This window comes from Pelophylax lessonae (assembly GCF_965119305.1).
Source record: "Pelophylax lessonae genome assembly, chromosome: 13".
In the NCBI taxonomy this organism is placed as follows: Eukaryota; Metazoa; Chordata; class Amphibia; order Anura; family Ranidae; genus Pelophylax; species Pelophylax lessonae.
The window spans coordinates 125,162,891-125,739,606 of record NC_138780.1 but is presented as its reverse complement, the minus strand read 5'-3'; the positions used below and the strand labels follow the sequence as shown (position 1 = coordinate 125,739,606).

Sequence of the window (576,716 nt, the reverse complement as noted above, 5' to 3'; positions counted from 1 at the left end):
TCCCAGATAGGGAGTAATTTTAAAAAAAGATATACAATGCATCCAGAAAGTATTCACAGCACTTCACTTTTTTCACAGTTTGTTATGTTACAGCCTTATTCGAAAATTAATTAAATTCATTATTTTCCTCACAATTCTACAAACAATACCCCATAATGACAACGTGAAAGAAGTTTGTTTGAAATCTGCAAATTTATTTAAAAAAAAAAAAAGAAAGGAAAAAAAAATATATTACATAAGTATTACAGCCTTTGCTCAATACTTTGTTGGAGCACCTTTGGCACCAATTACAGCCTCAAGTCTTTTTGAGTATGATACTACTAGCCTGGCACACCTATGTTTGGGCGATTTCTCCCATTCTTATTTGCAGGACCTCTCAAGCTCCATCAGGTTGGACAGGTGCACAGCCATTTTCAGATCTCTCCAGAGAAGTTCAATCGGGTTCAAGTCTGGGCCACACAAGGACATTCACAGAGTTGTCCCATAGCCTCTCCTTTGTTGTCTTGGTTGTATGCTTAGGGTCATGTCCCTCTTGGGAGATGAACCCCTTGCCCCAGTCTGAGGTCTGGAGCAGGTATTCTTTAAGGATTTCTCTGTACATTGCTGAAATCATCTTTCCCTCAATTCTGACTAGTCTCACAGTTCCTGCCACTGAAAAACATCCCCACGGCATGATGCTGCCACCACCATGCTTCACTGTAGGGATGGAATTTGCCAGGTGATGAGCGGTGCCTGGATTCTTCCACTAATTATGCTTGCCACTCATGCCAAAGAGTTCAATCTTTATTTCATCAGACCAGAGATTTTTGTTTCTCATGGTCAGAGTCCTTCAGCTACCTCTTGGTAAACTCCAGGTGGGCTGTCATGTGCTTTTTACTAAGGAGTGGCTTCCGTCTGCTCACTCTACCAAAAAGGCCTGATTGGTGGAGTGCTGCCGAGATGGTTGTTCTTCTGGAAGGTTCTCCTCCCTTCACAAACGTTGGAGCTCTGTCATAGTGACCATCGGGTTCCTGGTTACCTTCCTGACTAAGGCCCTTCTCCCCCAATTGCTCGGTTTGGCCGGGCGACCCGCTCTATGAAGAGTCCTGGTGGTTCCACACTTCTTCCATTTACGGATAATGGAGGCCACTTTCATTGGGACCTTCAATTCTGCAAAAATGTTTCTGTACCCTTCCCCAGGTCTGTGCCTCAAAACAATCCTGTCTCAGAGGTCTACAGACAATTCCTTGGACTTCATGGCTTGGTTTGTGCTCTGACATGCACGGTTAACTGTGAGACCTTATATAGACGAGTGTGTGCCTTTCAAAATCATGTCCAATCAACTGAATATACCAAAGGCAAACAAGTTGTAGAAACATCTCAAGGATGATCAGTGGAAACAGGATACACCTGGACTCAATATTGAGTGTCATGACAAAGGCTATGAATACTTATGAACTTGTGATTTCCACTTGCTAATTGGTTGCTAGAGGTTACTGCACATCATTTCTGCTTGTTGATTGGTTGCTAGAGGTTACTGCACATCATTACTGCTCACTGATTGGTTGCTAAAGGTTACAGAACATCATTACCTCTCATTGATTGGTTGCTAGAGACTACTGCACATCATTACCACTTACTGATTAGTTGCTAGAGGTCACAGATCATCCTTACTGCTCACTCATTGGTTTCCAGAGATTACTGCCAGTCATTATTGCTTACCGATTGGTTGCTAGAGGTTACTGTACATCATTATCTCTGCATCAAAGTGTGAGTGTGGCCAAACTGTACTAACATTGAGGAGTGCCTAAGTGCAGGATTGAGGAGCGCACTACATAAAGAGTGCATAGTTAAAAGGTGCACTACATACAGAGTGCAGCCTTGAGGGGTGCGCTATGTACAGAGCACAGGGGTGCACTACATGCAGGGTTTAGAGGTGCGCTACGTGCAAAGTACAGGGGTGCGCCATGTGCAGAATGCAGTGGTACACCAGGTGCAAAGTGCAGGGGTGCGCCATGTGTAGAGTGCAGGGTTGCGCCAGGTGCAGAGTGCAGGAGTGCGCCAGGTGCAGAGTGCAGGAGTGCGCCAGGTGCAGAGTGCAGGGATGCGCCAGGTGCAGAGTGCAGGTGTGCATTAGGTGCGGAGTGCAGGGCTCTTCTCCCCTGATTCCAGTACAGAGTTCCACTCCACCCCCCCCCCTCCAAGTTCAAGGCTCTCCTCACCCCCCATTCCTGTACAGAGCTCCACCCCCCCCCCCTCTCCAAGTACAAGGCTGTACTCCCAACCCCACCTCCCGATTCCAGTACACAGTTTTCCTCTGTCACAAATCACACTCACAGCATGTCCGATGTCTGTGCAGCCTACAGGTTTCAGAAGCAGCTTCCCCTGTGGAGATTCTCTGCCCCCTTCCTCCTCTGCTTTCATAGAGATCAGTGTATACCTGAGGGAACTGATCGGCCGCTGGGAGCAGCGCTTCTGTATATACAAGTGACAGTAGGCGAGCAGCCAGCATGCGACCAGCACCGGAGGTGGGCGAACTCCGGTGGGCAGCGCAGGGCTCAAGGGGCAGGCAGCACGGGGCCCCGCCAACAATAACTGAGCCCTGGGCAGATGTCCTTTTTGCCCTGTGTTAAAGACGGCCCTGTATCCCACATATTCTCTCCAGGGGCAGTGGTATGAGGCATCTTAGGATGGTAAAATGTTGCAGGAAACAGTTAAGGATGTAGGTTATTGATTTTTTTCAGTGCAAAAATATAAGTGATTTTCCAACAAAAACATAGATAGCAGGGAGAACATGTCCTGCTGTATCCTAAAAGGTATAAAATACTGAAGTATTGGAAACAGATTCCTGTACATTAGGAAAGTAGGAAATGCCTACAGAATGTAATGGGAAGGTTTTTGCAACCAAAGCTCTAAAGGACACCTGAAACAGCAAGATGGTTGGCTAATTGCAGGGTAGAATGCACTGCATCAATCAGAGAATCTTCTCCGATTCTCTGCAGAGAAGTCATATTAGACTTGGTTAAAACAAGGATTTTCAATGGAAGGTTGTGTGGGTTCTGAAACTAAATCAGAGATAGAAATTGGAACCTCAGGCACAATAAGGGGTTTAGTAGCAGGTTCGGATGTAGTGCACTTAGAATACTTACAAGTAGATTTTTGCATTGACTGTGAACAGACCAACAAAAAATCAGTTGTGGAAAAAACCCCGAAGGTTGAATCCAGAAGGTTTTCCTATGCACTAAAAGTGTGAAAAAGATTTGAAGAGCTTGGGACACAGTGTGAGTTGAGCCATGGCTCTAGAGTAGGAGAGTGCTCTGTAGCCAACTAACCCAGTACACCGAAGTATAAACAGGGCAATGATAATAAAGGGAAGGTCACAGAGCATAATAACCCTCAAAAATCCAGTTTAGTGGATTGCTGAAACAGATTCCAAAGTTACACAGATGAATAGCATATACTGTATGTTTCAGCCAGTATGGCTGAGTCTATTCAGGGACTGGGTTAGGTCAGCAGTTGCGCCAATGCTCTGGACTTGGAGGCTATGCTCTGCAGCTAACTGACACAGAATTGAAGGTCTGGATAGTGCCACTATGCAGAGATTAATGCCCGTACCCTAAGATGACCTACCACTGTAATGTGCAACACGACTATAGTTTCCAGGGTCGGGACAAGGGGTAGACAGGAGGGGCGGCTGCCCTGGGCGCAATAGTTTTCTGCAGAGATGGGGGCACCCTAACCCAAGGGGGGGGTGCAATTTGGCATCTTTGCCCTGGGCGCAGGAGGACCTTGTCCCGGCACTGATAGTTTCATTCACAAAGTGAGGTATTAGAGACTGGGCACGCCTACAGTTGTGCCATTGCTCTGCTCTGAAATTGGAGACTATGCTCTATGGCTGACTGACACAAAACGGAAAGTTTGGAAATTCAAATTTATCTTTGCAATGACCGTAGCTATATTCACAAAGTGAGTTTTCAGAGGCTGGGTTAAAAGTACACAGTATACTAAGGCCTAGAATGCACCACTGGCAGAACCCAGTGTCCTAGGGTCATATTGCAAGCTAACCCCATGATCTTTGGTCCAGCAAAGTCTCTATACAGCTCCCAAGGCATTTCTGAGGCTTAGCCAAACCCAATAGATGCTGTGTGTGGACTGAAGAGCTCAAGCAGTTTGGTTAAAGGTCTGGACCAAATTTACAGAAGAAAATATCTGCCGTGCAATAATTTTGATTGAAGAGAAAAAATTGTTGTAAAAAAAAATAGGAATTTCAACTTGTAAATGTCTTATCTTGAAGTAGATGCCTGGGAAGCCCAAGAGACTCCTTTAGCCCTGGTGGAATGGGTTCTGATAGGAAAATTAGGTGTATGCCATGGAAATGAGTTGCCTGATTGACCTAGCAATGGTGCATTGGATAGCAGGATGGTCTCCATAAGCCCCAAGGGCAGGACAAAAAAGGGCCTTGCCACTAGAAGCTATAGCTTTCAGGTAGATTTCCCAGTCATGTTTTGGGGCAGAACCAAGGGAAGGAAGAACAATGTCCTCACTGAGGTGGAAAGAAAAGACCGCCTTGGGTAGGAAAAAAGCTTTTTGGGTTCAAAACCACTTTGTTCTTGTGCAAAATAAGAAATGGCTATTTGCAGAAAAGAGTTGCCAATTCAGAAATGTGCCAACAGATGTAATGGCTACCAGAAAGATACATTTACAAGTGAGGTCTTCCAAGAGAATGAGAATACATCTAATTAGTTCAAGGAGAGTACTCTAAAGCAGTGGTCCTCAACTCCGGTCCTCGGGCCCACTAACAGGCCAGATTTTAAGTATTACCTTAGGGAGATGCAGACTAGAATACTGCAATCACTGAGCAGCAAATGAGATCGGGGGGAGGGGCGCCAGCTGTTTTTATTTTTTACAGCAAATGAGATCACCTGTGATGTAATTTAGTTATCTTGCAAACCTGGCCTGTTAGTGGGCCCCGAGGACCAGAGTTGAGGACCACTGCTCTAAAATACCTGACACTGGTCAAGACCAGACTGAAGAAAGGCCAAAATAAGAATTTTAGAGTATTCCCTGGAATTTAGGTTCCTGTCCTTCCAGGCAAAGTAAGCCCTCCATGGAAAATTCAGGTAGGATGTAATCCAGGTAACCTGTGACATTAATGCCCTGTGTTTGTAGAAGAGCCAGAGCAGAGTAAATACTTTTGGAAATATTCGATGTGCAGAGAAAAGCCTGAATTGTATTGCATCAAATGTATTGTTGGGTCTCCCATAGCAAAATACAGAAAACACTGATGTGAAGGGCAGATGGGGATTTGTAGATAGGCATTTTGTATGTGTAAAATTCCCCTTGTCTGTCTGAGGGAAGCAATACCAGATCTTGTTGATTCCATCTTTGTCTCACAAAGAAACCGGTTTAGAAGTTTAAGTCCAGTTTTGGGTGGATGCCCCTCATTTGGTTTTGGGATTGTCTATAGGTTTGAAAACAAATGTTGAAACCATTCTTCTGAAGGAACCGGTACTAGGGATGGGCTGTGTGTTTGAGTCAAACAAAGTTTGCCCACTAATGAGGTCCCCATAATGCACTGCGCTCTTGCAGTGCATTGATTGCTGATGATTGGCCAAAGCAAGCACCTGACCTGTATGCTTTGGCCAATCACAGCACAATGTACTTTCAGAGCCATGATTTGCCAAAGTCAGACTGCCTTTGGTTAATCATGATTCAGGGGCTAAGTCTATGCCCCACACTATATAAGGCTGCTGCTTACATGGCAGTTGTGTATAGTGTGTGACCAGGTGTAATGTTCCGGTACCTTTGGTACCCTAAATTACACTTTCCACAAGTGTATGCGCCCCACCATTTACTTTTGGAAAGGTGCGCATACACCTTTAAGACTGGAGCTGTCATCACCCAGCGCCGGACTAGATGGCTATTTAAAGCGCCGGTTCTCACTCACATGTGTTCGTTCAAACACCTTTACCTGGATGCTAACCTTGCTTGAAGCTTCCATGCTTGCAAGCTTACTTCGCTGATGGAACCTCGCTGCGCTGATCCCTGTATCCCGCTACTGGATCATCCGCCTCTCCTGAAACACCCTTCGGCTGTATCGCTAATAGTGCTAAGTACCCCGCAGGGGAATTCTCTATAAACTTATACTAAGCTTACACTATCTAGCTCTGCATAGTAAAGACTGTTTATCACATCTGCATAACTAGATTGCTAGCTCTTGAGACTACTGCTACTTTCCTGCACTGGGTTGATCTCTTTTGTATGTCCACCTGCTATTCTGTCATCTGCTACCATACAACATTGCTAAACCTTCCTGCATCCATCTGCTACTGTCTCACCTTCAAGTGTCTATCACCTACCACCTCCACTCAACCTATCCCTCAACCTTCATCATTGTGTTACCACATACATAAAGTCATTCTAGGAACCAGCTTGCTAATTGTGTGTATTTACTGGCTGAAATAAGACCTTCCACACATGATGAGTCATTGAGGTTGGGAATGGTATCTCAGCATATCTCTTACATGACTACTGACGTGGAACTATTTCTGCAGCTGAAAATCCACACCATATAAGAAACGCAGAAGCGTTACACCAGGGCTGGTGCCAGGAGTTTTGTGTACATAGGCGAAGGTGCATTTTGGTGCCCCCCACCACCATTCTTCCACCACCCGGACCCCAGACAGCAGCTCTGCCTTGAGGATGGGAACCTGTCTGAAGGAGCCCCTTCATCAGAACCCACAGAATTCCCCTTTATACTGTAATGGGAAACTCTGTTGAAAAGGGGCTCTGGGCACCCTGTTTTAAGGGGGAACACTGGCAACTCTGATAAAAGGGGGCTCTGGTGACACAGTCCTCCTTACATCAGGGTTCCTCTTTGCACCAGAGTTTGGAGAGTCCCCGTTAAAATATATCAGTGTCCCGAATATATCAACACCAAAATATTTTGCTATATAAAAATTAGGTGCGCTGTTCCTTTAAATTATTTTCAATGCTATCAAAGTGTTTTAAATTTCAAAAAAATTGCAGTAATACAAAATATCTTACATAAGCAAACAGAGCTAAAGGTAAAAAACATCCATCATATAAGTATGAACCACAATAAAGTGCAATGTGATTATCAAGAATAATATATGTGCAAAGTGCTAGTTCAATAAATAATATGCATAAAACGTACATTTCATCTAAAAAGTCCAAAAAAATTGTGCCATGATAAACTTGTGCAGATCCACTGCAAGTTGTTTGCACAGACTTCAGTGTAACATCACCAAGGCAAATCACATACCATCGGCTTACCAAAAAATTTGACTTCATAAACTTTTGAGGTCATATGTGCTTGTCATCTGCCAGATATTTGCAGCCACTTCACTCAAAAAGCAACAATGCAGGCATGATGGCTTTCTCCCAAAAGTGGCCTTTCACCACTTCATCCAGTCCAGTGCCAACCACAGGAAACAATAAAGCACTATATAGTGCATTAGCAGGACAAACTGTGCTGCTTTATGAAAGCAATGTACTTACAGCAAACTTGACAAGGATAAAGAGACAAATTGTTTAATTGGCTTGGTAATGCACTATAGCATGCTTTATTCTTTGCATATACGGAGTTTCCTGTGGTTGGTACTGGACTGGAAATAGTGATGAAAGGCCGCTTTTGGGGGAAAGCCATTATACCTGCATTGTTGCTTTTTGAGTAAAGTGGGTGCAAATATCCAGCAGATGACAAGCACTCATGACCTCATGATTTTAAGAGGACACAATTTTTGGTAAGCAAATAGGTGTGCTTTGTCTTGGTGATGTTACACTGAAGTTGGTGCAAATAGCTTGCATTGGATCTGCACAAGTGTATCATGACACAATTTCATTTGACTTTTTGTATGAAATGTATTTACTGCACTAGCACTTTGGAATGTACATGTATTAATTATTCTCTATGTATCCATCACATTGCACTTTTAAATGAGCAGTCTAATTGGATCCACCTGTCTGTTTTTCAGATGGACCCAATTAGACCCTCTATTCTCTTGGAGCAGCGGGTGTAATTGCCAATCTAATCTGCTCTACTAAAGAAAAATCGAAAGAGGATCTGTTCCCCTCCATCTGGGTGAATTGGATCAGATTGCAGGTTGGTGTAAACAGTGAGCAAAGTCTATTTACACCTGACTGCCCATAGAGCAGGGTGGGCTCTGTCCCACTGTGCCCAGCGGGGATCAGCTCACAGATCCCCCACTGAGCAAGGCAGAGCCCCCACTGCCCCCATCACTCTTTCTCCCTTGTTCTATCTCTCCTTATCTGTCCTCTATTCCCCATGTGTTCACCCTAGAGAGGGTCCCCATGTACATGCAGTAGGCTGTATAATAAAAGTACACAGTCAGGCATTACCAGGCATTTAATTAATGCGCTACCTTCCCCCCGAGGATCGTCATCTGTACCATAGCAGCTCCTGTGCCTGCTGGCACCGCCCCTGGTCTCACTCGGCTCCTCCTCCTGGTCTCCCAGGCTCCCTCTTATCTTAATCAGCTCCAGTTCTGCGGTGATTGTATCGGTGCTGGACTGGAGGGGGGAATCCATGGCAGGGGTTTGTTTACAGAGAGGGATGGAGGGGGAGAAACAAACAGCCATTGTCTGCCCTGCAACTCACTGCAAGAGAAGGAGGGGCCGGGAGAGGATATGGAAAAGTGGGGAGGCAGCTCATAAGTTCACAGTGCCAGGGCTGTGCTGCCTGTTACTGTGCGCTGCTGTTCTGAGCAAGGAAATCATGTGAGCAGGGGCAGCGCCAGCATTAGCATTTCTTGAGAGAAACCCTCGCTTTAGCGCCCCCCCTCTCCTGGCGCCCCCAGGTGGCCGCCTTATGCTTAGCGCCGGCCCTGTGTGTGACAGTGGAGATTAGGCAGTCAGTTTAGTGCAGTCAGTGTAGTGTACAGGCATACCCCACTTTTAAAATGTATAGATATGTTGTAGTCCTGGGTCCACTCTCGGTGCTCCTCAAGTTTGGTGTCCCTGTCACTTATGGTTCGGGAGCAGTGCCATGTCAAGCTGGCCAAGATTTTCCATAGACACCAATGGGCACTGAAAGCTGAAAATTGGTCTGGGCAGGAAGGGGGTGAAAGTGCCCTGTATTTAGGTGGTGTTACGTCCAGTTAGGGAGTCTTCAAACAAAACCTTAGGGATGAGATAGTGAGTCCAAATTGATGAAAGAAAAGGTGCATTTATTCACTGCAGTGGAGAGCATACCGTTTTACAAAAGGTTCAGTTTGTGTGAACTGGGCAAAAACAGAAGTATCGTCTAGCTAACAAGCATTAGGCTAATTTATAGTAATGAATATGCATACGACATGGTGTGTTCTAGGTTCTAATCAAGGGGTGATCGTATAATCAATCCAATCAGTGTCCATATCTTTTGAATAGCAAGCTAATAGTTAAATGGGCATTAACATCATGTGACTGACACAAAAAGGGAACTAAGCAGCAGTCCGCCATGACAGTTGTTAGTTCAAACTGGTTCTGACCACAAATGTCTATTCTTTGATCAAACAGGAAGGTACGTGGTTGATTTTCATCAGGCAGAGTGTGTCATCACAGGCTAAAACTTTGTTTCCTAAGCAAACAGAAAAGTGTGCATTAGCTCTTAACAGAAATGACAGTGAAAAAGCAGAAGTAACAGTATATATGCGTATATAGAGAACACCTTTATCAGACCCCCATATATATATATATATATATATATATATATATATATATATATATATATATATATATATATATATATATATATATATTTTTTTTTTTTTTTATCAGAAACAAAGTTTATTAAGATTAACAACTACTACAAGTAAAAGAGGCAACAGGGGGTACATGCACCACCCTACAGAAGTATGCATACAATAAAGACATGTAACAGTGTACAATACCAACATTCCACTCCAGTCAATATCACATCCACAGCATAAATGGGCAGCAAAGTAATCCGCAAGTACACAGAGAACACAACAAAACCAGGGTACATGTAGCGACATATGCCTAAGTCGTCAAGAGACAGCCCATGACAAGTTCCGTAGGAGACAAACCTGGGGTATCCAACCAGTGGTGCCATAATTTCTCAAATTTGGCGGAACAGCCCCGGTGCTGCCAAATATATTTCTCCAGTCGCAGAGTGTCCCCCATCTATTTTATCCATTCCTCCACTGTGGGAAGGGAAGTGTCTCAGGATCAGTTTGCGGGCCTGAAACAGTGCTTTCCCCACCGCCTGCATCGTGATATCGTCTACTGAGAGGTCCCCAAGGATACCCAGAATGCACTGCTTGGGGTCTCCATTTAAAGATATATGAAAAACTCTGCTAAGGGTATCTATAACCACCCTCGAGTAGAGATTTAGCTTCAGGGCACCTCCATACCGTAATCCCGGCAACACCTAGAGCACGTGGGGGTGTCCCTTATGCCCATCCTAAACAGCTTGGCAGGGGTGTAGTGCACTCTAAGGAGCAGGTACAATTGGGGCAAGCACTGCGCCACACTGAGTGAACAGCACTGCACAGCCATCAGGACTTTCTCCCATTGTTCTTCCTTAAAGGAGCCCACATCCCTCTCCCACCGGGTAGCCACTGTGTTTCGGATGACCCCCGAGATATACCGTCAGTAGCATATGATAGCATTGGGAAATAAATCCTTTGTACGAAGTGGCTTCTCTAACATAATTAAATATGGGGGCAGGAGATAAGTGCCACAGGTCCGTCCCCTGTTGCACCCTTACAGCATGTTGCAACTGGTGGTAGAAAAAGGCCATAGAGTAAGGCAGGTGGAACTGCGAGCTAAGTTCCGAAGTGCGCTCCCCGAGAAGATCTGCGTCATGTAGACCACTCCCATCCTTTCCCACCTAGAACCCTGAGTCAATTTGGCAAGTTCCAGATAATGGGCATTGCCCCAAATGGGGCTGAAAGCCGTATAGCCTGCAACTGCCTAGTTTTGTTCCATATCTTTTGCATGACGACATATGTGGGGGAAGAGCTTGTTAGACTTGGCAAAAGCCAATGCTTCCAAGCTGCCAAGGACATCCCGTCCACCCGGTAGCGCCAGCAGTAAGTTTATAATGGGGTCTCGAGTCATGAGATCTCCCCCGTCACCTGGACGGGCTGCTTGGGCTATCTGCTGCAGTTGGGAGGCAAGATAGTAAAGCCAGACCACCTGCATCTTTGGGTTTTTGTAACTGCTCCAGCTTCACTCTAGGGTGGCTGGGGCGCCAGAGCAGGGACCTGAAGATGGTATTGATAATATGAAATATTTTGAGAGGGATCACGACAGGGGAGTTATGGAGGATGTACAGTAGCTGGGGCATAAGTATCATCTTCATAAGATTAGCGCGGCTGGCAAGGGACATATTATGTTTAGACTAGAGTGTAACCCTGGCTCTAAAATGGGTCAGGAGGGGGGTCATATTGAGTTTGAGAAAATATAAAGGGCGGGGGGAAATCTGGATGCCCAGATACTTGAAGGAGGAGGCGATTGGGATATCAACTGGCAGGGGAGGGGAGCCCTCGACCGGGGGATTCAGTAGCATCAGGGAGGACTTACTCCAATTGATTACCAAACCCGAGTAGGCACCAAACTGAGTGATAACCCTCTTCGCCTCCGTAAGCGAAGGACCAACATTGCCCAAGAGCAATAGAGTGTCGCCCGCATAAAGCATTATTTTTTCCTGGAAGTTACCCTTAATGGAAGCCTATCAGCTGCGGGTTTGAGCGGATCAGAGCTGCCAGAGGCTCTATAGCGATGGCGAACAGGAGAGGGGAGAGGGGACACCCCAGGCGAGCACCCCAATACATTTGGAAGCTACCGGATACCCTACCCGCCTCTCTAATGACCGCCGACGGGTTAGTATAAAGGAGCTGCACCCAGGAGAGGAAGCCATCCCCAAACCCAAATCGTCTCATCGTGCCCAACAGGAAGGACCACTCGATGCTATCAAACGCCTTATGGGCGTCCAGAGAGAACAGGGCTCTGGATTCCACGGAGGCCGGAGCAGACTGTAAGTTCAGGAACAGGCGGCGTAGGCGTAGGTTAATGGCCATGGATTTTTGGGGCATGAAGACGGACTGATCAGAGTGGATGATAGTGGAGATGACTCTGTTGAGACGAATGGCTAGGGCTTTGGTGAGGATTTTAATGTCGCTTTGTAGGAGGGAGATTGGCCGGTAAGAGCTGGGGTCTAGGGGTTCTTTACCCGGCTTAGAAATAAGTATTATAGTCGACCTAGTCATGGAGTCCGGTAACGTGCCATGTTCCCTAGCCTCATTGAACACAGTCAGCAGGTGGGGAAGGGTCTTCTCCCCAAATCTGTAAAGTTCCACAGGTAAACCGTCAGAACCCGGAGCCTTCGAGTTGGGTAAAGTACTGGTCGCCGTTTGCAATTCTTCTAACATGAGGTGGGCATCCAGCAGGCGCCGTGACTCCTCTGACAGGGAAGGTAACTGTATGGCTTGTAAATGCGTGTCAATCTACTACTCGAAGAAAAGTTGGTGAGAGCAATATAGCGAGGAGTAGAAAGAGACCAGCACGACCATAACTGCGTCTGGGGGATTGACGAGGCGGCCATCCGGGATAGTTTGGTGGGCACGGGCTAACATTGCCAAAAGACGACCAGTCTGTTCCCCCTCTTCGTAGAAAGCTAATTAGCTAAAAAAACGTTTCCTTTCGGCAGCCGAGGAGACCATGTGGGACAAGGCCTCCTGGGCAGATAGCCAAGCATTTTTGCTGAAATCCTTAGGATCTGCGGTGAACTTGGTTTTGAGCTGCTGTACCAGGCAGGCCAACCCCTGGGCCGCCGTATTGTGCTTAATGGCTTGGATCTCTTCTATAAGCCGACCCCTTAAAAAAAGCCTCCCAGGCTACGTGGCCAGGACGGTGGCCAGAGTTATCCCCCCAGAAGGATGTGATCTGTTCCCGCAACCCCTCCGGACTAGGCAACAATCTAAGCCAGAAGGCGTTAAGTTTCCATGGTGCGCGTTGCAGATCAGAGGGCAACTTGGCCTTCGAGGGAAACAACCAGCGGGGAGTGATCTGATACACATCTAGGGGCATAAGCAATATCCACCAAGTGTCTAGTGGCTTCTCGGTATCTAAGTCAGGGGTCAATCCTGGACAGGGAGATATGACAGGAGAACTGTCTCTCCAGCGAGTGTGTGTTGCGCCAGTGGTCGGTCCATCCCACCTCAGTCACAAATTTACACGGGGGGGTAAGACCAGCACTGGTAGTAAACGGGACAGGGGGGTGTTTATCCAGAAGGGGGTCCAAATAGCCATTAAACTCGCCCAGCACATAAAGAGGGATACTCAGGAAACCCACTTGGTACATCAGCAAGGCCCGCAGGACCTCAGTATGAAAAGGAGGAGGTATGTACACAAAAGCAAGAGTACATTTCAAATTATACAGTTGGCAGGTCAAGAACACATATCTACCCTCTGGGTCTATGGATTGAGCAATCTACTGGAAGTTCAGCGACCCATGTACCAGCACACTGACTCCCCTGGCGTAGCTCGTGTGGGTGGCGTGGTAGGCCCAGCCCACCCAAGAAAATCCGAGGGAAGACAGAGAGTCCTTTGTGAGGTGAGTCTCCTGAAGTGAGCATATGGCCAGTAAATGCTTGCGCACAAACGTGGACATCATGGTGCGTTTCAGGGGGTCATGGATACCCCTAATGTTCCATGATACAATGGGCACAGTCGTCATAGTACAGTCAACATAGTATGTTGCAGGATCCCAACAGTGCTGGAGGGCATACAGGGGCCTGTGAAAGTTCCAAAAACAGGCGGGCGGTGCATGTACTGTAGCTATGAGCCAAGTAGTGATAGTGGGAAAAACAAAAAACAGAGGGGGTCAAACTGAGGACTCAACTGAGCCCAACAAGGGAGCACATAGTGAGCTCCAATAACAAGGAGCAGGGTGGGCGAATGGAGGACAACCGGTCTCACCCCTCGACCACACAGCTCCGTAGTCAGATTACGGAGGGATATCATCACCAACCAGGAGACAAAGTAGTTCCGCAAATGTTGAGGCAAGTAGCATCACAAACTCCACAAAATGAGGGAAGAAGTAAACTGCTTCAGTCCTCCTCGACAACAAGGACAAATTAATCCTCCAAGTGCCAGGGTAAGTATCCCTACCCAGGGCGAAGCACAAAGGAAGGGAAGACATCAGTCCTCTTCTACACGGTCTCGTCCAGCTGGACGTAGGAGATTTCCATTGCGATCCAGCCAGGAAGAGGCCTCCTCCGCATTTTCAAAGAAGTGAGCCTGATCTTGAGCAGTAATCCGCACTTTAGCAGGGTAGAGCATGGCCTAGGTGGCCCCAAGGCACTGCAGCCATTGCTTAACAGAGGAGAAGCAGGCCCTGTTCTTCTGAACTTCAGCCGAGAAGTCCGGGTAAAACGAAACACGTACTCCATTAAATTGGACATTCCGCCGCTCCCTCGCCAGTTGGAGTATAGTTTCTTCATCTTTGAAATTCAAAAGGCGGGCCAGCCTGGTGCAAGGGGGGCGACCCAGTTGTTGAGGTCTGGGGGGGACCCTATGCTCCCTCTCCACAGCGTAGAGCGGCGAAAATGAATTGTTCCCAAAGATATCTAGCAGCCACTGCTCCACAAAGGCCCCTGCCCTTCACATTTTCTGGCAGGCCAATGATGCGCACGTTGCAGCCCAGCCGGTTCTCAATGTCCTCTGCTCTGAGGCCGGTAGCTTTGGCTAGTCTCGAGACTTGCTGCACATCGCTTAGGAGGGGGGTTGATCCTCTATATCGCTGACCCTGCTCTCCACAGCGGTCGTGCGTTCCCTAAACTTCTGGAGGGCCTGCCGAATTAAAGCCACTGTCTCCTTAAGTTCCCCAAATTGTTCCTTCATGAGATCTACAGAAGCAGTGCACTTATGCACTGCATGGAGGATGTCAGTCAGAGTGGGTTATGCATCAGGGTCGGCTAAACTGGCTGCATCTCTGGGCTGAGCATGTGGAGAGTCCAGTGTGGCAGGGGAGGAAAGATCCATCCCATCCTCTGCATGGTCAGCTCGGAAGGTAGAGGAGGATTGCTCTGTTGTGGCCCCCTCCACCTCCCCGTGGGTAGAAAGGCACCCTCTGAGCATAAAAGCGCATGTCCCTGGTATTGTCTCTAGGGGCTTTTTTGGATGGTTTAGGGAGCTAACTGGCCGGGTCCTTACTTACTGCGCTCCCCCGCTGTTCCCGCTGAGGGAGGGCCTCTGCGTTGCCATTTTGGCTGGACGGCATGGCTGTGTCTGTTTTTGTCGGGCGGGAACCCATAGAGGAAAGGCAGGCCAGACGAGCACCGGAGACGTGTGAGGGCAGTGCCGAGTGCAGGGTGTCTGGAATCGCTGCAGAAGAGGGACCGGAGAAGGATCAATGCCGGGTGATAGCGGGGAGCTCCGTGAGACAAGTCCGCTCACATGCCGGTCCTGGCCACGCCCCCCAATATATATTTACTTCTCACCCGGATGACGTCACCCGCACACGGTGACCTAGAGTAGAGAAGAGTCTACTCTAGGTCGCCGTGTGCGGGTGACGTCATCCGGGTTCGACTATCAGGCTGAGTGAAGCTGGGCGCTGTCATTGTTTATAGCAATACGTCCGCAATAGAGGCCAAACTGAGCGTGTGCAGCTGAACTACACTTACTGTGCTTATCTGGACTTGTCCAGAGTGAACTTGACGGAGGGGGAGGATCTGTGCATACAAGATCACACAGCCTTTTTACACAATGCAGAGAAATAATCACTTAAGTTACAAATGGAGGAATATCTGAAAGCTCTATCTAAGGTTACATTTTTGGAAAACCGCTACGCCTGGTCTGATCGGAAAGGGAGTGGAATATCTCCCCATATATGAGCACTTTAGAGCCTACATATCATTTATTTCTGGTAAGAGGCTAGAGTTATCTTTTGCACTGATCGGTGAAGAGCACAGAGTTTGCGGTTGTTGTCACAAGAAGAGTGTGTGTTTTTTTGGAAATTATTTATTGCACTTACCTCTCATCTGCCGGGTAAGGAGGAAATCCACAAGGTGGTGGGATTTCACATTCATCATTTTGGATAGCACCTGTTTGATTCCTGCACCTTGATTTTGTATCTTCATACCATCACGGATTGGAAGATTCACATTTATTTTGAACTGTTGGACTTAAGATTTATACATGAGATTTAAGTTCATTTGAAAACATCACCAATATGTTATATTTTTGGATGGAATTTTGATTTACCCCACCAATTCATTTCACCTATTGATAATTATTTATTTCTGGTAGCAGCTTATTCATTTATCAGCGCACCCTTCATACATTTTTTTTATATATTTTCTACCATGTCTTGTGTCTCAGGGCTTTCAAACCAGGTGCAGCAGGCAGTAAGCATACACATGCCTCCCTATTCGGCTAACAGGTAGTCTAAAGCCAATTTAATTTGCATGGTTTGCTTGTTTGTGTAGTATTCTTAGGTCTGCAAGCTATTTCCTTGATTGCACTCAGTTGATGAGTTTCATTAAACATCTGGCCAACCAATGCACTATAATTATAAAGAGCTTTTTCCATTTCATCTACTATATTTATGCCTCCCCCTAATATTGCTGGAAACCATGCCCATACCTTATCTCCAGTATTAAATACAGCTCTACCTTTTGTACAGGCATGGGTTGATGGTGGTCCTCTAGATGACTCATTGGTACCTTATATGCCCTGACGTAATTTTCCTCAACCACAAAGAGGGATGGCGCTAATGTCCCAATATAGCAGGAACCATAACTATGGGGAGGTATCCACTTATAAGCCTTTTGACCACAGATAAGGTAGTAACGATCTATTAGTACATATGGTGTAAAAAAGTATGTGACCAGGGCAACGTATATACTCCCTGGTCTGATGATTGTAACATCTGGCTGCAGAAACGTTTCCCATCCTGGGATACTGCCACATTCCAGCATTGATTAGAGAATACAAATTGTGATCAAACAGTGGGAAATTATCCACTTCAGCTTAAGTATAGCCCAGTGAGGGATCAATAGGATTTATAGATAAACGGATAATTTTGGCCCCATAGTTTCTGGGTATATGTGTTCCTATGCAGTCCTTGGGGGGCTAGAAACCATTCTGCTGACGTAATGTATTTACCATCTCTATACAAAAAGTAATTTGGGTTTGACATATTTTCTATTTTAATACCACATTGTATACCTTTTGTCTATGCCAAGCAAGGGGATGTTCCCAAATGTCTTTTGTTATATTTAGCATAAGGTGTATTTCTAGACACACTGGTATTTGGGCAGCCTTGTATTGTTTAAAATCAGAGTGAAGGTAAATTGGTTTAACATCTGGGGCCCTATCAAGGCCAATTTTTGGCCTGGCCCATAAAGATGCTGTTTTCCAGGTGGTTAAATTAATGGGAATGGGTATCAATTGTATACCTTTTGAACTCACTAGTTTATGTGAACAGATCCAGCAATTCCTCAAGTTACTCCTTATGCCCCCCAACATGTGCAATTTGTACAGTTGGGTTTCTTCTATAGCCTTGACTGCTAGGATGAAGCAAAGGCATAACAGCAGTTTACTCATCTTTTAAGAGTGGCTGTACTTTCTTGGAATGGCTGGCATGTACCCACGTCTGCTTTCCTTCCAACTCTACAGCTGTGGCAGTTGTCAGGAGCACTTGGTAGGTGTTATACCTGAAGGGTTTCACATGTACTGTTACTTTAAGGCTGGCTCCACCCAGGAGTGATGACAAGGGTCAAGGGGCAGAGTGGCCATCTTAGAGACATGTAAGAGATGCATTGATATACAGAGCTGTCCTGTAATGCATGCTGGAGTGTACAGTGAGTCCTGAATAAACATCCGTTGTTCCAGATCAGAGTCCTGTGTCTCTCACAACACGGAGAATATAACAGTGGCGACGAGGATGGGATTTACAAGGTTACTATCCGTGTAAGAAAAGAAAAGAAGAAAAAAACTCTGGATTGTCAGCTGGATACAAACACCCACAGAGCCCAGCAGGAAAATGTCATTGATCGGGACATTAAGTGAATTTGATGGAGAACAGACAACCTGGAGTTCTTGGATTGAGAGACTGCAACAGTATTTTTGTGCAAAAACCATCCCAGGCGACAGACAAGTAGCAGTATTTCTGACAGTGGTTGGTGCTAGGACATATGACACTCTTAGGGATCTCCTTTTCCCTGAAAAACCAGCAACTAAGACTTTGGCAGAGCTCCTGACACTGTTAGGGAATCACTTCCAGCCTAAACCACTAGAGATTGCAGAAAGATTCTGGTTCTAACAGCAGCAGCAGCAGCCAGGTGAAGATATTAAGGCTTATGTGCTCACCCTTCGCAGACTAGCCTCAACCTGTTCTTTTGGGGAGTATTTACCGACTGCACTGAGGGATAAGTTTGTCATGGGACTAAATAGTGAGTCTAGCCAAAAGAGACTGTTAACAGAGAAAGACCTTACCCTTACAAAGGCAATTGAGATAGCTTCAGTGATGGAAATGGCTGTGAAAGATACAGAGGCATTGAACCCCCAGAGCAGAAGGGAATAGGTTAAAAGAGGAAGTTTTCAGAACAGCAGTCAAGCCAGCAGCAGCAAACTATATACATCAGCACCCTCAGCAATGACTGTAGAGGTAACAGTGGAAGGAAAGAAACTCAAGATGGATGTAGACACAGGAGCAGCAGTTTCAGTTATCACCCAGAAAAAATGGAGAAAACTTCTGATCCGAACAACTGTCCATCCAACACCAATCAAACTGCAGACATACTCAACGCAGATACTTCACCCACTGGGGTACGTGAAAGTACAGGTATCCTACAAGGGTCAGACGAAGAGAATGCCATTATATATCCTAGAACATGGGGGACCCCCTCTCTTTGGAAGAAACTGGATTGCTCACTTTGGCATGCCAGACATCGCCATAAACCCCTGCAACACCGTGACCATCCCATCAGGAGATAAAGAGGGATGGGTGGAATCCCTGAAACAGCAATTCCCACAAGTCTTTGATAACCATTTGGGGAAAATAAAGCTTGACTGTGTGAGACTCAGGCTGAAACCCAACGCCCAGCCTAGGTTCTTCAAAGCTCGGACGGTACCTTTCACACTCTGAGCAGGTGTGGAAGCTGAACTAAGCCGGCTGGAGATACAAGGTGTCATCTCAAAGGTAGAGCACAGCGAGTGGGCATTACCAGTTGTACCAGTAAAGAAAGGGAATGGGGACTTACGCATTTATGGCGATTTTCGCATGGCACTAAATTCTCAACTGGAGATAGACCAGTATCCTCTACCCAGAGTAGATGACATTTTTGCCTCTCTTGCAGGAGGTCAAAAGTTCACCAAGCTTGATCTCAGGCAAGCTTATTTACAGTTTGAGGTCCACCCTTCATCCCGCAAGTTTCTAACCATCAACACTCACAAGGGACTGTATGAATACAATCAGATGGTGTTTGGTGTAGCCTCCACCCCCGCCATTTGGCAATGCAAAATGGATGAGATTTTGGCGGACATTCCTTTCACACAGTGCCCGTTAGATGACATGCTCATCACGGGCCTGACTGACCAGGAACACAGGTGTAACGTGGAGCTTGTGTTGGCGAGACTCCAAGAGCAGGGTCTAAAAGTGAACTTGGCGAAATGCCAATTCATGGTACCTAAATTGGAGTTTTGTTGCCACCTTGTGGATGCAGAGGGTATACACACCACGTAAGCCAAAGTTGATGCTTTAGTAAAAGCTCCAGCCCCAACCAACGTCCAACAGCTGCGATCATACCTGGGCTTGCTGAACTATTACCACAAATTCCTGCCAGATCTAGCACATACTTTGTTTCCGTTGAACAAGCTTTTGGAGAAACACTCCAGATGGAACTGGTCAGCTGCATGCCAACGTGCTTTTGAAGTTTCTAATTGAAAGCTGTTGGCGTCACGCATGCTCGTGCACTATGACCTCCAAAGGCCTCTCACCTTGGCTTGTGATGCCTCACCCTATGGTCTAGGGGCTGTGCTATCTCACGTTTTACCAGATGGGTCAGAGAAAGCAGTGGCATTCGCCTCCAGGTCCTTGACAAAAGCAGAAAGCAAATACTCTCACATTGACAAAGAGGCTCTAGCGCTCATATGGGCAATTAAGAAGTTTCATCTTTGACTGTATGGTAGGGAATTCACCATACTGACTGATCATAAACCACTCCTTCAGATCTTTAGCCCTGACAAAGGCATCTCCCAGATGACTGCGGCCCGTCTTCAACGCTATGCCCTATTCTTGGGAGCATATAGCTACAAAATCCAGTATTGCAGCCATGATGCCAATGCTAATGCGGACGCCATGTCCCGTCTGACAAGGACATAACAGACTCTTCTCCACCAGTCAAGAGTTGTCGTTACACCAGCCTGTCCTTTCTGTCTTCTGGGAAGGTAGCAGCCCATACAGCCAAGGATACCTTCCTTAAGACAATACTCTCCTGGGTACGGTACGGTTGGCCTGCAACTGTCACACAGGATTATGAACCTTACTTCCGTAGGCGTCTGGAATTAATTGTGGCTGGCAACTGTGTTTTATGGGGAGACCGAGTGATCGTCCCACAGACCCTCCAGAGACACATTCTGGACTTGCTACATACTGGTCATCCCGGGGGGCACACGTATGAAACAAAAGGCCCAAGGCTATGTGTGGTGGCCGAACCTAGACTCAGATATCACGACATATGTGAATTTGTGTGCTGGATGTGCACAAACTGCAAGAGACCCTCCTCGAGGGTGCGTCCAGCCCTGGACTTGGCCCACGGTTCCCTGGTTTTGCCTACACTTGGACTTTGCAGGCCCGATCAGAGGACACACCTTTTTGATCATTATTGATGCCCATTCAAAGTGGCCTGAGGTCATTCCTGTTACCCAGCCGACAACTAAGACGACGATTTCCATACTGTTACATCTCGCTGCTAGGTTTGGATACCCCAGAGAAATTGTCACAGACAACGGTGCACAATTCACGCATGCTCGGGGGTCTTGGGCACAGTGTGCTCCCCTTGGGGGTGGCCGACCCCCCGATTGTGTGCCCGGGGGGCCCCCCTGGTTTAATTTGCAGGATCCGCTGCATGCTCGGGGGTCTTGGGCACAGTGTGCTCCCCTTGGGGGTGCCCGACCCCCCGATCGTGTGCCCCTGGTTTCATTTGCAGGATCCGCTTCTCGACCGTGACCCGGCCGAGGGGTTCCGGGGGTTCACTTTTCTAATGGGGGAACTTCAGCATTCAGTTCAGACACTTACTGGTACTCGAGCGCTGCTTTCCATGCACAACTTGCCCTATTCCTGGGTCTCTTCTCGCTGTTCGCTTTTGTGTTTTCCCCAACTGACCTTCACCTGTTTACTAGCCATATATTACATGTCATTCAGTACCCGTTATTGTCCTAACTAAGGTTGTTTGTTACCACTTGGTCTTGGATTTTTGTACACTTTTTGTAACCTTACTTGTATGCTTATAAAACTTTCAATAAAGTGTTTAAAAAAAAAAAAACGGTGCACAATTCACAAGCCAGGAGTTTCAGAGTTTCCTGACTGCCCACAACATCAAACACAAGTTGACCGCACCTTACCACCCGGCTACAAATGGTCAAGCAGAAAGGTTTGTACAGACCTTCAAACGCTATTTCAAAGCTACTGTGGCTACAAGTAAACAACAGTCCCTGTCACCCCAGCAGCTGGACTCCTTCCTTTCTGCTTACAGAAACACACCACATGCAACCACTGGGAAAACTCCAGCTGAACTTATTTTGGGTTGGCAGCCGTGGACTGTTTTGGACATGCTCCGCCCTCAAACGGTCCAGGAACATGTACGGCAGTCTCAAGACAAGAGGGTCGAACACGACGAGATTCCCTGGTTTACAGCCCAGCAAAAGGTATGGGCTCGATCTTATGGCGCTTCCAACACTCGTTGGCTTCCTGCTATCGTCACAGAGACTTTGTGACACAAAATGTATAGGGTCTGCCTGGAAGATGGTTCCATTTGCAGACGGCATGCGGACCAATTGCGTCCTCGTTCTCAGCTCCCTGAATCCCTGACATCGGCTGCACCTCCAGTGTCTCAAGGATCTGCTCCTACCGGATCAGGATGCATTGAGACTGATGCTTGGGTGGACTCTGAACTTTTGAACTCAGCTCCAACAGAGCCCTCTAGCCCTGGTCCAGAGGTCTGTTCACCCTCTGAACTAGGGGATCCCCTCTTGGCCCCACCGGTGTCCATTCCGGCCAGCCCTGCTTCCTCCGGCCCCGAATCGCTGGGTGCCCGTCCTCAACGACTCGGTCACCCTCCTGACCGGTTTCAGCTGCAACAGTGGTTACGAGCCTTTCGACCAGCCCGCAGGAAATGTGATCCGCTGCCATTTTCTCCCCGTAGCGTCCCTGGAAGTTGTTCTCACATCCGGACGCGGAAGAAGCCATGTAAATCTCCTGAGTTGGAGGACTGTATTGGACAATTATTAGTTACTGTTTTATGCCTGTTCTTGTTTTGTTGTGTTTTTTTGTTGTTGTTGTTTTTTTTTTTTTAGGGATGGATGGAAGGTGTTATACCTGAAGGGTTTCACATGTACTGTTACTTTAAGGCTGGCTCCACCCAGGAGTGATGACAAGGGTCAAGGGGCAGAGTGGCCATCTTAGAGACATGTAAGAGATGCATTGATATACAGAGCTGTCCTGTAATGCATGCTGGAGTGTACAGTGAGTCCTGAATAAACATCTGTTGTTCCAGATCAGAGTCCTGTGTCTCTCACAACACGGAGAATATAACAGTAGGGTCCCTCAAACTTTGGTCCCAAGGGTACTTTCATGTGACCCAATCACCTGGCTGTAAGTCATGTGTTCCAGTTAATTGATCTGGGATAGAATCAAAAACAAGCTTGTGCGTCGTAGTTAGTTGCTTGTGCAAGGTAATTACATAAGCAGCAAGATCATTATACATTACAGCAGTCAGATGTGGAAAATGCAATCCTGTCTTAGGTGGGCCACCAAACAAAATCTCACAAGGACTCAAATTATCTGTCTTATAGGTAGGGGTAGTCTTGATGCTGTAAAGAACTTCTGGTGAAAGTTCTGGCCACCGTTTCTTCACTGACCCTTCCTCTCTTTCCTGCATTGGTTTAGCTAGTCTGTTCTTAATAATCACATTGTATTTTTCTACCTTTCCTGAACTCTGAGGATGATAAGGGGTATGAAATGCCTGCTCAATTCCAAAGTCTTTGCATATGATTTGCATGATCTGCCCAGTGAAATGTGTTCCACGGTTGCGTTCTATGGTTTCAGGGACTCCAAAACGGCATATTATCTTGGCTTTTGCTTTAGTTACTGCCCAGGCTTCCACCCATTCTGAAAACAGGTCCACACACACCAAAACATATTGATATTGGCCTGATTTAGGTAATTGGATGTATACAATCTTTGAAAAGGGAATAGTGGCTTGACCAAATGTCTTTGTGTCACTCTAGTTGGCTTTCCTAGGTTATTTTTAGCACAAATGATCAAATGATGCATTGTCAGAATATTTATACTGCTCTGATATAACAGTGTCTATTTATGTAAATAAGCAAAGATCTGTAAGTTAGGAGAATCTCAACTTATTTCCATAAATCAATACATAATGAGTTCTTTTTAATCGATTAATTTCTTTTTAACAGCATATACCAATCTTAGTGAATACAGTCTACAGTAGGGAATATGTAAGTATATTTATTCACAAGACCTGTATTCACAATAAATGGTTAGACTTGAGGTGACACAAAGAGATAACTTTTACATAAAATACAAACTTAAAACGATAAATGCAATGTGATATGTAGCTCAATGATGAAATTAAAATGAAAGCAAGATTATATTTTCCCCAGGTATAGTAGAAACCATAGATAAATGTTCTATATAATCAGACCACAATTGTCTGCGAATTGCGCAGCCAACAGTCACTCCGCTGCAGTTGGAGTGAGAATAGGCTATGCAAAACGGGAGACTAAATCACTAATATTGCGCTAAAATGTGATATTAATAAAAACGTGTAAAAACAAAAATCAGTTTTTAGAGAAAAATCTAATATGGTTCATACGGCTGGGACTGTAATCTTGTTACCCTTAAATATGAAATATAAAACATATAAGGAAGGAAATAAACAATAGTAAATAATAATCAAATAAACAGCAAGGTATATTTACCACACTTAAGATGGCTGCTAGCTTAAAATGGTCGTTACCAGAGTCCTTAAGATGGCTGCCTTTCCAAAATGGTGGCCAGTTAGGGAGGAGTTTTGCCAGGCGTCCTTCAAAGTTTCAGATAAAGGATGGAGCAAGATGTAGTATCTATAGATGAGTATATGTATGGATGTAAGTAGCGTGTGTGTTGGAAGTGTAATGAGTGTTGTAATGTGTGTGTGTCCTATTACATCTGGGTTTCCCTTTTTATATTGTATTGAACAAAAGGCCAGTAAAATTACCATAATCCGAACCCAGAAGGAGGAACTTTATCCCCATTGGTTGGGATTACTTATCCATTAACTGGTGAGGTCATTGGGCGACACCTCTATTAGTCATCCAGTATATTGAATATTAAAATTATATGAGAAGTTCTTCAATTAAGAATAATCATAAAAACAACATAAAAATCTATCCATACTCTCATGATACATACGTGTCCATCTAATATCTCCATCATGTATTTAGGTAAGGATTGAACCTGGTAACGCCATTTAATAAGGATATATTATTAATACAATATATATATAGTTTGGAAATTACGGATTTACCCATATACTATACCCAGATACCACATCTTTACATTTAGTAGCAGTCACCAAAGGGGGCAGTATTGTATTACTTATTAGATTCAGTTTATAGCATATAATAGCATTATTATTATAATACCAATAACCTTATGACCTGGCTGGGCAAAAGTAATTAAATCACTTGGATCCTGTCAAAACCCTTCAGACTCTTTGGCGAAAATGGAAGATTTATGTGGCCATAAAAACTTAACAAGACCTACACACATATGTGTATATATATATATATATATATATATATATATATACACATATACATACACAGTTGTATTCAAAATTATTCAACCCCCACAGAAATTGATTGTTTTGGCCAGTTTGACATTGATTTTGATCATTCAGTCATCCTGCTTACAATTAAATCAAAGAGTCACGTGTAGGTCAGACAAATATAACATAATATTTATAATGAAATAACCACAAATGTCTTTTCTGTGCTCACATCATTATCAGTTTTATTCAACCCCCAAGTGACATTCAATCTTAGTACAACATCCTTTTACAGTTATAACAGCTTTTAAACTCCCTGGCGGTATTTCCGAGTGTGGCTGGGGGAGGGGATTTCACTGCCATAAGCGGTAACCCCGAGCCACACTCGGGGTGCCGCCAGGGAGCATCGCTGGATCCTTGTAGAGGGTACTTACCTTGTCACCGTGATCCAGCGATGTGTCCCTTTGGCATACGGCGGCTGGATCTTCTGCCCGATGCTGTAGAGCCCGTCTTCCATCTCCTGCGACGTGACGATGCGGCGGCAAATTTGAAAAGTTATACACACATGCACACTGATTTCATTGCAAAATAAAATAAACTGATATTAGTTTGCCCCCCAGTGCCCTTTCCTGCAGTATATATATATATATATATATATATATACATACACATACATACATACACACACACACACACATGTATATATATATATATATATATATATATATATATATATATATATACTCTTTAACTTATTTATAGTTATTTATTATATTATAATTTTTGATTTTGTGTTTCAAACTTTATCATACCCGAGATGTTATAAAGAAGAACGCACGGTAAAAAAAATCATATGTAAATAGTTGGTTTGGGCTGCTCGTCCTTAAGAATTACATGCAAAATAATTGTACCGCTTTCAGCACCTAAAATCGGAAAGAATCATACCGTCAGGGAGGTTAAACGTGAAGCATAGCTTGACACAAGTGTCTTGCAGCAATCTACGGGTATCTTCGCCCATTCGTCATGGGCAAAAGCCTCCAGTTCAGTCACATTCTTAGGCTTGTGCACTGCAACTGCTTTCTTTAAGTCCCACCAGAGGTTCTCAATCGGATTTAAGTCTGGTGATTGTGATGGCCACTCCAAAATGTTCCAGCCTTTAATCTGCAACCATGCTCTAGTGGACTTGGAGGTATGCTTGGGATCATTGTCCTGTTGAAAGGTCCAACGTCTCCCAAGCCTCAGGTTTGTGACGGACTGCATCACATTGTCACCCAATATCTCCTGGTACTGAAGAGAATTCATGGTACCTTGCACAAGCTGAAGCTTCCCTATTGTCAGGGAAGAAGAAGTAAGCCCAGGCACATAGTTATGTGCAGACGGAGAGTGTTTGTTAACCAACGGAGAAAGCCTATTTAGCCAAACCTATGGACTTTGGATTCCTGTTCACTTTCCACACCTGCCACTAAGTGGCGCCAAATGGCCTATATAAACACCTCTGCTGCATTAGGACCTTGCCTTATGGTCTACAGCTTCCTGCTTTCTGTTTCCTGTTCCTGGTGTTTACTCTGTTGCTGTCCTGATCCGTCTGACCACGATTGAACTCTGCCTGAACCGACCCTGGCTTGCTCTTCGACAACGTCTCCGCTTTATCCTGCTGTCTGCCTGTCTGCCGTTGCCAACTCCTGCCTGAACCTGACTACTCTGCTGCCTGTGATCTGCCAGCCTGCTAAGCATCTGCTGCCTGTGACCAGTCAGTCTGCCAAGTACCTGCTGTCTGCATCACGATCCAGTCTGCATCCAAGTACGCACGGACCTCATCTGCAGCCTTCACCATCTGAACTTCTAGGCACTTGTGCCACTCCAGGCTTCTGTGTCTCCTGTTTGCATTATCAGGGGTACTAGGCCGGAGGTGTAAGAGATCGCCTTCCTCTCCACGTCAGGCTCCATCTCCAGGTACGTGACACCTATACCTGCAGAAGCAAATCAGCCCCAAAGCATGATTGACCCCCGCCATGCTTCACAGTAGGCAAGGTGTTCTTTTCTTCATAGGCCTCCTCCAAACATAGCGTTGATCCATGGGCCCAAACAGTTCTAATTTTGTTTCATCAGTCCACAGAACACTATCCCAAAACTTCTGTGGTTTGTCCACATGACTTTTGGCATACTGCAGTCGACTCTTCTTATTCTTTGGAGACAGAAAGGGGGTGCGCCTGGGAGTTCTGGCATGGAGGCCTTCATTACGCAGTGTGCGCCGTATTGTCTGAGCAGAAACTTCAGTACCCACATCTGACAAATCTTTTCTCAGTTCCTCAGCAGTCACACGGGGACTTTTCTCCACTCTACGCTTCAGGTAGCGCACAGCAATCAAAGTCAGCATCTTCTTTCTGCCATGACCAGGTAGCGTTTCAACTGTGCCCTTTGCCTTGAATTTGTGAATGATGCTTCCTATGGTGTCTCTTGGTATGTTTAACATCTTTGCAATCTTCTTATAGCCATTGCCCTTCCTGTGAAGAGTAATCACCTCTTCTCTTGTCTTCCTGGACCATTCTCTTGACTTCACCATGTTTGTAACCACACCTGTAAATGTCTAGAAGGAGCTGAGTATCACAGTCATTTTAAAGCTGCCTAATTGGTGCTTATTAGGCTTTATTGCTGCTCCCTGACATCCACAGGTGTTTTCAATACCTGATTGAAAACACTTCAATGAACCTCTGTTCTTCAGAGTGGTGGTCTTTAAGGGGTTGAATAATTGTGTCAATGAAGAATTCACAAAACAAAAATTTACTACTGTATTACAAAACCAATTGATGTCATTTTAGTTGCCTATGGTTCTTTAAGAAGTCCTTGTAGGATTTCATTCTGAATACAATTACAAATGTACACCAAATTCTCTAAAACCCTTTACAGCATCGGGGGGTTGAATAATTTTGAATACAACTGTATAACTGGAGATATTAGAAGAAGAAAATAAAGACAGCCACACACTGAAATCACCTTTTTAAAAATATCCATAGTAAGTCCAGAAAAATAAACAAAGAGGAGTAAATACACAGTACACAACCTATAAATAAGCATTTATGTATCTGATTGTGTGTGTGTGTGTGTGTGTGTGTGTGTGTGTATGTATATATATATATATATATATATATATGCACACACAGTATCTCACAAAAGTGAGCACAACCCTCACATTTTTGTAAATATTTTATTATATCTTTTCATGTGAAAACACTGAAGAAATGACACTTTGCTACAATGTAAATTAGTGAGTGTACAGCTTTTATAACAGTGTTAATTTGACGTCCCCTCAAAATAACTCAACACACAGCCATTAATGTCTAAACTGCTGGCAACAAAAGTGAGTACACTCCTAAGTGAAAATGTCCAAAGTGGACCCAAAGTGTCTATATTTTGTGTGGCCACCATTATTTTCCAGCATTGCCTTAACCTTATTGGGCATGGAGTTCACCAGAGCTTCACAGGTTGCCATTGGAGTCCTCTTCCACTCCTCCATGACAACATTGGATGTAGGAGACCTTGCGCTCCTCCACCTTCTGTTTAAGCATGCCCCACACGTCTTGGAGATGTGTTTGGGGTCGTTATGTTGAAATACTACCCTGCGACCCAGTCTCTGATGGGAGGGGATCATGCTCTGCTTCAGTATGTCACAGTACATGTTGGTATTCATGATTTCTTCAAAGAACTGAAGCTCCCCAGTGCCAGCAGCACTCATGCAGCCCCAGACCATGACACCCCCAACATCATGCTTGACTGTAGGCAAGACACATTTGTCTTTGTAATTCTCACTTGGTTGCCGCACACACACTTGACGCTATCTGAACCAAATAAGTTTATCTTGGTCTCATCAGACCACAGAACATGATTCCAGTAATCCATGTCCTAAGTCTGCTTGTCTTCAGCAAACTGTTTGCGGGATTTCTTGTGCATCATCTTTAGAAGAGGCTTCCTTCTGGGACGAAAGCCATGCAGACAAATTTGATGTAGTGTGCGGCATATGGTCTGAGCACCGACAGGCTAGCCCCTGACCCTTTCAGCCTCTGCAGCAATGCTGGCAGCACTCATACGTCTATTTCCCAAAGACAACCTCTTAAAATGACGCTGAGCACGTGCACTCAACTTCTTTGGTTGACCATGGCGACGCCTGTTCTGAGTGGAACCTATCCTGGTAAACCGCTGTATGGTCTTGGCCACCGTGCTGCAGCTCAGTTTCAGGGTCTTGGCAATCTTCTTATAGCCTAGGCCATGTTTATGTAGAAGAACAATTTTTTTTTCCAGATCCTCAGAGTTACATGTTGAACTTTCAGTGACCAGAGTGAGAGAGATAACACCAAATTTAACACACCTGCTCCCCATTCACACCTGAGACCTTGTAACACTAACAACTTACATGACATCGGGGAAGGAAAATGGCTAATTTGGCCCAATTTAGACATTTTCAGGGGTGTACTCACTTTTGTTATCAGCGGCTTAGACTGTGTGTTGAGTTGTTTTGAAGGGACAGCAAATTTACACTGTTCTACAAGATGTACACTCACTACTTTACATTGTAGCAAAGTGTCATTTCTTCAGTGTTGTCGCATGAAAAGATGTAATAAAATATTTACAAAAATGTGAGGGGTGTACTCACTTTTTTGAGATACTGTACACTACTACATGTTTTCCCTTATATACACTACTACTACTAAATCATCTATATAACCACTTATTCTATACAGTTCTACAGTCTATATACTTTCCATGTCTAACACAGCAATATCTGCATGTACGGGGGTATGCTATAAAAGTGAGAAACATTGGAGCTGTTGCTTATAGCAACTAAAGTGTGTAATTTAGAAAATGAATAATTGCTTGATAAATCAAACCATATAATTACTTGCGCTATGTGTATATAAATTCAAAAGATATATGCAGCTGCCATCCACCTAGTATTGTTACACCTTAATTGATATACTTATTATAATACTGCGCTTTCCCATATAATATAACAATATAATGTGCTAACAAAGTGAAAAAAATATATACATTCTTGCAAACGTTCATGTGTAAAGTGCTCAAGTGCTCCAAAAACTCTATAAAGGTGCTGAAGTGCTTCATGTAAACATGCCATGCTGTGTGCAACACTACCCTCTCGTATCCCCACTCACCAGAAGGGATGGACCCACAGCTTTTCAGTCTGGGGGTCAAATCAAGCTTAAATCTGGTGTTGTGGATATCGGACCTCTTTGCGTTTGAAAACGGGTTCCACAAATATTTATCTTGGGATTCATTGTGTTTTATATGTTTGTGAGCCCATTATATTGTTATATTATATGGGCAAGCATTGTATTATAATAAGTATATCAATTGCTTGATAAAAGGCACAGTTCTGTAACCCACTATACTGTCCCATCAACCACTGTTCTTTAGAATGCATAGTGTTAAAACTAGGAATGCTTAGAAACTTTCCAACAAATTTGCATTGAGGCTTTCATGAGATCATGTGAAATTTGGTAATAGCTCACCTTATAAATGAACCTATTCAGTTTAAAATAGAAAGGTAAGGCAAAACATTTGTGTAAAGATATAAAAAATATTAAATACCTTTTTTTCCCCCCTCTTTTTTCGGTGATCACATTCCCTCTGTTCTCAGCTGCATAAGAGCTAGGGGAGGAGAAATTGCACCACACTAAACTTCCCAGTAAATGACTGTGCGTCGGGGGGGGGGGGTCAGGACAAGTCTGATCATTGGAGAAGAGCAGGCCAATTTCCCAGCACAGCTAGAGGGCTGACCACACTGTGCTCTTGTGTCTAGTGTGGTCAGTTTTAGATAGAAAAGCAGAGAGACTGGCAGGAACACCAGGGATTAAAAAAAAAAAACTTTATATTTATAAAAAATAAATAAAAACTGCAATAGTATGATCAATATTGTAATGTTGGACATTCCTACATGTTAAAAGCCAAATTCATCCAATGTCAATCTCTGTCGTGGGTGGAGTGTAGTGGAACAGATGACTTGGTCTCGTATCTGGTCTTTCGTGCTTAATAGATCTCTACCCACCCTTAAATAGGCAGCATCAGTCTGTCAGGTTGGCTGGGAGGTGAAGAGGCTTGTGACTGAGTTAGGCCCTAGAGGATATCTGCCTTTCTATTCAATATGTTCATTACACTGAAGCCAGTAATAACCAGCAGCTTGACCATTCAGCCAAGATTACAGCTGGTCACTGGCAGATGGGAAAAGGTTTCACTATTTGGCGGGATAGATTTAGCCTAGGGGGATCAAACACTGCCTCTACTTCATCCAAGACAAAGAATCCATTTTGGATGGAGTTGCTCTTTATTTTTTCCTTTGCATACACTTTAGTGCATCCTAATAAAATAGAAGAAATTAATTTACAGCAATATTCAGATAACTGAATTATTATTCAGCCCTAATTATGATGGTATATACTTCCATTTTACTTGACATCTCCTTAAATATTTGTGTGTTTCATGTTCTTAAATCTTAACTGTGTCTTTCAACCTCTAATACTGAGCAAACATCCATTTGGCACTTTGCTCTTATGTTATCTCTAATCTTGACATGACTTCAAATATTGCTTTGATAGTATTAAGAATCATAATTAGGAATCAGTTAAAACCTAAACCTTGCTGGGAAATAAGAAGCACTTAACCCATTTAGAGAGATGGAGTTCCAACTGTTTCTACCATCCATTTAGTTTTTCTTTATTGCCTTGATAAGTGATATGCTAACAGTACATACAAGTATCTTCTATAAAAACAGAGGGAAGGAGAAAGGCATATAATGCCTTTGGGAAGCAGCCAGATTCCAGTAGTCCTTAAAGTGGTTATAAAGGCAGAGGGTATTTTACCTTAATGCATTCTCTGCATTAAGGTGCTGGTTCACACCATAGAAACGCAGTCCGCATGCATTCCGGATGCGTTTCTCCATACAGTGTATACAATAATAATAAAAAAAAATACAGTGCATTTTTTTCCCTTTCTTGTCTTCATCTTAAATAGGGACATGTGCATTTTTGATGCATTTTCGGTGCATTTGAATGTTTTTTTATACATTCCGGTGCATTTTTGATGCGTTCTGGTGCATTTTTTCCCTTCTTTTTTTCTTAATTTTAAATTGGATCTTGTGCATTCTGGTGCATTTTTAGTACGTCTAGGTACTTTAGGTTTGGTCAGAGACTGTAGCCATACTACAGAAGATCTAAACAGCGTTGAACAGAATTTTCACAACCCTATCAGGATCAAAAAATATTTGCAAAATAATTACATTATACCCAGGGTGCAATTTTTTCCAAGATAATCTGTTTCAAATGGGAAGGAGATGTACAGAATGCAGGGTTTAGGACTGAGCTACCTATAGAGTGCAGGGTAGAGTAGTGAGGTACAGAGTGCAGGGTTTAGAGGTGCAGGAGTGAGGTACGTACAGAGTGCAGGGTTCAGAAGTGCACTATGTACAGAGTACGGTGTTCAGGAGTGAGGTACGTACAGAGTGCAGGTTTCAGAAATGCGCTACTTCTACAGTGTGCTAATAGCATACTTCTGCACTCTGTATGTAGCACACTCCTGAACTCTGCATTCTTTTTTTTTAGTGCAGCACTCTGTAAAATGCGCACTCACAAAATGTATTCTTGCCGAAAGCATGAAAAATATACCGCAATGGCTGTGGTTTGCATTTGCGTTCAAATACCAGGATTTTACGTCACTGGCAGTCCCGTCACCTAATGTATTTCGCTCCACCTTGGAAGCATCATGAGAGGTCCCAGAGGACTAGAGGATATTACTAGTCCCATGTGGGAAGGACAAGTATATTTCCAAGTATTGTCCTGGAAGGAGTGTGCTATAGCCAGTGCTGTATCTTGGCCTAGGCCAACAAGGCCCAGGCCTAGGGCAGCACTTTGCAGGGGGGCAGCAAAAAAGCTGCAACCCGCACGAAAAAAAAAAAATAGCCTCCTCCCAGCTCCCACACGAAAAGGGTCCCCGCTGGCTTATAAGATATTTGGATATACTTGTACTTGGATATACTTGTGTTTGCTGCCACTGATTATTTCACTTATTTGTATAATGACTATGGATGTCCTATTCATTATACAAATAAGTGAAATAATCCTATGATTACAAATCAGTGGCAGCGAACACAAATCCAAATATCCCAAAAGAAAGGAGTAATCCTTACTAATCCAGTGACATAAGGCAGTACTAATAAGCACTGATAAGGCTGCACTGATGAGGTGACACTGATAAGCTGCACTAATAAGGCAGCACTGATAAGCTGCACTGATGGGCACTGATATGCTGCACTGATGGGCAACTGATATGCTGCACTGATGGGCAACCAATGTGCGGCACTGATGGGCAACTGATGTGCTGCACTGATTGGCACGAGGTGGCACTGATGGGCAACTGATATGCTGCACTGATGGGCACGAGGCCGCACTGATATGCTGTCCTGATGGGCACTGATATTTTGCATTGATGGCCACTGATGGAAACTAATGAGGCTGCACTGATGGGCACTGATGAGGCTGAACTTATGGGAACTGATGAGGCTGAACTTATGGGAACTGATGAGGCTGTATTGAAGGGCACTGATAGACTGTCGTGGTCTGTGGTTTACAGATGACAGGGCGGGTAACAGGAAGGGGTGTGGCCTTTACAGGAAGGGGTGGGTCATATGTAAATTAGGGGGTGCCCAAGCATAGTTAGGCCTAGGGCAGCACAAAACCTTTGGTAGGGACAGATTGCACCTAAATTGGGTGGGTGCAGCCGTACTGGGTGAGAGGATGGCCAAAAAGTTAGAGGGGCCTTTAAACTAGGGAATGGGGGGGAGGGTACAGATGTAGAATTAGCCAGCGGTAAGCAAGTTTCAGAGGGCAGAAATGGGGGCATTAGTGGTAGAGTGTTCGGAGCTCCTATACCCAGGGTGGGTATGGGGAAAAATCAAGAGAGCAGCCTAAAAACATCAAGTGAGGATAAATGTAACCGATCAAAATTACGAGGCTTGTATACCAATGCCAGAAGCCTGGCCAACAAGATGGGAGAGCTGGAGCTGCTGATGTTTGAGGAGGACTTAGATTTTGTGGGGATAACTGAGACTTGGTTTGACAGCTCTCATGATTGGATGGGTCCATTCAGGGATATTCCCTTTATCGCAGAGATAGAGAAGGTAAAAAAGGGGAAGGGGCATGTCTGTATATTAAGAACAGTATACAGGTAAATCTGAGGGATGATATTAATAATGGAGCTATGGACGAGGCAGAATCCCTATGGGTAGAGCTTCAAAGGGAAGGCACGGTGGGGAAGGTAATATTGGGCGTATGCTATAGGCCCCCCAACCTGAGGGAGGAGGGGGAGGCGGACCTCATTTTACAGATAGGATTGGCAGCAAGGACGGGAAACGTCATTATAATGGGGGACTTTAATTATCCAGATATAGACTGGGCAGAAGGAACCGCACACTCAGCCAAGGCTAGGCAGTTCCTAAATGTTTTGCAGGACAATTTCATGGCCCAGATGGTGAATGCACCGACGAGGAAAGATGCGGTACTTGACCTACTGATTACCAACAATACAGACCTGATCACGGATATAGAAAAACGGGACAACTTAGGAAACAGTGACCATAGGTCAATAAGTTTCAGTATTAATTACAGTTATAGGAAGCAGAGGGGTAATATAAGGACGCTGAATTTCAAAAGAGCCAATTTCCCAAAACTGCGCTCGCTGCTAGAAAATATCAATTGGGATAGAACCCTGGGAACAAAGAACACAGAGGAAAAATGGGAGTGCTTCAAGAGCATACTTAACAAGGGGATTGACCAGTGCATTCCAAAAGGGAAATAAATTTAAAAGAGCAAAATTAAACCCTGGGTGGCTAAACACAAACATAAAAATGCATATTAGTGCTAAAGAAAAGGCCTTCAAAAAATACAAGACTGAGGGGTCATTGGCAGCATTTAATCATTACAAAGAGTGTAATAAGAAATGTAAAGGCGAAATCAGGGCGGCTAAAATAGAACACGAGAGACATATAGCGGAGGAGAGCAAAAAGAACCCCAAGAAGTTCTTTAAGTATATAAACAGTAAGAAAGCGAGGCCAGTACACATTGGCCCCATAAAAGATGACAAAGGTAATATGGCCACTGAGGACAAAGAAAAGGCGGAAGTGTTAAATCATTTCTTCTCTTCAGTCTTCACAAAAGAATCGGGGGGCTACACGAACCTAGCTTGTAAGGCCGAACTAAACAACACACCTCAGGAAGTGCCGCCATGGCTAACAGAAGATAGACTTAGAACTAAACTAGAGAAACTTAGCATAAATAAATCACCGGGACCGGATGGCTTGCACCCCAGGGTTCTTAAAGAGCTCAGCCAGGTGATTGCCAGACCCTTCTTGATCTTTAAGGATAGTTTACAGACGGGTATGGTGCCAGCTGATTGGAAAAAAGCCAACGTGGTACCAATATTTAAAAAGGGGCCGAGGTGTATCCCGGGGAACTATAGGCCGGTCAGCCTAACATCTGTAGTCTGCAAGATTTTGGAGGGGATATTAAGGGACCATATACAAGACTTTAGTAATGAAAACTGTATTATTAGTAGCAATCAGCATGGATTTATGAAAAATCGTTCTTGCCAAACCAATCTATTAACCTTCTACGATGAAGTGAGCTGCCACCTAGATAAAGGTAAGCCGGTGGATGTGGTGTATCTGGACTTTGCAAAGGCCTTTGACACCGTTCCCCACAAACGCTTACTGTACAAACTAAGGAAGGTAGGTATGGACCATAAGGTGAGTACCTGGATAGAGAACTGGCTCCAGGGGAGAGTCCAGAGGGTGATGATTAATGGGGAGTACTCGGATTGGGCGGGTGTGGAAAGTGGGGTCCCCCAGGGTTCGGTCCTGGGACCAATCCTGTTTAATTTATTCATAAATGATCTAGAGGAGGGGATATCTAGTACAATCTCGGTATTTGCTGATGATACTAAACTAGGCATGCCAATATCTTCTATGCAGGGTGTGGAAACCTTGCAAGCAGACCTGAACAAAATAACGGGGTGGGCAACTACATTGCAGATGAGGTTTAATGTTGAAAAATGTAAAGTAATGCACTTGGGGGCCAAAAACCAGAAAGCAAGCTACTCACTAGGGGGGGAACCTCTGGGTGAGTCTAAGATGGAAAAAGACTTGGGGGTACTGGTAGACAACAGGCTTGGCAGTAGCATGCAATGCCAAGCCACTGCAAGTAAAGCCAACAGAATACTGGGATGTATAAAAAAGGGGATTCACTCCAGAAATAAAGAGATTATTCTTCCACTCTACAAGACTCTGGTCCGGCCACATCTGGAGTATGCTGTCCAGTTCTGGGCACCGGTCCTCAGGAAGGATGTGCTGGAATTGGAAAGAGTCCAGAGAAGGGCAACAAAAATAATTAGGGGAATGAAGGACATCAGCTATGAGGAAAGGCTACAAGCACTGAACCTATTCTCTCTGGAGAAGAGAAGATTGAGGGGGGATATGATATCAATGTACAAATAATGTACTGGCGACCCTGGCATAAGGAACAAACTATTCAGAGTAAGGGAATACAATAAGACGCGTGGCCACTCACTAAAACTAGAGGAAAGGCGGTTTAACCTTAAAATGCGTAAGGGGTTCTTCACTGTAAGAGCGGTAAGGATGTGGAATTCTCTTCCACAAGCAGTCGTATCAGCAGGGAGCATTGATAGTTTCAAAAAAAACTTTTAGATGGTCACCTTAGAGACCACAACATACAGGGGTATACAATGTACGGTTAAAAGCAAACACACACACACACACACACACACACATCATAGGTTGAACTGGATGGACTGTTGTCTTTTTTCAACCTCACCAACTATCTAACTATGTAACCTAAATACACCACTGGTTATAGCTTAATGGACACAGTTACCAGAAGACTCAAGGAGTGTGACGGCTTGAAGTTAAATACTAAAAATGCTTTGTTGACTACTTCTTATTGGGTAGTCCTTCATTTGGGGTAATAATCAGTGTGTGTCATCTCTATTGGTGGTGGCTTTTCACTAGCACCTGTCGTTTGAAACCAAAGTCACTGGATCCCTATCAAGGAACTTTATCATCTCCGAATGCTATGGACTCTATTTGTATCTAAAGTGCTGAATTTATTTTATATTGTTGACCCTTTCCCTTCACCTATCACAAACTGGGGCAAATCAGACTTAAAAGGATGAAATGCAAAAGCAGAGGTTACCATCAGTGAAAACCGTGTCAAAAAGAACAGCATATCTAGGGATCCAGAAAACGAAATGATGTGAAATTGTTTTCGTTTACAGTGTATTGCATAAACCAGATCTATTTAAATGACATAACATCAATGTATAGACAGTAGCGCCCTTAAATAAATGATACAAATGATGATTAAGAAACATTATAAATAAGTTTTTAACACACTGTCACAGGTGTATTAAATAAAAAGTCCAAAAAACAAAAAGTTTCCAGAGTCTTGCTACACTTCCACCACACCAAGTGATTGATTGTGACCCATCCCATTGAGCTGGGAACCAACTGCAGATGCCTAATATTTTCATATATAGGCAAAAAGGCAGGTAACCCCCAGTGTATTGTATATCTGACATGTCTATGTCAAGAGTCAGGCCAACTAAATCTATTGAAAGGAGTAGCTCTTAAAAAGGTTAATTTGTAAAAAAGTATAATAAACCTTTTTTTTTTTTTTTAATTTGTAGCCAACTTATCAATGAGTAGGGTAACTGTCATTTAAATCGGTCCTAGTTAATAAAGAGAAAAGCAGCAGTAGGACAATGTGCCATGGCTCAAAATGTCTGCATTTCAATGCCAACTAAAGCAGTCCATTTCTGGATGTTGTATCAAGTGTTATTGATGTATATTCAGAGTTCTTACCATACCTTTGTTCTGTTGTAGCTGCTGATATGGCAGAAAGGAAACTCTCTATGGAAGAAGAAGAAGCCAAACGAATAGCTGAGATGGGCAAACCTGTTCTGGGAGAGCACCCAAAATTGGAGGTCGTCATTGAGGAGTCTTATGAGTTCAAAGTGAGAAAATTATCATTATGGAAATTTAAAAGGAACTGGTGAAGAAGCAGGCTCTGGGACATTAATCCTCAGTCTGGCTTCACTACTTAGTACTTGGAGTGATTTGGAACAAATGTGCATGATCTTCAAGTTTTGCCATACTTTTTGTCGGTGATTCACTAGATTTTTGATCAGCATCAGATTAATTTTAGATATAAGAAAGGAAAAGTTTATTTAGACAAAGCAAATCCAGACAGTGAATCGATACTATTCAAGCAAACCAGCTTATACCAGATTTGACCCCAAATGCCCAAATTCACATACCAGGATCGTATATTGACACAAGTTTAACAGGAAACTATATGGTCTTTGGTTAATTCATTTATTTAATTATATTATTTTGACAAGTTTGACTAATTTTTCAATATTTGCATACAATCTTTATCCTATAAACAAACATTTGCTTGCTGATCATGCAAGGCTTTCGAGTAAAAAGCTCTATTTCCACTAGTTAACTGCCTGTCGTGAAAATTTATGTCACGACACAGGTTAGTCATAGATTAACAGTAAATCATTTTAGAAAACCTGTTTGCTGCCTTTAGCTGTTGACTCCAAGTGGTAAATATGAAATATTCTCATGCAATATTTTGAATTTACATACTAAAAAGAAATAAAATATATATTTTCAAAAGGAAACAATTACAAAAATCATATTATCCTTAAAGCGTAACTCCAAATAAATGTATTTATTTTTAGCTATGGATAGAGTGGAGAAAAATTACAATTTCTGTAAGGTTGTATTTATGTCTGGGACCCTATTGTGGAGATTTTCCCTCACTTCCTGTGTCTGTGATGCCTGTACAAGAATGGAGGCAGGTGTTGTCATAGGGACAGGAAGCCATAGATAGGAATAATACATAAAACACTGTCAGGTTCTGATCCTTCCCAGTCGCTCTACTATAATGTATTTTTTTAAAATGTGTGTCCTTCGAGTTCCAGTCTTTTTTTTAACCTTCCAAGTTTTCCAATGCCACCCTGGTATAAAGTCCTAAATGGAAATTTTTTTGGGGGTTTCTTAATTTTTTTTTTATATATCTTCAGGTGGCACTTTCTGTCCCAGCCACCTAGGCGATGATGTCATTATGCGATTCCCATTGACTCCTGAAATATCAGCGTCAACTATCCCAGGAGTCTTTGGAAAGCCTAATGAAATCTTGCGGTATTTGAATAAAACATGAAACCCAATCAACTGTTCTGCGTCATTGCTGCGCAGGCCAGAGATTGGCTAGGTAGCCAGCTGCATTGAATCCCGGAAAAAGACAAGTGGCCCACATCATAGATTCTCACCTGCCTGCTTCCGAAATCAGTTAAAACTAACCAACATGATTACTGGCCTAACAGTATTTTAAAAATCATGGGGGAGCTTTTTTTTTTTTTTTTTTTTAAAAATGGATTATGGGGACTGGAGCTCTGCTTTAAAGAGATTTTCTATCACTTACTGTTCTGAACTGATATGAAATCTTCCTAAGCTGGACAAAGACAACAATTAAACCCTGACTGGGGCTTTAACCTTTCCAAAACCAAATTACACTTCATGCATGTAGTTGAGTTTTAACTTTATTCAAAGATCTAAAACACTTATTTTGGCTTAAATTAAAGTGCATTACTGCAAAAGCAAATGGCTATTTAAAATATAGGTCCAATTATTAACAATTTTAACTTATTGTGTTGTATCGCTGTTTTAAGCTGGGATTGTATCCATATACCAATCTGCTTTATTATTGTTTCTGGGTAGAGCACAGTAGACAAACTCATAAAGAAGACTAACCTTGCCTTGGTAGTAGGGACTCATTCATGGAGGGATCAGTTCATGGAAGCAATCACCGTCAGTGCTGGTAAGAAATAAAATCTTTAATTATTGTTTAGTACAATAATATTTTCAATAATATCTACCCTTTTTTTAAAGTGTCAGTAAACCCAAACCAATTCTAGGTGTATAGCTGTTTAAGATTGTGCACTATACCTGCTTGCAAAAGCTTGTCATCATCCATCTGTTACTTTCTTGTAAATACCTGGTTGATCCAGCCACAATCATGCATGTCCCCACAGTGTGTGGCAATCTTAGGGCAGCCGTTCTTCCGGCTCCTCCAATGCCACACTTTGTGGACATGCTCCTTCTGCACCTCATTTCTTCTGTTGAAGCTGCCACATGTGGCTCCAAATGTCTGTGTAATTTTGACTCCCTTTTTCTCCTCTCCTATCTCTAATTTGCTACTTAACACGCTCTGTGAGTCACTTCACAAGTACAAATAATGTAATGTGGGACAGCTAGTAGATGTGATGGATAATACATAAATTATCCCTCAGGGGATCATGTGGGGCGAATCCATCAGAGATAATTGATGGAGGATTCCTCTTGTCTGCTTGCCATCCCACATTACTCTAGGGTTGCCACCTTTTCTTCAAGCCAAACCCAAACAGTTTAGCAGCGCACAGAATTCTTTTTTTTTTTTTTTTAAGAGGGAATACTGTGGATTTGACTTAAAGGGTAACTCTGATGTAAGGGTGTTTCTGCTCACCAAAACCCCACTTACATCAGAGTTCCCAGCATTCTCCCTTAGATCAGGTTTCCCAAAGTCCTCCTTACATCAGAGTCCGCAGAGCATCCCTTACATCTGAGTCCCTCTTACCTTCATGTTCTCACTCGGTCAGGGGCAGGAGAAAGAAAGGAGAGAAAAGACTTCAGTCACAGACAGTGGATGGTGAGCTTACTCACCTGAGGATGAAGGACTTTTATCCACAATGTATCTGCCGGCTGCTGGGCTTCAAATAGACCACCTTCTGGGGCACAGCACGCCGGGGATTGGAGTGTGGGCGGGCAGACACAGAGGGGTGAGAGCGGTAGGAGGAGGAGCAGATCAAGCGCTCTCTTGTCTGGGCAGGGGCAGGACGACTGGACTGGCTCTGGGCAGTGTGAGAGAGAGTGTCACAGACACCACTTGGCAGGCCTGGTGATTAGGGTGTGCTCAGGCACACCCAGCCTTTGCACACACCTAAGCACTCTGCTTTTATGGTACTTGGTTACTTGGGGAGCCACACGCCATTCTAAATAATGTGTCTGGGTTTCAGGCAGTCTGAAATACGGACACATGATTCAAAACCCCGATCAAACGTGTGGCAACTCTACATTTTTCACATTCCAGAAGCTTGTGAGGCAGCAGCTCTTACAGCGAGCCTGGCTGCTACTATATTTTACAAACACAGGAGCAGTGTTCTCCTTAGGATCTGTTTTTATATAGAACACAGAGATTAATTCAACAAAAGTGACCACAAAGTCAGTTGGCTCTGTGCGGCCACAGAAGGAGAAAGGAACTGCTTACAGTGATGTCTGCAGGCTTCAATACAAGAATTATGCTTGCTCCATCCACTGATCTCCTAGTAAGGTGAAGAACAAGTAGCTGATGGAGGGAGATTGACTAAAACTGGTGCACACAGAATCTGATGCAGCTGTGCATAGTAACCAATTAGCTTCTACATTTTATTGTCAAAGCTTAAATGAACAGGCTGAAGTCAGAAGCTGATTTGTTACTATGCACAGCTGCACCATATTCTGTATGCACCAGTTTTAGTAAATTCCCCCTGTCACACAGTTGCAGGGTAAAGCAGCAGGAAAAAGGTAATTAATGTAAATATCACAATGTCATCTATAGATGTTTGATTTTTTGCTTATCTTCCTGTATGAAAAATATTAAATAGTGTTATCAAGTTTAAAGAAAGACAACACCTTAGATATACACATATATATGTGTGTGTGTGTGTGTGTGTGTATGTATATATACAGTGTATATATATATACACACACACACACAAATGAAAGGAACACTTATTATTTAGAGTACACCATCAAGGTAATTAAACTCCTGGGATATTGATCTGGTCAGTTAAGTAGCAGAGGGGGTTGTTAATCAGTTTCAGCTGCTTTGGTGTTAATGAAATTAACAACAGGTGCACTAGATGAGACGACCCCCAAAACAGGAATGGTTTTACAAGCGGAGGCCACTTTCATTTTTTCCCCTACTCATCTTTCTGACTGTTTTTCATGCATTTTGCATTTGGCTAGGGTCAGTGTCACTACTGGTAGCATGAGGCGATATTTGGACCCTATAGAGGTTTCACAGGCAGTCCAACTCCTCCAGGATGGCACATCAATACGTACCATTGCCAGAAGATTTGCTGTGTCTCCCAGCACAGTTTCAAGAGCATAGAGAAGATTCCAGGAGACAGAAAGTTACTCTAGGAAAGCTGGAAAGGGCTGTAGAATGTCCTTAACCCATCAGTAGGACCGGTATCTGCTCCTTTGTGCAAGGAGGAACAGGAGCAGCACTGCCAGAGCCCTACAAAATAACTTCCAGGAGGCCACTATGTGAATGTCTCTGACCAAACAATCAGAAACAGACTTTATGAGGGTGGCCTGAGGGCCCAACTTCCTCTAGTGGGCCCTGTACTCCCTGCCTGGCACCATTGAACTTGAATGGCATTTGCCATTAAACATGAGAATTGGCAGGTACGCCACTGGCACCATGTGCTTTTCACAGATGAGTGCAGGTTCACCCTGAGCACATGTGACAGACATGAAAGGGTCTGGAGAAGCCATAGAGGAAGGGTTCTGGTCATCCCAAACGTTTTCCATTTGAGGATTATGGAGGCCACTGTGCTCTTAGGAACCTTAAATGCAGCAGAAATCTTTTTGTAACCTTGGCCAGATCTGTGCCTTGCCACAATTCTGTCTCTGAGCTCTTCAGGCAGTTCCTTTGACCTCATGATTCTCATTTGCTCTGACATGCATTGTGATCTGGAAGGTCTTGTATAGACAGATGTGTGGCTTTCCTAATCAAGTCCAATCAGTATAATCAAACACAGCTGGACTCAAATGAAGGTGTAGAACCATCTCAAGGATGATCAGAAGAAATGGAAAGCACCTGAGTTAAATATATGAGTGTCACAGCAAAGGGTCTGAATACTTAGGACCATGTGATATTTCAGTTTTTCTTTTTTAATAAATCTGCAACAATGTCAACAATTCTGTGTTTTTCTGTCAGTATGGGGTGCCATGTGTACATTCATGAGGAAGAAGAATGAACTTAAATGATTTTAGCAAATGGCTGCAATATAACAAAGAGTGAAAAATTTAAGGGGGTCTGAATACTTTCCGTACCCACTGTATACTATACATGGCACAAAGTAGTTATCATCTATTAGACTTAATTCACAAAGCTTTTAGACAAGGACATTAAATCTAATTTAACCATGGACTAATTTAGGTAATTGGACTTACCGTATATACTCGAGTATAAGCCGAGTTTTTCAGCACATTTTTTTGTGCTGAAAACGTCCCCCTCGGCTTATACTCGAGTCAAGGAAAAAAAAAAAAATTTCTGTCCGCTCCGACGGGTTTAAGGTTTAAAAATGGCGCCGCCCGTCGCATACATGTCACCGCGCACGCGCCGCCGCCGCTCGTGTAATTTCGGCTATTCCCGGCGCCGCTCGGGAGAGGCCGGGAATAGCCGAAAGTATACGAGCGGTGGCGGCGCGTGCGCAATGACGTGTCGGCGCCGGGCGGCGCCATTTTTAAAATGAAGGCGCCTCTGAAACAGGTAAGTGAAACAGCTTCACTACCTGCCATGGGCTGCGGGCACACTACGAGGGATGCAGTGCTGCGGGCATGGTCCACATGTACCATGCCCACAGCACTGCATCTCCTGTAGTATGCCCACAACCCCAGATCCTCTTGTACCATGCCAGTGCCCTGCATTCTCCTGCACCATGCCAGTACCCTGCAATCTCCTGGACCATGCCAGTACCCTGCAATCTCCTGCACCATGCCAGTACCCTGCAATCTCCTGGACCATGCCAGTACCCTGCAATCTCCTGCACCATGCCAGTACCCTGCAATCTCCTGCACCATGCCAGTACCCTGCATTCTCCTGCACCATGCCAGTACCCTGCATTCTCCTGCACCATGCCAGTACCCTGCATTCTCCTGCACCATGCCAGTCACCCTGCATTCTCCTGCACCATGCCAGTACCCTGCATTCTCCTGCACCATGCCAGTCACCCTGCATTCTCCTGCACCATGCCAGTACCCTGCATTCTCCTGCACCATGCCAGTCACCCTGCATTCTCCTATACCATGCCAGTACCCTGCATTCTCCTGCACCATGCCAGTCACCCTGAATTTTCCTGTACCATGCCCGCCGCCCTGCATTCTCACCCTAGGCTTATACTCGAGTCAATGATTTTTCCCATCTTTTTGTGGTAAAAGTAGGGGTCTCGGCTTATACTCGGGTCGGCTTATACTCGAGTATATACGGTAGCTAAAAATAACTGTCAGTTTACAAAAAAAAAGTGTGTATATATATATATATATAAACACACACACTTATGGTGTGTTAGCTTTGTGAATTGAGCGAATAAAAATTCTTCAAGGGATTTAACTTGCTTACTTAATTCCTAGACCATAACATACATTTTGAGTTGGCACATCCTTTAAAGTGAACCCATCAATGAAATTCACTCTTCCCATTAATAATTATGACACATATCAGTACTCTCAGAGTCCATTCACACTAATACGACTTGTCAGGCGACTTGTCAGCCTGACAAGTCGCAGTCCGTCGTGTGATACGGGAACCGTTCTAATAGGAGCGACACAAGTTAGAACCTTAGAAAAAGGTTCCTGTACTAATTCGGGGCGACCTGGAACAACTTGCATAGACATTCATTCTGTGAAGTCCGTGCAAGTCGCGCCGAAGTCGTGCCGCTTCAGTGTGAACCGGCACTTAAGCCACATTTTTTTTCATAAATTCCTGCTTGCTGTGAACTAAAAACTGTTGCTCCCAAGCTACCTCCTGTAACCCAATTTAGGTCATGCGGTATCTAGTTAGCAGGAGAATTGTGAATATTTAACATTATAAATCAACTGCAAAGAGTCAGCCAGTGTGGTGACTTGTAGTAAGATAGATAAAGTAATTAGGAAGGAACAAGCTAAAGGGCTCTTTAACACGGTCCGCCTCTGTCAGCAGACTCCGTGCTGCTCAGCGCGGATCGATTCGCCGATCCCCGCTGAGCAGGCAGGTGACAGCTCCGTCTCCACTCTGTGTGCAGAGAGGGAGGTGTCAGAGCCCCGCTGCTCTCTATGGGGGAATCGGATGAGAGCGGAGCGCCTGTCCGATCCCCTGGACAGATAGAAAATAGGGTTTCCATCCGTCCGGATTTCACGGACAGGATCGGATGTGGATGGCAGCGGATAGCAGCAGGCATGTCACCGCTGACATCCACTGCCCCATAGGGATGCATGGAGGATCCGATCAGGTCCGCCTTAAAAACTGACAGGCGGATTTCATCGGATCGTTCGTGTGAAAGGGGCCTTATGTAGCAATCCTCATATGTAATTAGCAAGTAAGGCTGTGCTCATTTGTTAGATTAGACCCAGGTTGGTTACATATTGACACACCCTGAATATATATATAGACAATGGATATAAAAAGTCTACACACCCCTGTTAAAATGTCAGGTTTCTGTGATGTAAACAAATGAGACAAAGATAAATCATTTCAGAACTTTTTCGACCTTTAATGTGACCTATAAACTGTACAACTCAATGGACAAGCAAACTGAAATATTTTAGGGGAAGGGAAGTAAAACTACAAAACTAAAATAATGTGGTTGCATAAGTGCGCACACCCTCTAATAACTGGGGATGTAGCTGTGTTCAGAATTAACCAGTTCTGGACCGGAAGGATTTGCCCCCTTAATGACCAGGCTGTATTTTGCGATTCCGCACTGCGTTATTTTAACGGAAAATTGCACGGTCGTGCGACACTTTACCAAAATAAAATTGATGTCCATTTTTCCCCACAAATCGAGCTTTCTTTTGGTGGCATTTAAGAACCTGTGCTATTTTTTTTAGCGCTATAAAACAAAAAAAGGAGCATCAATTCTTAAAAATATTTTCACATTCGGCTATATTATATAACATTCCCAAAAAAGAAAATTTAAAAATCAAGTTTTCATCCTTTTAGGCCAATTTGTATTCTGCTACATATTTTTGGATAAAAAAAAAAAAAAAATTGCAATAAGCGTATTTTGATTGGTTTGCGCAAAAGTTATCGAGTCTACAAAACCAGGGGAAAGATTTGTGTTTTTATTTTATATTATTTTACTAGTAATGGCTGCGATCTGTGATTTTTAGCGTGACTGCGCCATTGTGGCGGACTGATCGGACACCTAACTGACCTTTTTACACTTTTGGGGGACCAGTGATATTACTACAGTAATCAGTGCTAAAAATATGCACTGTTACTGTAATAATGGCATTGGCAGGGAAGGGGTTAACCTAGTGGGTGATCAAAGGGTTAAATGTGAGCCTAAGGGAGTGTTTACTAACTTTGAGGGGAGGGGCTTGTGAAATGACCATAGAGATCTGTGATCCTATATAGAAGGATCACAGACGCCATGTAATAATTTCAGAGAGAAGAACGGGCAGCTGTGTTTGCAAAAGCTGACCGTTCTCTCTCAGCGGGGAGTGATTGCGGGTGCCCGGCAGTGACCTGTGCATCGGCATCCCCACTGCCTAGCGGGGGAAGGAGCGCGTGGCCGGCGGCACGCGCTCGACCCCCCCCCCCCTTACCATGTGCGCATAGTACTACGTCGTTTTTGTGCAACTGAGCCAGTAAAACTGTGGCAGGTGGTCGGCAAGTGGTTAAGCAATCACATTCAAACTCATGTTAAATAGGAGTCAGTACACACCTGCCATCATCTAAAGTGCCTCTGATTAACCCCATATAAAGTTCAGCTGTTCTAGTAGGTCTTTCCTACAGCTAAGGCCATGGTCCACAGAGGGCTTCCAAAGCATCAGAGGGATCTCATTGGTAAAAGGGTATCAGTCAGGAGAAGATTACAAAGGAATTTCCAAGGCATTAGATATACCATGGAACACAGTGAAGACAGTCATTAAGTGGAGAAAATATGGCACAACACGGACATTACCAAGAACTGGACATCCCTCCAAAATTGATGAAAAGACAAGAAGAAAACTGGTCAGGGGGGCTGCCAAGAGGCCTACACCAACATTAAAGGAACTGCAGGGATATCTGTCCAGTACTGGCTGTGTGGTACATATGACAATCTCCCGTATTCTTTATATGTCTGGGCTATGGAGTAGAGTGGCAAGATGGAAGCCTTTTCTTACAAAGAAAAACATGCATGTGGGAAAATGTGTTATGGTCTGATGAAACCAAGGTTGAATTTTTTGAGAACACCATCTCAAATTAAGAGGAGGACCTGTCCTGCTTATTCCTATTACATTCCTTGTAATAGGAATAAAAGTGATCAGAAAATATTTTTTAAAAGGACAGTGTAAAAATAAAAAATAAAAAGGTAAAATAAAGAAGAAAAAAAATTTAAAGCGCCCCATCCCACCGAGCTTGCGCGCAGAACCAAACGCATATGCAAGTCGCAAACACAAATGTAAACGGTGTGCAAACCACACATGTAAGGTATCGCCGTGATTAGAGCGAGAGCAATAATTCTAACCCTGAACCTCCTCTGCAACTCTAAACTAGAAACCTGTAAAAAAATGTACCAATGTTTGTCGCCATTCCACGAGCGTGCGCAATTTTGAAGCATGACATGTTGGATATCTGTTCTGTCCCCACATGAAGGCGATTGAAGGTATAACTGATAAAAGCTGTGTGACTTTCTACCTTCGTATCCAAGCAGTGGGGCAGACAGGACCGGCAGATGCTCAGGTTAGATGAATCCAGACTTAGGCATGGAGATGAAATCAAACGTGGGATTTATTCAGTCCAAATACAGCAATAGACGGTGATACAATACTGTTCTGTAGTAGTGGTATCAATACTGTCCTGTTGGTGTCTATCCTGAGGCTAACTGCTGGTCAAAAACTGATGCCTACACAAGTCCAAAAATGAGGAGAGTTTCCAGTCACACAGCCTTAATGAACTGACATGGCTGCTAGCTGTGACAAGACACACAGTGTGAAAAAACCACGCCCATTATACAATAACTTTACTGGCAAGAACAAAAGAACAAGGTGTGCGGCGTGCAAATTCTGGCCAGCAGTTAGGCAGCAGTACAACAATGCATAGGAACAACATGGAGAAACAAAGATAAATAATGCAATGTACAAATAACTGAGTAGAACAGCACAGTATCTATTTACTTGGCGTAACATTATCTTTCACACTGTAGAAATAAATTGGGCAAACGTAACTGTTTTTTATTTTTTAATTCAAAAAAGTGTATTTTTTCCAAAACAATTGCGTTTGTAAGACCGTTTCGCAAATACGGTGTGATGAAGTATGCAATGATTTCCATTTTATTCTCTAGGGTCTCTGCTAAAAAAAAAATATATAATATTTGGGAGTTCGAAGTCATTTTATAGCAAAAAATACTGATTTTAACTTGTAAACAACAAGCGTCAGAAATAGGCTTGGTCCATAAGTGGTTAAAAGGTGGAAAAAGTTTTAAAAAAATTTTTAAAACACATCAGATCTCAATAGGGAAAAATATCATGCTGGATATCTATACTGATATGGACTGGGTAATGTGTTAGGAATGAAAGGATGCCATATCGTTTGATGAAAATGGAAATTATCAATCTACAGAGAGCTGAATTCAAAGACATCCCAAAAATCAAAGTGAAAAAATGATGCAGCAGGCTAGTCCATTTTGCTGAAATTTTATTGCAGCAACTCAAAAATGGTAGTTTGTATGGCCCCACATGCTTGTATGCATGCCTGACAATGTTGGGGCATGCGCCTAATGAGACAACGTATGCTGTCCTGGGGTATTTCTTCCCAGATCTGGACCAGGGCATCACTGAGCTCCTAAACAGGCTAAGGTGCAACCTAGCAGCGTCGGATGGACTGAAACATAATATCCCAGGGGTGATCTACTGGATTTAGGTCAGGCGAGCATGGGGGCCATTTAATGGTATCAATTCCTTTCCTTCTCCAGGAACTGGCTGCATACTCTCGCCACATGAGGCCAGGCATTGTTGTGCACCAGGAGAAACCCAGGACCCACTGCACCAGCGTATGGTCTGACAATGGGTCCAAGGATTTCATCCCGATACCTCATGGCAGTCAGGGTGCCTTTGTCTAGCCTGTAGAGGTCTGTGTGTCCCTCCATGGATATGCCTCCCCAAACCATCACTGACCCACCACCAAACCAGTCATGCTGAACGATGTTACAAGAAGCATAACGTTCTCCACGGCTTCTCAGAGTGAACCCCCACTCATCTGTGAGAAGCACAGGGCACCAGTGGCAGACCTGACAATTCCAGTGTTCAATGGCAAATGCAAAACAAGCTCCACGGTGCTGGGCAGTGAGCAAAGGGCCCACTAGAGGTTGTCGGGCCCTCAGGCCGCTCTCATGAAATCTGTTTCTGCTTATTTGGTCAGAGTCATTCACACTAGTGGCCTGCTGGAGATCATTTTGTAGGGCTCTGGCAGTGCTCATCATGTTCCTCCTTGCACAAAGGAGCAGATACCGGTCCTACTGATGTCTTAAGGACCTTCTACAGCCCTGTTCAGGTCTCCTAGAGTAACTGCCTGCCTCCGAAAATCTCCTCCATGCTCTAGAGCAGGGGTGGGGAACCTATGGTTCTGGGGCCGTATGCGGCCCCCGAAGTCATCTGGTCCGGCCCCCCATGCAGCTGAGTCTGTGTCTCTCAGCTGATCTGTCAGAATGGAGCCGATGTTTCCTGTATAGTTCCTGCTCCGTTATGACAGTGAGTGAGTCACAGGCGGAGTGATATCAAATGCACTCCGCCTGTGACCAATACAAGAAACTATCACCTCTTCCTCCAGCGCGGCACCGCTACACTTCTCCTAGCCAGCATTTCCCACCAGCAGCACAGACAGCAGTACCAGCCAGAGCCAGCAGTACCAGCCAGAGCCAGCAGTACTCACAGCAGTACCAGCAGTACCAGTCAGCAGTACCCACAGCAGTATCAGCCTGAGCCAGCAGTACCATCCAGCAGTACTCACAGCACAGTACAAGCCAGCAGTACCAGCCTGAGCCAGCAGTACCCACAGCAGTACCAGCCAGCTGTACCCACCAGCAGTACCAGCCAGCTGTACCCACCAGCAGTACCAGCCAGCTATACCCACCAGCAGTACCTGCCAGCAGTTCTTTTCAAAACTTACCACCACAAAAAAGTCGTCTGCGCTCCAGACTGACCGATGCAAACCTGGAAAACCTGTTGCGAGTAGCAACATCATCAATACCAGCTAACATCACACACTTCACCAAAGAGAAGCAGCTGCAGCCATCACATTAGGGGTAAGATAATTAAATGTTTGACCAAATATAACAGGCTAATTTTTAAGGTGATAATTTTGTACGGCCCCCGAATGGTTTTATAAATACCCAAATGGCCCTTGGCAGAAAAAAGGTTCCCCACCCCTGCTCTAGAGACTGTGCTGGGAGACACAGCAAACCTTCTGGCAATGGCACATATTGATGTGCCATCCTGGAGGAGTTGGGCTGCCTGAACAACCTCTATAGGGTCCAGGTATCGTCGTTGGCTTCCAACTGGTAAACTATTCCTGTTTTGGAGACAATATGGGCTATGTTACTATATGGGCTACTTTAAGTGAGACACCGGCAGGTATGCCCAGCGTCTCCATCCCTGTATCGGAAAAAAATAATTGAAAAGGATTAAAAGAGGTGCACGGAAGCCAGCCAGCCCCCAGTCTGATGTACTCACCCTCCAGTCTGCCACCAACCAAGTAGACCTGTCTCGATATAAATAAAGAACAGGGGTTTAGTTGACACGCATTTGCAAATGCATGTGTAAGCTGCAGAGCCACGACACGGCACCCTGTTTTATCTGCAGTCCCTAACACTTTTAAATTTGAGTGTCTCCACTCTGGGAGCACATGGCTGCTAATGGGTGCATAGGAGGCAGGTGGGAGGGAGCAGCCCAAACTTCCCCCAATCCACCTCCATCCACGACTGGTATAGTATCTCAATGCTCTATTAGCAATGTTCTTAAGATGGTACAAACTGAAAATGACCAGCTGAGCATACACCTCCAATCCCTTGGTGGATGCAGTGTAAAACACAGATTGGGACTTTATATGAGGCAATTTGCCTGTATAGCTCAGTGCCTCCATCCCTAATTTCATAAAATATTTGGGACTTTACATGAGACAAGCAGGTCATGCTATGGTCTCCATCCCTGTATATGAAAAAACTGGGGTCAAATTAGACTGCATCCACCAAAAATGCACGAAAATCGCACGGTGGGACTTTGAATGAAGCACCAGCCTGTAGGCGAGGTGGCTCCATCCCTGGTTACATAGACAATATGGGCTATGTGGGACTTTAAGTGAGACACCGGCAGGTATGCCCAGCTTCTCCATCCCTGTATCAGTAAAAACAAATTGAAAAGGATTTAAAGAGGTGCATGGAAGCCAGCCAGCCCCCAGTCTGATGTACTCACCCTCCAGTCTGCCACCAACCAAGTAGACCTGTCTCGATATAAATAAAGAACAGGGGTTTAGTTGACACGCATTTGCAAACGCATGTGTAAGCTGCAGAGCCATGACACGGCACCCTGTTTTATCTGCAGTCCCTAACACTTTTAAATTTGAGTGTCTCCACTCTGGAAGCACATGGCTGCTAATGGGTGGATAGGAGGCAGGTGGGAGGGAGCAGCCCAAACTTCCCCCAACCCACCTCTATCCACGACCATTACACATGCGTTTGCAAATGCGTGTCAACGAAACCCCTGTTCTTTATTTATATCGAGACAGGTCTACTTGGTTGGTGGCAGACTGGAGTACATCAGACTGGGGGCTGGCTGGCTTCCATGCACCTCTTTTAATCCTTTTCAATTTGTTTATTCCTGTTTTGGAGGTCGTCCCATTGTTGCCCATCTAGTGCACCTGTTAATTTCATTAACACCAAAGCATCTGAAACAGTTTAACAACTCCTCTGCTACTTAACTGACAGGATCTATTCCACAAGTTTTTTATTTGACTTGATGCTATACTCTGATTAAAAAGTGTTCCTTACATTTTGAGCAGCGTATATACACATACACAGAATATATAAGGTTTAATTTCCTCTTTATAAGTCCTTACTAACATATAACCTAAATTGTTGTGGAACCAGACATACTGTACAAATACTTTCTCTTTTATGCATTTACCTGAAAATAACTTTTTAAATGATGGTCACCAATTGTGCTATCAAAAGTCTTTAGGAGACATTGCACAATGTCAAAATTGTTAAACAATTTTAGGTGGCAATTTCAAGGCTATGAAAGGCACAAAGGATTCAACAAACAGGGCATAGCTGTATGTAATAAAATGTATAAATACCCAAGATTCTTAGTCTAAAAGGTTTTTTTTTTTTTTTTTTTTTTTTTTCTTTAATCTGAAAACTGCTATTAAAGCTAAAGTTCAGTCTGTTCATATTTTGCTTTCCCTCATTCTTTCATCCCCTCCCCCAGTCAACATGTTAATGAAATTATAAGTAAAACCTGTTTTCATTACATACACTATTTTAGAATAATGAAATCATCACTAGGTCTCTTTGCTTCTCCTTGCAATGCAAGAAGATTAAGGCCAGTGGGAGGGGCCAGCATGGTGCTGTATATAGCTTCCTAAAAGTAGGAACCTTGAGTAATGCCCACCATGCCCTTGAGTAATGCCCACCATTACTGCACACTAGGAGCTTCCCACAGTGTGCATTAGAAGCTACAACAAGTTGCTGAACTGAAGTCCAAAAAATGCAAGGAGCCAGGGAGAGTCAGGATGGTGATAAAAAGAATGATGCTGGAAGTCCGCCAGCCAGGAAATGAGGAGTGCTCTATCTAACTTGTTGTAGCTTCTAATGCACACTGTGGGAAGCTCCTAGTGTGCAGTAAAATCAGAATAGGCAATTCTTGAACCTACATAACTGCAGGATGAATAATAGGGCTGTAGTTCAGCTATAGGTTTGTATACTTTATGGGAAACTAGCAAAGTTGCTTCTATTTAACGTAGACTGGTGCTAAAGGGCATCCACATGAATGTTTCTCATCCATGCTAACAGGGAGAGGAAGTTGCTGGAATTAGCTAACTTACTTAGCATTCTGAAGTGCGCAATCAGGATTACATGCCATTTGGTATCTGATGTATACAGGTTTACAAAAGCTTTTGTAAGTTGAAAATTAACTGAAAATCACAAGAGAGCAACCATTTTTAAATAATTAGTTATTTTAATGTATTTTAACTTTTGCAAAAAACATCAATATACTGGAGACGATATAACAATATATAGATAGTTCTGGATTTGTTCGTGTCACACATGCACAAATGCCATATTTTATTATAATTATGTAGACCTTTGTAACCTCTGCTTTCCGAGCAGGATATCACTATCCCAGTAGTACCATTTTCAGGCCCAATACTAACATTTTTTTCCAAACAATGTCTTTATACATGACAATAGGTAATATGTACTGTAAATCTGCAAACTATAGACATTTATTGCAGGGTCGTTATAGATCACAGGAGTGCATTTATTTCTTCACTCTTTTTCTTCACTCAGATTTATCCTGCAGCGGGCTAAATCCTACTGTTGGCTGACCTCACCGAGCTGGTCCAGGCTCTGCAAAGATCCAAACTTAAGGTCCAGATCCACCCAGATGCCTGGCCAGCAGTTGGCTCAGCCTCTGCCTAAGTCCAAAGCCATTCGCTCCTGCCCCCTCCACATCCTGGCACTCCAGTGAGCGCTGGACAGGCAAAGCAGAGAGCAGTGACTGGCAGTCACCACTCTCTGCTCAGAGCGGACCGAGAACTGAGGGATCAGACCTGAACAAAATAATGGGGTGGGCAACTACATGGAAGATGAGGTTTATTGTTGAAAAATGTAAAGTAATGCACTTGGGCATCAGAAACACGAAAGCAAGCTACTCACTAGGGGGGAAACCTCTGGGTGAATCTAAGATGGAAAAGGACCTGGGGGTCCTAGTGGACAACAGGCTTGACAGTGGCATGCAATGCCAAGCCGCTGCAAGCAAAGCCAACAAAATACTGGCATGTATAAAAAAGGGGATTCACGCCAGAAATAAAGGAATTATTCTCCCACTCTACAAGACTCTGGTCCGGCCACATCTGGAGTATGCTGTCCAGTTCTGGGCACCGGTCCTCAGGAAGGATGTGCTGGAACTGGAGAGAGTCCAGAGAAGGGCAATAAAAATAATTAGGGGAATGGAGGACATCAGCTATGAGGAAAGACTACAAGCACTGAACTTATTCTCTCTGGAGAAGAGACAATTGAGGGGGGATATGATATCAATGTACAAATACTGTACTGGCGACCCTAGCATAAGGAACAAACTTTTCAGAGAAAGGGAATACAATAAGACACCTGGCCACTCACTACTAAAACTAGAGGAAAAACGGTTTAACCTTAAAATACGTAAGGGGTTCTTCATTGTCAGAGCAGTAAGGATGTGGAATTCTCTTCCACAAGCAGTGGTCTCAGCAGGGAGCATCGATAGTTTCAAAAAACTATTAGATGGGCACCTTAAAGACCACAACATACAGGGGTATACAATGTACGTTTAACAGCAAACACACACACATTATAGGTTGAACTGGATGGACTGATGTCTTTTTTCAACCTCACAAACTATTTAACTATATGATCAATCAGTTCTCTGTCCTAGAGCTGGTGGGGGACACGTGCAGCATCAGAGCAATACTGCAGGCATATATAGGGCGAATATGTAAGCTTTTTTTTTTTTTTTTAATATATCCCACACTTCTCCTTTAAATACCAGTAAGTGGCTAACTTCAGAAATATATGAAGTATCTGATGACAGATAAATGTCTGCATTAACAATGATAATCAATCATATACTCTTCATCCTGTAGTTTGGGGAATTAAAGAATCATACTGGTTGCTATGCTTATACAGACAAATTTTCCCTTAGAAACAGTCTATTTTGCTAACAGAAGCATATTTTCATCAAAAAGAACAGAAAATAGCAACACGGAGGTACAGTTAGGGCTAGAGTTACACAATCCCCTTTTTATTGTGCAACTAAAACCAATAGAGATCAGTTCCCTGCGTTAGAACACATTGTTTATAATAGCAATAAGATCATTGGCGATTTTCAGTCTTAAGAAAATAGCGATGGTTGTGGATTGCAGCAGATTCCTCCAAATGAATCACATTGCAGATAGTAGCAAATGTTTTTCCTGTCTTTTGACTAATTAATCTTTTGTATTCATAGAACGATTTTAACTTTTTTTTTGTTTTGGTAAGAGTGGAGAGCGAATACAACACCTATTGCGTTTTGTGCCCTCATTAGGGATTTATTTACCCTCCTTATCTGTACCGCTCTACCATTCTCACCGAGACTGAAAGTAAATAAAAATCGAAATTTTGAGTTTGAACAGGAATGGAGGGGATATCATTCATTGGGGACACTAGTTGGAATTCCCTCACTTTGGCGTAGCATGTAATTTCCCCAATGGGGCACAAATGGTGCAAAAAAAAAAAAAAAAAACTGACAAGGGTTATAACCCTTTCTGTGTTCAAAATGAAAAAAAGGGTTTGCTTTCAGTTTTACTGGAATTTGATCTCAGGTTTTTTTTTTGTATGTGTTTGGCCCTGCCAGAAATGATTCACGCTCTCTAATTTAGCCTCAGACAAAATATTCCAGTTGTCAGCAAAACAGAATAGCAGGGATAATCCTACAATGGGGACACCTCTACTGGTGACAGCTGTGTAAAAGGGCAATTACCCTCACTTTGGAAATATTTCCTCTTACTTCCTGTTGCATCCCTAAGGGTTGATTTACACCAGATGTGGTGGGACTGCGTTGGGCGGCTATTCCAACACAGTCCCACCACATAACAAGGGAAATGCCTTGTCTCCTGTGTGCCTGGTTCACACCACCGTGTTACAGTGGTATGCGCTGAAAAGAGTACTGCATGCAGTACTTCTATTCAGCCCAGCGTAGTGAAAGCCAGTCTACCACCTTGCACTGTGCAGCAAGGTGGTGGAGTGTGTGATCCCATCCGACCGCAGTGGCCGGTGTAAATGGACTCCGAGCCAGGAAGTGTAGAAAATCTTCCAGACTGGAGAAAAGATTCAACTAAAAAAATTGAACTAAAAAAAAAAAAAAAAAGTTTTGACTTTAAATACAGGAAAACCTTTTGAACGCTACTGAAGCGATTGATCGCCTGAACAGAAACATGGAAAATCACAAGTGATTGCGCACAATCATGGACATTAAATTAAGAAAAAAAAAAAGGTAATTGCACTAATTGCACAAGCACCTGTGTAGCTCTAGTTCACACAGCAGAATCACAAATGGTTATAATAAAACTATGAACATTGGATACTTCCCAATGAGTCAAGGTGACAATAGAAATGATGGTTAAGATATGATTTGTATAGACAGGTTTTTACACAATACGATTTATTGTAGGGGCTCTATCCTCAGCCAGGCAATCTTTCATAACACTGTCATAATATTATTTGGAAACATACTTGGATCACATACTTTTACAGACTTTATATGCTACTACGGATTTCTATTAAAAGTTGTATATTCAGCATACTGATTCATCACTAATCATGACTTCCACCACTTTTTTCAGGTAGTTGGTGCTCCTAACAATGTTATTCTCAAGTTGGTGAATGTGTTTTCTTGTTTGTCATCATTATAGCTGGAGATGAAGATGAAGATGAGTCTGGAGAAGAGCGCCTGCCATCCTGTTTTGATTATGTCATGCATTTTTTGACTGTCTTCTGGAAAGTACTATTTGCTTGTGTGCCACCTACAGAATATCTGAATGGATGGGCCTGCTTTGTGATATCTATCATGATCATTGGCATCCTCACCGCCATCATAGGGGACCTCGCTTCTCATTTTGGCTGTACAATTGGCTTGAAGGACTCTGTAACAGCTGTGGTGTTTGTGGCCTTTGGCACATCAGTGCCCGGTAAGTCTTCTCCATAAAAGTAGGCTATACTATACATGCACATTGGATATCACAAACATTAATCACAAGTAAATTAAAAGGGACTGTGCCATGATGACTACTGGTTTACCCTGACAATAGATGCCAGTGTAGTACCTTAACCATAGGTGTGCGCAGCCTATTGCATTAGGGTGTGCACCCCAAAGTTTAAATACACATGCATGTGTTTGCCTACATGTATATGGCCCTGGTACATTACTCTCCATGCTGGCAAAGTGAAATAGAAGTGTGTGGCACTTCTCTTATGGCAGAGCAGGTCCAAGGGAGATCTTTCCCATCTCCTCACTGCCAAACAGAGCGATAATGCTAATGTGCCCTAGGTGATTAGGGTGTGCCCAGGCACACCCGGCACACCCTGTGCGCACGCCTATGACCTTAACATAAATAGACTGCCTAGCTGCCTTTTTAGAAACTGAAAATATTGCCCTGTGCACACTTCACAGGTATTGGGCTCAAGTTACTAAGCTATAGCCACTACTATTTGCCATTACAATCATTTTTATGAAAGATGAAAAAAAAAAAAAATATATATATATATATATATATATATATATATATATATATATATAGTAAACTGAGCCCATTGTTCAGAAATATGAAATACAAAAATGTGCACAAGGGAATACCTCCTGCTGAGTAATTGTCTGTTCCCAGCGAAAGAAGACAGTAGTTATCGCTAGTGGCTATAGCAACCACTAGCAATAATTACAAGAGAATCCAGCAGGCTGGTTGTACCCAAGTTGATCGATCAATCAACTTGGTACATTCAAGATGAACATCAACAGTTTGAATCTCGGCCATTCGAATCATGTATGGCCAGCCTTAGACTCCCTTGTTCTCTAAAACCGTCACTAAACAAGGACAAATCACTTAATGAGAGGGCTATCTAAAAACATAAAAAAAATCTAAAGAAAAATAAAAAAATAAAATACACCACCATGTTATCAGTGTTTTGCCATGTTGTTCCTTAAAAGTTAAATATGTGAAATATTAAGATTTTAAAAACTTTGTTTGCCTAATGGTTAGTTCATCAGCACCTAAACATAAACCATATACAGAATCACTCCTGAAGATCTAAACATTTGTGTAATGTTGGCTGACATTTCCACTTTCAATACATTTTTATTGAAGTTTTAATGGCTTACAGGGTAGAAACCCATGCAAGGGTATAGAACAGAACAATGTGTCAATGAACTTCAGAGATACATCCATTGGGAAATAAGTGACAAATAACCAAATGGCTAAATCAAAATGCAATGAGTATTGTAAGTTGCTAAATAATAGTACAACAATACTAGACAATGTAAACAAAGAGCTGCAAAATCAACTTGCTAAAGTACTTGGTGAAATCCTATTAACAAAGCATATCGCATTAAAGGGCTTACAGATGCAGGTCTAAATTCTGGAGGGAACTAGGAATAAAGCTCTTCCAGATCCACCAAGTTGGCTTACATTTTTAACTAATTGCACTAAAACAGCCCTTGGGAGCTGGTGTAAATAATACAAAGCATTTGGCCCATGTGTAAAGCAACCAGTCCGATAGAAGACGGCTGAACGTCTGGCTTCTGTCGAAGGGGCATGGCCAAAAAAAGGTCTGCCAATTGGGCGTCCTCCTGTCAAAAAGCTCGCTGGGTTGAGCGAAAAAAAAAAAAACGGCTAGTGTGTACCAGGCTTTAATCTCGCATAAAGAAATACAGCTATGAGAGACAGCAGCTACAGAATTAGGTAGACACCCTCTCATGCTAGGAAGCGCACAAATATTTTTTTTAAAAGGAATTTCCGACAATAGATAGTAATTAGGCACAATCAACATATCTCAAAACTGAAATCAATCTAAAAGCAGCGCTTACAGGTGTAAAAAATAATGGTGAATATTGTTAAATGAATCCGTGCATAGTATGATCAATAAATACAAAATTCATATATAATAAAGTGCATAGTATGATCAATAAAATACAAAATTCATATATAATAAAGTGCATATAATAAAGTGCAATCATATAATGTCCATGGTGCAAACAATGCAAAAGTGCAAAAACATTTTTTTAAAATTAAGGTGCAGTCCAAAATGAATGGTTCCCTTGACTGGAACTAAAGTGCTGGAAAGGTGCTCAAAGTAATCCACATAGGTGCCAAAGTGCTCTCAGGAAAGAAACCCTTATGGGGATGCACTCACCAGATCTAGGATAAAACCAAGCGATCACAGCAAGTCATCCCACTTCCGCGTACCCTGCCGGAAGTGGAATGACTTGCTGTGATCGCTTATTCCAATGCTGATTACCATTACACTTTTGTGAGTAGTTTTTTATATTTTATGAAATAAAACACCTACGGGCTTCACTATGTCTGGCTCCTTCCCCTTCTTTTAAATACATGGCTGAGGAGAAAGCGGAGAGGAGCTGATACAGAGATACTTTGAAGGCTGTGCTGGATCCATCCATCCAGGGGATATTGTCTCAGTTTAAGGCTTGGTTTTATCCTAGATCTGCTGAGTGCATCCCCATAAGGGTTTCTTTCCTGAGAGCACTTTGGCACCTATGTGGATTACTTTGAGCATCTTTCCAGCCCTTTAGTTCCAGTCAAGGGAACCATTCATTTTGGACTGCACCTTAATTTTAAAAAAATATGTTTTTGCACTATTGCATTGTTTGCACCATGGACATTATATGATTGCACTTTATTATATGCACTTTAGTATATATGAATTTTGTATTTATTGATCATACTATGCACAGATTCATTTAACAATATTCACCATAATTTTTAACACCTGTTAGCGCTGCTTTTAGATTGATTTCAGTAATTCTTGGTTTTTACCTAAGTGAGTAGCAGCTTCAGGACACATACACCTATCTTTATTTGTATATGTACACTTAGCACGGGTTTTAACATTTTTAGTTTTAAACATATCTCAAAAGTCTAATTATAGACTGATACCCTCAGGTGATTGGACATTGTCAAAGATTTTGGACATGCCCTCCTTGGTGTGTACCCCTAACCCTACTCCACTTTGTGAGATTTCAGTTTTTTGCTAGTGTCCTGTAGTTGTGGATCTTTTACTTATGAAGAAAATTCTGTGTTTGAACTAGTCCTTATTTGCTTCCAATTATTTATGCAACTCTTCAATCAACAGAAGAAGCATTGCATCTTGGGGAAACATTGTGAACCCTACTCAGAACCCAAACTGTGGGGTGCCCTGTAATGTTTTTTTGAGCACTGAATCTTGCTTGGGTGCTCACATCAGTACTTAATGCAATGTATATAGTTATCCACTTGCTATACAGGTCTATTGCTCCCCAAACCCTGACAACCCCTCCAGGGGCATGCCCACCAAGATATGCTCATTAGCATCTGCTGAACTGTATTAGTTAAACAATAAAACTATCAGGAAACTGGGAATTTGTGTTTGATATTCCTCACTTTTGAGTGTTTAAACCTTCAGAATTTCTTGGACAATGGCCTTAGATCAGCTATCACTGTTCACAGTTCAAAGCACCAGGCTTGTTATCCACCCCACCTTCTCTAGCTAAGTTGCAAGTGACACTACCTCTCAGATGAGGTAGACATAGAAAACTTTGAAGAAGATCTGGGAGTGGTGTTGGAAGAGGCCGCACACACTATGCTTGCCAGTGTAGATATTATCACTTCTACTGTGCGCAAAAGCCTTGGTATAGTTTCTCTTCATTCTCCTGAATCTTTCCAGGCCCCTTTGACTACTAAAAAACTTGCAAAGTCTAAGAAGACCTTTTCCATTCATGAACAAAAAAAATAAAATAATGGTCAATTTAGGACAACCGAGTTTCTCCTGAAAAGGTTTTTATCTTTCCAAGAATCATTGCGGAGATGTCAAGTCAAAAAAAAGTTCATTAAATGTGGGCTGTTCCAGTAGTGGACCCTGCGGTCTCAATTAACATCTTATGCCTACTACACAGAGGCCAAATGTCAAGCTGGTTCAATAAAAACCGTCCAACATTTGGCCCGTGTGTATATCAGCCGGTCCTACAGAAGCCGATCATTTGATCATAGTGTTCTGGCAGGGGGTGTCCCACTGTCAGAGCACAGCAGCCTGCACCAGGCTTTACTGTGCCTATAGAAGATGTTCCTTCATTCAAGGATTCTGCAAACTTTGAAATGCTTTAAAGGCTCTCTTTACTCTTGCAGGTCCAGTCCTGCAACAACCTATTTCTGCAATAGTTTTTGTCAAACCACAGCAAATTGGACTAGGGCAAGACATGCTCAACAGGATCCTGTTTTTCACGACCAAACTCTGGCAGAACACTTACAAACACTGCCTTCCACATTAATTACTTTTTGTGTTGATAACCTAAAAACATGTCATGCCATTTTTCCAGAATCGCTCTCATTTCAGTACTTACATATCTGCAGAATCTTATGGCTGAAAGACTGGTCAGTTGAAGCTGCATGTCAAAGACACCTCACTCATATGCGCTTTGAAGTAAACCCTTTTTCTGGGGCTTCTAACTCCACAAATTGCAGAGCACCACACACTGTTCTCCTCAGGCTTTATCTTCAAAGCCAAAATTCAGCCCTTCCTTTCGGCGCAAGGCTTGGAACAAAAAGTCCACAGAGTCTGCCACAGTCTTCTCTGGAAGTTTTAAAGGTTTTTATTCAAACTTTAAGATACCAGCACTCAGCAGAGGTATTCATCCTATCCTGGACCTAAAATTGCTAAACAAGTACCTTTGCATTCACAAGTTTTCCATGGAATCTGCCAGGTCAGTCATTGCCTCTTTGAGACAAGAGTATTACTTGGTATTCATAGATATTCAAGATGCTGCTCTGTTATTCCCATTTACCCACCTCATCAACGCTTTGCAGTAGGAGACAAGCACTTCCGATTGTCACATTGGCTTTTGGCCTATGCTCTACACCCAGAGTATTCACCCCTGGACCTCTGACTGCACCCTCCCTTGTCCTCTCAAGAACCCAGGACATTCAGGTTACAGGGTACCTAGAAAATCTTCTGGACGGATTAATCTCCCTCACAAAATCCGAAGGATTATCCAGATTCTCTTGGTTAAATAATCAATTTTCAAAATTCTATCCTATGGCCTTCTCTGCATCTAAAATGTATAGGCCTCATCCTATCCATGGTGCAGGCAAGGGTTTTCCTTCTGCCAAACAATATCTTCTCCCTAAGATCTCTCATGCCTGGACCTTAGGTCAAAAAGGCAACTTTCTGTAAGATTCATTATGAGAGTCCTGGGCCTCATGTTTGCCTCAAGGCCCCTCCAACACAACATTGCGTTGGCATGGAACAAACACTCTCACTCTCTCGCCTTCCCTATGCTACTATCTAGCCAAGCAAGTACCTCTCTAGCTTGGTGGATTACTAATCAAACATTGGAAATTCCTTTCTCCCCTCTTCATGGAAGACAATAACTACAGATGCAAAACTCAGACTAGGGAGCTGTTTCATTCACTCACAGTTCAGGAAACCTGATCACCCAGCATAGCTTCCCATTGACATGCTGGAGCTCAGAGCAATAAAAGTGGATTTGCCCAATTGTAAAAGCCCATTTTAAAATGATTGTGAAAGCCCAGGTCTTAATTTTGGGGGTGTATCCGATTGTCATTACCACATTACTCAAGGCCAGAAAAGCCACTTTTAGGAGAATCTACTACTGTACCAGGAAAACCTTTTTCACCTGGTGTGAACACAGACCTTTCATCCCCACCCCAGAGACTACTCAGTACATTGCATTCTGTTTTTTTCTGCCCTCAGGACTTGATTTAAACTTAGCTCCAATTATTCTTAAATGACAGGTTTCAGCTTGTCCATCCTATACTAAAAGCCTTTTGTTTTTCTCGCTCTTGTAAAAACACTTATTCATAGCTTTTAATGGGTCAGAGCCCCATTACAACCCCCCCTCCCCCCATGCTGCCTTGGGATCTTAATCTGGCCCTATCTGCCCTGCAGAAACCACCCTTTAAGCCCAAAAGGGAACTCCTCTTGAGTTTTCTCTACTGCAAAGTGGCCTTCTTGGTGGCCATCACATCTGTCAGATGTGGCTCAGAATTAGCAACTCTCTCTTGTAAGGAGCCCCTCCCAATCCTTCACAGAGACAAAGTAGTTGTATGCCTAAAAATCTTTTTTCCTTAAGGTGGTATCAGCCTTTAAACCCAATAAAGACATTGTCCTTCCTTGTGCTCTACTCCCAAGCAACCCAAGAAAATTGTTCTCCAATGTTTCGACATAGTCAGAGCTGTCAAGAGTCTAAAAGCCACAGCTTCGAAAAACAGACTCTCTTGTTGTCCTGCCAACAGAGTCCTGAAAATAGACACCCTGTCTGAAAGTCCACTATTACCAGGTGGATAAGGGGCTAAGAGCCTATATACTTCGATATGGTACCTCCAGGACCCTAACATTTGCACTCTATCAGGTAAGGTTTCCTGGGCATTCCACCATCAAGCATCCATTGCTCAGCTTTAGAAGGCCACCACCTAGCCTTGATTTCACATAGTCTTCAAGTTTTACCAGGTAGATGTTTAGGCCTCTGCGGATGCAGCTTTCAGCTGCAAGGTTCTTTCAACAACCCCCCGAATTGGGTCTTTGACCCCTTTTCTGTCTTGTCCATGAGCACAATGCTGTTTGCCTCGTTCCTGCCCACTCTTCTGATTCACTGCTTGAGTATGTCCCAGAGTCTATGAATATCCAACCTGGATTACTGTAGTGTATGATTAAGATAAAAGGAACTTTTACTTTCCATATCTTGGAAGTACAATACAGAACAGATGCCACCCCTCCCCTCTGTTTCTGGGTACTCTTCATAGCTTTCTAAAAAAATGTGGTCTCACATGGTATGGTGGCGTTATAGGCGATGCCCAAGGACAAACTGCGTAAGAAATCTGTATAATTTCAGTTGGAGCATCAGATGTATAGCGATAGCTGTACTCCTGGCAATCTGTTAAACTGTCAGTTATAAATAGGAGAGATAAGTCCATGAGTTTGCCTGACTTAACTTATAAAGCTGAACTCCAGGAATTCAGCCACTTTGTAAAATCTGCTGGCTTTCTATCACATGGGCACTGAAGTTTACCTTGTGGCTCATGGTGATGTCCCTTTATTTTCCCGCACTGGTACACAGGGGCTTTTAGGAAGCTGTTAGCAAGTCAAATTCAGGTGCTTACACTAGCTACATTTTAAAAACACATTTTAATATGTATTAGCAAAGCTCATAAATACATTACTTCTTGTTTCCTTTATATTCGTCTGAAGTTTAGCATAATCTTGCTGAAGACTGCTAAAAGCTTGCTTAAAACTACTTTCAGCACCCTGTTATAATCCACATTTATCATTTTCAAATTGGAGTTGAAACATGCTTTCAGGGCTTTTAAGAAAATGGTTTTTGATGATTTTACAATGACTATATGCTCAGTGCCCATGTGCAGGTACGAAAAAAAAAAAATCCTAGTTTATCAATTGACAAATCTCTTGTTTTCGCTTCAGTTAGGCTGAACAGAAAGTGTCAGCAGATTCGTCAGCAGATGTGTCCGTGAATAGATCATATAAATTATTTAAGCAAGGGGTCTCCAAATTTTCTAAACAAAAGGGCCAGTTTACTGATCTTTAGACTTTAGGGAGGCTGGAGTGTAGCCAGTGGGAGTAGAAAATGTCCTAGAATCAATGGGAGGAAAGAAGGTCCCATCGTTGGTGTCAGTAGTGGGACTTATTTTTACTGTAATACAGTGAATGTATTAAGGTAAAAAATGTTTGGACTTTATAACCACTTGACCTTTACTTGGACAACCCGCTAACCAAACATAGAGCTATAAATGAGTGTACCGTGAGAGCATAGCATTTAGATGTAGTTATCTATATTCTATAGCCATTATTTTCAATGTAACTTTTGAAACTCAGTAGTACTAATTATAACGGTACGGGTCTGGAAATAAACTGTTGTACAAAATGAGTGTGAAAAAGTTATGCACTATCTGGCAAGTTAGATATTGTGTCCAGTTTACACATTTCCACAGACACAGGAGAGATAAGATAGGTAGTAAATAGGAGCTCAACCAATGTGTATTAATACGGGAATATGGGAATTCCGTTTCTTATGGATCAGATTGAACCAATCAAATTTGACATACTCTCAGCAATAAATATCAGACCTAATATCAAAAACATAAATCAGGTCTTCATCTCCCACATATTCAAATATTAGAACCCTGAAATACATACCTGTCTGCTGGAACAAAAGGGGAATGAAAACAGCCCAGAACTTCTCATTTGCTTTCCATTAACTACAGGGCAGAAAGATGGAAAACAGCAAGATTTATTTTGATAACAAGTAAAATATGCCATTGTGTACATACCCCTGAAGATGTTCCATTGATTATGAAGAAAATGGTAAACATCCAGCGTTCTATTTCTGGATTAGTAGAGTAGGCAGTCCTATATTAGGAGATACCTGAGACAGAGGGAATATTGGTTCTGCTGGCAGTGGTACTGACCACCAAACAAAATGTATTCCCCCAATCCAGCCAATCAGGTGATGCTCTCCTCGTCTAACCTGAACTAGAAATGATGTCAGGTAAAAGACAATATGCATACATGTACTTTCAATTTTAAAATAAAAGCACCTCCAAGCTATTATCCAAATATTATCTGCAAACAACAACGCATTTCAGATGGAACCCAAAAGCCAAAACATGGTCTTGGTAATGCTGTAAATTGTAGCCTTTTCAAATAAGCTGCAGTTTTTTTACTAGCAGAAATTAAAACTGAATTGTGATAAAATTATGTGTTTGTTGAATAGGTGTCAGCGCCTGAATAGAAGAAGAGAACAATATTCAGTATTTCCTAATGCATAGTGTTTTATTTTTCTTCTCCTAGATACATTTGCAAGCAAAGTGGCTGCTACACAGGATGTGTATGCAGACGCTTCAATTGGAAACGTGACTGGGAGCAACGCGGTCAATGTTTTCCTTGGGATTGGTATAGCCTGGTCTGTTGCTGCCATCTACTGGGCCTCACAAGGAAAAGAATTCCACGTCCAAGCTGGTACCTTAGCTTTCTCCGTAACACTCTTCACCATTTTTGCATTTGTCTGCATCAGCGTCTTGCTGTATAGGAGGCGGCCTAGTATTGGTGGGGAACTGGGGGGTCCCAGAGGCTGCAGACTTGCCACAACTTTGCTCTTTGTAACCTTGTGGTTACTTTACATTTTATTTGCTACTCTGGAAGCCTATTGTTACATCAAGGGGTTCTAAATGAAACCAAGCATAAGCCAGCAACAAATCCGCCGCACTCAACCGTCGGCAGTCTCCTTGAGGAGGATCCTCAGAGCAGAATGGATACCAGCCAATCAGAGCTCTGTTGGAGATTAGCGACATCATTATCCAAAGGACCATGTGACTGGCATCATTGACTGATGTGCATTAAAACAAAATAGCAGTACTCTGAATCTGTGAGACCCCTATAAAGAGGAAAAGAAAAAGCGCTTTCTATCCAATTGTTGACAAACAGAACAGTGGATACACTTTAAAATACTGGTCACTTTTTAAATCAGAATAACAGAAGGGAGCTATTTGTGCCACTCTGGGTACCAAGAAACATCATACTTTGACCAATGGCATAATAACCAGCAACAATTCCCCTATTCTGGTTTATTTTAATCTTTTGTTGAGTTTTTGTTTGTTTTGTTCACCAGAGTCGCTTTAAAAAAAAAAAAAAAAAAGAAAAAGAAAAAAAAAAAAAACTTTTGTATTTATTTCATATTTATACTCAACCATTGAAATAGATTTAAAAAACTCAATAGTCACAAATTTCAAACGGAAGATACAGTTGTATCTATATTTATCTATCTATATACAGTATATCTATATGTCCATTTTTCTCAATTTGATCCCACTGGAAAAATGCAAGTTTTTCAACAGCTAAAGGGTACATAAGAGACTCTGAGTTTACATTTCACCGCCCTAGGTACATCTATAGATGGAAAGAGTAACAAATCTTTGTATTATTGTAAGCTCTTACATGTGTATACTTTTTACCAGTGTGGTTTGCTATTGGGAGCCAGTTTTAAAACACAGATGACATGAAACCATTCAACTCAAAAAGTATGCTGTCCATTTATCTGCTTGGGAATTTATGCCAAATAGCCAGTGGGGAGTTGAGATGTGGATCAGCAAGGACTGGAATGATCAGACAATGTGCCGTTGATTTGCTTTAAAGCCAAGGCCATTCAGAACGGAATTTATATTTCTCAGGGACTCCATCACCATGATCTCTCTTCTGTTGTGCCTCTATCTCAGGAGGCTATAATAAAGATTTTACACTTGACATATCTGGGAATTTTCTTACTTTATGTTGGCAAGGAAATTGTACACCCCTTTCTAAAATGTTGACTGTGGCAGTACAGCTTTTTGCACGAGCCATAACACTTTGACTCATGCAAAAAGAAGTGGGGTATTCTAGTACTGTGAGTGGAGCACTATAATGAAATAGGCTTTGTGGAGAGCTCCCTACTGTGAGTTATATCATTAAACAGATTTTTTCATGCCCTGAGTTAGTAAGCCCCACCATTTTCTGTTGTCACCAATTCCATTTACACAAGAATGCAGCAAGGGTGACATGCTTGCCTTCTCAGTAGTTTTAGTAGGGGGTAAAGGAGCATACCAAGTATTTCCATCAGGGAGGTCTAACATGAGGTCCCAACTAATGAGCATCCAGCAGAAACCAAAATAATACTTCTGGATGGACTTGGCTTTTAAGTGACCCATCTGTTCTTCACTTTTGTATCTTATCTTCATTAGAAGATTTCCTGCTTTAGTTATTACTTCTTTATAATAATATTCCAGCAAAATGTATACATTTTACTCAGTCTTTTACTGACCCAAACTTTTATATCCATTTATTATTCACCATTTGCATTACTGCCTTCCAATTCATTACATGCATTGGTATTGTGCAGGGAAACCCTATACTTTCTAACTTGTATAAAGCAGATATTTCCTGAGATTTATGAAGGGTATCTTGGAGTTCTCCTGCTAGTCTGATGCTGAAATTGTCAAGAAAAAAGCTAGCCAACAAATTGCTTTAAAATAGAAATCACTACTGGCATGATACAACAAGACCGGGTTGAAATGATGATTTTTTGCATTACATTGTCATCCAACTAAATTATATTTGAAAGTTAGGGCTACGGCATTTTTGGGGGTTATCCTTTAGAAACTCTGAACATGCCTCAAGTCTTAAGGCCCTTTCATGGGCATATTTAGTCTGGATCCATCTATCAGTTTTTCAGATCAGTCCAGACTGAACCACAGTGTAAATCTCTGAGCGGGTGGATGTAAACAGAAGTATGTCCATAAGCTGAAAACATCCGCTTACCTCCGAGTCTATTTATGTCTGCAGCAAAAAAATTGATTTTGTGAATGCAAATGGATGTTTTCAGCTTAGGTCTGTTATTGGGCAAGAAGCATAACTCTTTGATTACACTTTTGTCCATCTAAACAAAAGTGACAAAAAAAATTGAAGATGGATATCCAAATTGATGTAAACTAAAGGATTCCAATTTCATATGTTTTTTTTTTTTTTTTTTTTTAATCAATTTTCATGATGGAACTGATTTTGCTCATGTGAAGGGACCCTTTGTTCTGAGTTTTGCTATGGTTTGCATTAGGTTTCAGCACTCCCTGAAGCTGTATATTTAGGTACTATAAGCACATACCAGCTGTAAGGTGTCATGCTGACCAAACATTACACATGAATGCACACCTCTCTCTTTTCTACTTCTCACAAAAAAAACGATAAGATATAGGTCAAAGATTTGTTTTGTAAACACAAGGCATTGTTAAGTCATCAATTTTGACATGCATTAGCAAATACTTTTTATGAACTAGAAGATCCTTGTGGTGCATGCCATTTTATGTACCAGTTACTTTGTCCGGTCCAGGTCAAGTACATTTTCACTTTAAATCACCCTTCAGCTCCAAAGTGCCAGCGCCAAATACAAATCTTAACTGAGGTTCCCCCTCTAGCTATAAACAGGCTTTTAAAGTCCTTGTGTGGGCTTTGACCCAGTGCCAAAGCTGAACACCAAGTTTTTAGAAACTTTGTAAAATGTGCTGGGCTACCTCACCTTGTGGACTTACCTCTGTAATTATATATATATATATATATATATATATATATATATATACACATATACATACACACACACACACACACACACACACATACTATATATACATACAGTGGGTACGGAAAGTATTCAGACCCCCTTAAATTTTTCACTCTATTGCAGCCATTTGCTAAAATCATTTAAGTTCATTCTTCTTCCTCATGAATGTACACATAGCACCCCATACTGACAGAAAAACACAGAATTGTTGACATTGTTGCAGATTTATTAAAAAAGAAAAACTGAAATATCACATGGTCCTAAGTATTCAGACCCTTTGCTGTGACACTCCTATATTTAACTCAGGTGCTTTCCATTTCTTCTGATCATCCTTGAGATGGTTCTACACCTTCATTTGAGTCCAGCTGTGTTTGATTATACTGATTGGACTTGATTAGGAAAGCCACACACCTGTCTATATAAGACCTTCCAGATCACAATGCATGTCAGATCAAATGAGAATCATGAGGTCAAAAGGAACTGCCTGAAGAGCTCAGAGACAGAATTGTGGCAAGGCACAGATCTGGCCAAGGTTACAAAAAGATTTCTGCTGCACTTAAGGTTCCTAAGAGCACAGTGGCCTCCATAATCCTCAAATGGAAGACGTTTGGGACGACCAGAACCCTTCCTAGAGCTGGCCGTCCGGCCAAACTGAGCTATCGGGGGAGAAGAGCCTTGGTGAGAGGTAAAGAAGAACCCAAAGATCACTGTGGCTGATCTCCAGAGATGCAGTCAGGAGATGGGAGAAAGTTGTAGAAAGTCAACCATCACTGCAGCCCTCCACCAGTCAGGGCTTTATGGCAGAGTGGCCCGACGGAAGCCTCTCCTCAGTGTAAGACACATGAAAGCCTGCATGGAGTTTGCTAAAAAAACACCTGAAGGACTCCAAGATGGTGAGAAATAAGATTCTCTGGTCTGGTGAGACCAAAATAGAACTTTTTGGCCTTAATTCTAAGCAGTATGTGTGGAGAAAACCAGGCACTGCTCATCACCTGTCCAATACAGTCCCAACAGTGAAGCATGGTGGTGGCAGCATCATGCTGTGGGGGTGTTTTTCAGCTGCAGGGACAGGACGACTGGTTGCAATCGAGGGAAAGATGAATGCGGCCAAGTACAGGGATATCCTGGACAAAAACCTTCTCCAGAGTGCTCTGGACCTCAGACTGGGCCGAAGGTTTACCTTCCAACAAGACAATGACCCGAAGCACACAGCTAAAATAACGAAGGAGTGGCTTCACAACAACTCCGTGACTGTTCTTGAATGGCCCAGCCAGAGCCCTGACTTAAACCCAATTGAGCATCTCTGGAGAGACCTAAAAATGGCTGTCACCAACGTTTACCATCCAACCTGACAGAACTGGAGAGGATCTGCAAGGAGGAATGGCAGAGGATCCCCAAATCCAGGTGTGAAAGACTTGTTGCATCTTTCCCAAAAAGACTCCTGGCTGTATTAGATCAAAAGGGGGCTTCTACTAAATACTGAGCAAAGGGTCTGAATACTTAGGACCATGTGATATTTCAGTTTTTCTTTTTTAACAAATCTGCAACAATGTCAACAATTCTGTGTTTTTCTGTCAGTATGGGGTGCTATGTGTACATTCATGAGGAAGAAGAATGAACTTAAATGATTTTAGCAAATGGCTGCAATATAACAAAGAGTGAAAAATGTAAGGGGGTCTGAATACTTTCCGTACCCACTGTATATACATACATATACACACACACACACACACACTGAGTGCTGGAACCATATCAATATACACCAATCAGCCATAACCTTAATAACCTTATGACTACCTACTATAACCTATCAAGGTATCGACACCACTAGATGTAGCCAAAGGTATGCTGTAGTATCTGGCACCAAGCCGTCAGTAGCAGATCCTTTAAGTCCTGTAAGTTGCAAGGTGGGGCATCCATGGATCAGACTTACTTTTCCAGCACATCCCACAGAAGCTCGATTGGATTGAGATCTTGAGAATTCAAAGGCCAAATCAACATCTCAGACTCGATTTTAGTGTTCCTTAAACCATTCTTGAATTCATCAGACCTGGCCACCTTCTTCCATTGCTTTGTGGTCCAGTTCTGCTGCTCATATGCCCATTGTAGTGTAGATGCTTTTGACTGTGGACACCAGTCAACATGGGCACCCTGACCAGTTTGTGGCTACGCATTTCGATATACAAAAAACTGAGATGCATTGTGTGTTTTGACACATTTCTATCAGAACCAACATTAACTTTTTTAGTAATTTGAGCTACAGTAGCTCTTCTATTGAAATTGACTACACAGGCCAGTCTTCACTGCTCACGTGTATCAGTGAGCCTTGGACACCCACACCAGTTTTCTTTTTTGGACCACTTTTGGTAGGTCCTGACCACTCAAGACTGAGAACATCCTATATGAGCTGCCATTTTGGAGTTGCTTTGACCCAGTTGTCTAGCCATTACAATTTGGCCATTGTCAAAGACGCTCAAATTCTTACGCTTGCCCATTTTTTCTACTTTGAACACATCAGCTTCATAGACAACATTTTCACTTGCTGCCTAATATATCCCACCCACTTTTAGGTGCCATTGTAACAAAAGAATTAATGTTATTCACTTTACCTATCAATGGTCATAAGGTTTTGTCTGATCGTGTCGTAGTGCTTAAATGCTGGACCTTCTAGTCACATGCAGCTGCTGTAACCACCCCTACCCCTCCCCCTATCTTGCCCAATCACAGAGCACTTTGTAATATGTGAATCCATTTACAAAATAGAAGGCCTTCTGTGAATGAACAGCGGAGCCGGCCAAACTGCTGTGTGTAAGAAAACTGTATAATTTCAGTTGGAGCATCAGATGTATAGCGATAGCTGTACTCCTGGCAATCTGTAAAACTGTCAGTTATAAATAGGAGAGATAATTCCATGAGTTTGCCTGACTTAACTTAGTAAGCCAGCAGATTTTACAAAGTGGCTGAATTCCTGACGTTCAGCTTTATATCACATGGGCACTGAAGTTTACCTTGTGGCTCATGGTGATGTCCCTTTATTTTCCCGCACTGGTACACAGGGGCTTTTAGGAAGTCAAATTCAGGTGTTTACACTAGCTACATTTTAAAAATTAATTTTAATATGTATTAGTAAAGCTCATAAATACATTACTTCTTGTTTTCTTTATATTCGTCTGAAGTTTAGTATAATCTTGTTGAAGACTGCTTAAAACTTGCTTAAAACTACTTTCAGCACCCTGTTATAATCCACATTTATCATTTCCAAATTGGAGTTGAAACATGGTTTCAGGGCTTTTAAGAAAATGGTTTTTGATGATTTTACAATGACTGTGTTCTCAGTGCCCATGTACAGGTACAAGAAAAAAATCCTAGTTTATCAAAATGACAAATCTCTTGTCCTCGCTTCAGTTAGGCTGAACAGAAAGTGTCAGCAGATGTGTCCGTGAATAGATCATATAAATTATTTAAGCCAGGGGTCTCCAAATTTTCTAAACAATGGGCCAGTTTACTGATCTTTAGACTTTAGGGGGGCTGGAGTGTAACCAGTGGGAGTAGAAAATGTCCTAGAATCAATTGGAGGAAAGAAGGTCACATCGTTGGTGTCATTGGGAAGATTACCACTGTTTGCTTCAGTGGGAGGTATAGTGCCCCATTGTTGGTGTCAGTGACAGAAAGTATACCACATTGTTGGTATCAGTGAGCTGGATAAAGGCAAGCCATATCCCGCCCCGGGCTGCACTTTAGAGACCACTGAATTAGGAACTACTGCAGATTCGCTATTGCTTTCTTTGTGAGAATGGAGAGAGAGATCTAAACACTGACACCAGTGAGTATAAGAATAGTCCAAATACATTACTTGTTTTGTTGAATTTTTGAATAAGCTATGTAATGGAAACAGCTGCAATAAATTGAATCTGCAGAAAACAAATCATACAGAAAAAGTAGATTATTTGGGATTATGATGTGCATAAAAAGTACATGTGTGCACCATATGACTAACTGATGATCAGTCTGATAAGACTCTTAGCTGGTTATGGAGCTTCTAAAACCTAATTAATTCACTTAGGGTACTGTAATTCACCACTACTTGTCCTGTATATGTGCTTTTTATGTAGTTGTGAAGGAGGCCTCAGTGTATTAATGCTTGTGGGACACAATTACAGCCCGGTAGCTAGCATTTTAAGAAAAAGTCAGCAATGTTAGCCCCTGTATTTCTCCCATGACAGGTTTACATTAGTCAGCAACATACTTAAATACACTTCTAATAAGCCATATGGCTGCCTTAGCTTGTAAACTAGTGGAATAAAATATCAAGTCTTTATGACTGATTCCAATACAACGCCTGAAAACCTAATTAAAGTATAACTAAGGGTCCTTTCACACGGTCAGTTTTTCAGGTGGAACTGATCAGACCCTCCAGTCTCCCCTATAGAGCAACGGATGTCAGCAGACACATCTCCGCTGACACCCGCCACCATCCGATCCGATCCTGCCTGCAAAATCTAGATGGATGGTGGTCCTTTTTTTTTTTTTTTCATCCGTCGTGTGGATCAGGTCGGATAAAAACAGACAGGCCGTCCCTTTTCCACCCGATTTCCCCATAGAGGTGAGCGGAACTGTGTCTGTGTCTGCTCTGCACAACGGAGCGGACAGGACCTGTCATCCCCCTGCTCAGCAGGGATCAGCAGAGGGATCCCTCATTGAGCAAGGGGAATCCGCAAGATGGAGGTTCCTGTGTGAAAAGGGGCCTAAAGGTAAAACTTTGTCTTTAGTTTTGGACAGAGTGGAGATAGATTAGAACACCTGTCAGTGTTTATTGCGGTCTGTTCCCCCATTACGCAGATTCACCATCTCTATTTGTCCTGTTTACCATTAGAATTGAAAGTGAAAGTAAAAGTAAAAGAAAATCCCAAATTTTGGGCTGTCCCCAAAAAAAAAAAAAAAGTAAGAAAAAATCTTCCAATGGGGGCATTAGTTCTGGTGGCCTGGGGGTCCCAAAGAATGCCCTAATTTGCAGGATTTCCTCTCCCTTCCTGTTTTGGGGGACAGGAAGTGAAGGTAAATATGTCAAATGGGACAAAGAGGGCAAACAATAAACCAACAGGGGTTATAACCTTCCCATATTTCCCATACCTTCCCATTAAATGCAGGGCATATTTTACAGAGTGTGCTATACAGGTGAAAAAGTGGTCTGGTGCGCTAATAAATGCGACAAAATAAATACCCATTCAGAAATGTATAGGAAAAAAATGAAGTGGAAAAAATTTATACACATAAAAAAAAGTCCATAAACCACTGGTGTATCAACAAAAATGAAATGTAGACTTCCAAATCCAACGGTGCAAATTTATGTTAAGTGATGCATATTCCCTCCACCATACAAATTCTGCTCTCACCAGACGGAAATGATGAAAGTGCAAAATCAACTCATAAAATCACTCTTGTGCGATGTAAAAGAACCCACTTGCCATGCGTGGACACCCAAAATCAATATAAGCCTCTTACCAGAAAAACAACATGAGAAAGCATGTATTGTCCAATGGAAGAAACTCCTCTCTCCTCATTAAGGTAGAAACAGATCCAGGTGATTCACAATGCTATCATATATGCTTGGAGACAACCGCAGTCATCTACAAGTTTTATGCAAACCGCTCATTGATACCATTATAACTGTAAGTGCATGTCTATTTATACTATTAAAGTGTTTAGAGGTAATGCACTATTGTCCGCTTATTTATTTCTCCCTGGGTACACTCTGAGGGATTGTCTCCAAGCATATATATTTAAGTTGGATTGAATTGTGAATCACCTGGATCTGTTTCTACCTTAATGAGGAGAGAGGAGTTTTTTCACTTGGACAATACATGCTCTCTCATGTTGGTTTTATGGTAAGAGGCTTATTTTGATTTTGGGTGTCCACGCGTGGCAAGTGGGTTCTTTCACATCGCACAAGAGTGATTTTATGAGTTGATTTTGCACTTTCATCATTTCCGTTTTGTGAGAGCAGAATTTGTATGGTGGAGGGAATATGTATCACTTAACATGAATTTGCACCATTGGATTTGGAAGTCTACATTTAATTTTTGTTGATACACCAGTGATTTATGGACTTTTTTTTAGGTGTATACATTTTTTCCACTTCACTTTTTTCCTATACATTTGTGTATGGGTATATATTTTGTCACATTTATTAGCGCACCAGACCACTTTTTCATCATTATTTATTCCAATCGCATATTTGGATTATTAGGTGCGCTGTTGGTGAATATAATAAAAGCTGCTACCAATTTTTATTTTTTTTGTCCTATACAGGTGCCTATGTTAGTTTAAATTTACTTTGGTTAGCATGTTAACTACAAGCGTAAGGATTTCTCTGGACACATATTACCGTTTCCAATTATCAAGCTACACCCAAGTTTGTCATTTCAGTTTTGGTTTACTGCTGGCAGGTTAAATCCCCTATCGACTTCTTCTGTCTCATTGAGACTCCAGTGGCAAGGTTTTCCCACTAGAGTTTTCTGTGAGCTGCCTGCTTCAGCTATACGCAGGATAATTTATAGAAAATTAATAATATAAGAAAATAGTCTGAAAATAATAATGGCTTCCTTATAGTTTTGGTAAAGGGCTGATATAGAAACAAGAGCCATCAGATTGTTCAGCTCAATATCAGCTAGGTTAGAGGTAGTCTTTAAGTAAACCTTTGCTAAGACTATCCACACTCAAATATTTACATATTCAGAACAAGCAATAAATCACTTTCAAAAATGTTTTTGATTTCTGTAGCCATATTCTTTGTGGAGAACTTGATCTTGAAAGTCCACACTAGAAGCACTAAATCTCAGCTATTTTCTATGGAGGACAGATCTTGACAGCCTTCTGATATAAATACTCAGCAAGTGTTTTTAAGCTGTTAGAAACCAACTGAACCACAACTTTAGAGTGAATCTTTTGTTGTGATCTTTGAGAATTACTTTACAATACAAGCACCTAGAGAGCTTGTTTTAAAGCAGAACTCTATGTATTTTTTCTCTCCAATGCAGTGGGGCTGTGCCTGCACTGCATAAGTTAACTGCTCATTTTATCTAGGGGCACACCAAAAGGCTATACTTACCCGGTCCTTCAATCGTCTGGAAAACTGCGCTCCCCCACATCCAGCAGTGAACTGTTCCTGCCATCCTCATGTCCAGAGCCGGTCTATGGGCATGATGATGTCAGGAACAGTCTATTCACAAGACTGCTAGCGAGCAGAGGGACAGGAACAGTGGGGACCAGTCTTGCACTTGGATGATCGGCAGATTAGGTAAGTATATCTTTGCTCTACAATCCCCTAGACAAAACCAAGCAGTTAACCCATGCAGTACGGGCACAGCCCCACTGCATGGGAAAATAAAAATGCTGTCCAGAGTTCTTCTTTAAAGCTATTTACTGCTTGTTAAGAATATTACAACATCCATTTCCTGGGAACAGGTGCACTTCAGGATCAATAGAGATACACTGTATAATTTCTGACTCCTAAATGTTTATCACATCTTAAAACATATGTTGTCTGCAACCTAAAGGACAACTGATACTCAGGGCTTCTATCAGTGGGAGGCAAGTCAGTTCCAAGCCCGACATTATGAGTGTGCATTTGTAATTACCTTTGTGATAAACACAAGCTGGCAGAAAAGCCCCTATATTTCTATGCATATTGGCATTGACCCTACCTCTTGTAAATAATCACAGAGGTCATCATAGGCTACATGAATGCACTATCCAGCATCTACAATTATATTTCATGTTGCACTATAAGTTAAAGTGGTTCTAAAGCTAAACATGTTTTACTCAAATGCATTCCATGCTTTAAGGTAAAAAAATATCCCAAAAGTTGTATCACACCCCCCCTTCCTTACTCGATCCAGCGCTGTGCCCATCTCTAGCAGCTCACACAGGACACATAGGCAGCAGCAGGAGCCATTGGCTACGGCTGCTGTCAGTTAATAGGGAGCAGGGCCGAGCTATGGACAACACAGCCCAGCTTGGGAGTGCACCCCCATAGCATAGAACTTGCTATGGGGACACACGCATGGAAGGAGGATTGGAGAGCGCCAGCGGAGAACCCCAGAGAAGGAAGTAAGGGGCTGCTCTGTGCAATACCATTCCACAGAGTGGGTAAGCATAACATTTATTATTTTAGGTTAAAAAAATTTAGCTTTAGAACCACTAAAAAAATGGCCTGGTCATTAACGGGGTAAAACCTTCTGGGGCTGAAGTGGTTAAAGGTAGAATTTGGGTGCATAATACACAATTCTAGTTTTTTTCCTTTTTTTTTTTTAAGTCACAAGTCTAGTTTTCTTTGTTTCAGTCTATAGATTCAAGTAACAAATTCCCTTCCCTCATTTAAAAATACAGAGAGTGAGGACAAGATCCTGCACATAATTGGCAATGCAAGGGCTAGGCATGCACATGAGAGAAATTTAACTTTAATCCATCTTCCCAAGCGCAGGACAAAGTACAGAAGTATCTAGAACTATTTAAGTGAGCCCTGGTTTATTGACCACACTGTTTTGTCCCCTTGAAAAGAACAGATTTAGGTCTTTAAATGTGTACACACAAAATGTAAGCACTTTTCCCAGTCCCTTTGGTTAAAAGTTGAATTTTGGTATGCAAATTAAAAAAAACTTGGCTACCAGTAGAAGATTTAGCCACTAGGCCATATGTTTTGCAGTAAGGTCTTCGTCAGATACCCCTAGTATGGTATAAACATGCCCCTTTTCTACACAATATTATTTCGTTTAGATTTTTCAGCGGGTGTATTACCATGTTTAATTGACGATTTCTGCACTCTGCCGCATTACAAATGTAGCTGAACACTAAAATGATCACAGAACACATGCTAAAATGCAGTAATATTCAACAATGCAAGAAAAAGATGTGTGATTAATGTTCAGAAGGGATCAGCTGAATTTCGATTCGTCTATGGCTATTCCATTAGTAAGAAGTCAATCAAATGGAAGATTTTTGTTTGATCAGTGCTGCAGCCAGTCAGCTTCAGGCCTGACCAGTGTATCCTGACAGCAGAGGAGCCCCTGCTGTCAGAATACAATAGCACATCGGGGAAGATTCCTCTATCCACCTCACTTGTATGGATGGGGGAATTAGCTTTTTTTTGATCAGCCAGCTTTAGACTGTTAAATCCCAAAACACTAACACTTAAAGCGGAGTTCCGGGCACAAAATCAATATTTTTTTTTGTGCCCCTCCGCTAGTTAGACATCACCTGAAAAGGAATTGGATAGTTAGGTTTTTTTTTTGTTTACTCACCTTGTAAATGAAGATCGTAAATACTCACCTCAGAGTACTTCCTCCCTCAGCGCCGCAGCTCACCCGTCACTTCCTCCTTTGCGATGATTCTTCCTGGGAGCTGAACGTCATCGCTCCCAGGAATCAATGCGACGGCACCGGCCCCGCTCGTCACTTCTGGGCGATGCCGCATTCCCCTGCTAAACAGCTTCTGGGCATGCCCAGAAGCTGTGGAGGAATGCGGCGCCGCACCGGAAGTGACGAGAGGGGCCGGTGCAGGCGCATTCTGGGACAAGAAGACGCGGAAGAAGACACAGAAGAGGACCGCGCCGGCTTCAGCTGCCCACAAGAGAGATGGAAATGCTGTGGAAGAAATTTTATAAGTAAGTATTTCTTCTAAAAGGTAAGTGCAAACCGGGACAGATCAGAGGCTAGCCATTGTGGAATGTGCTAGCCCTGACTGTCCCGGGGGTATGTTCAGTGAAAAATTACTTCTGTGCCCGGAACTCTGCTTTAATTCGAAATTCTGCAGGCAAGACCAGACACTTCCGAAGAAAACAAAATAGATGAATTAAAAGTTTTCGAATCGGTCTGATCCTTTTCTATCCAGAGGTCTATTGGCAAGAAGTATCTGCAGTTGACTCCTATGCCTATGTAGGGTCATCATTTTTATTTGAAAGTGATATAATTCTATGGCTCTTGGTGATTTGACAATGGTCAGCAGAAAGTATTTTTTTTTTACATTTCCCTAACTATCTATTAACAGTACAACTTACCCTGGTCAAGGAAATTATCCTTCCCCAGATTATTACTATGCATTGTATTGTTTCCACTATTTTATTTCTCAGACATCTTTATGGTATATTTCTAGTTATTGTAACACAAAGGGTTTTACACAAGCTGCTCATAGTTTTAATTTAGTTGTACATATACAAAAGGCAAGCCTACTTAAACCTTCCCAGGTTACATTGTTGTTTTAGACAACAGTGCAAAAATCATGACCCTCCAAGTAAGCCTACATAGTGAATCAGCTGTATTCTCACACACTGAGATAACGGTCAAAACAGCTGATTGCACACAGTACTGGCATATCCATTCAGATCAAAGAAGAGCTTAAGGTCAAAAACACTTTACACGAAGCATCTTGGACAAGCCACATACTCCTCTGTCCCCGATCTTCCCTGTGTGAGCTACTAAGGGCTGCACAGCCACTTCTTTGGAATCCTCAGAATCAGGCCCCCGTTCCTCCCATGCATATGCGCTTTAATTGCCAGCAGAATGTTATAACACAAATGGGACAAGCAGTGTATGGACTTTACATAGGAATAAATGGAGATTGTGAAGGCCATTCTCATGGACAGAAAAGTGTGTGGGGTATGCCAGTGTTAGTTCGAGAAGGACTTTGGGGCACACTATGGGTAAGGCCTATTTGCATGTTTGTTAAAAAAATCTTTTCTTTTTATGTCTAGACAGTCTTTGATTTTCTCAGTGCCCCTTGCGCAATTTAGCTCCATAACTCAAATGTGGACCTCACTTTGAGGTTACAGTTAATAAAGGTAGAACTCTAGACAAAGATTGTTTTTTAATAGAGTTGAACTCCTGTTAGGTTTCTTATTATTGTGTCACCCCACTGGAGATAATTTCCCACAGGAAGGGACAGAAACTCTCCCCATTAGGATAAACACAGTAAAAAAAACTCTTCTTTACTCTTCCAAAAAGCAAATTGTTTTTGTGCATCCATCTTGGGAAAATTACCTGTAACTTTCTGTTCTAGTGACCACCAGCCAACCCATTGGTACAGAAAATGTGAATATGATAACCAAGCCCTGCTCTTTGCAAAACAGCAAAACGTTGGATTGAGTTCTGCCTTCTGAAACATGCTTAATCCATGTCTCAATGAGTTTTGCTTTGGAAACATGCCTAATTTCGGTCTCACGTCTTAAGTGACCCAAGCACCTCTACACCCTCTCCCAGTACATGAAATGATATCGCGTTTCAGCTGCATCTAGAATAAGCTGGAGACAGGATTTTTTTATCTGCCATCCATATAATGTTAGCAGCCAGGCCTTATCTGACATTTCAACTGGTGTGTGGGGTTGACTAGAATTTAAAAAAAGAGGGATTACAGAAAATGACATGCAGCATAGTTTAGGAATAAATTTATACTTTTTGCATTACATGTAAAAAGGTATATAAACTAATAGGTTTACAGGAGTAGTTCTTTTAAAGACTCTTGATTTGTCAAATATTTTTAATAATATGAACTTTACTTAAAAGCGATCTCATATACTGGCTAACTCAATAGAGACACTGGAAACAACCAACTTCACAAGCTAGAATTTTGAGCATAATGGGCCAGCAAGTAAATTGTATCTCCTTGACTCTGAACTTTCAACTAACATGGTGCAACACACTCTGCTGCTACTAATACAAACCAAACTATCCAAAAAGAGCACTGGTAATAAAATATACATTTTAAAATGCAGAGGCACATGTACACATTATATCTCAGGCACACTGTACAGTTCACTAGTGATAGGTCTGTTCTCCCCAGGTGACCTGCAACACTCTGTAACTGCGTTACTTTTTCCACCTCCCCTAACATCAATATAAGCTATTTTGTACAATGTGTGGCAATGTTTGTTAGTGGTGCTTGTACCTGTTTCTTGGCCTTTATCACTTACTGTAGTGACAGTGTGGCACACGTACAACTGTAAAATGCAAAATGTACTCCGGCGTAATTACATTGTTTTGTCCTGAGTTTGGGCGGGCATAGACTCAATGCCATGCTCCACCCACAAGGATTCCAGTGAACTGCAAGTCTCTTTGTGATAGAAGAATATATGAGCTGATTTATACACAAAGATGTACAACCATCATTGTAAGTCTTTGGGTAGATCCACAAAAAAAAAAAAAAAAATATGTAAAAAAAAATATTATCTATGTTCCTTAAAAAAGCAATTCTATTATATGGGAGATAAACTTTATTTTGATACATAAATACAAGATATTGTTTTTCAAGAAATGAGTGATCTAATATTGTCGCACATGGGATATTTGTCTATATAAAGTGCTCTTATTATGAATCATGCTCACCTTGCCTGCTTTGCTTGTACAAAAAAAGAAAAAAAAGGCTACGGTGCAACTAACCGTCCCATCGTATCACATGCTTTATATTCATATTTATTTTCCTTTCTTTGTGTGTCACTATCCACAAATATGTACCTTTTATGTTTTCACTGAATAGAATTTATCTTCAACCCAGCTTTACCTTTTCAGTCCTTTTATTTATTATACTCTATTAAAATCACTTGGTTTTTTTATTGTGCACTTGTGGCCTAAACAAAAAGGGATGGTACTTTTTGTGGATTGAATCAACATTAAAGTACAACTCCACTGAGAATACAGGTTTTGATGTCCAGCCAGGGAGAATTTCTTTCACCTTTTACACAGCTCTGACAAGATGAACTTTTTTGGTAGTCACAGCAGATGTGTTTCTATATGTTTTTTTCATGGATTTTTTTTTTTTTTTTTTGAAAAGGCAGACAATGCATCCCCTCTATATCCAGGGCTATCACTCTTTTGTCCTACACCCTTCCTGTATTCCTGTGACTCGCCATAGAAATACAGAGAATAAACTTACAATACTGTAATGGTAGCTGGATTAAAAACACCAAGCTTGGCTTGTCACAGCTGCACCAAGAATGGAGGAGGACCTCTATTCAAAGCTTCACTGTAAGTTCTTTCCTCCATTAACATTTACACTTCTTACAACTCAACAGGGTACAGCGTAGCCATTCACTAGGATCTTTTAACAAGATACCTGCTAAGATACCAAGAACAAAAAGATCACCAACAACTCAAAAGCCAACACTAAAGTCCCTAAGATTATATGAAAGGTTACTGTATATGGGAAAACCTGGCAAAACTAAGAATTTGTCCTACACGTAGAAAGCTTTAAATCCCCAGGATAGGTGATCTGTTTCATCAGTAAAGCTGGCCATACACTAGTAGAATTTCATGGGAAATGTTTAATTTTAAGAACATTTATTCTATTTTCTAATCATTAGTGGGGTCATTTTCAACCACAGTGACAACAAAATTCAAAGGAGCAGGGTGGTAAATATCACTCAAAGCCACACATTTCTAACAGTGTATGTGGTTTTCAAAGCCCATTTGTTCCAAAATTGTATGTTAAAAGCAAACAAAGTTTTGAAGTACTTTCAAAAGGACAAAAAGTAAATCGAATGTACCGTACTTAAAAACTTTTGTATGAATGTTTGTACAAACCTTCATTTGAAAACCTAGTAATGTATGGCCAGCGTTGGTTAAGGGAATTGTTGGGCGATTAGCCGTCATCATAGATAATGTTCTATTGCCACATTTCTGGTGATCACACACTATATATAAATGCATACAGCATCTAAAACTTCTAACAATTGTTAAAGCTCTGTCACATGGCATACATTAAAGTGGAACTCATTTTTTTGGGCCATAGGAGCTTTTGCCATAATGAGCACACTCACACATAATGGAACACCTCTCTCCAAGTTTACCCTCCTCCAGCAAAAGTAGGTCCAGGATCCACCTCTACCTCACTCACCTGCTTCTTTCAGGACCTATGGTGTCCTATTTTTGGCCATTGGGTGTCCACTGGTGCTGTAATTCCTGTAGATGCATGCAGGAATTACATAATCCGACTCTGTTTTTGGTATGCACGTGGCTAATGATTGTTGAAAAATGTTTTGCATGTCTCTATTGGCCAAAATCAAACTTCTAGCATTTTTTTTATATAGAGGTATTTTAGCTGTGCCCTAAATAGGACCTACATCTCTTTGGATTCCGGGCCCAGGCACACATTTTTTCCACTTGTACATTCATTCACCTGTGAATTATCAGTGCCTCTAGTGTCCAGCAATGTGTAAGCCAACACAGGTATTTAAGTGGTATCGATTACTTAGTCCCTTTTAGGCAGTAAGTTCACTTTAGAAGGACCAAGTATACAAATTGTATTTTATCTAATAGTCTGATCTGACATTACCCAAGTTCTCATATATGTTAGATTACTCTCATTACCAGGCTATGCACATCAAAATGGGAGACAAACATTAGTTTGAAATACATCATCCTTAATGCTAAAGTCCGCAGCTACAGCACAAATGCTTGTTCCCTTTTACTATGATCACATTTTGTTGTATCATGTAAAATCAGGGTAGGATGGAAAATCCATCTCTATGGATCCATTTTTTTTATCATCCTTCAAAAAATATTTGACGGCAAGTCGGCAACTGATAATTTACCAATGCTAAACATTTGACATATATCTATCTCAAATTACACATTTTTTTATATGCAGTGTACATTACAATAAGATAAAGTAAAGAAAATCTCTTCCACATCTTATCCAAAACATTAACAGAGGTTATATGTAATATTACAATATTAAACCCTCAACCACCACCATTATGTTAATAGAATCATAGAAGAAACCAATTGCATCAAAAATTCTATAGTCGAATTGTTGCATGAGGTCTGCTTAAAAAAAAAAAAAAAAATCTACATAAAAGAAAGTTAATCTAGAATGTATGATGAAATAACCCACACAGCTTAGGCATTTAAATTGTTATAAGACATTGTTAATACTTCTGATGTAAATATTTTTTACTCCCCAGTCTTCTTAGTGGATAAGATTAGGAAGCAACCTCTTTTGGAGGTTTAGTGTCCTCATGCCTAACATGTAGCACCCCCTATGTGTTTGCCACTTTGCAAAGTAGCAGTAGGATGCTGGGTGCTGGGATGCCCCCTGGGTTCCCACACTCAGCACTAAAATTAATCCAGCAACATCAAGAGAAGTGATCTCCGTATAGTCCCAACCTGACTTCATCACAGAAAAAGTGGCATGTGATCTGGTATGTAGACACTAAGGGGGGTTAAGGTGGGATTTACAACACTGAATCCCAACGAAAGGGGGAGGCTAACAGAGTTCCACCAAGGAAGGGGGAATTAACAGCACTGCCTCTGACCATCAATGTAGGGAAGGGTTTAGGGAGGTGATAGCATTGGCAATAACCACAAATGCGGGGGATTATTATTGCATCCACTCACACTAATGCACAGGGCTATTATTGTGGCCATGTACACCAATGGAGGGGGTTAATTTTGCGTCCACTGACACCAGTCCTGGGGTTATTATTGCAGTCCCTAACACCAATTGCTGCCATCAACACCAACAATGAGGTTTATTTTACTCCCGTTTTCTCTTTAATGTGTGTAAAAAAATACAGCAGGACCAATATTTTGAAGGGGCTGCCTGACTTGACAACGCACGTCAACACATACATATTAGCTGATGACCACCACCAGTTTAATGGAATGAACAACATTTGTATACAAAACATAGGCAGATGTTTTGCACACGTTAAAAAAAAAAAAAATCAGCATTTTTTTGCTAGAAAATTTCTTAGAACCCCCAAATAATATATATTTTGTGATAGCAGAGGCCCTGGAGAAGAAAAAATGGTGGCTGTTGCAATTTTTTATGCCACATGATATTTGTGCCACCTTGGCAAATTCTTGGGAAAAAAATACACTAAAATGAATTTTAGTGCAAATAAAACACAATATTATAACCAATTTTTTGTAAAATATAAAATATGGCATTGCATTTAGTATATAGATACCAAAACATGAAAATTTAAAATTATGCAGAGCACTGAAATGGCAAAAACTATGGTAACTAAAAACTGTCCATAGGTGATGCTTTGAAATCCTTTACAAGTTATCAGTTTAAGACTTAATTGGGAATTATGGCCTTAGAGTTATTGCCCTCACCCTTACATTTGCAACATACCTCACATATGTGGTGCAATTATTGTTTACATATATGTGTGCCAGACCAGTGTGAGTATTTGCATTTGTTTGTATGTGTGGGGGGAAGGAGGTGCTGTTAATATTTTTATTTTTTATCTTATTTATTTTTTTACAATTTAGACCTCTAATGTATCGCCTGCCCTCCAAAGCAGCTAACCAAGCACAGATTGTGCTTGGTTAGTTGCTTCCCTGGCTGTTACAGCCAGGGAATGACAACTCTGAACCTAGAAGTGACAGAATAATTACTTCTGGGTTCATTCATTGCAGATGAGATTGGGGAATGGATGTTTCCCCCACTTCCTACTGCAGGAAGCAGTCCCGAGCTTCTGCATTGCTGCAGCTGCTGGCATGATCTTGCAAAAACCACATGCTGAGAGGACATTTATATACGAATATCAGTCAGCAAGGGATTAAAAGATGGTTTTACTGCTCACCCTAGTAAAGGGAGCACCTCCCTTGGCATTCAAGTGTCCTGGCCAGTTACCTACAATTTACTGCCAACAGGCGCCAGCTTTTGGGGCTTTTGTTTACTAGGCAAATATTTATATATGATACTTAGCTGCCTTGGCTGACCTATCATGAAAGTGCTAGATTGCAGAGTATCACGTTGTTCCAAAACTCCCTGGGTCACTGACCTTGGATAGCTAAATAGCCAACAAAGTCCAATCATCTCATTATGCTTCAATCAACCACAGTATTGAATTCATTGGATCACCATGACAACTAGCTTTTCAAAAAGAGGTCAGAAGTGGCCACCTACTGTAAATATTTTTTCTAGTAACTAGTTCTAGTGTCTTCATCTGTGCCTAAATTCCAAATAAATCATAAGATTTGGCAACATTAATTTTGGTTTTGTCCACAAAATGGCCATCCATCTCAAGTGCACAAGGTTCTGAATGAATGATCTTTAGTTTTTTAAATACTCTCCAGTAAAGATTTGGCTAGTTTGTTAACGGTACACTATTTTCCCCCTTTTTTTAATTTTGGTAACACAAGATTGATAGCGGTAACAAAGCCTGAAGAATATTACACTGTTTGTCTGGAAAATAAAAAACAAAAATGGGAACGATACAATTTCTCAAGGGCTTATATGGTAATAAAAATCAGTTATTTATTAAAATAATAAAGAAAAAATATTTCTTTAATAAAATGTGGGTGCCATTTTTTCATGAATATGTCTGTCCTGTGGGCCTAAATTTTGTCAGTGAAATATTTTTCTTAAGCTCCCACTGGCAAGGACTGCCAAAAGTCATGTTTTACTGCAAATAAACAGAGAGGAAAAAGTGTCTTGCTATGTTTTTTGTGTCCGTTTCCTTCTGCTACCCAACAAGGTGCTAAGCCTGTATGTTCAGATTCCAAATTAGCAGTGAATGCAAACAACTGTCTCTCACAGTATTTCTTCTCCTGCACTGGATGCTGCCAATCTTCCAACTTGAAAGAAGGCCAGACTCTTTCCACCCACATGCTGTGATCCAAGGCTGTCAGAGACCTGGCCCTGGGGGTGCATCATCATGCTAGCCTGGGTTTAAAAGAAAAATGATGCAGAGCGTGGAGTAATTTCCAAGAAGACTTGTGACACCAAATGGCCCACAGAGGAAAAAAGGTATGCCTATCAACTTTTTATTTTTTGTACAAATAAAGGTATATTAAACAAAACACCTGCGCTCTTTGTCAATAGATATGAAAAAAAAAAAAAAAGAAATACAGCACTCTAATATCTGAATATGGGATATACAAAAACATACCAAAAATAGATGCGCTTTCACTTTAAGTGCCCTCAAATATATAAAAAGACACAACTCATACCAAAATAAGTGCTCACATATATAATAAATTAGTGTGAATAAAGTGCATAAATAATAAAAAGTAAATGCATAACAGCTGAAAATAAATGTCCAAATCAAAACTGCTGTGAAATCACTGCCAAACGTGTTCCTCCACATGCTCCACCACCTCCAGATGCACAAACCAGAGAAGGGGGACCTTTATGCTATAGGAGGTCAAAAAGCATTGTATACGATAAACCAATGATCTCAGCAACAGCAGCCTGGAGTGCCCAAATCATACCATCCACCTCTATATGGCTCCAATTATATGCTCAACTGATTGTTACAGCCCAGAGAACACAGAAAACAAAACAAACCCCATTGTGTGGTATCTTTAAAACAAGGAGTTTATTTGCACAATAAAAAGGTACTCAGAATATACAAGAACAAGCACAAAAACTAGAATTGGTGTTCAGGAACCGGCATGCATGATGACGTCACAAATAGGCTCCACCCAGCATGTTCCGTTGCCAGGGAATGTCTTCAGGGGACAGGAGTTTGTTCAGAGTGTTGAAGCCTTTTATAATGGAACTCACTGTACAACCAAGCTTTATCGAGGGTATAACAAAGGAGTTCAAACAATTGTAATTACCAGCAGGAATCATAAATCACATTGATAAATAGGGTCTATGCAAATAAAGTGGGGGGGGGGGCTTTACATGTCTGCTTCCAGTGAATGCTGCTCACTACAAAGATTCTTAGTATAAATTAGGCACACTATCATAGCTTTATGAAATCAAACAGTTTGTTGACACCTGACCATCACACCTCCTATTGTAAATACAAAAAGTATATGGACACCGCTCCAATTTATTTCGCATTTCCAGTGAAGGGTATTGTTAATACTATAGTAAACTAAGATATTTTAGACAATTCTGTGCTTCTAATTTTTGGCAAGGCCATTTGTGTCCCAGCATGACAGTGCTCCTTCCAATGCAGAAAGCCAGCTCCATTAAGAACCAGTTTGTTGGATTTGGTGTGGAGATCTTGAATGAATTCCACAGAGCCCTGTGCTTAACTCTAATGAATACCTTTTGGATGAACCAGAATGCCAATTGCAAGCCAGGTCTTTTCATCCAACATCAGTACATGACCATATGAATGCTCTTTTGCCTTGATGGGCACAGTTTCTCCCAGAGACACGCCAACATATTGTGTAAAGCGCCTTTACAGAAGGGCGGATGATATTATAGCTGCCGTGGGTGTCATTGGGAGGGGGGCGGAGGGAGAGAGGAGGGGAGGAATCTGCCATGGGTGTCATTGGGAGGGTGGCAGAGGGAGAGAGGAGGGGAGGAATCTGGACAAATCAAAATACTAGCCATTTTCAATGCTAGTATGCAAGGGATTGTCAAACAAAATGAAAGAACAGGCGATAGCTAGCCGCTGTCCTAGGGAACATGTAGTAATGCAGAAAAATGTTTTTAAAAAAGTACTGTTCAGGGAGAGTTATAATGTTATAATAAATGAAAGAAAAGTTTGCGCAGCCAAAAATATGCCCTAAAAGCTGCAAACACACTAGTGTAAATTAATAAATGAGATCAATTCATATAGTGCTGCATTAATATACACTCATCAATGGAATTTATTAGAACATTAAAAAATATAAACAGATTCTGTGGGAAAATAAATTGTGAAACTATAAAATGACAGTAATAAAAGTGCAAGTCTAAATTCAGTGAAAAAAATGCCCAAACAGTAAAATATAAACTTCAGTGTCAGTGAAATGCCAAATACAATAGAGAAAATGTCCGAACAATAAAGTGCAAATTGCAGTGCTGGTGATGCTTGCAATCCCAGCCTGAGAGTGTGCATGCGAATTGCCATCAGACACCCAGTAGGGTATGTATGCACTCACTTTATTAGCCCTAATAATAAGGCCTTATGAAACTTTAATTGTACCAGTGGATCTGAAATATCAGCTTCAGGCAGAAATCCCATGGGTACATGAACCTTGCCAAAGGAGCAAACAATAAGTGGAATCTCACAACCTGGTCTACAGCCCAGCTCAAAAAGACAGAAGCCTCAGTGTTCACTGTTTTAAAACTCTTTTTATATAAAAATAGTATGCACTTACATTAAAAACAGAAGCGGAAGACAGCTAAGAAGCTGAATGAAAAGTACTGACTCGCCTCCTCCCTTGACATGTTAGGGTAAGTGTGGGTAGAGACACGCTACTCCGATACCTGCGGGAGCCAACAGCCTGTTGTGTATTGCCCTCTCTCTCTCTCTCAGGGTGGAGTAAATAGAATCCACCCTAAACTTTTCATTATTATGATGTCATCAGGGGCATGTTGTACATAGATCAAGAAGATAGATTTATAGGTGGGGAACCTCCATTCTACCTCCAGACCAGGTCAGATCACAGACTGAGCTGTACCGAACATGGCCTTGTATGCAAACACTCCAAGAACAATCCACTGTGCCGCCATCCACATCAACAAAAAATAAACAACTGCAGAGGCTAACAAAAATGGAACAGATTACAACACGAAACCACTAAAACGCAAATAAATAGCATCTCAGGTAAAAGTAAATAATATCACCATGCATAACTAACATTTCCAATGTCTAGGCAAAGCTTAGTCATTTGACTGACCCAACCACCTCTGCCCAGGAACCACCACAGATGCCCAGATTACTTTACCCGAACAGCTGATTGCCAGCTGTAAAAAATGATACCATGCTCATGGCTGTGGCTGCAGCTATGAACTTGTTAAAGTCATTTGAATCCAGAAAAATTGTATACAAGCAGTTAAAAGTAGAAGATGAGCCAGATATACCTTCAAAGCTCGGAGAGCTTGTAGTAGGCCAGGCCAGATCACACATGCTACACAGATTTTAGCATAGAAAAATACCACATCTATGCAGAACCTTTTAATTGCAGATAAGTATGCTGAAAACAAATATAATTTCTCTACACCACTAATTCTAACAATGGCATTATAAATTCAGTTTCTTCTGCTGTAAAGCAATTAGCATGGTTTAGCTGTATCTATAGCTCTCATGAGGGATGAAACTACAGCGTCTTTCAGCATCTAGATTAATCAAAAGCCAGGAAAACCAAAAGGTATTCCTTTTTTCTTAGTGCAGCGCTATCCCCAAAAGGAGCTGCTGGATTGTTTTGCAATTTCTCTGTACTCCTGAAGAGGACACACTTCGCTCACCCAGCACTTAACCGACACACCATGAGGTATTTAAAAAAAATGTAATAGGCCAAGCAAAGCCTAAAAGAAAATATAATTAGTAAGTGTATATAGCACTACTCCCGTGGGAGCTGCTGATTGCGGGTTCCCCTGGGCTACCTATAGCAACAACTTGCATATTCTAAGTGCTTGGCTCAGTCAGAAAACAGTCCAGGGGTTTTGTTTTTTTTGTTGTTTTATTTGAGAACTGGGATAGGAGAAGGGATGAGTGGGATACTCCAACTGAACAAACTATGCACAATTACTGGGACTTCTGATTATAATGGATGCAGCAAGGCCGCTGCTTCACCATGCCACTAAAGTAAAGTAGAATTAAGCGAACTGCACTGTACTGTGAATCACTCTTCAGGGTCCTAATAGGCACCCCCTTTTTCCCTACTCTTCAGTGTTTCACACTGCACCCCCCTTTACTCTGACACACTGTGTGAGCTGACCCTTTATCCTCTGACTTCATTGGAGTGGTCCCCTTCCTGGGCAGACCCTTTGGCAAGTCCCCTGGTACTCATGGACACTGTTTTTCCCGGAAGACTCTGCCAGCAACTCCGCTGTCAGCTTTACAGGATCCTCTGCAGCAAAGCTCCACACCTGGTTCACTAGGCTGACCAACTATGACCACCTTCCTTATGCAACAGGAGGAGAGAGAGCCGTCCACCTCCTCCTGGGACTCTGCTACCCGCCAAAGACCCCTGTCACATGTCCCCTCAGCTTTTATAAGCAATCCCAGAATGCACTGCAAGAGTGCCCTCCCACTGGGACTCCTACAAAAGCCAATGTGTCACTGGCCAGGTTTCCTCCACTGTCCAACAGGCTCCCCTATTGGATGCAGTGGGGACACTGCCTCAGACCCAGTGAATCACACCTGGGAACATGCAACAGGCAACCTAATAGATCAGGCTCCCCTGATTAGCAGATGGAGCAGAAAATGCTTTGAACCTAGCACCTAACTAGGAGGTTGCTAACCCCCCCCCCTACCAAAAGTGAGCCAAGTACCATTGGCTCTAGGGTAGCCTCCCCCTACAAAAATTATATCAAAAATAATAGGAGTAGCCCACAAACCTGGAAAAGGGGGAGAAGGGAGAAACTAATGTACAAGAAATAATTTAGGTGAAAATATATATATCTGCTATACAATATGGTACAATATAGGTGCATTAGAGGCAATGCAACAGAGCCCCCTTACATCAGAGACCCCCCCACACAGAGCTCCCTTTACAGAGACCCCCCAAACAGAGGTCCCCTTACATCAGAGACCCCCCCCACACAGAGCTCCCCTTACATCAGAGACCCCCACACAGAGCACCCTTACATCAGAGCCCCCCCCACAGAGTCCCCCTTACATCAGAGCCCCCCCACACAGAGCCCCCCTTACACCTTACATCAGAGACCCCCACACAAATCTCCCCTTACATCAGAGCCCCCCCCCCCACAGAGCCCCCTTACATCAGAGACCCCCAACACAGAGCTCCCCTTACATAAGAGACCCCCCTTAAATCAGAGACCCCGCACACAGATCTCCCCTTACATCAGAGACCCCCACACAGAGCTCCCATTAAATCACAGACCCCCCCACAGAGTCCCCTTACATCAGAGCCCCCCACAGAACCCCCTTACATCAGAGACCCCACACACAAAGCCCCCCTTACATCAGAGACCCCCACACAGAGCCCCCTTACATCAGAGACCCCCACACAGAGCCCCCTTACATCAGAGACCCCACACACAAAGCCCCCCTTACATCAGAGACCCCCCCCGACACAGAGACCCCCTTGCATCAGAGACCCCCCCACACAGAGCCCTCCACACATCAGAGACCCCCCCACACAGAGCCCCACTTACATCAGAGACCCCTCCACACAGAGCCCCCCCATTCAAAGCCCCCCCACACAGAGCCCCCCTTACATAAGAGACCCCCAACACAGAGCCCCCCTTACATTTGATGCAGGAGAGAGCTTACTTGCCTCAGTATGGAGGCTCACCACGAGGAGAAGGGGCGGGAGGAGGAGATGAAGGTGTGGGAGGAGGAGGAGCTGTCAATCTCTCCTCTGGCATCCCTGCAGAGAGGAGGGGATCTGTCAGTGGCGGCGGATCGGAGGCTGAGCTGTGTGAGACATACATAGCTCAGCCCTGCAGCTATAGAAGACACAGGCACAGCCGGAGGTAAGCGGCGGCCGCGACCTGTGTTAACCCTCTCCAGGCCGCGGTCACCGCTTACCTCCCGCTGTGCAGCCTAAAATTGTGCGAGCTGCGATGGCCGCACGGCGCCCCTGTTGCCCATGGCGCCCTGTGTGGCCGCACAGCTCGCACACCCCAAGGCCGGCCCTGCCTGTCATTGACTTCCTACGTTAGTCCTTATTGTTTCTCCTACAGGAGGTCAGTTGCTGGAGCCTGAGCAACCCGATAGTCCCGTGGGAGGGAAGGAAAGAAAACCTCTTTTAGGGGCCCCTGATGACCATAGGACACCCCCCACCAAACTTCTGGCATGCTGCCCGTTTCTCCCTAGGCAGCTACTGATAGAGTCCCAGGTCTGACCCTTTGGCCCAAGAAGTTCATCTGGAACTCTGAGGTAGAAATTTTACTTCTCCAAAGGGTCTTCTGAAACCAGAAATTGGAAAAGTCTCTTTCAAAGTACCCCTGAGAGGGTCAATTCTCTTGGTTTAAATCCATGGGCTGTTAGTGCCCTTTTTGTCTTCCCAACTCCTTCCGCAAGGATAGAAGGGGAAGGGGTAGCCCCAACAACAACTGAGCTTGAAAAAGATTCCTTCTCTTCATTATTTAGCTCACGAACATAGGTTAGCCAGCCTTATTTGAATTTTTTGAAAGTTCTCCTTTAATAGTTGTCCTGTGGACAGATTCTACCACATGAGCTGTGGATCTCTACAGCTCCTTCAGAGTTACCATGGGCCTCTTGGTTGTTTCTCTGAAAAATGCTCTCCTTGTCAAGGCTGTCAGTTTAGGTGGACAGCCATATCTTGGTAGGTTTGCAGTTGTGCCATACTCTATTTTCAGATGATGGATTAAACAGTGCTTCATGAGACGTTTAACCACTTTAGCCCTGGAGGATTTGGCTGCTCAATGCCCAGGCCCTATTTTGCGATTCGGCACTGCGTGACTTTAACTGACAATTGCATGGTCGTGCAACTCTGTACCCAAATTAAATTGACGTCCTTTTTTACCACAAACAGAGCTTTCTTTTGGTGGTATTTGATCACCTGTTCGATTTTTATTTTTTGCGCTATAAACAAAAAAAGAGTGACAATTCTGAAAAAATAACAATATTTTTCACATTTTTTTTATATGAAATTCTCAAAAAAAAAAAAATGTAAAAATCTAAATTTTTTTAACATTTTAGGCCAATTTGTTTTCTGCTACATATTTTTGGTAAAAAAAAAAAAAAGAAACGCAATAAGCGAATTTTGATTGTTTTTTGCGCAAATGTTATTGCGTTTACTAACTACAGGAAAGATTTATGTCATTTTTATTGTTTTTTTTTTTTTAACTAGTAATGACGGCGATCTGCGACTACTACAGTAATCAGTGCTATAAATATGCACTGTTACTGTAAAAATGACACTGGCAGGGAAGGGGTTAACTTTACTGGTGATCAAGGGGTTAAGTGTGTCCCTAGGGGCATGATTCTAACTAAGGGGGCGTGGCTTGTGAGATCATCACAGAGACATGCAATCCTACATAGCTGGATCTCATAGCCTCTCTGATAATCTAAGGGAGAATGACAGACGGCTGTGTTTACATCAGCCGTCTGTCTTTCTCCCTCTACTGCAGGAGATCGTGAGTGAGCAGCGGCCATTGGAGCCACCGGTCACACGCGCTGGCTCCCGAGGGAATGAGCGGGGGCAGGAGCATGTGAAGGGGATTCCACACAATTTATTTTTGGAAGCGATGTCTCCTCCCCACAACTTCAGCTACAGGGCTCTCCTGGCTGAATGAATTAGGCCAGAGGTCCTTGCCAATATCCTCACAGCTTCAGCCGAAGCATCTGCAAGGAATGCTGCTGTTCTGGTTAGTGTGGGTATGGTCCTTACTAACTCTTCTTTTGGAGTTTCTCCTTCTTGCAGCTGAGTCAGCCAGACTAGCAAGGTCCTAGCCATGCAAGTGGAGGCTATGGTCGGATTTAGATTCGCTGCTCAAGCTTCCCAAGCTCTCTTTAGTAGTGCTTCTATCTTTTTATCCATGGGACTTGTTTGCAGACTCTGCAAAAGGATATGTTGATATGCTGGTGTGAAGGGCTTCTTTTCTGGCTCTTCCCATTCTTTCTTGACTAAGTTTTTCGGAGTCTGATGTACCAGAATCGTTCTTGTTTTTTTTCGGTTTTAAGCCTTTGTACATCTTATCCTGTAAGGAAAGCTCTGTGACTTTTTGCTCTTTGATGCCCAGTGTATCTGCTATGGCTGCTATGGCAAACTGTCTGTGTCTTCCGAAGGAAAATAGGGTGCCTTCTGATGCTGGGTCTTCATTGGAGTCCGAGCATTTCCTGCTCTGCTAAGTACACCTCTTGGGAATGGATGGCTTACTTGAAGACGGGGTACTGGCAGTGGCGGCTGGTGCTCAAAATTTTTGGGGGGGCACAAACAGAAAATTGAGTGACCAGCGTGCCCCCAATCAATACAGAGTGCCACAGCATGCCCCCAATCAATGCAGAGTGCCACAGCATGCCCACAATCAATGCAGAGTGCCACAGCGTGCCCCCCAATCAATGCAGAGTGCCACAGCGTGCCCCCAATCAATGCAGAGTGCCACAGCGTGCCCCCCAATCAGTGCAGAGTGCCACAGCATGCCCCCATCAATGCAGAGTGCCACAGCATGCCCCCATCAATGCAGAGTGCCACAGCATGCCCCCAATCAATGCAGAGTGCCACAGCATGCCCCCAATCAATGCAGAATGCCACAGCATGCCCCCCAATCAATGCAGAGCGCCACAGCGTGCCCCCCAATCATTGCAGAGTGCCACAGCATGCCCCCATCAATGGATAGACCAGCGTGCGTGCCCCCTTCAATGCAGTGTGGGCTCCCCCTCCCTGAGACCAATGCACTTACCTGGCGGCGGCTTCCCTTCAGTCCCGGCGGCGGCTTCTCCTCACTCTGTCCCCCAGCGCATCTCCTGCAGTCCTCCCGCTCCCGCCTCCTCCTTGGCCAATGGCATGGGGTTTGCCTTGCAGCCAATTAGGAAGCGCATATCGGACGCGCTTCCTGATTGGCCAGGAGGAGGATCGGTGTGACAATAGCGAATTTTCATTCGCTATTGTCACACAATGGGTGGGCTCGGGACGCACTGCTCTGCGCCCCGAGCCCACCCTTTGCATCACCCTATTAGAGCCTCTGGCTCTAATCAGGTGATGTAAAAAAAAAAAAAAAACCCATTAAGCTCCATGCGTCCGGTGCCCTGCATGCAGATTAGGGGGCCGGACGCATGGATGGGGGGGCGGCACCCCTGCGCCCCCAACACACCGGCCGCCACTGGGTACTGGTGTGGCTGGAACTTGCTGGAATCTCCAGCTTTTCTACAGCCAAACTTAGTGGCTCAATCGTGCTTTTTATTTCCTTTTTAAAAGAGTTAAGCATGTCTTTAAAAGGAACCCCTGTTCCGGAGACTTACAGAAATGGGACTCGCTGGCATTGTCATGGTTTGGTCGTTGTAATGTTTTGAAAATGAATGCGATGCCCCGGTTGCTTTACCTCTTGCAGGCACTGCCGATAAGACTGCCTCGTATCTTTTTACACTCGGTCCGCTCAGCGTTTATCAAATTTGTTTGGCATGGCCGGCATCCCCGTCTTGGAGTCGACGTGTTGGTACGTTCCAAGGACAGGGGGGGTATAGGCTTTCCGGACCCTGCCTTATACTGTACTGCTGCCCACATGACGAGGGTCCTGGACTGGTGCAGACACAAGTCCCTTAAGCTTTGGGTCCAGTTGGAACAGGAGGCATGTGATGCACCGCTCGCGGGATTGCCCTGGACAGGGCGTCATCACTTGGCCACCGTCTCGGAGCACCCCTTGATAGGTGCCACCCTGGCCGAGTTGGACAGATTCTACCGCATGGCCTCCTTGGAGGGCCATCCTTCTCCTATGTCTCCTATTATTGGACATCTGGGCTTCCAGCCCGGGCTTGCGGATGCGCATTTTAGTCTTTTATCTGCCACTGGGTTGGTTCGCGCTTCCCAACTACTGAGTCCCGGGGGGTGGCGCGTAGATCGTATTCTGCCTCCTGGCCAACCCCCCTCTTTCCTTAACCAATGGCGCTCTCATCAACTTTCGCATTTCCTGCACTCACAGCCACATTACTCGTCTTTCCAGCGTGATCTACACGCCTTTGAAGAGCTGTGCCTGGGGGAGGGACCGATCCGTGGATCCCTTTCCAACTCCTATAGGCTCCTTTTGGAGCTTAGGGCGGGATCTGAGCCCCCTTTTCTTGCTAAATGGGAAAGGGAGCTTGGAGCTACTTTCTCTGTCCCTCAGCGGGAGCGCATATTGTATTTTGCGCACAAGTCCGCACTCAGCGGCCGATATCAGGAAACTACATATAAATTGATGACCAGATGGTACAGAACGCCATCGATGTTGGCCAAATACTTTCCTCAACAGAGTGACCGTTGCTGGAGGTGCCATTCCTCCGAGGGCACTCTCTTGCACATTTTTTGGGATTGTCCCGTCCTTGCCTCCTTTTGGGACCCAGTACTGCAATTCATTCAGAAATTCACGGATGTGGCTTTGCAGGGGGATCCTAAGGCAGTGCTGCTTAACCTCACGCCTATGTCTAAGAAGAGATACAGCAAATCCCTACTCAAATACCTCTTAAGCGCTGCGCGAGCCTGCATTCCAGCTATGTGGAAACAGCAATCTGCCCCCACGGTTTCGCAATGGCTTGCCAGGGTGAGCGAACTCGAGCATATGGAGGAACTTACGTCCGAACTCCGAGGGACGAGAGAGGCGCACAGGACTAGGTGGATACATTGGAACCTATTTCGAGTCTCCGAGGAGTACCTACCATACTCTGACCCACTGTAGGGGGTTGGTGCCGCTTGAGATGTAGCAACTTTTGCAGCCCTTTTTGGGCGCTCTTCTGGCCAGTCCGATCCCTTCGAAAATTCCCGTCCGGGTTGGCGTGGGGGATTTGCACCCTTTTTTTTTTTTTTTTTTTCTTTCTCTCTTCCCCCCTTGCCTTTCCCTCTGTTTAATCCTTCTTTCTATCTTTCCTACAACGTTCTTTCTTTTTTTCACTTTGGTAACCTTAAAGTGAAAAGAAGTAAAAAATTTCAGGATGCACACAGGCTCAGGCGCCTGCCCACCTGGAGTACGGTTTCTTGTTCTCCTTCACTTGCTGGTTTGCTGGTTTGACTTTAGAGGCGTCATTCCCGGGGTAAGTTTGCCTCCCTTACACGGAGGACCTGGGAATGGCGCGTTCTCTGCGTAAATGTAATTTAAAGTAGCGGATCACCTTTTTATATTTTCTCATACTGTCCGCTTTTGGTTCTCCGCACTTTTGTGTTGTAATGACAAACCTGTTGTTTCATTAATTCTACATATTTGCCTGTTGCCTGTATTGTATTCTTTAAATAAAAAATTTGAAAAAAAAAAAAGGAACCCCTGTGAATCCTTGGCCACCATTTTGTTGATGCATTTTTGGCGTAATGTTTTTTTTTTCCATTCTGGAGGAAACCTGTGACTGCAAGAGGCACATGCCTTGCTACTGGTCTTTGCCCTGTTCTCTTCTTTGTCTGTAAATAAGCACAAAAGACCCAGTGAGACAGGCGGTTTCCATACATAAATATAAGTAACAGTTTGTAGTGAGGTAAAGACAGAGGAAACTCCAGAGTGCTCTGGCTTACCTTGGAGCTGTCCTGACAAGCAGGATCTGCAAAGCAGGGTGGAGAAGCAGCCGACATTGTCAGCCTCAGAAAAAGAAACCCTACATAGGGGCTTTTTAACTGCTTCCTGCTGCAGCTCCAGCCCCGCCCCCAGCTGACTCCATGCAGGTTGGTGGACATACCTGCACTGCCCTCTGCTTTCCTGGTGTGTTGCTTTAGGGAAGAGTCCATCTGCCTTTTCCCACCCTTTTTTCCTTTTTCTTTCTTATTGAAATGATGGAAGCGGAGCTGTCTGCTCTGTCGTCCAGCTCCGGGGCTTCTGCCTTCACCAAGATGGCTGTGGACCAGAAGTGCGTCACCAGAAGTGCCGCAGGGCTCTGGAAATGACACCGCCCGCCGCCATTTTGCTCCTCCAGCAGCATGGATCGGCTGTTCTGTGATGAGGCTGTCGGTGGGAGGGGCAGCTCATGGTCAGCTGGAGCCCTTAAGATGCTGGTGACTGAACAGCATACTTTTTCAAGGCACTGTATGGCAATACCCGTAGCATTTCAAACAACATAATCTTAGTACTTTGCGGTTTCGGCCAGTAACTGTCTCTATTGCTCTTTATTAGTGTTGAGCGAACACGGACTGTATTATTCGTGTTCGTACCGAATAATTGGATTTTTGTTACCCAAACACGAACACGGACACTTTACTGTATATTCGGGTAAAAATCCGTGTTCGGTCATTTTATTTCCGGGTTTTGCATGCTTTGGCGCTCTTTTCATGGCGGGCTTTCAACAGCCAATCAACAATCGTTTAACTGGTGTGCCTTAAGCCATCCCAGCCATGCCTGCAAATGTCTCAGTAGCTGTGATTGGCCGTCTGAAGCATGTGACCAAGTCTTTATAAGTTTGAGGCAGCCGCAGCGGCGTCATTATGCCAAGTTTTTGGGGTTCATCTCATACTTCTGAAGCTTTGAGGGTGCTGCCTGTTCTATACTCCTCCTCCTCCTCCTCTTCCTCATCCATCCTTTTAGGTGTACAAACAATAGTAATTGGGGCCTAGTGTGCTTCTGTACGTGTGAAAAACATACACTTTTTTTTGATCATATTTCCTATTCCGCTATTCAATAAAAACCTTTGGGGCTCAATTAAATTGCGGAATAGTCTGTGTCGGTACGTGTGAGATCCACCTTTCCAAGTTTTTGGGGTTCATCTCATACTTCTGAAGATTTGAGGGTGCTGCCTGTTCCATACTCCTCTTCCTCATCCTCCCTTTAGGGTAGGAAAAAATTTAATTGGGCCTAGTCTGTGTTTGTACGTGTGAGATACACAGTTTTTTATCCTATTCCGCTATTCAATACACACCCTTTTGGTGTAAAAAACATTAAATTGCGGCATAGTTTGCATATTTGACTGTGAGATACACCCGTGCGATACTGTTGTTCTTTTGTTCCGCTATTCAATAAAGACCTTTCTAGGGCAAGATCTTAAAATTTCAGAAATATGAGGAGAGCGTCAAATAGGGGCCGTGGCCTGGGTCGTGGTGGTGCTGCTGCTAGAGCTCCTGTTGCAAGGAGAGGACGTGGTCGATCTGTGCCAGCTACACGCACAAGTGAAACACCTTCCTCAAGTGTGAGTAGGCGACAGAACCTGCATCAGTATTTGGTAGGGCATCATACGCCCCTAGAAGTGATGAGGCCAGAACAAGTGGAGGCGATAGTAGATTGGTTTGCTGCTGACAGTGCCTCCAGTTCCTTCACATTGTCTCCCACCCAGTCTACTGCAGAAAGGTCACAGTTGGCACCTGCAGCCGATGTCCAACCGTCTTTCACCTCACCCCCTTGCAAATCAGGCAAGCAGTCTGAGCCCCAAGCCATACAGCAGTCTCTTCTTCTTTTTGATGACTCTGTCAGCAGGGTTTCCCAGGGCCATCCACCTAGCCCTGCCCCAGAAGTGGAAGAGATTGAGTGCAGCGATGCCCAACCACTTATTTCTCAAGATGAGTACATGCAAGGATCATCGCAGCACGTCTCCGATGATGACGAAACGCAGGTGCCAACTGCTGCGGCGTTCAGCATTGTGGAGACCGACAAGGAGGGCAGGGGTGAAGACTGGGTGGAAGATGATGTGGAGGACGATGAGGTCCTCGACCCCACATGGAATGAACGTCATGCAGGTGACCTGAGTAGTTTGGAGGAAGAGGCGGTGGTCGCACAGAGCCACCAGCACAGCAGAAGAGGGAGCAGGGTGCAGAAGCGGAGCGGCCGTGCCCTAGACACTACGCCCGCTACTGCCCAACGCAGCAAGGGAACGAGCGCACCAAAGTCAGCTCAAAGGAGTTCTCTAGCGTGGAAGTTCTTTAGAAAATGTGCTGATGACAGGACACGAGTGGTTTGCACCCTGTGCAATCAGAGCTTGAAGCGAGGCATAAACCTTCTCAACCTGAGCACAACCTGCATGATCAGGCATCTAAGTGCAAAGCACGAGCTGCAGTGGAGTACACACCTTCAAAACCAAGAAACGTCTCTGGCTCATCCTGCTTCCTCTTCTGCTGCAGTCTCGGCCGCTCCAGCCACATCTGTAGTGATACCGGCACCTGCCACCCCGCAAACAGACGATCTGTCAGCAACACCACCACCTGGGTCACCAACAACCATCTCCACAATGTCCCGTGGAAGCGTTCAGATTTCCATCTCCCAAACACTTGAGAGGAAGAGGAAGTACCCCCCTACCCACCCGCGATCCCTGGCCCTGAATGCCAGCATTTCAAAATTATTGGCCTTTGAAATGCTGTCATTCCGTCTGGTGGAGACGCACAGTTTTAAAAACCTTATGTCGGTGGCTGTCCCACAGTACGTCGTGCCCAGCCGCCACTACTTTTCCAGGCAAGCCATCCCTTCCCTACACAACCAAGTGGGGGAAAAAAATCAGGTGTGCACTGCGCAACGCCATCTGTGCCAAGGTCCACCTAACTACCGATACGTGGACCAGTAAGCACGGTCAGGGGCGTTATATCTCCCTAACGGCACACTGGGTAAATGCAGTGGCGGATGGGCCTGAGGCGGATAGCAATTTGGCGCATGTCCTTCCACCACCGAGGATTGCAGGGCGCTTCAGTTTGCCTCCTGTTCCTAACTCCTCCTACTCCGCCTCCTCATCCTCTACCGCCTCCTCATCCGGACAGCGTAACACCTTCACCACCAACTTCAGCACGGCCAGGGGTAAACGACAGCAGGCAGTTTTACAACTTGCCTGTTTGGGGGACAAACCACACACCGCGCAGGAGTTGTGGAGGAGCATGGAACAGCAAACAAATGAGTGGTTGCTGCCAGCGAGCCTCAAGCCCGGCCTGGTGGTGTGCGATAACGGGTGAAATCTCATAGCAGCTCTGGGCCTAGCCGGTTTGACGCACATCCCTTGCCTGGCGCATGTGCTGAATTTGGTGGTGCAGAGGTTCCTTAAAAACTACCCCGATATGTCAGAGCTGCTGCAGAAAGTGCGGGCCGTTTGTGCGCACTTTCGGCGTTCTCACCCTGCTGCTGCTCGCCTGGCAGCGCTGCAGCGTAACTTCGGCCTTCCCGCTCACCGCCTCATATGTGACGTGCCCACAAGGTGGAACTCCACCTTGCACATGCTGGAAAGACTGTGCGAGCAGCAGCAGGCCATAGTGGAGTTTCAGCTGCAGCACGCACGCGTGAGTCGCTCTGCGGAACAGCACCACTTCACCACCAATAACTGGGCCTCCATGCGAGACCTGTGTGCCTTGTTGCGCTGTTTTGAGTACTCCACCAACATGGCCAGTGGCAATGACGCCGTTCTCAGCTTAACTATCCCACTTCTATGCCTCCTTGAAAAAACAATTCGGGCGATGATGGAAGAGGATGTGGCACAGGATGAGGAGGAGGAGGATGAGGATGAAGAGGTAACATTTCAAAGGCTTTCAGGGCAGTCATTCGCAAGGGGCTCCGAGGGTGGGTTCCTGCACACACAAACGCCAGGGACACAATTGTCCAGCAGGGGCACAGTTCTGGAGGATGAGGAGGATGAGGAGGAGGAGGAGCTGGAGGAGGAGATGGAACCATGTTCACAGCAGGGTGGCACCCAGGCCAGCTCATGGCCATCACTGGTGCGTGGCTGGGGGGATACAGAGGACACGGACGATACACCTCCCACAGAGGACAGCCTCTGGGCAGCCTGGCACACATGAGCGATTACATGCTGCAGTGTCTCCACAACGACCGCCGAGTTGCCCACATTCTAACTTGTGCTGATTACTGGGTGGCCACGCTGCTGGATCCCCGTTACAAGGACAACGTACCGTCCTTAATTCACTCACTGGAGCGCGATCGCAAGATGCGCGAGTACAAGCGCACGCTGGTAGACGCGATGCTGCTGGCATTCCCATCTGACAGCGGGGCCACAGTGGAAGCACAAGGCAGAGGAGGAGGAGGAGGAGGTCGCCAACTCAACCAGGGCACCGCCAGCACCTCAGAATGCAGGGTTAGCATGGCCGAAATGTGGAAAAGCTTTGTCAGCACGCCACAACAAACAGCAGCACCAGCAGCTCAGATGGAACGTCTTAGCAGGAGGCAGCATTTTACCAACATGGTGGAGCAGTATGTGTGCACACGCCTACATGTAGTGAATGAGGGGTCTGCCCCCTTCAACTTCTGGGTCTCCAAATTGGGCACATGGCCTGAGCTTGCCCTTTACGCCTTGGAGGTGCTGGCGTGCCCTGCAGCCAGTGTATTATCTGAACGGGTATTTAGCACGGCTGGGGGTGTTATAACAGACAAGCGCAGCTGCCTGTCCAGAGACAATGTGGACAAGCTCACGTTCATTAAAATGAACCAGGCATGGATCCCACGGGACTTTTCCGTACCTTGTGCAGAATAGCAATGGATACCGACCTTACCCAGCCATTGTTCCATTTTTGCTCTTTCTCACTCTTTTGGGGTGTACCCTCATTTAAAATTTGTGAAAAGAAGCAGTGTTGGCTACCTCGTCCTCCTCCTCAGGGCCAGATTAACGTAGGGGCTATTGGAGCTGCAGCTCCATGCAGGCCCCTACCTTTTATATAGGCCCCGGGTTGGCCATATTCACTGTTACCGCTCTTCTGTCACTTGTAAACACAGAAGTCTGGCTTCTATGCTCGCTTCCCCAGGCAGCACCCTCAGAACCTCCCCACACAGCGCGAAGGCCGGACAAGGAGGGACAGTTGCCGATGCATGGATGTGTTTATGGGCTTCAGAGACAGCATCCCATGTTGAATTAGGCATGCATGGCTGCACCCTTCCTCCTCTGGGTGCATGCCAAGGCACGGCCCTTAAGGCCCTTCAAAATCTTCAGCACCAAGACCATGATGCTCTTAATCCGGCCCTGGTCCTCCTCCACCGCCGCTTCCACCTACACCGCCCATAGGTGTGCGCAGCCTATTGCATTAGGGTGTGCACCCCAAAGTTGAAATACACATGCATGTGTTTGCCTACATGTACATGGCCCCGATACATTACTCTCCCTGCTGGCAAAGAGAAATAGAGCAGAGCAGGTGCGAGGTAGATCTTTCCCATCTCCTCACTGGCAAACAGAGCGATAATGCTATGTGCCCTAGGTGATTAGGGTGTGCCCAGGTACACCAGGCACACCCTGTGCGCACGCCTATGACACCGCCACATCCACCACCACCTCAACCTCCCTCCTACTCCTTATGGGCCTCGTCCTTCAGAGATGAAGAACATTGTTTTATTTTTCTGTTTTTTTTTTGTTGTTTTAAGTTATTTCCCTATCCACATTTGTTTGCAGAGCACTTGCCATGCTCTTAACTACGTTTTGCTGCCATTTGCAGCACTCTAGCCCTTTCCATTGGTGTTTTAGAGCCATTTTAGTGCCTTAAAGTTCGGGTCCCCATTGACTTCAATGGGGTTCGGTGTCCGGGAAAAGTTCGGTAAAAGTCCGGGACACGGACCCGGACTTTTTTTTAAAGTTCGGCCGAACCCGTCGAACATGGACATCTAGGTGTCCGCTCAACCCTACTCTTTATCTAAGGAGGTCATGGCTTGGATAATTCATTTATTAGGGCCTTATTGAGTGAAATTGGTGCAACCATAGCCTGTTGGGACCTTTTTTTGCTGTTCCTGGGGGGTCACCTCTCTGCATCGGAAGCCTCTAGTTTAACGGTGGCCTCCAGTTTTCTGTGCAGTCAGTATTTAGCTAAATGTCCAAATTGCTCACATCACCAGTATTTCCAGACTTCACCCGGGACCCTGCGTGATGGATTCTCACCCTTGGAGAGGTGGACCAGTTCTTGATTGAATGTGGACATTTCTTGCCTCATAGATGCCATGTTCTGGGTTAGTTCCCTGAAGAAAATCTGCATGACTGACAGAGAAGACAGTACCAAGGCTCCTTCCCTTTCATATAGTGGTTCATGTCTTTTAGTCATGGCCATGACTGCTTCAGCATCCACCTGCTCCAGAGCAACCACACCCACTACCATGTAGTCGAACATAGAACATGGGGAACACATAGTGTTCAGACTAAAAACGTGGGACTTTGTATGAGGTGTGGCCAGTGTACACATAATGATATAATGGTAATACATATACAACTGCTGGTAAGCATAAAGAGGCATATGATTAATCACCGCGTGTTTATTAACAAGTTCTATAGCACTTAAACATCAGTAGTATGGATCTACATTGGTTCAAAGGGGATGTATACAATGTACGAAAAAATACAATGGTAAAACCATAATAAATGATATAGACATATACAGAATAAACCAACAGACATAAGTTAAAATTGTAAATGGTGGTTGGATGCATGTTGGAAATTGGAAAACAGTTCAATGGCCTTTTGGGCTCTACGCGTTTCGTGAAAGGAATTTCACTTCATCAGGAGCTGGCACATTTGGGTTTCTAAAAAATATGGCACAATTTATATTGCATCCAATCAGGGGTTACACTCAGAGGTTGGATGTTGAATATGAAAAATGACTTACAAGAAAATATAAAAACTATCAAAGGGGCTGTTGGCCACCCAGGAATACGTCCATGAAGAGAACTGAGGGGGCGAATAATCCGCACAGGGCCAATGCGGAAGGTGCACAGGCAATGTGTGAAAATCCATAAGGTCAGATAGGGCTGTCTTGGGATCTAATAAAAGGCAATAGATAATGGAGGTAAGCCATAGTAATAATGATAATAATAATAATATTGTTAATAGGAGTATAATACTAAGCCCAAGACAAAAAGTGATGTAGGGTAAAGTAAAGCCAAAACCAGAAGTGAAAAGGCAGGGAAAGGAAATCAAAATCTGTGTAACTAAAGGCCCGTACACACGTACCGATCGTCGGCATACAAACGTCGGTGGACGAAGGATCTGCCGATTGTACGCGTGTTAGTATGGTGCCTCCGACAGATGTCTGCGCACAATCCGCGGACAAAAGTCTTTCGTGCAAACATGAAAATATTTGTATGCCGACACCAGAACGGACGATTGTTCGCCTGTCAGTACACAATTCGGCCGACAGACCGCAGATTTGCAAGACTGGGCATGCTCAGAAAATAGAAAACACAGGGAAAGTTAACCATTACATGACATCACTTCTGCAGTCGGCGGACAAAATTCTTGTGCTGTCCTTGTGCTGTCTTTGCACTTTTCAGCAGACACCGACATCCCGGGGAGAAAAGAGGAACATTTGTAAGCCGACCATCGGTACGTGTGTACGGGGCTTGAGTGTCAAAGTGGTTCAGTGTTGAGAAAATGAACCATGAAAATTACCGCACCTGAGATGGGTAAATCCCGGTGTGCACGGGGTCCAGACTATAAAACCTATAGCAAAAAGAAATGAAGGTGAAAAAACGGATACCGAAATAGGGGTAATGTGAAAGTGGGTGATGTGACCCAGAAAAGGTGGAGAAAAGAAGGCGAAATAAGGCCTGTTTTGAAAATAACCATAGTGATAGGGAGTGAAAAGAATGGAAGGCATTGATATGGACCTGTACCGAGGCAGAGGCAGGAGTTGCTCCCAGCGTCACAACCGTTCAAACTATGGGACACCACCAGGCAGACTGGAGCTGCTGAAGATGGCGTCCCAGTTATGAACGCAGATGGAGATCACGTGCAGTGACGTCGACGTCATGCTCTGCACAGAAAGTGGTGGCGCCGATGCGCCGCGGCCGCAACCACGCCCCCTTTCCGGCCAATAGGTCGGAGCGGGGGAGAGGGCGACGGAAACGGACGGAGCGCGTCGCAGTTCCCGAACAGGGACGGATGGGGATGGACACCTCAGCCCCAAATGAGTCGAAAGTAAAGGAGGGTTGCGCCCTTATTTGTTTCTGTAGGGCTCTCCTAACAGTGATGGCCTTCATCCCCACCACTAATTGATCCCTCAACAATTTGTCTGAGGCGCGAATGTCAGCACAGCTGTGTACATCCTTCTCCAGGCATTTGTTTTGGTGGGCTACCGCAAAGTGGGTGGGGCTTTCGTCCTTTTGCTACCTACGGAAGAAGAACCTACGTCTCAGTTTGGAAACTGCATTTTCCCCAAACAGGCCCTCCAGGCATGCCACAATTTGCTCTAGGCTGGCCCAGGAATCCTCTGAAAAGCACCATCACCACTCATCGTGCATCTTCCTGTTGGGCAGGCATCACTAAATGGCAGACCATGGTCCAAAAACAGATCACACGACAGTCCTTACCAGACTGCGGCTCCACCACTTAGCAGTCTGGGTGTCCTCTCCCAGGCTACTACTTATTTCCCCAGCTGCCGCTTTCATCCATACAAAGCAGGTAGAAGTGAGAAGATGAGGCATGTCCGAGCAGAGGGCAGGGGCTGTCCAACTTTCAAGTTAGCAAGCCTGTGATTTGTTGCTAGGGGCAGTCCTAGCAACCAATCATCTGCCTGTTATAAGAAAAGTTGTAAAGCTCCCGCCCTCTGCTCAGACATGCCGCATCTTCTGTCTTCTACCTGCTGTGTAAGGTAAGGGAGGGGACATTCACATGAAGTAACATACAAGAAAGTTGCTTGATACAAGTAAGGAGGGGTTGTGAAGGGAAGTGGGATGCAAAGACAAAAGGGACTGTGAATGAGGACTGGGATACATGGATGGGGGGCTGTGAAGGGGACTGGAGTGCAAAGAAGGGGGATTCAGAGACTGGGATAAATGGAGGGGGGGGGGGCTGTGAAGGGGACTGGGATGCAAGTAAGGGGGAGGGGGAGCTGTGAAAGACTGGGATGCAAGGAGGGGGCTGTGTAGGGGACTGGGATGCAAGGATGGGGGCTGTGGGGGAAACTTGGATATAAGGAAGAGGGACTGTGAAGGGGACTGGGGTGCAAGGAAGGGGGGCTGTAAACGAGACTGGGATACAAGGAGGGGGGCATTGCCGGGGACTGCAGTGCAAGTAAGGGGGCAGCTGTGAAGGGGACTGGGTTGCAAGTAAGGGGGGCTGTGAAGGGGACTGAGGAGCAAAGAAGGGAGGCAGTGAGGGGGACTTGGATGCAAGGAAGGGGGTTCTGAAGACAATGATGTTAAAGGGGGAGGTCTGTGATGTAAGGAGGGGGGCTGTGATGTGAAGGGGGACAAATGGGGGGACCTGGATGCAAAGAGGTCTGTGATGTAAAGCGGGCACTGTATTGACAAGGATACTGTGAAGAAAATGGGTGCAATGTAATGTAAAGGAGGGCTGTATTGTTAAATGGGAGTGCTGTGATGTAACGAGGGGGTTCTGCAATGTAAAAGGGGGCTCTGTGATGTAAAAGGGAGAACTGAAGATGTACCATAGAGGGGTGGGGCTGTGATATGAAGGATTCGAGTCATAGCACAAACATGAGACTTGGACCTCTGCTGGATGAAAATTTTAATGACTGGACTTTCGAGAACTTTATTTCAATACCCCTGCCACTAAGGAGTGAATGGTCAGCTCCGCAATCAGCCAGGTGGGAATATGGTACAGGCGTGCGGCCCTCTCTAGTCCTTCCTCCCACTCTGATAGAGAAATGTTTGACCCATTAATCTTCAGCACCAAGGCCAGGGCTGCTCCTAATGGTGCCATTGTGATTCCCTGCTCCTCCTTCCACACTAGTTGCAAAGACGGTCATATCCCGCTGTCTGCCACCAAGTGTTAGCAAGAAGCAGCATGGTGTGGCAGGAAGTAAGCACACAAAGTACAAATTAGGCAATAACGATATATTGTAGAAAGGTTCAACACAACTTATTCAAGCCCGGCTGGTAGGCACACCTGTCCTGAGCCACTTTTAAACTGTTGGTATGTATAAAGGGTTCTCCTCTTTTGGATGGGATTTTTAAGGCAATTATATGACAATATATATGAAAATTGTAATGGCAACCCCCCCCCCCCCACATTTGGTTCCATGCGGCTGCATTTTTAAAAAAAGGGCTGGGACTTTTCTTTCTCTTTGTTTCCTGTAGATACAGCAGTCCTATCCAATGAATGAGTTGCCATGTTCACACAAATGCGGCACGCAGGACCAGCAGTAGTGTGAACCTAGGATTAGGCTCCTTTCACATTAGCATGCCTTCAGAGTCGCACGATTTACAGCGAGACTTTGGATCGCGACTTTCGGTACCATTTTGATTTGACTTTACATTCTGTGCATTAAAAGTCGCACCAATGTAGTGCAGGCACCTTTTCTAAGTCACAGTGATTTAAACTGGTGCCATTGAAAAGAATGGGGTGTAATTTGTCATGCAATTTTGATGTCCAAAGTCACATGACAAATAAGTGAAGCCAAAGAATTTATAAATGATCTGAACCCAAGTTATGGGTGTCGCCCATAGAGAACAGATCCTTGGATTTCCCAGCACAGTAAAGAATGAGAAGAGGAATTTGGTAAAACACACAAAGTTCCCATTTTAAATATTGTGACAACAAGACCAAATGTAATAATATGAAAGGCTTATCAAAGTATGATCCCGCTATATCACAGGGGCCGAATATTAACCAAGAAGGAAGTGACAGAAACTGTGGTAAGGGAATGTATGAAAACCTTGCTGGTTAGGTAAGAATATTTCTGCCCTCTGGAGTGCCCGCTACATGTACATACCTCCAAATTTTCTGGGGTGGGAATGAGGGACACCCATTAGCACAAATATGTAGGAATAGGACACACCCCTACCACGCCCCCCTTAAAGGAGAACAAAAAAATATTAGTTAACCTCTTTAGCTTCGGAAGGTTTACCCCCCCCCCTTCATGACCACGCCCCCTTAAAGGAGAACTAAACAAAAAAAATATTAGTTAACCTCTTCAGCTTCGGAAGGTTTACCCCCCCCCTTCATGACCACGCCCCCTTAACCACTTAAGCCCCAGAAGATTTTACCCCCTTCCTGACCAGGGTTTTTTTTGCGATTTTTTACTGCGTGATTTAACGGACAATTGCGCGGTCGTGTGACGCTGTACCTAAACGAATTTTACGTCCTTTTTTTCCCACAAACAGAGCTTTCTTTTGGTGGTATTTGATCACCTGTGCGATTTTTTGATCATGCGCTATAAACAAAAAAAGAGCGTCAATTTTGCAAAAATAACAATATTTTTCACATTTTTTTATAGGAAATTCCCCCCAAAAAAATTTAAAAATCAAAATTTTTTAACATTTTCGGCCAATTTGTTTTATGCTACATATGTTTGGTAAAAAAAAACAAAAAAAACAAAAAAAAAAAAAAAACAAAAAAAAAAAAAAAAAAAATCGCAAAAAGCGTATTTTGATTGGTTTGCGCAAAAGTTATCGCGTTTACTAACAAAGGGAAAGATTTTTGTCATTTTTGGTGTTTTTTTTTTTTTTTAACGAGTAATGGCGGCGATCTGCGATTTTTTTTTTGCGGGACTGCGACATTGCGGTGGACAGATCGAACCCTTGACTGACATTTTTGACACTTTTGGGGTTACCAGTGACATTACTGCAGTAATCAGTGCTATACATATGCACTGTTAATGTAAAAATGACACTGGCAGGGAAGGGGTTAACTGTATTGGAGAGGGAGGGGTTAAGTGTGTCCTAGGGGCGTGTTTCTAACTGTGATGGGACATATCTACTATTGTAAAAACAGAGATCAACGGTTCTACGTAGTAGAACCGTCTGATCTCCATTTTTACACAGGGGAGAATGACAGGCGGCTTGTTTACATTAGCCGCCTGCCTTTCTCCCATTTCTACCAACGATCGCCGGTCACACGCACTGACTGCTTAGTGAACGAGCCGCGGCGGGCACGCGCCTCAGCGGGCGCGCGCTCGCCCGCTATTGGCTCACAAGCCGGTGACAGGCTAGTGACGTATATATACACGGCACTTTGCCTGGCCGGGGGTGACCGCCGCAGTATATTTACTTGCGGTGGTTGGCAAGTGGTTAAAGGAGAACTAAACAAAAAAAATATTAGTTAACCTCTTCAGCTTCGGAAGGTTTACCCCCCTTCATGACCACGCCATTTTTTGATACGGTACTGCGTTACTTTAACTGATAATTGAAAGATAATTGTCGTGCGACGCTGTACACAAATAAAATTTATGTCCTTTTATTTCCCACAAATAGAGCTTTCTTTTGGTGACTGACAATTGATCATCTCTGAGGTTTTTATTTTTTGCGCTAGAAATTAAATATATATATATATTTTTTTTTTTTACTAGTAATGGTGGTGATCAGCAACTTATAGCAGGACTGTGACATTGGGCAGACAAATTGGACACTAAAGGCTAATACTCACAATAAGAAAATCGGGCGAACATTTTCGTCCAAAGAATTTTGGTACGATTTTCACATAGTATGTACACAACTTTCTTCAGACGATTGTGTATTTTCGTACGAAAATTCTCGAAGGGATAAACTCCAAAATTTTTCTCGTATGGGAACAAAACAAACGATTTTCGTTTATGTGTACCGTTTTTATAGGAAAAAAATTGAAAAAAAAATCAAAAAAGAAAGTCTGCGCATGATCAGAAACAATAAACAACAAAGAGAAGCCTTTGTCGTACAAGAATGTTCGTACAAATTTTCGTTCATCGATTCCAATTTGCTGTAAAACAAAGAGGAAAATCAGACGATCGTTCGCCCGATTTTCTTATAGTGTGTACCCCACTTAAGTGCCATTTTTTGGGGGGGCTAAATGTGTTCCCTGGGAGTGCTTTCTAATTGTGTGGTGGGGTGTTTGTACTGTAAGAAGACAGAGATCCGTGTTCCTGCTTAGCAGAAACAGAAGATCTTTGTCTTCTGTCACAGAATGGCGATCTGCCTTGTTTACATTCTGTCTGCCTCAGAAACAATCGGCAGTGACCCGCTGATTGGCTCCCGCTGTGTCCAATCACAACGCGCACGGCCCAGACCCAGGAAACGAAATCACATACGGGTACAAGATTTTGCGCTAAAGGGCTGGCCTCCCGCAGTATATATGCTTGGGGCGGTCCGGAAGCAGTTAAACCCACAAGTGTTTTTTTTTTTTTTTTTAATTTAACCACTAATATTCCTTTTACTGGCATACAAATGCAACAAATTAAAATTTGGATGAAAAGTTTATCACTGCAAAACACTTTTTGAAAGATACATTTCATTTGCATTGTATATATACAACTATAGAGATCAGACCAAAACAATGGGACAAATGAGGAGGAAAGAGGGAACTTTGTTCCATTCAGGTACAGTCCCTCAAAAGCAGGGAGAGTTGGGAAGCTATGCATGTATGGTAATAGTAATAGCAGTCCTGTGCAACAAAAAATAAAAAATATCCAAGCAATCTTACCTTAGCAGTGACGTGTAATAACACAGACTGCCCACACTCACTCCTATAGACCCATGGCTGCTCTGGACTCTTCATCCCAGTGCTGTGTGAGGTAAACAGTCACATGGCCAGCCTGGACACAGCTGCTAGAAAGGCCTATAATGGGCTCCAACGGGCCTAACTTGGAAAAAATCTAGTCATAGTGGGGAGGTTCCCCATAGCAACCATTTATCGTCGTTCTTTGATTTTCCCAGTGTAACATTAAGGGCTCGTTTACGTTAGCTTTAAAACATGACTTTGGACACGCTTTTTTAACCACTTAAGGACCAAGCCTATATCTGACACTTGTTTACAAGTTAAAATCAGTATTTTTTGCTAGAAAATTACTTTGAACCCCCCCAAAATTATATATATATATATATTGCAAAGACTCTGGAGAATAAAATGGCGGTTGTTGCAATATTTTTTGTCACATTTGCGCAGCAGTCTTTTAAGTGCAATGTTTTTGGAGAAAATACACTTCACTAAATTTCAAAAATACTAAACAGTAAAGTTAGCCCAATTTTTTTGAATATTGTGAAAGATGATGTCATGCTGAGTAAATAGATACCGAACATGTTACGGTTTAAATTGTGCATACTCGTAGAATGGCGACAAACTACGTTACCTTAAAATCTCCATAGGCGACGCTTTAAAAAAATTTAACAGTTACCAGTTTCGAGTTACAAAGGAGGTCTTTTGCTATAATTATTGCTCACCTTCTGATGATTGCGGCAATACCTCATATGTGTGGTTTGAACACTGTTTACTATTGCGGGCGCTACTTACGTATGCATTTTCTTTGGTGCGCGAGCACACAGGGACGGGGACGCTTTGAAATTATTATTTTTTCCCTATTTATTTATTTATTTTTTTCACTGTTCATTTAAAAAAAAAAAAAAATCTGATCACTTTTATTGCTGTTTCAAGGAATGTAACGATCCCTTGTGACAGTAATAGGCAGTGACAGGTACTCTTTATGGAGGGATCTGGAATCTAAAAGACCCCAAACCTCTCCTTTGCACTTAAAAGTATTCAAAACCCCAAAATCAACATTTTTGAATACTGTCACTTTTTTTTTTTTTTTTTGTGACGTCCCTTCCGGGTTACATGATCGGAGACCCGATCAAAGCCAAATCCGGCTTTGTTTGGGACTCTAACCAGCCAGCTGACATGCTGGCTGGTTGCTTAGGTCTCCTAGTGGGATGGAAGACCCGAGTAGAGCAGGGGAAGGAGGGGGGGTCATCTCCTCCCACTGGCTGTGATAATGGGCCAGCGGCTGCTGAGCTGCATCAGTTGTTATCATCAAAAAGCCGACCCCCGGTGCAGCTGCAGGCATCACCCCGGTACAACCACTTCTTCAAGCCAAAGTACAGGTACATCGGTGTGCAGGAAGTGATTAAAGTTCTCTTAACCACTTGCCGACCGCCCGCCGCAGATATACTGCGGCAGGCTGACTCGGCTGCTCGAACAGACGTATGGGTACGTCCCTGTTCGGAAACAGGGAAGCAAATCAATGGGACCGGTGGCCGCGATTGCGCCTGGGCACCTGCAATTGCTCCCCGCTGAGAGAGAACGACGGTCTGATGTTGTAAACACAGCAGACTGTTGTTCTCCCTGGAATGAACACAGAGAGCCTGTGTTCCTCATATTTAGGAACACAGGTCTCTGTGTTGGTTCCACAAGTCCCTCCCCTTACAGTTAGAAAACACCCCCTAGGCATACAATTAACTCTTTGTTCACCCCTGGGTTAACCCCTTCCCTGCCAGTGTCATTGTTACAGTAACAGTGCATATTTTTAGTACTGATTAATGTAGTAATGTCACTGGTCACCCCAAAAGTGTAAAAAATGTCAGTTAGGTGTCTGATCTGTCCGCCGCAATGTCGCAGTCCCGCTAAAAATCGCAGATCGCCATCATTACTAGTGAAAAAATGACATAAATCTTCCCCTAGTTTGTAGACGCATTACCTTTTGCACAAACCAATCAAAATACGCTTATTGGGATTTTATTTACCAAAAATATGTAGCAGAATACAAATTGGCCTAAAATGATCAAAAAATTTGATTTTTAAGTTTTTTTTTTATTGGGAATGTTATATAGCAGAATGTGAAAAATATATATATATATTTTTTCAGAATTGTCGCTCTTTTTTTGTTTATAGGGCAAAAAATAAAAATTGCACAGGTGATCAAATACCACCAAAAGAAATCTCTATTTGTGGGGAAAAAGGACATCAATGTTATTTGGGTACAGCTTCGCATGTCTCATGAGGCACCTGCAGCTTTTAAAGCCCCGTACACACGTACCGATCGTCGGCCGACGGAACGTCCTACAAATGTTCGCGGCTGGTGTGTTTGTTGTTTGTCTGTTGAAAAGTGCTCCAAACTTGCCCAGGACATTTGTCTTCCGACAGAAAATGACGTCACTACGTTCCACGCACGTTCGCCGCTACAAAAGAGGAAGTGAGTGTTTGGCCGTGACCCTTCTGGGCATCTCGCGCTGATTTCGGTAGCATTTGTTTGGTTGACGACATTTCGCTATTTTCCGAGACATCGTTCGAGAATTTATTATGGCGACCGTGAATTCGTCCGTTGCTGTCGTTAGTGTTGGAGTTTTGGCTCTGAGACGACGTACGAGCAATAGGAAGAAGAAGCGGACCTCCTGGACGAAAAATTGGTTGCTTAACCGTGATCAATTTTCTCATATGTCCTTGCTGAGGGAGCTCCAGGAAAATAATCCTGATGACTTCAGGAATTATTTGAGGATGACGGATCCCATCTTTTACCGTCTTCTTGCCCTGGTGTCCCCCTATATTCTGAAGCAGGATACTTGTATGCGGCTTGCAATTACTCCTGAGCAAAGGTTAATTGCGACGTTGAGGTATCTTGCAACAGGGAGAAGCCTGCAGGATCTGAAGTTCACCACAGGCATCTCCCCCCAAGCTCTTGGAGTCATCATCCCTGAGACCTGCTCTGCCATCATCAAGGTCTTGCAGAAGGACTATATCAAGGTATGTTTGATTTTTTACATTACATTACATGTATTACTAGTTTCACCTGAATTATGATGTTTTTGGATGTACAGCAATTGACACAGGCCATTATTTGTAAACTACCCTCTGTCCGCATGCACATAGTAGTAAAGATGTAGATTATCTTTAACCATTTGTAAAATTACCCACTAACCACCCCACCATTCTCTCCTATGTGTCCCTAAACGCATTGCCTGTTAACAGTATTTTGAATTTGGGTCATTTTATTGCTTTCCCTCAAACAATTATTCCTTGGCCAATGTTTTAGTACCTAGTTAATGATTTATCTAAAATACATCAGTCCATCCATTCCCACCTATGATTCTGTATGTTTATGTAATGATGTTAAAACCTTCACTGACCACAAGCCCTAATTGATGTATAAATGCCCAGTTTTACTTACCCATCTCCCACCCACATGCTAAATCTCAAAGTCAGCATATACCAAAGCTCAAGTTCAGAGGTCTTCAAACTATGGCCCACCAGTTGTTCACGAACTTCAATTTCCATCATGCCTAGTCATGTCTGTGAATGTCAGAGAATTACAAGGCCTCATGGGATGTGTAGTTCTGCAACAGCTGGAGGGCCGTAGTTTGTAAATCTCAGCTCTAGCTGGTGAGTATAATGGGCCATACACACTAGAAGATTGTCAGAACAATTTATCCTTCCGATTTACCAAAACCAAATAATATGAGGTCCAACAAACACTTTCAACACTATGCAATCTGGTAGGCCCTTGCACTACATAGAAAAGTTAAATCTGCACGAAAAAGTCTTCAGAGAATCTTCTAGTGTGTATGGCCCTTTACAATATAAGAACAATAGGAGGTTGAAAAGAAATGTATGTAGATGTTACATCCCCATATCCAAACCTTTGCCTTCCTGTTGTATATTTTTTTAGCAAGTTGCATAAGCATTTAACAGACAACTGTGTGTGTAATTAATAATGTGATGTGCTCAAGCACTAATTTTATTTTTTTTTTTTTTTTTTATTTTTTCCCCACAGTTTCCTTCAAACGCAGAGCAATGGCTGGAGATTTCTGATCAATTTCTGGAGAAGTGGAATTTTCCCAATTGTGGGGGTGCTATTGATGGGAAGCACGTCCGCATTGTCCCCCCTCCGAATTCCGGCACATTTTATTATAATTATAAAGGTTTTTTTAGTATAGTCATGCTAGCCATAGTTAATGCAAACTATGAGTTTATTTTTTTGGATATTGGCAAAAATGGCCGCAATTCGGATGGGGGAGTTATTGATCAGACGGAGTTCGCTCGTCGTCTAAAGAACGGCACTCTGAACCTGCCATCCAGGGAGCAAACTGTTGAGGGTATGAGCTTTGTGTTTATCGCAGATGAGGCTTTTGCGCTTGGGGAGCATCTCATGAAGCCCTACCCTCAGAGGAACCTCACCCCAGACCAAAGGATTTACAACTACCGGTTGTCCAGAGCTCGCAGAGTTGTGGAGAATGCCTTCGGGATAATGGCCAACCGGTTCCGGATATTCCTGACGTCCATAAACCTGGCACTGTACAAAGTGGATAATGTGGTCTTGTGTTGCTGCATTTTGCACAACTTCCTACGCAGGAATGCACAAAATTATGTATTGCAGCAACTGGATACTGACCCTGCTATGCCAGGTACAAGTGGAGAGGCCCAACCTTCTAACCAAGTGGAGTCCATGACGTCAATGGAAGTTGGACGGTCAGCATTGGCATCACACAGGGCCTGTCAGATCCGCCAGGAATATCTGGACTATTTCGTGGGGAGAGGAGCTGTGTCCTGGCAGCAATCACTGTCACACACCCATTAATCTTGTTAAAGATTGGACACACAAGATAAATGTCAGAGATATATTATTTTTCAACACATTAAACAAAAATTGCAATGATTCTGTATTGTGGATTATAATCATTTGGGCACATATGCCAAACACAATTATTTGGGTTAATCATGTGTTATATATGTGTGACTTTGGAAGGGTTAATACATTCATCAGTGTGTTTCTTGACTGTAGTCTCTCACCAGCTGATCCAAAGTGATGATGGCCATGTGTTATTTTTTAGCCAGTGGTGTAAATACAAGGGCCTTCTGCACCCCACAAAATGTACACAAACCCTGTCACATTGAGAACTAGGTCACACCCAAGGTTCATCTAATGTCACCTTACATTGGTGTTCATTGTCCAGAAGTTGCCCATACTATATATTTCATATAATACATTAGGGTATTAACAAAGTACCTACACCTGTTATGTTGTGTTCATTTATGACATCCTTCTCACTGCCCACCAATGTTAGGATATGTCAGTGTTATGTGAAACTTGATCATTGTTCATCTCAAAGTGTTATATATATAGGTAATGGAAAGTGAACTAGAGCAACGAACAAGCAATACACTATAGATTACACTGATCTCCCTACACTGATTGCTACTGGCAATATCAATGCCATATTGAATCCTAGGACTGCTAGTACCTTGAGTGTTGAGTCACACTTATGCGATGCGGGAAGTCTGCGACTTTGCAGCCTTCCAGCATTGCATAAGGGTGACCCGCCACTTACTTTTTCCACAGGATTGTATTCCACAAGTGTTAAGCACTGTGCGATCCAATCCAGATACATCAGAAATAAAGGGTCATGTGCGACTTGTATGCGTGTTCAGTGCGAATGTAGCCATACAAAGTGTATGTCTCAATTCACACTGCACATCTGATGGCATGTAATATCGTAGCGCACTGCTCCTTTATTACATGCGATCAGATGTTCATGCGAAAATCAGCTATACAGTTTGTATGGCTCAATTCGCACTGCACTCGCACAAAAGTCGCACATGATGCATTTATTCAGCCGCATCAGGATAGGATCGCACAATCGTTCAAACTTGTGTGATCCGATCCTGTGTGAAATGTCAGATCGCACTGTGATATGCGTTAAAACTGGGGGTATCTTTAACATTTCATTGACACCTCCAGCAACTCGCATATGGCAGTGACCAAAATGCTTTCATTAACATGTAAATATGGGAATAGGACAGCCATCATACATTTAGTGCTTCTTTACACAGCTTTAGACCTCGACCCCCCAACTAAAGTCTAATAAAGAATTGAACACACATTGTTGAATGTAAAAACGTTTTAGTATCAAACATTCACAGGGTTAGGGTTAGGGTTAGGGTTAGGGTTAGGGTTAGGGTTAGGGTTAGGGTGTTGTAAAGTGCTTTTCCCAAACTTGGGTACACTCTTTAACATCTGAGTGTAATTAAAATGCCCTAAAACATTCTAAAAAAATTGTAACATCAGGAACATCCCAATACAAACATTAAAAACCTAGTAAAATTGTGGCTTAAAATTTGCCAATCATGTCCACAAAATTGCGCATTTTGATTTGTAATGCCGTTGCAGTCTCCTTTATTTGTTCCAGGTCTGCGCAGCATTGGAGAGCCTCACGGGTCAATTTGGCTAATGTGCAACTATGTAAAACATGGTCTGTAAAAATTAAAAAAAAATGAGTCAATGTGAATCACCTACATGAGGTCATAATAATAGAGAAACATTTGGTGTCCAGGTAATCTTAAATTCCTCTCGAGTTAATACCTACCCTGTTCTTATGCTCTTTTGCCCTAGGCTCTTCTTCTTCCTCCTGTCCTCCTCCGATGCTGTTGCTGATGATTCTGCCGGTCTCCTGAGCTTACTATATATTCATTAGGGGTGTGAACGCATGATGACGTCATTGTGAGGGCATGGTTGTAATGTATATATATTAAGATGCAGAGACCAGAGACGGGCAGAATGCACGGCAACAGCATTGGAGGAGGACAGGAGGAAGAAGAAGAGCCTAGGGCAAAAGAGCAGACAACATAAGAGCAGAAGATTGGACAGCAGAAGAGTGGAGAGGAGAAGATCCAAAGAGCAGAGTGGAGAAGACCGGATGAAGATATTTAAGAACATTTCATAAACGTCTCCTGTCGTTATTCACATACACTTCCATTTATGTGGTTAATGTGTAGGGGTACTATGTACCCCATACCCATTCACATAGTGATTGGGGTCTGGGATCTGGGGGCCACCCTTTGTTAAAGGTTGCTTCCAAAGTCCTAGGAACCCCCTGGCCGCATGACCCCCCAAAACCACCAGACAGGGTTGTGGGGATGAGGCTCTTGTCCTCCTCTACATGGGAGTAAGGTGCTTTTGGGTGTGCGGTGCAGAGGCCCCCTGGCCCAAAGCAACAAAACCCCCCCATGTTGAGGGCATGTGTCCTGCTGTGGTCCAGGGGGTGTTTGGTCCGCTTGCTCGTTCTCTTTCCTGGCCTGACAAGCTGCATGCTTGTATAAGGGTCTGGTAGGGGTTTTGGGGGTAACCCACGCTGTCTTTTTGTTGTGGGCATACCCTCAAACTCAATACCACACACAAAAGGCCTGGTTGTGAACTTGGGGGGACACCCACGGTGGGTTGTTCAATTTTTGGGTGTAGTTCCCCCTCAAAAATCTTCACAACGCAAGTGGCCCCGCAAGTCAGAGCATCCTGATCCGACTTACGGTGCGACTTCCATTCAAATAAAGAGGCTCCCATAGGGAACTAGTGTTGTAAATTGGAGGCTAAAAATAACACTGATAAAAATCATTCTGAAAAAACCTACGTGGGCACACAATTGGCTCTTGGACACTTGGTCCTGGTTCCTCCACAGTTTCGGAACTGGCTTCCATGCTGCTTGGCAAGTTGCCAGGAGATCGGGCTTCTGACCTGGCTGGGGATGCCACATCCTGGCATGATGCAACATCTGCAATGTAAATTTGTAAGGGAATACAAGAATATAAGGTTAAACAATCATTGCAAATACACATATTTCTATGATCCCACTACACAAAAATCTGTGCCTACCAACCTTCTTGTTGCTCTGGTGTCTCATCACTTGTTGGCTCCACCAGGATTATTTCCGGAATAATGTCTTCATCTACATAATACAAAACATTGGCCATATCATAAAAGTCACAAGAGGTACATTTGTTAGGACATGGTGCCCTGCTTGATAGCTCTTTTAGTAACAAATATGAAGACATGTACATGGTTATCTACGAAAAATATGGTACATTAATGTTTGACAGTGCATAGGAACCAATTACCTTTAGTGGAATCTGTGCCACCTTCTGTGCCCATGTCCTCATCTTGTTCGGCAACTGCCGATGGAGCTGCCAGACCTCTCCTCCTCCTTTCCCATAGTTTGGCACGGAGTTTACGTTTTTCTCCTATTTAAAGGTTTGAATAATAATCTGTGATTAATAGGAATGTTTGCTGAGAAGATTCGTGCAGGAAAGAACGTTCGTTGCAACACAATACATATATTTTTAACTATGGCTTCCTGACTTTTAATGTCATATACTAAAACATCAACAATAGATCGATCAAATCACGACATGACAACTAAAATGAGTAATCTAACTTTTTACATAGACATTATAATCTAGACATGTTAATACAACATACACAAAATTATAAAAAACATATTGCATGATTTAAAAAATAAAGAAAAAATAAAACTTACTTTTTTTCAAAATCCGATGGATTTGGGAAAGCTGATCCTGCTCACGGTGTTTGAGGTCAGACCACCGTTTCCGAATCTGATCTTTCGATCGCTCGACACCGAATTTTTTGACCAAACAGGCCACCACCTTGTCCATGATGCCATCTTTCCTGGCATTGGGCCGATCGTAATTTGCCAACTTTCCATCGTAATCCATTTTTTCTAAAATGGAGACCATCTCCACCATTTCTGGCTTTGACATGGGTGTAGCCCTTGATTTTCGGGTGGCCCAATCACTTCGGCCCCCACTAATTGAGCTCCCAGATTGTTGAGACATGGTTCCTAATTAAACAATGATTATTCCACTGCCTCAGGTGTGAGTGTCGCATGTAGGCCTGATCTTCGGCACGTACACACCCCTGCACAAGCCCGCCACTGGAGGAGGAGTTGACGCCTGCGCTGTATTTAAAGGACGCCAGATCGTTCGGCCGACGATTCGCTAGCGGACATATCGAGAGTTGGAGCACGATCGAGCGGCGAATCACGACTTTTCCCCACAAACAAAGGTACGACTCTTTTAATAGAAAGTGTGTGTTTTGGGCCCTATACAGCTTTTATTAGGAATATCTTTATTATGTGCCAAAATACATGCTATTTTAATATGTTTTGTGTTGTTTTGTGTCTTGCAGGCATATACTGTCCTGCAATATGGTGGACAATTTCACCACCCACAACTTTTTAATAAGTTTTATTGATGAGTTCAGGCAACTGCCCTGTTTGTGGCAAGTCAAGTCCGCAGATTATAAAAATCGAAAACTCAGAAAACAGGCCATGGAACATTTGGTGGCCTTCTACAAGCCCGTCTGTCCTGGGGCAAATTTTACTTATATCCGCAAAAAAATAAACAGTATTCGCACTGCCTACAGGCGGGAGTTAAAAAAAATAGAGGAGTCCACCCAGTCTGGAGCAGGGGCACGGAATGTATATGTACCACGGCTGTGGTACTTTGATAACATGCGGTTCCTGGCAGACACCATGGAATCCAGGCCGTCAATTTCAACACTGCCTTCTACTTCGGCAGAGGGCTCAGTGTCGGTAGATCCAAGCCAGGATGAGGATTTCCTGGAGGAGAGTTTTACTCAGGTATGGCATTTCACAATATATTGTCTGCTAAAATGTAATCATGTAACAAAATTATAAGCTAAACCATAATTGACCCTTTAGGTAAACGGGCATAGCAAGGGGTTGGCATGACAGGCAACCGCCAGGGGCGCAGGCCAAGGGGGGTGGGTCACAAAAACATTGGCATTGTTTTATTGTTTATTTTAACAATCCACTCAGCCTGCACACCCCAGAACCCCCAGTTTGCAGGCGGATTCATGCAGGTGTAAAACATTGAGAGCTGCTTCATGCAGGTGTAAAACATTGAGAGCTGCTTCATGCAGGTGTAAAACATTGAGAGCTGCTTCATGCAGGTGTAAAACATTGAGAGCAGCTTCATGCAGGTGTAAAACATTGAGAGCAGCTGAGCCAAAAGACCAGGAGACTGAGACTGCCTCTCACTGCATCCCCAGCACACCTCCGGTCTTACAAACACTGCTGCATCCCCAGCACACCTCTGGTCCTAACAAACACTGCTGTAGCCTCAGCATTCCTCTGGCTCAACCTTTTTTAATACAAAACTAACAGCTCCTGCAAATGATCCATCCATCCTTGCTTCCATGTCTCTGGTCTCTCACTCTGGGTCAGCAAGGCAGGTGGCTTCCTTATTCATGTTTCCCTGCACTGCTTCACCCTCAATGCCCTACATCAAGTCCTCTGCAAGTTCAGGCCCCTCTCTCTCTGCAACCCCCTCCTCTCTCTCTCACACCCCCTCTTTCTCTCCCTCTCTCTAGCTCTCAACCCTCTCTTTCTTTTTCACACCTGAGACAATGATTGCCCACTAGAGAGCTCTACACTGGGCAAACAAGGGGCAAATTAGAAACTTTTGATGCCCTTTAATTTTTTTTTGGGGGGGTGGGTTACAGTTTTACATTGATCTTGGGGGGGGGGGGGGTTGTTGCCAAATACAGCTCCTCAACAAGGGCACTGGAGACCCTAGATATGCCACTGTATGTAAAGTCTGCTATTTGTTCACAATAATATAACAAACATGCATTTTTATATACACTATAACATTCTAATCAATTGTTCATTTAATCAACAGGGAAGTGTCACTGAGGAGGAGCCAGGTTGCAGCCAGGAGCCTGGGGAGCCTGTGGAGCCTGAGGAGCCTGCGGAACTCTTTCCACCACCACCTCCTCCTGCCAAACGGAGGCAAAAGAGGAAGCACGTGGATGACATCACCGACGAGTTTATCCAGGAGGCCACCATAGCCCTACGTCGGAAACCGGAGGCCAATGAGTCCTTCGGGAATATGACTGCCAAAATCCTGGATAAGGTGGACCTCAGGCAGTGTCAGTATGCCAGAAAAATTATTCTGGATGTGCTGCAAAACGCAGAAAACGGCATACTTACTGAGCACAGCCACGCATGCCAGGAGCACCCGTGCCCTCCACCTCCACCTCCACCTCCACAACACCCACCACCTCGCCAAATGCCACATGGCCAGTGGCAATATGGCCAGCAGGATCCAAACCTGCCCTCATGGCAACCTGATTTCAGTTACCAGCAACTTTAATTTTTGTAACCCCCTATTATTTATTTTACCCCTGTTTGCCAGTTTCTAGTTTAATTTTGTCCAAATGGACCTTTTTTATGTTTAGTTATACGGAAAGTATTGATGTTTGCTTTGTTTTTTTTTTGCTGAGATCCAAAAAATAAAGAAAATTTAAAATAAAAAATGGCCTATCTGAATTTGTTAACATGTTTAATATTGTGCATAACCTGAAAAATATGTTTTAGACATTAATTCATAAAAGAATAAAGGGTCATATCAATAGTTAGATCTTTGGTGTGAAAATACAAAAATAATGGTGAAGAGTTCAAATTATTTAATTCTAAAATTTGATAGAACAGATAGAATAGACAAACATTATCTTCATCATAACAGAACACATGCCTTTTTATTAGAAAAGTATGGCATTATGAGCAGCATCTTCCTTCTTCTCACATTTATCAAGATGAGCATGTGCTCCGCATTTCACCTATTTCTTGGACTTCCGCGAGCCGAAAGTTCTTTCTGAATAAAATGTTGAGTTTACTAGAGAAAATTCTTCCGGGAACTCATTTGGTTTGATCATGCGTGTTGGGATTTGTAGCTGTGTGTCGGCAGAATTGTGTACTGACAGGCGAACAATCGTCCGTTCTGGTGTCGGCATACAAATATTTTCATGTTTGCAAGAAAGACTTTTGTCCGCGGATTGTGCGCAGACATCTGTCGGAGGCACCATACTAACACGCGTACAATCGGCAGATCCTTCGTCCACCGACGTTTGTATGCCGACGATCGGTACGTGTGTACGGCCTTAAGAGGTTTACCTCTAGGCACCGACCCCACGCATATCTGCGTGCATTAGCGCTGAGAGCACGCTCTCCCGGCACAGTGACAGGTGGCTCATGAAAAGCTTCCAATCATGACCAATTGCAGCAGTCACAAGCCCTGCCCTGCTTCCCGGAATGCCAAACCCCTAAAAGGGCCAGCAGTAGCCATCGCCAAGGGGTTAATTCAGCTTTAGCTTTGATTTGTTTTGGAGAAATTGCAGGTATGAGATATCAGCACACACACACACACACAGGACATCTACCAAGCTTCAAAAGAGCATCACCAAAGCATCATTGAAGCTTCAACGAAGCATCAGCGAAGCACCACCGAATCATCAAAAACACATCATAAAAGCATGTTGAAGCGGTAGGCACTTTAATGTGTGTAAATGAGCCCTAAGCTTTCTATGTTATGGATAACACCTTCAATCTTTCTTCTTCTTTTTTTTTTTTTTATTTCAGATTACCTTAAAGAAAACTCCACTTTTGTTGAGAAAAAAAACATTCCTCTCTGGGTGATCTACTGTATGTACAATACAAGGACTTTAACAAACTTTTTTTGCAGGTTACTACCTTTTGTTATTCTGATGAAATCCCTGTGTATTTGTCTGTATCCGTATGTGTCAGCTGGCATGTCCGCTGGCTGGACAGAGTCCCAAACAAAGCCGGAATCGGCTTTGATCGAATCTATAATGTAGTAAACCAGAAGTGACATCACAATGCCACTTCCGGTTTATTCGACAGCCAACGGTGCCGATTTTAGAAAGTCCAAGGTATTCAAAAATGACGATTTTGGTGTTTTGAATACTTTGAAGTGCAGAGGAGGGGTATGGGGTCTTTTAGACCCCAGATCCCTCCATAGATAGTACCTGTCATTGCCTATTACTGACACAAGGGATGTCTACATTTCTTTTGACAGCAATAAAAGTGTGAGTCTTTCACCAAAGAAAATGCATACATAAGTCGCGCCCACAAATGTATTTTCACAACATACAAGAAAATTGGGCTAACTTCACTGTTTAGTTTTTTTAAAATTCAGTGAAGTGTATTTATTTAAAAAAATTGCATTTGAAAGGCCGCTGCACAAATGCCGTGTGACATAAAATATTGCAACGACCATCACTTTATTCTCTAGGGTCTTTGCTAAAAAACATATATAATGTTTGGGGGTTCTAAGTTATTTTCTAGCAAAAAATACTGATTTTAACAAGTATCAGAAATAGGCTTGGTCTTGAAGTGGTTAATAGTTCATTTGAACCAGGCTGGTCTGAACAAACTATTCCCTTCACTAATAAATGCTCCTGCAGTAAGGATTGTATAAACTGTATGTAGCATTAGCTACATACAGTATACAGTGCTGTGCTCTGGTAGCACATAGTTGCCAACAGTCCCGATTTCTGGAAATCAGGCCACTGTCCCGGTCTGAGAATGTCCCAGGCAAAATCCCAAAATCCTGCCCCTGCCCCTGTCCCGAACATCAGGAAGGAGGTGGCGTGGCGGGGCGCAGCACCGGTGTAGCACCGAGATCGATATTCCTCTGCAGCACCTGCGCATGTTTGAGGCAAAACAAGCCGAGTGCAGAGCTGCTGCCCCCAAACAAGGGACATGGAGGACAGTGGGACGGCTCTGGGCACTGATGAGGCAGCATTGATGTGGCTGCATTGTGATGGGCACTAATGAGGAGGCACTGATGAGACTACTTTGATGGGCACAGGTAAGGCTGCACTGATGGGCTCTGATTAGACAGCACTGAAAAAAAATTCCTGTGTTTTTTGTTTTTTTTAGTTCTTTTTTTTAGTTATTTTTATGTGTTTAATATTAATTATACAACACTGACCTCAGTAAAGTTTTTAAGCCCCAAAGGGTAACGCCACTTTCGTGGGAAAAAAATAGCAAATAAAGAAGACGTCATCACGCTCTGACGAAACGCGCGTCAGGTGGAACGCACGCCGCACGCTTCCGGGTAGCCTGGTGGGACGCAAACCGGCAATCGCCATTCCTCATTCCCAGGCAATTTTACCCAGAGCGGGCGAGTTGTTTATTTTATTTCTATTTTACTTGAGTTTTATTCGATGTGTCAATAAAAACTATTATTTTTAACGGTACTGCACCATTGGAGCATCTTTATTCTCCCCTCTATTTTTGACTCTTAGGATCGGTTTCCCAATCATAGGATTTGTGGATCATAGAGAGCCAGCAGTTACCTGAGGCTTTGTTAAAGCCACAAGCTCGGAAGGTCTTGGTGCCGTATGGCAGTCCGGACCCACCAAATCCGGTGAGTTTGCACCCCTTACTTAAGAAGTTGCCATTTTGTCAGCAATCTCAACTATTGGGAGTCATATGAATAAGAACATTTTTGCACAAGAACATCTTACTTTGGACTTTCACTGCACGGACTTTTGTTAATCCTACCTATAGTGTTGCACATACTCATTTGTCATCATTTCAGGTTTTTTAGTGTTGCACTTTTACTTGGTAATATCTTGGTTTGCACACATACTTAATTTAATTAAAATCTGTCATTTACCTCTATTTAATTTTTATGCACATATATTTTGATATCACACTGCCTTTTGTGGTACACATAAGTAATCTATTAACCCTTCTTGTTTGCACATATATTTGAGTTTTATTTATTTAGCATATGCACTTTATTACACCTGCCATCACCTTTAAGGAATAGAAATATTCCCTCACAGAATCACTCACCATACAGGTGTGTGAACAAGAAATCAGCAAGCGCTATATTAACCCCTTAGGGGGTACACTCTCTGTCCTTTTAAAACTATAGCAGCTGCTCTTCAACGTTTATCACTTTTACACTAAAATTAACATTTAAATTATTCTATTTATTTATTTATTTATTATATCCCATACCTTCCAGAGGCGCGAGGATATATACCTCATAGTATATATCTCATCCTTTGCTAATATGGCTACCTGGAGGAGTTCTGTACACAGAATGTGTGCTGACCACACCCCAGAAACATCATTTCCTGCTTGTGTGATTGGCTCACTGATTTTCCAAACAGTCTGCCTAAGATACAAGTAAGATTTCTGGCATCCCCTGCAACGAAAATGTAATTTTTGGTGAGATACTCCCAATAGGAACACGTCTAAAGGTATGCAGGCCCAGCAGATTTCCTCATTAGAGCTGCAGGTGCACAGCTGATTGATAATTATGAAACCACTCCCACTAGACCCACTTTCCCACATGGACCCAAACACACAGGGATTTCTTCAGAATTAAAAAAGGTAGGAATCTGCAACAAAGTTTGATATAATCCTTGTAATGTACAGAGATCACCCAGAGGGGAATGTTTTTCTCGCAACAAAAGTGGTATTATGCTTTAAGGCTTGCTGGCCTTTTCTGTTGCACCCCTTCAAGACATTAAAAGGTACAGATGCAAGATAGATTTTTGCCCACTGTCCTGAATACTTTACATTTACAGGTGTGGAGGATACTGTATATGCAGCCATCTTCTTTCCACACACAATACATCGCTCGATACCTAAGCAGTCAATTGTCAAAGCAAGCACATGGGGTGGTGTGGAAAGTCATTAGTCCTGTATAAGCTCTGACAGTGATCCCGTCCTGAGTGCATATACTAAACCTTGCTGCCACCAGTGCTGTCAGACGCCACTCAGATCCCGGAGAAAAGGTCTCCCCAAAGCCCAGTGGAAAACCAATATTTGCAGGAGGGTTGACATCCTGTGTTCCCTGCAGCTCTCATTGGTTCCTCCTGCTGATCTTCATGTCACTACTGTGTCCTGCAATGATGTGAAGGTCAGCTGGAGAAATTAGAGCTGCTAGGAAGCCAGGTGATTGACACCCTTCTAAAGCCTCGTACACACGCGTCGAAAATCGGCAGGGAATTTTCGTTCGACGACCGATCTGCCGATTTTCGGCTTGTTAGTATGATGCTTCCGACAACCGACTCCGACTTTGCGGCCGAAATAAATCTGGTGTGCAGGCTATAAAATTTTTGTCCGCCGTCAAAACACGTCCGATTTTCGTGCAGTCAGTACAGATTTCGACAGGGAAAAATCTAATGATCAAGACTGGGAATGCTCAGAGAAGAAAGAACACAAAGAAAGCAAACCAACACATGACATCACTTCGGAAGTAGAATTTTGTCGGGCGAGAAAATTCGTGTGCAGTCTAGGCACATTCCAACCAACAAAACACCACTCTGGACAAAAGATGGACGATCGGTCGGCCGATAATCGTTATGTGTGTACTAGGCTTAACCACTTGCCGACCGCCGCACGACTATCTACGTCGGCGGTCAGCCCCTCACAGGCAAACTAACGTAGGGCTACGTTGCTTGCTTGTGAGGGTCTAGGGAGCGAGCGCGCGCCCCCCGGGGCGCGCTCCCGCTCCCGCGTGGTCACGGACCCCCCCGCGCGTGTGACCAGCGGACCCGATGTCCGCCGGTCACTCGGCGATCGGCGGGGGAGAGGGATAATGTCAGGCAGCTTGTGTAAACAAACTGCCTGTCATTCTCCTCGCTGCAAAGACACTGATAAAACGGATCTGGTATGTAGATCCGTTGATCAGTGTCCTTACAGCTAGAGCCACAGCCAATCACAGTAGAAACCACGCCCCTAGGGACACACACAGCCCCTCCCTTCCAAATAAAGTTAACCCCTTCACTACCAGTGTATTTTTACAGTAACAGTGCATATATATAGCACTGATTACTGTAGAAATGTCACTGGTAACCCCAAAAGTGTCAAAAATGTCAGTCAAGGGTCCGATCTGTCCGCCGCAATGTCGCAGTACCGCAAAAAAAATCGCAGATCGCCGCCATTACGCGTTAAAAAAAAACAACAAAAATGACAAAAATCTTTCCCTTTGTTAGTAAACGCGATAACTTTTGCGCAAACCAATCAAAATACGCTTTTTGCGATTTTTTTTACCAAACATAGGTAGCATAAAATAAATTGGCCGAAAATTTTTAAAAATTTTGATTTTTACATTTTTTTTGGGGGGAATTTCATATAAAAAAATGTGAAAAATATTGCTATTTTTGCAAAATTGACGCTCTTTTTTTGTTTATAGCGCGTGATCAAAAAATCGCACAGGTGATCAAATACCACCAAAAGAAAGCTCTGTTTGTGGGAAAAAAAGGACGTCAAATTCGTTTAGGTACAGCGTCGCACGACCGCGCAATTGTGCGTTAAATTCACGCAGTGCCGAATCGCAAAATACCCCCTGGTCGGAATGGGGGTAAAATCTTCCGGGGCTTAAGTGGTTAAGTGTCAGTTTCTTAGCAGACTTCGGGGAACCATTTCTCAGGATCTCAGCAGCGTTCAGCTGCACAAGGTGAGTTTATTCCTCTATTTTATATAGTGTAGGCATTTGGCCAAAAGGATAAATTGACGGCACATTTACTTTATAGTATATTCACCCTGATGAGATTTATCACCACCAGAAATCTGACAGCTGACTGGATATGGTAATTTAAAAGCAAGGAAAATTTACACCAATACCAACTCATTTCCTCCAACTAGCTTTTTCTAATTATTTTTAAGTTCATCTTTAGGGACATGTTACACTTATACCCGTATTTAGGGTGTAACGCAACATGCTCCTAATCACCCGCAATGGGATTTCTAAAGAAAGCAGTAACCTGTTGCACCCTTGGTGATAAAAGCACTGCAGAATTATGTTTACTAGGTGAGGAAGCAGCAGCAAAGCTACACTTGTTTGGTTTGGCCAGTGAGGAGGGGTGACACTGTAAAAGAAGGTGAGTGATCTTTCTACCCTCTTAGTAATACTGTGACATGGCCCTAAGGGGATCCTCACATTATACTGTTTCATTGTGGTCCATTATTGCACAGACAATGTGCTCATTAATTTCCAAAGGCATATCCCCTCAACTCACAGTGCTGTGTTGTGGTTTACTGCAGCACTGGTGCTTTGACAATTGCTCTAATTGCGTGTTAGTGTGTTATTCCAAATCAGTCTTTCTTAACCTTTCTACCCCAGTGGAGCCCAGAAAATAATTTTAAGGTCTGGTCCTTATCAAAAAACAAATGACCAAAAGCAAAATTCCTATTACATTGGTGATCAGTAGGAAGAACCTTACAATGATGGTCAGAATGCCACACTTACAGACAGTGAAAGGATAACTGGTGCCATGCATCTGACTTTGTCAAGTGACATTGGCCCTAGAACTATGCAGGCACCATTAAAGTGGTTTTAAAGGCTTAAGGATTTTTACTTAAAATCTTCTGCATGTAAATTTCCCCGCAGCCCACCCTAAATAAAATGCCTGAGCCCGATCCAGCGATGTGGGTGCAAGCCGAGACTTTCTCGGGTCTCTCGCTCCTCATTGGCTCAGATGCAGCAGCAGGTGTCAATCAGAGCCAGTGAGGGAGATATCCCGCTTTTTGTGTATTATGGACAAACATAGCAGGGCTCAGGAATGAGCACGCAGAAGTGACTCCATAGCAAGTGGTTTGCTATGTGGCAATCGGAAGGGGAGGGGCAGAGAAGAGTAGGATCGGGGCTGCTCTGCGCAAAATGGTTGCTCAGAGCCGGTAAGTATGACATATTTGTTATTTAAAAAAAGAAACTTTAGTATTACTTTAAATTGACCAAAGCTCAAGGAATCCCTAGCAACCCCTGGAAGAACCCTTTTTGAGAATGGTTGTTCTAAATAAATGGTTCTGCAATGAACTACACAGAGTTACCCTGATGAACTGCAGTTATAAATACTGGAAATGCACATAGAGGTGACTTAGCATGTGGTGGCATATCTATATCCTGGTAGCTTCTGAAACTAAAGCTTTAATATGGAAATGCTGGCTTTAAACCCTCATGGAAATCAATCAACAACCCAAAGTGAGAAACTGGAGAACGTTTTGTGGTATGTGTCGGAACACACAGGAACCTCCGTATATTTTTAGTCACACTTCACCTGACATTCAAAGTATTTTTTGGTGTAAAATGCTCTCTGCTATCAGATTTTTTGCATTCATAAAATATAAATTGTATTTTTTACCTAGTTTTTGGTGAAAATATTCAACAGTCGTAGAACAAAAAGGTTAATGTATACCAGACCCACTCTTTTTCTCTTGTTTTTTTGCATATGCTACTGGCAGGATCAACCAGGTACAGAACTCTTTGTTATGCTTGAAACAAATGGACTGACTTAACGTAAAACACGTTAAACACATATACATTATAACACATGACATAACATGTTAAGCATACTGGAACTGGCTTGAATGGTGAGAATGGGCCCTTAGGTCTATATAAACTTTAAACCAAGAACAGAGATAAGAAACATGAAATAGAGAACACTCTCAGCAGACTTCCAGCTGGTAACAATGTAATATTGCAGCTGCATAAATATTAAGGGGTCTTTGTATAAATGTATAAAGAATCATACCACTTTCATCCAAGATTCATACATTCTTTTGATTGGATTTGCTTTGCAAAAATATGTCAATTTTGGATGAAATTTGAGTAAAAACATTTATAAATAGTAGGGATCGACAGATTATGGGCAAAGCCGATATATCGAGGGCCTAAATGCACTTTCCCCGATATATCCTAATCGGCCATTGAGGTTACTGATATTGCCGATATTTAGGGAAAGTGCTTGTACCGGAGTGATGCCTGCAGCTAGAGGCATCACCCCGGTACCGGCATCCATAGCCGAAGGTTGGCTGTCTTGTAATGGCACGAAAATATCGGCCAATATTGGCCGATACCGATATGCGATATCCGATATGCGATGACAAAAATATCGGTATTGGCAATAAAAAAACAATATTGGTCGATCGCTAATAAATAGACCTCTAATGGATCTAGTGCTGCCTAATAAGCTTAAACAGCAAAATCCAAGCTAATTTGCCAACCCCCCCCCCCCCCCCTACCAGCCTTGCTGATTTAAGAGGAGCTCCAGACTTCTCCAGAAAAAATGAAGAGTCAGCAGTTACAAATTCTGTAGCTGCTGACTTTTAATATTAGGGCATTTACCTGTCCACAAATCCAGCGGTGTCTTCACCCAAGCCGATTTTTCAATCAGTTCTCAGGTGCTGCCACCGACATCTCGGCTAAGAGAAACCGGCAGTGAAGAATTGCGCATGTGCAAAGCGTGCTGCATTTTGTGAATGGCTGCGAAGGAAGGAGGAGGGGAGGCGAACTTCCGGCTGAGTTCCCTGCAGCAACCTCAGCTGGAAGCGAGAGCGGGTACCTATCAAAATCAGGTACCCGCCCCCCCAAACGTGCCAAATGTGGAAGTAAAGGGGGGGGGGGGAGGCAGATACGCGGAGCTTCACCTTTTGGGTGGAGCTCTGCTTTAAAGTGTTACTAAACCCTCAAGAGTAAAATCAGTCTGTATATGCAGTAAAGCATGCTTGTTATACTCACTGTGGGACCTAAGGGGTTAATCCTCCACATTGTGTAAAAAGGCTGTTTGATCCTGTCTTCTCTGATCCTCCCCTTCCTCCACAGTACCCAATCCCTCTCCTGATAGTACAGAGCCTTAGGGGCACTCTGCACATGCTTAGTTTGGTGTGTATTGCTAGAGAGTTTTTTTTTTTTTTGGGGGGAGGGTGCATCTTATCAGCACAGGGCCAATCAGCACTGTCGAGACAGAGGGTCAGGTGTCATGCAGCCTTATAGAACAGTCAGAGGAGAATGGAAACTCCTCCTACAAGTTTTAACCAGTGCTCAGCCGGACACTGATAGAAGTCACAAGACTGCTATATACTGCTGATGAGAAAAGGTATTTAGCAGTTTATATTTACTTAAATAATTGCAGTTCTATGTACTGTGGGAGACCAGGTATAGTGAATGCAGGCTCCTGGGTTTAGGCCCCCATGGACCTAAATGAATGGCATCGCACTACACTTGCGGTAAAACATGCATTTTAACAATATACAAGGCCTGAGTTGGTCCTTGGAAAAAAATAAAGGTAAATGATGTGCATTGCTAATGACAACCAATCAGATGCTTACTTCATTTCCTAACCTTCACACATATGCAGTCTCCCCGCATCCAATTTGCATTACAGGAGCGTGTGACCGGCTCTTAATGGAGCCAGTTCACACAGGTCCAAGGCCGCTGCGGTCTGCTTTTAAAAAGGGTCATGTGCGTCCTTGGTTTCCGATTCAGGTGTGAATTCAGGCAAAAATTCGGACCTGATTCCAGTGGCGGCAGGTCCATAAGGGGCACCACCCCCCAAAGTTCATAGAACAATTTATTTTTAAATAAATGGTAATATGACTAATATTTTTTAACATCTTAAAGTTAAAAAATGTTAGTCATATTATAATTTATTTAAAAAGAAATCGTTCTTTGTGTGTGCAGTGCACTAAGCAGGGCGTCCAACTAATAGGTGTTTGTTTTGTCCGTCAATTTTTGACAAGCATGCAATTAGAGGCTCTAGTTGGCTTGTGTTACTTTGTCCTCGCACTTTTGATTTTAGCGAATTAATATTCGCCATTGCGTCACTTCTCAGCCCAGTCAATTAGGAGGCTGAAGCTTTGGAACACGGCAGCTGCCGGGATTTTAGGGGAGCTGTGACAGCCCAGGCTGGAGGCTCCGTTTGGAGGTAAGTCTCACAACATCCTGGAGGGGTAAAAAATTTTTTAGCACCCGCCGCCACTGCCTGATTCGCATCTGAATCGGTGAACAAGGACACATTTGACCCCATGCTGTGAACCACAGCCATATGCTTCCGATGACACCCAGTGGGAGGGGAGAAACGCGTCAGTCTTGACACTAGCTTCTTACGTCATATCCGCCCGGTGGAATGCACGCCGTTCCATACTGAACCGTGGAACTTAAACAGAGGAACTGCCTGTATTTTAATGTAAGTGGATATTGTCGGGTTATTTTTTATAAACATTTGAAACGTTTTACACTATGGTGAGTTTATTTGTCTTTTGCATTATGGCGGAGGAGAGTCTTTAGAAGCTTATTTCCTGGTTTACATACATCCGTGGATGAGCTGGTTAGTAATGTGGGGGATCCATCATCTAAGTCTACATTACCCATCATTGCTCCAGTGAGTGCGGGCACATAGGGGAGCACACGGTGATCACCTATTGCACATATATTGGATTAACCACTGGATTCTACTAGCAGCACCCGGAGGAATGTGTTTTGGACTTTTTTGGAGTTATATATGAACTTTTTCATTTGCACTTATTTTGTCACTTGCACTTTGGCACAATTTATATGGTTGATAATTATTTATTTAATTTATAGCATTTGTTGCACAATATATGTTGATTTTTGGAGCAGCGGTGACATTCATCTTTACACATATGTGAACCCGGCCTTACAGGAAAAATGACAGATGAAGTCTGATTGACTGCTACAGACAACACTGCCATTCCTTCATTTTACAATTTTGTTTTAGGTTCACCTTTTTTTTTTATTATTATTTACACATAGACAGGGGTGTACCTCTATGATGAGCAGCTTGTTCAAATAAAACATGGCATCATTTTTTTTATCCTTATTTTTAATTTACAAAATACAAGCAAAGTAAACATGAATGCTATAGGCACAAGATGAAAACCAGCAAAGAGGGCCAAGGTGCCCACTAGAAACTTATAAAAGACAAGACAAAAAGTGTTAAGAAGACCTGTACAAATGGCACTGTACAATTTACATATACATTTATATACAAAAACTCTCTTCTTATCCAGAGTCACAATGAATTCACGTACTAATTTGTCAGTAGCAGATTCTTTTTAATAAAAAAAAAATCTAAAAGGGAAAAGGGCAGAATCTTCTTGTGTTTCCGGCAATGGAATAAAAATGTTATGTATAAAGTCCACTTAAAAGTGCAAACGTTGAGAGGTCCATCAGCTGCATCTGTGATTGATCCGGATGCGATGAGTCCCTTTCCTGTTCTTCAGACGTCATAAGTTGTGTATGGGCTTCTACACTAGACGACCTACTGCAACAAAATACAAGCTGGTGTTATTTTATCAACACTTGTATATAAGCAGTCAACTATTGATGTTATCCAGAAAATAATGGAGGTTTGCTTAACCACTTGCCAACTGCCCGCCGCAGATATACTGCGGCAGGCTGGCTCGGGTGTATGAATGGCCATACCCATACCTATGGGAGTGAGCATGTGGCGAGAGGGAAAGCTGAGCTGAAAACTGATCTGCAGGGTCGGCGGCCGCGATTGCCGCTGGGCACCCGCAATCGCTCCCCGGGAAGACAGAATGGCGGTCTGCTGTTGTAAACACAGAAGACCGTTGTTCTGTCAGTTATTATCACAGGGCTCCTGTGTTCCTCCTATTTAGGAACACAGGTCCCTGTGTTGATCCAATAAACCCACCCACCCCCTCAAAGTTAGAAAACACCCCCTAGGCTCACATTTAACCCTTTGACCGCCACTGGGTTAACCCCCTTCCCTAACCCCTTCCCTGCCAGTGCCATTATAACAGTAACAGTGCATATTTTTAGCACGGATTACCATAGTAATGTCACTGCTCCCCCCAAAAATGATAGTTAGGGGTCCGATCTGTCCGCCGCAATGTCGAAGTCCCGCTAAAAATCGCAGATCGCCGCCACTACTAGTAAAAAAGTAAATAAAATAAAAATGACATAACTCTTCCCCCAAGTTTGTAGATGCGATAACTTGTGCGCAAACCAATCAAAATATGCTTATTGGGATTTTTTTACCAAAAATATGTAGCAGAACACAAATTGACCTAAAATGATGTAATTTTATTATTATGAAATATTATATTTTTGTGGGGGAATGTTATATAGCAGAAAATGAAAAATATTGTTTTTTCTTCAGAATTGTCGCTTTTTTATAGCGCAAAAATAAAAATCGCACAGGTGATCAAATACCACCAAAAGAAAGCTCTATTTGTGGGAAAAAAAGGACATTCATTTTTTTTTAGGTACAGCGTCGACCACGCAATTGTCCGTTAAACTAATGCAGTGCTAAATCGCAAAAAAATGGCCTGGTCATTAAGGGGAAAAATCTTCCGGTTCAGAAGTGGTTAAGTCAACATAAGTACTTGATTTACCTTAAAGGATCTCTAATAAGGCCAATACATATTACAGTATTTTTACCCACTTTGGGTGGTAGGGAGAAGGTAAAATGTAAAGGGTACACAATACACATCTATGGGATCTATTTGTAAAATAATTGAATAGCTAGTCATTCATCAAAACTACATGTTCGTTCATTCTGTGTGAACTAACCAGCTAAAAATTGAATGCTCCCAAGCTATCATCCCTTCTAATTGAAATGTCTTCAATTATTATCGGCAGAAGTAAAGGTTCATATATAACAATCATAGGGGTTAATTTTCCATAACTGAAGAGTGCAAAATCTGGTGCAGTTCTACATAGAAACTAATCAGCTTACAGTTTTTTTTTTTGCCAAAGCTTAATTGAAGAAGCTGAAGTTAGAAGCTGATTGGCTACCATGCACAGCTGCAGAAGATTTTGCACTCTCCAGTTTTAGCAAATCAACCCATAGAATCAGTTGGGAAAATTGCACAATATGACCACTGGATGGAGCCAAGAATCACAGAAAATAAATACATTTTAGTAAGAAGAGGTAAAATGTAACAAATATAGAGAATGCTGGAGGGAATTCGCAAATAAATGGGGATCCTAAAGTAGCAATGGTTACATTTATTTTTCTACAGCAGGGGTCCCCAACCCCCGGGCCGCAGACTGGTGCAAGTCAGTGGTGGTTTATAACTGGGCTGCAGCGATGCACTGGAAGAGGTGAGCGGCTGGTAATGTTTTGCTGGTTGATGTTTTTTTTTTTCTGACAGAGGAAAGCAGGGCGGGTGAAATGTCTTTGTACAATACATGACTGAGCGCTGCACAGCCCCACCTCCTCTTGTGCCAGCCACCCCAGTGCCTGGCATCAATCTCCACCCAAACCCTGCGGGTGGCTTACAACCGAATTTCGAATGATAAATCGTTCAATGGACGTTTTTCGTTTCAGTTTATCACATATGCCTAATGCAAACATTTCGGCCGAGAAACACATTAACCTTTCAATTTATCGTTCGTTCGGCAGAATTTTTTAAACTCTTCCTTCGATTTTGCGGCTATGAAAAGTTAAAAAAACAATTTTCTATTTGTGCCCATTAACTGGACGAAAAATGAACGAACGGACGATTTTCGAATGATTTTTCGGCTAGTGTATGGCCAGCATAAGTGTTGTTTTGTTTTTGGGGTTACTTTGCTAGTAAAATTTAGGGCAGCCTCGTGCCAAACACTACCAGCATAAAACTCTCTGTGCCAACAATAAATGTATTGGGATTTTTCACAGACACACTGGTGCTTCTGAATAACAGCAAAGCATTTTATTACATTGATTGCCATTATTGTAATGATTACTCACTGAAAGGGTTCAATCCAGGTCTCCTTCCAGGAGGGAAACTGCCAGCATTAGTACCTAAAATAAAAGGGTAAAATATTAAAGATAGACGATGAGCTGTGCATATACAACCTATACCATGCCAAGAACACACATAGCTATCACTAGTGATTCACTGCCAACAAATCCAACAGATGAATTGTAGCAGAAAACCATAAAACAACCCATCAGGTAATAGAGGCATCACATTCAAAGGGAAGCATGCATCTCAAGAGGCCATCAATTTCCTTAATGGTCGACTTTGATTTATCCCATATAATGGGTTTCGTGGATAGCTGCCACTTCATCAGATATGTGGTGTAACGCAAATGTCTTGTGCTGACATGCAGAAATATTTGAGCCATATGTAGCTTCTGAGCCTCATCCTCTCCTTTGACAGGGGCACCTCTGCCACCTGATGGGTTGTTTTTTTTTTTTTTTTTTTACACATATTGTTTTACCACCTCAAAGTTCCACCCAGCTGAACATGATCTGGGCCAGTCCAGAGCATCTGAGGGCGACCACTTTGCCCCAAGAACTGCACAGAGACAGATGCATTCTCCACATGGGATGCAATAAGGTTCCACACACCAATCCAGTGGTCTCCTGCAACCTCACCAGATGCAAGATAAGACTTTCTACATTTATTTCTCCCAATTGTTTTGCATTAAGTATACTGCACTATAAGGGCTCTCCTGTTCCTGTGAGTCTCTCAAACACATACCTTTCTGGGGAATAAACAAATGTGGATTGGTGTCAGGCATTGCAATATCTGGAAGGCCACTGTCTGGGAATGGCACCAAAATTACAAAACAGGTTGCATTGCAGTCTGAACACTTTCTCCCCTGTGTTACATGGATTCTAAGTGGCAGCCACAGTGGTGATCTTTGCTGGCCACAGGACTTGTCAGGAAAATATTATAATGCATTAAAGTCTTTTGCATTCTTGTTGGGGCTGTGAGCGTCTTTTCACATTTTCAAGGCCCTCTCTTTGCTTCTTTAACAAGTGAATGACCCTTATCAGTCACCTCAGTCCAAAGCTTTAGTCTCAGTATCAGTTAAAGTGGTTCTAAAGTCTATGTTTTTTTACCTTAATCCATTCTCTGCATTAATGAAACAAATGCCCCATTACCCGACCTTCCAGCCCTGTTCCTAAACACTTCTCTGGCTCCATGTCACCGCTCCAGCACTGTCTCCCAATCCAACACTGTTACTATCACGTCTTACTTTCACAGGAAAATCAGAGGGCAGGAAGAGCTATAGGCTCCTGCTGCTGTCAGTCAAACTCCTGTGATGGGTGAACAGGGGCATAGCTTAAGGCACATGTGTCTATGGACGCACACAGCCCAGCTCGGGAATGTGCACACACCAATGCCTCCTTAGCACCTGGATTGATGCAGAAGGCACCTGTAGGAGGGAGAATCTGACTGTGCCAGCAAGGGACTGTCAGAAGAGGAGGTAAGCAACCTTTCTGTGCAATATCCTTGCACAGTGCAAGTAAAGCCCCGTACACACGTACCGATCGTCGGCGAACGATCGGCCGTCTTTTGTCCAGGGCTGTCGGTGTCGGTTGAAAAGTGCAAAAGACTGCACAAGAATTTTGTCCGCCGACTACAGCCGACTGCAGAAGTGATGTCATGTAATGGTTAACTTTCCCTGTGTTTTTCCTTTTCTGAGCATGCCCAGTCTTGCAAATCTGCGGTCTGTCGGCCGAAATCTGTACTGACTGGCGAACAATCGGCCGCTCTGGTGTCGGCATACAAAAATTTTAATGCTTGCATGACAGATTCTTTTTGGCCGAATGTGCGCTGTCGGCTGTCGGAGGCATCATACTAACAAGCCTACAATCGGCAGATTGGTCGTCGGCCGAAGCTTTTTTTTATCAACAAAAAAAAAAGCCTTTAGAATCACTTTAAAACAGTGTTAAACCCAAAACCAAAAATGTCATATATTGCAGCTTATCAATCAGTAGATATGGTGGCTGCATTCGTTTTCTTTTTTAAATATATTTTTCCCTGATTTCACTTGGTGGTCTGACCACTAACACACCTCCTGTAAAAGTGTCTCCACTCTGTAAGAATGAGTGCAGGGGGCACATTTGAACATCAGTATTGCCAGTCTTGGGGGGGGGGGGGGGGGAGGAGTGTTAGATGTACTAGCAGATTTAAATACATTAACAAATTAAAGCCAAACTCCAGCTAACACTTTATAAGCAGTTACAACAAACAGTCCTTTTTCCTTTTTGGATAAAGGTTTTACATAAATAAATAAATGCTAATCATTGTAAGCACCCCTGTTAGCGTTAAATTGTATGTCTCATCCCTGTCTACAGATCTGTATCTGCAAGAGAGCTTGTTCTTTTGAAAAATAATGTACTTACTGGCTGGATCACCAGATGAAAATAGAAGAAAGAAGGCCTAAAAATGAAAACTAATGCAGCTATCACATCTAAGAATTAGTAAGCTACAATATAATAAATGTTTGCTTTTGTGTTTAATACATCTTTAAGTGGCCTCTTTAGCAAATCTATAAGGATCAAGAAATCCTTTATCATGTATTAAATTTTTATCTGTAAGACAAAGATTGTGTATAGATTGTAGTAAAAAGATATAGGAAAAAATGTATAAACCTAAAGAAAAGTTTTAATAAAAATGACCCCAAATCTTTAACATTCCCCTTTAAAGTGCTACTCAGCTTAAGTCTGGAAGATTTCAATACAGATTTTTAAGGGAGCCTGTCCTGAGAGTATACATATATACTGTAAAACAACACTGCGGACCCTCTTCCTAAAGTGCTTCAATTGCTTTACCTAACTGACCCAAAACAATCTTCTGATCTGAATACTTTTTCCAGGTCAGTGACTAAGAAATCATTGAAGCCACTGGATCAGAATGACAGCCAAGCAACTAGTATTTTTAAAAGGAGAGGTTAGTAATGGAGGAGTTTTTTTTTTTTTTTTTTTTTTTTTTTTTAACTACAGTTGTCTTTTAATTGGAATTTTGGTTTGAACTCTAAAATTTTTTTTACTGAGACTAAGTAGGCTTTTAGCTAGCTTTAGCAAATTTGTTTTACTTTCACGTTTTATATAGTGAGACCTTTACATACAAACATTTTTAAAGTTTTTGTATTGTACCTTTATATTTGCTGTGTACTGATGCCTACAGCCACCATAGCTTAATGATGTCTGCATAATTCAGTCATTTCCGCTACTTTCATTATAAATTTACACCACATTGCACTCTGCAATTCCTAAAAGTAACACTAGATGGCAACATAACACCAACTAAAAAGTCTGTTTGCATGCAACCAGACCACAGACCTTAAATAACTGAAAATGCATCAGAAAATGGTTTGGTAATTGATCTAATCTAGTTCTAGTGTTATGGTTGTTACGCAGCAAGTAATAATTATACGCTTTTTCATCTATATATGTACATGTGGTGGCAATGCTGATTTTTGGACAGCTGTGATAACATAAGAGTTATTAAGATGACATAATGTAAATCTCACCAGACTCCACTTAACATTTTCTGCTATTATCTGTTAGAGATAGATTAGCTCTGTTTTCTATTACTGATACAATTATAATGATTACATGCCAAAATCCAGTACTGTTAACCCCTACAGCAGACAGCAGCGCTGGTTAGAGCCAGTGTAAAAATGATGAATTATGAACAAGTAACAGAAGTTTCTTGTTTCCCCACTGTATAGTTTGTGCACATAATGAGAAGAATATGCAAAAAAATAATGAGAAGAACATGCAACAAAAATCCCTTTGTTCTTCTGAAGCACACTGTAATATAAGCATGCGCAAAATATAACCCATTACACAACGCATAAATAGTGGTTTAAAGGGTCAGTACACTTAAAACCGTAAAATTAGAACTGGAAAGATGTCTGCAGGTTGAGGAACCCACCCACCCACCTGACAATATAAAGGGGTCTCATTGCTGGAGACTTAGGATGCAGAAGTGAGACCCCCCTTGTTGTAAGTAGCATTTGCATGAATATTTAAAAATAAAATTGTACACAGGAGGTGTGTCAAAAATCTAACATCTACACAGCATACTACAACTGGTTTTAAATGGGAGATAGTTCACCCATCAGTATGTTTCGGGTGAAAATTTATGCAGCTCAGGCAAACTCTATGAAGACAGCATTCCTAATGAGAATTGAACCCCGCATACCAGTGCGGCAAGGCAAGACTGCTAACCATCCGGCTCCTAGCCTTTGCTGACATTGCAGTAGGGAAAGACCTAGGTATTCTGAAGACAAGATATTTTTGATGGAGTCTTCAAAAGTAAAATGTAAAGAGGTATGTAAAAAAAGCTGCCCTCAGTCACTAATATGGGAAACACACTCAGTTTTCATGGAACATTGCCAGGTAACAACCACAGACAAACTGCAAGAATTAATCCAGGGGTCTCCAAACTTTCTAAACTGAGGGCCAGTTTACTATCCCTCAGACTTTGGGAGGGCCAGACTAAGGCCGGTGGCAGTAAAAAAATACATCAGGAGTAAAATAAAGCAAATGTGTAAGAGGAAGAATAGGGCCCCATCATTGGTATTAGGGGGACAAATAGTGCCCCATCATGGGTGTCAGTGGGAGTATTAGTGCCCTATTGTTGGTGTCAGTGGAAAGAGTAGTGCCCCATTGTTTTGTGTCAGTGAAATGAATAAAGCCCCATCATTTCTGTAAGTGGGAGGGATAGTTCCTCTCTATTGGTGTCAGTGGAAGAAATAGTGCCCCATCGTTGGTGTTGGTGGGAGGAATAACGTACCAACATTTCTATCAGTGGATGAATGTATGCCCCATAATTGGTGTCACTGGAAGGAGTGAGAGGAAAGAACGGTGCTTCATTGTTGGTGTCAGTAGGAGGAATAATGCCTTGCTTCAATGAGAGGAATATTGCCTCAAGGGCCAGATAAAGGCGAGCAAAGGGCCATATCTGGCCAGTGGGCTGCAGTTTGGAGACCACTAGTTGAATCCTTAGTGCATCATTTTTCAACCAGGTTTCCATAGAACCCAAAGTTTCCTTCAGAGGTTGCTGGGGGTTCCTTGAACAATGAGCAATTTTTACCTCTTAAGCATTCATCACACTGACTACTTGTATAATAGGGGCCTTCTGCCAATTACTGGGAAAAGGAACCCTTCTTTACTGATTGGCTACCTGGCAGGGGGGGGCTTCTCCACTGACCACTAATCGAAGGGGGCACGTCATTCCCCACCAATGTAGGGAGCACTCTTCCAAGGACCATCAATGAAAGGAAATACAATATTCATGGTCTGTTATTTTCCTGGACATTTTTTATTTTATTTTTTTCGTTTTATTATTATTATTACTGAAATAAGTTTGTCCTACACAGCTACCCTGGAATGTAAATTACACTAAGTACACCACATTCATTATTCCTATTATTTATTCTTATATCTTAATTTACTGTTCATGCCAATGCACCTTGCACTGTAGATATAGTAAGTGTTAGCTCCCTGAGTTCCCTGTTACCTGAAAGGTATTTCAAGGGTTCCTCCATGTTACACAGGTTGAGAAAGTGTGGCTTTCTATTATTCTAAGCAGTACCAACAGAGAGCAGAATATTTTTTGGACAAAAAAGGAGACTATGTAAGTCCATCTATCTTGTATGGCTGGCAGTAAATCACTTGTAGTATTACGCTGCAAGCCGCTTACACACCTGTCTCTGACATAAACTTTACAAACTATTCAGACAAGCACTTTCTCTGAGTCTGTTAATAGCAGTTTACAGGAAAGCATCTGGATTGAAAGAGCTGAATTAGTATGATCACCTTTAAAGTATTTTCCTTTGCTTAGCATAAGAGACATGGCCATCTTCCTCCTTCACAATACATACTACAGACAGCATGACAATGAATCCTAGAATCCTCCATGATGTTGACAGTGCAACATTTATTAGTGATAAGATTTTATGCTACACAATACATGCTATTCCACTATATAAATATTCCAGTTATGAAGATATATGCTAGAATGAACAAAGAGTCATTGAGAAATAAAGGGGACTGCTGGATGACCTACAGCTAGTCACATGAAAACAATATAAGCTTTTAGCTTATTGCAGAAAATTACACAGATGTTGCAAAACTAGAATGGATGAAACCACCCAAACTACAGCGACCCCAGTATCCTTGATTGGGAACTCCTGGCATTCACAAAATTATTCTGTAGGGTAGGACAATCAAGAAGGACAGATCCTGCACATGCTGATATACAACAAGTACAAAGAGGAGTACTTCACCAGCCCATGGCGCTGTCCATGTATTCACCTCCTTTGTTTGTATGTTTTATAGCTGAAATGTCCTGGTTGCTGCTGCTCCTCTCTCACTCCACTGGGGGGGGGGGGGGGGGGCGGATCAAAACAATTCAAATCTGTAAAGAAAAGCGCACGCAACCTCGGGCAATAACGCTTTAATAAAGGACAACAACACAGTACATTGGAATTGCACTCACACTTTTCCTTTAAGACAATCGCTTTACAGCATTCCAACAGGAGCTACTCGCTCCTCCCGTTCCTCCAGATGGTGACTCTGCGGTCTCCTCATTCGCGGCTGCCGCCGCTGTTTCCCCGCTCTCCTTCACTTCCTGTGTTGCCTGGTCACCGGATGCCGGTTCTAGTGCGCCTGTGCACTATACCAACGTAATCTACGGCGCCTCAGGAGAGCCTCAGCCAAAGCCGGAGCCACAAGTTGTACGGAGCTGCGAGGTGGGAGATTCAAGACACGGGTGCACTGCCTCTGCTGTTACTACGGACAACGCGTTTCGGAGGCGGAGCCTCCTTCCTCAGGTCCCACCTTGCTTCCTGCTAACGCCCCTCCCTATATACCCGGGATACCATCGGCCCTAATTATTTAATTGTGTATTCTTAAAGGGGCCAGTAACCAATAATCCTTATCCACCTTGGCTGGGACGGGAGAAGCAAGGGGCTATCCACTTTTAAAAAACATATATTAAAAAACATACATTAAAGATACAGTTTAAGATACAATTTAAAATACAATTTAAAATTTAAAATACAATTTAATACCAGCGCAGATATTAACCAGAGCTATTATAGATACATGTTTGGATATCACATTCCCTACATAGCAATGGTTGTCTCCTGCTAAAAATACATAAACGTATCCTAAAAGTATATATGTATATAAGACTCTAAGCTACATCAGCATTTCCTAATACCAATAGTCGACGGATCATATTAATTCCACATTATCTCTCATCCATCTACCAGGATAATTTCATAAGTCAGGATAATACACATAATAAATATATAAAAAATATATAAAAATACTAGTCTCATTAGAATTCAGTAAGATAAGATTCAATTCCATATGGCACATATGCAAATATCAATTAGTATATGAGGATACTACTCCATATGGGCCAACCAAATGTACTACACGACAGTTGTTTATATTTCTACACACACACACACATATATATATATATATGTATACACACACACATGAGAAATACACATATATATACCTACACATACCCATCGGTGGTGACACCCTGAGTATCCCCAAATATATATCTATACATATACACCTATTCACATACCCAGCTGCTCAGATATTGTTGTGTGGACACGAATGTGCGTATGCCTCCGTGCACACTTCACAGACACATGGCCTGGCAGGGACTATGTTCCCTACCCTTGGTAACCATGTGTATGTGCATGTGCTGGAACCCACTCTACCATGCCCACACCCCCGTGCTGATATGTCAAATGATCGTGTTGACTTCCAGCTCCTCATTGAGCCCACCCGGCGACATGGACCCAAGCGTAAAGATCCAGAATGTTTCTTGCCTGCACAGGATCGAAAACCTTTCACCTTCTGGGAGAGTCATAGATATGGCTTCAATCCCAAATAATTCCAGGCCTGCAGTATCCCCACCATGCGCTTTACAGAAGTGTCTTGGCACGCTGTGCTTGTCTTTTTTCTGCTCAATAAACCGGCGATGTTCGCCAAACCTGGTGCGCATTGCTCTAACTGTCCTGCCAACATAAATTAAGCCACATGGGCACCTCAAGCCATAGACCACAAACTGTGTACCACAGCTAATGAATTGTTTGATATTATAGGAGCGCCCTGCAACTGATGTAAAGCTACTTTTGCCATGTTGCATAAATGCACAAGCCTTACATCTGCTCTGCTTGCATTTGTAGGAGCCTACCATATTAAAGAGAACTGGGATAGTGGATGCTCTATTTTGGCATTTCATACTTTTTATTTTGCTTGGAGCAACCAGACTCTTTACATTGCTAGCCCGCCTAAACACCACTTTGGGTTTTTTAGGGAGCACTCTACCTAAGGCTGCATCCTGCTGCAGAATAGGCCAATGTTTCTGCAAAGCTCTCTTAATGGCCCAATGTTGGTTATTGAATTTTGTAATAAACATAACCTCTCGGGGAGCACCGTTCTCCACAGCTGCCTTGCTACTACAGCCTTCTATATAGCGATCTCTGGCTTTTTGTATATGCTGCACAGCATACCCTTTCTCCATAAATTTTTTCTCTAAAATTTTAGCTTGCAACAGATATTGCTCAGTGTCTGTGCAATTTCTACGCAGCCTACAGAATTGACTGTAGGGTATGTTTTCTTTCCATTTGGGCAAATGGCAGCTCTTCCAATGTAAATAAGAGTTACCTGCTGTTTCCTTAAAATGCGTTTTGGAGGTGATAGCCCCTTCTTCATTCCAGGTCAATTCTAGATCCAAAAATACAAGGGACTTCGCATCTAGTACATGCGTAAACCTAATGCCATACGGATTGGTGTTACAGTAGTTCACAAATTCTACTGCCCTATCAGCTGTACCATCCCATATTACTATTACATCATCGATGTAACGCCCATAGTACACCAAATGCTGTGCAAACGGGTTCTGCATCCAAATATGGAATTTTTCCCAAAACCCCATGAATAAGTTTGCATAGCATGGTGCAAAATGTGCGCCCATCGCAGTGCCTGAAATCTGTCTATAGTGTTTTCCCTGGAACTCGAAATAGTTCCTTTCCAGTGCAAACTGCGTGCAAGCACTGATAAATCCAGACTGGTCTGGATTGAGGTACTCCGCACCCGACAGGAAGTGTTCTACGGCCTTTAGTCCTCCCTCATGGGGTATTGAAGTATACAGGGAGCACACATCCAGGGATAGCCACAGATAGTTGGGTTCCCACCTATAATTCTGTAGTATCTCCAGCACCTGTGTGGAATCCCTAATGTATGCCGGGAGTGATGTAACTATCGGCTGTAGATGGAGATCCACATATTGGGAGAGTCTGCTGGTAATACTCTCCATGGCCGCACATATATGTGTGTGTGTGTGTAGAAATATAAACAACTGTCGTGTAGTACATTTGGTTGGCCCATATGGAGTAGTATCCTCATATACTAATTGATATTTGCATATGTGCCATATGGAATTGAATCTTATCTTACTGAATTCTAATGAGACTAGTATTTTTATATATTTTTTATATATTTATTATGTGTATTATCCTGACTTATGAAATTATCCTGGTAGATGGATGAGAGATAATGTGGAATTAATATGATCCGTCGACTATTGGTATTAGGAAATGCTGATGTAGCTTAGAGTCTTATATACATATATACTTTTAGGATACGTTTATGTATTTTTAGCAGGAGACAACCATTGCTATGTAGGGAATGTGATATCCAAACATGTATCTATAATAGCTCTGGTTAATATCTGCGCTGGTATTAAATTGTATTTTAAATTTTAAATTGTATTTTAAATTGTATCTTAAACTGTATCTTTAATGTATGTTTTTTAATATATGTTTTTTAAAAGTGGATAGCCCCTTGCTTCTCCCGTCCCAGCCAAGGTGGATAAGGATTATTGGTTACTGGCCCCTTTAAGAATACACAATTAAATAATTAGGGCCGATGGTATCCCGGGTATATAGGGAGGGGCGTTAGCAGGAAGCAAGGTGGGACCTGAGGAAGGAGGCTCCGCCTCCGAAACGCGTTGTCCGTAGTAACAGCAGAGGCAGTGCACCCGTGTCTTGAATCTCCCACCTCGCAGCTCCGTACAACTTGTGGCTCCGGCTTTGGCTGAGGCTCTCCTGAGGCGCCGTAGATTACGTTGGTATAGTGCACAGGCGCACTAGAACCGGCATCCGGTGACCAGGCAACACAGGAAGTGAAGGAGAGCGGGGAAACAGCGGCGGCAGCCGCGAATGAGGAGACCGCAGAGTCACCATCTGGAGGAACGGGAGGAGCGAGTAGCTCCTGTTGGAATGCTGTAAAGCGATTGTCTTAAAGGAAAAGTGTGAGTGCAATTCCAATGTACTGTGTTGTTGTCCTTTATTAAAGCGTTATTGCCCGAGGTTGCGTGCGCTTTTCTTTACAAATTTGAATTGTTCTGTAGGGTAGGAAATCTTCTGATAATATAGTTGACAAACCTTGCAGACATTTTCATACCACACACTATGGTAATATCGGTGAAGAAGGTTGTGCATTGCTATAAAATCAATACTAGTATAATCTTCTCAGGAGCATTCTCACACTGGCTGAAAAACTCCATGTAGCATTTTTCATTGCTGTATATGCTAAAGGTCGCACACTATTCACAGCTGTAACATCCAGGTGATTGTGAACTTTTGACATGTATGGAAGGACTTTTATCAGCTGTTAGGAACTGTTAGGGTGGGAACACAGAGTATAGGGCAGTGGTCTCCAAACTGCGGCCCAAGGGCCGAATGTGGCCGTTTGCTTGCCATTATCTGGTTTTTGGGGCACTATTTTTCCCACTCCTACAAATCACTATTCCTCTCACTGACACCAACGATGGGGCACTCTTTCTCCAACTGACACCAACTATGCGGCAATCTTCCTTCCATTGACACCAACAATGGGGCGCGAGTCCCACTGATACAAGGCTCTTTTCCTTAAATTGACACCAGTGCTTTGGATCTTCCTCCCTCAGACACCAGCAATGGGGCCCTATGTCTTCCATGCTACCAACAATGGGGCGCTGTTCCTCCTACTGCTACCATTAATAGGGCACTATTCTTCTCACTAATACCAATGATGGGGCACACTTCCTCCTACTGCTACCAATGATGGAGCACCATTCCTCCCACTAATACCCATGATGGGGCACTATTCCTCTCACTAATACCAATGATGTGGCACTCTTCCTCCTACTAATACCAATGATGGGGCATTCTTCCTCCTACTAATATCAATGATGGGTCACAGTTCCTCTCACTAATACCAATGATGGGACGCTCTTCCTCCTACTAATACCAATGATGGGGCATTCTTCCTCCTACTAATATCAATGATGGGTCACAGTTCCTCTCACTAATACCAATGATGGGGCACTCTTCCTCCTACTAATACCAATGATGGGGCACTTTTCCTCCTACTAATACCAATGATGGGTCACAGTTCCTCTCACTTATACCAATGATGGGACATTGGTTACATCCACTGATACCGGGCATTTTTCTCCCCCAATGAGCAAAGTGTGGGCCCCCTAAAGTATGAAGGACAGTAAACTGGCCCTTTATTTGGAAAGATCAGAGACCCATGGTATAGTGTATCAAGCTTGACCCCACTCCACACTGAAGTTTTGTTTCTTGATTGAGCATACTCTTTTTTATAATGTTAGCTTTATGTACTGTGAAAAAATTTGCTTTGAATACATATCTGTATAAAACTTATGAAAGATAGCAAGGCAGGGAAGCTAGAAAGAATATGTGTAAAGTGGAAAAAAGAGGCAAAACACTGCATAGACACACGTTTGCCAACACAAGAGTTGAGTTTTTACATAAGAAAATCATTACTTTAACAACATTAGACTGCATGTGATTGTCCTGTTTAATATATAACATTGATACATGTTTGTAATAATTTAGTATATATTTTTACACTAAAAAATCACTTTTAATAGGAGCAATGGTCACCTCGGCTAGCGTCACACTGTGCTGTTTATATCTTCCCCCATTTGGGAACTGACCACCAAATAAATGTTGAATCCTGCTGTGAATTTGAGTTGGAACAACCTACTCTTACAGACATGTATGTATGTATGTATGTATGTATGTATGTATGTATGTATGCATGTATTAGCCCTGATTTCTAACCTCAGTTGTCAACACCATCCGCAAGCAATATCACCTTATGGTGCAACCATCCATGAGTTGAATCATCCATTGTCCTTATTCTCAGTAGATGATTTCTCTATAATAGTTTCTAATCCTCACAAGATCATCCCCTTTCAGCTCACAAATTTTATCAACACCATCATTCTACAATATCCTATTATTTTGGAATCGCTATCACAGAAGAACAGAATTTTCAATGTTGGCTGGCCTACCTTTCCCCTAGAGCCTCTAGCGTATCAGTGACCAGTATATGATTAGCCTTGCCCACCACCACATAAGACATAAATATCTTGTTTGGGTGCAGTTGGTTCCTAATGAGTCCATTCCTGATTAATTAAAATTTGCGCCAATATATTTAAGTGCTGGTTCACACTTTCTGTCTTGTGCGATTTCCCCTACCACATTCTAACAAGAAAAAACATCATGGCTGCACAAGGCATGCTAAAGCAGGATAGTGGGGATGAGGGCTGGAAACAACAAGTTTACCTGCTCTGCCTCAGCATTGATCACTAGAAGTGTAAGCAAACCATCTCTCTATTCTGTTAGTAGTTTGATTCTAGGTGCATGAATCATAAGAACCCAGTACACTATTTCAGCAATAAAAATCTGCACACGTGAAAGTTAGCAAAAATGAGGGCCCAGCCAGATTGCACTGGCAGGCAGGTTGACATTCTGGAACATGCCATTATACCGGGGAATGTGTTAGACAGTCAGCAACATTTGGGTGGCCGTGTGCCTCCCATTGGCCCCAGGCCATGGACTTTGTTGATAATGCACAAAACTGAATGTAACTGAAACTTTGGTGTTGTAGATGATAACATCTTTGTTGCAATGTTAAGACATCTAAAATTAGAAGAAATGAGAAAGTCCATCTGCCTACCTGGGTCCTTACGAACACCTAGACATCCTTTTAACTCTGTGAGTGAGATGGATTTGTCCTTATTTAGATCACAGTAGTCAGTGAACTTCCTGGCACATTTCTTGGGCTTGGCTTTTTTCTTTACGTATCTCTTGAAAGGTTTCATCTCCTTCTTATTGATGTCTTCACTGCCATTGCTGTCTAGCTGATTGAAGTACCAGAAAACCACACGTTCCTCCAAAGTGTGGTTTGGATCTGGTTCGGAGAATCTAAAAGAAGATATTTCAGTGATTATTTAATGTGTATTAGAGCCATGCAAACCTCACCAATGTAACAAATTAGCTTCAAAAACCTAACATTACAAATTGTGGAGCATGACTAACTTATACATACTTGGGCATCATTTGTAAACACCAGAGGACATAAATGTGAGTAAGAATTATGTGCAAAAGCTTTCAATCCTTTTTTTAACGTTTCAACTATATTACTATTTAGTGATCCTGGGAGGCTAGAAATACAGAATAGTTTTCAAAAGATAACTTGACTTACAATATTATGACAATAATCCAATGTTAGATGGCTGGATTTCTGAAGATGGGTAAATAATGTAATGCTGACTTAGTAAAAGCCACTTCTTTTCCTCCTCCTATAGGCCTACTGTGCCTAAGTCTAGAAAAAGTATCATCATCTTTATTTGCAATAAGACCCCCTTAAAAATGATTTTATTTTTGTGTTTATACCCACTGCCTCCTCTATAGCCTGCACTAAATAAAGTCCCCTTTTTCGTGGTTCAGATCTGCTCAAATGTGAAATGTGTGTTGGTAAGTTTTGGGGGTATCCAGAAAATGGCTATCTGAGCTTGGAGAAGAACTGATGATTTTTTTCAAGACAACCTCTATAGCTCCTAAGAGATTTGACCAGAAATAGTTGTCTAGGACATAACCATAGAAGCTACAATGGTGCCGATGTAAGTTTATATCACTACTGTTGTACAGAACCATATGGCTGTAGTTGTCAAATGCCAGATCACAGATACTTTAGCATTAAATAGCTGAATGACAGGGGTAGATCTACCATTGGGAGTGGGTGGGATCTAATCTTGACTTAAATAGTCAAGAGGCTCAATGAGCAACTTGGGCCTGAGATCCAGTATCCTGCCAAACACAAACAAAATTATTTTAAACCATGTGAATGTAGTTTTGTGCCCTGAAAGGGGTATGCACTTTCTCAGTTAGCTTTGTGTAATCACTTCGGTGGACATGACAGATTCACTTTAGCTTTCTTTCACCAGATAGGTTATATGGGATTATGATACAGATAGGTATAATTGTTTGTTTAGATACAAGCAGTGCTTAGCTTTGCTTAGTTCTTTAATGTTTCAGCACAGGAATACCGGTTTTCTCAGCAAGATACAGTCTGTGTGGTTAATGCCTAAGGGGATAGCTATAGACACACTTACACTGTCCTGCCTTTTGGTTTCCCTTAAAAGCCATAAAAGTAAAATTCTTGGCAGTCCTACATGTTAAGTCTCTTCATAAATGTGACCACAAAACACTGCTTTAAAGATTTTCCTAGAGCCCATACCACACAGACTGAGTGACTCAGATAACACAAGCTTGGTTTAATAGGATGTTATGTTGAGTTGTTAATAAATGTGACTGCTAGTTTTGCAGATATGATAACATTATAGTTTTTTTCATTGATTTTCAGGTCTATGCCCAGCTTGTATTTGAGGACTAACCTGCCACCTGCTGCCGGGGCAGCTGAGTTAATGGCTTGAACCATATCTGTAGTGAGAGCATCCAGCAAACTTGTGATGAACTCCAGTTTCTTCCCGTCCGGACATCCTGTTGAAAAAAAAAGCATGAATCAACTAACTGAACACTGTCATTTTGTGGTCTCTTTATAAAACTTCGGAGTTAAAGTTTAGTTTTTTTTTTTTTCATGGAAAAATGTATGTGGCCCATTAATAAAACTCCTGTTAGTGATTTCTGTATAACCTAGCACAATCAAATACTTTTAAAAGAGGGATGCTACCGATCTTAATACCTTATGGTATCAATCCTTTTTTATTTAAATTTTGTTGCAAATATTTTTCATTATTTTTGCCAGTCCTTCTATTATTTTGAAGAGTCTTTACCTGGGCCCTGTAATTAAGGCTGGGCTCACACTGTGTGCAGACATGGCTCACGGCAGGGGTCCGGTGCATCAGTGTTCTCCATTTCAGGGACGAATCAGGCCCAAGTATTTGCCAAGTTGGACCTGAAACAGAGCCGAAGATGCACAGGACCCTTGTGCACTGCGCTTCATGGCCATCCCGGAGATGTGTGAACTGGCTCCATTGAGAGCCGGTCACAGTCTCCTGTCAAGCGAATGTGATGCAGGGAAACCCGCATCCAATTCGCATCACTGTGAACCTAGCCTTAAGGTTCCAATATACTGGACTTCCTTACATGGCTCAAGTAGAGGAGCCAGAACTTCCTCAAAGACGTAAGATATGGGAAGGAAATGACCTGTGTTGTTTAGGGTCTCCGTTTTTTCCTGCTGTTATTGCCATAAGTAAGTGAAGTCATTGGAAGCTTGTGGCCTCAGTGCTGCCTGATGTTCACCTTCGTATACCCTTTTCAGTCCTTTGGGGTGTTAGAAATGTCTCATTTAAGTGTTAAAACACATGCCAATTGCCCCATGTTGGTGCCCATATAAATGTAAAGAAATAGGAGACAACTGCGCTAGTCCAAAAAGAAGAAGAAAAAGCAGCAACTTCAAGTGTGACCGACACCCCAAAAAAACAATAATATAGATAAGTTGCGCTAAAAAATTGAAACATATAATATAATATATATGGTATAAAAATGTCCGTATAGATGTCCAGTAATGGAAAAGTGAAGTGAGGTAACTGTGCAGGTACCGCTTACCGGAAACAAAATATGTGAAGGCCAAAATAAGACAAATTTGTCTCATTTTGGCCTTCACATATTTTGTTTCCGGTAAGCGGTACCTGCACAGTTACCTCACTTCACTTTTCCATTACTGGACATCTATACGGACATTTTTATACCATATATATTATATTATATGTTTCAATTTTTTAGCGCAACTTGCCCATATAAATGTACCTCTAGTTTGATAACTGAGGAGACATTGATCATTCGGCGGTTTAACCAAGCCTATATTAGGTCTGAGGTTAAATAGGTCTGGCAACTTGCAAGCTTGGCAACTGGTTACTCAGGCACCAAATGTGGCATTGTGGGAGGAAAGCAGAACATGCAAGTATGCCCATACCCAGAAATACTGGGACTTTTACCAAGGAGATAATTAGAGCAGCAGATGGCAGCAGGACAGTAAGTATAGGCATTGGCATATGCATGCTATATAGTGGGAGGGGGATTATGAACTTTTTTTTGAGTAGAGATGCACTAAATAAAGTGTGTGCATCACCCCTAAAATAGTAAAAGATTTGTTTTAAGAATTAGTTTTTTGAGGCATGCATATCACTCTCAATTCAGTCCAGCCCAGGTCTCTTTTTGATCTTCTGAACTAGAAGCCATTCTGCGGTAGGATGATTTATTTAAACCCCTGTCTACCATTTATAAATATCTGTTCCCTGAAATTACCATAATGCTACAAACCTGCAGAGAGCTTTGGACTACTTCTGTGCGTGATATGGATAATGAGGATTGGGAGGATGTTTGGGAGGTACCCTTTACTAGGTTGGTTTCAGCAAGAGACGTCCTAATATATTATACATTTATACATAGAATATACCTGACCCCAGCTAAATTGGCCAAAATGTTTGAAGATAGCTCCTTTTCATGTTGGGGGTGATCCGTTTCTGGAGCAGACTTTATGCATATTTTTTGAGAATGCCCTCACATACAAGTATATTGGACAGATGTCCTTCAGTGTATTCAGTCCATCACTACTACAGTATACCCCTTAGTCCTGCCATTCGGACATGCTTGTTAAGTTTGGTGGACGGGATGGCTCCCACAAGAGCTATACGCACTCTCCCTATATTACTGTATTTTTATGTTAGAACATTAATTATTCTTAGTTGGAAGAAAGTGACAGCACCCTCTGTGGATGCCTGAAAAGCCCTAATGAAAAAGACACTTCCCTTTTATAAGGGGGCTTACTTATGAAGTGGCACTTCATAAATTTGATAAAGTATGGAGAGGATGGATTCAATCCCCACACACTGTTTCTGATTGATTGCTTTTCTTTTTGGGCATAGTTCTAGTTCTCCACGATGTCCATTTTGAATTAGGTGACCTGTGTGTTATTTGCCCTGACTGTTTGCATACATGTATGTAATGTTTCTGGGTGACTGCATTGTATAACAAGATGTATGGTATTCCTGCTGAGGTATCTTACTTTACATAGTTACATAGTTAGTGAGGTTGAAAAAAGACATCAGTCCATCCAGTTCAACCTATGATGTGTGTTTGCTGTTAACCGTACATTGTATACCCCTCTATGTTGTGGTCTTTAAGGTGCCCATCTAATAGTTTTTGAAACTATCAATGCTCCCTGCTGATACCACTGCTTGTGGAAGAGAATTCCACATCCTTACTGCTCTCACAGCGAAGAACCCCTTATGTACTTTAAGGTTAAACCGCCTTTCCTCTAGTTTTAGTGAGTGGCCACGCATCTTATTGTATTTCCTTTCTCTGAAAAGGTTTTTCTATATGCTAGGGTTGCCAGTACAGTATTTGTACATTGATATCATATCCCCCTCAAGCGTCTCTTCTCCATAGAGAATAAGTTCAGTGCTTGCAGTCTTTCCTCATAGCCGATGTCCTCCATTCCCCTAATTATTTTTGTTGCCCTTCTCTGGACTTTCTCCAGTTCCAGCACATCCTTCCTGAGGACCGGTGCCCAGAACTGGACAGCATACTCCAGATGTGGCCGGACCAGAGTCTTGTAGAGTGGGAGAATAATCTCTTTATTTCTGGAGTGATATAACTGTATATATTAATATACAGTTGTTTTTATCAGTATGATGAGATGTGGTAGAAGGGTTTCTTTATTATATTTGCAGAACCACTTTATGGGAGTCATAAGACTCTGTGCAATTCATGGACTAATGTTCTGGTTCTTTGTAGACTGTTGAAATCTACTGTATATATGGGGGCTCTCTATGTACAACATTATGTTCGAACCAGAAAAATCTAAATTTATTTTTTACGATTATAAAATTCCTGATGACTTTACTGCAGGTGGGGCGAGAGTGTATCCTTACTTTCTCCTAGGATGTGGAGAGTGCTGTACAGTTCCCAGGTGTAATTTTGTAACCCCCCCTTTTTTTCTGTTTTGGTGCTTTGTTTTTTGCTTATATATCACTGACTGTATGTAGTGGTTGTATTTTTGTTCAACATGCAGTCTCTGTGTTGTATTGTTAAATTGAAAACAATAAAAATCATTTAAAAAAAAAAAGAATGAGTGGTTTATCAAACGTTATATCAACTTTAATAACATAGCAAGGGGTATCCTGCATCTCTGCTGACCTTTCTGTGTGTTGTTAGGAAGGATAAGTCCCCATTCACACAAGCGCGACTTGTCAGGCGACTTGGTCGCCTGACAAGTCGTGGTGGGTCACCTGCCATTGATTAGCACAGGACCCATTCTAATAGGAGCGACACAAGTCGCTCCGACTTAGAAAAAGGGTCCTGTACTACTTTGGGGCGACCTGGAGGCGACTTGCATTGACTTCAATGATATGAAGTCCGTGCATGTCGCGCCGAGGTCAAGGGGCACGCTGTGCACCGCGACTTCACAGGTCGCCCCGGCAAGTCGTGTCGCCCCTGTGTGAATGGGCTATGCACAGGGGTGTTTACCATCACCTGAAATCTGTCACACTAGTTTATAATTAGGAGGGCTAATAAAACAACCACTACTTCTATGGAGTGTCTTCCTTGTTGTTCGGACCAGCAAAGTGTTATTTCTAGCTTTTCACTGCTGTTTTGACCAGTGAAATAGCAATGCTTTATGAAAAGTCAGGTGCTCTATTAGGGTGAATTGTCATCAGCTACAGGACAGCTAGTCTGCCATAGGCCTCACTGTGATGTAGCACTTATCACCAGACCACATCAGTCAAGCCTATCAAAGCCAATATCAAAGAAAGGTGGCAACCTTAGCAACAACAGGCCTACAAAGAGCAAAGCCTATCATGGGTGATATCAAGGAAAGGCGGAAACCCAGGCACCACCAGATGCCTGCATTGCATTGCTGTAGTCAGTACAGATCTATGGAATAACTGACACTTTGATACTTTGGCATTGTATATTTACAAACAAGCAGCCAGAAACTCAGTGAACTCTGCATTGCAGAATCTTTATTGGCTACATATCATTGCATACAGTGTCTAAAATGCTACTTTTTTGGGCCACAACAGCCCAAATGCCGAATATGCCATACTGAGGAATGGAACCTCCAAGCCTGAGAATGGCTTCCAGCCGCTGAGGTCTGATAGGGTACCCTATTTTTCTCCTACTTTGGCATTGTATCCATTTACTGAATATCTCTATACAGTATGTATACGAGAATAATTATCAAGAAACATTCCATTTATAAAGTGAACAAGAACTATAAATCAATATTGGTAAAATGCTCTTTAATCACTTAATGGTTGTGGGATGGGCCTAATGCAGGAAACATTGAATGAAGCCTCTGGCTGAGGAGTTTGGAAACCACACAAATTCTGTACCTGCTCTGCATGCCTTCATACTACAACCTGCATCATACATGTGAATTAGGAAAATACATGTGTACGTTAAATGTGTTCCTATTTACTCTGCTAATCTGATAATTCCATGTATAGTGTTCTTTATTATTCGGTATTTGCATCCATTGATTTTTAGGCTATTAGAAGTAAATCCAACTCATTTGGCTTTCATTATGTTTTTGTAGCTGGTCGCAGTGAACAAGGTAATTTTGCATTCATTCTTGAGCTGCTCTTAGTTCTATTCTCCTTGCAACATCAACAGTGTTCTAATCCATGTAAGAAGGTCAGATTCTCATACAATGAGCTGAGATTGAGAACAGAGCAAAGAGAAGCACAGATGCTTTTCATTTTAGCTGTCGGTGTAACTTATGGACCAAGCACTGCTTTTGTTAGAAGAATTTCTTAGCTTGTGCTACTTTACATCAGGGTGCTGGCGGACATAAGCAGCACTTCTTAACCCATTCAGTGCTGCACAAGAAGATGATTTGTCAAACACAAAAAACTGAGCTGTTCAGTGATTTGAAACTGGTCTATGTCTCTATTGCACATTTCCTTCAATTGTGACATATTCCAAACTGAGATTCTGCCGGATAATTAGAGCTACGGAGGGAAATGGTTTGAAAAGTTAGGAGTTTTCATCTATCACTAAACATACAGTTCATCAATGTACTAAAGTTGTGCATATAGGAGAAAAAAAATTAATAACGACTATCTAAAAATATTTTAGACCATCTCTAGAGGTGTATGGCTGCTTTTGGCATGATCAGGTGACAATATAATAGCGTGTTTATGAGGCACAGTGAGAACATAACTATTGCTTAGGGGATAAAACAATTATTCATCAACAAGGGACTGTGAGTTTTTTCCTTCCTTTGTTCTCCATTACCTAAATAGAAACGCTCATTTGACCTCAGCATTTATGTTCATGGTAGAAGCTGTCTGCTGTGGGAGGCCTGCACTTACCTAAACCTCGGCAACCAGGTGTTGTCAAGAATGTAACCACACATGCTCAATTAAGTTAATATTTTATCCTTCCACAAGTTGGGGATCACGTAAATGTAACAAGAACTCTAGCAACAGAAACAAGTGCCTCTGTAGGAGAGTAACGTTACCGGTGGCATTTCTTACTTTCGTTTAGAAGTCAGAAACCACAAACTTTTTTTTCATAACAGCATAGCAGAGACAAAAAAATATTCTACTGTGATATACATGTAGGGCAAGGGGAAAACTAGAATTTTTGCAAGGGTAGGCATATCAGATCATAAGCAAACTCGTCTGTGACATATTAGCCCCTTTGCGCCTAAGGATAAAACAAATCTTAAAAAAGAAGTATGGGAATCAGGGTTATTGCACATTTATACTTACCTAGGTGGATGTAGCATCGGTCCGATGCTGCATTTGTCCACCACCGCCTCTTCACCGAGAACAGCGGTGTTCATGTTCAATCACTCGGTTCTTACAGCTTCCTGAGCAGAGAGCTGCTGACTGTCAGTCAAGACCTCTCTGCTCTGCCCCCTCCTCACTCACTGGAGCGCTGGGCTGTGGAGGGGGCGGGAGCAGCCGGTTCAGGTTCCCAGCAGCTCGTTGAGAGGCTGAGCCCAGTGCCGGTCCAGGCATGTGTGCAGATCCTGATCCATGGTTGCGATCTTGCCCAAGCCTGGACTGGCTCTGTGACGTCAGCAGACAGCAGGCTTCAGCCCGCTGTCGGCTGAAAACAGGTCACAGGGGTGCAAAACTGCACTTCTGTGATCAACAGGAGAGGTACAGCCAAACGAGCCTTGGCTGTACTTGTTCTTTAATGCTTAAGCCTAATTTTGCAACTTTGAAATGTGTTAGTAAACCTGTACATATAATCACAACTAAAAAAAACGTCCATCAAACAGTCCATATAGTAATTGTGCTTAGTGTCCAAAGTGTTAACAAGAAACCAATATTCCCATAGGGTATAACAAACCCCTCATGTGTGCAAATCCCTTCACCAGGTGAATTGGCCTCTCACCTCAGCACAGGACCCAAACGGGTCAGCATCAGCTCACATGCAGATATACAGGACCAAGAGATCTCTTTTCAGCCTCTCACCTCCGGAATGAGGACATATAATATGGGGATAAAGAACAAACTCTAGTGCTCTCTGTTTGCAATATAGTGAACTTTATTCATGCAATGAAAGGTACTCACATTTAACAGGCACTCAGCCATGCCTGCTTGTATCGGCAGAAGAACAGATAGCGATACCCGGAAGATCAGCGTCAAGGGGGGGTGGATGGGAAAAGAGAGACAGACTCCCAAGCTGACAGGCAGGGGAGGAAGAGGGAAGAGGATGGGGGAGAGCAGAGAAGAGAGACAGCGGATGATGGAGGCACGCAGGCAGACCATGGTGGTCAGTGCTCAGCAGCCATGATAAACTGTGGTCAGTTTACAGGGGGGGGAGGGGCAGAAACTGGCAAGATTATAGTTTCCAGAGGGGCAGGTTAGACAGCACAAGCACTGTACTGTTTAACCTGCTTTAAGGAAACAGGATCTCTTCTGGAATCTGCTTGGTTACTATGCACAGGTGCACCAGTTTTAATAAATTTCCCCCTATGTATCTTATGACTTTCTCAATAGGTTTCCTAGCTGCTTTGCAGGAACTAGGATTCTCTATAACCCCTTAGGTTGGTCTCTGCTGGCTGCACAGCTCAAAGGTCAGAGGTTTTCGACATCTACATTTTAGTATGTGATTATAGTCCTACATATGCATAGGAGGGAGAAATAACCACTGCACAGAATAAAGTGTTTCCTCCCAGTTCTGCCTTCACATTTGATAGACAGCTGTATTAAGAAAATTGAGTAACAAGTGGCTAATAAATGAGGAGGGGAGAGAAAGGAGGGGAGTTTAAATAGCCCTATTACAAACTTGCTTCTTGGCAACCAATAAAAGTAGGTCCCACAGAGAACTCCATTTAAAGGAAATTCATGGTCACAGCATACACTTTTATTTTATATCAGCAGCATTATAATAGCAATAAAACAGTTATTATTTTTGATAATTCACTTGAAAAATCTCCTTTTATGTTTTAAAGTGTTACTAAACCCCGCTGCATTCACTATATCTGCTCTCCCACAGTACACAGAATATGGAAATGCAATTATTTTAGTAACTATAAACTGCTAAATACCTTTTCTCGTCAGCAGTATATAGCAGTCTACTGACTTCTATCAGCACTGTTTAAACCTTGTAGGAGGAGTTTTCATTCTCCTCTGACTGTCCTTTAAGACTGCATGACCCCTGACCCTCTGTCTGGACAGTGCTGATTGGCCCCGTGCTGATCACATGCAATACACACCAAACTGAGCATGTGCAGAGTACCTCCAAAGGCTCTTTCTTATCAAGAGATAGATTGGGGACAATGGAAGAAGGGGAGGATCAGAGAAGAGGGGATCAAACAGCCTTTTTTCACAATGTGGTGGATTAACCCATTAGATTTCACAGTGAGTATAACAAGCATGCTTTTCTGCATTTACATACAATTTTTACTGTTGTGGGTTAAGTAACACTTTAAGTTCTGCCTGTCTGCTGGGCATCACTTTGCAAAACTTTCTGAATTTTCTGTATGCTTTGCGTCTTCCCTATGCTGTCTACTTTCAATTTCTAAGGACTACATATCCCATGGCACCTTGCTACCTGAAAGGAGTGATTCCTGTACTGACTCCGCCTCCTGAAACTTCTCCTCTTAGCATCTTTGTAGTTGAGAAGACAGGGTCTGTGAAATGTGTGACACATCAGTGACAGGGCTTAGTGAATATGTGTCACAGAATTCAAAGAAGTACTGTGAATATGTGGGGATCTTCACAATGTAAGGTAATAAACTTCAAGATTGTTCACAGTAATAGGATTAGGCTGGAATTAATTGAAAATGAATGTAATGGTTTTGCATTTTGACCATAGAAGTGCTTTAAAGCATAACTCCACTTTTGTTCAGAAAAAAACATTCCCCTCTGGGTGATCTATTTGCATTGCAAGCATTTTAACAAACTTTGTTGCAGACTCCTATCTTTTGTTATTTTGAAGAAATCACTGTTTGTTCCTCTGTGCTGAGTCTAATGGGAGTGAGTTCATAATTATCAGTCAGCTGCAGGGCTCTATTTAAGGAAAACTGCTAGGCCTGCATCCCTTTAGAGGAGTTCCTATTTGGAGTTTTTCACCAAAAATGACATTTTTGTTGCAGCAGATGCCTGAAATCTGACTTGTGTCTTAGTGCAGACTAGAGCAGCACAATTCTGGATAAAAGAATCACAATTTTTTTGCTTAGAATGAAGATCACCATTTTCTCACGATTCTCGGTGTAACATCATTTTTCACATTATACAAAAAAATTAGGCTAACTTTACTATTTGTTTTTTTTAATTCATTAACCACTTCAGCTCTGGAAGGTTTTACCCCCTTAATAACCAGGCCAGTTTTTGTGATTTAACTAACAATTGCTTGATCGTGCAACGCTGTACCCAAATACAATTGATGTCCTTTTTTCCCAACAAATAGAGCTTTCTTTAGTGGTATTTGATCACCTCTGCGGTTTTTAGATTTTGTGCTATAAACAGAAAAAGAGCGACAATTTTGAAAAAAAACAGCATATTTCTTACTTTCTGCTAAAAACATTCCCAATAAAAAAAATTTAAAAATCTATTTTTTTTTATCAGTTTAAGCCAATTTGTATTCTGTTTAGTGATCGGCCGATATCATTTTTTCATTGCCGATACCGATATTGATATTGATATTTTGGTCATCGCATATCGGTATCGGCCAATATTTTCGTACATTTAAAAAAACATTTATTTTTTATTTTTTTTACTTTACAGGTACTCTTGAGGAGGGATCTGGAGGTCTAAAAGACCCCAAACCCCTCCTCTGCACTTAAAAGCATTCAAAACGCCAAGTTTGGCTGTTTTGGATGCTGTCATTTTTTTTAAATCTGGCGCCAGTACCCAGAACTTTCGGAAGTGATGTCATGACATCACTTCCAGGTTTTTGCATGGAGACCCAATCAGAGTCGAATGCGGCTTTGTTCGGGCCTTTGGCGGCCGTGCAGGCTGGTTGCCCAGGTCTTCTGGTGTAATGACAGCTGAGCGGCTTCTCAGCTGCATCGGTTGTCATTACAAGACAGCCGACCGTCAGGTATGGACACCGGTACTGGGGTGATGCCTCTAGCTGCAGGCATCACTCCGGTACAAGCACTTTCCCGAAATATCGGCAATATCCGTAACCTCTGGGGCCGATTCCGATATATCGGGGAAAGTGCATATTGGCCCTCGCTATATTGGCTTTGCCGATAATCGGTCGATCCCTAATTCTGCTACATATTTTTGGTAAAACAAATCCTAAAAAGCGTATATTAATTATTTTGGGCAAAAGTTATAGCGTTTACAAACTATGGGATAGATTTTTGGACTTTTTATTTATTTTTTGTTCTTATTAGTAATGCCGGCGATCAGCAATTTTTAGAAGGACGGCGACATTGCGGCGGACAAATCTGACACTTTTTGGGGACCAGTGACATTAATACGGTAATCAGTGCTTAATAATATGCACTGTTATTGTATAAATGACACTGGCAGGGAAGGGGTTAATACTGGAGATGATCAAGGGGTTAAGTGTGAGCCTTATTGTGCTTACTAACTGTGGGGAGGGGCTCTGTGACAGGCACACAGAGATCGGTGTTTCAGCTTAGCTGAGATACACGATCTCACCATGCCTGACTGACAGGAGAGTCGCCTGCTTTGTTTACATAGGCAGGCGGCTCTCCTGTCAGGAAGATTGCAGGAAGATTGCAGGAGGCCGGCGGCAATTGAACCTGCACCTCCCCCTGGTCTGGCTCCCGCTGTGTCTAATCACAGCAGGACCGTGGCTCCGGCGGCGAGACCAGGTGCACATAATCACGTAGATCTACGTGATTATGCGCAGCTGAGCCACCTTGCTGCAGTAAATCTGCGTGGGGCGGTCGGCAAGTTGTTAAAGTTAAAGTGTATTTTTTCCCATAAAATTGCTTTTGAAAGAACGCTGCGCAAATACAGTGTGACATAAAATATTGCACTGACCGCCATTTTATTCTCTAGGGTCTCTGTAAAAAAAAAAAAGAGTTATATATATATTTATATATATATATATATATATACATATATATATATATATATATATATATATATATATATATATATATATATATATAATGTCTGGATGTTCTAAGTAAAAATACTGATTTGACCTTAGGCTTAGTCTTTAAGTGGTTAAACTGACCTCATTTGCAGACCGAAGTTCATCCCTTGTTACATGAATCGTGGAAATGCGGGATTAAGATTTGTGAGTAGGGTTGAATCGAGAACACGTTTTTTTAATGATTAATCGTGCAGCTCTGGTACAGACTTCTGGGGAAAATTAGTGAGCCAATCACGCAAGCAGGAAATTATGGTTCTGGGGGGGGGGCGTTCTGTACACATTCTGTGTACAGAACACCTCCAGGTAGCCATTGTGTATTGCAGGGGTGTCAAACTAAATCTAATCGCGGGCCACATCAGCATTATGATTGCCCTCAAAAGGGCCGGTTGTATCTGTAAGACTAGATGTCAAGAGCATCCCCTACCCTTACATAAGACGTCAAGAGCCTCTCTACCATCAAAAGTTGAGTCACCCACCCACCCTTACATCACAGTGCACCTCCCTTACCTTGTGGTTCTGCTGGAAAGAAGCTGGAGGCATTGCTGGAAAGCAGAAAGTATAAGGTCTGGAAGAGGACTGGAGCTCTCTTGCAGCTACAGGAGAGGTGCGAGGGCCACATAAAATGGCCTGGAGGGCCGGATTCGGCCCGCGAGCCTTATGTTTGACACCTGTGGTGTATTGTATTGTCAGAAAATTACAGAGCTACAGATTGAAAAAGAAAGGTGTTTTTTTTTTTTTAATAACATTCAATTACAATATGACTATATTATTTCTCTATTTGCTATCCTTTTTTCCTTTTTCCCCATGAAAGTGGAGTTACCCTTTAACCACTTGCCGACCGCTTACTATATATATATATATATATATATATATATATATATATATACGGCGGCAGGGTGGCTCGTACAGGCAAAACAACGTATGGATACGTTGCTCACTTGGTGGCAGCTAGGGGGCAAGCTCCTGCCCCCGATCGTCAGCAGGGAAGCCGATGCATGTGTCTGGCGGCTCCGATTGCCGCCTGACACCCGCGATCGCTCCCTGCTGAGAGAGAAGGACGGTCGGCTGATGTAAACACAGCCGACCGTTCTTCTTCCTGGAATGGTCATAGAGCCCCTGTGATCCCTCTATATAGGATCACATATCTCTAGGGTCATTTCAGAACCCACACCCCCCAGAGTTAAAATCACTCCCCTAGGCTCACATTTAACCCGTTGATCACCCACAGCGTTAACCCCTTCACTGCCAGTGTCATTATTACAGTAACAGTGCATATTTTTAGCACTGATTTCTGTAGTAATGTCACTGGTACCCCCAAAAGTGTCAAAAATGTCAGTTAGGGGTCCGATCTGTCTGCCGCAATGTCGCAGTCCCGCAAAAAATCGCAGATCGCCAGCATTACTAGTAAAAAAAAAAAACAATAAAAATTACATAAATCTTTCCCTTAGTTAGTAGACGCAATAACTTTTGCGCAGACCAATCAAAATATGCTTATTGCTATTTTTTTTTACCAAAATTTGTAGCAGAAAACAAATTGGCCTAAAATGTTAAACAATTTTGATTTTTTAAATTAATTTTTTTGAGAATGCCATAGAAAAGAATGTGAAAAGTATTGTTTTTTTTTTCAAAATTGTTGCTTTTTTTGTTTATAGCGCAAAAAATAAAAATCACACAGGTGATCAAATACCACCAAAAGAAAGCTCTGTTTGTGGGAAAAAAATGACGTAAATTTAGTTTGGGTACAGTGTTGCACGACCGCGCAATTTTCAGTTAAAGTCGCACAGTGCCGAATCGCAAAAAGTGGCCTGGATGTAAGACAGCAAAATCCTCCGGTGGTAAAGTGGTCAAAGTAACGCAGTGCCGTATCGCAAAATAGGGCCTGGTCATTAAGGGGGCAAATCCTTCCGGTCTTTTTTTTGTTTAATATCTTTTTTATTGAAAATATATCAATATGAACAAAGAAAATGGTACGAGGTGCAAACACGTTCCAGGAGACCATACATAAATTGAAGTTACGCTTGATCACACCAGGGGTGAGTATAGACAAGGTGTACGGAAAGCCAAGTACCATACTTCATATACCAAGTTAAAGAAAGGGAAGAAAGGGAGACAAGGATGAAGGGGAAGAGAGATAAGGGTCAAAGAGCAGAGAAAAGTGTGAGGAGCAATAGTGAAGAGAGGGGGTGGGGGGTGGGGGACCCAGCTGACGGAGCATGAAGCTATCTTCAAACAACACTGAGCATGTAACATAGAATACTCAAGTACGCAATAGATGAAATCACTATAACCTGCCAGTTAAACATAACCACCAATTGCGCTCAACTTCCGTAAAACTAAGAGGGGTATATGCTAATGCCAGGAGCCTAGCTAATAAAATGGATGAGTTGGAAATATTAGTACATGAGGAGGACATAGACCTTGTGGGAATAACAGAGACTTGGTTCGACCCCTCACATGACTGGCTGGCCAATATCCAAGGGTATTCGGTGTACCGGAAGGACAGGGTAGGAAAAAGAGGGGGAGGGGTATGTCTCTATGTCAAGAACAATATAAAGGTGATAGAAAGGAGTGACATTACGGAAGGGATGAGTATGGAGTTAGAATCTGTGTGGGTTGAACTACATAGGGAAGGAGAAAAGGGGAAAGTAATTGTGGGGGTTTGCTATAGGCCACCTAACCAAGGGGAGGAGGTAGAGCTGGAATCCTTAGCACTAATGAGTAAAGTGGCAAAATTGGGATCAGTCATCATATTGGGGGACTTCAATTATCCTGACATTGACTGGGATGAGGGGACTGCACACTCACAGAAGGCCCGCCTATTCACGGAAACCTTACTGGATAATTACATGTCACAGTTGGTGGAATCTCCGACTAGAGAAAATGCAGTCCTGGATCTATTGATCATTAATGACCCAGACATAATCTCGGAGGTAGTAGTTCAGGACAACCTGGGCTCTAGCGATCACAGGATGATCACATTTAGTATAAATAACAATATAACAAGGCAAGTGGTGAACATAAGAACCCTAAACTTCAGAAGGGCAAACTTTCCAAAATTGTACTCATTGATGGAAAGGGTAAACTGGGACCAAACTCTGGGATCCCTGACCACAGAGGAAAAATGGGAATGCTTTAGGAACATATTAGGCAAAGGCATCTTGCAGTGCATTCCTATGGGAAATAAATTTAGAAGAGACAAAGCCAAACCTGGCTGGCTAAACAGTAGCGTTAAAAAACTTATTAGGGGAAAAAAATTGGCCTTCAAGAAATATAAATCAGAGGGCACTGTATTGGCTTTCGAGCAATACAAGGAGGCAAATAAGAAAAGTAAACACGAAATCAAAATGGCTAAAATCAACTTTGAGAGACAAATAGCGGAGCATAGTAAAAAAAACCCAAAGAAATTCTTTAAATATATCAACAGCAAAAAAACTAGGGCAGAGCATATTGCACACATAATTAGCGATGATGGGGGGATGGTTACAGAGGACACTGAAAAAGCAACCGTGCTGAATGCTTTTTTCTCGTCAGTCTTTACACAGGAAACGGAGGGGTACACTGACCATGACTGTATGGTTAGTAGTAATACACAGGACTTGCCACTATGGCTAACAGAGGGTGAAATCAGGGAAAGGCTGGATAAACTTAACACAAACAAATCACCAGGCCCGGATGGCGTACATCCGAGAGTACTCAAGGAACTCAGTAAGGTTATATCCAGACCACTGTTCCTGATCTTTGCTGACAGTATTAGGACAGGAGATGTACCAGGGGATTGGAAGAAAGCTAACGTGATTCCGATATTCAAAAAGGGCCAGAGGCATATCCCGGGAAATTATAGGCCTGTCAGTTTGACATCAATAGTATGTAAACTTCTGGAGGGGATGATAAGGGACTATATCGTAGAGTTTGCTAAAGACAACAACATCATCAGCAGTAATCAGCACGGGTTTACAAATGGGCGTTCTTGTCAAACCAATCTCTTAGCATTCTACGAGGAGGTAAGCTGTGAGTTAGATAGGGGGAGACCAGTGGATGTGGTGTACTTGGATTTCGCTAAGGCGTTTGATACAGTTCCCCACAAGCGCTTAATTTATAAAATAAGGTCTGCAGGTATCGACAGCAGAGTTTGCTCTTGGATACGGAATTGGCTTAAAGGGCATGTCCAAAGGGTGGTAATAAACAGCGCATACTCAGACTGGTCTGAGGTTGTAAGCGGGGTGCCCCAGGGCTCAGTCCTGGGACCAACCTTGTTCAATTTATTCATAAACAGCATTGAGGACGGGATCAGTAGTGCGTTATCAGTTTTTGCAGATGACACAAAATTGGCCAGGGCAATAACTGCACAGCATGAAGCAGATATCCTACAGAATGACCTGGACAAAATTACAGAGTGGGCAACGACATGGCAAATGAGGTTTAACGTGGAGAAGTGTAAGGTTTTGCACGTGGGGACTAAAAACATAAAAACACAATACACGTTAGGAGGGGAACCCTTGGGGGAATCAAAAATGGAGAAGGATCTGGGAGTCTTGGTTGATGATAGATTAGGCAACAGCATGCAATGTCAAGAGGCAGCTGCCAAAGCCAGCAGAATATTAGCATGCATAAAGAAAGGGATGTATTCCAGAGATAAGACTATAATCCTTCCACTTTATAAAACTCTGGTCCGACCGCATCTGGAGTATTCTGTCCAGTTCTGGTCGCCAGTCCTCAGGAGGGATGTGTTGGAGCTGGAGAGAGTCCAGAGAAGGGCAACTAAACTAATTAGGGGATTGGAGGACCTTGACTATGAAGAGCGTCTACAATCGCTCGATTTATTCTCCCTGGAGAAGAGACGTCTGAGGGGGGACATGATAGCAATTTATAAATATCTTAATGGGGATCCCAGCTTAGAAAAAAAGCTGTTCATTCGAAGGGATTGCATGAGGACTCGAGGGCATACAATGCGATTAGAGGAGAAGCATTTTAACCACAGGCAACGTGGAGGGTTCTTTACTGTTAGGGCTACAAGATTGTGGAATTCTCTACCACAAGAGGTGGTTTCTGCGGGTAGTATGGTGGCTTTCAAAAGACTCTTAGACTTACATCTCAAGGATCAGAACATTCAGGGGTATGTGAGATGAGTACAGCCACAAACACCTACACAGGTTGAACTGGATGGACTATTGTCTTTATTCAACCTCACCTACTATGTAACTATGTAAAGAGTATATACATTAAGAAGTGGATATTTTCATTAGGGAGGCGTAGTCCTGTGATTGAGTAAAAGCCAGCCAACCAGACCAAGAGTCATTGGGTGTTGCAAGAGGATTTCGCAGTGAGTGGGTCAAGTCCTCCATAGAGTAGATACGTTCAACATTCAACAGCCACTGACGGATGGTGGGGGGTTCAGGTTGAGCCCATTGCCTAGGGATGAGAGACTTTGCAGCGTTCAGGAGGTGAGGGGTGATTGAGTTTTTATACAGGTGAGTAGGTACATCCAGGCAGTGGAAGAGAATAACCCAAGGGTTCCTAGGGATTGGGTATCCTTGTATTTTACTGATCCAATGTAATACATCTGTCCAGTACCCCTGAATTTTAGGGCACAACCACCATAAGTGAGCATGGGTGCCCCGGCCCCCACAGCCTCTCCAGCATCTGTTCGAGATGGTAGGGAACATGCGATGTAGAGGTTCAGGAGACAGATGCCAGCGTGTGAGCAGCTTATAGTTCATTTCGGCTATGTTGGATGAAGTGGAAGAGATGTGGGTCAGCCGGAGGATTCTGGTATGTTGCTTTTCTGAGAGGGCTTCCCCCAAGTCCCGCTCCCAGTCGGAGAATAACTGCGGGAAGTCCAAGGCTTGAACTTCCTGCAGGGCTTTGTAGAAAGCGGAAAGGGGCCTGTTAGGAGGCGATGAGTGGGCAAATATCTTTTCCACTGGGTTAAGCTCAGAAACAGATCGTAGTGGCTTAGGCAATTTCTGGACGAAGTGGTAAAGTTGAGAATGTCTCCATAAGTCCAGGAAGGTTGGAGGTGAGGTTACTGAAATGTCTACCAGAGGGGCCACTGTCTGTTGCCAAGTGACCTGATGCAGCAGAGGAGATGAGTGACCCTTTCAGTTGCCGAATTGCGGGTCCAAGCAGCCTGGCGGGAAGTAGCTATGACCCATGAGTGGCATCAAAGGTGAGTTTGAGGGCCAATTATGCTTTCTACACAGATAATCCCAAATTTGATAAGTGGATTTCGTAAGAGGGGATTTTTGTAGGACTAAAGATCTATGCGTGGGGGGGGGGAATCCAGAGCTGTGTGTATGGGTCCGCACCGCACAGCTCCCTCTCTAGCTGTATCCAAATTTTTGAGGGCATGTGATGCTGCCAGTCAGACGCCCTTTGCAGGGCTACCGCTTGCTGGTACAGCCAGAAATTTGGCAGAGCCAAACCCCCCGCCAACTTTGGTTGGCAAAGGCGAGAGCGTGCGATCCTCGGTCGGGACCCCCTCCACACATACCTGGACGCGAGAGTGTCCAATGTTTTAAAGAAACTATGAGGAAGTTTACACGGGATCATCTGAAGCAAGAAGAGCGCCCTGGGCAAAACATTCATCTTGAGGACATTTATTCTACCAATCCAGGAGGTGGCCAGATGCTGCCAGGAGTGGAGGTCTTTCCTAATGTTGTTAAGTAGGGGTACATGGTTACATTGAAACATGGTTGAGAGGTCGGGGGTCAGGAACACACCTAGGCATTTGAGCGATTTGCGTTGCCACTTAAAGGGGAAGGAAGACTGGAGGTCTAATGCAGTTTGTCGGGGGACTGAAATGTTAAGTATTTCCGATTTAGACATATTTATTTTGAAGTTGGACAGGGTTTGATATGTGGAGAACTCGGGCCATTAAGTTGGGTAGGGTGATTCTAGGCTGTTGAACGTAGAACAGGACATTGTCCGCATAAGCAGCGTATTTATGTTCCCTGGGTCCCACAGTGATGCCATGTATGTTAGGGTTTTGATGGATAATAGCCAAGAAGGGTTCCAAGGACAGTGCAAATAGTAAAGGGGACAGCGGGCATTCCTGACGCGTCCCATTGTATAGGCAAAATGATTCAATCAACGTGCCGTTGACCCTGATTTGTGAGGTAGGGGAGTTGTATAGTGCGAAAATCATATTTAACATATGCGGACCCAGACCCAAAGCTTGCAACGTACACTGCAGGAACTCCCAGTCCACCCGATCAAAAGCTTTCTCAGCATCGGTGGATAGGAGTAGGGTGGGCTGGGAGTTCCTACGCACAGCCGCGATCAGGGATAGCGTGCGCACAGAATTATCGCGGGCCTCCCTGCCGGGGATGAACCCCGTTTGATCACTAGCAATCCATTTTGGGATGAGAGGGATCAACCTGTTCGCAAGGGCCTTCGCGTAGATCTTGGTATCTATGTTAAGGAGGGAGATGGGTCTGTAGCTCCCGCATGCTGTGGGGTCTTTATCCGGTTTCGGGATGACCGCGATATGTGCGTGGAGCGTTTCGGGGCGTATAAAATCCTTCCGGTATTAAAGTGGTTAAGGTAGTGATTTCATCACTTCCCTAACATGGTAGCACCTCTTCATTGCCTTCCACTAATGTAGAGAAAGTAAATATGTTATAGAATAGTATAGTAAAAAGAATCTGCAAGATGGCATGTGAATATAATAAATTATAGATAAATCAAAAGCTAACGCAGATGCACTATTTTTAACTTTTAAATTGTTTGCATTAAAAAAAAGATATTCTTTTGTTCTGCTTTAAAGCAGATTGATCTTCTGGAGTTATATTACCACTGATCTCATTGCTAAAATAAATCTTGTTTTTACAAAGGGAAGCAGAATAGCATACACGTGTGGATTGGTTTATTTATCTCTAACCTACTAAATCATATTGATAGAAAAGAGCAAATGTTTAAAATGCCAGATGATCCGTGTTCATATCTAGAATGCACACAAACTAGGTACAAGTGCCGAGTCAATGAAAAGGCAAACTGTGCACATTTTCGTAGGTTTAGTTATACAAAATGGCAAAAAATACTTAAAAGAAAATATTATTACTGTTGGATGCCTGTATAACACTGCAGATTTATACTCAAATGCACACAGCCCTGGCTTATACTTTCTAACACAGCCTTCCACAGTAAAGGTGTTTTAAGCAATACAAATGACCCAACCAGAGACTTTATCCCCGAGCAGATCTTTCATACGTATTATTCAGCATGGACACGCTCTTATTTCAAACAAGGCTTTCCAGCAACATTTTCTCCTATGTGGAGTTTACAGAATGACTCGTGGAGTCCAGGTGTTTGAGGTTAAAAACTGGCAGACTTGCCAAGACAAACTGAAAAAATGTATACGATTCAGAAAGGCTGTGAAATCAATTCTATATGTTACTGCCAGTAACTATGCAGATAATGTAACAGCTCAATTTATCCTTTTGATATAAATGTTACCGCTTATATTTATTTTATTTGTACTACTATATGGGGGAAAAGCCAAATCTAGGTATAATTTCTGTTGAAATCTTGGCCAGTATGCACAGAGGAGAAATACTATAAATTACAGCTGTGTCTCCACCTATTTTACTATACCCTCCTGCATAGATCTAGAAGAAACTACAGATTTGGTATAAACGCCTGAGAACTTCACAACACGTTTTTATAAACAGTAATATTAAAAGCAGCCAAGGAACTGTTAAAAAAAGCAGGTTCAACCTTATAAGAGCTTGTGAAATTCACCAGCCTTACATTTATCAGGAATTTATATTACCTTAAAATAAACCTGTTTCTGGGTCACAGAAAATAAAGTGACCGTGCAGCTGCACACCAGGCACCCTCCAATGACAAACAGTACCCTTAGGACCCCTGTGTACCGCCCTCACCTGCCACTGCATGCCCCATGAAAAGCACTATCTTCCAGGTTTTAAGAAAACTTGCAAACTCGCTCTTCCATCCCATGGTGCTGTACCTGATGCCTATTCCAATGCTTGAGCACTGGGCACAAGTACAAGCGGTCCCAGGGTTACAAACATCCAACTTACAAATGACTCCTACCTCAAACGGAGGGAGACAACAGGAAGCGAGAGAACATCTACCCCTAGGAAGGGAAATTCACTCCTGTAAGAGTTCTCATGGAAAAAAGGTGTCTCCACTGAAGCTTTATCACCAATCCTTTATTCCACAACACAAAATTTTCAAAATCCAGTTGTCAAGAGACAAAAAGTGAGGTGAAATCTTCTGAACAAGGGTACAGACAGCAAAACAAATGGTACAGGAGTGTTAAAATTTCCCTATGCTATTCAAAAAACGTAAAAATTATGCTTTTGGCTGGAGCTACACCTAAAAAATGTACCTGTTCCAACTTACAAACAAATTCGACCTACAGACCCTATCTTGTTTGTAACCCGGGGACCGCCTGTAGTGCGCAAAAGGCGTGTTTAGCCATTTGCAAAAGTGAGGCCATGACACTGTGACGCTAAACTCAAAGAAACAAAAATGCTTTCTCAGTTTTATATTCAACATATATGTCCTACCTACACCCTATAGCATCTTCCATGTACAAGGTCTATCATCCTTCTAACCATAAATTCAAGGTATTGGTATTTAACCATCTATTGGGGAACTATAGGTAAAAATTGCTGCTGAAGTTCTGCTAACGCCTCTTTTCCCAGCTTGCTTACAGTGGACAATGACTTCCTAGAAACAGGAACACAAGGATTCACCAAAACGGCTTTCATCCACCTGGGTCCCTTCCTACACGGAAGTACTGCAAACTAATATTTGAACCAAAGGATGCTCCTCATATGTACTGAAAGGAGATCCATCCTGGAAACCTCATGAAGTGTACTCACTAACCCATAAACACAATAGTGCGGAGCCATGGGCAAGAGCTTCAGTTGTTGGAGGACACAGCAATCTATTGGTATGGATCTAGGGTCCGGAGTCATTTTTCAGGACCAAACAGGTAGAGTCTGGCAGACTGACATTGCTATGGTAGGTTGCATGGGCATAGAAAGGCCATCTAGCAGGGCCTAGAAAGGCAAACAAGGCTTTGGAAAGGTCTTCTGAATGTTTATCCATAGTGTCCCTAAATTCTAGAATATTCTCAACTGGGACCTTTAAGGTTTTTTTTTTTTTTTTTTTTTAAGCCAGGAAATGACTGGATTTATGAAAAGGACAGTCAGTGTCTTTAGAAACTCCTCTTCAATAGGATATTGCTGAGCAAAACACTTTTTGGGGTAAAGATCTTTTAAGAATGGGGTCAGTCACAGTACATTACAGGCTGTAAAAGTGAGTGTACAGGGAAGGTTTTAGCAGGCTGAGGCATTTTTAGGGAACCCTGCCTGGATTCCCTAAAAATGTGAACTTTAGCAAAGCCAACTAGGTCAAGGCAAGTGTGCATTGCATCAGTGAGGATTGAAATAGTATCCTTAAGTTTACTCATGAACCAAGTCCCCTGAACAAGACGAGGTACCATCCTCATCCTCCTCTTTGATAATGCAGAGAGAGCCAAGAAAAGATCAAAAATGAACTCTGAGGAGAGGAAGAGGGGGCCTGGTTGCACTGAATGTTTCCCATAAATTCAGACACGGTGGCAGAAAGTTCCTTTCTTAATAAGTAGGGGACTCTGTGGATAATAACAACTCAGTTTGGGGAATAGTGGTCCAAGCTTGCAGGATCAGAACCCTAAAATACTGCAGACACCCCTTCCCCCAAGTCATTAGCTAAGCATAGGCTGGCAGACTCCACCAGCCCACCCCCTCTTTTCCTATGATCCGCCATAGAGTTTGAGGAATGTCCCAATAGGGGTACTCATAACCATAAAATGCAGAGTAGGAAGAAAGAAGCCTTCTGTGTCACTGAGAGTAGTAGGGAGCCAAGGAACATCCAGAGAATGGCTGTGCTGTGGTAGGGAAAGTGAGTCCAGGAGAAGTAAATATCAGGCCCATACATGCAGTATGTCTGTCAGGGAGGCTAGCAAAGTGTGGTGCCTGGACTGAAAGCCTTGCAGCTGAAAAATGGTGCCATACCCAAAAACTGACCGCTCCTGCCTCTGGCTGTGTGGAAATGAGTTGCAGCTGGAACTCCCTTTGTTAACTCCTTGAGGACCAGAACACAGCACACCGTAGGGTGTCTTGCAATTCTCCCAGTCAGCCTTGAAGACTGCTGAGAACAAACTTCATCCAGTAATCTTTGCCCTCCTAGTGGGAATACCCCCTAACGAGTCTTCAGGCACTCCCACTGATGAGTGTATCACACCCCTGAACCTTTAGAGCACCCTGCAGCAAAATCTATGTGTTGCATCACATGCCTAGGTGAGTGCCTAATGCAGAGTCCAGTGCCCAAAGGGCAATATTACAGGCCAGCCAGAATTAAGGAGAAACTCATTCAGAAAATGAGCAACAGTGGCTCTTCAGCAGCTGAAGTATCTTGTTAGTAGAAAAAAATCTTAAGAAAAGAGAAAAAAGCTAAAGAGAAAGAGGTTTGCATCTGTTGGAGCAGACATAAGACGTTGGTTTCCTTAAGGATACTAGCAAAAACCTTAGGCTTGCTGGGAGTAAGATGGAATAGTTAGATGGCAAGACTGTCATTATTGCTTTTATTTTATTTTTTTTGCCATTGTTTATTCTCCTGAAGGCAGCTGCAGAACCCATTGGTTCCAGAATAGCATCCGGGGTCCTGTAATGTACAATTTAGAAATGTAAACACTTGAATGTCAATAGCCTGGCCACAGGTTCATTTTAAGCAATGAATGTGGAAAAAATACACAAAGTCTAATACAATTCGTATTAGAGAAGGAGGGAAGCGAAATCGTTGAAAAACATGATAAAACAATCCTTTTTGCTGAAAAAGAAAATTTTGCTATGGCAAAATAAATACCACCAGAACTTCTTTTGTTACTTAGCTAACATCTTTTCAGTTTCCCAACTGCCAAGGTCAGACAAATTACAAACACATGTGTATGGTTAAATATAATAATTATTTTCCATTGGGCTCTATTACACGTAACCACACATAAATTGTTGATTGTTTTTTTACATTTTTAACCAGCATTATGATGTGGTCAGGCATATCTGAAGTAGTGAGGAAACCCCAGGGGTGTGTACAGACTCTAAACACGTGACTCTAAACATACAATCATTTTTTACATTTCAATACTCTTTTGATTTAATTTTAAGATATTACAATGGAATGTTGCCACACAGCATTAAGACAACAGTACAATCTGACAGTCATAAAAAAAAAAAAAAAAAAAAAAAAAAAAAGAAAACCATACAAATTATTGTTAGATGACAACTTTCAAATCTGTTCATTGTTGGTCTAATCGAGAGACAATCTAAGACTATCTACTGAGATCTAAATAATCACTATACTATCACAAAAAAAAAACCATATACAACAAAAGCGTTATGTGCGGATAATATCAAACAATGAAGTGCGCAAGTGCAATACTTCAAGCAACATCAAAATATCGCAAGTGTTGTTAAAAACTGTGATCACAAAAAATGATGAATAAACCGTTTACAAATTCTATGAACACACCTATAATCCTCTAAATGTAATACACTGTTCACTTTATTGGTATGACCTTTAACCACTTGCCGACCGCTCACTGAGCTGGTACTGCGACAAAGTGGCTCATTATCATCCAGCGGCGTAGACCTATGTCGCTGGACTCCTCCCCTTCTCGGCGGCGCGCGCCGGAGGCTCGCTCCCGCTGTGTTCAGAAACAGCGGGAGTCGGGCCAGGGGAGGAGAGGCGGTGATCACCGCCGCTCTTCCCCGATCGTCGGGGATCGAGTGAGGAAATCCGCCCGCTTGTGTAAACAAAGTGGGCGGATCTCCTAAGTGACAGGCAGGGACAGATTACAGGATTCAGCATAGCTGAACCTGCGATCTGTGCTTGTGTCACACAGTCCCCTCCCGCCACACACGTCAATAAGCACCAGGCATACATTTAACCCCTTGATCACCAATAAAGTTAACCCCTTCCCTGCCAGTGTCATTATTACACTAACAGTGCATATTTATAGCACTGATTTCTGTAGTAATGTCACTGGTACCCCCAAGAATGTCACAGTCCCGCAAAAAAATCGCAGATCGCCGCCATTACTAGTTTAAAAAAAAAAAGCAATAAAAATGACATAAATCTTTCCCGTAGTTAGTAGCTGCGATAGCTTTTGCGCAAACCAATCAAAATATGCTTATTGCGATTTTTTTTTTACCAAAAATATGTAGCAGTAAACAAATTGGCCTAAAATGTTAAAAAATTTTTTGATTTTTACATTTTTTTTGGGGGGGGGGGGGGATTTCATATAAAAAAATGTGAAAAATATTGTTATTTTTTCAAAATTGTCGCTCTTTTTTTGTTTATAGCGCAAAAAGTAAAAATCGCACAGGTGATCAAATACCACCAAAAGAAAGCTCTGTTTGTGTAAAAAAAAAAAGAACATAAATTAATTTGGGTACAGTGTTGCATGACCGCGCATTTGTCCGTTAAAGTAACGCAGTGCCGAATCGCAAAATATGGCCTGGTCAGGAATGGGGTGAAATCTTCCGGTCTTAAAGCGGTTAAAAATACGCTCATTGAGAATTTTATTGTCAAAGACATGTAGCTAAATACATTTTGGCCTAAATATATGACAAAAATTTAATATATTGGATATTTTTTAACTGTCAAAGTAGAAAATGTCAATATTTTCGCTAAATTTTCGCACTTTTTTATTAATATCGCAAAAAAATCAAAAGCGCAGAGGTGATCAAATACCACCAAACGAAAGCTCTGTTTGTGGATTAAAAAAAGGACTTAAATTTCGTTTGGGTACGGCATTGCATGACCGCACAATTGTCAGTTAAAGTCGCACAGTGCCAAGTTGCAAAAAGTGGCCTGGATGTAAAGCAGGAAAATCCTCCGGTGGTAAAGTATGATAAAAGGATAAAAGGTTTCAAGAACATATCCTTTTTAGAGCCAGGATAGGGCTGTCTCCCCACTGGTGAATGCAAGGTAATTAAACCTCCACGATCATAACCAATGCTCAAAAGACACAAAGGAAGAGAAACATAGTGCTCTCCTTGATAAAGATTATATTGCCACAAAGTAGACACCTTTATATAAAAATGTATATATATATAAATTGCAATATGTAATCAGCAGCACAAATTCATAAACCGGTGTATAACATATCAACAATGGTGCTAAAAACTATTAAGTGAACATGATCTATCAGTGCTAAAGTGCTCAAGTGCAATAAAAACTTATATATGAACAGTTTATAAATAAATGATTGTGCAAATATATATGAAATTTATACATATATAAAAAGATATAAATGATTATGCAAATTCAGTCCAAAGGGGTTCAACAAAAGTTCAGCGTTGGCTCCTTTAAAATTCCATCAAGTGAATACACTCCTCAAAAGTGCAAAATGCTGTCTTCCCAAAAGATAGTGCTGGTGACATCCTCCGTATTTGCAGAATTATAAAGAGTTCACACTTACCAGATGATGTTGTTACTTCTGAAAAGCAGGGGGCCAGCTCCATGTGGGCGTCTTGCTGTGGGCTGCTGAATGAAGTCATGGGCACTGGTGCTTTGCGAGGGCAGCAGTCAACATTTGGAGGTGGAACAGGTCCCTTTAGGTTTGCACAGAATACAGATTTTTCACCATATCCGCCCTCATCCTCCACCATTGTTTGTAAAGCATGTAGCCTGGGCTTTTCTGTTTTTGCAAAGAAGATCCGCATATAAGAACATCCATATAAGACCCTCTGAGAGGACGGAACAGATTGCTGGATTGGAGATCACGGGGATCTCATAAGTGCTTCTTGATCTCTGTTTGCCATAAGGTAAGAGAGATTAACATCATCTTGTGAGTGTGAACTCTTTATAATTCCGCAAACAAAGAGGGTGTCACCATCACTACCTTTTAGGAAGACAGTATTTTGCACTTTTGAGGAGTGTATTCACTTGGTGGAATTTTAAAGAAGCCAACACTGAACTTTTTTTGAACCCCTTTGGACTGAATTTGCATAATAATTTATATATTTTTATATATTTATACATTTCTTACATATTTGCACAATAATTTATTTATAAACTGTTTATATATAATTTTTTATTGCACTTGAGCACTTTATCGCTGATAGATCATGTTCACTTAATAGTTTTTAGTACCATTGTTGATATGTTATACACCAGTTTATGAATTTGCGCTGCTGATTGCATATTGCAATTTATCTATATACATTATTTTACCCTTAGGGGCTTGAAGCAGTGGCAGTTCTATTCATAATTTTAATCAATTGGCACATATTTTCTGGCACGAGTGTAATTTGAATTCACATCACCTTTATATATAAACAGATCAGTTAAGCCTTTGGTCATGGAATAGACTCATACAGGGCAGCGCTACATATCACTAAGAGCTCCTGCATGAGCACCACTGTTCCCAGTTTCCTATGGCTGAATAGCAATGGATCTCAATCCACAACACGAACCCCAAGCTCCCCCTAACATGTTTTGTACGCAACAACGTCATCGAGGGCAAAGAAATGACCCTAATCATTTCACATCAAAAATAATGACCATCACTGATGGAATTTTTTATCCCTGGCATGGCCCTAGATGTCATGAATAACAAGAATAATGGCCATAGTTGATTTTACCTGGCAGCTCTCGGTCTTTAAATGGATCCTCTGCGTCAGTAAGTTTCCACTTTGCATCACTTTCACATACTGGAGTTTCATATCTACATTAAAATAAATTATAACAAAATATCAGATTTTGTATTCTGTCCGTCTTTTGCCATAAAAGCTGAAAGATTACTTACCGTGTAGATGTTCCCGGTAAGGGGCGCCCTGTATCTACTAAAACACACCAGCAATAGCCGGTGGATTGATGACACTGTACTGGCTTGTATAGTCCTCCTGGAGCACACTCTGGAATCACAATGCCTTCTCGGGGATTTTCTCTAGCCTCTTCCAAAGCACTTTGCCTCTCCTGGTCACAGGAGTTCACTTTCTCTGTTTAAAAGTAGCACACAAGTTCATGAGCAACATACAAGCATTTTTAAAGAACCAGTAAATGTGAACAAAATATTGTTTTATTATGTTCTAAGATGTACTTACATGTTATTGGTAGGGGCATATGCCCTCTCATATGCCTAGGACTCTTGCACAGTGTCTCATAGACTACCTACAAGCTTCACTTAGTGATTTAGGATAAGACTTCTTTAGCCTAAAATGGATCATTGCACAGACCATGCTGCATATAATGTTGATTATTTCTGGTTGTGTGCCAAGGCTTTTACTTCTGTATTTGTGAATACAATTAGTAGCTGTTTATTTTAAACATGATGGTCCTCTAGAGAGACTGAGGAAAGAAACAAAATGTGCTGACCCAGAGGAAGGGAAACCAAAAATAATTTTTACAAAGAAAACCCCTGTTAACGATACAGAACCCCCTTCAGCAACCCTGACACTGGGAGCTCTGATTACTCCCACAAGTGAAGACTAGTATTGTGGCCATTTGTTCAAATATAATTGAGCTCTATGACTTCTGCAATATCTGCAGAGCTGAAAGGAGGGTCCTGGAAGGAAGAACCCCCTCTGGGTTCCTTATAGATAGATTGTAAATATGGTTCAACTATAGTTTGAAGTGAACAACCTCTTTCATGGAGTTCTTGAATGCGTACTGACTTCACATATGCCTGTAGAGCATTCAGCAAGACACACCTCTGGGAGATGGTTAATGAACACTACAAACACCAGCTCAGCCCTGATCTCTGCCAATAATGGACCTAGGTGAGATTACATAATCCCTAAAAATCGACTTCTTCACTATGCAGATCTAAGTAGGAGGTAAGTGTTTTTCACTACAGTAGGCCAGAGCAAGACAGTAAATACTTCTCTAGATTATGGTATTACAACTCATGCCAAGGTCTCTCTGTGTCAGGGGAACAAGGAATCTTCTAATAGTCATATAATTTTTTAACGAATGCCCCAAAGCCTCAGTTAATAGCCAGCTTTGGAGCTATCAGTCTTTGCTACACTAAGATTACTCAATTCAGTGTGAATAGATGGAAAACACTTGTAAATCAACGGTAAATACATGGCAAAGAAGTGCATATCAAGTTCATTTGAAATATACAGTAGCCTGTAGTATATTGATTATGCTTATGGTGAGCTAAGGGTATGCACCTGCATTTTTTTAGACTGAGCAAGAGGCCCACTCTGTTATCTTACTTAGTTAACATTGCATAAACTACTGAACTGACTAGGTGTTATCCCACTGAATGAACTATGTATAGTGTGCACAGAAACCAGCAGGGTATGGACCAGAATACCTGCACCATATATTATGTGATCGTAGGAGATTTTGCTCAACAACACATCTATGCCTTTTCTTTTTGGTATACAGGCAGCTTCACAGCCCAGCAAGGTTTTGGCTGCATGACAGTGTAGTATAGCCCCAAAAAGCCTTGTCTTGGCCCTATCCAATAAACTGACTGCCAATCCAAGTCTTGGCATCATTATTGTAACTGGAGAAAGCTTCTGCAGCTCAGACAGAATGAATTAGTTATTAGACCAAGGGAACATATTCACAGTGACATGTCCCCTCTTATCCATAAAAGGAGAATGCAGGTGAGTTATGAGAGGACAAGGTTGCTTGGATGGAGTCCAGGTGGAGTTTAAGCCAACTTATACACATTACTCAAATGGTATGGCAGTACGGCATACTTGTGTTCTATACAATCAGTATATTTAGCTATAACAGCGCAGGTCTATTCATACTAAAACACAACCCTCACTATGCAAAGAACACTACTGAGCTGGTCAGAAAGCAGGGGCTGTAAAAACATTTTGTGTTTTTCCCTTTATCTAATGTAAATATGAACATTTCTGTAAAATGTTCTTGTAAAAGGGGTTTGCTTCGTCCATATGAAGTTGGTAGCTGTTCTAATAGCAAAGCTTAGGCCGGCCATAGATGAAGCAAATTTCTTTCCTACAACCACGACTTGCCAGAAAGAAATTTACAAATAGTGTTGACAGTGGAATCCATTGTGTTCTCCCAGCGTAGGGGCGAGGGAAGCTGTCCCCTCCTGGAGAACACAATGATTACTGCTAGTAGAAACAGCAGCTAGCAATAATCGCATGTAAAATCCTGCAGGCTGCTTCTACCCAAGTTGATCAATCGATCAACTTGAGTACATTCAGCCTGCCCATACATGGTTCGAAACTTGGCTGGTTCCTGCCTAATAGTGTTGTGTTTTGTGTGCTATTTTTGAGATTACAAATGTTAAGAGATTATTGCCTGCATTTTTAGAATCTTGTGCAGCAGACAGTGAATATTCCCACGGAGCACAATTCTGAATCCTCTAGGCACAAAATAGTAGCAGGCTAACTGCTTTTTTATATAAAATCTGTGGTCCACATTTCTGCTTGAAACTGCCTGCAAAAATGGAAATCCAATACATGATTGGGATTCCTCCAGCTAGTAGTAACATGGAGTACCTTCCTCCTGAAGCTTTGTAGCAGTCAATATTTATAATAATTAATAATAATATTTATAATATTTAAATTTATATGCAATGGTGACAATACCTATAGGGCAGCCTTTTCAACCAGCGTGCCTTGAGGATTCTTCAGGGGTGCCTTGGCAAAATGGCTAAAAATTGCCCAAAAATTGTATGCAAGATGGCGTGTGGATGAAGCCTGCCTTTTAGTTACACAAAACTACAGGTTTTCATTGTGCGCCATTACAACCTTCTAGCTGCTGGCGTTCTAACAACCAACGGCAACATCAGTTGATATGGAGGAAGTCAGATGCCTGCACAGCATCCTTGTATCCTCCACTCCTGCTCCTCACCATCAGTGTTGGGGTCACATTAGCTGAGTAATGGAGACAAGACTGAGGGAGAAGAGAAGCATTGGAATAATAGTCAGTACCAATTTGCAAAAGTGTATTAGCCTTGGAAGAATAACTCCCTTCAACACTTTGGGTGTCCTATTTGTGCATTATGTAAAACTATTAGAATAATTTTTACATTTTTGAATGGGGTGCCTCGAAACTGCCCTTAATTTTTAAAGGGTGCCTCAAGATTGTCTATCATTTTTAAAGGATGCCTTGACTGAAAAGGTTGAGAAACACTGCTATAGGGGACTTGCAGGAAATCCTCTTAGCTGTTGTCTGAGACACCGTTGATTCTGTATGCTTTGCAAACATGGGGTTAAAGGAGAAGTATGCATGCTATCTTTGTTGGTCAGTGGCTTCAATACCTAATGCATACATAAAGTCACTGAATAAAAGGAAGAATGCAATTTTTACTTCACAGGTCACAAACTCGTTTTCAAATGTCAGAAACAGCCAGGCAACTTGCATTTTTCAGAAGGAAGTTGGCATCTGCAGCCTACATATTTATCTTAATAAAAGTGTTCTTTAAATTTGAATAGTTCCAAGGAGCTCCCACCAATCTATATGCCACTATTGCCACATTCATTGTGCAAAATAAATTAAACAAGCAGGTACAAAAATATAATGTCTGCACAGTCTACCAATAAACATACGTTTATGAGCATTGTTCAGTTTTAATCTATTCAGCAGCTAAATAGAAGACTGCAGGAGCCTGGGTTGAAGGGGGGAAAGGGGTTTGGGTGGCGCATTATCTCACTGTGAAAAAAATAACTGAGATTTCCACGTGGAAATTTAAAATTTTACCAACATTTCTATTGTCTTAAAATATAATTAGAGAACGAAAAGGAAAGTTCCCCTGGGTTCGGGACTTTTTAAGCAAAAGACCATCCAAAGAAAAGTAACAAAAAGTATATTTTCTTTGGATGGTCTTTTGCCTAAAAAGTCCCGAACCCAGGGGAACTTTCCTTTTCCTTCTACAATTATATTAGGGATGTTGGCAAATTCCCATCCGGACACCACCGCCCGAGCTTAATCTATAAAATATAATTAGGGGATGCCCAGAACTTTTGGGGGAAAGGGTATAATTATAGCTTGGGTACCCAGAGAGCAGAACCCTTCGGGACATCAGTTTTTGTAGAAATGAATAATGCAGTTCTATTTTGTTTGGAAAATGTAAATGGCAAAAGCTGAGCAGTGTTTTTATAAGGACATCAAAATTAACATGTGCCTAGGGAAATATAATTTTAAAAAAAGGAGCTGAACTAATGAGTTCAGTTTCAAACACAAATAAGGCCATATACCATTTATCATGGAGGACCCATACTACACAGTCCTCCAATCAACAGCACAGGTTTGATTTACATCATAAAAAGTTACAGCTGGCTTGGCTCCTTAAGGCATTATGGCAGCTGTATTATTGTTTTCACATACTAAGTAGCAGTATGCTTACTGGAAGAGGCAGGTACACATACAATACAAATCTGAATACACCAGAAGGTAATTGGTAAGCATTCAGTCTAAACAAGGAGTAAAGGTAGTGGACCTGAACAGCATAGAATGTTGTAGACAAAGGTGGATTTGCTATATGGTCCTGCTCAAACCTTTCCATCAATCCAAGGTTTGTAGCTCTTGTGTACAGCTAAGGACAGGGACCAGTCATAGAGAACAATGGCAGCTTGTGTCGCACATGTGCTATGTGCTGTAGTGAAGACAAGGACTACCATTGTTATTGCCAGCCACTGTCCTATGTATGAATCAAATATTTTTGTAGGCTAGGCCTGCGAAAGTCAAGCAAAGTCAACTGTTAGATATAAACAACTAATTCAAATATTTTATTGTAACAAATACCTGGTGAAAATCCTTTTTAGTTAAAAAAAGGTACACCAATATAACAAGATGGGACTTTTTAGGTACAAGTCCGCAATACTTCATCCTGGAAGGACAGTGCCCAGTCATCCCCTCCTTTGTCTTTCATCTGACACCACACAAAAAACTTTGATCCTTTGATTTTTGAGTTAATGCATACAGTATGATATAACAATGAAGTAACCCACTAACATGAGAATTACAGTTACCCTGAAAATGGAAGCTTTGGGGCATGGTAATTAAGTTATTATATAAGGACTTTAACAGCCACGTATGACTGAATCACTGGAATGGGGAATGGTTGGAATAACTATAAATACCTGGTAGATTTTGATGATTTTGTGGCTGCCCCAGTAATTCCTTGAATCAACAATGATCCACCTTGGACGACTGGGTTGCACATCTCCTGGGCAGAGGTTGTCTATCTGTGTGATTTTTTAAACATGGCTGGGTTTTCTATGATGTTATACTGTAAACTTTGTGCACCCTGTTAATCTCCTGGGGAGGTGACCAACATAGTCCACAAAATCCTTCAAGAATAATTATTTTCCCCCACTGAGCCTTTGGAAGAACTTTGGACGCTTTTGTATAAATCTGAAGTTTTTTATTTTTTACAGGAGGGATAAAGAGATAGGTGGGGTGCAATATTATTTTTGCTTCTGTGTCTAACACTATTGTGCCTGCCTTAATAATGTTTTTAAAAATAATTTTATGAATTATATAATACATTTATGAATTTTTATGAACTAAGTATTACATGTTGGTATCCAAAAAGTCCCACATTGTTACATTGGTGTTGAAATTCTTGTAAGGGATGTCTAATGCCCTCAAGGGTTTTTTCTTTTCTTGTAAATACACTGCTCAAAAACATTTAAGGAACATTTTGAAAACACATCTCAATAGGGAAAAATATTATGCTGAATATTTATACTGATATGGACTGGGTAATGTGTTGGGAACAAAAGAAAACCACATTGTTTAATGGAAATTAAAATTATCAACCTACAGAGGAATTCAAAGACACCCCAAAAATCAAAGTGAAAAAATGATGGAGAAGGATAGCCCGATTTGCTAAAATATCATTGCAGCAACTCAAAATGGTACTCAGTAGCTTGTATGGCCCCCACGTGCTTGTATGCATGCCTAAAAAACATTGGGACATGCTCCTTTTGAGAAGACGGATGTGTCCTGTATTTCCTCCCAGCTCTGGACCAGGGCATCACTGAGCTCCTGAACAGACTGATATGCAACCTGGGGCCTCAGATGGACCAAAACATAATGTCCCAGAGGTGTTCTATTAGATGCAGGTCAGGCAAGCGTGGGGGCCATTCAATGGTATCAATTCCTTCATTCTATAGGAACTGGTTGCATACTCTCTTCACATGAGGCCGGGCATTGTTGTGCACCAGGAGGAACCCAGGACCCTCTGCACCAGCGTAGGGTCTGACAATGGGTCCAAAGATTTCATCCCAAAACCTACTGGCAGTCAGTGTGCTATTGTCCAGCCTGTAGAGGTCTGTGTGTCCCTCTATGGATATGCCTCCCTAGACCATCACTGACTCACCACCAAACCGGTCATGCTGAACAATGTCACAGGCAGCATAACATTCTCTACTGCTTCTCCAGACCTTTTAACTTCTGTCACATGTGCTCAGGGTAAACCTGCTCTCATCTGTGAAAAGCACAGGGTGCCAGTGGCGAGCCTGCCAATTCTTATGTTCAATGAAAAATGCCAATTGAGCTCCACGGTGCTGGGCAGTGAGAACATGGCCCACTAGAGGACGTTGGGCCCTCAGGCCACCCTCATGAAGTCTGTTTCTGGTTGTTTGGTCAGAGACATTCAGACCAGTGGCCTGCTGGAGATTTATTTTTTAGTGCTCTGGCAGTGCTCATCCTGTTCCTCCTTGCACAAAGGAGCAGATACCAGTCCTGCTGATGGGTTAAGGACTTTTTTTTACGGCCCTGTCCAGCTTTCCTAGAGTAACTGCCTGTCTCCTGGAATCTCCTCCATGCTCTTGAGACTGTGGTGGGAGACACAACAAACCTTCTGGCAATGGCACGTATTAATGTGCCCTCCGAAGGAGTTGGAATGCCTGTGCAACCTCTATAGGGTCCAGGTATCGCCTCATGATACCAGTAGTGACACTGACCCTAGCTAAATGCAAAACTAGTGAAAAACAGTCAGAAAAGATTATTAGGGGAAAAAAAATGACTGGCCTCCACCTGTAAAACCATTATGTTTTGGAGGTTGTCTCATTGTTGCCCATCTCGTGCCCCTGCTGTTAATTTAGTTAACACCAAGCAGCTGAAACTGATTAACAACCCCCTCTGCTACTTAACTGACAAGATCAATATCCCAGGAGTTTAATTGACTTGATGCTATACTCTGACTAAAAAGTGTTCCTTTAATTTTTTTGAGCAGTGTAGGTACAAACAGTCAATTCATCCCTTAAAATGCAATCGTTTTCACTGGAGTAATACTTTAGGGAGCCTATTCATGAACTTTGGGGAAAAAAAGTTGGAATTATTGCCAATGGCACCCATTATGATTTCACTTTTATTTTTATGCAATATTTAACAAGATTTCTGATTGGCTGCTTTGGGTTAAAACCCTAGTTTTGTGTCCTAGAGTTTTCATGAATCGGTTCCATTATATGAAGAACCAGGGGATCGATTTGAAAATATCCACTGGTAATTAGTGTCATGTCTTTCTAAAGTTTACAATCTGAAGGAACAATAAAGTTCAATTACCCAAAGCAAGTGTCTGACTGAGTTGACTGTTGGAGTTGGTAACCTCTGAGTCAACTCACATATTCTGTCTACTCTCTATAAATCACTATTTATAGACAATGACTCTAGTTTTCTTTTCTAACTATATCCAAGTGAACATCAACATGGTTTATGAGTCTCTGAATAACTAACTGGACACTCACAAACACAATAAACAAAAGGTACATGTTGTCTCAAAGAGCAAATTCTGACCAAGAGACCGTGAAATTAGAACTTTACTGCTGTTCCTTAAATATAAAAGCATGTTTAGGCAATATTACTGTGAACCTCCTTGAAAGCAACAATGTTTTTGTTCAAGGGGTTTCAAGTCCTTTCTGGAAAATTCTTGAAGGATACATCTTGCTATGGCTGGTTCAATTGGAAACTGTTGAATCTAGTTTTCTTATCTGCTCCAAGAATATTATGCATCACAGTAGAAGGAGCTGATATGTTCATCCCTAGTTGGTGAATTGAGGTCATCCATTAATAGTGGTATAACTAAACCTGTGGACAGTATGTTATTTCTTCTTGGAATATACTGGACAGAGATCCTACGGAAATGCTGTGGGTAAGTTCTCAGTGAACAAACTACACTGAGGTTAGATGTTCCTCTCTCCACATCCCATAGTTACATAGCTACATGTAGTTGAGGTTGAATAAAGACAATAGTCCATCCAGTGTAACCTGTGTAGGTGTGTGTGGACGTAATAATTTCCCATACCCCTGAATGTTTTGATCTTTGAGATGTACGTCCAAGAGTCTTTTAAAAGTAGCGATACTCCCCGCAGTTACTACCATTTGTGGTAGAGAGTTCCACAATCTTGTAGACCTTACTGTAAAAAGAAAAACCCTGCGTAGCCTGAGGTTAAATCACTTCTACTCTAATCGCATTGTATGGCCTCATGTCCTCTTGCATTCGTTGTGACTGAATAGTTTTTTTTCTATGCTGAGATACCGTTGAGGTATTTGTAAATCACTATCATGTCCCCTCTCAGGCGTCTCTTCTCCAGAGAGAATAAATCAAGTGCTTGTAAGCGCTCTTCATAATTAAGGTCCTCCAATCCCCTAATTAGTTTAGTTGCCCTTCTCTGGACTCTCTCCAAATCCAGTAGAGTGTGAAGACACTGTAATGTTTTTTGAAAGGCTAAGTATAGAGCTTCTTTATCTTTTAATCTTTGCCCATGTTCCATTTAAACTGGTGCCATAACCACTGCCCCAGTTTTCTTTTCCCAAACGGACTTCTTCTCTTGTAGCATCCTATGGAGTCTCCCTTGCATGCAGGGACTAGAGTTTTGTCTCTCTACACTGTGTGCAGCAATAGAAGCGCACAGCCCCATAGACTAGGATCAAGGCACGCTAACAGACTGACTGGAGACTACACTGTCCACTGTTAACTCTTTCCTGTATAGACCAGAAGTTCTGGGAACCAGCAGCATTGGGAAGGTTGTAAAATGCAAGTTCTTGGGTAATAATTTTAACAAATAGTTTACTGGAGCATGTTTATTCTAATGTGCTCAATGTGTTAAGCTAACAAAAAAGAGTTCAATACCACTTTAAGGTTTTTTAATAAAGAAGAATACATTTTTACATGTAATCATTAGAGCGTGCTTTGTGTGAGTTAAGGTTTAAATTGTAAAGGATTCTAGATGTATTGAATGCCAAGGATAAAATATTTCAGGACTGGTAAGAGGGATGATGATAAAAGCATTTTCTTTAAAGTAGCTACTTCAAAGAGTCCAATGTCTACAGAAGAGTAGGCTCACATCAAAAAAATCTTGTGTCTGGTAATCTCAGTATTAAAGGCCACTATGCTTCCTTGGAAATGAAGATTTAGACCAAAAAAAGTTTTTTTCATGGTTTAGGGTAAAGAGAGGAAAGGTTAAAACTAGGGATCGACCGATTAACGGCAAAGCCGATATATATCGAGGGCTGATATGCACTTTTCCCGATATATCGGAATCGGCCCGGAGGTTACCGATATTGCTGATATTTCGGGAAAGTGCATGTACCAGAGTGATGCCTGCAGCTAGAGGCATCACCCCGGTATTGGCGTCCATAGCCAACAGTCGGCTGTCTTGTAATGACAACCGATGCGGCCGAGAAGCTGCTCGGCTGTCATTATGAGAAGCAGAAGGGAACGCCCCCCTCCTGCCGCCTTCCGCGACTTGCCCGGGTCTCCTGTCCCAGCAGGAGACCCGGGCAACCAGCCTGCACACCCGCCGAAGACCCGATCAAAGCTGCATTCAGCTCTGATCGGGTCTCCTTGCAAAAACCTGGAAGTGATGTCATGAGTGACATCACTTCCGGGTACTGTCTGGTGCCAGATTTAAAAAAAAGACAGCATTCAAAACAGCCAAACTTGGCGTTTTGAATGCTTTTAACCACTTAAGCCCCGGAGGATTTGGCTGCTAAAGGACCAGGGTTTTTTTTGCGATTTTTTACTGCGTGACTTTAACGGACAATTGCGCGGTCGTGCGACGCTGTACCTAAACGAATTTGACGTCCTTTTTTTCCCACAAACAGAGCTTTCTTTTGGTGGTATTTGATCACCTGTGCGATTTTTTGATCACGCGCTATAAACAAAAAAAGAGCGTAAATTTTGCAAAAATAACAATATTTTTCACATTTTTTTATATGAAATTCCCCAAAAAAAAAAGTAAAAATCAAAATTTTTTAACATTTTTCGGCCAATTTGTTTTATGCTACCTATGTTTGGTAAAAAAAATCGCAAAAAGCGTATTTTGATTGGTTTGCGCAAAAGTTATCGCGTTTACTAACAAAGAGAAAGATTTTTGTCATTTTTGGTGTTTTTTTTTTTTAACGCGTAATGGCGGCGATCTGCGATTTTTTTTTCGGTACTGCGACATTGCGGCGGACAGATCGGACCCTTGACTGACATTTTTGACACTTTTGGGGTTACCAGTGACATTACTGCAGTAATCAGTGCTATACATATGCACTGTTACTGCAAAAATGACACTGGCAGGGAAGGGGTTAACTTTATTGGACAGGGAGGGGTTAAGTGTGTCCTAGGGGCGTGCTTTCTACTGTGTAGGGACATTGCTATTGGTGTAAAAGCAAAGATCAACCGTTCTACATAGTAGAACGGTCAGATCTTTACTTTTACACAGGGAGAACTGACAGACAGCTTGTTTACACAAGCTGCTCTGTCTTTCTCCCTTCACAGAAGCGATCGCAGTGTGACTGGCGGACATCGAGTCCGCCGGTCACACGCACTGACTTGCCTGTGAACGAGCCGCGGCGGGCGCGCGCCTCGGCGGGCGCGCGCCCGCTCGCTATAGGCTCGCAAGTCAGTGACAGGCGAGTGACGTACCGATACGTCACTCTGCCTGGCCGGGGCTGACCGCCGCAGTATATAGTCGTGCGGCGGTCGGCAACCGGTTAAGTGCAGAGTCTCCTAGACCCCCAGATCCCTCCACAAAAGTACCTATACAAAAAAAAAAAATGTTTTTAAATGTACAAAAATATCGGGCCATATCGGCCGATACTGATATGCATTGGCCAAAATATAGGTATCGGTATCAGCAACGAAAAAACAATATCGGTCACTTATTAGTTAAAAAACTCTTCCAGTTTGCAATTTCCCAAGAATAGAAAACAACGGAAAAAATACAACTTTGTAAATGTTGCCAAAACAGTGGGTGAGGGGAATTTTCAAATGGGGACATCTGTTCTGGTAACATTTGGCAAAGCTTGGCATTCTGTTCTTTTTGGGTACACTTACTTTTACTTCCTGTGGTTTCTATGGGATAGGAAATATGGTGATAATTTCTAAGCCCTCCACATTCTTTCCAAAGCTTAAACAAAGTTTAATATAAACTAAAATCAATTTCTGATATAACCTTGGTTCTATTGATTTATTGCCATTGGGGGGTCATACAAACACGGCATACTGGTATGTGAGTTTTTACAACTGTTGTGTGAATTAGCGGCTGACCAAATCAGCCCTTGACGTGTTTATGTTTGTCTGTATGACTGTAGTAAAATCCATAGACTATAAGGCTCCTTCGGCGGCAGACACTGGTCTGAATGGTTCTGTGCATTCTGTAACACTATACACAGATGCAATAAAAATTATTATAACAAACAAACAAGCATCTGTAGTTCCAGCTGATGATCCAATGGCTGACACAGAGCTCTACTGCGGTTGCCCCCCCACCACCAAAGACTACATATTTTTGGTGCTACAAGCGTAATTTATTTAAGAGTTACGATTCATTTGACAGGTCCTCTTTACTTTCAATGCATTGAAAAAGACGAGCTAGAAATGTTAACATTACCGCACGCACTATGAAAAAAAAAATCTGAGCAAACACATGTAATAGATTAGGTCATTTCTTGCTGTATGAACAGTTTATATGAGAGCTCAGTTTTTACCTGGCAACCGGCCGCAAGACGGTCAAGAGACAGACTGACAGGCTGAAAGCTGTAAATAAATAAGCTTTTTTTTTTTTTCTCCTTCACTTCACTGTGAGTCGGGTGTTTACAAGTGACCCTCACAGATGTGACCTATGCCACTGCTAAGGTATCACGGCACACATTGCAATATATTATTACAGCATTGCAAAAACTTTCCATGGCATTCATAAATAGTAGTTGAAAGCGTTATTAAAATGTGGCGTTTTAGTGTCTGGAAGCTGGAGAACATAACCCTTGTAGAGCTGAAGGGAAGCTTCTGAGACTCCGTATTTAAAAGGTTTAGGTTAAAATCTTGGATGGCTTATAAACACAAGTGTATGAGTTATAGTTTCAAAATGTTCTCATGAGCCTTTAAACAAATGCTTTGCAACTCAGGTTTTACAGATGTGTATATAAATATATATATAACACACTGTGTGCTTAATCCTCTATAGAGCCATGAAGTATATTCGGCACAGATAAACTCTGTTAGCACTGTATTACTCACAGCAGACCTTTCTGGTAAGACAAATGCTTGTGTGACTGAGTTTTTTGTAATAGTATAACTCGGGGATTACTACATGATGAGAAATGACTTAATGCTCACAGCAATCTGTTAGATGTGCTTAGGACCTCAATTTATATATGAAATCAGATTATATTCAGGTGGGTCTGATTAAACACGACCATCTCAATTATTGCACATTGGCAGAATCATGGTGGTCAGCTACATATGGGCCCCTTATGGCTGGAAGATACAATGACCCCCTACAGCCTCCTCTGTGGGCCTCCTTTTAAGCATAATGTGGAGTCCTTCTATGCTCATTAAAGTAATGTAATGTAAGTAATTAGCCCCTCTTTTCTGTATGGGTTTGCAGCAGGGGCAATATAAAATGATTGACCTTTTTATGACCTGGTTTATGAGTGGGTTCTGTGACACCTCTGTCTCTGAGGAACTTTTCCTCCGGGTCAGCTGACCTCCTTTTCCCGCTCAAATTTATCCTTGTATCTATGGAAATTTGGTCCAGGACCCTTCTTCCCGCTCAAATTAGCCCTGTCTCTGGGGAGATTTGACCTGGTACCCCCTTTTGCCTCTCAAACCTCCCGCCAAGTGACCATCCGGTTCTAACCAGTCCTTAGATCAGGGCTATTTAAGGGGTCCCCCAGTGACTCAGCCGCCTCAGAAGCGGAGCTGTGGTGTTTCCCTCCCTCCCTCCCTTGGGTTGTCGCGGCCAGTTATTATTTATTGTTAAGTGTCGCCTTTGTGTGATCCATTGGTGGACTAAAGTGTTTATAACATTTTGAAGTTATAGTTTTGGATTGGATAAAATTATTTGAGTTAATGTTGTGTAATTTCAACCTGAGTCGTAGTGGCTAGGCTGTTTGAGTTTATGTGTAAGGCTGCATTCGGCAGGCGGAAACCGCGGCAACATCGCACAGCGTTTGGGGTGCTATTGCAAATCACAGGCAACGTACAGGCGTCCCGCGATTTGCAATGATTTCCGGATCAGCTTCACAGAAGCCCAACCCAGAGTTTATCGTCTTGCCCACTCCTGCCTCTCTCCAATCACTGTGTTACATTGATGGTGTCATTAAGGGGCGCAGCAAGAGCTGCAGAGTAATAACTTGTGTCTTATGGTGGAAGACTTGCAGGCTCAGAGAGCTATAAAATGGATGACCAGGTAAAAAAAAGTGCCTACTGTAAATGCTATACCATTTATAACTGGCTTGGTGTGCATTGTATGAAATTAGGTGGCCTGAGTCTAGTGGGGCTTTTCCACTGCATGGAACCAAACGGTTCGGCTCGCTTTTGTGCTTTTCCACTGCTGGTACCGCATGGTACGGTGTAGGAACGGTTCGGTACGGTACGGTACGGTACGGTACGGTACGGCGGCGCTTTTCCACTGCATGGAACTGAACGGTACGGCTCTCAAAAACAGTACCACCTTGATTGTGGTTCCAAGAGGTACCATACCCGGTACCATATCCCACAATCCTTTGCATGCAGTCACTACTAGCCACTGATTGGTCAGAGAATCGTTGTTATCCCACCCACTTAACTTTAGTACTACTTTAGTGGAAAAGGAAACCATACCGTATCGTACCGAACCGTTCCAACACCGTACCATGCGGTACCAGCAGTGGAAAAGCCAACCGGGCCAAGCAGGGCCGAGTAGAGCTGAGCCGGTACTTGCTGTGGAAAAGTGCCATAGGTCTGCTTTAACCACTTCCATACCGAGTCATGTAAAATGACGTCGGCAAAGTGGTTGTCTAGATCCGGGCCGCCGTCATATGACGTCGGCCCGTTCTAGCTGCTACTGCGCGCCCCCGGCGGCGCGCAGCGGCGCGATCAGGGATGAGGCTCGTCCCTCGGACATAGCCCATCCCTGATCAAGGTAAACAGCCAATAAAAATTGGCTGTTTACCACGTGATCGGCTGTGTCAATCACAGCCGATCACATGAGCGGCTCCAGCACGAGCCGCTCGTTCTCTCTGCAATGCGCGCCCCCGGGGGCGCGCAGAGCAGCGATCGGGGACGAGGCTCGTCCCTCGGACAGAGTCGATCCCCGATCTAGGTAAAGAGCCAATGAAATTGGCTCTTTACCACGTGACCGGCTGTGTCCAATCACAGCCGGTCACAAATGTCAACAGAGAACACGGTAACTAGCTGTCACCGTGTTCTCCTCCTCACACACTGATCCTGTGTGAGGAGGAGATTGTGGTAACAGCTAGTTACCAACTACAGTGCACCCCAAACACACTGATTGCCCCCCCCCCCCAATAAAGAGCACCTGTCACTAGCCCATCAAAGTACCCGAGTACCTGTCACCAGCCCATCAGGTACTCAGATGACAGGTACTTGGGTACTCTGATGGGCTGGTGACAGGTATTCGGGTACTCTGATGACAGGTACTCGGGTACTCTGATGACAGGTACTCTGATGACAGGTACTCGGGTACTCTGACGGGTACTCGGGTACTCTGATGACAGGTACTCGGGTACTCTGATGACGGGTACTCGGGTACTCTGATGACAGGTACTCGGGTACTCTGATGACAGGTACTCGGGTACTCTGATGACAGGTACTCGGGTACTCTGATGACGGGTACTCGGGTACTCTGATGACGGGTACTCAGGTACTCTGATGACGGGTACTCGAGTACTCTGATGACGGGTACTCGGGTACTCTGATGACGGGTACTCGGGTACTCTGACAGGTACTCGGGTACTCTGATGACAGGTACTCGGGTACTCTGATGACAGGTACTCGGGTACTCTGATGACGGGTACTCGGGTACTCTGATGACAGGTACTTGGGTACTTTGAGTACCTGTCAACGGAGTACCCGTCATCAGAGTACCTGAGTACCTGTCACCTACCCATCAGAGTACCCGAGTACCTTCCACCTGCTCATCAGAGTACCTGACGCCTGAAGTACCCAAGTACTTGCCGCCTGCTCATCAGTACCCATCACTACTCATCAGTACTCATCAGTACCTATCACGTATCAGTACTGATCATCAGTACCCATCAGTACAGTATCACCTATCACCTATCAGTCAGTGAGTACTACTCATCAGTACCTATCACCTGCCTGTCACCTGCCCATCAGAGTACCCGAGTACCTGTCACCTGCCTATCGGAGTACCCGAGTACCTGCCACCTGCTCATCAGTACCAGAGTACCTGTCACCTGCCCAACAAAGTACCCGAGTACCTGTCACCCTTCATACAGCCACCATGTCCAAGTCCAAAAAGGTTTATATACGTCCTCCGTTTAAACCTAAATACCGGTGTTATGGCAGCAGATAGCTGCCATAACCCTGGTATTTTTTTAAACGGTGGACGGTTGGCTTTCCGATAAGGGTGGTCCCAGTGGCGGATTTGCCGTGGGATCACCCTTCCGGGATGGCGGAAGAGGCGCCCCCCCTCCCGACGCGTTCCGGTCCTTTTCCCCGCTTACCGGACCCGCCGGCAGCGGGGAAAACGATCCGGTCCCGAATCCTCACAGACAGGATGTCGAGTGAGGGCAAGCTTGCCCTCACTTGACTCTATGGTCTTGGAGGACCGGAGCTACAGAAAATGTTGTTGCCTAGCAACCGGTTTAAAGGTCCTTTTTTTTTTTTCATTTTATATTATAATTATTTTATTTTTTTTTTTTTTTTCTATCTTTTAGTGTACTTGTGAGATGTGAGGACTTTTTGACCCCAGATCTCACAAAAAAGAGGTCCTGTCGTGCCTATTTCTATTACGAGGAATATTTACATTTCTTTTAATAGAAATAAAAATGATCATTTTTTTTTTTTTTAAACGGTGTAAAAATAAAAAATAATAAATAAAATAAATAGTAAAAAAAAAAAAAAAAAAAAAATTAAAGCGCCCTGTCCCCGTTAGCTCGCGCGCAGAAGCGAATGCATACAGAAACCCTGCCCACATATGTAAACGGTGTTCAAACCACACATGTGAGGTATCGCCGCGATCGTTAGAGCAAGGGGAATAATTTGAGCCCTAGACCTCCTCTGTAACTCAAAGATGGCAACCTGTAGAAATTTTTAAATGGTCGCCTATGGGGATTTTTAAGTACCAAAGTTTGTCACCATTCCGTGAGCGTGCGCAATTTTGAAACATGGCATGTTGGGTATCTATTTACTCGGCGTAACATTATCTTTCACATTATGGAAAAAAATTGGGCTAACTTTACTGGTTTCTTATTTTTTAATTAAAAAAAGTGAATTTTTTCCAAAAAAATTGCGTTTGGAAGACCGCTACGCAAATACGGTGTGATAAAAAATATTGCAATAATCTCCATTTTATTCTCTAGGGTCTCTGCTAAAAAAAAATATATAATGTTTGGGGGTTCTAAGCAGTTTTCTAGCAAAACAACTGATTTTAGCTTGTAAACACCAAATGTCAAAAATAGGCCTAGGCAAGTGGCTAGGATGCATGATGATGCTCCTTGGATGTTAGGCCCCTCTATATGGCTAGGCTGTGAAAAAGTCTCACACATGTGGTATTGCCATACTCAGGAGGAGTGGCAGAATGTATTTTGGGGTGTCATTTTTGCTGTGTACATGCTATGTGTTAGGAATATCCTATAAATTGACAACTTTGTGTAAAAAAAAAAAGTTTTCATTTTTTTCCCACATTTTCCAAAAACCTGTGGAAAAAAATGATATGTTCAAACGACCCATAATGCCTCATAGAATATACGTTGGAGTGTTTGCTTTCCAAAATGGGGTCATTTTGTGGACTTTTCCATTGTATTGGTGCTCTAGGGCCTTGAAAAGTGTGATAGGTAGTAAGAAAGTTTTATGTGTATTTATGCTCCTAGAACGTCTGAATGTGCTTCTTGGACGTGGAGTCTCTTTTTGTGGCCAGGCTGTGTAAAAGTCTCACACATGTGGTATCACCATACTCGGAAGGAGTAGCAGAATGTATTTTTGGGTGTAATTTTTGCTGTGTACATGCTATGTGTTAGAAATAGCTTATAAATTGACAACTTTGTGGGAAAAAAAAGAAAAAAACATTTTTTTCTTCATTTTCCCAAGAATTGTGGGAAAAAATTACAACTTCAAAAAACTCACCATGCCTCTTACTAAATACCTTGGACTGTCTACTTTACAAAAAGGGGTCATTTGGTCGGTATTTGTACTGTCCTGACATTTCAGGGCCTCAAGAAAGGAGATAGGCAGTCAGTACATCTGGTGTGATCAATTTTCAGTAATTGGTACCATAGCTTCTAGACTCAATAACTTTCACACAGACTAAATAATATACACTAATTTGGGTTAATTTTACCAGAGACATGTAGCAGTATACATTTTGGCCCAAATGTATGAAGAAAAATTTATTTTTTGCAAAATTTCATAATTGAAACTAAAAAAAAGTGTTTTTTTTTCAAAGTTTTTGCTCTTTTTTTGCATATATCACGAAAAAAAAAACCCCAGTTGTGATCAAATACCACCAAAAGAAAGCTCTATTTGTGTGAAAAAAATGATCAAAATTTTGTTTGGTTACAGTGTAGCATGACCGAGCAATTGTCATTCAAAGTGTGAGAGTGCTGAAAGCTGAAAATTGGTCTGGGCAGGAAGGGTGTCAAACTGCTCTGTATGGAAGCGGTTAAGAAGGTATGCAGGCATCTGATGTATATGCACAATGAAATCAAAGCAGAAAGCCTGATGATTTTTTCACACAGCTCCCACTTCTGAAACTATAAAATTAAATGTACTATTTTTTATTTTAATTTCATTTAGAAATGAATATTACCCCTACTATGTATGTGTGTGTAAGACTTAGCACCATTAAATACAAGAGCTCAGCAAATTAGGACTGAATTAAAAACAGAAAGCCACAATAAAAGCATTGCAGCTGTTTCATAATTCATTTTCCTGATATCTATGCATCTGTGGCTTTTGCAGTTATGAGAATTTACCAATTGACACCAAAACGTCCTATGTATTTGCAGCATGCTAACACCTGTGCTTGACCAACAAGCAAAGGACTGAAGTGAGAACCATGTTCATGGCTGTATTATCTTCAGTAACTACAAGAAGTCCTTATAATCTGTTGGTATGAATTGCATATCCTGTGTAATCTGCTATTATTTAGACTAGGGGTCTCCAAACCTTTAAAAAAAAGCCAATTTACTGTGCTTCAGACTGTGGCCAGTGGAAGCAAAACATTTCTGGCGTCAGAGGAACTAAACAATTCCTCAGACATGGTGGTCAGTGGGGGGAGGAAGAGAGTCCCATCTTTGGTGTAATTGGGAGGAATACTGCCCCATTGTTGGTATCAGTGGGAGAAATAGTGCCCCATCCTTGGTGTTACTGGGAGGAATAGTGCAACCTCATTGTTATCAGTGGGAGGAATAATGCCTCATATCAGTGGAAGGAAAAATAATCCAAGGGCCAGATAAATGCAAGCCAAGGGCCACATTCAACCCTCAAGCCATAGTTTGGAGCCCACTGATTTAGACTGTCATAATTTAGCACTGCATTGCTATATTGTTTTTTGCATTTCCATCATTATTTGTCTTAAAGTATATCTGAACTCAAAAGAAACATGTATTATATTGCAGGATACTAGGCCATAGATGGGATGTCTGTATTCATTTTCTTTTTCAGGCTATTTTTATACCTGGTAATCTTGGGAATAACACACACTGTCCCTGGGTGGCTATGGTCACCCCTCACTGCCACACAGACAGGACATCTTACGTGTATGCCTTTGTGTGTATTTATTATATGGGAAAAGATAACTTTACACAAAAAAATATAACATTGTTTTCTGTTCAGCTCACAGAAAGTGAGAGGTAAATTTCTGGCAAGAACAACAGGTATTTTGTGTAATTGCTAAAAATGTTTTTGGACTAAAAAAAGAAAATGAAAGCAGACACAACATCTAAGGACTGATAGATTGCAATGTATAACATTTTGTTCTTGGGTTTAGTCATGCTTAAAAGCGATTGTAAAAGAAAACATTTTTTTATTTAAAAAAAAAATTACAAACATGTTATAGCTACCTGCTCTGTGCAATAGTTTTGTACACAGCAACCTCGATCCTCTTTTACTGGGGTACCTCGCTGGCACTGCTGGCTCCTCCCCCTTATGAGTGATTCTATAGCAAGCTGCTTGCTTTGGGTGCAGGCTTGATCCTGAGCTGGGCTCTGTGCGTCCATTGACACACAAAGCCTGGCTTGGCCCCGCCCCCTCCTCATAGGCTGTGACTGACAGGAGCTGCTGCATCCATGTCCAGTGAAAACATAGAGATCAGAGAGAGTCGGCTCTCTGGCACAGCGTTCAATTGACATTGACATCAGACTCAGGTAAGTGGGGGGGAGGGGGGGTGGTCTGGGGGGAAATTACCTCAGAAAGTTTTTTATTTTAATGCATTGAATGCATTAAGGTAAATAGCCTTCTATTTTTAGAACCACTTTATTTACACCATGCTGCCTGTATTGCATTATGTCGACAAGTCTGTGCATAATTTTAGAACCCATATAATTCCATCACTCTGTAATCGCAAGCCAAATACAGTAAAACCCTGGATTGTGAGCATAATTTGTTCCAGAAACATGCTTGTAATCTAAACCACTCTTATATCAAAGCACATTTCTCCATAAGAAATAATGGAAACTCTGATGATTCGTTCCACAACCATTTATTCATAATTCCTTCAGCTTATAGTCCATATAAAAAGATTATAGCAATGTGATAGGTTGTGTAACCATAAAATGGCCATCCACAAATGGCAGCCTCCACAAGGGGATTAAAAGAAAAATCCAGCAGGAGCTACAGAGTATAAAAGAGAAGAGAGGCACCTCTAAGTGTAGCAATATGGTTTATTTAATGAAGGTTCCACATTTAGCAACTCAAATGGTTGATTATTAATAAAGGAACATCTAAGAATGCAGGCATCCGGGGTAAAGCTGTCCACATAGACCATGCTCCTCACCATCGGCTCTCATCGTCGTCAGTCTGCAGTCGTGACCGGGAAGACTACCCTGCAGTAGAGCGATCTGAAAGCGAAGGCTTGATGCGCTAGTGGAGTGCAGCATGGAAGGTATGACGTTGATGGTGGTGCGGAGGACGGTCTATGTGGACAGCTTTAACCTGGATGCCTGCATACTTAGATGGGCCTGTTTTAATCATCAACCATGTGAGTTGCTAAATGTTGTATCTTCATTAAATGTTATCATATTGCTACACTTAGAGGCACCTCTTTTAAACTCAGTTGTGAAGTGACGCTACTTGTATATTAAGACATTGCTTGTTTATCAAGTCAAAGTTTTAAAAAAAAAATTGCTTGTCTTGTGAAACGCTCTCAAACCAATTTACTCTCAATCCAAGGTTTTACTGTACTGTCTTGAAAGAACAATATGATCAAACTGATCAACTAAGTTACTGTTATATTGTTACAAAAGGCTGGATATTTTTTATTAATATTTTTTTAAATAATGTCAAGATTTTTAAAGCTCTGTTGGCAACAACTTAGAAAGCCCTATTATTTAAGGCAAGCTTCCAGGTTAATGGTTACTTGAGCACTATGCCCAAAATTGACAAAATGTCACCATTTTGCCATCCTTGCTTTTATGGAAGATTTAATAAAGATGGTATTTTAATTTCACTTTTTCCAGTCTGTGAGTGCTGAGTATCCCCCATTGAAACTGTATACTGTACCAGAATACGTATATATTACTTACTGATTTGATCTGCACATATATTTACATTTTTTATCTTCTGTTTTCTTAATATATTTATAGTATATTTCCAGTATATGTTTAAGCGAATATTCAAAAACAAAGAATAAAAAAGCTTACAAAAGAGTTTTATTAGCTAGTTCTGCTCTACTCAGCTAAATTTATTCCCCAAATGCTTCTCTTGGGATCACTGACACTACTTAAGTCATCTGTTTTCTTAGTCTCTCTCTCTCATTCAGGTAGAAGGGGAGAAAAACCAAATTCTTTCCCAGTTGTCCGTCAATCCCTGCCAAGACTCTGTCATTTATTTTTACAGCCACATGTGGCTTTCAGCACCAATGGATACAAGAAGATTATTGGCATGTATCCTCCCACCCACCATCTTGTGTACTTTGCAAGTTTTCATGAAATGGATTGTCTGGCTACTGCCGTAATTTTATTCATGGTTTTGCGACTGTCAGCTTCAATTAGGATGAGGAATGGGTGTCAAACTGCACTTCATTCAAGAAGCAAACTGTTGATGTTAATGGAAACATAAACTTTATGGTCTTGGAAAATAAAGAAGACAAAGAAAGTCCCACAAAGAGTATATGGATACATTGTAAAGTGTATGTAAATCCTAAATTATTTTGCAGTATGTTTGGCACCGTGCCTTACAGTAAACTCAATTCTTAAGCAATTTTTTTTGTGCATTTGTTGCAATCTTTCATACTTGGAGAACCTGCCAGTAATCACACTTCCTGTTGCAGGCTGACAATGCTAAGCCACTGCTTTGTGACTAACAGCAATGTTGTCACCCTGCTATGTGAGCTCCCTTATGGCGCTTTTCCACTGCATGGAACCGAACAGATCGGCACGCTTTTGTGCTTTTCCACTGCTGGTACCGCATGGTATAGTGTCGGAACGGTTCGGTACGGTACGGCGGCGCTTTTCCACTGCATGGAACCGAACGGTACGGCACGGTACGGCTCTGAAAAAACAGTACCTACTCGATTGTGGTTCCAACAGGTACCATAACTGGTACCATATCCCACAATCCTTTGCATGCAGTCACTACTAGCCACTGATTGGTCAGAGAATCCCACCCACCCCGTTGTTATCCCACCCACTTAACTTTAGTACTACTTTAGTGGAAAAGCAAACCATACTGTACCGTACCGAACCGTTCCAACACCATACCATGCGGTACCAGCAGTGGAAAAGCAAACCGGGCCAAAGAGGGCCAAGCAGGGCCGAGTAGAGCCGAGCCGGTACTTGCAGTGGAAAAGTGCCATTAGTTGACCGTTGGACTATATCTCTGCTAGACCTAATAAGCATCCCAAAAGGCAACTGAAGGCTTGTACAAAACAGGCTGACAATTTCAAGGCAGCAACTACAGCATGCTACAGGAAGTGATATTACTGGCAGGATCTTTGTAAGAAACTTTGCAATAGATTTATAAAAAATGCTTTGCTGTATATAATGAGACATGATATCTAACATACTAAATAATAGATTATGGGTTTACATACATTTTAATTAGACGCATACATAAACTCTATGTATAGCCAAGTTTTTTTCTTTCCCATTTTAGATAGAGTAGGGAAAGATAAGAACTCCTTTGAAGTTTTTAATGAAATATATATATATATGAAAATAGAAAAAAAAACAGCAAAAAATATTTTCCATCATAAAGAATACATACCTGGCTGCCTCATGCTAGAGCCATTCAGCTTGGCATCTTTGATAACAAGGTGCTTGATCCATAAGGTTGGTGCAGTGATATCTACAAGGCAAGAGTATAAATGATATATATTGTATATATCATATTTTATTTCACGATCTATAACCAAAACATCATCACATATTCACACTTCAATTTATTTTTATAACATCAGAAATAAACCTACTTACTATTATTTTCTAATATATGTGTTATTCAGCCATACCAAAAGATTTGTGCCTACACTATAAAAGTGCGATGATTCAACTAAATAAATCTGTAGACCTCATTGAGAATACCGTGTCCTGTCCTGGAGACCCAATTACATTAAGATATTGATAGGTTAGAGCAAGTAGAAACGGACAACTAAAGTGGTACAAGGCCTGATGAGTAAAATGGAGAGACTGGAGGAACTTAATATGTAAGGCCTTGGGCAAAGAAGGGAAAGGGAAGGCATGATTGAAACTGTTAAACTCATGTGAAGTCTTTTTTTTTTTATTTGTTTACTATCTGTATTCAACTGGGACAATTTTTCTTTCATTTCTGTGCTGTTGTCACAAAAGAGAGTATGGCCCCTTTCACATGGACAATGGTGCTGACTCGTAATCCATGGTGAATCCATTTATCAGCAGCAGCTGGCCTCTGGTTAGCATGTCCCTCACAGCTACTTGCAGAGAGATATTACACCTAAATCCCCCTTTATTGCACTGCAACCACATCCATTAGAAGCAGTTGCTGCACTGCCCCATTCACTTCCACAGGGCGTGTTGGCAGGTGGCATTTCCTGCTAAACGCATCACGCCCTACTTTTTTTCCTGTGCATCATGACAATGAGGATAGGCCATCTAGGAGGCATTGCCAGGTTTTGAGGTGCATTAAAAAAAGGCCTCAACTGCCTGGTTTTACTGCACCGAGTGAAAGGGGTCCAAGAGAAAATGTTTCCAAAGTGAGCCCAAATACCTCCTAGACAAGTACCTTCATCAACATTAGAGGGGTCTCCTTCACCTCCTCTTAAGACTGAATTTTTTTGGAATTGTTAGGAATTTTTTGTCTCAATAATAATAGTCACCAGCACAAAAAGAGAGAATAAATCTAACCAATGGGCACACAGACAGCAATAAAATCATGGCAGAGGTTCTAATCACCCTCTAGTCCCACAAAATACAGTTTAACATAGGTTTGTATTGCCTAGATTACCAATTTTCTACTTCCCAACTTTACCATGAAGATGACCAGGGGCAACTTTTAGTATAAAATATGTAGGCAAAGGATACGCCTCTCAGAAACAAAACCCACAAATAATTACACGAAAATGATTGCTTAAATCCACAAATTATTATTATTATTTTTTTTTTTTACGATTTATTATTATATTATACAGGATGAAGAGTGTGGAGTATAACAGATTTGGTAGTTAAATAGTTCATTTGTTATAAAAGTCTATACAATAGGCTTCAAAAAAGAAAACTATGGAAGAAAGAGGGACAAATAGACTTGGTTCCACAGTCTCTCCAAATGACATAGAGCTATGTTTGTTCTCATGCAGGCACCCAATAACCATTAAAAGTATTTTACCCACAGACATACTAGTAAAACTGGAAGTTCACTTGTTTGATTTAAATGTATAAAGTAGCAGAGACCTCATCACACTGCTATACATCATTTGTGCAGAACGCAGAGTTGTGGGAAGGACACATCAGGCCCCCCTACTACAAGTTGCTTGCAGAAAACTACAGGGGGTGGGAGGTTAGACACAAGACTAGTCACACTTGCAAGAAGTTCAAGAGGAGCAGTGACCAGTCTTTATTGCAGGAAGCTCCTGAACAGAGGCAAAGTGGCTGATTTACTAAAGGCAAATAGACTGTGAACTTTTGAAGGTGCAGTTGCACTCTGCAAGTGCAGTTGCTCCAGAGCTTAGTAAATGAGGTAAAGCTTCACTTTACAAATGACAACCAATCACATGCGAGGACAATTTAAAAACGGCATTTTTGCTTGTACATGGTTGGATAATGGAAGTCAGCAGGGCTCACCCTCATTTACTAAGATCTGGAGCAATTGCACTTTCAAAAGAACACAGTAAATTTGACTTTAGTAAATCGTCCCCAAAGTTTGATGCAGTATTGCTGCACAGATCTGAAAAAATACACAAAGCCCACCAAGAATCAAGTAAGAATGCACGTTCCTCTTGCAGAGATGTATAGTAACTAAGTAGAACTACTTCACTGCTGTACTTAAGTACCGAAAGGCGGTATCTGTACTTTCCTAGAGTAGAATTTTTTTCTCCTACTTCCACTTTTACTTCACTACATTTTTTCAAAGATTTCAATACTTCTACTCCGATATTTTTTTTTTTTGTGCTGCATAGTTACTCGTTACAATTATAAAAATTACCACTGCCAGAACAGTAGATGGCAGGTTTCATGAAGCTCAAAACATGTGTATTATCAGCGCATACGAAAATAAATGCTACTGTATGTATAAATAAAAGCTGCATTTGAAATGATAAAAAACAATATGATGTTCAAACTTTTGATTTCTTTCTTTAATAACTACATAACACAGCACTTGTACTTTTACTTTCAGTACTTGAGTAGCAATTTTTTTTCAAAACTACTGGTACTTTTACTTTCAGTACTTGAGAAGCAACATTTTTAAAAAAACTACGTGCAATACTTAAGTACAAAAAATGTTGAATACTTTAGTACTTCTACTCAAGTCACTTTTTGATTGAGCACTTCCACTTCTACTCAAGTCACTTTTTGATTGAGCACTTCCACTTCTACTCAAGTATGGGTTTCGAGTACTTTATACAACTCTGGCCTCTTGTATTTAAACAATGTTAGTTTATCCCGGAGATCAGCTTTAACAAAGAATGCCAATGATTTGATCACACACCAATATTTACTACATGTCATGTAAACTAACAATCTTTATTAATCCAAAATCAAATAAACAATCCTAACCAAAAAATACTACATTACAAAGGATTGTCTGGGGGCACTGCAGGTTATCTAAAGAAAAATCACAGTGGTAGTTATCTCCTTTTAGGTAAGATTTCTCTCAAATAAACTTCAGACAGAGATGCACTTGTGTGAGTAAATTCACCTTGAGTCATTGAGCTCTGTAAACAACAGACCTTACTCAGCAGGAGGTATGGAGAAGCTGGAAAATTTGTGAAAACGAAGAGAAAAAGCTGCTGACTAAAAGTGAGAATGCATTTTAGTAATGCAATCATTCAGGTAAACCCGACTAATGAAAAATATTTTTACAAATTATATTTTTTTAGTCCTGGACATAAAAATGAAAAGGAAATAAAACCCCACCACTGTAATTTTAAGAAATCAGCTTCAGGTAATCCCTGAAATTGTTAGGTGACCAAAAAATACAACGTTCCTGCAAGCAAATTATTATATTATGGCCTGACATCTGACCACTGCAAACTAATGAAGGCCCGAGTGTTATTTACGAAGGGATTACAGGAGATGAATATCCTTTTCTATTACTACAGGATTTGGTCTCAAGATAAATAGGGGATTGCAGCTATCTTGTAAACTGATACAAATTTCTTATTATTGCTAAAAGAATAGTAACAGAATTGGCTCTGCAGACACTGCCTAAAAGACATCTCAGACAAGATGCACACCATTAGCTCTATGCTTCCATGCCACACAACTGTGTGTGTGTATTGTGCATTGTATGTGACCTGAACTGGAGGGAGGCGATTTCCTGAGCAGCGGATTGAACCTGCCCATGTGCTGTGAACAGGAAATTGCTGACCCTTGGGTCATTGTCACTTTTGGAAACCATCAAGTGGTGAAAAGAAATCAAACAAGAAACAGGTGTTCATCACAACTTTCTAAATGAAGAGATTAAGGATAGTTCAGCAGTCCCATAATCTGGACTATGAAGTGATTGTCTCTGCCATAAGTGAAATCCAATGACATTTGGAGGGGGGGGGGGGGATCTCTGCAGAAATGTATAGAGTAGTGCTGACTGTTCAGAACACAAAAATTCAGCTGTGAGCAAATTGTACACAATGTGGCTTTTACAGCATAATCAATTTGTAATGATCAGCCTGGCAAGTATAGATCAAAGCAGTTATGAGCATGTTTACTCCATGGCATCAAATATCCAATAAATTCTTTTTTTCTTTTTCTTTTTAGTAATGTCTTTAGTTACCAGCATTTACAAAGCAAGAAATCCCTGTGTTGCCCTAAATAAGCAATAAGTGCTCCATTCTTCCAGTGGCAACCAGCTAGTGTTAATATAATTGGTGACTAAGCAGATACTAAAGAGAAATGATGTGCAGCAACTCAAAGCAATTTAATGTCAGATTTGAGCAGGTTTCAGTAGTTTTGTGAACAAATACATTTTGACATGGGGTTAGGGTGGTCAATCTCACCCTCAGTTTCAAGGTGCAATGGGGTTGATTTACTAAAAAGGCAAAAAGACTGTGCACTTTTGCAAGTGCAGTTGCTCCAGAGCTTAGTAAATAAGGTAAAGCTTCGCTTTACAAAGAACACCCAATCACACGCAAGGAAAATTAAAAAAAAAACAAAAAAAAAACAGCATTTTTGTTTCCACATGATTGGATGATGGAAATCATCAGAGCTCTCCCTCATTTACTAAGCTTTGAAGCAACTGCATTTAAAAAATTCACAGTCTATTTGTGTTTAGTAAATTAAGCCCTAAGTGTCGATTGGATGAATATTGTGCCAATAACACCTATCTTTGCGCATGATAAGTGATTTTTATAATGGGAAAGTCACCTAAAGCATAACTTCAGTCAAAAAACTTTTATATAGAATATGGAAGACTTAGAAGGTTTTTTTTTTTTTTTTTTTAAAGTTATTGCCCTTGTTCCTTTTGGAAAGATTTTTCCTCTATTCCAATCCTAATGATACCTTGTCGCATTTCTAGCCCTCATTCACATTGGAGCGATTTGTCATGCGATTTGACAGGTAAAATCACATGACAAATTGCAGCCTATTGCAGACAATGGCACTGTTCCAATCAGTGTGACGCTGGCATCGCGGCACTGCACCGATTCGCAAAAGTAGTTCTTGCACTACTTGTGGCGATTTTGGGTGCGGCTTCAATACACATCTTTCAAGTCACACCAGAAGTTGCACTGATATGCGGCTTTGAAATTGTGCGATCATGAGGGCTTCAATGTGAACAAGGGCTTAGAGCAGGATAGCATTATAAGAGAGACTCTAATACTTTCCTATTCTATTGAAAACAACATAAATCGATTTAACTAGAGTTTGGCTTTAATTTTGATTTTCTATTTGCTATGCATAGATTGCGGAAAAAAAAAAAATCCTAAGGCTTCTTTCACACGGTCCGCCTCCGCAGGCGGATCCGTGTTGCTCAGCGGGGATCGATCCGCGATCCCCGCTGAGCCGGGCGGATGACAGCTCCGTCTCCGCTTGCAGAGCGGAGAGGGAGGTGTCTCAGCACCCGCTGCCCTCTATGGGGGATGGGAGGAGAGCGGACCGCTTGTCCGCTCTCATCAGATCCGCTCCGCTCCGATTACTGAACGGATGGAAAAATAGGGTTTCCATCCGTCCAGATTTCAGCACAGGATCGGATGCGGATGGCAGCGGGTGTCAGCGGAGGTGAACTCCGCTGACACCCGCTGCCCCATAGAGCTGCATGGAGGATCCGATCAGATCCGCCTAAAAAACTGACAGGCGGATCTGATCGGACCGCCCGTGTGAAAGAGCCCTAAATGTGATTGATGTGATCAGACACATTAAGTGATCTCTTTATACATTTGTTCAGACAAGATTCTTACAACTCAGGATTCACACATTTTTTAATCAAATCTTATGAATCTTGTGTGGGAAAAAAATAAATAAAAAAAGATCCGTAAATGTATGTACAATATAAGACAGTAGCTTTAGTAACTTCTAGAGCCCATGAAATTTGAACTTCTCATTGGACATACTTATTGTCCCATTATAAAGCCATCATCAATATCAACAACCTGAGATATGTAGATGATACTACACTAATGTCAGAAAGTGAAGAACTAAAGAGTCTCTTAATGGAGGTGAAAGGGCAGAGTGGAAAAGCTGGCTTGAAATTGAATAAAAAAACTAAGATTATGGCAACCGGTCTCATCACTCCTTGGAAAATAGAAGGAGAAGAAATGGAAACAGTGACAGATTTGTTCTTCCTAGGCTCCAAGATCCCAGCAGACATTGACTGTAGCCATGAAATTAAGAGCCGCTTGCTTTTTGGGAGGAGATATCACCCTACCAACAAAGTGCCATATAGTAAAAGCTATGATTTTTCCGGTAGTAACCTATGGCTTGTGAAAGTTGGACCATAAGAAAGGCTGAATACAGAAGAATTGATGTTTTTGAATTATAGTGTTGGAGAAGACTCTTGAAAGTCCATTGGATGGAAAGAAGATCAAACCAGTCGATCCTGAAGGAAATCAACCCTGAATATTCACTGGAAGTACCGATCCTGAAGCTGAAGCTTAAATGGTTTGGCTACCTAATGCGAAGAGGGAACTCATTGGAAAAGACCCTGATGCTGAGAAACATGGAAGGAAAAAAAAGAGGATGACAGAAAACAAGATGGATAAATAGCATCATCAAAACAATGAACATGAAATTAAGCAAGCTCCGGGAGGCAGTGCAGGGCAGAAAAGCCTGGCGCGCTATGGTCCATAAGGTCGCGAAGAGTCAAACATGACTAAACGACTGAACAACAACAAAGCCATCACGTTTTCTTTTACAAACACAAGTGATTACCTTAAATAGACAGGTGATATTTTCGCTACACGGACTTGTTGAATTCAAATAAAATATATCCCTAGGAATGTAATAACTACTAACAAACGCAAACAGGAATGATTATTTTTGTAAATCTATAAGCATTGTAAATCGATAACCAAACACATACACTAAGGGGTCTATTTATTAAGCAGCAAATGCAACTTTTACAAAACATTCAATGGTGGAGAATTGATATTTGCCATTTACATCACCAGAGAATGTTTGATGAAAGTCATATTTAATGCTTTGTGAATGGATCCCCTAGGACAGAGATGGCGAACCTTGGCACCCCAGATGTTTTGGAACTACATTTCCCAAGATGCTCATGCCCTCTGTAGTTTAGCTGAGCATCATTGGAAATGTAGTTCCAAAACATCTGGGGTGCCAAGGTTCGCCATCACTGCCCTAGGACCAAGGTGTTGACACGGTAATCTGTCAAAAGCCACTGTGGTAGGCTAATGTGCTTTGCTACTGCATAGTGACACACAAGAACATCAAAAGGTGCAAACAGTAGGAAACACACCTCTGACTCAAATACAACCAAAGCAAAATGGTGGAAAATGCAATAGTAGCCTGTTTTTTTTAATGAATTACAGGTAAGCTCACCTTTACAAAACAAAAGCACCCATGTCAATGAATTTGCTAATTCTGAGCAAAACTGACATATAAGCTTAAGTTTTTGTAAACCCAAAACAAAAACAATGAACACACTACCTTAATCTGCAAAGCAGAACAATTAATCTGTCCCAAGTCTGGCCAGGAAAGGAGCAGGCATGCTTATGCATTATTTCTGAATTTCCCTCACCGTCCATTACTGATAAAAAAAAGGTGTCGTTATGCCCCTCTCCTGTGATTGACAGCCTACAAAATTAGACTCATACAAGAAGTGGCCGCATCTCCCGCCACCGCATCCACAGATCTCTCTCCCCCTAACTCCTCCTGTTTCCCTTGGATTGGCTGTTCTGCACCTCAGCTTTTACACAAGTGAGTGTTGCATGTGACATGTGCGACCACTGCCTTACGCGCACAGTGGGGAGCATCGTGCGCACACTAGACCCCGCATGCGCACTACTATCTCAAGCACTATAGATTTGTTGGGGTGTGTAGAGCTGGAAGGGGAGCCCATGACTTCACAATTCCACCTCCCAAGCTCTGGGCTACCGACATGCCCATGGAAAGGGACAGCTTCTGCAGGTATATATAGAATGGAGTGATATGAAAAGGTAAAAATGATGCAATCTGATACATTATGGTACTGCCATGGTACATAAGGTAGTCTTTCATATTTATGGAACATGCGGTGTACAAGCACTTTAAAGAGGTTGTTTAGCCAGGTTTCCAAAAATTAAAACTAAGCAGCAACCAAAGCTGTAACTGCTGACTTTTAATAAACAGACCCTCACCTGTCCAGAAATTAAGCACCTTCCTCACTCAGGCTGGTTCTTCACTGGACTTTGGGTCCCCAATGCTGGCATGTTACTGTGGGAAGCCAGATGCGACTCCTTGTGGCTTCACAGCTGGCTGCCCACTGTGCAAGGCGCTCTGCACCCTATGAATGGTCCCGCAGCCTCCTGGGACCTGTGACGTGTTCCAGAAGGTTGTTGGCAGGGCCAAGCTTCTGCTTGGATTGCCTAGGCTATCTGAGTGGAAGCAGGAGTGGGTACCTGTAAAACTAGATACTTGCCCCCTCCCCCCCAAAAAAATATACAAAAGGTTGAAGACGAGGGGGGTGGGAGGAGGAGGAGCAGAACTTTCATTGTTTATTACTTTATCTGGCAATGTTCTTCAATTGTTTTTTTCATTAACATGTTCAGTACATATGTATATAGTGATAAGGTGTGCCAGGGTTTTTTTCTAGGATTTAGATATTTAACATTTGAAGGCTTTTATCTCTCATGGTGGTAACAAATATACCATATAGGTTGTGCTTTAGTGAACCAATCTTCATATTTCTTTCTATCCTTGCAATTTTTTGCTTTCAGGCATTAAAGTAGAACTAAGTAAAGAATTACATACATGATGCCATCTGTTACTAGCATTATTACAATAGTTTCTGTTTTTCTATGTCCCCCACATAACATAGTTGTATTACTTGTTGATCCTGTCAGTAGATGTCATTTTCCTACTTCCTTTAAAGGGGTTGTAAAGGCTAAATGTTTTTTTTTTTTTTTTTACGTTAATACATACTCTGCATTAAGGTAGAACATCTTTAACGCACAGCTCTCCCTCTGAAACCCCCCCCCCCAGCAAAATACTTACCTGAGCCCGATTTCGATCCATCGATGAGTCTGAGAGCAACGGCATTGCTCTCTTTTCCTTCTCACTGGACTCAGCGAGAGCAGCGTCAATCAAATCCAGTGACCAGGGTGCACACGTGGGATGAAGCCCCCATGAGTACCCCCATAACAAGCAGCTTGCTATAGGGGCATGCAGAAGGCAGGAGGAGCCAGGAGCGCTGACGGGGGACCCCAGAGGAGGAGGATTGGGGCTGCTCTGTGCAAAGCCATTGCACAGGGCAGATAAGTATAAAATGTTTAATATATTTTTTAAAAAAAAGAAGAATCACTTTAACAGACCAAGCTGCCCAGAAAAATTTTCAGGTATGGCTCATTCACACTATATGTAGTGACCTGCGTTTTCTGCACAGAAAAAACTGGAGTTATGGTTCTTTCACACTATCTGTGATGTGTTAACACATGGTTAAACACACCCTTTACTGCAATGGGTAACGGCACACCCTTCAAACATTAGTGGGTTGCAGTGCTACTCATAGACCTTCCCAGCTCTATCTAAAACTAGAAAAAAAATTGTAGGAATTGGGCTTTAACGTTTATTTATCATATAGCACGTATCTGTCACTCTCTCAAATTCTCAAGCAAATATCAGGCACACCAAATTAATATTAGAGTAGATATATAGATATAAAAATATATACCATGAAAAGATTAAAATCCCTCTTACCATCTCCTTCAAAAACAGGCCGGGTCTCCATTGTAGGGGTTGGCTTGGATCCATCATCTGAATTGAGAGTAAGAAAGAAACGAAAGGAGACTACCATTATTGAGGTAAATGCTATCTACTCTACAGAACTGTTGAATTTTTGGGGTTTGCACGTGGCCCGGCCACGTTAACACACACACACAGACACACACATACATATATATATATAAAAAAACAGGTCTGCACTTTTAGAAAAATAGTGAGGAATAGATATTTGTATGAATCCAAATCTCCACTCTAAAATTGTAACAGAAGCGCAGCTTCTATTCAGCAGAATAGCTGTGTATTCTGTTATTTACTTGTATTCTTTGCTCCTAAAAGCAGAAGTATCAGCTTTTTGCCAGGCTGAGCGCCTTCACAGAGGCTGTTCTATTTTCTGCCTCTGCTTAGTGTCAGAAACTGACATTCTCATTAGGCTGAAGGTCAATTAAGAAAGACTTCCATGCTATCCTCTCAACAGCTTCTTTATCTGAGAGTTTTTTGAGTATCTGATTATAACTAAGGGGAGGCAGACTATCGGGGACTCTTTGCCTGACACTGAACTGACAATTCTCTGAGAGGAAGAGAATACATCTAAGTAACAGGATAAACTGCTAGCCCTTAGACGTAAGATAGCATTATTATACATTTTGAAGAATGGAAATTTCTATTACAAATGCCCATTTCTAACCAGTCCTGCACTTTTCTCTTAAAGCCTAACTCCAGGTTTTGGTGAACTTTAAATAGTTTGTTTCGACCAAATTCATCCAAACTATTTCATTCACTAACACATATAGCAGCTGTGCATGTTTGTAGATGCTATGTAGCATCAGCTATATACAGTATAGCACAATATGTTCTGGCAGTGGGGCAGAAGCTTCCCATCCCACTTTCAAAACAAAATGCAGTCAGGTTGAGTGCTGCTTAGCCATTCAAAGGAGGCTGTGTACTATATAAATGAATACAATGCTTCCTCTGACTAGCTGAGGAGGAAAGGTGGGTGAATGACTTCAGGATCCCCACTTTAGCCAATCAGAGGAAGCCTTGTATTCATTCATGGAATACAAAGACTCCTGTGAATGACTGAGCAGCACTCAGCCTGACAAAATTTTGTCCTGAGAGCATGACTTCCCATTCCCCTGCCAAAACACAGTGCTGCATGCTGTTTACACAGCGCGCGCAGCCGCTGCATGTGTTAGTGTAGGAAATAATTAGTTTGAACCAGTTTCATCAAAACAGACTATTTAAAATTTACTAAAACCTGGAGTTAAACTTGAAATTATGTAAAAGCTGGTTAACTTTGTATTAACTAACACATTTTTTGTCTTTTAAAAGCTATTCTAAAATATTTATATATATATATATATATATATACTTAGCCATCACACCACAATTAAAGGAGAACTCCAGTTTGGATAATAATTGCAGAAAGCTTATGTAATATCAGGCTATACATTCTTACTATTTATTTTCGTCTGAGCTGCAGTATTAGCTGAACTAAGTGTCATGAATAACTTAACATTAGCTAAAGGCAAGTTTTTGTGATCAAGGTTTTTGGGTGGGAGGGTTTTTACTATTAAGTCAATCTGTATTTTAAGCAACAGCTAGCATGTCACTAGGACCGCACAGAAGCAGGATGTTGGGGTAATTTATCTAAAGGAATAGAGGTTGTTAACCTAGCAAAGAGATTGTTCACTTTGGAAAGTGTATGTTCAACTTTGCAAAGTGAAGTTTATTGAATAAGATAAAAATATGTTAATTTTGAATACCCAATTAGGTACTGCAATGATACTGTTTTATTCATTGACCTGAAGCACAGTTTTTTTTCCCACACAACGAAGGAGTAGACAGAAGAAAGCAGCATTCTATACTTTGCGTAGTTATCGTGATTGCTATGTTTTTCCTGGAGTTCTCTTTAATCACAAAGAGTGTAATGGAGTATATATATATATATATTTCCCCTTCCATGACAAATAGATAAAGCCACCTACCACAGTAATCTGGCATCGAGCGGATGGTACTGCAACCGTCTTGGTCATCATCAATGAAATCATAAAAAAAAACTGTAAACTGTCCACCAAGACTGGCTTTAAGGGTTCATCAAGACAAGGATATTTTGGTCATCTGAGGTGGGCCTAAAATACGCACCTTCTTGTCATCTGCTATTGCATTTATTTCAAACACATCTCCCTTTCAAAACGCCTGCTGTCCAGAGGGAAAACTAAGTAAATGTTCCCTCAATAACGGAGAGACATAACAGATTGAGTTATCCAACATAATGGATTGAGTTATTCTAATTATTTAAAAATTATTGATGTCCGTATCAAACAAGCTAAAAACAGATTTGCCGAAAAAAAACAAAAAAACAAACAAACTCTGAGGTGGATTTAGTAAAAACAATGCAAAGTCGTAAGGAATACCTTAGCAAGGAGTTAGAGATTCTGTGACTGTTTACCTCTATTTCTGAAATACTAACTCCCTGGTCATCATGCTAATCCATTGAGCTGACACAAACCAAGCATGCAGGTCAGGGGTTTTGACTTTACTCCGAAATTGTGAAACAGTTGCTTGTTACATCAATGTCCTATCTGAGACAAATTTTGGAAAATTTTCATCTTAACCTTTTATGTTTTTTAAATCAGATTTGATTTTTTCAGGTTTTAAGAAAGTATAAAGTTTTAAACAACATAAAAAGTTGCTTACAGAACCCTACTTATAGAGGCCAAAAATGTTACTTAGTTAAATGGAGGGACAAGTACCCAATACACAGACGTAGCCACAAAATAATGGAAAAAAAAGAAAAAACAAATGTTACCACGCAGAGTATATGTTCTTTACCCCACCACTCAATAATCAGGGGCCTATACTTTTACAGACTAGGGCAGAGATAGGTGACATCTCCCTCACTTCCAACCAACATCTCAAACCACCTAGACCATATCAGTGCATATTTATTGAGAGACCTACGTTTTTCATAAGATACAGTGACTTGCGAAAGTATTCGGCCCCCTTGAACTTTGCGACCTTTTGCCACATTTCAGGCTTCAAACATAAAGATATAAAACTGTAATTTTTTGTGAAGAATCAACAACAAGTGGGACACAATCATGAAGTGGAACGAAATTTATTGGATATTTCAAACTTAGCTAACAAATAAAAAACTGAAAAATTGGGCGTGCAAAATTATTCAGCCCCTTTACTTTCAGTGCAGCAAACTCTCTCCATTAGTTCAGTGAGGATCTCTGAATGATCCAATGTTGACCTAAAGGACTAATGATGATAAAAAGAATCCACCTGTGTGTAATCAAGTCTTCTTATAAATGCACCTGCACTGTGCTGTGATAGTCTCAGAGGTCTGTTTAAAGCGCAGAGAGCATCATGAAGAACAAGGAACACACCAGGCAGGTCCGAGATACTGTTGTGGAGAAGTTTAAAGCCGGATTTGGGTACAAAAATATTTCCCAAGCTTTAAACATCCCAAGGAGGACTGTGCAAGCGATAATATTGAAATGGAAGGAGTATCAGACCACTGCAAATCTATGAAGACCTGGCCGTCCCTCGAAACTTTCAGCTCATACAAGGAGAAGACTGATCAGATATGCAGCCAAGAGGCCCATGATCACTCTGGATGAACTGCAGAGATCTACAGCTGAGGTGGGAGACTCTGTCCATAGGACAACAATCAGTCGTATACTGCACAAATCTGGCCTTTATGGAAGAGTGGCAAGAAGAAAGACATTTCTTAAAGATATCCATAAAAAGTGTCGTTTAAAGTTTGCCACAAGCCACCTGGGAGACACACCAAACATGTGGAAGAAGGTGCTCTGGTCAGATGAAACCAAAATCAAACTTTTTGGCAACAATGCAAAATGTTATGTTTGGTGTAAAAGCAACACAGCTCATTACCCTGAACACACCATTCCCACTGTCAAACATGGTGGTGGCAACATCATGGTTTGGGCCTGCTTTTCTTCAGCAGGGACAGGGAAGATGGTTAAAATTGATGGGAAGATGGATGGAGCCAAATACAGGACCATTCTGGAAGAAAACCTGATGGAGTCTGCAAAAGACCTGAGACTGGGACGGAGATTTGTCTTCCAACAAGACAATGATCCAAAACATAAAGCAAAATCTACAATGGAATGGTTCACAAATAAACATATCCAGGTGTTAGAATGGCCAAGTCAAAGTCCAGACCTGAATCCAATCGAGAATCTGTGGAAAGAACTGAAAACTGCTGTTCACAAATGCTCTCTATCCAACCTCACTGAGATCGAGCTGTTTTGCAAGGAGGAATGGGCAAGTATTTCAGTCTCTGGATGTGCAAAACTGATAGAGACATACCCCAAGCGACTTACAGCTGTAATCGCAGCAAAAGGTGGCGCTACAAAGTATTAACTTAAAGCGGAGTTCCGGGCACAAAATTCAATTTCTAATAATTACTGCATTGTATTCCTTACCCTCCGCTGAGTCAGAATTGGATATTCCCATAGTTTTTTTTTTTCACTTACCTGTTTACAGAGGTTTGTATACTCACCTTTCAAAGGACTTCCTCCCTCCTGCGCCTCGGCTCTCCTCGTCACTTCCGTGCCGCAATGCGTCCTGGGAGCTCTTCCTCGGCGCTCCCATGATGCACTTTGCAGTCACATGGGCGGCCGACCACTGTTCTCATTTCTTGACTCACAGGCCTACGCCCACTGGAATCAGGAAGAAGGGAAGACATTTCCCCACAACGGACTCGGCAATCCACAACAAAGATGGCGCCGCACATCAGAAATTATATAAAGTAAGATTTTATTCTTGCAAACTCATTATTTCACCATTCTAACCAGGATTAGCGGATGTATCGATGTGTAAGGGTGATTGTTAGGGGGAGATTGAAAAAAAAAAAACGATTCTGTGCCCGGAACTCCGCTTTAAGGGGGCTAAACAATTTTGCACGCCCAATTTCAGTTTTTTATTTGTTAAAAAAGTTTAAAATATCCAATAAATTTTGTTCCACTTCATGATTGTGTCCCACTTGTTGTTGATTCTTCACAAAAAATTACAGTTTTATATCTTTATGTTTGAAGCCTGAAATGTGGCAAAAGGTAGCAAATTTCAAGGGGGCCGAATACTTTTGCAAGGCACTGTATATGTTTAGCCAATTTCTAATGGAAAATGGTACATTGATAACTCATCTCAGTACTAAAATTCTGCTTATAGCAAACAAAGATCTGGATCTGGCCATGGCAGTGTGTAAATTCAGGTCTGAAGATTTAAAGTACTCCGGGACACAGTTCAGTGGAACTATGTTTAGGTGAACACCAAATACACAAATGATCATAACGTCCCCCAGTATTTCACCATTCTGGGACACCTTCACAATATATGATAAAGATCCCCTTGATCTGAGATGCATTGAGCACAACAGGGGGTTTCTCTCACCCCTATCCTACCTAAGAATGATACATTCTATGTAGTAAAAAGAACTGAGTCTCAGGGGAAGAAGATAAGGAGCCTTGGGGACCTCTGCCCATACCTTTTCTTGAAGACTACCCAGGTCAGATTCCCACCACTGTCTACAGGGTAGAGAGGAGGAACTTATGGGATTTAGGGAATTTATGAAGCAGATAGGATGTAGGGGGGCAATATTAAGCATTTGGTTGGGAATAATTCAGCCTGGGTGGCATGACGCATCTGCAAGTACTGCGAGGAGGTCTTACATTGTATTTCCCAGGGGAAACTCTGGCTCTAAATGTCAGGGGAAGGCTTTTAAATGATTATTTGGATACAGTTGCTTAACAGTAAGACCAAATATCTTCAATGACTAGAAACCATAAAGTTTAAAAGCCTTTGGCAAAGGTCAATAGTCCACAGGGTCATGAATCTCATAAAAAAACCTCTATGCGCAATATCTGCTTAGTCACATTCCATACCTTACCCATAAGTTGTATTGTGGGATGGAAATTGTGGCGGAGACTTACTTAAAGTGGTACACACAGAATCTGGTGCAGCTGTGCATAGTAACCAAACAGCTTCTAACTTCAGCTTCTTTAATTAAGCTTTGACAATAAAACCTAGAAGCCTATTGGTTACTATGCACAGCTGCACCAGATTCTGTATACACCAGTAAATCTTAGCATAAATAGGTCAAGGGAATACAATCAGTTATTTGAATAGATAATAAAAAAATGTTAAAGCTAACCATGTATCCCCTATCTCTCACTCACTAACATGTTGTACCTGAGAGTCTAAAAAATACAGCTGAGAATTGGTAACAGACTACCTTAATCCTTTAGGCATTGGAGGGTATCCAAGAGTGCTCTGGGCTGCTTTTTTTCTTCAAATATGGTCTCGGAATAAGATGTTGATACATTGGAAGAAGGGGGATCCAAGTAGGGGAGTTGTGGGGTAAGTATATTATATAGGAAGGCCAAATCATTTTTTATCAAATTATTGCTACCCATGACAGGGAGGGTGAGCTTACACCAACTATTGCATCTGGCATAAAGAAATTGCATCAGAGAGGCCAGACTGATTAGGGAGGGGAAAAAAAGGGTAACGTCGTAATTTAACGCTACTTTGTCTTTTCAAACTATCTGGTATTTTTGTAAAAGCAATGCAAGGGGCTATAAGGCTGTGGAAAAAATAGGACACAAGCCAAATTATTGAATACAGTCCATAAATGCTCCCACTCAGCACTATGAAATGATTTTGCTATATCAAAACCAAGTAAGCCCTATTACCCAGATTGTCTACTTGAGTTGCATGTTTAAGAAGGCTATGGACTTGCTGTATTTGGCATATATCCCATTTGAATAGTTTGTATTATGGTGTGTATCACTCAAGCCTACCTCATTGGAGAGGGTACACGTTTTTAGGAAATATTAAGATTATGGCCTATACACAGAATCTGCTAAAAGGCCAGAACCTAGAGCATCATCAAGTGTCCTATAGAGGCCTAGTGATAAGGAAGATTTGTATTGTGGTACACCTCGATGGCAATGCCATTAGTTCCAGGAGATGTGCAATTGGGAAAGCCCATTATAGCCAATTCCAGCTCCTGTAGTGTAATAGGGGAACTCAAAGTTGTTTGGGCATCTATTTGAAGCTTTGGCATCTGAATACCAACTACTAAGCCATATAATTCAAGGGGGTATAATGAGCCTTGGCTTTATATGGGAAATTATACATCCAGAAAGATACCAGAGAAGGTTTGGAGGTTTCCTAAAGCATTTCTGATGGCCCCAACATACACTTTGTCTTACTGTGAACAAACATATGTGCTTCTTATATTTCAGAGACAGAAACCACACTGTACTTTGAGTAATATCTACATTTAAATATATTCTAACATACAAATCTATACATTTTATTTAAATGCACAAATTGAAAATGTTTTATGATCAAAAAACGTACTTTACGCACTAATACTGTGAATTTGCTTATGCTGAAATTACTTACAAGGAATATCTCCACTTTTTTCAAATGTTTTTTTTTATCTTTTTAAATATATGCTAAAATACACTATTGAATATGCCCAAAAGAATGTGGACACACCAAATTTTTGAGTTGAGGTACATTTCAGTGAAGAGACAAGTGTGGGCTTCCAACCTTGTGGCCATAGTTTAGGGAAGACCCTTTTCTGTTCCAGCATGACTGTCCTTTCTGCACAGCTAGCTAAATAAAGATATGGTTTAGCCAAGCTGGTGTGGTGGAACTCCAGAGTCCTGCACAGAGCCCTGACCTCAACCCTCCTAAACACCTTTGGGATGAATTGGAACACTGATTTCGAGCCAGGTCCTCTCATCCAAAATACAGTAACTGACCTAATACACACTTTTTTGCTAAATAGGCACATATTTTCTCGAATACTGTCAAATCTCTTGTGGAAAGCATTTCCAGAACAGTGGAAACAGTTGTAGTGACAAAAGGGGGTACGATCCAATATGAATGTCCATGGTTTCTGTAGCAACAGTATGGACCAAGAATCAAGCCCTACTAAGCCCTGAGGTAGTTCCAGCTCTAATTCTTTCCATATTCCTAATCTTTGGCCCCAAATTAAACCACTGAAAACATTGTAATAATGCGTTGGATGGAAGCTACTATTATGATCAGAAATGTTGACATATTTTATAAAGAATTTGAATACATGCTAGGTGGTGATAAAAAAGAGATGTTGTGAGATTCTGGTGCATGTTTTATATCAGCTTTGCAAAGACACCAGGGTTAATTTACTAAAGGTAAATAGACTGTTCACTTTGAAAATTTACCCTAGACCTTAGTTAATGAAGTGAAGATCTGCTGACTTCCATCATTCAGTCACGTGCAAGCAAAAATTCAGTTTTTTTTAAATTTTTCTTACAAGTGATTGGGTATTCTTTCTGAAGTGAAGTTTCACCACATTTACTAAGCTCTTGGGAAAATGACCTTTGCAAAGTGCAACTTCCCTTAAAAGGGATTAGCCTAAATGCCTTTGGTAAATCAACTCCAAAATCTGTCTCCAAGAGAATATTGAAAGTATATATAAACCCAAGAAAAATGCAAATAATATATGAGATATGGCGGCAGCAATATTTTTCTTTTTTTCAGGCTAAGTACATTTTCCACAATTACAGAAAAATACCCACTGAGCCTGTTATACATCCAGTATCCTTGTATTTTCTTGTGTTTGAAATCTCAAACAATGTTATTAGCTTTCCCAGCTACTTTCTGTAAACTACACAAGTGCTCCTCCCCATGTAATGGAGAAAAGAAGGGATTGAGGGCTTTGTAATCTAAACCAGGAGAGCAACTTACTTCTCCATAGATACAGTATGGTGCATAAGCATTGTCACCCTGGGACAGGAAATGTGTTAATGGCATGATCACCAGGTGAAAATGAGGGGGGAAAGCCTGAAAAACAAGGAAAACAAATGCAGCCATTACATCCAAGGACTGGCAAGCTGCAAAAAAAACTATATTTTTATTTGTGCATTTAAATATGTTGTAGCGATCTGTGATGCCATACAGTGACAGTTCAGCTTTCTACATATAAGCATCAAAACGGGGTGCCCTATTTCTGACACCCAAGCTAGGGCACATGTATGTGAATGAGAAAAAATATTTGCTTTGCTTCACCCCATGCTGGATAAAAATCTATGCATGTGAGTCTACATTATTTAAACTGTTGCACATGATGAGGGGCTCAGCATAGCAAAGGGCCAGCACAGAATAGCATGAGACTATACACTAACAGACTGGGGTGTTTGGATTAGCCATCTTATGCTGGTTATGTGGTGCCTTGGACCAATATTAAGTTGGGAATAATGTTTTATTCAATAAAATGTGCTCATCCTGTGCTAAAGGTGAAAGAAAATATAAGCAGCAGCTGTACATTGTGTCCTGATACTCGACACTCGACAATAATGCAAAATCCAAAAGTGCAGTGCTCCAATGTGTAAATTGTGAATTAAATTAAACATCAAATAAACATAGTGCATGAAAAATGATCAAATGTGTGACCAAAAATAACTAAAACTCCAAATATAAGAAGAGGGATGAATCAAGATTTATAGTCCCACAAGCCATGATGGAAACAGGGATCTTCAAGATAGCCAAGGCGAAACCATCCACTCTCATGCTATGCTTACCGGAATGCCCCTACCAAGAGTGGTCCATGTGCGCTTTCTTTACAATAGCAGCCTCAGTATCACAAAAGCAGGAATCATCCTCGCAGGAGAGTAACAAAACAGCGCCACCATAGGAGTAGTAATTCCAGACCTATCCACACTTATCATAGACTCCCATGTTTTGGCAGGATAACATAGAACATAAGTGCATCGAAAATTAAAAATAACGACGTACTCTATTCATATCGGTCCTAAAAGTTTATAATTACAAGGAATGTCACAAAACCTTAGCCACTGCTGTATTTCCTAGCAAGCTTCATCACCTGCTGGTATGTAGACACCAGACAGAAGCCAGACCTCAGGTTCTCGAACACAAAAGCTAATTTTATTTATCAATGGTTCTGCTCTTTTAATTCAACTTCCTATTTTATGTACTTTTATGTTTGTTTTCTTATCAATGAAGATGAGGGAAGGTGGCCACTGTGTGAGCTTACATAGTCACATTAAGCTGCAACTTCCCAACACTATACAATCAATAAAAAAAAGTGAGCACTAAATAAAATATGTAGCAGCTGGCACATAAAAAGGTGAACATACAACCGCCAAATAATCATATAAAGTCAAATAAAATGCTGTGCTTCCCAATGAAAAAAAGTAAATTAAATGTCTATAAATTAAGCAAACACATATAATTCCATAAATTAAATTGTGACGTGACCAAAGAGATCTTCGCTGAATACAAAATCTGCTGCAAATCTGCTACTCACCAGAGAGTAAATAATTTTCAGCATTAAGATATACACACTAAGACCAGAAGTGTTACAAGGTTCCCTTTCATCGTGAAGTCCCCCCACCAATCTATACACACACCAGATGGGAATAATAAACAAGCCTTGAACTGTTGTTATGGAGCATGGTGACATCCTGTTCAGATTTGTAAGGTGGCTTGGTAGACTCCAATGAGGACCGAATCTGTACCAAAAACCTGACCAAGGGGAGCCCAAATGATGCTCTTATAGTGTAGTGTAGTATAGTGCTGTCCTGGCCTTCCAGGAGGATGAGCCAGCCTGGCATTAGACTGATTTGCAGCAACTCAGCTCAGGCAAGTAAAGCTAGTGTAGTGGGGGTACTGTCTGTATTGTGGAATGTATGGCTGAATGGGCATATAAGGGTACAGGTTGTGGCTTATTGTGGGAGAGGTACAGGAAGTTAGAGCTGTCTATGGTAGAGGTAAAGCACTCTTTGCCATGGGAAGAGGGGAAAGGGGGGGAGTCACAGAGCTGGAGCTATCTGAGGCATGGAGGGGAGGTGGCTGTATCCAGTGGTATCTCTTCTTGCCACATAAGGCCTAGATTTTTAATGCCCCACTAAGTCCACTTTTCAATGGTGCCCTGTCATGCCCCAGGTTAATTTAAAAGTCCAAAAGACCCGCATTGCCATACAGATATGTGCATCTTAGCTTAGGTACACAAATCATTTGCCTATGTATGAAGGATTTAAAATAATAAATGGTAGATATTCTAGCACAGCTCATGTCTTTGAGCTTTTTCTCTGACATTGAGGAATAATTATTAAAAGAAAAAATCATAATGGAATTTTAAGAGTGATGTCTCTGAAAGGGAGAAAAGATGGGCGGTGCTCTTCAGCATCTGCTGTTCTATTATGTTGAATGATTAAAGAATCTCAGACCGAAAGATCAGACCTTTTCTTTTGCAGTAATGATGCTTTTGATTTAAAGTATATACTAATATCAGAAATTACATCCATATTTCTGGAAGACTTTTGCTCTGAGAATGAGCCAAGCTACAATACCTGAAGTTGGCATTTAGGTTAAAATAACCAGAGCCAGACATTGTCAGGTCCTAGTCAGATCATCGTCTCCAAGTTCTCAATAGTCTCCTTACAAAGTTTTAATCACACTTTTAACTAGGGTGCATTTTTGTTTCTCATCTGTACTGAAATCAATGACAGACTACCATACCAAATTCTGGATTGATCTGCGCTCCACTTGCTGTATTACTAGCAAATGTATCTCAGATTGGTAGATAAGAGGAAATGAAAGGATTCTAGGAAAAGGTCATTATTGCTTAATAGTCATACAGCCTTGTATTGTGTATATGGGCCTTCCTTCAAGTTAAAGGGCATCTAAATCTGAACAAATCCAAATATGGAGATGTTTAGAATTAAGTTTTTTGTTTGTTTTCTTACAGTTTTTACACATGATTACCATTATGTATATAATTCTATCAGTGACTGTTCCTAAAACCTTGTTTTTGTGTAAATAATTTGTAAATATTCAGTATATGGATGTGGAGGAAGCCATACATGCTCATTACATTTGTAGGCTCTTCTTCGCAGAACTGCACTGCTCCTCTCTCTAATTTTTTGGGTTTACCATAAACATTCTTTATTTCTATTGTTTACTCCCCTTATCTGCCATTAAGCAGCTATGCAAATCACATTCCATGATCACCTGACCATCCTCATCATTCCCAAATCATATGTATAGAAGGTCACTAGAGAGAAAAAGTAAAAAAAAAACTATACATGACATTCCATGAAAAATGAGTGAGCTAGTGAAAACATTGAAGGAATATCAAAAATTATTTTACTGATTACAATTATGTATTAATAAAAATCAATTAAAAATTAATAAACATTGTACAGCCTGAGAAAGAGAGTGACAGCAGTTGTGGCCAACTGGGCTCTACAGCATGTGTATGTATTAAAAAGGACACACTGGCAGAAGGAGAGGAATTCTTTGCAACACTCCTTATATTATTACTGACAAAGCATCTCAGATTCGCAATGATGAAGAGGTCCTGCGTGGCTCCAAAATCATCAGATGTTATGATGCGATCGCCGAATAAAGCTTTGGACCCGTTCTCGACATTAATGGTGTGCTGGTGGAATACTTTCTCTAACTGTCTGTGGTTTCCAGCCAGTGTTCGCTGTAGCACCCATCTACATTTTCAGTCATTTTGCAGGAACATGTACGCTGGGAATAGTGTGTTTGTATTTGGTTGTATATACAGTGTATGCAAACCCAAAATCAATTTTTCAGCAGATTTACAAAAATATTATTATTAATTGTAAACAGTAAGACATGACACTAAACATGCTGAAGAATAGATTTTGGGTTTACATACAATAAAAAAAGACCCTGGCTTTTGATTCCAAGAACAAACTTCCTATAAGATTATATGTGCATTAGGGTATTTTATGCATTTTGTTTTTGTAAAAGTGTTCTTTGTGTAGACATCCAAAAGGCCTAAGACTGCTGCTGAATTCTGCCATCTTGGATGTGATGTCAACAGCCCCTGCAGACTCAGAATTGTTACTCAAGTGACACTGTAGAATTTCCCTTTACTCCTTCCTAGTTGCTATATCAAAGTTTACGTCTGGAGGTTAGGGGAGGGATGGAATAGCTTGAGCACTTAAGACTGTACTTGGACACTCTCAGAGAAGAAGAGGTCTACAGATTGGCTACGAGGTGGGTATGAAACATTCGCTCATGACCCGACGTCCCCCTTGCTCCCTATCATTGGCAATCCCCACTTCCCACCGGGCCTTTGTTCCCTCACACTTCTGGCTTTGGCCACCTCGGGCAGTAGCCAAGCTTACCAGTTCCTATGCTCAGGTAAATGGCCTTCACGTGAGGAACTGATCTGTATGGACGGTTCTTATAAACTCCCATTTTGGCAGGCTTTACAGCTGCATCACTTCCTACATTCCATTCCCAACCCTCGAAATTTTGTTCGGCAACTGGCCTCCTTTGAGGACTACTGCTCTGATGCGAGCATTCTGCCGTGATCTCTTTCCAAAACTTACAGTCTGCTTTTCTTGCCGCTGGAACAACCCTTCCACCCGCACATCAGAATGTGGGAGTCTGAGCTGCACCGCACCGCACCTTTTTCCACAGTTCAAGTAAGGAATATTATCAAGCTTTCCCTTAGATCTTCCATCTGCACGAAACTCCAGGAAATTAATTTAAAATTTTTGACTAGATGGTACCTCACCCCCCCCCACCCCACCAGTTACACTAATTTTATCCCAACACCCCTGGCTGTTGTTGGAGGTGTCGGGGCGACCACGGGACACTGCTTCATATTTTTTGGGACTCCACACCTCTTTCAGAGTGGATTACCTCCTAGAAAATGTATGGAGATGTTATATATCCATAGTTGAACGACAAGTTGAATGTTTCATTTTAGTTTTTTGTAATTCCGGTAATGTCTTACTGCCTCAACATGTTTTGATATTATGTTATTGGTTGCGTTGCTGTTCTGCATGATTGTTGTACAGGTTTGGATTTGCCTTTTCCTGAATTAAAAAAAATATTTGAAAAAAAAGAGAAGAAGAGGGCTATGACATGCAGGAGGAAGGGGGCTGTCCTAGGGAAATTTCCAAAATAGTCGAATTTATAACAAGTTTAAAGAGACTCTGCAAATAATTTGAAATAATGAATGGAAAGGTAAAACACGAAAACTCCACATAGTACATACTTCATTTTTGGTGTACTTTTACCAGCAATGTTGTTGGTGACAGGATTGCTTTAAAAGTCAAATATGCCATTAGCTGCACTGTGTATGGGCCAAATATGGCTACCATAGCCAAATGATATATAGCTGGATACAGACCAGCTAAGGTGACAGATGTGATCATCAGTGATTGTTTTGAGGGTATCCTGTTCAAAGTAAAGTGCTCTCCTTGGATGCTCACCCCCCCCCCCCCCCCAGACATTTTAGCTTAAGATATATGTATGTGCTACTGTTGTGGTGAGTCACAGGTACTGCTATTTGCTGTAAAAGCTGAGATCAGTGGAGGGGGATTCTTTGCTGTGCTGTAGCATGATCACAGATATGCCTACTTAGCAGAACTCCTACTTGGAAATCTCTGTTAAGTCACTCATTGCCTCCAGGAAAACAAGTTTAGTAATGGCAGCAAGGGAATTCATGAGGATAATTTACAGCAACGGAGCAAAACCCATTTATAACTACTGAATATTTTCCTACTGGCACATTTGATAGATAAGTATTTCACACCAGTCAGATGAAAGGGAAATCGTGGGAAATAGTTTAAACCGTTTCATCTGCATCTGATTGGATGGCAAGATCAGCATGCCAGTAATTGACTCACTTCTTTTCAACTGCATCCATATGCCTTTGTTTTTACTAGTATAAGGTTATTTCAAACTGATGTATAATTGCTAGATTTGTTTGTGTGGTCACAGAGTCTTGCTCAGGCTGTGGTTTACCTGTAATTAATGTGTGACTAAATGAAGAGAATACATTCACGCATTTATTCTAACACTATGGAACAGAGATGGACCAGATAAGGTGCCTAAGTGCCTATTTAGTAGATGCAATGAAGTGTAAAAAGTCAGCTGTGGAATTTGTTGGCTGTCGATAAAAGGACTAATAGTCATAAAGCTTTGGTCTAAACCAAAGACACGACAAAAAGGAAAACTAAAGTGGAAAAAAATCTTTTCAACATCATGACACCTTAACATTGGTTAGCTTACTTAAATAAAAAAAAGCATGCACCATATTTATTGTACCGAAGGCATAATGTGCAAACACATCCTAGACATGATGTGCAATAGGAAGTCTGGAGACCTCTTGCAGCCCGGTAAAGAGGTCATATGTATCCGTATGTTCAAAACTACCACGTATAGCTTTCCACCAAGGGTTATCAGGCAGCTCCAAATTCTAATTTGAGAGGAAAAGTCAAAGATTGAAGATTTCCTTTTTACCTTCCTTTTGAAAGTCAAAGATTGACAAACTGCTCCTCACCTCCAAGCCTAACTACAGGCCACTGAAGCTGTTTATCACATCTAACGCCTAGTTGTAAGGCTCAGGGCATAGAGTAGATTTTACTTTTTCATGTTTGTATTTACATATTTAGGTGCCCTGAGATTTGGAGCTCTTAGTTGCATTCTGGAAAAACCTAAAAGATATGTGCCCAATGATCTTAACTAATATACAGTAGAGAAAGGTTACTTAAGGGCTGGTTCACACCATATGAAGTCCAGTGCATTTTTAATCTGCATCAAAAATGCATGCACAGTGTTTTCTATGTATTCCAGTGTATTTCTATGTATTCCAATGGCCCTAGTTCATACCAGTGCAGTGCGTTCAAGTACAGTCAACAAAAGTAGAACAAGTTGCATTTTTTCTGTATATAATGCATCTGAAACATAGCAAAACACTAGAACGCATGCAAATACACCAGAAACGCATCAGAATGCACATTTCCTGAATTGAGATGAAGAAAAAAGAGGGGAAAAATGCACCAGAACATGTATACAAAAACACATCCGAAACACAGAAACTGTTGTGTGAACTAGCAAGTGGATCTGTAAAGCCAAAGTAATGCCATTCTAGGTGAGTGACTGACTCTCACATGTTGAGAACTGGAACCCAGGGTGCTGCACAGCTCATCTGTGATATTCAGTAACATGCACAAATCTGGAATATTACTGCACTTCTTGGTATCTTTATTGAAGCAATAAAATCACATCACAGGTATGAAAGGAACATAAAAGGTACCGCATTTCACGCTAAAGTCAGCGCTTACTCAAACCTAATTTTTCATGTTTGAGTAAGCACTGACTTTAGAGCAAAACCCATTACCTTTTATGTTCCTGTCATACCTGTTATGTGATTTTTAGTGCTTCAATAAAGACACCAAGAAGTGCAGCAATATTCCGGATTTGTGCATGTTTCTAGCAAGTGGATCTGTACTACAATAACCCTCCCAATTACTACACACACATACAGGCACAACACCTGGACCATCCTGCTTAATAAAACACCTAAATAAAACAGAGGCCCTGACATACTTTACATTACACGATAGCTCCAAGAGAGTACCAAATAAAAAATCCTTAGGAGTCCAAAGTCTTTATTGTTGAGCTGCTTACAACAAGCAAGACAAAGGACACCCAATGTATTTTAGGGGCCACACAACTCCTCTTAATCAGGGCTGAGTGAAATGGAAAAACGTCAAATGGGCTAAAAATTACCTCAAAGCAGAATGATCTGCAAGCAGAGGATGTTACAAATAGTCAGTGCTGGTATTCAAGGTAAAAGTAGCAAGGCTCTTTTACTTGTAACCAAGTTAAACAAAAAAGACTTTGAACTCCTAAGGAGTTTTCATTTGGCACTCTCTTCCACTTATTACACTTGGCTTTCTTAGCTTCGGGGAATGTCCACTCCTGGGGGATCCCCTTTTTTGTGGTGAGCCACCGAATACAGACCAAATAAGCTCAAGTAACCACATTTTGATAATCCAGTGTCCCTCTACCTGCAATAAACTATAATGCAGCCTAATACATAAAAAAATAACTTCAAAAACACTGGTATATGGTCAAGCAATCCTAAATTTGAACTTCAGGCAGAACTTGCCACTCAGCATCTGTGAATGAACTGTTATGCTCCACTTTGGCCGAGTTTATGTGAGCAATGCTTTGGTAGTTTTGTGATATGTTTGGCAACACAGGAAAGTAGAACAGAAATTTTCTCGCAAATGTAAGCATTTAAAGGAGAACTAAAGGCAAAACCTAACTAACTCTAAACCTACTCTCAGCCATATTCTAAGCCTAATTTATCTAACCCTGTAAAGAAAAAAATCACTATAAATCTATGAACAATAAATATTAATTTTTATATATTTATTTTAATATGTCTTTTTATTGCCCCTAAAATCCCAAAACTAGAGGAGATGTTCCTACACTTTTTGTACAATTTATGGGATGGTGGCAATATACACCTCCATTCATCCGAGATTCAAAATAAAGAAAAAATCACTATACTTACCTGTTCTGCAGCGGCTCTGGTCCGGTCCCAGGTTGAGCTGTCTATGGCAGCTTCAGTGTGTAGCAGTGTGTAGGAGAGGCAGTCAAGAACGGAAGCCCCATAGTAACTCTATGGATGATGTCACTTCCCAGGCATTTCTTAGCCATTGTTGCCTTTCTCCTGCACACAGAGGGGACCCCTGGAGACCAGACCGAAGCAGTTGCAAAACAGGTAAGTATAGCGATTTTTTCTTTATTTGGCTAGATAGATTATACTTAGAATGTGGCTGAGAGTAGCTTTAGAGTTAGTTAGGGTTTGCCTTTACTTTCACTTTAAGGGCATTGTGTGTCCTACTAAACATGATAATCATTACAGTATAGATCTTTAAAGCTGAATTCTAGGCAGATAAAAAAGAAATTTATTATGGCCTTGCTGTCCCAGATATGATGAAGTGTCATGCAACAACATATGACTATCAGACTGGTGTAGACATATTGATTTGAATAATTGGGTAAAATTAGAAATTGCATTCACAAACATTTCATTGTGCCTCATGACGGGGTGCTTTTCTTACACTCCATCTCAGTTCAAAAGCTATCTGCTTATCAGACCCACCCTTAAAAGTTGCACAATATAAATATTGAAATATAAACTCTCTACCATTCATTCCCCCCTCTTCCCTATTCTGGGCAAACCCGCATTTCCACCTAGCACGTCTCCTGGGCCATTCAGAGATCTCATGGATTGTAATATTTTCCAGGCCTCTCACTTCCGTACGGGTAACCACTGGCCCTCTATTGCAATGCTCATGAACCCCACAGGCCCGTTCCAGTCAGATTCCTGGAGAGCTTCACAATAATGACATTTCATCTGCGCCTTACCCTCCTCCCAAATTTAAGAGGCTCCTGACCCCCCTCAAAAAACTCTGTTCTGATCAAAACCCCATTAGACACTCTCTTTCTACAATGAATTCTCTTATTTCTTCACCAGCAGAGGACTACAATCCTAAGTCAATGGGAATAAGACTTATGTCCTTCTACCCACAACATTCGAAAAAAAAAAATCTACCCCTAACTCTCAAGTGTTCTATTTGCACGTAGCACCAAGAAACCAATTTCAAGATATTGTCTAGATAGTGCAGAACACCCACAATATTTTTATAAAAAATTTCCAGACTGTATGGATGTTTTTTGGAGATGCAATAAAGACAAAAGGTTCACCCCTACACATTTTCTGATCATGCCCACTGTTGGGACCCTTTTGGAACAAAGTTAGGTAAATTTCACAAAGATTCACAGATTTTACCATACAAGACTGTCCAGCATTCTTTTTGCTTTACCACTCCTCAATTCCATTGAAGACACACAAGAGATCCATACTATGCCTTCTACTGAATGCGGTTAAAGCTTGCATCCCTTTAATATGGAAAGATCCTTTATTTCCCTGTGGCTAATTAAGGACAAGGATGCTAACAATATGGAAGACTAAAGGCCCATACACACGAGTGGAAATTCGGCCAGGAATTTTCGTCCGACGACCGATCTGCCGATTTTTGGCTTCTTAGTATGATGCTTCCGACAACCGACTCCGACTTTACGGCCGAAAAAATCCTGGTGTGCAGGCTATAAAATTTTTGTCGACTGTCAAAACACGTCTGATTTTCATCTCATTAGTACAGATTTCGATGGGGAAAAATCTTATGAGCAAGACTAGGCATGCTCAGAGATGAAAGAACACAAAGAAAGCAATCCAACACATGACATCACTTCTGAAGTAGAATTCTGTCGTGCGGGAAAATTCGTGTGCAGTTTAGAGCACATTCCAACCAACAGACACCACTCTGGACAAAAGACGGACGACTGGTCGGCGGAAATTAGTTGCGTGTGTACGAGGCTTTAGTCCTTTCCTCACAAAACAAACAAGAAATCTATGAAAATAAACCTTGTTCTATTGGACTGTCTCTCTGAGGAAGGTAAAACTCTCCTTGCCGGAGAGGATTGAAACCTCATATTGGAACCCCTGTACCCATGAGGTAAAGGTCCCTTTTATTTTATTTTTTTCTTTTCTATTTCTAACCCCTTCCTTCCTCCCCTACTCTTTTTTTTCTTCTCATCCTCTTTCCTGTCTTTCCCAATCCCCTTCATTACCCCCTCCGTCAGAAACATTATTACATCATACCTTTTCTCTGTGTCTTCCAAATTGGAATTTCTTGGCTGACCTTACCTATAGATTCCTACCCATCCTCACATTCCCCATTCCCCCTCTGCTTACCTCCCTCCTCACATTCCCCATTCCCCCTCTGCTTACCTCCCTCATCCATCTTTATGGGGATGAATAAAATAATTTTGGCTGTACAGTGCTCTTTCTTAGCTATGCATGTAATCTGGATCAGAACATAATATATGCATTTTCTGTGACACAGCTGTTCTCATCTCTTATCATTGTGCATTCTGTCACATTTGTTATATTGCAACATTAATTATTTTCTCATCTGTGAATGGTTATGGATGTTCTGTACAACCCAACACCTTTCTAAATAAAGAATTTTTAAAAAAAACATACACTATTGCAGCCCTGTATTCCTTAATACATTATTAATATATTTTTAATGCAAACAGAGCAAGTACCCAAATTTGATTTGATGTTAGCCTCTTGCAGCTCCTGCACAGCAGAGCTCCAACTAAGAGGGGAAAATGCAGCACAAGGAGTGTGCCAATAGGTTGTACTGCAGTACTTATGTAGTAACAAGGAAGAAACTGATAGAAGGATAGAACAGAATGACATAGAGATGAGCTTATCAATTTGCTGCTTCTCCTTTTACTGAACAGTCACAGGCTGATAAAGACCTGTAAAAGTAATTTAAAGTGCTGGCAGCCAATCACGTGACCTGACCAGAGCACCTTGAGAATAGGTAAGTATAAGCATCTTTCTTCTTCAAGGTGGATAGAATAGAGAAAGAGCAACAGACATCATAACATTCTTTTCTTTTTTTTAGTTTTGGATAGAATGAGGAAGGTTTTTTTGCTATCTGTGCCCCCATCTAGGAGGATTGCTTTCACTTCCTGCTACAGTGAAGATCACTTAGTATAGAATGTGAAGGGAATGAAACATCTGCCAGGTTTTTATTGCCGTTTGTGCCCCTGTTGTGGAAATAGCACTGTTTCAATGACATAGTTCACATAGACAGACAAAAACTAGACAAAGCAAAATCTCTGTCGTCGGGACTGAGACCCTAATTAAAACTTGATAGAATTTATAGCCCTTCCCAAGGTTTGGCTGGAGTTACAATTTAACAGTATTTTGGGTTATGGGGCATTTTTTTTTTAAAAAAAAGGTAAAAACCATAGAAAGAGGAGGAATTATTTGCATAATTTATATTTGGAGTCAGCGTCAGTTTCCAGTTGACAATATTGTTCAGACCTTTAAAAAAGGAAAGTAACTAAAAATATTTAATTAAAATTAAAGGTCTCCACTAAAGCAACTCCTACTGTGGATTTTCATTGGTTCTAATAGCTTTAATCACCATAGACATACTCATGGAGAAATTTAAAATAAGGAGCTGAATGTGGCCACTACTAAGCATATTTAAATAAATTTAAGAACAGGTCTGAATCAGGAATAAAAAAAAAAGTCTCAGCCACACTAATAGGAGCCTTTACCCCTGTGGTTATTGTCTCATGATAGTGCAAAAGCAGTGGAGGTGATTACATTTTCCTGTTAATAGGGATTGGTTTGTGCACATTTTTTAAAATAGTGTGTGTAAAACACTCATACAAATATTTTTTTAGTGTAATGGGTCTCTGACATAAGACACATACTAATTAATTGTTGAGGTATTCAAATGTAAAAGTAAATTCACAAAGAATATATGCTCCTTAAAGCAAACCTGTGGATAAACCAAAAGTGATAAACTAACATCCTCAGGAAGTAGATGACACAATAAGCTTTTAGCACATACCTGTTTTTGCAGCATCATTGCAGTCTTGTATTGTCTGTCTGTTGTGTCTTCATTTTCTGGTAGCGGAGTTTAGGCACAACCTTCTGCTCCCAACCCATAATGCAGCGCCGGTGCCAGAGTGAGCTATCAGCAGGCTTGGGTATTGTCATGTGGGGGCAGGGGGTTTGCCTATACCTATCCAAACAGCAACTTTGAAAAAATTGCTTTTTGCATATTTAGGTCGGAAGGCGCTGGACTGCACTGATCCTGAAGCCAAAAGCATGTGTTGATATCTTATGCAGTCAGCACCCTCCTGCTGATGTTAGTTTGTCAGGTTTGATTAATCCACAGGTTCACTTTAAAATACCTCTAGCTTCAGGCTGGCGATAACTGTGAGTTTCAATGAGGTGTCTGTTGAGGAGAGCAGGAAAAGGAGCCATTTGAGGTGGTGATAAATTAACGCTTCCTGAAATAAAATAACGACTCATGAGAAAATAAGGCTTTCAAGGGTTGAATGCCTATTTCATGCTAAAAAAAAATGACACACATATTTTTTTGTTTTGTGAACCGAACATTTTCAGGATAAATTTATCATGCGATAAAATAACAAACGCAGTTAAAAATAATTCATCTAGGTGAATCAAGGCTTCAGTTATATAAGATATGTTTATGAATAATCATACAACCCAAATTGTAGCTTTAGTTTTTATTGGCTTTCTAAAAGGAGAGCACACAAAAAATAAACTATTTGTATGGTTTATTTATTTACATTTTGTTTTAAAAAGAATGCTTAGTAACCCTTCTGTGGGAGATCTCAGGGGTCCCATATGCCCTCTGCACAGTCACAACTGTTGTGCTCTAATCAACGCTCACTCTGGCTAAGAAGCACTGTTGATTGGAGCACTCTGCAGGGGGGGATATTAGATCGCTGAGATGTGGACCAATGCTTTCACACAGAGCCCTGTGGTCTGGGTTTCTGGCATGCTGTCAGGGAAGAGCTGATAAGCAATACTTTGGAGCACGCTAACTTCATAGAACTGTTAAAAATGAAAGCTACAAAAGGGCTTTAATTGGTCCCTGGCAACCAATCATCATCAAGCTTTGCTTAACAATGTAAAAGAAAATAAAAAATACTTAAATAGTTGTTGGGATGAGGCACATTTACAGCACAGTAGACAATGGCCATCAACAGCATAAACTGCAAAAAAAAACTCTTCTAATCTATATGGGAAAAAGTATTTAAGTGTATTTGATGTGGTTACTGCCATGAGAAAAACTATGCAGAGGTCTTTTAAATGAAAGTAACAAAAAAATCCTGTAATGGAAAACCGTAAGCTTATACTGGCTAAATGTATTTTCCTCTGAAGCTTTGTGGTTGTACAGCTTGGAGACATCAAAGGTTATCCAGTTCACAGATGTGAAATTAGTATGCAATAAGAAGGGTTAGGACACAATTCACTGGGCTTTTATAGCACACACAAGTGTGTTTCCTTTTTCTAACACACCGTGCAGGTGCATCTCTGGGAGAAAATAGACCAGTTCTTAGGACAGTGAGCGCAAAGCACTGAATGCGCCTAATTGTGACAGCAATTCTTCTCTTCCTCTCTTCTGGTTAAAAGCCAGGCACTGGAGACAGCGGGAAGCCCTCCCGACCCCTAATGGCACAATTGAAAGCCTCTTATGTTTGCCTTTTTGATTCGTGATTGACAATACACTGTGTGGCTCAGGCATATGCTACCCAGAGGACAATGTTCATTGGCTCTGCCTATTCTTGCATGGGGTTTTCAGGAAAGGACTATAGAAGAGTTAATTGTGTGCCGTGTACAATACATGTATTCTGATAGCACACAAAGAATTTTCTCACTCGGGTCCTTCAATAGCATCATGTCAAAAGTCCCGGAGCCCACTGCATTAATAGCATCCTTTTCACTTTTACAGTTGAACCTTGCTAAGTATTTATTATTATACAGTATTACAACGAGGTGTAATTGTATCAGTAGGACAAACTATTTTTTAAAGTTAGATAAAAGTATTCCATATTCTACTCTACAGATTGCACCTTTGGTTAAAAAATATATCACTAATCTAAAGTACACCTATTATAAAAAGAAATATATGGGCTTTCATTGCTGAATTCCTTCTAAAAATATGTGTATATTTGTCCTGCTTGGCTTCAACCCCTCCAATGCTTCGTACACAAGATCAGATAATCGGACCACTTATCGTTCGCATTTTGTTGCATGATACTAATATCGAATTCAGCAATGCGTACTAAACGTATGATTTTTTTTTACATACGATTCTGGAAAAGCTTCCTGTTTACATAGCTACGTATCGGAAGTGATGTCATATACGTGTGATTATCTGATCGTGTGTACAAGGCATTAGCATCATGCGTGGTCTTTGTCTATCAATTTGTAGCGAATGCATACTGTACTGATTAAAAAATTGTCGTTTGCTAGGCTATCTTACGAGAAAAGTTTTTGTGTATGTCCCTTCGGATATTGTTGGACGAATTGTCACGATCTGCTATCAAAAGCTGTGTACTAACGATCAGATTATCATTCGATCAATTCAAAAACTATTTTTTTCTTCCGATTATCTGATTGTGTGTATGAGGCATAAGTCGCAGGCCCAGATGGAAGCATTCCATATTGATAGTCGAGTAAAGTTAGTAACAATTTATTTGATCTTGGTCAATGATTTAGAAAGTACTGACATCAGTCGAGGAGCTGGACAGCAGTCAGTAATGACATCCTACCTATTACTCTCATGGTAGACTTCCCTTGTGGGGGATATAATCACCCTCTATAAATATATAAATTGCCCATATAGATACAAGAAGAGTGAGATTGTTTACTTCAAGGCTACCATAAAAGAAACAAAGGTAGTTCTTGGGACTGGAAGAAAATAGGTTGGTTCTTTAGAAATAGTTTATTACTGTAAGAGCTGTGAAAATGTGAAAAAGTCTTATATAGAGGGTGATTCTAGCAGAAACAGTACATTGTGTTTAAAGGAAAATGGTTGCATTTGTTCCTATAAGAATGGTTCTAAAAATACACAAAAGAACGCTGAGACAGGAAACTAGTTCAATTGCCACTAAAATTTGGGAAATCATTTCTTACTGTTAAAGTAAATTGCACCACACGTTATAAGGGTTTTATTGCCATCCTTTGGCACAAATATAAATACAGAGGCAGAGGATGTAATGTGTTTTTTAAGGTTACATTAGAGGAAAATGTGCATTTTCCTGCAATATAAGGTGTAGAACCTTTCTGCATGATGGTTTCTGACTTGTCTAATCCTTCTCCCTTTCCCTATGAAAAGAAAAAAAAACACTACTCTCATCTGACATCCAATGGATTCATCATAGGAATATATGGGGTATTTACCTAATCTAGGTGACCTTAAAAGAAAGCAGGTGCAGTCTACTTTCTCCACTGCAGGTGGCACTAAACCGCAGCGGAATTGCAGAGGGAGAGGAAGTAAAGAGGAACATAGTTCCTCTATGGTTTCCTGGGTCACTGGTGGGAGCTATCTGATTGGATACTGGCACCCCATGTGACTCTAGCAGCCATCTTGGGTCAGGACCCTGGTTCCCAGACTGGTGCACATTTCGTGTGTGGGTAGTTTTAGGACAGGTCACCCGTCTGTCAGGGACAGTAATTAGCGGCAGGGAGAGGTTCCAGAAAGAGCAGGGACACACCATTCTTCCTGGAAGCCTCCCTGTTTGGATACAGACTGTCTAGGCCGCATTCTGCCCCTTGAGACAGATCCTGACAGTGCACCCGAGACCTATTGCTATACTCTTCGATGCAATATTCTGTGAATGTGCCCGGTCAGGCTGTCTTCCTACAAGGTAATTGTGCTTTATTGAACTTTAACATCAATACAGTTCTCTTTCTGCATCTGGACTCTGAGTGTTTACAGCTGCAGCACCATGCTGCACCTCCCCACACATGTACTGATAAAATATGGTGGCAGCCGTTGCTGACATAACTTCTTAAAATGCTAGCAGCATTTCTGACTCAATAGCTTTAGTAAATTCCAAATCACTACCTGGAACAAGTATAAAGGCTAGCTGACAACAGAACTTGCTGGCAGCTACCAAGTTTGTCTGAAATAAACGAATGTAGTACCAACTGGCATGTGCATTTGTTGGGTTTGTTAATGACTGGCACTGTTCCCCAACTGCTGTCATTCACAGAACATAAGCCACAAGCTACCACTATAGTAACTGAGGTTGCAGGCTCAATCTTTTAAAAGTAGCAGAGGACACAGAGGAGACACCGCTGCAGAATGAAACAGGGATTGTGGGAGGTTGTGGACTTGGGCTTTTATCTGCAGAAACAGAGCAGAGGAGGCGTGGGCTACATGGCATGGCAGGCCACAGAAATATGAGGGGGCTATGGTTTCAGTGCTGCCTCTATCTTCTCCACAAGAATGACCCCAATTTGGGTGTCTGCCTCTAGTGAAGCTACACCCAGCACTATCAGTAATAACATGACATTTTATTTACAAACCACAGCACCAATTTTATGACGGACAAATGCTATGTGCTTTAGGAACCCTGGGGGATTTAACAAGACTTTTTAACTTCTGGTGAGGTTTCTTCTTTATTCTGCATGTTCATTTAAGGTCAGTAAAGGCAGAGACAGCCAGGCAGGTAGGAGATCAGTAATGGTAGCTCCCGTATTTCTCTTTGCTTTCTTTCTTTGCTTTCCCTTTTTGGGCGTTAATGCCACTTCCTGGGTGAATTCGATAGTGCCTACTTGCTATCCAATGTGGCATCTTTAGGCTTCAGAAGACAGTGTGAGGATATCATATGAGAGACAAGACAGGTGGGCAATGGGCCTGGATGCACTGGATCTCTTGCTCCTACCAAAGGTCATATGGCAGCAGACTCAGATGATTAAAAAAACTCTAAATTGGGAATGGGTGGGAGGAGAGACTGGAGGGCAACATTTGGTCAGAGATGGTATTGAGGAAACACTGGCCCACTGTGATAGTACTTTTAACTCACGGTACTACTCCTATGTTTTCATGATGTCCACACACTCAGGCTCTGTCAGATGATATAGTAAGATTAGCTATAAGTGTCAACCTAAGGCCTGCTATAATAAAATGAAGGCACTCTGACAAAAAAGCTAATTAAATTGAAAGTATAGTGTAAGTATAGACAAAACTTTTTTTTATACATTTTGGATAAAGTAGGAAATGGTTAAAATCCTTGTCATTTTTTTTTTTTTTGCTGCCTGTGTACCTTTGGAAGGTTTTAGCTTTACTTCCTATCCCACAGATGCAATCGGAAGACAGAGGAAATCTCTTCAAAGTGAATTCCCTTATTATAGTCACCAGATCAGGTGTTTTCCAATTGGAATATTTACCCTTATCTCTTTTCTGGTTGCAACTGTAATAGTAATAATAATATAAGGGGAGCTATATTGTAGCAGAAGAGAAGAGGCAGTTTGCATTAAACCTGGAAATTAGAGGATGCTAAGATATGCAGGTACAATCAGTCTGCCCTCTGGGTTGTGTGACCATAATCAAAACACTAGATTTCCCAAATCAATGTAATATAAAGACAAATCTACACAGACCATTACATTTGTTCCCGATGAGAAAGGCCCTTGCACTACATAGTTGATGGAAGATCTAAAGAAGACTGTACAATCAGATTGTTATGATCAACCTAAATGTCCATGAACATGCATGCTCAGATCAGCGATGCTTACGGGGAGGCGGAGGTGTTGTGGGTGGAGAAAAAGGGATACTGTCAGACATCTCTAAAGCTGACTTATGAAGTGGGAAAAAGTCAGGCAACTGTCATCCCATGTATATCGGTACTCTTCAGCACTTAAAGACCAGGGGTGCAATCATGGCTTACGGCTGACGCAACCCTGTATAACGGTGCAGATCTTTTGTTAGCTGCGAGGAAAGTTATAAGAAGTGCCCAGACATACACTTATTTCAAATCCTGACTCAAACAATGCTCCTTCCTAAGGCCCTCTTCACACCTGAGTGTTTTTCAGCTCGTAAAAATGCTCATCTCTGAAATCTCAAAACGCCCAACAAGCGTTATATATTCACATATGAGCGTTTTGTTGCCTGAATCTCAAAAAAGTACATGAGCTTTTTATTGGCAAATTACCAGCTTTTTAACTCCTGCAAAAAACGCCTGAAAAACGCCCAATAAAAACGCATGAAAAATGCCCCACAAAACGCCTCGAAAATGATACGCTCAGGTGTGAATGGAGCCTAAAGCTATTCTGCTAAACATTTCTCCAGCCAGTGTTACTGAGCTCTTAGCACTCCTTGGCCATTTACCTGTTCAATGCTACATTACTGTGACCATCCCTTAAACTGACTGCATTGTGAACATTTCAATATTCAGAGTCAACATTGGACATTGCAACTTATTTCATATACAATATTTTTATGTTCACTTTAAATATGTTGTAACAAGACTGTAAAATAAATGTATATAATTCAAAGTAACTACTACCCTTAAGGCACCATAAAATGCACAAAATATTTTTCACTCTGATTTGAAAAGAGATATTAATAGGTATATGCGTGAGATTAAGATGATTATCACAATTTACCCCTAAGTATGTTACTGCTGTGGGCCACATAGCAACCTGTCTAAAAGTCCTGAAGCATACAATACCAAATATATATATATAAAAAAAAAAAAAAAAATATATATATATATATATATATATATATATATAAATCACTATCTGCAAGGGTTTGTAAATCGTGTTTGCCTGTTCCATAGAAAACCTATGCCATCTGTGGACATTAAATGATGGTCAGATGTGCAAGGAAAGCCCAACCAGCTATTAATATGGATGCCTATAATGTCAGAGTGTTCTTGTTCGTGTAAATGAAAAAGATCAGCCAGGCAATACCACTGTAGGCCTTATTTTGGGAGAAATTAAGGGATTGGCTGAACCCCCAGCTACAAACTGGGAGTATACACTGGACATCAATGAAATGTATGGAACTCTGAAAATACAGTGTACCCTTTCAAATTTGCCTTCCATGGACCTATATAAAAAATCCAGTACACTATATTGTCAAAAGTATTGGGATGATTGCCTTTACACGTACATAAAATTTAATGGCATCCCACTCTTAGTCAGTAGGGTTCAATATTGAGTTGGCCCACACTTTGCAACTATAACAGCTTCAACTCTTCTGGGAAAGCTGTCCACAAGGTTTAGGAGTGTGTCTATAGGAATGTTTGACCATTCTTCCAGGAGCGCATTTGTGAGGTCAGGCACTGATGTGGAAAAGAAGGCCTGGCTTGCAGTCTCCGCTCTAATTCATCTCAAAGCTGTTCTATCACAGGGATCCTCAAACTATGGCCCTCCACCTGTTGCGGAACTACACATCCCATGAGGCATTGTAAAACTCTGACATTCACAGACATGACTAGGCATGATGGGAATTGTTGTTCCTGAGTTGAGGTCAGGACTCTGTGCAGGCCACTCAAGTTCCTCAACCCCAAACTTGCTCATCCATGTCTTTATTGACCTTGCTTTGTGAACTGATGCACAGTCATGTTGGAACAGGAAGAGGCCATCCCCAAACTGTTCCCACAAAGTTGGGAGCATGAAATTGTTCAAAATGTCATGGTATGCTGATGCCTTAAGTGTTCCCTTCACTGGAACTAAGGGGCCAAGCCCAACCCCTGAAAAATAACCCCACAGCATAATCCCCCCTCCACCAAATGATTTGGACCAGTGCACAAAGCAAAATCCATAAAGACATGGATGAGCAAGTTTGGGGTGGAGGAACTTGACTGGCCTGCATGGAGTCCTGACCCCAACCCCATGGAAAACATTTTGGAATGTATTAGAGCGGAGACTGAGAGCCAAGCCTTCTCATCAGATATCAGTGCCTGACCTCACAAATGCGCTTCTGGAAGAATGGTCAAACATTCCCATAGACACACTCCTAAACCTTTTGGACAGCCTTTCCAGAAGAGTTGAAGCTGTTATAGCTGCAAAGGGTGAGCTAACTCAATATTGAATCCTACGGACTAAGACTGGGATGCCATTAAAGTTCATGTGCGTGTAAAGGCAGGTGTTCCAATACTTTTGGTAATAAAGTGTATCTAATCACATTCCCTTCATTCCTCATACAGGAGAACCCATTGATTGTTGTCCACCTAAAATCATATAAAACCCACTTTACCATGCAATTGAAATGACCCCAGATGTTAGTGCCACACACACCATCTATGGGTGTTTTTGGAAACTGATGAAAAGCCCACATATTTATTTTGCCTAAATTTTTATTTTTAACCGATGACCACAAAATCATCAAAAAATAAAAATTTATGTTTTTATGAATTACCAATAACAAAAACTGACAATTGTGTGCATAAAGGTACCCAAATAAGTAGACAAATATAAATATAGAACATTTACAGCAGTCTCTTGTGTACTCTATTTATATCCAATAATTGCACTGGAGTCAAAAGACTGATGTAATGCTAGGGACAGAGAATGATGTAGCACCAGGAACAGGGGAGATATTGCTATGGAAAATGGGAGAGATATGTTGCTGGACTCAGGAAGAGAGGAAGCTTTTTGGAGAATTGGAGATATATTGCTCATACAGTGGAAGGTATACTAGTGGTATACTGGAAGATATACCATTGGAGATGGGATAAATGTATTCTGTAGGCAAGAAAAAATATACAGTATGTTTGAAAGGGGAAGGTAAACTAAGGTCATAGGGGATATGCTGCTGAGTATAGGTGGGTTATGCTTATATGGACAGGGAGAGATATGCTGCTGGGGACTAGAGAATATATGTCGCTGGGGACAAGGGGATATATATTGTTGTGGACAAAGGGAGATATCCTGAGATATCCAGAGCTTCATGAAGACGCGTGAAGCACAAAATGCATTGAGGCTGAGTCGCTGACATCACTCTTGGGCCTATCTATGACGGCACTTCCAGTTTGGTGGAACACACACCAGCTCTGTGGTTATGAGCGGCAGTGTCAGGCTAAGGTCTTTCACAAGTGAGCTGTTTGTGTTGGTGCATTTCTTGGCACTACTTATGTAAGTGCATAGTTTGTATTTTTTTAATACCTTTGTGTTTAACAAAAAACTTACTAAACTATAAGTACTCTCTCTGGGCTTTTGGTTGTCTGTTCCTGAGGAATGAGAATTGACAGCGGATTCCACAAGCAGATTGTTTCCAGCTCTCCCACATCCTGGATGTGATATCTAGCGCTTGAAGTCTGCTTTGTTGGTTGCATAGGTCTGGTGAGTGAGGGGTTTATCGACACATGGTGTAGCACATTGTGTTTAAGAAGATACTGTCAACCATTTATACTTTTCATGGACATAGTGATTCGAAAAATATACATATTTTAGGATTTTATGAACATTATGAATATATTTACATGCTAAGTTCAATGTTTGGATTTAATTTAATTGTGGATATTATCTGATTCTTTGATTTGAAGTTCTGTTTTCTGTTGGGGGCTTATATATTTGTAAGGCTAGCACCTATCTTTGTACATTTTGCACATATATAAAGGGAGAAATGATGCTTGGAACAGGGGAGATATATTGCCTGGGACAGGAGGAGATATACTAATGGGGGCAGGAGAAGAGATACTATTGGTATAGTAGAAGATTTGCTGTTGGAGACAGGGGAAATGTACTTTGAACAGGAGGATGTAAACTGCTAGGGGTAGGGGGGGGGATACGTTTCTGGCTGCAGTGGAAGATATGCTGCTGGGGACAGGGGGGAACATATCATTGGGACAAAGGTAGATAGGTCACTGAGGACATAGGGGATGCACTACTGGGAAGAGAAAAAAAATTACCGCTGAGGATGATACAAGTTGTGCTGCTGGTGGAGGTGTCATGCAGATAAGTTTGAGTAATATTATTTGTCACCAGTGTCTTCATACTTAAAGTTCATTGACAGGTACCATAAAAGCTCTTACGCTTATGAAGAGAGTGAAGTAGACCAAGAGAACCATGATTTGGGCACCAATGAGTTAAAAATGCCTACTCAAATGAAAAACTCTTGCAATATTTTACCTTATATAACTTTTAAACAGTAAGTCTGAAACCTAAACACGAGCAAGCTAGTCTTCAGGCTTAGAAACTATACGAGTAATAAATCATACAATCATAACGATGAAATTTAATTTATTAGCATTGCCTTTCTCCCTTGAAATCCTCTTAGCAATAAATAACTGCACGTTCCACAAATCAGCAGCAGGTCAAAAGTCTCAGTATGACACAGCTGTTATTAGGATTGTCCATCACGCTGATTCAGTATGATTAATCATGGCCTGTCATTTTTTCCCCAAAACAGGAACACCTCCAGAGTTTTCACACTATTTAAACTATGAAGTAAATGATGAGGTCTTAGACTTGGCACTGAAACCTGGCAAGCGCTGTACAAAAGTATACAAAGCTAAGGGGGTATTCTAAAATTAGACGCCACAGGATTAGGCAGATCATAAAGAAAGAGTTATTATTCCAGCATACACCTTGAAGGCTGCTAAGTTGTAGCTAGGTACATAAATACATCGCTCTCTCCTAGTTACTTTATCTTCATTTGTTTTATGACCTTTTTAATAGAGCTGTATATAAAAGTAACCTGTATTGAGAAAAAGATAGAAAATGCAAAAAGTTGACCTTCTTCTAACAATGTAAGTTGCCTGGCTCTTGCGATAATTCAACACTTTTAATGCTAATCATATCTAAAGCAAGCAGGAAGAACATAAAAGTCATAGCTTCTAAATTTCCTACTTATGAAAGCACTGAAGTCCCTAGATTCGAATAAAAACCAGGTAATGTATAATTTTAGTAAACTTAAGACAACCACTCGTTGTCGTTCATAGTAATGCAAATCTTTATTGGCCACATGTAAAACACAACCGTATCAGGCTAACGTGTGTTGGATGTAGCAGCCTTCCTCATGACATTCCTATCAGGAAGGCTGCTACAGCCGAAATGTGTTAGTCTGATACGGTTGTATTTGAAACTGAATGGCCATTTAAGTTTACTACAAAAAACAAAAATAAATCTGCAATGATCCCCCTGTGACGAAGTTGGAAGTGACGAATCGCGTCGGAGCATGGCTACACGGCACACCGGAGAATCTGTCAGAGGCTCGGAGGAGAAGGATCTGGGAGTCTTGGTTGATGATAGATTAGGAAACAGCATGCAATGTCAAGCGGCAGCTTCCAAAGCCAACAGAATATTAGCATGCATAAAGAAAGGGATGCATTCCAGAGATAAGACTATAATCCTTCCACTTTATAAAACTCTGGTCCGACCGCATCTGGAGTATTCCGTCCAGTTCTGGTCACCAGTCCTCAGGAGGGATGTGTTGGAGCTGGAGAGAGTCCAGAGAAGGGCAACTAAACTAATTAGGGGATTGGAGGACCTTGACTATGAAGAGCGTCTACAATCGCTCGATTTATTCTCCCTGGAGAAGAGACGTCTGATGGGGGACATGATAGCAATTTATAAATATCTTAATGGGGATCCCAGCTTAGAAAAAAAGCTGTTCATTCGAAGGGATTGCATGAGGACTCGAGGGCATACAATGCGATTAGAGGAGAAGCGTTTTAACCTCAGGCAACGCGGGGGGTTCTTTACTGTTAGGGCAACAAGATTGTGGAATTCTCTACCACAAGAGGTGGTTTCTGCGGGTAGTATGGTGGCTTTCAAAAGACTCTTAGACTTACATCTCAAGGATCAGAACATTCAGGGGTATGGGAGATGATTACAGCCACACACACCTACACAGGTTGAACTAGATGGACTATTGTCTTTATTCAACCTCACCTACTATGTAACTATGTAACTATGTAACTATGGTCTCTAGGGTCCGGTATACCAGTGTGGAGGTGGTGAGGACTAAGTGAATGCTCCAGACCCCCTATGTAATATCCATGTGCTTTGTATTATGATATCTTGTGAGTGCAATATTTGTGGGATTTTCATTTTAATTTTATTAAATTGATATTAAGACAATATCACACTAGTGGAGCTTTCTATTTTTATGGTTCATTTTGACCGGCTTTTTGAGAGAGAAAAGACGTTGGAGGATGATAATCTAAGGAAGATCCTTTTACTAGTGTTCCCACTGCGCATGAGCCTTGACCATGAGAATGGGGGGGCAACAATTTTTGGTGAGTTGCCAGCTGAAGGAAGTGGTGTCACGTTGGTGGTTAGATTTATGGTGACCCAATTATCCTCAATCACGGGACTCTCATTATTTGATATCACTTTCACCAATTATTTTCTTCATAAGAACTGCACCATACACAGAGTATATTGAACAATTTTCTCTGCAGATTTATTTGAAGACTGTTGACAGTTTATATCGTTACAATTTCACCAATATCATGTATTATGTGATTTATTTGTACATGCACTTTTCTAATGCGCAGCTTAGTGGTTGTAATTTTCGAATGGAAATCACTTTGAATATTTAAAAATAAATCTGTGCTGACCTTTTAGGGGAACTGCTGCAACTCAAATCCTGGAAAGGGGATAATAAATAATGTGTGCAAAAATGGCGTGCTGTTCCTTTAAATCTTGTGATAGAAAATAAATGCAATGTGAACAAAATGTTCCTGTAAATGCTGCAGTGCTCAGTTGCACACGTATCACTTAGTGCCAAATACCAGTGTAAACCACAAAGAAGAGTAAATATAACTAAATATGAATAAAATGATGTATAAAATAGAAATGCACAAAAAACATACAATCCACTGAAAGATATCAATATAAACCACAACAAAGTGCATGTGCTATTGAGTGCAAAATAGATGTGAAAAATAAATATACATGAAAACGTGCAAAAAAACATAAAGTCCACTGAACAGTGCCAATTGAAGAGTGCTTTGTGTTCCACGATTCAAAAACTCCACAGGTGATTTTTTAGTAGACTTTATGTTTTTTGTGCATGTTTTCATGTATATTTATTTTTCACATCTATTTCACACTCAATAGCATATGCACTTTGTTGTGGTTTATATTGATATCTTTCAGTGTATTGTATGTTTTTTTGTGCATTTCTATTTTATACATCACTTTATTCATATCTAGTTATATTTGCTCTTCATTGTGGCTTACACTGATATTTGGCACAAAGTGATACGTGCGCAGCTGAGCACTGCAGCATTTAAAGGAACATTTTGTTCACAATGCATTTGTTTTCTATCACAAGATTTAAAGGGACAGCACACCATTTTTGCACACTTTAGGTTTACTACAAGGTTGTTATGTGAGTGCAGAGACTCTCCAGCCAGAGCACCGGTTCTCAGCCAACATTTTGGAGAAGAGGGCAGCGAATGCAATCTATTTTCTCAATACGGGTAACATTTAAATTGTTGGTCTAACCAAAATTGATATTTGAGTTATGGGAGATTATTGGTGGGTTGAACACTCTACTAATGTCTTATCTAAAGACTCCAAGAGTGGGATTTCTCCATCAGAGATTCCTTCTCTGTTTCATGCCCAAGAGGAAACTCACATAGGGAAGTAGGGTAGAAGGGTGGCAACAAGCCGAAAAAATTAAATACTTTAATATTATATTTTTTTACTTTGTTCCCCCTTTTCACCACTTCTGGACATTGGTTTAGCAAATTAAGTAAAAAAAAGGAAGTGTTCATGTGTTTTGAGAGGAATCACATGTTTTATTTCAGATTAAAACAAGATTATTTTTAATTATCAAGGAATTTGTTCCTTTTTTTCTTATTTAAATGTTTGTAAAGTTTTTGATGGAAAAATCTTATAAAAATTGAAATAAAAAAAAAAAAAGAAGCCGTCTCTACTACTTCTGGTATGTTGCTCTGTAAAGCTGTAAAACCATGTTACGTCCAATTGTACATTCTAATATTAGTTTTTACCACCCCCAGGTCACCTAGGGCAGCAATATGTCTAAATCCACCCTGATATATTCAAATACCGTAAGTAATGTAAAAAAACTTAAGGAAATGATTCTACTACTGTTTTAACACGGGGGACTAAATAATAACATATAATCCTTCTTTTAAATTCACTGTCAATTTACTATCTGTAATCTATCTATCTATCTATCTATCTATCTATCTATCTATCTATCTATCTATCTATCTATCTATCTATCTATCTATCTATCTATCTATCTATCTATCTATCTATCTTACATCAACCACAGTATTTTATGTTTAACAAGTGCAGTTATTTGCAGTCTGGCTTTGTTTATTGATTTTTCTAAAAATGGATATTTATTTCCTGTGTTTACCGAGGGTTGTTAACAGACGGAAATATAATGTTAAGGTTTGTGTTGGAAGAGAACTAAACTGGTAAAATTCTGCTCACTTTACTCTTGGTTTTAATGTCTTGTTTGCTTAGAGAGTCCTAACATGTCCACATGGCAAGGTACTGATTAAAGAGACATTACAATCAAAATGAAAAAGCTGTAAAACAACTATAAATAAAAAACTGTAAGGCTTTAAAACATTCTCTGGTATACAAGTACTTCTTTCCATGTGTTCCTCATTATATATGGTTGCTTTATGTTGAAGAATGAGGCTTCAATATATCAATGGGGTACTCTGTGGAATTTTAACTCAGCATCCTAATGCATATGTGAACTCTACTCTGCACCTTGCCCATCCACCATCTGTAGCCTGAAATTTCAAAACTGCGGATTGGAGAAACTGCTATAAGCTCTTGCTCTGACCAATTCCCTCCATGTCAGTAGCCAGTTACAATATTTTTTTTAAAATCAACCCTAATTAGAAATGTTGAGCTGTTGTCCACGGAATGATTTATATTTAAAACAGAGAAAAAAAAACATTACAGGTGATCCACACACAGCAGAGATTAACAACCTGAAGTGTAAAGCCAAAGGTTTTTAGTTTTGAGTACAAAGCTTGCATCTTTAATAAGTTAAAGTGGTTGTTAACCCACTTATACAACTTTATATAATCCTCTGTGTACCCTGATAAAAGTCATCACCAGGAGCCGCTCTGAAATACGGTAAAGGCGGCATTTTTTTTATATAAACACAGAGACAGGAGCACTTGTAATCAGGGTACACAGAGGATTATATAGGACAATAAACGTTTTAAAAGCAGTAGGAGGGGAGGGGGTGGGCTCTGACACAGGAGCAGACAGACAGGGAGGGGGAGAGGAGCAGAGAGGAGGACAGAGAGCTGCGGATGACGGAGGCATGTAAACTGACCACGGTGTAAGGGCTCAGCAGCCATGATACACCGTGGTCAGTTTACAGAGGGGAGGGTGGAAAGTGGCAGGATCAGCCAGGTTTTTTATGTGATACTGTGGGCCAAATGACACAGCACAAGCACTGTGCTGTATAACATGCCTTAAGGGAACAGGATCTTTTTTTTGGGGGGGGGGGTAACAAACGCTTTGTTTTTGTTACCCAAACATTTGATATTCCTGATATGTGCCTGCTGTACCATGTATTTGTTTGAAAAGGTATTCTGTTCTCTTTATATTGCCTCCTTTGTGTGAAATCCCTGGTGTACCTGGCAGCCCTTCTGCTTTCCTGTTACAAACTGACCACACTAAGCAGAAGAACACACCATGGTCACTTCTCTAGCTATGCTGGGAACTCCTCTAATGATCAGACTTGTCCTGACAAGCACCCCCCCCCCTTTGTGCAGCCATTCACTGGAAAGTTCAGTGTGCTGCTTCTCCTCTCCCCAGCTCTTATGCAGCTGAGAACAGAGGGAACAGAGGGAATGTGATCACTTCTAAAAAAGGGAGAAAAAAGGTATTTATATATATATTTTTTTTATATTTACACAAATGTTTTACCTGTTATTTCAATCTTAAATGAAATGGGTTGTTATACAAGGTAATCATTTACAAACACCTTAAGCTAGCCTATAAAAGTGCATTACTTTGCCAGAACTCAAGAAAAAAATAGGCCTTTGCAATGTGCTGACATACAGGGAACTAAGTGCAAGGGGTTGTTTGCCATCACCTGGATCTTTCTCTATTTACAATTTACTGGTTAACTGACTGAAGATAGTATAGCATTTGCTATACGCCAACGCTCTGAGAAGTGATACAGCTCTTCTACACAGCAGCCACTCTACCTGAGCTCTGTGTGTCAATGGACACATAGAGCATGGTTAGGGAGGGAGCACCCACGGGAGCCCCTATAGCCAGTGACTTGCAATGATGGGCATTCAGTGGGAGAGAGGAGCCAGGACCACTGCGGGGGAACCAAAAAGCAGAGAATCTGGGCTGCTCTGTGCAAAACCATTGCAAAGAGCATGTAAGTATGACATTTAATATTTTAAATAAAATACAAATTGTAGGTTTACAATCACTTAAAATAAATGTTGTTTCTATTTAATTTGTCTTGTTTTGTCTTTTGTTTTTTTTCATGGTTTTGTGGCTTTACATTAAAAAAAGAGAAAAAAATCCAAAAACTACTATTTCGCTTTTAAGGTACATTTACCATACTTTCTAGTATGAACATAGTTTTAAAGTTTTTTTAAACAGGAAAAATAGTAGAATAAAATTTGCTAGTTTTAACTAGAGTAACACTAGTTGTTTTAAAATAAACTATCACAGGCAGAAAAACAAGCATACATGTATTCATTTTTTTTCTTTTGCTCATAGAATATATAGAAAATAAATTTTTTTTGAAAGGCCAAAAGATTGGCCTTCCAAAAATTGTTTAAGATCTTATTTATCCCTCCCAATGTTCTCATCGCTTTGGTATCATAAGTAATAACAAAGTTACTGCTGAATCAGTAGGCCCATAGCTGAAAAGTAAAACTGCCAGTCCATAGGGGATACACAGATGCAGGAGTTAAACTAGTTAAAAATACAGATTGTATATAGACGAAATATTTATTTTTTATTGCATATTCTTTTTAAATTAAATACACAAAGAAAATACACACTGTTTCTTGTGAGTGTGCGTGTTTTCATTCCCCAGTTTAAGATGTAAAAGTTTTGGGAGACTTGCTGCAAAGTTTTAAAGTGGAATTCCAGTCAAAGTCTAACTAAGGCTAAACCTACTCCTACTCCCACCCCATTCTTAGTCTCTATCTACCTTGTAAAAGAAAAGATGTCTGCACTTACCCATTTTAAAGCCGCTACAGTCTGATCACATGACCAGCGTCAACTTCAGTGTAGAGGAGAGACAATGGCTGCAGAGCCTGGGCGATGATGTCACCCATAGGCTTCCATGTGACCGGACTGGAGCGGCTTCAGAATAGGAAACTATCATGGGTGTGCCCAGCCTATTGTAAAGCTCAAACATGTGTGTGTGTCTACATATATATATGGCCCCAGCACATTGATCTCCCTGCTGGCACAGTGAAAGAGAAGTGCGTAAACACTTCTCTTATGGCAGAACTGGTAAGGGGGCAGATCTTTCCCATCTTCGTGTCGGCACACAGAGCGCTAATGCGCATGGGGTGATTAGGGTGTGCCCGGGCACATCCAGCACTCCCTGTGCACACACCTATGGTAACTATACACATCTTTTCTTTTAAATTTGACTGGAATTACATTTTAACCTCCTAATGTCTGTGCCTCCTGGCCCTTTATGAGGTTTCTGATGCTGGGAGGCAAGGTTTCTCGATTGACTGTCACAGCAATCACATGATCGGAAAGCTCCTGATTGCAAGTAGAGATTGGGAGCTTTCCGTTAGCTTTCAGTAACTGTGGCGGGAGCACGCCAGGCATGGGCTCTCTGCATAGTCCTGTTTACAGACTGTGCAGGTCAGAAACCAGGAGTTTGATTTCAGTAAAAAATACAATTTTATTTAATATAACACATTAAAACCATAACAAAACTTGCACAAAACCAATAATACTGGTAATTTATACACTTAAGCCAGGCGAGATAAAGTACTGTAGAAATAGTCCTAATGAGCCAACACGTTTTACCATATTGCTTCGTCAGGGCTTATGAGGAATACACAGCATATACAGAACACTGACAAAGCAATATTTTGTTTTATCCAAGTTTTGTTATTGTTTTAATGTGTTATATTGAAAAAAAAATATTTTTTACTGAAATCGAACTCCTGGTTTCTGGCCTGCACAGTCCGACATTCGGGAGCTCTCTTTTCTCCTTACATATACAATACGGATGATGGCCTATAAATGTCACAAAAGTTACCATCTGTTTACATTCTGGTATATATGCAGCCGCTCAACGTTAAGGCCCACCCGCCGAGAGGCCGTATATATGCGTCCCACCGGCATGATGGGGTTATTATAGCAATCTAATCGCTGGGGCAGAAGAGACTGAGGAAATTCTTCCTCCTAACTGTAGCAGACTGATGACATAATCTCTGTATAGGCAAAACTACTGGACTGGAGCTCTAAGATTTTTTTTTAATAGTAAAAGGTAGAAAATGTATAGCAAAAGCATACTCTTGTATTATGACATAGGTATATTGACGTTAAGAATAATTGATAGAGACTTACTGAGACATCTACTTTAAACTAGCCTTAATCATGTTCTTAGGTACACATTTCCCATAAAATTGGGAAAAACGTCAGAGATGAGCTATCACAGCATTAAATTAAAAAGACACATGCATCTTAGTGGGTCTATGGGAAAAAAAATTGTGTAAACATATTGCAATCTATCACTAGCCTGGTTTAACCTCCCTGGCGGTATGAGTCTTTTGGATTTTAGGTGCTGAAAGCGGTACCATTATTTTGCATGTAATTCTTGTGAATGAGCAGTCCAAACCAACTATATACATTTATTATATATATTATATATTTATATATATATGTATGTATACATATATTATGTATACATATATTATATATATATATATATATATATATATATATATACGTATATATATATATATATATATATATATATATATATATATATATGTATATATATATATATATATATATATATATATATATATATATAATGTATACAGTTGGTTTGGGCTGCTCATTCACAAGAATTACGTGTATATATATATATATATATACGTGTGTATATATATATATATATATATATATATATACATATATATGTATATATGTATATATATATATATATATATGTGTGTGTGTGTGTATATATATATATATATATATATATATATAATGCATATGTGTATATATATACGTATATATATATATATATATATATATATATATATATATATATATATACTGTATATATATATATATATATATGTATATATATATATATATATATATACATATATTTACATAAAAAGTACAGTAAAACTGCAGGAAAGGGCACTGGGGGGCAATGTAATGTGATTTTATTTTATTTTGAACGGTATCAGTGTGTTTGGTGCATTTTACATTTGAACTTGCCGCCGGTTCCACCCCCCGGCGGACGTCACGTCGCCGGAGACGGAAGACGGGGCTCGCAGACAATCGGGAGGAAGCTCCGCCGCCGCACACCGCCCGCAGTCTTCGCTGGATCCCGGAGAAAAGGTAAGTAAAACCTCCTCCAGCATCCAGCGATCTTCTTAGCGCTACCCCGAGTGTGACTCGGGGTTACCGCTTTTGGCACTAAAATCTTACCCCGAGTCACACTCGGGAATACCGCTAGGAAGGTTAATACCTGTTGAACCTATCAGTAGATATGTTATGTTTCCACCTCTAAAACTGAACTTCAGGGAAAGAAAAAATGCTCCCTTGCAGTGGGGCTACCCCCACAAAAGGAAGGAATAAATACTTGTTTAGGTCTAAGGAGCTGCAAAGCCACAAAAGGCAGTTTTACTTATCCGATCCTCTGCTGCTGCAGGCCCCCTCCAGGCTGTAAGGTCACAGCCTTTTTCCCCTCTACCAGTCACAGGTCCTCTGACACCATCAAGTCCAAAGCAAAGCCCATAGCCCTGGACTAGACACAAGGATGCCAAGGGACAGTCCATTGTTGTAGTGTAGGGGAGAAGATGAGAGCCCCAGCTGCTGGGGAGCTGGGGATAAGATAAGTAAAGCTGCTTTTTGTACCCCCTTGATCTAAACCAGCATGGTGGCAACCCTACTGCAAGGAAGCATTTTTCCTTTTCCCGGAGATGGACTTTAACAAGGCGACAACACTGTTGCAGTGAAAATGTGTAGCAGGAGTCAGGACGCCACTTTGTGAACATGGTAATCTTAGATGTACATGAGGTGTTGGGGCCAGTTCACACCATGAATTGCACAGGAACGTGCTGTGCGTTTCAAATGTGATCCAGGTGCAGTGAGATTTTATTGGAATGGGCTGAAATCCCACCAGACCACACCAAAAGTAGTGCATGCACTACTTTACAAAACTCATTGCAACCAGATCACATGGTACTACTGTACCATTGTAACGCTCCTGCGTTTTATGTATGATGTGGATTTTCAGCTGCAGAAATATTCCACTTCAGTAGTCATGTAGAGAAACGCTGAGACACCAATCCCAACTCCCAATGACTCATCATGTGTGGATGATCTCAATTCAGCAAGTAAATACACACACTCAATAAGATGTTTCCTAGAGTGACTTATGTATATAGTAACACAGTGGTGATAGGCTGAAGAGACAGGTTGGGTAGAGATGGTAGATGACAGACACTTGAAAGGAAATGTTCTTGAAAGTAAGATAGTAGCAGATGGGATGCAGATAGGTTTAGCAATCATGTATGGTAGCAGATGACAGAGTAGCAGGTGGACATACAAGAGAGATCAACCCAGTGCAAGAACAGGTGGTAGTAGGCTCAAGAGCTAGCAATCTTAGATAATGCAGATGTAGTAATAGTCCTTAGTATGCAGAGCTAGATAGTGTAAGCTTTAGTATGAAGGTTATAGAGGTTTCCCCTGTGGGGTACTTATCACTAATAGCAATGTAGCAGAGGAGAGGTTCGGCAAGAGCGGATGATCCGGTAGCGGGATACAGGGATCAGCGCAGCGTGGTTCCGACAGCGAGGTATGCTTGCAAGCATGAGAGCTTCAAGACAGGTTAGCATCAAGGCACAAAGCAGTTTGAACGAACACATGTGAGTGAGAGCCGGCGATCTAAATAGCCATCCAGTCCATCCAGTGATGACAGCATCAGTCTTAAAGGTGTATGCGCACCTTACCAAAAGAGAATGGTGGGGCGCATACACTTATGAAAGAGTAATTAGGGTACCCAAAGGTACCAGAACATTACAGTACCCCCCCCCCCTTAAGGCCGGCTCCTGAAGGCCTCTGGAGCTGGTTTGTCTGGGTACTTCACATGAAAATTGCGGATTAATCTAGAGGCATGTATGTCAGAGGTGTTTAGCCAGGTGTCGTCTTGGGGCCCATAGTTCTTCCATCGAACCAAGTACTGAAGTCTTCCTCTGTGGATACGAGAATCCAGAATCTCTTTTATCTCATATTCTTCTCCACCTTCAACTTGTACAGGAGGAGGAGGTGGGATAGTAGGCCTTATTCCTTGGTCAGGAACATGGGGCTTCAGTAGCGACACATGGAAAATGGGATGTATTTTGAGGTCTATTGGCAATGTAAGCTGTACTGCAGCTTTTCCAATAAGTTTCTTGATTGGGAAAGGTCCCAAGAACAGAGGTCCAAGCTTTTTGCTAGGGATTTTCAGTCTTAAATTTTTTGTTGAGAGCCAAACGAGGTCCCCGATAGCGTACTGAGGAGAAGGTCTTCTGCGAAGATCATAGTACTTCTTTTGTTGACTATGAGCGTGTGCAATGGTAGTATTAAGCAAACCCAGAGAGTCCTTTATTTGGGTAAGATAGTCTGAGGCTACTGGGTTATTTGAAGGAAGGATGCGTGGTGGAAGAATAGAGGGATGAAACTCATAGTTCAAGTAGAACGGACTCTGCTTGGTCGTACTGTGGGTTGCGTTGTTGTAGGCAAATTCTGCCAGAGGGAGAAGATCCACCCAATCATCCTGTTGGTAAGAAGTGTAACAACGTAAATATTGCTCGATGCATTGGTTGACTCTTTCAGTCTGTCCGTTGGTCTGCGGATGGTAAGGAGAAGTGAGCTTCCGCTCGATCCGTAGTATGTGACATAGTTCTTGCCAGAACTTGGAAATAAATTGTGATCCACGGTCAGACAGAAGAGTTTTTGGGATACCATGTAACTTAAAGACATGTTTCATCAGGAGTTCTGCCGTTTGTTTGGACGAAGGTAGTCTGCGAATAGCAATGAAATGTGCCATTTTTGTCAGATGGTCCACTGACACTAAGATGGTATTAAATCCTTTGGAAGGAGGCAATTCCACTATAAAGTCCAAGGACACAACTTCCCATGGAGTTTGGGGTATTGGTAGACTGCATAGTAGACCTTTGTCATACCCATATGTCCTGCCATAGGCACATCATGCGATAATTCCAAGATCTTGGTGCGTATGGTAGGTGGTATGTAAAGTTTGTCGTTGTAGTAGAGGAAGCCTTCTGCATCAGTATTTAGTTGTGGTGGGGGTGAATCCAAACTTATACCATGCAAAACCTCTTCCTTCAAGGAACGGACAACTCCAATAATGCGTTTGTGAGGTATTATAGGAACGGAAGGGATTTCGAAGTAGTTTTCTTCAGTTAGTCGTGATAGTGCATCCGCCTTTTTGTTCTTATCTGCAGGTGTGTAGGTCACTAGGAAGTTAAACCTTAGAAAGAATAGTGACCATCGTACCTGTCGGTGCGAGAGAGTTTTGTTAGTCTGAAGATATTGGAGATTTTTATGGTCCGTGTATATAAGTATTGGTAATTGGGTGCCTTCGAGTAGATGTCGCCAATTCTCCAGAGCCAATTTTATAGCAAGCAGTTCCTTTTCACCCACGGGGTAATTTATCTCTGGACCGCTTAGAGATTTAGAAAAAAAGGCGACTGGATGAAGTGGTGAAGTGTGAGTTGGTCGTTGGGAGAGTATTGCTCCTACTGCCATGTTTGACGCATCTACTTCCAGAATGTATTGGAGGGATGGGTCTGGATGGCGTAGTATGGGAGCAGAAGTAAACCTTGTCTTTAACAGGTGAAAAGCTTTATTTGCTTCATCTGACCATTTGAATGGTTTTTTAATGCTAGTGAGCTGTGTGAGGGGTCTCACAATGGCAGAGAAGTTTCTAATGAACTTCCTGTAGAAATTCGAAAATCCAAGGAATCGCTGTAGCGCCTTGCGTGTGGTTGGTGTAGGCCAATCCTGAATGCAGGATATCTTACTCATGTCCATCTCGATTCCTGTTTTGGATATGATGTAGCCTAGAAACAGTACCTCTTCTTTATGAAACAAGCATTTTTTCAGTTTCACATAAAGGTTGTGTGCAAGCAATCTCGATAATACTAGTCTTACATGTCTTATGTGTTCAGACAGGGATCGTGAGTATATAAGTATATCGTCCAGATATACCACAACACAGACATCTAGTAAGTCTCTGAAAATATCGTTTATAAATCGTTGAAAAACTGCAGGGGCGTTGCATAGCCCGAATGGCATTACAAGATATTCGAACAATCCGTATCTGGTTCTGAATGCAGTCTTCCACTCGTGTCCATCACGGATTCGAATGAGATTGTATGCTCCTTTCAGGTCCAATTTTGAAAAATAGGTAGGTCCACGCACCTGCTCAATGAGCTCAGGGATAAGCGGTAGAGGATAGCGATCTTTTATTGTAATAGCATTCAATTGCCTATAGTCGATGATAGGCCTGAGACTTGAGTCCTTATTGCGGACAAAAAAGAGTCCTGCTGCTGTGGAAGAAGTGGAAGGTCTAATAAAACCTTTTTCCAAATTCTCATCCAAATAGTCTTTGAGATGGGAAAGTTCATCCTGTGAAAGAGGATAAACATGACCGAACAGCAATTTGCTATTTGGGAGTAGATCAATGCTACAATCATAGTCTCGATGGGGAGGTAGTGCTTGAGCATTTTTCTCAAGAAAAACCTCAGAGAGATCCTGATAACATAGTGGTGCAATCTGATCTGTCACCACAGACAGGATCTTCCCGAAAGATGGGAGGTTACACGTACCCTCGCAATAGCAAGAGAGGAAGGCCAGGGTCCGTTCCTTCCAATCTATGGTTGGTTGATGTGTGTGCAACCAGGGAAGTCCCAACACAATGGGAAAGTGGGGTGAAGGTATTAGATCGAAGGTAGTGGTCTCCATATGAGACCCGTTAGTAGTGACTAGGAGTGCCTGTGTCTGATCAGTGATCGGACCAGAGGATAAAGGAACACCGTTAATAAGACTCACTGAGACAGGTTTAAGTTTAGAAATAATAGGAACTTTATTTAAAGCAGCAAAACGTATGTCAATATAATTTCCACAAGATCCTGTGTCAATCATGGCCTTAGTAGTAATCCTGTTCTGGTCCCACTGTAATGTTAAGCAAACAGAAAGGTAAGGGTTAGTGATTGAAGTTGTCAATCCCCCTAGGAGGACATGTGAACACTCACCCTTCTTTTTGTAGACTAGGGGACAGACGTTTATCTTGTGATCCGGGGATGCACAGTACAAGCAGAGATTACCAGATCGTCTTTTGGCTCTTTCCATAGTTGATAGAGGTGGGCGTATGGTTCCTACCTCCATAGGAACGGGGTCAACGGCCGAAATCCGAGAAGAATTGGATAATGGCATTCCCATTTTCTCAGCCTTTCTTTCTCGTAGTCTTCTATCTATGGTGATACTGAGTTGTATCAATGCATCCAGGGTTTTTGGCAGATCCGCTTGGGCGAGCTCGTCTTTAACGGCCTCTGATAGGCCAAGCCTAAATTGGGTTTTCAGAGATGCATCATTCCATTCGGAATCAAGGGTCCATCTCTTGAATTCTGCGACAAAGTCTTCTACAGGTCTCCCACCTTGTTTCAAGGATCTTAATTGAAGATCGGCAGTACTCTGCCTATTGGGATCATCATATAGGCTAGTGAGTTCTGCTAGGAACAAGGCATAGGAGTTGAGAAGCAGGTCGCTTTTCTCAAAAAGAGAGTCTGCCCAGGCCCGAGGATCGCCTGTTAGGTAAGAAATAATAGTACAAACCTTAATGTGATCAGTAAGGTAGGTACGGGGTTTTAGCAAGAAAAGTAACTCACATGCGTTTTTAAATACGCTAAATTTTTTGCGATCGCCTGTAAATACCAAAGGAGGATTTATTTTGGGTTCAGGGGACTGAGCAGTGGTAAGTTGTGTCAGTCTAATTACCTGCTGCGACAGAGCCTGATTGTCTTCTTTTAATTCAGCAAGTGCGTGTATTAACGCAGTTACTTGCTGTTTTAATTGTGTCATCTGATTGGTTATTTCTGCTGAATCCATTTGTGGTTCGTTCAATCTGTAACGCTCCTGCGTTTTATGTATGATGTGGATTTTCAGCTGCAGAAATATTCCACTTCAGTAGTCATGTAGAGAAACGCTGAGACACCAATCCCAACTCCCAATGACTCATCATGTGTGGATGATCTCAATTCAGCAAGTAAATACACACACTCAATAAGATGTTTCCTAGAGTGACTTATGTATATAGTAACACAGTGATGATAGGCTGAAGAGACAGGTTGGGTAGAGATGGTAGATGACAGACACTTGAAAGGAAATGTTCTTGAAAGTAAGATAGTAGCAGATGGGATGCAGATAGGTTTAGCAATCATGTATGGTAGCAGATGACAGAGTAGCAGGTGGACATACAAGAGAGATCAACCCAGTGCAAGAACAGGTGGTAGTAGGCTCAAGAGCTAGCAATCTTAGATAATGCAGATGTAGTAATAGTCTTTAGTATGCAGAGCTAGATAGTGTAAGCTTTAGTATGAAGGTTATAGAGGTTTCCCCTGTGGGGTACTTATCACTAATAGCAATGTAGCAGAGGAGAGGTTCGGCAAGAGCGGATGATCCGGTAGCGGGATACAGGGATCAGCGCAGCGTGGTTCCGACAGCGAGGTATGCTTGCAAGCATGAGAGCTTCAAGACAGGTTAGCATCAAGGCACAAAGCAGTTTGAACGAACACATGTGAGTGAGAGCCGGCGATCTAAATAGCCATCCAGTCCGGCGCTCAGTGATGACAGCATCAGTCTTAAAGGTGTATGCGCACCTTACCAAAAGAGAATGGTGGGGCACATACACTTATGAAAGAGTAATTAGGGTACCCAAAGGTACCAGAACATTACAACCATGCGATCTGGTACAGGCAAACACATTGCGTTTGCGACCTGCATTTGGGATGTCGATAAGTTAATATTGACACCCACTGCAGATCACAACTGTAGTGTATTTGAATGCAGTGTGGAAACGCCCACAGAACACAGGTTTCCTGTACTGCGTTCTGGTGTGAACTGGCCCTTAAACTGACTTTAACCACTTTCCGCCTGGCCTAAAGACAAATGATGGTTGAGTGGGAGCAATACAGTTCTGAGTGGATGTCACATGATGTCCTCCCAGTCACCCGCCTCCACTCTCTTAGGGGCCACACTGCAGTACTATCTGTCCACCGGACACAGTTGACGACAGATCATTGAACTGGGCGGGCCCCCGTAACATGTAATCGCTGTGAATAATAACAGTGATCACATGACAGTTGTACACAATGAATGTTTTTGATCTATAGCCATTCATTGTTTATTATTGTGATGATCGTCATGATTAGTGACATTATTCACATGGCAAAGACACGGCCAATCACAGCGCATCTATACCATGTGATAACTGTAACCAATCACAGTTATTACAATAGTACACCCTGTGAATGAATGGATGCCTTAATAAAAATGATTGGTTCTGATCATCACTGTTATAAGCTATCATTGTGTAAAATCACTTTCCCAGAGTAGCACAGTGCTGCTTTGGGAACATTGTACTGCTCTGGTCACTGTATGTAAAAAAAAAGAAAAAAGTTTAAAACATTTTTAAAAAATTATTTTTATTATTTTGTTTTTTTTACATACTGTCGCCAGTCAGTGTCCTTGATGACCACCACACCAGCCATATGATGATACTGTACTGCCCTTATGACAATTGTGACTAAAAATTACAACTTTGAAAAACTCACCATGCCTCTTACTAAACACCTTGGATTGTCTACTTTTCGAATATGGGTCATTTGGGGGGTATTTGTAGCAACCTGCATTTTAGGGCCTCAATACATGAGATAGGCAGTGCTGAAGTGGTTAAATAAGCAACAAACAAATTAAAGCCCAACTCTAGCTAACACTTTTTTTTTTCTTTGAAAAAAAAGGTTTAAACTGTATAAATAAAAGCTGAATAAGAAGTGTTATATGGCTTGTCTCAAACCCTGTGACTGTTACTTTTGCTGGACAACTTGGTCTGCATATACGTGTAGACAAAAAATATAAATAAAGGTCTGTGAAATAAAAAAAAAACGTATTCATAAACTGAATACTATTAATACAAGTATTAACCACATACAGACAACAGAGTACATTGTTTATAGAGGACCTTTTAGGTTACATTTTTACAGCAGTAGGTAAATTTGGTTACTAAATTCTCAGAACAAAAGATCTATAAGCGTTATAATAGTAACTGGAATCATGGAAATCTATATAATAATAGAGTTGTGAATTTATCTTTTTAGGAAAGGTAAATATTAAAAACTAATAAAGACGAATCCATCAAATTTATTAGAAAGGCCCTGGCTTTCCAAATGTCATTTTAAAAGCCAGCCTGCTATTGTGAAATAAACTTTCTAAAGCAATTTGACATCATGCTATACAAAATATTTTCATAACACAGTGCCACACCTTAATATTGTTTTATGTTGCCTAGAAAAACTAATATTCAATCAGGCTGCACTGAGCTTCCTGTACTGTGGGGCCCCATGGTAGACATATAACCTGCTATGGTGGTAGACAGAGATGTAACATTTCCAGGAAATTTTGAAGGCATGGGAAAAAAACTTTTTTCTCTTTTTTTTTTTCAGAAAAAAATAGGAATTTTCAGAAAAAAATTCAGTGTGGTGTAGTTTTACAATTTGAATGTCATTTTGTTACACTGGGACTGGGAAATGCAGTGTATATAAAAGTATTATGCGTGCAACAAAAGTACAGCTTAAATAAACTAAACTTGCTTTTTAAATTTTTATTACAAATCAAATAACAAGGACTGTATATGTTAAGAACATTTCAACTATACATGAAAACAGGTACCCCCCCCCCTCCCTTCCCCCTCATAATAATGCTTCCTGCCAATATGCATTTTCTGTTATTGACAGTGCTGGTCTAGAAGCATATATTGCTCTTGCAAGAGCTTGATCAATTTTCTCCTGGTTTTCAGGTGTTATTTTATCTATAAATAAAGGGATTGTGTATTTTTTGGGAGGTCGTGGTTCGTAACACTCCCTTACTTGAAGATTCTGCTGGTGAAGGAAAACTTTGTAATGATCCAGAAGCAGCAGTAATAGTGTTTCTGGAATGAGAACGCTGGAGGAAAAAGCTAATTCCACTTTCATTATGGTTCTTATCATTCCATTCCATAAAGTATTTATTCATGTCTTTAGGACACCTCTGGCATGCATGCATTTGTTTTGTCATCTTAGTAGCATTTGCAAAATAATATTTCTTCACAATATTTGCAAATTGCAGCTTTGCTCTCAGCAGAAATTGCACTGTGAAAATGTTTCCAAACTCGAGGAGGAAAATAAAAACCAATTTACTGAACAGACTATAGGGAAACATTATGCTGTGATTGTGGAAACTATTAATAGGCATAATTTAATGGTTAAAAGGAATACACAAAATTTTCGGACAAATGTAGCCTCTTACCTGTCAATTAAGGCCTGAGAGGACAGTAACTATCTACTGTATACCAACAATCCCCCAATTGTAGGAGGTACAAGATTGAACTCATAAGCAAACTAAACTGGAGCCTTTCCCCTGCAGTGCCCCCTAGTGGAAGAAATGCATATTTCTCTTGATGGAGAACTGCATTGAGAAGTACAGTGTTACTTGAATTGTATTCCAGGATTTGTTCATTCAGTCTTCAGGGGAGAGAACTTGCAATAACTTAAGACTTTACATAAAGTCTCAGAAACCTTTAATTAGGGTCTTCATGGAATAAAGTTTGAATACTATGTCATAGATATATTATTTATCATTGCAAAAGAACAAATCCACACTTATTTTTTTCAATTTTTCTGGAAAAAAAAAATGGCTTTGAAAAAACAGGAACCCCCCACAATTTTGTCATTTTTTTCCAGGCCTTCCCATCTCTAGTGGTAGATCCACCCCTGATGAAGTATCATTATAAATTAAAATCTTCATAAGTTCATATGGAAAGAAATCTGCTGTGGACTAGCAATTCACAGCACATCAAAGAACTTCACTCACCTTTCTTGCCTGAGTTACCCTGGCTTGAGGGCTTATCTGTTACTGAACCTGCAAAGAAAAGAAAAAAAATCAATAAAACAAGTCTTAGGCATTTGTAATATCTTAAATAGTCAGAGCTATTCTGTCACATAAGATGATTATTGTTTTTTTAATCTTCTTCATGTTACAGAATAACTCACATATATGGTCTGGTGCCGATAGATATAAAACAACAAGCCTCATAAATAAAGAAATATGTGACTGTCATGCTTCAGCATCTTAAGCAACTTAAGAAAGGAGGGTCTAAAAAACCTAGCCCAGTTTCTTTTTGGACAGACTGGAAAAGATAAAAACCTTTGTAAAGTTTTTTATTGTATTGTGTCTCAGTTGGGGACACTTACCCTCATTTCTTTTTGCGATAATGTCCTCTAACCCCCACACAACACAGACTGTCACCGGGACTGGATGTGAGGGGAAATTTGCTCAAAGTAGATATAGATAGCAATTAAAAACTCACAACATTTCTAAACCTCCCCTACTCTTCTGAAAATAGGTGTTTTATTGCAGTTTGGTTCTCATTTGAAGAAGTTTTCCTTCCTGCCCCAGAGATGGAAGATAGGAAGTAAGGGAAGATTTCACTAATGTGGACAAAGTGGTGACTACTATTGATGTCTGTTATCACTTCCTTCAGATGACACTGCCATCATCAGAACTGGATTTCTGGGATGAAAGAGGTCTTTTACAGACCCCCCCGAATTTAGTAATCTACTTGTCAAAGTGTGATGAGGATGCTATTTCCTGGTACTAAATGACCACTAAATGTAGTGACTCTCCACCATTCGATTCTAATATGCTAATTGCTCATTATCACTTAGGGGTTAATCCCAACATAGCACACATTTCGCTAACAGCACCTGAAATAGCTGCACTGTTTTCAAATAGCGGGCCTGCATAGCTAACAATCGAATGCTTCTTTTGTTTGAGATAATAATGAAGCTCAATTATAATCCTGATAAAGAAGCACTGACAATGTCTTGGTTAACAGTTTCCCTCCAGAAACCATAGGGGTTGCTTTACTAAAACCAATTAGGCTGTTGACTTTGCAAGGGAGTTTTCCTGGTAAAGCAAATTACATGAAGCTTTGTTGACTTCCATCATCCAATCATGTACACACTATAAAAATACAGTTTTTTTTTATTTGCACATAATTGAGTATTCTTTGCAAAGTGAATATTTACTAACCTAAGGGAAAATTCCCCTGCAAGTGAACAACCTATTTCCCTTTAATAAATAAACCCCATAGAGTCTGTGACAAGTGCGGCACATTCACAGCTGTCACTCAATATTGAACTGGTCTTTATAAATATGGAAAACACATGGTATTAACACATCATCACTTCCAAATCTGAAATAGAGGTGCTAATTCCTCTAAATAAACAGTGCTGTCTTCTGTGCTTTGTAAGTGTTATTCTTCTGCAAATACATGTGGAAACACTTGATCATTATCTGTATAATGTACCAGTCTAGAAACTGCACTGGCTGATTTTTATAACAGCCTTAGATGAAAAGTGTGGTTATAAATCATACTTGGACATTACCATGAAAACGCTAAGAGCCATGGACATTGAAGGCTGGCAAGTTCCAAGCTGGCATTGCTGCTACACCAGGCATTTGCTTATTGCAACTCCTGGCCATCATAACGTTTTCCAGTTTACTATCCAAAAAATATTTATAACTGTAACTATCCTTTAAAGTATTTAATAGATGTCCATAATGCATCTACATAAGTAAAAAAAAAAAAAAAGAACAAAAGAACTCTATGTGCCGTTTCACACTTATGGGAGTTCTATGTGGATCAGACGCGTTTCAAAAAGCATAGATGTCATGTAAAAAAAGCATTATTTCCGATGAAGGCTGTTCACATAAATTTGATCAGATTCAAAAAAGGGTCATATATGAGTTTAGTGCGGTGTGCATTTCAGCTTTATAGGCTTCTATGGGACCGGATTGAAATTGCAGTCCATTGTTCACATTACTGCAAATTATTTTTTGCCTAGATTTTATGGAAATTAAAATCAAAGATGTGACCACTCCCCTCACAAATTTTCACAAAATTCCTATTGAAATCGCACATGGCAAGCAGAAATCGCAATGTGTATTCGCACCATGTACTGCTTTAAATTTTCACCGAATTCGCAGCACATAAGTGTGAAGAGGCACTCAGATACAAATGTAATCCATATTATTGGATGTTGATTCCACATGTGAAAGAAGGTCTGTGAATAAGCGGCCACTAACAACCTGTGGTCCTATAATTATAAAAAAAAGAGGCATCAAGAAGGTTTAAAAGCCAGCCGCAGTGATTGCAATGGAAAAAATGTTTAAAATAAAAATGTATTTCTGTAATTAAGTAAGTGTAACTAAAGGCAAAACTTTTTTTTAAGTGGAGAGGGATTAGGACACCTATCAGGTTTGTATTGCTGTCTGTGTCCCCCGCTAGGTAGATTCTTTCTTTTCTATTTGCCATGTTTATTGTTATCACTAAAAGAGAAAGTCAATAAAATCCCACATTTTGGGTTGTCCCCAGAACAGTAATAAAGGGGAATGCTTTAATGGTGAAACTTGTTCTGGTGACCCTGGTGACAAACAGGGATTCTTTCGTTTTGAATGGGTTTCTTCTGACTTCCTGTTTTGGCTATGGGAAAAAACATAAGGGGAAATCCCCCCTATAGGACACAGATGACAAAAAAAAAAAACATTACAGATGTTATAAGCCTCCCTATTGGATGTCAGCCTGGGGCACCTAATCACAATCTAAAAGGGCATTGTATTGTTATTTATTTACACAGAGCCAACAAATCCTATGGTACTCAGCATTAAATGTGCACACCCTAGGACCAGTTCAGAAGGGGTCTGATAAAACTATCAGTATGTTTTTGGTTTCTGGAGAGAAATCTGACAAAACCAACACAGGATCAATGCACAAACTCCAAGCAAACAGTGTCCTGGGGGAAATACTTCAGTGCTAAAAATTAGCAATGCCATTCATTGTTTTATCTTGAGTTGTTCTTACCTTCACATTTGGTCTTAAGTCTAGTTTTTAAAAAAAATAGCTAGATATAATGATTATATTTTAAATATAAGCTCTTTGTGATGTCCACAAAACTGGACTCTTAAAGCAGAACTAAATCCTCCCATCCTTTACAGCCAAGAAGGCTGTCATCTTTGTTTTTATTTGGTCTGCAGCTACCTTGGTGCTGAACATATGATCAGGCATGACCCCAGGCATTTGATGGCTTGACAGTTCAGTTGAGCCAACAAGCACCTGTGACATTTATCATTCATGATGTGCTTTAAATGTAACTGTTTTGGGATTGATCATTAAATCGTTTTGTTTACTTTAAGAGCCGGTTCACATTAGAGCGATCCGACTTGCCGGGGGGCGACCTCACAAGTCGCGGTGCGCTGCTAGCACCGCGACCTCGGAGCGGCCGGCACAGACTTCATAACATCACATAACATCCGGACCCTTTTTCTAAGTCGGAGCGACTTGTGTCGCTCCTATTAGAACGGGTCCACAGCTTCTCTATGGCAGGCGACCTATGGCGACCTGTCAGGGGACCAGGTCGTCTGACAGGTTGCCCCAGTGTGAACCGGCTCTAAAAGTGATAAAGCACATTGTTGATTTTTCTGGTTAATTCTTTATAGTGGAACCAAGCCCATCAATTTAACATTTTCCCAAAACATTTAAATTCAAAGCACGCCACGAATATTAACTCACATTTGCTTTTGCTCTCATCCAACTGTCAAGCCAACTGATGTAACTGGTGTCATAACTGATCGCATGTGTAGCACCATGACAACTGCAGATCAAACAGATACTAAAATGGCGGCTTACTTGTCTGAGAAGGAGAGAAGGGGTTTGTTTTTCTTTAACCTTAACCTCTGCTGTTGAGCGTACTTCATTATATGTTGTGAAGAGCAAGTAACCAAAATTGGGGTTACATAGTTACATAGTTACATAGTTAGTGAGGTTGAAAAAAGACACAAGTCCATCCAGTTCAACCCATGATGCGTGTGTGTTTGCTTTTAACCGTACATTGTGTACCCCTGTATGTTGTGGTCTTTAAGGTGTACATCTAATAGTTTTTTGAAACTATCTATGCTCCCCGCTGATACGACTGCTTGTGGAAGAGAATTCCACATCCTTACCGCTCTTACAGTGAAGAACCCCTTACGCACTTTAAGGTTAAACCGCCTTTCCTCAAGTTTTAGTGAGTGGCCACGTGTCTTATTGTATTCCCTTTCTCTGAATAGTTTGTTCCTTATGCTAGGGTCGCCAGTACAGTATTTGTACATTGATATCATATCCCCCCTCAATCGTCTCTTCTCCAGAGAGAATAGGTTCAGTGCTTGTAGTCTTTCCTCATAGCCGATGTCCTCCATTCCCCTAATTATTTTTGTTGCCCTCCTCTGGACTTTCTCCAGTTCCAGCACATCCTTCCTGCGGACCGGTGCCCAGAACTGGACAGCATACTCCAGATGTGGCCGGACCAGAGTCTTGTAGAGCGGGAGAATAATCTCTTTATTTCTGGAGTGAATCCCCCTTTTTATACATCCCAGTATTCTGTTGGCTTTGCTTGCAGCGGCTTGGCATTGCATGCCACTGCCAAGCCTGTTGTCTACCAGTACCCCCAAGTCCTTTTCCATCCTAGACTCACCCAGAGGTTCACCCCCTAGTGAATAGCTTGCTTTCTGGTTTCTGGCACCCAAGTGCATTACTTTACATTTTTCTACATTAAACCTCATCTGCCATGTGGTTGCCCACCCCGTTATTTTGTTCAGGTCTGCTTGCAAGATTTCCACATCCTGCATAGAAGATATTGGCATGCCTAATTTAGTATCATCTGCAAATACTGAGATTGTACTAGATATCCCCTCCTCTAGATCATTTATGAATAAATTAAATGTTGATTTACTAGAACTAGAGAATGAAAAATCTAAGCTTTGACAAAAAAACCTGGAAGCTGATTTTTTCTATGCACAGCTGCGCCACATATTGCACACTCCACTTTTAGTAAATCAACCCCATTGTATTTTTTTTTTTTCATAACAGCATGGCTGTCCATACCTACACATAGACTGACTGGAACATCTGATCTATTAACTTATAGCTCAATTACCCCCTTTTCCGGATGTCATTGTTCAAGAGTACTGGTTTTCAGTCTGAAGGATGTGTACCCTAGAAGATACTTCCCACGAGATCAGTAGTATTTCTGCTTTTTAGTCATTTTTACCTAACAGTTTGAGATGTTGGTTAATTCTAAACAAATTATCAACAGATATCAGTTTTAAAATTTACTTACATGTAGCATACTAACTAATCTACCACCGTCAACAAATATTAGAGGAAAGGTGACAAACGAGGGTGGTTAAAATGTACCAATGCCAAAAAGTTGTAAAGAGATGGTAAAATGGGTTGTTAATAAATGTATGCATGTCAAGGGGTAATTGAAATAAGATTTTCCAAGAGGGTAAATACTTTAAAGTTTAATTGCAGCTAAAACTTTTTATTTTGGTTGGAATACAGCTCGAGTGGGTTGTCTTCGAGGCTGGCCATAGATTATTTCTCGATCAGCCAAAAAAATGAAAGAGCCCTTAAAAAAAACGATCACGACCCTGAGCTTTTTCAACTGATCATTTGGTGGGAAAATGCAACATCAAAGGTTACAGTAAGTAAAAACTGTATCCCAAAATGATCAGTAAGATCTGAGATATGGGTAGCAGAAGTTACTGTATATTAAAATTTTGACTTTTCTTGTAAAGTCAAGCTTGGTTCCACCTTACCGACTTTCAGATGGTCAAAGTGGCCACCTATCAAATTAAAAGATCATTAAGCAGGCTGAGAAATGTGGCCAACCTTGATTTTGATAGGAAAAAAAAAACATGTGGATATATTTTTAGCTGTTTCTATCATTTTATCTACCCATTAGTTTGTGGATAACCTCTGTTTGTGTATTTTTTACTATATGTTTAGTCTGAATTGCTCAGTTTTTGTTTTTTTGTTTTTTAATCTGAGGCAGATGTGTTCACTGACATGCACACTAGGGCATGGGTGTCAAAATCAACTAACACAAATGACTGACTACTATTTCTGTGGATGTTTGATCTGGTTTTAGGGTACCCTCGTACATGATTAACATCTGCTACAGTCATCTAATAGCTACCTTTACAAAACAATCCAATTAAATAAACGTTATAAAAAATAACTAATACAGAAATGTGTTTTGAGGCATTTTGTAACTTTGAGAATCCTGAACAACCTCTGGTTATGGATAGGTTTAAGAGGATTACATTCTGAAGAAAAAATTCATATCTCAGCAGTAGCAGAGATATCCTCATTCGTTTCAACATTACCAGTCATGTAATGATATTACCTAGGCTTTCTTCGATACCTGAACATACAGGAGTCTTGTTCTGCACAGAGGAGCCACTGACAGGTTTACCATCAGGTGTAACGCACCAGCAATATCCTGTGTAAGTGTGACATTGCACCTGGCAAAAGAGAATAGAGACATTGTTACAAGACTACAATTTATGCATTGTATTGTACTTTCTAATAGTACTTTTGTGTTGGGCAGTGGACTGCCCTTTAAAGGATAAGCTCACCTTTACGGAAAAAAATAACTGCATATATTTTCCAGAAAACAAACAAACATTTATTTACAATTTTTTTCAGCAGAAGCCTGGAAAGCATTGCACCCTTGATAAGCGGGTGCAATGTGGGCTCCTGCAGACATATTCACTGGCTTTCAGCCAGTATCTCTGTACAGGCTTTCTGTTTAAAAGGACATGTCAATGGATGAGAGTGCTCATTAGCTTCCCCCAAAGCCCATCAAAACTACAAGTCTTTGTAGTTTATTTGTTCACAGGAAACTGTGAATGAATGATGTGGCATCGGGTGCGAGAAGAAGAACTCCCACCTGCTGTCATGGGGGAAAGGGGACTAATGGGAGAAGATGTTCTGAAGATGAACTTTTCCTTTAAAGAGAACCTGTCAGACAGAATTATTATTTTTTATGCTCTGGTTTTGTCATCCTTACTCTTTTATTAAGTGATTCTGGGACCTGGAACATGTATGCCAGTGAATTCCTGCTTGCTTCTTCTGGGCCAATGACTCTCAGTTATGTAGCAAGGATATAGATAACTTTCCGACTCTCCCTCCTCATTTGCTGGGACAGCAGCGGGTGCCGTTGGCTCCCGCTGCTGTCAATTACAGCAAGTGAGCCAATGAGGAGAGAAGGGGGTGTGGCCGAGCCATGGTTGTGTGCATGAATGGACATGCAGAGCCGCAGCTAGGGAACGAGCCTGCTTGGCAGCCTCCATTGAAACACATGTTAGCTGCTGTGAATGGACCCTTACAGTTTTGTGCGTGTCAAACAGGTGAAAAGGTAAATAATATTGGATTTCTGTGTAGCAAAAATTTCTCTGCCTATCAAAGCCATGAATTGTGGGATGGGAACAGATACAGCATACTTGTCACTGTTATACAGTAGGGTTGCACAGACACACAAAAATTCTAGGTGTCTGGTTTAGGAGGTCAACTAGTTTGCATGTTAGCAGCCATTCTAGCTTCAGAAATTAAGACAAAATGATTTTATTTTACCCTGGATTTTATTTTACAAAGTATACACCTATAGACATGTCTATGAAACTGCAGTTGAATCCAAGGACACACTTGTGCCTGAGCTCGATCTCATTCTTTGGCATTAATTTCCCACTATTTTTGGCATTAAGGGGCACCAGATGTAGTGGGCTCAAGTTTTCATTCAAAAGACATTTCATTTGCGCAAGTGTCTGCACTGGGTAGCAGGTAAGCAAGTATGGCTAGTCTTTTATAGCAATCAGTTTTGTATTACTGATAAAATGCATCCTGAAAAAATCAAAATGGGTAGATGTTACATTTTTTGATGTAATATGTATTGCAAATATGGTGATGTTTATTAAGACCTGGGTTGGACTTTATATATTAGACAAGCATGTGGGTGAAAGTGGCAACAAATATGCTGCATAAATATGGAAAAAGATTCATTGGAGATCATGTAGTGAGTAGGTGATAACTAATAATTCCTATTTAATGAAAGTGCCACATTGACAAATGCATCTCTATCGCTACTTACCCCATATGTAATACACTGATATCAATGTACTGTTAATGAAAAAGCCGAGTTGCAGGTAAATGTAAATGTTGGTAAAAGATGGCAAATGATGGTGGATTGCAGGAATTTTAAAATAGTCTTCAAAGTCTCTATAAAAAGGCTCATTAGATATTGACCTCAGATGTAGGCCTATAGAATGGTTATGACAACTGTCTAAGAGGGGATTTCCCTCACGTTGGAGAGATTTTCTCTTAATTCATGTTATGTCTTTAGTGAAAGGAAGTGAAATATTGGGACATTTCATGCAATTAGAGTGACAAATGTGACTTATATGAGAGCATATAAACATAAAAGTTGAATTTTCTGGAGTCAGGTCCACTTTACACCACTACAGCTTTGCTATTGCTTGCTACCCTACAGACGATCACATACATATGGATCTGATGGGTACGCTGCACACATTGGTTTATGGAGTGTTTCTCGTTGTTATAATTTCAGTTACTTTAGTAAAACTTTTGCTCTTTTGGTGATAAAAAAGTCTGGCTCCAGAATAATGTCTTCATTGCTGTTTTATCTTTTTTATGAAGTAATCTATTCCCTATGTTGATACACAATGCCCCTGCAAGTAATAATGGATGCCTCAATTGGTTACAGAAAGAGTAATTTGATGTTCTCTGATTATCATGAAAAAATACAAGACAGGATCAGCCTCAAACGAAACAATTCCAGATTGAGTGGATTATTAACTATTCCTTATCCTCCAGGGATAAATTATCCATCTTCTCAACCCAGGATCAATTTTCATATACTGTACACTATATTGTTTACAGAAATAACTTTTTTTTATTTTAAAGTACCAACTGACAAAATTGACTGTATCTCTTATTTTATATAAAACAAATATAGGAAGGTAAATCTAATTTTGGAAAAATATACTTGGAGTAAGTGACAACTTGCCTAAACACAAATCAGGTTTGAGATAACCTCCTTCAAACAGTGAGGTCCCTCCATATGGATGTCCCCTTGGCCTATTGGCAACCCCTACTTCAGTCTTACGCAGGGACATAGGCCTAACTCTTGTTCTGTTCTACAGTCTTACATCCCATCTGCATAAAACCTTCATTCAATTCTCACTCTCATGCTATGCACATCCAGCACTTGCCACACGCACACATGAAAGGTTCCTACCATGGGGCATATAAGGAACCACACCACTAAAGGCTCCTGCCCCCTCTCAACTCACAATATATCAGCTGTTTAAATGCACAGGTGACCGCCATTTATACAAACTGTTAGGAGGTTGGGGTGTCAGGCATTTTTTTTTTTGCCATGGGTAGAGAACAATGGGAGGCAGGGCTCATATCCCACTGACTCATCCTCCTAAAATTTAGGAAGCACTATCACAGAGCAAATCTTTCCCACCCTGATCCCAGAACGCCAAGTTATTAGCAGCCAGATGATTTCAGACAGTATAGTTGACCAGGATCCTCAAGCACTTCTAAGATTTAAAAAAAATCTCTGGACACGTAGGCTAAATCATCTTTATATATTTCCATGCTAAATGTTTGAGTTTTACTGGAATGTACTTTTAAACAAACATAAAATAATAATATATCACTTGATTTTACGAAAATGGTTATAAAAAATATTAGGATTGGAGTGCCAGGTTGAACATTACAGTCACCAAGGGGGGCAAATACCTATGTAGTTAGTCTTAATATGTCTGCATATTTCCTTTTCAGGGAACAGTTGAGAAAGTGTGAGCAGAGTTCTAGCCTTATTCCTGGCTAACGTGTGCATATTCTCAGCATGCCATCTACCAAGAGCCCTGTGTAGTTCCCTCTTCCAGAATAATAACACATTTAAGGAGGTAATAGTTGGCTATTCAAATTTTTTTTATTGTCATGATTTGTATTCATATTTTTTGCTGCATATCATGCTAAAGTTGATATTATAAATGTTACTTACACACAATGAATTAAAAGAATGCTGTGAAAAATAGCATAGAGTAATTGTTTAACACAAGGAAAGGTATTGCGAGAGATAAATGGTCTCTCTTTTTTAATCATAATGCAGCAAAATTTACTGCAATGGAGATCTGTGAAAGCACTCTGACACCTTTTTAGGTGCCTGTACATGCAACAACCAGTGGCCAACTGAATTGTTGGAACCTCACCTGCCAAAAATCTGTGAGAAAAGATATCTGCTCAGTTGTAAAACATATATTATATACTTTAAGGGCTGCAGTGGCTTTACTGTGACCACTTATTTTTGACAGTGCCAATCTGGAAGTTGAAACTAGCTGTTGATAGCCAGAGAACCAAGTTGTGCCAGACAGCCCAATCTCCTGATATGTGGTTAGCTTTTGGCCTGGTGAAGACTTCTCATCTTCAGCAGGGGCCCTAAACAGAAACATATTCAACTATTCACATGGTAAATATTATATATGAACAAGGTCAACATTTGGTACCTGCTGTAATTGTCTACCTTCTACTAAAAGCTGTCATTCAAAATCACATAATCACATAGTTGTCTTCATAATTTACCTTTGTGGAAGATACCCAAACAGATCTTTACAGGCATGACAGGCCAATCCAGGATCCATTATAATAATTATTGGCTATTAAGATCTATTATTACCTTCATTAACTATTAATGATGCAAGGTGAAGAGTGGGGGGGGGGGGTGCGGGGGGCGTGAGGTGATTTCTTGCCCTTCTTCCCTCCTCCTTCCCTCACTCGCCCCTACTGCCATCTCCTCCCCCCATTGGGGTGGCGATGGGGGGGAGAGAGCTGGGGGGGTTGTTACTCCAGTGAGTAGGGTGAGGCAGGGTTAGATTATCAGAGTATTTTCCCCATAGGAAGGTATGGATGTGAGGTAGCTCATGGAGGTGGGTCACCAGGTACCTCTCGGGAAAGGTGATGGAGGGGGGTGGGTGGGAGACCTGGAGGGGGGTGGGTGGAAGACCTGGAGGGGGGACGGGGGAGGGTGTTTTTTTTTCTCCCTCTTCTTCTTTCTATACAGAACATCTCTCTGGAAAAGGATATGCTAGTTGTCCCTTTGGCTGCCCATGGTTTTGATTTATTTAGTATCATATAATGTCAGGGGCCTACATACACCTAGTTAAAAACACAAGAATTGCTCCACTATTGGGTAGGAATAGCCTGTTTACAAGAAACACATATCACACATGCTTCAGGGATTAAATTATCATCCCGCCACTTCCCTATTACATAGTTACATAGTTACACAGTAGTTGAGGTTGAATACAAGACAATAGTCCATCCAGTTCAACCTGTGTAGGTGTGTGTGGCCATAATCATCTCTCATCCCCCTAATGTTCTGATCCTTGAGATGTATGTCTAAGAGTCTTTTGAAAGTAGCCATACTTGCCTCAGAAACTACCTCTTGTGGTAGAGAATTCCACAATCTTGTTGCCCTAACAGTAAAGAACCCCCCGCGTTGCCAGAGGTTAAAACGCTTCTCCTTTAATCGCATTGTATGTCCTCGCATTCTCATGCAATCCTTGCAACTGAATAGCTTTTTTTCTATGCTGAGATCACCACTGAGGTATTTTTAAATTGCTATCATGTCCCCTCTCAGGCGTCTCTTCTCCAGGGAGAATAAATTAAGTAGTTTATCCTCCCCCTTTGAGCTGTATAATGGAACTAGGCAAGGATGCCTCCTCTCCCCCATGCTGTTTGTTCTGGCTTTAGAACCCCTTTTGGCGGCAGTTCGTAAAAATCTAGATATCAAAGGGGTTTGAGTTGAGAACAGTGAGTATAAAGTGGCAGCATATGTGGATGATATACTATTTTACATAACCAACCCTAGGTTAACTCTCCCATTGGTGCTAGGGGAATTAGGCAGAAATGGGGAATTATCAAACTTTAAAGTTAATATAGCTAAATCGGAAATTTTAAATATTACAATATCAAAGAAAGAACAACAGGCAATCCAGCCCAATATCCCCTTTGTATGGTGCAGAGAGGAATTGGGATACCTTGGAAGTAAATTAACTAGATCCTTAGCAAATTTATTTAAGGCTAATTACAAACCCATACTGAACAAGGTGAAAGAACAATTAAACCTCTTGAGATATAGACCCTTCTCATTGATGGGTAAAGTCAATGCAGTAAAAATTCTCCCCAAACTTATCTATATATTCCAAATGGTCCTAATCACCCTCCCCCAGGCTTATTTTAGAAAATTAAGAGCAATAATATCAAAATATATTTGGGCACATAAAGATCCTAGAATTGCCTATACAGTATCAATAAAGGGAAAAAGGGATGGGGGATTGCAGCGCCTGACTTTAAGAAATACTATAAGGCAATCTCTATAGCATGAATAACAGATTGGATTCATAATAAGGAAGGCAAGAGCTGGGTGGGAATTAAAGATACACAGAGTGGGACAGATGTGGGAAAGATGGTCTGGATCCCACGGGCATATCGGAATTTGGCAAATAGCACGAGTATGTTGACTTGAAACACGTTAACCTCTTGCCGAATGCCGCACGACTATATACGGCAGCAGTCAGCCACTCACAGGCAAAGTGGTACATCACTAGCCTGTGAGGCTCTAGGGGGCGAGCGGCTCGTTCGCGGACTCCCCCGCACGTGTGACCGGCGGACCCGATGTCCGCCGGTCAATTGCGATCGTCGGGTGGAGAGGGAGAAAGGCAGGCGGCTAATGTAAACAAAGCCGCCTGTCATTCTCCCCTGTGTAAGAACAGAGATCATACGGTCCTGCTATGTAGGATCGTATTTCTCTGTTGTTACACAAACAGCAACATCCCTTCACAGTTAGGGACACACTTAACCCCTCCTTCTCCAATAAAGTTAGCCCCTTCCCTGGGTTTAGCACTGATTACTGTAGTAATGTCAATGGTACTCCCAAAAGTGTAAAAAATGTCAGTCAAGGGTTCGATCTGTCCACCGCAATGTCGCAGTCCCGCAAAAAAAAATCGCAGATCGCCGCCATTACTCGTTTAAAAAAAAAAAAAAATGACAAAAATCTTTCCCTTAGTTAGTAAACGCAATAACTTTTGCGCAAACCAATCAAAATATGCTTATTGTGATTTTTTTTACCAAACATATGTAGCAGAAAACAAATTGGCCTAAAATGTTAAAAAATTTAGATTTTTACATTTTTTTGGGGGAATTTCATATAAAAAAATTGGAAAAATATTGTTATTTTTGCAAAATTGTCACTCTTTTTTTGTTTATAGTGCATGATCAAAAAATCGCACAGGTGATCAAATACCACCAAAAGAAAGCTCTCTTTGTGGGAAAAAAAGGACGTCAATTTAATTTGGGTACAGCGTCGCACGACCGCGCAAGTGTCCGTTAGAGTCACGCAGTGCCGAATCGCAAAATAGGCCCTGGTAAGGAAGGGGGTAAAATCTTCCGGGGCTTAAGTGGTTAAGAATATGGGATTGTTTATGTAGAAAGTTACACTGGGATTATAATGCACCTTTGATTTCACTAATAGACACAAATTATTTTGAAAAAAAAAAGGAAGTGATGCAAGCAAGATATAATGGCAGGGAATAGAATGTGCACATTTTCAGAAATAACACAAAAATGGGGGAATTTGTCACTGAATAAATGGAGATACACACAATTGCACCACTTTGTGCACTCCTTACCACAACCTCTGCAGGGGGAGGGATAATATGAGTCCACTGGAGAAGCTATTTAGCTCCCCCACATTTATTGAACATAGTATATTAAAGATATAGAAGATTCTACTGAAAGAACTTGAATCTATATATCCGCCCTAATTTAGGGAAATGGGAACAGGAGTTAGGACCCCTTCAAGATGAAGAAAAGAGGAAGAAAGTTTTAAGACTTGCCTATTATTCCTCGGTGGATTTAAGGACAACAGAGATGTGTTATAAACTGTTTGCTAGGTGGTACCTTACCCCGTAGAGAGCCCAGAGGTTCAGTGCAGAGATATCCTCAACTTGTTGGAGAGAATGTGAAGAACGTTTGCGCATTTGTGGTGGAAGTGCACAAAGATAAAAGCTTTTTGGAAAGAGATCACTAGGTTAATACATCAGATTACAGGAGATTGTATTCAGGTAGATTCTTGGATTTGTTTGTTTCACAACACGGAAGAAAAGGTGACTGTATATAAAAATTTGCTAGTGCCCCACTTATTGAATGTGCTAAAAGCTTGATTCCAGTGCCCTGGTGAGTCTCAGAAGCTCAGAGCATGAGGGAATGGGCCGTAAGGGTAGATTGTGGGAGATGAAGATGATATTCACAGCAGAGGATTCTTGTAAGAAATACCTAGAAATTTAGGGGGATTGGTTAAGATTTAAAAAAACAGAGGAATATATAAAGATATTAAGTTAGTGAGATAGTTTGGTATATGCCCTAGGAGAAAAATCACCCGGAACTTATAGGCCCAGGATATGGGTAGGTGAAATTAAATATAAGAGAGAGGTTAAGACGTAAAGAAGATATTAGAGAATAGAGTGGAGTAGAGTGGAATTTGGTTTAAGATGAGGGTTTTTTTTTTCCAGTCGGGTGGAGGGGAGGGGGGGTGGCTTTTGGGATGGTAAAGCTTTTTAAGCACTGTTTGAATATAATTGTTGAATTTTGGAATAACCTGAATTGTTATATGTTGGTGAAAACTAATAAAATATGAATGTTCAAAAAATAAAATGCCTTTATTATGTGCTTCTGGTAGCTGCACGGATATGTGGGGTAGTTCAGTGAAGGTACATGTTGCTGGGGAAGTTAGGTAAACTTGTTTCTTTTCCTTCCACAGATGATGCCCAATTTTATTTTGTTGTAAACAATCCTACCATTATATGTTACTGTTTAAAAACTGCTTTTAATATATAGTTAGTAATTATAGTTATGTACATGATTACATATGCCTCTTGCTTCATAGCAATCATGTACTATACTCTCCCTCATTGCCAATCAGTCTTTTTTCAAATGACTTTTACTCTCCGTGATAAAAGTTTAATCTCAGCAGTTGTTCAGCATTGATGCTGACTGACTGCTCTATATACAAATCAGTCAACATCAATGCTGGCCTAATCATTGAGGTGTTTTATATACATATAGCCACTAGAAAGAGAGAATCTACAATCAGCATAAAAAATGCAATCATGAAAATAAAGTACAACAAATATGCAAAAATGCAAAAGCTACCCTAAAAATTACATTCAGATAAAGGTTACAATAATAACTCAGGATGTGCTCAAAAAATGACAACATAGTTTCCCTTTAAAGCCCAAAATAAAATTCTATTTTGTTGAAATCAATCACTGTAAAATTTCTGAGAAGCAAAGACACCCCAGCACGACTGTTCACTGTTTGTGAAGCTTTTTTTCTCTTTTTAACTTAGGATCTGAATTCTATTGGTTTGACAGCAAACCCTTTGCTCTCCCCAAGGTGGCAAAGAATTTCCGGATCCTTTATGATGCTTTTTGAGGTTGTGAATATTTCCAATCAGATGTGATCTTCAAGCAATTACAATCCCAGCAGTAAGTGTTTGTTTTGGGACAGGCTGCCTTGCAAGGCAGTCGGCTTAAGGCAATGCCAAAATCAAATGTCAGAGGGCCAAAACTAACAGAGTGGCTTGCATGTTTTATTCTTATCTGCCACACAAATGTGTACAATAGATGATTTCATATTCAACTCATTTATAATAATGGATTCAACTAAATAATTTTATAGGATATTTAAGCACACCATTTCTTTATGTCAGGGTAATCATAAAACTATACATAATTTATCTGCAGAAAGGAAGAAAGGGGAAATCATTTTTAAAGATCAGATCTGACACCTCTGAAACCTTAAAGTGCAAATCAACCATTGTGATAAATACGGTTTAAAAACAGACTCTGAATTAACAACAATATTACTGAAACAGGGTGAAGTTAATGTAATGATATGTGCTACACTTATCCTGAGACAATCACATTGCAGTCAGCTTGAATCACATGGTGTGTGGAGATTTATCAGACAACTAGTTACCTGCAAAGTGACACTAAGGGATAAAGCTATTCCAACCTCACCCTAATCAATGATCTTTAAAGTAGACTAGAGGTAAAGTTTTGACTTGGGTTTGCCCCTGTGAAAAAAATTTCCACATTACTGAATATTTTTACCTGTCAGTTGGTGCTCCATCTGGGTAATCTTGGATGTTGTCTTCTTTTTAGTGCGGCTATGTGTGAGGAAGAGGCTTTTGTAACTGCCTTGCCTACCTGAATAAGGGGGAAGGCCAATAAAGTAGCACACCTAAAGTAAAGTTTGGAATTTAGGTCCACTTTAAAGTGAAACATAGCCAAGCTATAGACACTGACAGATTTACATATTATTAACAAGCAGTAAAACAAGCCTCACTGATCTCTGTAGCTGTTGACACTGTGGATCAATTTATCCTCAAAGTTCACAAACGAATCAGTGAATTTGTTAAAGTTTCTCTTTTAAAAAGCACGTACAGTTAAAAGGGATCAAGACACTTGATACATAATACCTACATAGCGGATTATTTCACTACTTTAACTTTTGAAGTCTATGTAAACAACTAAATGAAATACATACATGAGAGCTTGGTCTAAGCCCCACTCTATGACTGAACAAGAAAGGAGCAGGAGCACACTGATAAGACCATCCCTTTGTTCTCTCCTCCTATTAGCACATTTCTGCACTGTAGCAGAACTCCAGCCAACCCTTTTTAGTTTTGTATATAGTGTTAAAGGGTACATTTGCCTTTAGAAAACAAAAAATGTATAAACATATTTTTGCATAAATTTTGCATTTATTATTCCCTCTCATTAGAGAATCAATGTTAGGCTCCTGCAGACACATACCCTAGCTTTCTGTCTGTACCTCTGCACAGGTTTATGTTTGAAAGCTGGAGAAAGTGCCAGTAGACTATGGAGAAATTGTAAATGGACTATAAGGGTCCTCATCAGCACTCTTGCAGTTCACTGAGAACTACAAGCCACCAAGCGATGGCAGAAAGGGTTTGTATTTTCTTTATTCACAGATCTCAGTGAATGAATGACCAAACTGTGCAGAAGGAGCCCTGCACAGCTGCCCCATGTTTACATGTGACAGCAACTGCAGGGGAGAAGAACCCCCACTCCCTTTCATGGGGTGGAGGGGGTTGAGGTGATGGAGCCTAAACATGGGAGTGATGTGTAACATAATCCAAATGTGAATTTAAAAGTTTTCAAACCTCTTTCACAATATTATTGCTCTCTCTGTTCTTATTGGAAGCGATTGTGGCCACTTCTTGACATTATCTGATCTTTCCCCACTCTACTTTGCAAGTATGAGTATTTTGCTGTCTGTATTTCATTTGAAGATATTCCCACTTTATGCTGCTATGTCCATGCAAATTCTAAATTTTATGCAAACAGAGATTTGAGATCAGCAGAACATCTTTGACTTATTTGGTTCTTTATCTTACAAGACCCGCCCTAGTTAAGAATGATTCGAACAGAGTAGCCCATCCTTAATAATCCAGTACATTATAAATAGTATTCTACCCTGCCTTAAATTGTTCATAAAGCATGAATTTGTTTTAAAATGTTAGATTCATCTGAAGAAGGCACAGTCAGTCTACAGTGCTGTAGGAACTACATCTCCCTGAATTCCACATCAGACAACCGATAACAAGGAAGTAAAAGTCCTAGAATTCTCTATTCCTAGTATGGACAGCCTATGTCTTCCTGCTCTGAGACTAGTGTTGGCCAAGAGATGTGACTGTTTGGCATTAAACTATCTGAACTTTGTCAAATCGCTCCTTCTGCCACCATGACCATCAGTTACAGCTTTTCCGCTTTCTTAATCTTAGTTCTTGGAAATCTCCCTTTTTATAGTGGATATAACTGCTGTACTGAGCAAAGTTACAGGTCTGATTACTGTAGGGGCTTTCAAGAGAATTGACTTGCCCTACACTTTCTCTCCTAATATGTCACTGAAGCCCAAAGAGATACCAAATTTATCCAGATATGCACTAACATTGGAACTCCCCCTGCCTTCAGTGAAGTGCTTGGTGCCTAAGTGGATGGGCACTAGGCCCAAAGGAGTTGGGAGAGTGTGCACATGCTGTATAGAATTCATTCAAATGTAAAGTTACCTTTGACTTCGGGGGTCTCTAGTAGCAGATTAGGACAGTAGAGGACTGAAAGGAAGGTAAGTGAATCTGTTACTTTGTATGGGAAAAATACATGTTCATTTTATTAAATGTGACACACTGCTTCAGAAAACTCCTAATTTTCTTCACTTTAACAGGTTAACATTTATCGAAAAGCAGTATTTACAACAGAAAAAGAATATGTTCCTCAGTTTTAAACGTAGACCATAACTGTATCATAACTGATCAAGCCTCCACATCTAACCCTCCTCTAGTGATTGTGGCCACTATAGCTTCCCATATTCCCTTGCAATGTTAATACCAGCCTCCAAAAGTGATATTTTATTTCACATAGTATCAGAGGATACTTAAGGCTCCGTTCACATGTCAGCGTATGGATCGCGGGCAGAATCGTTGCGGTTCCGCCTGCGATCCGGAGATTATTGCAAATCGCGGGACGCCTGTGCATTGCCCGTTGATTTGCAATAGCCCCCCAAACGCTGAGCGATGTTGCCGCGATTTCCACCTGCCGAAAACGCAAAAAAAAATCGCGGGATGCATTACGCCCAAAAAAGTACAAGAGCTTCTTTGGAGCGTATTGCATCCCGCAATTTTTTTTGCGCGATGTTACCGCGATTCGGCAGGCGGAAATCACAGCAACATCGCTCAGCGTTTGGGGGGCTATTGCAAATCAACGGGCAACGCACAGGCGTCCTGCGATTTGCAATAATCTCCGGATCGCGGGCGGAACCGCGGCGGTTCTGCCCGTGATCCATACGCTGACATGTGAACGGAGCCTTATGTTCATCCATATTGTGGAACAATTGTGCTGGGCAGCCTCAAGGCTTATGTAAACAAACAAAAAGATGCATTGATTGATTACACATTCCTGTCACTTATAAAACACTCACTCAATTATGATGTTCTTGAGGTCGGGGCTGTATTAAGACATAATGTTCCATTTAGAAGGCCTGAAAAATGGCTCCCTTTTTAAAGCTCCACCCTTGTGTCATATTATTATTTTAGTAAAAACTTCAGAACTACCGGTGAATGCATTTTTGGGAAAAGCTTGAGGTCTATTTTTTTATACAAAACTATGTTTTAACAATACAGAACAATAAAGAGGAGAAAGAAAAATATGTTTCTTAAACTATAAAGAGCCTTCTGACTCCTCCTAGCATCCCCTTCCTCTGCACAAAATACAGCTAGACTGTTAAACAAAAGAGGGAAACATAATACATGAAAATGTGCACAATTCAGGCTTTGTACTACGCTCCCCTAAGACACTGGTTCAAAAAACATAGGATATATTGCCCCGACCACCCACCGTGTATTTACGTTGTTACTTTTGTATTTATGTCACTACTTTGACGTTAAATACTGGGGTTATGGCAGCAGATATCTGCTATAACCCCGGTATTTTTTTACATGGCTTTAACATAAAAGTGATCCCAGCATCGGATTTGCCATGGAATCCCTTTTATGGGCAGCGGGAGAGATGCCATAATGCCGGTATTTTTTTACATGGCTTTAACATAAAAGTGGTCCCAGCATCGGATTTGCCATGGAATCCCTTTTATGGGCGGCGGGAGAGAAGCCCACCCCCCTCCTGCCACTTCCCGGTTGTTTTCCCCACTTACCGGAGCCGTCGGTAGCGGGGAAAACGGTCCGATCCCCTGTGCTGATGGGCAGGAAGTCGAGTGAGGGCAAGATGGCTCCCACTCAACTCTTTGCCCTTGAAGGTCCAGAGCGAAGTCAAACATCACTTCCGCCCAACAGCCTTAAGGGACCATATTTCTTTTTTATTGCATTTAAGAGTAAATGTGAGATCTGATGTCTTTTTAACCCCAAAGCTCACATTAGAGAGGACCTGTCCTTATTATTATTTGTAAAAATAAAATAAATAAGTAAAAAAATGTAAAGCGCCCGGTCCCTCCGAGCTTGCGCGCAGAAGCGAATGCATGCGCAAGTCGTGCCCACATATGTTAACAGTGTTCAAAAAACACATATGAGGTATCTCTGCGATTGTTAGAACAAGAGCAATAGTTCTAGTACTGGACCTTCTCTGTAACTCTAAACTGGTAACCTGTAGAAATGTTTAAAGCATCACCTATGGAGATTTTCAAGTACCAAAGTTTGACGCTATTCCAAGAGCGTGTGTAATTTTAAAGCATGACATGTTTGGTATTAATTTATCTTTCACATCATAGAAAAAAATTGGGCTAACTTTACTGTTTTCTTATTTTTTTAATTCAAAAAATGTTTTCTTTCCAAAAAAATTGTGTTTGTAAGACCGCTACACAAATATGGTGTGACATAAAGTATTACAAGGATCTCCATTTTATTCTCTATCTATAGATCTATATATATATATATATATATATATATATATATACAGTGGGTATGAAAAGTATTCAGACCCCTTCAATTTTTCACTCTGTTATATTGCAGCCATTTGCTAAAATCATTTAAGTTCATTCTTATTCCTCATTAATGTACACATAGCACCCCATACTGACAGAAAAACACAGAATTGTTGACATTGTTGCAGATTTATTAAAAAAGAAAAACTGAAATATCACATGGTCCTAAGTATTCAGACCCTTTGCTCAGTATTTAGTAGAAGCCCCCTTTTGATCTAATACAGCCAGGAGTCTTTTTGGGAAAGATGCAACAAGTCTTTCACACCTGGATTTGGGGATCCTCTGCCATTCCTCCTTGCAGATCCTCTCCAGTTCTGTCAGGTTGGATGGTAAACGTTGGTGGACAGCCATTTTTAGGTCTCTCCAGAAATGCTCAATTGGGTTTAAGTCAGGGCTCTGGCTGGACTATTCAAGAACAGTCACGGAGTTGTTGTGAAGCCACTCCTTCGTTATTTTAGCTGTGTGCTTAGGGTCATTGTCTTGTTGGAAGGTAAACCTTCGGCCCAGTCTGAGGTCCAGAGCACTCTGGAGAAGGTTTTTGTCCAGGATATCCCTGTACTTGGCCGCATTCATCTTTTCCTCGATTGCAACCAGTCGTCCTGTCCCTGCAGCTGAAAACCACCCCACAGCATGATGCTGCCACCACCATGCTTCACTGTTAGGACTGTATTGGACATGGGATGATCAATGCCTGGTTTTCTCCACACATACCGCTTAGAATTAGGGCCAAAAAGTTCTATTTTGGTCTCATCAGACCAGAGAATCTTATTTCTCACCATCTTGGAGTCCTTCAGGTGTTTTTTAGCAAACTCCATGTGGACTTTCATGTGTCTTACACTGAGGGGAGGCTTCCGTCGGGCCACTCTGCAATAAAGCCCCGACTGGTGGAGGGCTGCAGTGATGGTTGACTTTCTACAACTTTCTCCCATCTCCTGACTGCATCTCTGGAGCTCAGCCACAGTGATCTTTGGGTTCTTCTTTACCTCTCTCACCAAGGCTCTTAGAGAGAGCCAGAGCAGTCACATTGCGATAGATTCAGGACCCTACCCACGCAGTTTATGGAGGCTGGTCTGCATTTCCCACGAGGAGGATACTTGCATCAGTGAGTATGTATGTGGGCTATTATGTAGCATATGTTCATTGGGTGAGAGCCAGCTCCTCGCTCCTGCAGGCAGCAGCGGTGGTGGCTAGACTGGCGGCGGGATTCTCTCAGCTATAGCGGGCAGAGACGGCAGCCTCGGTGACATAGGAGGACCAGGTTGCCCGACGGTGTGAGGAGTTCATGGCAGCTTCTGTGACCCCAGTAGAGGATCTGAAGGAGAAGAGCCAGGACACCAAGACCAGCATAGAGCTCCTCATCATGGACATGGTGAGGAGTCCTGGGCCCTGGAGAGGGCAAACAGGGGCTTCACCTTCGATGTGGACCGCTGGGAGAGGAAGGAGGGTGAGTACCATATAGCCTGCTGATCACTGTCCTGGGGTGGTTGATTTCTGTCCTCTGCCTGCCTTATACTGTCTATGAGGGTGCTGATTACTTACAACTCCGCTTATATATGCCACACATGTCACAGGTTTCTGACCCCTCACTTAGAACATCTGGCAAGTGTATTCAATTATAAATTGAAAAGTAGTAAATTTATATTTTTAATTTATCATCCCCCTCCCTTTAAAATATACATTATTATTTTTATTTGCATTTATATAGCGCCAACAAATTCTGTAGCACTTTACAATATTCAATTACAAGCAAGTGGGTCCCGCAAAATAACTGTATTCAGAAGTGGGTCTCGGCCCAAAAAAGTTTGGGAAGCCCTGGCTTAGGGTCATTGTCTAGTTGGAAGGTAAACCTTCGGCCCAGTCTGAGGTCCAGAGCACTCTGGAGAAGGTGTTTGTCCAGGATATCCCTGTACTTGGCCGCATTCATCTTTCCCTCGATTGCAACCAGTCGTCCTGTCCCTGCAGCTGAAAAACACCCCCACAGCATGATGCTGCCACCACCATGCTTCACTGTTGGGACTGTATTGGACAGGTGATGAGCAGTGCCTGGTTTTCTCCACACATACCGCTTAGAATTAAGGCCAAAAAGTTCTATTTTGGTCTCATCAGACCAGAGAATCTTATTTCTCACCATCTTGGAGTCCTTCAGGTGTTTTTTAGCAAACTCCATGCGGGCTTTCATGTGTCTTACACTGAGGAGAGGCTTCCGTCGGACCACTCTGCCATAAAGCCCCGACTGGTGGAGGGCTGCAGTGATGGTTGACTTTCTACAACTTTCTCCCATCTCCTGACTGCATCTCTGGAGCTCAGCCACAGTGATCTTTGGGTTCTTCTTTACCTCTCTCACCAAGGCTCTTCTCCCCCGATAGCTCAGTTTGGCCGGACGGCCAGCTCTAGGAAGGGTTCTGGTCGTCCCAAACGTTTTCCATTTGAGAATTATGGAGGCCACTGTGCTCTTAGGAACCTTAAGTGCAGCAGAAATCTTTTTGTAACCTTGGCCAGATCTGTGCCTTGCCACAATTCTGTCTCTGAGCTCTTCAGGCAGTTCCTTTGACCTCATGATTCTCATTTGCTCTGACATGCATTGTGATCTGGAAGGTCTTATATAGACAGGTGTGTGGCTTTCCTAATCAAGTCCAATCAGTATAATCAAACACAGCTGGACTCAAATGAAGGTGTAGAACCATCTCAAGGATGATCAGAAGAAATGTCACAGCAAAGGGTCTGAATACTTAGGACCATGTGATATTTCAGTTTTTCTTTTTTAATAAATCTGCAACAATGTCAACAATTCTGTGTTTTTTCTGTCAGTATGGGGTGCTATGTGTACATTCATGAGGAAGAAGAATGAACTTAAATGATTTTAGCAAATGGCTGCAATATAACAAAGAGTGAAAAATTTAAGGGGGTCTGAATACTTTTCGTACCCACTGTATATATATATGCATATCAATATCTATATCTATATATATAATGTTTGGGGGATCTAAGTAATTTTCTATAAAAAAACACAGATTTTTACTTGTAAACGACAAGTATCAGAAATTGGCCTGGTCCTTAAGTGGTTAAAGTAAAAAAGCTAAGTATTTTTACAGCCATCAATTTGAAATTACAGTGGACTGCATAATACATTTACAGTATCTCACAAATGCGAGTACACCCCTCACATTTTAAAAATATTTTATTATATCTTTTAATGTGACAACACTGAAGAAATTGCACTTTGCTACAATGTAAAGTAGTGAGTGTACAGCTTGTATAACAGTGTAAATTTGCTGTTCCCTCAAAATAACTCAACACACAACCATTAATGTCTAAGCCGCTGGCAACAAAAGTGAGTACACCCCTAAGTAAAAATTTCCAAATTGGGCCCAAAGTGTCTATAGTTTGCATGGCCACCATTATTTTCCAGCACAGCTTTAACCCTCCTGGGCATGGAGTTCACCAGGACTTCACAGGTTACCACTGGAGTCCTCTTCTACTACTCCATGACAACATCACGGAGCTGGTGGAGGTTAGAGACCTTGCGCTTCTCCCCCTTCCATTTGAGGATGCCCCACAGATGCTGAATAGGGTTTAGGTCTGGAGACATGCTTGGCCAGTCGCAAAACCTCAGCTTCTTTAGCAAGGTAGTGGTCGCCTTGAAGGTGTGTTTGGGGTCGTTATCATATTGGAATACTGCCCTACGGCCCAGTCTCCAAAGGGAGGGTATCATGCTCTGCTTCAATATGTCACAGTACATGTTGACATTCATGGTTCCCTCAATAAACTGTAGCTCCTCACTCATGCAGCCCCAGACCATGACACTTCCACCACCATGCTTGACTGTAGGCAACACACACTTGTCTTTGTGCTCCTCACCTGGTTGCCGCCACACATGCTTGACACCATCTGAACCAAATAAGTTTATCTTGGTCTAATCAGACCACAGGACATGGTTCCAGTAATCCTCTGCTTGTCTTCAGCAAACTGTTTGTGTTCTTTCTTGTGCATCATCTTTAGAAGAGGCTTCCTTCTGGGATAACAGCCATGCAGACCAATTTGATGCAGTGTGTCGCGTATGGTCTGAGCACTGACAGGGTGACCCCCATCCCCTTTAACCTCTGCAGCAATTGTGGCAGCACTCATACGTCTATTTCTGTGTACTCACTGTATATTGGCCCATCTTTCTCCAGCTATGTAGGAGGCAATGGATCACCTGTTAATTCTAAATAATACATGCAGGGTAAGGTCTTGTAGGTGTTGTTCAGTGCAATGGCTCTGGTTAGGTGACTCCTAAACATTCAGGTGTTTTAAAAAGAACTCAGGAGTTACAGAAAAAAAAAAACAGGAGTGCCACACCAATGGTTTTGGAATGTGAGAAAAATGGCATCATATATTCTTTGTTGATGGTCAACAGGGATGAGCATGGTTTTTATCTTAATTTGGGTTTGGACCTAACCCAGAAGGAAATTATCACCCCCGCCCATTGCTGTCCAATCAACATTGGCCAAGTCAATGACTTCAGGGGACTGCAGATGCGGGGCAGGGAATGTCATTGCTGCAGCTGATTAGACAGCAATGGGTGAGAGTAACAGCTTCCTTCTGGGTTTGGTTCAAACCCAAATTCAAGTCCATTTTTTTCTTTTTTCCATAACAGCAATAAGAGCTGTTGTCTTGGAATTTTTAGCTATATACTAGGTTTACTCATAGGTCTGAAATGACCCTCCTGTCAGTTTAGGTCAGATCAGGTGATGAACTTGTGTTGCGGTATACACTCACCAATGGCCTACTTTTCTATAGAAACCTAGTTAGATTTGAATAAATGGCTGTTATTTCCCTGAAGATATTACTGGAACAGAGGAAGTCTTGCTGCCCCCTTCTTATATACACTATAACAGATCAGTTGATACATTCTCAAGCTAGCCTTACAGCTCTTTAGCTGCTGGAGATATGCAGGTTACTCTGGATTTGGAGATAAAAGGCCAGACAGGTTTATGAAGCTAGAGCAGCTAGACTATACAGAAATATTCAGATTAAAGGTGCAGATGTCAGAATGTGAACATTGCTCACAGCTTGTGCCAAGATAAAGGGAATATGTTGCAAATATTTGGCAAAGAATAACCAGAAGGGCCCTTATCACAAATTCTTTATGAATTAATTATAGATCAAGCAATAAAAATGTCTTCTGCACTAATTCTTCCAAAGGGACCTGCTCTGAAGAAAGCAGGATGATAAAGACATATTTTATGAAACAAGGAAACTGCCAAAGTATGTCTTGTTTTAACACAGACTCCCTTCATCCAATGTGGCAATGATTTTAGGCTTAAGATAGCAGTATTTAATCAGCGCTAAATCGAATTAAAAGCAATCCCATCAGTCGCAGCGGAATTAAAGGTATATAAACCTTTAGTTTTTTTTCTTGCTTTTTTAGCTAAAACAACTGTGGAATGTATACTATAAATTTAAAGTGATAATAAATCCTCAATTTTTTTAAAACATTTTTCACAGCTGATTTAATCATTTAATGAGTATGCAGCTTATCATGTAATTCTTGCCCATGTTCCTGTTTAAGCTGGTGCCATGACCAGGTTTCCTGCACCAGGGTTGCTCCTTTCTCTTGCAGCACCCTACACAACCACCATGCAGGGACTACAGTTGTGTCTCTCTACACTGCGTAAATCAATAGAACCGCATAGCCCTATAGCCTGGGATAGCAAGGCACTCCTCTGCTTCTAACTCCCCCTTCTCTAGGCTAACACTTTTCTGTGAAGACCAAAATTTCAGGAAATTTGCACCGAGAGAGCAGGAGCCACCAGCACTGAACGTTGAGTACTGCAAGTGCTGGGGTAAGCATTTTACTAAATAGCTTGCTGACAAAGTTTATTTTATTGTTTTCAATGTGTTATGCTAAAAAAAAATGCTAGGGGTTTAATACTACTTTAATTTACTCTTTCTATAATTTATGGTAACATTGGGATTTCTGTGTCCTGAAGTTCCACTATACACCATATTCTATTTTAATTATTAATTAATCATTAAATAATATTATTAACTTTAATTTAATAATATTCTTCACATCTGCACAGTAACACATCTTGCCATTTAGGCCTTGTCCACAGTGACATCATACCGCCCTCCACTCATGTCATACATTTCCTTTGCGAAAGCTCCCTTGCACACCCTCACTTGAGCTATTGTATTACGAGGATAATCATGCCACCATAAAAGAGATTATAGGGCTTCACTAGTTCATAAAGGCTCTTCTATCCATTAGAGAGCTTACAATATATTTTCAGTGAGCACATTTTGTAGCTGTTGTTTAAATGCCTAGGTATCCAATTGACTAAGTAGGTAAAATCTCTCTTCAAGACAAACTATGCCCCTTTCCTTTCTAAAATGCAATCTGAACTCCAAATACTCCAACACCACAAATTCTCCTGGTCAGGTAGACTCGCAGCATTCAAAATGATGATTCTCCCCCAGCTTTTACACTTATTTCGCACGTTACCTATCCCCATCCCCAACTCGTACTTCACATCCTTACAATCCATTCTGAGAGCATATATGTGGCAGCATAGGAAACCACATTGCGCACACTTGATCCTGATCAAACACCGACTAGCGGGGGGAACAGGGTATGTTGACTTTGGAGACTATTAACTTGCCACACTAACGACGCAACTTAAAGACTGGTTCCGCTCCCCACAGGCCACTAGCTGGGGTCAGATTGAATCTACCCAGGTACCCAGGTTGTCCTTTTGAACTTGGCTACTCAGCACCCCTTATGGTCCCAAACTCCCATCATCCTTCTCTCCCCCGATGGTAGCTTCACTCGCTGCTTGGCGTAAGCTCCTGACCCTGACCAATACATCCCCAAATATAATACTACTGCCGATTCCATTGGAATCCCTTACCCTATTGATTCCTGATATATCCCTCATGGATTGGACGTCGCAAGGCATTTTGACGGTACAGCATCTATTTCACGATAAAACCCTAAAGCCCTTTCCATCCCTGCAGCAGTAATACAATCTCGCCCCATCAGCGCTCTTTACCTATCTCAGGATCAAACATCTCCTTTCTACTATTCCCTCTCCGGCGTACGGCCTACCAACCCACATATGGCATTTCTAAACCAATCCTGTCATTTCATCAAAAGGCATATCGCTGATATATTTGTCCCTACAAGACAAGTCCACACTTACTAAATCTCGCCCTATCCTCCAATGGGAGGCGGACGTGCAAAAATCCTACACACTGGGCCAATGGCAGACGGCACTTCGTCATGTCTACAAACACACCAAATGCTCAGCGTTATGGGCATAAACCATTAAGATTACCCTCTGTTGGCATTTAACCCCTTCTAAACTAGCAACGTTCTACAAAAACTCCTCTCTACTTTGTTGGAGGAACTGCGGACACATAGGTGACATATTTAACATCCTTTGGCACTGCCCATTTCTCCGCCTCTACTGGCAAAAGGTATTTGACAAACTTGCGGAAATCACAAACCTTACCGTATCACCCTCCCCAGCCCTTGTCCTGCTACACCTCACAATAGAGACGTACCCTCCAGCCTCCAGACATATAATCACCCATGTACTCTTGGCGGCCAGGTTGACTATAACTAGAAACTGGAAACGCCTACATCCCCCTTCAATACGAGATGTTTTAGACTTGGTCCACACTCACAGTTCGTATGAGTTGATGTTTGCCTCCAGTAGAGGGAAATAACAAGAGTCCCTCTCCTTGTGGCAACCATGGTTACGATGGTACCAACCACTTACTAAGCCTGCTCTCCCTTGAAATTTGCTTAGCCCTTGTTGGACATCTCCTGATATCACTTTGATGAACCCATGTTAGTATTGCATCATACTATGCTACTTCTTACTACCTGAACCTGTGGTTGTTGTATTTCCTTGCTTGTAACAATATTTTTGGTTTGTTTGTTTATTCCTTATCCTTTGTTGTACGTTAAAATCTTCAATAAAAACCATTGAAACTAAGGCCCCTTTCACACTTAAGCGACGCAATTTTACTGCGATTTTGCCGCGATTTCGTGGCGCGATTTTGCTGTGACTTTGCCGCGATTATGAAAGCAATGGCAAGGCTATATGCCTCAAAACGCATTAAAATCCTGGCAAAGTAGTGCAGGAACTACTTTGAAGTCAGTGCGACTTCAAAACGCACTGATATGAATGGGGCTCATTGAAAATAATGGAAAACAACTTGTCATGCGATTTTGCGGTCCAAAATCGTGGGACAAGTCGCACTAGTGTGAATGGGGCCTTAATGTTTAATTAATTAAACCTGTTAAACTAATTTTTAAATGTGATGTTCACTCGCACATGCTCGTTCTTCCATTTTGAAGGAAAAAAATAGAGAGATTTGTAGACTGCATTTCAGTGCAGCTACTCAGAACCCTTGTTTAACAACTTTTGAGCAAAGATATCAGCTACACAAGAAAAAAGGTGTTTTTTTAACCACTTCATTTTTTGTGATATGCACTGCGTTGCTTTAACTGGCAATTGCGTGGTCTTGCAACGCTGCACCCCAAAAAAATGTATGTCCGTTATTTCCAACAAATAGAGCTTTCTTTTGGTGGTGTTTGATCACCTCTGCGGTTTTTTTGGGGGGGTTTTTTACGCTATAAACAAAAAAAGAGCGACAATTTTGAAAAAACAAAACAATATTTTTTTCTTTCTTCTATAAAACACAGCCAATAAAACATTTTAAAAATCAAATTTTTCATCAATTTAGGCCAATATGTATTCTGCTACATATTTTTGGTAAAAAAAAATCCCAATAAGCATATATTGATTGATTTGCACAAGCGTTATAGTGTCAACAAATTGTGCGATATTTTTATGGAATTTTTATTTATTTATTTTTTTACTAGTAATGGCAGCGATCAGCAATTTTTACCGAGACTGAGACATTGCGGCGGACAAATTGGGCACCTAACTGACTTTTGACACTTTTTGGGGGCCAGTGACACCAAAACAGTGATCAATGCTAAAAAAAATGCACTGTCACTACACTAATGACAGTGGTAGGGAAGGGGTTAACATCAGGGGTGTTTAAAGGGTTAATTGTGTCCCTAGGGGGTGCTTACTAACTGTGGCGGGGATACACTGATTGGGGAAAGACAGAGATCCTGGTTCCTGCTTAGCAGAAACACAAGATCTCCATCTTGTCCCCTTGCGGGACAGGGATCTGCCTTATTTACATAGGCAGATCGCCTCTCCCGGTGATGATTGCGGGTGGCTGGCGGACATCGGGTCCCCCGGACCCGTTGATTGACATTCCCGCTAGCCAATCACGGCGCGATCGGGCCTCCTGGCGGCACGATGGCACCATCTAGTGTTTATTGAAAGAAACAACTTACAGGTACATTGTTTCGCGCAAACGGTGGGCAAGTGGTTAATGTACTTTCTTAATGTCCAAATCCAAACCTTGCATATTTAGATTGTAAGCTCTAACGAGCAGGGTCCTCTGATTCCTCCTGTATTGTCCCTGTACTGTTTGCCCTAACATTGTAAAGCACTTTGCAAACTGTTGGCGCTATATAAATTCAGTATAATATGAATAATAAAAATATGTATGATATTAGCAATAATGGTTCACATGGTTCTTAATTGTATTGTAATGATTACATTACAGAGATAGTAGAACTACTATATCCTTGACCTATAAGTTATCTAGGGTGAATGCATTACATTAGTAGGCACAAATTCCCTTTTCATCATAGTAAAGAGAATTATCAGCCTCCAATCATTATTGACCCACAATTCTGTATAGGATAATAAGTGATTCTGGTGCTTGAAAGTTCTATTGCTCTATAGCTAACCTCTACATGACCCTAATAGCAAGCAATGTTAAAAATGTATTGAGTTGCTCCTTTTTCTTTACATTTTTATCAGAGCAAATGCAGCAATCAAAAATAAAAGGTTATGTGCCATATAAAGGGGCATTCCAATGTTTACTTATACTTTTAATCCAAAGCCCATGCTGTGGTCTAGCCAACAGTGCTTGTTTTATTTCCACTGTGGTCTAGCCTATGGTGTTTTTGCTTGTTTTATATCTACAAAGACTACATTATTTTTTTTTATTAATGACATAAGTATCACCGTAAGCATAAATTACCACTTTAACAGCCTCTGTAACTTTTCCTGCAAAATTCGAGTTATGTCTGAATAATCTTAGATGTTCCTTGGAGGCATATAAATATTGATATCTCCTGTTCAGAAATACCAGTTTGCTTTTTTAAGAGATCCCTAAACTGGACACAAAATATTCGCTTTGTCACCAGCTCAGCAAGATTTGCTGCTCTAATGTTCCCTTATGTAAACAGCACTGTACGGTTCTCCATATATCACTAACGCTCCTCCGTCTGGGTGAAAACCAAGTCTTTCCAAAAGTCTTTCTGTGGTTTTAATCCTGTGGTGTTGAATGGTACGTGATGGGTTACACATGCTGAAAAAGTCTAGGAAAATGAATGTATAATTAGCCTGACAGGGGTATATCTTAAATATAGCTCTCTCCAACATCAACATGTTTGACTAAACCAGACGAAAGACCATGCTAATTAATATGGTGCATGAGAAACCCCATGTTTTCTTATGTGTATCTCTTTTACCTAAGCAATAAAAGAAAGCCTATAGTACCAAACCAGGGGTGGTCATATAAAATGTAAATATTCCATCATAATAACATTACTGGTAACACCCCACTTCCTGTGATAGATCACCTAATCATGAAAGTGACAAGAAGTGTATCTAAAGTTCCCTTGGTCCAATACAACAGCGAGTCATGGTCATGTGGCAGTTCCTTAATAATAACAGTATTGACTACATACAGAGGGTTGGCCGAGCCAAAACTGGTAAAATTATTGAAAACAATTTTTAAAGATGGTTTCACTGAGTATTCAGTTTCCTCAAGAGAGAAACACAAAAATAGCATTAAGAGAAAACAAATTATTCTTTATTGGGGTTTTAGAAATTGGGCAGAAAGAGCTATCATTCAGTGAGTTAAAAAGCCTTGCCAAAAATTCATGCAACCACAATGTGTATGGTGATATTCTTCCAACAAGTGTGGAGAGGTCATAAAAGGGATTTTTTTTCTTTGCTTCTGTGTGCTCCAGAGTTAGGGTCCAGAACCGTGCTCCTGCTACCAGTTTCAGGTCCTGGGGTGTGGATCAGGAACCACCCATGTGAATTATGATTGCATGATCACCATGAACAGCAAATCATAATGGACACTCCTGAAACTTGCTGCAGATGTCTCGCAGGAACATGCTGCAGTTCTATACTGAACTGTTTCATACAAATACAATGACTCTCAATGCACTCATACACGCTTTACATTAGATCAGTAGTACAGGCAGATGGGTAATTTTGATTTATTTATTTTACTATTTAGATTTATTAATTATTACCGATTAAATAAAATTTGCCCCTAATATTCTCATTCATTAATAGTATAAAGTTAACATAGATAAATAATAAGGGACACGCTGGCCATAATAAAGCTGAAGTTCCGAGGTACACACAAATGCGCGTGCACATTCGTCACTGATACTGGAGCAAAGTGGCCTATATAAGTTCAGCAGCTGCACTAGTGGGTTGCTGTCTGATCAGCAGCTATTACCTGTGTTCCTGTGTGAATCTGCTTCTGTGCCTGACTTCTGTGTTTGACCCGGCTTGTCCTGACCACATTTGAACGTCACCTGCTCTGGCCTTGGCTTGCTTCTGGACTTCCTTTACCTACTGCTCTTCTGCCTGATCCTGTGTTGCCAACCTCTGCCTGCATCCTGACCATTCTCTGCCTGCCGTTTACACCTGCACCTGACCACCCGTTACTGACCTGGCTTGTCTGACTTTGCATCCAGTCCTCTGTCTGCCCTGCTCTGCATACTACCTGACTTCTGCTGACTATTTACATGCCATGTGCTGTCAGGCTTTCTGCACCTGCTGCCAGCTGTTGTCTGCCAAGCATCTGCTGTTCCTGCTGCCACCTGCTGTTCCAGCTATCTGGCCCAGTTCTGTTGTCGCATCTGCTCCCATCTTTGCAACCTTGGGAAGATCATACAGGCACTCATACCTCGCCGAGCTCTCACGCCCACTGGCTGTGCGAGAGGCCTCCCTCTACACATCAGGCTCTGCCACAAGGTACGTGACATAGATATAATGGTTAGCTGGATGTTACAATGCAACATATACATTTGCTTTTTTTTCCCTATAAAATACAGTTTTCTCCCTTTTTTTGCATCTCAGAGCTGCTGATCTCCTCCACCCTGATTCAGTCATTTTCAGCCTATGTGCACTTTCACCAGCATAAGCAGCATGCCTTTGCTTCCTGAAAGATGCATCTTTTGACAGTGCCTGATCAATGTGCTTTGTTAGGGTCATTGATGATGTCCATTAGACGCTCATGTGATAGGGTGACAGGGTGCACAATTGAGAGACAAATATCAGCCCAGCAGGAAGTGCCTGAAAAAAAACACTTCCTTGGTAGGATAACCAGGTATTCTTTTAATGAAAGCTGCATATTTTGAAATGATTGTACACAACTTTGAAATGATATAAGACTTTAGTGATTAGGTACAGATCTACATTTAAAACTGGCGATACGACGCATTATAATAAGAATTATATTTCAGGTACAACGATGGGGGATGCAAATGGCCCATTTATTTATGGTTACTTTGTCTTCATGTTGATCTCAAAAGCATTTGTTCTACTGATTGTTGTTTTTTTCTGGTTGAATCGAATGTTGTTGAACATATTCAAAGACAGGAAATGTGTCTTGCATTCTCTCTTTTTTTTCTTCTTCTTTTGTAAGAGAATATAGTGCTTCTGTGATCACCCCACTACACTTTTCTTAACAAACAATTAAAAAACACATTTTTTATTTTTTATCCTTGGCTATAATAAAGTTGGAAAAAAAAAATATATATATATATATATAACCATGATGTGTACATCGGCTGAATTTCAATCCTTGATGTACGGTCAACTTTAGAGAGCTGTCCCCATTGGAATATTTCCCCTCTATTCAGACTTCTTTTATTATCTCTCACTTTCAGTCCCAGAGACAGTGGTCACCAACACAAATCAAGAGGGTAAACCTTCCTAACAGGTACACAGGCAGCATTACAAATCTAACAAAGGTTCTAATCCCTCGCCAAAATTAAAAAAAAACAAAGTTTTGCTAAAGTTTAAATAATATAACCAGTAAATCTATTTGTGTCTGTACAAATTTAATACAGAGGCTGTTGTACATACTGTTATCACCATAGCCCAAGGACAGAGCTGTGTTAACAGCTATGGCTCTATTACTGCTTCTATATGTATGTAAACAAAATCACTAAAATCTCATCTAAGCTTAAGCATGTTTATATATTGTTTCAAAAATAATTTTCCATATTTTCTTATCTGCAGCTTTTAATAAACTAATACCTGATGATCCTGCCATGAGATTCTTTGCCCAGAAAGGTTCTGTTATAGAGTGACAACACTGTGTCTCTGTTTCCCAATTGTACTTTATCATTGTTACCCTTTCAGGCAACTTCCAATGAAGACTACAAGTGGCCAATTTCAGCACAGTATGCAGACATCGTCCACTGTTGTAACCATCAGGAAACCACCCAGAAAATGCCATGCAGCCATCTGTAAAGTGCATGTACAAAGGAAAAGGTGCAAAATGGCTGCAGAAGATCAGGAGCACAGAGAATTAACAATGAATAAAATAAAGATGAAAACAAGTATTTTATTTAAAAAAAAAACAGTGCCACTTGTCATGAGATTTGATCGTTTCAAATTGCATGACAAGTTGCACCCTATTGTTCGCATTGGAAGAGGAAAAATCAGTGTGACATTAACTCCATTGGAGTCGCACCGATTTGAAAGTAGTTCCTGCACTACTTTTTGCAAGTTGACGTGCGACTTGCATAGATATCTGTACATGAAGTCACACAGATGTCTTCCAAGTCACACCTGAAGTAGCACTGAAATGGTACTTTGAAATAATTTCAAATTATTTCAATGTCCCGCTCGGTGTGACCGGGGTGTAAATGTCATTCAGTTAGGCGCTACATCTACTTTAAATGTACAGTGGGTACGGAAAGTATTCAGACCCCCTTAAATTTTTCACTCTTTGTTATACTGCAGCCATTTGCTAAAATCATTTAGGTTCATTCTTCTTCCTCATGAATGTACACATAGCACCCCATACTGACAGAAAAACACAGAATTGTTGACATTGTTGCAGATTTATTAAAAAAGAAAAACTGAAATATCACATGGTCCTAAGTATTCAGACCCTTTGCTCAGTATTTAGTAGAAGCCTCCTTTTGATCTAATACAGCCAGGAGTCTTTTTGGGAAAGATGCAACAAGTCTTTCACACCAGGATTTGGGGATCCTCTGCCATTCCTCCTTGCAGATCCTCTCCAGTTCTGTCAGGTTGGATGGTAAACGTTGGTGGAGAGCCATTTTTAGATCTCTCCAGAGATGCTCAATTGGGTTTAAGTCAGGGCTCTGGCTGGGCCATTCAAAAACAGTCACGGAGTTGTAGTGAAGCCACTCCTTCGTTATTTTAGCTGTGTGCTTAGGGTCATTGTCTTGTTGGAAGGTAAACCTTCGGCCCAGTCTGAGGTCCAGAGCACTCTGGAGAAGGTTTTTGTCCAGGATATCCCTGTACTTGGCGGCATTCATCTTTCCCTCGATTGCAACCAGTCGTCCTGTCCCTGCAGCTGAAAAACACCCCCACAGCATGATGCTGCCACCACCATGCTTCACTGTTGGGACTGTATTGGACAGGTGATGAGCAGTGCCTGGTTTTCTCCACACATACCGCTTAGAATTAAGGCCAAAAAGTTCTATTTTGGTCTCATCAGACCAGAGAATCTTATTTCTCACCATCTTGGAGTCCTTCAGGTGTTTTTTAGCAAACTCCATGCGGGCTTTCATGTGTCTTACACTGAGGAGAGGCTTCCGTTGGGCCACTCTGCCATAAAGCCCCGACTGGTGGAGGGCTGCAGTGATGGTTGACTTTCTACAACTTTCTCCCATCTCCTGACTGCATCTCTGGAGCTCAGCCACAGTGATCTTTGGGTTCTTCTTTACCTCTCTCACCAAGGCTCTTCTCCCCCGATAGCTCAGTTTGGCCGGACGGCCAGCTCTAGGAAGGGTTCTGGTCGTCCCAAACGTCTTCCATTTGAGGATTATGGAGGCCACTGTGCTCTTAGGAACCTTAAGTGCAGCAGAAATCTTTTTGTAACCTTGGCCAGATCTGTGCCTTGCCACAATTCTGTCTCTGAGCTCTTCAGGCAGTTCCTTTGACCTCATGATTCTCATTTGCTCTGACATGCATTGTGATCTGGAAGGTCTTATATAGACAGGTGTGTGGCTTTCCTAATCAAGTCCAATCAGTATAATCAAACACAGCTGGACTCAAATGAAGGTGTAGAACCATCTCAAGGATGATCAGAAGAAATGGAAAGCACCTGAGTTAAATATATGAGTGTCACAGCAAAGGGTCTGAATACTTGGGACCATGTGATATTTCAGTTTTTCTTTTTTAATAAATCTGCAACAATGTCAACAATTCTGTGTTTTTTCTGTCAATATGGGGAGCTGTGTGTACATTCACGAGGAAGAAGAATGAACCTAAATGCTTTTAGCAAATGGCTGCAATATAACAAAGAGTGAAAAATTTAAGGGGGTCTGAATACTTTCCGTACCCACTGTTAATAAAGAGTGCATGAATACTTCAGGGCAATGCCATCACTTTTTCATTCCATGTGCTTTTTCAGTGGATATGGTGAGATTGACTTAACAAATGCAAACAGGTGGTTCACTTTGCAAGAGAAGTTGCACTTTTGATGGGAAGTTGCATCAGAGGTAAATGTGGTGACATTATTTTTGCATTTATTTATTACAGGTACTTATATAGCACCATCAATTTATGCAGCTTTTCACATCTATATATATTGTACATTCCAATCAGTCCCTGCCCTCAAGGAGCTTACAATCTAAGGTCCTTAACTTACATCCTTACATACACGAAAGAGGGCCATTTTAGACAGGAGCCAATCAACCTACCAGCATGTCTTTGGATTGTGGAAGAAAACCCATGCAGGCACAGGGAGCACATGCAAACTCCATGCAGGTAGTGCTTTGGTTAGGATTCAAACCCAAACCCCTAGTGCTGCTAGGCAGAAGTGCTAATCACTTTTGCATACACATGATTTGATTATAGATGTCAGAGCTTCACTCATTCACTAAGCTCTGGGAAAAAATCAGCCTATTTGACCATAGTAAATCAACCCTTTTGAGTCAAGTAATCTCACCACATCAGGCTACTCAAAGGGCTACTCACAGCACTGGTTTTCCACTATCTATAAGAAGTAAAATGGAAACTCTCCATCTTGCCCACTAAGTGGTGCCGATCTGGTCCATTTTTCTTCTCTAAAGACTCTGTTTGATCCTTTTTTACTCCTTTTATGGATGTTGAGTCCCAGTAGACATTAGACAAAATTTCCTTCCACTGCCAACAAAAAAACTCCCTATCATGACAGAAGGGCATTATGTGGTTATTGCTTTGGGTTATGAAGCAATGAATACAAGCAGCACATAAGATAAACTGTGGTAATCGCTTGATACGTTACAATTCTGTTTAGCTGAAGAAACTCCAGAAGAATATGCTTACAGGCCTCGGATGTGTTTACAGAAAGCCTGCTTCCAAGTATCTTGGAATTCTCTTTTCAGCATGAACAGAACTCTTGGAATGCTAAATAATAAGAGTTTCAGTCGAGGCAGATTCCAAGTATTACACCTTGTGGACTATGGACAGAATGAACTAAAAGGTGGAGGGACCGACGGAAAATCCTGTTATAAGGAGACTATACCAGTTAAAGCAAACCAGTATGCGGATGCACAATATAAAAAGATATTGACGTATAAACAAATTAACAAACCGCTGATTAATATCCACATCACTCCCTGGGCCATTTCCAGAGGCAAGTTTTTCACTGTGTTGGGTGCAGAAACGTTTTTTTATTGTAAGTAACAATTTTCTATTTTTCAGTGTACTTTGTACAACATTTTGTGTTAGACAATGAAAAGATATATCACATGAGAAAAACACATCTGAAACACTATCTGGAAACCAAGAAGCTAGCTCCTGGGTCAAGCGAAAGAAGGCATCCCTCCCCATAATAGCATCCAACCTAGGCAGAATATAAGACAGTAGGTTTCATGCAGAAATAATAACAGCATATCTATCGGGGAAGACACACTGGAGTTGATTTACTAAAACTGGAAAGTGCAAAATTTAGTGCAGCTCTGCATAAAAACCAATCAGTTTCCAGGTTTTATTGTAAAAGCCTAATTGAACAAGCTGAAGTTAGACGTTGATGGGCCATGCAGAGCTGCACCAGATTTTGCACTCTCCAGTTTTAGTAAATCAACCCCTAAGTAATAGAAGTAGAGTCGCTCAAAGGCTGCATACTCCTTACAGATATCAACCCAGATATTAGATTCCCAGCAGCAGTGAATGTGTCCCAATGTGCACCAATATAGACTTAGAGATAGAAGAGAAAGAAAGGAGCAATAAGAGAAAAAAAAAAAGAAGAAGATGCAAAAATCTCCACTCCCCAGACCACCAACCACCAGCAGGAGGGCAGAACCTAATGCGCAACCCAAGAATCCTTTTATGTCGGGTCTTCTATAAGATGGCAAAGCTCTCAAACCTTATTATGTTTATCCAAAGTGTTATTAAGGTGTGCAAGAGATGCTACACATCTTTAATTCTAGCGTATAACTCAAAGGATGGAGGTTCTCTCTTTTTCCAGTGTAGAGCCACCAGGCATCGTGCCACAGTGAGAACTTGATGTGCCAGTTTTTAAGTGCTATTGGAAGGGGAAGGGGGGAGCTAGTCTAACAGGAAAACTTTGAGGGTAAGAGGGAAATTCAAGTCACACAAGCACTGAAGCGATGGACCATTTGCCAGTATGGTTCAAAACATTGACATTGCCAATATATGTGCAACAGGGAGTCTCATTCTTTGAAGCATCTTCATCAATAATTACTTGTTGTTGGGTGGCATGTAGGAGCTTGGGTGTTATATACCAGAAGTAGAGGATTTTAAAATAATTTTCTTTGATGTGTGTACATATGGAGCTCTTTGAAGCCTGTGACCAAATGACTTGACAAGTTTCAAGTGATAGTTCCTCACCTATGGCTTTTTTCCACTTGCGCATATAAGAATGTTTCCCCAGATGTAGACTCTTTTCTTTACTTATCATAACAGGTAGGCAGGTACAGGCTGTCAATCACTATCTATAGTCCCAGCATCCTGCACATGTCCCAGAAAAGTACACAGTGGTGAGAATTAGATTACACATGACGTTGGGTAGGAAGGAGCAGGAGGGTAGGAGGGGAGTTGCAGGTAGTATATTGGGCATAGATATTATTGACTCTCTTAGGAATGTCTACATTTACTATATATTAGGCCTCAAGATGCACTCAGCGCTCTAGTAGAATGTGCCTTCACTGGGAAAGGAGGAACCTGACCCTTCAGCGAATAAGCCTGAACAACCGTCTGCCTGATCCACCTGGAAATAGTCGCAGCAGAAGCAGCCAATCCCTTACGAGGTTCCCTCAGTAAGGACAAAGAGAGCATCTGACTTTCTGAAAGATTCAGTAACCCTCATCGTTCGAACCACATCCAAAGATAGCAAAGCAATTTCCTTAGGATGCTTGGGCTTGGGACAGAGTGAAGGATGCACGATGTTTTCATTCAAATGAAAATGAGAAACCACTTTAGGGAGAAAAGATTGATTTGGTCGGAGTACCACTTTTTCTCTGTGGACCACTGGATAAGGTGAACGGCAGGACAACGCCGCCAATTCAGACACCCTGCAGGCAGAAGTGATAGCCACCATAAAGGCAACCTTCTGAGACAATGAAGGAAGAGGATGTTCTCAAAAGGAGGCTTTTGAGGAACAGATAATACCAGATTTAGATCCCACGGAGGTAGCGGGGACCGCCTCGGGGAGTCATATGGCGCACTCCTTGAATGAAGGTATGAATCATGGCATGCGTAGCTAACGGGCGTTGAAAATATATTGCCAAGGCCGACACTTGGCCTTTGATACTGCCCAAAGATAAACTGCTGTTCAACCCCTTTCTGCAGAAATGCCAAAGCCCTAGCAACCGAAAACAAGCGAGGGTGCACCTTCAGCAATTTGCACCATGAAATGTACGATTTCCACGTACGATGATATATCTTCCTGGAAGTCGACTTCCTAGCCTTCAAGAGTGTAGGAATCACAGGGATAGAGGTCAGAAAGACTTCTATCCATCAGCACCTGGCTTTCAACAGCTATGCTGTTTAAGCCAGCTACTGTAAAGCAGGATGGAAGATCAGACCTTGAGACAGCAGATCTTTCCTGAGAGGAAGTCAACAAGGAGCATCGGCAACCAACCTTACTAGTTCTGCGTACCAAGAACGGCAAGGCCAGTCTGGAGCCACCAGAATGACCAAAATCCCTTCCACCTCTATTCTGCGTAGAAGCCTCGGCAGAAGTTTCAGCAGAGGAAAGGCATAAATCAGCCGATACTGACCCCAAGGAGCCACCAGTGTGTCTGTGGCGTCAGCCAGAGGATCTCGAGATCTGGCTACAAACCTTTGCACCTTTTTGTTGAGCAGAGAAGCAAACAGATCGACCTCGGGTGTCCCCCACCTGACACACAGGAGATGAAACACCTTTCGAAATGACACTCCCTGTGATCCAACACCTGACGACTCATGTAATCCGCTTGTCAGTTCTCCACACCTGGGATGTGCACAGCAAAGAAAGCTGAAACAAACTGTTCCGTCCAGGCCAAAATTTCAGCCACCTCCCTGGTCGCCAAAACACTCTTGATGCCCCCCTGGTAATTGATGTAAGCCACAGCCATGGCATTGCCCAATTGAAACAAGTCGTCCAGTGGCTCAGACAAAGCTTTATTGCTCTGCGCTCCATAACATTTATCGGTAGTTTGGACTCTTTTACTGTCCAGGTTCCCTGGGCACAGAACTTCCCCAGTACCCCGCCCCAGCCGGACATGCTGGCGTCCTTGGTTACCACTGTCCAAAACAATGGGAGGATAGACTTGCCCTGGCATAGTGCTGGAGAGTGAGGCCACTAAAACAGAGCAGATCTTGTGTTGTGGCTCAACCCAATCAAAGTGTCTAAAGACTTGGGATCCTTGCTCCATTTGACCAGAATCTCTCTTTGCAAAGGTCTGGTATGGAACTGAGCAAACGTAACGGCCTCAAAGGTTGATACCATCAGACCAAAGGCCTGCATGCAAGTTCTCAGAGAGGACAGATTGTTTGCCAACAACAACCGGATCGCCCCCTGCAACTTCTGCAGCTTGTCCGGGGGAAAAAAGACCCTTGCCAAGGCTGAATCCAGAGTCAGGCCCAGATAATCCAGTCTCAAGGAAGGTATCAGGGTGGATTTCTTGAAATTGATGGTCCACCCAAATTCCTTCAGGGAGCTGACAGTGATCTTCAGGTCGCACATCAGGACTAAATGAGAGTCTGCTCTCAATAGGAGATCGTCCAGATACCCCAGCACCGAAATCCCCCGTTGGCACAACAGTGCCAACACTGGGGCCAGTACTTTGGTAAACACCCTGGGAGCGGAGGTGAGACCAAAGGGTAATGTTCTTCTGCTACAGCAAAGCGTAGAAACTGCTGGGGTCCAGCATAGATAGGGATGTGTAAATATGCGTTCTTGATATCTATGGAAGCCAAAAAGTCTCCCTGGTGTAGTGACGCCACTACCGTTCAAATGGATTCCATGTGAAACCTCTGTACCCGCACTAAGCGGTTCAGAGCCTTGAGATCCGGAATTGGACGCACAGTAAACAGGTTTAAAAACCCTTGAAAGTGTTCCTGAGAGGGAACTGGTACAATCACCCCTTATGACAGCAGATCTTGTACCGCCTCCAGTAGATCCCTTAACCGGTCTGGAGAGAGGCGCAGGTTGGACGGAAAGAATCTGTCCGAAAGACGAGACTGGAATTTGTTCTTGTACCCTGATCGGATCAGTTAGTGAACCCATTTGTCTTGAATCAATGAAGTCCAAGGTTCTGGAAAGAAGCAAAGACGTCCCCTCACCCCAAAAGCGGGTGAGGGCATCCCTTAATGCAGACGAGGATTTGTCTGTAGATCCGGACTGGCCAGTTTTTGATTTACCTGACCATGGCTTCTTGGAATTCCCAGAAGACCTGAACATCTTCCCTTTTTCTTGCGACTCGGAGGTACGAAAAAGGCGCTTATGAGCAGTGAAGGAAGGCCCCTGTCTATGACACGGTGCCTTGCCCTTAGAGGACTGAGGAAGAAGAGTACTCTTTCCCCCATAAGACCTTTGACCAACTCGTCCAGAGAGGATCTAAACAACTTCTCCCCCAAATAGGGAAGATCTGACCAAGCCTTTTTAGAAGCTTGGTCCGCAGACCAGCTGTTTAAACACACCATGCGTCTAATCGCAATCCCCACTGCCGACACTCTGGCCACTAGGGGAGCCACACCCAGGGACGCATCACACATGAACACTAGGGCTTGAGCCATCTGGTCCATTAGTTCCAGCACCACTGGTGGGAGCTGCTCAGCTTCCAAGTAACTTCTTAGTAACTTCACCCATTCAGTAACCGTCTGTGACACCATGACATTCACAAATATTGGTATGGTCCACCTAGTGGACACTGCATCTGCAAAAGGATAACGGCATTTAAGGCACTTAGGCACCACTAGCATGTGCTTGATGCACCGCCATTGTTCATTGACAATATCGTCAAAAAGTTCCAGACAAGGGAACACCTTGCCTGATTTTCGGGATTTGCGGGAGCCATAAGACAATTGCGAACCCGATGCTGTAGACTCATCAGCCAATTTTAATGTTTCCCACACTGAAACTATAAGTGCTTCCACCAATGCGCGTTCCCGCGCGGCGGCGGCGGACGAGGACAGGTCCTCTTTACCATCAGAATGCAAAGACACCGACCCTTCAGGGTGGGGTGCGTGTGGGACGGCCAAGTCTGCCTCAGAATCTGAGGAAACTACAGAGGGAGTCAAAGGCAGAGGGCGTTTGTGGCTAGCAACACTTTTACATACAAAATCTACCTTAGACCCAAGGCTTTCCAAGACTGTCATAAGCGTAGACAGGGGCTGCAACCCAGAAGGTTCCTCAGCCACTCCTAGGGGGTCTGTAGGTGAAACAGTACCCTGGGACTCCATATTACACTGATATGAAAAAAAAATGCAGTGTCACTTTAAAAGTCGCTAAATCCCGATCCCACTGCTAACTTAGCGGTATACCTAGTATCAATCCAATACAAACCGTTAGCAGAGTGGGTGAGTAAAACCTACAGGGACCCCAGAAAACGTTACCAGACTGCTCAGGAGACTGCCAGCACGTTCTTGTGAAAGTGAAAGTAAAGTGTTCCTACACCGGAAATGACAAGCACAGGCTCAGCATAGATAGATTTTTATGTTACATGCCGCTCGCCTGTCCAGCATTGTGGACTACAAGAAAATGTCCGCCGCATGCATTCCTATGGGGAACTAATAAAAATGGCTGCCCATGCATTTCAATGATAGAATAGAAAGCATGATTCTACAGCAAAATGGCGGCCCCCACGGCGTGCCATGCGGTCTCCGAGGGGGTCCCAGACAAGAGGCAACAGAAGGTCCCTAGGAAGGGACCCCACCAGGACAAGGCCACCCCAGAAGAAAAAAGCTGCTTTTTTCCACCCCCCCCTGGAGGCAGGACCTGGTATAGGTAGGGGAAAAGACTTGGAGGGGGTAGACCTAGTATCCCAGAACCGAGGGAGCCCTAACGGTCTGACTATTCCAGGGAGGGGGCCCATGTCCACCCGAGACAGCCAGAGGATTGGGGGGACAGTGTTACTCACCATACCATGATACCAGGTAGGCGCCACTCTGCCCAGAGCACCTCCCACCCGGGATGGGGGTGCTGGCAGCCAGGGGGTATGCTGCGACTCAGAGGGTTCTATGTCGATTGCGTCCCAGCGAGACTTGTCCACTCGCAGGCTCGTCCCCATCCATCGGGACTCTGTCATGGCGAGGCCTAGTTCTGGACTATAACCTGCTCACGCTCACTGGCCAGGCTGGGAGACCATAAGGATCTAGAATATCCAGTCCAAAACCACAGCCAGGTGTTGCTTGTACAGTGGGGATCGAAAGTTTGGGCACCCCAAGTAAACATTTGTATTAATGTGCATAAAGAAGCCAAGGAAAGATGGAAAAATCACCAAAATGCATCAAATTACAGATTAGACATTCTTATAATATGTCAACAAAAGTTAGATTTTATTTCAATCATTTACACTTTCAAAATAACAGAAAACAAAAAAAATGGCATCTGCAAACGTTTGGGCACCCTGCAGAGTTAATATCTTGTACTGCCCCCTTTGACAAGTATCACAGCTTGTAAACACTTTTTGTAGCCAGCCAAGAGTCTTTCAATTCTTGTTTGAGGTATCTTTGCCCATTCTTCCTTACAAAAGTCTTCCAGTTCTTTGAGATTTTTGGGCTGTCTGTCACGCACTGCTCTTTTAAGGTCTATTCATAGATTTTCAATTATGTTGAGGTCTGGAGATTGTGAAGGCCATGGCAAAACCTTCAGTTTACGCCTCTTGATTTAATCCCCCATGGATTTCGAGGTGTGTTTAGGATCATTATCCATTTGTAGAAGCCATCCTCTCCTTAACTTCAGCTTTTTCACAGATGGCATCAAGTTACCATCCAAAATTTGCTGAAATTTTATTGAATCCATTTTTCCTTCTACTCGTGAGATGTTCCCTGTGCCACTGGCTGCAATACAACCCCAAAGCATGATTGATCCACCCCCATACTTAACAGTTGGACAGAGGTTCTTTTCATTATATTCTGTGCCCCTTCTTCTCCAAATGTACCTTTGCTCATTCCGGCCAAAAAGTTAAATTTTAACCTCATCGGTCCACAGAACTTGTTTCCAAAATGCATCAGGCTTGTCTATTTGTTCATTTGCAAAGTTCAAACGCTGATTTTTGTGGTGAGGACGTAGAAGAGGTTTTCTTCTGATGACTCTTCCATGAAGACCATATTTGTACAAGTATCTCTTTATAGTGGAATAGTGTACCACAACTCCAGTGTCTGCCAGATCTTTCTGGAGGGATCCTGCAGTCAAACGTGGGTTTTGAATTGTTTTTCTCACAATCCTGCGAGCTGTTCTGTCTGATATTTTTCTTGGTCTTCCAGATCTTGCTTTAACTTCCACTGTTCCTGATGACTGCCATTTCTTAATTACATTCCGAACAGAGGATATTGACATCTGAAAACGCTTTGCTATCTTCTTATAGCCTTCTCCAGCTTTGTGAGCTTCAACTATTTTCAGTTTCAGTTTTCTAGACAACTGCTTAGAAGATCCCATGGTGCTGATTGTTGGGGTAAGGTCAGATGAGTCTGGGCATTTAAAACCTTTGAGATTGACATCACCTGGTCTTCCCAGACGATGATCGAGAACAATGCATGACACTGGCAGGTCTCAGCCTTGCAAAGGGGGCAGTGCACGCTATAAATTCTGCAGGGTGCCCAAACTTTTGCAGACGCCTTTTTTTTTTGTTTTCTGTAATTTTGAAAGTGTCAATGATGGAAATAAAATCTAACTTTTGTTGACATATTATAAGAATGTCTAATCTGTAATTTGATGCCTTTTGAAGATTTTTTCATCTTTCCTTGGCTTCTTTATGCACATTAATACAAATTTTTACCTGGGGTGCCCAAACTTTCGATCCCCACTGAAGTTCTCCAGGAACTCTAACTAGTGAAAATAAAAAATCACAAAATAACACATTTCCCTATTATAGCTAAGACCGAAGTCCCAGCAGGGAACTAGGTCCTTTTACTAAACTATGCAGAAACAAACTGGCTGCTGTAGCAGAGTGTATGGGGTTATGCCTGTAGGGACAGCCCCCATAGGCGTGCCAAAGCTTTTTCCTGCCTAGTGTCCTATTCCTGATTGGAGGAGCATAACCCAATGGTCTAAGAAGATATGGAGCTGCGACTGTCGATGAACGATAGAGAAAGCAATGTTTTCAATTAAATCAATATTACTCTGTATTGACCAATTGAATTACCACCTTTAAGATGTTTGGGCCAAATTTGTATTTAAAAGCTAATTTACAAAAAAATGATCACCTGCACTAAAAGAAACATGCAGATTGTTGCAATTAAATTTTCCATTTGAAAATGCTAGTTGCTTGGCTTGCGTGTTCTTTGATCTCTATATAGGAGATATGCAGATAAGAAGTTCTGACTTCAAGGACAACTTTACTTTCATAAAGTTATCTGTTCATTTACCCAGCCACCAACCCTTCCCCCCAAGTCACATACTCACCTGCCCACGCTCCTGCCAGAATCACATTGTGCGTCCTACCCAACTACTGCTGCAAACTCCTCCAGCTGGTCCCTTCCTTCTTTTCAAATCTAATTTATTCCTCTAGAGAGGCCACCTGTTATTGAAACGTATGATAGATGGATCTGACAGGAGCATTGACAGGTGAGTAAAAGACTTTTGGGAAATGCTGGAAGGGGAGTAACGTAAAGGATAACTGTACCAGAGTAGAGTAATACGTTCATTAGGTGCATGCTCCTCAGGTTTTTCAGACAAAGTTGATTTACTAAAGATGTATAGGCTGCTCATTTAGCAGAGTGAATGTTCACTTTGTAAAGCAAAGGAGGCGCTACACTAGATTCTTGAACAAACATTTGTGGAGATTTTGTAGGAAAATTCTCAGTACATTCAATGACTATGTCATTTAAAAGTATTTAACTTCTTTACGACCGCCCGCCGCAGATGTACTGCGGCAGACAGGCGATCCTACGTGATTTGCCGTAACTGTACGGCGGTCGCCAACAGGAGGCTAGGGGGCGAGCGGACATGGGGAAGCCGATGCAGCGGGCAGGCAGCTCCGATTTCCGCCTGACACCCGCGATCGTTCCCCGCTAAGAGAGAAGAACGGTCAGCTGTTGTAAACACAGCTGACCATTCTTCTCCCTGGAATGATCATAGAGCCCCTGTGATCCTTCTATATAGGATCACAGGTTTCTATGGTCATTCCACAAGCCATGCCCCCCCACAGTTAGAATCACTCCCCTAGGCTCACATTTAACCCCTTGATCACCCATAATGTTAACCCCTTCCCTGCCAGTGTCATTATTACAGTAACAGTGCATATTTTTAGCACTGATTACTGTAGTAATGTTACTGGTCCCCCCAAAAGTGTAAAAAATGTCAGTCAGGGGTCCGATCTGTCCGACGCAATGTCACAGTCCCGCAAAAATCGCAGATCGCCGCCATTACTAGTAAAAAAAAAAAAAAAAAACATTAAAAATTACATAAATCTTTCCCCTAGTTAGTAGACGCAATAACTTTTGCGCAAACCAATCAAAATGCGCTTATTGCGATTTTGTTTACCAAAAATATGTAGCAGAAAACAAATTGGCCTAAAATGTTAAAAAATTTTGATTTTTAAATTTTTTTACTTGGGAATGTTTTATAGCAGAATGTGAAAAATATTGTTCTTTTTTTTCAGACTTGTCGCTTTTTTTTTGTGTATAGAGCAAAAAATAAAAAACGCACAGGTGATCAAATATCACCAAAAGAAAACTCTATTTGTGGGAAAAAAAGGACGTAAATTTTGTTGGGTACATCGTCGCAAGACCGCGCAATTGTCAGTTAAAATCACGCAGTGCCAAGTCGAAAAAAGTGCCCTCGTCATTAAGGGGGCAAATCCTTCCGGTCTTAAAGTGGTTAAAAAAGTTGTTTGTCCTTAACATTTAATTGTGTAATGAAGGGAATTTAACGAACAAAAACGACATTCACTGTAAGAAATGCATTTGTTTGAGAAAAATGTCCCATCCCGCTCTTTTGAATTTTCTCGAAACTGCAGATGAAAACGAATCAATTTGACCCCACTAACAATTAAAAAAATGAGGGAACTTTCTCAAAATGAAAAACTTCAAGTGAAATTCTACATCTTGTTGGGAAATACCCCATCATATGCAATCACTTTGGATACCAAATCATATGCAAGTTAAATAATGGACACAGTGTTCACATGATTGGGTATTTTGAATGAACACACTTTTGCCTTATTTACTAATATTACGTTTGAAAAGTGAACATATTTTGCAATGTGGGCATTCACTTAAGTGAACAGCCTTTAGGCTCCATGTACACGGGACGCTGGAAATGGCCGTTTAGGAGCAGTTGGGTGTTTTTTTCAGAAGCCCCTGAACCCATCTACATTTTATCTTATCTGTCCATGTACACCAGGTCGTTTACAGTCATTTGCAGGCAGTTGCGTTCAGGGACTGTTTTTAGAACGCAATTATTTGCGTTCGAAAGTGTGTTTCCCGGCGTTTCAAACGCACAAACGCGTCCGAACGCGTCTGAACGCGTCCGAACGCGTCTGAACGCGTCCAAACGCGTCCGAACGCGATGACCCGCGTTTAGCGTTCGCGTTTTTCCATTTTAAAGAGGAATAATTTTTTTGACCTCTAGGAACGCTTCTAAACGCAAACGCCCGCAAACGCCGCTAAACGCCCGCTAAACGCGGGTACAAACGCGACCGAACGGACGTTTCAAACGTTCTAAAAATTCCAGCATTCAAAGGGACTTTTATCAACGTCCCGTGTACATGGAGCCTTACTCATTTAGTAAATCAACCAATATTTTCAGATGAAGGTGAGGAAGGACAGACTTCAAATTGTCGAGGTTTCCCCTTAAAATACCATCAGCTTCAGACTGGAGTGAATTTTGAGGCTTTCCAAAGTATATTTGTGGACAACAGAAAATAGAACTATTGGAGGATGAAATGAAGTAATAATTTATCAGATATAACAAGATCCATGGGGAACAAAGACTATGATTAAGTAACTATTTCATGCATGATTCCTTATATTGGTGATTTTTTTTTTTTTATGAACTGAATATTCTGATGGGAAATGTAATGTTAGATAAGGAAAACAGTTAAAATATTTCATACAGCTTAGTGAACTGACCCCATTGCCAGTTGGACATGAAAAATGAAGATCTGAGCACAATGCAAGTACAAATAAAACTGTTTATTGTAGCATATGTACATTTGAACTTTCATAAACTATCTTTATTGAGTGTGAAGTGCATGATGTAACAGACACTGTTGTGCTTTAGCGGTCCCAGAATCCGCTGAAAACAAAAAACGCTGATGTGTTGAAAATTGTCTATGCCTACCTATGGACATAAGAAACAATGCAAAATCTTTACACTCAACAAAATACAAAAGCTAATGTTACTAGTGGTATCCAGTAACTGCCACTACACTAAAACCTGACAGTGCACTTAAATATATATGTAGTTTGAAATATACACCAATCAGCTATAACATTATGACCACGGACAATTGAAGTGAATAACACTGATTATTTCATTACAATGGCACCAAAAAGTGGGTAGGATAAATTTGTCAGCAAGTGAACACATTGTTCCCAAAGTTGATTTGTTAAAAGCAGAAAAAATGGGCAAGCATAAGGATTTGAGTGACTTTGACAAGTGCCAAATTGTAATAGATAGACGACCAGGTCAGAGCAACTTCAAAACTGCAGCTCTTGTGGGATGTTCCCGGTCTGCAGTGGTCAGGGCCTACCAAAAGTGGTCTAAGGATGGAAACCAGGGAACCAGCAACATGGTCATGGGCTCATTAATGCACGTGAGAAGTAAAGGCTGGCCTGGGTAGTCTGATCCAATAGAAGAGCTACTGTAACTCAAATTGCTATAAAAGTTAATGTTAGTTCCAAAAGATTGGTGGCAGTACGCACAGTGCATAACAGTTTGTTGTGTATGAGGCTGCGCAGTCGTAGACTGGTCAGGGAGCCCATGCCGACTCTTGTCCACAGCCAAAAGTGCCTACAATAAGCACATGAGCATTAGAACTGGACCGCAGGACAATGGAAGAAGGTGGCCTAGCTTGATGAATTCAAGAATGTTTGGAGGAACACAACAATGAATTCAAGGCGTTGAGCCTCTGAATTTTCCAGATCTCAATCCAATCAAGCATCTGTGGGATCTGCTGAAAAAAAAAAACAAGTCTGATCCATGGAGGCCCCACCTTGCAATTTACAGGACCAAAATGATCTGCTACTGACAGCTGTGCATATATCACAGCATACCTTTAGAGGTCTAGTGGAGTCCATGCCTTGACTGGTTATGGTGGGTGGTCATAATGTTATGGCTGATTGGTGTGTGTGTGTGCGTGTGTGTATATATATATATATATATATATATATATATATAAATATATATATATATTATGTTACAGCTAGATTATACTGAGATTTTTTACTTGTACATTTATTATAAACATAATAAAGATTTTTGGAAAAGGTTATAGCGGGATTTTTACTAGAATGGTCAGTATGTCACAATAGTTTCTAATCAGAATGTTCAGCCTTGAAAAAAGTATTCATACCCTTTGAAAAAACGTAAATGTATTTTATTGGGATTTTATGAGATAGACCAACACAAAGTGGCACATAATTGTGAAGTGGAAGGAAAATGATAAATGGTTTTCCAAATGTTTTCCAAATAAATATCTGCAAAGTGTGACGTGCATTTGTATTCAGCCATCCTGAGTCAATACTTTGTAGAACCACCTTTCACTGCAATTACAGCTGCAAGTCTTTTTGGGGATGTCTCTACCAGCTTTGCACATCTAGAGAGTGACATTTTTGCCCATTCTTCTTTGCAAAAAAGCTCAAGCTCTGTCAGTTTCGATGGAGAGCATCTGTGAACAGCAATTTTCAAGTCTTGCCATGGATTCTCAATTGGATTTAGGTCTGGACTTTGACTGAGCCATTCTAAAACATGAATATGCTTTGGTCTAAACCATTCCATTGTAGCTCTGGCTGTATGTTTAGGGTCGTTGTCCTGCTCAAAGGTGAACCTCCACCCAAATCTGAAGCCTTTTGCAGACTCTAACAGGTTTTCTTCAAAGATTGCCCTTTATCTGACTCCATCTATCTTCTCATCAACTCAACCTCCCTGTCCCTGCTGAAGAAAAGCATCTCCAAAACATGATGCTGCCATCACCATGTTTCACTGTGGGGATGGTGTGTTCAGGGTGATGTGCAGTGTTAGTTTTCTGCCACACATTGCGTTTTGCTTTTAGGCCAAAAAGATCAATTTTGGTCTCAACTGAGCAGAGCACCTTCTTCCACATGTTTGCTGCCCCCATATGGCTTCTTGCAAACTGCAAACGGGACTTCTTATGGCTTTCTTTAAACAATGCCTTTTTTCTTGCCACTCTTCCATAAAGGCCAGATGTTTGGAGTGCACGACTAACAGTTGTCCTGTGGACAGATTCTCTCACCTGAGCTGTGGATCTCTGCAGCTCCTCCAGAGTTACCATGGGCCACTTGGCTGCTTCTCTGAATAATGCTCTCCCTGCCCGGCCTGTCAGTTTAGGTGGACGGCCATGTCCCATGTCTTGGTAGGTTTGCAGTTGTACCATACTCTTTCCATTTTCAGATGATGGATCAAACAGTGCTCCAAGAGATGTTCAAAGCTTGGGATTTTTTTTTATAACCTAACCCTGCTTTAAACTTCTCCACAACTTTATCCCTGACCTGTCTGGTGTGTTCCTTGGCCTTCATGATGCTGTTTGTTCACGAAGGTTATCTAACAAACCACTGAGGACTTCACAGAACAGCTGTATTTATACTGAGATTAAATTACACACAGGTGGACTCTATTTACTAATGAGGTTACTTATGAAGGCAATTGTTTCGACTAGATTTTAGTTTAGTTTTAGGGGTATCCGACTAAAGGGGGCTGAATACAAATGCATGCCACACTTTTCAGATATTTATTTGTAAAAAATGTTGGAAACCATTTATCGTCTTCCTTCCACTTCACAATTATGTACTACTTTGTGTTGGTCAATCACAATAAATCCCAATAAAATACATTTACATTTTTGGTTGTAACATGACAAAATGTGGAAAATTTAAAAGGGTAGGAATACTCTTTCAAGGCTCTGTATGTGAATACAACATAGGCTTGGATGAGTTTTTGTTTAACATGAAATAGTTAAAGTATATTTACTATGCACACTGCTTCAGTTGTTCATTAAGTTGCCTATTTGGTTGATCAGTCCAATGGCTGATGGAAGGATCATGTTGAGTGGGATGTCAATGCTGCTGCTAACTACCAGGGGCTGTCAAACTGCAAAAAGAAGCTCTGCTACTAGCAGGATCTCTAGGTAACACCAGAAGATAGCAATAATGTACCACTCCAAAAAAGCAAACTTTGTGAACGTGCTTTTACATACAAAGGCTAAAGGATTTGATAATAAGTACAGTACATGCTGTATTTTTAACTGGTCTATACAATAAAACCTTAGCGAACTGAAAGCACTATTTTGCATTGTAAAAAAGAAAATAATGAACAATAATTAAAATATTGCATGTGTCATCATTTAGTTCAGTGGTCTCCAACTGCGGCCGGGGGCCGAATGTGGCCCTTTACTTGACTTTTTCCAGCTCTTGGGGAACTATTCCTCCCACTGTTACCTACAATGGGGAACTATTCCACCCTCAGAAACCAATGATGAGGCACTATTCCTTCCACTGACACCAATGACAGTGCAGTATTATCCCCCAAATATCAAAGATGGGGAATTGTTTATTCCCAATGACACCAGGACATTTTCTACTCATACACATTCTGTCCCCCTAAAGTCTGAAGGACAGTAAACTGGCCCTTTATCCAGAGTTTGGAGGCCCATGATTAAAGCCTATTACATTATTTTTTTGGACGCTAGTCTCCATATCAAAAATAAATAGGTTACTAAAGTTTGAAAAGTCTCGTACGACAGAATAAAAATTTGAAAGTGACGTCATGTATTTGTATTGTATTTTTGGACAAAAACTGTACTGATTTAAAGAAAATCGTAGATCTGGTATCGTACGAGAAATGTTTTCGTGTTTACCCCTTCTGAAAATTTTGAACAAAAGCTGTGTACCAATGATCACATTATCATACGATCGCTTTAAAAGCGGAATTTTTTGTACAATATTCTGATTTTGTGTATGGGTTTTAGTGAATTGACCCTAATTACTTTAGGTGGGACTGCAGGTTCTTGCCAGTCATTCTGAGCTTTGCACTTTTTTCCTCAGACTTCATCTTCCTACACTCACTGAAGAATGTGGATTAAGGTCAGAGATGTAAATGGGAACAATATTTCTGACCACAATTAGAATAAAGCACATTATGGGATGTGATAGATGCTCCTGTGAACTTAAACGAGTACAGACTTTGGGGTTCCCTATTTTTTACAGCTCCAAGGATAGGAAAAGGGAGCTCCAGCAGAAATCAAATCACTTTGTAGAAAGGACCTTTTGATACCTATAATCAACACTGGAGTGAAGACACTCTGCAGTTAGATTATATACTCTAGAGAGGAGATTTACTAAAACCGAAGCACTGAGTCTGGTGCAGCTGTGCATGATAGCCAATCATACTTCTAGCTTTAACTTGTTCAGTTAGGCCCCTTTCACACTATGCGTCCGTCGGACGGATTCCGTTTTTTTCAGCGGGGGATCGATCCACCAATCCCCCGCTGAGCAGGAGGATGACAGCTGTGTCTCTGCGCTGTGTGCGGAGACACAGCTGTCAGTTCCCCATGCATCTCTATGGGGGAAATCGGATGGGAACGGACCGTCGGTCCGTTCTCATCCGATCCCATCCGATCCGCTGGACGGATGGAAAATAGGGTTTCCATCCGTCCAGATTTGACGGATCGGATGTCAGCAGACATGTCTCCGTTGACATCCGATCCCCCATAGAGATGCATGGGGGGACCGTTTAGATCCGCCAAAAAAACGGACAGGCGGATCTGAACGGTCCGCCTGTGTGAAAGGGGCCTTAAGCTTTGACAATAAAACCTAGAAGCTGATTGGATTCTTTGCAGAGCTGTGCCAGATTTTGCACTCTCCAGTTTAAGTAAATCCCCCTTAGTACTGTTCAAGCTGCATATTTTGACTGACGTGAATCTTAACCACTTAAGCCCCGGAAGATTTTACCCCCTTCCTGACCAGGGCCTATTTTGTGATTCGGCACTGCGTGACTTTAACGGACAATTGCGGAGTCGTGCGACGCTATACCTAAACTAATTTGACGTCCTTTTTTCCCCACAAACAGAGCTTTCTTTTGGTGGTATATGATCACCTGTGCGATTTTTTGATCATGCGCTATAAACAAAAAAAGAGCGTCAATTTTGCACAAATAACAATATTTTTCAAATTTTTTATATGAAATTCCCCAAAAAAAAAAAATAAAAATAAAATTTTTTTAACATTGTAGGCCAATTTGTTTTATGCTACATATGTTTGGTAAAAAAAAAAAAAAATCTCAAAAAGCGTATTTTGATTGGTTTGCGCAAAAGTTATTGCGTTTACTAACTAAGGGATAGATTTTTGTCATTTTTTTTTTTTTTAACGAGTAAAGGGCGTGCTTCTAACTGTGATTGGCTGTGGCTTGAGGTGTAAGAACAGAGATCAACGGTCCTACATAGCAGACACAGGGAAGAATGACAGGCGGCTGTGTTTACATTAGCCGCCTGCCTTTCTCCCGCTGTAACGGACAATCGCGAGTGCCCGGCGGACACGCGCGGGGGGGTCCGTGAACAAACGGGGGCGGGAGCGCGCATCCGGCAGCGCGCGCTCGCCCCCTAGAGCCTCACAGGCTAGTGACGTAGTACTACGTCGCTTTGCCTGTGAGGGGCTGACTGCCGCAGTAAATATACTGTGGGCGGTCGGCAAGTGGTTAAAAGAGAAGTATGAGGTTTTTTTTCTTTAAGAATCATACTTACCTAGGTGGATACAGCATCGGTCCGATTCTGAATCCGTCCCCTGGCGCCTCTAAGACTGAGAACTGAGTGATCCAACACTGCCAAACATTCGGTTTTCAGAGCTCGCCTAACACAAAGCTGCTGACTGTCAATCTGCAGCTCTCTGCTCTGCCCCCCTATGCTCACTGGAGTGCTGGACTGTGGAGGTAGTGGCTGGCTCAGGCTCTTAGCGGCTCGCTGACAGGCTAAGCTAGGTGCTGGTCCAGGCATGTGGGCTGGTCCCGACTCCATTGTCGCGATCTTGGACCAGTTCTGTGACATCAGCAGACAGTGGACTTCAGCCCGCTGTCTGCTGAAAACAGGTCACAGGAGTTCAGAACGAACTGCATTCCTGTGATGCACAGGAGAAGTACAGGCAAACAAGCTTTGGCTGTACTTTTCCTTTAAATATTCCTCTCAAAGAAGTACAGAATAGCGACCACACTCAGTGCCTATAAATGAATTATGAGCTGGTATTTATATATCTACAAATATGTCTGTCTGAAACTTTTCGCTCTCAGTGGTAAGCTGTCTAACTTATAAATTTTGGTCAGGAATGGTAATGACCAATCTATGCAGTCTAGGAAAGCGCTATCTTGTCAGAGACAGCAGAAGTGATAGGTTGAGAACCGTATACATGCACAGATGACCCGGCTGAACAATCATATCTTCCACCTCATCTATAAGATATCTGTGCAAACAATGGTGGTCTCAAACGAGCCTTCTCTGAAATAATGACTTCATGTACAGACACCTACTGTATACATAACATATAACTAAATAATGTTGCACAAGATTATTATGCAGTTCCCAGTGCATGAACCTCACAGCTAATACAAATGCCTTCAACTTTGTACAGTCTTTCTGTCTATTGCAGTTGCCAAAAATATGATTGATGGAAGAATAAGAACAATCTGTCCAGTACAGAATCATCAGTCATCTGAATCAGACTGCTCTAACAATGTACACACTGCCAAATTACCACCAGTAGGGAGTAAGAGCAGAGGCAACAGACTGAGTTTTCCAGCAAGTTTTACTGAAACCTGAGCTCAGGTTCACCCCTGTTCCTGGCAACACAGGCTGGAATAATCACCACGAGAGGCCATTATCTAACCTCTGACCACACAGACTTTAATACATCCAAAATCTGGGTAATAATTTTAATTTACAGTGTGGAAATGGAATCTTACGCATGAACTTTGGTCTGAAAATCAAACGGTAAACTGAAACTGCTAAGTTTATACAATTAACACTTGTATATAATTTCCATGTACTAGGAGAGCTACCAGAATGTTATTTTGTTCCTGGCACCTTTAAATACATTGTTTCTTTGCAATTCACTATATAATAAAGCTTATGCATGTGAATGCCTTGAATCATTGCCGTGAATTATAGGAGCTCATCTTCCTTAAAGAGATATTAAAGCTTTTTTTTTTTTTTTTTTTTTTTTAAATAATAAACATGTTATACTTACCTGCTCTGTGCAGTGGTTTTGCACATAGCACCCCAACTCTTCCTCTTCTTGGGTTCTCTGCTAGCGCTCCTGGCTCCTCCTGCCCTGCTTTCTACTGGGGACACTTATGAAGGCTCACTCCCAAGCTGCCCTGTCTGCATCCATAGATACAGACAGCGTGGCTCAGCCCTGCCTTGGCAAAGTTGAAAACGGAATAGGTGGCACCTGTCCAAGAAAGAGCAAACACAAGGGGGCACCACTGACATGTGCTAAATCAGAGAGCAAACCACTCCTCTGCACCTTCTTCACAGCGGAGTTCTGTAGTATGCAGCTTATATTCAAACTTATCCAAAGGGACAACACGAACATTGTTCTCGTATTATTCCAGATCGTACAATTTTCATTTAGTCAGTACAGTTTTCGTCCAAAAATACAATACAATACATTACATCACTTCTGAATTTATATTCTGTTGTTCGAGAATATTTGTACTTTAGTAACCTATTCATTTTTGATATGGAGACTAGCATGCAAAAAAAAAAACCAGACCATCATTTATCCGATAATTTCATTGTGTGCACTAGACTTTATACTGTAAACCTGAATACCATGATCTCAGATTACCCACAACTAAATGACTCAGACAACTAAATGACTCAGAGGAGGGGCACAAGCCATCCTCCTCTCAGAAATGCAGGGCGATTAGGCAGTCCAGCATGCACTGCACACACAGAACAATGGATTTACCCTGTATTAATCATAAGTATTTGTAAATCCTTACAAATATTAAAAACAGTGAAACAAAATGTTGTTGCTGAAACTTTAAAAAAATAAAAATCGCCATTCACTATACTTTCTCTTTAAATGTTGTAATGTAGTACAATTTTATATTTCCAAATCAAATGGCACTGCAAACCTAGTCCAAGAAGCATTTGGCCATTATGACCAGCACATTACTTTTCTTTACTCACTTGAGTAAATGACCCATCCTCATTGCATTCTGGGATAAAGACGGCTTCTTGAGGCTTCTTTGCTTGTTCCAGCGCTTGAGCTCTTTCCAGACGACATTTACTCTGACCGGCATCTGGGATAAAAATTATCAACAGTTGTACTGCATTATTTCATTTTTATATGGCTTGCAATATTAGTGCTGTGCTAAAATCTTGCACCATTTTTTACAAGAGACATGTATAGCCATGAAAGCCAATAGCAAGTGCATGCAACATCAAAGGAGCCATTTTAATACACAGCCAACAAGGCAGAACAAGGTATAAGGATACTTTGCAGTACTCAAAGGAATACAGCATGGCACCTAGAAAGAGAGTAAATGGAGCAAAGGGGGAGCATGCTACAAAAATAAGGTCCTGTGGGTGGCCAGTTGATTTATATAGAGTTTCCTGATCTGTTAGAGCATTTGAGATACAGTAATGCAGCTTTGATTCTTACAGAGCAAAGACTTGTGGGGGAATGTGTGGGAAGGTGAATATTTCTTTCTGGTAGTGAGTTATCAGTAGTCACCATCACTTTGCAATGAATGGGCAAAGATACAGAGTCTACTTAAGTTATCATGGACAATGAACATTATTCTTTCATCAAGCACCCAGATAACAAGCAATTGTGTTGCAAGTTTGAAAATGACTTGCTAAGCTATTGCTAGACTTGCTAGGCTTCACAAGTTTGTTGCACAACTACAGCAAGTATGCATTGCATGACTCCAAATAAGCTTTCTTTGTGAACATTCTGCAAGTCTGCTGCAAATTCTGGTTCAGTTATGTTGTGCAATAGTCATCCCACCACAGGGGTCACTGTGGCTGAACTTCCATGCTGTAGACTTGCAGAGCGCTTGCGGTAGACTCATCACTGCAATTTTGCTCTTGCTAGAGACTTGCCATTAAAATTTTCTACAAATTGGAAAAGTGTCAACTGGAACTTGTGCTTCTAGTGCTCTGCAAATGTGCAACTTGCCAGTGAAAATGTGCAGCGAGGTAACAGACTTACAATTCAACACTGCCACAAATTTGTGGAAAGTTATCCTTGCTATCTGGGCAGTAAGTTACCTTTGCACTTTCCTTTATTGACCACATTAAGTGCAGCATCCTTGCATTTGGCTCTTTGGAAGTCACATGTGGATTCATAGGTTCGTCCATCTGAAGCACAAACTGGTCTGACCTGTGTTCTGATACAATGAGGGTTGCACTGGGGGTCTCTGTCCCTCTCACTTATTAAATACTGTAAAAATAAAAAAAAAGACAACATGTAGTTAAGATACAAACATAAAACCCTATAAGCACTGTCATAAATTAATGAAGGCAGGTAAAGAAGAGTCTGTTGTGTTTGGGTGGGTATACCCAGAAATAGCACAATTAGTACTATCATAGATGACTTCAGATGCCTTTAATCTGTTAAGGCAGTCAGTTCTGATTATACACTACAGGAGCTTCCCAGGAGATGTGACAGATGTGATCAATGTTTATGAATGGTTTGAACAGTGGTTCCAAAGCTCTCACAAAAGCCTGCCAAGATTGAAATACAGGAACTGTCCTAGCTGACCTAGTTTGGAAGGGTCAAGTTCCTGGGCTCTTATCTTTTTGTTACTAATTTTGCTGGTCGCTGACCTGGAAAGGACATGTTTATACCCGCTGTCAGAACACCTGATATCTATGTGCCTATATCTGGTCAGTGACTCAATAAGTCATGGGTGCTCAACCTGTGGCCCACCAGCTGTTACAAGTACAAGTCCCATGAGGTCATGCAAGACTATCAGTTAAACAAGCATGACTCCCAAAGGCAGAGGCAGCTAGAGGACCACAGGTTGAACACCCATGTAATAAGTAGTAACAGAACTACAGACCATGCAGGCTAAAGAACAATTGTAGTGCCTATATTTCTGTCCTTAAAAGATGCCCTTGAATCAGTCTCATAATTCAAGCATTACCTTTCAAGTTTTTAAAGCTGGCCAAACACAGCTCGAATTTCGTCTGATTCCTGCTAAACCGACCAAAATTTGAGCCATGGGTGGCCCTGTCCGCACCACCCTGTTCAACAAACTTGATGCTGTCAATGTGTGGGTACTCTGACAGTGGCAGGTACTGCGGCAGTTTGAATACCTACACATTCACAGCATCAAGCCTGTTGAGCCAGGTGGTGTTGACAGGGCCACCCATGGCTCAAAATTTGGCTGATTCAGCAGGAATCACACTATATTCAAGCAATGTTTGGCCAGCTTTAGACACTTGAAAGTTAGTGTTTGGGTTTGCATTCACTATGTAAATCCTGAAAGTAGCACTTGATGCTGTCAGTATGTGGGTGTTCAAACAACCTCCAGGTGCTGCTGCTGTCTGAGTTCAACAGGTTGCAAGGGAGAGACTCCTTCATCCCTACTGTTGAGGAAGCATAGGGGAAACAAGTGATTCTTCTCATTCAGCCTCACCACACGGCTAGTCTAAGTCTCACCTGTAATCATTTAATACATAACCCACACTGGATTATTTACAGGTTACAACACTTACACATGGCTTCAAACTGTATACTGTTGCTGTATACATGCCCATGCCATGCACACCACAGCTGTAAAAGAACCAGCTAATCATGACATTGGTCTCTCCACATCAGCTACCATGCTAGACTAAATATTATATCCCAGGTTACACTATCCAGCAATGTTCCACATTATTACTGTAGAAAAAAAAATGCTCATGCATTCCTTCTAACTTTCTCAGATGAGAAGGAGGGACACATTTTTGCACAAAGTATGTAGGCACGTGGCATGCTCCTGCCAAGCCCTCAGTTGCACAGACCATGACACATTTTTTTAATTATTTTGGCTTATCAAAATAATAAATGCAGTCATCTGGAGGTCAGGTATTAGGCGTTCGTGTAGCACAACATTTTCAGGATATACATTTTTTATTTATAGTGATCTGTACATCATACAAAAAAAAGAAAATGGAGGAGGAAAGAAGGAACAGGGGATTTGGTTTAAAAAAGGGGCCAGTCCCTCCAAATAAAGGAATGTTGGGAGCTATGATGATAAATATCCCACCCAGGTTGCCCCCCCCCCCCCCAGGGACACTTCATGTCCTTGAATGGCTCCATTTACTCCTCCACTGTATCTGTGGTGGGAGACATGGTTGTTACCCATGCTGCCCTCCTGATTAGAACTGCAAAATTGTCTCCTTTTTTCATGACCATTACACGGGCAATGAGGAATTATTTGTGTGTTTACATAAAAAGGCTTGTAAAGGATGTAAGAGTTTTCGTGCTTTCAGTTCAGCCCATAGGAAGTGACAAGGAACACTGCATGTTTCGCAAGATCAATACGCAATTTTTGTACTTATTGAAAAGGTTCTTATTTTGGGAAAAAACAATATAGCCACCGCATATAAGGGCAGGAAGGCTACAATATATAAAATGTTTGTTCTTGGGTGTAGATATCATTAAAGGGCCCATTCACAATTGCCTGTACACTAAACCAGAGTGGGTAAAGTAATACTAACGTCTCATTTTTTCTTAAAAATAACAATTATGTTATACTTACCTGCTCTGTTAAGTGGTCCCTCTTTGGTGCTCCTGGACCCTCCCTCATGTTCAGTGCCCCCACAGCAAGAAGCTTGCTATAGGGGCACCCGAGCCAAGCCACAGCTCCCTGTGTCCATTCAGACAGGGAGCCACCCCCTTGGCCCCACCCATTTTCTCTCCTCATTGGCTGACTGACTTTGATTGACAGCAGCAGGAGCCAATGGTGCTGCGCTGCTGTCTCAACCAATGAGGAGGGGAGTCCCAGACAGCTGAGACACTCCTGCAACATCGCTGCATCTTGATAGACCTCAGGTAAGTATTAAGGGGCTAAGGGAGGCTAAGGGGGGATGCTGCACACAGAAGGTTTTTTATCTTAATGCATAGAATGCATTAGGATAAAAAAAAACTTCTGATTTCACAACCACTTTAAGTGTGACGCAGCAGTCTGTTTTGGGCTGCAACAGGGGGCTGTGTGATGCACATTCTACTCCCTATTTTTTCCAGAACATTATTTGAAGTGTACAATGTGGCACTTCATTCATGTCAGCGCAGTGCCATCCAGTGAGGTGGGATATTATGCAGCATATCACTGCACCCCACTACCAGGCTGCATTGTAGTGAGAACAATTGATTTGTATGTGCCCTAGTGGTGATTGGTGTTCATCTAGTGCAGGGAAAAATGCCGGACACTGCTCTAGTGTGAACGGGCTTTAAGAGCTGGTGACCATGATGCTGCCTCCTAGCTCCAATCACATCAAAATAATAGAGCAATAGAAAGGGTTGGGCCAGAAAGGGGCAGGGCTAAGCACAACTACTGTAGCAAATATCAAGATTTCAATTGTACCCTTTAGGCCTCGTTCATATGTGCGGCATTGCTTACCGGCCCTCTAAAAATGGTGGATCTCTTTTGAGACGCATCTAACAATCAGTTCAGAGGTTATAGGTGATATGTCAACTCCTGAATGCTTGTTTTACCTAGTGAAAGCCCGTAGCACCAAGGCACAACTGCATGAACTACAGCCCTGCCAAACATGACAGGTTGTAATTTTTCACTGTGGAGATGTTTACTGACATGCCCACTGGCCATGTTAACTTGCGGCCCGGCAGTCAGAAAGCTTGTAAAACCATGACCTGGTTTTATCACCCCTTGGCCACTCCTGTAAACAAGGCCTTAAAGTGTCACTAAAACCCCTTCATAAAAACTATCAATAAATGGTGTATTACATGCTGTTCATACTCAGCCGCTATAAGATTTGTTTTCTGCAAAAAAAACCTGGTTGATCCTGCAGTTCTCTATCTCCGCCTTCTATCCAAGTCCCCAATTTAGCTAGGGATTTTGCAGAGCAGTGTTGGCATCTCTGCACATGCTCAGTTTTAAGTGAGTTTTTGCACTGAGCATTTCCTCCTTACCATATCTGAGCAGCCCATGTGGCTATACAGTCACCCATGTGGTTGTATACACAGTGGAAAATGACAGCTCACTCCCTCCCTCCTCCTCCACGCCCACTAACTAGCTAAATACAATGGAGGTGGGATACTACATGTAGATTAATGGAGACTTCACCTCCCTCCTATTCTAAGACAAAAACTGGAGGTGTGTGACACAGTCTGTGACTGGCAGAAATCAGACAACAATTTAAAAAACTATTTATAACAGTTTATTGTTATTATTTATTTTTACTCTTTATTCCAAAGGCGTTTTTTTTTTTTCTATTTTAAACCTGTGACCAGCATCAGAGGACTAGATGCTCCTCTTGCTTATGTTTTCTTTCAGACAAGCTGGGAAATATCTGGGTCATGTGATAGCTGTATATCCATTAGGAAAAAGATACTTTGATTTTTTTATTTTTATTTATTATTACTAAAATAATTGCAGTGCCATTATCCATATACAGAAATAGAAGGGACAATGTAAATTAAATAGTATGTGTTTAGTATCATTTTAATGAATAGGTCTCAGGGACTGCGGACAACATACCTTTAGAAAACTGTCATTTTGCATGCAATATACTGTATGAGGATGGACAAATCAAAGAATCCAAAATTATACCAAAAGATTTTAAATTAACATTATTGAGGAACAAAAGAAAAAAAAATGTTACTACTGTAGACTGTGACTTTATTACCAGAAGCCAAGCACCTTATTCCTCTATATGGAGATGTTTCTCTTGACAGCTCAAGTTGAAATCATCAAAAATGTCCTCACACAGATTAGCAATGTAAAGAAACCTCAGATTGGCTTAAGCAATGATAGCTTTGGAAGCTATATCTTCCCACCTATTGGTGGTCCCTAGGCTATGATGACATATTACCAGTCACATTAAGATTTTGAGTTTAATTCCAGATACCTTGCACCTTATTCCTCTATATGAAGATGTTTTCCATGACGACTCAAGTTGAAGTAATTTAAAATCTCCACATGCCGCTCAGCAATATGAAGAAATCTCAGACTGCCCCAAGCTATAATAGTCTTGTTTCATTCATTCTCACTTTTTAGAGTACATCAACAGCAGGGTGGATTTGATTTAAATCAAGTCGATTTAAATCATAATTTAAATCACAAGTAAAATGGCTTGATTTAAATCAACTAGTTTTTAATCATAATTTAATAATTCATAATTTTTAATGAACAACTGTCATCTCTGTACCGCTGTGGCTCCTCTTCTGACCCGATGTTGACTCATCAACAGTGCTATTCACTTTAATGGGACGTCTGGTGATGGGGCAGGGTGACACAACAAGGTAGGGGACATGGCAGCATCAGTTGAGTGGATGCCCGCTAAAAGGCGCTGCCATGATGGATCTGAAATGACAGTTGCTCTTTAAATGTAAGGACTCATTCTTGCTGGTAGTTGGTATTAAATTGTGTGAATGCATCAATGCAGTGCATGTTATCTCAGCTTGCAGAGCTTGGTATCGTTGAATGAGTTTATCAAAAATGTAAATATTTCAGAATATAAATATATGCAGAATATATATATATATTAGGGATAGACCAATTATTAGTACTTTCCCGATATATCGGTATCGGCCCCGGAACTAACCAATATTTTTGTGACGTCATTCTGCCTTCTTAGGCCGCCTCCCTCGCCTTGGACAGCCTCGTCTGGAGTTGGAATTAGTCTCGCAGGAGTGTATCACAGCCATGCACCCACCCACAGCAGCCCGTTGCCAGCCAGCCACCCACATCCACAGGCCCTGTACCAGCCAGCCAGTCACAGGCACTGTAACAGCGAGCCAGTCAGCCATTCACATGCCCTGTACCAGCCAGCCACCCACAGGCCCTGTACCAGCCAGCCACAGGCACTGTACCAGCTAGCCAGCCACCCACAGGCCCTGTACTAGCCAGCCACCCACAGTCACTGTGCCAGCCATCCACTCACCACAGGGTGCAAGCCAGCCACCCACCACAGGGTGCCAGACAGCCAGCCACACACCACAGGGTGCCAGACCGCCAGCCAGCCACCCACAGACAGGGTGCCAGACAGCCAGCCAGCCACAGGCCCTGTACCAGCCAGCCACAGGAACTGTACCAGCCAGTTGCCCACAGGCCCTGTACCAGCCAGCCACCCACAGCCCCTGTGCCAGTCACCCACCTACCACAGGGTGCCAGCCACCCACCACGGGGTGGCAGCCAGCCAGCCACCCACCACAGGGTGCCAGCAAGCCAGCCACCCACCACAGGGTGCCAGTCAGCCAGCCACCCACCACAGGGTGCCAGCAAGCCAGCCATTAAGCATTAAATAAAAATTAACATGTTCAGTACCAGATTTGTGTCAAAAATTGTCTTTATTTTTAAAAACTTTAAATGTACAAAATATCGGCCCATAGCGGCCGATACCAATATGCAATGGCCAAAATATCGGTATCAGCCCTGAAAAAACATATTAGTCTATCCCTAATATATATACATATATATATATATATATATATATATACACACGCTACCTAACTGAGCTTCATTTAATGCTGAATAAACTAAATTATTACTGTATCTGAAATAGAAAACTATCTTTAGAAAGCATTTTTGTAAAATAAATTTAATGAAAATCTAAAAAATCTGATTTAAAAAAAAAAATGTTTTTTTTTTTTTTAAGTCATCGATTTTTATCCATGATCAACACTAAGCAATATCCGTATGTAAATGATTACATGAACACATTTAAGAAAATCTTCAGTATTTGCTTCTTTCTAATGCTCTTTCTCAGTATATCATGGGTAAGTGATGTGCCCCTGGCAAAAAATACAACTGAAGCTACTGTATGCTGTCAGTCAGTATAATGTATTGAACAGGATGGGTGGAAATGCTAATTATCTAAAGGATGGCACAAGGCGCTGTTCATAAAAGCAGTTTTCCCATCGTAAGAGAAGGAAGTAGAATTGGTAATTGTTTATATTTGGTTTTAATGATTTCAAGAGTGTCTTGTTTTTAAACAACATCCTGCCATTAGAACAGAGTTCCTCTGTAAAACAGGCTTGCATATTAATGTACTTGTGAAAATTAAAGCCTAACATCGACTATATTTTGGTAGAGGTAAAATATCTGTGAGGTTTTTATTTCTGACTATGACCACATGGGGTAGATTTCCCTCACTTCCTGTCCTGCTGTGACATACAAATGACATACAGTACAAGAAATTAGGGCTCTGACTGTTCCCAGGACAGGAAGGATCAGACAGCAATGAAAACATTTTCACAAATCTTAAAGGCTTCCCCACACTGTGCTTAAAATAGGTTTTTGTCTTTAAGAAATTTCCCAACCTACTGGGACAAGGATACCAATAAAAATATTGGACTGGCTTCTAATGGACTCAGCCTGGTCACAAAATTCATATTTTGCATCCATTCTGTGTATTTACATTTTTAATTTCAAGCCTTGATATAGGGGGGTGGATCCCCAAAATGTGTTTGATTTTTAATAACGTTTTTTATCTCAAATACAATATAATTAATTAACAAATACAATACAATCTCAAATACAATTTTGACAAAGACTTTTATCCTTCCCACTATCCAAAACAATATAAAACATTTTGGCTGAAAATGGATCTTGTTTATGTTCTGGATAAAATATAGAAATTGATGGGAAATCCACAATCTCACAGTACATCTTTTGTGGGAATAGAAGAGATGGGGAAATCTTTTATATGGAAAGATGCAGTGTTAATTTTGGCAGCAAATTTCAATTTAGTTTTAGTCTTAGTCTTAGGACTAAAATGGCATTTTAGTTTTAGTCCCATTTTAGTCTTCTGCAAGTGTTTTAGTTTTAGTCGTATGTAGTCGACTAAAACTCCAGTACATTTTAGTCGACTATAACTCATTTTAGTCATCTATAATCGAATGGGTGTAGTTCAATTGTAATTTGTAATGCATTATTTAAGCATTTCTGTACAATTTCCAAACTCATTATATACTACTGCTGGTCCTGGAGTGAAAAATCAAATATGTTATTATTTATGGTATTAAGCTTTGAGCATGCACCAGTGTTAATTTTGGCAGCAAATTTCGATTTAGTTTTAGTTATAGTCTTTTGACTAAAATGCCATTTTACTTTTGGTCGTATTTTAGTCTTAAGACTAAAATGCCATTTTAGTTTTAGTTGTATTTTAGTCATCTGAATTGTTTTAGTTTTAGTCGTATTTTAGTTGACTAAAATTGTGTTAATTTAGTCGACGAAAACGTTTTAGTCAGTTTAAGTCTACGAAATTAACACTGGAAAGATGGAGAAAAGAAAAAAATATTTCCCATCAACGGAACATAGACAGAAAAATAGATATCATTCTCTACTGTATTCAAAACCTTTTTATCAAAGATTTGCCTCTACATAAAACTAACACACATGAACCCAAGTTATTGCTACAGTATTACAACGTTGTGTTACTTTAGTCCATTTCTTCTGCCTGTGTGATGTTTGTTACCTTCTGGGTGGATCTGGGAAAATGTCAATCAGAAGAGATAACGGAGTAAATGTCAAATTAACTCTGTTGCTGAGATATTTCTAATGAAGCTTAATTCCTCAACCTTATCCATATACATACTATCGAGAACCACTGAATAATTTATCCAGATTAAACTGCACCTTTGAACATGTTGGCTTTTTGTTTTGAATTACTACACCAAGGCAGATAGTTGAGGTCACTCTGACCTTTTTTTTCCTGTTGTCTTCATTCTAAAAGGCATTAATTACAAAACCAACAACAGTTTGTAACTTTGCAGTTCTCAGGGATCACACCAAGATCATAATCACACTCTTAAACAAACAATGGGAAGAGCTGGCAATGGGAAATATCCAGTCAAAGATCCTTCATATGTACTGTAAGCTGCAATCTAAGTCCCAGAGGACCTAGGAGAGTTTTTCTCCGACCAGTCCTCACCAACAGTGCACGCTTTGTAGGTGACCCATATGGCACATATAAGATGTAAGTACACTTTGACCACACTCACAGGTACTAGTAGTTGTCATTTGATTTGACAAGAAGTCTCAGTGATGTGCAAAATGCAGTAACCAGGGAGCTGGCAAACAAAGAGAACTGCAAACCCTATTGTCACTTACCCTGTAAGACCCCATTCACACTAGCGCGACTTGTCAGGCGACTTGGTCGCCTGACAAGTCGCGGTGGGTCGCCTGCCATTGATTAGCACAGGACCCGTTCTAATAGGAGCGACACAAGTCGCTCCGACTTAGAAAAAGGGTCCTGTACTACTTTGGGGCGACCTGGAGGCGACTTGCATTGACTTCAATAATATGAAGTCCGTGCATGTCGCGCAGAGTTGCACGCTGTGCACCGCGACTTCACAGGTCGCCCCAGCAAGTCGTGTCGCCCCTGTGTGAATGGGCTCTAACACCAGCTGACATTTTGGATGGCTACTGTGGTGTGCCCTGATATAGGCCTGCAGTTATTTACTACTTTAAACTGTAAGAATCATGCAGGTTTATTTAGTAGAAGCTGTTTCCAGGGCGCCTTCCCCCCACAATTGTTGCCCTTTTAGTTGAAGAAAAAAACTATTGTGAAGGCTACTTTGATTTACCAAAATGTGCAGATATGTGAAATTCTAAGTATTCCAGCTTCCTTACAGCAGAGTGAGAGGGTCCTCTTACTGCCTGGGTGATGTGGACACTTCCCATTGCTGTCCAGTGGTGGGGTCTTCTCAGGCTTCAACACTGTAGCGCTGTAATTATGTCATAATGAGTGGAATGAATAGTCCCTACGAGGGACCCATGAGTGCAAACTTAGGTAAGAATGGAGTTGCACTCTTGTAACTGAAAGGAAAAAATGCTGGTTGGTTGTTGGAGGGTTAGGTTTGCTTAGATTTTTCTTGTTTTAGACAGAATGGGTGACATTAGAACCCTGTTTTGTGGTCTGTGTTTACACTGGGGAAATTTACTCTCACTGTTTGTCCCAGTGACAAATGTTACCAGAACTAAAGGTAGGGGAAAATCCAAAGTTATAAGTTGCCCTCAGAAGAGGAATAGGGGGCAATCTTCCCACGAGAGTGCTTGTTCAATGTTGAACCTTTGCTTGCTTGAAGTTGTCCTGTTGCGTCTACAGAACAAGAAGGTAAAGGAGAAGCAAGGCCAAAGCTTTTTTGGCCCTACTTCTAAGGATCACAGGAGTGCAGTTCGTTCTATATTCCTGTCAGAGTTGTATAAAGTACTCGAAACCCATACTTGAGTAAAAGTACAAGTGCTCGATCAAAAAGTGACTTGAGTAGAAGTACTAAAGTATTCAACATTTTTTGTACTTCAGTATTGCAAGTAGTTTTTTAAAAAATGTTGTTACTTAAGTACTGAAAGTAAAAGTACCAGTAGTTTTGAAAATAAAATTGCTACTCAAGTACTGAAAGTAAAAGTACAAGTACTGTGTTATGTAGTTATTAAAAGAAAGAAGTCAAAAGTTTGAACATCATATTGTTTTTTATTATTTCAAATGCAGCTTTTATTTATACATACAGTAGCATTTATTTTCGTATGCGCCGATAATACACGTTTTGAGCTTCATGAAACCTGCCATCTACTGTTCTGGCAGTGGTAATTTTTATAATAATAACGAGTAACTATGCAGCACAAAAAAAAAAATATTGGAGTAGAAGTATTGAAATCATTGAAAAAAATGTAGTGAAGTAAAAGTGGAAGTAGGAGAAAAAAATTCTACTCCAGGAAAGTACAGATACCGCCTTTCGGTACCTAAGTACAGTAGTGAAGTAGTTCTACTTAGTTACTATACATCTCTGATTCCTGTGTCCCCTTTTCAGCCGATAGCAGGCTAAATTCCGCTGTCGGCTGACTTCACTCAGCTGGTCAAGGCGCTGGATTGATCCTGGCTTGGCAGTTGGGATCCACCCAGATGCCTGGACTTGCAGCTGAGTCAGCCTCTCAGCAATCCACAGGGAGACTGAGCGAGCTGCTCTCGCCCCCTCCACAGCATTGTGCTCCAGTGAATGCTGGCAGAACAGAGAGCCAGTGATTGACAGTCACCACTCACTGCTCAGAGTGGAGGGGAGAACTGAGCGATCAGTGGTGTTTGATTGCTCAGTTCTCAGTGCAGAGGTGGTGGGGGACAGATGCAGCATCAGATTAATGCTGCATCCACCTAGGCTTAAAACGCCATACTTCTCTTTTAAGGGAAAATCTCCCCAGTGGGACACACCCTATTCTCCTCAAAATGAATTTTGAGTGGGACACACCCTATTCTCCTCAAAATGAATTTCATGGGATTTTGCTTGTTGGGTGTTTTGGAGCTTCAGAGCAGAGCATTTTACAAGCTGAAAAATGCTCAGGTGTGAACAGGGGCTAAAGGTAATGTGTGGGGGACCATTTTAATGGGTATTCTATAAAATCGAAATGCCTTTTTTTTTGCTTACAACTACTCTAATGTAGGCTTTTAAGACCGACGAGCCATGTGGAGAGCATCCTTGTGTGATAATTACCATTCTGACTCACATTTGAGTGTTGTGTAAGTGTTGATCAAGAGATTTTGGGATGAGAGATTTCATCTACATAATGTTGTTAAGAAAAGTGCTGACCAGCTTACCATGTGTGTGGGTCATGGCAAGTTCACAGCAAAGTGTTTATTTTTGAATGCAATGATTAAAGCGCAAACAACCGTAAATATATTTTTTTGCAGGTTCAACGCCAACTGTGGCTGCCAATTTCGTCAGAAGCGCCAAGAGACTGATAATAGTGTAGACAAAGCTCTCCAGCTATACCTCAACCACATGCTACACCCAAAAAAACGTTAAAGGGTCAATTTACAAGACTTTTGGAGCTATTTTATCTGCAATCGTTTTTTTATCTCATAATTATTTGCTCATCACACCACTCACTTGGCAAACATAAACATCAAAAGCATGAATTATACAATAAAGTCTTTTATTTTTCATAAATCTGTATTTAATCTCATGGGTTATTTTATCTCCACCAAATACTCAAAGTTAAAGTGCATGTAAACTCACACAGTCTGTTCCGATCAGTAGGGTGTTCATGAACAGACCTCCTGCTGAAATGGAGCAGAACATAATGGATGTCACTTTTGAAACCTCTGTGTCCATTCAATGTTCTGCCACCTGAGCCTAGTGGACCCATGTTAGGTATATAAGCAGCCTGATGTAAACGAACATGAGGCCATTTACATATGCTTACCTTGGATCCATCGCGTATATGTCTAAAAAAACGTAAAAGGTCACATACCTGTTAGGGTTTTTTTTTTTTTTCTCTCACCAACATGCACTTAGTGGTAGTTGGATGTAAACAGACACATGTCCATTTACATCCATCTATCCATAGACTATTATTAAGCTTCTGTTCAGAACTGCCTTAAAATGGACAGACAGACTTGATCGGAATTCTCATCTAAAGGCCCTTCAAATCTTAGGTCAATGTAATTTCCAAATTTCTTCTCTCACCAACATGCACTTAGTGGTAGTCGGATGTAAACAGACACATGTCCATTTACATCCATCTACCCATAGACTATTATTAAGCTTCTGTTCAGAACTGCCTTAAAATGGACAGACAGACTTGATCGGAATTCTCATTTGAAGGCCCTTCAAATCTTATGTCAATGTAATTTCCAAAGCAATTTTCATTTTTTTTAAAAATGCAGCTTTCATAAAAATACCACCTGGTGATCCTGCTATGATGGTCCTTGTTCAATCACTTCCTGTTTTAGGGTGCCAGCACTCCCATTGCTTTCCAACTGTGTTGTCACCCTCTCAAACATACTTCTGGTGGAACAGCCATACTGATATTTATCATGTAGGCATTGTCTGCCATTTCCATCATCAGGAATCCAGTCCGGAGAAATGATGTGCAGCCACCAATAGAGCAAGTGCATATAGACAGGAAGCGTCTAAAAGAGGCTGGAGGATATCAACATCACTGAGATGCAAAAGATGATTAAAAAAGGGGAAAAAATATTTTTTAAAAGCAAAAGTTATGGCAATTGTTTATGATACACGGGTTGATTTACTTAAGCCTAGTACACACTATTAGCTTTTTTGTTTAACACAGCTGGCTGAAGGAAAAAAAAAACTGAAGTGCTCAGGAGGAGTCTCTGTACTAACTTTTTGTTGTTGGTAGAGCGATCTCCTCCGATGATCTACTGTGTTCTGACAGGAGGGTGGGTGCTCCCCCCCCCCCAGAACACACCGCCTCTGTTGGACCAGCTTCTGTATACACCGGTTGAATAACTGTTGGGTTTCTATTGAACCGCCCGATGCTGCCGATATTTGGTCCATGTGTATGCCCCTAAAGTGGTTCTACAGTCAGAGGTTTTTTTTAACCTAATGCATTATGATAAAAAACCTTCAGTGTGCAGCAACCCCTCTAATACTTATCTGAGCCCCATCTCTATCTAGCGATGTTGCACGACTGTCTCGGCTGTCAGTCCAGGCTCTCCCTCCTCATTGGCTGAAACAGCAGCAGGGCACCATTGGCTCCCGCTACTATCAATTAAATTTAGTGAGCCAATAAGAAGAGAGAGGGGGCGGGACCGAGCTGCAGATCCATGTCTGAATGGACACGCAGAGCAGCGTCTCGGCTCAAATGCCCCCATAGCAAGCTGGTTGCTGTGGGGGCACTCGGCAGGAGAGAGGAGCCAAGAATGCCAGTGTGCGGCCCAAGAAGAGGAGGATCTGGGCTGCTCTGTGCAAAACCAAATGCACAGAGCAGGTAAGCATGAAATATTTGTGATTTTTGAACAAAAAAAAAACAAGAGAAAAAAACAAGACATTAATATCACTTTAAATCTGGTGCAGCTGTGCATGGTAGCCAATTAGCTTATAACTTGTTCAAGTTAAGCTTTGACAGAAAAAAAAACCTGGAAGCTAATTGGTTTCTCTGCAGAGCTTCAGATGATTTTGCAATCTCCAGTTTTAGTAAATCACACACAATGTGTTTTATCAAACAAAATGTGATCCACGGTTTATATCTATTTTAATGCTGGCCATAAACTATACAAAAAAATAGTTCAAACTCATTTTCGAAAAAACGAACACTCGGCCGTGAAATCGTGATGATTCGGCCGTGATGACCGATAAATCGTTCAATGGACATAAATGAATCTGTTTTTTGTTCGTTTTTTCACATATACCTTCGTTTTTCGGCTCAAAAACGTCACAACCGATTACCGATTTGTGCCCATTAACTGTCCGAAAAACGAAAGAACTGTCCAAATAACCGAATTTCGGCTGATTTTTCGTATAGTGTATGGTCACCATTACAGTATAAAATGAAAATCACAGTCCCTAACACTACAAGCACAACCCAGAGTTGTGTCCCAGACAGGCCTGCTTTTTACCTGAAGTAAAGCACTCACACCCAGCACAAAACATAGGCCCCACTGAACCTGTATTGTTTACAGAGGTAATCATATTGTTGCTCAGTTAAATGTTTACTGAGACAAAAATAAGTTATTCCTTTTATCCTTCCAAATAAAATATATAGATGTGGCAGACAGCTCTTAGCTGCTTGCTGAATTCATGTATTTTCTGTCACAATGGTTTCCACAGATGTCAACAATTTTGTCACTGTTAAGCCCCCAAAACATGGCTGCTCCTTTTCCTTTTTAAGTCCTGCCAGGGAACCGCACAATACAGGACTTGTCTTCTCTCAATGCGATATAAAGGTGGCACCGGACATTACTGTAAATTTCAGTGCAATTCCAGCTTTTGATAAAAAGAGCTTAACAATGGCACATTATCACAACTGCAGAAACAGTCTTGTTTTTGTGACTAACTTTGCAGTGAAATTCCCAAAAATCTTGTTTTCTTCTGTTAAGGATTAACCTCGGTGTTATGCCACCATCAAAGTGATATGGAGATAGCTTTGATACATTGTATCTCACAATATAAATTAGATATCTTCAACAAATCATTTGGTGGGAGCTAAATGCTGTTAACCCTATATTAGTCATGTTTACGGTCAAAACGGTATAATGTACTAATGTAATTCTCTATAAACACAAATTATTATTATTAATATTATTATTATTATTAGATTGCTTATGTAAAATTATTTTAATGTATACCTGAACTAAACAATGTTTTTAGACACTGGATGGAGAAATGGTTCAGCTCCTCTCTTTTATCATGTGCAGAGGGAATCACGGGATTGTAGGTCGCACATTCAGACTCAACTAGCAGACTTAAATGTAGAATAAATAAAAAAGACATATAACCAATTGGTATTTAAAACCTTTATTGGTTTCAAATTCATCAAATTCAAATTTATTAAAAACCTAAATAACATTATCAAAATATATAAATATTAAAACTTCAAAATCACTCAGTCATAGAACTCGAGCGTTAAAAACTGAAATTCATTAAGCAGAGTCCCCCCTTGATCTAAGGGTGACAAAACCACATAAATGATGTCACGACAGGGTGGGAGGGAGTCCGAGAAGCTCGCCCAGCCGTACAGAGACAATTGTAAAAAAATTATGTCATAACAGGGGCTTATATAGCCCCCCAGTACAAGTCAAGGGATTCAAAAAACGTGTTTCCCGCCTCAAGTCCCTGTGACAGGCCACTTGAGGCCTTAGCACCTTAATTTTTTTTTTTTTAAATAAAATAGTGGCCACAATCCCATGTTGTGGGCACTTAAGCCATGCCCACTTGTCATTCTCTTTATTTGTCATGGGGACCATGGTTACCAGGAGAGAAAGTGATGGGAAATTTTACAGAATAGAGGGTAAGAGGAAATCATCCAATGTGGATAACCATAATCTGGGAGGGCATTTCCCTTCAGTTTTCTCTACATATATACATATATACATATATACATATCTATCTATAGTTACCAAAGCTTTTTATAAATAAGTTTAATTTATTAACCCGTGAAGGGCAATGCAATAAAGTATAGTGAAGTTAATAAAAATATCCAGTCACATGCCGCCAAATTTAAGGGTCTGTCCACTTTAATCTGATATTTTAGTTTCTGGGATATGTTGGGGAGTTCAACAAGCAAATGTTTTTTTTTTTATATCTGTCCTAATTGATTATTGATGAGATCTCTGTAACCTGTTTTGCTGGTTATGCGGGGATTCCACTATCCATATTGGATGTTTGGTTTATTTTATGTAATGGAGAATACAACAGGAGGTGGACAAATGGAAAATGCTGAGGTGGGAAGGACACCCAACACTCCCAGGTCGACAGGAACGCAGTTGGGAAATACAGCATTAAGGTCTCACTTATACTAATAGGGTTGTCCAGATATACTCTATGAGAAGATAGGTGTTAAAGTGATACTAAAGTCTCCTTTTTTTTTTTTTGCTTAAAAATAACCAACATGTTATACTTACCTGCTACATCTAGTGGTTTTGCATAGAGCAATCCAGATCCTCCTCTTCAGTGCTTCTGGCTGCTCCTTCCAGTTGAGTGCCACCACAGCAAGCAGCTTGATATGGGGGCACCCCAGCCGCAGCTCTATGTGTCCATTCAGACATGGAGCCCCGGCTAGGCCCTGCCCCTATCCCGACTGGATCACTGACTTTGATTGACAGCAGCGGGAGCCAATGATGCACCGCTGCTGTCTTAGCCAATGAGGAGGAGAGTCAAAGGCAGCCGAGTGTCTCCCGCAACATCAGTGGATAGAGATTGGCTCAGGTAAGTATGGGGGGGGGGGGGCTGTTGTACACAGATGGATTTTTATCTTAATGCATAGAATGCATTAAGTAATAAAACCTTCTGACTTTACAACCACTTTAATCCATTGCATCAGGTTCCACTTATAAGTAAAATATCCCTTGTGGGTGTTCTGAGCTTCCCTAGGCCCTTAGTGGAAGTTGCCAGTAACTGCCTGCTTATTTTTAGTGCACTTCACCTCATTTCACACCTTTTATAAATAATGCCTAAATGATGTCTGAAAGAAAAAGCCCGAAATTAGGTGAGTTTAGGTTGTCTTGCCAAAGCTGCTCATGCGTATGTATCAACATTAATACGCAAATACATGGAAAGTAAATTCCACTTCAGCTTTAATATATGAGTAAATCAACATCTGAAACCACAAAGATGTACAAATAATCCTTTTGAAAATATGTTAATGCACATCACAATGTGTTCAGCATTACAAGGCCGTAAATTCTAGGAAGTAAAGGATATTCATGTTATCCTTAAACTACTGCATAGGAAATGTCTACATCATGCAATGCTAAATAGCTTATGTGCACAGCACTCGATGACTACTTCTCCCCATAAATAACACATATAAGCTGGGAGAGCTGAAAGGCCTAAATCCACTGAAGATTAGCTTGTAAAATACAGATACAATTATGACATTTGCGGTTTCTGCTTTTAAAATGTCATGTAGTCACTTTATATATTAAATGCGTGCTTTCCAAATCTGTCCTCCTGTGCCAATAAGTGCTCAGCTATAAATTTCAAACATGCACCCAGTGCTCCATGTCATTAGGTGTGCCAGGACTGAGCAAGGAGCTAGTTAGGCTTTGCGCTATACTGAATTGGATTTAATGTGTATGTACAGCCAGAACTTATTTTTCAGTTTTCGATACAGTACCAAAGGGTAAAATCCCTATACGTTTTATGTGTCCCATTTGGGATAATCCCCTTTACTTCCTGATCTGCAGACACAACAAGGAGTGAGATGAGTTTTCTCTAAAGTGAGAGAAGTCCTCTCTTATGGGCCATACACACTATAAGATTTTCTGAAGACTTTTTCCTTTAGATTTACCAAAACCATATAATATGAGGTCAAACCTAAACACTTTCCATTTGTATACAATCTGGCAGGCCCTTGCACTACATAGAAAAGGTAAATCTGAAAGAAATCTAACCACAAAAGTTGGATAGTGTGTATCCAGCTTTAGATAGTTGTCACCAGACAGGTGTCCTGATTGGAAGATCTCCCCTGAATTCCTGTTCTAATGAGAATGCAAATAGGAACGTTTGAGCTTTCCACACACTTTAAGCCATGTTCATACCTATGAATGGTCTCGACTCTGATTACATTCAAGAAGTTGGTATTAAAGCGGAGTTCCACCCTGGGAAAGTTTTTTTTAATAAAAATACCCCCGGGACAGTCAGGGCTAGTACATTCCACAATGGATAGCCTCTGAACTGTCCCGGGTTGCACTTACCTGCAAGAAGAAATACTTACCTTGAAAATGTATTGTCCAGCGCTGCCATCTCAGGTGTGGGCAGCTTGAAGCCAGCGCGATCCTCTTCTGTGTCCTCTTCCGTCTTCTTCGGTCCCACGATCCACTGCACCGGCCCCACCGTCACTTCTGGTGCCACAGCGTCATCCCTGCACAGCTTCTGGGCATGCCCAGAAGCTGCTTAGCAAGGTATGACGGCGCCTGCACCGGAACTGACGTCGGGGCCGGTGCAGGCGCATTGATTCCTGGGAGCGATGACGTTCAGCTCCCAGGAATCATTGCAAGCCAGGAAGTGACGAATCGCCGTGGCAGCCGAGGGGAGGAAGAGGAAGTAAGGTGAGTATATTTTCTTCTAAACCAGGTAAGTAAAAAAAAAAAAAATTGCGATTATCCATTTGTTTTTCAGGTGACCCGGAGCAAGAAGATGGAGGTAAGTATAATTTTAGGGTGGAACTCCGCTGGGGTTCTCGTGTGTCATCGTAGTTGGGTCCATTCACAGGTGTGAATGTGGCCCTAACCAGGCTAACCTGGATCTGTCAGAAAGCATGCAAGTAACATTTTCAATAACTCTACCTCTCCTTTCCATGTTTTGTTTGCGAATATTTTACTAGTTATAGAGGAGTCTAAAACTGGATACACACTATACAATTGACTTTAGATTTTTTCCTTTAGATTTACCAAAACCATATAATATGGGGTCAAACCTAAACACTTTCAATTTGTATTGAATCAGGCAGGCCCTTTCACTACATAGTTGAAGGTAAATTTAAAGGAAATCTAACAACAAAAGTTGTATAGTGTGTATCCAGCTTTAGGAAATCATTCTTTCCTCCTGCAACAGACGGATGACCCCATTCTCGAAATAGCAACCGTCACTTGACTGGAGCCCAATGACTGCTTTTAACCACTTCTGGACCAGAAGGATTTGCCCCCTTAATGACCAAGCCATTGTTTGCGTTTTCGGCACTGTGTTACTTTAACTGACAATTGCGTGGTCGTGCGAAGCTATACCTAAATCACCAGTGCAGTTTTTATTTTTTGCGCTATAGACAAAAAAGAGCGACAATTCTGAAAACAAAAATATTTTTTACTTTCTGCTATAAAATATTTCCCAATAAAAAAAAAATTTAAATCAAATTTTTTTCATCATTTTAGGCCAATATGTATTCTGCTACTTATTTTTGCCAATAAATGTATATTGATTGGTTTGTGCAAAAGTTATCGCATCTACAAACTAGGGGAAAGATTTATGTCATTTTTATTTATTTATTTATTTACTAGTAATGGCGGTGATCAGCGATTTTTAGCAGGACTGCAACATTGCGTCAGACAAATCGGACACCTAACTGACATTTTTGACACTTTTCGGGGGACCAGTGACATTACTACAGTAATCAGTGCTAAAAATATGCACTGTTACTGTACTAATGACACTAGCAGGGAAGGGGTTAACCCTGGGGTGATCAAAGGGTTAAATGTGTGCCTAGGGTATGCACAAAGTGTTGTAATTCCTAAACCGTTCACCTGATTTGGATGTAAATACCCACAAATTAAAGCTGAAAGTCTGCACATCTTGATTGTTTCATTTCAAATCCATTGTGGTGGTGTATAGAGCCAAAAAGATTAGAATTGTGTCGATGTCCCAATATTTATAGACCTGACACTATGTATGTCCTCAATCTTCAACAACTCCTATAGCATAGTCACAGTCTTTGACAGTGTCCTACGGCATGACCGTTGTCTCTAACCATCTCTTGTATCATGGGCACAATCACTGACCATCTCCTTTATTTTGTCCACAGTCTATGGCCATCTTTTGTATCATGCCCACAGTGTTTGACTGTTTCCTGTTGTGTGTCTGCTGTCTCTGATGATGAATATTCACTGAATTTATCGGGCGGCCCTTTGGTGATGTTAATGACCACACTTGAGGCCCCGCATATCAAGAATGACCTTCTCTGCATCCCCTATCTGAAAAGCAAAGCTGCCCAGTTCTACTAGTGTGATTTAGTTCTGCTTGTTCCAAGTAGATCATGGCTTTGAGGATTTTGCTATTTAGTGGAAGCTGGATACTTAGATATACCTAATAATTACAATATATTGTGACAAGTTGGGTAATTTGTAGCTCACTGGTAGCGCCAAACAGTTAGTTTATTTCACGCCAGAAGTACGTTTCAGGGTTTTTTCTGCCCACTTTTTTTAAAAACAAGTGTGTCTTTTTTCTAGAAAATCTGTCCTAGACCGACATTTTAAGCAATGGCACGGGCCCGACCTGCCACTATATATATATATATATATATATAGCTGTGGGGAACGTTTTTGCTTATTTTAAATTTGCGGCCAGCAGGTGGACCCCAAATCTTTTTTTCATTTGTTTAACTATTCTTAGCTGCTCTGTTGAAAAGCCATAAAGGGCAAAGCAGCAGGTTCACTTTACTACTGCCCCCTTCCCAAGCCACACATACTCACATACCGTGGTCTCATGCTCATCTCCTGATGTAGGATGCAGGCTTCATAGCCCTGCACTGTATGTGATGGCACAGAGGGATTGACAAAAATCTGGATCTTTAGGGCTCTTTCACACACTCCATCCGTTGGACGGAGTCCGTTTTTCTCAGCGGGGGATCGAGCCGCCGATCCCCCACTGAGCAGCAGGAGGACAGCTGTGTCTCCGTGCTGTGTGCGAAGACACAGCTGACAGTTCCCCATGCTTCTCTATGGGGGAAATCGGATGTCAACGAACCGTCAGTCCGTTCTCACCCGATCCCATCCGATCCGCTGGACGGATGGAAAATAGGGTTTCCATCCGTCCAGATTTGACGGATCGGATCGGGTCGGATGTCAGCGGACATGTCTCCGCTGACATCCGATGCCCCATAGGAATGCATGGGGGGGCCATTCAGATCCGCCAAAAAAATGGACAGGCGGATCTGAACGGTCCGCCTGTGTGAAAGGGGCCTTAGGACAGAACTGAAGGCTGTTGGGGCATGGGATAGGGTAATTAATACACTTTATCCCTGTACCCCTAGACAGTGATGGCAAACCTTGGCACCCCAGATTTTTTGAAACTACATTTCCCATGATGCTCAACTACACTACAGAGTGCATGAGCATCATGGGAAATGTAGTTCCAAAACATCTGGGGTGCCAAGGTTCGCCATCACTTCCCTAGACTAAATGAGCATTTACCCTTGCATTTGGGGGCGGAGTTACTGCAAGGGTAAATTTCTTTTTAATTGCCAGAGTTCCACTTTAAGCTTCTGAAATTGCAGGTTGAAGAAAGATCTGCCCATCCTTTTAACTTTAAACCGTTGGCAACTTTATCCCCCTTACTCAAGTGACATTTGGAAGCAGAACCCACACAGTTAGTGACTAACTCCTTCCTTTTTTATAAATGATCTGTGACTGCTCACAGATATTTCCAGATAGGCTGAAAAAAAACCTCTGCAAGTGATAATTGGCAATTACACCACTCATCACTATTCATTATAAGATGTGTAATATCTCATACACTGGCTGATTGTTGCATTCAGCAGTTGCATCACCTTTGCAAACTAGGCAATGTATGATGGCACTTACTGGCACTGTTAAACCACAAAAACATGCAATTAGTCTTCACTGTGTATCCTCAGTAAAGGGACCGGTATTATGTCAAATCAAGGAAAACCACCATCTTATTTTATAGCAGGAAGCCAATAAAAACCTATTTGAAGTGGTAAAATCTACCAAGTATGTCCAACTGCATACAGTAACAGGAAGATTCACGGTGAATAATATCATTCAAATATTACAGGAACAAAAAAAAAAAAAAAATAACCTTAAAGCCCCCAAATATTGCTGTTTCCTAAGGGCATGACATCAATAACAAATGTGTTCTCTAAAAATAAGGATCCAGCCTTCAAGGAATGATTCAGCAGCTATGTATTCCTGCACTTTTTTGCTGTTTATCTTCATGCTGATCAACATGATAGGTGGTTCTGCGTACTGTCTACAGTTTGAAAGCTTGTTTTCATTTAAACCTTCCCCTGATGGCCCTTTTTTTCCCTCTGTCTATTTGATTGGTGCCTTTTTGATCCTATCTTCATGGGTCTCTTGTGTTCTGTTCAATTAATGGAAGGGTTGACATCATCAGAACAGCATAACCCTTGGCTGGGATCCTCAACTGCTGTTAGAAGTCTATTCCCAACATATCTTAAGACTGCAGATCACAGCATCAAGGTAAAGTATACAGCAAATGAGACAATAAAACTTCTTGAAACCACTTTTTTTTTTACCAGCAATATATTTATCGACCTTACAGATGGTGGTCGTGTGATCCTGTGTACATTACCATTTCTGGATAGAAGGTTTCAGCGATTTCATCACTTGAAAAATGATAGTTAACACATCAAAGACAATATGTATGTAGTACAGGGGTGTCAAACTCAATTTCATTGTGGGCCGCATCAGCATTAGGGTCGTCCTCAAAGGACCGGTTGTATCTGTAAGACTATGCATCTCCTTGGATACTTAGAAGTATGCTGTGTACAAAGTGTAGAGTTCACGAGTGTGCTACATACAGATTGCTGGGTTTAGGGGTGCGCTATGTACAGACTGCAGGGTTGAGGAGTGTATGATATACAGAGTGCAGGGTTTATGGGTGCGCTATGTACAGAGATAAGAAGTATGCTGTGTGCAGAGTTCAGGAGTGTGTGGAGTACAGAGTGCCCCCAAAAAGCTTCCTCACATCTCATCTGCCTGGCTCTAGTACCTCCCAGGGGTGTAGGTGGCTCCGCGTCTCTCTCTCTCTCATTTGCAGGGCTATTCCCCACCGTGAGTGCATGCAAGGTAGGCAGGGATCTGCAGGAGCCAGAGGGGGCAGAACTGAGTTCCACCACGTCTCAGCTGAAAAGAAACCCTGGGTGCGAGGGCCAAATGAAATGGCCTGGCGGGCCGGATTCGGCCCGCGGGCCCTGTGCTTGACACCTGTGATGTAGTGCATAATACCCAGGAAGGCTTTTGTTAGCCTCAGAATGGTTTGTCTCCCTGATTAAATTAATAGGAACACAAAAAAAAAGCAGCTTGAAAGAGGCCGATGCAGCTTAGAAAGAGGTGAACAACAGGCCAGAAGAAGATCAACTGCAGGTCAAGTGCGTCTAATAAATCTGAAATATCTCAGAAGCATCACAAAGTGATGTCCCAGATAGGGTATGCAATGGCCAAAACCCCAGTGGGGACTGAAAGGGACAATAAACAAGATTCTTATTCTCCCAAAAAGAATCCCCACACATCTACTACTTAATGGTCTTGTAATCTATTTTTCATGAAATTGTTCTTACTGTGTTTTTCTGCCTTCTTGTAAAGTCCTCCGTCAGCTCCTAAACCTCTCCTTTTCTCCCACACTTCCATTTGTTTTGAATGAGCAGTGTACAATAGTTGTAGTCACGTGCACTGCTCTGTGCATACTACAAATACCATAAATCCATAGTCCCTAGTCTATATCAGAAGCGAGCAAGTGAGAGTGGCTACCTTCGAAGAACTAATATAACCTGACAGAACGTCAAATCCCAGCAGCAGAAAAAAGAATGGAAATTTGAAGGAGGATACAATGCCCTCTTTGGAGTTAAAATTACATACTTGGAGTATTTTTTTTAAATAGAACTATAGACATTTATTTTTCATTTTGGATAGAGTAAAGGAGAGTTACAACTACTGTCAGATATGTTTTTTCCATCTGTATCCCAATGGGAAGATTTACCTTCACCTCCTGTCCTATGGCCAAACTAGGAAATGGGAGGAAATCCATGCATATTAAGGGCATTCCTTGGGGCCCACAAAGTGTCCCCCCGCCCCAAGATTTCCCCTTTATTACCTTTTTTGGGACAACCCAAAATTGGGGATTTTCTTTCACTTTCAATAATAACAGTTGTAGCACCCTCTTAGGTAGGTGCTAGAGAGTGAGTATAGTTTTGGCTCTGTCTGCCTATCAGAGGAGCAGCAGGCAAATCTATATTGCTTTTTGCTTAACAGAGAGCAGGATCTGTGAGTTAGGTCTGCTCATGGTGCTCAGTGTGTGATTAATCTGGTCTAGGGGAGTGTTTCACACTGGTTCAATAGGGAGGCATATTGGACAGTGGAGGAAACCTGACCAAATGGGTACACAGGCTTTGATACAGCCCCCGTGATTGGCACAGACTGTTTTTCTCGGTGCATTGTGGGGTGGGGTATAAAAGCCAGGAGCACATGTGCTGCGGGGTATTGGGATGGTGAGCAGAGTCCCAGAGGGAGAGTGATGGCTGTCTCCTCCTCTCTAGCAGTGGCACGTGGTCACAGGCAGTCGGCTTGGGGACCAGAAAGGAAGGAGCTGAACCCAGAGGGCCATGAGAGCTGACTGGAGTGGTTGAGACCCTGGAGACCCTCGAAAAACAGTATCGTGAGTACAGTGGATCGTGTCTAGGGGCCTGACCTGAGGGGGGCCACCCTAGTGTAAGACAGTCAGAGAACGGGTGTCAGCAGTTGGAGTGAAAAGGGGTACTAGGAGTGTATCCCGAAGATAATTCTTTCTGACAAGTAATCCTAAATTCATCTAAGTGGCAAGGTGAATCAGCAGCCTGGTTGCATCTTCAGACAGGAGTTCTCATCTATTGTGAATAGCTAAAGTTGGAGTATCCCACTCTTCCCTTCTCCCATCCCCAATTTAAATAAAACCACAAAAACAACTACATACCCTAGACTGTTCATTGCCTGAGGCAGAGAGTAGAGAGTAAAGAGTTAAATTGTGCTTGCTGCAGGTGCTAACGGTAACCCAGGGGGACCTGAAAGTGTAATATCCAGCAGTCCTCAAGGGTGCAGTGCTACGCAGTAAACAGGACAAATGAAGAGGGTCAATAACCCTAACGGGGCACAGACAGCAATTAAAATTAAATAGTTGTTGTAATCCACCTCCACTCTATGCATAACTAAAAAAAGTTTTGCCTTTAGTTATACTTTAATCTAGAGTTTACTCTTGCTTTTAGTTGTTTGTGTCCTATTGGGGAGATTTTCCTTCACTAAGTCCTGGATACACAACAGGTGATTGAAAGACAACATTGGTCTAGCTCCGGTGATCCAATACACCCCATCTGGTCAGACTTGTAGCTCTCTAATCATCAGGGAGCCTAAGGCCCGGTTCACACATATGCGGGCGAGGGTTCGTGCCTGGGGTCCGGTGCGTCCCTGTTTACTGGTTCAGGTGCAAATCAGGTCCAAATTTTTGCCTGAATTTGCACCTGAATCTGACCCAAAGACGCACAGGACCCTTTTTGAATGCAGACTGCGGCCGCCCCGGACCTATGTTCTATTGAGTGCCGGTCACACTAACAAGTCATGCGAATTGGATGCGGGGAAACTCACATCCAATTTGCATACATGTGTGAACCCAGCCTCAGTGTTTCTGAATGGAGATCAGTAGTTATAACGGTGCAGGAGCATATCAGATCACTAGAGATAGGCTGCCGCTCTCACACAGAAAGCAGTAGTTCCTTTCTTCCCCCTGCTGCAGGGAAGTGAATTTTGGGGTGTCATGTCATCATTAAAGAACAATAAAAAATAAAAGCTTTTAACAACTTCTCTTTTTATGTACCGTAGCTTTTTTTTAATGTTTTGATATGAAGGTTCAATCGTCCTTTGAGGGCAGCTGAGGGTACATTAGACAGGCAAGCAAGCAAGGCCAGCAAGGCAAGCAAGGCCAATCCCTCTCATTAGAAATTGTACCTGTTTTTTATCACACAAATCTATGTCTAAGCTCAAAATTTCCATAAGCAATAAGCATTCTGAAATCAGGCGCACTGAGCTGATTAAAAAAAAAAAAAAAAAAAAAAACGAGGCTCTGTTATAATAGCCAAAGGTTTATTTTGAGTTAAAAAAAGGAGACGCTTTGGAGAAAGGAACACCTTGCCAACTATTAAGTGTGGGGGATGATCTATTATTCGTTGGGGCTGTATGGCTGCCAGCATGGGAGAGGAAGGAATATTGTCTAAGAAGTATCAACAAATCCGAGAGACTAATGTGCCAGAACCAGTATAGAAACTGACGCTGAAAAGAATTTGGATATTTCTTGGACAGAAAACCCAAAACACACCTCAAAATCTACAATAAGACCACTTCAAGAAATAAAAGCCCAAGGATCTGCAATCGCCTTCACAGGCCCCAGACTTGAATAATACTGAAAATCTTTGTATAGAACGTAGTGCAGTGCATACAAGACACCCTAAGGCAGTGATGGCGAACCTTGGCACCCCAGATGTTTTGGAACTACATTTCCCATGATGCTCAGCTACATTGCAGAGTGCGTGAGTACCATGGGAAATGTAGTTCCAAAACATCTGGGGTGCCAAGGTTCTCAATCACTGCCCTAAGGGCTCTTTCACACACTATGTCCGTCAAATGGACTTCCGCTTTTCTCAGCAGGGGATCGATCCGCCGATCCCCCGCTGAGCAGAAGGATGACAGCTGTGTCTCCGTGCTGTGTGCGGAGACACAGCTGTCAGTTCCCCATGCATCTCTATGGGGGAAATCGGATGGGAACGGACCGTCGGTCCGTTCTCATCCGATCTCATCCGATCCAATCCGCTGGACGGATGGAAAATAGGGTTTCCATCCGTCCAGATTTGACGGATCGGATCGGGTCGGATGTCAGCGGACATGTCTCCGCTGACATCCGATGCCCCATAGGAATGCATGGGGGGACCGTTCAGATCCGCCAAAAAAACGAACAGGCAGATCTGAACGGTCCGCCTGTGTGAAAGGGGCCTAAGGGCTCATGCACACTGCAGCTTTACCTTTAGGCTTCTTTCACACGGTCCACCTCCGCAGGCGGATCCGTGTTGCTCAGCGGGGATCGATCCGCGATCCCCGCTGAGCCGGGCGGATGACAGCTCCGTCTCCGCTTGCAGAGCGGAGAGGGAGGTGTCTCAGCACCCGCTGCCCTCTATGGGGGATCGGAGGAGAGCGGACCGCTTGTCCGCTCTCATCAGATCCGCTCCACTCCGATTACTGAACGGATGGAAAAATAGGGTTTCCATCCGTCCAGATTTCAGCACAGGATCGGATGGCAGCGGGTGTCAGCGGAGGTGACCTCCGCTGACACCCGCTGCCCCATAGAGCTGCTTGGAGGATCCGATCAGATCCGCCTAAAAAACTGACAGGCGGATCTGATCGGACCGCCCGTGTGAAAGAGCCCTTAATTACAGGCATTTGAGCTTTTATTTCAGCTTGAAGAAGCTTGTGATTTTTCGTGCTCTTGTGCACAATTTTATTTAGCTTCTTCAAGGTCCTTTGAGCTCCTTTAAGCTTTTTTAAGCGTTTCTTTTTTCACAAACCCTCCTAGATAGTATTTTCTTAACCACTGTATAAACAAAACTAAAAGCTGGAACAAACGTTTTTGATCGTTTTCAAGCCTCTTTGAGCTCTTTTGAGCTCTTTGGGGCACTAGCTCCTCTCAAAAACGAGAGTTTGGTGGTGTCTCTTTTTGCCTGTAGGAGCATATGCCTGAAAAAGCCATAGTGCGCAATGGCACATTGGCTAACATGGAGGGGAGTTTCCAGGCAGAAAACATAAGAGCTCAAAAGAGTTCAAAAGCCTGTAAGAGCTGCTTCTTTGAGCAGGAGTGTGCATGAGCCCTTAGAATAACACAGAACTAGATACATGGAGGAAAGTGAGAACAAGTTCAGATCAAGAATAGAAAGACTGTTATCCCCTTCTAAAACAACCCATTCATTTTAAAAATTGAAATGAAAGGCAAACATTTGTGTATAGATATAAAAAAAAAAAGCATTAAAAATACCTTTTTTTCCCTTTTTATATAAGTGATCAGATTCCTTCTGTTCTCGGCTGCATAAGAGCTGGGGGAGGAGAAGCAACAGCACACTGATCTTCCCAGTGAAAGGCTGTGCAGGGGGGAGGGATAAGTCTGAATATTAGAGGAGAGCAGTCTGAGTTCCCATCATAGCTAGAGAACTGACCACAGTATGCTCTCCTTCCTAGTGTGGACATAATTCCAAATAAAAGTTCCTCAATAACAGATTTAAAGCGTTTATAACCGTAAATTATGGTTTGCTGCCAGCCCCCCTATTTTAAGCTGCCATCCTGCTCTGTATAAGTGTTTGTTAGAACCAATGCCTCTAAATACCTTTTTGTGAAGTATCTTCAGGCGGGTCATGTGACTCCCGGCCGCTCTGCTACTACAACCCAGGGTTACAGCAGGAGGAGCCAAGCTCTTCCTCTGATGTCAGCTGGAAGTCACGTGACCGCTGAGCTGGCCGCTCGGCCCCTCCCGCTGTAGCCCTGGATTGTAGTATTAGAGCGGCCAGGAGTCACGTGACCAGCCTGAAGATACAGCACAAAAAGGTATTTAGAGGCTTACTTTCTAACAAACACTTTTACAGAGCAGGATGGCAGCTTAAAAGAGAGGGGCTGGCAGTGGCATTTACATTTTTTATTATCAGCAGAAAGGGGGGGGGGGTGGGAGAGGACAGGGGAGAGCAGAGAGGAGAGACAGCAGATGACAGAAGCACGCAGGCGGACCACAGTGATCAAGGTTTAGCAGCCATGATGATCATGGTCAGGACACAGAGGGTTGACACAGGAAGTGGCAGGATTAGCCATGTTTTTTACAGTTTCCAGGGGGGCAGGTTAGACAGCACAAGCACTGTGCTGTTTAATCTGCTATAGAGAGACAGGATCCGTTTTTTTTTTTTTTTTTTTGTTAGGGTAACAAACACTTTAAGAATTGCTGGAGGTAGAGGTACAGCCAGCTAATCTAAGACTCTGTGAGAGCAGTCACAGTCCATGTAGCAACCTCTGGCATCTAACATTCAAAGTAAAGAACCCCTGGAGTGCTAGGCAAGGTTCTAATTACAATGTCAAGGGACAGCTCGCAAATAATTTCCATGCGACACTCTCCCCTGAAAGGGTTTCCTATTTCTGTTTAGTTTCACAAGCTGTATCTTCTAGCAAGTTTCTTTAAGTCCTCCAAGGCCCTCAGCCAAGCATACGCTGAGGTCTGATAACAACAGCTCTTCAGCAACACAGGCTGCCTCCCAGGGGCAGCGGCCCCAGGAGTGAGACCTTTGATCATACCTTCTCAAACATTTATCTTCTCCCCAGCCACACCTCCTACGCAAGCCTCCATGGGATTTGTTGAGTTCAGGTAAACATTCATAACCCAGTCGCTAACCATCCTACTCTATATTTGGGAGCTTCTTCCAGGGGCAGGCAGGGGCAATCAACTACCAGACTTACGGACAGATCTGATCAGATCTGAAAAATAAAATGCTGTTCAGCCAAATACAGCAAAGTCAAAAACTAAATTTAGCTAGTCTAGGACGGCGCGCTGCATATATAATCAGGTTTGACAGTGCCAGTTTGAATGAGCTCTAAGTGGGGAAACTGATGATGTTTTTTATTGTTTGTCTTTTTTGGGGCTGACTAGCAGGGACTTTTGCATTGCTTTCAAAACTACCTACAGCATGTGCACAGCGCAGTGTACACTTTCTGCCTTTACTTTGTTCTTAGAATGCTTAGAATGGAACTGGGACAATGTAACTCCAGCTTGCACTAAATATCATAAGTGGTTCTCCAATGGCCATAGAAAGAAGCTGTACTGGAAGAAGTGGTAGGGATGGTGGCAGCAATGATAGGGATCAAGGGGCTATCAGTGTTGGAGGAGTGCAAACTCAGGGCATATTTTGCCATAACATTATGGCAATAGCTGCCATCCCGACTTTAAAAGGTAACTCCACTTTTTGCATTATGGTACACCTGTATTTAGGGTATAACATGGTGTGCAAATGGGACCACCCCCCACCACCAAACCACTCACCCCCTGACAGGGCTTCTCCTTTTGAATTTGAAATTGGCTCTGCCTGCACAGAGATTTGTGAAAAAATAAACTACAATCCCCATCTGCCATGAGTACAGAGGCCTGGCATTGCACCCATGATCCACTGATCGCGAGTTAAATGCTTTGTAGGCTCCTGTGCAAAAAATTATAAATTCATTTTTTTTCTGCAAAATATATATACATGTAAAGGTGGACTTAGCCTTTAAACTCCACATTGTTTTGATGTATTCTAGAAAACTGTGATCTTTCTTTCTTTTACTGTAAACTTGGAAAAAAAGATTTTTGGTTACAGTTTTAGGACTGAGCTCACAAATACTAAGAACTGGGAAACATTCTACCATTCAGCTATAAAAAATGAAGACACAGGAAATATTTGTTTGGATTTACCATAAAATATCCTGTGTCCAGCTAAAAAAAAAACCCACCAAAGCATTAAGTTCTTACTGGCTGACACCATACTTTGTATGTGATCCAAACTGCGCTGAGAGCTTTTTGCATCCAAAGCCAAACCACGCCAACTGAACATGATGAATTATGGGATGTTTGTCAAGCCAGTTTACAACAATCAATTCTAAATAAATGTATATTAGCTTCCACTTCTGGTTCATAGCACCGTGACCAATGAGGTGCGATTAATTTTCTGCTCCAGCAAAGCACATCAAAGAAGCACTGAGTATACGCACTTTATTAGGACTGTTTGTTTTCCTTACATGCCTCTATCTATGCCTGAAGGAACATTACAGAGTTTTCAGGTCATAAAATGTATGAAATGTATTGTAAGCAGTGTTTATACAGTATACCTCCCAATAATTAGCCCTCTATTCTACTTAGCTCTGCATTTTTACTTCATGTGTTAAGGAGCTAGGTTCATTAATTGACAGCAACCAATCAGAAATCATCTCTTCACACAGGGCCATCTTACCAAATAGGCACGCTGGGCAGTTGCCCAGGGGCCCCACTTGCCGGGGGGGGGGCCACCTGCCCAGCGACCCAGCCCCAGCCAAGCATTAGTCCCGGTTCCTGTGTGCGTCCCGCCGCCAAACTTAGCAGGTGGCAAGTGTAAGGGATGTCAGGTACCCCATAAAAAAACACATTTCCGTTTTATGGCATTTCTATGAAACCACCAATAGATGGCAGCACACAGTTCAACTGCAAGCAAGGCATGGGAGGAACTAAAAGTTAGACCTTTTGTTCCTGGGGGAACAGAATAGCAGTTGCTGTGTCCCTCAGAATAAAAAGTCATACCTCATGTCTTATCATTGCAGGTAAGAAGGAGTATATTTAGGGCTATAAACAGGGCAACATTGATTTAATTTACATCCCTGTGATAAGTAAAGGCTCCTTTCACTACTGTGTGATTGAATGACATACTGCACAAATGTTAGTGGGTCACACTGTCACATCACATGACTACAGAGTACCAGGAATGTGGTTATTATAGTGTTATGTTTTTATATCGTATATTAGATTGTACTATAAGACCACTGTGATGCAAAAGGAGTAACAACATATCGGCAGATGTTTAATTGGTTATTATTTTCTATGAGGACGTTATTCCTGTATATCAGAATGTTGATATTGTTATATATATAGATGTGTAATAGTATGTATGAACAGAATAGCAGTTGCTGTGTTCCTCAGAATAAAAAGTCATACCTCATGTCCTTATCATTGCAGAAACGTTTTCAATAAAAATAATTCTGGTTTCACCCGGTCCGATCCCTTCGCACATTGGAATTATTGACCATACTTTCAGCATATGTGCAACACAAGCACCTGTCGGCCCTGCGCTGCTGTCGGGCCACTTGGGCCATGGAGGGGGAGCCCACAACTGCAGAAATGCCTGTCCGCCTCCACGGGAACAGGCACACACAGGATAGTCGAGTCTAACTCCCGTGTATGTGTTCACCGGACCCAGCCGCCCAACTTGGAAGCTGTCATTACCTGGCACTGCTGTACCAATAAATATCGCCTTATCGATAATTTGCATTTTTATTTCTCGTGGGTGATTGTGTAGGCAGGGCCCCAGTACACTGCATTGCCGGGGCCCTTTAATGCCCTTAAGATGGCACTGTCTTCAAAGCCTGGAAGTCTATCATGATACATCAGATCTCTTGCTTCTCTGTGAAGATGCTAGTATCCTGGCTGCATAATCCGAATAAGTAACTCAAAGTTTACAAACTGCTAGATAGGGAAGACAGACAGGAAATTAGCATTTTCAGAACAAGAGCAGCAATGGCCCCTGGAGCATTTGAATTCGTTACGGAACTGGTAGCATTTAGTACTGATATGGGTGCTGAACAGACAAGTCCAGCATTTTATGGGTTAAAGTTAGGGGCTAGCCTATATATTATGTTTTACTTGGTTATAATTGAATTCTAAGCAGTTAATAAAATCTCCTTTGGTTCAACTGTTAGCGTTAGAAGCTACAGAAATTTGGATTAGCCTAACTCCTCCCATGACCCTGCCCACTGTTTGCATCATTTCTGGGAGCTCTTGAAAGGAGTACTGAGCTAGGATGATTTCAGGAAGCTATGTACAGGACCCCGTGGGACCCTCCCACTAGCCATGGTCTGCCCTCATGTCACAGAGAAGCACAAAGACCCAGCGATGACATCACTGTGTCTAAAGTAAGGTACATAATGAAAATAGAAATGTTTTATTAAAAAATGTCATTAGCAAATTGATGAGGGGGAAATTACGCAACTAGGTAAGGCAAGATATAAGCAGATTAAAGGAGAAGTACAATCAAAGCTTGTTTGACTGTATTTCTGTGGATTACAGGAGTGGAGTTCGTTCTGCACTACTGTGACCCATTTTCAGCAACATCACAGAGCCAGTCCAGGCTCGGGCAAGATCGCGACAATGGAGTCAGGATCTGCCCACATGCCTGGACCAGCACCCAGCTCAGCCTCTTAGCGAGCCGCTGAGAGCCTGAGCCAGCCACTTCTGCCCCCTCCGCAGCCCAGCTTCAGTGAGCTGGGGGGGGGGCAGAGCAGAGAGCCGGTGACTGACAGTCAGCAGCTCTCTGTTTGGGGAGTTGTGAGAAACGAGTGATCTGTGGTGTTCGATCACTCGGTTCTCAGTCCTAGAGGCGCCGGGGGACAGATGCAGCTCTGGACTGATGCTGCATCCACCTAGGGGAGTATGATTGTCAAATAAAAGGAATGCCGGCTTTAATTGAAGCATAACTGCAGGAAGAGATGTGACAATTCAGTTTCTGCTCCACCCGCCACTTTGTGCTTCCAGAGATGATTGCTGTGAATACATTTTAAAACATGTGAAAAGGAGACAGCTCTTTAGAATATGGATTGGCCACACCACTATGTATGTGATGTGCTGAGTAATTTTTTAGACATTTACTCCTGAAATCCTACAAGAATTACCATTTAATTCTAAAATAGCCCATAACTGAAACTGGTAGATTTAACATGGAGCTCCATCCAAAAGTGGAACTTCTGCTTTAAATACTCCTGATCCCCTGACATGCCACATTTGGCATGTCACTTTTTATTGGGGGGGGCGGGTACCTAGATTTCACAGGTACCGGCTCCCACTTCCGCTCAGGCCGCCTAGGTGGCTCAAGTGGAAATTCTCCTCTCCCCCTCCCTCCCTGAAATCTTCTGAGACACCTCAGAGGTCCCAGAAGATTGGCCATTCACGACACACAGAATGTCTCACGCATGCGCAGTGCACACCCGGCTGTGAGGCCGCAAGCTGTCACAGCTGGGTGCCCACACTAGAGATGCCTGCGCCGCCAAAAGGAGAGGGAGAGGAGCGAGGCTTCGGGTGGTCGCATCGCTGGGTCTTTGGACAGGTGAGCGTGTGTTTATTAAAAGTCAGCAGATACACTTTTTTTAGCTGCTGACTTTTAATAATCACAAAAACGAGTGGAACTCCGCTTTTGGCACCCACTTGTTTTGTACACCTCCTGACTCCAGAGACAAGATCTCTACTCTTGGTTTACATGGTCTTGCCTCTTGCAAAACGCGTTAGTTTAGTGCTTAATCTGACTAATTTTTCATCTAATTCTCACTGCAGAAAATGCAGTGGGAGTAACAGTAGACTTTTTTTAATCGTGGGAAGAATGAACTGGGTGTGGAGCAGGGCAGGGAACTCCACTAAGCAGCCCTCGGAGTGGGGGTTCTAGACAAATAGAAACCAGTGGGAGAGTCAGACAATCAGGGTACACCTATCACAACTTGATGTATATGTGGCGATTGCACATTTTTGCATTGAACAAATATGTTCCATTGATGAGAAACAATACAGTGGTCAAATAATTGTTCAGCTGCTTTCACAAGCAACCTGGGGAGGCCAAGCGAGAGTTGTCCTTAGCCAATGTACATAGTTCCAGTTGGAGCATCCCACTATTCCCTTCTCCCATCCAAGTTCCACAATAAACACCAAAAACCAAAACCCCTGGACTGTTTATTGAGCAACAAGCCATCGGGAGTAAGGATGGATGTGTGAACTGTTCCCTAAGTGACTGTGTGCAGGTAATCAGAGGCCCAACAAGTCATCATACAGCAAGCCTTACGGGGACAGGGCTACACGCATAAAAGGATCAAAGTGGAGTGACATTTCTACATACCCCATATAGTTTTACGTTTTCTCCAAATTCTGCAACTGTCACTTTTACTGGACAGTTTGGTCTGTACGTAAAGCTGAGGCTTCATACAGTTTATACAGAATACACAGCCGCTGCAACTGTTACTGAAGTAAACAATTCATTTGGACCAGCCTGGCCAAAAAAATGAAACCTGGATATCAGCTTAATATATATACCAGTTGAAGAATATTTCCCTTACAAAGAAATGATTTATTTTAAATCATTTGACAATCTTTGAAATCGCTTGCAAAACTCATCTGCATCTGCATTCTTTCTGAAGGCCTTTAAGAGCGCTTTTTACCTTAGTATGATGACACCACAGATGACAATAGGTATGAGAATACCAGACCCTCATATCAGTGATGGTGAACCTTGGCACCCCAGATATTTTGGAGCTACAATTCCGATGATGCTCATGCACTCTGCTGTCTAGTTGAGCATCATGAGAAATGTAGTTCCAAAATATCTCTGGTGCCAAGTTTTGCCATCACTGCCCTAGATTTATGGGGTTTAAATAGGACCAGTTCCAACTGTATACTCCCTAAGGAGGTTCTAATCTTTGGCACCTCATCTAGATCACATGAGTCCTATTTAATTTATTTGAAGCAGTGGTAAAAATTCTTACTTTTTCCTTATGAAAAATCTGAATTTGTGTTCATTTAGATCAGGGTTTCTCAACTAGGGTTCCTCCTGAGGTTGCTAGGGGTTCCTTGAGCAATGGAAAATTTCTGCCTCTCAGATAAGTTTCCAATGACACCATTGTTCCTTTTAGCTATCTGTAAGGGAGTAATTCTTCCCAATGATGACAAGAGTAAGGAGCATTCTTCCCACTGACTGTCACACTAATGTGTCATGAGTTGTAGATTTTTAATTTTTAGCAGGGGTCCCCCCGACAATTTTTTTTCAAGGGTTCCCCTGTGTTGAAAAGGTTGAGAAAAGCTGATTTAGAGCATGAAAGTTAATACACGGTGTCACAGTGTTTATGTGTCATTTGTTAAAGTATATCACCTTTATCTGGAGGCACTATTTGAATGAAAGATTGTTCAAATAAGTTGAAAAAGTCAACAAATTGCATGGATCGTGCTTACTTTTTCACATGACTGTATAGAATAAACACTTTGGTGTTTAAACACAAAAGTTATACAAATGTTTTTAACATAATAAAGCTATTGGATTAAAAATATGCTATCAAAAGAGTACCCATTGTGTACCACTAATCATACTCATCAATAACATGCTGAAAATCCTTTTACTACCTAAATCAATGTAAATACAATGTGCAAACACAACAAGGATTTACAAATTACCATTTTATATATATGATTCCAAATACAGGCAGTTACATTAGGTCTATGTACACACTAGCCAGCACGGTAAGACACAGCATTTTACCATGCAGACTAGTGTCAGTGTTGTTGATGTGGTTTGATGCACTTTTCAGCGCACCGCAGGTTTGCTTTTTTTTCCCTTTCTTTATACTTTATTAAAAATGTCACAGTGGCACCTGCACTGCTTGCTTGTTTTTTTTTTTTTACTTTATTATACAGTAAGGCTCCATTCACACTAGAGCGACTTGTCAGGCGACTTGTCAGCCTGACAAGTCGCGGTCCCTCGCGGTCCATTGACTGCTACAGGACCCGTTCTAATTTGAGCGACACAAGTCGCTCCGACTTAGAAAAAGGGTCCTGTACTACTTCGGGGCGACCTCGGGGCGACTTGCATAGACATTCATTATATGAAGTCCGCGCAAGTCGCGCCGAAGTCGCGGTGCACGGGACTTCACAAGTCGCCCCTGAAGTAGTACAGAGTCGTGCCGCTTCAGTGTGAATGGGCTCTTAGTGTCACATATGCCTCGTTTCCACTGAGCGGAACGGTTCGAGTCGGAAAAAGTTTGGAAGGGTTAGAATGGTCCGATCTATTCAGGTGAGCGTATCCACTGCAAGTCGGGCGGACCAGGGACCATGCGGGGTTTACACCAAATGAGGTGTTTGTTTTGCTCTTCAATTTGACGTGAGCATTGATGGTTTCCAGTCCGCCAATCAGTGGACTCTTATCGCGTGACGCCAGTAGCTCCGCCCTAACCGTACCGTACCATTTCCTATGGCCCTACATCTGAAGCAGGACCAGGAATGGTGCGGTTTGGCTCGGTTGTATGGGCCACTTTCATAATGGAAACACCCAAAAATGCGTACCGTACCGAACCGACCCGAACCGATCCGCTCAGTGGAAACGAGGCAATAGTGTCACTTCATTTATGTCACTGCATGACCTCGGTGCCACTATGTGGCACTTACAGTATATTATGCACAGTGCTACTGTGAGGTGACATGCTACATTTTTCTACATTGCAGAGCATTGCAAATCCCACCAGCACTGTGGTGTCAACGGGGCACATAAAAAACAATTGGTTTTTAGCCGCAGGTAATAATGCATATACATAGTGCAGAAAGGGCCCCACACTAATGTACAGAATGGGCCCCTCACCAATGTGCTGTGTTGAACAAGCATTACTGCATGATTTATGTGCTTTGCGTTAAAAAGCGTATTTACTTTCAATGGTCCAAAAAACACCAACCAATGCACAGATCGTTTATATATGTGTGTTGTGGTGTGTTAGCTCATTGGGGTGCTATTCAAATGGCAACACAACGCACCACACTGCAGTATAAAAAGTTCCTGTGGGCCCTAGGAATGTTGTTTTGACACAAAAGGTAAGTGATTGGTATTAAGTTTGTTTACCTCCTAGCATGTGTAAATGATTATAGACTTTTCTAAAAAAAAAAAAAATATAAAAATCATTTGAATTTGTCAATTAGGTTTTAAAACATCATGGTGATCAGCAAGAAAAGACAAAGCTGGGTGCATATATGGCATCTAGAACTTTAACATAGCAGCCCTTGCACCCATTATGGTTAGGCCCTGCTTAGACCCACCATCCAAACAAACAAGGATTGGGATTGTAAAGGCTGTCCAATCGCTTTTTTGTTTTTACACATGCTGGGAAATTAAGTATTACACTTTAATCGTAAGCAGGAGTTGAGCTTTAACCACTTCTGGACCGGAAGATTTTCCCCCTAAATGACCAGGCCATTTTTTGCGATTCGGCATTGCATTATTTTAACGGGCAATTGTGCGGTCGTGCGACGATGTACCCAAATAAAATGGATGTTCTTTTGTTCCCACAAATAGAGTTTTCTTTTGGTGATATTTGATCCCCTCTGCAATTTTTATATTTTTATAAACAAAAAAATGAGCGACAATTCTGAAAAAAACAATATTTTTCACTTTCTGCTATATAACATTCCCAAAAAAAAATAAAAAATAAAAATAAAATTTTTTCATCCTTTTAGGTTTTATTCTGCTAAATTTTTTTGGTAAAAAAAATCCCAATAAGCGTATTTTGATACAAACTAGGGGAAATATTTATGTCATTTTTATTTATTTAGTTATTTTTTTACTAGTAATGGTGGCGATAAGCGATTTTAAGCAGGACTGCGACATTGCGACAGACAGATTGGACCCCTGACATTTCTGACACTTTTGGGGGGACCAGTGCCATTACTACAGTAATCAGTGCTAATAATATATATTGTTACTGTAATAATGACACTGGCAGGGAAGGGGTTAACCTAGGGGCAATCAAAGGGTTAAATGTGAGCCTAACTGTGGGGGGGGGGGGTGGGCTTGTGAAATCAATACAGAGACCTGTGTTCCTAAATAGGTTTATGGCCAACTATGATTGCAGTGAGTACACCTTCCACACGCTGCAACACTTCTTCCACACTACGGTATAAGGCACTGCCAGAACAATAATATGTGGAGTGAAAAAGATGTACAGTGTGTTGTGAGCACCCGAAGCTCTGCTTGTCTTAGCTCTGTTGGGAGCTGAATTGGGCCTACCACCTACTATTTTTAGGGTTTATAGTATAGTTTAAAGCGTAACTCCACTTTTGTTGAGAAAAAAACATTCCCCTCTGGGTGATCTCTGTATATTACAAGGATTTTAATAAACTTTGCTGCAGATTCCTACCTTTTGTTATTCTGTAGAAATCACTGTTTGTTCCTCCGTGCCTCTGTGCTGAGTGAGTCTAATGGGAGTGGTTTTATAATTATCAATCAGTTGCGCACCTTCAAAGTTCTAGAGAGGAAAGCTGCTGGGCCTGCATCACTTCGGACGTGATCCTATTAGGAGTATCTCATCAAAAATTACATTTTTGTTGCAGCAAGACCTGACTTGCATCTTGCCTGAAACCTAACTTGCATCTTAGTGCAGACTTCTGGGAAAATCAATGATCCTGTCCACTAGATGTCGCTGAAAGAGTGAGTGGACTCATTTTATAATATCTAATCTGAATGCTATGGTTTATCAATCACATCAGTTCAGAAATCCGACTGTACAGACAACATTGGTGCAATGCTCTACGTAAAGTGCTGCTTTTAACAAAAGTAGATTGCACAGGCTGAAAAATTGATTTCAATAAATTGTAGTATGTGTTGTTTATCAAACTTCTTTTTTTTTTTCATTTAGGCCCCTTTCACACAGGCGATCCGATCCGCCTGTCAGTTTTTCAGGCGGACCTGATCGGATGCTCCATGCATCCCTATGGGGCAGCGGATGTCAGCAGAGACATGTCCACTGACACCTGCTGCTATCCGATCCTGTCCGTGAAATCCGGACAGATGGAAGCCCTATTTTCCATCCGTCCAGCGGATGGGATCGGATGGGTTCGGATGAGAACAGGCGGTCCGTTCTCATCCGATCTCCCCATAGATCGACAGCGGGGACCCAGGTTGCAGGAAATAAATTTGCACGTATCCCCACATTAACACAGTGTTGACAATCCTCCTACGTAGACAGGAATCCCTCATGCCGAGCAATTGTCTTCTCCCAGCAGGGCTGCCCCTCCTGGGAGAAGACAGTGATTATCGCTAGCGGCTACAGCAGCTGCTTGCGATAATCGTAAGAGAATCCGGCAGGGTGGTTGTACCCAAATTCATAGATCGACCAACTTGGTACATTCAACCTGCTCATTAATGGATTAAAACTAGGCCAGATCCTGCTAAACCAGCTGAGGTTCAAACCACCTATGTCCGGCCTAACATGAATGTTTTGAGTTCAGACGGGGCACTCTTTAGCAAAAAACATGTACATCCTGCCAAACCCCTGGTTACACAGACCATGAAGATTTAACAAACAAAAGAATGATTAGTTATAGTGTAACTAAATGCAAAACTTCTTTTTTTTTTATAGAGTAAAGATGGATTAGATAGAACACCTCATGGGTTTTTATTGCAATCTATGCCCTCATTAGGGAGATTCACCCTCTCTATTTGTCCTGTTTACCATTATCTTCAAAAAGGAAAGTAAAGAAAACCCAAATTTTGGGTTGTCCACAGAAAAGTAATAGAGGGGAGATTTTCCAATGGGGACACTAGTTCTGATGACCTGGGGGTCCCTAAAGAATTCCCTTAATTTAACTTTCACTTCCTGATTTAGTTAAGGGACAGGAAGTGAAGGTACATGGGACACAGATGACAAAAAAATAAACTCTATCCAAAATGAAAAAAAAAAAAAAAGTTATGCCTGTAGTTCCACTTTAAACCCTACAATTATTTTTTCACCATTACTTTTCCTTTATATTGGCTGTCCAGCTTAAAGAGGTTGTACACCGAGAATTTTTTTTTTTCTCTTCTTTACATCCTGAAAGAGAAACCCATAATGAGCTAGTATGCATCGCATACTAGCTCATTATGAAATACTTACCTTAGAACGAGCCCCCGCCGTGCCGTCCGCTTACCTGTATGACGGGCGACATGTATAGTCGCCCGTCTTCCGGGATCGCGGCATCCGGCCATCTGATTGGCCGGAGCCGCGGTGACGTCACTCCCGCGCACGCGCGCGGGAGCCGACGGTCACGGCACGGGGCTCTGAAGGAACGGCACGATCTGCCGTTCCTTCAGAGCGCATGCGCCAGTGACGTCACTGGCTGCATTAAAGGTAAATATCTCCTAAACGGTGCATGTTTAGGAGATATTTACAGTACCTATAGGTAAGCCTTAATATAGGCTTACCTATAGGTACAACTTCCTGAGGAGGGTTTACTTCCTCTTTAACAAATGCAATAATTTAGAGTTTGGTTGGAAAGTTTAGTAAATAATAAATATTAGGGGTTTCATACATCAGCCCAGAAAGAGGAAAACTGAGAAGGAAGGACGTCACAAGGTGACGTCACAAGGGGCAAAGTCTCATGGTGATGTCCCCGGAAAGCCATGCCCCATGGCTATATAAGATTTGGCAGACATGGGAGATGACACAAAGGCGGGAGCCAGTGTCGAAGGAGGGCAGGGTTGGCAGCAGAGAGGATAGCAGCAGCGGAGATGATAGCAGTGGCGGAGAAGACAACACCGAAAAAGAAGACGGCACAAGAGGGAGAAGACCGGAAGAAGAACACAGCACCGGAGGGAGACCAGAGGAAGAACACAGCACCGGAGGGAGACCAAAGGAAGAACACAGCACCGGAGGAAGAACACAGTGCCGGAGATAGAAGATTGGAGGAAGAAGACACGTTGGAGCTACAATGGGGGACATTCTTCACTTTTAATAAAAGACTTGTCAAAAAATGTATCTTGATTTTATTTACACTACAATGCTTTTTTGAGGTGAATGGGTAGGGGTACCATTGCCCACAGGAAGAGGCCCTTGGGGACAAGGTGTTTGGGATGGGGGGCGCAGAGCCCCCCCTGCCCCAGAACACCCCTGCTCGCCCCTTCCATTCCTGACTTGCCAGGCTGCATGCTCAGATAAGGGTCTGGTATGTGTTTTAGGGGGGACACTACATTTTTTTTGTGGTGTAGGGTTTCCCCTCAAAATCCATACCAGAGCGAAGGGTCTGGTATGGTCTTGGGGGGGGGGACACCGTTTTTTTTTTTATTTATTTGGTGTTGGATTTCCCTTTAAGCTTCATACCAGGCTCAAAGGGTCTGGTATAGTCGGATCAAAGTCAGATCCCGCTTATTGAAGTTGCATGGAAATTGGACATAAAGTAGCAGGGCAAAGTCGGATCGGAAGTCGTACTACTTTTGTTTGGGATCACTGTAGACTCTAAAAGAGGGATTGGCTCACCAAATATATGCAAAGTCCCTTTAGGAGTGTCTCCTGCAGTACTGTCTGCTACAGCCATAAAAAATATATGTATAGTCACACTGTCTTTTTACACCAACAACTGAATTTGTAGCTTTAAGCTGCTAATGGAAAAAGTCATTAAAGGCTTGCCTAAATACTTCACACAGAAATGCAAATGGAGAAAATTAGCATTCTATTTGCTAATGATGATTGCAAGTACTAATAAACTTAGTGTAAAACCTGGCACCAATTTGCAAATGTGTATTCACAGACATAATGTTAGTCAATTGCCTCCTGCTTCTTGTCTGGGTGAAGGGGAACACAAACAGAAAGGGTCTGGCTGCCATTTATTGTAGACATGTTCCTGTGTTTGAATTATTGTGGAATCCTTGCTTCTCTGCTATCAGGTTATTTGTAAGGGAATTCCTCCCAATAACTCCCCCAGAGAGCTTCTCAGCTGGTTTTATGGCTGCTCAGGGACTACCATCAGTCCTCTATAATGTCAGCCACACTAGCAGTCTTTCATCTCTAAAGAGGGCAGCTGTAGATGCCACCATGTCATTTCCTCTGCAAAACAAACCTTTCACATCAGCTCTGCCATTAGCAAACATATACAGACACATCAACAAACCTGCAGCTGGTGTAAGTGGAATGGCATGAGCAGACACCTCACTTAAAGAGATCTCCAGGCAAAACACAATTCAAGAACACGTGTGCCAGATGAACCGCTGTTAACCTTTGTCTGTTTTTCTTGTCATGCACTCTTAGGAAGAAAAGCATTGTTTTACATAGTTTAGATCCTGCAGTAGAAATCTAATCCAAAATACCAAACTGCACATAAAATAGATTGATGCAAAAATGGCCCCTCCCCATAAGCACAAGAGAAAGCCCACACATCTGCTGGGAAGTGTTTTTTAACTTTGAGTGTAAGTACTTCTGAACCTTCCAATAAGGGCCCTTTCACATGGCCGTCCTCCATTCCATGTCAGCAGGAGATCTATAAACTGATCCCCTGCTGAGATGAAGCTAAATGGGATGGATGTCACTTTTGTAACTAACGTATCTATTAGCGATGGGCCGAACAACCCCCTGTTTGGTTCGCACCAGAACATCTCCAACAAGGAAAAAGTTCTAGCGAACATGCGAACTCTATTAAAGTCTATGGGACACGAACGTGAAAAAACAAAAGTCCTCATTTTAAAAGCTTATATGCAAGTTATTGCCATAAAAAGTGTATGGGGTCCGGGTACTGCCCTGTGGGACATGAATCAATGCAAAAACTTTTTTTAAAACAATCGTTTTTAAAGGAGAAGTGATGTTAATGATGCTTAAAGTGAAACAATAAAAATGAAAAATTCCTTTAAATATTGTGCTTAAGGGGGTCCCCTAATATGCCTGTATAGTGGAGCATCTGTACAATGTATGGAGCCTGCTGCAGCAAAACTGACATTTCTAAAGGACAAAATGTAATTTAACCACTTCCAGACCGCCCGCCGTAGTTTTACGTCAGTACTTTGACGTTAAATAGCAGTGTTATGGCAGCAGATAGCTACCATAAACCAGATATTTTCTTACAGGGTGGGCGGTCCTCTTTCACATAAAAGTGGTCCCAGCAGCGGATTCGCCACGGGAACACTTTTATGGGCGGTGGGAGAGGTGCCCCTCCCTCCACTTTCCCCACTTACGGGGGCCGTTGGTAGCAGTTAAAACGATCCAATCCGTCCATGTCCCAGGCAGGAAGTCTATGGACGTGGAGGACCGGAGCGACGTCATACCTATTTTTTTTCTTGCTTTTTTTTTTGCTTTTAAGGGTAGATGTGAGATGTGAGATCTTTTTGACCCCAGATCTCACATTAAAGAGGACATGTCCTCCGTTTTTCTATTACAAGGGATCTTTACATTCTTTGTAATAGGAATAAAAGTGATAAAAAAATTACTTTTTAAAGGGACAGTGTAAAAATAAAAAATAATAGCTAAAATAAATAAGAATAAAAATAATAATTTAAAGTGCCCTGTCTCTCCGAGCTCATGCGCAGAAGTGAACACATACGCAAGTCGCGCCCACATATGTAAACTGTGTTCAAACCACACATGTGAGGTATCACTGCGATCGTTAGAATGGGAGAAATAATTCTAGCCCTAGCCCTCCTCTGTAACTCTAAACTGGTAACTTGTTGAAATATCTAAACATCGCCTATGGAGATTTTTAAGTACCAATGTTTGACGCCATTCCATGAGCATGCGCAATTTTTAAGCATGACATGTTGGGTATCTATTTACTCGGCGTAACAATTTTTTCCAAAAAAATTGCGTTTGTAAGACCGCTGCGCAAATACAGGGTGACAAAGTATTGCAACGATCTCCATTTTATTCTCTAGGGACTATGCTAAAAAAAAAATATTTATAGCAAAAATTACTGATTTTAACTTGTAAACAACAAGTGTCAGAAATAAGCCTGCTCCTTAAGTGGTTAAACTTGCTCGAGGCTGTAAAGTATTGCCGACTCCCGGCAATACAGATAGAAAAAAATGAAGAAAAAAAAACAGCGATTGGTCGCCCCCCCAATTATAACAGGCCCTTCAGGTCTGGTATGGATTTTAAGGGGAACCCCACGCCAAAATGTAAAAAAAAAAGTGGTGTGGGGCACCCCCTCAAAATCCATACCAGACCCTTATCCGAACATGCAGCCTGGCAGGCCAGGAAGGGGGGGGGGGCGAGCGAGTGCCTCCCAACTCCTGAACCATACCAGGCTGCTTGCCCTCAATATGGGAAGGGTGCTTTGGGGTGCCCCCCAAGGCACCTTGTAACCATGTTGATGGGGACAAGGGCCTCTTCCCAACAACCCTGTGGTTGTGGTTGTGGAGGGTCTGCGGGTGGGGGGCTTATCAGAATCTGGAAGCCCCCAGATGTGAATGGGTATATTGGGTACATTGTACCCCTACCTATTCACCAAAAAAAGTGTAAAAAAAGTAAAAACCACAGGAAACTGTTTTTGACAAGTCCTTTATTAAAAAGAAAAAAAATAGTGTCCCTCGATTTAAATTCATCATCAATCACGTCGCCTGCCAACCCGAAAAAAAAATTCTAAAAATTCCTAATTCCTAAGAGGCTACCCACCGTATGCAAGCTCTTCGAAGCATTTTTTAAATTTGTTCTATTTTTTGGGGCCCAGTGGGCGTCGTCTTTTACAACGGTTTTACATTGAGGGACACTATTTTTTTTCTTTTTTCTTTTTAATAAGGGACTTGTCAAAAATGACTTCATGTGGTTTTTACTTTTTTACACTTTTTTGGTGAATAGATAAGGGTACCCGATACCCATTCACATGGTGGGGGGGGGGGGGACCGGGATCTAGGAGCCCCCTTGTTAAAGGGGGCTTCATGATTCCGATAAGCCCCCACCCACAGACCCCCACAAAGCCAGCTCAGGGTTGTTAGGAACAGGCCCTTTTCCCCATCAACATGGGGACAAGGCACCCCAAAGCACCCTCCCCATGTTGAGGGCAAGCAGACTGGTATGGTTCAGGGGGAGGGGGCGCCCCCCCCTTTCCTGGCCTCCCAGGCTGCAAGCTGGGATAATGGTCTGGTATGGACTTTGAAGAGGAACCCATGCGTTTTTTTTTTCCTTTTTAATTTTGACGTGGAGTTTCCCTTAAAATCTACACCAGACCCTAAGGGCCTGATATAGATTTTGGGGGAGACCCCATGCTATTTTTTTTCTTCCCCCTAACAACTTAAATACAGGGCACATTAACCCCCTTCCTGCCAAGACCAATTTTCAGCTTTCAGTGCTTATTGGCATCTATGGGAAATCTTGGCCGGCTTGACTTGGCACTGCTCCCAATCTTTAACATTGGCGTCTATGGGAAATCTTGGTCAGCTTGACATGGCACTGTTTACGAACCATAAGTGACAGGGACACCAAACTTGGGGAGCACCTAGAGGGGACCCAGGACTATAACATATCTATACATTTAAAAGTGTGCCTGTACACTATATACACTTTTTTATATCTATATACAAATGTTTTACCTTTCATTTCTATTTTAAACTGAATGGGTTGTTTTTCCAGGTGATCATTTACAACCACTTTAAGGTTTTTTTTTTACCTTAAAGTGGATGTAAACCTGATTAATGAAATTTGACCTGGGCACATACAGTATATCTGTAGTGTTTTCTTATCTCTCTCCAAAGCCCTGAGTCCTGTGTCCTTCTGCTGTTTTGTTGCTCTGTTATCAGCATGATAACTTCTGACAAGTTCTCCGACAACTGAGATAAAACCAGGCTGAAATTTGTGTCTTGGGAGGGTGCTATAAATAGATTAGCAGAGAGCTTGTCTTGCCACGGCACAGCTCTACAAGTCTCTGCCTATGTGGAGTGGGGGTGTCTGCATTTCCTCCAATCAGTTGTCTTGGTTGTATGCCAAGACTCCCTGCCCAGTGCTGAACAGGAAGAGAAAATCTCTAACACGATGTCCACTTTTTAAAGAATATATAAAGCTGAAGACAGCAGATATGCATGTAAAACTAATGTAGGGAGATTTGTTTCATCTCTATGTATCATCTGAGTCTGTTCACTTCAATGGGTAAATGTGAGGGTTTATATCTACTTCAAGGCTGGGCTCACACTTATGTGAGTTAGATACGGGTTTCCCCGCATCCATTTTGCATGACAGAACAATGGGACCAGCTCTCAATGGGGCCGGTTCACACATCTGTGGGGCAGCAGCAGTCCGCATTTGGAAAGGATCCTGTGTGTCTTTGGCTCCGAATCAGGTGCGAATTCAGGCAGAAATTCGGACCTGAATCGGTGAACAGGGATGCACTGGACCCCCTGCTGTGACCCACGGTCACAGCATGTGTGAACCCAGCCTAATGCATTCTATGCAATAAGGTAAAAAACTTTATAACTACCTCAGCCCAATTTTGATCCAGTACTGTACCCGAGAGCAGCAGCTCTCTCTGCTTTTTTCCTGCTCACTGGGCAGATTGATAGCAGCAGGAGCCATTGTCTCCCGCTGCTGTTAATCATATTCTGTGACAAAGGAGTGGGTGCAGTCAATGGACACTGACAAGGCGGCTTGGGAGCGATCCTGCACAAGTGCCCCAATAGGAAGCAGCTTTCTATGGGGGCACTCACCAAAGAGGAGGAGCCAGGAGCGCCGGTAGGGGAGCCCAGAAGAAGACCGTTTAGAGCACGTAAGTATGACACTAGTATTATTTTAATTCAAATAAAAAACCAAAGCTTTAATATCACTTTAAAGAGAAATTCCCACTAGCATATTGAAAAAAAGGCAATACGGTGATAAATGGAAAGTAAAGTAAACCATGGGCTTCAAATTTCACTTCCTTCAATTTATAATAGCAAGCTAAAATCTGATTGGCTGCACTGGTTTACGCCAATCTGCACTACCTTGGTACATAAGCATGCTAGTGCATTTAATGTGTTATATTATAGGATAATGAAACCTGCAAACTGCAACAGTGGCACACAACAAGGGAATATGAATGAGCGATTTCAGCAAAACAGATTTTGAAACTAGTCAATTTGGCCACTAACAAAACTCTACTGAAGCAAAAACTCTCAACGGATTTTTTTTTTAAGAGGGGGGGGGGTTAAGGTAGTTTGATTTCTTTTTTTAATTCTTTTGGTGTCTTTTGCATTTGCTTCTTTTCTTGTCTATACATTTGTTCTTTGTATACTGTCTTGCTAAAGCTTTTGTCCCATCTCTTTCGCTGTCTGTTACTTTATTTCTGTAAAAAAAGTAAAGTGGGGCTAATGAGGGACTGCCTTAAGGCACAAGAACAGGTCCTGGATAGTTGAAAGGAGCTTCTATAACTATTAGGATCCAATTAATCCAATCCAATGTCCACCAAAACCAGCTTCATTTCACCTTCCAATGATTCCAATGCATGTCACCAAAGAGGTGAAATTTTCTCAGAAATCTAATGATTTTCTCCAAATCCCATGCCAACCAGGGACCTAGCATAGCAATCAGATTCCAGCTGTCATTCTGCAGTCCAGTGTGGAAAATAAAACAAGGATTCTAATTGGTGTGGCCATCAAGAATGATTTTTCAAACTCACATCTTTCACGCAAATATGGCTCCCCCCATATGTAATATCATTACAAAGATTACATTAGGGGTTGGCAACCATTTCTACATTTTCAAGCAAGTGTCATTTTACAAGTATGTACACAGTTGGTGTGCCAGTAAACAATAGCAGGCTGTATCCGTGTAGTTACATTATTATTTTTTGCACTCTTAGTTGTACTACTAATAACAAGTTAATCTCATTAAGCATTATTAATTTTAACAGGTGCACACACAAAACATGTTCATATTTACCCCTCATGTGTATTGGATGATAACTGGGCTTGATTTCAGGGTCATCTCTGTCCATGTCTTTTACAGCTTAGTGGTACTAGGCCTGGCCTCTAGGATATTAATAATAGCTGCATAGATGCTTCTGTATTATTTGTTGTAAGTTAGATTTAAGGTGAACTATTCACACATATAGGTGAATCCAAATGAGGAAATGAGTGCAAAGGCCACCTCTGTGAAACATAGGAATTTGTCTGGAAAAACTCACTACAAACTGGATAACATTTAACAAATGTTCCTACTGTTGTGTTATAATGAGATATAACAAACAGTTTTGTAGACTTGAGTATCAATTTCCCAGGTGCCACTGAAAATGGCATAAATTGGCCACCATGACGCCCCTGCCCTAGGTTGCGGATCCCTGTTCAACATAAATCAAGACTTTTTTTTAAAAGTGAATATGTTGCTTACACGTCTTTATTCAACTAGACATGAGAACTGGCCCTCCAAGTCCTGCTTGTCCTCAGAGTAGTTAAATGGGCTGCTATGACTATATTTATGCTCCTGACCATTTTTTTCAACAAATGCACAAACTACAAAAGATGAAGAATGCTTCTCAAATATAGCCCATAATAATGGATGCTCCTAACTGTCCCACTTTTGAAGGGGTTGTCTTGCATGTGAAACTAAGGCCACCTTCATTTGGGGCAATTCCATGCGTGCCCCATGCAAGGCCATGTGTTTTCCGACACGTGAATGCACAGGTATGGAATGCAACTCTGTGGTGGCAATCCATTGTTGTCTATTGGGACATGCAGCTGCACAGACACAGCCGCTGTGTCCCAATATGACATCTGTGTGGATGTGGGTCCTCGAATGCACACAGGGACCCGCACCAACATGGATGCCATATTGGGATACAGTGGATGTGTCCCAATAAACAGCAATGGGGCACCAGCACAGCATGGAATCACCCCATGTAAATGAGGCCTAAATTCATCTGTTCTCTCATTCCTCTTCAGTTGTCCCTCTTTTGAGTCTAATGTGTATACCTTTATATTATTCACTATTTAGCGATCAAAAGTATTTTAATACAATAAGCCCTTAATCTAACCTCTAATCAGGGTTTCTCAACTAGGGTTCCTCCTAGGAGTTGCTAGGAAATCCTTGAAAAATTAGCAATTTCTGCCTCTCGGATAAATTCCCACTGACACCATGTGTTTTTTTTTTTTTTAGCTATCTGTAAGCGGGTAATTCTTCCCAATAACCACAAATGTACGGGGCATTCTTCCCACTGACCATCACACTAATATATCATGAGCTGTAGGTTTAGCAGCATTCCATAAGACCGGAAAGTTAATTTAAGGGTTCCTCTGAGTTGAAAGGGTTACGAAAGATTTCTCTAAATTATTGCATTGTTATTTTTAATCCAGGACACCAAACATACCATGGGAACACAGGTATCCAACCTATGAGAGCTCCCTGGGCCAATATTACTCAGGTCTCTGTTGTCTAGGGGAATTTTTTGTCTTTGCAGCATTCCATCCAAGAAGGGATTATAATCGGAAGCATGGTTTAATTTCAGCTTTTAAATGGAATTTGACTTGATTCATAATACATCAATTTAGGATTCACATTTGGTCAAAGGATGGTAAAGCTTTGATCTTCTAAATAGCTATAGTTCTAAATGTCCTGTTATAAATATTCTGGCAATGTTCTTCAGCAGGAATGCCAACTGTAATACTGCTCCACCACCTAATGTATGTTTCAAAAAATCCCAGAAAATTACTCGTAATCACTCTCAAGTAACCAAATAAATTAGATTCACAAATATCTACCCACTAGCCATCAGTTATACTAATCATACAAATTATGATACGGTTGCTTTGCAATCGTTTCTTACGTATATTGTTGGCCAGCAAGTCATCATCACTGCGTATCCAAAAAAAGCTGTATTTTTTTTTTTTTTGAATGCTGAGCATACTTAAATCTACATGCTGATTTAAAATGGAAGAAAAGGCTAGATAATAAAACAGCAATAAATGCCCCTTCCTTTTTCTCCTCTGGCCCATCATACATTTTGTAATAAACTGCAATGTTTTTTGCAATCTTTTTTAGTTAAAATTTTCTATATAGTCACGTGACCATGTAGCTCTGGTTTCTCTTTGTAATTTGGAGGTCCAATAACAGGGATGAATTCCATAAAGCAGTGACATCACCCACTGGCACCTTCTCCTCTAGTTGCTGTCCAAGGGGGAGAAGTCCCTCCCACCAGCCACACCAGAAGGAGTGAGAAATCAGAGCTTTGCGGTCAAGAGAGGCATTTACATTGTGCTTTACATTAAAATATATGCAGAGCTATGGGGAGAACCTCAACTGTAGCAGGAAAAATATTTGAAGTTGCTTTATTTAGATTTAGGCAATCCAGACTTGAATGCTAAAATAGTCATCAAGCCATCCATACCTTTTTTTACTATGTTTGATATGACCATCAATACACACCTCAATATTTGCAAGAGAAGAAGCTAGTTTCAGAATTCCTAATGGTAATGATGAATGAACAAGCTATAGGGAGGTTGTACAACTGCTAACTGATCAGTTAATAATTGATCAGCAACTGATTTTCCAGTTTATCTCTTCAAGCAATGACCTTTTAATGTCCTTTCATGGTGAGAACATCAGAATGAAATATCCCAAGGAGAAGTTGTATAGATGTGTCCATCTATCAGGGGCCTGTGTTACACTAATGATTCAGAGAAATAATCACTAAGGCCCCTTTCACACACATGGACCATTCATTTCATAAGTTCATGTTTTTCAAAGAAAAAAAGAATGAAGTTTACATCAGTTTTTCATTAATTTTTTACATCCTCCAGCTAGACTCCTTAACCACTTTAATCTTGGAGCCATTTCTTCATGAGAAAATGGACAGTTTGTCCGTTTACATCCATTCTTCTTCTGGTCCATTTTTTTAACATGAGAAAAATGGGCTTTGATCCATTTAAAAAAATAGATGTTGATGGATGTGGATGTGAATGGATGTAAATGGATGATCATCCATTTACATCCGTTTTTCTATAGAGATACACTCTGTCAAACGTACAAACAGTCTGCATGTTTAAATTGGCCTAAGACTCAAGTCAAATGTCTACTAAGGCATCACTACCTTGCTGCCTGTACCAGCTAGTTGCCCCTCCATTGCTGCCCCTGCACTACAAAACTCTGCAGTACTCAGGCTAGTAGGGGGACAACTTCCTATAGGCTAAGTGGCAACTGAATTTCAGTAATTTTTAAAGCCAAGGGTAGAAATGTCAGGGTCACAAGGCCTTGGAATGCATATTTGTCAACATATTCTTCCCAGTCCCCAGGACTTTTTCAACCATTTCCACCTTTTAGGCAATCCTGTCCAAATAATGCACTCTTTATGGGCAGGTCTGCAATGACCATGCCCACCTTTTAAGCAGCCGCCCCTAATTCTGCTGCAACCACCCACTTGTGTCCCTGATCCCCTCAGTTAATACCATTTTGAGTTGTTTTGTGCATGCTTAGGGTGATGCTGTGATCTCAGGATATAGTCTGTGATACAGCATTATCGACACAGAGCACCTATATGTGGGGACTGTCCTTGCAAATCCGGGACACTTGGCATCTATGAGAATGCAGTTTTTGTAAGAGGACTGGATGAGTATGCACTACATTTTCCAAAATATTGTTAAGGTTTCACTGTCTAGAAACTGCAACAAAGAACATTAAATCTAATTATTTAGTAGTTGAAATGAATCTATCTTAGTGTTCCAGTAAAGGTGAGTCTGATGTTAGAGAGGGTGAAAAAACAAGTAAAATAAACGATGAGGTGAAAAAGCATTTGAAATACATTTTTCCAAACACACAGAGTAGAATAAACAGTTATGATTAAGATTCTCAGAATTATTCATCCTGTCGGCTCTAAGAAAACACTTGCACATTACGACTCTTTCAAAAGAAGATTTCACATTAAAACGAAGGAAGGTTTCTGGGAACCGGTGTTTAGAAACAGTACTGTCCTAAGGCAGAGGTCAAGCATGACCACCGCAATCTATAAATGAATACAGGCACAGGAAGGGGATAAGCAGTGACTATAACAGCCAATTATATATTAGCTTGCTGTAGTCGGATACCCAAGATTTGATTTATGATTGGACACATGGGCTAATTGCCCTTGGAGCATCGTCATTGCTTTTTATGCTTTTTTGATAAATAAGCCTGTAAATGTTTGTTATTTACCTTATCGCCCACACAGTACCTGATTTTAGCTGTGGTGTAAGCATGTTTGACATTGGATTCAAACCTCAGGTATTGTAGGGGGTAACCTGCAACTGAAACAGATTCTAGAGTCACTTGCAGAGGATTTTTTATACAATTTTTTCCCTTTTAAATGAGAAAAATTCTTCCACTGTAACAACTTCGTTTAGGTGGTGGTAAATGTATCCACGGCTCATAGATCACTCTGAAGATAGGCAGCAAAGTAATCACCCAGGGTAGCAATGCTTTTTATTGTTTACTATTCAGGCTAGGTTCACACTTCTGCAAGATGGGCTCTGAGGAAGGGAGCGTGTCTCCCGAAACGTGTCAGTGGTCCAATTACAGCGATAAATACCTCCACATGTGGTGGACTCGTTCAATGCGATTTCTGCTCTTCATGCCTGTGAGTATGTTTTTGGCTTTTTAATAAAAGTTTTTAAAGGTGTCCAAGGGTAATGCACTAGGTGTTTGCGCCCCCTTCTTTCTTTTCTATGACATGGGATCCGACCCCAAGTCACATTACATGTCAAATTCAATATTTTGAGAGAGCCGTCTTAACTAATGCTACACAAGTTGCTCTGACTTTAGAAAATGTTCCTGCACTACTTGTGTGCGATTTCAGCACTTGTACAGGCTCCAAAATAGAATCCAAGTTGGATAAAGTCGGAAGGAAATTGCAGGGCAAAGTCGCACAACATTGCCATTGCAGCAGTGTAAACCGAGCCTTATAGGTTTGGTGGACTTACAATCTGAATCCCCTGCTACTGTGCAAATAAATACTTGGTTACAGACAATGAAAAACAGGAGACTAACGCTTGCCATACACAGCTGGATTTTCATTCAAACTTTCAAAATCACTCGACATAACATAATTTTGTGGCATCATTGAGTCGACTAATTTTGTTCGAAAGGCCCTAAAATTTGTCCAGACTTGCTGTTTGAATGGAGTCCCAGATGTATTAAATAAGTTCCAGTACAATATGTACACGTTTTCTAGAATGAAAATCACATTTAGAGTTAGAAACTCATTTGTTTGAGAACAAATTTCCATCCTGCTCTTTCAAAATTTCTCATCACTATGGTCAAAACAAACATCAATTTTACTCCACTGATTATAAAATTGGGAGAAAGTTCTAGCCCAAAAGATCCATTAACGTTGGTAACTCACTCCATACATACTCACGAAGTACCCGAAGGGAAACTCACACCTATGCTGGCGACAGTGTGGCGGGATGGGCACATTGCCCCACAGGCTATGGTCATGCTTACATATTCGTAGCTTTTGGGCCAAGGTCTTTAAACTGATATCCAAAATTACAAGGGTATTATTGCGCCCCAATATTGAACAGGCTATCCTTAGTATCAACATATGTAATATTCCAGTTCACGCACGGCCAATATCTATGCAGATTATAATGGCACACCCAATATTAGCGATGTTCTGAGATTGGTAGAGGAAATTTACGGCTATGAGAGACTCCTGGCATATAGAGATGGTAACTCTAACTCGAAATTTGAAACAGTCTGGGCACCGTTGATAACAATGTACCTCAAGATGTAACCTATCCCATATCGGGATATCGGCAGTTGCATTGGCTATCTGTTGTGTATCTTGATGGGAGCATGGAGAGTGTCTTACTTCTTATCTTTTCTTTTTCTTTCAGCCACCCCCTTGCCTTTATTTCCCCTTTCTACCTCTCTCTTACATTCCCTTTATCTTAATACTGTTAATTACACTATGAATAATACTCTGCTTTTGTCGACAATGTCTACGTGATACACAAATGTTTTAGATTCAAGACATTGACATGTTTTCCTGTACTGCATACTTTTGACCTTTACATGATGCCATGTTGGCAATTGCTTGGTCAACTATGTTTCACCTGTTTATGTATATTTTTGTTCTTAAAAAATCCAATAAAAATGTATTTGATAAAAAAAAATAAAAAATTGGGAGAAAGTTCTAAAAACTAACATTTGTGGACAAAATTTATGGCAACTTTTAGGCAGAAATTGAACGGTAAACGTGAACTCCAAGCAGATATACAAGATACAAAGAATGCAGCTTTGTATTCATGAACACATCATAAAATGTGTTTTTATTGCAAGCAGTATTATTACCCAAGATTTGGTATCAGCCTCTTGCAGTTCACTATATAGTAGAGCTCAAATCAAATTTTAAAATTGAAAAAATTGTAAACAAATTGATTTTAACAAGGAACATGCCAATAAGAGGAGAGTAGCAAAAAAAGTCACCAGTCTTCTGCGCTTCCTTCCACTATCCAGTCACAGGCTTGGGGAGGGGCCAGACCTGTAATTATTACTGAACTGCAGCAGTGAAAAGTCTTTTTTTTGCCCTGTGCGGTCTGGCAGAGATGTGTAAAATCTCAAAACTTGATGAACAGAAAGACAAATACTATAGCAGGTAAAACAGCCCCAATATATACTATATTACCAAAAGTATTGGAACACCTGCCGTAACACGCACATGAAATCTAAGGGCATCGGAGTATTAGTCTGTAGGGTTCAATATTGAGTTGGCCCACCCTTTGCACCTATAACAGCTTCAACTCTTTTGGGAAGGCCATCCACAAGGTTTAGGTGTGTGTCCATAGGAATGTTTGACCATTCTTCCAGAAGCGCATTTGTGAGGTCAGGCACTGATGTTGGAGAGATGACCTGGCTCGCAGTCTGCACTCAAATTTATCCCAAAGGTGTTCTGTCAGGTTAAGGTCAGGCCAGTCAAGTTCCTTCCCCCCAAACTCACTCATCCATGTCTTTATGGACCTTGGTTTATGCACTGGTCCAAATAATTTGGTGGAGGGGGGATTATGGCATGGGGTTGTTTTTCAGGGGGTGGGGTTTGGCTTGGCCCTTAGTTCCAGTGAAGGGACTTATTAAGGCATCAGCATACCATCAGCATACCAAGACAATTTGGACAATTTCATGTTCCCAACTTTGTGGGAATAGTTTGGGGTTGGCTCTACCTGTTCCAACATGACTGTGCACCAGTTTACAAAGCAAGGTCCATAAAGACATGGATTAGTGAGTTTGGAGTGGAGGAACTTAACTGGCCTGCAGAGTTCCAACCTCAACCCGATAGAACCCCTTCGGGGTGAATTAGAGGGCAGACCGCGAGCTATACATTCTCTCTCGTCCAACACACAAATGCACTTCACAAATGCACTTCTGGAAGAATGGTCAAACATTCCCTTAGACACACTCCTAAACCTTGTGGACAGATTTTCCAGAAGAGTTGAAGTTGTTATAGCTGCAAAGATTGGGCCAACTAAATATTGAACCCTACGGACTAAGACTGGGATGCCATTAAAGTTCATGTGCATGTAAAGGCAGACATCCCAATACTTTTGGTAATATAGTGTATGTATTTTATTAGTGTGTTTTTGTGTTTACCTGGAGTTTAGCTTTAAAGGGAACCTGTCATAGAAATAAGGAGAAGTGGTGACTCCTGCAGAGTCTAAATACACAAATTCAGTTTATAGGCAAAAAGGACATTCTAAAAGAAGTTGTTAGTGGCAAAAGTGGTTTCCTTCATGGTAATTCCATCCAAAGTTACTATTACGTGTTTGGTTGCAAGCCAGCAGTTTGAATGATCCATGATTTCAGGAAGACCTCTATTTCCACCCACAATGATGAGGAGGTTTAACAGTCATTATCATTATATTTTCTATTCCTATTTTTGTTATGGAGACAGAAAGTGGAACTGATGAGATGGGAGATCACATTGCCGGAGAAATGTTAGGAAACGGAGAAATGTTAGGAAACGTAAACTTGGTCATTTAACCCAGTGACCCCCAGTAAAATACACCATTAAGACAATCCAGTGGAAATTTCCACAGACAGATCAATTGCTCTGACCTCATACACGGCCCAGAGTCAAGCACATTTAACTAAAACAATCAACCTTTAAAACACACCCGTCTGTGTGGCCAGCAACACTGAACTTTAGAAATGAGACAATGCCAAAATCTTTGGAAGAATGCAAAGCTGTATACATATGTATGAAAAAATGAAGTTACGAATTAAAAAATAAGGTGTGGAACAACAATGTATGGTAATAATTTGGAGATATATATCGACAGCTAAAAGATAAGAGAAAGCTGAAGATTCAAGCAGCATCCTGTATGGGAATTTTGGCAGTCTTTGAAGGCCAAGAACATCTTATCTAATTTAAAAGTTATGTTGCTAAATGTCTAGATTAAACAAGCACATTACTTTTAGCTTGGCAAGAGCCTACTATTAAACGCCTTGTATCAATCACCTGTGTTTCCCAGCTATAAACATTTCCATACAACTTCCAGAGACACTTTACTGTTCGATGCCAGTATCTATGGACATCATTCAAAACATACTGTAAATACTGTGTGCTACAAAGTCTATTATCGCAGAAAATCACAATGCTGTTTTAAACAGTGCATATTTTTCTTTTGCAACAAAATGCAAGCAACAGTGCTAGTCTTTGTATCAATGAGACTAGACATGTTTTTTTTTCTTGTGCAGTTAATGGTTGCTTAGGGGTAGTTTGACCAATGCCAATAAAGTCATGCATTTTAAAAATATGTTAAATGCTGTGTAAAACTGTTGGGGCTATATAAAGTCCTAAATAATAATAATGTAACAAGTTACTATGTTTTGAGCCTGTCTGCCAATATAGGGGGACTTTTAGCCCTGCCAGAGGGAGGTATGCAGAGCAATCAGATGTCAATGGTGATAAAGCCCTCTTAGAAACCTTCTTTCGCTTGTTGAGTCCTGTATATTGTTCCCACTGTTCAGCCAATCATTAGTTCTTTAGAGAAGGCATCTGGGCACTTTGGCCAACAACTGGTCAGCACTGTTGTAATGGTTACCCCATGCCGAGAATGATTCAGAGCGGTGGATCATTTCACTGCTAACACCATTCACAAATGACTTCAATTGAACAGGGATGCAGCTGTATTTGCTCTGAAGGGATTTTAAAAAAAAACTGCTTCAGTTCTGCTGTTCAAACTTGACTCATGATGAAAAAAGAAATTGTATGTATTCCAGAAAGCCAGGATATTACCCTATTACACCCCAAGACCTTTTACTTCTTCTTGCTTTATGTCATTTTTAATGCTGAAAGGGAATAAGATACATACAAGAAATGGAAAATGAAACATTACGCTACAATAAAAGAACCAATACTGGTGATGACCATGTGTTTAAAAAGATTAAAAATAAAAAATGTTTTATTTGGTTGTAATTTACCAAATTGAATGGGTCTTTGGGGAGATTCACTCTCTCTATTTGTTAAGGCGTCCATTGTCACCAGGAACAGTGAGTAATAGGAAATCCAAAATGTTATGGTTGTCATTGAACAGGAGGTCATTAGCACAGGAAATCTTCCAATGGGGACGCTAGCTCTGGTGACCCTGAAGACTACCCGGGATTTCCTTCACTTTTGAGAGATTTCTTCTCATTTCTTGTTGAGCTCATGGGACAGGAAGGGAAATCTCCCTGATGGGACACAGATATGAAACCCTGACAGGGGTTTAACCCTTCCTTACTCTATCCAAAAATAAAAAAAAGTTTGGCCTTCAATATTTTAGGTCACCTGTGGTTCTCAGGTAACTGATGTTTCACAAACCAGCCTTCCACAGGATGCTTTTACTGTTAGTAGTCACTCAGAATGCTCCATGTCATGCATTTTATGCAAATATGATGCTCACAAGAAGTGGCTAAATTTAATTTTACAACATTTTAACAATTCTATTGACAAAAGGTTTCTTTTGTGCAGTATTTGATCACTAGTGTAACTCTCTTCTCCTTGTTATTGTTGACCATAGTTCCCAAGGTGACACATGTTGGGGATTTATGCCATAAAGTGTACCTGAGTATTGACATTCCTAAAATTACTAAGTAATAGTACCAGAAAATAGGTAATGTCTAAAGTGGGCACAAGGCCTTGGGACCACTTTCGTGGGATTGCAGCCACCCCAGGTGTAAGGCTTATTTAGCTTGATTATAATGTGTGTGTGTTAAGGTATTCTGAATAAATGTCCCCTTCAAATATGTAAACAGAGGATCAATATGAGACCAATGGGGTTTCATGGAAGACTATGGAAAACTCCTGGAACAGTACATAAGAAGGGCTGAAATGGTATCCAGCATTGTAGCCAATGGCAGCAAAAGAGCTCCCTCCCTCCTGCCCCTTGCGGATTGCTTTATGTGGTGGTGTCACCCTGGAATTCTAGGGGGCACGTTTATTAATTTGTTGGGTTAAGCTGGCTCGAGTTCTAAATAACTGAGCCAAGAGGTAATCTGTTATTTAAATGGTTGAAACAGTGTTCTGGATTTATTGCTATGTAACGTATTTGTTAAAACGCCAATAAAGTGCCTCATTAATTTCTTGCCACAATTTTGTATGCTTCTCTTTTTATTTGGCTGTATTCAGGTAAAATGTTACAGTTCGGGTGGGTGTGGCCTGCGTTTACATCACTGTAAGAAGTGCTTGCCAATATCAGGTTGTGTATGGTCACATTAAAGGATAAAGCTAGTCTAAATCAAAATTTAAATTTTTGGTAGACTTTGGAGTCTTTAACCCACCCAACTTTAAACTACCTTTCCTAGTATGTGTTATATTTCTCAGAGACTCTATTGGTGAGATATCTGTGCTGGAGTTCCTGGGTGTGCACATTTGCTATGGCCATTACCTAAATACCCCAAAACTCCTTAGTGGTCAGGAACAAAGTCAAAAATTATGGCAGGAGATCTCCCTGTTGGGCTATCCAAGACTATCCAAGGCACCAAGGTTTGATTCAGCCCACTAGATTCCACCTACAAAAAAAATATCACTTTTGTGTCTTTGCAGGTGAAGTAAAAATGCAGACTGTAAAGTGCTGCGCAAACTGTTGGTATTATATAAGTAATATATTATAATAATATAATAATACTAATAATTTTTCCAGCCAACAGACTGGGGCCAAAAGAAAATCTGTCACCAGACTGTGAAAATAAATAGTGTACTGCAATCGGAGTCAGAGGTAAATTGGAACAGGAAATGACAGTAGCAAGGGACTAGTTCATAGGAAAGACATGAAATACGTTTTTTTATATAACAAGGAGGTTTGCATTATTACAGACCACAAAATGAGTAATCTGTTACTAGAATTAAGCAGAAAAACTTTCACCAATCAGTTTTTTTAATCTGACCTCTGTCCAGAGTCTATAGTTAGCTTTAGGCACATGGAACTATTTTTATAGAAACTGCCAAAATAACACACACTAGGTATGTGGCATTTTGTGTTGTGAAATCGTTAACCTCTGCCGCAGGCAGGTTAGACCTTAATGTAAAATAAACACATAAAGGACAGGAAAAATTCCTACATCTTAAGACATGGGGAGGACACTAATACAAACAAGTGATCAATTAAGATAAGAACTGAAAATGAACACAGCCCAATTCTACAATTAGCCTGTGGGTTTTCATATTAATTGCACCACAATTGGTTCCTTCCTAATGATGGGCTTTGTTTATCAGTTTGTAAAGGAGAATGAAATAAAGTGAAAGAAGTGAGCAATGTTACGTCTCATCCATTATTGGTAATAGTTCTTCTTACCCCCTATAGGTTTTCTTTTTTGAGTTTATTTTCCCAGTTCAGTGTTCTAACTTACTGGAATGTTATAGATGGACAAATATAGTGAATACAGGTGAATAGGTAGCTAAGTAAGTTTATTTGTGTCCTTACCTATTAAAATAAATGTTTTCTGCCTTTTGTACAGTAGAATAATTGGATACATATATGTAAAATATAACCGATTCTGATCAGTTCACTCCTATCTAACTGTATATGGATGTCCAAAGAATACATTGGAGTAAATTCTCTGTTGGTCAGTCTATGTAACATATGTGGTGTGGATTGATATTAGAATGTTTTTTTTATCATTATACCAATAAATACTGCACTATGGGTTTCCTTTCTCTGGTATCAGTGACTCGTTTTTTGGTGGATGAGAGTGATTTGTTCCCTTGATGTCCAAGTGTAGAACTTTTGGGGAATATATTTGGCTGATCTTGTCCATTAAGAGGAGGATCAATCAGTAAAGAACGTGGTTAGCTGTTCTATATTTTAGACAGCAACGTGGTCTGGTGAGTTTGCACTCTTTGCGTTTGATGGAGGCAAAGACGTAGTGTGGAGGATTCAACATAGCAGATCACTATTGTTTATATATGAACTTTATTATATAATGGACGCTACAGCACGTGATTTAATGATTTTATTAGCGCTGCATTTTTCTTTTTATGGTCAGTCAATGTATTTTATGTTCTTTACTGGCAGTGTAGGTGTATAAAAATATCAAATATGGCTGAATAACTAAAGGAGATGAACATGTTCACTGCAAAATACATTTTCACTTTGCAAAGTGAATTTGCACTAAGTTTAGAGAAGGAGGGGAAGCAATGTAAACATTCACTTTGCAAAAAAAAAAGTTTAAGAAAAAAGGGTTTATTGCTTGCACATGATTGGATGACTGAAGTTAGCACATGACCTCATTAACCGAACTGAAAATTGCAAATTTACTTAGCTTGGAGAATAAAGTGAAGCTGTGCTGACTTCAATCATCCAATCATGTGCAAGCAAAAATACTTTCCTTTTTATTTACCTTGTACGTGATTGGGAATTTTTTGCAAAGTGATTTTTTTCAGCTTCACGTCATTCGCTAAGCTTAACAGAAATTTGCTTTACAAAGTGAACATGCTCTACATCTTCGGTAAATCAATCACAATGTTTGCTTTTTAGGAACATGTGCATGTTTAGGAAGAGTGAATTAATGTATGAATTGGGGATATCTTTTTATGAAGTGTGCTAAGAAGGAAATGTATTAGTGTTTTTCCATGCATTTCAATGGTCCAGTGCAGGGTGTTCCAGTGCAGTCAACAAAAGTAGAACATTCTGCATTCTTTTTGTATGGAATACATCTGGCGCAAGGCAAAACTTATCAAAAACACACCTAAATGTATCAAAAGTAAATAAAAAATGCAGAGAGATAAAAAAATAAAAAAAAAAAACTGGAAAAAACACTGTAATCAAAAATGCACCGAAACACATCAAAAGCGTATTGCAAATATGCATGCAGAAACGCTTCCAGAATGGAGAAATTCTGGAATGAACTGGCTCTGAATGCAGATAATGCGATCCACACGTCTATGGTTGCCCTATGCTTGCTGGGTATCTAGGATGGCTTCTATACTGTCCAAAAAACTTTGGTCAAACACGATTTAGACAGTATGGTTGGCTGGGAGAGTCACTTTCTCTGTGTACCTAGCATTCCAACATACAAACTTAGTAATCTTGAAATTATATCAGTAGTAGGATCAGTGGGATAGCAAGATCAGCGAGGACAAAATTCTCAGGAGGATTACCAGCCAAGAAAGTTTTAGGTACAAATTTGCAAGTAATGTGACTGTGTATATAGTGAAAACTATCACATATCAAACAGGACAGATGGAAAAAACAACGCTTTATGATAACCGATTCTGCCTTTATATATAAATAGATCTTATGTATTATTCTGCCTTTATATATAAATAGATCTCATGTATTACTGTAAGTGTTTGACTAAAGAACCATCCTTTTTTCCCTAGCTGCCCATTCTGTGTCAGCAACAGGATTGCTAAAAAAGCACTTACCTGTTTGAATGGAGTCACTCACTCACTAGCCAGACCTGCTTTTGTTGCTCTTTTGCACTAGGGGAGAATTGTCAGTGTTCTAGGCCAGAGAGGGAGTGATTACATAGAGGTGAGTGGAAGCCTCTCCCAGATGACTCTGCTGCTGGCGATGTGTTGCCAGTAGAAAACTTGCTCGCTCGTGTGACATCAGCTTTAGAAATTCTAACCAGCAAAAGGAGAAGTGGATTGGATGCTAGGTGGGAGATAAGGACTGGTGTTTAGAAAGTGTGAGGGTGAGATCCGATTGAGACACTCCTGAGATTATTCAGAACTCATTGATTTGTGAAGTAGACTTGCAATTGACCTCCTTCTTACTTGCATTTGACCTGCTTCATGCAGGTTTTGTTTTCCAATAAATTTGTATGGAAATGCAAAACCTTCTTGAAGCGAGCCAAAGCTCTTTGACACAAACCCTTAGCCAGACATCTTCCACATGATGGAATATATAGTCTTTTTAATGTTTTGTAGACATGTAAATGGGATTAGCTTGATGTCACTATGCGTAGTAATCTGCATTTAACATTTATTCTGTGCATATTTTGCCTATGGGTACCCATATTTGGCTATTGCATATACTCTGCCTGCAGCTATGCAGTGCTACACAATGGATGAACTTTACTGTTCCGACACAAAGTGGTAATCTGAGTCAGATGACTCAGTGAAAATAATGCTCTCACTTTGTGGCAGATTCCTTACAGTGCCTCGAAAAAGTATTCAAACCCCTTGACATTTTCCACATTTTGTCAGGTTACAACCAAAAACATAAATTTATTGTATTGGGATTTTATGAAATACCTGTAGACCAACACAAAGTGGCACATAATTGTGAAGTTGCAGGAAAATGATAAATGGTTTTCATTTTTTTTTACAAATAAATATCTGAGAAGTGTGGCACGCATTTGTATTCTAATCAGAATGTTCAGCCTTGAAAAAGTATTCATACCCCTTGAAAAAACGTAAATGTATTTTATTGGGATTTTATGTGATAGACCAACATAAAGTGGCACATAATTGTGAAGTGGAAGGAAAATTATAAATGGATTTTCCAAATGTTTTACAAATAAATATCTGAAAAGTGTGGCGTGCATTTGTATTCAGCCCCCCCCCCAAGTCAATACTTTGTAGAACCACCTTTCATTGTAATTACAGCTGCAAGTGTTTTGGGGATGTCTCTACCAGCTTTGCACATCTAGAGAGTTTGCCCATTCCTCTTTGAAAAATAGCTCAAGCCCTGTCAGATTGGATGGAGAGCGTCTGTGAACAGCAATGTCAAGTCTTGCCACAGATTCTCCATTGGATTTAGGTCTGGACTTTGACTGGGTTATTCTAACACATAATTATGCTTTGATCTAAACCATTGCATTGCAGCTCTGGCTGTATGTTTAGGGTCGTTGTCCTGCTGGAAGGTGAACCTCCGCCCCAGACTCTAACAGGTTTTCTTCTAAGATTGCCCAGTATTTGGCTACATCTATCTTCCCAACAACTTTGACCAGCTTCCCTGTCCCTGCTGAAGAAAAGCATCCCCACAACACGATGCTGCCACCACCATGTTCCACGGTGGGGATGGTGTGTTCAAGGTGATGTGAAGTTTTTTAGTTTTCTGCCACAAATAGCGTTTTGCTTTTAGACCAAAAAGTTAAACTTTGGTCTCATCTGACCAGAGCACCTGCTTCCACATGTTTGCTGTGTCCCCCACATGGCTTCTCACAAACTGCAAACTTGACTTCTTATGGCTTTCTTTCCACAATGGCTTTCTTCTTGCCACTCTTCCATAAAGGCCAGATTTGTGGAGTGCATAACTAATAGCTCTCCTGTGGACCAATTCTCCCACCTGAGCTGTGGATCTCTGCAGCTCCTCCAGAGTTACCATGGGCCTCTTGGCTGCTTCTCTAACTAATGCGCTCCTTGCCCGGCCTGTCAGTTTAGGTGGACGGCCATGTCTTGGTAGGTTTGCAGGTGTGCCATATTCTTTCTATTTTCAGGTGATGGACTGAACTGTGCTCCGTGAGATGTTCAAAGCTTGAGATATTTTTAATAACCTAGCTCTACTTTAAAATTCTCCACAACTTTATCCCTGTTCTGTCTGATGTGTTCCTTGGCCTTCATGATGCTGTTTGTTCACTAAGGTTCTCTATCAAACCTCTAAGGGCTTCACAGAACAGCTGTATTTATAGTGAGATTGAATTACACACAGGTGGACTCTACTTACTAATTATGTGACGTCTGAGGGCAATTGGTTCCACTAGATTTTAGTTGGGGCTATCAGAGTAAAGGGGGCCGAATACAAATGCACGCCACACTTTTCAGATATTTATTTGTAAAAAAAATTCTGAAAACCATTTATCATTTTCCTTCCACTTCACAATTATGTGCCACTTTGTGTTGATCTTTTACATAAAATCCCAATAAAATACATTTACATTTTTTTGTTGTAACATGACAAAATGTGGATAATTTCAAGGGGTATGAATACTTTTTCAAGGCACTGTATCTCAACAGGTGATGGGCATTTAGGGAGAGTCATTGTAGGAATATAACCAACCTCCACTGAATAATATATATTCTGTATTTCTACGTTTACTACAATAGTAAAAATATGGTACAAGTAAGTTTGCATAAATGTGAAAGTCGCAATAGAAGTTATTTTTAGGTAAACACTGTAATAATATCTTAAAATACACCACACATTCCCCTTGAAGTGTTCTTAAGACTGTAAAGCTGGCCATATACAGTATGTATATAAAAAATGAGCCATTTTCCCCAGATGGAGAAATCCTTCCTGCTGTGTCTTTGTATTTTTACAGAGGGATTCCCCCATTGCCAGAATAAACTGATAATCACTGCAGCCCCCTGGCTGCATGAGCTGATCGAGCTGATATTTTCCAACAAGCCCGTTTACGAAAAGTCGATTGATAGATCAACTTTTCATGAACAGGAACCATACATAGATCGAAATTAGCTTAAGATTTGCCCTGCCTCCTCTCCAACTTCCAAAGTCCAGAAGTGTGGCCACATTGCACAGGTTTAGCCAAAGTCGCATTTACCATTCAACACAGTAGGCCTATGCCAATATGCAATAGACGCAAAGAGGCTTATTTTTCCCTGCAAAGTTATCTTTTCCCATATTTTTCACATCAGTAGAAGGCTCAAAAAAGCAAATTTTTTACCTCCTTACGATATTTTAGGCCAATAGGTAGGACCAGTTAAATAAGAACTTGTTCTTTGATAAAAGGTGATTCTAGCAGAGGAGTGTTCCCTTTAGTGCCAAAGGTTGTGTGCCTACATGCTCCTGGACCTGGCTCTATATGTATGGCTGTATCTGGCCTGTCAGAGTTGAGTGACCCAATAGATAAAGCCAGCTGAAAGGCAAGGCAGTAGGAACAGCCAAGAGTAGAGATAATCATAACTTGGCATCCACTCTTCTACACTGCAGCTATCTCCTGAAGTTTATTCCCCCCTCCCAAGAGAAGGATGCACAGCTTACAGCTAAAGCCTTGCTTGAAAGTCCTAAACTGCAAGAGGAAAGTCTGTTTTGCATTTCTCCTCTTTGATAAGTAGAATACCTTTTTCTTTTTAGAAGCATGTTTACAGCTGGGAATGCAGCGAATAAATGTGACCCGGTGATTTACTGTAATAAAAATGTCTCCCGGCAACATCATTTTGATGAGCAAGCCAATAAGGATTAAATCAGGCTTGCCTGTCCTTCCTTTTATTGATGCCAGAAACAGCAAATAGTTCAGGTTTCCTTTTGTTTTTTTGGTTCTTATTAATAACATATCTCTTAAAACAGAATAATTCTTCCCAGAGTTATTCATATGTTCTGAACTTGTCAGCAATAATTACTGCAGCTCACCATAGCGGGGGGTTCTACACTCACACACACATATTATGTACTGTGCTCTGGATTTACAAGACAACTTAAAAGACGGCATGTGGTTCCATATGACTACTTCACAGGCACAGTTTTGTGGACATGCAGCATAAGCAGAGGCCTGTGGCAGAATTATCAAGGAGCAAAGGGCTTACAACAGGACACACTTGTGTAAAATTGCATGAGTTTGCATAATCCTGCTCACGCAATTAAAGTGTGGCATGCAGGAAGTTCTGGACACCCCCCGGCTAATTTATTGTATTCATTTTATAGCACCAACATATTCTGCAGCACTTTTCAAAACATTAACAGCAATGCACATCAGTCATGGCTTTCGAAGGAATGGACATTCCAATGTCCTATCTGTTACCATACATACACACTGTAGGGTCAGTCTGGACAGAAACCCAATACCTATGTTTCTTTAGGAAGAATCTGGAGAACCTCCATGGTTACCAACTCTGGAATTAAAGGTTCCAAGTTTGCATTTTAAGCCAAATGCATAATAAATTCACTTTTCTAAATTATAATTTTTCCTTTTCTGTTAGGGTCAGTCCAACCAAGAGTGATATTCCAGGATGAAGGAATTGTTTTACGGGCTGACTTACTTATAATAGTCAGCCCAACTAAGTATGATATTCCAGGATGAAGAAAGAGTTTTGTGGGCTGAGTTACTTCCTATATTCTTTTAGGATTTTAGGGGCGAGATCCCCCAGTAAAAGTTCCTGAATTTCTCACCTTATCTTGCAATTTTAAGTGTTCCTGCTCATCTTGTGGGGTTTATACACCTTCTCCTGCAGTCTGCATAACATAATGAAAAATCCAGGAGGGATTGAAATAGAACCCCCCCCCCCCCCCCCCCCAATAGACCTAGGAATTTGAATGCCAGATTCTTGCCTTCAGAGTCCCCAAGAGATATTAGAAACTGTTGGGTGGTGTAACTCTTTAGCATCCACCGAACAAGTTTTGGATGGACTTTCCCTTGAACCTAACAAATATTGAACACCAGTGTTTTAATGTAGAAACAAATCTTAGAAGCCAGTTTGGAGTATATTGTATAAGAAAAAATGTAGTGGATATTTTAGGACTTCATGGAGCACAACAGACAGAGATTCCATATTTCAGTAGCAAAGTATCCAAAGTCCAAACTATTTTTTAAAGCTTTAATCTATACAAATAAATGAAATGCAAGCACAGGAACAACACATACACTTTATTATCAAAACTATTGGGATGCCTGCCTTTACACACACATGAACTTTAACGGCTTTCCAGTCTTAGTCTATAGGGTTCAGTATTGAGTTGACCAACCTTTGCAGCTATAACCGCTTCAACTCTTCTGGGAAGATTGTCCACAAGGTTTAGGAGTGTGTCTATAGGAATGTTTGACCATTCTTTCAGAAGAGCATTTGTGAGGTCAGGCACTGATGTTGGAGAGAAGACCTGGCTCGCAGTCTGCGCTCTAATTCATCCCAAAGGTGTTCTATCGGGTTGAGGGCAGGACTCTGCAGGCCAGTCAAGTTCCTGCACCCCAAACTTGCTCATCCATATCTTTATGGACCTTGCTTTGTGCACTTGTCCAAATCATTTGGTGGAAGGGGGATTATGGTTTGGGGTTGTTTTCAGAGGTTGGGCTTGGCCCCTTAGTTGCAGTGAAAGACGTCAGCATACCAAGATATTTTGGAGAATTTCAACTTTGTGGGAACAGTTTGAGGGTGGTCCTTTCCTGTTCCAACATGACTGCCCACTATTGCATAAACAAGGTCCATAAAGACGTGGATGAGCGAGTTTGGGGTGAAGGATCTTGACTGGCCTGCACAGAGTCCTGACCTCATCCCAACAGAACAACTTTGAGATGAATTAGAGCTTAGACTGTGAGCCAGGCCTTCTCATACACATCAGTGCCTGACCTCACAAATGCATTTCTGGAAGAATGGTCAAAAATTCCCATAGGCACACTCCTAAACCTTGTGGACAGCCTTCCCAGAAGAGTTGAAGCTGTTATAGCTACAAAGGGTGGGCCAACTCAGTATTGAACCCTACAGACTAAGACTGGGATGCCATTAACCACTTCTGCATGCCCCCCCCCCCCCCCCCCCGCTGGCTAGTGCAGAAAAGGACATACATGAACATCGTTTTGCACAATAGGGCCATGTAGCCACATGTACTGCTGGCGGTCGGCAAGTGGTTAAAGTTCATGTGCGTGTAAAGGAAGGCATCCCAATACTTTTGGTAATATAGAGTACATCTCCGTGCCCTTGATAGCAACTGAGTCCGGGACCCCAATGTAACAGCAACACAGTTGCTTTCATAGTCAAGAAAAGACCTCCCCTTTACAACACATCACAACAAACTTCAAATAAAACTCTAGGGGTACCTACAGACCTAAATAAACAGTCATTTTAGAAGACATAAAATCCAACTCTTATTCAGCATCTCCAAAAGCCTGTAATGCCATTCAAATTAAAACTTGGCTCAGACAAATGGGTGAACATGCTCCCATAGACATGATACCATTTTCTAATCCAGCTGAAAGTGGTCAGATTGTCCAACTTTTTTCTCATAAAAGGCAGGTAATATACAGTGGCTTGCCACATTTCAGGCTTCAAACATAAAGATATAAAACTGTAATTTTTTGTGAAGAATCAACAATTAGTGGGACACAGTCATTAAGTGGAACGAAATTTATTGGATATTTCAAACTTTTTTAACAAATAAAAAACTGAAAAATTGGGCGTGCAAAATTATTCAGCCCCCTTAAGTTAATACTTTGTAGCGCCAACTTTTGCTGTGATTACAGCTGTAAGTCGCTTGGGGTATGTCTCTATCAGTTTTGCACATCGAGAGACTGACATTTTTGCCCATTCCTCCTTGCAAAACAGCTCAAGCTCAGTGAGGTTGGATGGAGAGCGTTTGTGAATAGCAGTTTTCAGTTCTTTCCACAGATTCTGGATTGGATTCAGGTCTGCACTTTGAATTGGCCATTCTAACACCTGGATATGTTTATTTGTGAACCATTCCATTGTAGATTTTGCTTTATGTTTTGGATCATTGTCTTGTTGGAAGACAAATCTCCATCCCAGTCTCAGGTCTTTTGCAGACTCCAATAGGTTTTCTTCCAGAATGGTCCTGTATTTGGCTCCATCCATCTTCCCATCAATTTTAACCATCTTCCCTGTCCCTGCTGAAGAAAAGCAGGCCCAAGCCATGATGCTGCCACCAACATGTTTGACAGTGGGGATGGTGTGTTCAGGGTGATGAGCTGTGTTGCTTTTACGCCAAACATAACATTTTGCATTGTTGCCAAAAAGTTTGATTTTGGTTTCATCTGACCAGAGCACCTTCTTCCACATGTTTGGTGTGTCTCCCAGGTGGCTTGTGGCAAACTTTAAACAACACTTTTTATGAATATCTTTAAGAAATGGCTTTCTTCTTGCCACTCTTCCATAAAGGCCAGATTTGTGCAGTATACGACTGATTGTTGTCCTATGGACAGAGTCTCCCACCTCAGCTGTAGATCTCTGCAATTCATCCAGAGTGATCATGGGCCTCTTGGCTGCATCTCTGATCAGTCTTCTCCTTGTATGAGATGAAAGTTTAGAGGGACGGCCAGGTCTTCGTAGATTTGCAGTGGTCTGATACTCCTTCCATTTCAATATTATCGCTTGCACAGTGCTCCTTGGGATGTTTAAAGCTTGGGAAATATTTTTGTATCCAAATCCGGCTTTAAACTTGTCCACAACAGTATCTCAGGCCTGCCTGGTGTGTTCCTTGTTCTTCATGATGCTCTCTGCGCTTTAAACGGACCTCAGAGACTATCACAGTGCAGGTGCATTTATACGGAGAATTGATTACACACAGGTGGATTCTATTTATCATCATTAGTCATTTAGGTCAACATTGGATCATTCAGAGATCCTCACTGAACTTCTGGAGAGAGTTTGCTGCACTGAAAGTAAAAGGGGCTGAATAATTTTGCATGCCCAATTTTTCAGTTTTTTATTTGTTAACAGTTTGAAATATCCAATACATTTCGTTCCACTTCATGACTGTGTCCCACTTGTTGTTGATTCTTCACAAAAAATTACAGTTTTATATCTTTATGTTTGAAGCCTGAAATGTGGCAAAAGGTCGAAAAGTTCAAGGGGGCCGAATACTTTCGCAAGGCACTGTAAATACTTATACAGTGTATAATAGGTATATAAGCACATACAAAAGTGTAAAATCCAGTAAAAAACATGGGGTTGCAGGAGAACCATATGGTTGCAGAAGTACATTTCCTGTATGTTCCTGGTAATATCGCACTTTGCACTCTATGGTAATCTAGTACCTGCAGCTAATAACCCAATTTGTGAGATTTCACCATCACTTTAGGTACTGATCTTCATACTGGTCAGTTGCATTTTTAAAAATCCTGCTTGCTGCATTTTTGGCGCGTGTTTGGTGCAAGGCAGACACTGGGCTGAATGAAAAATAACTACATTTTGGTGGAGGCTCAGCCGCACAGATCCCATCCAAGGGGAGGCGGGCAGCCACAGGACACTCACCAGGGGGCTGCCCCCCCTTCTGGAGGTGCCCAGTAGGCTGCAAGGCCCAGTAGGCCGCAATCCGCAGCCCAGTAGGCTGCAATCAGCGGCCTAGTAGGCCGCAAGCCGCGGCCTAGATTTCTGAGGGCACCCTGCCACCTGGGCGCAAAGCCCGCCAGAGCTGACTGCCCAGGAACAACGGGGGAGAGGGCGGATATCCAAACAGGGGGTGGAGGACTCACTGGGGCCTCCCCAAATAGCATCCAGCCGGTAGGCCACAAAGCCATGGCATACATTTTCGGCCAGGTCTGGCTGCGTGTGGCACAAAACCGCGGATGTGAAGCCATCTGCTCCCCCAGCCCAACACAACAGCCTTGAGCCCTTAGGATCCCCCTGCCCAGGTCACTAACCCCCCAGGGTGACAAAGGACCCTGTTGTAACCCCTGGTGTGCGCCCGGAGAAACCGGTCAGCAGCAGCCCCAAAGGAAGCCCCTCTTCAGAGCATATGGCAAAGACCAGCTCAGAACGCCCAGGGAGGGGGTGGTGGGGGGTGATGGGGTACGGAAGACCCAAGGTGACCCTAGAGGGGCTGGGGAGAAGGAGGGGAGTCTGGGGGTCCCACCTTCCCAGGGAGGGGCCCACATCCACCCCAAACCTGCAAAGGGGGAGCGGGGGAACACTACTTACCATACTGTGAAACTGGGTGGGCACCACTCCATGCAGACCACTGCACCGTCGAAATGGGGGTGCTGTGGGCCAGCTCCCGTCCAGTGGGGCTATGTCGAGGCTGATCTAGCGGTGAGGTCGGTTGCGCTCATGGCCAGATTCGGGAGATCATAAGAATCTAGAATATCCATTCAGTCGCCCAGTCCAGCAGTTGATTGTAGTTCTCACAGGAACAGAAAATAATAAAAGAAGAAAAAAAAACTTTTAAAAATGAAAAAATGCTAGGACCAGAGATCCAAGCAAGGAACTAGGTCTTTACTCCTGACTAGGCAGAAAAAAAACTGACGGCCTATAGCAGAAAGTGGGAGTATACTTCCTGGAACTGGGGTAAAGGTAGGCATGGTAAAGCTTTTTCCTGCCTAATGTAGGGGGCAGCATAACCCAATGGTCAATAAAATTCTGGAGCTGTGTCCGTCAATGAACGAAAGAGAAAAACTGAATTTTTGTAAAATCTTACCTGTAAAATTCCTTTCTCTGAGTCCTCCGACAGTCGCCGCCATCTTCATATTCTTCACAATGGGGTATTAGACTTTGCTCCGTAGGAGTAGCTAGGCAACAGAATATGTCAATATTAAAGCTTTTAACATATCCCCACCCCAGGGGGTGGTCCCCTCAGTCTATACCCTCCTGCTTCCTGTTTCATACTTCAGTTTCAGTGGAATAGCAGTAGAGTACCTAAACCCCAAAAGAGGGGCGGGGGCGGCGACTGTCGGAGGACTCAGAGAAAGGAATTTTACAGGTAAGATTTTACAAAAATTCCGTTTTCTCTTACGTCCTCCGACAGTCGCCGCCATCTTCATATTCGTCACAATGGGGACGTCCCAAAGCAGTGCAAACATGAGGGGAGGGAAACGCAGCCGTGCCTAAAGGCAACGCAGTCTCCACATCAAAGAAAGTAACCTTACCAAAGGAAGGAAACCAGCTGGGCAACATGAGAAAAAACTTGCTCAACGGGAGCAATAACCCAGGAAAAAACCAAAAACCCAGGGATAAAAAGAAATCCCAAACAGCCCAAAGGTCCAAAACAAGGGACCCTAAGCAACTGCCGCACTAAGAACCTTGTGGCCAAAGGAAGCATCTGCCGATGCTTGAAACTCCACTCTGTAGAATAGAGTGAAGGTGTGCACGGTCGACCAAATCGCCGCCCTACACACCTGGGCCACAGAAGCCCCATGACGACAGGCCCAAGACGTACTCAGAGATCTGGCAGAGTGCGCCTTCACAGGCATAGGGGAAACTTTTCCCTGCAAAGCATAGGCCTGTTCAATGGCCTGTCTGAACCAATTGGCGACGGCAGAAGCCGACACCGCTACGCCCTTCCGAGGACCCCCAGAAGGACAAACAAAGAATCCGACTTGCGAAATGATTCAGACGATTTTAGGTAAACCCTAATCGCCCAAACAACATCCAAGGAGTGCAACTCCACCTCCTTCGGATATTTAGACTTCGCGCAAGGCGAAGGCAAGACAATGTCCTCATTGAGGTGAAATTCCGAACCCTCTTCGGAAAAAAAGAAGGGTTAGGTCGCAAGACCACCTTATCGAAGTGAATGACCAGATACGGAGACTTGCAGGACAAGCTGCCAGCCCCGACACACTGCGAGCCGAAGTGATCGCCACCAAAAAAGTTGACCTTCTTGGACAACATAGACAACGAGATCTACCTGATCCGTTCAAAAGGACCATGGTGTAACACGGACAGAACAAGATTCCAGTCCCAAGGAGGCAGAGGCACCCTCCTAGGAGGGACCAGATGCCCCTGAACAAAAGTGCCAACCAAGGAGTTAGATGCCATAGGACGTTGAAAGATAGCGGCCATCGCAGACACCTGACCCTTGATCGTAGCCAGCGCCAAACGCTGGCAACACCCTTTCGAAGGAAGGACAACACCCTAGACACTGATTACGGGCGAGGTGAAAACCCCCTGGACTCACACCAGGCAAAATAGGCCTTCCAAGTACGGTAATAGACCTTCCCCGAGGAAAATTTCCTTGCGTCGATCAAAGTGTGAATGACCTCAGGGGAGAGACCCCTATCCCTCAGGACCTCGGTCTCAACAGCCAGGCCGACAAAGCCAGCGACTGTAAAGCAGGATGGAATATCCACCCTGGAGACCGGAGATCTTCTCGAAGAGGCAGACGCCACGGGGCGTCGACCGCCAAATGCACGAGGTCTGCGTACCAGGACCGGCGAGGCCAGTCCGGTGTCACAAAAAAACACTGTGTTCTGGTTCCGAGTTCAACCTGCGAAGGAACCTGGACAGCCACTGAAACGGTGAAAACGCATACACCAGTCGGTACTGATGCCACGGAGCTACCAACGCGTCTGACGCGTCTGCCCGAGGATCGCGCGGCCTTGCCACGAAGCCTTTTCACCTTGCTGTTTAGACGAGACGCGAACAGGTCTACCTCCGGAAGACCCCACTTCGCGCACCACATCTGGAAGACATCCGGGTGGAAGGACCATTCCCCCTGGTCCGGGGACTGTCGGCTTCAGATAATCCGCCTGCCAGTTCTCCACCCCCGGAATGTGAACCGCCGATATCGCCGGGACGCGTGTCTCGGCCCAAGACAGAATGTCGGCCACTTCCCGAGCCGCTCGGGCTCTCTTGGTGCCCCCTTGGCGATTGACGTAAGCCACCGCCGTGGCATTGTCCGTCTGCACCCGAACCAGACAGCCCTGCAGCACGTCCGGCCAACGGTGAAAGCAGAGATTCACCGCACGCAATTCCAGAATGTTGATCGGAAGGGAGGAAACCCCCTCCGACCAAGTTCCCTGGGCGGACAGAACGCCCAGAACACCACCCCAGCCCGACAGGCTGGCATCCGAGGTGACCACCGTCCATGAGAGAGGACGAAAAGACTTGCCCCCCGACACCGCCGGGGACTGGAGCCACCACAGAAGATCCCTTCTGGTGCGATGGCCCAACGAAATCTGGAGATCCAGAGATTGCGGTCGCCCGTCCCACCTGGACAGGATCTCCGCTTGGAGACCCCGCATGTGAAACTGGGCGAAGGGAATCGTCTCGAAAGCCGAGACCATCAATCCCAGACATCTCAAGCGCGTCCGGAGTGACAAGCACGGAATGTCCCTAAGGGACCTGACTTCTTCCTGAAGAGTCCTGAGTTTGTCGTCTGGTAGGAAGATCTGCGCCCGGACCGAGTCCAGAATCATTCCCAGGTAGGGAAGACGAATCGACGGACACAGCGTCGACTTTGGAAAATCATTGTCCAACCAAACTCCTGTAGAGTCAGCATCGTGATGGATAGGTCCTCCTCCAGACCCTGGCTGGTCGCAGACCGAACCAGAATATCTTCCAAATACCCCAGGACAGGGATGCCCTGGGCTCTCAACAAACCAGAAACCGGTGCAAGCACCTTGGTGAAAAACCGTGGAGCCGAAGCGAGACCAAAAGGTAACGCCACAAATTGGTAGTGATCCTCCGCAATGGCGAATCGAAGGTACCTCTGGTGACCCTCGAAAAACGGGATGTGAAGGCACGCATCCTTCAAGTCGATGGAAGCCATGAATTCCCCCGAAACCAGGGCAGCCACCACCGACCGCAGGGATTCCATGCGGAACTAGCGAACCCGCACAAAGCGGGTCAGAGCCTGTAAGTCCAAAATTGGACGTACCCTGCCCTCCTTCCTGTGCACCGTGAACTGATTGGAAGAGAAACCCCCGAAATCTGTCCCGATGAGGCACCGGAACCTCCTGAGGGAAAAAATCTGCTCTCCGGCCGAGAGAGAAAACTCGATCTTGTAGCCAGAACGAACGATTTCCTGAACCCAACTGTCCCGAACACGGGCCAACCAGGGTTGAAGAAAAACCGAGCAAGCGTCCCCCCACCCCAGAACTGGGTGAGGGCGCCCCTGCAGGCCGCATTGCTATGGGCAGCGGGTCCGGACTGGCTGGACTTCTGGTAACCTGACCACGGCTTCTTTTGGGAGCCTTGACCTTTGAACGGCTTGCCCTTATAGTGCGCCCAAAAGGCACGAAAGGACCCCCGAGAGGGCCTAAAAGAAGCATGCTTCTTGCCATGAGCAACCTTAGCGTGCTCTTACCACCCGTGATCCCCTTTATCAGTGTATCCAAGGATTCTCCAAAAAAGGCGAGATCCATCATAGGACAGATTGGCTAAGGTCTTGCGCGAAGATTGGTCCACAGACTAACACTGCAACCAAACCAGGCGGCGAGACAATACCGCCACACTGTGAACACGTGCAGCCAACGGTACTGTATCCAAGTCCGCATCACACAAATACATGACACCCTGATGGATTTGATCCACCATATCCAATGTCGCAGGTGAGGCTGAATCAGCCACCCGGACGCGCCTGAGCACCTGCGTCCAATTCGCGACAGCCTGGGCTGTCATAAGCGAAGCAAATAGAGCCTTTAGCATAGAACCCGCAATAGAGTAAGTATGACGGGCAAGAGACTCCGGGGTGTCCTCTGCAGGAATCGCAGTGGACTTATTCAAAATCGCCACCGCGTGATCCACCGGAGGTGGCACACACCACCGCTCACCAGTAGCGGGCGTGAAAGGATACTTGGTACAGCAAAGGGCTCGCGTATATTGCGCCATTGTGCCTTAACAGCGCGCAGAAAAACATCAGTGCAAGGAAAGACCTGCGATGTCATGCGTCTTCTCTGCGTCCCATAAGCTGCCAGGGCAGCAGGAGGACATGGTTCATCCTGCAAACGCAGTGTTTGCTTGATAAAAGCAATCAATTCATCCATGAGTGCAAGCTCTTCAGGCGAGCCAGGGGGAGAATTATCCACCCCTACTACCTCAGCCTCCACCTCGGACCCCCAAGATCCAGGGAGGAACGGGACCCCGATAAGGAGACCCCAGCTATAGCAGCCCCATCACCATCACCCTCTGAATCAGAGGAGATTGAAACTCTGGGCCGTTTTGTGGATCGAGCAGCCACAAGCATTTTCACCTGAGCAGCAATGTTAGCCACAACCGCAGCCAAACCCCCCCCCCCCCGGGGGGGAACAGCAGTCCCTTGGTCACCCACCAAAGTGGTAGGAAATTTGCTTTCCTGAGAATCCATTGCCCCAATACCATGCCGGAGAATAAAGGGTTAGCAGCCCCTTAAACAAGCGCGGCGAGCGCTGCCCACCGCACACACACACTAGCACAAGTTTGACCCCCCAGGGAGAAAAAAACTCAACTCAGGCAAGGAAATAGGGACAGGGAGGTAAAAACCTGTAAAGACCACCGCTGCTGCTGCTGCCTCGATCGGTGCGCCCAGGGAAAGGAAGCTATGCAACACAGGGCGCTCTATGAAAGCCTATGGAAGGCTACAAGAAAATGGCCGCCCGCAGTGAGACCATGCGGCCGGAGTGAGCGCTGCCAAAATGGCGCCGTTTGGCGCTGAAAACGCCGCTCCTCCACCTCAGTGAAGTGGAGAAAACACACCACATGTATTAAAACATGGCGGACCGCCGCAGCGGTCGCTGTAATGTGCCCCAAACATGAAATAAACATGCCCCACAGCACACAGCCGTTCACACATTCACAGTCTGACACAGATAGTGCAGCACATCCCCCCCCTCCTCGCAGCCCACAGCATGCAGCCAGAGAGATAGGGAACTTAACAGTGTGAACACAGGCAGGGTAACACAGTCCCAGACTGACACCCCCCCCCAGACAGACAGGTCCCCACACAGATACACTTACCTCCTAGATGGCATGGGGAACCCGCACAGGTGAACAAGCCACTGCACATGTGACAGGGAGAGTCGCATCCAGGACGCAACAAAAATGGGGTTGAGAAACCGCACAGCATCCAGTGAGGTAGCCACCTCACCATAGCATCCCTGCACCGAACAGGGATGGGTCGTTCAATGCGCCAGGAGCATTACCTGGCTGAACGCTCGAAGGCAGGCTGGGAAGCCACTGACCCACAACCTGCTAATAGGGGGATCAGCCCGAGACCCAGCCCGCACGAATCCTCTTCATCAGAAGAACTAACTAACGCTGACAAAAATAACAGCTAAGTAAAGAGAGAGAAAAAACTCAAACAAAAATCAAAAAAGAATAGAGAAAGGCTGAGACAAAATGCCCCAGCACAGAGACATCCAGCTACTCCTGACAAGCTAGACATTGAAACTGAAGTATGAAACAGGAAGCAGGAGGGTATAGACTGAGGGGACCACCCCCTGGGGTGGGGATATGTTAAAAGCTTTAATATTGACATATTCTGTTGCCTAGCTACTCCTACGGAGCAAAGTCTAATACCCCATTGTGACGAATATGAAGATGGCGGCGACTGTTGGAGGACGTAAGAGAAAAAAAGTTTTTTTTTGTGTCTGTTATGAAATTTTGTAAATAAGTACGTTTTCTCCTTCACTGACGAGCACTAATGATGTAGAGCTAATATGCGGCACTGATAGGCAGCACTGATATTCAGCACTGATGGGCACTGATAGGTGGCGCTGATGGGCATTCATAGGTGGCACTGATGGGCACTAATAGGCTGCACTGATGGGCACTGATTGGTGGCACTGATGGGCACTGATAGGCCGTACTGATGGCCACTGATAGGTGGCACTAATGGGCATTGATAGCCGGCACTGATGGGTGGCACTGATAGGAAGCATTGATGAGGAAGCACTAACAGGTATTACTGATGGGCACTAATTAGGATCTCTTCTTGACACTCTTGGCATCTCTCATGGGCACGAATTGGCATCTCTTGTGGGCATCCCTGGTTGGCTCTAGTGGGCATCCCTGGTGGGTCTACACTGATGTGTCAGAGCAACACACTGCACCACCGATCGCTGAGTTGCTTGCCCCCTTGGATGGGCGCGAGAAGCTTATCCTGCAGGACATCATATGATGCCCAGTCAGGATAACTTACAACTTGGTGGGCGGGAAGTGGTTAAAGTGCAATCCCTGCAATGAAAAATGGCAAAGTGATGAAAGTGCCATGCTCCCCTTTCTCTTGTGCCCTCACTCACCAACTTTCCATGAGAATATTGCCTGTAGTGAAAAATCCTGTATTACTCTGCAGGTCATTTCTTAGCTCTTCTTCTCGTTACCACCGTTTACACGTTATCATAGAAGGAGAATTGGACATTCATAGCGTGATACCGTTTTGAATAAAAGCTTTTATTAAGGTAAAACGTTTACACTCACATTGTACATTCTTGTTTAAAAGCAGGTAAAAATCTCACACTACTCGCAGGTTTGCGTTCCAAATTCGGGATATGACGTCACTGGAAGTCTCTGTCACTTAATGCATTTCGTTCCGCCCCAGAAGCGTCATCACCTCTAAGAAATCACCAGCAGGGTTATACAGGATTTTTCACTACAGGCGATATTCTCATGGAAAGTTGGTGAGTGAGGGCACAAGAGGAAGGGGAGCACAGCACTTTCATCACTTTGCCATATTTCATTGCACCGATTGCACTTTTAAAGAAACGGTTGTGGCACAGAGGATTTATGGCACTTTATGAATTCATGATCTTTAATTTTTATTTATATATTTTTTCACAATTTTGAATTGTTTATGTATATGAATTTATTGCTGGTATTGTATAAACTTTGATTTATGTTAGATTTTTGTTCACATTTTTGATGCCCCTGTATTGAGCACAAACAGTGCAGGGTCCTTACACTTTAATTTTTAAAGGAACATGCACCCTTTTATCTAGTAGTAGTCCAATTATCAACCACAACACTGATACACCACAGCACGGGTATTTTCACATTATAGTGTTATAACATTTTTGGCCTCATGGACTTCAGTGGGAGAGTATCAAAAATGCATCAAAAATTGCACGAAAAGTCTGACCCTTGCTTAACATTGACAGTCAGCTTAATTGTGACAGGTAGATGTTGTGACGTCTCCTATCCTTCTGCTAAAGCTTCTGATTCCTAATAAAAGGTGTTCTGTACATGGTATGCACAGAGAGAAAGATTTGGTACTTCTAGAGAGGGAGTTGACCAATGGCAAGTATACCTGATAAGAGGATCCATGCCAATCATGAACTATAAGTGTCCTGTCCAGGCATGTGTACATGAGAAGAGGTTAAGCACATTCCAATGACCTGAAAGTATTGTAGGGATGCAGACCTGGACTTTATCCAGGGGGAAGGTTGTGCCTGGTATGGCATGTTTATTACCAGGGGGTATTAATGTGTGTATGTTATCTGTGATAAAAGAGGAAGAGTCTGGAGGGGGTTGCACCGCATTCTGTCTCACAAGGGGGGAGGGAGAGGTAATGAGCTAGCACAGAAGGTGGGAGAAACCATTAGGTCCTGACTACAGACAAGGTTATGAACTCCAGGAAGAAAATGGTTAAGATGGACAATGTGCATCTTGTAAGTTATCCAAAATGAAAACGCCATTATCAATAGCATCAAAACAGACAGCGCGGTCACCTAACAAACAAAAAAATATTTTGCACTTTTCTCTCTGTTTTTATGAATTACAATATTTTATGTTAAAGCAGATGCAAAATCAATCACTTAAATCTCATATAAACGTTAACATTGGAATTTGTCATTTCAAAAGTCGTTTTTAATATATTTAATTTTGCAGCTTTTTTGGGGTGGGGGGGTTATACCTGGTGATCCTGACATGAATGTCCATGCTTAGGCACTTATTACAGAGTGACAACAATCTGTACCTGGCTCCCAACTGTGCTCCTACACTGTCACCGTCACACGTGCATCTGATGAAGGCAAATTACCATTTCAACGCACATTACGCAGGCGTGATCCACTGTTATCACCAGGAAAACTGCTCTGAGAAATGCCATGCAGTTCATGTAGACAGAGATGCCTGCAAAGAGACTGGCCTTGCGGGATGGAGAATAAGGGAGGATACATCTCTACGTATGCTATTTCTTGCCCTTTCCGTTTTCCTCTCTTCTTGCCTTTCCCTTAGTTTCTTCTTGTTTATGTTTATGGTATCTGCCCATACGGGCTGTGCGCTACACCAGCATAGTTACCAACATTTGAAAAAAATTTCCAGGGACACTTTGCAGCACAGCTATCAATTACTTACCACACCCACTTCCCAGAAGCTCCACCCACTGCGCATTATTAATCTCCGCCTTTCTATCATCAGATTATAGGGTCTACTCAATAAAGAGAGAATTACAGGAAATTGAAAAGGGAATTTCAAACTTAAGGCCAAAGTAGCAGAGTTGGAATAATTCTTCCATTCAGCTGCACTACTTCTGCCTAAAGTTTAAAATTCTCATCACAATTCCCTGCAATTCTAAGCTGTCAAATGTGCTCAGGTGTGACAATACAAGAAATGTAAATATAAATAAAGTGCAAGGTGTAAAACAGTACGATAAAACCTAATTATACTATCTAGTATAATTAGGTTTGAATGGCGCCAGGTGGCGCCATTACGTAACTGCGCATGTGCAGCTTGTACAAGCTTTCCTGAGCCCAACAGGCGTCAGAACGGCGCATGCGCATTTACGATGTTGGCCCACAACCATTTATTTTATGGGCACCGGCTGCCCATAACGGCATTTACGGGCAGCCCAATTAACGGGCGCTTGCTGGGACAATGTAAATTACCCGGGACAGGCTCCTATTTGCTGGGACTGTCCCGGCAAAAACAGGACAGTTAGCAAGTATGCACCAGCACTGTCATGGCTGTCACAAGCCCTTCTAGACACAAGGGTTCCACCTATTGTTAACTTTTTATCCAACTTTGCTGCTCCATTTGCTTTTTATCCAACTTTATCTAACTTTTCTGCTCAGGTACATGAGAAATGCTTTGGTAATATGGTGATGGTCCTGATAATGTGCCACACAAACTTGTTGAAAACCTTGTGTCACATTTGTTTGAAAATATATGGTGCAAAAGCACCTATGGTTTGCTTTGTATTTTGTAAAAAGCTGCTATATGGCCATATATATAATTCCATACATAAAGACACCTACATCCCAAATAGAACATGTGAAAAAATGCTTCAAGGAGTTACCATGAGGCGGATGCATGAAGTACAACCCAACTCAAAAGGTGGAAGACGCCCATCCACCCAGTAGTCAGTGGGCCATTGCATTCGCGACACAGGGAACCCCAAGAAATAAATACAGGGGAGGAGCACTTAACGGGACTTTATTGGTGTCAAAAGATTATAAAGACAAATTAATAAAATTGAAAAGATTTTATTACATCAAAACAAACATATCTTTAAAAGTACAAAGAACAGGATAAGTGCACCCATTCAAAGGACATAGGATATGACAAGTAAAAAAAAATAAATATATATATATATATATATATATATATATATATATATATTATTCTAACAAGAGGGACATGGAAAGATACAAATTTATCAAGGAACCAGAACATCCGGCAAGTTGGTGTAAGGGATCCATGTCCATCTGGAATACTTTACATGTTTCGCGGTGTTTAAACCGCTTCTTCAGAAGTTTATTATACAAATTGATATAGATACTCTATATTTGAGTTGGCAGAATATATACCTCTCAAATATCCTTAAATCCTCTGAGATTTAAATTAAAAGCAAGAGATGACCCATACTATAGCATGGTGGTGTGATCCGTTAGATCCCACGCCATAGATATGGTCTTAGGAATAGTCAAGGGGCCAGAGTGTGCGGTCGGCAAGCTATATAATTGGGCATAAAGGAATACCCTTATGAGCAGAGGTTGTCATCGGATGGATCGGATGGATCTCAGTAAGGGAGATAACCCATGGTATCCAGGTATCGGACCCTCTGTTTTTCTACCCTCTGTAGAAAAACTGGTATTCAGATCGCACAAGAGCAATGGCCTCCTCAGGCGGCCATTGCTCTTGTGCGATCTGGATACCAGTTTTTCTACAGAGGGTCCGATACCTGGATACCATGGGTTATCTCCCTTACTGAGATCCATCCGATCACAACCTCTGCTCATAAGGGTATTCCTTTATGCCCAATTATATAGCTTGCCGACCGCACACTCTGGCCCCTTGACTATTCCTAAGACCATATCTATGACCAAAAACCGTGACTGGCGGCCCCTGCGCATGCGGCATCATGGTAGGTCGGCCAGTCACAGAGACTGAGCCGCGAACTCGGAAGGAAGACTGGGTAGAGATGGACGCTGCCTTCAGTGATGGCATCGCTGGAACGCTTCGTTTTCAGGTAAGTTTAACATAATGTGCTAGTATGGGATGCATACAAGCACATTATGCCTTTACCTTGCAGGTAAGTAAAAAAAATATATATTTTCCTCCTAAACCAGAATTAGTATCTAGCCTATAATTTCACATGTATTTAGAGCATCAGACTGTTGGGGGTAATTCACACATACTGTGGTAATACTGTGGTGACACACATTGCAAAAACGCCTGTCACTGCAAGAACACATAGGAAACAAACGTTTCCTATGTGTCCCATTCACGCTGCAATGCAGCCCAGGGCTGTGCTGCAGCTCGCTGCGATAAAACGCAGGCATGCTGCATTTTTTCACATCGCACCGTGCTGAATCACATAACAATGTACACTGCTGTACATTGTCACGAATGAAGTGTACGTTTTGCACATTTCACATAAAGTTTGTGCAAAAACAAAAAAAAAGGGATAAAAAAGGCTAAATCACACACCATACTGCCCCCTACTGTAGCTGGGAATGGAGAACTGTAAGAGCAGTAAAGCGCTCCGGCAGCTCTGTGTTCCTGTGTGCAGGCCCGCTGATGGGGGGGGGGGGGGACACCAGTCCTCCTGTAGGGGGCCCAGGCACACAGGGGGGCCCCAACAACATGGGTAATCAGTGCGGTTGGGCGGAGGGGCAAATACAGAAGTAAGCCCTGTGTGGCTCTCTGCAGCAGCTGAAAGACAGTTTCTCCCCTCTCCTGCCAGCTTTCATCTGCTGCAGGGAGCGACACAGACACAGGACATCATTCCTTCTCTGACACTGATCCCCCTCCCTGTTTTGCCTGTTTCTGACCCCTCCTTCCCATGTGCCCCCCTTTCACTGTGCTGCCCCCCTCCCACAGCGCGTTAGGCTTCCCTTTCCTGTAAAAAAATAACACATTTAAAAAAATAATAATTAAACTTTAATAAATAATTTTTAAAAAATTGTAAAATAAAAGAATTAAAAATGTTTACATTTAAAAAAAAAAGTTATACAATTATAAAAAAAAGTGTAAAAAACAGGGTAATTCACGCAGGTTCTCTGTTATGTTTGTGTCCGCTAATAATGATTTCAGTGTATATTTAGTAAAAATATTTTCTTGATAAATTCGGGGGGCTGCCAGGTAAGCTGTACGGGGCCCCGTGATTTCTAACAGCAGCCCTGCCTGTGTGAATACAGCCTTAGATATCCAGGGAGCCGCCTGCCTTTTTTCTGCTAAAACAATACGAAGCAACAAAACTTCTAACCCTCAGAAAAATATGACATTTTTATATTTACACTCACAGAGGGGCTCAGCCTACCCGCTGTGCGGATTTTATCCTGGCTGCAGTTTATAAATCTGGTTGACTCATTTACTAAATTACCATAGATGCCAGAGATTATTATTTTCCAAACCCCCTTATAAGCAAGCTTGCAAAAAATGTAATTCGAATCTTCCTAGGTCCCAAACACCATCCACGGAAGCTTTTCGGGGAAAGATACACAATACACACCAGAGTATGTAACAAAAGGCTGCAGGAAGCACCATGAAAGGTCTGCTGTATCTGACTGCAAAACATTATATAAAACTTGTAGACAACAGGATTACTGGAGATGTCTGTTATTTGTCAGCCTAGAAATGTCACATGGGTGATCTAAAAAATATAACCATACCTTGTGGAAAGCCACTTCAAGGTGGAGGTCCAATTATGTGACATAGTAGGAGCTTGAGATTGCCATATTAAACGTAATCCATCCGTGCAAATATTTATTTAATAAAGATTATTTTCTATTCTACAGGTAATGTTACTGGATTCCTCTGCACTCTTCATTCATTGTGTCAATCACTGTATTCCTCCAAAATGTGAAAGGAAAGGGTTTAGGTGGCAGAAGCTTTTGGATAATCAACTATATACTGCATACCCCTTAAACAATAACTATTTTATACTTTTTTGTCTTTAAATAAATTGCACACCTAGGTATTTTATCTAGACCCAACTATGCACAAATAGTTAACTATGAGAAATATCTTTGTTTATATTTTGGCAGTATACTGGTTAGTATATATACATGGCAGACATGGCATAAGACTTAGGCAAAAACCATTTGCTTCTGTGTGCGGGCAAAATCATCAAACCAGCAATACTGACAGTGCCAGGCAGGAGCAGAGGCATTGAGCATTATTGCCAGTTGCAAACCTTTTTGTTTCAGCAAAGCTGGGCTGGACGAAGCAAGTGTCAAAGAGATCAAAGTATACAAATCCATCTTGTAAAGAATTCACAAAAATGTCTTCTGTTAGTCAACGACTTAACCACTTAAGCCCCGGAGGATTTGGCTGCTGAAAGACCAGGTGGTATTTTGCGATTCGGCACTGCGTGACTTTAACGGACAATTGCGCGGTCGTGCGACGCTGTACCTAAACCAATTTGACATCCTTTTTTTCCCACAAACAGAGCTTTCTTTTGGTGGTATTTGCTCACCTGTGCGATTTTTTGATCATGTGCTATAAACAAAAAAAGAGCGTCAATTGTGCAAAAATAACAATATTTTTCAAATTTTTTTATATAAAATTCCCCAAAAAAAAATTTTTTAACATTTTCGGCCAATTTGTTTTATGCTACATATGTTTGGTAAAAAAAAAATCGCAAAAAGCGTATTTTGATTGGTTTGCGTAAAAGTTATCGCGTTTACTAACAAAGGGAAAGATTTTTGTCATTTTTGTTGTTTTTTTTTAACGCGTAATGGCGGCGATCTGCGATTTTTTTTGCGGTACTGCGACATTGCGGCAGACAGATCGGACCCTTGACTGACATTTTTGACACTTTTGGGGTTACCAGTGACATTTCTACAGTAATCAGTGCTATACATATGCACTGTTACTGTAAAATTACACTGGCAGTGAAGGGGTTAACTTTATTTGAGAGGGAGGGGCTGTGTGTGTCCCTAGGGGCGTGATTCTAACTGTGATTGACTGTGGCTTGAGCTGTAGGAACAATGATCAATGGTCCTACATAGTAGAACCGTATGATCATTGTTTCTACACAGGGGAGAATGACAGGCAGCTTGTTTACACAGCCTGCTTGCCTTTCTCCCTATCCCCCGACAATCGCTGAGTGAACGGCGGACATCGGGTCCGCCGGTCACATGCGCGGGGGGGTCCGTGACCGCGCGGGAACGTGCCGCCGGCGGCACGCGCTCGCTCCCCAGAGCCTCACAGGCTAGTGACGTACCGATACGTCACTGTGCCTGTGAGGGGCTGACCGCCGCAGTATATGTACTTGCGGCGGTCGGCAAGCAGTTAACCACGCCTCAAACTAAATAATTTCCTCTACATCACTTTCTCTTTAATAGGACTGTAAAGGCAGAAGGTTTTTCATCTTAATACATTCTATGCATTAAGATAAAAAGCCTTCTGTGTGCAGCAGCCCCCCACAGCCCCCCTAATACTTACTTGAGCCCATCTCGATCCAGCGATGTCCACCAGTGTCTTGGCCATCCAAGACTCTCCCTCCTGAGTGGTTGAGACACAAAAGCGGCGCCATTGGCTCCTGCTGCTGTCAATCAAACTCAGTTAGCCAATCAGGGGTGGGGCTGAACCGCGGCTCTGTGTCTGAATGGATACATGGATCTGCAGCTCGGCTGTCTCCATAGCAAGCTGCTTGATGTGGGGGCACTCAGAAGGAGGGAGGTGCCAGGAGCAGCGAAGAGGGACCCGAGAAGAGGAGGATCTGGGCTGCTCTGTGCAAAACCAACTGCACAGAGCAGGTAAGTATAACATGTTTGTTATTTATTTATTTTTTTAAGGAAACTTTACAATCACTTTAAGCAGAAAAAATAACCCCCCGTTGGTTATTTTTAGAATGACTTCTGTTGAGCGGGAATGCCTACACATGGATCGAAATCCAGCCAGTCCCTGCTGAACCAGGCAAACTACAATCCATCTATGGCCATCTTCAAGCTGGCCATAGACAGTTCCTCTGGTAAAAAAAAAAAAAAAGAATGTCTTGATCCCCACAAGTGAGGTAGATGGAGGAATCCTCCCGCTGTGCCATTGTATTCTGACACTGTCAGAATATACAGATTAGCCAGTCGTTTACAGAAAAGTTTTCCAACATTCCCATTCCACACAAGTTGAACATTAGACCGATTTCTGTCAAGCGTAAACGGCCAGAGATGGATAGCAATTCAGACCGTTTAGCAGGGACTTTCGAGACATCTACAGCCAGCTTCAGTGCTATCAGACCTAAAGAAAAACAATTAAACATGGATCCCAATATTTTAAAGCAGAACTTCACCCAAAAGGGTAAGTTCCACTCTTCCTTCTCCTCCCCGCCACATTTGACACATAATTTTTTGGGTGGGGGGAGCAGACACCTGATTTTGACAGGTACCCGCTCCTAATTCTGGTTAGATCGCCTCCATGCCCCGCAGCCTTCTGGGACACATCACAGGTCCCAGAAAGCTGTGGGACCATTCAAATAGCACAGCACAGTGAGCAGCCGGCTGTGAAGCTCCAAGCAGTCACAGCCGGCTACCCACAATTAGTATGCCAGCGACCGAAGCCCAGTGAGGAAACCAGCCACGTTAGGACAGCGCTGGACCCTGGGACAGGGGAGTGTCTGTTTACTAAAAGTCAACAGCTACAGTTTTTTGTAGCTGCTGAATTTTAATTTCTGAAAAGATGACTAAAGACCCGATTTAAAGAAATAACTCTGCCCACTGAGCTCTTCTTCAGATACAGGCACAGCTCACGCCTCTCTCTCTGGCAAGGAAAGATGCTTTGCTCCTCTCTACAGAAGCTGTATTATGCATGCAGTGACAGTCATGCATGCAGGAATAAGCTGGGAATAAACTCACGCACGGGTTCCCAGGATGCAGTCTGGGAGAAACAGCAAGCGAGCGAGACTGTCTCACTAAAATCTCGCATGTTGGCAGCTATGAGAGTGCCTTGCCAAATTAGGGCTGTGTGTTTCTATTGATGCATACAATGTAGAGAGACACAACTCTAGTCTCTGCATGTATGGGTGGCTCCATAGAATGCAGCAAGGTAAAAGGAGCCACCCTGAAACAGGGAACCTGGAGAAGAAAAACATAAACAGGAACACAGGCAAGAATTAAATGATAAATAAGCTGCATACTCAACAAGTGAATAAATCAGCTGCTGACGGTGCTTAAAAACGGAGGGTTTTTTATACAGGTCCTTATATAGCACCAACAACTTACACAGCACTTTACATGTACTATATATAGCACATTCAAATAAGTTCCTGCCCTTAAGGAGCTTACAATCTAAAGTCCTTAACTCACATTCATACATACACATGCTAGGGCCAAATTGGGCAGGAGCCAATTACCCTACCAGCATGTCTTTGGAGTGTGAAAGGAAACCCACACAGGTACAGAGGGAACATGCAATCTCCAGGCAGGTAGTGCCATGGTTGGGATTCGAACCAATGACACTAGTGCTACCAGATAAACGTGCTAACCACTTAGCCACTTACTATTACTTTAAAGTAGAACTTCACTCTCACAATCAACATGGACTATTTTTAATCCTTATGCTGCTAGCATTAGCAAGTAGATATGAAAGTATATCATATTTACTTGTTTTAAACTTATTTTTTTTTTTTTTACTTTTTCTTTTTTCTCCAGTTACTTCCCTGTTTCCATGCCTAGGCAAATGATGTCATACATCCCAAGAGTCTTCAGGACAGGAGGGAGGGATCTCAGCTCAGCAGCAGCTGAGCTAAGAGCAGATGGATTCCAGGAAGTAAATGATACATGACTCATCTGCCCTCACTCGAGATGATGGCCACAACCAGAAATGCTAGGGGGTGTTTTTCAAAATGATTTCTCAGCAATATAAAGCATGGAGACATGGATGGATGGGGGGAGATTGCTTTGAATAATACAAATGAATTAAATAGTATTTTGGGTTTGTGGTGCTCAGATGCAGTGCAGTTCCACTTTAGGTTGGCCATATACGGCTGAGATTTCAGCTGATACCTGCTGAACCAGGTAATACTTGAGCCACGGGTGAAAAACTGTCTGCTGAATAGTACCTGCCTCTTCTCAGAAGCAGTCATTGTTTAGTTATTCAGACAGCTGCAGATGCTGTGGCTGTCTGAATACAAACCCGGCAGATTCTAATTGTGAATAATAAGCTTAAGAATTCCCATTGATGCCCCTGGCGACGTCAATCCTATGACGAAATGTGTTGGGCAGTACCAGACGTGACGTCGCCACGCCCCCTTAGCCAGCTTTTTACTTACGAACGCTGCAGCTCTTGTATTTATCAGTGCTTTGGAGATATTGACATGCTTGACTGTCTTCTTATCTATGTGAGTGCACCTTTTTAATAAATAGGATTGAATTTTAAACGTTATTACGCTATGTGCCTCTTTTATCCTTTCTTTATCCATGTGGCTCCTATGCACCTCTATGTGAGTGTATCCCAATAGTGGCACCTGAGGATCGGCACCTGGTGGCTTTTAACCCCTTGTTTAAGCGCGATTGGCTTCTCTATTAAGTTGGGAGGCCATTATGATCTGGTAAGTTGCCAAATGGTTTGTTTTAACCCACGGGTGACTTCTTCCTGTTTGCTGTGAGAGGAGTACAGATTTAGTTGGCATGCTGGGACTTGTGGTTCTCTATACTCAACAGTTTTTTTCATTATTGGATTAATTTCCCTTTTTTCTTTATTTATGGACTTTTATATGGACCTTTACACATTGTGCTTATTCACATTGTTTTAATTCAACTTATGCAAATTTATTATGGCAACATTTTCATGATTTAATACCATTAGCGCCACACGTTTATTTATATTTTGTGCTGGATTTTTTCTATAGGTCTGTGCGTGCTGCTTTTTTCTCATCACAATTTCTATGCAATAACGTTTAAAACAACATATGTAGCGCAGGTTGTTTTTAAAATTCCCATTGGCTGCCTATGAACTTGTGTAACACATTGTGGTGGATCCACTATGACAACGCTCAGGAAACGATCTTTTACCTTGAATGAAGGGAAGTGACAGCAGTAAGAACTCCATGCTCTAAACCTCATGCTGGAAGAACCTATGGGGAATTTTCAGTTTGGCTGGCATTTCCATACAGCTTGCGCACAGTGAAGGCACCATTACTTGTTCTATGGAACAACAGAAGCAATCACCAAGTGACTGCAAAGATTTTCCAAAAATGTATGAACAACTTGGTTTGAGGCAAGAAACATTTCCTGGCGCTCACAACTGCTTGTTAACTGCTTAGCAGTTAACCCCTACATGGCCCATTGGTCACACGTGCTGCGTGAATCAGTTGCCTGCCTTGCTAATATTGCTTCATGTGCTATTCATTCTATTATTTGTGTCCCTCCAGCTTTTACATACTTTTTCATGTTTTCCTTCACCATTTGCTTTTAATCAAGGAATATTTTCACCTGATATTAATTAGGATGGCTAGTTTTTTATTAAACATGCGGTTTTTAATGGGGCAAAGCAACCTAAATATTATTACAATTAAGTGATTATTTATCTTCAATGTGCCAAAATGAACAGACCATCACAGCCATGCACAACATATCTAATTACATTTGAAAGCAAAAATGGAACCCCTGCCACTGGCATTTTTGCTGGACAGCTTGGTCTGAAAATAAATGAGCAGATCCAGAACAAATATGAACTTTTTTCCAAGGCTTCCTGATACGTTTGTTCTGAGTCAATGACTCAGAAATGATCAATGACAGGGAGTCAGCGCAACACTCAGGCACCTTGCACTTTCATGGCCAGCAATAGGTGAATAATTGGTATTGACCGGTGGATTTCCTCAGTGGCCAAACATTTATATTGTGTTGAACCAATAGAACACATGTCCTGACGTCAAATCTAGACTGATATAACGTCCTTCCAGTGTGGCTCCCAGGTGTAGCAGAGAACCGTGCCTCTATATTTTTGCTCTCCACCTTGGATGGAAGACAAACAACCCATATTTTGGGTGTTTGAGGTTTGCTCCCCTCCATCTTTGCTGGAGCACACCAATATGGAGCTTCAGTTCGCAGCCCGTCTACACCTGAGAGCCACACCAGAAAGATGTCATACTGGGCTAGATAGATGTCAGGACGTATGGTCTAATAGGACTCAAGTATCTGAGGGCAGGAAACCATCTGATCCTGGCACCGGAAATGGCATACTTTAGGGATAACGTGGGGTTTGAAATACAGTGGTGGTGGGACATAAGACTGGAGTTTTCTGCTGTAGTGAGGAGGTAGGAGGGTGATGGACCTATGAAAGGCCAATGCCATCACAGGTACAGAATCTGTCCAGTATCTATCCTCCAAACCCCCTCCCCCCTCTTCTCTTCACTGGTACATTGTGGGGTGTTTGGGTGCCTATCTTCTTTAGCTGCCATTTTTGTTTGTTTCAGCCTTCCTCCTGAAGAGACATCTGGACCTGAGATCATGATATCTCTTGGGGATTATGGGGTGCCCACACACATGAGAACTTGATAGCATAGGTATAGATATGTTTATATGTGGCAATTTGTATTTGTCAGTGTTGTATTATATATGTAAGGTCACTATGGGTCAAGCCATTTCATGTGTCTCTCGCACCCCTCTTGTATCCGCCCCCACCTTGTCTCAGCAGTTGGCAGCAGATAGGAAAGAACTCCTGCCAGATCTTCTCCGTGTAGCAGTGAGTCTCATCTCTGCCCCCCATCTCAGAAGTTTGCAGCAGAGAGGAAGACAGAACACCTCCTACAGATCCTGTGCCTCTCTGTGCACCTCCCCTGGTCTCCCCTGGTCTTAGCATTCAGCAGACTCTGGCTTCTGACTCCGGCCCTCCACAGGTCCTCACAGGTCCTCCTACAGACCCAGAACTTTCTTCTTCCCCACCTCTGCCCCCAGCTTCTTCCCAGCAGCACAAGGCAAGTTGGGGGGGGGGGGGAGTACTGTCATGTAATGAACAGTGGGGGGTCTCTTGACTTCAGATGGTGGGGAGGCTCTTGACATCTGATGTAAGGGGGGTGCTCTGGACATCTAGTCTTACAGATACAACTGGCCCTTTGAGGGCAACCATAATGCTGATGCGGCCCACAATGAAATTGAGTATGACACCCCTACACCCTGCTCTACAGTGAAGTTTAAATAGGCGCATTTCCTGCTAGTGTTAAAACCATCACTAGAAGTCTCTATTGGAACCCCATGTAAAAGAGGGACAGCGCAAAAGTACAATTTGAACACAGGGACAAAAATTGTCACCCTTTAACAGGAAGTGTCTGAGCAAGAAACATCATGGCAGGATCACAAGGTTTTCTTTGTTTTTTTTTAAGAAAGCTACACTAAGAATGGCTTTTTGAAAATACATTTTTAGCAGGTTAAAACGTATATAAGATTTAGTGATTGGGATTAAATATACTGCACTGTAATGTGCTGAATATTATATCATTACAAGTATAAGCCACGCACAACTATCACGATGCAATATTTTTCAAACTAGGGTTCCCTTATAAAACTTTAAGGTCTCATGCACACTGGACATTTTTACAGCTGCTATTTTTGGCGTCAGACATTTTTTTTTCTACAGCCAGTAAACTCCCCAGCATGTTATCCTATGTGTCCATGCACACATAGGCTGTTATCAGCAGTTTTTGGCAGGGGCGTTTTCTGGCTGTAAAAAGAAAAAAAAACAAAACTAGCGGGTTTTAAGAGTCTTTTTTCAGCTGAAAAAACGCTCTAACTTTGATAAAAGCTTAAAAATGCTGAAAAACGCTAAAAGACGCGACTATGCGGCGTTCATCAACGCTTTCAACCACTTGCCGACTGCCTAACGACGATTTACGTCGGCAGTCAGCCCCTCACAGACAAAGCGACGTAGGTCTACGTCGCTAGCCTGTGAGGCTCTAGGGAGCGAGCGCGCGCCGCTGGAGGCGTGCTCCCGCTCGCTCAAGGACCCCCCCCGCTCGTGTGCCCGGCAGACCCGATGTCCGCCGGGCACTCGCGATTGTCCGTTACAGCGGGAGAAAGGCAGACGGCTAATGTAAACACAGCCGCCTGTCATTCTCCCCTGTGTAAGAAATTAGATCATACGGTTCTGCTATTTAGAACCGTTTATCTCTGTTCTTACACCTCAAGCCACATCCAATCACAGTTAGAAGCACTCCCCTAGGGACACACTTAACCCCTCCTTCTCAAATAAAGTTAACTCCTTCCCTGCCAGTGTCATTTTTACAGTAACAGTGCATATATATAGCACTGATTACTGTAGTAATGTCAGTGGTAACCCCAAAAGTGTCAAAAATGTTAGTCAAGGGTCCGATCTGTCCGCCACAATGTCGCAGTCCCGCAAAAAAAAAAAAATCACAGATCACCGCCATTACTCGTTAAAAACAAAAATGACAACAATCTTTCCCTTAGTTAATAAACGCAATAACTTTTGCGCAAACCAATCAAAATACGCTTTTTGCGATTTTTTTTTACCAAACATATGTAGCATAAAACAAATTGGCCTAAAATGTTAAAAATTTTGATTTTTACATTTTTTTTGGGGAATTTCATATAAAAAATGTGAAAAATATTGTTATTTTTGCAAAATTGATGCTCTTTTTTTGTTTATAGCGCATGATCAAAAAATCGCACAGGTGATCAAATACCACCAAAAGAAAGCTCTGATTGTGGGAAAAAAAGGACGTCAAATTAGTTAAAGGTACAGCGTCGCACGACCACGCAATTGTCCGTTAAAATCATGCAGTGCCGAATCGCAAAATAGGCCCTGGTCAAGAAGGGGGGTAAAATCTTCTGGGGCTTAAATGGTTAAGCCATAAACTTTTGTGGGAATATAGTTTTGCTAAAAAAAAAGCTAAAAAGCATTCCAGCTGAAAATTTCTGGAAAACACTACTGCAAAAAAGCAGAAAAATTTCTACAGCTACAGTTTCTACTGAGATTTTGATAACGTCCAGTGTGCATGAGGCCTAAAACTCGTCATGAATATTTACAGCTAGTCCAAATGAAAAAGAACCACCAAGCAGTGCAGAACTTACTTTCCTTCTTGCTTCTATCAGATCCAATGTAATTTTACAGTTTGCAGAATGTTGGAAACAAGAACGTTGGGCTACAAGTCAGACATAAATACTTCTCAAACATTTCTCCCAGAGTCTCGACTTACTGGTGAACAGGGCCTCTTTAGTTCCCAAGCCTCCCGTCTTCTTTATGTCCCTTTTCACTGGATTCCTGCACATAATGACAACCTGTCAGTCCTCCTTTTCTCCAGCTGTGTTTTGACTAGATTCTATGCTGTGGAATGACTTTCACAAGTAAAGCCGTCATCAACAACTGGGGGACAACAAAGAGCTGCAATATTTTTGTTAGGCACAGTCTATTTGGCCGTCTGTTCTATTATTCTGTTGTGTGTCTGATCTCGCAGGGTGCGCCTGCAATGGGAGTCGGTGAAGGAAACAATTTGCAGCTCACACACACAGGAATGATGTTGCAGGATTACAGGTTTGTTTCCTTGCTTTTACCTGCTGTGATTGAGACAATTATCAGAGACAGTAATGAAGAGAGCAATAAAAATTCATGCCTGGAGGTCGGAGGAGAAGAGAACTGGGAAGAAGCGAAGAAATCTACAGACGCACAAACGTAGTTATTCCATCCTTTCAGCATTTCAATCCCTTTTAACGATCATATCCACAAAAGCAAAAAACTGAATTGTGCCACCATTTTTAATTTTAAGTAAAAAATGCAGCAAACACCAGGTTAGAACAGGAATGGACAAATTAATATGAGATTCCGAAGCCAATCAGGCCAATCCAGAGGCCAACAGTATTGATAACAACTAGATAACACCTGAAAGGTTAGGCCCTTTTCACACGGGGCGGACTCCGGCTACGATCCGATTGCTTAGCAGGGGATCTGTCTGCTGATCAGGCGGATGACAGGTCTGCTTATGCAGAGCGGACATGAACACAGCCCGCTCTCCTCTAAGAGCGGTCTCATGTAAATGGACCACCATCCAATCTGCTTGACAGAAAAGGAATAGATCCCCATTTGTCTGTTTCGGATTGATCAAATTGGACACATGTCCCTTTACACCCGCCACTTCCAATCAGGTCCACCTAAAAAACAGACAGGTGGACCAGAACGAAACGTTAGTGTGACAGGGGCCTTAGTTGCCGGTTGTAATTTTTAGGCCCCTTTCACACGAACGTTCTGTCGTTTTTTCAGGCGGACCTGATTGGAACTTCTATTCTCCCCTATGGAGCGGTGGATGTAAACTGACGTGTGTCCAATCTGATCAATCCGAAACAGACAAATGGGGATCCATTCCTTTTCCTTCTAGCAGATTGTATTCAATCTGATCCGCTAAAAATCGACAGATGGGTCCTCTTCCGTCCAGCAGATCTGATCAGATGGCAGTAGGGTGTAAATGGACAGGTGGTCCACTTACATTCGACCACCCATAGTGTTGGGCGGGCTTAGCAGGGGATCTGTCCGCTGATCCTCTCTCAGCAGGCGGATAATGGGTCTATGTCCACTCTGCTTATGCAGAGTGGACACGGACCTGTCATGCCTGCTGAGCGCGGATTAGCGGACAGGTCACCTGCTTAACAAGCAGATCGCAACCGGAGTTTCACCCCGTGTGAAAGGGGCCTGAGCATTGGTTACATAACTCCTGGAATTGTCCAGCCCTGGGTTAGAACATTAATAATTATGGATACAGTGCAGATTTTAAGATCAAATGGTCTTTTTTAAAATTAATTATTATGGAATGCAAGAAAAACAATCAAAAAGGTTCCAGGAAAACTACTGTAATTACAATAGTTTTTATATAGGACTATGCAGGGGATATTGACCCCTTCTGCCCGCCCCAACGTCCCTTTGATACATTCTGAACACCGGGAGGCAAAAAGATCGGCCAATCACTTGACCACTGTGGTTGGCTGTCACTTGGGATTAAGAGCCGGTCCTGCCAGCTAACAATCATTAGGAGGACCAAGAGCTTTAACAACTCTGTGCTGGGAATGCGTAGTGACACACATGTGCGACATGTTGGCATTAAATCCCACCCTTTTGCTGCCGCACCTGTTAGGCCATTGGGGTTTAAATATCTCTGTTACTAAAAGATTCTGACCCTACACACTATTCAAACACTAACGTATATTAACATGCTTTTTGGTGAGACAACCCATTTATTTTGAATGGGCTGCCAATGCATGAAAAAAAATAAAAACCGGACATACACCTTTTTTAACGGATGTACACATGTACATCACGGTGCATTAGCAGCTACTGTAGTTTAGAGCTGCATGATTCTGGATAAAATGAGAATCACAATTTTTTTGCTTTGAAAAAAAGATCATGATTCTCGGCGTAACATCTTTCACATTAAACAAAAAAATTAGGCTAACTTTACACTTTAGTTTTTTTTTTAATTCATGAAAGTATTTAGTTTCCCCAAAAAACTGCATTTGAAAGATCGCTGCACACATAAAGTGTTACTTTTTATCTCTCAGCGTTGTGATCATTTTTGTCGGCTGTTTTTTTGGGGGGTTTTTGACAGCTGTAAGCAGAGAATGACTCTGCACTTATGAATCATGGAAATGCAGGATTTAGATCGTGAGGGGGGTTGAATTGAGATTGCGATTTTTTTAACAATTAATTGTGCAGCTCTACTGTAGTTGTGTGTTGGGTTGCAATTCTAACTGAATGGGTTACTATGCTTTGTGCAACATTGTTGTGTCTTACAGCAGACTGAAATAAATTTGCTGTTAATGAGATGATTGCCAGCAAGAGATTTGACCACCTCCATAGCCCCAGGCTTATACTGATTTGAAAGTAAAGCACTAAACACACGGGCTACAAGTCAGACATAAATACTTCTCAAAAGTTAAATTTTTAATTCAGAAGAGCGTGCATGAGGCCTAACTATGCCACACTGTGGATACAGATTGTCTTGGTCATACAGCTCTGTTGTTACATTACGGCAGTAGTAGTGGTTTAGTGCTCTCGGCTCTAAAAATGATAAAAAGAAAACCCTGCCTCTAGGGCTTCAATTACACGACGCTGAGCCTCATACAGCATGAAGAGCCGTCTGTTTATCTTTTTGGAGTAGCATGGAGCTGCATGCAGGCAGCCGATATGAGTGAACAGAGATACAGCAGCTGCATACTCACCCACACAGTCCAGTTTGGCAGGTATGCAGGGACAGGTGAAACGCAGAAAGTGTGGATTTAGGTGGTGCACCGGGCTTGAAACATATTTGGAGTGGAGAACACTAAAGTCCCGCTCCTGTCCCCAATAAGTAATGTACCACAAAGCTGTATGACCAAGACAACTGAGGGGGGTGAGCCTGTACAGTGAATTAATCTCTATTCACTGTTACCTATCCCTAACTATTAACTAACCCCCTGAATCCTAGCCCTAATCCTAAAGTGTATGTCATATTTCGATCGGGTTTTTACTGCTATCTTGGACTCCTTTATAGAGATTTACCCTCACTTCCTGTCCTGACCCTTACCAGACAGGAAGTGAGGAAACAACCTGACATGGTTTCTATCCTTTCCCTACTGTGCTAAAGAAAAGCATTTTTATTTCTGTCTGTTTGCTCTTAAAGAGTTCCCCTCACTTCCAGTCTGGTGAAACAGTTGCCAGCAAGACAGGAAGTGATGGTAAATCCCTCAAGAGCACCATATAGCAGGAAAAACCTTCCCCAATCTAACATTTGAGAACAAATATTTTTGGCTTGACATACATTTCAACACCAACCCTTAGTCCTAACCTTGCTCTTAAACTCAGAGCAAGGGTTGGTTGTATAATGGTATGTATCCCTCTTATTCTATGTGATTCCCTACCAATGTTTTATTTACAGGAAAGCTGTACTTAACCACTTCCATATCGGGCCAATTCTGTCACTCCGCTCCTACATGTAAAAAATATCATTTTTTTGCTAGAAAATTACTCAGAACCCTGAAACATTATATATGGTTTTTTTTTAGCAGAGACCCTAAAGAATAAAATGGCAGTCATTGCAACTTTTTATGTCACACGGTATTTGCACAGCAATTTTTCACACTTGTTTTTGGGAAAAAAAGTTTTATGAATTAAAAGAAAACAAAAAGCCCAATTTTTTTGTATAATGTTAAAAGATGATGTTACGCCAAGTAAATAAATACCTAACATGTCACACTTCAAAATTGCGCACACTCGTGGAATGGCGCCAAACTTCGGTACCTAAAAACCTCTATCGGCAACACATTCGAAATTTTTACAGGTTACCTAGAATTGTTGCTCTCCCTCTAAAGTTTTTGGTGATAACTCACATATGTGGATTAAATACCATTTACATATGTGGGCACAATGTAAGTATGTGTTCACTCCTGAGTGCGAGCACGTGGGGACGGGGGCACTTTAATTTTTTTTTTTTTTTATTGTATATTTTATTTTTATTTTTTTACACTTTCCCTTTTTTTTAAATCACTTTTATTCCTATTACAAGGAATGTAAACATCTCTTGTAATAGGAATAGTGCATGACAGGTCCTCTTTTTGGAGAGATCTGGGGTCAATATGACCGCAAATCTCTCCTACAGGTTGGTTGTAAAAATAAAAAAAAAAAAAACGATCTCGGCTAGAAAGCCGAGATCACAGCAGTATTTACAGCTGTCAGGTTGGGCGTGACGTCACAACGTCGCGTCCGGGGCTCCGAGAGTCATAGAGACTGTTGGGGACCATCTGGTTCTCAGTATTCTCTATGGTGTACTTCTGCTGCCGGCAGATTCCTTCTCCAGCTCGCCGATTGCACAGGCGAGCCGGTAAAAGCACAATATTTTTACTAAAAATACACTAAAATGCCACTGATGAAAATTTTGACTAAAACGTTTTCGTTGACAAAATTAATACTGCTTCCATTCAAACCCACTATCATGGGCAAGACCAAAGAGCTGTCAAAGGACATTAGGGACAAAATTGTAGACCTACACAAGGCTGGAATGGGCTACAAGGCCATCAGCAAGAAGCTTGGTGAGAAGGAGACAACTGTTGGAGCGATTATTCGCAAATGGAAGAAATACAAAATAAGCATCAATCGTACTCAGTCTGGAGTTCCATGCAAGATTTTGCCTCATGGGGTAGAGATGATCATGAGAAAGTGAGGGATCAGCCCAGAACTACACGGGAGGAGCTTGTGAATGATCTCAAGGCAGTTGGGACCACAGTCACCAAACAAATAATTGGTAACACAATACACCACCATGGATTGAAATCCTGCAGCGTCCGCAAGGTCCCGTTCCTCAAGAAGGCACATGTACAGGCCCATCTGAAGTTTGTCCATGAACAGCCAAATGATTCAAAAAAGCATTGGGATAAAGTCCTGTGGTCAGATGAGACCAAAATTGAGCTCTTTGGCATTCATTTTACTCACTGTGTTTGAAGGAAGAAAAATGCTGACTATGACCCTAAGAACACTATCCCTACAGTCAAGCTCGGAGGTGGAAACATTATGCTTTGGCACTGTTTCTTTGCTCAAGGTACAGGCCGACTTTTCTGCATTGAGGGGCCAATGGACGGGGCCATGTATTGTAAAATCTTGGATGAGAACCTTCTTCCCTCAGCCAGTACACTGGAGATGGGTCGTAGATGGGTCTTCCAGCATGACAATGACCCAAAACATACCGCCAAGGCAACAAAAAAGTGGCTTAAGAAGAAGCACATTAAGGTCATGGAGTGGCCTAGCCAATCTCCAGGTCTTAATTCTATAGAAAATTTATGGAGGGAGCTAAAGCTTAGAGTTTCCATGTGACAGCCAAGAAACCTTAAGGATTTAGGGAAGACATGTAAAGAAGAGTGAACTAAAATCCCTTCTGAGATGTGTGCAAACCTGGTAACCAACTACAAGAAACATCTTACCTCTGAGCTTGCCAACAAGGGTTTCTCCACCAAGTACTACAGTATGTTTTGCTTGGGGATCAAATACTTCATTTTACTCACTGAACTGCAACTCAATTTATAACATTTGTATAATGTAGATATTTTGGATTTTTGGTTGATATTCTGTCTCTATCATTTAAAATACAGTTATAGACCCTTAATTTATTTGTAAGTAGGCAAACTTCTAAAATCTGCAGGGGATCAAATAATTTTTTACCCCACTGTACATAGTCTCTAATGGAGCACTGAATAGCAGGCTTTCTAACACTTCTCCACTCTAGCCAGAGCTAAACATTTTGGCTGAACAAAACACTTTAAAGTGCATGCAAGGAACGGAAGTATCAGTAAAACAATATTATTTGGAAATATTGTACTAAGAGTGTACTCTAGAATGATACCATCAAATTTAATAGATGAAATCATGTGGTCAGTATATGGGTTTCAAAATGGGAGTGTGCATGACGGGTTAAAGATTAGTCATCTTCATGTTTTTATGCTTAAAGTCAAGAGCTGGGATTTTCCAGTAGAGAAGTCGGCTAGGGGTATTGCAATGACCTGTATGATTGGGATGGAAAAACAAGCAAAAGCACTGTGTGACTTGTGTTAGGCCATGTGCATGGAAGTGTGTATACAATAGTTAACATGATAAATTAAAATAAAACTGTCAGGAGACTGTCAATCTGTTTTACACATTAGCTCCTGGCAAGTACAAAACTGCTGAAACATAATCAAGTGATTGTTCCCACAAATGTCTTTATGTGCATCTGAAACAAGGAGAGCAGTCAAAATACATGAATATATTCCAGACCACTTGAACGCATGCCGTGCCTCATTGAATTTCTTGCAAATATTGCCCTATTTGCGCTCCCTGCTTTCACAGTTTTATTATTGCATAAGTCTCTCATATAAGACCTCTGCTTTGCAACCATATTCACATATTGCTCTGGTTTTCACCCAGTCTTTTGTATAAGACTAGTGAGCACACTCTTAGAGCCGGTTCACACTACCACGACCAGAAAGTCGCCCCGTGACTTGAAGAGACTTGTTTAGAGACTTGGAAGAGACTTGGAAGAGACTTGTGCACTACTTTGAAGAGACAGGCGACTTTGTCTGTGGGGAATGCCTGGCTAATCTCTTTCTTCTTCCTGGAAAGTCTGATAACAAGTCGTGTCAATTAAGATAAGGAAGCGACTCCCATTGAAGTATATGGGACAGTCGGATCACAGGTCGCCTCAAAGTAGTACAGGACCCTTTTCTGAAGTCGGAGCGACTTCAGTAGTGCCAATTAAGACGGCACTGATTGATTAACATTGCTTTTGTTATGTCAAGCGACCTGGGGCTACACAAGTTGCCTCACAAGTCATGCTAGTGTGAATGGGCTCTTATAATATCAAATTAAAGGCAAAATCCATGTTTTGAAAACAATTAGTAAAATGCACCAACACTGATATAAAAAAATCCAAGGAATAGTCAATATCTGCTTGTTGGGGCTCAGGAAGGGATTTATCTACCCCACCTCTTTAGAGCAAATTGGACCATGCTTTATAGGGTTTTTTTTGCCTTCCTTTGGATTAGCTGTGGGTATATGATTCTGTATATGGAGATTTTCTAAGTATTTATTCTAATTATTTATACCTATTCTCATACAATCATCAATTAGATGGACTTGTGTCTTTTTTCAATCAACTATATACCCATGTGCATTTACTAGGTTTTTGCATTGAGGCCTGCAGAGCAATGGCAACTGTGATCAGTGCACCATGGTTCCAATACAGAGGCTCTCACTAAGCTTTTCCCAAGCCTTACTTATACCAATTCATAAGAGGTCTTCTACAACTCCATCACATACCCAAATCCTCCACACTATACCAGAAGTGAGGAGAATGGAGGCCCTTACAAAAAGAGTAGGAGACAGAATGCAATCATTCCTTCTAATTTCGCAATCATGGGATTTATCCCTCTATGGTATAACCAACTTGATCTCCACTCCTGATTTCAATATTCAGCCTGGTTCATTTGCAGGTCAAATCATTTCCCCCCTACATTCCGGTGTGTTTCCAAGGCAGAATCCTCTGTAAAGTTATTGTTACTGTTCATTTGTTGACAATTTTTTAACCACTTCCCGCCCGCCCTATTACAAATTGACGGCGGGAATGTGGTTGAGTTATCCTGACCGGACGTCATATGACGGCGGCAGGATAACTCCGCTCTGGGCGCCCCCCGGGGGCGCGCAGAGCGGCGATCGGTGATGCGAGGTGTCAGTCTGACACCCTGCATCTCCGATCTCGGTAAAGAGCCTCTGACGGAGGCTCTTTACCATGTGATCAGCCGTGTCCAATCACGGCTGGTCACATAGTAAATAGGAACAGCCGTTGATCGGCTTTCCTTAGTTCGTGCCTGACAGGCACGAGTAAAGGAGCGCCGATCGGCGGCTCCCCTGACAGGGGGGGGGGTCGGCACTGGTAATCAGATCATTGATTACCAGTGCAGACCCTCGGGGGGGGATGCCACTAGATCCACCAGGGATGCCCACTATGACCCCAGGGATGCCCACTATGACCCCAGGGATGCCCACTATGGCCACCAGGGATGGCAATCAGGGCTCAGGGAGCCCCCCATTGCCCTCCCCATCAGTGATGCCCACCAGTGTCCTCCCTATCAGTGCTGCCCACAAGTGCCCATCACTGCCATCCTTTAGTGTCGCCCACCAGTGCCCATTATTGCCCACCAGTGCCGCCTATCAGTGCCCATTAGTGCCCATCAGTGCCGCCTGTCAGTGCCGATCAGTGCCGCCCATCAGTGCCCATCAGTGCCCACCAGTGCCGCCTATCAGTGCCCATTAGTGCCCGTCAGTGCCACCTATCAATGCCCGTCAGTGCCACCTATCAGTGTCCATCAATGCCGCCTATCAGTGCCCAGCAGTGCCGCCTATCAGTGCCCACCAATGCTGCATATCTGTGCTACCTATCAGTGCCACATATCAGTGCCTATCAGTGCCGCATATCAGTGCCGCCTATCAGTGCCACCTATCAGTGCCACCCCATCAGTGCCACCCCATCAGTGCCACCCCATCAGTGCCTCCTCATCAGTGCCTGTCAGTGCAGTCTCATCAGTGCAGGAAAAAAATTATTTATTTACAAAATTGTATAACATAAACAAAATTTTTTTTTTTTTTTTTTAAACTTTTCGGTCTTTTTTTATTTGTTTAGCAAAAAGTAAAAATCGCAGAGGTGATCAAATACCACCAAAAGAAAGCTCTATTTGTGGGGGGAAAATGACATAAATTTGGTGAAGGTACAGTGTTGCATGACCGCGCAATTGTCATTCAAAATGCAACAGCGCTAAAAGGGGAAAATTGGCCTGGGCGGGAAGGGAGGGAAGTGCCCTGTATTAAAGTGGTTAATATATCTTTTCCTTTTTCTAGTATTTCTTTTCTTTATACTTATACATGTGGTATATGTATGACATATGCATACATACATCTGATATTAATAAGAGGGCTATAACCTTATGCAATGCATCTCAGCGTGTTTGTGATGCGATTTGATCACTGTTATACATAGGTCTCTTTGTAAATTTAAGATTCAACATAATGGTTGTTTTGTGAAGCTTTATGTGACTTAATCTATCAAGGCATGAAATACCCTTGCATTGTGTCTAGTTGATGCCAATCACTTGCTTTTTTCAGTATTGAAAACCTTATAAAATTGAATAAAAATGCAATTATTAAAAACAAAAAATTATATTAAAGCAAAGGTCTATATATAATTATTTTAAACATTGGATATTATGGGGAAGGGATATAACCCAAATCCATTTTTTGCTGCCTGTTTCTGTATGTGTACCCAATGGGTGGAGAAGATTTATTTTCTGTACTGTAGAATCCCTCTTTGGTTAGCCTAAATGCCTAGGGCAGTGATGGCGAACCTTAGCACTCCAGATGTTTTGGAACTACATTTCCCATGATGCTCATGGACTATGCAGTGTCGTTGAGCATCATAGGAAATGTAGTTCCAAAATATCTGGAGTGCCAAGTTTCGCCATCACTGCCCTAGGGAGACCATTCTATTTGGTCATCTGGATCATCATGGAATCTCGAGTAGCATTTTCTTTTTCACTACTTTTCATTAGTTCAAAAGTGCACAGTAAGAAGGGGGCAGGCAATCATATTTTAATTAAAGGTACCTTTTAGTTTTAAAGCTCAACTCCAACCAAACTTTTTTGGTGTAGCCATGGTAGTGGAGAGTTAAAACTTGTCAAGTTTAAATTAAAGTGGTACCTAAAGATTGACATGTCGCTACTTACAATGCATCTGTGCTTTACCCATCCAGGGCAAAGTACTGAAAGTTTTTGTTTGTGTTTAACCACTTCCCGCCCGCCCTATTACAAAATGACGGCGGGAATGTGGTTGAGTTATCCTGACCGGACGTCATATGACGGCGGCAGGATAACACCGCTCTGGGCGCCCCCCGGGGGCGCGCAGAGCGGCGATCGGTGATGCGAGGTGTCAGTCTGACACCCTGCATCTCCGATCTCGGTAAAGAGCCTCTGACGGAGGCTCTTTACCATGTGATCAGCCGTGTCCAATCACGGCTGGTCACATAGTAAAACAGGAACAGCCGTTGATCGGCTTTCCTTAGTTCGTGCCTGACAGGTTAAGGAGCGCCGATCGGCGGCTCCCCTGACAGGGGGGGGGGGTCGGCACTGGTAATCAGATCATTGATTACCAGTGCAGACCCTCGGGGGGGGGGGATGCCACTAGATCCACCAGGGATGCCCACTATGACCCCAGGGATGCCCACTATGACCCCAGGGATGCCCACTATGACCCCAGGGATGCCCACTATGGCCACCAGGGATGGCAATCAGGGCTCAGGGAGCCCCCCATTGCCCTCCCCATCAGTGATGCCCACCAGTGTCCTCCCTATCAGTGCTGCCCACCATTGCCATCCTTTAGTGTCGCCCACCAGTGCCCATTATTGCCCACCAGTGCCGCCTATCAGTGCCCATTAGTGCCCATCAGTGCTGCCCGTCAGTGCCGATCAGTGCCGCCCGTCAGTGCCCATCAGTGTCCACCAGTGCTGCCTATCAGTGCCCATTAGTGCCCGTCAGTGCCACCTATCAGTGCCCGTCAGTGCCGCCTATCAGTGCCCATCAATGCCACCTATCAGTGCCCAGCAGTGCCGCCTATCAGTGCCCACCAATGCTGCATATCAGTGCTACCTATCAGTGCCACATATCAGTGCCTATCAGTGCCGCCTATCAGTGCCGCCTATCAGTGCCGCCTATCAGTGCCACCCCATCAGTGCCACCCCATCAGTGCCACCCGATCATTGCCTCCTTATCAGTGCCTGTCAGTGCAGTCTCATCAGTGCTCATCAGTGCAGGAAAAAACTTATTTATTTACAAAATTGTATAACATAAACAAAAAACTTTTTTTTTTTTTTCAAACTTTTCTGTCTTTTTTTATTTGTTTAGCAAAAAGTAAAAATCGCACAGGTGATCAAATACCACCAAAAGAAAGCTCTATTTGTGGGGGGAAAATGATATAAATTTGGTGTAAGTACAGTGTTGCATGACCGCGCAATTGTCATTCAAAATGCAACAGCGCTAAAAGGGGAAAATTGGCCTGGGCGGGAAGGGAGGGAAGTGCCCTGTATTAAAGTGGTTAACAATTGAAAAACTTTCCATCCCCTCCTTCATATTCCGTTGTCACTGCAGTCCAAAACCAACATTAATTTACCCCACCAACAATTAAAAAATAAACCCAACACTAATGTACAGAAATTTGTTATTGTACATATAAATAACAAATAATAATTTGTTATTGTACATATTGTACAGAAATTTGTCATTTGTAAAGCAGAACTTTACAAATGACAACTTGGTAAAAAATAATGTTCTTTAGCAAGGAACATACATTCTGCATTAATAATTATGCTACCAAAATTAGTACTGAAGCCCAGAGCCCCTGAACAGCAGTAAATTATAAAGCAGAACTAAATCCATCAATTTAACGATTTAAAAAAACAGTTACATTCCTGGATTGCTAACTGTCACATTTGCTTTTTTTTCTCAATAAAACTGTTCAAACCATCAAATGTCTGTTGTCATAAATGATCACATGTGCAGAACCATGGCAGTTTCAGATCAAACAGTAGCAGCTTCCTTGGCTGTAAAGGATAAGAGGGTTTAATTCTGCTTTAAGGCTGTCAGCAGATCGGCCTAAAAATTCAGCAGTGAATAGAGAGCAACTGAGCATGTGCAGAGCAGGGTGGGACAGTGTATTACTGGATGTTAAACAGTATAAGCACTTATTATTATTGTTTTACATAGCTATAACTGCCCAGCCATCAAATGCCTGGGGTCATAACTGATCACATGTGCAGCACCATAGCAACTGTAGATCAAACAGAGGCTAAGATGACAGCTTTCTTTGCAGTAAAGATTAGGAGAACTTGGTTCCACTTTAAAACCATGTGACAGCACTGATCATCTAGATTGTAAGCTCTAACGAGCAGGGCCCTCTAGTTCCTCCTGTTTTGAACTGTATTGTAACTGTATTGTCTTTCCTCACATTGTAAAGCGCTGCGCAAACTGTTGGCGCTATATAAATCCTATATAATAATAATAATAATCAGCCCCGTGTTGTCAGATGGATGAGCCATATGTCCTCTATACCCAAAAGTACCAGATATTTCCTCAGCTCGTGTAGCTAAATGGAGATGTGGAGGAGTGAAGTAGGCTGTTAGGGGTGATGGAAGGAACCTAAAACAAACCTGTTGAATGGCCACAGGTTTCCATTAAAGCAGAAATAAACCAATCAACTTAACAGTTTCAAAAAACAGTTACATTTCCGGCATGTGCCAGGAATGTAACTGTCCCATTGGTTGTACTTTCAACCAAACTGTTAAACCATCCAATGGCTGGTGTCATAACTGATCACATGTGCAGCATCATGACAGTTGAAGATGAAACAGAGGCCAAGATGGCTGCTTCCTTGGCTGAAAATGTTAGGAGGGTTTAGTTCCACTTTAAAACAGAATGGAAGCCAATTTATTTTCTAGTTTTACATAGCCATGGATGGCTGGAATCTCTGTCAAATTTCCACGGCTGTCTGTGTCTCTATTAGGGAGATTTGTCGTCTCTATTTTTCTGGTGAGCATTATCTTTAGGACAGAAACTGATAAGAATTACAATTTTTTAAGGTTGTCAGTGGAACATGAGTAGAGGCGATATCTTCCAATGAGAATACCTGTTGTGGTAACAGCTGTGAAATTTTAAAGTGTTTCTAAAGTCTAAGACCCCTTTCCCATGGGGCGAACCTGTTTTGGACGGACTCCACTTGCTCAGTGGGGAACGTATCGCCATATGTCTGTTTCAGCAAATCTTGTCGGATCGGATGCCAGGTGGGTGTCAGCGGACACGTCGGCTAAAATCTGCCTTCCCATAGTGGTCAATAGGTGGCCCGATCGGGTCTGCCTGAAAAACGGACAGGCGGAACCAATCGGTCCAATCGTGTGAAAGGGACCTTAGTGTTTTTTACCTTAATGTATTCTCTGGCTTACGGTAAAAAACTCCCCACTACTTTTTCCCCCACATCCCTAAACACTCACCCAAGTCCTGGCTGTAGCCCTGCCCTTCAGAAGGCAGAAGAGCCATTGGCTCCTACTGCTGTCAAACTCCTGTGAGGAGGGAGCAAGGGTGTGGCTTACCGGCGCTGTGTGTTTCTATGGACGCATACAGCCAAGCTCAGGAGCGCACCCACACATGTCCTCCCCATGGTACGGCTTGCTAAGGGGGTACTCCTAGGAAGTGGGAGCAGAAGGCAGTGGCAGGGGACTGCTAAAGAGGAGATAAGGGACCACTCTGTGCAATATCGTTCCACAGAGCTGGTAAGTCGAACATCTTTTTTTATTTTAGCCAAAAAAAGCCTTTAATATCACTCTAAATGTTATTGATATTTGAGGGGATTTCTATTCATTCTGTTGTGTCTCTGTGATAGGAAATAAGGGAAATCTGTAACAACCTAACAGGAACCTAATCCTTCCCTGCCTTATTCAAAAAATTAAATAAATAAATAAATAAATAAAATAGGTAATATCAAAGAGGGACCATGACCCTGCTCCACAGTTTGCATCACTGCTAAGCAAGAAAAGTGCCTACTTCAGCATTCACATTTAGAGCCCCCCCCCCCTCCTCATAAACAATGAATATTATTTAGTTTAATGCAATTTTAAAGGTCAATCTTAAACATTCTTCGCCCACCTTCCATAATGCATGAACAAAAAAGCCTTTGCAACAAGCATCAACATGTGTTAGAAATGCACATCAGTCTGCGACGGTGACGAAACACATACAATAGTGTGAAATACAGACCCATGTTATGGCTTGGGCATGGATGTGGATGGATCCCATATCATGTTTTCCAAATATATAAAAAAACATAACCTATAACATGTTTTTCTAGGTGCTTGTACAGCTGTGTTCATTATATACAATATAAATCTAATATAATCTAATCAACTAATCATTTCACCTTTGGCTCTGTGAAGTGGTCCCTGGGGACTGGTATGAGAAGCACTGTGTAGAATTGTTATCTCGATTTACATTTTCTTGTCGGATGTAAATCAGCTGACACTATAAATAAAGGAGCTGTGAGACCGGTAATACATATGAGGTTTCTGAACATGTGGATTTACTATATTAACCACTTGCCGACCAGCTGCCGTACTTATACTGCGGCAGGTCGGCGTGAAATAACGTGCATGTACGTGGCTTCACGGGACTGCTAGCGGGGGGGGGGGGGGCGCGTGTGCCCATTCACCACAGGGGAAGCCAATTTGCGGATTTGGCAGCCGCAAGTGCAAACGGGCACGCACAATCCCTCCCCATGGAGACAGAACGGCTGTTCTGTCACTTATTAAAAAGGGATCCTGTGTTCCCCTTATTTAGGAACACAGGTCTCTGTGCTCATGCAGCAAGCCCATCCCCCCCCCCCCCACAGCTAGAAAGCAACCTCTAGGGACACATTTAACCCTTTGATCGCCCCTGGTGTTAACCCCTTCCCTGCCAGTGTCATTAGTACAGTAACAGTGAATATGTTTAGCACTGATTACTGTAGTAATGTCACTGGTCCCTCCAAAAGTGTCAAAATGTCTGTTAGGTGTCCAAGCTGTCTGCTGCAATGTTGCAGTTCCACTAAAAATCACTGATCACTGACATAAATGTTTCCCCTAGTTTGTCGACTTGATAACTTTTGTGATAACCAATCACTATACACGTATTGTGATTTTTTAGATCAGAATACAAATTGGCCTAAAATGATGAAAAAATTAGATTTTTTTATTTTTTTTTATTGGGAATGTTATATAGCAGAAAGTAAAAAATATTGTTTTTTTTTTCAGAATTGTCGCTCTTTTTTTGTTTATAGCACAAAAAATAAAAATCGCAGAGGTGATCAAATACCACCAAAACAAAGCTTTATTTGTGGGGAAAAAAGGCCAATTTTATTAGGCTACAGCGTTGCACGACCGCGTAGTTGTCAGTTAAAGTAACGCAGTGCCGTATCTCAAAAAATGGCCTGGTCATTAAGGGGGTAAATCCTTCCGATCCAGAAGTGGTTAAAGAGGGGCTGTTTTTTACACCTAGTGCTGCATTGCACTCTAGCAGACCACAGACTTCTATGTGTAAAAGTAAACCAAATAAAACGTACATGATACCCCAATTCATCAGGTAAGTGGGACCCTCGTGCATATACAACACTTACCGTATTTAAACCTCAACAGACCCTTAAGTTTTATTATTTTATTGGCCAAGCCATTATAAGAGCAGCATCTTCTCCCATTTGGTTCCATGGCCAATAACTGGTGACGTCACTTCTGGGTCCCTGCTGACAGTTTTCACAGCCATCAGGGCTGGGGAAGAATGTAGTTCAGTGTGATGTGCATTGTATTACATTTAGTGAAGCACAGAGGAGACATGTAGGGTCTTTTAGACCCTGGATGTCTCATTAAAGAGAACCTGTCACAAAAACTTTGTGTCCTCTATGTGATGAAAAAAAAAAGTTAAAACCTTTTTAAATTGTAAAAAATGTAAGTTACACCCAAGCACATAACCCCCCCCCCCAAATAAAACTTGAGGCCCCAACATATACGCATGTACAAATGTAAACGCACGCGGTGGGGCGCCTACGCCTGATACTGTCAATTGCAATAAACATGTTATATATCGCAATGCATGAATGAGAGCAATAATTCTAGCACCAGACCTCCTTCGTAACGCTAAACTGATTACTTATAGGGGGCTTTTAAAGCTTCGTCAATAGAAAATATAGGGTACTGACACGTTTAAGGTTTGACATGTTGAGTATCTATTTACTCGGTGCAACCTCAGTTTTCATATTTTACCAAAAATTGGGAAAATAATTGCAATTTCGTGCCCCATAAACTTAACTATTTAATGTGTTTTTTTCTACTGAAACTTTCCTAGACCTTTGTGATAATATTATGTGACATAAAAAATTGGAACTGCCACTATTTTTTTCTCTATGGTGTTTGCTTTTAGATTTTTATGTAATCTAGGCCTAAAATTATTTTTTAAACATGTGCAAAAAAATGCAAAAACGGTTCTGGCAGCAAAGGGGTTAAAGGAAAAGTTCACCTTCGGGAAAAATGTACACCCGTAAGATTTGTTAGTAAAAAAAAAAGCTGCCTCCTAACTTTTTTAGCTGGCTCCTAGATTCAGAACACATTTGTCAAGCCCTGGCATAACACATAGGAGACTGATAAAAAAAAAAAAGACTAAAAATAAACTTTTTAGATTTTTTGGCCTCATGCACACGGGTGCCTGGAGCAGTACAATGTAAAATTCAAAAGTATTTCCCCGTTTGGGAGCCACAGTTGCTGTGTATGCTGTAATGTGTGATACATGCCTAAACATGCGCAGACGCCTTCGGACATACGCGCATGTTTACACAAGTACTGACGTATAGTTACTTGTACCTATTGATTTCTATAGACAATTGTATGCAACACCTGTGGCTCCCAGGTGGGAAAATACGCCTGAATTTTACGTTGTACAACCCCCAGGCAACCTGTGTGCATGAAGCCCTTTGCTGTTTTCTGGTTTCATTTATTGCATGCATGTTAAAATGCACATTTCAGGCCTGACAATTACCTAAAAATGTAAATAAATTATATATTTTCTGAAAGCAGAGACCATTTAGAATAAAATAGTGGCAGCTGCAATTTTCTAATGTCGCACAATATTTGCGCTATTGTTAAAAAAATCTATATTTTCAGTAAAAAATGCATTTAAATTATTTTAGTGCACACAAACATAAAACAATATCCAATTTTTTTGTAAAATATAAATAATGAAGTTGCGTCGAGTAAATAATAAATATGTCAGTCATCGAAATTGCAAATGACCACAAAATTTCTTTAAAACTATGGTACCCAAAACTGTCTATTGATGACATTTGAAAAGTCTTCTCATGCCATCTGATTAGCGTTAGCAGTGAATGGTGGGCCCAGAATTACTGCTCTCACTCCAGCATGTGCAGTAATACCTAATGTGTGGCACAATTGCCATATTCATATGCATGCGCACCTGATAATAGTATTTACATGGGGTGAAGGGTCTATTTTAGTGGGGTTTTTTTTCTATAATATTTTTATTAAATATATCAAAGAAAATGACAAAGTTACAACATATTGTGACAAGATAATATAAAAAAATAATCACAGAACTATAGAGATTGATAGTGGATATTTTTTGTTTATTTTATTTACATTTTTTCTTTTAATGTAACTTTATTGCTCTAGAGCAGGGATTCCCAAACTACGGCCCTGCTGCTGTTGCAGAACTACACATCCCATGAGGCATTGTAAAACTCTGACATTCACATACATGACTAGGCATGATGGGCATTGTAGTTCCTGAACAACTGGGGGGCTGTAGTTTGGGAATCCCTGCTCTAGAGGGCTGACAGATCCTCTATATGTGATAGCACAGGGCAGATGACAGGGTCCTCTGTTGAAGCTGATTGAGCACTGACACCTTCGAAAAGCCAGAAAGCAGCAGAGAAAAGACAAACAAACTCCTTGCAGTCTCAGTAAGACCCCATTCACACTAGCGCGACTTGTCAGGCGACTTGGTCGCCTGACAAGTCGCGCTCGGTCGCCTGCCATTGATTAGCACAGGACCCGTTCTAATAGGAGCGACACAAGTCGCTCCGACTTAGAAAAAGGGTCCTGTACTACTTTGGGGCGACCTGGAGGCGACTTGCATTGACTTCAATTATATGAAGTCCGTGCAAGTCACGCCGAGGTCGCGGTGCACGATGTGCACCGGGACTTCACAGGTCGCCCCAGCAAGTCGTGTCGCCCCTGTCTAAACGGGGTCTTAATGGTGCTAGGCCTGTAGCCGCCTAAATGTACTTTTCCTTTGCTGGAATACTGCTCTGTTGCATGCTAAAGTGGATCTAACTATGCCCAAGTAGATCTTTGTAGGAACTTACAAAGTGGGAAAGGCTATCTCCCTGCCTTCATATGAAGACACCCGTCCCAGAATGGCCAACTGCCAAGCACTAGCCTTATCACCTTGAAGGAAGAGGGGCGGTCATCAAGTTGTGGCTTCCACTATTCAATCCTGGTGGCCGAAAGGAACAGAAGGGGAGCAAATACACTGCTGCTGGGGAGGTGTGGCAGTTAAAGAGTTTGTGACCCCAAATATTTTATATTCCGGATATGTGCCTGCTGTACCATGTATTTGTATGAAAAACTATCCTGTTCTCTTTGTTTTGCCTCCTTTGTGGGAAATCCCTGGTGCTCCTGCCAGTCCCTTTGCTTTCTTATTAAACACTGACCACACTAAGCAGGAGAACACATCTTAGCTGAAACACAAGATCTCTTTCTTCCTCTGTGACAAAACGGCAGTCTGCCTTATTTACATAGGCAGAAAGCCATTCTGCCTTTCCGCCGAACAATCGGCGGGTCCCAGCGGCCATTGCAGCCGATGGACCCGCTGATTGGCTCCCGCTGTGTCCAATCAAAGCAGGAATGGAGCTCCGGCAGCGCATGCGCCCCCGACTTCTCCTGCACACAATAATGTACGAGATTCTGCGCAGCGGGGTCGCCCGGCCGCAGTATATATGTGGCAGGCGGTACAGAAGTGGTAAATTGTGATTTAAATCGAGTTAATTTAAATCAAGCCTTTTTACTAGTGGTTTAAATTGTGATTTAAATCGACTTGATCTAAATCAAATCAACCCTGTGCTATTCTCTACATGGGAGATCATATTTGCTTTGAAACTGAACTTTAGACAAAAACGTCCATATACTTTATGTTAGTTTTGGACAAAGGGGGGAAGGGATTAGAACCTCTGTGACATTTTTATTGCTGTCTGTGCCTACAGTGGGGAGATTTCTCCTCACTTCCTGCCCTGATGTCACAGGGACAGGAAGTATTGAGAAGCCTCTCCGTCAGGGACAGAGACAGCAACAAAAACACATTTTTTGTAGAGTGGGGAAGTTTTGGCATATTTATCATCAGTTGATTTTCAGTAAATACAAGCTATATCCATTATTGGGTATTCATTTCAAACTGCTGTTAAAAAGTGCAAGTTCTTAGAAACTAAGTAATTCCCCAGTCGTAAGAGCTTAACAAGGATAAAAGTTTGTAGATTTTCGGCAGACTTGAGGAAATTTGAGTAGGAAAATGATTGCATATGTTCAGTACAGCAGATTTCTTTGTTATATAGGTAGACAGTTCAGTACTGTCTGCAGGGAAGGTTGACACTTATGTTTTATATATATACTGTAGATTAGGGATTGACCGATTCTCATTGGGGCCGATAATCAGAGGCTGATATTCACTTTTTTTTAAGTATTGGTATCGGCCACAAACATGCCGTGATGCCTGCAGCTAGAGGCATCATCCCATTACTGTTGATCAGAGCCGACGGCTGGCTTTCTTGTAATAACAACTGATGCGGCTGAGCAGCTGCTCGATTGTCATTAGAAAGGAGCGGGAGGGGACACGGGGGACACGGGGGACACCCCCCCCCCCCACTGCCTTCTGTGGCTTGTCCGGGTCTCCCGCCCCACTGGGAGAACCAAGCAACCAGCCGGCATGTCCACCAGCTGGCTGAAGACCTGAACAAAGCCGCATTCAGCTCTGATCGGGTCTCCGATGTAAAAACCGGGAAGCAATGTCATGACATCACTTCCGGGTACTAAAGCCTTAAAGGCGCCAGATTTAAAAAAAAAAAAAGAATGAAAACATTCAAAACAGCCAAACTTGGCATTTTGAATGCCTTTAAGTGCAGAGGAGGGGTTTGGGGTTTTTTAGACCCCCAGATCCCTCCATAAAGAGTACCCGTCACTACCTATTGCAGTCACAAGGGATGTTTACATTTCTCATTTCTTGTGACAGCAATAAAGGTGACCAAAAATGTTTTTTTTCAAGGACAGTGTAAAAATAAAAACTTTAAATGTGTAGAATATCAGTACCTAATATCGGCTATCGACCTGAAGGATGGCCAGAAAATTGGTATCGGTATGAGCCTGGAAAAGATTATATTGGTCGATCCCTACTGCTGTGCTTTCTAATTACAAATGATAAAATACAAAGTTAGAAAGGACTTCACTGTTAAAATGTAAGTCCACCCTCACACTAAAATCCCTGCATCTACATACAGCCACGATCTAACACTAACCTATCTAGTCCTGTAAAGAAGAAATCAGTATACAAAACTTTTTTGAAGCCGATCCGACCCGATTCCATGCTGAGCTGTCAGCCACGGCTTCGCTGTGGAGGCGGGTGCAGAGGACACATCTGACAACAGAAGCCCCTCAGTAAGTCTATGGGTGACGTCACTCCCTATTAATTTTACAGCCTTTGTCGGCTGTGTCTTCTGAAGTGCTTCCGCCGCTGGAAACCGGACTGGATCAGCTTAAAAAAAGGTATCCATACTGATTTCTTCTTTACAGGGCTATATAGGTTAGTGTTAGATCGTGGCTGTCTGTAGATGCAGGGATTTAAATTTCAGGGTGGACTTACACTTTGTGCCGGTTCACTCTACTGCGGCACGACTTCGGGGGCGACCTCTGAAGTCGCGTGCACCCCGACTTCGGCGCGACTTGCACGGACTTCATATAATGAATGTCAATGCAAATCGCTCCGATGTCGCCCCGAAGTAGTACAGGAACTATTTTCTAAGTCGGAGCGACTTGTGTCGCTCCTATTAGAATGTTTCCTGTAGCACTGCATGGACCGCGACTTGTCAGGCTGACCAATCGCCTGACAAGTCGCAGTAGTGTGAATGGGCACTTTAACTAGTACTGATCTACTGTATTTTATAGAAGTATTAGCACGCAATCTCAAATAATAGCTAACAACCTCCCCAGCCAAAATCAAAAAACTACTATTGTCTACCTAAATAAATGTTATTTCCAAAACCCAGTAAAGGCTCATGCACATGGTCACATAGGCCACGTAGGACATGGAATTGGATGTATTTCTGTACCTGGAAAGCTGAATGATGTGCGTGGCTGTATGCAGGTATGCCTTGGTAGTCATGTAAACTTCTGTATAGAGAATGGATATAATCCCTGAATGCAGAACGTCAGCGTTTATGTGCGCACATCGTACGCAGCCTTATACGCCCATGTGCATGAGGCCTAGTCCTGCAAGTTGTACTTAAACCCCTTTGTTGCCAAAAAAAAGCCCCCTTGAACCCTCAAATTCTATTACTATAATGCAGTAAGCCTGCATATAAATGTTACAATATTTATTTTATCATTGTTTAACTGCTAAGTGCTGCAGCAAGGGTTACAATATTGTGTTCTGACAGCACATAGAGAGTCAGACCGCAGCTTTCTGACACAAAGTAGTGGCCTAGCTCTCTAATGAGCCGGCATGACCCATTTTGCCCCTGAACACTGCTCTAAGCAACAATGCTGCTCAGGGAGAAAGAGTGACATTGATTAGAGCAGTGTTTGGGGGGGGGGGGGGGGGTGTCAAAATGATAGAGAGCACTATGTTTTTCTTCACAGGTCAAGCCTGTTTTCACAAAACGTGGTCTTACTGGACCCAATTCACCTTTTCCTCAAAAACAAAAGAGCTCTTCAAGTCTAAAGCCTCGTACACACGCATCGAAAATTGGCAGGGAATTTTCGTCCAACGTCCGATCTGCCGATTTTCGGCTTGTTAGTATGATGCTTCCGACAACCGACTCTGACTTTTCGGCCGAAAAAAAATCTGGTGTGCAGGCTATAAAATTTTTGTTGGCCGTTAAAACACGTCCGATTTTTGTGCAGTCAGTACTGATTTTGACAGGGAAAAATCTGATGAGCAAGTCTGGGCATGCTCAGAGAAGAAAGAACACAAAGAAAACAAACCAACACATGACATCACTTCTGAAGTAGATTTGGGCGAGAAAATTCATGTGCAGTCTAGGCACATTCCAACCAACAAAAAACCACTCTGGACAAAAGTCGGACGATCGGTTGGCCGATAATCGTTGCGTGTGTACGGGGCTTAACACTACCTAGGCAGAGACACTGTCACCTGGGATGGCCCACCAACCATCGTACCCCTATTTTCCTACCCCTGCTTTTTTTTTTCTCTCTCTCTCTTCTCTGTTTCCCCTCTTTTCTCCACTTTCTCACTTACCTTTTTTTTTCCCTCAGTTCCTTGGAAAACAATCATTTCTTCAGGGCTTCGGGTTTCACTACTGCTAGTGACTTATACCCTCAAAGCCACACATTTTCCAACATTTTATCATCATCTAGTACCTTTGGATAGTTTTAGGTCTTGCCATCACTGTCAACACCATAAATATTCCATATGCTCTACTGACTGCAATTAAAAACCTTTAAGGCCCGTACACACGAGTCGAAATTCGGCCGGGAATTTTTGTCCGACGACCGATCTGCCAATTTTCGGCTTGTTAGTATGATGCTCTCGACAAACGACTCCGACTTTTCGGCCGAAAAAATTCTGGTGTGCAGGCTATAAAATTTTTGTCCACCGTCCGATTTTCGTGCAGTCAGTACAGATTTCGACAGGGAAAAATCTTATGAGCAAGACTGGGCATGCTCAGAGATGAAAGAACACAAAGAAAGCAAACCAACACATGACATCACTTCTGAAGTATAATTCTGTCGGACGACAAAATTCCTGTGCAGTCTAGAGCACATTCCAACCAACAGACACCACTCTGGACAAAAGACGAATGACCGGTCGGCGGAAATTCGTTGCGTGTGTACGAGGCTTTAGGCCCCTTTTACACCAGCAGACAGATCGGGTCCGCCTGTCCCTGCATTGGTCTTGATGACATCAGGACCTTAGACCGCTGGAGCACGAGGAAGAAGAATTTGTAAGACATAAGATGTTGTGCAGTGCACTTAGTAAATAAAAACAGATGCCAGGAAATGCTTCTGGAATGCAAGAAGAGAGGTACCTATGCAGTACCCATTCAGACAAAAACATACAAAAGCTGTCCATACACTGTAAGATTTTTGTTGATTCAGCCTGGATGAAGGAATCTCCGATCTCAGCAGCCTCAGCTGTAAGAATACTGGAACAGTGGCTGCATGAGCAGTCATGACTTACACTTTTTAGCCCAGCTCCTTCAATTTTCAGATCAAAGGATGTCAGGCAGGGGGATGCTGACACGGTCACCCATTGGTTTGAACTGCGGACAGTTCATAAGGACCCAGACCCATGTATGGCAGCATACAGAACAAGAGATGGGCTACCACGCAGTGTCTATGCTTTGGAATAGAAAAAACGTTTTTGGAACTTATACATGACCAGGGTGGATTTGATTTAAATCATGATTTTTAAAGGCCATCTGTCATCATCTCTGTCCTGCAGCAGCTCCTCCTCTGACCCGCCGATGGTCCCATTTACCTAAATATGATGGTCCTATAAGGCCAGTTCCATTGCAGTGATGTGCACTGAGAAAAAGTACAGCATCCAGTACTTTTTTCAGCGTAGCATGACACAATTTATCACATCTTACCATGCTGCAGCCAATAGAGCCTAATGACATGTCGCCTTGTGGCATTTCAATATAGTTTGCTGAAAAAACAAATAAATGGTTAATTGCGTGGGTTTGGCGCATCGGCAGCACTGTCACCCTACGGAACACCGGCAGCTTCATTCTAGGGCAGGGGGCAGCTGCTGGTTTGAACAGGCCCTTAAAGAGCACCTATCCTTTAGTTCAGTCTGCATATATTGTTACATATATCGTTGCATATATCGCATATATATATAGTTGATCGCTTGTGAGTATATTTGCGTTTTTATAATAAATGATCCATACAGTATTATGCTATGATCTCTTCATTTCAATTGGGCTGAGCCCACCAAGAATGCAGCATTCGCCACTAGAAGCAAGCCGGTTGTTTGGACGATACCCTCACAAGTTTTCCAGGACTCTGTACTCACCTCTAATTATCCACATCTGACCCAACAGAGGGTCTTTATTTCTGGCGAGTAGGGGTACACGAGGGGAGTGTGGCACCTTGGCACCGATGAGCACTTTATTCAAAAGAAATCAAAGGAGCACTAACACAGTTTTGAGCACCTTTGCACTGGTTATTGGACTATTTATGGACTTTTTTGATTAGTTTTTTTATTGAATTATCCATTGTAATTTTTATTGAACTTTTTTATAATTATTAAAGAATTTTGATACACTTTTTGCATTTTTGCACATTCTCTAGATTTTGGTAATATATGGATTGTATTTATTTGGCACCTTATTTTAGCACTTTTGCAACTTTATATTTATTATATTTATTCATGTAGCAAGTGCTGTAATGTTTATTTATTTATTTACTTTCCCTTTGGGTGAACAGCAGCTGCTTTTTGTTTTGTTTTCCTTATTCATAGCGCAGGTTTTACAACATTAAATATATACATCATATCAGTTACATTTTTAAAAATAGCATTGCCCAATCTGACTCTACGTTCACATGTCGGCGTAGCGATTGCAGGCAGAATCACCGCGATTCTGCCCGCAATCCGGAAATCATTGCAAAACGTGGGACGCCTGTGCGTTGCCTGTGATTTGCAATAGCACCCCAAACGCTGTGCGATGTTGCCGCGATTTCCTCCTGCCGATTCGCATGACGTCCCAAAGAAGTTCTTGTACCTTTTTTGGGCGTCCCGCGATTTTTTTGCGTGATGTTACCGCGATTCGGCAGGCGGAAATCGCGGCAACATCGCACAGCGTTTGGGGTACTATTGCAAATCACAGGCAACGCACAGGCGTCCCGCGATTTGCAATGATTTCCGGATTGCGGGCAGAATCGCGGTTATTCTGCACACGATCGCTACGCCGACATGTGAACGTAGCCTATATGTGACATGAAAGATAGAATAAAAATATCTTTTCACTAATTAAAGAATATACAAACCCAAAATTTCATATTCCTTATATGTTTCTGCTGTACCATGTACGTGTATGAAAAAGTATCCGGTTCTCTTTGTATTGCTTCCTTTGTCCCTGGTATTCCTGACAGTCCCTTTACTTTCCTATTAAAAACTGACCACACTAAGCAGGAGAACATACTGTGGTCAGTTCTCTAGCTATGCTGGGAACTCAGCCTGCTCTCCTCCAATGATCAGACTTGTCCTGACACCCCTCCCCCCCTTCCATTCACTGGGAAGATTAATGTACTGCTGTTTCTCCTCCTCCAGCTCTTATACAGCTGAGAACAGAGCAAATGTGATCACTTATTAAAAAAAGGGGAAAAAAGGTATTTGTAATGTATTTTTATATCTATACACAAATGCTTCACCTTTCATTTCTATTTTAAACTGAATGGGTTCTCAAAGTGAAGGTTTACAATCACTTTAAATTTACGTGGCATGGCTTATAAAAGAATAAATATATTCAAAACATAATTTTGACAATTAGACAGTTAAACTCTTTAGCCGTGTAATGACCTATCATAACTCATAATTTCAAGCATTTCTACTTCAGTTACAACTAATATAAGCAACCTTCAGATGCTGATTGTCTTTCCTGTAAAGCGGTTCCAAAAACAATAAATTCAGCAACAGATCTTCCTTCCAACCTTTTTAAGTGGCCGTGAGCCACACTAAGTTTAAAAAATGTGCGGATGAATAACAATTTGTTAATGTATATATATAAATGAGAAATCTTCTGCTTGGTCCCATGCCTATGGAAGTGTGTAATGTATTCACTGACGTAAGGACCACCTGCTGAGTAATACCAAACATCAAGATGAGAGCCACATGTGGATCATAAACCACTGTTTCAAAGAAAGAGCCAAAATAAGCTTAGTGTTCCTCCTCCAACCTATGGGACGTATCTCCAGCCCTGGATCGAGCAATGTACATACAGTACACAATTACACCTTAGCCACTTCTCGACCCGAAGATTTCCCCCCTTAATGACCAGGCCCTATTTTGCGATTCTGCACTGCTTTATTTTTAACTGACAATTGCGCCATTGTGCGACACTGTACCCAAATAAAATTGATGACCTTTTTTCCCACAAATAGAGCTTTCTTTTGGAGGTATTTGATCACCTGTGCGATTTTTATTTTTTGCTCTATAAACAAAAAAAAAGAGCAAATATTTTGAAAAAAAAAAAAAAATATATATATATATATATATATATATATATATATATATATATATATATATATATATATATATATATATATATATATATATATATATACACACACATTACATTCTGCTATATAACATTCCCAAAAAAAATAAAAAAATAAAATTTAAAATCACATTTTTCCATCATTTTAGGCCAATTTGTTTTCTGCTACATATTTTTGGCAAACCAAAAAATCCCAATAAGCGTATTTTGATTGGTTTGCGCAAAATTTATTGTGTCTACAAACTAGTGGTAAGATTTATGTCATTTTTATTATTTATTTTTTTTTACTAGTAATGGTGGCAATCTGCGATTTTTGGCGGGACTGCAACATTGCTGCGGACAGATCGGACCCCTAACTGACATTTTTGACACTTTTGGGGGGACCAGTGACATTACTATACTGATCAGTGCTAAAAATATGCACTGTTACTGTACTAATGACACTGGCAGGGAAGGGGTTAACCCAGGGGTGATCAAAGGGTTAAGTGTGAGCCTAGGGGGTGTTTTCTAGCTTGTAATATCAACACAGAGACCTGTGTTTCTAATTAGGAGGAACACAGGGCTGTGTTGATAGCAGAGAGAACAACCGTCTGTTGTGTTTACAACAGCAGACTGCCATTCTCTCTTCACGGGGACCGATCGCAGATGCCCGGCGGCAATCGATGCCGCCGGCCCCCACGCCTCGGCTTCCCTGCTGGTGAGTGAGCGCGCCCACAGGATCGCTCCCGCAAACTGCCGTACAGGTACGGCGATTTGCGGGAATCTGCCGACCTGCTGCCGTATAACTGCGGTGACTGGTTGGCAAGTGGTTAAAGTGTTACTAAACCCAGGGCCCTGCATTCACTATATCTGGTCTCCCACAGTACACAGAACATGGAAATGCAATTATTTTAGTAAATATAAACTGCTAAAAACCTTTTCTCATCAGCAGTATGTAGCAGTCTTGTGACTTGGTTTAGTTTAGGCTTATAGGAGGAGTTTTCATTCCCCTCTGACTGTCCTATGAGGCTGCATGACCCCTGGCTTTCTGTTCTGTCTGGACAGTGCTGATTGGCCCTGTGCTGATAACAAGGACCCCCCCCCCAAAAAAAAAAAATTCTCTAGCAATACACACCAAACTGAGCATGTGCAGAGTGTCCCCAAGGCTCTGTACTATCAGCAGATGGATTGGGGACAGTAAAAGGAGGGGAGGATCAGAGCAGACTCAAACAGCCTTTTTATACATGCGGAGGCTTAACCCCTTAGGTTCCACAGTGAGTATAACAGAGCAACAACAAATAAAAATACCCTTGCAATGCCCCCCCCCCCCCCACAATGCAAGGTTTAAATACACCTTATGTCTAGGGGGTTGCAGAAGAGGCTGTATTACTTACTGTCTCCTTGCTCCAGGAGGCTCCCTCGATCCCTGCAACTGGTCTGCTGCAGCTTTCTTTGTAAGCTGCTCCTGGCCATGGTCGCACTCCTGCCTTCACCACACACAATACAGGGTTACCAGCACTGCATTGTATGTGATGATTCCAAGGCTTCATCAACAGACCAGAGCTTTGGGGAGAGGACCGGAGTGGGGAGCCAGGGAAGTAATAACTATAATATAGTAAATATAATATATATATAGTAATACCTATACTTAGAATATCACGCCTCCAACTAACGGAACTTTCAAGGTTTTAAGCTCATCCCCTACAGTTATAGTCTTTTGTACCACTTGCCCCACCCTATTAGATTGTAAGCTCTTATGAGCAGGGCCCTTTTAACCCTTTTGTATGTTATTGTATTGTATATGTACTGTTCCACAGTACATATACAGTGGTCTCCAAACTGCAGCCCTGGGGCCAGATGTGGCCCTTTGCTTGCCTTTATCCGTCCCTTAAAGGTATTATTTCTTCCACTGACACCAACAATGGAGCATAATTCCTGCCACTGACACCAACAATGGTGCACTATTCCTTTCACTGACACTAACAATGGAGCACTATTCCTTCCACTGGCAACAAAAAATGGGACACTATTCCATCCACTGACATCAACAATGGGGCACTATTCCTTTCACTGACACCAACAATGGGGCATTATTCCTTTCACTGACACCAACAATGGGGCACTATTCCTCCCACTGACACCAACAATGGGGCATAATTCCTTCCACTGACACCAACAATGGGGCACTATTCCTTTCACTGACACCAACAATGGGGCACTATTCCTTTCACTGACACCAACAATGAGGCACAATTCCTGCCACTGGCAACAAAAAGTGGGACGCTATTCCATCCACTGACACAAACAATGGGGCACTATTCCTGCCACTTAAACAATGGGGCACTATTCCTGCCACTTAAACAATGGTGCACTATTCCTTCTACTGATACCAACAATGGGATGCTATTACTTCCACTGACACCAACAATGGGGCACTATTCCTTCCACTGACACCAACAATGAGGCATAATTCCTCCCACTGACACCAACAATGGGGCATAATTCCTTCCACTGACACCAACAATGGGGCACTATTCCTCCCACTGACACCAACAATGGGGCACTATTCCACTGACACCAACAATGGGGCATAATTCCTCCTCCCACTGACACCAACAATGGGGCATAATTCCTTCCACTGACACCAACAATGGGGCACTATTCCTCCCACTGACACCAACAATGGGGCACTATTCCACTGACACCAACAATGGGGCATAATTCCTCCCACTGACACCAACAATGGGGCACTATTCCTTCCACTGACACCAACAATGGGGCACTATTCCTTCCACTGACACCAACAATGGGGCACAATTCCTCCCACTGACACCAATTATTTCTCCCTCTAATACCAAAGATGATACATTGTTTACTCCCACAGGGCACAGTCCGGCCCCCAAAGACTGGCCCTTTCTTAGATTGTAAAGCGTTGCACAAACTGTTGGCGCTATATAAATCCTGAATACTGATAATAATTCGTCCTCTTCTGCAACTCTCAAGACTTAACAAGCATTTAACCCTTGCAGTGCGGGGGCAGGGATTGTGCCTCCAGTGTTGGGCTTTAAAGCAAACTTAGCATCAGGTATATTTTCGCATGTCTTTGCTTCATGCTAGATAATGTGTAAGTGTAGCACTTCCAGGTATCATTACCTCTTACACGGATTATATTTCCCCTTCTTAACAATGCTTCATCCACTTTTCTCTCCAGAAAGATGGCCCCTTCTTTGTTCAGGCATTATCCAGAATCAGCATCTATTTTCTGAACTCAGATATAGGTTTACAGATGACATATTCATGTCTAATCTAATACCTGAGCAGTTCTTCACTGTATTCACAAATGTCTAACACAAATCAGCCCCTGCAGAAGCCTCTCACCTTCAAAGTTTCCAAGCTACGATGTTTCAGTCTGATTGCTTGAGAACAAGAGACTGCGGAAATGCTTCCTCCTGCCTGCAGCAGACTGATGTCATCATCTCAACCTAGGCAAAGTCACTGATTGAAGCTCAGGGACTGCTTTTTAATGATAAAAGGTTTTCCTGAAAAAATATATCATTGTTGCACATTTTGACATTTCAGGAATAGATTCACATAGACTTTTCAAGTTGCTTGTAGGTCTACTTATAATTTCAGCTGTATAAAGTATTGAAAAGTCCCAAAAAGTGTTCTCCTTTTTTTCTATCAAAGACCTAATAATCCATTGTAGCTTTAGCTGGACAAGGACTTGGAAGTGCTAATAAGGACTGTCAGCAATGCAATGTGTTGGGGTGAGATTTTAATAAGCCATAAAAAGGATGCCCTATGATGGCATTATAAGGTGCATGTAATGCATACATCCAATGTAATTGCATCGTGATAAAGAGATTCCCTGTGAAACACTGACAGCGGATGACTTTTAAAGTCGCACTTTCTGTCATACCCTGTGGAGTGTTTATGAGGATCTAGCTGACAACAGCTCCATCCATTTACTGCTCAAAGAAATCGCATAGGGCAACACAAGGCCAGGCTGTCCAACAAGCACGGAACGTCAGGTACATGATCTGCTCCCCACACATGCAGGAGCTTTAAGTGCCGGTTCACACTATAGGGTTGTCAGACATCGCATGTGATTCACACTGCACTGCTCTGCAAATCATATGCGATGTCTGTGCAATGCGAATTCAGTCATACAGATTGTATGGCTGAATTCACATCACATTCTGACCAAAGTCGCACAGGACCCTTTTTTGGGCCGCATCAGAATCGGATCGCATGGGTGTTCACACCTATCCGTCCTGATTCATGTCTGAACTGACAGTTCGCACTGCGATATGCGAACTGATCTGGGAGTGTCATTAACTTTGTATTGACACTCCCAGCGGTTTGCATATGGCAGTGTGAACTGCCTGCGAGTCGGGTGCGATGCGGGAATCCACAGTGGATTTGCAGGATTCCCGAATCGCACCAATGTGAACCGGCACTAAAAAGTGTCTTAAGTGCGTCTTTGGATGGCCTGATAAATGTTTTTTGAGCCTAAATTATTATTAGGATTTAGGGGCTAGCTAGAAGGTGACAAAGTGAATCCCTCCCTGTGACATCTAGAGATTTTTGAACATGTTATATACACACCAATCATCGCTTTGTAAGTTGATAGTGACAAAATCTTTCAGCAGAAGTTCTATATCCATGCATCACAGGGGACTAAGATCCCTGATTCAAATCCTGGCCAGGACGCTATCTGCATGGAGTTTGCATCTCCATCCTGTGCCTGTGTGGGTTTTTTTCTGAATACTGCTTCCTCCTACACAGGGCCGGGACAAGGGGTGGACAGGAGGGACGGTTGCCCTGGGCTCAATGGTTTATTGTAAGGATGGGGGGGCGCCTTGAGGCTAACCCTATGGGAAGGGGGGGTGGACGCAGTTTGTCATCCTTGCTCTGGGTGCTGGGTGACCTTGTCCTGGCACTGCTCCTACAACATGCCGATATGGTAATTGGCTCTAGTATGTGTATGTATGCATGTGAGATAGGGACCTTAGATTGTAAACTCCTTGAGTGCAGGGACTAATGTGAATGTACAGTATGTAAAGCGTACATTTTCTGCGCTCTATAAATACCAGTAATCAATCAATCAATCAAGCTCCTAGATCACTCCCTGGTCATCTCTCGACTACTGCAACTGCCTTCTCATTGGCTTACCTTTACACAGGCTATCCCCCCTTCAATCCATTATGAATTCTGCTGCCAGACTCATCCACCTTACCAACCACTCAGCGTCTGCCACTCCTCTCTGCCAATCCCTCCATTGGCTGCCACTCACCCAACAAATTAAATTCAAAACACTAACAATAACTTATAAAGCCATCCACAACTCTGTCTCCAGCTACATCACTAGTCTAGTCTAAAAATACCAACCTAATTGTTCTCTTTGTTCCTCCCAAGACCTCCTACTCTCTAGCTCCCTCATCACCTCCTTCCATGCTCGCCTCCAGGACTTTTTCTAAACCTCTTCCATCCTATGGAACTCACTACCCCAATCTGATTATCTCCTACCCTGTTTGCTTTGCAACGATCTCCAGAGAAGCCTATTCTGCCCACACCTAACAACTGTACTTTTATTTTCTCCCTCAGATCTTCCCCACAGTTAGATTGTAAGCTCTAACGAACAGGGCCCTTTGATTCCTCCTGTATTGAATTGTATTGTAACTGTATTGTCTGCCCTTATGTTTTAAAGTGTTGCGCAAACTGCTGGCGCTATATAAATCCTGTATAATAATAATATTCAAGCTAGGGACAAGATTGCGGCAGATTTTCTCATCCTGGCGATGCAATTAAAAACAAGGGCATGCCTTACCTTCCATTATTCTTGATGGGACATCTGCTTGTCAATGGTCAGCTATAAGCATAGGTATCCCATTTTATGCCTAAAGCCCCTTTTACACTTCTACGACCTGAAAGTCGCGTGATTTTGACGCAACTTTGCAGCGCGACTTTGATGCCACTTGAAGCAATGCCTGTGTAATTTTCAGGTCTATAGACCTTAAGTCGCATCAAAGTCGAACCAAAGTAGTGCAGGGACTACTTTGAAGTCACTGTGACTTAACGACGCACAGATATGAACGGTTCTCATTGGAAATCATGCAGTCCCAAGTCACACAAGTGTGAAAGGAACATCACCGAGTTACCTCTAATTCCCCGTAAACTTGTCAAAAGATTAACATCTGTTCTAAATGTATTATGACAAAAAAATCCCATCATCCGAGGGCAAAAAGAACATTAATAGCGTCCTTTGCCCACATCTGGAGTAGCATTCTTTATAGTTGTTATTTAACTACAAAATGACCAAACCAGTTCAACACAATCTACTAAATGTGTGATCTGATTTGACACTAATCCAAGCCAAACTGTCATTTATTAGGACAATATGGCAGTGTATGGGCAGAACAACACGCATAGCAGACAAGTGGCAGCTTTCAAGACATCAGTCGGAGGGGTTCAAAAATCTTCAGGTGATGGCTTTGATCTGAGCTGACCAAGCAGAGATAAGCCGTAGGCTCTGGTCTATGGGAACTCACCTGGCATGCACTATCCAGCGGATGTCGGATGAAAAAAAAAAGGATTATTCCAGGGGCTGATGGTTGCTGATGGAACTGTTAGAACTTAGAAGCCCCCATGTCTGGGCATTTTTTTTAGGCACTTCAGTCAAAGGAATGTTCTGTATCATTTGAAATGCGTGTTGTAAGTTGTAACAGACACTGAAACGTCTCCTTTTATTATTCCTCTATGACAGTTTTCTACTTTGGCAGGAAGTGAGCCGGGCAGGACGATAACAGGGTTCAGAAGAAAACGGATCTCATTAAAATAATAGAAAAGACCAGTCGGCTGCTCATTTTTGGCTACCCAGTGGGATCTCTGATGTTTGTTTCCATATTTAGGGACTCCCATTACTTAACAATTGATCAGCAGGACTGTCTGGGTGGACATTTTATTGGCAGTTTTTTGTTACTGGTTCTATATCGTAAAGAGTGAAAACCTCTTAACTAGGTGGGGCCAGAGATGTATAGTAACTAAGTAGAACTACTTCACTACTGTACTTAAGTACCGAAAGGCGGTATCTGTACTTTCCTAGAGTAGAATTTTTTTCTCTTACTTCCACTTTTACTTCACTACATTTTTTCAATGATTTCAATACTTCTACTCCGATATATTTTTTTGTGCTGCATAGTTACTCGTTACAATTATAAAAATTACCACTGCCAGAACAGTAGATGGCAGGTTTCATGAAGCTCAAAACATGTGTATTATCAGCGCATACGAAAATAAAAGCTACCGTATGTATAAATAAAAGCTGCATTTGAAATAATAAAAAACAATATGATGTTCAAACTTTTGACTTCTTTCTTTAATAACTACATAACACAGTACTTGTACTTTCAGTACTTGAGCAGCAAAATTTTTAAAAAAACTACTTGCAATACTAAAAGCGGAGTTCCGGGCACAGAAGTCATTTTTCAACAAACATACCCCCGGGACAGTCAGGGCTAATACATTCCACAATGGCTAGCCTCTGATCTGTCCCGGTTGGCACTTACCTTTTAGAAGAAATACTCACTTATAAAATTTCTTCCACAGCGTTTCCATCTCTCTTGTGGGCAGCTGAAGCCGGCGCGGTCCTCTTCGGCGTCTTCTTCCGCTTCTTCTTCTCCCAGAATGCGCCTGCACCGGCCCCTCTCGTCACTTCCGGTGCAGCGCCGCATTCCTCCACAGCTTCTGGGCATGCCCAGAAGCTGTTTTGCAGGGGAATGCGGCGTCGCCCGGAAGTGACGAGCGGGGCCGGTGCTGTCGCATTGATTCCTGGGAGCGATGACGTTCAGCTCCCAGGAATCAGTGCAAGCCCGGAAGTGACGGCGGAGCCGCGGCACAGAGGGAGGAAGTGAAGACTAGGTGAGTATATTCGATCTTCAATTACAAGGTGAGTAAATAAAAAAAAAAAAAAACCTAACTATCCAATTCCTTTTCAGGTGAAGGGGAACAAGCGGACGGGCACAAAAAAAAATATAGATTTTGTGCCCGGAACTCCGCTTTAAGTACAAAAAATGTTGAATACTTTAGTACTTCTACTCAAGTCATTTTTTGATCGAGCACTTGTACTTTTACTCAAGTTTGGGTTTCGAGTACTTTATACAACTCTGGGTGGGACTATATGGGCAACCATACATCCAAAAGTATAAAAACTATTTTATTTAAATCATTTAAACCAGATTCACATAATGTATCTCAATGCGTTCTATGAGACATAGGTATTAGAACATTACAACACATATGTACAAAAAAAAGCTAGCAGTAGATGCTCATCAAGCTGTGTGGAACATCAATAGAAAACTCTTCCAAACCGACACGTTTCAGGTGAAAAAACCTTTCCTCAGGGCCCAGGGGTATACAGTGTAGAGTTTTATGGTTTCCTAAACCATATTAATAAGAAAATATATTATTTCAATCATATAGCTTTTCTATTAGACATTTGTATATCTAGATGCATACAAGATCATTTTAAAATATTAGGTTGCATACCAGTTTAAAAGCTCCAAGTGATGAGAAAGCCGTGTAGAGTAAAAGTCATTGACTGGCAGAAAAGGGGTGAGTGTGCGCAGATGGAGCTGCGGTGATGGAGGTTTCGCTGCCCATATTAGAACATGGAGGGGGTGCCAATGCCGCCAGATCCCAATAGCGTCTCACGAGGAACCTCACTAGTGTGGGCCAATGAGTTGTCCCTGCATCTCAAGGATGGTCCTATCTATGGAAGATGTAATCATTACACGTTCCACACATCTTGATGAGCATCTACTGCAAGCTGGGATCATTTTATTGGGTTTTTTTTTGTATATATGTGTTGTAATGTTCTAATACCTAGGTCTCATAGAACGCATTCAGATACGTTATGTGAATCTGTTTTGAATCAACTATATTTTTTATACTTTTGGATGTATGGTTGCCCTTATAGTCCCACCTACTTTTGGATGTATGGTTGCCCTTATAGTCCCACCTACTTTTGGATGTATGGTTGCCCTTATAGTCCCACCTACTTTTGGATGTATGGTTGCCCTTATAGTCCCACCTACTTTTGGATGTATGTTTGCCCTTATAGTCCCACCTACTTTTGGATGTATGGTTGCCCTTATAGTCCCACCTACTTTTGGATGTATGGTTGCCCTTATAGTCCCACCTACTTTTGGATGTATGGTTGCCCTTATAGTCCTACCTACTTTTGGATGTATGGTTGCCCTTATACTCCCACCTACTTTTGGATGTATGGCTGCCCTTATAGTCCCACCTACTTTTGGATGTATGGTTGCCCTTATAGTCCCACCTACTTTTGGATGTATGTTTGCCCTTATAGTCCCACCTACTTTTGGATGTATGGTTGCCCTTATAGTCCCACCTACTTTTGGATGTATGGCTGCCCTTATAGTCCCAATTACTACTTTTGGATGTATGTTTGCCCTTATAGTCCCACCTACTTTTGGATGTATGGTTGCCCTTATAGTCCCACCTACTTTTGGATGTATGGTTGCCCTTATAGTCCCACCTACTTTTGGATGTATGGTTGCCCTTATAGTCCCACCTACTTTTGGATGTATGGTTGCCCTTATAGTCCTACCTACTTTTGGATGTATGGTTGCCCTTATAGTCCCACCTACTTTTGGATGTATGTTTGCCCTTATAGTCCCACCTACTTTTGGATGTATGGTTGCCCTTATAGTCCCACCTACTTTTGGATGTATGGTTGCCCTTATAGTCCCACCTACTTTTGGATGTATGGTTACCCTTATAGTCCCACCCCACGACTCTTTATGTCTTATCCAGGAGATGGCAACCCACATCTGGGATTCCAAATAATTGGGTATTACCTACATACTGATACTATATCGAGTTCTTTTATATCAAAATGTATCAAGTTGTTTTGTATTTTTGGAAATCTCGTAACTGATTTCATTCTGTATATGTATGGTATTCTAATAAAAATTATGGAATTAAAAAAAAATAATAATGTATCAAACCTCCTTCACATACATAGTACAATCATATATGTGTATGCTACAATCTGTCATTGGGTAAAGACCTTACTAGCAAATAACTTGCGGAAAGCTATAGTAATAGTAATAAAACCCTGCCCGAACTTCCATGAATGACAACATCATCATATGTAACATTGATATGGACAGCCCTCTGTGGTCATGTCCGCCATGCACTGTCAGAACTAAGAATCATCTGCTCTCATTGTGATCATTGAGGCCGCCGGCAAGATCTGACCACAGCTCAAATGTATCTTTCCACAAGCTGTTCTTCTAAACAGACTGCCAGCTCCTGCAGCAAGTAGGAAAACCTTGGCGCTTAGTACCCGGAGAAATTAGGACTTTTTGGTTTGGCAGTTTTGTCACATGTGCGCATATTTGTGACCAAAAAAAATCCCATCCGGTAACCACGCAACACTCAAATGAGAGAAGTTAGTCTTGCGATAGGAAACTTCCTTATGTTCCCCCATTGTTCGCATTATGGACAGCCCTGTTAATTTGACATGCAAAATAGCATTTATGTGTATCCAAAAGCCAACGAAGCCCCCGTACACACCCATGCGACCTTGAAATAGCATGATTTAGGCCCCTTTCACACTTGTGCGACTTGTCCTGCAATTTGGTACTGCAAAGTCGCATGACAAGTTGTACTCCATGATTTGCAATGAGTACCGTTCATATCTGTACGACTTCAAGTGGCAACAATTTCAAAGTAGTCCCTGCACTACTTTGGTCCGATTTTAATGCGTTTTGAGGTCCAAAGACATAGGCATTGCTTCAAGTCCAGTCAAAATCGTGGCAAAGCCGAGGCAAAATCGCAGTAAAATCGCGGCACCAAACTTTTAGGTCGCACAAGTGTGAAAAGGCCATCAGCACGATTTGTACATCCGATTTCACTGCGGCTTGCAACTTTTTTTTAACAGAAGTCAATGCAAGTTGCAGTGAAATCAGAAAAAAGTACTTTTTCAAAGTCGCAGCTATTAAAACGGTTCCATTGCCACCAATAATATGTGATGTGTCATGCCATTTGGAACTGTCAAATTGCACCGTTGGGAACGGGGGGGGGGGGGGGGGGGCTAAAATAGCATTTATGTGCATCCAAAAGCTAACTTTTAAAAAACTAGCTTTGCATTGGTAGGTTTACCTAAAGGTATGCACTGGGAGAGATTTACTAAAACTGGAGAGTGCAAAATCTGGTGCAGCTCTGCATAGAAACCAATCAGCTTCCACGTTTTATTGTCAAAGTTCAATTGAACAAGCTACAGTAAAAAGCTGATTGGCTATCATGCACAGTTTCTCCAGATTCTGTGCTCCAGTTTGATTACATCTCCCCCATTGAATCATACGATGTATACCAGAAATAAGTTATTCTGATTGGATCAATATCTTTGTATCCTCTAATACAGCTGTGCAATAGTGTAGTAAAAGTGTGTTATCAATTGTATTACAGCATAAGAACTGTTTTGAACCTTACACCAAATTTTCTGTTGGTAATATACAATTTCCTTTAGATTGTAAGCTCTGAGGAGCAGGATCCTCCTTACCCTCTAGTATTGAATTTTATTGTAACTGTATTGTCTCTCTTTATTCTAAGCCCTGGTTCACATTTGTGCGATTGCGGAGATCGCATGTAATTCGGAGCACACTGCTCCTAAATTACATGCGATCTCATGTGCAGTGCGAATTTCAGCCATACACTTTGTATGGCTGAATTTGCACCGCATCCGCAATAAACTCGCACATGAGGCTTTTTTTTATCCGCAGCAGAATCGGATCGGATGGTGGTTCACAATAGTGCGATCCGATTCTGTGCAAACTTGCAGATCGCACTGCGATATGCGATCGCAACTGGGGGTGTCGTTAACTTTTAATTGACACCCCCTGCGTATCGCATATGGCAGTGTGAACTGCCAGAGGTGCGGATGTGATGCGGGATCACGCTGCATATTGGCAGCGTTCCCGCATCGCACAAATGTGAACCGACACTAAAGCACTGTGCAAACTGTTGGCTGTTTCTTGTTCATATTTCTGGATAAGGAATTTCATAGTGTTTGTGTCTCTAGTCATCTGAATATTGTTTAATCCTGGTTCACACCTGAGCGATATTATTATTATTATTCTACAGGATTTACATTTCGGCAACAATTTACGCAGCGCTTTACTACACAGGATTTATATTGCGCCAACAGTTTGCGCAGCGCTCTACTACACAGGATTTACATTGCGCCAACAGTTTGTGCAGCGCATTACTACACAGGATTTATATTGTGCCAACGGTTTGCGCAGCACTTTACTACACATGATTTATATTGCACCAACAGTTTGCACAGTGCTTTACTACACAGGATTTATATTGCACCAACAGTTTGCGCAGCAGTTTACTACACAGGATTTATATTGCACCAACAGTTTGCGCAGCAGTTTACTACACAGGATTTATATTGCACCAACAGTTTGCGCAGCAGTTTACTACACAGGATTTATATTGCACCAACAGTTTGCGCAGCAGTTTACTACACAGTATTTATATTGCACCAACAGTTTGCGCAGCGCTTTACTACACAGAATTTATATTGCACCAACAGTTTGCGCAGCGCTTTACTACACAGGATTTATATTGCACCAACAGTTTGCGCAGCGCTTTACTACACAGGATTTATATTGCACCAACAGTTTGCGCAGCAGTTTACTACACAGGATTTATATTGCACCAACAGTTTGCGCAGCAGTTTACTACACAGGATTTATATTGCACCAACAGTTTGCGCAGCGCTTTACTACACAGTATTTATATTGTGCCAACAGTTTGCGCAGCGCTTTACTACACATGATTTATATTGCGCCAACAGTTTACGCAGCGCTTTACTACACAGGATTTATATTGCACCAACAGTTTGCACAGCGCTTTACTACACATGATTTATATTGCACCAACAGTTTGCACAGCGCTTTACTACACAGGATTTATATTGCATCAAATGTTTGTGCAGTGCTCTACTACACAGGATTTATATTGCGCCAACAGTTTACGCAGCATTTTACTACACAGGATTTATATTGCGCCAACAGTTTGCACAGCACTTTACTACACAGGATTTATATTGTGCCAACAGTTTGCGCAGCGCTTTACTACACAGGATTTATATTGCATCAAAATGTTTGTGCAGTGCTCTACTACACAGGATTTATATTGCACCAACAGTTTGCACAGCGCTTTACTACACATGATTTATATTGCACCAACAGTTTGCACAGCGCTTTACTACACAGGATTTATATTGCATCAAATGTTTGTGCAGTGCTCTACTACACAGGATTTATATTGCGCCAACAGTTTACGCAGCGCTTTACTACACAGGATTTATATTGCACCAACAGTTTGCACAGCGCTTTACTACACATGATTTATATTGCATCAAATGTTTGTGCAGTGCTCTACTACACAGGATTTATATTGCGCCAACAGTTTACGCAGCGTTTTACTACACAGGATTTATATTGCGCCAACAGTTTGCACAGCGCTTTACTACACAGGATTTATATTGCGCCAACAGTTTGCGCAGCGCTTTACTACACAGGATTTATATTGCATCAAATGTTTGTGCAGTGCTCTACTACACAGGATTTATATTGCGCCAACAGTTTACGCAGCGCTTTACTACACAGGATTTATATTGCACCAACAGTTTGCACAGCGCTTTACTACACAGGATTTATATTGCATCAAATGTTTGTGCAGTGCTCTACTACACAGGATTTATATTGCGCCAACAGTTTACGCAGCGTTTTACTACACAGGATTTATATTGCGCCAACAGTTTACGCAGCGCTTTACTACACAGGATTTATATTGCATCAAATGTTTATGCAGCAATTTACTACACAGGATTTATATTGTGCCAACAGTTTACGCAGCGTTTTCCAAAATGAAGGCAGACATTACAGCTACAGTGCAATTTGGTACAAGAGAAATCAGGGGGTTGATATAAAATGCTTTTTTAGAAGAGCTTCAACGTTTGACGCAAGGATTCCCACTGTATCCTATGGGACTCGTTTACATGTGTCTTGTCACTTGAAGCGTGAAAAAGTGAGTTTCTTTGCAGCAGAGACACATTTTTTCCCCTATAGGCTTAAACAGAAGCACCTGAAAAACTTTGCAAACGTATAACGTGCATTTTTTATGTGTAATGTCTTGCCTCTCCTTCCACTAGTTACTAGCTTTCCATTGTCTAAAACAAAAACGCTCAGGCGTGTGCACAAACGCACATTAAAAAAAAACGCTCATGCGCAAACACCATGCCTTAAAGTCCATCAATTACAACTCTTATTAAATAGGCTGCGTCGTGTTTGTTTTCTAGTAAAACAAAATGAAAACAGAAGAAATATTCCATTCTCATTTATTTTATGTGATTCATATACTGTAATAACACATTGATCGTTTTTTTTTTTTTTTTTTTTCCATCCACACATATCATTCTATACAAACCACAAAGAATGTAAAACTCATGGAAGGGAGGCGTTTCGCTGCTGAAAATAATATTTTTCTTCTCATAAGCTACAATAATTCCACGGTTTCTACTTTTCCTTTCCTTTGATGTGCGTTCCAAATAATTCTGCTTGGCCAATACTGAAGCAGAATGGAAGGCAGATCAGGGGGACAATGATGGCCACTTACCCTGGGCAGATCAGGGGGACAATGATGGCCACTTACCCTGGGCAGATCAGGGGGACAATGATGGCCACTTACCCTGGGCAGATCAGGGGGACAATGATGGCCACTTACCCTGGGCAGATCAGGGGGACAATGATGGCCACTTACCCTGGGCAGATCAGGGGGACAATGATGGCCACTTATCCTGGGCAGATCAGGGGGACAATGATGGCCACTTACCCTGGGCAGATCAGGGGGACAATGATGGCCACTTACCCTGGGCAGATCAGGGGGACAATGATGGCCACTTACCCTGGGCAGATCAGGGGGACAATGATGGCCACTTACCCTGGGCAGATCAGGGGGACAATGATGGCCACTTACCCTGGGCAGATTAGGGGGACAATGATGGCCACTTACCCTGGGTCCAGTGGTTCTGTGGTTCTGGGAGTCTGGCAGATGCAGCAGCACAAGCAGGACCTGGGAGGTGACAATCATGGACACACTTCTCACATTCATTCTCTTCTTCTGACAGGTGCAAAGAAGTTTTGCAAAAATCTTCAGAAAGTTCTTTTTTTTTTCTTTCTGTCCTCTATCTGAGATGGGAACACAGGCAAGTGGAAAGACTGAGGATATTAGAAGAAGCAGTGGGGAGGCATGGTATGTGGACAGGCACAGATGTCTTCTCTGTAGCTCTTGCCTTGTCCTGTACCGGCAGCAAAGTTTAAAGCATTAACACTTCCATTGGGATCCCATTATAAACCCGCCTGGAAAGGGGAGGGAGTGGAGGGGGAGGTAGAACAGCTCTGACCCCTTCTATGTCACTCCTGGCTTACTTGCTGAGGACGCTGCTACCACCTAGTGTTCAATCAGGGAACGACCATTTACAAAGTTGCATTCTGTATTACATTGTTATTTCTAAAGCCAATCTGCAGCCCTTTGTCACTTACTTTTTAGTGTCCATGCTTGTACGTGTGTGTGTAAACTCTAGCAATTAATTTCTCTTCTTTTTTCTTCCTTTTGGTCTGTTAAATATAACAATGAAAAAGTTTTATTAGAACTGTTTGACAGGTTAAAAAAAAACAAAAAAAAAATCTTCCCGTGCCTCTACTGATAAGTCTCATACACACTATAAGAAAATCGGGCAAACGATCATTCGGTTTTCCTTGTATCACAGAAAAGTTGGAACCAAGCAAGGAAATAATGTATAAAAGTTCTCAAAGGCCATTTTTTTTTTTGTTTATTGCTTCTGATCATGCGCAGTCTTTCTTTTCTGATTATTCTTGTTAGGAAATCGTACAAAAACGGTACACATTAAACGAAAAGCATTAGTTCTGTTCCCGTATGAGAAAAGCGTTGGGGTTTGAATTTTAAAAATCGGCCGTCAAAAGTTGTGTACACACTATAAGAAAATTGGGCGAAGGATTGTCCCATTTTCCTCCTCGTATCACAGCAAAGTCGGGACCGAGGAAGGAAATAATGTAAGAAAATTCTCATATGACAAAGGCATTTTTTTTTATTGTTGTTCATTGTTTTCCGATCATGTCTTTCTTTTCTGATTTTTCTTGTACAGAAATCGTACAAAAACGGTACACATTAAACCAAAATCGTTCATTCTGTTCCCGTACAATAAAAATTTTGGGGATTGTCACATTGAAAACTTTCATTTAGAATCGGCCCTCGAAAGTTGTGCACACACTATAGGAAAATTGGGTGAATGATAGTCCCATTTTCCTCCTGGTATCACAGCAAAGTCGGGACCGCGGAAGGAAATAATGTAAGAAAATTCTCGTATGACAAAGGCCATTTCTTTTGTTGTTTATTGTTTCTGGTCATGCGCAGTCTTTCTTTTCTGATTTTCCTCGTACGGAAATCGTACAAAACAGTACACATTAAACGAAAATCATTTGTTCTGTTCCCATACGAGAAAAGATTTTGGGGTTTGTCCAATTTTTGTTCAAAAAGGTCGGAATCGTCTGTTGAAAGTTGTGTACAAACTTTTAGAAATTCGAGTAAACGATCATCCAGTTTTCCTCGTATCACAGCAAAGTTGGAACCAAGGAAGGAAATAATGTACGAAAATTCTCGTAGGAAAGACCATGTTTTTTGACCATTTTATTTTTGTTGTATATTGTTTCCGATCATGCACAGTCTTTCTTTTCTGATTTTCCTCGTACGGAAATCGTACATAAAAGGTACACATTAAACCAAAATCGTTAGTTATGTTCCTGTACAATAAAAATTTTGGGGTATGTCACTTCAAAAATTTTTGTTCAGAAGGTCAGAATCGGCCGTCAAAAGATTTGTACACACTACAGTATAAGAAAGTTGGGCGAACGATCGTCTAATTTTCCTCCTCGTATCACAGCAAAATCAGAATCAAGGAAAGATATAATATATGGAAATTCTCGTATGACAAAGGCCATTTTTTTTCTTTGTTGTATATTGTTTCTGGTCATGCGCAGTCTTTCTTTTCTGATTTTCCTCATAAGGAAATTGTACGAAAACAGTACACATTAAACGAAAACCATTCATTCTGTTCCCGTACAAGAAAAATTTTGGGGTTTGTCCCTTTGAAAATTTTCGTTCAGAAGGTCGGAATCGGCTGTCGAATGTTGTGCACACACTATAACAAAATTGGGCGAACAATTGTCCCATTTTCCTCCTCGTATCACAGCAAAATCGGAACCTAGGAAGGAAATAATGTATGAAAATTCTCATACGACAAAGGTCATTTTTTTTGTTGTTGTTTATTGTTTTTGATCATGCGCAGTCTTTCTTTTCGGATTATTCTCGTACGGAAATCGTATGAAATCGGTACACATTACCTGGTGCCAACCACCCCTCATTTACTGTGGCAGGGTGGCTGCTTTGGGCAGAATCATGTACTCCTACCAGCGACCTGCTCCCAAAGTAATTGGACACAGCGGGAGCCAATCAGCGGGTCCGGCAGGCGCGATGTCCGCCAGGACCCGCCGATCGTTTGGGAGACAGGCAGAACGGTGATCAGGCTATGTAAACAAGGCAGAGTGCCGTTCTGTGACAAGGGAAGGCTGTGATCCTGTGTTTCTGCTAAGGAGGATCTATGCCTTCCCACAGTACAAGCACCCCCACACAGTTAGCAAGCACTCCCTAGGAACACATTTAACACTTTGATTGTGCCCCCCTGATGTTAACCCCTTCCCTGCCAGTGTCATTAGTACAGTGACAGTGCATTATTTTAATTCTGTTCATTTTCATCCAATCTCCTCACAGAGGAGAACGGGACTCTGACAGGTTCATCTCTGCACAGTGAGCGAAGATGGACCTGTCATCTGCCTGCACAGAGGGGATCAGCGGAGTGATCTCTGCTGAGCTAGCGGAGTGCGCCGAGCAGATATGCCCCATGAGAAAGGGGCCTTAGAGTAACCGAGGGTTATAATCCCTGTGAGATTTTTTTTCGCCATCTGTGTCCCATTGCGGAGATTTCCCTTCACTTCCTGTCCCATGGCCAAACAGGAAGTGAGAGGAAATCCTTGCAACTTAAGGAAATTCTTGTGGGACCCCCAGGCCACAAGAGCTAGCATTCTCATTGGAAGATTTCCCCTCTTTTCTGGGGACAACCCAAAATTTTGGATTTACCTTTACTTACACTTTCAATGATAATGGTAAACAGGGGAAACAGAGAGGGTGAATCTCCTTAACCGCTTGCCGACCGCCGCAAGTACATATACTGCGGAGGTCAGCCCCGTGCAGGCAAAGTAACGTACCCAAACGGCACTCGCCTGTGAGCCAATAGGCTCCCCCGCTTGTTCACGGACACCTCCGCACGAGTGACCGGTGGACCCGATGTCCGCCGGTCACTCGCGATCGTCAGTTACAGAGGGAGAAAGGCAGGCGGCTAATGTAAACAAAGCCGCCTGTCATTCTCCCTTGTGTAACAGCAGAGATCATACGGTCCTACTATGTAGGATCGTAGATCTCTGCTGTTACATGAAAAGCCACATCCAATCACAGTTAGAAGCACACCCCTAGGGACACACTTAACCCCTTCTTCTCCAATAAAGTAAACCCCTTCCCTCCCAGTGTCATTTTTACAGTAACAGTGCATATTTATAGCACTGATTACTGTAGTAATGTCACTGGTACCCCCAAAAGTGTCAAAAATGTCAGTCAAGGGCCCGATCTGTCCGCTGCAATGTCGCAGTCCCGCAAAAAAAAATCACAGATCGCCGCCATTACTCGTTAAAAAAAAACAACAAAAATGACAAAAATCTTTCCCTTAGTTAGTAAACGCAATAACTTTTGCGCAAACCAATCAAAATACGCTTATTGTGATTTTTTTTACCAAACATATATAGCAGAAAACAAATTGGCCAAAAATTTAAAAAAATTTTGATTTTTACATTTTTTTTGGGGGAATTTCATATAAAAAATGTTAAAAATATTGTTATTTTTGCAAAATTTACGCTCTTTTTTGTTTACAGCGCATGATCAAAAAATCGCACACATCAAATACCACCAAAAGAAAGCTCTCTTTGTAGGAAAAAAAGGACGTCAAATTAGTTTAGGTACAGCGTCGCACGACCGCGCAATTGTCCGTTAAAGTCACGCAGTGCAGAATCGCAAAATACCCCCTGGTCAGGAAGGGGGTAAAATCTTCCGGGGCTTAAGTGGTTAAGGAAATTCCTGTGGGACCCCCAGGCACACCAGAACTAGCATTCTCATTGGAAGATTTCCCCTCTTTTCTGGGGACAACCCAAAATTTGGAATTTACCTTTACTTACACTTCCAATGATAATGGTAAACAGGGGAAACAGAGAGGGTGAATCTCCTTAAAAGGTTCACAGACAGCAATAAAAACTGACAACCATTCTAACCCCTTTGCACTCTGTCCAAATTTAAAAAAAAAAGGTTTTGTCTTTAGTTAAACTTTAAAGGGTAACTCCACTTTCGTGGGGGGAAAAAGTAGCAAATAAAGAAAATACAATATAGCGTATACAATTGTGACACAAATCGTTGTAATTGAATGTTATTAAACATTACCTTTCCTTTTCAATCTGCAGCTGTTGTAAATTTCTGAAAATGCAATGCAATATGGCTACCTGGAGCTGATCTGTACACAGAATGTTTACTGACCACACCCCAGAAACATCATTTCCTGCTTGTGTGATTGGCTCACAAATTTTCCCAGAAGTCTGCACTAAGATTCAAGTCAGATTTCTGGCATCCCCTGCAACAAAAATGTCATTTTTGGTGAGATACTCCCAATAGGAACATGTCTAAAGGGCTGCAGGCCCAGCAGCTTTCCTCATTAGTGCTCTGCAGCTGCCACAGCTGACAGATAATTAGGAAACCACTCCCATTAGACCCACTCAGCACAGAGGCACAGAGGAACAAACAGTGATTTCTTCAGAATGATAGGAAAAGGGGAAGGCGGTTGTATGCCCCCTTTTTCCTCATGGGAGAGTGGCAGGAAGGAAGGAGTTCAGGTTTAGGTCAGTCAAGATTCCCTCCTTTTTTCCTCAGGGAAAAAGGGCGGGAAGGAGGAGTTGCTAGTCCCCTGAGGCAGTCAGCTGTGAAGCAGGAGGTCACATGGCTTGGCAGGTGACAGGGCACACCTGCAGGGATATGTGACCTCTGGGGAAACTTCTGGAACTGCCTGGGGGGGCTTATATAAAGGGGGTTCCGTCTCAGCGGGGCTCATTCGCCTCAGAAGGGACAGCTGTGGTGTTCCCCATCCCTCCCTCCCCTTATGTCGCGGCTGTTATTATGTGGTGGGTCACCTTTGTGGTTATACAAAGGGGGACGGTTTATTATATTTTATAATTGATTGCGTTATGTCAAGTCTATTAAGTTGGGAGTTATGAATTTTTATCTGAAGTATTTATTTATGCAGCCTGAGCCATAGTGGCTAGGTTGTTAAAGTGTGTTTTGTTTGATATTTGTTAATAACATTTTAAAACCAATAATAAACGGCCGCGGCCAATTATTTTCCAAAGAAGTTGTGTCCGCTTTATTTATTTAAAGTGGTAGTATACGCCATTAAAGTTTTACCTACAGGTAAGTCTATAATAAGGCTTACCTGTAGGTAAAATTAATATCTTCTAAACCTGCACTGTTTAGGAGATATTCAACCTGCATGCAGCCGCTGACACCTTGCGCGGGAGTGACGTCATCGCGGCTGCGGCCACTCACAGCGCCGGAGCCGCCGAACCAGGAAGAGACACTGAGGGAACATGATAGCTCCTTCAGCGTGTCCGGGCGACAGTGTCGGGGCTTCAGTCTAAGGCAGGGATCCTCAAACTAGGGCCCTCCAGATGTTGTGGAACTACATGTCCCATGAGGCATTGTAAAACTCTGACATTCACAGACATGACTAGGCATGATGGGAATTGTAGTTCCTAAACACCTGGAGGGCCATAGTTTGAAGATCCCTGGTAAGGGAAGTATTTCATAATGAGCTAGTATGTGATGCATACTAGCTCATTATGCCTTTGTCCTGCAGGTTTTTTTCTGTTTTTTGGGGGGTTTTTTTGTTGTGAGGATACAACCGCTTTAAGTAAAAAGTAAAGAATTCCTGCTTACTGTCCCATAACAAAAGGTAGGAATCTGCAGCAAAGTTTGTTAAAATCCCTGCATGGTACAGAGATCACCCAGAGGGAAATGTTTTTTTCTCTACAAAAGTGGAGTTACGCTTTAAAGCGGAGTTCCACCCAAAAGTGGAAGCTCCACTTATCAGTCTCTCCCTACCTCCCCCCCCCCACCCCTCTGGGTGCCACATTTGGCACCTTTCATGGGGGAGGGGGGAGCAGGTACCTGTTTTTGACAGGTACTTGTCCCCACTTGCGTCTGACCTTGCCGCGGTGAGGCACGTCAGAGGTTTGGCCCCCCTTTCCCGCCCCCAGGCCTTTCAGAAAGTGCAGCGTGCTTCACGCATGCGCAGTAGGGAATAAGCTTTGAAGACGCAAGGCTTCAATGCCAGTTTCCCTTACAGGCTATGGCGGTGGCAGCACACGAGAGCCAATGGAAACATCAGCTGGGGTGCCAACATTGCTGTATTCCAGGACAGGTAAGTATCCTAAGTATGTGTAGCTGCTGACTTTTTATTTTTCCGTGGGGGGGGGGGGGGGGGGGCTGGAGCTCTGCTTTAAGGAGTTAAATGCTGCTCAGTACAGTTGTCACCCTAGGAAAGGAGTTTTTGGCAAGGGTGGCACAATGGTGTAGTGGTTAGCACTTTCACCTAGCAGCAAGAGGGTCGCTGGTTCGAATCCCAACCACGACACTACCTGCCTGGAGTTTGCATGTTCTCCCTGTGCCTGCGTGGGTTTCCTCCCACACTCCAAAGACCTGCTGGTAGGTTAATTGGATCCTGTATAAAAAAATTAAAAAAAGAAAATGAACGAAGCTACCACTTCTAAGGCCCCATTCTCACCTGAGCAGATTGGAATTTAACTATTCTACATGCAATTCTGGAATCATAACCAAACCTGCAGTGCCATTATTTCTTAAGGGCACCCCAAAAGCGGTGTAATTTTTTCTGCAACAAAATGCACACAAATTGCAGCAAAAACTGATGTGCTCAGTGCCAAAATTTGGTACTTGAGCTTCTTTGGCACATTTTTGGAGCAGAGGGAGGCCCATTCGAAGTGAATAGTGTCGCTCCAAAAAGGCACTACAAAAAAATGCCACCGGGCAGCGTCGCTCAGGTGTGAACAGGGCAAAAGGACTGTAAGCTGCAATACTATTCAGTTTTGTTCTTCTATTTAGATATGCTTTAAGAAAATAAAAGAAATGATTGCTTAGACTGGTATGTAGTAGTTTAATGGTTTGGTTTATTTTACTTTTTTCTGTGTTGCCCATCCCTTTTCTCTTTTTATGTTTTTACTTTCCCTGACTTTTTATAATGGATCTTGCTGAGAGAATATCAAATGTGGCTTAAAGTGGAGCTCTACCCAAAAGGGGAAACTCCGCTTGTTTCCTTCCTTCCCCCTCGGCTGCCACATCTGGCACCTTTTGAGGGGAGCGGATACCTGTCAAAACCAGATACCCACCAGATAACCACTTCCGGGTAAGATCAGAAATCTCTGGCCCCTCGCCTTTCCCCGCTGCCTTCTGGGAGACACACAGGTCCCAGAAGACAGCGGGACCATTCAGAAAGCACAGCGCGACTCGCGCATGCGCAGTAGGAAACAGGCTGTGAACCTGCAAGGCTTTACTTCCTGTTTTCCTTAGTGAAGTTGCCAGCGCCTGCACATGGAGCCGATAAACCCCTAAACAGGTAATTGTCTATATATTAAAAGTAAGCAGCTACAATATTTGTTTTTTCTTTTTTTACGGGCTGAACGGACGCCCCCATTCACACAAGTGAAGTGGATTTTGGAATCCTCCCCACTGCGCTATTGTATTTTAACAGGGGGACTCCTCCGCTGTCAGAATACACCAATCAACTGCAGCGCTGATCGATCGCAAATTTTCCAACAAGCCCATTCATGAGAACTTGATCTTTAGATCGACTTCTAACAAACATGAACGGCTATAGATGGATTGAAATTTGCCAGTCCCTGCTAAACCAGTTGAACTTCGAGGCATCTATGGCCATCTTTAGGAGGGTTTACACAGCACAATTATGGTAGTTTTGATTTGTAAATTGCTGTAAGGACAAATTAAACTTGGCCATCTGAGCCCGTTCAGTGTAAATTCTGCCATATTTCCCACTCCCGGAAAGCTCAGGTGCTGCATACTGCCTTCCATAGACATTAATAGCCGTGTATGGCTGTACTCCAGGTAATGGGCAGTGCTATTGTAAAAACCAGGGGCGTAACTACAGGGGTTGCAGGGGTTGCAACCGGGCCCCATGCTCCAGGGGGCCCGTGTGGCTCCCCTGCACACCTGGATAGGAGGGGCGGCGGGGGAAGCATGTAGAGAAAACACTGTCCTCCTTTTTTGTTCTGTAGCTGCAGAAGGAAAATGGAGGAGATTGGTTCCTCTGAATGCTTCCCCAGCTACTCCTCCTACCCAGTTCACTTGTGTTCTGCTGTCCCTGGGCCTCTGTGTGCTCCCCTGCCCCCCCCCCCCCCACTGTCCAGGTGGTGCAGCGGATGTGTCACAATAGGGAACCAGGAAGGGGTCGGTAAAATGTAATTTACCAGCTCCTTCCTTTTCTGAATGGACAGAGTCATAGTCAGTGACATTGTAAAACAATAAAATGAAAATATAAAAAATATTACAATTAAAATACCAAAAAATTAAAACTACTGACTCCAGTGGGTGAACTTCCAGGATCGCAAAGGTCACACTTGCAACCGGGGCCTGGCATTCCACCACCGTGAAGAGGCCCCAAGATGGCAGGAAGGGAGCCCACTGCAGAACCTATGAAAGGGTCCCTCTGCGGGACCGTAATAAAGGGCCCCGCAACGAGAGTAAAGGGTGATCAGGATCAGTGAGAAGAGCCCCAGGCTTGAAGGGAAGGACCTCGGTCATAGTTTCTTGCACCAGGGCCCTGAAGGTTCTAGTTATGCCTCTGCTTTACAAATATAGCGTATGGGTGTATGCAAAAAGTAAACTATTTTCAGTTTTTTTTTTGCATATACCTGCACACTATATTCATGTATACTGCTAAAGGTCATCTGCGCAAGGCCATTCATGTCTATGGGAGACTATAAGCAGCACTTGGGGCTTTCTGAGCAGAAAATATGTCAGAATTAATGTTGAATGGGCTCAGGCACCTGTGTGGAAGAGACCTAATAGCTGTTATCTCCAGCAATCTCATGTCATTTCTCATCAGTCTATAGCCTATGTCATGGCTCAAATTCCCATAGATTTTGCAAAAATTCAAGTCATGGGTGGTCTAGGCACCACCTGGGAACAAATTTCCACCTGGAGACCAGTCAAGTGGAAAATTGTTGGCCAAATTGTGACTGTAGTCAATCAGATGTAGCCACTGTTTAAGATTTCTGACAGCCCCGGGTGCCAACTGTCAGAATACGATAGCTGGCAGGGGAGATTCCTTCATCTTCAGTGTTTACAATGGATACATAGGTGTGCGCAAGGGGTTCGTCTGGGCACACCATAATCACCCTGTGAGGTACAGATTACCCTTGCTGCCCAGGACCCCCCGTGTCCCCCGGCTTCCCCTGCCCGCTTACCTCCTCTCCCACTGGCTGCTGTGGAAGATGTTTCAGAATGGAGAGCAGGGGAATTGGACAATAAATATGTCATTTGCTGGACTCTTCCTTTTCTGAATGAACACAGTGAGTGATCGGTACTCAGTCCGCTATACAGTATATGACTATAGGTATATGGCTAGCCTATGACTGTTCTCCTTAAGCATGTCTGGAGTCTCCAACAACTTACAGCATGTTTGCAGTCTCTGACCATCTCCTGCTGACTGTCCACCATCTCTGACCATCTTTTGTAGTCTGTCTGTATGCTTTGACCACCTTCTGTTTCCTGTGTGTAGTCTCTGACTATCTCTTGTAGTATTATATTCTGCTATAATTATATGCACTCTTTTATTGGTGTCAGGGCCCGTTGTTGCTGAGGAGGTCTATTGCTGCTGGTGGAGGAGATATATTGTTTCTGGGGTTCAATTGTTGATGGGAGAGATCTACTGGTGAGGGGGAGGATTCTATTGTTGCTGGCTGCTGGAGACTCTATTGATGCTGGCTACTGGGAGATCTATTGTTGCTGGGAGTATTTTGCTGTGCGGATCTATGGTTTCTAGGGAGATCTATTGTTGCTTGGTGGATTTATTGTTGCTGTGAGGATCTATAGTTGCTGGAAGGAATATATTGTTGCTGTGAGGATCTATAGTTGCTGGAAGGAATCTATTGTTTCTGGGGAGATCTATTGTTGCTTGGTGGATTTATTGTTGCTGTGAAGATCTATAGTTGCTGGAAGGAATCTATTGTTGCTGGGGAGATCTATTTTTGCTGAGTGAATTTATTGTTGCTGTGGGGATCTATAGTTGCTGGGAGGAATCTATTGTTGCTGGAGAGATCTATTGTTTCTGAATGGATCTATTGTTGCTATGGGATTCTATAGTTGCTGGGAGGCATATATTGTTGCGGGGCAGATCTATTTTTGCTGAATATATATTGTTGCTGGGGAGATCTAATGTTGCTGATGGGGTCTATTGTTGCTGGCTGCAAGGGACCTATTTTACTGTCCTTCATCCAATCATCACTAATTGGACACCTAACTGACACTTTTGACACTTTTTGTGGGGATCAGTGACACTAATACAGTGATCAGTGCTAAAAAAAAAAATGCACTGTACTAATGACACTGGCAGGGAAGGGGTTAACATCAGGGGCGATCAAAGGGTTAAGTGTGCTCCTAGGTGATTTCTAACTGTGCGGGGGGGGGTGGCCTAACTGGTGGAAGATAGAGATCTGTGTTTTCTGCTTAGCACAAACACAAGATCTCCATTTTCCTCTCTGGCAGAATAGACTGACCCCCGAAGGGGCATAGCTCATAAAGCAACATCTATTGCTGGCAAGGTCAAAACCACCACACACAAGCCAGTGGTACACTGATGAGACAGTTGAATCCCCCCAGAGCATTTGGACGTATCCCTTTTCCTGGAGTTCAGACTCCACCAAGTCACCTCAGGTTTTTGTAGCCAATCATAAGGGAGCTACTTAACTTCCCTTTTAGGTTCATGCCCACATTGATGCCATGCTTCCAGCAGTCAAGGCTCCCATTCCCTAAAGGTTGGTTTAAGGGGCCTTCATTGTGTGAAATACCTGGCGTTCCTGCCAGTCCCTCTGCTTTCCGATTAAAAATTGACTACATGTGCTAAAGCCCCGTACACACGCACCGATTGTCGGCCGTCTTTTGTCCAGTGCTGCCGTGTTGGTTGAAAAGTGCTCAAGACTGCACACAAATTTTGTCGGCCAACAACAACCAACTTCAGAAGTGATGTCATGTGATGGTTTACTTTCCGTGTGTTTTTTCTTCTCTGAGCATGCCCAGTCTTGCTCATCTGGCTTTTGTCGGCCGAAATCTGTACTGACTGACGAACAATCGGCCTTTCTGGTGACAGCCAACAAAAATGTTATAGCATGCACACCAGATTTTGTTCGGCCGAAAAGTCGCAGTCGGTTGTCGGAAAGCATCATACTAACAAGCCGACAATCGGCTGATCGGACGTTGGCTGAATATTTACGGCCGACAATCGGTACGTGTGTACGGTCCTTAACACACCACCCTGTCCACAGCCATTCACTCAGAAGATTGGTGTGCTTCTGTTCCTCCTCCCTCAGCTGCCTAAGAGCCTTACACAGCTGAGAGCAGAAGGAATGCAATAACTTTTAAAGAAAGGGGAAAAGGTTTTTGAAAATGAAAGTAAACGAAAATCCCAAGTTTCCAGGAGAGTAATTGAGGGGAAATCTTCCAATGGGGACACTAGTTCTGGTGTCCTGGGAGTCCCCAAGGAATTCCCTTAATTTTCAGAGATTTCCTCTAACTTCCTGTTATGCTATAGGACAGGAAGTGAAGGGAAATTTCCCCAATGGGACACAGATGGCAAAAAAGATCTAAGGGAGGGTTATAACCCTCCCTTACTCTATCCAAAATGAAAAAAAAAAAAAATATATTGCCTATAGCTTAAAATACTTTAAAATACCTTTGTCCTTTGATAACTATTGCACGTTCTGTGATCCCCAAACACCTACCCTTTTAGAATTGGTAACAGAATTACACTTCATCTCCCACAATGGAACTATACCTAGGTCAGGGAAATTATACACCCAGCTCCTATTCTAAGATTTGGACGGCTTGGATTATCCTCTAAAACTCTCAGGAATTCCTTGACCAACCATAATACCCATAAACCTATATCATCCTGGAATGGCTGTGGAGATGGGGGCAGGGAGACCCTTTATCCCATGCTCCCGCACTATCTCTACACTTCTTTCCACCCCATCTTACACCATTCTCTGCCTACTAAAGCCATCCTCTCCACTTATTTCATGCTTTCTCTTCCTCAGATCCTCATCCTTGCCCATGTGGGGGGGGGGGGGGGCTCTCTGGGGACTCCGAGGTGAGGGGGGGGCTCTTTTGGAGACCCTGAGGTGAGAAGGGGGGCTCTTTGGGGACCCTGATCTGAGGGGGGGGCTCTTTGGGGACCCAAATGTGAGGGGGGCTCTCTGGGGACCCTGATGTGGGGGGGGGGGGCTCTTTGGGGACCTTGAGGTGAGGGGGGGCTGTCTGGGGACCCTGAGGTGAGGGGGGGCTCTTTGGGGACCCAAATGTGAGGGGGGGCTCTCTGGGGACCCTGATGTGGGGGGGGCTCTTTTGGGACCTTGAGGTGAGGGGGGCTGTCTGGGGACCCTGATGTGAGGGGGGCTCTCTGGGGACCCTGATGTGAGGGGGCACTTTGGGGACCCTGATGTAAGAAGGGGGCTCTCTGGGGACCCTGATGTAAGGAGGGGGCTCTCTGGGGACCCTGATGTGAGGGGGGACCTGTCTGGGGACCCTGATGTGTGAGGGGAGGGCTCTCTATGGATCCTGATGTGAGGGGGGCCTGTCTGGGGACCCTGATGTGAGGGGCCTGTCTGGGGACCCTGATGTGAGGGGGGCCTGTCTGGGGACCCTGATGTGTGAGGGGAGGGCTCTCTATGAATCCTGATGTGAGGGGGGCCTGTCTGGGGACCCTGATGTGAGGGGGGCCTGTCTGGGGACCCTGATGTGAGGGGGGCCTGTCTGGGGACCCTGATGTGTGAGGGGAGGGCTCTCTATGGATCCTCATGTGAGGGGGGCCTGTCTGGGGAATCTGATGTGAGGGGGGCCTGTCTGGGGACCCTGATGTGAGGGGGGCCTGTCTGGGGACCCCGATGTGAGGGGGGCCTGTCTGGGGACCCTGATCTGAGAGGCCTGTCTGGGGACCCTGATGTGAGCGGGGGGCCTGTCTGGGGACCCTGATGTGAGGAGGGCCTGTCTGGGGACCCTGGTGTGAGGGGAGGGCTCTCTGCGGATCCTGAAGTGGGGGGGGGGCACTTTGGGGACCCTGATGTAAGGGGGGGGCTCTCTGGGGACACTGATGTGAGGGGGGGAGCTCTTTGGGGGACCCTGATGTGTGAGGGGAGGGCTCTCTGGGGATCCTAAAGTGAGGGGAGCTCTCTGGGGACCCTGATGTAAGGAGGTGGCTCTCTGGGGACCTTGATATGAGGGGGGCCTCTCTGGGGACCCTGATGTGTGAGGGGAGGGCTCTCTGTGTATCCTGATGTAAGGCGGTGCTCTCTGGGGATCCTGATGTGAGGGGGACTCTCTGGGGACCCTGATGTAAGAAGGGGGCTCTCTGGGGTCCCTGATGTGAGGGGCTCTCTGGGGACCCTGATGTAAGGAGGGGGCTCTCTGGGGGATACTGATGTAAGGGGCCTCTCTGGGGACCCTGATGTGAAGGGGGGCTCTCTGGGGTCCCTGATGTAAGGAGGGGGTCTCTGGGGACCCTGATGTGAGGGGGGCCTGTCTGGGGACCCTGATGTGTGAGGGGAGGGCTCTCTATGGATCCTGATGTGAGGGGGGCCTGTCTGGGGATCCTGATGTGAGGGGAGCCTGTCTGGGGACCCTGATGTGAGGGGGGCCTGTCTGGGGACCCTGATGTGAGGGGGGGCTGTCTGGGGACCCTGATCTGAGAGGCCTGTCTGGGGACCCTGATGTAAGCGGGGGGCCTGTCTGGGGACCCTGGTGTGAGGGGAGGGCTCTCTGGGGATCCTGATGTTGGGGGGGCACTTTGGGGACCCTGATGTATGGGGGGGCTCTCTGGGGACCCTGATGTAAGGGGGGGCTCTCTGGGGACACTGATGTGAGGGGGGAGCTCTTTGGGGGACCCTGATGTGTGAGGGGAGGGCTCTCTGGGGATCCTAAAGTGAGGGGAGCTCTCTGGGGACCCTGATGTAAGGAGGTGGCTCTCTGGGGACCTTGATGTGAGGGGGGCCTGTCTGGGGACCCTGATGTGTGAGGGGAGGGCTCTCTGTGTATCCTGATGTAAGGGGGTGCTCTCTGGGGATCCTGATGTGAGGGGGACTCTTTGGGGACCCTGATGTAAGAAGGGGGCTCTCTGGGGTCCCTGATGTGAGGGGCTCTCTGGGGGCCCTGATGTAAGGAGGGGGCTCTCTGGGGGACACTGATGTAAGGAGGGGGCTCTCTGGGGACCATGATGTGAGGGGGGCTCTCTGAGGACCCTGATGTGAGGGGGGGCTATCTGGGGACCCTGATGTAGGGAGAGGGCTCTCTGGAGACCCTGATGTAAGAAAAAGGTTCTTTGGGGAACCTGATGTAAGGTGGAGGGATCTCTCTAGGGACCCTGATCTAAGGAGGGGTAGGCTCTCTGGGGCCTTGATGTGAGGGGGCTCTCTGGGGACCATGATGTGAGGGGGGCTCTCTGAGGACCCTGATGTGAGGGGGGGCTATCTGGGGACCCTGATGTAGGGAGAGGGCTCTCTGGAGACCCTGATGTAAGAAAAAGGTTCTTTGGGGAACCTGATGTAAGGTGGAGGGATCTCTCTAGGGACCCTGATCTAAGGAGGGGTAGGCTCTCTGGGGCCTTGATGTGAGGGGGGCTCTCTGGGGACCCTGATGTAAGGGGTGGCTCAGGAAACCCTGATGTAATAAAGAGAAGGCTCTGGGACCCTGATGAATGGAAGGGTGGGTCAGGGGACCCTAATGTAAAGGGGTGGCTCTGGAGACCCTGGAGTAAGGGGGGAGGGTGACTCTGGGGACATAATGGGGAGGGGTCTTTGACGTAAGGGGGAGGACTCTGATAAAGAGGGAGGATGGGGATTTATGATGTAAGGGAGGGGGGACATTCACGTAAACAAGGGGGCTTTTCCTGACTGCAGCACTCTATCTGTTGCTTTGTCTGATAGGCTTCTGATAAACAGTCCTGCAGTATTCGGTCAGCACATGCAGCCAGTGACTGCAATGCTGATCAATGTATTCTGACAGTGGGGGAATCCTGCTGTCAGAATATACAGACACAACAGAGAGGATTTCCCCATTCACCTTGAATGTATGGATGGGGAAATGTATTCAGTTTATTTTGTTCAACTGGCTGAATGAAAAATACTGAACCATGTATGGCGAGCTTTACTCATGGCCCCTGTACTCTGTACATTGTGATGTTTTGTATGTTACTCCTCCTGACCCCTGCACTCTACACAGTATGTTGTACATTACATAGCCCTGACCAAGGTGCTTATTGTCCCAACAGTTGCAGGTATTAATGAAGATCTTCTTTAAGGTAGGCTCAGTGATCAATTTCTGTGTGAAGTAAAGCATATGTGATGGAAACATTACATTTTTTAAAAATGATCGTTCATCCTGAGGTTTATATGTGTCTATAAAACGGTTACCTGTGACACAGTGCTAAGGAGTATTTTGTGGTACAAGGATTGTGATATGTGTGTGCATTGTATACAGCGAGTAGGCACAGATTCTGTTTTATGGCCCCCCCTTTTAAGCCCTTTCCACTTTTATCTGGGTACACACTTAAAGGAGAAGTACGGGGAAAGCTTGTTTGGCTGTACTTCTATGGATCACAGGAGTGCAGTTCCTTTTGCAATACAGTTCTGTAAGCAACAACTTATTTTCTGGCAGTGCCCCTCCCGAGACTAGACTCTGGATCCGCCTCTGATTGTGAGTACAGCCCATTGTTTTTGGCAAGCTTGTATATTATCTGTATTTTTGGTTTAATGAGGTATTGATTGTACTATTCTTATCTTGTTTGGAAAAATTCTCTTTTTAACCCTGAAGAGGCGCGTCGCAAAACATGTCGAGAAGGACTATGAACTGAATATCATCACCCCTTTAAGCAGCTATCATTGGGTATTGGGGAATTGGGGATCCATCTCTCACGTTCTCTGTTGCTTTACCAATCTGGGGGGTTCTATCCCAATTACAAGGGCTGATGGTGGTACCAGTATTATGTAATCTTGCCTATGAATAAAATATGTGATGGCACTAATGTAATAATTTTTTTTTTTTTTCAAATTCTTTATTTATATCAAAGAATAAAGCAGCCAGCGGAGCAATGCTCAACAGAATAGGAACAATATTTCACATAAAACTTAGACGATTCAAAGCAGTATTATAGTATACAGCGAGATACATGAAATGCTAAATATTCTGACATCAAGAATACACAAATAAATTCTTACTTCCAAAAAAGGAGAAGGTAACTAACTGATATGCCAGAATTTGCTCCGGTGCACATTTCAATTTTTATAGGGAAAGGAACGAGAACAAATAAACTAAAGGACACCTATAGAGGCCAAAGAAGAAGACTCAGGAAAAAGAGGGAGAAAGGGGAGGAAGAAAACAAAATAAAAAAGGGGGGGCAGGGTGATGGGGGTCATTCCCCAGAGTAGCTCTCCAAGAGGGTCTTCCGTTCATCCAAATACACAAACATGTTACAATATGACCATGTTTTAGTGTATTGCTCTCTCCTCTTTTGGGAAGGTAAGCATCAGATCCTCCACAGCGTTAATACTCCTGACTCTATTAGACTCTATGGTCTTTCCAGTACAGAGTAATACAAGATATGGCGGCATTGATCATGTGACGAAGGACTGATTTCTTATATGTCTTAAGTGGAATATGTGAGCAGTGGAGCAAAAAGAAGGCAAGACCTTCCGGTATTGGGTAATTAGTAAATTGTTGAGAGATCTTTTGCACCTTTGACCAGTACTGTTTAAAGTGGAGTTCCACCCTAAATTTATACTTACCTCCATCTTCTCGCTCCGGGTCACCTGAAAAACATATGGATAATCGCAATTTTTTTTTTTTTTACTTACCTCGTATAGAAGAAAATATACTTACCTTACTTCCTTCTTCCTCTCCTCGGCGGCCACGGCGATTCGTCACTTCCTGGCTTTGCAATGATTCCTGGGAGCTGAACGTCATCGCTCCCAGGAATCAATGCGCCTGCACCGGCGCCGACGTCAGTTCCGGTGCGCGCGCGTCACTCCCTTCTAAACAGCTTCTGGGCGTGCCCAGAAGCTGTGGAGGGATGACGCGCGTGCACCGGAAGTGACAGCTGGGCCGGTGCAGTGCATCGTGGGACCGAAGAAGACGGAAGAGGACGCAGAAGAGGATCGCTCTGGCTTCAAGCTGCCCACACCTGAGATGGCAGCGCTGGACAATACATTTTCAAGGTAAGTATTTCTCCTAAAAGGTAAGTGCAACCCGGGACAGATCAGAGGCTAGCCATTGTGGAATGTACTAGCCCTGACTGTCCCGGGGGTATTTTTATTAAAAAAAGTATTCCCAGGGTGGAACTCCACTTTAAGTTTCGGACAAAACCATATAATGTGAAGCAAAGTCCCCTGTTCCTCATGGCATCTCCATCAATGAGCCAAAGCGCCCGGAAAGCATTTACAGAGAACCGATTTGGTGAAGTACCAACGTGATAACAATTTGTAATTGGATTCCTGTGTATGTGGATGTAGCACCCTCCTAGTTAGTTAGGTGCGAAGAAAAGCATATATTGCTCCTTCTGCTTATCAGGGGAGCCTGATCTATTAGTTTGCCTGTCACATGTTTCCAGGTGTGATTCACTGGGTCTGAGGGAGTGTCCCCACTGTATCCAATGAGGGAGCTCGTTGGACAGTGGAGGAAACCCAGCCAGTGACACATCAGGTTTTATGGCAGTCCCAGTGGGAGGGCATTCCTGCAATGCATCCTGGGATTGACCATAAATACTGAGGGGACATGTGACATGGCGTCTTTTGGCGGGTGCAAAGTCCCAGGAGGAGGTGGACGGCTGTCTCTCCTCCTGTAGGTGTGAGGAAGGTGGTTCAGGCAGTCGGCCTAGTGAACCAGGTGCGGAGCTGAGCTGCAGAGGATCCAGAGTGCTGACAAGTGGAGCTGCTGGCAGAGTCTCTTGGGAAAAACAGTAACAGAAAAAGAAACAAAAAAAGTGTAACAGTAAAGGGGGTGCCATGTAGTTCACCCTGAAGAATAGGAACAAAGGGGTGCCAGGAAGGGCCCTGAAGATTGTTCTGCAGTACAGTACAGTTTACCTTAGAAAGTTCACTTAATTCTACTTGACTGCCTATGATGAGGTGAAGCAGCGGCCTGGCCGCACTCAGTATTATTCAGCTGTCCCAGCCTATTGTGCATAGTTACACAAGTCAGAGTATCCCACTCATTCCCTTCTCCCATCCAAGTTCTCAATAAAAACACAAAACCAAAGCTCCTAGACTGTTTCCTGACTGAGCCAAAATCACTTTGAATATGATGAACTGTCTTGCTGTTGCTAATGGTAACCCAGGGGAACCCGTAACCAGCAACTCCCAAGGGAGCAGTGCTACATGTACATATGGATGGTTTCAGAGCAAGGTGGATGATGTTCTGAGGTTGGATAGATGTGAAGGTTCTATTAAGATAAGATAAAATCATCTGAGGGCAGGGCCGGACTGGCCTACCGGGATACCGGGAAATTTCCCGGTGGGCCGCCGGCCCTGGGGCCGCTTTAAAATTGTGGCCGCTTTAAGACGCGGCCGCTATTGTGGCCGCTTTAAGACGCGGCCGCTATTGTGGCCGCTTTAAGACGCGGCCGCTATTGTGGCCGCTTTAAGACGCGGCCGCTATTGGGACCGCGGCTGCTGCATCCCTGGTGAAGTTAAGTCTGTACTACGTCAGCCGCTATTGTGGCCGCTTTAAGACGCGGCCGCTATTGTGGCCGCTTTAAGACGCGGCCGCTATTGTGGCTGCTTTAAGACGCGGCCGCTATTGGGACCGCGGCTGCTGCATCCCTGGTGAAGTTAAGTCTGTACTACGGCGCCACGCAGCCGCTCCCGCCAGATCTGACGTCATGTCAGATCTGGCGGGAGCGGCTGCGCGGCGCCGGCCGGCGATGGATCATGTGACTGTCAGCAAGACGGACGGTCACGGTGACGGCGCCGAGGGACCCATTACACGGACGCCAGCCCAGCAGCCCAGCACCCTGTCTGACCAAGTTAGTAATAAAAAATCAGCAGACTGCAGTGCAATTATTTATCCCATCCTCCGACCTCCACCAGACCACCACAGATCTTCTCCCTAATAGGATGGGGGGGAAGCGGTGGGGAGGATGGCACCCCCCATCACCACTGCCACCAATCTCCCCTCACCACCACCACTGCCAACGATTCCCACCCCCCTCACCACCACTGCCAACGATTCCCACCCCCCTCACCACCACTGCCACCGATTCACACCCCCCTCACCACCACTGCCACCGATTCCCACCCCCTCACCACCACCACCACTGCCACCGATTCCCACCCCCTCACCACCACCACCACTGCCACCGATTCCCACCCCCTCACCACCACCACCACTGCCACCGATTCCCACCCCCCTCACCACCACTGCCACCGATTCCCACCCCCCTCACCACCACTGCCACCGATTCCCACCCCCTCACCACCACCACCACTGCCACCGATTCCCACCCCCCTCACCACCACTGCCACCGATTCCCACCCCCCTCACCACCACTGCCACCTATTCCCACCCCCCTCACCACCACTGCCACCTATTCCCACCCCCCTCACCACCACTGCCACCGATTCCCACCCCCCTCACCACCACTGCCACCGATTCCCACCCCCCTCACCACCGCCACCACTGCCACCGATTCCCACCCCCCTCACCACCACTGCCACCGATTCCCACCCCCCTCACCACCACTGCCACCTATTCCCACCCCCCTCACCACCACTGCCACAGATTCCCACCCCCCTCACCACCACTGCCACCTATTCCCACCCCCCTCACCACCACTGCCACCTATTCCCACCCCCTCACCACCACTGCCACCTATTCCCACCCCCCTCACCACCACTGCCACCGATTCCCACCCCCCTCACCACCACTGCCACCGATTCCCACCCCCCTCACCACTGCCACCGATTCCCACCCCCCTCACCACCGCCACCACTGCCACCGATTCCCACCCCCCTCACCACTGCCACCGATTCCCACCCCCCTCACCACCACTGCCATCTATTCCCACCCCCCTCACCACCACTGCCACCGATTCCCACCCGCCTCACCACCACCACCACTGCCACCGATTCCCACCCCCCTCACCACCACCACCACCACTTCCACCGATTCCCACCCCCCTCACCACCACCACCACTGCCACCGATTCCCACCCCCCTCACCACCGCCACCGATTCCCACCCCCCTCACCACCACTGCCACCGATCCCACCCCCCTCATCCCCACCACCGCTGCCACTGATCCCACCCCCCTCATCACCACCCCTACTGCCACCGATCCCAACCCCCTCACCACCACCCCTGATGCCACTGATCCTACCCCCCTCACCACCACCACTGCCACCGATCCCACCACCCCTGCTGCCACTTATCCCACCCCCCTCATCATGTCTGCAACCTCTGACATCTCCTGTACCATGTCCGCACAGCCTCTGACATCTCCTGTACCATGTCTGCAACCTCTGACATCTCCTGTACCATGTCCGCACAGCCTCTGACATCTCCTGTACCATGTCCGCACAGCCTCTGACACCTCCTGTACCATGTCCGCACAGCCTCTGACACCTCCTGTACCATGTCCGCACAGCCTCTGACCTCTCCTGTACCATGTCCGCACATCCTCTGACCTCTCCTGTACCATGTCCGCACAGCCTCTGACATCTCCTGTACCATGTCCGCACAGCCTCTGACATCTCCTGTACCATGTCCGCACAGCCTCTGACATCTCCTGTACCATGTCTGCACAGCCTCTGACATCTCCTGTACCATGTCTGCAACCTCTGACATCTCCTGTACCATGTCCGCACAGCCTGTGACATCTCCTGTACCATGTCCGCACAGCCTATGACATCTCCTGCACCATGTCTCCACAGCCCCTGACATCTCCTGCACCATGTCTCCACAGCCCCTGACATCTCCTATACCATGTCTCCACAGCCCCTGACATCTCCTGTACCATGTCTCCACAGCCTCTGACATCTCCTGTACCATGTCCACACAGCCTATGACATCTCCTGTACCATGTCCGCACAGCCCCTGACATCTCCTATACCATGTCTCCACACCCCCTGACATCTCCTATACCATGTCCGCACAGCCCCTGACATGTCCTGTACCATGTCCACACAGCCCCTGACATGTCCTGTACCATGTCCACACAGCCCCTGACATGTCCTGTACCATGTCCACACAGCCCCTGACATGTCCTGTACCATGTCCACACAGCCCCTGACATGTCCTGTACCATGTCCACACAGCCCCTGACATGTCCTGTACCATGTCCGCACAGCCTATGACATCTCCTTTACCATGTCCGCACTTTTACCACTTTTAACTAGAATTTGCTCTTTTATATATAAAGCACTATATGCTTTCATATCTATCTTATCTATGTATAATACACTCTTCAAATTTGCTTTAAAATGCATGGTTTTCCCTTTTATGAACAAGGAAATAATGGCGCTATGCTGTTGGGCCGGTATAATAATGCTATGGGGCTGGTATGACATTTTTTCCAGGGCTGAATTTTATTCCCAGTCCGGCCCTGTCTGAGGGGAAGATTAGCAATATGTACATCTTAGGGAGGGATCGGGGAGGGGGTCAGTGTCCTCACAATACGATTCAAACATTGTCCGCTGACGTTGAAAGTTCTAACGTAACAATTTTTATTCTTTTGTATTTTCAATAAAATATTTACATTTTATTAATACTCAAGTTTGTTGTGCCGTTACAGTCCAGCTTTTTCTCCTATATCTATAATAAACCCTATGTTATTAAGGACGAGGCACAGTTGATGATGTCAAGTCCACAGCACCACTCTGCGTTGTCATATATTGTTAATCATGTTATAACAGGAAAGTGAAGGTAAATCTATGAGAATGGAGGTTGATAAGGTTGATAATACAACAACTAGCTGACTGAATATCTATTTCTGTGATATTGGTACAACTGGTTTGGAGAACATCTTTAATATATGGCCTGCACTTGGAAGAACTAATAATAGATATAAGAATTGCAGATACTTTTCCCTGCTGATGCCCCAGGCATGTGCAATTCACACTTTAAGAATGAACTTTTAAGATGTTAAATCTATTCTGCTATAAGGCATTAGCACTGTGAAAGTCAAGTCCTGGTGATCAGTTATTTTAGGGGAAAGAAAATGAAGTGCAGGAGCAAACTGAAGAAGAAAAATGAGTGATGAAAAATTATCTGGACAAGGACATCAAAATATGCCAAGTCTATCTTTTTATCAAAAGAAAAAAGCTACAGAGGAGATCCTATAGATGTTACAAAAAATGAACAGTAACAAGATACATATTAAAAACACATGTAATATTATGCAGTTTCCATCAATGCCATATTTGTGTGGGAGTGAGTCCAAAAGTGCACCTCTTCCAATGTGTTGTCTGTATCTGTTGGGTAGAAAGGAAACAACAAATCCTACTGGACTACTTTGTTCATTAATTGTGTAACAAGAGACTTTTATATAAAGATTATGTTTGAAAGAACCCTGATGGTATATACTGTACGTATTATACAAAGTATACAGGGTAAAAACTGCTAAAACCAATACAGGAAAAATGGTGAAATGGAATTCTAAGTTTGTAAGTGTAAGAGAAACTCACTGGAAAGCATGTTTAGCGCATTCCACATAGGAGCCGCTGATGAATAGGGATCCCCTTGATCCATCCTTGACAGAGGACATAACTGCAGATGAGGTGGTTATGGCTATTGATAAGCTTGCCATTTGGAAGTCGTCTGGGCCAGATGGATTGACAGCCGAGTTTTACAAGCACTTTAAGGTTACTCTGGCCCCGTATTTGTTGGAGGTTTTTAATGGCTGTCTGAGAAAGGGTTTACTCTCTTCCTCCATGCGGCAATCTGCAGTGATTCTTCTGTCAAAGGGTAAAGATTCTTCAAGAATTGGCCTTCTCAATGTTGATAGGAAGATACTGGCAAAAATAATTTTCTGGCGTTTATCGTCTGTAGCAGGCAATTTACTTTCTCACCACCAGCAATGTTCGGTTCAGGATAGAAGCACTTTTTCAGTGGTGTTAGCTGTCCGGGAGGCCCTTGAATGGTGCAGAGCTGCAGGCTGGGGAAAGTACCTGCTGGCATTGGATCAGGTAAAAGCTTTTGATCGGGTCAATTATAATTACCTATGGCTGCTTCTCGGCAAGTATGGCCTGGAGGGGGCTTTATCGATTGGCTAAAGACTTTGTACAGAGGGGCTGAAAGCTTCATGCTTGTGAATGGTTGGATCGGATGGCTCTTTGAGGTTGGCTCCGGTGTGTGTCAAGGGTGTCTTTTGAGTTCTCTGCTATATGTGTTCACAATCGATCATTTCATCAGGAGCTTAGAGAGCAGACCGTTGTGCTGGGTGCCTTTGGGCATTCCTGGTGAGCCTCCTTTGAGGGTTGTGGTCTATGCTTTTGACATATCTGTTTTCATCCCTGGGACAGAGGAGGCGGAGGAGGTGGTCTCGGTGATGGAGCAGTATGCTGAGGCATCCGGCTCAAAGATCAATCAGAATAAGAGTGAAGTTTTCCCAGAGCCCCGGCAGGAAATTAAAGTTTTAGCCATCAAATCTGGTCCCAGTGATTATGGCATTGCAAATAGGGAAAGCAGGCTACAAGATACCGATGCCAAGTTTGCCAGCTGGAAGGAATGAAAACTCTCTTACAGGGAAAAGATTGACCTGATTAAAACTTACCGGATCCTGGTATTTCTGTAAGTCAGCTTTGTCTGTGTTTTGCCAGTGTCTCTCTATGCGAAGATCTACACCTGTTTCTTCCAGCTGTTATGGGGGAACAAACGGAACCTCATTAAGAGGTCTGTAACCTACCTTCGCAGGTGAATAGATGGCCTAAGTATGGTCAACGTGGTATTTTTTTCTCTGATGTTTTTGAAACATAATTATGGTAACATACTGGCACAAGAACCGCCTGGGTGGGTTGGTATTTTTCAGTCCTGGTTTAGGCATTTTCTGCGAAGCTGGGAGAATGGTGGGCCAGTGAAAAGACTAAGGGGCCAATATGGTAAGCTTCCGGCTTAAGTTGCCCTGTGCCTGAAAATGCTTCGGCAGTGGCGAGTGATGGCGGAGGAAATTAAGTCTCTTCCTAGGAAGGCCCTGGAGAAGAGAGATGTTGAATCTGCCTTTAGGGAGCCACTGACCTTGAGGGATTGCCCAGTCCCTGTCTTGAGGGAGGGCCTGCGTTTGATTAATTTAGAGAGTATCCATTTAAAGTTTTGGGATTTGGCCTGGCTCTTGTTCCATGGCAGACTCTATGTGAAGGGCAACTTAACGCATTACTCTGCAGAGAACTGTGGTTTTCCAAGAGTGGAGTGTGGTGGTGTGGAGGACTATTTCTTGCTTCAGTGCCCCTTCAATACAGAAGTCTATAAGCAGGTGGGTGGGGCTCTGGGTATCCCTTTCCTTGCCTGCTTGATTTATGCGGAGTGGTCGTACGAGTCGTTTGAGACGCAGCAGGATTTTGAGACAATTTCTCTAGTTAGCTTAGCAGTCCATTGCTTCACATGGAATGCAGTGTCAGGTTTCCACTCTGAAAAAAGTCCTCCCTGTTGAAGTGGTGGTGCACAACATTCTGAGTGAGGTTGGGAAGATTCAGGGTCTTGAGAAGGACAGGTGGAGGCTGGGGGCCTGGGCAAAGGCGTGGAGGAATGTCAGGTACCAGAGGCTGCTTTCTGTCAGTCTCTGGGTGTACGGGTTTTCTTTCTGTCCATTCACGCCCTCTATTTTTTATAGGGTTGGATTTTTGGAAAAAGGCTGCATGCATGGGATAAATGTGTAATTGTTTCTTAGCCTGAGGATGTGTTTAGGTGGAGGTTTAGGGCTTTGTTGAGTTTAATCATGATAATAGTAATAATTTGAAAAATTGTCTTGGTTGGTATATTTAGTTTTCTTTATGCAATTTTCTTTTTCTATGCTGATGTAAGCTATTTTTGTTTATATACTGTATATTTTTCTATTTATTTTGTATATATGTAAATATGTTTCTATTATGTTTGTAAGATTTTTAATAAACAAAAAATTACACATGTATGAATACTGTAGCACATTTTATTTATAAACATTAGCTCTGAGTAAGGCTCCGTTCACATGTAGGCGTTTTGGGGCGTTTTTCTGCTCTAGGATCAGCTCTCAAAACGCCCAACAAGACAAATCCTATTCATTTCAATGGCCCCTGTTCACATCTGAGCGTTTTGACGCTGTGAGCAAAACGCCCAACGCTCAAAAAAGTACATGAGCTTCTTTTTGGGCAGATTACAGGCGTTTTCCATTGGTATCTATTCAATCTAAAAACGCCTGCACAAAAATCGCGGTAAAAATCGCGGTAAAATCGCGGTAAAAAAACGCCGCAAAAATCGCGGTAAAATCGCGGTAAAAAACGCGCGAAAAACGCTACGCTCAGGTGTGAATGTAGCCTAAGGGTCTTTCACACAAGCGATCAGATCCGCCTGTCAGTTTTTTAGGCGGATCTGATCGGATCCTCCATGCATCCCTATGTGGCAGCGGATGTCAGCAGAGACATGTCCGCTGCCATCCGCATCCGACCCTGTCCGTGAAATCCAGACGGATGGAAACCCTATTTTCCATCCGTCCAGGGGATCGGATCGGATCGGATGAGAGCGGACAGGCGGTCTGCTCTCATCCGATTCCCCCATAGAGATGCATGGGGCTCTGACACCTCCCTCTCCGCACACAGAGCAGAGGGAGCTGTCACCTGCCTGCTCAGCGGAGATCTGTGTATCGATCCCCTACTGAGCAGAACGGATCCGCCTACGGAGGCGGACCATGTGAAAGAAGCCTAATAGATCCCAGGAATAATTAAGGTGACAAATAAGATGAGTGATCTGATGTAATTACTCATCATCAATATGGAGACATTTTCATCATCATCAATATGGAGACATTTTCATCATCATCAATATGGAGACATTTTCATGAAGCTTATCAAATATTTTGGAGCAATTTTGCTATTTGGGGGAATGCAGTTGAATCACTTCATGAATACTGCATCTTTTTTTCCTCTTTTAATCATTGTCTATGTTCTAGTTTAAGCTAAGGCCATGACCGCTGCCCTAGGTTTCCTGTTTTAAAGAGGAGCTCCAGTCATATTTATAAAAAATTACAAGTCAATAGCTACAGTTTTTGTAGCTGCTGACTTTTTATTTTCATTAATATGACCAGAGCTCCTCTTTAAAATAGGAGCCCCTGGGCAGCAGTCATGGCCTTAGCATAAACTGGAACATATGCAATTATTAACAGTTCAAAGAATGTCTACAAAGAATACATTTTGGCTAACCTCTTCCCGACCAGCCCTGGAATCCCATTTTTTTGTAATCTCAGGGTTTGTAAGTCAGGGGCTGCAAAGGATCGGCGACCATGTGAACTGTGATTGGTGTCACAGTGGTCACATGACTGGGGGATGGTCCTGACAGCTACCGATCGTTAGAGGGGACCAAGAGCCATCTTTGACAAGTCAGTCTCTGTGCTGGGAGCATACAGTGAGTGCACTCTTAGCACAGAAACATCAGCTACCTAGTGACGTCCTTGTGTGCCATGTGGGCGTTAAAGCCCACCCTTTTGTCACCATACATACAGTAATGTACAAAAGTTTTAGGCAGGTGAAAAAAATGCTATATAATAAGAAGGCTTTCAAAAATATATATTTTAATTGTTTATTTTATCAATTTACAAAATGCAAAGTAAGTGAACAGAAGCAAAGTCTAAATCAAATCAATATTTGCTGTGACTACCCCTTGGTTTCAAACCAGCATCAATTCTTGCACAAAGTCAAAGATTTTGTAGGATTAGAATCAGATGTATGATTACCCAAATATACCAATCAGGTGCTAATGATCATCAATTACATATGTGGGTTGAAACACAGTCATTAACTTAACCACTTAAGCCCCTGGAAGATTTTACCCCCTTCCTGACCAGGGCCTATTTTGCGATTCGGCACTGTGTGAATTTAACGGACAATTGCGCGGTCGTGCGACGCTGTACCCAAAGGAAATTGACGTCCTTTTTTTCTCACAAACAGAGCTTTCTTTTGGTGGTATTTGATCACCTGTGCGATTTTTTGATCATGCGCTATAAACAAAAAAAGAGCGACAATTTTGCAAAAATAACAATATTTTTCACATTTTTTTTATATGAAATTCCCCCCAAAAAATGTAAAAATCTAAATTTTTTAACATTTTAAGCCAGTTTGTTTTCTGCTACATATGTTTGGTAGAAAGAAAAATCGCAAAAAGCGTATTTTGATTGGTTTGCGCAAAATTTATTGCGTTTACTAACTAAGGGAAAGATTTTTGTCATTTTTATTGTTTTTTTTTTAACGAGTAATTTTTTTATGCAGGACTGAGACATTGCGGCAGACAGATCAGACCCTTGACTGACATTTTTGACACTTTTGGGGTTACCAGTAGTGATGTCGCGAACATAAAATTTAATGTTCGCGAACGGCGAATGCGAACATCGGCAAATGTTCGCGAACCGGCGAACATTGCGAACCGCCATAGACTTCAATAGGCAGGCGAATTTTAAAACCCACAGGGACTCTTTCTGGCCACAATAGTGATGGAAAAGTTGTTTCAAGGGGACAAACACCTGGACTGTGGCATGCCGGAGGGGGATCCATGGCAAAACTCCCATGGAAAATTACGTAGTTGACGCAGAGTCGGGTTTTAATCCATAAAGGGCATAAATCACCTAACATTCCTAAATTGTTTGGAATAACGTGATTTAAAACATCCAGTGTGTGTATACGATCAGGTATGATGTTGTATCGATCAGGTAGTGTAAGGGTTACGCCCGCTTCACAGTGACAGACCAAACTCCCCGTTTAACGCACCGCAAACATCCGCAAACAGACCACAACCGACCAAAATGGGACAGGAACTGGGCTTTAAGGGTTAGGGTTAGGTTTAGTGTTAGGGGATAGGGTTAGGGTTATGGTGAGATACTTAGGGTTAGAGTTAGTAACCCTACCCCTATGCCTCTAACCCTAACCCTCTAACCCTAAGCACTAAAAATAACCCTAGCTCTAACCCTAACCCTAGCCTTAACCCTAATTCTAATTTTTTTTCTGGTTCTGGACATGCTACAGAGCTAAAACTTCACAGGTACACTTTTTAGACCCCCCAGACACCAAATCACACAAAAAAAAAAGTTCTTAAAAATTGTCATTTTTGATAGAGAGCCAATTATTGGAAAAAAAAAACTTTCTTTGGATTTAGTGTCTGGGGGGGTCTAAAAAGTGTACCTGTGAAGTTTCAGCTCTGTAGCATGTCCAGAACCAGACAAAAAATTATGAATTAGGGTTAGGGCTAGGGTTAGGGTTAGGGCTAGGGTTAGGTTTAGGGTTATGATTATTTTTATAGCTAGGCTTAGAGGGTTAGGGTTAAGGTTAGAGGGTTAGGGTTAGGTTTAGTGTTAGGGGATAGGGTTAGGGTTACGGTGAGATACTTAGGGTTAGAGTTAGTAACCCTACCCCTCTAACCCTAACCCTCTAACCCTAAGCACTAAAAATAACCCTAACCTTAGCCCTGACCCTAACCCTAGCCCTAACCCTAACCCTAGCCCTAACCCTAATTCTAATTTTTTTTCTGGTTCTGGACATGCTACAGAGCTGAAACTTCCCAGGTACACTTTTTAGATAAATAAATAGACAATCCAAAGAAATTTTTTTTTTATTTTTTTAATTTTTCCAATAATTGGCTCTCTATCAAAAATGACAATTTTTAAGGACTTTTTTTGTGTGATTTAGTGTCTGGGGGGGTCTAAAAAGTGTACCTGTGAAGTTTCAGCTCTGTAGCATGTCCAGAACCAGAAAAAAAGATCATTTTTCAGTAGAGCAGGGATGATGGGAACCCTCCTTTTACATCTATATGATCTTTTTTTTCTGGTTCTGGACATGCTACAGAGCTGAAACTTCACAGGTACACTTTTTAAACCCCCCAGACAAAAAATCCAAAAAATTTTTTTTTTTTTAAATTTTTCCAATAATTGGCTCTCTATCAAAAATGACAATTTTTAAGAACTTTTTTTTGTGTGATTTAGTGTCTGGGGGGTCTAAAAAGTGTACCTGTGAAGTTTCAGCTCTGTAGCATGTCCAGAACCAGAAAAAAAGATCACTTTTCAGTAGAGCAGGGATTGTGGGAACCCCTTTTACACCTATATGATCTTTTTTTTCTGGTTCTGGCATGCTACAGAGCTGAAACTTCACAGGTACACTTTTTAGACCCCCCCCCCCCCCCCCCGACACTAATCCCAAAAAAGTCATGCCTGCCTCCAAAAATGGCTGATAAATATATATAAAAAAAAATACTCAAATACCAGCCCTAAAAAGGACTTTTGGGGACAATATATATATATATATATATCAAAAAAAATTACACAAATACCAGCCCTAAAAAGGGCTTTTTGGGGACAATATATATATATATATATATATATATATATATATATATATATATATATCAAAAAAAATTACACAAATACAAGCCCTAAGAAGGGCTTTTTGGGGTGCTATTCTTACAGCAGGAGTGTACCAAGAACACTGACTAACAAGACCGGGAACACTGACTAACAACTGTCCCTAGCTATTAACAGCAGCAGCACTTTCCCTGCTCTCACTAACACACTGCTTCAGAATGATCTAAGATGGATGCTGCCCTTGCTTATTTATAGTAGGTGGGAGGGTCTGGGAGGGAGGGTATGCTGATTGGCCTGGAATGTGTCTGCTGACTGTGAGGTTCAGGGTCAAAGTTTGCCTCAATGATGATGTATAGGAGGCGGACCAAACATCGCATATGTTCGCCCACCGAGGCGAACGCGAACATGCGAAGTTCGCCGGGAACTGTTCGTCGGCGAACAGTTCGGGACATCTCTAGTTACCAGTGATATTACTACAGTAATCAGTGCTATACATATGCACTGTTACTCTAAAATGACACTGGCAGGGAAGGGGTTAACTTTATTTGAGAAGGGGGAGTTAAGTGTGTCCATAGGGGCGTGCTTCTAACTGTGATTGGATTTGGCTTTTCATTTAAAAGCAGAGATCTACGGTCCTACATAGCAGGACCGTATGATCTCTGCTGTTACACAGGGGAGAATGACAGGGGGCTTTGTTTACATTAGCCGCCTGCCTTTCTCCCGGTGTAACTGACGATCGCGAGTGAGCGGCGGACATCGGGTCAGCCGCTCACAGGCGCGGGGGCGAGTGTGCGGGAGCGCGCCTCTGGCGGCACGCGCTCGCTCCCTAGAGCCTCACAGGCTAGCGACGTAGATCTACGTCACTTTGCCTGTGAGGGGCTGACTGGCGACATAGATAGACGTTAGGCAGTCGGCAAGTGGTTAAACAGAAACAGCTGTGTAGGAGGCCTAAAACTGAGTGAGGCACAGCCAAACTCTGCTACTAATGTGAGGTTGTGGAAGATAACATGACAAGTTTCATGTCACAGGTCATATACCATGGCAAGACTGAGCACAGCAACAAGACACAAGGTAGATTTACTGCATCAGCAAGGTTTTAAGATGTGTGATTCAAGCTCTTTTGAAGAAGCATAGAGAGACGGGCAACACTGAGGACCATAGATGCAGTGGTTGGCCAAGAAAACGTAATGCAACAGATGAAAGACTGTTAACTTCCCCTTGACATTAGATTTCCATCAGCGTCATCAGCACAGAACTGGTGGAAACAAGTGGGACTGGGGTACACTCATCTACTAAGCGGAGATGTCTGGTCATAAGTAGACTTATAAGAAGAATTGCAGCCAAATAGCCATACCACCATTATCGAAACAAGACTACATAAGCAACTCAACCATTCATGAACACATAGGGACTAAGGTGTAGAAAAATGGCAGCAGGTGCTCTGGACTGATGAGTAAAAATGTTTAATATTTGGCTGTAGCAGAAGGCAGCTTGTTTGCCGAAGGGCTGCATTTCTGCAAATGGAGTTGGAGATTTCGTCAGTATTAATCCCCACTGCTAAAAAATATAGGCAAATACAATACAATTTATTCTGCAGCAGGACAATGTCTTCAAACATACAGCCAATGTCATTAAGTACTATCTTCAGTGTAAAGAAAAACAAGGAGTCCCAGAAGTAATGATTTGGCCCCCACAGGGTTCTGATATTAACAGCATGGATTTCTCTTTTGCTCATTTACTTTCCATTTTGTTAATTGATAAAAATAAACTATAATAACAGTTATATTTCTGAAAGAATTCACACCTGCCTAAAACCTTTGCACAGTAATGAGGGTACCCACTACCAAAGGTTGCTTGGTCCATAGCTGCACCGGCTTTAGATATACATGTTCAGGGTTTTCTCCCCCAATTTTTTGCTTGTTTATTATGTATTCAGTCTGACCAGACTTCTGTGGTTGAGCATCCCACCCCCCACACACACCTGTACTCTATCAGAGTCCACCATCAAGTAGATACAGGAGTCGTCCTTTGTAGTGCATTAGCACATCCATCCCAGCAAGGAGTGTTGTCTCCAAGGGTTGGAGAGGCTGGATTCACCCCTTTTCTATGGATAGCGTAGGACCCACTGATAATGGGGTACTTTGACGCAGTGGTGGGCTTGAGCACGATATGGCCATATGGTGGGACTAAACCCCCATTTTTATTTATGGATTGTCTCCATATTTAATAGTCATTTCTTTTGCATGGTTGCGCTATTCTTTTTTAATATACATGTTGCTTGGTCCATAGCTGCACCGGCTTTAGATATACATGTTCAGGGTTTGCTCCCCCAATTTTTTGCTTGTCTTTTAACTCTACTGTCTACATGTTTTTCGATAACTCACAAGGTAAGTGCAGGTAGTTGCAAGGTAAGTGCAGTAAGATCAATGGGCATAAATAAGTTCTTTTTTCATTTTTACCTGAGTGAACAACGGGACATATTCATTTCTACCATAGCATCATCGGGAAATCTGTATGCATTCCTGATATGCCCCAAGCTCTGCCTGCTGCTCTGAATACTAAGAGTATATTAAGCTGAATGTCTCAATGCACACCTTTGCTTAGTGAAGCTGAGCTGAATGTGGTGTCACATTGATACTGCCATCCACATTCTTCTGAAGAGATCCCCTGAGTGGGCCCCTGAGCTGGGAAGAGTTCTGGAGCCGTGAGGGATGCCAGCATTTTTAACACAAACGCACCTGGTGCTTGTGTATACATAGTCTAAGCGTGTTCTTATTTTTAGAATTCAGTAACAGCATCCCCAGTGCCCACAATGATTTCTGGTCTTCTGTGGTATTTCTGGTCTTGTGTATTATTTTATTAAGGATAATGAAGAGACATAATCAGTAAAACAGTGTAAAAAGAATGATGACTGGTAACGTTCAGTGACCAATAGCATCAGGTGATTTTATTATAGTAAAAAAAAAAAAAGCCCATCTCCAGAAAAGTCCATTTTTTTTTCTGAAAAGTCCCATCTGCTGCTTTTTTTTTTTCTACTTACCTCTTTTTTTGCTCATAGAAATACCTTGCATAAGTTTGGTTGCCATCATCTCATAGCGCTCCAATCCTCGGCTTCCAAGGATGCTGGGAGGAAAAGTTTGCTGAGCACCCTAAGTACCTAAGACATGCCCTGATAATAGGGGTTGTTTTTAGGAGACGGTTTTGCCCGAAAGGGAACATCCTCAGGGATGCTAGGGCCCCTAGAACTCCTGAGGATCAAGAGCCCCTGAGGATGTCCCCTTTTGGATGAAACGCATAGGGCAAAGCTTCTTTGATGCTGAAGTTGACGTTACCTTACATGCCACTGGTCACACAGTTATTAGCTCCATTTTGCAAATGTAGCACCCTCCTAGGTAGGTGCTAGAGAGTATAGTTTTGGATCCTTTCTGCTTACCAGAAGGATTGCCAGGTAACTCTATATTGTTCTCTGCCTACAAGAGAGCAGGATCTGCTAGTGAAGTCTGCTCAATGTGCAACTCTGTCTGAAGTTTTTCACACTGGTCTAATAGGGAGGCATATTGTACAGTGAGAGGAAACCTGGCAAAAGAGTGCACAGGCATTTAGTACAGCCCTGGTGATTGGCAGAGGAAAGTGCAGTGGTGCATGCTGGGATACTGTATAAATGCCAAGAGCACATGTGCTTGTGGTCTTTTAGCCGAGGAGCGGAGTCCCAGAAGAAGGGGGCGGCTGCCTCCTCCTCTGCAGAAGTTTCCATGCGGCCTCAGGTAGTCAACCTGAGGGCCTAAAGAGCTAAAGGAGAATTGAACCTGGAGGTTCTGTAGAGCTGACTGGAAGGAAGACACTGGAAGGATCTGATTCTGCATTCAGTGAGTACAGATCTGGGTCAAAGGGCCTGACCTGAGGGGGGCCATTCCTGCAGCTAGTAGAGTCAGTGGACGGGTGTCCGTAAAGGGGATGCTAGAGAGTGTCCTGAAAATAATGTAGTTCACCAAGTCTGTTGCTGGAGAGAGAGCAAGGAGACTTAACCCTTTCCATACATGTGGCAGTTTGGGTAAAGCAGTGTGACTGCTTTCACAAATAACCCAGTGAGGCTAAGTGAGAGTTGTCCTAATGAACTGTATATAAGTCCCAGTTGGAGTATCCCACTATTCTCTTCTCCCATCCAAGTTCCACAATGAGTATCAAAAAACCAACACCCCTGGACTGGTTATTAAGTAAGGAGCCATTGGGAGTAAGGATAAATGTGTGAACTGTACCTAAGTGACTGTCTGCAGGTTATCAGAGGAGGCCCAACAAGTCTTCATACAGCAAGCCCTACGTGGACAATGCTACACACATTATTTTGCATATACAGTGCATCCGGAAAGTATTCACAGCGCTTCATTTTTTTCACATTTTGTTAAATTACTGCCTTATTCCAAAATGGATTAAAATCATTTTCCTCAAAACTCTACAAATAATACCCTATAATGCATACACTGTTGCTGCGCTCAAGGTAACATAAGAACAATATAAAATCAGCAAATAAACATTTGTGGGTAAAGCAGCCACACTAATACGGAATGCGGCAGATTAAAAAGGAATAAAAAGTGACTGTGGCGCTAAACCCGCTTAGTAACAGTCCCAAATATGATTAAAGCAGTCCATATGAGTCCGTCTCCACACTTTAAGAAGAAATTCCAGAGTAGAGAAAACCACCACCAGAAAGCACTCCAGCACCAGTACTTCTTACCAGATATAATTGATCTCCATGACAGAGATCACATTGTGCATAACCGGTAAATCTCAGAAGGCTTCCCCCAATGTTATCCGATGGGCTCACAGAGTGGTATGGTATGTAGAAAGAAAAAAGGACATCACATAGCGCAGACTGCTTTTAAGGCTTTATTCCTACTCATAAAAGGGTACTCACAGGAAGAAGAAAGACATCTCGCATGTAATACAGATATGAGACCTACCCGATGTTCCTGGGCGTCTTGACCACGGACCACCAGAACGATGGCCGCTCTGTCTCCTCCACGCTTGCGACACACGTCACCTAGCACGCCACCCGACGTACATTTCATCCTATTGGACGTCGTCATGGGGTGTGGCTACAAGGTGTACTAGTGCCTCTTATAACAGCGGAGGAGAAGCCGCCTACCGGAAGTATGTGGCCGGAAGTGAGGTATGCGCTCCACCATATAAACCAGAAGAAGGAAGGGAAAAACCCTCAATAAGACCCTCAATAATAATGATAGAGAAATCAGTCTGACCTATGAATCAAGTACTAGGGAGATTCACTTCCTGGATCTCAAAATCCGAATTGAGGAAGGCCAGATTGTGACCTCAACTTTTTTCAAGCCGACTGACAGGAACGGATTCATAGACACCACGAGTTGTCATCACAGGTCGTGGTTGGAGTCCGTTCCTGTCAGTCAGTTCTTGCGTTTGAAGCGGAACTGTTCGCGTCAGGAAGACTTTCTGCAGGAAGCTTCCATACTGAAGGAAAGATTCAGAGAGAAGGGGTATGATGAATCCCTCTTAAGTCAGGCCCTGGCTAAAGGTGATTCCAGGGTGAGAGAGGATCTCCTTCAGCCGATACAGAAGGATTCCAAACGTCCTTTTGACTTTGCCTTTTTTTCATCATACTCAACCCAACACTTTTCTGTAAAGAATATCCTTCGGCGCCATTGGCATGTTCTGAAGAATGATGCAGTGTTGGGTTCTCTTCTACCTCCACAACCTCAGGTCATATATAGGGGTGTTCCCCCCCTTAAGGTTACATATTGCTCCTAATATTAGGGACCCCCCTAAAAAAATCTAATTTTTTCAACAATTGGGAGGTTTTTACAAGTGTAGGAGGTGTGCCATCTGTAAGCTAAATGTGGAGAAAAAGAGACGCGTGGACACCTTTAAGTCTGGGTCTACTGGCCAGGACTTCAACATAAAACCATTCATATCCTGTACCACAAGGTATGTGGTGTATTTGGTGAGGTGTCCATGCGGCCTTGACTATGTTGGCCGCATCATCAGGGAGCTCCATGTGAGATTGAAGGAGCATGTGGCCAACATAGTCAAGGGCTTTCCCAAGCATAGCCTCTCCAGGCATTATGAGTGTCACAATAGAGACCCCAGTGGCACTTTGTTTCTGGGTATAGACAAGTTCTCGGGACACTGGAGGGGGAGTAATTTAAAGAGGGGAGTATCCAAGCTCGAAACGAGCTGGATCTATAGGCTTAAATCTTATACGCCCCGGGGCCTCAATATTGAATGGGATTTAAATGCCCATATAAATAATTCCTAGTTTTGGGGCCTTTCCTTTTGCTGTGCAACATGGGACATTTTTATGCTGATTTTTTACATTTTTAATAGTGTGGTATTTTAACCTTTGATGTTGGTTACTCACTGTATGTAACTTATTTTATTTGTTTTATACATTTTTTGTGATTGTTAATGTATTAAGAGACCTCCTTGTTTTTGGGATGCTCTTGGCGGCGGGCACCGGTAGATGGCGCTGTCTCCCCCAGGCCGCGGCCTTTTACAGTATAGTGAATATTCATTCTTTCTTAGAATACTGCTATGTGCCCCTTCCAGGTTAATTCCAGGTTCGGGCTCTATTTGCAATGAAGGGTGAAGTATAAGCCAGGATATTTTTGGATTTATTTCCGTTTTTCCCTAGGATGCTTTTTTTTCCCTTCCTTCTTCCGGTTTATATGGTGGTTCCGGACTTGTGGAGCGCATACCTCACTTCCGGCCACCTACTTCCGGTAGGCGGTTTCTCCTCCGCTGTTATAAGAGGCACTAGTACACCTTGTAGCCACACCCCATGACGACGTCCAATAGGACGAAACGTACATCGGGTGGCGTGCTGGGTGACGTGTGTCGCAAGCGTGGAGGAGACAGAGCGGCCATCGTTCTGGTGGTCCGTGGTCAAGACGCCCAGGAACATCGGGGAGGTCTCATATCTGTATTACATGCGAGATGTCTTTCTTCTTCCTGTGAGTACCCTTTTATGAGTAGGAATAAAGCCTTAAAAATAGTCTGCGCTATGTGATGTCCTTTTTTCTTTCTACATACCATACCACTCTGTGAGCCCATCGGATAACATTGGGGGAAGCCTTCTGAGATTTACCGGTTATGCACAATGTGATCTCTGTCATGGAGATCAATTATATCTGGTAAGAAGTACTGGTGCTGGAGTGCTTTCTGGTGGTGGTTTTCTCTACTCTGGAATTTCTTCTTAAAGTGTGGAGACGGACTCATATGGACTGCTTTTCTCATATTTGGGACTGTTACTAAGCGGGTTTAGCGCCACAGTGTAACGCTCCTGCGTTTTTGTAGTAGGCTGGATATGCAGCTGCAAAATCTCCACTCAGTAGTCATGTAGAGATGTGTTGAATAACCAGATCCAACTCTCCAGACTCATCACTGTGGGCCTGTCAGCTTCAACATACAGATATATACACACTCAATAAGATGTTCCTGGAGTGGTAGAATGTATATGACAGTATGAAGGTGATGTGCTGAAGGGACAGGTTTGAACAGTGATAGAGATGGTAAGTACTTGATAGGTTTGTTCAGGAGAGTGCTAGATGGTATTAGGTAGAGTGCAGATAGGTTAGTAATCGAGTATGGTAACAGGTGGTAAGGACAGCAGATGACAATTACAGGATAGACTAACCCAGTGCAAGGATATATGGTAGTAGACTCAAGAGCTAGCAATCTATGTAGCAGTGCAGATGATAGATGGTAGTAGACTTAAGAGCAAGCAATCTATGTAACAGTGCAGATGATAGATGGTAGTAGACTCAAGAGCTAGCAATCTATGTAACAGTGCAGATAGTAGATGGTAGTAGACTCAAGAGCTAGCAATCTATGCAACAGTGCAGATGATAGATAGTGTAAGTAGGTTATGGAGGATTCCCCTGTGGGGTACTTATCACTAGTAAATGTTAGTAGTAGAGGGGTCCAGTAGAGAGGGGAAGATCCGGTAGCGAGATACAGGGATCAGTAGCGAGATTCCGGTCTGCTCCAGGTAGAAGTAATTAGCTGGAGGTTCCGACAGCAAGACAGGCTTGAAAGCATGTGGATACACAAGGCAGGTTGAACGAACGATGTGAGTGAGAACGCCGGCGGTTGAAATAGCCGCTCTGCGGCGCTCAGCGATGACATCATCTGTCTTAAAGGTGCATGCGTACCACCTAGTAAGAAAGGTGGGACGCATATTTGGAAGGAAATAAATTATTAAGGGTACCAGAGGTACCAGAATCTTACAGTACCCCCCCCCCCTTAAGGCCGGCTCCGGAAGGCCTATAGCACTGGTTTCTCTGGGTATTTCGAGTGAAACCTTCGTATAAGCCTAGGTGCATGAACATCAGAGGTATCCAACCAGGTGTCGTCTTGGGGTCCATAGTTCTTCCATCTTATGAGATACTGGAGTCTTCCTCTATGGATGCGAGAATCCAAAATCTCTTTGATCTCATATTCTTCTCCGCCTTCAACTTGTATTGGAGGTGGAGGCAAGATGGTAGGCCTTATTCCTTGGTTAGGAACATGGGGCTTCAGTAGCGACACATGGAAGATGGGATGGATCTTAAGATCTGCTGGTAAGGTGAGCTGTACTGCAGCTTTTCCAATAAGTTTCTTAATTGGGAAGGGTCCCAAAAATAGAGGTCCAAGTTTTTTGCTAGGGATCTTTAATCTTAAGTTTCTTGTTGATAGCCAAACAAGGTCCCCAATAGCATACTGAGGAGAAGGTCTTCTACGAAGGTCGTAGTACCTTTTTTGTTGACTATGAGCGTGTGATATAGTGGTATTGAGTAAACCCAGAGAGTCTTATTTGGGTAAGATAATCCGAGGCTACTGGGTTACTTGATGGCAGGATGCGTGGTGGAAGAAGAGTGGGATGAAACCCATAATTCAAGTAGAACGGACTTTGCTTAGTAGTACTGTGGGTTGCATTGTTGTAAGCAAATTCCGCCAGAGGGAGGAGATCCACCCAATCATCCTGTAGGTATGATGTATAGCAACGTAGATGTTGCTCAATGCACTGGTTGACTCTTTCAGTTTGTCCGTTGGTCTGAGGATGGTAGGGAGAAGTGAGCTTTCGCTCAATCCGTAATATCTGACAAAGTGCTTGCCAAAATTTAGAGATGAACTGTGAACCACGGTCGGACAAAAGAGTCTTTGGAATTCCATGCAACTTGAACACATGTTTCATCAGTAGTTCCGCTGTTTGTTTAGACCAGGGGTGGGGAACCTACGTCCCCGGGGCCGTATGCGGCCCTCGAAGTCATTTGGTCCGGCCCCCCATGCAGCTGAGTCTGTCTCTCAGCTGATCTGTCAGAATGGAGCCAATGCTTCTTGTATAGTTCCGGCTCCGTTGTGACAGTCTGAGTGAGTCACAGGCGGAGTGATATCAAATGCACTCCGCCTGTGACCAATACAGGAAACATCGCCTCTTCCTCCAGCCGCTGCTAGCCACCATTTCCCGCCAGCAACATACACAGCAGTACCAGCCAGAACCAGCAGTACTCACAGCAGGACCAGCCAGAGCCAGCAGTATTCACAGCAGTATAAGCCAGAGCCAGCAGTACCAGCCAGTACCAGCAGTACCCACAGCAGTACCAGCCAGAGTCAGCAGTACCCACAGCAGAACCAGCAGTATCCACAGCAGTACCAGCCAGAGCCAGTAGTACCCACAACAGTACCAGCCAGCAGTACCTACAGCACAGTACCAGCCAGTAGTACCAGCAGTACTAGCCAGTAGTACCAGCCTGAGCCAGCAGTACCCACAGCACAGTACCAGCCTGAGCCAGCAGTACCCAAGGCAGTACCAGCCAGCAGTACCTACAGCACAGTACCAGCCTGAATCAGCAATACCCACAGCAGTACCAGCCAGCAGTACCCACAGCACAGTACAAGCCAGCAGTACCAGCCAGAGTCAGCTGTACCAGCCAGCTGTACCCACCAGCAGTACCAGCCAGCTATGCCCACCAGCATTACCCACCAGCAGTTCTTTTCAAAACTTACCACCTCAAAGTCGACTGCGCTCCAGACTGACCGACGCAAACCTGGAAAACCAGTTGCGAGTAGCAACATCATCAATACCAGCTAACATCACACACCTCACCAAAGAGAAGCAGTTGCAGCCATCACATTAGGGGTGAGTTAATTAATTGTTTGACCAAATATAACAGGCACATTTTTAAGTTGATAATTTTGTATGGCCCCCGAATGATTTTATAAAAACCCAAATGGCCCTTGGCAGAAAAAAGGTTCCCCACCCCTGGTTTAGACAAAGGTAGTCTACGGATAGCAATGAAATGTGCCATCTTTGTCAAGTGGTCCACTGACACTAGAATGGTATTAAATCCCTTAGAAGGTGGTAGTTCTACTATAAAGCCTAAGGACACAACTTCCCATGGAACCTGGGGTATTGGTAGACTGCAGAGTAGACCAGATGGTTTTGTAGTGTCAATCTTGGACCTTGCACAGATGTCACATGAAGAAACAAATTTTTGTACAGACGTCTTCATATCAGGCCACCAAAACTGCCTGGTAAGCAAATTAAGGGTTTTTGTCATACCCATATGTCCTGCCATGGGCACATCGTGTGACAACTCCAAGATCTTGGTGCGCATAGTAGGGGGTATGTAAAGTTTGTCGCTGTAATAGAGGAAGCCTTCTGCATCAGTACTCAGTTGTGGTGGAGGTGAATCCAATCCTATACTGTGCAAAATCTCTTCCTTCAAGGAACGGACAACACCAATAATACGTTCATAGGGTATTATAGGAATGGAAGGGATTTCGGCGCAGTTATCTTCGATTAATCGTGATAGCGCATCCGCTTTTTTACTTTTGTCTGCAGGCGTGTAGGTCACTAGGAAGTTGAATCTTAGGAAGAATAATGACCATCGTACCTGTCGGTGGGAGGGAGTTTTGTTAGTCTGGAGGTATTGAAGGTTTTTATGATCTGTATATATATGAGTATTGGTAACTGGGTACCTTCGAGTAGATATCGCCAATTCTCCAGTGCCAGTTTTAATGGCAAGCAACTCCTTTTCACCCACTGGGTAGTTCACCTCTGGGCTGCTTAGTGATTTTGAAAAGAAAGCAACTGGGTGGAGTGGTGAAGTATTTGTTGGTCGTTGGGAGAGAACTGCTCCTACTGCCATATTTGACGCATCTACCTCCAGAATATATTGGAGGGATGGGTCTGGATGGCGTAGTATGGGAGCAGAGGTAAAGCTTGATTTTAACAAGCAGAAAGCTTGATTCGCTTCTTCTGACCATTTGAATGGTTTCTTTATACTTGTCAGTTGTGTGAGAGGTCTCACAATAGCGGAAAAGTTCTTGATGAACTTCCTATAGAAGTTTGAGAATCCAAGGAATGGCTGTAATGCCTTACGAGTTGTTGGTATAGGCCAGTCCAGAATACAGGATATCTTGCTCATATCCATCTTAATTCCAGTTTTGGATATGATGTATCCTAGAAATAATATTTCTTCCTTATGAAATAAGCATTTTTTTAATTTCACGTATAGATTGTGTGAGAGTAATCTGGATAACACAAGTCTTACATGTTTTATATGTTCAGGCATAGATCGCGAATAGATAAGTATATCGTCCAGGTATACTACGACACAGACATCAAGTAAGTCTCTAAAGATGTCGTTTATGAACCTCTGGAAGGCTGCGGGAGCATTACACAACCCGAATGGCATCACAAGATATTCGAATAATCCGTATCTGGTTCTGAATGCTGTTTTCCACTCATCTCCGTCACGGATTCGGATTAGGTTGTATGCCCCTTTCAGGTCTAATTTAGAGAAGTAAGTAGCCCCACGCACTTGTTCAATGAGTTCAGGGATGAGCGGCAAAGGATAGCGATCCTTTATCGTAATCGTGTTTAATTGCCTATAATCGATAATAGGCCTGAGACTGGAATCCTTATTGCGGACAAAGAAAAGTCCTGCAGCTGTGGAAGAAGTAGAGGGTCTGATGAACCCTTTTTTCAAATTTTCATCCAAGTATTCCTTGAGATGAGAAAGTTCATCCTGTGAAAGGGGATAAACATGACCGAAAGGCAATTTGCTGTTAGGGAGTAGATCGATAGTGCAATCATAATCCCTATGGGGAGGCAACACTTGAGCATTTTTCTCAAGGAATACTTCGGACAGATCCTGATAGCATAGTGGTGCAATCTCATCTGACACCACAGACAGGATCTTTCCATAAGATGGGAGGTTACACGTAATCTCACAATAGTGAGAAGGGAAAGCCAAAGTCAGTTTTTTCCAATCTATGATTGGTTGGTGTGTGTGTAACCAGGGAAGTCCCAAAATAATGGAAAAATGGGGTGAGGATAGTATATCAAAGGTGATGGTCTCCACATGAGACTCGTTGGCAGTGGCAAGGAGTGCCTGTGTCTGGTTGGTGATTGGACCAGAAGACAATGGAATACCGTTAATGAAACTAACAGAAACAGGTTTAAGTTTTGAAATAATAGGTATTTTATTTAAGGTAACAAAACGTGTATCAATATAGTTTCCACAAGATCCAGTGTCGATCATAGCCTTGGTGGTGATCCTAGTCTGGTCCCACTGTAATGTTAAATGAACAAAAAGATAGGGGTTAGAAAAGGAAGTCGTTAATCCTCCTAGCAAGACATGTGAACACTCACCCTCTTTTTTGCGGACAAGGGGACAGACGCTTATCAAATGATCCGGGGATGCGCAGTACATGCAGAGATTTCTGGATCTCCTTCTGGCTCGTTCAGTAGTTGATAAAGGTGGGCGTATAGTTCCTACCTCCATGGGAGTAGGGTCAACGGCCGCAATCCGAGAAGGACTAGTTAATGGCATTCCCATTTTTTCAGCCCTTCTTTCTCGTAGTCGTCTGTCGATGTTGATACTAAGTTGTATCAAGGCATCCAAGGTGCCAGGTAAATCCGCTCGGGCGAGCTCGTCTTTAACAGCTTCTGATAACCCGAGTCTGAATTGAGTTCGCAGAGATGTATCATTCCACCCTGAATCAAGGGTCCATCTTTTGAACTCTGCTACAAAGTCTTCTACAGGTCTCCTTCCTTGTTTTAAAGCCCTTAATTGAATATCAGCAGTACTCTGCCTATTGGGGTCTTCATATAAACTAGCGAGTTCTGCTAGAAATAAGGAATAGGAGTTGAGAATCTGATCATTTTTCTCAAAGAGAGTGTCTGCCCAGGCCCGGGGATCACCCGTTAAGTATGAGATAACGGTACAGACTTTAATCTGATCAGTAGAGTATGTACGAGGTTTTAACAAAAAAAGCAATTGACATGCGTTTTTGAATTCACAAAATTTTTTCCGATCACCTGTAAACACTAGGGGAGGGTTTATTTTAGGTTCAGGGGGCTGAACAGTAGTAAGCCGTGAGAGACGGGTTACCTGCTGCGTCAGAGTCTGATTCTCTTCTTTTACTTCAGTAAGAGCAAGTATTAACGCATTTACTTGTGTTAATTGTGTCACTTGAGTGGGTAATTCTGCTGAATCCATTTTTTTTTTCTGGTTCATTCAATCTGTAACGCTCCTGCGTTTTTGTAGTAGGCTGGATATGCAGCTGCAAAATCTCCACTCAGTAGTCATGTAGAGATGTGTTGAATAACCAGATCCAACTCTTCAGACTCATCACTGTGGGCCTGTCAGCTTCAACATACAGATATATACACACTCAATAAGATGTTCCTGGAGTGGTAGAATGTATATGACAGTATGAAGGTGATGTGCTGAAGGGACAGGTGTGAACAGTGATAGAGATGGTAAGTACTTGATAGGTTTGTTCAGGAGAGTGCTAGATGGTATTAGGTAGAGTGCAGATAGGTTAGTAATCGAGTATGGTAACAGGTGGTAAGGACAGCAGATGACAATTACAGGATAGACTAACCCAGTGCAAAGAAAGATGGTAGTAGACTCAAGAGCTAGCAATCTATGTAGCAGTGCAGATGATAGATGGTAGTAGACTTAAGAGCAAGCAATCTATGTAACAGTGCAGATGATAGATGGTAGTCGACTCAAGAGCTAGCAATCTATGTAACAGTGCAGATAGTAGATGGTAGTAGACTCAAGAGCTAGCAATCTATGCAACAGAGCAGATGATAGATAGTGTAAGTAGGTTATGGAGGATTCCCCTGTGGGGTACTTATCACTAGTAGATGTTAGTAGTAGAGGGGTCCAGTAGAGAGGGGAAGATCCGGTAGCGAGATACAGGGATCAGTAGCGAGATTCCGGTCTGCTCCAGGTAGAAGTAATTAGCTGGAGGTTCCGACAGCAAGACAGGCTTGAAAGCATGTGGATACACAAGGCAGGTTGAACGAACGATGTGAGTGAGAACGCCGGCGGTTGAAATAGCCGCTCTGCGGCGCTCAGCGATGACATCATCTGTCTTAAAGGTGTATGCGTACCACCTAGTAAGAAAGGTGGGATGCATATTTGGAAGGAAATAAATTATTAAGGGTACCAGAGGTACCAGAATCTTACACACAGTCACTTTTTAATACCCTATAATGACATTGTCAAAGAAGTTTGTTTGAAATCTTTGCAAATTTATTAATAATAAAACACAAAATATCACACGTACATAAGTATTCACAATCACAACCTTTGCCATGGCACTCAAAATTGAGCTCAATTGCACCCTGTTTCCATTGATCATCCTTAAGATGTTCTACAACTTGATTAGAGTCCACCTGTGGTAGATTCAGTTGATTGGACATAATTTGGAATGGCACACACCTGTCTATACAAGGTCCCACAGTTAACAGTGCATGTTAGAACACAAACCAAGCCATGAAGACCAAGGAATTATCTGTAGACCCCTGAGACAGGATTGTATCGAGGCACAGATCTGGGGAAGGGTACAGAAACATTTCTGCAGCATTGAAGGTCCCATTGAGCACAGTGGCCTCCATCATCTGTAAATGGAAGAAGTTTGGAACCACCAGGACTCTTCCTAGAGTGGGCCGCCCAGCCAAACTGAGTGATCAGGGGAGAAGAGCCTTAGCCAGGGAGGTGACCAAGAACCCGATGGTCACTTTAACAGTGCTCCAGCGTTTCTCTGTGGAGAGAGGAGAACCTTCCAGAAGAACAACCATCTCTGCATCACTCCATCAATAAGGCCTGTATGGTAGAGTGGCCAGATGGAAGCCACTCCACAGTAAAAGGCACATGACAGCCCGTCTGGAGCTTGCCAAAAAAGGCACCTGAAGGACTCTCAGACCATGGGAAACAAAATTATCTGATCTGATGAAACAAATATTGAACTGTTTGGCCTGAATGGCAAGCGTCATGTCTGGAGGAAACCAGGCACCACTCATCACCTGGCCAATACCATCCCCACAGGGAAACATGGTGGCGGCAGCATCATACTGTGGGAATGTTTTTCAGCGTCAGGAACTGGGAGACTAGTCAGGATCGAGGGAAAGATGAATTCAGCACTATACAGAGTCTTCCTTGATGAAAATCTGTTCCAGAGTGCTCTGAACCTCAAACTGGGGCAAAGTTTCATCTTCCAACAGAACAACAACCCTAAGTACACAGCCAAGATAACAAAGGAGTGGCTATAGGACAACTCTGTGGATGTCCTTGAGTGGCCCAGAGAGAGCCCAGACTTGAACCCGATTGAATATCTCTGGAGAGACCTGACAATGGCTGTGCACCTACGCTCCCCATCCAAACTGATAGAGCTTGAGGGGTCCTGCAAAGAAGAATGGGAGAAACTGTCCAAAAATAGGTGTGCCAAGCTTGTAGCATCATACTTAAAAAGACTTGAGGCTGTAATTGGTGCCAAAGTTGTTTTGACAAAGTATTGAGCAAAAGCTGTAAATACTTTTGTACATGTGATTTTTTTTTCATTTTTTATTTTTAAGAAATTTCCAAAGATTTCAAACAAACTTCTTTCACGTTGTCATTATGGGGTATTGTTTGTAGAATTTTTAGGAAAACAATGAATTTATTGATTGTGGAATAAGGCTGTAACATAACAAAATGTGGAAAAGGTAAGGCACTGTTCGTATAGCACTACCCCCAAAGAAGCCGCTTAGTAAATTGGATTTTCTTTTCGGCACCTCAACTCAAAGAACAATCTCAGCCCCTCTGATGCACATGGTTAAATGAATGTTGCTGCAAAACTTTACAAGAACACGAGTGCAGATACCTTTAACTTAGCTGTTAGCACCAGGAAATAGACACAATACTTTTTAGTGGTATATTAACTTAATGTATTGATATGGGTTTGCATTACATAGTGGGTGAGACTGAAAAAAATCACCAGCCCAACCAGTTTAACCTGTGGTGTGTGTGCTTGCGTCTGTGTCAAGAGTACATTATATATCCCTGTATGTTTGTAACGCTCCTGCGTTTTTGTAGTAGGCTGGATTTGCAGCTGCAGAATCTCCACTCAGTAGTCATGTAGAGATGTGTTGAATAACCAGATCCAACTCTCCAGACTCATCACTGTGGGCCTGTCAGCTTCAGCATACAGATATACACACTCAATAAGATGTTCCTGGAGTGATAGGATGTATATGATAGTATGAAGATGATGTGCTGAAGGGACAGGTGTGAACAGTGACAGAGATGGCAAGCACTTGATAGAAATGTTCAGGAGAGTATTAGATGGTATTAGGTAGAATGCAGATAGGTTAGTAATCGAGTATGGTAACAGGTGGCAAGGACAGCAGATGACAAATACAGGATAGACTAACCCAGTGCAAGGATAGATGGTAGTAGACTCAAGAGCTAGCAATCTATGTAACAGTGCAGATGATAGAATTAATATGCATAGATAGTAACAGTCCTTAATGTGCAGAGGTAGATAGTGTAAGTAAGGTTATGGAGGATTCCCCTGTGGGGTATTTATCACTAGTAAGGTTAGTAGTAGAAGGGTCCAGTAGTGAGGGAGTGATCCAGTAGCGAGATACAGGGATCAGTAGCGAGGTTCCAGTCTGTTCCAAGTAAAAGAGAATAGCTGGAGGTTCCGGCATCAAGACAAGCTTGTAAGCATGTGGACACACAGGCAGGTTGAACGAACAACGTGAGAGAAAACGCCGGCGGTTGAAATAGCCGCTCTGCGGCGCTCGGCGATGACGTCATCCGTCTTAAAGGTGTATGCGTACCACCTAATTAGAAAGGTGGGACGCATATTGAAAGAAAATGGAAAATAAGGGTACCAGAGGTACCAGAATCTTACAGTACCCCCCCCCCCCCTTAAGGCCGGCTCCGGAAGGCCTATAGCACTGGTTTCTTCGGGTATTTAGAGTGAAACCTTCGTATAAGCCTAGGTGCGTGAACATCAGAGGTATCCAACCAGGTGTCGTCTTGGGGTCCATAGTTCTTCCATCTTATGAGATACTGGAGTCTTCCTCTGTGGATACGAGAATCCAAAATCTCCTTAATCTCATATTCTTCTCCGCCTTCAACTTGTACTGGAGGTGGAGGCAAGTTGGTAGGCCTTATTCCTTGGTTAGGAACATGGGGTTTTAGTAGCGACACATGGAAGATGGGATGGATCTTGAGATCTGCTGGTAAGGTGAGCTGTACTGCAGCTTTTCCAATAAGTTTCTTAATTGGGAAGGGTCCCAGAAATAAAGGTCCAAGCTTTTTGCTAGGGATCTTTAATCTTAAATTTCTTGTCGATAGCCAAACGAGGTCCCCAATAGCATACTGAGGAGAAGGTCTTCTACGTAGGTCGTAGTACCTTTTTTGTTGGCTATGGGCGTGTGAGATAGTGGTATTAAGTAAACCCAGAGAGTCCTTTATTTGGGTAAGATAGTCTGAGGCTACTGGGTTACTTGATGGTAGGATGCGTGGTGGAAGAAGTGTGGGATGAAACCCATAGTTCAAGTAGAACAGACTTTGCTTAGTAGTACTGTGGGTTGCGTTGTTATAAGCAAATTCCGCCAGAGGGAGAAGGTCCACCCAATCATCCTGTAGGTATGATGTGTAGCAACGCAGATATTGTTCTATACACTGGTTGACTCTTTCAGTCTGTCCATTGGTCTGAGGGTGGTAGGGAGAAGTGAGCTTTCGCTCAATCCATAATATTTGACAAAGAGCTTGCCAAAATTTAGAGATGAACTGTGAACCACGGTCGGATAAAAGAGTCTTTGGAATTCCGTGTAACTTGAACACATGTTTCATCAGCAGTTCCGCTGTTTGTTTAGATGAAGGTAGTCTACGGATAGCGATGAAATGTGCCATCTTTGTCAGGTGGTCCACTGACACTAGAATGGTATTAAATCCTTTAGAAGGTGGTAGTTCTACTATAAAATCTAAGGACACAACTTCCCATGGAACCTGGGGTATTGGTAGACTGCAGAGTAGACCAGATGGTTTTGTAGTGTCAATTTTGGACCTTGCACAGATGTCACATGAAGATACAAATTTTTGTACAGACGTCTTCATATCAGGCCACCAAAACTGCCTAGCAAATTAAGGGTTTTCGTCATACCCATATGTCCTGCCATGGGCACATCATGTGATAACTCCAAGATCTTGGTGCGCATAGTAGGGGGTATGTAGAGTTTGTCGTTGTAATAGAGGAAGCCTTCTGCATCAGTACTTAGTTGTGGTGGAGGTGAATCCAATCCTATACTGTGCAAAATCTCTTCCTTCAGGGAACGAACAACCCCAATAATACGTTCATAGGGTATTATAGGAATAGAAGGGATTTCGGCGCAGTTATCTTCGGTTAATCGTGATAGCGCATCCGCTTTTTTATTTTTGTCTGCAGGCGTGTAGGTCACTAAGAAGTTGAATCTTAGGAAGAATAATGACCATCGTACCTGCCGGTGGGAGAGAGTTTTGTTAGTCTGGAGGTATTGAAGGTTTTTATGATCTGTATATATGAGTATTGGTAACCGGGTACCCTCAAGTAGATGTCGCCAATTCTCCAGTGCCAGTTTTATGGCAAGCAACTCCTTTTCACCCACTGGGTAATTCACCTCTGGGCTGCTTAATGATTTTGAAAAGAAAGCAACTGGGTGGAGTGGTGAAGTATTTGTTGGTCGTTGGGAGAGAACTGCTCCTACTGCCATATTTGACGCATCTACCTCCAGGATGTATTGGAGGGATGGGTCTGGATGGCGTAGTATGGGAGCAGAAGTAAAGCTTGATTTTAACAAGCAGAAAGCTCGATTTGCTTCTTCTGACCATTTGAATGGTTTCTTTATACTTGTCAGTTGTGTGAGAGGTCTCACAATGGCAGAAAAGTTCTTGATGAACTTCCTATAGAAGTTTGAAAATCCAAGGAATCGCTGTAATGCCTTACGAGTTGTTGGTATAGGCCAGTCCAGAATACAGGATATCTTGCTCATATCCATCTTAATTCCGGTTTTGGATATGATGTATCCTAGGAATAATATTTCTTCTTTATGAAATAGGCATTTTTTTAATTTCACGTATAGATTGTGTGCGAGTAATCTGGATAACACAAGTCTTACATGTTTTATATGTTCAGAGAGAGATCGAGAATAGATAAGTATATCGTCCAGATATACTACAACACAGACATCAAGTAAGTCTCTAAAGATGTCGTTTATGAACCTTTGGAAAGCTGCGGGAGCATTACACAACCCGAATGGCATCACAAGATATTCGAATAATCCGTATCTGGTTCTGAATGCTGTTTTCCACTCATCACCGTCACGGATTCGGATTAGGTTGTATGCCCCTTTCAGGTCTAATTTAGAGAAGTAAGTAGCCCCACGCACTTGTTCAATGAGTTCAGGGATGAACGGTAAAGGATAGCGATCCTTTATTGTAATCGTATTTAATTGCCTATAATCGATAATAGGCCTAAGACTTGAATCCTTATTGCGGACAAAGAAAAGTCCTGCAGCTGTGGAAGAAGTAGAGGGTCTGATGAACCCTTTTGTCAAATTCTCATCCAAGTATTCCTTGAGATGAGAAAGTTCATCCTGTGAAAGCGGATAAACATGACCGAAAGGCAATTTGCTGTTAGGGAGTAGATCGATAGTGCAATCATAATCCCTATGGGGAGGCAACACTTGAGCATTTTTTTCGAGGAATACTTCGGACAGGTCCTGATAGCATAGTGGTGCAATCTCATCTGACACCACAGACAGGATCTTTCCATAAGATGGGAGGTTACACGTAATCTCGCAATAGTGAGAAGGGAAAGACAAAGTCCGTCTTTTCCAATCTATGATTGGTTGATGTGTGTGTAACCAGGGGAGTCCCAAAATAATAGAAAAATGGGGTGAAGATAGTATATCAAAAGTGGTTGTCTCCATATGAGACTCGTTAGCAGTGACAAGGAGTGCTTGTGTCTGGTTGGTGATTGGACCAGAAGATAGTGGAATACCGTTAATGAAACTAACAGAAACAGGTTTAGGTTTTGAAATAATAGGTATTTTATTTAAGGTAACAAAACATGTATCAATATAGTTTCCACAAGATCCAGTGTCGATCATAGCCTTGGTGGTAATCCTAGTCTGGTCCCACTGCAATGTCAAATGAACAAAGAGATAGGGGTTAGAAAAGGAAGTCGTTAATCCTCCTAGCAAGACATGTGAACACTCACCCTCTTTTTTGCGGACAAGGGGACAGGCGCTTATCAAATGATCCGGGGATGCGCAGTACATGCAGAGGTTTCTGGATCTTCTTCTGGCTCGTTCAGTAGTTGATAAAGGTGGGCGTATGGTTCCTACCTCCATGGGAGTAGGGTCAACGGCCGAAATCCGAGAAGGACTAGACAATGGCATTCCCATTTTCTCAGCCTTTCTTTCACGCAGTCGCCTGTCGATGTTGATACTGAGTTGTATTAAGGCATCCAAGGTGCCAGGTAAATCCGCTCGGGCGAGCTCGTCTTTAACAGCTTCTGACAACCCGAGTCTGAATTGAGTTCGCAGAGATGTATCATTCCACCCTGAATCAAGGGTCCATCTTTTGAACTCAGCTACAAAGTCTTCTACAGGTCTCCTTCCTTGTTTTAAAGCCCTCAATTGAATATCAGCAGTACTCTGCCTGTTGGGGTCATCATATAAACTAGCGAGTTCCGCTAGGAATAAAGAATAGGAGTTGAGAAGCTGATCATTTTTCTCAAAGAGAGAGTCTGCCCAGGCCCGTGGATCACCCGTTAAGTATGAGATAACGGTACAGACTTTAATTTGATCAGTAGGGTATGTACGAGGTTTTAACAAAAAAAGCAATTGACATGCGTTTTTGAATTCACAAAATGTTTTCCGATCACCTGTAAACACTAGAGGAGGGTTTATTTTAGGTTCAGGGGGTTGAGCAGCAGTAAGCCGTGAGAGACGGGTTACCTGCTGTGTCAGAGTCTGATTTTCTTCTTTTACTTCAGTAAGAGCAAGTATTAATGTATTTACTTGTTGTGTTAATTGTGTCACTTGAGTGGGTAATTCTACTGAATCCATTTTTTAGGTTCGTTCAATCTGTAATGCTCCTGCGTTTTTGTAGTAGGCTGGATTTGCAGCTGCAGAATCTCCACTCAGTAGTCATGTAGAGATGTGTTGAATAACCAGATCCAACTCTCCAGACTCATCACTGTGGGCCTGTCAGCTTCAGCATACAGATATACACACTCAATAAGATGTTGCTGGAGTGATAGGATGTATATGATAGTATGAAGATGATGTGCTGAAGGGACAGGTGTGAACAGTGACAGAGATGGCAAGCACTTGATAGAAATGTTCAGAAGAGTATTAGATGGTATTAGGTAGAATGCAGATAGGTTAGTAATCGAGTATGGTAACAGGTGGTAAGGACAGCAGATGACAAATACAGGATAGACTAACCCAGTGCAAGGATAGATGGTAGTAGACTCAAGAGCTAGCAATCTATGTAACAGTGCAGATGATAGAATTAGTATGCATAGATAGTAACAGTCCTTAATGTGCAGAGGTAGATAGTGTAAGTAAGGTTATGGAGGATTCCCCTGTGGGGTACTTATTACTAGTAAGGTTAGTAGTAGAAGGGTCCAGTAGTGAGGGAGTGATCCAGTAGCGAGATACAGGGATCAGTAGCGAGGTTCCGGTCTGTTCCAAGTAAAAGAGAATAGCTGGAGGTTCCGGCAGCAAGACAAGCTTGTAAGCATGTGGACACACAGGCAGGTTGAACGAACAACGTGAGAGAGAACGCCGGCGGTTGAAATAGCCGCTCTGCGGCGCTCGGCGATGACGTCATCCGTCTTAAAGGTGTATGCGTACCACCTAATTAGAAAGGTGGGACGCATATTGAAAGAAAATGGAAAATAAGGGTACCAGAGGTACCAGAATCTTACAATGTTGTGATCGTTAAGGTGCCCATGTAATCGTTTTTTTTAAACTATCAACACTCCCTGCTGATACCACTGCTTGTGGAAGAGAATTCCACATCCTGACAGTGAGGAACCCTCTACGCAGTTTAAGGCTAAACAGATTCTCTTCCACTTTCAGTGAATGGATGTGCGTCTTTTTAAATTCCCTTTCACTGAAAAGTTTTTTCCTTATGCTAGGGTCACCAGTACGGTATTTTGTACATTGATATCATATCCTCTCTCAAGCGTCTCCTTGAGAGAGGATATGATAAATTCAATGCTTGTAGTCTTTCCCCATAGCTGAGATTCTTTAGTCCCTTTATTAGCTTTTTTGCCCTTCTCTGGACTCTCTCCAGTTCCAGCACATCTTTTCTGAGGACTGGTGCCCAGAACTGGACAGCATACTCAAGATGCGGCTGGACCTCAGTCTTGTAGAGTGGGAGAATTATCGTTTCATCTCGAGTGAATCCCATTTTTAATGCATGCCAATATTCTGTTGGCCTTGCTTGCAGCAGCTTGGCATTGCATAACATTGCCGAGTCTGTCGTCTACTAGGAGATTCTCCCCCAGTGAGTAACTTGCATTTGAATTTTTTTCACCAAAATGCATTACTTTACATTTTTCAACATTAAACCTCATTTGCCATGCAGTTTCCCACCCCATTATTTCATTGAGGTATTCTTGTAAGATTTCCTCTATTCTGCGTAGAAGTTATTGCTCTGCTTAACTTTGTATCTTCTGCAAATACTGAGATTAAGCCATTTATCCCATCCTCTATATCATTATTGAATACATTAAACAGAATTGGTCCCAGGACAGATCCTTGGGGGAACCCGTAGACCACCCTGGACCATTCCGAGTACTCGCTATTTATTACCACCCTTTATACCCCACCCCTGTAGCCAGCTTTCAATCCAGGTACTCACCCTACGGTCCATGCCGACAGACCTCAGTTTGTACAGTAGACGGTTGTGGGGAACTGTATCAAATGCCTTTGCAAAATCCAGATACACCACATCTACAGGCCCTCCTTTATCTAGATGGCAGCTCACTTCTTCATAGAAGGTTAATAGATTGGTCTGGCAAGAACGATTCTTCATGAATCTGAGTCAAATACCACTAATGATATTGTTTTTATTACTGAGATCTTGGATATAATCCCTAATCATCCCCTCCAATAGCTTGCAGACTATTGATGTTAAGCTAACTGGCCTGTTTTTTTAAATATTGGTACAACTTTGGCTTTTCTTCAATCAGCTGGAACCATACAGTCAGTAAACTGTCCATAAAAATTAGGAACAATGGTCTAGCTCTCATCTGACTGAGTTCTTTAAGGACCTTTGGGTGTAAGCCATCTGGTCTTAGTTAGCCATGAGGGGGCATTCTGTGACGTTTTATTAACATTACAGCCTTGGCTATTAAACCCCTTCAAAGCTACAAAGAGCAGCTGCAGCCAGTTTTTCCCTCACTCTCATTTTTAACCAAGCACCATGTTCCTTTGGAATTGGATGAGGTGGTTTGATCTATTTGTGAATTCTGTTGGGGATTGTAGTATAGTCATGCTCATATTGACCTCTAGGCTTCAAGGTCTTACCTTCTAGTATGCTGAGGAGTATTTTTCATCATTAATCTTGGATTTGGACCTGGGCCTGTGCGCTCCATGTGGAGGCTCGAAAATCAGGGATATTCTATGGTATATGCAGCCATTGCCTACCGCAAATGACAGAAAATAGTGAGTTTGGGGTGTTTCTGTGTACTGTCCAGCTTGTATATACAGGAGAAGGTAGATAAAGTGCTTGATTATAGTGAATACTTCTGTTATGCAAGAGAAATAGCTGCCAGTTAATGGGTGCATTTTTGGCTGGTCAGTAAAGAGCTAACCTGTGCCGCAGAGTCCAACCTGGTGGGAGAAGTTATGGCACCAGAGGGCTCCCGTGAAGTGACGTAGGGGTACGTCGTTTCGCTGGAACCTGCCGCAGTATATGTAAGGCGGCTGGTCGGCAAGTGGTAATAGTGCCTTAATATGCCTCTTATTTTGGGCAATGTAGAACACTGCACAGTCATTCATATCTGTGTGTTATGGTGCTCTTAAGGGTTGGTGGGTTAGCAAATTGAAGTCATGCTCTGAGTATATGTAAGTGGGCAGTTTGCCCTGTGTGCAGCCTTAATGAATTAAAGTGGATGTAAACCCCATTGATGAAATTTGACCTGGGCACATATATCTGTAGTGTTTACTTATCTCTCTCCAAAGCTCTACGTTCTGTGTCTTTCTGCTGCTCCGTTTCTCTTTTATCAGCATGATAACTTCTGACAAGTTCTCCAACACAGGAGATAAAAGCAACTGAAAATTTGTGTTTGGTAGGGTGCATAGAGATAGATTAGCAGAGAGCCGGTCTATTCATAGCACAGCTCTGCATGTTTCTTCATTCCTCTGCCTATGTGGAGGGGGAGTGTGTGCCTTTCTGCCAAAAAGTTGTCACACAGTGTATGCCAAGACTCCACACCCTGTGCTGGAACAGGAAGAAAAGTCTAACACGATGTTCACTTTCTAACCAGTGTAGAAAGCTGAAGACAGCAGATTTACAAATAAAATTTATGTAGGGAGATTTGTTTAATCTCTGTGTATCATCTGAGGCTGTTCACTTCACTGGGTATATGTGAGGGTTTTTCATCCAATTTAAAGCGTAACTCCACTTGCTTGTGAGAAAAAAGCATTCCTCTCTGGGTGATCTATGTACATATTATAACAACCTTTGCTGCAGATTCCTACCTTTTGTTATTCTTAAGAAATCATTGTTTGTTCCTCTGTGCTGAGTGCGTCTGATGGGAGTGGTTTCATAAATTATCAAACAGCTGTGCACCTGCAAAGCTCTAAATGAGGAAAGCTAAAATGAGTGAGCCAATCACACAAGCAGGAAATGATGTTTCTGGGGTGTGGTCAGTACACATTCTGGGTACAGAACAGCTCCAGGTAGCCATTTTGCATTGCATTTTCAGAAAATTACAGCGGCTGCAGATAGAAAAGGAAAGGTAATTTTTTAATAACATTCAATTACAATATGACTTGTGTCACAAGTGTATCCGCTATATTAATTTTTCTTTATTTTCTTTTTTTCCCCCCACAAAAGTGAAGTTGCCCTTTAAGCTTGGAATGCTGAATCCACTTTAGCCACTATCTACAAAGAGCATTTTTGAAAAGTGATACGAAAAAATGTATAGTGTTGCTGATTTTATTTGTAATGCATGGATATAGTGCTTCTTACAAAGTATTGGTTGATTTTTTTTTTTTTTTTTTAGGATAGGGTGTAACCCTTTAAAAAAATGGTGGACTCTTCACCTAACTGATTTGAGATATTAGCCTGCCAAAGAAGTGGCTATTTGCTTTCCTATGTGATCGGCCATATGGAAATGAATGAGCTAATTTGTTTGTAGAAATGACATATGTGGACTGTCTTGCAATGCAAACTGCCACTGATAACTTTGCTCTGATGTTAAGTTGCAATTCAGTGAACTAGGAACACAATTTGGGCTTTGCCTTTAGGTGTCATATTAGATTCTACCATTTGAAGTTTTAGACATCTTGTATCAAAACTAGCTAGCGGATGGTTTTTTGGGTCATAAACAGGGCGAGCTCAATTTTTAAGTGATGATTCACTAATATTACACAAGAGTACACATCTAATCATGTTATTCCTAAACATCTTTGGAGGTTATAGTGGGTGTGATTAGCAGGCTTTGGGCTAGTGTGCAGCACTGAATTTTTAATAGGACAACCATGTCTTTTTTATTGTTTGTTGGTCTTGGTGTCTACATTTTGGATACATATGGGAAACATATACTTACAATGGTAATATTTATTAAAGAATAGGATTTCTTAAGGTGACAGGTACATCTATCTCGTTCAAGTTAATTGTGCCTTTCCGAGACCAGAGCTTTTATTCTTTGTTTTTATGCAAGCATTAAAACCTGACATGGCTTCTAGTCCTTCTTTACTCCATCCAAAATTAAAAAAAAAAAAGTTTTCGCTAAACATACACTTTAACCACTTCAGCTCCAAAATATTTTATAGCATTCTTTTGGTGGTATTTGATTACTGCTGTTGTTTTTTTTTTTTCATTTTTATTATATAAACAAAAAAAAACTAAAAAGTAAAAAAAATAACTATTTTTTACTTTCTGCTATAAAACATATTCAATATATTTTAAAAAAAAAAATAAGTATATATTTATTGGTTTGTATGAAAGTTAGCATCTAATTTTTATTTATTTTTTATTTTATAGTAGTAATAACAGCGATCAGAGACTTATAGTGGGACTGTGGTAGTGCGGCGGGCAATCTGACACTTTGTGGGAACTAACTGCAACACTATCTTGAAATCAGAACTGATGCATGGGTAGATACACAACATTCTCTGGCAGAGCCCCACGGCATGTCTGCACACTTTCTCCTGCATGTGCAGACCAACACAGGTTTCGGCCAGGTCTATGGGACCTGGCAGAGCCCTGACACTGTCTGTACGTGTGCAAGATCTCGCAAACTGCCTCCTGACATGTGTGGGGTAGACATCCCAGGAGGCAGTGGACAGTCAGATATGTCCTCCTCGCTGAGGCAAGAATTCAGTAAAGGTGTCAAAAATAAAAATAAAGCATTTACATAAAAAATAAAAAAAAAATCTGCACTTGTGTAAGAAGGATGGTGAAGGAGGCAGGTTAGACCAGCCTTTTTCTTCAACCAGGGTGCCCAGGCACCCTGGGGTTCCTTGAGGTTTCTTCAGGAATGCCTTGGCAATTTGCCTAAAAGTTGCCCCAAAATTGTATACAAGCCTTTTACACAAAGCCATGGGTTTTCATTGGTTTTCATTGTGTACTATTACAACCTTCTAGCTCTCAACCTCCTAATGACCAATGACATCATCAGTTGATAAGGAGGAAGTCAGTTGCTTGCATATCATCCTTGTTTGACCCTCCTTTACCTCTCTCCATCACCGTTGGGGTCACATTAGCTGAGTGATGGAGAAAAACTGGAATATTATTATTATTATACAGGATTTATATAGTGCCAACAGTTTGCGCAGCGCTTTACAGTGTGGGGGAAGACAATACAGTTACAATACAATTCAATACAGGTGGAATTAGAGGGCCCTGCTCGTTAGAGTTTATAATCTAGAAGAATAGCCAGTACCAGTTTGCAAAAGTGTATTTGCTTTAGAAGAATAAATCACCTCTAAAGTTGGGTGTCCTACATGTATTGATATTGCTGCATTATGTAAAACTATCAAAATAGTTTTTACATTTTAGAATGGGGCTCCTCAAGACTGTCCATAATTTTGGAGGGTGCCTTGAGATTTTCTATAATTTTAAAGGGTGCCTTGATTGAAAAAAGGTTGAGAAACCCTGGGTTAAAGGATGTTAAAAAAAAATGATTGAGGGCCGCTTTATTTAAAAATTCTAAAGCTAATTTGTAAGAAAAAGGAGAAGAAACTGAACCATTTTAAAAAAGAAACCAATCAGGTTTAAACTTTTGTTTTTCGGGCAAAAAGAAACATGAACTCCAGTTGGTTTTTAGCGCAGCAGGTAAAAGTTCCATGTTTGCTCCTGTCTTGTTTGTTCGTGACTTTATAAATAAGCCAAAACCAGCATTCTGGTGTACCATACAGTGGTGTGTTCCTGTGCTGCAGCTGTACCAGTCCTCATTCCAGCCACACAAGGCCTCTCTGGAGAGTCAGATTAGCGAATATGCAAGCAATTAAAATCATTGGGAGTTATTTATGGTATGGAGGTGAGGGGATTGCTGGACATCACAAAACAAGTGTAAAGAAGGGATAAGAAGACTTTTGTCTGGGGCTCGCTCTGCAGATGTTTTCTGTACACGTCTGGCAACCAGAAACATTTCGTCTTTGCAGGTGTTATTTTGATGAGGTCAGGGTCAGCTGAGTACGAGGGGACAAAAAGCAATTTCAAATGCCAACCCTTCAAACTGTGACTAAACAGAAAAAACTGGGCTATAAGGGATTATATATAGTGATGTTATGTATGCATTATCTAGAATGACTGCATTAAACATTCGCAGGGCCAAATAAATATAAATCACAAGTTGGCGTCAATAAAATAGTGGTTAAAAGACAACTTGGAGAAAACACAACATTTAGTAAAAAAGACATAAAACCACAAGCTATTTACCTGCGTCTGCAGGGCTGTTTTTAAGTGTCATGCTAACCTACATACCGCAGAAGGAGGACATCCTTTTTGGAACTCCGCCTCTTGTGTCATGTGATCACTTTAATAAAAACGAATGATTGAATGCATAATTGGAGGGGGCGTGGAGTCTGCTCTAAATACAGGACTATAGATTTCTTGCTTAAAGTGGACCTTCAGTCATTTTTTTTTATCTTTCCATCTATTAAATCGACTACCCTTGTTGTTTTACGTTTGGATAGTAAAAAAAATAAATTTTCTGCTAGTAAATACCCTCATACAGCCCACTTCCTCTTTCTTGTCTGGTAATTAGCCTAGGGCTAATGACATCATGCAGAGCGCTCTATCTCTCACTCTCGTGAGAAATTGCCAGTAAGGAAGGAAGGAGGGATGACTCATAGGAGAGCTGCAGAGCTGGAGGGGGCTGGATGAGAGTGGAGATAGGAGGAGACTGCAGAGATCCATGAGAATTAATTAAGAGAGGAGAAATGTGCAGGCAAGCAGTGATGTGAGTCTGTCTGTATATACTGTATATATATATATATATATATAAATATAAAAATTCGTTTTTGTTTTTTTGGGGTGTTTTTGAGGAATTTTAATACCTAGCAGCCATTCTTTATAAGATTTGAGTACACAGCTTTCATCCGAAATCTTCCAAAAGGACAAACATGAACATTTTTCTCATACAGTAGAATATCAGATCATGTGATTTTCGTTTAATCACCACAGTTTTCATCTGAAAATACATTACATCACTTCCAAGTTTTTTTTCTTTCCTACGAGAATTTTTCTTCTTTAGGAACCTATTAGTTTTCAATATGAGATTAGCATGCAATAAAATAACAGATGATCATTCATCCGATAATCATATTTCCTGTAGCAGGCTTAGGCTGGGATTACACTACTGTGGTCTACCATATTGCATGTCATTTGTACAGGAATCGCACTGGATTCCTGTACAAATGACATACTGTACAAATTCAGTGCAGTAGGAATTGAGCCATACAGTAAGTACAGCTCAATTTGCACTGAACCTGCGCCAAAAATGTGCTGGACCATTATTTTTGTCCGCACTGGAATCGGATCACATGGGTGTTCAGACCAATGCGATCCGATTTCATCCAATTCTACATGTAGCACCCTACAGGTAGGTGCTAGGTAAATGTATAGTGGGCCTTGTCTGCCTAACAGCAGGGCTGTGAGTTATTTAGCCAGGGCTTCCAGAAGTGCCTGCTGAGGGGAGAAGTATCCCTCTGGCTCCTGTGAGAGGCTTCTCATAGGGCAGTGTTGGAAGCCCAATCAGGGGGCACATCCCAGCTTGTAACTACCCCAGAAGACAGATTATGCTGCAAAGGATTCTGGGAGTGGGTATAAGTTTGGGGGGAAGTGCGTGGCACGGTGTCTTTGGCGGGAGCAGAGTCCCAGGAAGGAGAGTGCGGCTGTCTCTCCTCCTGTCTGAGGAAGGTGGATGTCTCGGGGTGTCGCCTGAGTGTCCAGGGAGAGCTGAGTTGAGCTGAGGGGATCCGGTGTGCCGAGAGCCTGCGGAGAGATAGAGAGGGGTCCAGTCCCAGGAAAGCCTACACAGGTCGTGAGTACTGAGGATTGCCCATGGGGGTCTGCCTAATGTTAGAGGGGACCACTCCGGAAGAGGTTCTGGGATCCAGTGTCAGCTAGCTGCAAAGGGGGTACATAGTCAGTGGACCCTGAAGAGTTAAAGTCAAAGGGGGGCACCTGCAGCTGGGCCCTAAATTGTATAGAGTGTGTCAGTTGCAAGGGCAGCTATACAGAGTTCTACTTCATACTACCTCAAGCTGGCCAAATCGGGGGACAGTATTCAGTGATTTATACAGCATCACAGTGTCAGGAGTTCTGCAGTTCTCAGTCCTGAGTCTTCTAGATTAAAAGTCGAGGATTCAGCACTTCTGTGTTCTACAAAGGATTCTAAGTGTCAGTGAGCACCGGCTGGCGGCAAGGAAGCACCAACGGGCATACTCAGGAGTAAAGTCCCATGTGTAATTAGTTCAAGCCTCAAGGATTATCCCACTCATTCCCTTCTCCCATCCCCTTTAAATCAAATAAAAACCACAAACAAAGATGCCGGAGTTGTCGCTGCTTCAGTTGTCACACCCAGGGTCACAACTCACATGGGCTGGAGAGAGTACCGGTACTAATGGCAGACTTACATCAGGCCACAGGCCTGGAAACCTTGCTACATACAGTTCGCACTGCGTTATGCGAACCGATTTGGGAGTGTCATTAGGTTTTTGTAAAGTCAGAAGGTTTTTTATCTTAATGCATTCTATGCATTAAGATAAAAAGCCTTCTGTGTGCAACAGCCCCCCTAATACTTATCTGAGCCCCCTCTCCATTTAGCGATCTCCACGAGTGCTTCAGCCATCCAGGACTCTCTGTCCTGATTGGCTGAGACACAGCAGTGGCGCCATTGGCTAGCAAGCTCAGCCAATGAGGGGAGAGAGGGGGTGGGGCCAAATGGCAGCTTTATGTCTGAAGAAAGCTGCTTGCTGTGGGGGCACTCAAAAGGAGGGAGGGGCCAGGAGCTCCAGCCAGGGACCCGAAAAAAGGAATCAAGTCAAAACCACTGAACAGAGGAGGTAAGTATAACATGTTTGTTATTTTAATAGAGGAAAAAAAACAAGACTTTTATAATCACATTAACTTTATATTGACACCGGCAGCGGTTGGCTGAGTGCGGTGTGAACTGCCTGCGATTCTCACGCGGTAAGGGAAAAGCACAGGAATCGCTGTGGTTCTTGCACTGCATCAGTGTGAACCCAGCCTTAAAAATACTCAATGTTGATTGAGAAAGTGGAAGTTCTGACTTAATTTTTCTATGAATGTCCAGAGGTTAACAAAGAAAACATTGTTTGATTATCTTGAACTGTCTAGCTTTATCTAGAACAATGCAAGGTTTGTTTTCTTTTTCATAGAAAAACTTGGGGTCATTTGCCTCGGTCTCCTCTTTACTGTAGCCCAGTTCTCGTAGTCTGCATACATTGACATGCTTTTCCAGAGAAGATATAGGGAGAGATCACCGCCTCCTGCTCCTCTCCCAGCCAGCTCTGCTCCTCGCTCAGTTCCCGCAGCAGATCCTACAGACGGCTCTGACATCGCTCGGTGTATTCCTGCACCAAAGACTGACAGCTACCAACTCTCAGGGTCTCCATGTCCCCACCTACCAGCACAACTAAAACATACCCACGGAAAATAAAGAAAAGGTTATCACCGTGTGTAGAATTTGAGACCTAGGTTCAATTCACATCTACGAGCGTTTCTGCAGTGCTTTTTGCTGGGTTTTCCCGCGTTTTTTTTTTACTGTGATTTTGCGTTTTGCTTTCTTTATGCTTTCTTTTTTGGAAAATATGTTGTTGGGCAGATTTAAGAATGCAAATTGAAGCAAAATCGCTGTAAAAACATACTACATGCTTTTCTGCAGCTTCTCCATTGAAGTCTATTGAACCAAAAACTCACAAAAAAGCACAGTTTTGTATTTAAGAAAGTCCCTGACCCTTTCCAGAAATGCAGAGGCAGAAAAATGCATTGCTGTGAATGTGTTCCATAGGAACCCATGTTAAGAAAATGTCCTGCGTTTCTGCAAAAAGCATGAAAAAACGCATTGATGTGTAATGGAGCCTTAGTGCTGCCTTCTGTAACCCTATGGGCCTATTTAGACTTTTGTGTTGGTGTAACTTGCAGTAAAAAACATGTTACCACAACACACATGGTCATGAGTGGATTTTGAATTACACCACAATGTACTGCGGGGCGCGCCACTCCTGTGTACGACAAAGCACAGCATGTTCATTGAGGTATGTTGCATTGAAAAAAAAAAAAGATGCACGCACATTTTTTGGTTTCCTGTGGTGCATTGGCTGCCAGTTAAAATGTTACTAAACCCAGAACCCTGCATTCACTATATCTGGTCTCCCACAGTGCACAGAACATGGATATACACTTTTAGTAAATATAAACTGCTCAATACCTTTTCTCATCAGCAGTATATAGCAGTCTTGTGACTTCTATCAGTGTCTGGTTAAAGCTTGTGGTTTTCATTCTCCTCTGACATATGAGGTTGAATGACTCCTGACCCTCTGTCTGGACAGTGCTAATTGGCCCTGTGATGATCACATGCACCCTCCCAAAGAAAAAAGCAATACGCACCAAACTGTGCATGTGCACAGTTCCTCCTAGGGCTCTGTTCTATCAGCAGATGGATTGGGGACAGTAAAAGAAGGGGGTGATCAGAGAAGACAGGATCAAAACAGCCTTTTTACACAAAGTGGAGGATTAACCCCTTAGGTTCCACATTGCTTTACTGCATATACAGACTAGACATGTGTGGTTCGTTTAGTTTCGAATAAATATTCAGACACATTTTTCTTTATTTGAAAATTCGTATATATCCGATTCCCCGAATTACAGTACAAACTAATTTTACTGAATTCTCAGAATACCGAAACAAAATTTGTCTGAATTTCCGAAATTCTAATTAAAATTCGACTTGAATGTTACATCAAATTCCATTTGAATTCGAACTGTAAACATATTGTTGAAATCAAAAACTGTGTGCGTTATTAGCATACCATTTCGAAATAATGCTGTTTTTGTTAAGCCAAAGGTGATTTAAAGAGTCATTGTAATCATTTGATGAAAGTTTTTATTTTGTTTGTTCATTTTGCAAGTGTAAAATTAGATTGTAAACTCTAAACGAGCAGGGCCCTCTAATTCCAACTGTATTAAAGTGTATTGTATTTGCATTGTTTAGCCTCAATTAGTAAAGCGCTGCCTAAACTGTCGGCGCTATATAAATCATGTATAATAATAATAAAAAGAAGCCAGTAAAATATATACTGTATATTTGAAATCATTTGTACTTGACATTATTTTTTCTCAGCTAGCTAAAACTTCTGAACAATATAATACGTAGTAACATTTTGAAAGTAAGTTACTATTAAGTAAATGTATTGGTTGAGCCAGATGGACTTGTGTCTTTTTTCAACCTGGCTAATTATGTACTACTTTTATTAATTAGAACATTTCGCATATTTTGAATAAACATATTAATAATACTTCCATAAAGGCCAGATTTGTGCAGTATACGACTTATTGTTGTCCTTTGGACAGAGTCTCCCACCTCAGCTGTAGATCTCTGCAGTTCATCCAGAGTGATCATGGGCCTCTTGGCTGCATCTCTGATCAGTCTTCTCCTTGTATGAGCTGAAAGTTTAGAGGGACGGCCAGGTCTTCGTAGATTTGCAGTGGTCTGATACTCCTTCCATTTCAATATTCTCGCTTGCACAGTGCTCCTTGGGATGTTTAAAGCTTGGGAAATCTTTTTGTATCCAAATCCGTCTTTAAACTTCTCCACAACAGTATCTCGGACCTGCCTGGTGTGTTCCTTGTTCTTCACGATGCTCTCTGCGCTTTAAACGGACCTCTGAGACTATCACAGTGCAGGTGCATTTATACGGAGACTTGATTACACACAGGTGGATTCTATTTATCATCATTAGTCATTTAGGTCAACATTGGATCATTCAGAGATCCTCACTGAACTTCTGGAGAGAGTTTGCTGCACTGAAAGTAAAGGGGCTGAATAATTTTGCACGCCCAATTTTTCGGTTTTTTATTTGTTAACAAAGTTTGAAATATCCAATAAATTTAGTTCCACTTCATGATTGTGTCCCACTTGTTGTTGATTCTTCACAAAAAATAACAGTTTTATATCTTTATGTTTGAAGCCTGAAATGTGGCAAAAGGTCGCAAAGTTCAAGGGGGCCGAATACTTTCGCAAGGCACTGTATCTACTTTTGAGGGAGGGGTCTATTGTTTCTAGCTGCTGGAAAGTCTATTGATGCTGGCTGCTGGGAGATCTATTCATGCTTCTGGGAGGTCTATCGTTGCTCGGGTGATATTTTGTTGCAGTGTTTCTTTTTTTCTGTGAGGTCTAATGTTTCTGGGGGGTCTATTGTTGCTAGGGGGGTATATTGCTGCTGGCTACATGGGGATTTTACGTTTTTTCTTATTATAATTACTTCCATACAAATTACTTAGCACGACATAATGATACTTGGCTCTGTATACTCTAATTAGGGCAGTGCTGCGGTGAGTAGGGGTGGAACCAAGGGGTGGTGCTTAGAGGTAGGTAGGGGGCGGAGACAAGAAGTGACAAGAAGGGCAGTTTCAGCATCTATCTATTCTCTGAGAAAAAAAGCCCTGGTTTTTACAAAGCCTACCTGCTTATCCATTTCTATGACTCAAACTAGTCTTTAACCACTTAAAGCGGAGTTCAACCCAAAAGTAGAACTTCCACTCTTTTGCTTCCTCCCCCCCTCCGGTGCCACATTTGGCACCTTTCAGAGGGGAGGGGGGAACGGGTACCTGTTTTTGATAGGTACCCTTCCCCACTTCCGGGAATGACGCCCAAGCGCCGACCCTCTGAAGTTTGGCCCCCTCCAAAGTTTGGCCAATCCAAATGTGCAGCGCGCATGCGCAGTAGGGACCCGTCCGTGAAGCCGCAAGACTTCACTGCCGGGTTCCCTTACCGGCAATGGCAGCGGCAGCACCCGACAGCAGATGGAAACATCGGCCGCTGTGCCGACATCGCTGGACTCCAGGACAGGTAAGTGTCCTAATATTAAAAGTTAGCCGCTACAGTATGTGTAGCTGCTGACTTTTAATTTTTGGAGGGGGTGGAGGGGGAGGGGGAACTCCGCTTTAAGGACCAGGCCTATTTCTGAAACTTGTTGTTTACAAGGTAAAATCAGTATTTTTTGCTAGAAAATTACTTAGAATCCCCAAACATTATATATTTTTTTTAGCAGAGACCCTAGGGAATAAAATGGCGATTGCTGCAATACTTTATGTCACACCATATTTGAGCAGCGGTCTTACAAACGCATTTTTTTGGGGGAAAAATACACTTTTTTTAATTAAAAAATAGGAAAAAAGTAAAAATTAGCCCAATTTTTTTCTAGAATGTGAAAAATAATGTTACGTAGAGACAGGGTGCTTTAAGTTGATTTATTTTTTTCTTATTTATTTTACCTTTTATTTTTTATTTTTACACTGTCCCTTTAAAATAAATTTTTTTGATCACTTGTAAACATCACTTGTAATAGAAATAAGCAGAACAGGTCCTCAAAAAGACCTCAGATCTCACATTTACCCTTAAAAAGCAGAAAAAAAAAAGTAATTTTTCTTTTAGCAAGAAAAAAAAGGGCCCTTTAAGGCCATTGGGATGAAGTTGCTTTGGTCCTCCAAGGTCATAGAGTGGAGTGGGGGGCCATCTTGCCCTCACTCGACTCCCTGCTTGGGACATGGACAGATCATCTTCCCTGCTACAGTCAGCTCCGGTAAGAGTGGAAAACGACTGGGAAGATAAAAGTGATCCAGCCGCGAATCTACCGCTGGAACCACTTTTATGTGAAAGAGGACCACCTGCCCTGTAAAAAAATACCAGGGTTATGGCAGCTATCTGCTGCCATAACACCGGCATTTACAGTGAAAATACCGATGTAAAACTGGGGCGGGGCGGTCCAGAAGTGGTTAAAGAAGAATGGAACCTTGGAAGCTGTACCTAAGAAGAAGCAAGCAGAAGACAGAGGACTAATTACTAGCATTGTCTGTGGTCTCCTAGCAGCTGATCTTTCTCAATTACAGACTCACCATGCCATGTTGTGCTCTGTGGGGTGGATTTACTAAAGGCAAATAGACTGTGCACTTTGCAAAGCAGTTGCTCCAGAGCTTATTAGATGAGGCAAACCTTCACTTTGCAAAGAATACCCAATCAAGTGCAAGGAAAATAAAAGTAAGCAGAGCTTTTATTAAGCTCTGGAGGAACTGACCTTACAAAGTGCACAGTCTTGTTTTTAGTAAATCCACCCCTGTGTGGAGGCAGCCATCTTAAAAGAGCAGGGCTTTCCTTCCTCATGCCAGAACCTCCATCAAGGAGAACAGCATACCTCCCAACCATCCAGGATTCCGTGGGACCGCTCTGGGCTGTCAAGTAAGTACTGGGGTCCCGCGGATCTTAGCTGAAGACCCGGAGCCCACTGCTGGAACATCTTCAATCCTCTATTCTCAATAAGTGGAATGTGTACTCTCACATATTGCACCCAGTGAGGATTCCTACCTGCCTGTCTGATTCCAAGCCAAGCATATCTACAGACCTAAACCCTATTGAGCATCTGTGGGGCATCCTCAAATGGAAGGTGGAAGAGCACAAGGTCTCTAACATCCACCAGATCCGTGATGTCGTCATGGGGGAGTTGAAGAGGACTCCAGTGGCAACCGGTGAAGCTCTGGTGAACTCCATGCCCAAGAAGGTTAGGGCAGTGCTGGAAAAATAACGGTGGCCACACAAAATATTGACACTTTGGGCCCAATTTGGACATTTTCACTTAGGGGTGTACTCACCTTTGTTGCCAGCGGTTTAGACATTAATGACTGTGTGTTGAGTTGTTTTGAGGGGACAGCAAATTTATACTGTTATATAAGCTGTACACTCACTACTTTACAATATAGCAAAGTATACAGTAATTTCTTCAGTGTTGTCATATGAAAAGATACAATAAAATATTTACAAAAATGTGAGGAGTGTACTCACTTTTGTGAGAGAATATATATATATACACATATATACACAAACGCACACACACACTATATAGTCAGAAATATTGGGACGCCTTCCTTTAGACGCACATGAACTTTAATGGCTTCCCAGTCTTAGTCCATAGGGTTCAATATTGAGTTGGCCCACCCTTTGCAGCTATAACAGCTTCAACTCTTCTGGGAAGGCTGTCCACAAGGTTTAGGAGTGTGTCTATGGGAATGTTTGAGCATTCTTCCAGAAGCGCTTTTGTGAGGTCAGGCACTAATGTTAAATGAAAAATCCTGGCTCACAGTCTTCGCTCTAATTTATCCCATAAGTGTTCTATCAGGTTGAGGCCAGGACTTTGTGCAGGACAATCAAATTCCTCCACCCCAAACTCACCCATCCATGTCTTTATGGACCTTGCTAACTTGTAACTGAAATAAGTGGTTCTATTAAGATGTACATACTGTATGTATAAATGTCTCCTCCATGGTATGGGAATTCGACATTTCTGCAAACACCGATATCTATGAAACCTGGTCATCACATTGCAAATCTGGTACAGACTGAGGTCTCTGCAGAAGAAAGGGGAAGCATCAAGCACCTCCCTGTGTATGGACAGATTTAGTTTTAAATGTGTATTGTCCCTTCCTGTGCATTGTCTTTTCCTGCTCCAGTGCTTTCTGTGAATGGCAAGTTTGTGAAACGAAAATAGCTTATAAAAGAGTGACGTGTGATAAGGTCATGAAACAAGAGACAGCCCGCTGCCCCCTGCTGTCAAATTAGGCTGGAGCCTATGTGGCTTTTGCAGGCCTGCCAATATCCCAATACACTCAGAAGCTGAGCTTCCAGGCTAGTTGCCCAAGCATCCAGTGCTCGGGATGTCAGCCATGTTTATCACTAAGGTTAACCACAACTCTAGTGGGGAAAGCAGAAGCTGCCTTAGGCTATGTGTACATGGGCGTTCATACAATACTCCTGCGCCATTAGCATCTGGCTGTGGTCAGTGCAGCTGGAGCAGACCTCCCCTGTGCTGCTTTTAGGGCACACTTCTCCAACAAGTTCTCAAAAGTTTGTGCTCTACGGACCACTTTAAACAGAGTCACAAGTGCCAAGGAATAACTGTACTTATATTCATAAAGCCACTATTTTCCTTTTACTCTGCCTAGCAGCTTTTTCAATCTTCCCTGCTGTGTAAAAACAAAAAGAAAGAGAGAGAAGCGCCACTAAGTGTAACATTTATTAAAACATATTTGTAAAATGAAAAAAACAATATATATGCACTCACATTTACAAGATATTAAAGCATATCGATAAGTCTGCAGCAGATGGCAACCTTCCAGGTGGTCAATGGTGATCAAGTCCCTCCAGGTGCATGTGATATAAGGTGCTTGGAACCAGGAAGTAAACCAGGAAAACACCAGGGAGAGCCAACAGAAGCAGCAGACTATCTGTGTATATCACATGGATGATAACCACCATGGACAGCAAGGAAGTGTTGTAGTCCCACAAGATGGCCGTAATGATGTCATGTGACACATTACAAGTTTCTTTGTCAAACCTGCCCATCCATGAAAATTGTCTGTTTATATAGGTAGAGGGCAGGTCAGCACCAATTACTACAAGGCTACAGGAAAATGGCTGCTGTGCTCCTCTTCAACAAAGCACATGACATGACTACAACAAAACGGCCACGGTGAAATTTCAGACGGTACATACATGCAACTAGCTAGCAAACAACAGAACTACAGGAAAATGGCTGCTATAAAATAACAGACTATACTGCAAATAACTTAATATAAATCAAGTTGCGCTAAACATTTAGAATGGGATAGATAAAGTCCATATAAAGTCCATAAATTATAGATGGTGCAATTTGTGGCTCTCAAACCAGGCTCCTCATGGATATATGCTTACCAGAATGGTGAACAATTAATGCAGGTTCTTTAGACCAAAATCTTATCCACTTGATAGAAGAAGAGAACCAGAAGGCTCGTGATAGTAATGTGAACGTTGGGTCATGAATAAAAAAACAAAAAGAAAAACGCAATAGCGTAAAACCCAACAAAATTTGGTACAATTTGACTATTGACACCAATGTGATTATCCAGTGATTGAAACGGGAATAGTGCTCAAATGGTGAAAAAAGTGAAACCTCCACCAATCTTATGCGCTGCTTGCATAACAGAAAAACATGGGCCTGCACAAAAACATCAGAGGAAATGAAGATCCCATATAGAAAGATGCCTATAGGTACTCCTTACCAAAAATCAATATTGGCAATCACATAAACACCCAAGTTTCAGTGCTATCCTTCACCAGATAAAATCGCCTCTTACCAAACAGAAGGTAGTAAAACGCTTGTAGGTAACTCAAAATCCAAAGATGAAAGCACTTGTATCTAGAACTCCTTATTTGAAGAAGGTTGCAAACCAGATATCTCCAAGGAATGGCCCCAAGGTGATCACCACCATAAAGAAGAAAGAAGAAGCTCCATAGTGTAAAACCGCATAAACTTTTATTAAAAAGAAGGGAATAAAACTCACAATTTAGAAGTACAAAGAAATCGTTGTGTATAAGCCGCCGGCCGGACGGCTACGCACCTCCGCACTTCCTGGTCGCAGTAAGATGACGTCAGTACGCCATGTCCTTACGCCGTTTCGTCACAGATTACGTTTTCAAAGGTGATAATAACTTATCAGTTAAAAGAAGCAAGGAGTAATATTACATGCAAATACAAAAAACAATAATATAATATAAAAGAAAGAGAACAATGTATGATGGGTAAAAAAGAATAATATAATATAAAAGAAAGAGCACAATGTATGATGGGTAATTCAAAGACCAGGTGTAGATCTTTATGATCTTTTTTTATAAAATGGTAGACACCAAGAATAGGCCTTGCCAAGAAACATGAATTCTTTAAAAGGCATAGGGGTAATTGTATAAAAAATAAACACATAGGAAATGCATAGAGGTAAGTGTATAAGACAAAAAAAAAAAAAAAAACATATGTGTGTGTGTTTTTATGCCTTATACAATTACCCCTATGCATTTCCTTTTAAAGAATTTATGTTTCTTGGCAAGCCCTATTCTTGGTGTCTACCATTTAAAAAAAAAAAAAAAAAAAAAAGATCATAAAGATCTAGACCTGGTCTTTGAATTAAATGTGGCTTTAAATGTGCTTTAATGAACAGGCAAACAATGATAATACAATTCAATACAGCATCTTCTAAAGCAGGGGATAACTGTAACAAAATAAACAATATACAAATATGTTGTAAAAAACAGCAAACTGTTGAGATGACCTGATTGAGAGTTAAAATAGTTCTAAAGGCAGAAGGTTTTTTATCCTAATACATTCTATGCATTACGATAAAAAACCTTCAGTGTGCAGCAGACCCCTCATACTTACCTGAGCCCCCTCTCGATATAGCAATGTGCACATGTACCTCGGCAGTCCGGGACTCTCCCTCCTGATTGGTTGAGACACATTGGCTCCCGCTGCAGGTGCAGATCAGTCAAGTTCCTCCACCCAAAACTTGCTCCTCTATGTCTTTATGGACCTTGTTTGTGCACTGGAGCGTAGTCATGTTGGAAGAGGAAGAGGACATCCCCAAACTGTTGCCACAATGTTGGGAGCATGAGATTGTCCAAAATGTCTTGGTATACTGACACCTTAAGAGTTCCCTTGACTGGAACTAAGGGGCCAAGCCAAACCTATCAAAAAACCCACACCATAATCTACCCTCCACCAAATGATTTGGACCAGTGCACAAAGCAAGGTCCATAAAAGACATGGATGAGTGAGTTTGGGATGGAGGAACTTGATTGGCCTGCACAGAGTCCTGACCTCAACCTGATAGAACACCTTTAGGATGAATTAGAGCAGAGACTGAGAGCCAGGCCTTCTTTCCCACATCAGGGCCTGAACCTAACAAATGGGCCTCTGGAAGAATGGTCGAACATTCCCATAGACACACTCCTAAACCTTGTGGACAGCCTTCTCAGAAGAGTTAAAGCTGGTATAGCTGCAAAGGGTGGGCCAACTCAATACTGAACCCTACAGACTAAGACTGAGATGTCAAAGTTCACCTGCGTGTAAAGGCAGACGTCCCAATATTTTTGGTAACATAGTGTAACTTCTCCCCAGAATTAGCCAACTGTATGCATCAGAGCAGAGGGCTCTTGAAGGGAGTACTGAGGCAGGGTCCTAGGGTGCCATGATGTTTTATGAACAGCACTCCGCTTGCAACTCTGACCAGTCAAGATCTTTCTGCAATGCATAGAGAAACACAAAGACCCAGTGATGATATCACTGGGTCTAAAATAGTGTATGCATTATCATATTGATACATTTTAGCTTTAAAGTTAAGCTGGAGTGAGCCCTTAATATGTTCCCCTCCCCGTGGTCGGTATAGCATTCAGCATTGGCTGTGGATGCATTTCACAAAATAAGCCCTAAGTCACCTTAGGGATCCTGTCGCTGACAATTCACTAGCAACAGGAGCACTAGAAAGGACAGAGAAATTACTTACTGTTTTTATTGTGTTGATACCTTGATGGAGGAAAAACACTGCCGAATTTCCTCAATACAAGGGAATAATGATGTCTCACTGATTCAACTGCAGAGCAATGGTGGGTGGTTTCTCTGCCCTCTCTGCTCTCTATTAATCCTGTTACTGGAGAGTTATAGCAGTGGTGGAATTGCTGTGACAATATGTAAATCTGGATACACACTATACAACTTTTGTTGGTAGATTTCCATTAGATTTACCTTCAACTATGTAGTGCAAGGGCCTGCCTGATTGCATACTAATTGAAAGTGTTTGGGTTTGACCTCATATTATATGGTTTTGGTAAATCTAAAGGAAAAAAATCTAAAGAAAATTGTATATTGTGTATCCAGCTTAACCACTTGCCGACCGCCGCACGACTATCTACGTCGACAGTCAGCCCCTCACAGGCAAAGTGACGTAGGGCTACGTCACTAGCTTGTGAGGGTCTAGGGAGCGAGCGCGCGCCGCCGGAGGCGCACTCCCGCTCCCGCGCGGTCACGGACCCCCCCGCGCGTGTGACCGGCGGACCCGATGTCCACCGGTCACTCTGCGATCGGCGGGGGAGAGGGAGAAAGTCAGGCGGCTTGTGTAAACAAGCTGCCTGTCATTCTCCCCTGTGTATGAAGGATGATCATACGGTTCTACTATGTAGAACCGTTGATCACTCTTCATACATCTGAAGCCACAGCCAATCACAGTAGAAAGCACGCCCCTAGGGACACACATAGCCCCTCCCTTTCAAAAAAAGTTAACCCCTTCACTGCCAGTGTATTTTTACAGTAACAGTGCATATGTATAGCACTGATTACTGTAGAAATGTCACTGGTAACCCCAAAAGTGGCAAAAATTTCAGTCAAGGGTCCGATCTGTCCGCCGCAATGTCGCAGTACCGCAAAAAAAAAAAATCGCAGATCGCCGCCATTACGCGTTAAAAAAAAAAACAACAAAAATGACATAAATCTTTCCCTTTGTTAGTAAACGCGATAACTTTTGCGCAAACCAATAAAAATATGCTTTTTGCAATTTTTTTTACCAAACATAGGTAGCATAAAACAAATTGGCTGAAAATGTTAAAAAAATTTGATTTTTACATTTTTTTTTGGGGGGGATTTCATATAAAAATATGTGAAAAATATTGCTATTTTTGCAAAATTGACGCTCTTTTTTTGTTTACAGCGCGTGATCAAAAAATCGCACAGGTGATCAAATACCATCAAAAGAAAGCTCTGTTTGTGGGAAAAAAAGGACGTCAAATTCGTTTAGGTATAGCGTCGCACGACCGCGCAATTGTCCGTTAAAGTCACGCAGTGCCAAATCGCAAAATACCCCCTGGTCGTTTAGCAGCCAAATCCTCCGGGGCTTAAGTGGTTAAGCGTAAAGGGGTAAAACTGTACAACTACTTGATGGAGAACTGTGCCACCTAATTGTTCTTTTATCTCTCAAGGGTCCCATTGTTGATTATGTTCTAAGGTCTTCATAGTTGCCATGGCCATAACAAAATCTCCAGGTCCCCCTTTAGAATTTTTCATTTATTTTATAATTTGAAGGATCCAACAGAAAGAGTAGGAACACCTGAAGATGAGTGTCAACATCACACACTCCAAGGAGGACAGTAATAGAGCCAGGAACTATGGCCAGGAGACCATACCACATCTGTTCCCTTCCCTAGAGATATGAAAAGCTGGGGATGTGCCAGCTCACTAGACTCCTCTTTAAAATGTTATAGCACCTTTGAATGGACCGATTCTTTAATTTTGAGGTTTAGTTGACAGTAAGCATGTAATCTGAAAAGCTGAAAAAGTGTATTAATGCTGCTCCAACCAATTAGGTTTTGTCTTTTATTGCCTTGGGAAACAATAGGTTACTATGGGCAACAGCATTAACTTTAGAAATGATCCTCACTGGGTTGTAAAGGTACTGCTTACACAACACCCATCTAGAAATCTGGAACTATTTGGAGCACAATTGTGAATGATCTATTCTTTATTAGAAAGGATACCACTTCCGGGTCTCTTATGGCACTTTTCCACTGCAATTTCCTGCTCGGCTCTACTCGGCCCTGCTTGGCCTGGTTTTCTCTTCCACTGCTGGTACCGCATGGTACGGTGTTGGAACGGTTCGGTACGGTACGGTATGGTTTGCTTTTCCACTAAAGTAGTACTAAAGTTAAGTGGGTGGGATAACAACGGGGTGGGTGGGATTCTCTGACCAATCAGTGGCTAGTAGTGACTGCATGCAAAGGATTGTGGGATATGGTACCGGGTATGGTACCTCTTGGAACCACAATCGAGGTGGTACTGTTTTTGAGAGCCATACCGTTCGGTTCCATGCAGTGGAAAAGCGCCGACGTACCGTACCGTACCGAACCGTTCCAACACCGTACCATGTGGTACCAGCAGTGGAAAAGCACAAAAGCGAGCCGATCCGTTCGGTTCCATGCAGTGGAAAAGTGCCATTATACTTGTCTACTTCAACCAAATGTATTTTTGGAATTCAGACAGGGTAATGTTAGGAAAAAAAGAAGACTTTGCATCACAATTTCAAGAAGGTAAATTAAATTCATAGTGTAGGACCCTGCCTTAAGCTCGAGTGTCCCGAATCTAAATTTAGTGTGAAGCTCAGCTGCATGCAGCCTAGACTCTAGTTATGGTTTCTGTGTTTGTTGATTTTCCTCTAAGTTCAGGCTATAGTTTTCTTCTTCCTGTTGCTGAGGAGTATTCTCCAGTAGACAGAGCAAGAAGAAACAACATCACTGAGTTATGAATATTTATTTCTCTCTGGTAGACCGCTATGAGGTTTATTGCCAGTGGTACTGTGTGTTGGAGAAGGATATATATTCCAAAGTTTGATATTTAAAAATGATTCAAAAGGAAGAATTTTTATAAAAAAAAAATAATAAACATGGTATACTTACCTGCTCTGTGCAATCGTGTTGCACAGAGCATCCCCAATCTTCCTCTTTTTGGGTCCCCCACCAGCACTCCTGGCCCCTTTCCCCTGCTGACTGCCCAACATAGGAAGTCGTCTGCCATGGGGGTACATGCTCCTGAGCCCTGCTCTGTGTGCCCCAATGGCTGCTGCCTCACTGTCCAATGAGCTAAGAAAGCCGCTGCTCTCGTGCACATTGATGGATTGAGATCGGGCTCAGGTAAGTATCTAGAGGGCCTTAGTGGGGGGGGGGGATGCGTGCATGGAGAAGGCTTTTTATCCTGATGTATAGAATGCAGTAAAGTGGAGTTCCACCCAAACTGGAATTTCTGGTTATCTGTTTCCTCCCCCCCCCCCCCCTCCTTTGTTGCCATATTTGGCACCTTTCAGGGGGAGCGAGGACCTGTTTTTGACAGTTACCCAACCCTACTTCCTGGGGACTCGCATGTAGCGAAGTATTTCTTAAGCCCAGCCCCCTCCTTCTTCGCCCACTGCCCTTCAGTATGCAGAGCTGGGGTGCCGACATCGCTGGATTCTTTTCTAGGGGCAGAACTCCGCTTTAAGGTTAAAAAAAAAATGTTCTGCTTTTAAAACCAATTTAAGTGATACCCTTTATTGGTTAACTTGAGCTATTAAAGTTGCAAGCTTATGGGATAACACTGATCCTTTTGTCAGGCTTCATAAATATCCCAAAAGCTTGCATTATTAATAACTCAAGTTAGCCAATAAAGAGCAAGCATCACCGGCTAATAATCAACGGCTAACATGGCACATCCCTCTACTACTGGGGTAACCTTAGAAAGTTCTGTCTCCCTTTGCAAGGGGAGGTTACACTGGACGTCTGTGCTTCACACACCTACTGAAAAAGGGGAATGAGCCTAGGTTTGAGAAAACAGAAGTTGGCGTGTGTCTTGGAGCCTGAAGGCTTTTTGTCCTGCTGGAGACAACATCCAGAGAGAGCAGAGCGGGAAGATGATTGCCTGTGTGGAGCATTATAGGAGGCAGATTCAATGCTGGAGAACATCCTGGAAAGCTGGGTGTAAGTTGCTGCTATTGGACATTGCAAGAATTTTTCACTGCTCATCTAATAAATTACCTGGGATTGATCATATAGGACCTGTGCTCTGCTTAAAAAGTGTAAACTACCATATTTGCTAGGGAACAAGCCTGGCGTAGTTTTTTTGGTGTTTTTGGGTATCTTGTGCCCTAAGCCTCCCTCCTGGAGCTCATTGAGCTACATAAAACTGTTAAGCCTTTTAAAGTGACTGAAGACCAGTTTCCTTTTGGCCCCACAGCAAACAATGGAATCCATTCTGCAAGTTAAAATGCTAGCCTACCGAGTCACCTAGGGATCCTCCTCAACCATCCAGGAGTAAAGGGTGCTACAATAGTTATATAAAGGTCTCAGGCACATGGGGCTTTTGCCCCTCTCTTCTAGATGCCTTTCTGCTTGGCAGCAGTGTTTTGGCAGAATAAACACTGGACGCTTGTAAATGCATTTAGGACGTTTAGGCGCATCAAGCGATTGAGCGTTAATTCATTTCATTGGCCAGAATCATTTATTCTGGCTATTGAAATGGATTAAAGCTCAAGTGCTTGATGCGCCTAGCGTTAAGATGTATTTACATGCACCAAGTATTTTTCAGCTAAAACGCTGCTGCTTCTGGATGTGCTGGCAGTGTTTTTATTCTAAACTCCTATGTGTGTCTGGGCACATATGCAAATGTGTAGGGAAAAAGAAACGCCAGATGCCCCTAACAGCATGAGGCCATATAGTTACATAGTAAGTAAAAAGACCAATGCCCATTAAATTCAAGTTCTTAACTCCTTCACCTCTAATCAAAAGGAAGATATACCTCCCAACTTCCAGAGATGAGAAAGGGAGACATAATCTAGTGCAGTGATGGCGAACCTTGGCACCCCAGATGTTTTGGAACTACAGTTCCAATGATGATGTCCATTGCACTCTGCAGTGTAGGTGAGCATCATGGGAAATGTAGTTCCAAAACATCTGGGGTGCCAAGGTTCACCATCACTGCCCTAGTGCAAAGTATGTAGGAAATGGACACATCCCTGCCCTACTCCCAAGTTAAACAGACCAGTTAGAATTAAAAGCACAAATACATTATGGGTAAATCCACAAGTGCTTTTCTTTACCAACATGTTTTTTTTTTTTTTTTAGTGGCTTTTCAAGATAGCAAATAACTTAGCGCTTGGATGAAAGGTTTAGAGTGGTAAAATACTTTCGGTAGTTAAAGATTACATTTCCTATAGAGGTTTGTACGTCGAGCAAAGGAAGAAAGAGAGCTAGAGGGATTTTGGTTAAAAAGAGGGACAATCTGTCCAATAGATGGGTAGTTTGGAGCTATAGAAAAGCAACTGAGCAACTGTTTAAAAAGATATAAAATACATACTGAGCAAGTGACTAAAATGATAAAAAAAAAATGTGCCAAAAAAAGAGTCCACTCCCAAACTTACAAATACTGTACACATGCAAAAGGGAGAAATAGTATAGAAAGGTAGCTGCCAAACAGACAAAAATGTATTAATTGAAGAATAAATACTATCTGTGGCCCACCACTCAAACATATAGTGTTATTAAAATATGGATGATGACAACATTGTTATGAACCAACAGGTTAAACATATCTTCATGTAAATCACTGCATCTACCACATCATAAAGTGCAATACATCATGGCTATATGAGAGAATGTCCAGAATGTGTGTAGCCCTAGTCCCCAAAGCATTGCACAAAGTCACTGGTGGTTAAGAATATTCCATTCCTACCAGACAAATGTAATAGATGAATGTTATGAAATAGCACAGTTCATCTTCTGCTGTAGAAGTAATCATATGCTATGTATCCACAGAACTTTTAATGGACCTGAGTGCAATAAACCTTAATGTCTTTGTGGTAACTGTCATTATAGATGACAAAATTACACATCTGTACACCCAGCATAGCAGTACACTATGCACAACTGAGTCTCAAAGCAGCATTCTTTATCATCAGCCAAATGAAATGTGTACCTAGCCTTCCCACTAATTAGGAAATGATCCAACTGTCCTGCAATTAACAGCTTCCCAGCAAAGATGCACTATAAGTTAAATACGGTATATGCTAACCATGGAAGGGTGTAAATTAAGACAGTTAGTTAACTGTTACTTATGCACTGCGATCATAGTCTAGGTTTGATCATTCTCATTGCAGTTATGTTCCATTCCCAAGCAAGCAGCATGGGGGATCATATCAACACACTCAGCTCTAGACAGCCACTGACACGTTTCATCCACCAGTGTGCTGACTTTCTCAAGATTCTTCTAGCCAAAATGAGGGACAACTGAAGAGGAAAGAGAGATATGGTTTGAAAAGACAGACAGCCAATTCAAATAAGGGACAGTTGGGAGCTCTGAACTGTTTGAAGCTAGTTATTGTTACTACTTTCGCCTTACAGGAGGATAAAAATTGAGTTTGTAACCCCCAAGGTTGTTCATCTTAGTCCCCTTCATAACAATATTTTTCCCTTAGCCTGGATACCATTAGTTTTAGGAAAATGGTCTAGTCCTTTATAATATCCTTTATGGTTTTTGCCAATACTCCCTGAAGCTGGGTTCACACATATGCGAATTGGATGCGGGTTTCCCCGCATCCAATTCGCATGACAGGGAAAATGGAGCCGGTTCGCACACCTCCAGGACAACCGCGGTATGTATTTAAAAAGGGTCCTGTGCCTCTTTGGTTCCAATTTAGGTGTGAATTCAGGCAAAAACTTGGACTTGATTCGCACTTGAATTGGTGAGTAGGGATGTACCGGACCCCATGCTGTGAACCATGGCCGCAGCATATGTGAACCCAGCCTAACTGGTAAAGCATTCTCGATGAGATTATCAGACAAATGACCGTCCTTTTTTTTTCCATGCTAGTCTCCATAGCAAAAATTAAGAGGTTACTAAAGTTATGACAATTCTCAAACACCAGAAAATTGAGAAGTGATATCATGTTTAGTATAGTAATTTTATTGTATTTTCGGACAAAAGCTGTGCTGATTAAACTAAAAGCGTATGAGAAAAATTTTTGTGCTGGTCCCTTTGGATAATATCAGGTGAACTGTCATGATCGTCTCTTGAAAGCGGTGTACTAATCTTATGACCGCGTCTAAAGTTTTTTTTTTTTTTTTTATCTGATTTTCTAAACGTGTGTATGGCTCCTTTACTCTGAGGCTGGATTCACACTGATTTCGGATGCGGCTCACAGCAGGGTCCGGCGCATCCCTGTTCTCCATTTTAGGGACGAATCAGGCCCAATTTTTTTTTCTGAATTAGGACCTGAAACAGAGCCAAAGACACACAGGACCCTTGTGCAATCCACTCCTCAGCCATCTTGGAGCTGTGTATACAGAAAGAAACGGAGTGCCTCTAAGTGCAGTATTTATTAATCCAGTATGCACACAGCGATCATAAACTCACATTTGGTGGATTTGGTCCGCAGACCACCGGACCGTTTTTGAGCCTATCACCAAATGTGAGTTTATGATTGCTGTGTGCATACTGGATTAATAAATAATACTGCACTTAGAGGCCCTCTGCTTCTTTCTTTATATTCTTCTTCTCATAGAGCTGACTTCCCTGTTCTGTGGAGCTTGCCCTTTCTGCAGTTTATTGCTCGGTTGCTATGTATTTCTACCGGCACACTGTCTCTTCCTTGGGGCTTTACATATTATCATGGCCTTGAATACCTCCCATGGTTCTCTATATGTATATGATTGTTTTTTAATATCTGGTTATTCTGTTCAGATAATTTAGTACCCATTTACTTCCTGACCACTTTTGATTTTAGCTTTTTAATAAATTAGCTATATCCGGCCTCCTACAGTGGCTTCCTAGAGCACAAGCATTTTTTCACTACACTCTCGTCCTGGAGCTGTGTGAACCAGCTCCATTGAGAGCCGGTCACGATCTCTTGTCATGAGAATTGGATGCAGAGAAACCCGCGTCCAATTCACAAGTGTGAACCAGCCTGAAGGAACCTTTCTGAAACGTAGGGAATTATGGAATTAAACATTTAGATACATATTTGAGTGCCCAGTAAAGCCACTCTTCTATGGCAATCCCTGCATGCAGTAGAATGGCATCATTACTATACATTCTCTACACCAACATGTTGTACAAGCCTGACAATTCCTTCAAATTATCCTCTGTAACAAGATATTCACAGATATCTACTTTCAAGAACTATCAAAACAAAGCTGAAAGGGCTAGACATTAAGATGGCTTAACCGGTCTATTCATAAGTGAGCAGCACTATTTGGAGTGTGACTTTATTGGTCACAGATGTACAGACCAGTCAGGTGCAATAAGAATCCCCTTAGTGTTTCCCACAGCTGCCAGGAAATTCCTATTACCCTCTCACTTTGTTTGAAGAGTCAGCAAACAATTACACGACACACGTCTGATAGCACCAGGATGCTAACTGTGATCAAGAATCAGCAAAACATCAACATAACACCAATGCGATCAACTAAAAAATGCTGCATAGAAACACAGTGCTGATACACCGATACATTTATTTAGCACATTTACTTTTAAGTTAGACAAGTGTTTATTGAAAGCATATTTACATTTCTTGTATCATATAAAGTTTCTTACAAGCATCTGCTACTCTTTACTGCAGCAAAATAACATTTTTTAGCATAATTCTTGAGCACCCACTAACAGCTTTATTCCTGGAACATGAGCAGTGCCCTAGGGCCTGATTCACACAATTAAGTGTTTCATAAGAAACTTTGAAGCTTTTGTTCAGAAATAAAACAAATGAAACTGCACACATGAAGTAGTTGAGATTGCAGATTTTTTGATTTTTCTAAAGCTGGCCTCAGAGACACCAATTATGAGTCAAAAATAAATGTTTAGACCAGCGGCTGTCATCTTATAATGTATAAAGGACATCAACCAGGGCCCATGATATTATCCAAGGGTTGTGCATATTTTTTTTTAAATAATTTTTATTCTCATTTTGCAAAATACATTAAAGCTGAGAAATGAAAAATGGTAAATGGTGCATACACATCAAAGGATAACATATATGAGTTATGTTAGCCAACAGTCAAGAATCATAAATCAATACAATAAACCATATCTAAATGGATAGTGTTTGACCAATATGAGCAAGAGCATCCTTGAAGTTAAGGGTATAATATTTTTATATGTAATGCTACAGAACACTGCCAGAGATTGTGGACATACTAGAGGATATGGTTAGAGACTGAGAACATACTACAGGTGTGGCCTGAGACTGGGGACATGCTACAGGTTTTGGATGGAGACTGGGGTCATTACACAGGTGTGGTTGGAGACTGGGGACATACAACAGGTGTGGTTGGAGACTGGGGACATGCTACATGTATGGCTTAAAACTGGGGATACACTACAGGTGTGTTAGAGACTGGTGGCATTTGACAGGCCTGATTGGGGACCATGGAGCAACTACATGTATGGTTGGGGACTAGGGACATGGTATAGGTGTCATAGGAGTGGTGGAGGAATGCTACAGGTATGGTAAAGAGTTTGGGGCATTTTACAGGTATGATTGGGGGCTGTGGACATGCTACAGGTTTGGTTGGAGACTAGGGGCTTGTTACAGGTCTATAGGAGAGTGGAGACAGACTACAGGTGTGGTTTAATACTGGGGACATGCTACAGGAGTGGTTGGAGACTGTAGACATCATGCAGCATCCTATTAGAGACCAGGGACATGGTACATGAGACTGCCATTACAGAGCTCAAAATTCAGGTGTTCATGCAAATACAGGACTTTTTACCTATTCAGTGAGAGCTTAAGATCATTGAAAGTAGCAGTATTTCTACAGATTCTTGTCACTTGTTGCTAAAGAATCAGTGGGTGCCAGCCCCCTCTGCATCCTTAGCAACCAGTGACATCATCCGACCATATAAACCAAGGAGTGGGGAAAGCTCTAACGTTACTGTGTCCAAATATGGACACATGGCCATATTTGAGCAATGGCAGTAACCAAATATGCCCATGGCCATATATGGTAAATGACATCAGGGGGATCCTACATCTTTGTTTACTTTTAGTGGTGGAGGCATCATATCTAGGGAGCACCTTATTGATAAAAGGGGGCTTCTAGATTCCAACAAGCTCCACACAAGCGGAAGAGACTCTTGTCCTCACAAAAATGGAGACAAGGTGTGTTGCCAGGGATCTCCCACCTATCAATGTACCTCCCCATCGGAAGGGTGGTCTGGAATAGATTTTTAGGGAGCACTCCACCCTTTTTCTTTCTTGTTTTCTGAATGGGGTTCCCCTAAAATCCATACCAGAGCTAACGGGTCTGTCATAGAATTTAGGTGGAATTCCATGACATTTTTTTTGCTTGTGGTCTCACTTGATATCCATGCCAGACCCTCGTCACTGATAAGGGTCTGGTATGTTTTTCTGTGTGTTGGTTACCTGGCTAACATTGATACCAAATCCTCATCGGGCCTTTGGTTTACAAACACAATTAAAACAGCTAAAATTGTCTTTTGCCAGCAATTCAAAATGCATTTTTTTCTTATTAAATATCAGGTTTAAGTCAGTAGGTTACATACCTTTTTTTTAAAGTAGGTAAATATGAAATATTATGAACTAAAAAATCAAAATTACTATTAAAGCCAACAAATGGAGCTGTAATCAAAGTTTATCTGCTGAGAAGTAATTGCCTTTCATGTAGCTTTTGCACTAAGATTTAAGTTTTCCTCTCCTTTTTTTGTTGTGTTTCCAGGACAGGAAGTTAAGGAGAATTTCTCCTTCAGGACAGACAGCAACAAATATTCTGACAGGGTTTTAACCCTTCCATTCTTTATCCAAAATGTTTTGGTTATACATACATGTACTTAGTATATTTTGCACTTTAAAATATAATACATCATTTCTCAAAAAATTTTCTGACATAAAAAACGGACACCTTTTAGCACAAAGTGTGTAGGTAAAGAACACACCACTACCACATGCCCAGTTACTCTGACAACAAAGAATTATTTAAAAAAAATGAACAGGTAAAAGGAGAAGTACATCCAAAGCTTGTTTAGCTGTACTTTTCCTGCTGATCACAGGAGTGCACAGGTTCTGTACTTCCGTGACCCATTTTCAGCAAACAACGAGCTGAAGCACGCTGTTGGCTGACGTCACGGAGTCATTTCAAACCTGGGCAAGATCATGACAATGAAGTCAGGATCTACCCACATGCCTGGATGGGCACACGGCTCAGCCTATCAGCAAGCCACTGAGAGCATGAGCCAGCCACTCCCACCCCCTCCACAGCCCAGTGAGCACGGGGGGGCAGAGCAAAGAGCTGTGGCTGACAGTCAGCAGCTCTCTGCTCAGGGAGCTGTGAGAACTGAGCGATCTGCGGTATTAGATCGCTCGGTTCTAAATGTTAGAGGCGTCGGGGGGGGGGGGGCAGATGCAGCACCTAGGCAAGGATGATTCTTAAAAAACAAACAAACCAATACATCTTGTTTAAAGGCACAGATACGTTTTCATTGCTACTTTTCTTTCTTACTGTTGGATTAAGGCTTAACTCCATTTTTGTTCAGAAAAAAACATTCCCCTCTGGGTGATCTATGTACATTACAAGGATTTTAACAAACTTTCTTGCAGATTCCTACCTTTTGTTATTCTGAAGAAATCATTGTTTGTTCCTCTGTGCTGAGTGGGTCTAATTGGAGTGGTTTCATAATTATCTATCAGCTGTGGCAGTTGCAGGGCACTAATGAGGAAATCTGCTGGGCCTGCATCCCTTTAGACTTTTTCCTATTGGAAATATCTCACCAAAAAATACATTATTGTTGCAGGGGATGCCAGAAATCTGACTTGTATCTTAGGCAGACTTCTGGGAAAACTGATTAGAAAGAAAATTATGTTTCTGGGGTATGGTCAGTACTAGGGATCAACCGATTATCGGCAAAGCCGATATATCTGGGGCCGATATGCACTTTCCCCGATATATCGGAATCGGCCCCCGAGGATACAGATATTCACAATATTTCAGGAAAGTGCTTTTTTCCCAGAGTGATGCCTGCAGCTAGAGGCATCATCTCGGTACGGGCGTCCATAGCCGACGGTCGGCTGTCTTGTAATGACAACGGCTGAGAAGCAGCTCGGCTGCCATTACAAGGAGCGGGAGGGGACATCCCCCCCCCTCCCGCCACCTTCCGCGGCCCGCCCGGGTCTCCCGTCCCACCGGGAGATCCGGGCAACCAGCCTGCACGGCCGATGAAGAGAAGACCCGATCAAAGCCACATTCGGGTCTCCATGTAAAAACTCGGAGGACTTGGCGCCAAATTCAAAAAAATTACAGTATTCAAAACAGCCAAACTTGGCGTTTTGAATGCTTTTAAGTGCAGAGGAGGGAGTTTGAGGTCTTTTAGATCCCCAGATCCCTCCACAAGAGTACCTGTAAAAAAAAAGAAACAAATAAATAAAAAAATTTAAATGTACGAAAATATCGGCCAATACCGTTATGCAATGACCAAAATATCAGTATCGGTAATAAAAAAACGATATCGGTCGATCACTAGTCCGTACACATTCTGTGAACAGAACAATTCCAGGTAGCCATATTGCATTGCATTTCTAGAAAATTACAGTGGCTACAGATTGAAAAGGAAAGGTAATTTTTAATAACATTCAATTACAATATGATTTGTGTCACAATTGTATACGCTATATTATTTTTTTCTTTATTTACTATTTTTTTCCCAATGAAAGTGGAGTTACCCTTTAAGTATTTAGTGAAGTATAATACTTTTGCTACACAGTACATATTTATAAAGTTTTAAAATACAGTCCACAAAGAGGGACAACTGAGGAGGAAAGAGGGACAAATTTGGTTCCAAAGGTGGGACAGTTGGGAGCTATGCTGTTCAGCCTAAAGAATAACACAAGAGTGGGGTCAGATCCCATAGGCTGTCATTATTTATAGACAACAATCAATCAAGGCCATTTCTGTAACTCCCTGAAAAAAAATTTCTAGATTTGATCAGGTTCTCTGTTGGTCTGCATTTGCACTCATGTTCCTACTATTCTTTTAGAATAAAAGGTTAAATAAAAACACTGCAACAATGGCTTTGCCTCACACAAGCTTTTCATCCCTGCAATCCTTTAGCATAGGAAAAACTTCTCTTAAAAATGCTGCAGGTCTGACAGAGTGTTTCTTATTCAGCTCAGTAAAGAATTTTCATGGTGTAATATTCAATAGAAGAAAAGTCATTGATGTGAAAAGCTGTTGTAACTTTATCAGCAGGGAGTGAAATCACTTTCTGATCTGTATATAAAGTGTTCTTCTTTTCAAGGGTGAGCAAGTAATGGACTTCATAGAGCTCCTCAAATATATAATAAATGATAACAGTAGTATTGGTAGTGATACCTAAAATGCATTTATTTTATGTAAAAATATAACAATATAAATCACTGTGAAAAATTATAGTCAAATATTATAAGTAGTGTTGAGCGAACACGGACTGTATTATTCGGGTTCGTACCGAATAATTGTATTTCCTGTTTTGTATGTAATGGCGCGCTTTTAATGGCGGGCTTTCAACAGCCAATCAACAAGCGTTTAACTGATGTGCGCCATCACAGCCATGCCTACTAAGCGCGGCGCGTCATTCTGCTGTAGTTTAGGGAGAGAGCACACATCATACGTGCTGGCTGCTGCTGATTAGGGACAGACAATGAAAAATTGTGCCCGAAAAGAATGCAGGGACAGGTCGAAGTGTAGGCAGGGACAGTTATTTGAGCATTTTAGGGACAGGCTGGAGAGATTAGGCAGGGACAGTCTACATCGATTTTGCAGTGAACGATCTTTTTGCCCTCACTTGAGCCCACAGAGGAGGAGGAGGAGGGAGAAAAAAAATCTATTTTTATCAGTCTGTTGTGTGCAGCGTTCAGCTATATTTTACTACAGATTGCTGTTCTAATCTGCTATTTAAAAATTACAAATTTAAAGGGGATTTTTTTAAAGAGCACTTGCCATGCTCTTAACTACATTTTGCTGCCATTTGCAGCACTCTAGCCCTTTCCATTGGTGTTTTAGAGCCATTTTAGTGCCTGAAAGTTCGGGTCCCCATTGACTTCAATGGGGTTCGGTGTCCGGGTAAAGTTCGGAAAAAGTCCGGGACACAGACCCGAACTTTTTTTTCAAGTTCGGCCGAACACGGACATCCAGGTGTCCGCTCAACTCTAATTATAAGTCAAATTATAGTCAAATATACAGATTATTCATAGTATCTCATGACCTACAATATATTATGTGCCTTCGACATCTAGAGTCATACATGCATTGTAATTTGTCTGGTTCAGCAGGGTCCAGCTGAATTTCGACCCATGTATGGGCAGACAGCTATAGCTGGCAACACTGATCAGTGTATTCGGATGGCGGGGAAGGCTCCCCACTGTCAGAATACAAAAGCTCAGCAAGAAGCATTCCCCCATCCACATTGAGTGTGTGGATGGGGGAATTAACTTATTTTTTTTTTGTTCAACGTACTGGTTTAAATGAAAAAAAAAAAAAACAGAATAATGTATCGCCTGCTAATATGGAAAAAATGAAATAGCTAATGATTTCCTGATCAAAGAAAAATCATATAGTGATCACAGAGTAGATAAATCGTACATTAATATTTATTTAATCTGCATTATTAATCCTTGATCAAGGTCAGTTCCCCTTTTTATCTTCTTTGATGTCCCGTTTTTTTTTTTTCTGCTTTTTATATAGATCATTTTCCATATCTTTGAAAGGGATTTACTATAAATTCATCTTTACTTATTTTTTATATAACTTTTTTTATGATCTTCTCTATATGATTTCTTTTGTTTGATCGAACAATCATTAGCTGTTTAATTTTCTCAGTCGTTTTAAGCATGCTGGCAACAAAGGTAACATCCTTGTCTTCATTTGATAATGATAATTTATTTAACATGATGTCAATCAGAATCCCCAGCCAATTTATCGACATTCAGCAGCTGGCTGTGGGGCTGTCATCTGTGGCAAAATTGTGGTAGGAGAGGATAGTCGGCACTGGTCATCACGTTTGTGTTGGTGGGCTGTTGTTCATTGTGATTGACAATGGATCTACATTGCTGGATAACGTGATTGAAATGGGATTTAGAATGTGGGTTTTTTGGGGTCTTTTTTTTAAGATAGGGATCTGGTATGGGTTCCTATGTGGGGCCCTATGCAAAAAAATGTTGTAAAGTCTCCCCCTATACCTGCCAGACCCTTATCAAGGCATGCAGACTGGCGGGCCCATAAAGGGAAGGCCCATTGGATGTGGGGGTCTGTGGGTGGGGTTTTTGAAATCTGGAAGTCATTTTAAGATAAAAAGGACCCCCAGATATTTGCCCCATATGTGAATGGGTACAGGGTATATAGTAGTTTTTAATGCCGATACCGATATTTTGGTCATCGGATATCAGTACCGGCCGACATAAAACATTTTTTTTTTTTTTTTAGGTACTCGTTGTGGAGGGATATGGGGGTCTAAAAGACCCCAAACCCCTCCTCGGCACTGAAAAGCATTCAAAACGCCAAGTTTGGCTGTTTTGAATGCTGTCAGTTTTATTAATTGGGCGCCGAGTACCCGGAAGTGATGTCATGACATCACTTCCGGGTTTTTTACATGGAGACCCGGGTCTTCTCTTCTGTGGCGGCGGCGAGGGAGGTAGGATGCTCGGGTCTCCGGGGCGTCCCCTCCTGCTCCTTGTAATAACAGCCGGCAATATCGATAACCTCAGAGGGCAAATCCGATATATCGGGGAAAGTGCATATCGGCCCCCGATATATCGGTGTTGCCGATAATCAGTCAATCTCTAGTACATAGTACCACGTTCCAAACTATTTTATGAAAAAAAAAAATGTCCTACATTACAAATCCAACGTCAATAACATATCCATTATAATGAATTCCCTTACAACCCGCTGACACAAACACCCATGCCAATAATCCCTTCCTGTGGGGCTCTTTTCACAAATGACCATTCCCTTTCTGGCTGCTGAAGGACAACAAACTGGCCGGGAATGCTGGGTGACATTCTTGACCACGCATGATCATGACCATATATGGTCAGCGCAGCGGTAATAACAAAATGCCCCAGACTTGGTGTTCTGTGGGGTTAAAAAAAAATTATATATGCCTGTGGGCAGTAGGAGGTATTGGTATTAGTGGGAAATAATGCTCCATTTTTGGTGTCAGTGGGGGAAATAGTGCCCCATCATTGGTGTTAATGGGAAGAATAGTGCCCCGTCACTGGTATTAGTGGAAAGAACAATTCCCATCATTGGTCTCAGTGGTAGGAATAGTGCCTTTTCTATTGTGTCAAAGAGATGAAAAGTTCTCCATCTTTGGTGTCAGTGGGAGGAACAATGCCCTAAGGGCCGGATAAATTCAAGCACATCCGGCCCAGGGGCCACAGTTTGGAGACCACTGTTATAGAGTTTTATATAGACTATGGGGTTTATTTACTAAAGGCAAATACATTGTGCACCGCAAGTGCACTTGGAAGAGCAGTCGCTGTCGATCGGAGGGGGACGTGCAAGGATAATGAAAAACAGCATTTTTGCTTGCACATGATTGGATGATAGAAATCAGCAGAGCTTCCCCTCATTTCAGAGCTTTCCCTCAGATGTACATTGACTGCACTTTTAGTGCACTTGCAGTGCAGAGGGGGTTTGTCTTTAGTAAATCAATCCCTATGTTATGCAGTCATACACTGAACAAAATTATAAATGCAACACTTTTTTTTTGGCTCCATTTTTCATGAGCTGAACTCAAAGATCTAAGACTTTTTCTATGTACACAAAAGGCCTATTTCTCTCAAATATTGTTCACAAATATATCTAAATCCGTGTTAGTGAGCACTTCTCCTTTGCCGACACAATCCATCCTCCTCACAGGTGTGGCATATCACAGGGTGGGCAGGAGGGGCCTGGGCACTGTGGTATTATTTGAGGTGGGGGGCACCACAAGGAGGTTGAGGGGGTGGAATATGTGTTAGGAGGGGCAATTTTGGGGGCAGCAGAGGAGAAGAATGGTTCTAGGAAGGGAAATTTGGGAAGGTGTGCTGGGAGTAGTGATTTGAGGGGATTTGTGTTAGGAGGCAGGATGGGGGAAGAAGATCTGTGCTAGGAGGGGGAATTTTGGGGGTTTGTGCTGCAAAAGTTAATGTAGTGTGGGGGAAGGATTTGTGCTAGCAGGGATGATTGGGGTATGTGTGCAAGGAAAGGAGATTTGGGCTGGATTTGTGCTAGGATGGGGGACTGGGGAGAATTTGTGCTCAGAGAGGAAAGAGGGGTACAGGATTTGTACTAGGAGAGGGGAGTTTTTTAGGGGGGGTAGATTTGTGCTGAGGGCACACGGGGAATGAGTGGATTTGAGCTGGGGGAGGTTGGGGGGGGCAATGATTCATGCTGGGAAGGGAATTTCAGCAGGGAACGGATTTGTATCGAGAGAAGGGTAGTTTATGCTTAGGCGGTAAGCATGCAGATTGGTGCTAGATTTCTTTTTTTTTTTTGGGGGGGAGATTTTTGTCGTCACATAAAGCTCATCTTGAGGTGTTGGGGGGGGGGGCGCAATTTGGCATGTTCACCCTGGGCTTTAGATGACCTTGTTTCGGCATTGATTATTGCACAGGTGTGCCTTAGGCTGGCCACAATAAAAGGCCACTCTAAAATGTGCAGTTTTGTCACACAGCACAACGCCACAGATGTCCCACATTTTGAGGGAGCGTGCAATTGGCATACTGACTGCAGGAATGTCCACTAGAACTGTTTCCGTGAATTTAATGTTCATTTCCCTACCATAAGCCATCTCCAAAGGCGTTTCAGAGAACTTGGCAGAACATCCAACCGGCCTCACAACTGCAAACCACGTGTAACCACACCAGCCCAGGACCTCCACATCCAGCATCTTCCCCTCCAAGATCATCTGAGACCAGCCACCCAGACAGCTGCTGCAACAATCGGTTTGCATAACCAAATAATTTCTGCACAAACTGTCAGAAACCGTCTCAGGGAAGCTCATCTGCATGCTCGTTGTCCTCATTGGGGTCTCGACCTGACTGAAGTTCGTTGTCGTAAACCGACTTGAGTGGGCAGATGCTCACATTCAATGGCGTCTGGCACTTTGGAGAGGTGTTCTCTTCACGGATGAATCCCGGTTTTCTTAGATCTTTGAGTTCAGCTCATGAAAAATGGGGGCAAAAACAAGTGTTGCGTTTATAATTTTGTTCAGTATATGATCCCCTGATGGAATCACCCTGATTGAGACATAACATTGCTCTGAAAGGCCATGTTTGTGTATTATTCTACAGTGTATGCATGATTATTTCCACCCTAAACCTGTTTTATTATTACTAAGCAGGGCCGGCCCTACCATGGTCCCGCTGGGTCCATTGGACCCAGACAGCACTTGGAGAAGGGCAGCAAATAGACTCCCAATACTTTTTTTTCCAGCAGTTTTGTGTGTCATCAGTTTACAGCTCGTTTCAGGTGGCATTTCTCCATCTCATACTGCCGCCTGTATTGCAAACTGATGAATATGAGGAGGCAGAGCGTCTCCTCCGCAGAACATCCCTTACATGATCGTGGTGTGTGCAATGATGCCAGACATCAGCGCACTCCTTCTCACCCAGGGCAGGCTGGATCTTCTAGGGCGGTGGGCATGGCAGACACAGGAGTGACAGGAGGACTTATGACAGACAGTGGGTGTTTGGTGGACCAGTCCAGTGCTGAGTTATGGAAGAAGATAACAGTATATAAAATATTTTCTAAATGTTATATTTATATAAAATAATGGACGTGGGGGCCTTTTTGCGGGCATGATTTTTTTTGGGGGGGCAGCATTTTATTCTTGGTCCCCAGGCAGCACAATGTCTTGGGCCAGCCCTGTTACTAAGCTTGCACCTGCTTAGTAAATTGCAAGTTATAGTCACTCCTGCATCTTCATTTGTCCAATTCTGTTAAAGGCCTTAACTCTTAACATGCCAGAAAATGAACATGTACTACTTTTATCAGTTACACGCTTTTAGCTCAAGATTAATTCCAGATCCTTCATATGAAAAAGGTTGCACTTTAAAGTGTGTATATTATGAGCAAGAGTACTCTACCTTGAAATAAATACGCAGGCTTGCTCACTATTCAAAGGGTTTTTAAAAAAAATGAATATTATTACATTGATTCACATCTACATTTTCTTGTATAAATCTTATTTTAGTGCTTTCCTTTATTTTGTCAATCTTTGACACTGCATACTTCCAATAGGTCTAATCTGTATTGTATAAACTCCAAAACTAATAACACTACAAATCACTTTCATGAGATAACAGTAAAAGAAACATACTTTGAATATTTTCACTCGTAGTGGTGTCAAAGTTGACAGGTTTGAGATGTAAAAGTATTTGATTACATGAAAAAACATAGAATGGAATCTTTGATATCAATCCATATAATTTTCCCTCCTGGCTATATTATTCTGAGTAAAGCCACACATGGCTCTGCCAATAGCTGTAGGCTCTCTTATGATAGGTGACTCATGCTTTACTGAAGCTTTGAGTATTGACTTCACAGAGCAGCCTTATAGAAGAACTGCCAATACATACCATCTGGAATTTTAGCCAAGACCTCACAAAGGGATCAATGGCAGAGCTTATCTAACTCAATATTAAGCATGCTTCACTTGTGCCAATTTTGGGATACATTTAATTTACACACCCACCCACAAGAAGGTTTTTCATTATTTTAGTATTGCTACCTTTTATTACTTTTTAAGGCATATGTAAAGCCCCGTACACACGCACCGATTGTCGGCCGACCGTTCGGCCGTCTTTTGTCCGGTGCTTTTCCTGTCAGTTGAAAAGTGCTAAAGACTGCACACAAATTTTGACGGCCAACAACAACCGACTGCAGAAGTGATGTCATGTGATGGTTACATTTCCGTGTGTTTTTTCTTCTCTGAGCATGCCCAGTCTTGCTCATCTGCTTTTTGTCGGCCGAAATCTTTACTGATTGACGAACAATCGGCCGTTCTTTGTTGGCCTACAAAAATTTTATAGCCTGCACACCAGATTTTGTTCAGCCGAAAAGTCGCAGTCGGTTGTCGGAAGCATCATACTAACAAGCCGACAATCGGCCGATCGGACGTTGGCCGAAAATTTCCGGCCGACAATTGGTACGTGTGTACGGGCCTTTATACTGAGGATCCTATCACTATTGACAACTCAGAAACAATAGGGTGATGACCTACATTCTCCTATGGTGAAGCTTTCCTGCTGGCCTAACCAAAGAAATGTTGCTTTATTGCTTACATTCAGAAAATAAAAGAAAAACCAGCGCTTCCCAAACTGCCAAAGTAGTAACTACCCAATAAACTTCTTCACAATCGAATAAGGCCTAAGTAGTACATTATTAACTAGCTATGTGAGTGAGTGAGGTGTTGAGACCTGGAGAACGATACCCATTCGGGAAAGTGTTAGTTGCTCCTTAGTGGTTCTGCCACTGTTGAGGTATTGCCAATCGGGGGGGGGGGGGGGGGGATGTCCGGTGAGATATAACCCTAACAATTTAGGTTTAGGGGAAAAAAGTTGAGTATATGTAGACCCAATGATAAAACTTTCATATAAGCTTTAATATATTAATGTAATTTCAAAAGTTTTTTCCAATTATTTTAAATCTGCAGCTTAATCAAAATAACACTCAGTAATCCTCCATGAAAGTTTTGTTCAAGCACATCAAGCTATAGAGTGACAACACTGTCCCCGTCTTACCATTGTCTTTTTTCCATCTTACAATTGTGCTCCTGCATTGTTGCCTAGATACCTAGCCTTCTAATGGAGACTAGGAGTGGCCATTTCTACACATACAATACATAACCAAATATGTTATTCAATATTGAGTTGGCCCACCCTTTAAGGCTATAACAACTTCTGCTCTTCTGGAAAGCCTGTCCACAAGGTTTAGTAGTGTGTCTATGGAAATGTGTGACCATTCTCCCAGAAGCACATTTGTGAGGTCAGGTACTGATGTGCATAAGAAGGCCTGGCTTGCAGTCTCTGCTCTAACTTATCCAAAAGGTGTTCTATAGGGCTGAGTTCAGGGCTCTGTGCAGACCAGTCAAGTTCCTAGACCCCAAACTTGCTCATCCATATCTTCATGGACCTTGTTTGTACACTGGTGTGCAGTCATTTTAGAACAGGAAGGGGCCATCCGCAAACTGTTCCCACAAAGTTGGGAGCATTAAATTGTCCAAAATGTCTTGGTATGCTGACGCCTTAAGGAGTTCCCTTCACTGGAACTAAGGGGCCCAGCTCAACCCCTAAAAAACAACCCCACACCATAATAACCCCACCACCAAATGATTTGAACCAGTGCACAAAGCAAGGTTCATAAAGACATGAATGAGTGAGTTTGAGGTGGATGTACTTGACTGGCCTGCACAGAGTCCTGACCACTAAAGGAACTCCAAACTTTGCTTTCGACATGCACCATATTCATGTAGCACCTTGTTAAATAATTAAAGTAGGCAAACCATATCCTGACTCATGCTGTAAATTTGTGAGTCTAGGTTTGTGGGTTAGGGTTATTGAGATGGATGACTCATCTTGGCAGTTCTCTGGTGCCTCCCCCTGATGTCTGGAAGATTAGAGAACCTTCTAGAATTAGAGGATGGGGGTTAGGAGCAGTTGCCATGCATATTTATGAGGCCTCAGCCAACCCCCATAGGTGGGCTGGCAGGGGACTAAAATACCCCCATAAATAGACATGGGCCATGCCAGGAGGGGCTGTCAGGTGGAAGATGGAGATATAGTATTAGGGAGACTGTCGGTGGCCCCGTGGGGTACTAGTCTGGGGGAGGCGGGAAAGAGGGTACTGCCTTGGGCTGGGGCATGGGTGCTGGAAGGATCCTGCCAAAGACACAAGGAAGGGGACTTTCCTGGAGGCAATGGAGCAAGAGAGGACAGAGTAAGTAATTCAAACACTGGTGGGACTAACAACGGGGGGGGGGGGGGAGACGGCCACATGTAGTCAGTCTCCCTTGAAGACAATGGAGGGCTTAAGTCTTCTACCTTTCCCCTAAAAGATCTCCAGAGAGTCAGCCGGGTGGGCTGGTGAAGAGTCAGTCGGGCAGACAAAGGAGCAGAAGGAAAGGTTTCACTCCACATATGCTGTTTCAAGGGACTGTGAGTTCCTGCCTGTAATGGGCTGTTACTGAGCTGACAAGGAGTCCGTCAGTTCCATCAGGAGTGGATCAGCAGAAGTGTGTGCAGGAGGAAAGCTGAAAAGGGGGTCTGTATATAGAAAGTTGTCCCTGAAGTTGTTGTTTCCGTCAAGTGAGCATCCCATAAACTCCCTATCCCCATCCAAGTTGTTAACTCCTAATAAGCAAAAACAAAGCTATGGACTGTTTTCTGACTGAGTCCCTCTGAAGATTCGGTGTGCCTGGCTGTGCAGGTGTGGGGGAATCCCGGTTCATCTGCAGCTCCTACATAGGGTGTGCTATATATATATATATATATATATATATATATATATATATATATCCCATTACAATTTTTTTTTAATACAACTAAACTGTTCCCTCCTCCATCCTTTAATAATCTCATTAAAAAAAAAAAAAAAAAGAACAAATTCTAAACTAATTAATTTTGTTCACTGGATACCTTTTAAAGTGACAATACAATACTTGCGCAGAGATCATCCAACCGAAATGCTTTGCAACAAATTACGGAAAAAAATGGCAATTATTTATGATACACAGTGCTAGTGGTAATTAACCCAAAAGCACATTTTTTTTTACCTTCTTTTTACCTGGTGATCTGGACAGTAAGTCTGTTGTTTTTCGAAATAACAAGTTGTCCTGAAGATTTAGCAGTTACAGAGTTGAGACAAACTTAGTACCACTAAAAGGAGAGCTTACAATGATCAGCTTTTATTTACCTAAAACCTTTATTTCAAATGAAAAAAAAAAAACGTTACAGTAACTGCTTATAAAGTGTGAGCTGGAGTTTGGCTTCAATGTGTTAGTGAATCTGTATATGTCAGTACATCTAACACTCCCCTCCTCCTCCTACACGGACAATGCCGCTGTCCAAAAGGTGCCTCTATGCCAGTGGCGGCCAGTCTACAAGGGGCGCCGCCCCCCCCCCAATCTGTGTATAAAAAAAAATACAATTTTTAGCCCACTAGGGGCGCTGGACCTACTATGGTCTATGGGGGGGTGGTGCACCCCACCTGCGCCAGGCAGAGGCGCTGAGTGGCGGCCTTCTGGGGGTCATCGGGGCGCATAGCAATGCACCCCGACACTCCCCACTTTAGTGCTGTCCTGACTGTGATTGGTCCAGACTCCAGCCTGGACTAATCATACAGGAGGACATCCCGGGTGATGTGACGCGTGGGGGCGGTGCGTACATCAGTCACTCACTGTCCCGGCGTCACGTCATCATCTTCCCACCCGCCGTCAGACCAGAGAGGGGGGCCGACGCGTGATCGAGGAAGAAGACAGAAGAGGTCGTCTCGTCTGAGTCAGTAGTCCCGACTCCCGTCAGCAGCAGCAGCAGCACGCCAGGCACGGTGACGGCACCAGTGTGAGGTAAGTGAAGTGATGCCTCAGGGGGGGGGCCCACACAGTGCTTTGAAGGGGGCACGCATGCACGCTGGTCTCTGCATTGAAAGGGGCATGTATGCTGGTCACTACATTGAAAGGGGGCATGTATGCTGGTCTCTACATTGAAATGGGCATGTACGCTGGTCACTACATTGAAAGGGGCCTGTATGCTGGTCACTACATTGAAAGGGGCATGTATGCTGGCCACTACATTGAAAGGGGCATGTATGGAAATCATGGAAAGAGTATGGCACAACTGCAAACCAACCAAGACATGGCTGTCCACTTAAACTGACAGGCCGGGCAAGGAGAGCATTAATCAGAGAAACAGTCAAGAGGCCCATGGTCACTCTGGAGGAGCTGCAGAGATCCACAGCTCAGGTGGGAGAATCTGTCCACAGGACAACTATTAGTCATGCACTCCACAAATCTGGCCTTTATGGAAGAGTGGCAAGAAGAAATCCATTGTCGAAAGAAAGCCATAAGAAGTCCCATTTGCAGTTTGTGAGAAGCCATGTGGGGGACATGTGGGGGACATGTGGGGGACACAGCAAACATGTGAAAGAAGCTGCTCTGGTCAGATTAGACCAAAAGTTAACTTTTTGGCCTACAATCAAAATGTTATGTGTAGCAGAAAACTAACACTGCATATCACCCTGAAAACACCAACCCCACCGTGAAACATGGTGGTGGCAGCATCATGTTTTGGGGATGCTTTTCTTCAGCAGGGGCAGGGAAGCTGGTCAGAGTTGATGGGAAGATAGATGGAGCCAAACACAGGGCAATCTTAGAAGAAAACATGTTATAGTCTGCAGAAGACTTGAGACTGGGGCGGAGGTTTACCTTCCAGCAGGACAGTGACCCTAAACACACAGCCAGAGCTACAATGGAATTGTTTAGAGCAAAGCATATTCATGTGTTAGCATGGCCCAGTCAAAGTCCAGACCAAAATTCTATTTAGAATCTGTGACAAGACATGAAAATTGCTGTTCAGACACTCTCCATCCAATCTGACAGAGCTTGAGCTATTTTGCAAAGATAATGGGCAAAGAGTTTCTCTCTCTAGAAGTGCAAAGCTGGTAGAGACATCCCAAAAAGACTTGCAGCTGTAATTGCAGTGAAAGGTGGTTCTACAAAGTATTGCCTCAGAAAGGCTGAATACAAATGCACCCCACACTTTCAGATATTTATTTGTAAAAAATTGTGAAAACCATTTATCATTTTCCTTCCACTTCACAATTATGTGCCACTTTGTGTTGGTCTATCGCATAAAGTCCCAATAAAATACATTTAAGTTTTTGGTTGTAACATGACAAAATGTGGAAAATTTCGAGGGGTGTGAATACTTTTTCAAGGCACTGTATGAATGTTCATGCCTTCTAAAATTATTCAACAAATGAAGTGTGATGAAAGATGGGCAGTTCTTAAAATAGAATTATCAAATTTAAAAAAGGTACAATGTCTTTTCTTTAGAGAAGTGATAACTGAATCTGGAGAAATGTAATTATTAATTCATGGGATTTTGACTCGGAAATATATCCTCTGTGGTGAATCCTACAACGTAACAATCCAAGTAATCATGATTTATAAAATGTATGATTCTCTGTAGATTGTACAAACTGATTTGCATTTATTTAGAAGAATCAAACAATGTCTTTAATTTGCTTGTTGTCCAACTGGTTGAATTATCACCACTCTTGAGATGATCATTTCGGCATTAGCTAAGCATATGGAGGATACCTTTCTGCCTTGTGGAGGTTGATCCATTCCAGAAAACTCAGCATGAATTGTTTGTACAAAGGCCAAAAAACAAAACTAAATATCTTTTCCAAAAAAGGCCATGAAAAATAAATAAATAAAAAAAATTAAGATGAGTGAGTGAACTTTTGACAGCCCTCTCCAGGACGTGCACCCATCGACCCATTTCCTCCTCCTTCACAAGCCCAACTTTGACCAGGCTTCATCTTTTTCACAGCCTTAGGTCCAGCCTTGTCTTTCTGTCTCTGCGGGGCTAGTTAATATGTGCCAAGTCTTCACACCCTCAACGGTTTGCTAACGCCGACACTAATCACGTTGCAGGGAGCAGGTCAGCAGTGAAGGAGAAGAAATTCGTGTGAACAAGTCCCTAGGATGCCCCTGATGCCTCACACCTGCATTGCCTATTCAGCTGCACTGTTTACACATTGTCAGCCGCAATTAATTCTTTACAACAATGCTCTAGTGATTGCCCTCCCATTGCACAGGGACCCCATTCTGAGCTCTTGTGTATGTTAAATTGAGCATAGGACTCTGTGATTAAATTAAGTTTTGTAACTCCAGTCCCCTCCTTCTGCAGTTTTTTTTCCCCCCAGTTAATAATGATTTTCGCGATTGTGAAGTGCTGGCACTGGCGTAAAAAGTTAATTACAGATAATCAAAACTGGGAGAAGTAGAATTTATATCGTAAATATTCACCGGAGCACAAGGAGAGGTCTGCCCGGTTATGCATACTACGGATGCCCTGGGACTAACACACCATCAACTGGTAAGGCAAGCAGAGCTGTCAAAATGTATGAACCCAGATGAATGAGACCATAAATAGTTTTCAGCCAAAAAATAAAAAAAAAAAAAAAAAAATCACATGAACTCGGTTTAGCAGCGTAAGGGATACATTAAGGACAAGACAACTTTTAAAATTGAGCTTGGGGGTATTGGAACTTTACAAACCCGATAACTGCAGCTCTCAATGGAAAGAAATAGCAAGTAAAAGAACAATGAAAAATATTGCCAAGAATACAGAAAAAAATAGACGTAAATTGCCCACATTCATAATACCAGCTTAAAAGCTAGCTATAAATAAGGAGACATTGTAAATGGGTATTTATTCTAATATGGTATACATTAGTGATCGACCGATATCGTTTTTTTAATGCCGATACCGATATTTTGGTCATCGGATATCGGTATCGGCTGATATCTGCCGATATTTTCGGACATGTAAAAAAAAAATGTTATATTTTTTTTTTTTCCTAAAGGTACACTTGTGGATGGATCTGGGGGTCTAAAAGACCCCAAACCCCTCCTCGGCACCAAAAAGCATTCACAACTCCAAATTTGGCTGTTTTGAATGCTGTCAGTTTTTTTAATTCAGCACAGAGTACCCGGAAGTGATGTCATGACATCACTTCCGGGTTTTTTACATGGAGACGCAGTACACCGGGTCTTCTCTTCGGCAGCAGCGGCGGTTGAGGTAGGATTCCTGGGTCTCCCGGTGGGACAGGAGACCCGGGCGAGCCGCGGAAGGCGGCAGGAGGGGGGGGGACATCCCCTCCCGCTCCTTGTAATGACAGCCGAGCGGCTTCTCAGCCGCATCGGTTGTCATTACGAGTCAGCCGACTGTCAGCTATGGACATCGGTGTCGGGATGATGCCTCTAGCTGCAGACATCACCCCGGTACAAGCACTCTCCCGAAATATCTGCAATATCGGTAAATCCAAAGGCCGACTCCGATATATCGGGGAAAGTGCATATCGGCTCCCGATATATCGGTGTTGCCGATAATCAGTCGATCCCTATTCCCTAGTATACATCTGGCTTGTTTGATAGGAAAACAATAGTTTCTAAATATACTGTTTAAGGGTATCTGTTGCTGTCATACATGGCATTAACAGTTATCATTTAATCTGGCCAATAAAAAAACACCATATTGGATCTGTTGATACTCCCCAAGATTTAACCACTTGCCTAGTGGGCACTTTCACCCCCTTCCGGCCCAGGCCAATTTTCAGCTTTCAGTGCTGTTGTACTTTGAATGACAATTGCATGGTCATGCAACGCTGTACCCAAACAACATTTTTATAATTTTATAAGACAGAGCTTTCTTAAAAGGTGGCATTTAATCACCGATATTTTTTTTAATTTTTGCTAAACATCAAAAAAAGACCAAACATTTTGAAAATTTTAAATTTTGTAAATACATTTTTTCCTTCACTGATGTGCGCTGATGAGGTTGCACTGATGGGCACTGATATGCTGCACTGATGGGCACTGATAGGCGGCACTGGTGAGGCGGCAATGATGGGCACTGGCAGGCAGCACTGATGGGCACTGTTTACCAGGGCACTGATGATCAGTGCCCAGATTATCAGTGCAGATGTTCCCTGTGTGAATTGCCGTTTACAGGCTCTCCTCTCCTTATACGCTGTCAGCTGACAGAAGAGGACTGCAGATAACTGACAAATCCTATTTACACTGTGGTCAGCTGTGACTGGACACACCTGGTCACATAGTAAAGAGCCGCTGTGATTGGCTTTTTACCCTGATCTGTGATCAGCTGTGTCCAAAGGACACAGATCACTGCTGATGCCCACTGCAGGGGATGCGCAGGAAGCACAATTGAAAAGTGTGACTGTGCTGTAGCTGTCTATCGGCTCTAGTGTGGTTGTGAAGAGGTTACAGGAAACAGACCCATGGCTGACCTTTATTTATCTTGATACAGATTAATTAAAAGTGGTTCTAAGGGCAGAAGGTGTTTTATAAGAATGCATTCTATTAAGGAAAAAAAACCTTCTGTATGTAGTCCCCTCCCCACCCCCAAATATTTACCTGAGCCGAATCTTGATCCAGCAATGTGCAGGAGAGCAGCGTCTCTCATCCCTCTCTTTCCTCATTGGATAGAGAGGCAGCAGTAAGAACCATTGGCTCCTGCTGCTGTCAATCACATACAGTGAGAAGAGAGAGGGTGGCGCGGCTAAGACACAGTCTATGTGTCAATGAACCCACAGAGCCAGCTCGTGAACAAACACGCATGAGTGGCCCCAGAGGAAGCAGCTTAGTGTGGGAGCACTCAGCAGAGGGGAGGGACCAGGAGTGCGGGAGACCAGAGAAGAGGAGGATCGGGGCTGTACTATGCAAAACTATGCACAAAGCAGCTAAGTATGACAAGTTTGTGATTTAAAAAAAATAAAAGCTGTGCCTTTAGGCCTCATGCACACTGGACGTTTTTACAGCTGCTGTTAGCAGCGTCAGACGTTTTTTTTTGCAGCTGCAGAACGCCCATCCATGTTATTCTATGGCCTCATGCACACATAGAGCTTTTAGGAGCTCCAAGTGGCATAGGCGTTTTACAGCTCCAAAAAAAACCCAGAAACTGTGGGTTCAGGAGCTCCAGCGTCAAGCTGCAAAAAACGTCTGACGCTGCTAAAGGCTCCATAAGGCTCCATAACGTTGCTTAACGTGCGTTAAGCCACGTTATACGTTTTTTTTCTTCCATTCAAAATCAATGGTTCCCTATGGGAGCCTATTGATTTGAATGGAAGTCACCCCGCAGGTCGGATCAGGGTGATCCGACTTGCGGTGCGACCTGCACTGTGAGAATCTTGAGGGGGAACTCCACGCCAAAATGGGGAAAAAAACGGCGTGGGGTTCCCCCCCAGGTTCCAAACCAGGCCCTTCGGGTCTGGTATGGAATTTGAGGGTAGCCCCGCGCCGAAAAAACGGCGTGGGGTCCCCCCCAAAATCCATACCAGACCCTTATCCGAGCATGCAGTCCGGAATGCCAGGAAAGGGGAGGGGACGAGCGAGCGGCCCCACCCCCCCTGGATCATACCAGGCCACACGCCCTCAACATGGGGGGGTGTGGGTGCTTTGGGGCAGGGGGGGCTCTGCACCCCGCACCTCAAAGCACCTTGCCCCCATGTTGATGAGGACAAGGGCCTCATCCCCACAACCCTGGCCGGTGGTTGTGGGGGTCTGCGGGCAGGGGGCTCATCGGAATCTGGAAGCCCCCTTTAACAAGGGGGCCCCCGATCCCGGACCCCCTCCCTATGTGAATGGGTATGGGGTACACTGTACCCCTACTCATTCACTCCATAAAATGCAGTGTATGGAAATAACGACAGGAGACGTTTTGGAAAATTTATTAAAAATCTTCATCCGGCTCTTGTCCTCTCCGGGGGTCTTCTCCTCTCCGAGGGTCTTCTGCTCTTTTGCTGTCCGCCCTTCTTGTCTTCTCCTCTCCGGGGGTCTTCTGCTGTCTTCTCCTCTCCGGGGGTCTTCTGCTGTCTTCTCCTCTCCGGGGGTCTTCTGCTGTCTTCTCTCCGAGGGTCTTCTGCTCTTTTGCTGTCCGCCCTTCTTGTCTTCTCCTCTCCGGGGGTCTTCTGCTGTCTTCGCCTCTCCGAGGGTCTTCTGCTGTCCGCCCTTCTGCTGTCCAATCTTCTTGTCTTCTCCTCTCCGGTCTTCTGCTCTTTTGCTGTCGGCTGTCGGCTGTCCTTCTTCCTCCGGTCCTCCTCCGACGTCGTCTTCAGCGATTATGCCGGCCTCTGGTCTCTGCAGCTTATTATATAGCCATTAGGGGCGTGGCCGCCAGATGACGTCATCGGGAGACCACGCCCCTTGTGTCACAGATGACGTCATCTGTGACACAAGGGGCGTGGTCTCCCGATGACGTCATCTGGCGGCCACGCCCCTAATGGCTATATAATAAGCTGCAGAGACCAGAGGCCGGCATAATCGCTGAAGACGACGTCGGAGGAGGACCGGAGGAAGAAGGACAGCCGACAGCCGACAGCAAAAGTGCAGAAGACCGGAGAGGAGAAGACAAGAAGATTGGACAGCAGAAGGGCGGACAGCAGAAGACCCTCGGAGAGGCGAAGACAGCAGAAGACCCCCGGAGAGGAGAAGACAAGAAGGGCGGACAGCAAAAGAGCAGAAGACCCTCGGAGAGAAGACAGCAGAAGACCCCCGGAGAGGAGAAGACAGCAGAAGACCCCCGGAGAGGAGAAGACAGCAGAAGACCCCCGGAGAGGAGAAGACAAGAAGGGCGGACAGCAAAAGAGCAGAAGACCCTCGGAGAGGAGAAGACCCCCGGAGAGGACAAGAGCCGGATGAAGATTTTTAATAAATTTTCCAAAACGTCTCCTGTCGTTATTTCCATACACTGCATTTTATGGGGTGAATGAGTAGGGGTACAGTGTACCCCATACCCATTCACATAGGGAGGGGGTCCGGGATCGGGGGCCCCCTTGTTAAAGGGGGCTTCCAGATTCCGATGAGCCCCCTGCCCGCAGACCCCCACAACCACCGGCCAGGGTTGTGGGGATGAGGCCCTTGTCCTCATCAACATGGGGGCAAGGTGCTTTGAGGTGCGGGGTGCAGAGCCCCCCCTGCCCCAAAGCACCCACACCCCCCCATGTTGAGGGCGTGTGGCCTGGTATGATCCAGGGGGGGTGGGGCCGCTCGCTCGTCCCCTCCCCTTTCCTGGCATTCCGGACTGCATGCTCGGATAAGGGTCTGGTATGGATTTTGGGGGGGACCCCACGCCGTTTTTTCGGCGCGGGGCTACCCTCAAATTCCATACCAGACCCGAAGGGCCTGGTTTGGAACCTGGGGGGGAACCCCACGCCGTTTTTTTCCCCATTTTGGCGTGGAGTTCCCCCTCAAGATTCTCACAGTGCAGGTCGCACCGCAAGTCGGATCACCCTGATCCGACCTGCGGTGTGACTTCCATTCAAATCAATAGGCTCCCATAGGGAACCATTGATTTTGAATGGAGGCAGAAAAAAACGCTGCTAACAGCTACTGTGGCCAAACGTGCAATAACGCTAGTAGAAAAAGCTACTGAAAGCACGTTTTTACAGCTGCTGTTTCCCGGCGTTATGTAAACAGCTTTGGAGCACGTTTTTATGACGCCCTGTGTGCATGGAGCCTACACTTTAAAGGGCAACTCCACTCTCGTGGAAAAAAAAAATCAGCAAATAAAGAAAAAACAATATAGCGTATACAATTGTGACACAAATCATATTGTAATTGAATGTTATTAAAAATGTCCTTTCCTTTTCAATCTGCAGTGGTTATAATTTTCTGAAAATGCAATGCAATATTTGCAATACAAAATGTATACTGACCACAACCCAGAAACATTTCCTGCTTGTGTGATTGGTTCACTAATTTTCCCAGAAGTCTGCACAAGTCAGATTTCTGGCATCCCCTGCAACAAAAATATCAGTTTTGTTGAGATACTCCAAATAGGAACACATCTAAAGGCATGCAGACCCAGCAACTTTCCTCATTAGAGCCCTGCAGCTGCCACAGCTGAAAGATGATTATGAAACCACTCCCATTTGACCCACTCAGCACAGAGGAACAAACAGGGATTTCCTCTGAATAACAAAAGGTAGGAATCTGCAACAAAGTTTGTTAAAATCCCTGCAATGTACAGAGATCACCCAGAGGGGAATGTTTTTTTCTCAACAAAAGTGGAGTTACACTTTAAGATGCAAAATATGGTCTTATTCTGCCAATGCACATATTTCCATGCATCAGTTTTCCAATTTGTTTGCTTTAATCAACCAGATTTCCAAAATGATTGACTGATACAACACAATCAATTCAATTACAGTGTCAAAATTTTACTACAAAAATAATTAAAAAGTGATTGTTTTGGAACTGATTGATTGCTTCATACACCAACAATTCCCCTTAAAATAATCAGAATGTTTAACAGTCTGTTCACTTTTATGTTCAACTTGATACAACAAAAATTGTCAAAGCTTTCAAGATGGTGGTAAAGAACAAATTGTAATAATTGCTAGATTTGATTAGATATCAGCAGTGTTTTAATGACTGTACCAATCCAAGCCTGTACCAATCCAAGCCTGCACCAATCCAAGCCTGCACCAATCCAAGCCTGCACCAATCCAAGCCTGTACCAATCCAAGCCTGCACCAATCCAAGCCTGTACCAATCCAAGCCTGTACCAATCCAAGCCTGTACCAATCCAAGCCTGCACCAATCCAAGCCTGCACCAATCCAAGCCTGCACCAATCCAAGCCTGTACAAATCCATGCCTGCACCAATCCAAGCCTGCACCAATCCAAGCCTGCACCAATCCAAGCCTGTACCAATCCAAGCCTGCACCAATCCAAGCCTGCACCAATCCATGCCAACTTTTATTACAGATTTAATTCCAGTCATGTATCCATACAAGCATACCTTTCATCCAGTTATCATAAAATGTGTAATATTTTTACGTCTTCTAAATGGTCAAAACTTCCAGAAGAGGCAATATACATAATATCTCAGTCCAAATGCATTATTTTCTCTGTGATTTTCTATCCAGATGTTTCTGGGGTTTTTTTTTTTAACGTTGAACACCTGCACAGCAATAGGACCATTTGTGATTTGACCTATTCTGAAGCTGAACATTCAGGTTTTCATTAATTTAATCAGCTCCACCTTGCGTTTTTATTGGGACAAGTAAATCATCTTCTCATAGCTGGCAATAAACACTTAAAGGCAAACACTAGTTACACAGTATTTAAAAGTATCCTTTCACTAACAGAATTGCTTAAACCCTTGTCATATGATATAAATGATTGTCTGAAGTATAGTCTATATAGGGATAAAAACTATTTTTTTTTCCTGCAAATTTTTTTTTTTTTTTTTTTGTTTTTTTTAGCATCCACGTATGGTCTTCTTCAATTTTTCCCTTTAAATAAAGTAAGTCAATACATTTTTGTATTTTATTGTTTTTTTTTTTTCAGAAGTGCACCAAATATTAAATATTTAATTCCTTTAAAATAACATATTTCTCTTGATGCATTTAATTGTAGTTTAATTGTATCTGGAGTGCTAATAATTTGTGCCTTTAGGCTTGTGACCTAATGGGAAAACTCCCAGAGATCTCTCTGCAATGCAGGTGCAGAGCCACAAAGCAGTTCAAAGGCATCATAATGTTATTTGTTAAACACGCCATCCTTAAGATTATCCCAGCTGTATTCTCCACATGTGGCAGAACACACAGGCAGAGAAGTGGAAGCCTGATACTAGTGGTTTAATGGCACTCTGACCTTGAATGAAGCACCTTGTTTCATTTGAGGCCAGAGGCATGTTTCATCTCACCTCGTGTTAATATTCTCCAACTAAGAACATATTGTGGTGATCCACCTGTTAGAAGGAAAGAAATGTCTAAGCTATAATAAAAATTAAAAAAAATAAAAAAATCTTGTGTAGGTTTTATTTAATCCTTCTTAAAGTTTAATATTGGTGGACTTTTTGTTTTTTGTATGTTGATTAAAACAAACATATACAGCACTCATGATCAAGTGTTAATTGTAAGCCCTTTTAAATCAATACAACAAATTCAAAGGTATCATAATGTTATTAACAAGTGTTAATTGTAAGCCCTTTTATATAATACAGCAAATTGTTAAAAAAAAAAAAACACACCTTTTGGGCCTTGAAGGTTAAGAGAAGCAAATCACTGTGGTTTTAAAATTAATAATTAGAATTATTAACAAAAATTTGCTTTTTATTTCTTTTTATTGCATAGATAAATGCAAATATATGGTCAAAAACACTTTGTGCTAAAAAGTTTCTACATTTTACTTTTTATATTGCTTTTTAAATTATAGGGAAAAAAAATCAAATAAAAATATTGGAGTTCTAAAGCTAATTATTATTATAAAGTCAGAGGGTAATAACTTTTTACTAAGGGCCTTGGGTGAAACTATAACATTATTTTTTCAGTTTCAATATTATATTTATATTAACTTGTTTTAGTAATATATTTGCATTATTTGAGTTTTATAGGTTTGCAGAAATTGGTGTGACCAGCTTGCTTGTAGATGCGTTAATCTTTTTTTTTATAACCATATTATCCTTATGTTCAAAAGCTTATTAACTATTGAGCAATTTTTTTTCTGGTCAGTTACATCGTAAATCTCCAGATACACCAAGAAGTACACATATGCAGGGCTCACATTTTAGTATAATAAAATAGTAAAATAGTAAAATAAAATTGTGATAAAACAATACGCTAGCAACATCTGTGGTTCTAATTTAACATAACCCAAAATAAATTATTCGATGAAGCCCCACAACTTGGGCAACAAAATCCAAGAGGGAGAAAAAATCCTAAAAGTAAACTGACAAGATGATATAAAATAGTGCCATTTAGTAGAGAAATTAAGTTCAAAACAATACTATAAAGGTATTATAAGAGGTATTACTAATTTTCTAAAGTAGAGGTTTTAATTTTGCAATTTATTTTTTAGATAAATTATTTGCTGAAAATCACACAATTTGTCCACTGTGGGCATGCTATAAATTGGGTAATTTTATTTAAAATAAAGAATTAAACACTCCCAGATGAAAATACAATTCCTTTTTTGCTATACAAATTGAGGGATTTTTAATCATCATATTTTGACCTTTGTTATTTTATTGGTCTTTCTTTCAGGGACTTTGAACATTGAAGAAGCTGCTGGTGATTTCTTTCAACAGAATAAGAGCAGGCACAAAATACGCAAGTGGGCTGAAAATTGAATATGAAAAAAACTTGTTTGAAGGCGCCAACCCTAAAAATATTCACCAACTGCTGCCCCTTTAAATGTGAAATCGCATTAAACTTAGTGCAAAATAAAATATAAAGTAAGGCGCTGTAGGTACTAAAAAATTACATACAAATCAATATTTTTTAGTAATTAAAATTTAATATGTTAAATTTTCTTATAGTTAAGATTTGCATATGCAGAAAAAAAACATTATAGTCTTTAGGGGAATGAACATTAATTGTGCAAAATATATATATATATATATAAAATGTATGCATTATATATTATCTGATTGTTTTGGAAAAACACTGTGAAAAGACATAGCAATTCAAAGGCTAATAAATTATTTGATTTGCAATTTTTTTTTTTTACGTCTCAGACAAAGGACCCTGTTTATAAAATCTGGGCCAATCCTAGGCTATTTTCCTGCCTAGACTTCTCATGACCCAACCACACCATTTGTAAACTGAAGAATGTGAAAACCAACTAATGTTGTACTTGACAAATATGAAGAAGTAGAAGGTCTGCGGTGTGTATACAGCAAATGTTCGTCAAATCTTCATTATTCTCAGTGGACGGATATCGGTTTGGAAAAACCAGGATTCACCAAATCAGAGTAGGTCAGTGCATTCTCATGGGATGCAAGTGGTGCCAGAAGTTTATAAAATTAAAAAACAGCAAGTGTATAGCTGGCAAATCATATGTAACTATATAAAAAGACCCCTGTGTGAGTGTTTATAGGAGGCCCATGTATTTTTTTACATTATAAGCAGTACAAGTTATTACAAAGTCAAGAAAACAATCTGCCTGTGTTTAAACATTGCGTGTTTGCACCACCTAGTGGACATACTCTGCGCATGCAGCAAATGCATTGTGTTTGTTAGTTTTTGGGGTTTATAAAGAGCTGATATCTTCTACAGTGCAGAACTGAGAACTAATTTACACCAGCCCTTGCCCCAGTGGAGAATACAAAGCCTCTACTACACATGTGCCACAGCAATATGCAATGCAAACACATATATTGAAAGAACCGGTGCAACAATATCTAGAAAAAGAGCTCCACGTGTCTCATACAGAGAATACCATGGGTTCTCTTTTGCCTTTGGGCACCTAATTCCTAATTTTAAGGTTTATTAGTTTGCATCTTGTTCTGTGAAAATAGCCAGACTAATGAGCAGTGTCACCTATAGTAGCTATCTACCGATAGTTGGATGCCCTCAGGACTTTAAAGTGATTGTTATGATAATCTTGTAAAAACAACCTATTTAGTTTAAAATAGAAATGAAAGGCAAAACTTTTTTTAATATAAGTTTAAAAAAAACATTATAAATACCATTTTCCCCTTTTTTATAAGTGATCACATCCTGCTATCCCGAATCATTGCAAATCAAAGGACGCCTATGCAATGCAATGACACCCCAAATGCGGCGCGATTTTGTGCCAAAAGCTGAGATCTTGCAATTTTCTCTTTGCATCCTTGTGACTAGCTCTTATTTGCATGTTAATAAATGCTGAATTTGAAACAATATTACGCTATGTGGTACATTTGATTTCGTTTCCCACCACTGGTGATAGTGGCGTACCAACAAGAGGGCTGGGGGGGGGGGGCGGTCTGCCCCGGGTGCCACACATTGGGGGGTGTCAGGGAGCACCAGGGTGACACTCGGGGCCAGCCGCAAGACTGCCTCTGCTTATTGACACAGAAGAGTGGAGCAGGAGGAACTGTTTCAAACAGAACGGGAGAGAGAGACTCATGAGCCCTGAATAAACAGCGGGCGCTGCCGGAATTAACTTTGCTAGTTAATGAGCAGGTGACTGGTTGCTAGGACTCCCTAGCAACCAATCACCTGCTCATTAACTAGCAAAATTAACTCCGGCAGTTCCCGCTGTTTATTCAGGGCTTGTGAGTCTCTCTCTCCCATTCTGCTTCAGACACAGTGCCTCCCACTCCGCTCTCCTACTAATAAAGATAGGAAGGGGAGGGGCGGGGGCTTTATATTGTAAAGGGTTCCATTGAGGGGGGGCTGTGTAATGTAAAGGGATCTATGGGGGGGGGCTGTGTTATGTAAAAGGTTCTATTGGGGGGGCCAGGGGCTGTATATTGTAAAGGGTTCCATTAGGGGGGCGGGGCTGTGTAATGTAAAGGGTTCCATGGGGGGCAGGGGCTGTGTAATGTAAAGGGTTCCAATGGGGGGGAGGTATAATGCAAAGGATTCCATTAGGGGAAGGGGCGGGGCTGTGTAATGTAAAGAGTTCCAGTGTGGGGGCTGTATAATGTGAATGGGTTCTATTAGGGGGAAGGAGTGGGGGCTGTGTAATGTAAAGGGTTCCAATGGGGGGGGGCTGTATAATGTAAAAAGTTCCATTGGGGCAGGGGCTGTGTAATGTAAAGGGATCTATGTGGGTGGGGGCTGTGTAATGTTAAGGGTTCCTTTGGGGGGGGGGCGGGTGCTGTTTAATGTAAAGGGTTCCATGTGGGGGGGGGTTGTATAATGTAAAGGGTTCCATGAGGGCGGGGGTTGTGTAATGTAAAGGGTTCCATTGGGAGGCTGTATAATGTAAAGGGGTCCATAGGGGGGTTGGATAATATAGAGGGGTGCATGGGGGGGCTCTGTAATGTAAAGGGGTCAATGGGGGGAGCTGTGAAATGTAAAAGGGTTCAGAGGTGTGAGGGAAGCTGTGTAATGTAAAGGGGTTTATGGGGGGCTGTGTAATGTAAAGGAGAGGGAAAAAAAGAGGGATAGAGGGAGAGGAAAAGAAAGAGGAATAGAGGGATGGGGAAGGAAATAAAGAGGGATGGAGAGGGAAAGAAAGAGGGATAGAGAGAGGGAGAGGGAAAGAAAGAGGGATAGAGGGAGGGAGAAGGAAAGAAAGAGGGATGGAGAAGGAAAGAAAGAGGGATGTGGGAGGGAGAAGGAAATAAAGAGACAGGGAGAAGGAAGGAAGGAGGGAGGGAGGGAGGGAAAAGGAAAGAAAGAGGAATGGAGGGAGGGAGAAGGAAAGAAAGAGGGATGGAGGGAGAAGGAAAGAAAGAGCGATGGAGGGAGGGAGGGAGAAGGAAAGAAAGAGGGAGGGAGAAGGAGAGAGAAAAATAAGAAAGAAAGAAGGAGAAGGAAAGAAAGAGGGATGGAGGGAGAAGGAAAGAAAGAGGGATGGAGGGAGGCAGGGAGAAGGAAATAAAGAGGGAGGGAGGGAGAAGGAAATAAAGAGGGAGGGAGGGAGAAGGAAGGAGGGAGAAGGAAAGAAAGAGGGATGGCGGGCGGGAGGGAGGGAGGGAAGGAGAAGGAAAGAAAGAGGGAGGGAGAAGAAAAGAAAGAGGGATGGAGGGAGGGAGGGAGAAGAAAAGAAAAAGGGATGGAGGAGGAAAGAAAGAGGGATGTGGGAAGGAGAAGGAAATAAAGAGGGAGGGATAAGGAAGGAAGGAGGGAGAAAGGGAGAAGGAAAGAAAGAGGGATGGAGGGAGGGAGAAGGAAAGAAAGAGGGATGGAGAGAGAGAGAAAGAAAGAAAGAACGAGGGATGGAGGGAGAAGGAAAGAAAGAGGGATGGAGAGAGAAGGAAAGAAAGAGGGATGGAGGGAGAAGGAAAGAAAGAGGGATGGAGAGAGAAGGAAAGAAAGAGGGATGGAGGGAGAAGGAAAGAAAGAGGGATGGAGGGAGAAGGAAAGAAAAAGGGAGGGAGAGAGAAGAAAATGAAGAAGGAAAGAAAGAGGAATAGAGGGAGAAGAAAGAGAGGGATGGAGAGGGAAAGAAAGAAAGAAAGAAAGAAAGAAAGAAAGAAAGAAAGAAAGAAAGAAAGAAAGAAAGAAAGAAAGAAAGAAAGAAAGAAAGAAAGAAAGAAAGAAAGAAAGAAAGAAAGAAAGAAAAAAAGAAAGAAAGAAAAAAAGAAAGAAAGAAAAAAAGAAAGAAAGAAAGAAAGAAAGAAAGGTGGTGGGATAGAGAAGGAAGGAGAGAGAGAAAATAAGGAAGGAGAGAGAGAGAAAGAAGGAAGGAGAGAGGGAAAGAAGGAAGGAGAGAGGGAAAGAAGGAAGGAGAGAGGGAAAGAAGGAAGGAGAGAGGGAAAGAAGGAAGGAGAGAGGGAAAGAAGGAAGGAGAGAGAGAGCTCGGCCATAATGCACTTTGTTTTTTGCAGACAGAGCGAGATTCTTCTTTTATAATAAACTAAATGTCACAACATCGGTAGTAACAGGGCAGTGAACAGCACACCCATTGGCTGGGAGGCGGTGAGGCCCACATCCTGCTACCTCCTGCTGGCTGAAGTTTTCTGTGACATCCCTCCCTCCATCACCCAGTCTCGACTACCAGCCCACCTAGTTTACTATGTGGGAGGCCCTGGATGACACATTTGCCAACCATGCTCACACCGTACTAGGAGACGGCGGAGCAGTGTGGCTTTATTATGAGGGATCAGAACCCCCCCCCCCAGTCTGCCCCTGTCCTGGACAAAGCATATTTTCCGGGATTCTTCCATGGTCAGAACAGGACATCGGTCTGAATTTCATGAATGTCCCGAGAGATTTGGGACTGTTGGCAACTATGTATTTGTAAATATACAGTGTTCCTCCTACTGAAACGTTTGAAGACCCCCCGGGACTAGGGGTAAGTGACAATGCCATTTAATCCCAATGCACTGGTGGTCAGTGGCAGTATTACAGTATTTAACCTTCCCCCCTCCATGTTGGTGGTCAGTGTCAGTGGCAGATTTATATAACCACAACCCATTGGTTGTTTTGACACAGTTATTTAAAGGCATATTCCACCTTTTGCAAACATATATTAAATGCACACACATTGATTAGGCTATCAATCAATGGACTATCAATGGACTGTGTTGACATCACTGCACTTGTGTTCCATTGAGAATTATGACCCCCTCTGCCATGGTGGAAGAGGGGGCTTGTAGTCTCTCCATTCACAGATCTCTGAATGGATGACATGGCTGTGAGGGCTTTGTTTGAATGCTAGGTGATGGAACACAGAGAGCGTCCAGTACTTGGCACCCCGCTGCCACTCTGCAAAGTGCCCACCAGTACATAGCAAGTGGTGTACTCAGCCCAGGAAACAGCAGACTGCAACAACATACTTGCAGTATAGAGCAGATATGTACATCTCCTCTTAAATAGCTGCCAATTTTTTTTTTTTTTTTTAAATACCTTTCTAGGACAATATTTGGCTGAGCTGAGATAGCAAAAACATCAAGAGAAATTGTGCTAAAAGAAATATGTTTACCATTTCTGAAAATGCTAACTACCTGGCTGTCTGACTTCAATCTTTGACTTAATGACCTAGAACAAGCATGTGGCAAGTTAACTCAGAGCACAGTTAGAACATTGGTTCATGCAAATTGGACAACTACATTCTTAGGAGAGGTTACCAGTGGCAGGTTCCTCAGTACAGGCTAACTTTAAAGTGACACAAAATGCCACACAATACCAATAATAGGGATATATTCTTTATGAGCTGTGAACTCATATAGAGTAACTGTGTACAGGAAAATCCAGGTAGTTCAGAGACATTAGTTACCTTTGCCTTGCTGTTGAGAACTAATAAAGTGCTTGTGCAGCCACACCTCGAACTGGTGATTAGAAAAACCTGGGAACATTGGAGTGCTAAACATGCTGCTATGTCTACCTGTATTCAACATGAGAGCTGCAGGTGGGGCTCTGATATACTAGATTATATATAAATGATATATCTATTGCTGAAATATAGCTTTACAGAGACATTTATCCAAGGTTGAGATATATGGTCTGTGAATGGGACTAAAACTGGATACACACTGTACAACTTTTGTTGTTCGATTTCCCTTTACTATGTAGTGCAGGGGCCTGCCAGATTGCATACAAATACAAATTGAAAGTGTTTAGGTTTGACCTCATATTATATATTTTTGGTAAATCCAAAGGAAAAAAATCTAAAGACAATTGTATAGTGTGTATGGCTCATAATTCTCCCAAGTTAAATTATTTTTTTTTATTTTTTTTAGATGTATTTGATCTCAAAAGTGCTATTTGTGCATCTGTATTTATTACCATTATCGCCAAAGCAAAAGTGCAACCTGGTACTGCTTATATAACCATTTACCTTTGATTATGTTGAACAGCTGGCTTGATCCAAGTCCTAAGCAGAATTGAGAAATATATGTGGTGGTCTCACTTGGGCAAAAGTATATTTTTGTGCAAAGTGGTACTGAAAAGTTTTCTGCAGATTTGCATTCATTGTTCTATGGAGCACACACGTTATACTCCTAGGGGAGTTCTCTGTATTTAGCTGAGCAGTTTTGGCTTTACTATATTATGACCTGATAAAATTTTCTAACTTTTAGGCCTCATGCACACAGGACGTATGCAAAATACGAGCTGCAAAGCCAGTTCTGACGCCAGGAAAAAGCAGCTGTAAAAATGTGCTTTTTAAAGCGTTTTGTATTGGTGTTAATGCACGTTTAGCAGCCTTTCTCTGCCCTCTATTTTCCAACCTCAAATCCAACTACTACAGCTTAACAACAACTGACGTGGCCTAACGCTGTATGCAGAGTTAAGCAGCATCAGGCATTTTTACAGCTTAAGGCTGCTGCTCCAGGACACGCTGACCCTGGGTTTTTTTACAGCCTAAAGCAGCTTAATAACATCGAGGGGCGTTTTTAAGCTAAAAAAAAAAAACCCTGACGCTCCTAAAAGCAGCTGTAAAAATGCCCTGTGTGCATGAGGCCTAAAATTGCGCTGCAACCTTCTTCTTTTTTTTTTTTTTTAACTTTTAACCACTTGCCGACTGCCGCACGCCTATCTACGTCGGCAGTCAGCCCCTCACAGGCAAAGTGACGGTCGCTAGCTTGTGAGGGTCTAGGGAGCGGGCGCGCTCCCGCGTGGTCACGGACCCCGCGTGTGACCGGCGGACCCGATGTCCGCCGGTCACTCTGCGATCGCCGCTGCAGAGGGAGAAAGTCAGGCGGCTTGTGTAAACAAGCCGCCTGTCATTCTCCCCTGTGTAGAAACTGTGATCACACGGTTCTACTACGTAGAACCGTTGATCACTGTTTCTACAGCTCAACAGACAGCCAATCACAGTTAGAATCTCGCCCCTAGGGACACACAAAGCCCCTCCCTCTCAAATAAAGTTAACCCCTTCACTACCAGTGTAATTTTGCAGTAACAGTGCATATGTATAGCACTGATTACTGCAGTAATGTCACTGGTAACCCCAAAAGTGTCAAAAATGTCAGTCAAGGGTCCGATCTGTCCACCGCAAAAAAAATCGCAGATCGCCGCCATTACGCGTTAAAAAAAACAAAACAACAAAAATGACAAAAATCTTTCCCTTTGTTAGTAAACGCGATAACTTTTGCGCAAACCAATCAAAATACACTTTTTGCGATTTTTTTTTTTTTTTTTTTTTTTTTTTTTTTTTTTTTTTTTTTTTTTTTTTTACCAAACATATGTAGCATAAAACAAATTGGCCGAAAATGTTAAAAAATTTGTATTTTTACATTTTTTTGGGGGGGAATTTCATATAAAAAAATGTGAAAAATATTGTTATTTTTGCAAAATTGACGCTCTTTTTTTGTTTATAGTGCATGATCAAAAAATCACACAGGTGATCAAATACCACCAAAAGAAAGCTCTGTTTGTGGGAAAAAAAGGACGTCAAATTCGTTTAGGTACAGCGTCGCACGACCGCGCAATTGTCCGTTAAAGTCACGCAGTGCCGAATCGCAAAATACCCGTTGGTCAGGAAGGGGGTAAAATCTTCCGGGGGTTAAGTGGTTAAAAGCTGATGACAGGGCTGGTTCACACCTATTTTAGGCCTGGTTCACACCTATGCATTTTTAGTGCATTTTCAGTTCTGTCAAAACCCACTACAGTCCATTTAACATGGTTTCCCATGGGTCACGTTCACATCCGTGCATTTTATAGAAAGGGCCAGGGACTCATAGGCTTGGGGCTGGTTCCATAGACTTCAATGGATGAAAAATGTGTATTGAAAAAACGCAAAATGCACCTGGAATATGCAAACTGCACCCTGCATAGGTGTAAACCAGGCCTAAGTAATCTTTTTTAGATCCTGATTCACACTTCTGAATTTTAGGTGCAGGTAAGGAAAAAATGCTTTTCTGACAAATATGACATTTCTTGTTGTTTTTTTTTTTTTGTTTTTTTTTTAATCACATTACTTCCTATCCAAAATTGGGAGTCAAAATTTAAGCATCCCTTGCAAAGGGAGTTTTATTATGGGTTATATACTCTCTTCTGATGCCCCCTCAACACAAAGACCTATTTCCCAACCATTTTTTGCGTACTCTTTGGCAGGCCATTTTCTTAAATTGCACACCTTACGTAGCCTATTTCCAAACCTTGTACCTTTTTTTTTTTTTTTTTTTTTTTTTTTCTTTTTACATTAGGAAAAGGCTTGTAATTAAAATAGTTGCTGTTATTTCAGATTTATTTATAAAATAAATGGCTCAATAATGAGTTTTAAAAGTCATTGAATAATATGGTAAATGACTGCCTTGAATCATAGTGTAATGTAACTCACCAGCTCCAGCAGGCACACTGGGGTTGATTTACTAAAACTGGAAAGTGCAAAAAATCTGGTGAAGCTGTACATGGTAGCCAATCGGCTTCTAACTTTAGCTTGTTCAATTAAGCTTTGACTATTATTTACAATCAGAAACTGACTTCCTGAGGGTGGCCTGAGGGCCCGACATCCTCTAGTGGGCCCAGTGCTGACTGTCTGCCCCCATGGAGCTGGATTGGCATTTGCCATTGAACACCAGAATTGGCAGGTCCGCAACTGGCACCCTGTGCTTTTTACAGATAAGAGCAGGTTCACCCTGTGACAGACTTGAAAGGGTCACAACAAAATAAAAACAGCAAATTCTGCTCTTAGATGCAAACTGTTCTTGAACATGAGCAGTAGAACTTGGAATACATGCCATCTAGAAGTGGATGGGTCACTGGAACACGTCAGCATGGAGGCAGGTCCAGTCTATTTTATCCACTGCAGGTTGTACTCGTTCACAGCTGCGATCCAGTTGGAGGAGAAAGAGAATCATTTCTCTATGGTCTCCTAGGCCAGAGAGAGGCAGCATCCAACTGGATGCTGTCATTCCATGTGACCTTGGTGGCCATCTTGGGTCAGGCAGAGTCTATGAAGGACCCTGGCTCCTGGGCTTGGCATACATTTCACTTGTGGCTAGAGTAGTGTAGCGCTACCCCCGTGATGGCCACATACTGTACCCCAATGGCTGCCCTGACCTTGCAAATCCTCCAACACCTCTGATACTCTGGGTTCCACCATTCTTATTGAGACAAGGATACTTAAGAATACTCAACGTCAGGGGCGTGTCCGGATGTAGAGCGAGCCAGACGTGTGCTGCGAGAGCTCCGGTGAATCCTGTGCCATCCTTACCTTTTATCCTGGTTCCAGCGGTGAATCTTGCCAGTTCTGGGTGCCCTCCTCTCCCGGACCTCTTGGGAAACATTTTGGGATGCCATCCAGGTCCAAATCGTCCACGGCGGCACCGAAGAGGAAGCCGGATCCTCCACAGGCCTCGTGTCCCGACGCCATCTTGGATCGGCTCCGCACGCTGCTGGAAACGTTAGAGATGTCTTCTGATCGGGCGGCTTCTCCATCCCCGGCACCGGCGGCTCAGGGCAGCGACACGGCGATGATCCTTACGGCCATCGAGCATAGTAAGACTTCTCTTTTGGAGCGCATTGATCATTTAGCAGAGGAATGTAATTTCATACGGGCCGATCTTGATAAGATACGGGGCAGGCTGTCTGAGACTGACACTAGGATCTCTGCCACTGAGGACACCTCCACCCAGCACTCTCAGTCCCTGCATTCCCTTCAGCAGACTGTTGCCATGCTTCTTGCCAAAGCGGATGATGCCGAGAACCGCCAACGGCGGAACAATGTCAGGGTGCTGGGCCTGCCTGAAGGGGCTGAGGGGGACCGCCCTGCTGAATTCGCTGAGTCCTTCTTTAAATCCCTGCTCTCCCTTACTGATGTCTCCCCTACATATGTGGTGGAAAGGGCTCATCGGATACCCGGCGCCCCTCCCAGACCATTCCTTGTGCGGTTCCTCAATTATAGGGACCGGGATCGCATCCTGAGTGAAGCCAGGAAAGATGCCACTCTTCCCTTTGAGAATTCTGAAATCCACCTGTACCCGGACTTCTCCGCTGAGTTGCAGAAGAAGACGAGGACTTTCACAGATGTCCGCCGCAGACTCAGGGAGCGGGAAATCAAGTACTCTATGCTCTATCCCAGTCGCCTTAGAGTGCAACATCAGGGTTCTGTGAAGTTCTTTGATGCCCCTGAAGATGCTGATGCTTGGATCCTGACCCTGCACTGAGACCTGTTTGCCTGGGAATCCCTGCATTGATGGTTGGATTTCTCCTCAACTTTTCCATACCTGTGCCCAATGCCCGGCCTCTCCTCGCCTGCCCCCTGGACATTCTGTGCTCCCCATGCTGTTGAGGGAGGAGGTCTATGCCCTGTCTCTCTTGCCCCCATGTAGCCGGACATTGGCTCGGTTTCCTGCCCTGTTCTCATACCCCCCCCCCCTCCCTCCCCCCTCCTCCTGGACCGCTCCGCACCTGGCTTCACTTCCTCCCCTTCCCTTTTTGTTCTGGATGCTTCTGCTGGAGTGCCTACGGATTCATCGGAGCTCTCGGGGATCACTCCCTCCCCTTTGGGTTGTTTTTTTTTTTTTTTTTTTTTTTTAGTTTTGGGGTTGCTACAACCTACGTCCACTGCCCAGATACGGACGCACCTCGGGGCCTCCCTGAGAACTCTGTAGTTCAGTTGACTTCTGTCACAAGTTTGGGGTGTAAACTGTCTAGCTAGTTGTTGGGGTAATGCTGGTCAGTCGGGAGTTTACTGTTGGGCATGGTTCTGTGCCCTGTTGTTTTTCTTTTTGTTTTTTTTCCTTTTTTTTTTTTATTTTTCAGACTGCTCGGTGCTACCACATATCTCTCGGATCTCATGGGTTTCTCTCTCCATATGGGTCCCCCCGTGGCCGATGTTCTGCTCGCTTGATTGGGTAATGTTTTTATATTGTATGTGCTATCCTGCTACGCCAGCTGTGTTTTTGAGGTATCATGGGTTCTACTATTAAAGTTCTTTCTTGGAATGTGCGGGGGTTGAATGACAGAGTCAAACGGTCCCTGATGTTTAAATATTTGACGGCCCATAAGCCCACGATCCTGTTCCTGCAGGAGACGCACCTGACGGGTGCTAAGGTACTTTCTCTTAAGCGTGCCTGGGTTAAACAGGGGTTCCTTGCCACCTATTCCTCGTATTCTAGGGGGGTATCCATTCTGCTCCATAAAGCTCTGCCGTGTGCTGTGGAGCAGGTCATTACTGATCCTGGGGGTCGTTACATTATTCTAATATTGCAAATGTACGTTACTCGCTGGGCCCTTGTCAATATTTATGCTCCTCCGCCCTTTGACTCTGGTATTCTTTATACTGTGTTTGCTAAACTAGCTCCTCTCCAGGTGTCTCATCTCCTGGTGGGTGGGGATTTCAATGCCATTTTAGACGGGGATCTGGATGCGTCCAACTCTTCGAGGGGGGCACATCCGGACCTGGTCGCCTGGGCGGACACCTTTTGGTCTCCAGGAGCTGTGGCGTTGGCGCAACCCACTGGAGAGGGCTTTCTCTCATGTGTCCCCCGCGCATAAGTCTGGGGCTCGCATCAATTTCATGTTTGGTTCTTCCGGGGTCCTCCCCTGGGTCAGGGCGGCCTCCTACCTCCCAGCCGGCCTCTCGGACCACTCTCCCTTGGAGATTTGTGTGGCCCCGGGGGGCGGCCGCGAGCCGGGCGGCTGGCAGCTCACTGGGTGCATGAGCCTAAGATACAGGAGCGGGTGTCTGCTAAATTGTCTGAATATTGGACCATTAACGATCAGTCCGCCTCGGCTGACGTGGTGTGGGAGGCTTGCAAAGCTGTTACCTGTGGTGAATATGTCTCCTCTATCAAGGCGGTACGGGTGGAGGCGGCTTCCCGCACGACTCAGCTGGGGCAGGAGGAAATGGCGGCTGCGGCTCAATTTGCCTCGCAGCCTAGCGATGCATCCTATGCTACGCTGGCATCTGTCAGGAGGGAGTTGCGGTTGCACTACACCTCTCTGGTGCAATTGGGCCATGCACAGTTCCGGGCACGGTTGTTTGAAGCGGGGGACAAGAATGGCAAGCTGCTGGCGAATCTGGTGGCCGACACGCATTCCCAGACGGTGATTCCCGAGATCAAGACGCGGGAAGGGCACCTGGTCACTGACCAGGGGGACATTTTGTCCGAGTTTCACTCCTTCTATAGTGCCCTTTATGATGATCCGGCCTCGGCCCTCGGGATCCCTGTCTGGAGATGCTGGGGGAATTGGACCTCCCGGTGTTGTCTGAGGCAGCTCGGGTAGAGCTGGATCAGCCGCTTCAACTGCAAGAAATCGTGGCTGCCATTTATTCTCTCCCCGGCGGTAAATCGCCGGGCCCAGACGGTCTGCCTGGGGATTGGTACAGGGTGCACTCGGAGGTCTTGGCCCCCAGACTGCATCAGCTGTACCTCCAATGTCTGGAAGCTGATCGCTTCCCTGACAGTATGTACCAGGCGCATATCGTGCTTCTGCCTAAGCCGGGCAAGGACTTGCAGTGTTGCTCGTCCTACCGGCCCATTTCCTTGTTGAACTGTGACCTGAAAATACTCACAAAGGTGCTTGCTACTAGGTTGATGAGAGTCCTGCCAACGCTGATACACACTGATCAGACGGGCTTTATGCCGGGCAAATCCACGGATATCATTCTTAGGAGGGTCCTCACCCATCTTCAGCTGCCGCCTCCGGCTGGCGCAAGGAGGATACTGGTGTCGTTCGACATTGAAAAGGCCTTCGACACGGTTCGCTGACGCTATCTTATGCAAGTCCTGGAGTCCTTTGGTTTTGGCCCGGTTTTTTGTTGTTGGCCTCCTGTACAGTGCGCCCACGGCTTGTATTAAGTTGAGTGGGAAGCTCTCGCCTCCATTTAGTATCAGGCGGGGAACGAGACAGGGCTGCCCGCTGTCCCTGGCCCTCTTTGCTCTGGCCATGGAGCCACTGGCTGTGGCCCTGCGACAGGCATCGGTGGTGCAGGGGATTAGCGTGGGCCCTATAGTGAAAAAATTGGCTCTCTATGCGGATGACCTCATTCTTTTCCTTGCGGAGGCTCTACATATTATGGCCTCCTTCGCTGATGTCTCTGGCCTGCGCACTAATTGGGATAAGTCCCTGGTATTGCCGATCGATGAAGGGGCTGTAGCCTTATGGGACTCGGCGTCCCCGCTACGTTTGACCCGTGCGGTTAAATATTTGGGTATTCATATCTCTCCGGACACCAGGGACTTTCTCAAACTTAATGTGCAGCCCAAGATACTTTAGTGTAAACAACGGTTGCGGGCGTGGTCCCAGTTGCCCCTGTCCCTGATTGGCAGGATCAACTTGTTGAAAATGAAGGTTCTTCCGGTCCTCCTTTATACTCTTCGGCATTCCCCTGTCTGGATTCCGAAGTCTTATTTTGCCCAATTAGACTCTGTAATTTCCACCTTTTTGTGGTCTTCTCGACCTCCTCGATTTAATAAACGGATCCTCCGCCGGCCCAGGACACAGGGGGGGCTTGCCTGCCCTGACTTTTTTACTCCTACTTTTTGGCTGCCATGCTCACCCACGCTCATAACTGGCTTTTGTCGGATGACACCAACTCCTCTGTTATCCTTGAGGCGGCGCATGTGGGTTCCTGCGAGACTCTTTGTAATGCCCTGTACCGGGGCCTAAGAGTTTCCTATCCCCCTCTGACCCCGGCTATGCGAGTGGTGGTGCGGGTATGGACCCAACTGGTCGTTGCGCTGGAGCGGAAGCTGGCCCGCTGGTCTCCGGACACTCCGCTCTGGTTCAACCCCCACTTGGTGGAATTTCTTTCCATCCCGGACCCGGCCCTGTGGGCCACTAGGGGCGTTAAGACCCTGGCAGACATCAGCATTGGCGGGGCTCTGGCTACATTTGATGACCTTAAGGCTAAATTTCAACTTCCCAACTCCTTCTTTTTCAGGTTCCTCCAACTCCGCCATGCCTACCGCGCGCAGTTCCCCTCGCCTGTGGCTGGTCTGGAGCGCAGCGACTTTGAGTCCCAGCTGTGGGACCCTGGTATGCGTCAGCCGCTCTCCACCATCTACAAGGCATTGTTACCATCGGTCCATGCTGGGTTGACGGGACTGCGGGTGGTGTGGAGCGCGGGGGAGGAGGGTTTGGATGATGAGGATTGAGAGGACATTTGGGATAGCTCATTCCAGCCGCTCATCGCGACCAGGGACGTGCTGATCCAATTTAAAATATTGCATAGGATTTA

The 576,716-nt window shown here is 42.4% G+C and overlaps 2 protein-coding genes across 15 annotated transcripts in view; one reads left to right on the top strand and one right to left on the bottom strand.

Annotated features, from left to right (window-relative positions):
- Positions 1-67,599, top strand: part of SLC8A3 (solute carrier family 8 member A3) — a 523,260-nt gene extending 455,661 nt beyond the window's left edge. For all 4 annotated transcript variants that reach the window (XM_082242600.1, XM_082242598.1, XM_082242599.1 and 1 more), the window contains 4 exons: positions 37,978-38,108; positions 39,883-39,982; positions 56,855-57,130; positions 66,027-67,599. In XM_082242600.1, coding sequence (XP_082098726.1) covers positions 37,978-38,108; positions 39,883-39,982; positions 56,855-57,130; positions 66,027-66,403 — 884 coding nt within the window. In that variant the 3' untranslated portion in view covers positions 66,404-67,599. The remainder of the gene's footprint in view (positions 1-37,977; positions 38,109-39,882; positions 39,983-56,854; positions 57,131-66,026) is intronic.
- A 66,963-nt stretch (positions 67,600-134,562) lies between these two features.
- On the bottom strand, positions 134,563-456,068 carry SMOC1 (SPARC related modular calcium binding 1). 11 transcript variants are annotated; one of them, XM_082242604.1, is made up of 14 exons: positions 455,748-456,068; positions 320,852-321,023; positions 319,766-319,878; positions 269,111-269,228; positions 262,695-262,742; positions 233,774-233,872; positions 212,060-212,149; positions 202,287-202,367; positions 179,268-179,460; positions 179,104-179,186; positions 152,266-152,371; positions 150,546-150,793; positions 137,472-137,525; positions 134,563-135,032 (listed from the first exon to the last, which is right to left on the bottom strand). In XM_082242604.1, exons 1-14 carry the CDS (start codon positions 455,844-455,846, stop codon positions 135,019-135,021), a joined length of 1,518 nt encoding a protein of 505 aa, XP_082098730.1. In that variant the 5' UTR covers positions 455,847-456,068; the 3' UTR covers positions 134,563-135,018. The 11 variants fall into 11 exon arrangements, with proteins under 11 accessions (XP_082098730.1, XP_082098727.1, XP_082098732.1 ...); XM_082242601.1 differs by having other exon boundaries at positions 134,564-135,035; XM_082242606.1 differs by having other exon boundaries at positions 134,564-135,035; positions 212,060-212,116.
- Positions 456,069-576,716: the final 120,648 nt, after the last annotated feature.

Bases quoted from the DNA above. Each gene is read 5' to 3' on its own strand.
- SMOC1 (XM_082242601.1), bottom strand. From the start codon at position 455,846: ATGAATGTGAGAAGTGTGTCCATGATTGTCACCTCCCAGGTCCTGCTT. The intron at 321,024-455,747 runs GTAAGTGGCCAT...TTATTTTTACAG, and splicing joins ACAGAACCACTGGACCCAGG to TATTTAATAAGTGAGAGGGA. The intron at 202,368-212,059 runs GTAAGAGGGATT...CTTGCCTTGTAG, and splicing joins GCCTGTTTTTGAAGGAGATG to ATATCACTGCACCAACCTTA.